Below are 576,716 nucleotides of genomic sequence, written 5' to 3'. Positions count from 1 at the left end.
GAATAACCACCCCCCGTCGTCAAAATACAGTGTCAAAAACTGAAGTCAGAAAATGACCAAATATCGACCTGAATCTGAATTTGAGTAACCACCCCCCCTGTCGTCAAAAAACAGGGTCAAAAACGGAAGTCAGAAATCGACCTGAAATCTGAATTTGAGTAACCACCCCCCCTGTCGTCAAAAAACAGGGTCAAAAACGGAAATCAGAAAATGACCAAATATCGACCTGAAATCTGAATTTGAGTAACCACCCCCCCTGTCGTCAAAAAACAGGGTCAAAAACGGAAGTCAGAAATCGACCTGAAATCTGAATTTGAGTAACCACCCCCCCTGTCGTCAAAAAACAGGGTCAAAAACGGAAGTTAGAAAATTAACAAAAATCGACCTGAAATCTGTATTTGAGAACCACCCCGGCCCTGTCGTGAAAAATTGAGGTCAAAAACTGAAGTCAGAAATCGACCTGAAATCTGAATTTGAATAACCATCCCCCCTATCGTCAAAAAAAAACCGGGTGAAAAACTGAAGTCTGAAAATGACCAAAAATCGACCTGAAATCTGTATTTGAGAACCACCCCGGCCCTGTCGTGCAAAATCGGGGTCAACCACTGAAGTCTGAAAATGACCAAAAATCGACCTGAAATCTGTATTTGAGAACCACCCGGGCCCTGTCGTGAAAAATCAGGGTCAAAAACTGAAGTCAGAAATCGACCTGAAATCTGAATTTGAGAACCGCCCCGGCCCTGTCGTGAAAAATCGGGGAAAAAAACTGAAGTCAGAAATCGACCTGAAATCTGAATTTGAGTAACCACCCCCCCTATACTCAAAAAACAGGGTCAAAAACTGAAGTCACAAAACGACCAAAAATCGACCTGAAATCTGTATTAGAGAAACACCCAGGCCCTGTCGTGAAAAATTGGGGCCAAAAATTGAAGTCAGAAATCGACCTGAAATCTGAATTTGAATAACCATCCCCCCTGTCGTCAAAAAAAAACCGGGTGAAAAACTGAAGTCTGAAAATGACCAAAAATCGACCTGAAATCTGTATTTGAGAACCACCCGGGCCCTGTCGTGAAAAATCGGTGTCAAAAACTGAAGTCTGAAATCGAACTGAAATCTGAATTTGAATAACCACCCCCCGTCGTCAAAAAACCGGGTCAAAAACGTAAGTCAGAAAATGACCAAAAATCGACCTGAAATCTATATTTGAGAACCACCCCGGCCCTGTCGTGCAAAATCGGGGTCAAAAACTGAAGTCTGAAATCGACCTGAAATCTGAATTTGAGTAACCACCCCCCCGTCGTCAAAATACAGTGTCAAAAACTGAAGTCAGAAAATGACCAAATATCGACCTGAATCTGAATTTGAGTAACCACCCCCCCTGTCGTCAAAAAACAGGGTCAAAAACGGAAGTCAGAAAATGACCAAATATCGACCTGAAATCTGAATTTGAGTAACCACCCCCCCTGTCGTCAAAAAACAGGGTCAAAAACGGAAGTCAGAAATCGACCTGAAATCTGAATTTGAGTAACCACCCCCCCTGTCGTCAAAAAACAGGGTCAAAAACGGAAGTTAGAAAATTAACAAAAATCGACCTGAAATCTGTATTTGAGAACCACCCCGGCCCTGTCGTGAAAAATTGAGGTCAAAAACTGAAGTCAGAAATCGACCTGAAATCTGAATTTGAATAACCATCCCCCCTGTCGTCAAAAAAAAACCGGGTGAAAAACTGAAGTCTGAAAATGACCAAAAATCGACCTGAAATCTGTATTTGAGAACCACCCCGGCCCTGTCGTGCAAAATCGGGGTCAACCACTGAAGTCTGAAAATGACCAAAAATCGACCTGAAATCTGTATTTGAGTAACCACCCCCCCTGTCATCAAAAAAAAAACCGGGTCAAAAACTGAAGTCAGAAAATGACCAAAAATCGACCTGAAATCTGTATTTGAGAACCACCCCGGCCCTGTCGTGAAAAATCGGGGTCAAAAACTGAAGTCTGAAATCGACCTGAAATCTGAATTTGAATAACCACCCCCCTTGTCGTCAAAAAAAAAAAGGGTCAAAAACGGATGTGTGAAAATGACCAAAAATCGACCTGAAATCTGTATTTTAGAACCACCCGGGCCCTGTCGTGGAAAATCAGGGTCAAAAACTGAAGTCAGAAATCGACCTGAAATCTGAATTTGAGTAACCACCCCCCCTGTCGTCAAAAAACAGGGTCAAAAACGGAAGTCAGAAATCGACCTGAAATCTGAATTTGAGTAACCACCCCCCCTGTCGTCAAAAAAAAACCGGGTGAAAAACTGAAGTCTGAAAATGACCAAAAATCGACCTGAAATCTGTATTTGAGAACTACCCCGGCCCTGTCGTGAAAAATTGAGGTCAAAAACTGAAGTCAGAAATCCACCTGAAATCTGAATTTGAATAACCATCCCCCCTGTCGTCAAAAAAAAACCGGGTGAAAAACTGAAGTCTGAAAATGACCAAAAATCGACCTGAAATCTGTATTTGAGAACCACCCCGGCCCTGTCGTGCAAAATCGGGGTCAACCACTGAAGTCTGAAAATGACCAAAAATCGACCTGAAATCTGTATTTGAGTAACCACCCCCCCTGTCATCAAAAAAAAAACAGGGTCAAAAACTGAAGTCAGAAAATGACCAAAAATCGACCTGAAATCTGTATTTGAGAACCACCCCGGCCCTGTCGTGAAAAATCGGGGTCAAAAACTGAAGTCTGAAATCGACCTGAAATCTGAATTTGAATAACCACCCCCCCTGTCGTCAAAAAAAAAAAAGGGTCAAAAACGGATGTGTGAAAATGACCAAAAATCGACCTGAAATCTGTATTTTAGAACCACCCGGGCCCTGTCGTGGAAAATCAGGGTCAAAAACTGAAGTCAGAAATCGACCTGAAATCTGAATTTGAGTAACCACCCCCCCTGTCGTCAAAAAACAGGGTCAAAAACGGAAGTCAGAAATCGACCTGAAATCTGAATTTGAGTAACCACCCCCCCTGTCGTCAAAAAACAGGGTCAAAAACGGAAGTTAGAAAATTAACAAAAATCGACCTGAAATCTGTATTTGAGAACCACCCCGGCCCTGTCGTGAAAAATTGAGGTCAAAAACTGAAGTCAGAAATCGACCTGAAATCTGAATTTGAATAACCATCCCCCCTGTCGTCAAAAAAAAAACGGGTCAAAAACTGAAGTCTGAAAATGACCAAAAATCGACCTGAAATCTGTATTTGAGAACCACCCCGGCCCTGTCGTGCAAAATCGGGGTCAACCACTGAAGTCTGAAAATGACCAAAAATCGACCTGAAATCTGTATTTAAGTAACCACCCCCCCGTCATCAAAAAAAAAACAGGGTCAAAAACTGAAGTCAGAAAATGACCAAAAATCGACCTGAAATCTGTATTTGATAACCACCCCGGCCCTGTCGTGCAAAATCGGGGTCAAAAACTGAAGTCTGAAATCGACCTGAAATCTGAATTTGAATAACCACCCCCCCTGTCGTCAAAAAAAAAACCGGGTCAAAAACTGAAGTCAGAAATCGACCTGAAATCTGAATTTGAGTAACCACTCCCCCTGTCGTCAAAAAACAGGGTCAAAAACTGAAGTCAGAAATCGACCTGAAATCTGAATTTGAGTAACCACCCCCCCTGTCGTCAAAAAAAAAAAAGGGTCAAAAACAGATGTGTGAAAATGACCAAAAATCGACCGGAAAGCTGTATTTGAGAACCACCCGGGCCCTGTCGTGGAAAATCAGGGTCAAAAACTGAAGTCAGAAATCGACCTGAAATCTGTATTTGAGTAACCACCCCCCCTGTCATCAAAAAAAAAACAGGGTCAAAAAGTGAGGTCAGAAAATGACCAAAAATCGACCTGAAATCTGTATTTGAGAACCACCCCGGCCCTGTCGTGAAAAATCGGGGTCAAAAACTGAAGTCTGAAATCGACCTGAAATCTGAATTTGAATAACCACCCCCCCTGTCGTCAAAAAAAAAAAAGGGTCAAAAACGGATGTGTGAAAATGACCAAAAATCGACCTGAAATCTGTATTTTAGAACCACCCGGGCCCTGTCGTGGAAAATCAGGGTCAAAAACTGAAGTCTGAAATCGACCTGAAATCTGAATTTGAATAACCACCCCCCCTGTCGTCAAAAAAAAAACCGGGTCAAAAACTGAAGTCAGAAATCGACCTGAAATCTGAATTTGAGTAACCACTCCCCCTGTCGTCAAAAAACAGGGTCAAAAACTGAAGTCAGAAATCGACCTGAAATCTGAATTTGAGTAACCACCCCCCCTGTCGTCAAAAAAAAAAAAGGGTCAAAAACAGATGTGTGAAAATGACCAAAAATCGACCGGAAAGCTGTATTTGAGAACCACCCGGGCCCTGTCGTGGAAAATCAGGGTCAAAAACTGAAGTCAGAAATCGACCTGAAATCTGAATTTGAGTAACCACCCCCCCTGTCGTCAAAAAACAGGGTCAAAAACGGAAGTCAGAAATCGACCTGAAATCTGAATTTGAGTAACCACCCCCCCTGTCGTCAAAAAACAGGGTCAAAAACGGAAGTTAGAAAATTAACAAAAATCGACCTGAAATCTATTTGAGAACCACCCCGGCCCTGTCGTGAAAAATTGAGGTCAAAAACTGAAGTCAGAAATCGACCTGAAATCTGAATTTGAAAAACCATCCCCCCTGTCGTCAAAAAAAAAACGGGTCAAAAACTGAAGTCTGAAAATGACCAAAAATCGACCTGAAATCTGTATTTGAGAACCACCCCGGCCCTGTCGTGCAAAATCGGGGTCAACCACTGAAGTCTGAAAATGACCAAAAATCGACCTGAAATCTGTATTTGAGTAACCACCCCCCCTGTCATCAAAAAAAAAACAGGGTCAAAAACTGAAGTCAGAAAATGACCAAAAATCGACCTGAAATCTGTATTTGAGAACCACCCCGGCCCTGTCGTGCAAAATCGGGGTCAAAAACTGAAGTCTGAAATCGACCTGAAATCTGAATTTGAATAACCACCCCCCCTGTCGTCAAAAAAAATACCGGGTCAAAAACTGAAGTCCGAAAATGACCAAAAATCGACCTGGAATCTGTATTTGAGTAACCACCCCCCCTGTCGTCAAAAAACAGGGTCAAAAACTGAAGTCAGAAATCGACCTGAAATCTGAATTTGAGTAACCACTCCCCCTGTCGTCAAAAAACAGGGTCAAAAACTGAAGTCAGAAATCGACCTGAAATCTGAATTTGAGTAACCACCCCCCCTGTCGTCAAAAAAAAAAAGGGTCAAAAACAGATGTGTGAAAATGACCAAAAATCGACCTGAAAGCTGTATTTGAGAACCACCCGGGCCCTGTCGTGGAAAATCAGGGTCAAAAACTGAAGTCAGAAATCGACCTGAAATCTGTATTTGAGTAACCACCCCCCCTGTCGTCAAAAAACAGGGTCAAAAACTGAAGTCAGAAAATGACCAAAAATCGACCTGAAATCTGTATTTGAGTAACCACCCCCCCTGTCGTCAAAAAACAGGGTTAAAAACTGAAGTCAGAAAATGACCAAAAATCTACCTGAAATCTGAATTTGAGTAACCACCCCCCCTGTCGTCAAAAAACAGGGTCAAAAACTGAAGTCAAAAATCGACCTGAAATCTGTATTTGAGAACCACCCCGGCCCTGTCGTGAAAAATCGGGGTTAAACACTGAAGTCTGAAAATGACCAAAAATCGACCTGAAATCTGAATTTGAGTAACCACCCCCCCTGTTGTCAAAAAAAAACAGGGTCAAAAACTGAAGTCAGAAAATGACCAACAATCGACCTGAAATCTGTATTTTAGAACCACCTGGGCCCTGTCGTGCAAAATCGGGGTCAAAAACTGAAGTCTGAAATCGACCTGAAATCTGAATTTGAGAACCACCCCGGCCCTGTCGTGAAAAAACGGGGTCAAACACTGAAGTCTGAAAATGACCAAAAATCGACCTGAAATCTGTATTTGAGGAACCACCCCCCATGTCGTCAAAATACAGTGTCAAAAACTGAAGTCAGAAAATGACCAAAAATCGACCTGAAATCTGAATTTGAGTAACCACCCCCCCTGTCGTCAAAAAACAGGTTCAAAAACGGAAGTCAGAAATCGACCTGAAATCTGAATTTGAACAACCATCCCCCCTGTCGTCAAAAAAAAACAGTGACAAAAACTGAAGTCCGAAAATGACCAAAAATCGACCTGTAATCTGAATTTGAGTAACCACCCCCCCTGTCGTCAAAAAACAGGGTCAAAAACGGAAGTCACAAAATTACCAAAAATCGACCTGAAATCTGTATTTGAGAACCACCCCGGCCCTGTCGTGAAAAATCGGGGTCAAAAACTGAAGTCAGAAATCGACCTGAAATCTGAATTTGAGTAACCACCCCCCCTGTCGTGAAAAAACCGGGTCAAAAACGGAAGTCTGAAAATGACCAAAAATCGACCTGAAATCTGTATTTGAGAACCACCCCCCTGTCATCAAAAAAAAAAGAGGATCAAAAACTGAAGTCAGAAAATGACCAACAATCGACCTGAAATCTGTATTTTAGAACCACCCCCCGTCGTCAAAAAACAGGGTCAAAAACTGAAGTCAGAAATCAACCTGACCCATGAACACGACAGGTATAACGACGCAGTCAGTCGACACATCAAGACAGCAGGTATAATGACGCAGTTAGTCGACACAACAGGACAACACGGTATAATGACGCCGTCAGTCGACACAGCATGACAACGGATATAACGACACATTTAGTAGACACAACAGGATGAGAGGTATAATGACGCAGTCAGTCGACACATTAGGACGACATGTATAACGACACAGTCAGTCGACACAACAGGATGACAGGTATAATGACGCCATCAGTCGACACATCAAAACAACAGGTATAATGACGGCGTCAGTCGACACATCAAGACGACAGGTATAACGACACAGTCAGTCGACACAGCAGGACAACAGGTATAATGACGCCGTCAGTCGACACATAAGGACGACAGGTATAATGACGCAGTCAGTCGACACAACAGGACGACAGGTATAACGACACAGTCAGTCGACACAACAGGTCAACAGGTATAACGACGCCGCCAGTCGACACAACAGGACGACAGGTATAATGACGCAGTCAGTCGACACAACAGGACGACAGGTATAAGGACGCCCTCAGTTGACACATCAAGACGACAGGTATCACGACGCAGTCAGTCTACACAACAGGACAACAGGTATAATGATGCAGTCAGTCGACACAGCAGGACGACAGGTATAATGACGTAGTCAGTCGACACAGAAGGACAACAGGTATAATGACGCAGTCAGTCGACACAGCAGGACGACAGGTATATTGACGTAGTCAGTCTACACAGCAGGACAACAGGTATAATGACGCCGTCAGTCGACACAACAGGTCAACAGGTATAACGACGCCGCCAGTCGACACAACAGGACGACAGGTATAATGACGCAGTCAGTCGACACAACAGGAGGACAGGTATAATGACACAGTCAGTCGACACAGCAGGAGGACAGGTATGATGACGTAGTCAGTCGACACAGAAGGACAACCTATATAACGACACAGTCAGTCGACACAACAGGACGACAGGTATAATGACACAGTCAGTCGACACAACAGGACGACAGGTATAATGACACAGTCAGTCGACACAACAGGATAACAGGTGTAATGACGCCGTCAGTCGACACATTAGGAAGACATGCATAACGACACAGTCAGTCGACACATCAAGACAACAGGTATAATGAAGCAGTCAGTCGACACAGCAGGACAACAGGTATAATGACGCAGTCAGTCTACACATCAAGACGACAGGTATAACGACACAGTCAGTCGACACAACAGGACGACAGGTATAATGACGCAGTCAGTCGAGACAGAAGGACAACGGATATAACAACACTGACAGTCGTCACAACAGGACGACAGGTATAATGACACAGTCAGTCGACATAACAGGACAACAGATGTAACGACACAGTCAGTCGACACAACAGGACGACAGGTATATTGACGCCGTCAGTCGACACAGCAGGACAACAGGTATAACGACGCAGTCAGTCGACACAACAGGACTACAGGTATAATGACGCCGTGAGTCGACACAGCAAGACGACAGGTATAATGACGCCGTCAGTCGACACATCAAAACAACAGCTATAACGACACAGTCAGTCGACACAACAGGACGAGAGGTATAATGACCCAGTCAGTAGACACAGCAGGACAACAGGTATAATGACGCAGTAAGTCAACACAACGGGACGACAGGTATAATGACGCCGCCAGTTGACACATCAAGACGACAGGTATAACGACGCAGTTAGTCGTCACAACTGGACTACAGGTATAATGACGCCGCCAGTCGACACATCAAAACAACAGGTATAATGACGCAGTCAGTCGACACAGCAGGACGACAGGTATAATGACGCAGTCAGTCGACACAACAGGACGACAGGTATAATGAGACAGTCAGTCGACACATCAAGACGACAGGTTTAATAACCCAGTCAGTCGACACAACAGGATGAGAGGTATAATGACACAGTCAGTCGACACAACAGGCAGCAGGTATGATGACGCAGTCAGTCGACACATTTGGACGACATGTTTAACGACACAGTCAGTCGACACAGCAAGACAACAGATATAACGACACATTCAGTCGACACAACAGGACAACGGGTATAATGACCCAGTCAGTCGACACAGCGGGACGACAGGTATAACGACACAGTCAGTCGACACAACAGGACGACAGGTATAATGACCCAGTCAGTCGACACAGCAGGACAACAGGTATAAAGACACAGTCAGTCGACACATCAAGACGACAGGTATAACGACGCAGTCAGTCGACACAACAGGACGACAGGGATAATGACGCCATCATTCGACACAACAGGATAACAGGTGTAATGACGCCGTCAGTCGACACATTAGGATGACATGCATAACGACACAGTCAGTCGACACAACAGGACGACAGGTATAATGACCCAGTCAGTCGACACAGCAGGACAACAGGTATAAAGACACAGTCTGTCGACACATCAAGACGACAGGTCTAACGACGCAGTCAGTCGACACAACAGGACGACAGGGATAATGACGCCATCAGTCGACACATCAAAACAACAGGTATAATGATTTAGTCAGTCTACACAGCAGGACAACAGGTATAATGACGCAGTCAGTAAACACAACAGGATGACCGGCATAATGACACAGTCAGTCGACACAACAGGACAACAGGTATAATGACGCCGTCAGTCGACACAACAGGCAGCAGGTATAATGACGCAGTCAGTCGACACATTAGGACGACATGTATAACGACAAATCAGTCAACACAACAGGACGACAGGTATAATGACAGGTCGACACAGCAGGACAACAGATATAACGACACAGTCAGTCGACACAACAGGAAGACAGGTATAATGAGACAGTAAGTCGACACATCTAGACGACAGGTATAATGACGCAGTCAGTCGACATATTAAGACAACAGGTATAATGACGCCGTCAGTCGACAACATTAGGACGACATGTATAACGACAAATCAGTCGACACAACAGGACGACAGGTATAATGACAGGTCGACACAGCAGGACAACAGATAAAACGACACAGTCAGTCGACACAACAGGAAGACAGGTATAATGAGACAGTCAATCGACACATCTAGACGACAGGTATAATGACGCAGTCAGTCGACATATTAAGACAACAGGTATAATGACGCCGTCAGTCGACACATTAGGAAGACATGCATAACGACACAGTCAGTCGACACAACAGGACAACAGGTGTTATGACCCAGTCAGTCGACACAGCAGGACAACAGGTATAAAGACACAGTCTGTCGACACATCAAGACGAAAGGTATAACGACACAGTCAGTCGACACAACAGGAAGACAGGTATAATGAGACAGTCAGTCGACACATCAATACGACAGGTATAATGACGCAGTCAGTCGACACAAAAGGCAGCAGGTATAATGACGCAGTCAGTCGACACATTAGGACTACATGTATAACGACACAGTCAGTCGACACAGCAGGACAACAGATATAATGACGCCGCCAGTCGACACATCAAGACGACAGGTATAACAACGCAGTCAGTCGACACAGCAGGACAACAGGTATGATGACGCAGTCAGTCGACACAGCAGGACAACAGGTATAATGATGCCGTCAGTCGACACATCAAGATGACAGGTATAATGACAGGTCGACACAGCAGGACGACGGATTTAACGACACAGTCAGTCGACACAACAGGATGACAGGTATAATGACACAGTCAGTCGACACAACAGGCAGCAGGTATAATGACGCAGTCAGTCGACACATTAGGACGACATGTATAACGACACAGTCAGTCGACAAAACAGGACAACAGGTATAATGAAGCAGTTAGTCGACACAGCAGGACAACGGAGATAACGACACAGTCAGTCGACACAACAGGATGACAGGTATAATGACGCCATCAGTCGACACATCAAAACAACAGGTATAATGACGGCGTCAGTCCACAAATCAAGACGACAGGTTTAACGACACATTCAGTCGACACAGCAGGATGACAGGTATAATGACGTAGTCAGTCGACACAGCAGGACAACAGGTATAAGGACGCCCTCAGTCGACACATCAAGACGACAGGTATAACGACGCAGTCAGTCGACACAGCAGGATGACAGGTATAATGACGTAGTCAGTCGACACAGCAGGACAACAGGTATAATGACGCCATCTGTCGACACATCAAAACAACAGGTATAATGACGCAGTCAGTCGAAACAGCAGGACAACAGGTATAATGATGTAGTCAGTCAACACAGAAGGACAACCGACATAATGACACACTCAGTCGACACTACAGGACAACTGATATAACGACACAGTCAGTCGACACAACAAGATGACAGGTATAATGACGCTGTCAGTCGACACAGAAGGACGACGGACATAACGACACAGTCAGTCGACACAACAGGACGGCAGGTATAATGACGGTGTCAATCGACACATCAAGACGACAGGTATAACGACACAGTCAGTTGACACAGCAGGACAACAGGTATAATGACGCCGTCAGTCGACGCATCAAAACAACAGGTATAATGACGCCATCAGTCGACACATCAAGACAACAGGCATAATGACGCAGTCAGTCGACACAGCAGGACAACAGTTATAACGACGCAGTCAGTCGACACAGCAGGACGACAGGTATAATGACGTAGTCAGTCGACACAGAAGGACAACAGACATAACGACACTGACAGTCGACACAACAGGACAACAGGTATAATGACACAGTAAGTCGACACAACAGGATGACAGGTATAATGACGCCGTCAGTCGACACATTAGGAAGACATGCATAACGACACAGTCAGTCGACACATCAAGACAACAGGTATAATGACGCAGTCAGTCGACACAGCAGGACAACAGGTATAATGACGCAGTCAGTCGACACAACAGGATGACATGTATAATGACGCCGTCAGTCGACACATTAGGACGATATGTTTAACGACACAGTCAGTCGACACAGAAGGACAACAGATATAACGACAATCAGTCGACACAGCAGGACAACAGGTATAATGACGCCAACAGTCGACACATCAAAACAACAGGTATAATGACGGAGTCAGTCGACACAGCAGGACGACAGGTATAATGACGTAGTCAGTTGACACAGAAGGACAACAGGTATTACGACGCAGTCAGTCGACACAACAGGACTACAGGTATAATGACGCCGTCAGTCGACACAGCAAGACGACAGGTATAATGACGTAGTCAGTCGACACAGACAGACAACGGCTATAACGACACTGACAGTCGACACAGCAGGACGACAGGTATAATGACGCCGTCAGTCGACCCATCAAAACAACAGCTATAACGACACAGTCAGTCGACACAGCAGGACAACAGGTATAATGACGCAGTCAGTCGACACAACAGGACGACAGGCATAATGACGCCATCAATCGACACATCAAGACAACAGGCATAATGACGCAGTCAGTCGACACAGTAGGACGACAGGTATAATGACGCCATCAGTCGACACATCAAAACAACAGGTATAATGACGCCGTCAGTCGACACAACAGGCAACAGGTATAATGACGTAGTCAGTCGACACATCAAGACGACAGGTATAATAACGCAGTCAGTCGACACAGCAGGACAACAGGTATAATGACGCAGTCAGTCGACACAGCAGGACAACAGGTATAATGGCGCAGTCAGTCGACACAACAGCACGACAGGTATAATGACATAGTCAGTCGACACTGCAGGACAACAGGTATAATGACCCAGTCAGTCGACACAGCAGGACAACGGATATAATGACGCAGTCAGTCGACACAACAGGACGACAGGTATAATGACCCAGTCAGTCGACACAGCAGGACAACAGATTTAACGACACAGTCAGTCGACACAACAGGAGGACAAGTATAATGACGCAGTCAGTCGACACAACAGGACGGCAGGTATAATGACGCCGTCGGTCGACACAGCAGGACAACAGATATAACGACACAGTCAGTCGACACAACAGGAGGACAGGGATAATGACGCCGTCAGTCGACACATCAAGACGACAGGTATAACGCCACAGTCAGTCGACACAGCAGGACAACAGGTATAATGACGCCGTCAGTCAACACAGCAGGAACACCAGGTATAATGACGCCGTCACTCGACACAACAGGACGACAGGTATAATGACGCCGTCAGTCGATACAGCAGGACAACAGGTATGATGACGCAGTCAGTCGACACAGCAGGACGACAGGTAAAATGACGTAGTCAGTCGACACAGACAGACAACGGATATAACGACACTGACAGTCAACACAGCAGGACGACAGGTATAATGACGCCGTTAGTCGACACATCAAAACAACAGGTATAATGACGCCTTCAGTCGACACATCAAAACAACAGGTATAATGACGCAGTCAGTCGACACAACAGGTCAACAGGTATAATTACGCAGTCAGTCGACACTGCAGGACGACAGGTATAATGACGTAGTCAGTCGACACAGAAGGAAAACCGATATAACGACACAGTCAGTCGACACAACAGGAGGAGATGTATAATGACACAGTCAGTAGACACAACAGGACGACAGGTATAATGACGGAGTCAGGTGACACAGCAGGACAACAGGTATAATGACGCAGTCAGTCGACACATCAATACAACAGGTATAACGACGCAGTCAGTCGACACAACAGGACTACAGGCATAATGACGCCATCAGTCGACACATCAAGACAACAGGCACAATGACGCAGTCAGTCGACACAGCAGGACGACAGGTGTAATGACGCACTCAGTCGACACAACAGGAGGACAGGTATAATGATACAGTCAGTCGACACAACAGGACAACAGGTATAATGACGCCGTCAGTCGACACAGCAGGACAACAGGTATAATGACGCAGTCAGTCGACACATCAAGACGACAGGTATATCGACACAGTCAGTCGACACAACTGGACTACAGGTATAATGACGCCGTCAGTCGACACAGCAGGACGACAGGTATAATGACGCCATCAGTCGACACATCAAAACAACAGGTATAATGACGCAGTCAGTCGACACAACAGGACAACAGGAATAATGACGCCGTCAGTCGACACAGCAGGACAACAGATATAACGACACAGTCAGTCGACACAACAGGAGGACAGGTATAATGACGCCGTCAGTCGACACATCAAGACGACAGGTATAATGACGCCATCAGTCGACACATCAAAACTACAGGTATAATGACGCAGTCAGTCGACACAGCAGGACAACAGGTATAATGACACAGTCAGTCGACACAACAGGACAACTGATATAACGACACAGTCAGGCGACACAACAGGACGACAGGTATAATGACGCTGTCAGTCGACACAGCAGGACGACAGGTATAATGACATTGTCAGTCGACAATGAAGGACAACCGATATAACGACACAGTCAGTCGACACAACAGGTTGAGATGTATCATGACACAGTCAGTCGACACAACAGGACGACAGGTATAATGACGCAGTCAGGTGACACAGCAGGACAACAGGTATAATGACGCAGTCAGTCGAAACATCAAGACGACAGGCATAACGACGCAGTCAGTCGACACAAAAGGACGACAGGTATAATGACGCCATCAGTCGACACATCAAAACTACAGGTATAATGACGCAGTCAGTCGACAGCAGGACAACAGGTATAATGACGCTGTCAGTCGACACAGCAGGACGACAGGTATAATGACGTAGTCAGTCGACACAGAAGGACAACCGATATAACGACACAGTCAGTCGACACAGCATGACAACAGATATAACGACGCAGTCAGTCGACACAGCAGGACGACAGGTATAATGACGTAGTCAGTCGACACAGCAGGACAACAGGTATAATGACGCCATCAGTCGACACATCAAAACAACAGGTATAATGACGCAGTCAGTCGACACAGCAGGACGACAGGTATAATGACGTAGTCAGTCAACACAGCATGACAACAGATATAACGACACAGTCAGTCAACACAACAGGACGACAGGTATAATGACGGCGTCACTCGACACATCAAGACGACAGGTATAACGACACAGTCAGTCAACACAACAGGACGACAGGTATAATGACGGCGTCAGTCGACACATCAAGACGACAGGTATAACGACGCAGTCAGTCGACACAGCAGGACGACAGGTATAATGACGTAGTCAGTCGACACAGCAGGACAACAGGTATAATGACGCCATCAGTCGACACATCAAAACAACAGGTATAACGACACAGTCAGGCGACACAACAGGACAACTGATATAACAACACAGTCAGGCGACACAACAGGACGACAGGTATAATGACGCTGTCAGTCGACACAGTCAGTCGACACAACAGGACGACAGGTATAATGACGCCGCCAGTCGACACAGCAGGACAACGGATATAACAACACAGTCAGTCGACACAACAGGAGGACAGGTACATTGACGCCGTCAGTCGACACAGAAGGACAACGGATGTAACAACACTGACAGTCGTCACAACAGGACGACAGGTATAATGACACAGTCAGTCGACACAACAGGACAACAGATGTAACGACACAGTCAGTCGACACATCAAGACGACAGGTATAACAACGCAGTTAGTCGACACAACAGGACGACAGGTATATTGACGCCGTCAGTCGACACAGTCAGTCGACACAACAGGACGACAGGTATAATGACGCCGCCAGTCGACACAGCAGGACAACGGATATAACAACACAGTCAGTCGACACAACAGGAGGACAGGTACATTGACGCCGTCAGTCGACACAGAAGAACAACGGATGTAACAACACTGACAGTCGTTACAACAGGACGACAGGTATAATGACACAGTCAGTCGACACAACAGGACAACAGATGTAACGACACAGTCAGTCGACACATCAAGACGACAGGTATAACAACGCAGTTAGTCGACACAACAGGACGACAGGTATATTGACGCCGTCAGTCGACACAGCAGGTCAACAGGTATAACGACGCAGTCAGTCGACACAATAGGACTACAGACATAATGACGCAGTCAGTCGACACAGCAAGACGACAGGTATAATGACCCAGTCAGTCGACACAGCAGGACAACAGGTATAATGACGCAGTCAGTTGACACAGCAGGACGACAGGTATAACGACGCAGTCAGTCGACACAACAGGACGACAGGTATAATGACGCCATTAGTCGACACATCAAGACGACAGGTATAATGACGCAGTCAGTCGACACAACAGGACAACAGGTATGATGACGCAGTCAGTCGACACAGCAGGACAACAGATATAACGACACAGTCAGTCGACACAACAGGAGGACAGGTATAATGACGCAGTCAGTCGACACAGCAGGACGACAGGTATAACGACACAGTCAGTCGACACAACAGGACAAAAGATATAATGAAGCAGTCAGTCGACACAGCAGGGCAACGGATATAACGACACAGTCAGTAAACACAACAGGATGACAGGCATTATGACACAGTCAGTCGACACAACAGGACAACAGGTATAATGACACAGTCAGTCGACACATCAAGACGACAGGTATAATGAAGCAGTCAGTCGACACAACAGGACTACAGGTATAAGGACGCCCTTAGTCGATACATCAAGACGACAGGTATAATGACGCAGTCAGTCGACACATTTGGACGACATGTATAACGACACAGTCAGTCGACACAGCAAGACAACAGATATAACGACACATTCAGTCGACACAACAGGACAACAGGTAAAATGACCCAGTCAGTCGACAGAGCAGGACAACTGGTATAATGACGCAGTAAGTCGACACAACAGGACGACAGGTATAATGACGTCGTCAGTCGACACAGCAGGACAACAGGTATAACGACGCAGTCAGTCGACACAACAGGACGACAGGTATAATGACGCTGTCAGTCGACAGAAGGATGACGGATATAACGACACAGTCTGTCGACACAACAGGATGACAGGTATAATGACGCTGTCAGTCGACACAGCAAGACAACAGATATAACGACACATTCAGTCGACAAAGCAGGACGACAGGTATAACGACGTAGTCAGTCGACACAGAAGGACAACGGATATAACGACACTGACAGTCGACACAGCAGGACGACAGGTATAATGAAGCAGTCAGTCGACACAACAGGACGACAGGTATAAGGACGCCCTCAGTCGATACATCAAGACGACAGGTATAATGACGCAGTCAGTCGACACATCAAGACGACAGGTATAATAACGCAGTCAGTCGACACAACAGGATGAGAGGTATAATGACACAGTCAGTCGACACAACAGGAAGCAGGTATGATGACGCAGTCAGTCGACACATTTGGACGACATGTATAACGACACAGTCAGTCGACACAGCAAGACAACAGATATAACGACATATTCAGTCGACACAAAAGGACGACAGGTATAATGACGCCGTCAGCCGACACAACAGGATAACAGGTGTAATGACGCTGTCAGTCGATACATTAGGAAGACATGCATAACGACACAGTCAGTCGACACAACAGGACGACAGGTATAATGACCCAGTCAGTCGACACAGCAGGACAACAGGTATAAAGACAGTCTGTCGACACATCAAGACGACAGGTATAACGACGCAGTCAGTCGACACAACAGGACGACAGGGATAATGACGCCATCAGTCGACACATCAAAACAACAGGTATAATGATGCAGTCAGTCTACACAGCAGGACAACAGGTATAATGACGCCGTCAGTCGACACATCAAGACGACAGGTATAACGACACAGTCTGTCGACACAACAGGCAGCAGGTATAATGACGCCGTCAGTCGACACATTAGGACGACATGTATAACGACAAATCAGTCGACACAACAGGACGACAGGTATAATGACAGGTCGACACAGCAGGACAACAGATATAATGACACAGTCAGTCGACACAGCAGGACAACAGATATAATGACGCCGCCAGTCGACACATCAAGACGACAGGTACAACAACGCAGTCAGTCGACACAGCAGGACAACAGGTATAATGACGCCGTCAGTCGACACAGCAGGACAACAGGTATAATGACGCCGTCAGTCGACACATCAAGATGACAGGTATAATGACAGGTCGACACAGCAGGACGACGGATATAACGACACAGTCAGTCGACACAACAGGATGACAGGTATAATGAGACAGTCAGTCGACACATCTAGACGACAGGTATAATGACGCAGTCAGTCGACACAACAGGCAGCAGGTATAATGACGCAGTCAGTCTACACATTAGGACGACATGTATAACGACACAGTCAGTCGACAAAACAGGACAACAGGTATAATGAAGCAGTTAGTCGACACAGCAGGACAACGGAGATAACGACACAGTCAGTCGACACAACAGGATGACAGGTATAATGACGCGTATAATGACGCCATCAGTCGACACATCAAAACAACAGGTATAATGACGGCGTCAGTCGACAAATCAAGACGACAGGTATAACGACACATTCAGTCGACACAGCAGAACAACAGGTATAACGACGCCACCAGTCGACACAACAGGACGACAGGTATAAGGACGCCCTCAGTCGACACATCAAGACGACAGGTATAACGACGCAGTCAGTCGACACAGCAGGATGACAGGTATAATGACGCCATCTGTCGACAGATCAAAACAACAGATATAATGACGGCGTCAGTCGACAAATCAAGACGACAGGTATAACGACACATTCAGTCGACACAGCAGAACAACAGGTATAACGACGCCACCAGTCGACACATCAAAACAACAGGTATAATGACGGCGTCAGTCGACAAATCAAGACGACAGGTATAACGACACATTCAGTCGACACAGCAGAACAACAGGTATAACGACGCCACCAGTCGACACAACAGGACGACAGGTATAAGGACGCCCTCAGTCGACACATCAAGACGACAGGTATAACGACGCAGTCAGTCGACACAGCAGGATGACAGGTATAATGACGCAGTCAGTCGACACAGCAGGACAACAGGTATAATGACGTAGTCAGTCAACACAGAAGGACAACCGATATAATGACACACTCAGTCGACACTACAGGACAACTGATATAACGACACAGTCAGTCGACACAACAGGATGACAGGTATAATGACGCTGTCAGTCGACACAGAAGGACGACGGACATAACGACACAGTCAGTCGACACAACAGGACGACAGGTATAATGACGTCGTCAGTCGACACAGCAGGACAACAGGTATAATGATGCCATCAGTCGACACATCAAAACAACAGGTATAATGACGCAGTCAGTCGACACAGCAGGACAACAGGTATAATGACGCCGTCAGTCGACACAGCAGGACGACAGGTATAATGACGTAGTCAGTCGACACAGAAGAACAACCGATATAACGACACAGTCAGTCGACACAACAGGATGAGATGTATAATGACACCGTCAGTCGACACAACAGTACGACAGGTATAATGACGCAGTCAGTCGACACAACAGGACAACTGATATAACGACACAGTTAGTCGACACAACAGGATGACAGGTATAATGACACAGTCAGTCGACACAACAGGACAACAGATGTAACGACACAGTCAGTCGACACATCAAGACGACAGGTATAACAACGCAGTTAGTCGACACAACAGGACGACAGGTATATTGACGCCGTCAGTCGACACAGTCAGTCGACACAACAGGACGACAGGTATAATGACGCGTATAATGACGCCATCAGTCGACACATCAAAACAACAGGTATAATGACGGCGTCAGTCGACAAATCAAGACGACAGGTATAACGACACATTCAGTCGACACAGCAGAACAACAGGTATAACGACGCCACCAGTCGACACAACAGGACGACAGGTATAAGGACGCCCTCAGTCGACACATCAAGACGACAGGTATAACGACGCAGTCAGTCGACACAGCAGGACAACAGGTATAATGACGCCATCAGTCGACACATCAAAACAACAGGTATAACGACACAGTCAGGCGACACAACAGGACAACTGATATAACAACACAGTCAGACGACACAACAGGACGACAGGTATAATGACGCTGTCAGTCGACACAGTCAGTCGACACAACAGGACGACAGGTATAATGACGCCGCCAGTCGACGTAGCAGGACAACGGATATAACAACACAGTCAGTCGACACAACAGGAGGACAGGTACATTGACGCCGTCAGTCGACACAGAAGGACAACGGATGTAACAACACTGACAGTCGTCACAACAGGACGACAGGTATAATGACACAGTCAGTCGACACAACAGGACAACAGATGTAACGACACAGTCAGTCGACACATCAAGACGACAGGTATAACAACGCAGTTAGTCGACACAACAGGACGACAGGTATATTGACGCCGTCAGTCGACACAGTCAGTCGACACAACAGGACGACAGGTATAATGACGCCGCCAGTCGACACAGCAGGACAACGGATATAACAACACAGTCAGTCGACACAACAGGAGGACAGGTACATTGACGCCGTCAGTCGACACAGAAGAACAACGGATGTAACAACACTGACAGTCGTCACAACAAGACGACAGGTATAATGACACAGTCAGTCGACACAACAGGACAACAGATGTAACGACACATTCAGTCGACACATCAAGACGACAGGTATAACAACGCAGTTAGTCGACACAACAGGACGACAGGTATATTGACGCCGTCAGTCGACACAGCAGGACAACAGGTATAACGACGCAGTCAGTCGACACAATAGGACTACAGACATAATGACGCAGTCAGTCGACACAGCAAGACGACAGGTATAATGACCCAGTCAGTCGACACAGCAGGACAACAGGTATAATGACGCAGTCAGTTGACACAGCAGGACGACAGGTATAACGACGCAGTCAGTCGACACAACAGGACGACAGGTATAATGACGCCATTAGTCGACACATCAAGACGACAGGTATAATGACGCAGTCAGTCGACACAACAGGACAACAGGTATGATGACGCAGTCAGTCGATACAGCAGGACAACAGATATAACGACACAGTCAGTCGACACAACAGGAGGACAGGTATAATGACGCAGTCAGTCGACACAGCAGGACGACAGGTATAACGACACAGTCAGTCGACACAACAGGACAAAAGATATAATGAAGCAGTCAGTCGACACAGCAGGGCAACGGATATAACGACACAGTCAGTAAACACAACAGGATTACAGGCATTATGACACAGTCAGTCGACACAACAGGACAACAGGTATAATGACACAGTCAGTCGACACATCAAGACGACAGGTATAATGAAGCAGTCAGTCGACACAACAGGACTACAGGTATAAGGACGCCCTTAGTCGATACATCAAGACGACAGGTATAATGACGCAGTCAGTCGACACATTTGGACGACATGTATAACGACACTGTCAGTCGACACAGCAAGACAACAGATATAACGACACATTCAGTCGACACAACAGGACAACAGGTATAATGACCCAGTCAGTCGACAGAGCAGGACAACTGGTATAATGACGCAGTAAGTCGACACAACAAGATGACAGGTATAATGACGTCGTCAGTCGACACAGCAGGACAACAGGTATAACGACGCAGTCAGTCGACACAACAGGACGACAGGTATAATGACGCTGTCAGTCGACAGAAGGATGACGGATATAACGACACAGTCTGTCGACACAACAGGATGACAGGTATAATGACGCTGTCAGTCGACACAGCAAGACAACAGATATAACGACACATTCAGTCGACAAAGCAGGACGACAGGTATAACGACGTAGTCAGTCGACACAGAAGGACAACGGATATAACGACACTGACAGTCGACACAGCAGGACGACAGGTATAATGAAGCAGTCAGTCGACACAACAGGACGACAGGTATAAGGACGCCCTCAGTCGATACATCAAGACGACAGGTATAATGACGCAGTCAGTCGACACATCAAGACGACAGGTATAATAACGCAGTCAGTCGACACAACAGGATGAGAGGTATAATGACACAGTCAGTCGACACAACAGGAAGCAGGTATGATGACGCAGTCAGTCGACACATTTGGACGACATGTATAACGACACAGTCAGTCGACACAGCAAGACAACAGATATAACGACATATTCAGTCGACACAAAAGGACGACAGGTATAATGACGCCGTCAGCCGACACAACAGGATAACAGGTGTAATGACGCTGTCAGTCGATACATTAGGAAGACATGCATAACGACACAGTCAGTCGACACAACAGGACAACAGGTATAATGACCCAGTCAGTCGACACAGCAGGACAACAGGTATAAAGACACAGTCTGTCGACACATCAAGACGACAGGTATAATGATGCAGTCAGTCTACACAGCAGGACAACAGGTATAATGACGCCGTCAGTCGACACATCAAGACGACAGGTATAACGACACAGTCAGTCGACACAACAGGCAGCAGGTATAATGACGCCGTCAGTCGACACATTAGGACGACATGTATAACGACAAATCAGTCGACACAACAGGACGACAGGTATAATGACAGGTCGACACAGCAGGACAACAGATATAATGACACAGTCAGTCGACACAGCAGGACAACAGATATAATGACGCCGCCAGTCGACACATCAAGACGACAGGTACAACAACGCAGTCAGTCGACACAGCAGGACAACAGGTATAATGACGTCGTCAGTCGACACAGCAGGACAACAGGTATAATGACGCCGTCAGTCGACACATCAAGATGACAGGTATAATGACAGGTCGACACAGCAGGACGACGGATATAACGACACAGTCAGTCGACACAACAGGATGACAGGTATAATGACACAGTCAGTCGACACAACAGGCAGCAGGTATAATGACGCAGTCAGTCTACACATTAGGACGACATGTATAACGACACAGTCAGTCGACAAAACAGGACAACAGGTATAATGAAGCAGTTAGTCGACACAGCAGGACAACGGAGATAACGACACAGTCAGTCGACACAACAGGATGACAGGTATAATGACGCGTATAATGACGCCATCAGTCGACACATCAAAACAACAGGTATAATGACGGCGTCAGTCGACAAATCAAGACGACAGGTATAACGACACATTCAGTCGACACAGCAGAACAACAGGTATAACGACGCCACCAGTCGACACAACAGGACGACAGGTATAAGGACGCCCTCAGTCGACACATCAAGACGACAGGTATAACGACGCAGTCAGTCGACACAGCAGGATGACAGGTATAATGACGTAGTCAGTCGACACAGCAGGACAACAGGTATAATGACGCCATCTGTCGACAGATCAAAACAACAGATATAATGACGCAGTCAGTCGACACAGCAGGACAACAGGTATAATGACGTAGTCAGTCAACACAGAAGGACAACCGATATAATGACACACTCAGTCGACACTACAGGACAACTGATATAACGACACAGTCAGTCGACACAACAGGATGACAGGTATAATGACGCTGTCAGTCGACACAGAAGGACGACGGACATAACGACACAGTCAGTCGACACAACAGGACGACAGGTATAATGACGTCGTCAGTCGACACAGCAGGACAACAGGTATAATGATGCCATCAGTCGACACATCAAAACAACAGGTATAATGACGCAGTCAGTCGACACAGCAGGACAACAGGTATAATGACGCCGTCAGTCGACACAGCAGGACGACAGGTATAATGACGTAGTCAGTCGACACAGAAGAACAACCGATATAACGACACAGTCAGTCGACACAACAGGATGAGATGTATAATGACACCGTCAGTCGACACAACAGTACGACAGGTATAATGACGCAGTCAGTCGACACAACAGGACAACTGATATAACGACACAGTTAGTCGACACAACAGGATGACAGGTATAATGACACAGTCAGTCGACACAACAGGACAACAGATGTAACGACACAGTCAGTCGACACATCAAGACGACAGGTATAACAACGCAGTTAGTCGACACAACAGGACGACAGGTATATTGACGCCGTCAGTCGACACAGTCAGTCGACACAACAGGACGACAGGTATAATGACGCGTATAATGACGCCATCAGTCGACACATCAAAACAACAGGTATAATGACGGCGTCAGTCGACAAATCAAGACGACAGGTATAACGACACATTCAGTCGACACAGCAGAACAACAGGTATAACGACGCCACCAGTCGACACAACAGGACGACAGGTATAAGGACGCCCTCAGTCGACACATCAAGACGACAGGTATAACGACGCAGTCAGTCGACACAGCAGGATGACAGGTATAATGACGTAGTCAGTCGACACAGCAGGACAACAGGTATAATGACGCCATCTGTCGACAGATCAAAACAACAGATATAATGACGCAGTCAGTCGACACAGCAGGACAACAGGTATAATGACGTAGTCAGTCAACACAGAAGGACAACCGATATAATGACACACTCAGTCGACACTACAGGACAACTGATATAACGACACAGTCAGTCGACACAACAGGATGACAGGTATAATGACGCTGTCAGTCGACACAGAAGGACGACGGACATAACGACACAGTCAGTCGACACAACAGGACGACAGGTATAATGACGTCGTCAGTCGACACAGCAGGACAACAGGTATAATGATGCCATCAGTCGACACATCAAAACAACAGGTATAATGACGCAGTCAGTCGACACAGCAGGACAACAGGTATAATGACGCCGTCAGTCGACACAGCAGGACGACAGGTATAATGACGTAGTCAGTCGACACAGAAGAACAACCGATATAACGACACAGTCAGTCGACACAACAGGATGAGATGTATAATGACACCGTCAGTCGACACAACAGGACAACTGATATAACGACACAGTTAGTCGACACAACAGGATGACAGGTATAATGACACAGTCAGTCGACACAACAGGACGACAGGTTTAATGAGTCAGTCAGGTAACACAGCAGGACAACAGGTATAATGACGCAGTCAGTCAACACATCAAGACGACAGGTATAAGTCAGTCAGTCGACACAGCAAGACAACAGATATAACGACACAGTCAGTCGACACAGCAGGACAATAGGTATAATGACGCAGTAAGTTGACACAACAGGACGTCAGGTATAACGACACAGTCAGTCGACACAACAGGACAACAGGTATAATGACGCAGTCAGTCGACACAGCAGGATGAGATGTACAATGACACAGTCAGTCGACACAACAGGACAACAGGTATAATGACACAGTCAGTCGACACAACAGGACAACTGATATAACGACACAGTCAGGCGACACAACAGGACGACAGGTATAATGACGCCATCAGTCGACACATCAAAACTACAGGTATAATGACGCAGTCAGTCGACAGCAGGACAACAGGTATAATGACGCTGTCAGTCGACACAGCAGGACGACAGGTATAATGACGTAGTCAGTCGACACAGAAGGACAACCGATATAACGACACAGTCAGTCGACACAGCATGACAACAGATATAACGACGCAGTCAGTCGACACAGCAGGACGACAGGTATAATGACGTAGTCAGTCGACACAGCAGGACAACAGGTATAATGACGCCATCAGTCGACACATCAAAACAACAGGTATAATGACGCAGTCAGTCGACACAGCAGGACGACAGGTATAATGACGTAGTCAGTCAACACAGCATGACAACAGATATAACGACACAGTCAGTCAACACAACAGGACGACAGGTATAATGACGGCGTCACTCGACACATCAAGACGACAGGTATAACGACACAGTCAGTCAACACAACAGGACGACAGGTATAATGACGGCGTCAGTCGACACATCAAGACGACAGGTATAACGACGCAGTCAGTCGACACAGCAGGACGACAGGTATAATGACGTAGTCAGTCGACACAGCAGGACAACAGGTATAATGACGCCATCAGTCGACACATCAAAACAACAGGTATAACGACGCAGTCAGTCGACACAACAGGACGACAGGTATAATGACGCTGTCAGTCGACACAGTCAGTCGACACAACAGGACGACAGGTATAATGACGCCGCCAGTCGACACAGCAGGACAACGGATATAACAACACAGTCAGTCGACACAACAGGAGGACAGGTACATTGACGCCGTCAGTCGACACAGAAGGACAACGGATGTAACAACACTGACAGTCGTCACAACAGGACGACAGGTATAATGACACACTGAGTCGACACAACAGGACAACAGATGTAACGACACAGTCAGTCGACACATCAAGACGACAGGTATAACAACGCAGTTAGTCGACACAACAGGACGACAGGTATATTGACGCCGTCAGTCGACACAGTCAGTCGACACAACAGGACGACAGGTATAATGACGCCGCCAGTCGACACAGCAGGACAACGGATATAACAACACAGTCAGTCGACACAACAGGAGGACAGGTACATTGACGCCGTCAGTCGACACAGAAGAACAACGGATGTAACAACACTGACAGTCGTCACAACAGGACGACAGGTATAATGACACAGTCAGTCGACACAACAGGACAACAGATGTAACGACACAGTCAGTCGACACATCAAGACGACAGGTATAACAACGCAGTTAGTCGACACAACAGGACGACAGGTATATTGACGCCGTCAGTCGACACAGCAGGACAACAGGTATAACGACGCAGTCAGTCGACACAATAGGACTACAGACATAATGACGCAGTCAGTCGACACAGCAAGACGACAGGTATAATGACCCAGTCAGTCGACACAGCAGGACAACAGGTATAATGACGCAGTCAGTTGACACAGCAGGACGACAGGTATAACGACGCAGTCAGTCGACACAACAGGACGACAGGTATAATGACGCCATTAGTCGACACATCAAGACGACAGGTATAATGACGCAGTCAGTCGACACAACAGGACAACAGGTATGATGACGCAGTCAGTCGACACAGCAGGACAACAGATATAACGACACAGTCAGTCGACACAACAGGAGGACAGGTATAATGACGCAGTCAGTCGACACAGCAGGACGACAGGTATAACGACACAGTCAGTCGACACAACAGGACAAAAGATATAATGAAGCAGTCAGTCGACACAGCAGGGCAACGGATATAACGACACAGTCAGTAAACACAACAGGATGACAGGCATTATGACACAGTCAGTCGACACAACAGGACAACAGGTATAATGACACAGTCAGTCGACACATCAAGACGACAGGTATAATGAAGCAGTCAGTCGACACAACAGGACTACAGGTATAAGGACGCCCTTAGTCGATACATCAAGACGACAGGTATAATGACGCAGTCAGTCGACACATTTGGACGACATGTATAACGACACAGTCAGTCGACACAGCAAGACAACAGATATAACGACACATTCAGTCGACACAACAGGACAACAGGTATAATGACCCAGTCAGTCGACAGAGCAGGACAACTGGTATAATGACGCAGTAAGTCGACACAACAGGACGACAGGTATAATGACGTCGTCAGTCGACACAGCAGGACAACAGGTATAACGACGCAGTCAGTCGACACAACAGGACGACAGGTATAATGACGCTGTCAGTCGACAGAAGGATGACGGATATAACGACACAGTCTGTCGACACAACAGGATGACAGGTATAATGACGCTGTCAGTCGACACAGCAAGACAACAGATATAACGACACATTCAGTCGACAAAGCAGGACGACAGGTATAACGACGTAGTCAGTCGACACAGAAGGACAACGGATATAACGACACTGACAGTCGACACAGCAGGACGACAGGTATAATGAAGCAGTCAGTCGACACAACAGGACGACAGGTATAAGGACGCCCTCAGTCGATACATCAAGACGACAGGTATAATGACGCAGTCAGTCGACACATCAAGACGACAGGTATAATAACGCAGTCAGTCGACACAACAGGATGAGAGGTATAATGACACAGTCAGTCGACACAACAGGAAGCAGGTATGATGACGCAGTCAGTCGACACATTTGGACGACATGTATAACGACACAGTCAGTCGACACAGCAAGACAACAGATATAACGACATATTCAGTCGACACAAAAGGACGACAGGTATAATGACGCCGTCAGCCGACACAACAGGATAACAGGTGTAATGACGCTGTCAGTCGATACATTAGGAAGACATGCATAACGACACAGTCAGTCGACACAACAGGACGACAGGTATAATGACCCAGTCAGTCGACACAACAGGACGACAGGGATAATGACGCCATCAGTCGACACATCAAAACAACAGGTATAATGATGCAGTCAGTCGACACATCAAGACGACAAGTATAACGACACAGTCAGTCGACACAACAGGCAGCAGGTATAATGACGCCGTCAGTCGACACATTAGGACGACATGTATAACGACAAATCAGTCGACACAACAGGACGACAGGTATAATGACAGGTCGACACAGCAGGACAACAGATATAATGACACAGTCAGTCGACACAGCAGGACAACAGATATAATGACGCCGCCAGTCGACACATCAAGACGACAGGTACAACAACGCAGTCAGTCGACACAGCAGGACAACAGGTATAATGACGCCGTCAGTCGACACAGCAGGACAACAGGTATAATGACGCCGTCAGTCGACACATCAAGACGACAAGTATAACGACACAGTCAGTCGACACAACAGGCAGCAGGTATAATGACGCCGTCAGTCGACACATTAGGACGACATGTATAACGACAAATCAGTCGACACAACAGGACGACAGGTATAATGACAGGTCGACACAGCAGGACAACAGATATAATGACACAGTCAGTCGACACAGCAGGACAACAGATATAATGACGCCGCCAGTCGACACATCAAGACGACAGGTACAACAACGCAGTCAGTCGACACAGCAGGACAACAGGTATAATGACGCCGTCAGTCGACACAGCAGGACAACAGGTATAATGACGCCGTCAGTCGACACATCAAGATGACAGGTATAATGACAGGTCGACACAGCAGGACGACGGATATAACGACACAGTCAGTCGACACAACAGGATGACAGGTATAATGACACAGTCAGTCGACACAACAGGCAGCAGGTATAATGACGCAGTCAGTCTACACATTAGGACGACATGTATAACGACACAGTCAGTCGACAAAACAGGACAACAGGTATAATGAAGCAGTTAGTCGACACAGCAGGACAACGGAGATAACGACACAGTCAGTCGACACAACAGGATGACAGGTATAATGACGCGTATAATGACGCCATCAGTCGACACATCAAAACAACAGGTATAATGACGGCGTCAGTCGACAAATCAAGACGACAGGTATAACGACACATTCAGTCGACACAGCAGAACAACAGGTATAACGACGCCACCAGTCGACACAACAGGACGACAGGTATAAGGACGCCCTCAGTCGACACATCAAGACGACAGGTATAACGACGCAGTCAGTCGACACAGCAGGATGACAGGTATAATGACGTAGTCAGTCGACACAGCAGGACAACAGGTATAATGACGCCATCTGTCGACAGATCAAAACAACAGATATAATGACGCAGTCAGTCGACACAGCAGGACAACAGGTATAATGACGTAGTCAGTCAACACAGAAGGACAACCGATATAATGACACACTCAGTCGACACTACAGGACAACTGATATAACGACACAGTCAGTCGACACAACAGGATGACAGGTATAATGACGCTGTCAGTCGACACAGAAGGACGACGGACATAACGACACAGTCAGTCGACACAACAGGACGACAGGTATAATGACGTCGTCAGTCGACACAGCAGGACAACAGGTATAATGATGCCATCAGTCGACACATCAAAACAACAGGTATAATGACGCAGTCAGTCGACACAGCAGGACAACAGGTATAATGACGCCGTCAGTTGACACAGCAGGACGACAGGTATAATGACGTAGTCAGTCGACACAGAAGAACAACCGATATAACGACACAGTCAGTCGACACAACAGGATGAGATGTATAATGACACCGTCAGTCGACACAACAGTACGACAGGTATAATGACGCAGTCAGTCGACACAACAGGACAACTGATATAACGACACAGTTAGTCGACACAACAGGATGACAGGTATAATGACACAGTCAGTCAACACAACAGGACGACAGGTTTAATGAGTCAGTCAGGAAACACAGCAGGACAACAGGTATAATGACGCAGTCAGTCGACACATCAAGACGACAGGTATAAGTCAGTCAGTCGACACAGCAAGACAACAGATATAACGACACAGTCAGTCGACACAGCAGGACAATAGGTATAATGACGCAGTAAGTTGACACAACAGGACGTCAGGTATAACGACACAGTCAGTCGACACAACAGGACAACAGGTATAATGATGCAGTCAGTCGACACAGCAGGGCAACGGATATAACGACGCAGTCAGTCGACACAACAGGACGACAGGTATAACGACACAGTCAGTCGACACAACAGGCAGCAGGTATGATGACGCAGTCAGTCGACACATTAGGACGACATGTATAACGACAAATCAGTCGACACAACAGGACGACAGGTATAATGACAGGTCGACACAGCAGGACAACAGATATAACGACACAGTCAGTCGACACAACAGGAAGACAGGTATAATGAGACAGTCAGTCGACACATCTAGACGACAGGTATAATGACGCAGTCAGTCGACACAAAAGGCAGCAGGTATAATGACGCAGTCAGTCGACACATTAGGACGACATGTATAACGACACAGTCAGTCGACACAACAGGACAACAGGTATAATGACACCGCCAGTCGACACATCAAGACGACAGGTATAACAACGCAGTCAGTCGACACAGCAGGACAACAGGTATAATGACGCAGTCAGTCGACACAGCAGGACAACAGGTATAATGACGCCGTCAGTCGACACATCAAGATGACAGGTATAATGACACAGTCAGTCGACACATTAGGACGACATGTATAACGACACAGTCAGTCGACAAAACAGGACAACAGGTATAATGAAGCAGTTAGTCGACACAGCAGGACAACGGAGATAACGACACAGTCAGTCGACACAACATGATGACAGGTATAATGACACCATCAGTCGACACATCAAAACAACAGGTATAATGACGGCGTCAGTCGACAAATCAAGAAGACAGGTATAACGACACATTCAGTCGACACAGCAGAACAACAGGTATAACGACGCCACCAGTCGACACAACAGGACGACAGGTATAAGGACGCCCTCAGTCGACACATCAAGACGACAGGTATAACGACGCAGTCAGTCGACACAGCAGGATGACAGGTATAATGACGTAGTCAGTCGACACAGCAGGACAACAGGTATAATGACGCCATCTGTCGACACATCAAAACAACAGGTATAACGACGCAGTCAGTCGACACAGCAGGACAACAGGTATAATGACACCATCAGTCGACACATCAAAACAACAGGTATAATGACGGCGTCAGTCGACAAATCAAGAAGACAGGTATAACGACACATTCAGTCGACACAGCAGAACAACAGGTATAACGACGCCACCAGTCGACACAACAGGACGACAGGTATAAGGACGCCCTCAGTCGACACATCAAGACGACAGGTATAACGACGCAGTCAGTCGACACAGCAGGATGACAGGTATAATGACGCAGTCAGTCGACACAGCAGGACAACAGGTATAATGACGTAGTCAGTCGACACAGAAGGACAACCGATATAATGACACACTCAGTCGACACTACAGGACAACTGATATAACGACACAGTCAGTCGACACAACAGGATGACAGGTATAATGACGCTGTCAGTCGACACAGAAGGACGACGGACATAACGACACAGTCAGTCGACACAGCAGGACAACAGGTATAATGACGCAGTAAGTCGACACAACAGGACGATAGGTATAATGACGTCGTCAGTCGACACAACAGGACAACAGGTATAACGACGCAGTCAGTCGACACAGCAGGACGACAGGTATAATGACGCAGTCATTCGACACAGCAGGACAACAGGTATAATGACGCCGTCAGTCGACACAGCAGGACGACAGGTATAATGACGTAGTCAGTCGACACAACAGTACGACAGGTATAATGACGCAGTCAGTCGACACAACAGGACAACTGATATAACGACACAGTCAGTCGACACAACAGTACGACAGGTATAATGACGCAGTCAGTCGACACAACAGGACAACTGATATAACGACACAGTCAGTCGACACAACAGGATGACAGGTATAATGACACAGTCAGTCGACACAACAGGACGACAGTTATAATGAGTCAGTCAGGTAACACAGCAGGACAACAGGTATAATGACGCAGTCAGTCGACACATTAGGACGACATGTATAACGACACAGTCAGTCGACACAACAGGATAAGAGGTATAATGAAGCAGTCAGTCGACACAGCAGGACGACGGATATAACGACACAGTAAGTCGACACAACAGGACGACAGGTATAACGACGCAGTCAGTCGACGCATCAAGACAACAGGTATAATGACACAGTCAGTCGACACAGCAGGAAAACAGGTATGATGACGCCGTCAGTCGACACATCAAGACGACAGGTATAACGACGCAGTCAGTCGACACAACAGGACGACAGGTATAAGGACGCCCTCAGTCGATTCATCAAGACGACAGGTATAATGACGCAGTCAGTCGACACATCAAGACGACAGGTATAATAACGCAGTCAGTCGACACAACAGGATTAGAGGTATAATGACACAGTCAGTCGACACAACAGGCAGCAGGTATGATGACGCAGTCAGTCGACACATTTGGACGACATGTATAACGACACAGTCAGTCGACACAGCAAGAAAACAGATATAACGACACATTCAGTAGACACAACAGGACAACAGGTATAATGACCCAGTCAGTCGACACAACAGGACTACAGGTATAATGACGTCGTCAGTCGACACAGCAGGACAACAGGTATAACGACGCAGTCAGTCGACACAACAGGACGACAGGTATAATGACGCTGTCAGTCGACACAGAAGGATGACGGATATAACGACACAGTCTGTCGACACAACAGGATGACAGGTACAATGACGCTGTCAGTCGACACAGAAAGACAACAGATATAACGACACATTCAGTCGACACAGCAGGACGACAGGTATAACGACGTAGTCAGTCGACACAGAAGGACAACGGATATAACGACACTGACAGTCGACACAGCAGGACGACAGGTATAATGACGCAGTCAGTCGACACATCAAGACGACAGGTTTAATAACGCATTCAGTCGACACAACAGGATGAGAGGTTTAATGACACAGTCAGTCGACACAGCAAGACAACAGATATAACGACACATTCAGTCGACACAACAGGACGACAGGTATAATGACGCCGTCAGCCGACACAACAGGACGACAGGTGTAATGACGCCGTCAGTCGACACATTAGGAAGACATGCATAACGACACAGTCAGTCGACACATCAAGACAACAGGTATAATGAAGCAGTCAGTCGACACAACAGGACGACAGGTATAATGACGCCATCAGCCGACACAGCAAGACGACAGGTATAATGACACCGTCAGTCGACAAATCAAAACAACAGCTATAACGACACAGTCAGTCGACACAACAGGACGAGAGGAATAATGACCCAGTCAGTAGACACAGCAGGACAACAGGTATAACGACGCAGTAAGTAACACAACGGGACGACAGGTATAATGACGCCGCCAGTCGACACATCAAGACGACAGGTATAACGACGCAGTTAGTCGACACAACTGGACTACAGGTATAATGACGCCCTCAGTCGATACATCAAGACGACAGGTATAATGACGCCCTCAGTCGATACATCAAGACGACAGGTATAATGACGCCCTCAGTCGATACATCAAGACGACAGGTATAATGACGCAGTCAGTCGACACATCAAGACGACAGGTATAATGACGCAGTCAGTCGACACAGCAGGACAACAGGTATAATGGCGCAGTCAGTCGACACAACAGCACGACAGGTATAATGACATAGGCAGTCGACACAACAGGACAACAGATATAACGAGACAGTCAATCGACACAACAGGATGACAGATATAACGACACATTCAGTCGACACAACAGGATTACAGGTATAATGACGCAGTCAGTCGACACAACAGGACGACAGGTATAATGACGCCATCAGTCGACACAGCAGGACAACAGGTATGATGACGCCGTCAGTCGACACAGCAGGACGACAGGTATAATGACGTAGTCAGTCGACACAGAAGAACAACCGATATAACGACACAGTCAGTCGACACAACAGTACGACAGGTATAATGACGCAGTCAGTCGACACAACAGGACAACTGATATAACGACACAGTCAGTCGACACAACAGGATGACAGTTATAATGAGTCAGTCAGGTAACACAGCAGGACAACAGGTATAATGACGCAGTCAGTCGACACATTAGGACGACATGTATAACGACACAGTCAGTCGACACAACAGGATAAGAGGTATAATGAAGCAGTCAGTCGACACAGCAGGACGACGGATATAACGACACAGTAAGTCGACACAACAGGACGACAGGTATAACGACGCAGTCAGTCGACGCATCAAGACAACAGGTATAATGACACAGTCAGTCGACACAGCAGGAAAACAGGTATGATGACGCCGTCAGTCGACACATCAAGACGACAGGTATAACGACGCAGTCAGTCGACACAACAGGACAACTGATATAACGACACAGTCAGTCGACACAACAGGATGACAGGTATAATGACACAGTCAGTCGACACAACAGGACGACAGGTATAATGAGTCAGTCAGGTAACACAGCAGGACAACAGGTATAATGACGCAGTCAGTCGACACATCAAGACGACAGGTATAAGTCAGTCAGTCGACACAGCAAGACAACAGATATAATGACACAGTCAGTCGACACAGCAGGACAATAGGTATAATGACGCAGTAAGTTGACACAACAGGACGTCAGGTATAACGACACAGTCAGTCGACACAACAGGACAACAGGTATAATGATGCAGTCAGTCGACACAGCAGGGCAACGGATATAACGACGCAGTCAGTCGACACAACAGGACGACAGGTATAATGACGCCGTCAGTCGACACATCAAGACGACAGGTATAATGACCCAGTCAGTCGACACAGCAGGACAACAGGTATTATGACGCAGTCAGTTGACACAGCAGGACGACAGGTATAATGACGCAGTCAGTCGACACAACAGGACAACGAATATAACGACACAGTCAGTCGACACAACAGGATGACAGATATATTGACGTAGTCAGTCAAGACAGCATGACAACAGATATAACGACACAGTCAGTCAACACATCAAGACGACAGGTATAACGACACAGTCAGTCAACACAACAGGACGACAGGTATAATGACGGCGTCAGTCGACACATCAAGACGACAGGTATAACGACACAGTCAGTCGACACAACAGGATGACAGGTATGATGACGTAGTCAGTCGACACAGAAGGACAACAGGTATAATGACGCAGTCAGTCGACACAGCAGGACAACAGGTATAATGACGTAGTCAGTCGACACAGCAGGACAACAGGTATAATGACGCCATCAGTCGACACATCAAAACAACAGGTATAATGACGCAGTCAGTCGACACAGCAGGACGACAGGTATAATGACGTAGTCAGTCGACACATCAAGATTACAGGTATAACGACACAGTCAGGCGACACAACAGGACAACTGATATAACAACACAGTCAGGCGACACAACAGGACGACAGGTATAATGACGCTGTCAGTCGACACAACAGGACAACAGGTATAATGACGCCGTCAGTCGACACAACAGGACGACAGGTATAATGACGCCGTCGGTCGACACAGCAGGACAACAGATTAAACGACACAGTCAGTCGACACAACAGGAGGACAGGTATAATGACGCCGTCAGTCGACACATCAAGACGACAGGTATAACGCCACAGTCAGTCGACACAACAGGACAACAGGTATAATGAAGCAGTCAGTCGACACAGCAGGGCAATGGATATAACGACAGTCAGTAAACACAACAGGATGACAGGCATAATGACACAGTCAGTCGACACAACAGGACAACAGGTATAATGACGCCGTCAGTCGACACATCAAGACGACAGGTATAATGACGCCGTCAGTAGACACAGCAAGACGACAGGTATAATGACGCCGTCAGTCGACACATCAAAACAACAGCTATAACGACACAGTCAGTCGACACAACAGGACGAGAGGTATAATGACCCAGTCAGTAGACACAGCAGGACGACAGGTATAACGACGCAGTAAGTCAATACAACGGGACGACAGGTATAATGACGCCGCCAGTCGACACATCAAGACGACAGATATAACGACGCAGTTAGTCGTCACAACTGGACTACAGGTATAATGACGCCGCCAGTCGACACATCAAAACAACAGGTATAATGACGCAGTCAGTCGACACAGCAGGACAACAGGTATAATGACGCAGTCAGTCGACACAGCAGGACGACAGGTATAATGACGCAGTCAGTCGACACAACAGGACGACAGGTATAAGGACGCCGTCAGTCGATACATCAAGACGACAGGTATAATGACGCAGTCAGTCGACACATCAAGACGACAGGTTTAATGACGCCGTCAGTCGACACAACAGGATAACAGGTGTAATGACGCCGTCAGTCGACACATTAGGAAGACATGCATAACGACACAGTCAGTCGACACATCAAGACGACAGGTTTAACGACGCAGTCAGTCGACACAACAGGACGACAGGGATAATGACGCCATCAGTCGACACATCAAAACAACAGGTATAATGATGCAGTCAGTCTACACAGCAGGACAACAGGTATAATGACGCAGTCAGTAAACACAACAGGATGACCGGCATAATGACACAGTCAGTCGACACAACAGGACAACAGGTGTAATGACGCCGTCAGTCGACACATCAAGACGACAGGTATAACGACACAGTCAGTCGACACAACAGGCAGCAGGTATGATGACGCAGTCAGTCGACACATTAGGACGACATGTATAACGACAAATCAGTCGACACAACAGGACGACAGGTATAATGACAGGTCGACACAGCAGGACAACAGATATAACGACACAGTCAGTCGACACAACAGGAAGACAGGTATAATGAGACAGTCAGTCGACACATCTAGACGACAGGTATAATGACGCAGTCAGTCGACACAAAAGGCAGCAGGTATAACGACACAGTCAGTCGACACAACAGGACAACAGGTATAATGAAGCAGTCAGTCGACACAGCAGGACAACAGATATAATGACGCCGCCAGTCGACACATCAAGACGACAGGTATAACAACGCAGTCAGTCGACACAGCAGGACAACAGGTATAATGACGCAGTCAGTCGACACAGCAGGACAACAGGTATAATGACGCCGTCAGTCGACACATCACGATGACAGGTATAATGACAGGTCGACACAGCAGGACGACGGATATAAGGACACAGTCAGTCGACACAACAGGATGACAGGTATAATGACACAGTCAGTCGACACAACAGGCAGCAGGTATAATGACGCCATCAGTCGACACATCAAGACGACAGGTATAATGACGCAGTCAGTAGACACAGCAGGACAACAGGTATAATGGCACAGTCAGTCGACACAACAGCACGACAGGTATAATGACATAGGCAGTCGACACAGCAGGACAACAGGTATAATGACGTAGTCAGTCGACACAGCAGGACAACAGGTATAATGACGCAGTCAGTCGACACAGCAGGACGACAGGTATAATGACGTAGTCAGTCGACACAGAAGGACAACAGGTATAATGACGCAGTCAGTCGACACAGCAGGGCGACAGGTATAATGACGTAGTCAGTCGACACATCAAAACAACAGGTATAATAACGCAGTCAGTCGACACAGCAGGACAACAGGTATAATGACGCAGTCAGTCGACACAGCAGGACGACAGGTATAATGACGCAGTCAGTCGACACAACGGGACGACAGGTATAAGGACACCCTCAGTCGACACATCAAGACAAAGACAAAGTTAATAGTAGTTATCCTCCTTTATTCAATAGTAATATTTATTTATTTCTCAAAGGGTCATATGTGCAATAAAAATCTGTCAATGTGCAATAATCTCTCACCACAGTGCAATAACCTAATACCACAGTGCAGTAACATAATTTAGTTTAATTGAACTATTACCCACTGTTTACTTGTACATTTTCAAAGAGTGTATATTTCATATATTTTGTTATCTAATTTTGTACTTTTTTATACACATATATATATCGATAGATATATATATTTTGATCTTTATTTTTTACCCTCTGTGTGCTGATTCTTTCCTATTGTATTGTACTGTATAAGCTGCTGGAGACTGAATTTCACAGAGGGAGTCATCCCAAAGGGATCAATAAAGTTGAGTCTAAGTCTAAGTCTGAGTCTAAGACGACAGGTATAACGACGCAGTCAGTCGACACAACAGGCAGCAGGTATGATGACGCAGTCAGTCGACACATTAGGACGACATGTATAACGACACAGTCAGTCGACACAGCAAGACAACAGATATAACGACACATTCAGTCGACACAACAGGACGACAGGTATAATGACGCCATCAGTCGACACATCAAAACAACAGGTATAATGACGCAGTCAGTCTACACATCAAGACGACAGGTATAATGACACAGTCAGTCGACACAACAGCACAACAGGTATAATGACGCCGTCAGTCGACACAGCCGGACAACAGATATAACGACACAGTCAGTCGACACAGCAAGACAACAGATATAACGACACATTCAGTCGACACAGCAGGACGACAGGTATAACGACGTAGTCAGTCGACACAGAAGGACAACGGATATAACGACACAGACAGTCGACACAACAGGACGACAGGTATAATGACGCCGTCAGTCGACACAACAGGATAACAGGTGTAATGACGCCGTCTGTCGACACATTAGGAAGACATGCATAACGACACAGTCAGTCGACACATCAAGACAACAGGTATAATGAAGCAGTCAGTCGACACAGCAGGACAACAGGTATAATGACGCAGTCAGTCTACACATCAAGACAACAGGTATAACGACACAGTCAGTCGACACAACAGGACGACAGGTATAATGACGCAGTCAGTCGACACAGAAGGACAACGGATATAACAACACTGACAGTCGTCACAACAGGACGACAGGTATAATGACGCAGTCAGTCGACACAACAGGACAACAGATATAACGACACAGTCAGTCGACACAACAGGACAACAGATGTAACGACACCCTCAGTCGACACATCAAGACGACAGGTATAACGACGCAGTCAGTTGACACAACAGGACGACAGGTATAATGACGCCGCCAGTCGACAAATCAAGACGACAGGTATAACGACGCAGTTAGTCGACACAACTGGACTACAGGTATAATGACGCCCTCAGTCGATACATCAAGACGACAGGTATAATGACGCAGTCAGTCGACACATCAAGACGACAGGTATAATAACGCAGTCAGTCGATACATCAAGACGACAGGTATAATGAAGCAGTCAGTCGACACAACAGCACGACAGGTATAATGACATAGTCAGTTGACACTGCAGGACAACAGGTATAATGACGCAGTCAGTCGACACAACAGGACGACAGGTATAAGGACACCCTCAGTCGACACAACAGGACAACAGGTATAATGACGCCGTCAGTCGACATATCAAGACGACAGGTATAATGACGCCGTCAGTCGACACATCAGGACGACAGGTATAATGACGCCAGGTATAATGACGCCGTCAGTTGACACGTCAAGACGACAGGTATAACGACGCTGTCAGTCGACTCAACAGGACGACAGGTATAACGACGCAGTCAGTCGACACAGCAGGATGACAGGTATAATGACGCATTTAGTAGACACAACAGGACGACAGGTACAGTGACCCCGTCAGTCGACACATCAAGACGACAGGTATAACGACGCACTAGTCGACACAACAGGACGACAGGTATAATGACGCAGTCAGTCGACACATCAAGACAACAGATATAATGACGCCGTCAGTCGACATATCAAGTCGACAGGTATAATGACGCCGTCAGTAGACACAGCAGGACAATGGATATAACGACACAATCAGTCGACACATCAAGACGACAGGTATAATGACGCAGTCGGTCAACACAGCATGACAACAGATATAACGACACAGTCAGTTGACACAACAGCATGACAGGTTCAATGACGCAGTCAGTCGACACAACAGGACGACAGGTATAACGACGCCGTCATTCGACACAACAGGATGACAGGTATATTGACGCAGTAAGTCGACACAACAGGACGACAGGTATAATGACGCAGTCAGACGACACAACAGGACGACAGGTATAATGACGCCAGGTATAATGACGCCGTCAGTTGACACAGCATGACAACAGATATAACGACACAGTCAGTCGACACAACAGGATGACAGGTATAATGAAGCAGTCAGTCGACACAGCAGGACAACGGATAAAACGACACAGACAGTCGACACAACAGGATGACATGTATAATGACGTTGTCAGTCGACACATTAGGATGACATGTATAACGACACAGTCAGTCGACACATCAAAACAACAGGTATAATGACGCAGTCAGTCGACACAGCAGGACAGCAGGTATAATGACGCAGTCAGTGGACACAACAGGACAACAGGTATAATGACACAGTCAGTCGACACAACAGGCAACAGGTATAATGACGTAGTCAGTCGACACAGCAGGACGACAGGTATAATGTCGCAGTCAGTCGACACAGCAAGACAACAGATATAACGACACAGTCAGTCGACACAACAGGACGACAGGTATAATGACCCAGTCAGTCGACACAGCAGGACAACAGGTATAATGACGCATTCAATCGACACAACAGGACGACAGGTACAGTGACCCCGTCAGTCGACACATCAAGACGACAGGTATAACGACACAGTCAGTCGACACAACAGGACGACAGGTATAATGACGCAGTCAGTCGACACATCAAGACAACAGATATAATGACGCCGTCAGTCGACATATCAAGTCGACAGGTATAATGACGCCGTCAGTAGACACAGCAGGACAATGGATATAACGACACAGTCAGTCGACACATCAAGACGACGGGTATAATGACGCAGTCGGTCAACACAGCATGACAACAGATATAACGACACAGTCAGTCGACACAACAGCACGACAGGTTCAATGACGCAGTCAGTCGACACAACAGGACGACAGGTATAACGACGCCGTCATTCGACACAACAGGATGACAGGTATATTGACGCAGTAAGTCGACACAACAGGACGACAGGTATAATGACGCAGTCAGACGACACAACAGGACGACAGGTATAATGACGCCAGGTATAATGACGCCGTCAGTTGACACAGCATGACAACAGATAAAACGACACAGTCAGTCGACACAACAGGATGACAGGTATAATGACGTATTCAGACGACACAACAGGACAACAGGTATAACAACGCAGTCAGTCGACACAACAGGAAGACAGGTATAATGACACAGTCAGTCAACACAACAGGACGACAGGTATAATGACATAGTCAGTTGACAAATCAAGACGACAGGTATAATGACGCCGTCAGTCGACATATCAAGACGACAGGTATAATGACGCTGTCAGTCGACACATCAGGACGACAGGTATAATGACGCCAGGTATAATGACGCCGTCAGTTGACACGTCAAGACGACAGGTATAACGACGCAGTCAGTCGACACAACAGGACGACAGGTATAACGACGCAGTCAGTCGACACAGCAGGATGACAGATATAACAACTGAGTCAGTCGACACAACTGGACGACAGGTATAATGACGCAGTCAGTCGACACAACAGGACGACAGGTACAGTGACCCCGTCAGTCGACACATCAAGACGACAGGTATAACGACGCAGTCAGTCGACACAACAGGACGACAGGTATAATGACGCAGTCAGTCGACACATCAAGACGACAGGTATAATGACGCCGTCAGTCGACATATGAAGTCGACAGGTATAATGACGCCGTCAGTAGACACAGCAGGACAACGGATATAACGACACAGTCAGTCGACACAACAGGACGACAGGTATAATGTCGCAGTCAGTCGACACAGCAAGACAACAGATATAACAACACAGTCAGTCGACACAACAGGACGACAGGTATAATGACCCAGTCAGTCGACACAGCAGGACAACAGGTATAATGACGCAGTAAGTCGACACAACAGGATGACAGGTATAATGACACAGTCAGTCGACACATCAAGACAACAGGTATAATGACGCAGTCAGTCGACACAGCAGGACGACAGGTATAATGACGCAGTCAGTCGACACAACAAGACAACAGGTATAACGACACAGTCAGTCGACACAACAGGACAACAGGTATAATGACGCAGTCAGTCGACACAGAAGGACCACGGATATAATGACACAGTCAGTTGACACAACAAGACAACAGGTGTAACGACACAGTCAGTCGACACAACAGGACGACAGGTATAATGACGCAGTCAGTCGACACAGAAGGACCACGGATATAATGACACAGTCAGTCGACACAACAGGACGACAGGTATAATGACCCAGTCAGTCGACACAGCAGGACAACAGGTATAATGACGCAGTAAGTCGACACAACAGGATGACATGTATAATGACACAGTCAGTCGACACATCAAGACAACAGGTATAATGACGCAGTCAGTCGACTCAGCAGGACAACGGATATAACGACGCAGTCAGTCTACACAACAGGACGACAGGTATAATGTCGCAGTCAGTCGACACAGCAAGACAACAGATATAACGACACAGTCAGTCGACACAATAGGACGACAGGTATAATGACCCAGTCAGTCGACACAGCAGGACAACAGGTATAATGACGCAGTAAGTCGACACAACAGGATGACAGGTATAATGACACAGTCAGTCGACACAACAGGACGACAGGTATAATGACGCAGTCAGGTGACACAGCAGGATAACAGGTATAATGACGCAGTCAGTCGACCCAGCAGGAGAACAGGTAAAATGAAGCAGTCAGTCGACACAACAGGACAACAAATATAACGACACAGTCAATCGACACAACAGGACAACAGGTATAATGACAGGTCGACACAGCAGGACAACAGATATAACGACACAGTAAGTCGACACAACAGGACGACAGGTATAATGACGCAGTAAGTCGACACAACAGGACAACAGGTACAATGTTACAGTCAGTCGACACAGCAGGACAATGGATATAACGACACAGTCAGTCGACACAACAGGACGACAGGTACAATGATACAGTCAGGCGACACAGCAGGACAACAGATATAATGACGCTGTAAATCAACATATTAAGACGACAGGTATAATGACGCCGTCAGTCGACACATTAGGACGACATGTATAACGACACAGTCAGTCAACACAACAGGACAGCAGGTATAATGAAGCAGTCAGTCGACACAGCAGGACAACAGATATAACGACACAGTAAGTCGACACAACAGGACGACAGGTATAATGACGCAGTAAGTCGACACAACAGGACAGCAGGTATAATGAAGCAGTCAGTCGACACAGCAGGACAATGGATATAACGACACAGTCAGTCGACACAACAGGACGACATGTACAATGATACAGTCAGGCGACACAGCAGGACAACAGATATAATGACGCTGTAAATCAACATATTAAGACGACAGGTATAATGACGCCGTCAGTCGACACATTAGGACGACATGTATAACGACACAGTCAGTCAACACAACAGGACAGCAGGTATAATGAAGCAGTCAGTCGACACAGCAGGACAACGGATTAAACGACACAGACAGTCGACACAACAGGATGACATGTATAATGACGTTGTCAGTCGACACATTAGGATGACATGTATAACGACACAGTCAGTCGACACATCAAAACAACAGGTATAATGACGCAGTCAGTCGACACAGCAGGACAACAGGTATAATGACGCAGTCAGTCGACACAACAGGACAACAGGTATAATGACACAGTCAGTCGACACAACAGGCAACAGGTATAATGACGTAGTCAGTCGACACAGCAGGACGACAGGTATAATGTCGCAGTCAGTCGACACAGCAAGACAACAGATATAACGACACAGTCAGTCGACACAACAGGACGACAGGTATAATGACCCAGTCAGTCGACACAGCAGGACAACAGGTATAATGACGCAGTAAGTCGACACAACAGGATGACAGGTATAATGACACAGTCAGTCGACACAACAGGACGACAGGTATAATGACGCAGTCAGGTGACACAGCAGGATAACAGGTATAATGACGCAGTCAGTCGACCCAGCAGGAGAACAGGTAAAATGAAGCAGTCAGTCGACACAACAGGACAACAGATATAACGACACAGTTAATCGACACAACAGGACAACAGGTATAATGACAGGTCGACACAGCAGGACAACAGATATAACGACACAGTAAGTCGACACAACAGGACGACAGGTATAATGACGCAGTAAGTCGACACAACAGGACAACAGGTACAATGTTACAGTCAGTCGACACAGCAGGACAACAGATATAATGACGCTGTTAATCGACATATTAAGACTACAGGTATAATGACGCCGTCAGTCGACACATTAGGACGACATGTATAACGACACAGTCAGTCAACACAACAGGACAGCAGGTATAATGAAGCAGTCAGTCGACACAGCAGGACAACCGATATAACGACACAGTCAGTCGACACAACAGGACGACAGGTACAATGATACAGTCAGGCGACACAGCAGGACAACAGATATAATGACGCTGTTAATCAACATATTAAGACGACAGGAATAATGACGCCGTCAGTCGACACATTAGGACGACATGTATAACGACACAGTCAGTCAACACAACAGGACAGCAGGTATAATGAAGCAGTCAGTCGACACAGCAGGACAACGGATAAAACGACACAGACAGTCGACACAACAGGATGACATGTATAATGACGTTGTCAGTCGACACATTAGGATGACATGTATAACGACACAGTCAGTCGACACATCAAAACAACAGGTATAATGACGCAGTCAGTCGACACAGCAGGACAACAGGTATAATGACGCAGTCAGTCGACACAACAGGACAACAGGTATAATGACGCAGTCAGTCGACACAACAGGACAACAGGTATAATGACGCTGTCAGTCGACACAGCAGGACAACGGATATAACGACACAGTCAGTCGACCCAGCAGGAGAACAGGTAAAATGAAGCAGTCAGTCGACACAACAGGACAACAGATATAACGACACAGTCAATCGACACAACAGGACAACAGGTATAATGACAGGTCGACACAGCAGGACAACAGATATAACGACACAGTAAGTCGACACAACAGGACGACAGGTATAATGACGCAGTAAGTCGACACAACAGGACAACAGGTACAATGTTACAGTCAGTCGACACAGCAGGACAACAGATATAATGACGCTGTTAATCGACATATTAAGACTACAGGTATAATGACGCCGTCAGTCGACACATTAGGACGACATGTATAACGACACAGTCAGTCAACACAACAGGACAGCAGGTATAATGAAGCAGTCAGTCGACACAGCAGGACAACGGATATAACGACACAGTCAGTCGACACAACAGGACGACAGGTACAATGATACAGTCAGGCGACACAGCAGGACAACAGATATAATGACGCTGTTAATCAACATATTAAGACGACAGGAATAATGACGCCGTCAGTCGACACATTAGGACGACATGTATAACGACACAGTCAGTCAACACAACAGGACAGCAGGTATAATGAAGCAGTCAGTCGACACAGCAGGACAACGGATAAAACGACACAGACAGTCGACACAACAGGATGACATGTATAATGACGTTGTCAGTCGACACATTAGGATGACATGTATAACGACACAGTCAGTCGACACATCAAAACAACAGGTATAATGACGCAGTCAGTCGACACAGCAGGACAACAGGTATAATGACGCAGTCAGTCGACACAACAGGACAACAGGTATAATGACGCAGTCAGTCGACACAACAGGACAACAGGTATAATGACGCTGTCAGTCGACACAGCAGGACAACGGATATAACGACACAGTCATTCGACACAACAGGATGAGAGGTATAATGACACAGTCAGTCGACAAAACAGGCAACAGGTATAATGACGTAGTCAGTCGACACAGCAGGATGATAGGTATAATGACGCAGTCAGTCGACACAACAGGACAACGAATATAACGACACAGTCAGTCGACACAACAGGATGACAGGTATAATGACGTAGTCAGTCAACACAGCATGACAACAGATATAACGACACAGTCAGTCAACACAACAGGACGACAGGTATAATGACGGCGTCAGTCGACACATCAAGACGACAGGTATAACGACAGTCAGTCGACACAACAGGATGACAGGTATGATGACGTAGTCAGTCGACACAGAAGGACAACAGATATAACGACAGTCAGTCGACACAGCAGGACAACAGGTATATTGACGCCAACAGTCGACACATCAAAACAACAGGTATAATGACGCAGTCAGTCGAAACAGCAGGACGACAGGTACAATGACGTAGTCAGTTGACACAGAAGGACAAAAGGTATAATGATGCAGTCAGTCGACACATCAAAACAACAGGTATAATGACCCAGTCAGTCGACACAGCAGGACAACAGGTATTACGACGCAGTCAGTCGACACAACAGGACTACAGGTATAATGACGCCGTCAGTCGACACAGACAGACAACGGCTATAACGACACTGACAGTCGACACAGCAGGACGACAGGTATAATGACGCCGTCAGTCGACCCATCAAAACAACAGCTATAACGACACAGTCAGTCGACACAGCAGGACAACAGGTATAATGACGCAGTCAGTCGACACAACAGGACGACAGGCATAATGACGCCATCAATCGACACATCAAGACAACAGGCATAATGACGCAGTCAGTCGACACAGTAGGACGACAGGTATAATGTCGCCGTCAGTCGACACAACAGGCAACAGGTGTAATGACGCAGTCAGTCGACACAGCAGGACAACGGATATAACGACACAGTCAGTCGACACAACAGGACGACAGGTATAACGACGCAGTCAGTCGACACAGCAAGACAACAGATATAACGACACAGTCAGTCGACACAACAGGACGACAGGTATAATGACCCAGTCAGTCGACACAGCAGGACAACAGGTATAATGACGCAGTAAGTCGACACAACAGGATGACAGGTATAATGACACAGTCAGTCGACACAACAGGACGACAGGTATAATGACGCACTCAGGTGACACAGCAGGATAACAGGTATAATGACGCAGTCAGTCGACCCAGCAGGAGAACAGGTAAAATGAAGCAGTCAGTCGACACAACAGGACAACAGATATAACGACACAGTCAATCGACACAACAGGACAACAGGTATAATGACAGGTCGACACAGCAGGACAACGGATATAACGACGCAGTCAGTCTACACAACAGGACAACAGGTATAATGACGCAGTCAGTCGACACAACAGGACAACAGGTATAATGACACCGTCAGTCGACACAGCAGGACAACGGTTGTAACGACACAGTCAGTCGACACAGCAGGACAACAGGTAAGATGACGCCGTCAGTCGACACATCAAGACGGCAGGCATAACGACGCAGTCAGTCGACACAACAGGACGACAGGTATAATGACGCCATTAGTCGACACATCAAGACGACAGGTATAATGACGCAGTCAGTCGACACAGCAGGACAACAGGTATAACGCCACAGTCAGTCGACACAGCAGGACAACAGGTATAATGACGCCGTCAGTTGACACATTAGGACGACATGTATAACGACACAGTCAGTCGACACAACAGGCAGCAGGTATGATGACGCAGTCAGTCGACACATTAGGACGGCATGTATAACGACACAGTCAGTCGACAAAACAGGACAACAGGTATAATGAAGCAGTTAGTCGACACAGCAGGACAACGGAGATAACGACACAGTCAGTCGACACAATAGGATGACAGGTATAATGACGCCATCCGTCGACACATCAAAACAACAGGCATAATGACGGCGTCAGTCGACAAATCAAGACGACAGGTATAACGACACAGTCAGTCGACACAACAGGACAACAGGTATAAGTCAGTCAGTCGACACAGCAAGACGACAGATATAACGACACACTCAGTCGACACAACAGGACAACAGGTATAATGACCCAGTCAGTCGAAACAACAGGACGACAGGTATAATGACGCAATCAGTCGACACAACAGGACGACAGGTATAGTGACGCCATCAGTCGACACATCAAGACGACAGGCATAATGACACAGTCTGTCGACACAGTAGGACGACAGGTATCATGACGCAGTCAGTCGACACATCAAAACAACAGGTATAATGACGCATTCAGTCGACACAGCAGGACAAAAGGTATAATGACGCAGTCAGTCGACACAACAGGACAACAGGTATAATGACGCTGTCAGTCGACACAGAAGGACGGCAGATATAACGACGCAGTCAGTCGACACAGCAAGACGACAGGTATAATGACGCTGTCAGTCGACACAACAGGACAACTGATATAACGACACAGTCAGGTGACACAACAGGACGACAGGTATAATGACGCAGTCAGTCGACACAGCAGGACGACAGGTATAATGACGTAGTCAGTCGACACAGTAGGACAACCGATATAACGACACATTAAGGCGACACAACAGGACGACAGGTATAATGACGCAGTCAGTCGACACAACAGGACAACTGATATAACGACACATTAAGGCGACACAACAGGACGACAGGTATAATGACACTGTCAGTAGACACAGCAGGACGACAGGTATAACAAAACAGTCAGTCGACACAACAGGACGACATGTATAACAACGCCGTCTGTCGACACAACAGGACGGCAGGTATAATGACGCCGTCAATCGACACATCAAGACAATAGGTTTAATGACGCAGTCAGTCGACACAGCATGACAACAGATATAACGACACAGTCAGTCGACACAACAGGATGACAGGTACAATGACACAGTCAGTCGACAAAACAGGACAACAGGTATAATGAAGCAGTTAGTCGACACAGCAGGACAACGGAGATAACGACACAGTCAGTCGACACAATAGGATGACAGGTATAATGACGCCATCCGTCGACACATCAAAACAACAGGCATAATGACGGCGTCAGTCGACAAATCAAGACGACAGGTATAACGACACAGTCAGTCGACACAACAGGACAACAGGTATAAGTCAGTCAGTCGACACAGCAAGACGACAGATATAACGACACACTCAGTCGACACAACAGGACAACAGGTATAATGACCCAGTCAGTCGAAACAACAGGACGACAGGTATAATGACGCAGTCAGTCGACACAACAGGACGACAGGTATAGTGACGCCATCAGTCGACACATCAAGACGACAGGCATAATGACACAGTCTGTCGACACAGTAGGACGACAGGTATCATGACGCAGTCAGTCGACACATCAAAACAACAGGTATAATGACGCATTCAGTCGACACAGCAGGACAAAAGGTATAATGACGCAGTCAGTCGACACAACAGGACAACAGGTATAATGACGCTGTCAGTCGACACAGAAGGACGGCAGATATAACGACGCAGTCAGTCGACACAGCAAGACGACAGGTATAATGACGCTGTCAGTCGACACAACAGGACAACTGATATAACGACACAGTCAGGCGACACAACAGGACGACAGGTATAATGACGCAGTCAGTCGACACAGCAGGACGACAGGTATAATGACGTAGTCAGTCGACACAGTAGGACAACCGATATAACGACACATTAAGGCGACACAACAGGACGACAGGTATAATGACGCAGTCAGTCGACACAACAGGACAACTGATATAACGACACATTAAGGCGACACAACAGGACGACAGGTATAATGACACTGTCAGTAGACACATCAAAACAACAGGTATAATGACGCAGTCAGTCGACACAGCAGGACAACAGGTATAATGACGCAGTCAGTCGACACAACACGACAAAAGATATAATGACGCTGTTAGTCGACACAGCAGGACAACGGTTATAACGACACAGTCAGTCGACACAGCAGGCCAACAGGTATGATGACGCCGTCAGTCGACACATCAAGACGACAGGTATAACGACGCAGTCAGTCGACACAACAGGACGACAGGTATAATGACGCCATTAGTCGACACATCAAGACGACAGGTATAATGACGCAGTCAGTCGACACAGCAGGACAACAGGTATGATGACACAGTCAGTCGACACATCAGGACGACAGGTATAATGACGCTATTAGTCGACACATCAAGACGACAGGTATAATGACGCAGTCAGTCGACACAGCAGGACAACAGGTATGATGACGCAGTCAGTCGACACATCAGGACGACAGGTATAATGACGTAGTCAGTCGACACATCAAAACAACAGGTATAATGACGCCATCAGTCGACACATCAAGACAACAGGTATAATGACGCCATCAGTCGACACATCAAAACAACAGGTATAATGACGCCATCAGTCGACACATCAAAACAACAGGTATAATGACCCAGTCAGTCGACACAGCAGGACAACAGGTATAACGACGCAGTCAGTCGACACAACAGGACTACAGGTATAATGACGCCGTCAGTCGACACAGCAAGACGACAGGTATAATGACGCAGTCAGTCGACACAGCAGGACAACAGGTATAATGACGCAGTCAGTCGACACAACAGGACAACGAATATAACGACACAGTCAGTCGACACAACAGGATGACAGGTATAATGACGTAGTCAGTCAACACAGCATGACAAAAGATATAACGACACAGTCAGTCAACACAACAGGACGACAGGTATAATGACTGCGTCAGTCGACACATCAAGATGACAGGTATAACGACACAGTCAGTCGACACAACAGGATGACAGGTATAATGACGCAGTCAGTCGACACAGAAGGACAACGGATATAACGACACAGTCAGTCGACACAAGAGGATGACAGGTATAATGACACAGTCAGTCGACACAACAGGACGACAGGTATAATGAGTCAGTCAGGTGACACATCAAGACGACAGGTATATGTCAGTCAGTCGACACAGCAGGACAACAGGTATAATGACGCATTAAGTCGACACAACAGGACGACAGGTATAATGACGTCGTCAGTCGACACAGCACGACAGCAGGTATAACTATGCAGTCAGTCGACACAGCAAGACGACAGGTATAATGACGCCGTCAGTCGACACAGCAAGACGACAGGTATAATGACGCCGTCAGTCAACACATCAAAACAACAGCTATAACGACACAGTCAGTCGACACAGCAGGACAACAGGTATAATGACGCCATCAGTCGACACAAAAAGACGACAGGTATAATGACACAGTCAGTCGACACTACAGGACGACAGGTATAATGACGCAGTCAGGTGACACAGCAGGACAACAGGTATAATGACGCCATCAGTCGACACAACAGGAAGACAGGTATAACGACACAGTCAGTCGACAGATCAAGACGACAGGTATAACGACGCAGTCAGTCGACACAACAGGACTACAGGTATAACGACACAGTCAGTCGACACAACAGGACGACAGGTATAATGACGCTGTCAGTCGACACAGAAGGACGACGGATATAACGACACAGTCAGTCGACACAACAGGATGACAGGTATAATGACACAGTCAGTCGACACTACAGGACGACAGGTATAATGACGCAGTCAGGTGACACAGCAGGACAACAGGTATAATGACGCAGTCAGTCGACACATCAAGACGACAGGTATAACGACGCAGTCAGTCGACACAACAGGACGACACGTATAATGAAGCAGTCAGTCGACACAGCAGGGCAACGGATATAACGACACAGTCAGTAAACACAACAGGATGACAGGCATAATGACACAGTCAGTCTACACAACAGGACAACAGGTATAATGACACAGTCAGTCGACACATCAAGACGACAGCTATAACGACGCAGTCAGTCGACACAACAGGACTACAGGTATTACGACACAGTCAGTCGACACAACAGGACAACAGGTATAATGAAGCCGTCAGTCGACACAGCAGGGCAACGGATATAACGACACAGTCAGTAAACACAACAGGATGACATGTATAACGACTCAGTCAGTCGACACAACAGGAAAACAGGTATAATGACGCCGTCAGTCGACACATCAAGACGACAGGTATAACGATGCAGTCAGTCGACACAACAGGACAACAGGTATAATGACGCCGTCAGTCGACACATCAAGACGACAGGTATAACGCCTCAGTCAGTCGACACAGCAGGACAACAGGTATAATGACGCCGTCAGTCAACACAGCAGGACAACAGGTATAATGACGCCGTCAGTCGACACAACAGGACGACAGGTATAATGAGTCAGTCAGGTGACACAGCAGGACAACAGGTATAATGACGCAGTCAGTCGACACATCAAGACGACAGGTATAATGACGTCGTCAGTCGACACAGCACGACAGCAGGTATAACGATGCAGTCAGTCGACACAGCAAGACGACAGGTATAATGACGCTGTCAGTCGACACAGCAAGACGACAGGTATAATGACGCCGTCAGTCAACACATCAAAACAACAGCTATAATGACACAGTCAGTCGACACAGCAGGACAACAGGTATAATGACGCCATCAGTCGACACAAAAAGACGACAGGTATAATGACACAGTCTGTCGACACTACAGGACGACAGGTATAATGACGCAGTCAGGTGACACAGCAGGACAACAGGTATAATGACGCCATCAGTCGACACAACAGGAAGACAGGTATAACGACACAGTCAGTCGACAGATCAATACGACAGGTATAACGACGCAGTCAGTCGACACAACAGGACTACAGGTATAACGACACAGTCAGTCGACACAACAGGACGACAGGTATAATGACGCTGTCAGTCGACACAGAAGGACGACGGATATAACGACACAGTCAGTCGACACAACAGGATGACAGGTATAATGACACAGTCAGTCGACACTACAGGACGACAGGTATAATGACGCAGTCAGGTGACACAGCAGGACAACAGGTATAATGACGCAGTCAGTCGACACATCAAGACGACAGGTATAACGACGCAGTCAGTCGACACAACAGGACGACACGTATAATGACGCCATCAGTCGACACAACAGGACGACAGGTATAACGACACAGTCAGTCGACACAACAGGACAACAGGTATAATGAAGCAGTCAGTCGACACAGCAGGGCAACGGATATAACGACACAGTCAGTAAACACAACAGGATGACAGGCATAATGACACAGTCAGTCTACACAACAGGACAACAGGTATAATGACACAGTCAGTCGACACATCAAGACGACAGCTATAACGACGCAGTCAGTCGACACAACAGGACTACAGGTATTACGACACAGTCAGTCGACACAACAGGACAACAGGTATAATGAAGCAGTCAGTCGACACAGCAGGGCAACGGATATAACGACACAGTCAGTAAACACAACAGGATGACATGTATAACGACTCAGTCAGTCGACACAACAGGAAAACAGGTATAATGACGCCGTCAGTCGACACATCAAGACGACAGGTATAACGATGCAGTCAGTCGACACAACAGGACAACAGGTATAATGACGCCGTCAGTCGACACATCAAGACGACAGGTATAACGCCTCAGTCAGTCGACACAGCAGGACAACAGGTATAATGACGCCGTCAGTCAACACAGCAGGACAACAGGTATAATGACGCCGTCAGTCGACACAATAGGACGACATGTATAATGACGCAGTCAGTCGACACATCAAGACGACAGGTATAACGACGCAGTCAGTCGACACAACAGGACGACAGGTATAATGACACAGTCAGTCGACACATCAAGACAACAGGTATAATGACGCAGTCAGTCGACACAGCAGGAAAACAGGTATAATGACGCCATCAGTCGACACATAAAGACGACAGGTATAATGACGCAGTCAATCGACACAGCAGGACGACAGGTATGATGACGTAGTCAGTCAACACACCAGGACGACAGGTATAATGACGTAGTCAGTCGACACAGCAGGACAACAGGTATAATGACGCCATCAGTCGACACATCAAAACAACAGGTATAATGACGCAGTCAGTCGACACAGCAGAACGACAGGTATAATGACGTAGTCAGACGACACATCAAGACGACAGGTATAACGACACAGTCAGACGACACAACAGGACGACAGGTATAATGACGCTGTCAGTCGACACAGAAGAACAACTGATATAACGACACAGTCAGTCGACACAACAGGATGACAGGTATAATGACACAGTCAGTCGACAAAACAGGACAACTGATATAACGACACAGTCAGGCGACACAACAGGACGACAGTTATAATGACACAGTCAGTCGACACAAAAGGCAGCAGGTATAATGACGCAGTCAGTCGACACATTAGGACGACATGTATAATGAGGCAGTCAGTCGAAACAACAGGACCACAGGTATAATGACGCCATCAGTCGACACATAAAGACGACAGGTATAATGACGCCGTCAGTCGACACAGCAGGACGACAGGTATAATGACGTAGTCAGTCGACACTGCAGGACAACAGATATAATGACGCCATCAGTCGACACATCAAAACAACACGTATAATGACACAGTCAGTCGACACAACAGGACAACTGATATAACGACACAGTCAGGCGACACAACAGGACGACAGGTATAATGACGCTGTCAGTCGACACAAGGACGACGGATATAACGACACAGTCAGTCGACACACCAGGACAGCAGGTACAATGACGTCGTCAGTCGACACAGCAGGACAACGGATATAACGACACAGTCAGTCGACACAACAGGAGGACAGGTATAATGACGCCGTCAGTCGACACATCAAGACGACAGGTATAACGCCACAGTCAGTCGACACAACAGGACAACAGGTATAATGAAGTAGTCAGTCGACACAGCAGGGCAACGGATATAACGACACAGTCAGTAAACACAACAGGATGACAGGCATAATGACACAGTCAGTCGACCCAACAGGACAACAGATATAATGACGCCGTCAGTCGACACATCAAGACGACAGGTATAACGACACAGTCAGTCGACACAACAGGACTACAGGTATAACGACACAGTCAGTCGACACAACAGGACAACAGGTATAATGAAGCAGTCAGTCGACACAACAGGACGACAGGTATAATGATGCAGTCAGGTGACACATCAAGACAACAGGTATAATGACGCAGTCAGTCGACACAGCAGGAAAACAGGTATAATGACGCCATCAGTCGACACATAAAGACGACAGGTATAATGACGCAGTCAATCGACACAGCAGGACGACAGGTATGATGACGTAGTCAGTCAACACAGCAGGACGACAGGTATAATGACGTAGTCAGTCGACACAGCAGGACAACAGGTATAATGACGCCATCAGTCGACACATCAAAACAACAGGTATGATGACGCAGTCAGTCGACACAGCAGGACGACAGGTATAATGACGTAGTCAGTCGACACATCAAGACGACAGGTATAACGACACAGTCAGACGACACAACAGGACGACAGGTATAATGACGCTGTCAGTCGACACAGAAGAACAACTGATATAACGACACAGTCAGTCGACACAGCAGGACAACGGATATAACGACACAGTCAGGCGACACAACAGGACGACAGTTATAATGACGCCGTCAGTCGACACATCAAGACGACAGGTATAACGCCACAGTCAGTCGACACAACAGGACAACAGGTATAATGAAGTAGTCAGTCGACACAGCAGGGCAACGGATATAACGACACAGTCAGTAAACACAACAGGATGACAGGCATAATGACACAGTCAGTCGACCCAACAGGACAACAGGTATAATGACGCCGTCAGTCGACACATCAAGACGACAGGTATAACGACACAGTCAGTCGACACAACAGGACTACAGGTATAACGACACAGTCAGTCGATCAACAGGACAACAGGTATAATGAAGCAGTCAGTCGACACAACAGGACGACAGGTATAATGATGCAGTCAGGTGACACAGCAGGACAACAGGTATAATGACGCAGTCAGTCGACACATCAAGACGACAGGTATAACAACGCAGTCAGTCGACACAACAGGACGACAGGTATAATGACGCCATCAGTCGACACATAAAGACGACAGGTATAATGACGCAGTCAATCGACACAGCAGGACGACAGGTATGATGACGTAGTCAGTCGACACTGCAGGACAACAGATATAATGACGCCATCAGTCGACACATCAAGACAACAGGTATAATGACGCAGTCAGTCAACACAGCAGGACGACAGGTATAATGACGTAGTCAGTCGACACAGCAGGACAACAGGTATAATGACGCCATCAGTCGACACATCAAAACAACAGGTATAATGACGCAGTCAGTCGACACAGCAGGACGACAGGTATAATGACGTAGTCAGTCGACACATCGAGACGACAGGTATAACGACACAGTCAGACGACACAACAGGACGACAGGTATAATGAAGCAGTCAGTCGACACAGAAGAACAACTGATATAACGACACAGTCAGTCGACACAACAGGATGACAGGTATAAAGATAATAGTCAGTCGACACAGCAGGACAACAGATATAACGACACAGTCAGTCGACACAACAGGAGGACAAGTATAATGACGCAGTCAGTCGACACAACAGGACGACAGGTATAATGACGCCGTCGGTCGACACAGCAGGACAACAGATATAACGACACAGTCAGTCGACACAACAGGAGGACAGGGATAATGACGCCGTCAGTCGACACATCAAGACGAGAGGTATAACGCCACAGTCAGTCGACACAGCAGGACAACAGGTATAATGACGCCGTCAGTCAACACAGCAGGAACACCAGGTATAATGACGCCGTCAGTCGACACATCAAGACGACAGGTATAATGACGTAGTCAGTCGACACAGAAGGACAACAGGTATAATGACGCAGTCAGTCGACACAACAGGACGACAGGTATAAGGACGCCGCCAGTCGACACAACAGGACGACAGGTATAATGACGCAGTCAGTTGACACAACAGGACGACAGGTATAATGACGCCATCAGTCGACACATCAAAACAACAGGTATAATGACGCAGTCAGTCGACACAACAGGACGACAGGTAGAAGGACGCCCTCAGTCGACACATCAAGACAACAGGCATAATGACGCAGTCAGTCGACACAACAGGACGACAGGTATAATGACGCCATCAGTCGACACATCAAGACGACATGTATAATGACGCAGTCTGTCGACACAGCAGGACAACAGGTATAATGACGTTGTCAGTCGACACATTAGGATGACATGTATAACGACACAGTCAGTCGACACAACAGGACGACAGGTATAATGACGCCATCAGTCGACACATCAAGACGACAGGTATAATGACGCAGTCAGTCGACACAGCAGGACAACAGGTATAATGACGTTGTCAGTCGACACATTAGGATGACATGTATAATGACACAGTCATTCGACACATCAAGACAACAGGCATAATGATGCAGTCAGTCGACACAGCAGGACGACAGGTATAATGATGCCATCAGTCGACACATCAAAACAACAGGTATATTGACGCAGTCAGTCGACACAGCAGGACAACAGGTATAATGACGCAGTCAGTCGACACAACAGGACGACAGGTATAATGACGCAGTCAGTCGACACAGCAGGACAACAGGTATAATGACGCAGTCAGCTGACACAGCAGGACGACAGGTATAATGACCCAGTCAGTCGACACAGCAGTACAACAGGTATAATGACGCCGTCAGTCGACACAACAGGACAACAGGTATAATGACGCCGTCAGTCGACACAGCAGGACGACGGAAATAACGACACAGTCAGTCGACACAACAGGATGACAGGTATTATGACACAGTCAGTCGACACAACAGGACAACAGGTATAATGATGCAGTCAGGTGACACAGCAGGACAACAGGTATAATAACACAGTCAGACGACACAACAGGACGACAGGTATAATGAGGCAGTCAGACGACACAACAGTACGACAGGTATAATGAGAGAGTCAGACGACACAACAGGACGACAGGTATAATGACGCCGTCAATCGACACAATAGGACGACAGGTATGATGACGCCGTCAGTCGACACAACAGGACGACAGGTATAATGACGCAGTCAGTCGACAGCAGGACAACAGGTATAATGACGCAGTCAGTCGACACAACAGGACGACAGGTATAATGACGCAGTCAGTCGACAGCAGGACAACAGGTATAATGACGCAGTCAGTCGACACAACAAGACAACAGGTATAACGACACAGTCAGTCCACACAAAAGGACAACAGATGTAACGACACAGTCAGTCGACACAACAGGACGACAGGTATAATGAGGCAGTCAGACGACACAACAGGACGACAGGTATAATGACGCCGTCAATCGACACAACAAGACGACATGTATAATGATAAAATCAGTCGACACAGCAGGATAACCGTTATAATCACACAGTCAGTCGACACAACAGGACGACAGGTTCAATGACGCAGTCAGTCGACACAGCAGGACGACAGGTTTAACGACGCCGTCAGTCGACACAACAGGACAACAGGTATAATGACGCCGTCAGTCGACATAACAGGACAACAGGTATAATGACGCCGTCAGTCGACACAGCAGGACAACGGAAATAACGACACAGTCAGTCGACACAACAGGACGACAGGTATAATGACGTAGTCAGTCTACACAGAAGGACAACAGGTATAATGACGCAGTCAGTCGACACAACAGGACAACTGATATAACGACACAGTCAGGCGACACAACAGGACGGCAGGTATACTGACGCAGTCAGTCGACACATCAAGACGACACGTATAACGACACAGTCAGTCGACACAGCAGGACGAGAGGTATAATGACCCAGTCAGTCGAAACAACAGGATGATAGGTATAATGACGCCGTCAGTCGACACAACAGGCAGCAGGTATAATGACGCAGTCAGTCGACACATTAGGTCGACATGTATAACGACATAGTCAGTCGACACAACAGGACAACAGGTATAATGAAGCAGTCAGTCGACACAGAAGGACAACAGATATAACGACACAGTCAGTCGACACAACAGGACGACAGGTATAATGACGGTGTCAATCGACACATCAAGACGACAGGTACAACGACACAGTCAGTTGACACAGCAGGACAATAGGTATAATGACGCTGTCAGTCGACGCATCAAAACAACAGGTATAATGACGCCATCAGTCGACACATCAAAACAACAGGTATAATGACGCCGTCAGTCGACACATCAAAACAACAGGTATAATGACGGCGTCAGTCGACAAATCAAGACGACAGGTAGAACGACACATTCAGTCGACACAGCAGGACAACAGGTATAACGACGCCACCAGTCGACACAACAGGACGACAGGTATAAGGACGCCCTCAGTCGACACATCAAGACGACAGGTATAACGACGCAGTCAGTCGACACAGCAGGACGACAGGTATAATGACGTAGTCAGTCGACACAGCAGGACAACAGGTATAATGACGCCATCAGTCGACACATCAAAACAACAGGTATAATGACGCAGTCAGTCGACACAGCAGGACAACAGGTATAATGACGTAGTCAGTCGACACAGAAGGACAACCGATATAACGATACAGTCAGTCGACACAACAGGATGAGATGTATAATGACACAGTCAGTCGACACAACAGGACAACTGATATAACGACACAGTCAGGCGACACAACAGGACGACAGGTATAATGACGCTGTCAGTCGACACAGAAGGACAACGGATATAACGACACAGTCAGTCGACACAACAGGATGACAGGTATAATGACACAGTCAGTTGACACAACAGGACGACAGGTATAATGACGCAGTCAGGTGACACAGCAGGACAACGGAGATTACGACACAGTCAGTCGACACAACAGGATGACATGTATAATGACGCCATTAGTCGACACATCAAAACAACAGGCATAATGACGGCGTCAGTCGACAAATCAAGACGACAGGTATAACGACACAGTCAGTCGACACAGCAGGACAACAGGTATAATGATGCTGTCAGTCGACACATGAGGACGACATGTATAACGACGCAGTCAGTCGACACAACAGGACGACAGGTATAATGACACAGTCAGTCGACACAACAGGACAACAGGTATAATGACGCCGTCAGTCGACACATCAAGACGACAGGTATAATGCCACATTCAGTCGACACAGCAGGACTACAGGTATAATGACGCCGTCAGTCAACACAGAAGGACGACAGATATAACGACACAGTCAGTCGACACAACAGGCAGCAGGTATGATGATGCTGTCACTCGACACATTAGGACGACATGTATAACGACAGAGTCAGTCGACAAAACAGGACAACAGGTATAATGAAGCAGTTAGTTGACACAGCAGGACAACGGAGATAACGACACAGTCAGTCGACACAATAGGATGACAGGTATAATGACGCCATCAGTCGACACATCAAAACAACAGGCATAATGACGGCGTCAGTCGACAAATCAAGACGACAGGTATAACGACACAGTCAGTCGAAACAGCAGGACGACAGGTATAATGACGCAGTCAGTCGACACAGCAGGACGACAGGTATAATGACGCAGTCAGTCGACACAACAGGACAACAGGTATAATGATGCCGTAAGTCGACACATAATGACAACAGGTATAACGACGCCGCCAGTCGACACAACAGGACGACAGGTATAATGACACAGTCAGTCGACAACAGGACGACAGGTATAATGACGTAGTCAGTCGACACAGCAGGACGACAGGTATAATGACGCCATCAGTCGACACATCAAAAAACAACAGGTATAATGACGCAGTCAGTCGACACGGCAGGACAACAGGTATAATGACGCCGTCAGTCGACACAGCAGGATGACAGGTATAATGATGTAGTCAGTCGACACAGAAGAACAACCGATATAACGACACAGTCAGTCGACACAACAGGATGAGATGTATAATGACACAGTCAGTCGACACAACAGGACGACAGGTATAATGACGCAGTCAGTCGAAACAACAGGACAACTGATATAACGACACAGTCAGTCGACACAACAGGATGACAGGTATAATGACACAGTCAGTCGACACAACAGGACGACAGGTATAATGAGTCAGTCAGGTGACACAGCAGGACAACAGGTATAATGACGCAGTCAGTCGACACATCAAGATGACAGGTATAAGTCAGTCAGTCGACACAGCAGGACAACAGGTATATTGACGCCGTCAGTCGACACAGCAGGACAACAGATATATAACGACACAGTCAGTCGACACAACAGGACGACTGGTATAATGTCGCAGTAAGTCGATACAACAGGACGACAGGTATAATGATGTCGTCAGTCGCCACAGCAGCACAGCAGGTATAATGACGCCGTCAGTCGACACATCAAGATGACAGGTATATTGACGCCGTCAGTCGACACAACAGGACTACAGGTATAATGACGCCGTCAGTCGACACATCAAGAAGACAGGTATATTGACGCCGTCAGTCGACACAGGAGGACAACAGGTATAATGACGCCGTCAGTCGACACATTAGGAAGACATGCATCACGACGCAGTCAGTCGACTCAACAGGACAACACGGTATAATGAAGCCGTCAGTCCACACATCAAGACGACAGGTATGACGACGCAGTCAGTCGACACAACAGGAATACAGGTATAATGACGCCGTCGGTCGACACATCAAGATGACAGGTATAATGACGCCGTCAGTCGACACATCAGGACGACAGGTATAACGCCACAGTCAGTCGAAACAACAGGAGGACAGGTATAATGATGACGTCAGTCGACACATCAAGACGACAGGTATAATGACGTCGTCAGTCGACACATAAAGATAACCGATATAACGACACAGTCAGTCGACACAACAGGAGGACAGGTATAATGACGCCGTCAGTCGACATATTAAGACGACAGGTATAATGACGCAGTCAGTCGACACAGCAGGACGACAGGTATAATGACATAGTCAGTTGACACAGCAGGACAACAGGTATAATGACGCCGTCAGTCAACACAACAGGACGACAGGTATAATGACGCAGTCAGGTGACACAGCAGGACAACAGGTGTAATGACGCAGTCAGTCGACACATCAAGACGACAGGTGTAACGACGCCGTCAGTCGACACAACAGGACGACAGGTATAAAGACGCCATCAGTCGACACAACAGGACGAGAGGTATAATGACGCAGTCAGTCGACACAGCAAGACAACAGATATAATGACGCAGTAAGTCGACACAACAGGACGAACGGTATAATGACGTCGTCAGTCGACACAACAGGACGACAGGTATAAAGACGCCATCAGTCGACACAACAGGACGAGAGGTATAATTACCCAGTCAGTCGACACAGCAGGACAACAGGTATAATGACGCAGTAAGTCGACACAACAGGACGACAGGTATAATGACGTCGTCAGTCGACACAGCAGGACAACAGGTAAAACGACGCAGTCAGTCGACACAACAGGACGACAGGTATAATGACGCCGCCAGTCGACACATCAAGACGACAGGTATAATGACGCCGTCAGTCGACACAGCAGGACAACAGGTATAATGACGTTGTCAGTCGACACAATAGGATGACATGTATAATGACACAGTCATTCGACACATCAAGACAACAGGCATAATGATGCAGTCAGTCGACACAGCAGGACGACAGGTATAATGATGCCATCAGTCGACACATCAAAACAACAGGTATAATGACGCAGTAAGTCGACACAGCAGGACAACAGGTATAATGACGCAGTCAGTCGACACAACAGGACGACAGGTATAATGACGCCGTCAGTCGACACAGAAGGACAACGGATATAACAACACTGACAGTCGTCACAGCAGGACAACAGGTATGATGACGCAGTCAGTCGACACAGCAGGACGACAGGTATAATGACGCCGTCAGTCGACACATCAAGACGACAGGTATAACGCCACAATCAGTCGACACAGCAGGACAACAGGTATAATGACGCCGTCAGTCGACACATAAGGACAACAGGTATAACGACACAGTCAGTCGACACAACAGGACAACAAGTATAATGACGCAGTCAGTCGACACAGCAGGACGACAGGTATAATGACATAGTCAGTCAACACAGCAGGACAACAGGTATAATGACGCAGTCAGTCGACACATCAAGACGACAGGTATATCGACGCAGTCAGTCGACACAACTGGACTACAGGTATAATGACGCCGTCAGTCGACACAGCAGGACGACAGGTATAATGACACCATCAGTCGACACATCAAAACAACAGGTATAATGACGCAGTCAGTCGACACAACAAGACAACAGGTATAATGACGCCGTCAGTCGACACAGCAGGACAACAGATATAACGACACAGTCAGTCGACACAACAGGAGGACAGGTATAATGACGCCGTCAGTCGACACATTAAGACGACAGGTATAATGATGCCGTCAGTCGACACATCAAGACGACAGGTATAATGACGCCATCAGTCGACACATCAAAACGACAGGTATAATGACGTAGTCAGTCGCCACATCAAGTCGACAGGTATAACGACACAGTCAGGCGACACAACAGGACGACAGGTATAATGACACTGTCAGTCGACACAGAAGGACAACTGATATAACGACGCAGTCACTCGACACAACAGGACTACAGGTATAATGACGCCGTCAGTCGACACATCAAGATGACAGGTATATTGACGCCGTCAGTCGACACAACAGGACTACAGGTATAATGACGCCGTCAGTCGACACATCAAGAAGACAGGTATATTGACGCCGTCAGTCGACACAGGAGGACAACAGGTATAATGACGCCGTCAGTCGACACATTAGGAAGACATGCATCACGACGCAGTCAGTCGACTCAACAGGACAACACGGTAAAATGAAGCCGTCAGTCCACACATCAAGACGACAGGTATGACGACGCAGTCAGTCGACACAACAGGAATACAGGTATAATGACGCCGTCGGTCGACACATAAAGATGACAGGTATAATGACGCCGTCAGTCGACACATCAGGACGACAGGTATAACGCCACAGTCAGTCGAAACAACAGGAGGACAGGTATAATGATGACGTCAGTCGACACATCAAGACGACAGGTATAATGACGTCGTCAGTCGACACATAAAGATAACCGATATAACGACACAGTCAGTCGACACAACAGGAGGACAGGTATAATGACGCCGTCAGTCGACATATTAAGACGACAGGTATAATGACGCAGTCAGTCGACACAGCAGGACGACAGGTATAATGACATAGTCAGTTGACACAGCAGGACAACAGGTATAATGACGCCGTCAGTCAACACAACAGGACGACAGGTATAATGACGCAGTCAGGTGACACAGCAGGACAACAGGTATAATGACGCAGTCAGTCGACACATCAAGACGACAGGTGTAACGACGCCGTCAGTCGACACAACAGGACGACAGGTATAAAGACGCCATCAGTCGACACAACAGGACGAGAGGTATAATGACGCAGTCAATCGACACAGCAAGACAACAGATATAATGACGCAGTAAGTCGACACAACAGGACGAACGGTATAATGACGTCGTCAGTCGACACAACAGGACGACAGGTATAAAGACGCCATCAGTCGACACAACAGGACGAGAGGTATAATTACCCAGTCAGTCGACACAGCAGGACAACAGGTATAATGACGCAGTAAGTCGACACAACAGGACGACAGGTATAATGACGTCGTCAGTCGACACAGCAGGACAACAGGTAAAACGACGCAGTCAGTCGACACAACAGGACGACAGGTATAATGACGCCGCCAGTCGACACATCAAGACGATAGGTATAACGAGGCAGTTAGTTGACACAACTGGACTACAGGTATGATGACGCCGTCAGTCGATACATCGAGACGACAGGTATAATGACGCCGTCAGTCGACACATCAAGACGACAGGTATAACAACGCAGTCAGTCGACACAGCAGGGCAACAGGTATAATGACGCAGTCAGTCGACACAGCAGGACAACAAGTATAAGGACGCAGTCAGTCGACACAGCAGGACGACAGGTATAGTGACATAGCCAGTCGACACAGCAGGACAACAGGTATAATGACGCAGTCAGTTGACACAGCAGGACGACAGGTATGATGACGTAGTCAGTCAACACAGCAGGACAACAGGTATAATGACGCCATCAGTCGACACATAAGGACGACAGGTAAAATGACACAGTCAGTCGACACAACAGTACGACAGGTATAATGACGCAGTCAGTCGACACAACAGGACAACTGATATAACGACACAGTCAGGCGACACATCAAGACGACAGGTGTAACGACGCCGTCAGTCGACACAACAGGACGACAGGTATAAAGACGCCATCAGTCGACACAACAGGACGAGAGGTATAATGACGCAGTCAGTCGACACAGCAAGACAACAGATATAATGACGCAGTAAGTCGACACAACAGGACGACAGGTATAATGACGTCGTCAGTCGACACAACAGGACGACAGGTATAAAGACGCCATCAGTCGACACAACAGGACGAGAGGTATAATTACCCAGTCAGTCGACACAGCAGGACAACAGGTATAATGACGCAGTAAGTCGACACAACAGGACGACAGGTATAATGACGTCGTCAGTCGACACAGCAGGACAACAGGTAAAACGACGCAGTCAGTCGACACAACAGGACGACAGGTATAATGACGCCGCCAGTCGACACATCAAGACGATAGGTATAATGACGCAGTCAGTCGACACAACAGGATGACAGGTATAATGACGCAGTCTGTCGACACAGCAAGACAACAGATATAACGACACAGTCAGTCGACACAGCAGGACGACAGGTATAATGACGCCATCAGTCGACACAACAGGACGACAGGTATAATGACGCAGTCAGTCGACACAGCAAGACAACAGACATAACGACACAGTCAGTCGACACAAAAGGCAGCAGGTATGATGACGCCGTCAGTCGACACATAAGGACGACAGGTATAATGACCCAGTCAGTCGACACAGCAGGACAACAGGTATAATGACGCAGTCAGTCGACACAGCAGGACAACAAGTATAAGGACGCAGTCAGTCGACACAGCAGGACGACAGGTATAGTGACATAGCCAGTCGACACAGCAGGACAACACGTATAATGACGCAGTCAGTTGACACAGCAGGACGACAGGTATGATGACGTAGTCAGTCAACACAGCAGGACAACAGGTATAATGACCCCATCAGTCGACACAACAGGACGACAGGTATAATGACGCAGTCAGTCGACACAACAGGACAACTGATATAACGACACAGTCAGGCGACACAACAGGACGACAGGTATAATGACGCTGTCAGTCGACACAGAAGGACGACGGATATAACGACACAGTCAGTCGACACAACAGGATGGCAGGTATAATGACGCAGTCAGTCGACACAACAGGACGACAGGTATAATGACGCAGTCAGGTGACACAGCAGGACAACAGGTATAACGACGCAGTCAGTCGACACAGCAGGACGACAGGTATAATGACGCCATCAGTCGACACATCAAATCAACAGGTATAATGACGCAGTCAGTCGACACAACAGGATGACAGGTATAATGACGCAGTCTGTCGACACAGCAAGACAACAGATATAACGACACAGTCAGTCGACACAGCAGGACGACAGGTATAATGACGCCATCAGTCGACACAACAGGACGACAGGTATAATGACGCAGTCAGTCGACACAGCAAGACAACAGACATAACGACACAGTCAGTCGACACAAAAGGCAGCAGGTATGATGACGCCGTCAGTCGACACATAAGGACGACAGGTATAATGACCCAGTCAGTCGACACAGCAGGACAACAGGTATAATGACGCAGTCTGTCGACACATCCAGTCGACAGGTATAACGACGCAGTCAGTCGACACAGCAGGATGACAGGTATAATGACGCCATCAGTCGACACATCAAATCAACAGGTATAATGACGCAGTCAGTCGACACAACAGGAGGACAGGTATAATGACACAGTCAGTCCACACAACCGGACAACAGGTATAATGACGCCGTCAGTCGACACATCAAGACGACAGGTATAACGCCACAGTCAGTCGACACAGCAGGACAACAGGTATAATGACGCCATCAGTCGACACATTAGGACGACATGTATAACGACACAGTCAGTCGACACAACAGGATGAGAGGTATAATGACACAGTCAGTCGACACAAAAGGCAGCAGGTATGATGACGCCGTCAGTCGACACATCAAGACGACATGTATAACGACGCCGCCAGTCGACCCAACAGGACGACAGGTATAATGGCGCAGTCAGTCGACACAGCAGGACGACAGGTATAATGACACAGTCAGTCGACACAACAGGACGACAGGTATAATGACGCGGTCATTCTACACAACAGGACAACTGATATAACGACACAGTCAGGCGACACAACAGGACGACAGGTATAATGACGCTGTCAGTCGACACAGAAGGACAACGGATATAAGGACAGAGTCAGTCGACACAACAGGATGAGATGTATAATGACACAGTCAGTCGACACAGCAGGACGACAGGTATAATGACGTAGTCAGTCAAAACAGAAGGACAACGGATATAACGACACAGTCAGTCGACACAACAGGATGAGATGTATAATGACACAGTCAGTAGACACAACAGGACGATAGGTATAATGACGCCGTCAGTCGACACATAAAGACGACAGGTATAATGACACAGTCAGTCGACACAACAGGACGACAGGTATAATGACGTAGTCAGTCGACACAGACAGACAACGGATATAACGACACTGACAGTCGACACAGCAGGACGACATGTATAATGACGCCGTCAGTCGACACATCAAAACAACAGCTATAATGACGCCATCAGTCGACACATCAAAACAACAGGTATAATGACACAGTCAGTCGACACAGCAGGACAACAGGTATAATGACGCAGTCAGTTGACAAAACAGGACAACAGATATAACGACACAGTTAGTCGACACAACAGGACGACAGGTATAATGACCCACTCAGTCGACACAGAAGGACGACGGATATAGCGGCACAGTCAGTCGACACAACAGGATGACAGGTATAATGACACAGTCAGTTGACACAACAGACAGTAGCTATGATGACGCAGTCAGTCGACACATTAGGACGACATGTATAACGACACAGTCAGTCGACAAAACAGGACAACAGGTATAATGAAGCAGTTAGTCGACACAACAGGACGACGAAAATAACGACACAGTCAGTCGACACAACAGGATGACAGGTATAATGACACAGTCAGTCGACACAACAGGACAACGGAAATAACGACACAGTCAGTCGACACAACAGGATGACAGGTATAATGACGCAGTCAGTCGACACAACAGGACGACAGGTATAATGACGCAGTCAGTCGACACAGCAGGATGACAGGTATAACGACGCAGTCAGTCGACACAGCAGGACGACAGGTATAATGACGCCATCAGTCGACACAACAGGACGACATGCATAATGACGCCGCCAGTCAGTCGACACAGCAAGACAACAGATATAACGATACAGTCAGTCGACACAACAGGACGACAGGTATAATGACCCAGTCAGTCGACACAGCAGGACAACAGGTATAATGACGCAGTAAGTCGACACAACAGGATGACAGGTATAATGACACAGTCACTCGACACAACAGGACGACAGGTATAATGACGCCGTCAGTCGACACAGCAGGACAACGGATATAACGACACAGTCAATCGACACAACAGGATGACAGATATAACGACACAGTCAGTCGACACAACAGGACGACAGGTAAAATGACGTAGTCAGTCGACACAGACAGACAACGGATATAACGACACTGACAGTCGATACAGCAGACCAACAGGTATAATGACGCTGTCAGTCGAAACATCAAAACAACAGGTATAATGACGCCATCAGTCGACACATCAAAACAACAGGTATAACGACACAGTCAATCGACACAACAGGATGACAGGTATAATGACACAGTCAGTCGACACAACAGGTAGCAGCTATAATGACGCAATCAGTCGACACATTAGGACGACATGTATAACGACACAGTCAGTCGATAAAACAGGACAACAGGTATAAAGAAGCAGTTAGTCGACACAACAGGACAACGGATATAACGACACAGTCTGTCGACACAGCAGGACGACAGGTATAACGACGCAGTCAGTCTACACAACAGGACGACAGGTATAATGATGCCATCAGTCGACACAACAGGACGACAGGTATAATGACGTAGTCAGTCGACACAGACAGGACAACAGATATAACGACACTGACAGTCGACACAGCAGGACGACAGGTATAATGACGCCGTCAGTCGACACATCAAAACAACAGATATAATGACCCAGTCAGTCGACACAGCAGGACAACAGGTATAATGACGCAGTCAGTCGACACAACAGGACAACAGATATAAAGAAGCAGTTAGTCGACACAACAGGACAACGGATATAACGACACAGTCTGTCGACACAGCAGGACGACAGGTATAACGACGCAGTCAGTCTACACAACAGGATGACAGGTATAATGACACAGTCACTCGACACAACAGGACGACAGGTATAATGACGCCGTCAGTCGACACAGCAGGACAACGGATATAACGAGACAGTCAATCGACACAACAGGATGACAGATATAACGACACAGTCAGTCGACACAACAGGATTACAGGTATAATGACACAGTCAGTCGACACAACAGGACGACAGGTATAATGACATCATCAGTCGACACAGCAGGACAACAGGTATGATGACGCAGTCAGTCGACACAGCAGGACGACAGGTAAAATGACGTAGTCAGTCGACACAGACAGACAACGGATATAACGACACTGACAGTCAACACAGCAGGACGACAGGTATAATGACGCAGTTAGTCGACACATCAAAACAACAGGTATAATGACGCCTTCAGTCGACACATCAAAACAACAGGTATAATGACGCAGTCAGTCGACACAACAGGTCAACAGGTATAATTACGCAGTCAGTCGACACAGCAGGACGACAGGTATAATGACCCACTCAGTCGACACAGAAGGACGACGGATATAGCGGCACAGTCAGTCGACACAACAGGAGGAGATGTATAATGACACAGTCAGTAGACACAACAGGACGACAGGTATAATGACGGAGTCAGGTGACACAGCAGGACAACAGGTATAATGACGCAGTCAGTCGACACATCAATACGACAGGTATAACGACGCAGTCAGTCGACACAACAGGACTACAGGCATAATGACGCCATCAGTCGACACATCAAGACAACAGGCACAATGACGCAGTCAGTCGACACAGCAGGACGACGGGTCTAATGACGCCATCAGTCGACACATCAAAACAACAGGTATAATGACGCACTCAGTCGACACAACAGGAGGACAGGTATAATGACACAGTCAGTCGACACAACAGGACAACAGGTATAATGACGCCGTCAGTCGACACAGCAGGACAACAGGTATAATGACGCAGTCAGTCGACACATCAAGACGACAGGTATATCGACGCAGTCAGTCGACACAACTGGACTACAGGTATAATGACGCCGTCAGTCGACACAGCAGGACGACAGGTATAATGACGCCATCAGTCGACACATCAAAACAACAGGTATAATTACGCAGTCAGTCGACACAACAGGACAACAGGTATAATGACGCCGTCAGTCGACACAGCAGGACAACAGATATAACGACACAGTCAGTCGACACAACAGGAGGACAGGTATAATGACGCCGTCAGTCGACACATCAAGACGACAGGTATAATGACGCCATCAGTCGACACATCAAAACTACAGGTATAATGACGCAGTCAGTCGACACAGCAGGACAACAGGTATAATGACGCAGTCAGTCGACACAGCAGGATGACAGGTATAATGACATTGTCAGTCGACACAGGAGGACAACTGATATAACGACACAGTCAGGCGACACAACAGGACGACAGGTATAATGACGCTGTCAGTCGACACAGCAGGACGACAGGTATAATGACATTGTCAGTCGACACAGAAGGACAACCGATATAACGACACAGTCAGTCGACACAACAGGTTGAGATGTATCATGACACAGTCAGTCGACACAACAGGACGACAGGTATAATGACGCAGTCAGGTGACACAGCAGGACAACAGGTATAATGACGCAGTCAGTCGAAACATCAAGACGACAGGCATAACGACGCAGTCAGTCGACACAAAAGGACGACAGGTATAATGACGCCATCAGTCGACACATCAAAACTACAGGTATAATGACGCAGTCAGTCGACAGCAGGACAACAGGTATAATGACGCTGTCAGTCGACACAGCAGGACGACAGGTATAATGACGTAGTCAGTCGACACAGAAGGACAACCGATATAACGACACAGTCAGTCGACACAACAGGACAACAGGTATAAGGACGCCCTCAGTCGGCACATCAAGACGACAGGTATAATGACGCAGTCAGGTGACACAGCAGGACAACAGGTATAATGACGCAGTCAGTCGACACAACAGGACGAAAGGTATAATGACGCAGTCAGTCCACACAACAGGACAACTGATATAACGACACAGTCAGGCGACACAACAGGACGACAGGTATAATGACGCAGTCAGGTGACACAGCAGGACAACAGGTATAATGACGCAGTCAGTCGACACATTAAGACGACACGTACAACGACGCAGTCAGTCGACACAGAAAGACAACGGATATAACGACACTGACAGTCGACACAGCAGGACGACAGGTATAATGACGCCGTCAGTCGACACATCAAAACAACAGGTATGATGACGCCATCAGTCGACACATCAAAACAACAGGTATAATGACCCAGTCAGTCGACACAGCAGGACAACAGGTAAAACGACGCAGTCAGTCGACACAACAGGACTACAGGTATAATGACCCAGCCAGTCGACACAACAGGACAACAGGTATAATGAAGCAGTCAGTCGACACAGCAGGACAACATGTATAATGACGCCGCCAGTCGGCACATCAAGACGACAGGTATAACAACGCAGTCAGTCGACACAGCAGGACAACAGGTATAATGATGCAGTCAGTCGACACAGCAGGACAACAGGTATAATGACGCCGTCAGTCGACACATTAGGAAGACATGCATAACGACACAGTCAGTCGACACATCAAGACAACAGGTATAATGACGCAGTCAGTCGACACATCAAGACGACAGGCATAATGACGCAGTCAGTCGACACAGTTGGACGACAGGCATAATGACGCAGTCAGTCGACACAGTAGGACGACAGGTATAATGACGCCATCAGTCGACACATCAAAACAATAGGTATAATGACGCAGTCAGTCGACACAGCAGGACGACAGGTATAATGACGTAGTCAGTCGACACAGACAGACAACGGATATAACGACACTGACAGTCGACACAACAGGACGACAGGTATAATTACGCCGTCAGTCGACACATCAAAACAACAGGTATAATGACGCCATCAGTCGACACATCAAAACAACAGGTATAATGACCCAGTCAGTCGACACAGCAGGACAACAGGTAACACGACGCAGTTAGTCGACACAACAGGACGATAGGTATAATGACGCAGTCAGTCGACACAACAGGATGACAGGTATGATGACGTAGTCAGTCGAGACAGAAGGACAACAGATATAACGACACAGTCAGTCGACACAGCAGGACAACAGGTATAATGACGCCATCAGTCGACACATCAAAACAACAGGTATAATGACGCAGTCAGTCGACACAGCAGGACGACAGGTATAAAGACGTAGTCAGTTGACACAGAAGGACAAAAGGTATAATGATGCAGTCAGTCGACACATCAAAACAACAGGTATAATGACCCAGTCAGTCGACACAGCAGGACAACAGGTATTACGACGCAGTCAGTCGACACAACAGGACTACAGGTATAATGACGCCGTCAGTCGACACAGCAAGACGACAGGTATAATGACGCCGTCAGTCGACCCATCAAAACAACAGGTATAACGACGCAGTCAGTCGACACAACCGGACGACAGGTATAATGACGCCATCGGTTGACACAGGAAGACGACAGGTATAATGACGCAGTCAGTCGACACAGCAGGACAACAGGTATGATGACGCAGTCAGTCGACACAGCATGACGACAGGTATAATGACGTAGTCAGTCGACACATCAAGACGACAGGTATAATGGCGCAGTCAGTCGACACAGCAGGACAACAGGTATAATGACGCAGTCAGTCGACACATCAAGACGACAGGAATAACGACGCAGTCAGTCGACACAACAGGACGACAGGTATAATGACGCCATCGGTCGACACATCAAGACGACAGGTTTAATGACGCAGTCAGTCGACACACCAGGACAACTGATATAACGACACAGTCAGGCGACACAACAGGACGACAGGTATAATGACGCTGTCAGTCGACACATTAGGACGACATGTATCAAGACACAGTCAGTCGACACACCAGGACAACTAATATAACAACACAGTCAGGCGACACAACAGGACGACAGGTATAATGACGCAGTCAGTCGACACAGCAAGACAACAGATATAACGACACATTCAGTCGACACAACATGATGACAGGTATAATGACACAGTCAGTCGACACATCAAGACAACAGGTATAATGACGCAGTCAGTCGACACAGCAGGACAACAGGTATAATGACGCAGTCAGTCGACACAACAAGACAACAGGTATAACGACACAGTCAGTCGACACAACAGGACGACAGGTATAATGACGCAGTCAGTCGACACAGAAGGACCACGGATATAACGACACAGTAAGTCGACACAACAGGACGACAGGTATAATGACGCCGTCAATCGACACAATAGGACGACAGGTATAATGACGCCGTCAGTCGACACATTAGGACGACATGTATAACGACACAGTCAGTCGACACAACAGGACGACAGGTATAATGAGGCAGTCAGTCGACACAGAAGGACCACGGATATAACGACACAGTCAGTCGACACGACAGGACGACAGGTATAATGACATAGTCAGTCGACACAGCATGACAACAGATATAACGACACAGTCAGTCGACACAACAGGACGACAGGTATAATGAGGCAGTCAGACGACACAACAGGACGACAGGTATAATGACGCCGTCAATCGACACAACAGGACGACAGGTATAATGAGGCAGTCAGACGACACAACAGGACGACAGGTATAATGACGCCGTCAATCGACAGAATAGGACGACAGGTATAATGACGCAGTCAGCCGACACAGCAGGAAGACAGGTATAATGACCCAGTCAGTCGACACAGAAGGACAACGGATATAACGACACAGTCAGTCGACACAACAAGACGACATGTATAATGATAAAATCAGTCGACACAGCAGGATAACCGTTATAATCACACAGTCAGTCGACACAACAGGACGACAGGTTCAATGACGCAGTCAGTCGACACAGCAGGACGACAGGTATAACGACGCCGTCAGTCGACACAACAGGACAACAGGTATAATGACGCCGTCAGTCGACACAACAGGACAACAGGTATAATGACGCCGTCAGTCGACACAGCAGGACAACGGAAATAACGACACAGTCAGTCGACACAACAGGATGACAGGTATTATGACACAGTCAGTCGACACAACAGGACGACAGGTATAATGATGCAGTCAGGTGACACAGCAGGACAACAGGTATAATGACGCCATAAGTCGACACATCAAGACGACAGGTATAATGACGCAGTCAGTCGACACAGCAGGACAACAGGCATAATGACGTTGTCAGTCGACACATTAGGATGACAGGTATAATGACGTCATCAGTCGACGCATCAAAACAACAGGTATAATGACGCAGTCAGTCGACACATCAGGACAATAGGTATAATGATGCAGTCAGTCGACACAACAGGACAACAGGTATAATGACGCCGTCAGTAGACACAGCAGGACGACAGGTATAATGACGTAGTCAGTCTACACAGAAGGACAACAGGTATAATGACGCAGTCAGTCGACACAACAGGACAACTGATATAACGACAGTCAGGCGACAACAGGACGGCAGGTATAATGACGCAGTCAGTCGACACATCAAGACGACACGTATAACGACACAGTCAGTTGACACAGCAGGACAATAGGTATAATGACGCCGTCAGTCGACGCATCAAAACAACAGGTATAATGACGCCATCAGTAGACACATCAAAACAACAGGTATAATTACGCAGTCAGTCGACACAGCAGGACAACAGGTATAATGACGCAGTAAGTCGACACAACAGGACGACAGGTATAATGACGCCGTCAGTTGACATAACAAGACGACAGGTATAATGACGCCGTCAGTCGACACATCAAGACGACAGGTATAACGACGTAGTCAGTCGACACAGCAAGACAACAGATATAACGACACAGTCAGTCGACACAACAGGACGACAGGTATAATGACGCAGTCAGACGACACAACAGGACGACAGGTATAATGACGGTGTCAATCGACACATCAAGACGACAGGTATAACGACACAGTCAGTTGACACAGCAGGACAACACGTATAATGACGCCGTCAGTCGACACATCAAAACAACAGGTATAATGACGCCATCAGTCGACACATCAAAACAACAGGTATAATGACGCAGTAAGTCGACACAACAGGACGACATGTATAACGACACAGTCAGTCGACACAAGAGGACGACAGGTATAATGACCCAATCAGTCGACACAGCAGGACGACAGGTATAATGACGCAGTCAGTCGACACAGCAGGACGACAGTTATAATGACGTAGTCAGTCGACACAGTAGGACAACCGATATAACGACACAGTCAGTCGACACAACAGGATGAGATGTATAATGACAGTTAGTCGACACAACAGGACGACAGGTATAATGACGCAGTCAGTCGACACAACAGGACAACTGATATAACGACACATTCAGGCGACACAACAGGACGACAGGTATAACGACACTGTCAGTAGACACAGAAGGACGACGGATATAACGACACAGTCAGTCGACACAACAGGATGACCGGTATAATGACACAGTCAGTAGACACAACAGGACGACAGGTATAATGACACAGTCAGTCGACACAACAGGACGACAGGTATAATGACACAGTCAGTCGACACAACAGGACGACAGGTATAATGACGGAGTCAGTCGACACAAAAGGACAACAGGTATAATGACGCAGTCAGTCGACACATTAGGACGACAGGTATAATGACACAGTCAGTAGACACAACAGGACGACAGGTATAATGACACAGTCAGTCGACACAACAGGACGACAGGTATAATGACACAGTAAGTCGACACAGAATGACGACGGATCTACCGACACAGTCAGTCGACACAACAGGATGACAGGTGTAATGACACAGACAGTCGACACAACAGGACGACAGGTATAATGATGCAGTCAGGTGACACAGCAGGACAACAGGTATAATGACACAGTCAGTCGACACATCAAGACGACAGGTATAACGACGCAGTCAGTCGACATAGCAGGACGACAGGTATAATGACGTAGTCAGTCGACACTGCAGGACAACAGATATAATGACGCCATCAGTCGACACATCAAAACAACACGTATAATGACACAGTCAGTCGACACAACAGGACAACTGATATAACGACACAGTCAGGCGACACAACAGGACGACAGGTATAATGACGCTGTCAGTCGACACAGAAGGACGACGGATATAACGACACAGTCAGTCGACACAACAGGACGACAGGTATAATGACGCCATCAGTCGACACATAAAGACGACAGGTTTAATGACGCAGTCAGTCGACACAGCAGGACGACAGGTATGATGACGTAGTCAGTCGACACATCAAAACAACAGGTATAATGACGCAGTCAGTCGACACAGCAGGACGACAGGTATAATGACGCTGTCAGTCGACACAGAAGAACAACTGATATAACGACACAGTCAGTCGACACAACAGGATGACAGGTATAATGACACAGTCAGTCGACACACCAGGACAACTGATATAACGACACAGTCTGGCGACACAACAGGACGACAGGTATAATGACGCTGTCAGTCGACAAATTAGGACGACATGTATCAAGACACAGTCAGAAAACACAACAGGATGACAGGCATAATGACACAGTCAGTCGACACAGAAGGACGACGGATATAACGACACAGTTAGTCGACACAACAGGACGACAGGTATAATGACGCCATCAGTCGACACAAGAGGAGGACAGGTATAATGACACAGTCAGTCGACACAACAGGACGACAGGTATAATGACGCAGTCAGGTGACACAGCAGGACAACAGGTATAATGACGCCGTCAGTCGACACATCAAGACGACAGGTATAACGACACAGTCAGTCGAAACAACAGCATGACAGTTATAATGACACAGTCAGTCGACACAAAAGGCAGCAGGTATAATGACGAAGTCAGTCGACACAACAGGACGACAGGTATGATGACGTAGTCAGTCAACACAGCAGGACGACAGGTATAATGACGTAGTCAGTCGACACAGCAGGACAACAGGTATAATGACGCCATCAGTCGTCACAACAGGACGACAGGTATAATGACGCAGTCAGTCGACACAACAGGACAACAGATATAACGACACAGTCAGTCGACACAACAGGACGACAGGTATAATGACCCAGTCAGTCGACACAGAATGACGACGGATCTACCGACACAGTCAGTCGACACAACAGGATGACAGGTGTAATGACACAGACAGTCGACACAACAGGACGACAGGTATAATGATGCAGTCAGGTGACACAGCAGGACAACAGGTATAATGACACAGTCAGTCGACACATCAAGACGACAGGTATAACGACGCAGTCAGTCGACATAGCAGGACGACAGGTATAATGACGTAGTCAGTCGACACTGCAGGACAACAGATATAATGACGCCATCAGTCGACACATCAAAACAACACGTATAATGACACAGTCAGTCGACACAACAGGACAACTGATATAACGACACAGTCAGGCGACACAACAGACGACAGGTATAATGACGCTGTCAGTCGACACAGAAGGACGACGGATATAACGACACAGTCAGTCGACACAACAGGACAACAGGTATAATGACGCCATCAGTCGACACATAAAGACGACAGGTATAATGACGCAGTCAGTCGACACAGCAGGACGACAGGTATGATGACGTAGTCAGTCAACACAGCAGGACGACAGGTATAATGACGTAGTCAGTCGACACAGCAGGACAACAGGTATAATGACGCCATCAGTCGACACATCAAAACAACAGGTATAATGACGCAGTCAGTCGACACAGCAGGACGACAGGTATAATGACGCTGTCAGTCGACACAGAAGAACAACTGATATAACGACACAGTCAGTCGACACAACAGGATGACAGGTATAATGACACAGTCAGTCGACACACCAGGACAACTGATATAACGACACAGTCAGTCGACACAGCAGGACAACAGGTATAATGACGCAGTCAGTCGAAACAACAGGACAACGAATATAACGACGCAGTCAGTCGACACAACAGGACGACAGAAGTAATGACGCCGTCAGTCGACACATCAAGGCGACAGGTATAATGACGCAGTCAGTCGACACAGCAGGACAACAGGTATAATGACGCCATCAGTCGACACGACAGGACGACAGGTATAATGTCGCAGTCAGTCGACACAGCAAGACAACAGATATAACGACACAGTCAGTCAACACGACATGACGACAGGTATAATGACGGCGTCAGGCGACACATCAAGACGACAGGTATAACGACACAGTCAGTCGACACAACAGGACGACAGGTATAATGACGCAGTCAGTCGACACAGAAGTACCACGGATATAACGACACAGTCAGTCGACACAACAGGACGACAGGTATAATGACCCAGTCAGTCGACACAGAAGGACCACGGATATAACGACACAGTCAGTCGACACAACAGGATGACAGGTATAATGACACAGTCAGTCGACACAACAGGATGACAGGTATAATGACGCCGTCAGTCGACACAGAAGGACGACGGATATAACGACACAGTCAGTCGACACAACAGGATGACAGGTATAATGACACACTCAGTCGACACAACAGGACAACAGGTATAATGACAGGTCGACACAGCAGGACAACAGATATAACGACTCAGTCAGCCGACACAACAGGATGACATGTATAATGACGCCGTCAGTCGACACATCTAGACGACAGATATAATTACGCTGTCAATCGACACATTAGGACGACATGTATAACGACACTGTCAGTCGACACAACAGGACAGCAGGTATAATGAAGCAGTCAGTCGACACAGCAGGACAACGGATATAACGACACAGTCAGTCGACACAACAGGATGACAGGTATAATGATAATAATCGGTCGACACAGCAGGACAACAGATATAACGACACAGTCAGTCGACACAACAGGAGGACAAGTATAATGACGCAGTCAGTCGACACAACAGGACGGCAGGTATAATGACGCCGTCGGTCGACAAAGCAGGACAACAGATATAACGACACAGTCAGTCGACACAACAGGAGGACAGGGATAATGACGACGTCAGTCGACACATCAAGACGACAGGTATAACGCCACAGTCAGTCGACACAGCAGGACAACAGGTATAATGACGCCGTCAGTCAACACAGCAGGAACACCAGGTATAATGACGCCGTCACTCGACACATCAAGACGACAGGTATAATGACGCAGTCAGTCGACACAGCAGGACAACGAATATAACGACGCAGTCAGTCGACACAACAGGACGACAGATATAATGACGTAGTCAGTCAACACAGCATGACAACAGATATAACGACACAGTCAGTCAACACGACAGGACGACAGGTATAATGACGGCGTCAGTCGACACATCAAAACGACAGGCATAACGACACAGTCAGTCTAGACAACAGGATGACAGGTATAATGACGCAGTCAGTCGACACAGAAGGACAACGGATATAACAACACTGACAGTCGTCACAACGGGACGACAGGTATAATGACGCAGTCAGTCGACACAACAGGACAACAGATATAACGACACAGTCAGTCGACACAACTGGACGACAGGTATAATGACAGGTTGACACAGCAGGACAACAGATATAACGACACAGTCAGTCAACACAGCAGGACGACAGTTATAATGACCCAGTCAGTCGAGACAGAAGGACGACGGATATAACGACACAGTCAGTCGACACAACAGGATGACAGGTATAATGACACAGTCAGTCGACACATCAAGACAACAGGTATAACGACGCAGTCAGTCGACACAGCAGGACAACAGGTATAACGACACAGTCAGTCGACACCACAGGACGACAGGTATGATGACGCAGTCAGTCGACACGGAAGGACAACGGATATAACAACACTGACAGTCGTCACAACAGGACGACAGGTATAATGACGCAGTCAGTCGACACAACAGGACAACAGATATAACGACACAGTCAGTCGACACAACAGGACGACAGGTATAATGACCCAGTCAGTCGACACAGAACGACGACGGATCTAACGACACAGTCAGTTGACACAACAGGATGACAGGTATATTGACACAGGCAGTCGACACAACAGGACGACAGGTATAATGATGCAGTCAGGTGACACAGCAGGACAACAGGTATAATGATGCAGTCAGGTGACACAGCAGGACAACAGGTATAATGACGCAGTCAGTCGACACAGCAGGACAACAGGTATAATCACGCAGTCAGTCGACACAGCAGGACAACAGGTATAATGACGTTGTCAGTCGACACATTCGGATGACATGCATAACGACACAGTCAGTCGACACAACAGGACGACAGGTATAATGACACAGTCAGTCGACACATTAAGACAACAGGCATAATGACGCAGTCAGTCGACACAGCTGGACGACAGGTATAATGACGCCATCAGTCGACACATCCAAACAACATGTATAATGACGCAGTCAGTCGACACAGCAGGACAACAGGTATAATGACATTGTCAGTCGACACATTAGGATGACATGTATAATGACACAGTCAGTCGACACAACAGGACGACAGGCATAATGAAGCAGTCAGTCGACACAGCAGGACAACAGGTATAACGACGCAGTCAGTCGACACAACAAGACAACAGGTATAACGACACAGTCAGTCGACACAACAGGACGACAGGTATAATGACGCAGTCAGTCGACACAGAAGGACAACGGATATAACAACACTGACAGTCGTCACAACAGGACGACAGGTATAATGACATAGTCAGTCGACACAGCATGACAACAGATATAACGACACAGTCAGTCGACACAACAGGACGACAGGTATAATGAGGCAGTCAGACGACACAACAGGACGACAGGTATAATGACGCCGTCAATCGACACAACAGGACGACAGGTATAATGAGGCAGTCAGACGACACAACAGGACGACAGGTATAATGACGCCGTCAATCGACAGAATAGGACGACAGGTATAATGACGCAGTCAGCCGACACAGCAGGAAGACAGGTATAATGACCCAGTCAGTCGACACAGAAGGACAATGGATATAACGACACAGTCAGTCGACACAACAAGACGACATGTATAATGATAAAATCAGTCGAAACAGCAGGATAACCGTTATAATCACACAGTCAGTCGACACAACAGGACGACAGGTTCAATGACGCAGTCAGTCGACACAGCAGGACGACAGGTATAACGACGCCGTCAGTCGACACAACAGGACAACAGGTATAATGACGCCGTCAGTCGACACAACAGGACAACAGGTATAATGACGCCGTCAGTCGACACAGCAGGACAACGGAAATAACGACACAGTCAGTCGACACAACAGGATGACAGGTATTATGACTCAGTCAGTCGACACAACAGGACGACAGGTATAATGATGCAGTCAGGTGACACAGCAGGACAACAGGTATAATGACGCCATAAGTCGACACATAAAGACGACAGGTATAATGACCCAGTCAGTCGACACAGAACGACGACGGATCTAACGACACAGTCAGTTGACACAACAGGATGACAGGTATATTGACACAGGCAGTCGACACAACAGGACGACAGGTATAATGATGCAGTCAGGTGACACAGCAGGACAACAGGTATAATGATGCAGTCAGGTGACACAGCAGGACAACAGGTATAATGACGCAGTCAGTCGACACAGCAGGACAACAGGTATAATCACGCAGTCAGTCGACACAGCAGGACAACAGGTATAATGACGTTGTCAGTCGACACATTCGGATGACATGCATAACGACACAGTCAGTCGACACAACAGGACGACAGGTATAATGACACAGTCAGTCGACACATCAAGACAACAGGCATAATGACGCAGTCAGTCGACACAGCTGGACGACAGGTATAATGACGCCATCAGTCGACACATCCAAACAACAGGTATAATGACGCAGTCAGTCGACACAGCAGGACAACAGGTATAATGACGTTGTCAGTCGACAGATTAGGATGACATGTATAATGACACAGTCAGTCGACACAATAGGACGACAGGCATAATGAAGCAGTCAGTCGACACAGCAGGACAACAGGTATAATGACGCAGTCAGTCGACACAACAAGACAACAGGTATAACGACACAGTCAGTCGACACAACAGGACGACAGGTATAATGACGCAGTCAGTCGACACAGAAGGACAACGGATATAACAACACTGACAGTCGTCACAACAGGACGACAGGTATAATGACATAGTCAGTCGACACAGCATGACAACAGATATAACGACACAGTCAGTCGACACAACAGGACGACAGGTATAATGAGGCAGTCAGACGACACAACAGGACGACAGGTATAATGACGCCGTCAATCGACACAACAGGACGACAGGTATAATGAGGCAGTCAGACGACACAACAGGACGACAGGTATAATGACGCCGTCAATCGACAGAATAGGACGACAGGTATAATGACGCAGTCAGCCGACACAGCAGGAAGACAGGTATAATGACCCAGTCAGTCGACACAACAGGACGACAGGTTCAATTACGCAGTCAGTCGACACAGCAGGACGACAGGTATAACGACGCCGTCAGTCGACACAACAGGACAACAGGTATAATGACGCCGTCAGTCGACACAACAGGACAACAGGTATAATGACGCCGTCAGTCGACACAGCAGGACAACGGAAATAACGACACAGTCAGTCGACACAACAGGATGACAGGTATTATGACACAGTCAGTCGACACAACAGGACGACAGGTATAATGATGCAGTCAGGTGACACAGCAGGACAACAGGTATAATGACGCCATAAGTCGACACATCAAGACGACAGGTATAATGACACAGTCAGTCGACACAGCAGGACAACAGGCATAATGACGTTGTCAGTCGACACATTAGGATGACAGGTATAATGACGCCATCAGTCGACGCATCAAAACAACAGGTATAATTACGCAGTCAGTCAACACATCAGGACAATAGGTATAATGATGCAGTCAGTCGACACAACAGGACAACAGGTATAATGACGCCGTCAGTAGACACAGCAGGACGACAGGTATAATGACGTAGTCAGTCTACACAGAAGGACAACAGGTATAATGACGCAGTCAGTCGACACAACAGGACAACTGATATAACGACACAGTCAGGCGACACAACAGGACGGCAGGTATACTGACGCAGTCAGTCGACACATCAAGACGACACGTATAACGACACAGTCAGTCGACACAACAGGACGAGAGGTATAATGACCCAGTCAGTCGAAACAACAGGATGATAAGTATAATGACGCCGTCAGTCGACACAACAGGCAGCAGGTTTAATGACGCAGTCAGTCGACACATCAAGACGACAGGTATAACGACGTAGTCAGTCGACACAGCAAGACAACAGATATAACGACACAGTCAGTCGACACAACAGGACGACAGGTATAATGACGCAGTCAGACGACACAACAGGACGACAGGTATAATGACGGTGTCAATCGACACATCAAGACGACAGGTATAACGACACAGTCAGTTGACACAGCAGGACAACACGTATAATGACGCCGTCAGTCGACACATCAAAACAACAGGTATAATGACGCTATCAGTCGACACATCAAAACAACAGGTATAATGACCCAGTCAGTCGACACAGCAGGACAACAGGTATAATCACGCAGTAAGTCGACACAACAGGACGACAGGTATAATGACACAGTCAGTCGACACAAGAGGACGACAGGTATAATGACCCAATCAGTCGACACAGCAGGACGACAGGTATAATGACGCAGTCAGTCGACACAGCAGGACGACAGTTATAATGACGTAGTCAGTCGACACAGTAGGACAACCGATATAACGACACAGTCAGTCAACACAACAGGATGAGATGTATAATGACAGTTAGTCGACACAACAGGACGACAGGTATAATGACGCAGTCAGTCGACACAACAGGACAACTGATATAACGACACATTCAGGCGACACAACAGGACAACTGATATAATGACACTGTCAGTAGACACAGAAGGACGACGGATATAACGACACAGTCAGTCGACACAACAGGATGACAGGTATAATGACACAGTCAGTAGACACAACAGGACGACAGGTATAATGACACAGTCAGTCGACACAACAGGACGACAGGTATAATGACGGAGTCAGTCGACACAACAGGACAACAGGTATAATGACGCCGTCAGTCGACACAGCAGGACGACAGGTATAATGACGCAGTCAGTCGACAAATTAGGACGACATGTATAACGACACAGTCAGTCGACAAATCAGGACAACAGGTATAATGAAGCAGTTACTCGACATAGCAGGACAACGGAGATAACGACACAGTCAGTCGACACCACAGGAGGACAGGTATAATGACGCCGCCAGTCGACACATCAAAACAACAGGTATAATGACGCAGGCAGTCGACACAGCAGGACAACAGGTATAATGACGCCGTCAGTCGACACAACAGGACGACAGGTATAAGGACACCCTCAGTGGACACATCAAGACGACAGGTATAACAACGCAGTCAGTCGACACAACAGGAGGACAGGTATAAGGACGCCCTCAGTCAACACATCAAGACGAGAGCTATAACGACGCAGTCAGTCTACACAACAGGACAACAGGTATAATGACGCAGACAGTCGACACAGCAGGACGACAGGTATAATGACGTAGTCAATCTACACAGAAGGACAACAGGTATAATGACGCAGTCAGTCGACACAACAGGACAACTGATATAACGACACAGTCAGGCGACACAACAGGACGACAGGTATAATGACGCAGTCAGTCGACACATCAAGACGACAGGTATAATGACGCAGTAAGTCGACACAACAGGACAACAGGTACAATGTTACAGTCAGTCGACACAGCAGGACAACAGATATAATGACGCTGTTAATCGACATATTAAGACTACAGGTATAATGACGCCGTCAGTCGACACATTAGGACGACATGTATAACGACACAGTCAGTCGACACAGAAGGACAACGGATATAACAACACTGACAGTCGTCACAACGGGACGACAGGTATAATGACGCAGTCAGTCGACACAACAGGACAACAGATATAACGACACAGTCAGTCGACACAACTGGACGACAGGTATAATGACAGGTTGACACAGCAGGACAACAGATATAACGACACAGTCAGTCAACACAGCAGGACGACAGGTATAACGACGCAGTCAGTCGACACAGCAGGACAACAGGTATAATGACGCAGTCAGTCGACACAACAGGACAACAGATATAACTACACAGTCAGTCGACACAACAGGACGACAGGTATAATGACCCAGTCAGTAGACACAGAACGACGACGGATCTAACGACACAGTCAGTCGACACAACAGGATGACAGGTATATTGACACAGTCAGTCGACACAACAGGACGACAGGTATAATGATGCAGTCAGGTGACACGGCAGGACAACAGGTATAATGACGCAGTCAGTCGACACATCAAGACGACAGGTATAACGACGCAGTCAGTCGACACATCAAAACAACAGGTATAATGACGCAGTCAGTCGACATAGCAGGACGACAGGTATAATGACGCAGTCAGTCGACACAGCAGGACAACAGGTATAACGACACAGTCAGTCGACATAGCAGGACGACAGGTATAATGACGCAGTCAGTCGACACAGCAGGACAACAGGTATAATGACGCAGTCAGTCGACACAGAAGGACAACGGATATGACAACACTGACAGTCGTCACAACAGGACGACAGGTATAATGACGCAGTCAGTCGACACAACAGGACGACAGGTATAATGACCCAGTCAGTCGACACAGAAGGACGACGGATATAACGACACAGTCAGTCGACACAACAGGACGACAGGTATAATGAAGCAGTCAGGTGACACAGCAGGACAACAGGTACAATGACGCAGTCAGTCGACACATCAACACGACAGGTATAACGAAGCAGTCAGTCGACACAACAGGACGACAGGTATAATGACGCCATCAGTCGACACATCAAGACGACAGGTATAATGACGCAGTCAGTCGACACAGCAGGACAACATGTATAATGACGTTGTCAGTCGACACAATAGGATGACATGTATAATGACACAGTCATTCGACACATCAAGACAACAGGCATAATGATGCAGTCAGTCGACACAGCAGGACGACAGGTATAATGATGCCATCAGTCGACACATCAAAACAACAGGTATAATGACGCAGTCAGTCGACACAGCAGGACAACAGGTATAATGACGCAGTCAGTCGACACAACAGGACGACAGGTATAATGACGCCATCAGTCGACACAGAAGGACAACGGATATAACAACACTGACAGTCGACACAGCAGGACAACAGGTATGATGACGCAGTCAGTCGACACAGCAGGACGACAGGTATAATGACGCCGTCAGTCGACACATCAAGACGACAGGTATAACGCCACAATCAGTCGACACAGCAGGACAACAGGTATAATGACGCAGTCAGTCGACACAACAGGACGACAGGTATAATGACCCTGTCAGTCGACACAGAAGGACAACGGATATGACAACACTGACAGTCGTCACAACAGGACGACAGGTATAATGACGCAGTCAGTCGACACAACAGGACGACAGGTATAATGACCCTGTCAGTCGACACAGAAGGACGACGGATATAACGACACAGTCAGTCGACACAACAGGACGACAGGTATAATGAAGCAGTCAGGTGACACAGCAGGACAACAGGTACAATGACGCAGTCAGTCGACACATCAACACGACAGGTATAACGACGCAGTCAGTCGACACAACAGGACGACAGGTATAATGACGCCATCAGTCGACACATCAAGACGACAGGTATAATGACGCAGTCAGTCGACACAGCAGGACAACATGTATAATGACGTTGTCAGTCGACACAATAGGATGACATGTATAATGACACAGTCATTCGACACATCAAGACAACAGGCATAATGATGCAGTCAGTCGACACAGCAGGACGACAGGTATAATGATGCCATCAGTCGACAAATCAAAACAACAGGTATAATGACGCAGTCAGTCGACACAGCAGGACAACAGGTATAATGACGCAGTCAGTCGACACAACAGGACGACAGGTATAATGACGCCATCAGTCGACACAGAAGGACAACGGATATAAAAACACTGACAGTCGTCACAGCAGGACAACAGGTATGATGACGTAGTCAGTCGACACAGCAGGACGACAGGTATAATGACGTAGTCAGTCGACACAGCAGGACAACAGGTATAATGACGCAGTCAGTCGACACAGCAGGACGACAGGTATAATGACGTAGTCAGTCGACACATTAGGACAACCGATATAACGACACAGTCAGTCGACACAACAGGAGGAGATGTATAATGACGCCGTCAATCGACACATCAAGACGACAGGTATAATGACGCCGTCAGTCGACACAGAAGGACGACGGATATAACGACACAGTCAGTCGACACAACAGGACAACAGATATAACGACTCAGTCAGTCGACACAACAGGATGACATGTATTATGACGCCGTCAGTCGACACATCTAGACGACAGATATAATTACGCTGTCAGTCGACACATTAGGACGACATGTATAACGACACAGTCATTCGACACAACAGGTCAGCAGGTATAATGAAGCAGTCAGTCGACACAGCAGGACAACAGATATAACGACACAGTCAGTCGACACAACAGGAGGACAGGTATAATGATAAGAGTCAGTCGACACAACAGGACGACAGGTATAATGACGCAGTCAGTCGACACAACAGGACGACAGGTATAATGACGCCATCAGTCGACACAACAGGACGACAGGTATAATGACGCAGTCAGTCGACACAACAGGAGGACAGGGATAATGACGCCGTCAGTCGACACATCAAGACGACAGGTATAACGCCACAGTCAGTCGACACAGCAGGACAACAGGTATAATGACGCCGTCAGTCAACACAGCAGGAACACCAGGTATAATGACGCCGTCAGTCGACACATCAAGACGACAGGTATAATGACGCAGTCAGTCGAAACAGCAGGACAACAGGTATAATGACGCAGTCAGTCGAAACAACAGGACAACGAATATAACGACGCAGTCAGTCGACACAACAGGACGACAGATATAATGACGTAGTCAGTCAACACAGTATGACAACAGATATAACGACACAGTCAGTCAACACGACAGGACGACAGGTATAATGACGGCGTCAGTCGACACATCAAGACGACAGGCATAACGACACAGTCAGTCGACACAACAGGATGACAGGTATAATGACGCAGTCAGTCGACACAGAAGGACAACGGATATAACAACACTGACAGTCGTCACAACGGGACGACAGGTATAATGACGCAGTCAGTCGACACAACAGGACAACAGATATAACGACACAGTCAGTCAACACAGCAGGACGACAGTTATAATGACCCAGTCTATCGAGACAGAAGGACGACGGATATAACGACACAGTCAGTCGACACAACAGGATGACAGGTATAATGACACAGTCAGTCGACACATCAAGACAACAGGTATAACGACGCAGTCAGTTGACACCACAGGACGACAGGTATAATGACGCAGTCAGTCGACACAACAGGACAACAGATATAACGACACAGTCAGTCGACACAACAGGACGACAGGTATAATGACCCAGTCAGTCGACACAGAACGACGACGGATCTAACGACACAGTCAGTCGACACAACAGGATGACAGGTATATTGACACAGTCAGTCGACACAACAGGACGACAAGTATAATGATGCAGTCAGTTGACACAGCAGGACAACAGGTATAATGACGCAGTCAGTCGACACATCAAGACGACAGGTATAACGACGCAGTCAGTCGACACATCAAAACAACAGGTATAATGACGCAGTCAGTCGACATAGCAGGACGACAGGTATAATGACGCAGTCAGTCGACACAGCAGGACAACAGGTATAACGACACAGTCAGTCAACACAACAGGACGACAGGTATAATGACGCAGTCAGTCGACACAACAGGACGACAGGTATAATGACCCAGTCAGTCGACACAGAAGGACGACGGATATAACGACACAGTCAGTCGACACAACAGGATGAGATGTACAATGACACAGTCAGTCGACACAGCAGGACGACAGGTATAATGACGCCATCAGTCGACACATCAAAACAACAGGTATAATGACGCAGTCACTCGACAGCAGGACGACAGATATAATGACATAGTCAGTCGACACAGAAGGACAACAGGTATAATGACGCAGTCAGTCGACACAACAGGACGACAGGTATAAGGACGCCGCCAGTCGACACAACAGGACGACAGGTATAACGACGCAGTCAGTCGACACAACAGGACGACAGGTAGAAGGACGCCCTCAGTCGACACATCAAAACAACAGGTATAATGACGCAGTCAGTCTACACAACAGGACAACAGGTATAATGACGTACTCAGTCGCCACATCAAGTCGACAGGTATAACGACACAGTCAGGCGACACAACAGGACGACAGGTATAATGACACTGTCAGTCGACACAGAAGGACAACTGATATAACGACGCAGTCACTCGACACAACAGGACTACAGGTATAATGACGCCGTCAGTCGACACATCAAGATGACAGGTATATTGACGCCGTCAGTCGACACAACAGGACTACAGGTATAATGACGCCGTCAGTCGACACATCAAGAAGACAGGTATATTGACGCCGTCAGTCGACACAGGAGGACAACAGGTATAATGACGCCGTCAGTCGACACATTAGGAAGACATGCATAACGACGCAGTCAGTCGACTCAACAGGACAACACGGTATAATGAAGCCGTCAGTCCACACATCAAGACGACAGGTATGACGACGCAGTCAGTCGACACAACAGGACTACAGGTATAATGACGCCGTCGGTCGACACATCAAGATGACAGGTATAATGACGCCGTCAGTCGACACATCAGGACGACAGGTATAACGCCACAGTCAGTCGAAACAACAGGAGGACAGGTATAATGATGACGTCAGTCGACACATCAAGACGACAGGTATAATGACGTCGTCAGTCGACACAGAAAGATAACCGATATAACGACACAGTCAGTCGACACAACAGGAGGACAGGTATAATGACGCCGTCAGTCGACATATTAAGACGACAGGTATAATGACGCAGTCAGTCGACACAGCAGGACGACAGGTATAATGACATAGTCAGTTGACACAGCAGGACAACAGGTATAATGACGCCGTCAGTCAACACAACAGGACGACAGGTATAATGACGCAGTCAGGTGACACAGCAGGACAACAGGTATAATGACGCAGTCAGTCGACACATCAAGACGACAGGTGTAACGACGCCGTCAGTCGACACAACAGGACGACAGGTATAAAGACGCCATCAGTCGACACAACAGGACGAGAGGTATAATGATGCAGTCAGTCGACACAGCAAGACAACAGATATAATGACGCAGTAAGTCGACACAACAGGACGACAGGTATAATGACGTCGTCAGTCGACACAACAGGACGACAGGTATAAAGACGCCATCAGTCGACACAACAGGACGAGAGGTATAATGACGCAGTCAGTCGACACAGCAAGACAACAGATATAATGACGCAGTAAGTCGACACAACAGGACGACAGGTATAATGACGTCGTCAGTCGACACAACAGGACGACAGGTATAAAGACGCCATCAGTCGACACAACAGGACGAGAGGTATAATTACCCAGTCAGTCGACACAGCAGGACAACAGGTATAATGACGCAGTAAGTCGACACAACAGGACGACAGGTATAATGACGTCGTCAGTCGACACAGCAGGACAACAGGTAAAACGACGCAGTCAGTCGACACAACAGGACGACAGGTATAATGACGCCGCCAGTCGACACATCAAGACGATAGGTATAACGAGGCAGTTAGTCGACACAACTGGACTACAGGTATGATGACGCCGTCAGTCGATACATCGAGACGACAGGTATAATGACGCCGTCATTCGACACATCAAGACGACAGGTATAACAACGCAGTCAGTCGACACAGCAGGACAACAGGTATAATGACGCAGTCAGTCGACACAGCAGGACAACAAGTATAAGGACGCAGTCAGTCGACACAGCAGGACGACAGGTATAGTGACATAGCCAGTCGACACAGCAGGACAACAGGTATAATGACGCAGTCAGTTGACACAGCAGGACGACAGGTATGATGACGTAGTCAGTCAACACAGCAGGACAACAGGTATAATGACGCCATCAGTCGACACATAAGGACGACAGGTAAAATGACACAGTCAGTCGACACAACAGGACGACAGGTATAATGACGCAGTCAGTCGACACAACAGGACAACTGATATAACAACACAGTCAGGCGACACAACAGGACGACAGGTATAATGACGCTGTCAGTCGACACAGAAGGACGACGGATATAACGACACAGTCAGTCGACACATCAAGACGACAGGTATAACGACGCAGTTAGTCGACACAACAGGACGACAGGTATATTGACGCCGTCAGTCGACACAGCAGGACAACAGGTATAACGACGCAGTCAGTCGACACAACAGGACTACAGACATAATGACGCCGTCAGTCGACACAGCAAGACGACAGGTATAATGACCCAGTCAGTCGACACAGCAGGACAACAGGTATAATGACGCCGTCAGTTGACACAGCAGGACGACAGGTATAACGACGCAGTCAGTCGACACAACAGGACGACAGGTATAATGACGCCATTAGTCGACACATCAAGACGACAGGTATAATGACGCAGTCAGTCGACACAACAGGACAACAGGTATGATGACGCGGTCAGTCGACACAGCAGGACAACAGATATAACGACACAGTCAGTCGACACAACAGGAGGACAGGTATAATGACGCAGTCAGTCGACACAGCAGGACGACAGGTATAACGACACAGTCAGTCGACACAACAGGACAAAAGATATAATGAAGCAGTCAGTCGACACAGCAGGGCAACGGATATAACGACACAGTCAGTAAACACAACAGGATGACAGGCATTATGACACAGTCAGTCGACACAACAGGACAACAGGTATAATGACACAGTCAGTCGACACATCAAGACGACAGGTATAATGAAGCAGTCAGTCGACACAACAGGACTACAGGTATAAGGACGCCCTTAGTCGATACATCAAGACGACAGGTATAATGACGCAGTCAGTCGACACATTTGGACGACATGTATAACGACACAGTCAGTCGACACAGCAAGACAACAGATATAACGACACATTCAGTCGACACAACAGGACAACAGGTATAATGACCCAGTCAGTCGACAGAGCAGGACAACTGGTATAATGACGCTGTCAGTCGACAGAAGGATGACGGATATAACGACACAGTCTGTCGACACAACAGGATGACAGGTATAATGACGCTGTCAGTCGACACAGCAAGACAACAGATATAACCACACATTCAGTCGACAAAGCAGGACGACAGGTATAACGACGTAGTCAGTCGACACAGAAGGACAACGGATATAACGACACTGACAGTCGACACAGCAGGACGACAGGTATAATGAAGCAGTCAGTCGACACAACAGGACGACAGGTATAAGGACGCCCTCAGTCGATACATCAAGACGACAGGTATAATGACGCAGTCAGTCGACACAGCAGGACAACGGATATAACGAGACAGTCAATCGACACAACAGGATGACAGATATAACGACACAGTCAGTCGACACAACAGGATTACAGGTATAATGACACAGTCAGTCGACACAACAGGACGACAGGTATAATGACATCATCAGTCGACACAGCAGGACAACAGGTATGATGACGCAGTCAGTCGACACAGCAGGACGACAGGTAAAATGACGTAGTCAGTCGACACAGACAGACAACGGATATAACGACACTGACAGTCAACACAGCAGGACGACAGGTATAATGACGCCGTTAGTCGACACATCAAAACAACAGGTATAATGACGCCTTCAGTCGACACATCAAAACAACAGGTATAATGACGCAGTCAGTCGACACAACAGGTCAACAGGTATAATTACGCAGTCAGTCGACACAGCAGGACGACAGGTATAATGATGTAGTCAGTCGACACAGAAGGAAAACCGATATAACGACACAGTCAGTCGACACAACAGGAGGAGATGTATAATGATACAGTCAGTAGACACAACAGGACGACAGGTATAATGACGGAGTCAGGTGACACAGCAGGACAACAGGTATAATGACGCAGTCAGTCGACACATCAATACGACAGGTATAACGACGCAGTCAGTCGACACAACAGGACTACAGGCATAATGACGCCATCAGTCGACACATCAAGACAACAGGCACAATGACGCAGTCAGTCGACACAGCAGGACGACGGGTGTAATGACGCCATCAGTCGACACATCAAAACAACAGGTATAATGACGCACTCAGTCGACACAACAGGAGGACAGGTATAATGACAGAGTCAGTCGACACAACAGGACAACAGGTATAATGACGCCGTCAGTCGACACAGCAGGACAACAGGTATAATGACGCAGTCAGTCGACACATCAAGACGACAGGTATATCGACGCAGTCAGTCGACACAACTGGACTACAGGTATAATGACGCCGTCAGTCGACACAGCAGGACGACAGGTATAATGACGCCATCAGTCGACACATCAAAACAACAGGTATAATGACGCAGTCAGTCGACACAACAGGACAACAGGTATAATGACGCCGTCAGTCGACACAGCAGGACAACAGATATAACGACACAGTCAGTCGACACAACAGGAGGACAGGTATAATGACGCCGTCAGTCGACACATCAAGACGACAGGTATAATGACGCCATCAGTCGACACATCAAAACTACAGGTATAATGACGCAGTCAGTCGACACAGCAGGACAACAGGTATAATGACGCAGTCAGTCGACACAGCAGGATGACAGGTATAATGACATTGTCAGTCGACACAGGAGGACAACTGATATAACGACACAGTCAGGCGACACAACAGGACGACAGGTATAATGACGCTGTCAGTCGACACAGCAGGACGACAGGTATAATGACATTGTCAGTCGACACAGAAGGACAACCGATATAACGACACAGTCAGTCGACACAACAGGTTGAGATGCATCATGACACAGTCAGTCGACACAACAGGACGACAGGTATAATGACGCAGTCAGGTGACACAGCAGGACAACAGGTATAATGACGCAGTCAGTCGAAACATCAAGACGACAGGCATAACAGCGCAGTCAGTCGACACAAAAGGACGACAGGTATAATGACGCCATCAGTCGACACATCAAAACTACAGGTATAATGACGCAGTCAGTCGACAGCAGGACAACAGGTATAATGACGCTGTCAGTCGACACAGCAGGACGACAGGTATAATGACGTAGTCAGTCGACACAGAAGGACAACCGATATAACGACACAGTCAGTCGACACAACAGGACAACAGGTATAAGGACGCCCTCAGTCGGCACATCAAGACGACAGGTATAATGACGCAGTCAGGTGACACAGCAGGACAACAGGTATAATGACGCAGTCAGTCGACACAACAGGACAACGAATATAACGACACAGTCAGTCGACACAACAGGATGACAGGTATAATGACGTAGTCAGTCAACACAGCATGACAACAGATATAACGACACAGTCAGTCAACACAACAGGACGACAGGTATAATGACGGCGTCACTCGACACATCAAGACGACAGGTATAACGACACAGTCAGTCAACACAACAGGACGACAGGTATAATGACGGCGTCAGTCGACACATCAAGACGACAGTTATAACGACGCAGTCAGTCGACACAGCAGGACGACAGGTATAATGACGTAGTCAGTCGACACAGCAGGACAACCGGTATAATGACGCCATCAGTCGACACATCAAAACAACAGGTATAATGACGCAGTCAGTCGACACAGCAGGACGACAGGTATAATGACGTAGTCAGTCGACACATCAAGATTACAGGTATAACGACACAGTCAGGCGACACAACAGGACAACTGATATAACAACACAGTCAGGCGACACAACAGGACGACAGGTATAATGACGCTGTCAGTCGACACAGTCAGTCGACACAACAGGACGACAGGTATAATGACGCCGCCAGTCGACACAGCAGGACAACGGATATAACAACACAGTCAGTCGACACAACAGGAGGACAGGTACATTGACGCCGTCAGTCGACACAGAAGGACAACGGATGTAACAACACTGACAGTCGTCACAACAGGACGACAGGTATAATGACACAGTCAGTCGACACAACAGGACAACAGATGTAACGACACAGTCAGTCGACACATCAAGACGACAGGTATAACGACGCAGTTAGTCGACACAACAGGACGACAGGTATATTGACGCCGTCAGTCGACACAGCAGGACAACAGGTATAACGACGCAGTCAGTCGACACAACAGGACTACAGACATAATGACGCCGTCAGTCGACACAGCAAGACGACAGGTATAATGACCCAGTCAGTCGACACAGCAGGACAACAGGTATAATGACGCCGTCAGTTGACACAGCAGGACGACAGGTATAACGACGCAGTCAGTCGACACAACAGGACGACAGGTATAATGACGCCATTAGTCGACACATCAAGACGACAGGTATAATGACGCAGTCAGTCGACACAACAGGACAACAGGTATGATGACGCGGTCAGTCGACACAGCAGGACAACAGATATAACGACACAGTCAGTCGACACAACAGGAGGACAGGTATAATGACGCAGTCAGTCGACACAGCAGGACGACAGGTATAACGACACAGTCAGTCGACACAACAGGACAAAAGATATAATGAAGCAGTCAGTCGACACAGCAGGGCAACGGATATAACGACACAGTCAGTAAACACAACAGGATGACAGGCATTATGACACAGTCAGTCGACACAACAGGACAACAGGTATAATGACACAGTCAGTCGACACATCAAGACGACAGGTATAATGAAGCAGTCAGTCGACACAACAGGACTACAGGTATAAGGACGCCCTTAGTCGATACATCAAGACGACAGGTATAACGACACAGTCAGTCGACACAACAGGCAGCAGGTATAATGACGCAGTCAGTCGACACATCAAGACGACAGGTATAACGACACAGTCAGTCGACACAACAGGCAGCAGGTATAATGACGCAGTCAGTCGACACATTAGGATGACATGTATAACGACAAATCAGTCGACACAACAGGACGACAGGTATAATGACAGGTCGACACAGCGGGACAACAGATATAACGACACAGTCAGTCGACACAACAGGAAGACAGGTATAATGAGACAGTCAGTCGACACATCTAGACGACAGGTATAATGACGCAGTCAGTCGACATATTAAGACAACAGGTATAATGACGCCGTCAGTCGACACATTAGGACGACATGTATAACGACAAATCAGTCGACACAACAGGACGACAGGTATAATGACAGGTCGACACAGCAGGACAACAGATATAATGACACAGTCAGTCGACACAACAGGAAGACAGGTATAATGAGACAGTCAGTCGACACATCTAGACGACAGTTATAATGACGCAGTCAGTCGACACAAAAGGCAGCAGGTATAATGACGCAGTCAGTCGACACATTAGGACGACATGTATAACAACACAGTCAGTCGACACAACAGGACAACAGGTATAATGAAGCAGTCAGTCGACACAGCAGGACAACAGATATAATGACGCCGCCAGTCGACACATCAAGACGACAGGTACAACAACGCAGTCAGTCGACACAGCAGGACAACAGGTATAATGACGCCGTCAGTCGACACAGCAGGACAACAGGTATAATGACGCCGTCAGTCGACACATCAAGATGACAGGTATAATGACAGGTCGACACAGCAGGACGACGGATATAACGACACAGTCAGTCGACACAACAGGATGACAGGTATAATGACACAGTCAGTCGACACAACAGGCAGCAGGTATAATGACGCAGTCAGTCGACACAGCAGGACAACAGGTATAATGACGACGTCAGTCGACACATCAAGATGACAGGTATAATGACAGGTCGACACAGCAGGACGACGGATATAACGAGACAGTCAGTCGACACAACAGGATGACAGGTATAATGACACAGTCAGTCGACACAACAGGCAGCAGGTATAATGACGCAGTCAGTCGACACATTAGGACGACATGTATAACGACACAGTCAGTCGACAAAACAGGACAACAGGTATAATGAAGCAGTTAGTCGACACAGCAGGACAACGGAGATAACGACACAGTCAGTCGACACAACAGGATGACAGGTATAATGACGCGTATAATGACGCCATCAGTCGACACAGCAGAACAACAGGTATAACGACGCCACCAGTCGACACAACAGGACGACAGGTATAAGGACGCCCTCAGTCGACACATCAAGACGACAGGTATAACGACGCAGTCAGTCGACACAGCAGGATGACAGGTATAATGACGTAGTCAGTCGACACAGCAGGACAACAGGTATAATGACGCCATCTGTCGACAGATCAAAACAACAGGTATAATGACGCAGTCAGTCGACGCAGCAGGACAACAGGTATAATGACGTAGTCAGTCAACACAGAAGGACAACCGATATAATGACACACTCAGTCGACACTACAGGACAACTGATGTAACGACACAGTCAGTCGACACAACAGGATGACAGGTATAATGACGCTGTCAGTCGACACAGAAGGACGACGGACATAACGACACAGTCAGTCGACACAAAAGGACGACAGGTATAATGACGTAGTCAGTCGACACAGCAGGACAACAGGTATAATGATGCCATCAGTCGACACATCAAAACAACAGGTATAATGACGCAGTCAGTCGACACAGCAGGACAACAGGTATAATGACGCAGTAAGTTGACACAACAGGACGTCAGGTATAACGACACAGTCAGTCGACACAACAGGACAACAGGTATAAAGATGCAGTCAGTCGACACAGCAGGGCAACGGATATAACGACGCAGTCAGTCAACACAACAGGACGACAGGTATAATGACGGCGTCAGTCGACACATCAAGACGACAGGTATAACGACACAGTCAGTCAACACAACAGGACGACAGGTATAATGACGGCGTCAGTCGACACATCAAGACGACAGGTATAACGACACAGTCAGTCGACACAACAGGATGACAGGTATGATGACGTAGTCAGTCGACACAGAAGGACAACAGGTATAATGACGCAGTCAGTCGACACAGCAGGACGACAGGTATAATGACGTAGTCAGTCGACACAGCAGGACAACAGGTATAATGACGCCATCAGTCGACACATCAAAACAACAGGTATGATGACGCAGTCAGTCGACACAGCAGGACGACAGGTATAATGACGTAGTCAGTCGACACATCAAGATTACAGGTATAACGACACAGTCAGGCGACACAACAGGACAACTGATATAACAACACAGTCAGGCGACACAACAGGACGACGGGTATAATGTCGCTGTCGGTCGACACAACAGGACAACAGGTATAATGACGCCGTCAGTCGACACAACAGGACGACAGGTATAATGACGCCGTCGGTCGACACAGCAGGACAAAAGATTTAACGACATAATCAGTCGACACAACAGGAGGACAGGTATAATGACGCCGTCAGTCGACACATCAAGACGACAGGTATAACGCCACAGTCAGTCGACACAACAGGACAACAGGTATAATGAAGCAGTCAGTCGACACAGCAGGGCAATGGATATAACGACAGTCAGTAAACACAACAGGATGACAGGCATAATGACACAGTCAGTCGACACAACAGGACAACAGGTATAAGGACGCCGTCAGTCGACACATCAAGACGACAGGTATAATGACGCCGTCAGTAGACACAGCAAGACGACAGGTATAATGACGCCGTCAGTTGACACATCAAAACAACAGCTATAACGACACAGTCAGTCGACACAATAGGACGAGAGGTATAATGACCCAGTCAGTAGACACAGCAGGACGACAGGTATAACGACGCAGTAAGTCAATACAACGGGACGACAGGTATAATGACGCCGCCAGTCGACACATCAAGACGACAGATCTAACGACGCAGTTAGTCGTCACAACTGGACTACAGGTATAATGACGCCGCCAGTCGACACATCAAAACAACAGGTATAATGACGCAGTCAGTCGACACAGCAGGACAACAGGTATAATGACGCAGTCAGTCGACACAGCAGGACGAAAGGTATAATGACGCAGTCAGTCGACACATCAAGACGACAGGTTTAATGACGCCGTCAGTCGACACAACAGGATAACAGGTGTAATGACGCCGTCAGTCGACACATTAGGAAGACATGCATAACGACACAGTCAGTCGACACAACAGGACGACAGGTATAATGACCCAGTCAGTCGACACAGCAGGACAACAGGTATAAAGACACAGTCTGTCGACACATCAAGACGACAGGTTTAACGACGCAGTCAGTCGACACATCAAAACAACAGGTATAATGATGCAGTCAGTCTACACAGCAGGACAACAGGTATAATGACGCAGTCAGTAAACACAACAGGATGACCGGCATAATGACACAGTCAGTCGACACAACAGGACAACAGGTGTAATGACGCCGTCAGTCGACACATCAAGACGACAGGTATAACGACACAGTCAGTCGACACAACAGGCAGCAGGTATGATGACGCAGTCAGTCGACACATTAGGACGACATGTATAACGACACAGTCAGTCGACACAACAGGAGAACAGGTATAATGAAGCAGTCAGTCGACACAGCAGGACAACAGATATAATGACACCGCCAGTCGACACATCAAGACGACAGGTATAACAACGCAGTCAGTCGACACAGCAGGACAACAGGTATAATGACGCAGTCAGTCGACACAGCAGGACAACAGGTATAATGACGCCGTCAGTCGACACATCAAGATGACAGGTATAATGACAGGTCGACACAGCAGGACGACGGATATAATGACACAGTCAGTCGACACAACAGGCAGCAGGTATAATGACGCAGTCAGTCGACACAACAGCACGACAGGTATAAGGACGCCCTTAGTCGATACATCAAGACGACAGGTATAATGACGCAGTCAGTCGACACATCAAGACGACAGGTATAACGACACATTCAGTCGACAGAGCAGGACGTAGTCAGTCGACACAGAAGGACAACGGATATAACGACACTGACAGTCGACACAGCAGGACGACAGGTATAACGACACAGTCAGTCGACACAACAGGAAGACAGGTATAATGAGACAGTCAGTCGACACATCTAGACGACAGGTATAACGACACATTCAGTCGACACAGCAGGACAACAGGTATAATGACGGCGTCAGTCGACAAATCAAGACGACAGGCATAACGACACATTCAGTCGACACAGCAGAACAACAGGTATAACGACGCCACCAGTCGACACAACAGGACGACAGGTATAAGGACGCCCTCAGTCGACACATCAAGACGACAGGAATAATGACGCAGTCAGTCGACACAGCAGGATGACAGGTATAATGACGTAGTCAGTCGACACAGCAGGACAACAGGTATAATGACGCCATCTGTCGACAAATCAAAACAACAGGTATAATGACGCAGTCAGTCGACACAGCAGGACAACAGGTATAATGACGCCGTCAGTCGACACAGAAGGACAACCGATATAATGACACACTCAGTCGACACTACAGGACAACCGATATAACGACACAGTCAGTCGACACAACAGGATGACAGGTATAATGACGCTGTCAGTCGACACAGAAGGACGACGGGTATAATGACGCAGTCAGTCGACACAACAGGACGACAGGTATAAGGACGCCCTCAGTCGATACATCAAGACGACAGGCATAATGACGCAGTCAGTCGACACATCAAGACGACAGGTATAATAAAGCAGTCAGTCGACACAACAGGATGAGAGGTATAATGACACAGTCAGTCGACACAACAGGCAGCAGGTATGATGACGCAGTCAGTCGACACATTTGGACGACATGTATAACGACACAGTCAGTCGACACAGCAAGACAACAGATATAACGACACATTCAGTCGACACAACAGGACAACAGGTATAATGACCCAGTCAGTCGACAGAGCAGGACAACAGGTATAATGACGCAGTAAGTCGACACAACAGGACGACAGGTATAATGACGTCGTCAGTCGACACAGCAGGACAACAGGTATAACGACACTGACAGTCGACACAGCAGGACGACAGGTATAATGAAGCAGTCAGTCGACACAACAGGACGACAGGTATAATGACACAGTCAGTCGACACAACAGGAAGCAGGTATGATGACGCAGTCAGTCGACACATTTGGACGACATGTATAACGACACAGTCAGTCGACACAGCAAGACAACAGATATAACGACACATTCAGTCGACACAACAGGACGACAGGTATAATGACGCCGTCAGCAGACACAACAGGATAACACGTGTAATGACGCCGTCAGTCGACACATTAGGAAGACATGCATAACGACACAGTCAGTCGACACAACAGGACGACAGGTATAATGACCCAGTCAGTCGACACAGCAGGACAACAGGTATAAAGACACAGTCTGTCGACACATCAAGACGACAGGTATAACGACGCAGTCAGTCGACACAACAGGACGACAGGGATAATGACGCCATCAGTCGACACATCAAAACAACAGGTATAATGATGCAGTCAGTCTACACAGCAGGACAACAGATATAACGACACAGTCAGTCGACACAACAGGAAGACAGGTAAAATGAGACAGTCAGTCGACACATCTAGACGACAGGTATAATGACGCCGTCAGTCGACATATTAAGACAACAGGTATAATGACGCCGTCAGTCGACACATTAGGAAGACATGCATAACGACACAGTCAGTCGACACAACAGGACGACAGGTATAATGACCCAGTCAGTCGACACAGCAGGACAACAGGTATAAAGACACAGTCTGTCGACACATCAAGACGACAGGTATAACGACACAGTCAGTCGACACAACAGGAAGACAGGTATAATGAGACAGTCAGTCGACACATCTAGACGACAGGTATAATGACGCAGTCAGTCGACACAAAAGGCAGCAGGTATAATGACGCAGTCAGTCGACACATTAGGACTACATGTATAACGACACAGTCAGTCGACACATCAAAACAACAGGTATAATGATGGCGACAGTCGACAAATCAAGACGACAGGTATAACGACACATTCAGTCGACACAGCAGAACAACAGGTATAACGACGCAGTCAGTCGACACAGCAGGATGACAGGTATAATGACGCCCTCAGTCGACACATCAAGACGACAGGTATAACGACGCAGTCAGTCGACACAGCAGGATGACAGGTATAATGACGTAGTCAGTCGACACAGCAGGACAACAGGTATAATGACGCCATCTGTCGACACATCAAAACAACAGGTATAATGACGCAGTCAGTCGACACAGCAGGACAACAGGTATAATGACGTAGTCAGTCGACACAGAAGGACAACCGATATAATGACACACTCAGTCGACACTACAGGACAACTGATATAACGACACAGTCAGTCGACACAACAGGATGACAGATATATGGACGCCCTGAGTCGACACATCAAGACGACAGGTATAACGACGCAGTCAGTCTACACAACAGGACGAGAGGAATAATGACCCAGTCAGTAGACACAGCAGGACAACAGGTATAACGACGCAGTAAGTCAACACAACGGGACGACAGGTATAATGACGCCGCCAGTCGACACATCAAGACGACAGGTATAACGACGCAGTTAGTCGACACAACTGGACTACAGGTATAATGACGCCCTCAGTCGATACATCAAGACGACAGGTATAATGACGCTCTCAGTCGATACATCAAGACGACAGGTATAATGACGCCCTCAGTCGATACATCGAGACGACAGGTATAATGACGCCCTCAGTCGATACATCGAGACGACAGGTATAATGACGCGGTCAGTCGACACAACAGGAAGACAGGTATAATGAGACAGTCAGTCGACACATCTAGACGACAGGTATAATGACGCAGTCAGTCGACACAGCAGGACAACAGGTATAATGACGTAGTCAGTCGACACAACAGGAGGACAGGTATAATGACGCCGTCAGTCGACACATTGGGACGAAATGTATAACGACACAGTCAGTCGACACAACAGGATGACGGATATAATGACGCCGTCAGTCAACACAGCAGGACAACGGATATAATGACACAGTCAGTCGACACAACAGGATGACAGGTATAATGACGCCGTCAGTCAACACAGCAGGACAACGGATATAATGACACAGTCAGTCAACACAACAGGACGACAGGTATAATGACGCAGTCAGTCGACACATCAAGACGAAACGTATAACGACGCAGTCTGTCGACACAACAGGACGACAGGTATAATGACGCCATCAGTCGACACAACAGGACGACAGGTATAATGACGCAGTCAGTCGACACAGCAAGACAACAGAAATAACGACACAGTCAGTCGACACAACAGGACGACAGGTATAATGACCCAGTCAGTCGACACAGCAGGACAACAGGTGTAAAGACACAGTCAGTCGACACATCAAGACGACAGGTATAACGACACAGTCAGTCGACACAACAGGAAGACAGGTATAATGAGACAGTCAGTCGACACATCTAGACGACAGGTATAATGACGCAGTCAGTCGACACAAAAGGCAGCAGGTATAATGACGCAGTCAGTCGACACATTAGGACGACATGTATAACGACACAGTCAGTCGACACAACAGGACAACAAGTATAATGAAGCAGTCAGTCGTCACAGCAGGACAACAGGTATAATGACGCCGCCAGTCGACACATCAAGACGACAGGTATAACAACGCAGTCAGTCGACACAGCAGGACAACAGGTATAATGACGCAGTCAGTCGACACATCAAGACGACAGGTATAATGACAGGTCGACACAGCAGGATGACGGATATAACGACACAGTCAGTCGACACAACAGGATGACAGGTATAATGACACAGTCAGTCGACACAGCAGGACAACAGGTATAATGACCCAGTCAGTCGACACAGCAGGACAACAGGTATAATGACGCAGTAAGTCGACACAACAGGACGACAGGTATAATGACGCCGCCAGTCGACACATCAAGACTACAGGTATAACGACGCAGTTAGTCGACACAACTGGACTACAGGTATTATGACGCCGTCAGTCGATACATCAAGACGACAGGTATAATGACGCCGTCAGTCGACACAGCAAGACGACAGCTATAATGACGCTGTCAGTCGACACAGCAGGACAACTGATATAACGACACAGTCAGGCGACACAACAGGACGACAGGTATAATGACGCTGTCAGTCGACACAGGAGGACGACAGATATAACGACAGTCAGGCGACACAACAGGACGCGGGTATAATGACGTAGTCAGTCGACACAGAAGGACAACAGGTATAATGACGCAGTCAGTCGACACAGCAGGACGACAGGTATAATGACGTAGTCAGACGACACAGCAGGACAACAGGTATAATGACGCCATCAGTCGACACATCAAAACAACAGGTATCATGACGCAGTCAGTCGACACAGCAGGACAACAGGTATAATGACGTAGTCAGTCGACACGGAAGGACAACCGATATAACGACACAGTCAGTCGACACAACAGGATGAGATGTATAATGACTCAGTCAGGTGACACAGCAGGACAACAGGTATGATGACGCAGTCAGTCGACAAATCAAGACGACAGGTATAACGACAAAGTCAGTCGACACAGCAGGACAACAGGTATAATGACGCCGTCAGTCGACACAGCAGGACAACAGGTTAAATGACGTTGTCAGTCGACACATTAGGATGACATGTATAACGACACAGTCAGACGACACAACAGGACGACAGGTATAATGACGCCGTCAGTCGACACAACAGGACGACAGGTATAACGACGCAGTCAGTCGACACAGCAGGACAACAGGTATAGTCATTTTTTGACTTCAGTTTTTGACACTGTTTTTTGACGACAGGGGGGATGGTTATTCAAATTCAGATTTCAAGTCGATTTCTGACTTCAGTTTTTGACCCTGATTTTCCACGACAGGGCCCGGGTGGTTCTAAAATACAGATTTCAGGTCGATTGTTGGTCATTTTCTGACTTCAGTTTTTGACCCTGTTTTTTGACGACAGGGGGGGTGGTTATTCAAATTCAGGTTTCAGGTCGATTTCAGACTTCAGTTTTTGACCCCGATTTTGCACGACAGGGCTGGGGAGGTTCTCAAATACAGATTTCAGGTCGATTTCAGACTTCAGTTTTTGACCCTGTTTTTTGACGACAGGGGGGATGGTTACTCAAATTCAGATTTCAGGTCGATTTCAGACTTCAGTTTTTGACCCTGATTTTCCACGACAGGGCCCGGGTGGTTCTAAAATACAGATTTCAGGTCGATTGTTGGTCATTTTCTGACTTCAGTTTTTGACCCTGTTTTTTGACGACAGGGGGGGTGGTTATTCAAATTCAGGTTTCAGGTCGATTCCAGACTTCAGTTTTTGACCCCGATTTTGCACGACAGGGCTGGGGAGGTTCTCAAATACAGATTTCAGGTCGATTTCAGACTTCAGTTTTTGACCCTGTTTTTTGACGACAGGGGGGGTGGTTACTCAAATTCAGATTTCAGGTCGATTTCAGACTTCAATTTTTGACTCCGATTTTGCACGACAGGGCCGGGGTGGTTCTAAAATACAGATTTCAGGTCGATTTTTGGTCATTTTCAGACTTCAGTTTTTGATCCTGTTTTTTGACGACAGGGGGGGTGGTTACTCAAATTCAGATTTCAGGTCGATTTCTGACTTCAGTTTTTGACCCTGTTTTTTGACGACAGGGGGGGTGGTAACTCAAATTCAGATTTCAGGTCGATTGTTGGTCATTTTTTGACTTCAGTTTTTGACACTGTTTTTTGACGACAGGGGGGATGGTTATTTAAATTCAGATTTCAGGTCGATTCCTGACTTCAGTTTTTGACCTCAATTTTTCACGACAGGGCCCTGGTGGTTCTAAAATACAGATTTCAGGTCGATTTTTGGTCATTTTCTGACTTCCATTTTTGACCCTGTTTTTTGACGGCAGGGGGGGTGGTTACTCAAATTCAGATTTCAGGTTGATTTCTGACTTCAGTTTTTGACACTGTTTTTTGACGACCGGGGGGGTGGTTACTAAAATTCAGATTTCAGGTCGATTTCAGACTTCAGTTTTTGACTCCGATTTTGCACGACAGGGCCCGGGTGGTTCTCAAATACAGATTTCAGGTCGATTTTTGGTCATTTTCTGACTTCAGTTTTTGACCCTGTTTTTTTTTGACGACAGGGGGGGTGGTTACTCAAATTCAGATTTCAGGTCGATTTCAGACTTCAGTTTTTGACCCCGATTTTGCACGACAGGTCCGGGGTGGTTCTAAAATACAGATTTCAGGTCGATTTTTGGTCATTTTCAGACTTCAGTTTTTGATCCTGTTTTTTGACGACAGGGGGGGTGTTACTCAAATTCAGATTTCAGGTCGATTTCAGAGTTCAGTTTTTGACCCCGATTTTGCACGACAGGGCCGGGGTGGTTCTCAAATACAGATTTCAGGTCGATTTCTGGTCATTTTCTGACTTCAGAATTTGACCCTGTTTTTTTTTTGACGACAGGGGGGGTGGTTACTCAAATTCAGATTTCAGGTCGATTTCAGACTTCAGTTTTTGACCTCAATTTTTCACGACAGGGCCCTGGTGGTTCTCAAATACAGATTTCAGGTCGATTTTTGGTCATTTTCTGACTTCCGTTTTTGATCCTGTTTTTTGACGACAGGGGGGGTGGTTACTCAAATTCAGATTTCAGGTCGATTGTTGGTCATTTCACCTGAAATCCATTGTCCTTCTGTGTCGACTGACTGCGTCATTATACCTGTCGTCCTAATGTGTCGACTGTCTGCGTCATTATACCTGTTGTCCTGTTGTGTAGACTGACTGCGTCGTTATAGCTCTCGTCTTGATGTGTTGACTGAGGGCGTCCTTATACCTGTCGTCCTGTTGTGTCGACTGACTGCGTTGTTATACCTGTCGTCTTGATGTGTCGACTGAGGGTGTCCTTATACCTGTCGTCCTGTTGTGTCGACTGACTTCGTCATTATACCTGTCGTCCTGCTGTGTCGACTGACGGCGTCATTATACCTGTTGTCCTGCTGTGTCGACTGCCTGCGTCATTATACCTGTTGTTTTGATGTGTCGACTGGCGGCGTCATTATACCTGTCCTCCTGTGGTGTCGACTGACTGTGTCGTTATCTCCGTTGTCCTGCTATGTCGAGTAACTGCTTCATTATACCTGTTGTCCTGATTTGTCGACTGACTGTGTCGTTATACATGTCGTCCTAATGTGTCGACTGACTGCGTCATTATACCTGTCGTCCTGCTGTGTCGACTGACGGCGTCATTATACCTGTTGTCCTGTTGTGTCGACTGACTCCGTCATTATACCTGTCGTCCTGTTGTGTCGACTGACTGTGTCATTATACCTGTCGTCCTGTTGTGTCTACTGACTGTGTCATTATACCTGTCATCCTGTTGTGTCGACTGACTGTGTCGTTATATCCGTCGTCCTTCTGTGTCTACTGACAGTGTCATTATATCAGTTGTCCTGTTGTGTCGCCTGAATGTGTCGTTATATCAGTTGTCCTGTTGTGTCGACTGACTGCGTCATTATACCTGTCGTCCTGTTGTGTCGACTAACTGTCATTATACATCTCATCCTGTTGTGTTGACTGACTGTGTCGTTATATCGGTTGTCCTACTTTGTCGACTGACTGCGTCATTATACCTGTCGTCCTGCTGTGTCGACTGATTGGGTCATTATACCTGTCGTCCTCTTGTGTCGACTGACTGTGTCATTATGCCTGTCGTCCTGTTGTGTCGACTTACTGCGTGATTATACCTGTTGTCCTGCTGTGTCGACTGACTGGGTCATTATACCTGTTGTTTTGATGTGTCGACTGATGGCGTCGTTATAGCTCTCGTCTTGATGTGTTGACTGAGGGCGTCCTTATACCTGTCGTCCTGTTGTGTCGACTGACTGCGTTGTTATACCTGTCGTCTTGATGTGTCGACTGAGGGTGTCCTTATACCTGTCGTCCTGTTGTGTCGACTGACTGCGTCATTATACCTGTCGTCCTGCTGTGTCGACTGACGGCGTCATTATACCTGTTGTCCTGCTGTGTCGACTGCCTGCGTCATTATACCTGTTGTTTTGATGTGTCGACTGGCGGCGTCATTATACCTGTCCTCCTGTGGTGTCGACTGACTGTGTCGTTATCTCCGTTGTCCTGCTATGTCGAGTAACTGCTTCATTATACCTGTTGTCCTGATTTGTCGACTGACTGTGTCGTTATACATGTCGTCCTAATGTGTCGACTGACTGCGTCATTATACCTGTCGTCCTGTTGTGTCGACTGACTCCGTCATTATACCTGTCGTCCTGTTGTGTCGACTGACTGTGTCATTATACCTGTCGTCCTGTTGTGTCTACTGACTGTGTCATTATACCTGTCATCCTGTTGTGTCGACTGATTGTGTCGTTATATCCGTCGTCCTTCTGTGTCTACTGACAGTGTCATTATATCAGTTGTCCTGTTGTGTCGCCTGAATGTGTCGTTATATCAGTTGTCCTGTTGTGTCGACTGATTGCGTCATTATACCTGTCGTCCTGTTGTGTCGACTAACTGTCATTATACATCTCATCCTGTTGTGTTGACTGACTGTGTCGTTATATCGGTTGTCCTACTGTGTCGACTGACTACGTCATTATAACTGTCGTCCTGCTGTGTCGACTGACTGCGTCATTATAACTGTCGTCCTGCTGTGTCGACTGATTGGGTCATTATACCTGTCGTCCTCTTGTGTCGACTGACTGTGTCATTATACCTGTCGTCCTGTTGTGTCGACTTACTGCGTGATTATACCTGTTGTCCTGCTGTGTCGACTGACTGGGTCATTATACCTGTTGTTTTGATGTGTCGACTGATGGCGTCATTATACCTGTTGTTTTGATGTGTCGACTGACGGCGTCATTATACGTGTTGTCCTGCTGTGTCAACTGACTGTGTCGTTATACCTGTCGTCTTGATGTGTCGATTGACACCGTTATTATACCTGTCGTCCTGTTGTGTCGCCTGACTGTGTCGTTATATCTGTTGTCTTGCTGTGTCGACTGACTACGTCGTTATACCTGTCGTCTTGATGTGTCGACTGACGGCGTCATTATACCTGTCGTCTTGTTATGTAAACTGACGGCGTCATTATAACTGTCGTCCTGTTGTGTCGACTTACTGGGTCATTATACCTGTTGTCCTGCTGTGTCGACTGACTGGGTAATTATACCTGTTCTTTTGATGTGTCGACTGATGGCGTCATTATACCTGTTGTTTTGATGCGTCGACTGACGGCGTCATTATACCTATTGTCCTGCTGTGTCAACTGACTGTGTCGTTATACCTGTCGTCTTGATGTGTCGATTGACACTGTCATTATACCTGTCGTCCTGTTGTGTCGACTGACTGTGTCGTTATATCTGTCGACCTAATGTGTCGACTGACTTCGTCATTATACCTGCTGCCTGTTGTGTCGACTGACGGCGTCATTATACTTATCATCCTGTTGTTTCGACTGACTGGGTCATTATACCTCTCGTCCTGTTGTGTCGACTGACTGTGTCGTTATACGTGTCGTCTTGATGTGTCGACTGACTGCGTCAGTATACCTGCCGTCCTGTTGTGTCGCCTGACTGTGTCGTTATATCAGTTGTCCTGTTGTGTCGACTGACTGCGTCATTATACCTGTTGTCCTTCTGTGTAGACTGACTACGTCATTATACCTGTCGTCCTGCTGTGTCTACTGACGGCGTCATTATACCTGTTGTCCTGTTGTGTCGACTGACTGCATCATTATACCTATTGTCCTGATGTGTCGACTGACTGCGTCATTATACCTGTTGTTTTGATGCGTCGACTGAAGGCGTCATTATACCTGTCATCCTAATGTGTCGACTGACAACGTCATTATGCCTGTTGTCCTGCTGTGTCGACTGACTGCGTCATTATACCTGTCGTCTTGATGTGTCGACTTATGGCGTCATTATACCTGTTGTCCTGCTGTGTCACCTGACTGCATCATTATACCTGTCGTCCTGTTGTGTCGACTGACTGTGTCATAATACCTGTCATCCTGTTGTGTCGACTGACTGTGTCGTTATTTCCGTTGTCCTGCTGTGTCGTCTGACGGCGTCATTATACCTGTTGTCCTGTTGTGTCGACTGACGGCGTCATTATACCTGTTGTCCTGTTGTGTCGACTGACGGCGTCGTTATACCTGTCGTCCTGCTGTGTCGACTGACTGCGTCATTGAACCTGTCGTCCTGTTGTGTCGACTGACTGTGTGATTATAACGGTTATCCTGCTGTGTCGACTGATTTTATCATTATACATGTCGTCTTGTTGTGTCGACTGACTGTGTCGTTATATCCGTTGTCCTTCTGTGTCGACTGACTGGGTCATTATACCTGTCTTCCTGCTGTGTCGGCTGACTGCGTCATTATACCTGTCGTCCTATTCTGTCGATTGACGGCGTCATTATACCTGTCGTCCTGTTGTGTCGTCTGAATGCCTCATTATACCTGTCGTCCTGTTGTGTCGATTGACGGCGTCATTATACCTGTCGTCCTTCTGTGTCGACTGACTGCGTCATTATACCTGTCGTCCTGTTGTGTCGACTGACTGTGTCGTTATACCTTTTGTCTTGTTGTGTCGACTGACTGCGTCATTATACCTGTTGTCCTGCTGTGTCGACTGACTGCTTCATTATGCCTGTCGTCCTGTTGTGTCGACTGACTGTGTCATTATACATGTCATCCTAATGTGTCGACTGACAACGTCATTATACCTGTTGTCCTACTGTGTCGACTGACTGTGTCATTATACCTGTCGTCCTGTTGTGTCGACTGACTGTGTCGTTATGCATGTCATCCGAATGTGTCGACTGACAACGTCATTATACCTGTTGTCCTGCTGTGTCGACTGACTGCGTGATTATACCTGTTGTCCTGCTGTGTCGACTGACTGCGTCATTATACCTGTTGTCCTGCTGTGTCACCTGACTTCATCATTATACCTGTTGTCCTGCTGTGTCACCTGACTGCATCATTATACCTGTCGTCCTGTTGTGTCGACTGCCTGTGTCAATATACCTGTCATCCTGTTGTGTCAACTGACTGTGTCGTTAGATCCGTCGTCGTTCTGTGTCGACTGACTGGGTCATTATACCTGTCGTCCTGTTGTGTCGACTGACTGTGTCGTTATATCTGTTGTCCTGTTGTGTCGACTGACTGCGTCATTATACCTGTCGTCCTGTTGTGACGACTGTCAGTGTTGTTATATCCGTTGTCCTTCCGTGTCGACTGACTGCGTCATTATGCCTGTCGTCCTGTGGTGTCGACTGACTGTGTCGTTATACCTGTTGTCCTGCTGTGTCGACTGACTGCGTCGTTATACCTGTTGTCTTGATGTGTCGACTGACTGTGTCATTATACCTGTCATCCTGTTGTGTCGACTGACTGTGTCGTTATATCCGTCGTCCTTCTGTCTCGACTGACTGGGTCATTATAACTGTCGTCCTGCTGTGTTGACTGACTGTGTCGTTATATCTGTTGTCCTGCTGTGTGAACCTGTCATTATACCTGTCGTCCAGTTGTGTCGACTGACTGTGTCGTTATATCTGTTGTCCTGTTGTGTCGACTGACTGCGTCATTATACCTGTCGTCCCGTTGTGACGACTGTCAGTGTTGTTATATCCGTTGTCCTTCTGTGTCGACTGACTGCGTCATTATACCTGTCATCCTGTTGTGTCGACTGACTGTGTCGTTATGCCTGTCGTTTTGATGTGTCGACTGACGCCGTCATTATACCTGTCGTCCTGTCGTGTTGACTGACTGTGTCGTTATATCTGTTGTCATGCTGTGTTGACTGACTACGTCATTATATCTGTCGTCCTGTTGTGTCGACTGACTGCGTCGTTATATTCGTTGTCCTGTTGTTTCGACTGACTGCGTCATTATACCTGTTGTCCTGCTGTGTCGACTGACTGCGTCATTATACCTGTCGTCTTGATGTGTTGAGTGACGGCGTCATTATACCTGGTGTTCCTGCTGTGTTGACTGACGGCGTCATTATACCTGTTGTCCTGCTGTGTCGACTGACTGTGGCGTTATACCTGTCGTCTTGATGTGTCGACTGACGGCGTCATTATCCCTGTCCTCCTGTTGTGTCGACTGACTGTGTCGTTATATTTGTTGTCCTGCTTTGTCGACCGACGGCGTCATTATACCTGCCGTCCTGTTGTGTCGACTGACTGCGTCATTATACTTGTCCTCCTGTTGTGTCGACTGACTGTGTCGTTATATCTGTTGTCCTGCTGTGTCGACTGACTATTATCATTATACCTGTCATCCTGTTGTGTCGACTGACTGTGTCGTTATATCCGTTGTCCTGCTGTGTCGACTGACTGCTTCATCATACCTGCTGTCCTGTTGTGTCGACTGACAGTGTCGTTATACATGTCGTCCTAATGTGTCGATTGACAGCGTAATTATATCTGTCGTCTAGATGTGTCGACTGACGGCGTCATTATACATGTCATCCTGTTGTGTCGGCTGACTGAGTCGTTATACCTGTTGTCCTGCTGTGTCACCTGACTGCGTCATTATACCTGTCGTCCTGTTGTGTCGACTGACTGTGTCATTATACCTGTCCTCCTCTTGTGTCGACTGATGGCGTCATTATACCTGTCGTCCTGTTGTGTAGACTAACTGTGTCGTTATATCCGTCGTCCTTCTGTGTCGACTGACTGTGTCATTATGCCTGTCATCCTGTTGTGTTTTCTGACTGTGTCTTGATACATGTCGTCCTAATGTGTCGACTGACAGCGTCATTATACCTGTCGTCCTGTTGTGTCGCCTGACTGTGTCGTTATATCAGTTGTCCTGGTGTGTCGACTGACTGTGTCATTATACCTGTCATCCTGTTGTGTCGACTGACTGTGTCGTTATATCAGTTGTTCTTCTGTGTCGACTGACAGCGTCATTATACCTGTCGTCCTGTTGTGTCGTCTGACTGCGTCGTTATACCTGTCGTCTTGATGTGTCGACTGACTACGTCATTATACCTGTCGTCCTGCTGTGTCGACTGACTGCGTCATTATACCTGTTGTTTTGATGTGTCGACTGATGGCGTCATTATACCTGTTGTCCTGCTGTGTCGACTGACTACGTCATTATACCTGTCGTCCTGCTGTGTTGACTGACTACGTCATCATACCTGTCATCCTGCTGTGTCGACTGACTGCGTCATTATACCTGTCGTCCTGTTGTGTCGACTGTCTGTGTCATTATATCAGTTGTCCTGTTGTGTTGACTGACTGTGTCATTATACGTGTTGTTTTGATGTGTCGACTGATGGCGTCATTATATCTGTTGTCCTGCAGTGTCGACTGACTACGTCATTATACCTGTCGTCCTGTTGTGTCGACTGACTGTGTCGTTATATCCGTCGTCCTTCTGTGTCGACTGACAGCGTCATTATACCTGTCGTCCTGTTGTGTCGCCTGACTGTGTCGTTATATCAGTTGTCCTGTTGTGTTGACTGACTGTGTCATTATACGTGTTGTTTTGATGTGTCGACTGATGGCGTCATTATATCTGTTGTCCTGCAGTGTCGACTGACTACGTCATTATACCTGTCGTCCTGCTATGTCGACTGACTGCGTCGTTATACCTGTCGTCTTGATGTGTCGACTGACTGTGTCATTATACCTGTTGTCCTGCTGTGTCACCTGACTGCATCATTATACCTGTCGTCCTGTTGTGTCGACTGTCTGTGTCATTACACCTGTCATCCTGTTGTGTCGACTGATTGTGTCGGTATATCCGTCGTCCTTCTGTGTCGCCTGACTGGGTCATTATACCTGTCGTCCTGTTGTGTCGACTGACTGTGTCGTTATATCTGTTGTCCTGTTGTGTCGACTGACTGTGTCGTTATATCAGTTGTCCTGTTGTGTCGACTGACTGTGTCGTTATATCAGTTGTTCTTCTGTGTCGACTGACAGCGTCATTATACCTGTCGTCCTGTTGTGTCGTCTGACTGTGTCGTTATACCTGTCGTCTTGATGTGTCGACTGACTACGTCATTATACCTGTCGTCCTGCTGTGTCGACTGACTGCGTCATTATACCTGTTGTTTTGATGTGTCGACTGATGGCGTCATTATACCGGTTGTCCTGCTGTGTCGACTGACTACGTCATTATATCTGTCGTCCTGCTGTGTTGACTGACTACGTCATCATACCTGTCGTCCTGCTGTGTCGATTGACTGCGTCATTATACCTGTCGTCTTTATGTGTCGACTGATGGCGTCATTATACCTGTCGTCCTGTTGTGTCGACTGACTGTGTCGTTATATCCGTCGTCCTTCTGTGTCGACTGACAGCGTCATTATACCTGTCGTCCTGTTGTGTCGCCTGACTGTGTCGTTATATCAGTTGTCCTGTTGTGTCGACTGAATGTGTCATTATACGTGTTGTTTTGATGTGTCGACTGATGGCGTCATTATATCTGTTGTCCTGCAGTGTCGACTGACTACGTCATTATACCTGTCGTCCTGCTGCGTCGACTGACTGCGTCATTATACCTGTCGTCTTCATGTGTCGACTGACTGTGTCGTTATACATGTCGTCCTAATGTGTTGACTGACTGCGTCATTATATCTTTCGTCCTGTTGTGTCGACTGACTGCGTCATTATACCTGTTGTCCTGCTGTGTCACCTGATTGTGTCATTAAACCTGTCATCCTGTTGTGTCGACTGACTGGGTCATTATACCTGTTGCCTGTTGTGTCGACTGACTGTGTCATTATACCTCTCATCCTGTTGTGTCGATTGATGGCGTCATTATGCCTGTCGTCCTGTTGTGTTGACTGACTGCGCCATTATACCTGTTGTCCTGCTGTGTCACCTGACTGCGTCGTTATACCTGTCGTCCTGTTGTGTCGCCTTAATGTGTCGTTATATCGGTTGTCCTACTGTGTCGACTGACTACGTCATTATACCTGTCGTCCTGCTGTGTCGACTGACTGCGTCATTATACCTGTCGTCCTGTTGTGTCGCCTGACTGTGTCGTTATATCAGTTGTCCTGTTGTGTCGACTGACAGCGTCATTATACCTGTCGTCTTGCTGTGTCGACTGACTGCGTCGTTATATCTTCGTCCTTCTGTGTCGACTGACAGCGTCATTATACCTGTCGTCCTGTTGTGTCGCCTGACTGTGTCTTTATATCAGTTGTCCTGTTTTGTCGACTGATAGCGTCATTATACCTGTCGCCTTGCTGTGTCGACTGACTGCGTCGTTATACCTGCAGTGCGGCTGTGTCGACTGACGATATCATTATACCTGTCGTCCTGTTGTGTCGACTTACTGCGTCATTATACCTGTTGTCCTGCTGTCTCGACTGACTGGGTCATTATACCTGTAGTCCTGTTGTGTGGACAGTCAGTGTCGTTATATCCGTTGTCTGTCTGTGTCGACTGACTACGTCATTATACCTGTCGTCCTGCTGTGTCGACTGACTGCGTCATCATACCTGTTGTCCTGTTGTGTCGACTGACAGCGTCATTATACCTGTCGTCTTGCTGTGTCGACTGACTGCGTCGTTATATCTTCGTCCTTCTGTGTCGACTGACAGCGTCATTATACCTGTCGTCCTGTTGTGTCGCCTGACTGTGTCTTTATATCAGTTGTCCTGTTTTGTCGACTGATAGCGTCATTATACCTGTCGCCTTGCTGTGTCGACTGACTGCGTCGTTATACCTGCAGTGCGGCTGTGTCGACTGACGATATCATTATACCTGTCGTCCTGTTGTGTCGACTTACTGCGTCATTATACCTGTTGTCCTGCTGTCTCGACTGACTGGGTCATTATACCTGTAGTCCTGTTGTGTGGACAGTCAGTGTCGTTATATCCGTTGTCTGTCTGTGTCGACTGACTACGTCATTATACCTGTCGTCCTGCTGTGTCGACTGACTGCGTCATCATACCTGTTGTCCTGCTGTGTCGACTGACTGCGTCATTATACCTGTCGTCCTGTTGTGTCGACTGACTGCGTCGTTATACCTGCCGTCTTGATGTGTCGACTGACGGAGTCATCTTGCCTGTTGTCCTGCTGTGTCGACTGACTGTGTCGTTACAACCATTGTCCTGCTGTGTCGACTGACGGTGTCATTATACCTGGTGTCCTGTTGTGTTGACTGACTGCGTCATTATACCTTTTGTCCTGCTGTGTCGACTGACTGCGTCATTATACCTGTTGTTTTGATGTGTCGACTGACAGCGTCATGATACCTGTCGTCCTACTGTGTCGACTGACTGGGTCATTATACCTGTTGTCCTGTTGTGTCGACTGAGTGTGTCGTTATATCTGTCGTCTTGCTGTGTCGACTGACTGGCTTATACCTGTTGTCCTGTTGTGTCGACTGACTGTGTCGTTATACCTGTCATCTTGATTTGTCGACTGACGCCGTCATTATGCCTGTTGTTTTGATGTGTCGACTGATGGCGTCATTATACCTGTCATCCTATTGTGTCGACTGACTGTGTCGTTATCTCCGTTGTCATGCTGTGTCGACTAACCGCTTCATTATACCTGTTGTCCTGTTTTGTCGACTGACTGCGTCATCATACCTGCTGCCTGTTGTGTCGACTGACTGTGTCGTTATACATGTCGTCCTAATGTGTCAACTGACGGCGTCATTATACCTGTTGTCCTGCTGTGTCGACTGACTGCGTCGTAATACCTGTTGTCCTGCTGTGTCAACTGACTGGGTCATTATACCTGTTGTTTTGATGTGTCGACTGACGGCATCATTATACCTTTTGTCCTTCTGTGTCAACTGACTACGTCATTATACCTGTCGTCCTGATGTGTCGACTGACTGCGTCATTATACCTGTTGTTTTGATGTGTCGACTGTTGGCGTCATTATACCTGTTGTCCTGCTGTGTCGACTGATTGTCGTTATATCTGTTGTCCTTCTGTGTCGACTGACTACGTCATCATACCTGTCATCCTGTTGTGTCGACTGACTGTGTCGTTATACCTGTCGTCTTGATGTGTCGACTGACGCCGTCATTATACCTGTCGTCCTGTTGTGTTGACTGACTGTGTCGTTATATCTGTTGTCATGCTGTGTTGACTGACTACGTCATTATACCTGTCATCCTGTTGTGTCGACTGACTGTGTCGTCATATTCGTTGTCCTGTTGTGTCGACTGACTGCGTCATTATACCTATCATCCTGTTGTGTCGACTGATGGCGTCATTATACCTGTCATCCTGTTGTGTCGACTGACTGCGTTGTTATACCGGTTGTCCTGTTGTGTCGACTGACTGTGTCGTTATATCTGTTGTCATGCTGTGTCGACTGACTATGTCATTATACCTGTCATCCTGTTGTGTAGACTGACTGTGTCGTTATGTCCGTCGTCCTTCTGTGTCTACTGACAGCGTCATTATACCTGTCGTCCTGTTGTGTCGACTGACTGCGTCATTATACCTGTCGTCCTGTTGTGTCGACTAACTGTGTCATTATACATCTCATCCTGTTGTGTCGACTGACTGTGTCGTTATATCTGTTGTCCTACTGTGTAGACTGACTACATCATTATACCTGTCGTCCTGCTGTGTCGACTGACTGCGTCATTATACCTGTTGTCCTGCTTGGTCGACTGACTGCGTCATTATACCTGTTTTTTTGATGTGTCGACTGATGGCGTCATTATACCTGTAGTCCTGCTGTGTCGACTGACTACGTCATTATACAAATTCAGATTTCAGGTCGATTTTTGGTCATTTTCTGACTTCAGTTCTTGACACTGTTTTTTGACGACAGGGGGGGTGGTTATTCAAATTCAGATTTCAGGTCGATTCCTGACTTTAGTTTTTGACCTCAATTTTTCACGACAGGGCCCTGGTGGTTCTAAAATACAGATTTCAGGTCGATTTTTGGTCATTTTCTGACTTCCGTTTTTGATCCTGTTTTTTGACGACAGGGGGGGTGGTTACTCAAATTCAGATTTCAGGTCGATTTCTGACTTCAGTTTTTGACCCCGATTTTGCACGACAGGGCCGGGGAGGTTCTCAAATACAGATTTCAGGTCGATTGTTGGTCATTTTCTGACTTCAGTTTTTGACCCGTTTTTTTTTTTGACGACAGGGGGGGTGGTTACTCAAATTCAGATTTCAGGTCGATTTCAGACTTCAGTTTTTGACTCCGATTTTGCACGACAGGGCCGGGGTGGTTCTCAAATACAGATTTCAGGTCGATTTTTGGTCATTTTCTGACTTCCGTTTTTGACCCTGTTTTTTTTTGACGACAGGGGGGGTGGTTACTCAAATTCAGATTTCAGGTCGATTTCAGACTTAAGTTTTTGACCCCAATTTTGCATGACAGGTCCGGGGTGGTTCTAAAATACAGATTTCAGGTCGATTTTTGGTCATTTTCAGACTTCAGTTTTTGACCCTGTTTTTTTTTGACGACAGGGGGGGTGGTTACTCAAATTCAGATTTCAGGTCGATTTCAGACTTCAGTTTTTGACCCCGATTTTGCACGACAGGTCCGGGGTGGTTCTAAAATAAAGATTTCAGGTCGGTTTTTGGTCATTTTCAGACTTCAGTTTTTAATCCTGTTTTTTGACGACAGGGGGGGTGGTTACTCAAATTCAGATTTCAGGTCGATTTCTGACTTCAGTTTTTGACCCTGTTTTTTGACGACAGGGGGGGTGGTAACTCAAATTCAGATTTCAGGTCGATTTTTGGTCATTTTCTGACTTCAGTTCTTGACACTGTTTTTTGACGACAGGGGGGGTGGTTATTCAAATTCAGATTTCAGGTCTATTCCTGACTGCAGTTTTTGACCTCAATTTTTCACGACAGGGCCCTGGTGGTTCTAAAATACAGATTTCAGGTCGATTTTTGGTCATTTTCTGACTTCCGTTTTTGATCCTGTTTTTTGACGACAGGGGGGGTGGTTACTCAAATTCAGATTTCAGGTCGATTTCAGAGTTCAGTTTTTGACCCCGATTTTGCACGACAGGGCCGGGGTGGTTCTCAAATACAGATTTCAGGTCGATTTCTGGTCATTTTCTGACTTCAGAATTTGACCCTGTTTTTTTTTTGACGACAGGGGGGGTGGTTACTCAAATTCAGATTTCAGGTCGATTTCAGACTTCAGTTTTTGACCCCGATTTTGCACGACAGGGCCGGGGAGGTTCTCAAATACAGATTTCAGGTCGATTGTTGGTCATTTTCTGACTTCAGTTTTTGACCCGGTTTTTTTTTTGACGACAGGGGGGGTGGTTACTCAAATTCAGATTTCAGGTCGATTTCAGACTTCAGTTTTTGACTCCGATTTTGCACGACAGGGCCGGGGTGGTTCTCAAATACAGATTTCAGGTCGATTTTTGGTCATTTTCTGACTTCCGTTTTTGACCCTGTTTTTTTTTGACGACAGGGGGGGTGGTTACTCAAATTCAGATTTCAGGTCGATTTCAGACTTAAGTTTTTGACCCCAATTTTGCATGACAGGTCCGGGGTGGTTCTAAAATACAGATTTCAGGTCGATTTGTGGTCATTTTCAGACTTCAGTTTTTGACCCTGTTTTTTTTTGACGACAGGGGGGGTGGTTACTCAAATTCAGATTTCAGGTCGATTTCAGACTTCAGTTTTTGACCCCGATTTTGCACGACAGGTCCGGGGTGGTTCTAAAATAAAGATTTCAGGTCGGTTTTTGGTCATTTTCAGACTTCAGTTTTTAATCCTGTTTTTTGACGACAGGGGGGGTGGTTACTCAAATTCAGATTTCAGGTCGATTTCTGACTTCAGTTTTTGACCCTGTTTTTTGACGACAGGGGGGGTGGTTACTCAAATTCAGATTTCAGGTCGATTTTTGGTCATTTTCTGACTTCAGTTCTTGACACTGTTTTTTGACGACAGGGGGGGTGGTTATTCAAATTCAGATTTCAGGTCGATTCCTGACTGCAGTTTTTGACCTCAATTTTTCACGACAGGGCCCTGGTGGTTCAAAAATACAGATTTCAGGTCGATTTTTGGTCATTTTCTGACTTCCGTTTTTGATCCTGTTTTTTGACGACAGGGGGGGTGGTTACTCAAATTCAGATTTCAGGTCGATTTCAGAGTTCAGTTTTTGACCCCGATTTTGCACGACAGGGCCGGGGTGGTTCTCAAATACAGATTTCAGGTCGATTTCTGGTCATTTTCTGACTTCAGAATTTGACCCTGTTTTTTTTTTGACGACAGGGGGGGTGGTTACTCAAATTCAGATTTCAGGTCGATTTCAGACTTCAGTTTTTGACCCCGATTTTGCACGACAGGGCCGGGGAGGTTCTCAAATACAGATTTCAGGTCGATTGTTGGTCATTTTCTGACTTCAGTTTTTGACCCGGTTTTTTTTTTGACGACAGGGGGGGGTGGTTACTCAAATTCAGATTTCAGGTCGATTGTTGGTCATCTTTTGACTTCAGTTTTTGACACTGTTTTTTGACGACAGGGGGGATGGTTATTCAAATTCAGATTTCAAGTCTATTTCTGACTTCAGTTTTTGACCCTGATTTTCCACGACAGGGCCCGGGTGGTTCTAAAATACAGATTTCAGGTCGATTGTTGGTCATTTTCTGACTTCAATTTTTGACCCTGTTTTTTTTTGACGACAGGGGGGGTGGTTATTCAAATTCAGATTTCAGGTCGATTCCTGACTTCAGTTTTTGACCTCAATTTTTCACGACAGGGCCCTGGAGGTTCTAAAATACAGATTTCAGGTCGAGTTTTGGTCATTTTCTGACGTCCGTTTTTGATCCTGTTTTTTGACGACAGGGGGGGTGGTTACTCAAATTCAGATTTCAGGTCGATTTCAGAGTTCAGTTTTTGACCCCGATTTTGCACGACAGGGCCGGGGTGGTTCTCAAATACAGATTTCAGGTCGATTTCTGGTCATTTTCTGACTTCAGAATTTGACCCTGTTTTTTTTTTGACGACAGGGGGGGTGGTTACTCAAATTCAGATTTCAGGTCGATTTTTGGTCATTTTCTGACTTCAGTTCTTGACACTTTTTTTTGACGACAGGGGGGGTGGTTATTCAAATTCAGATTTCAGGTCGATTCCTGACTGCAGTTTTTGACCTCAATTTTTCACGACAGGGCCCTGGTGGTTCTAAAATACAGATTTCAGGTCGATTTTTGGTCATTTTCTGACTTCCGTTTTTGATCCTGTTTTTTGACGACAGGGGGGGTGGTTACTCAAATTCAGATTTCAGGTCGATTTCAGAGTTCAGTTTTTGACCCCGATTTTGCACGACAGGGCCGGGGTGGTTCTCAAATACAGATTTCAGGTCGATTTCTGGTCATTTTCTGACTTCAGAATTTGACCCTGTTTTTTTTTTGACGACAGGGGGGGTGGTTACTCAAATTCAGATTTCAGGTCGATTTCTGACGTCAGTTTTTGACCCCGATTTTGCACGACAGGGCCGGGGAGGTTCTCAAATACAGATTTCAGGTCGATTTTTGGTCATTTTCAGACTTCCGTTTTTGACCCGGTTTTTTTTGACGACAGGGGGGATGGTTACTCAAATTCAGATTTCAGGTCGATTTCAGACTTCAGTTTTTGACCTCAATTTTTCACGACAGGGGCCGGGTGGTTCTAAAATACAGATTTCAGGTTGATTGTTGGTCATTTTCTGACTTCAGTTTTTGACACTGTTTTTTGACGACAGGGGGGATGGTTATTCAAATTCAGATTTCAAGTCGATTTCTGACTTCAGTTTTTGACCCTGATTTTCCACGACAGGGCCCGGGTGGTTCTAAAATACAGATTTCAGGTCGATTGTTGGTCATTTTCTGACTTCAGTTTTTGACCCTGTTTTTTTTTGACGACAGGGGGGGTGGTTATTCAAATTCAGATTTCAGGTCGATTCCTGACTTCAGTTTTTGACCTCAATTTTTCACGACAGGGCCCTGGTGGTTTTAAAATACAGATTTCAGGTCGATTTTTGGTCATTTTCTGACTTCCGTTTTTGATCCTGTTTTTTGACGACAGGGGGGATGGTTACTCAAATTCAGATTTCAGGTTGATTTCTGACTTCAGTTTTTGACACTGTTTTTTGACGACCGGGGGGGTGGTAACTCAAATTCAGATTTCAGGTCGATTTTTGGTCATTTTCTGACTTCCGTTTTTGACCCGTTTTTTTTTTGACGACAGGGCCCGGGTGGTTACTCAAATTCAGATTTCAGGTCGATTTCTGACTTCAGTTTTTGACACTGTTTTTTGACGACAGGGGGGATGGTTACTCAAATTCAGATTTCAGGTCGATTTCTGACCAGTTTTTGACCCTGATTTTTCACGACAGGGCCCGGGTGGTTCTAAAATACAGATTTCAGGTCGATATTTGGTCATTTTCAGACCTCCGTTTTTGACCCGGTTTTTTTTTTGACGACAGGGGGGATGGTTACTCAAATTCAGATTTCAGGTCGATTTCAGACTTCAGTTTTTGACCTCAATTTTTCACGACAGGGGCCGGGTGGTTCTAAAATACAGATTTCAGGTCGATTGTTGGTCATTTTTTGACTTCAGTTTTTGACACTGTTTTTTGACGACAGGGGGGATGGTTTCACAAATTCAGATTTCAGGTCGATTTCTGACCAGTTTTTGACCCTGATTTTTCACGACAGGGCCCGGGTGGTTCTAAAATACAGATTTCAGGTCGATTGTTGGTCATTTTCTGACTTCAGTTTTTGATCCTGTTTTTTTACGACAGGGGGGGTGGTTACTCAAATTCAGATTTCAGGTCGATTTCAGACTTCAGTTTTTGACTCCGATTTTGCACGACAGGGCCGGGGTGGTTCTCAAATACAGATATCAGGTCGATTTTTGGTAATTTTCTGACGTCAGTTTTTGACACTGTTTTTTGACGACAGGGGGGATGGTTATTCAAATTCAGATTTCAGGTCGATTTCAGACTTCAGTTTTTGACCCCGATTTTGCACGACAGGGCCGGGGTGGTTCTCAAATACAGATTTCAGGTCGATATTTGGTCATTTTCAGACTTCAGTTTTTGACCCGGTTTTTTTTTGACGACAGGGGGGATTGTTATTCAAATTCAGATTTCAGGTCGATTTCTGACTTCAGTTTTTGACCTCAATTTTTCACGACAGGGCCCTGGTGGTTCTAAAATACAGATTTCAGGTCGATTGTTGGTCATTTTCTGACTTCAATTTTTGATCCTGTTTTTTTTTTTACGACGGGGGGGTGGTTACTGAAATTCAGATTTCAGGTCGATTTCTGACTTCAGTTTTTGACCCTGTTTTTTGACGACAGGGGGGGTGGTAACTCAAATTCAGATTCCAGGTCGATTTTTGGTCATTTTCTGACTTCAGTTTTTGACCCGGTTTTTTTTTGACGACAGGGGGGGTGGTTACTCAAATTCAGATTTCAGGTCGATTTCTGAGTTCAGTTTTTGACCTCAATTTTTCACGACAGGGCGGGGGTGGTTCTCAAATTCAGATTTCAGGTCGATTTTTGGTCATTTTCTGACTTCCGTTTTTGACCCTGTTTTTTGACGACAGGGGGGGTGGTTATTCAAATTCAGATTTCAGGTTGATTTCAGACTTCAGTTTTTGACCCCGATTTTGCACAACAGGGCCCGGGTGGTTCTCAAATACAGATTTCTGGTCGATTGGTGGTCATTTTCTGACTTCAGTTTTTGACCCTGTTTTTTTTTTAACGACAGGGGGGGTGGTTAATCAAATTCAGATTTCAGGTCGATTTCTGACTTCAGTTTTTGACCTCAATTTTTCACGACAGGGCGGGGGTGGTTCTCAAATACAGATTTCAGGTCGATTTTTGGTCATTTTCTGACTTCCGTTTTTGACCCTGTTTTTTGACGACAGGGGGGGTGGTTACTAACATTCAGATTTCAGGTCGATTTTTGGTCATTTTAAGACTTCAGTTTTTGACCCTTTTTTTTTTTTGACGACAGGGGGGGTGGTTACTCAAATTCAGATTTCAGGTCGATTTCTGACTTCAGTTTTTGACCCTGATTTTGCACGACTGGGCCGGGGTGGTTACTCACATTCAGATTTCAGGTCGATTTTTGGTCATTTTCAGACTTCAGTTTTTGACCCGGTTTTTTTTTGACGACAGGGGGGATTGTTATTCAAATTCAGATTTCAGGTCGATTGTTGGTCATTTTCTGACTTCCGTTTTTGACCCTGTTTTTTTTTTAACGACAGGGGGGGTGGTTACTCAAATTCAGATTTCAGGTCGATTTCTGACTTCAGTTTTTGACCCTGTTTTTTGACGACGGTGGGGTGGTTACTCAAATTCAGATTTCAGGTCGATTTTTGGTCATTTTCTTACTTCAGTTTTTGACACTGTATTTTGACGACAGGGGGGTGGTTATTCAAATTCAGATTTCAGGTCGATTCCTGACTTCAGTTTTTGACCTCAATTTTACACGACAGGGCCGGGGTGGTTCTCAAATACAGATATCAGGTCGATTTTTGGTAATTTTATGACTTCCGTTTTTGACCCTGTTTTTTGACGACAGAGGGGGTGGTTACTCAAATTCAGATTTCAGGTCGATTTTTTGTCATTTTCTGACTTCAGTTTTTGACCCAGTTTTTTTTTGACGACAGGGGGGATGGTTATTCAAATATAGATTTCAGGTCGATTTCTGACTTCAGTTTTTGACCCCGATTTTGCACGACAGTGCCGGGGTGGTGCTCAAATACAGATTTCAGGTCGATTTTTGGTCATTTCTAGACTTCCGTTTTTGACCCAGTTTTTTTTTGACAGGGGGGATGGTTTTTCAAATTCAGATTTCAGGTCGATTTCTGACTTCAGTTTTTGACACTGTTTTTTGACGAATGGGGGGTGGTTATTCAAATTCAGATTTCAAGTTGATTTCAGACTTCAGTTTTTGACCTCAATTTTTCACGACAGGGCCCGGGTGGTTCTAAAATACAGATTTCAGGTCGATTGTTGGTCATTTTCTGACTTCAGTTTTTGACCCTGTTTTTTGACGACGGGGGGGGGGGTGGTTACTCACATTCAGATTTCAGGTCGATTTTTGGTCATTTTCAGACTTCAGTTTTTGACCCGGTTTTTTTTTGACGACAGGGGGGATTGTTATTCAAATTCAGATTTCAGGTCGATTGTTGGTCATTTTCTGACTTCCGTTTTTGACCCTGTTTTTTTTTTAACGACAGGGGGGGTGGTTACTCAAATTCAGATTTCAGGTCGATTTTTGGTAATTTTCTGACTTCCGTTTTTGACCCTGTTTTGTGACGACAGGGGGGATGGTTACTCACATTCAGATTTCAGGTCGATTTCTGACTTCAGTTTGTGACCCTGTTTTTTGACGACAGGGGGGATGGTAACTCAAATTCAGATTTCAGGTCGATTTTTGGTCATTTTCTGACTTCCGTTTTTGACCCTGTTTTTTGACGACAGAGGGGGTGGTTCTAAAATATAGATTTCAGGTCGATTTTTGGTCATTTTCTGACTTCCGTTTTTGACCCGGTTTTTTGACGACAGGGGGGGTGGTTACTCAAATTCAGATTTCAGGTCGATTTCTGACTTCAGTTTTTGACCTCAATTTTTCACGACAGGGCCGGGGTGGTTCTCAAATACAGATTTCAGGTCGATTTTTGGTCATTTTCTGACTTCAGTTTTTGACGCTGGTTTTTTGACGACGGGGGGGTGGTTACTCAAATTCAGATTTCAGGTCGATTTCTGACTTCAGTTTTTGACCCTGTTTTTTGACGACGGTGGGGTGGTTACTCAAATTCAGATTTCAGGTCGATTTTTGGTCATTTTCTTACTTCAGTTTTTGACACTGTATTTTGACGACAGGGGGGTGGTTATTCAAATTCAGATTTCAGGTCGATTCCTGACTTCAGTTTTTGACCTCAATTTTACACGACAGGGCCGGGGTGGTTCTCAAATACAGATATCAGGTCGATTTTTGGTAATTTTATGACTTCCGTTTTTGACCCTGTTTTTTGACGACAGAGGGGGTGGTTACTCAAATTCAGATTTCAGGTCGATTTTTTGTCATTTTCTGACTTCAGTTTTTGACCCAGTTTTTTTTTGACGACAGGGGGGATGGTTATTCAAATATAGATTTCAGGTCGATTTCTGACTTCAGTTTTTGACCCCGATTTTGCACGACAGTGCCGGGGTGGTGCTCAAATACAGATTTCAGGTCGATTTTTGGTCATTTCTAGACTTCCGTTTTTGACCCAGTTTTTTTTTGACAGGGGGGATGGTTTTTCAAATTCAGATTTCAGGTCGATTTCTGACTTCAGTTTTTGACACTGTTTTTTGACGAATGGGGGGTGGTTATTCAAATTCAGATTTCAAGTTGATTTCAGACTTCAGTTTTTGACCTCAATTTTTCACGACAGGGCCCGGGTGGTTCTAAAATACAGATTTCAGGTCGATTGTTGGTCATTTTCTGACTTCAGTTTTTGACCCTGTTTTTTGACGACGGGGGGGGGGGTGGTTACTCAAATTCAGATTTTTGGTAATTTTCTGACTTCCGTTTTTGACCTTGTTTTTTGACGACAGGGGGGGTGGTTACTCAAATACAGATTTCAGGTCGATTTCTGACTTCAGTGTTTGACCCCGATTTTTAACGACAGGGCCGGGGTGGTTCTCAAATACAGATTTCAGGTCGATTTTTGGCAATTTTCTGACTTCAGTTTTTGACGCTGGTTTTTTGACGACGGGGGGGTGGTTTCTCAAATTCAGATTTCAGATCGATTTTTGGTCGATTTCAGACTTCAGTCTTTGACCCCGATTTTTCACGACAGGGCCGGGATGTTTCTCAAATACAGATTTCAGGTCGATTTCTAACTTCAGTTTTTGACCCTGATTTTCCACGACAGGTCCGGGGTGGTTCTCAAATACAGATTTCAGGTCGATTTTTTGTCATTGTAATATCTGTTGTCCTGCCGTGTCGACTGACTGTGTCGTTATACATGTCATCCTGTTGTGTCGACTGTCTGTGTCGTTATATCTGTTCTCCTGCTGTGTCGACTGATGGCGTCATTATACTTGTCGTCCTGTTGTGTAGACTGACGGCGACATCATACCTGTCGTCTTGATGTGTCGACTGACTGCGTCGTTATACCTGTCATCTTGATTTGTCGACTGACGGCGTCATTATACATGTCATCCTAATGTGTCAACTGACGGCGTCATTATACCTGTTGTCCTGCTGTGTAGACTGACTGTGTCGTTAAATCTGTCGTCATGCTGTCTTAACTGACTGCGTCATTATACCTGTCGTCCTGTTGTATCTACTGACTGTGTCGTGATACCTGTCGTCCTGTTGTGTCAACTGACTGCGTCGTTATACATGTTGTCCTGCTGTGTCGACTGACTGCGTCATTATACCTGTCGTCCTGTTTTGTCATCTGACTGTGTCGTTATACCTGCCGTCTTGATGTGTCGACTGACGGCGTCATTATATCTGTCGTGCTGTTGAGTCGACTGACTGCGTCGTTATACATGTTGTCCTGCTGTGTCGACTAACTGCGTCATTATACCTGTCGTCCTGTTTTGTCATCTGACTGTGTCGTTATACCTGCCGTCTTGATGTGTCGACTGACGGCATCATTATATCTGTCGTCCTGTTGTGTCGACTGATTGTGTCATTACACATGTTGTCTTGACGTGTCGACTGACGGCGTCATTATACCTGTTGTCCTGCTGTGTCGACTGACTGCGTCATTATACCTGTCGTCCTGTTTTGTCATCTGACTGTGTCGTTATACCTGCCGTCTTGATGTGTCGACTGACGGCATGATTATATCTGTCGTCCTGTTGTGTCGACTGATTGTGTCATTACACATGTCGTCTTGATGTGTCGACTGTTGGCGTCATTATACCTGTAGTCTTGATGTGTCGACTGACGGCGTCATTATACCTGTTGTCCTGCTGTGTCGACTGACTGCGTCGTTATACATGTCATCCTAATGTGTAGACTGACGGCGTCATTATACATTTCGTACTGTTATGTTGACTGACTGTGTCGTTATACCTGTCGTCCTGTTGTGTCGACTGACTGTGTTGTTATATCTGTCGTCTTGATGTGTCGACTGACGGCGACATTATACCAGTCGTCCTGTTGTATCTACTGACTGTGTAGTTATACATGTCATCCTAATGTTTCGACTGACGGCGTCATTATACCTGTCGTCCTGTTGTGTCGACTGACTGTGTCATTATATCTGTCGTCCTGCTGTGTCGACTGACTGCGTCATTATACCTGTCGTCTTGATGTGTCGACTGACGGCGACATTATACCTGTCGTCTTGATGTGTCGACTGACTGCGTCATTATATCCGTTGTCCTATTGTGTCGACTGACTGTGTCGTTATACATTTCGTACTGTTGTGTCGACTGACTGCGTCATTATACCTGTCGTCCTGTTGTATCTACTGACTGTGTAGTTATACATGTCATCCTAATGTGTCGACTGACGGCGTCATTATACCTGTTGTCCTGCTGTGTCGACTGACGGCGTCATCATACATTTCGTCCTGTTGTGTCGACTGACTGTGTCGTTATACCTGTCCCCTTGATGTGTCGACTGACTGCGTCATTATACCTGTCGTCTTGATGTGTCAGCTGACGGCGTCATTATACCTGTCGTCCTGTTGTGTCGACTGACAGCGACATTATACTTGTCGTCCTGTTGTGTCGACTGACTGCGTCGTTATACCTGTCGTCCTGTTGTGTCGACTGACTGTCGTTATATCCGTTGTCCTGCTGTGTCGACTGACTGCGTCATTATACCTGTTGTCCTGATGTGTCAACTTAATGCGTCATTATACCTGTTGTCCTGATGTGTCATCCTACTGCGTCAATATACCTGTCGTCCTGGCTGTCATCTTACTACGTCATTATACGTGTTATCCTGATGTGTCAACTTACTGCGTCATTATACCTGTTGTCCCGATTTGTCATCTGAATGCGTCATTATACCTGTTGTCCTGATGTGTCATCTGACTGCGTCAATATACGTGTAGTCCTGATGTGTCATTCTACTGCATCATTATACCTGTTGTCCTGATGTGTCATCCTACTGCATTATTATACCTGTTGAGCTTCTGTGTCATCCTACTGCGTCATTATACCTGTTGGCCTGATGTGTCAACTTACTGCGTCATTATACATTTTGTCCTGATGTGTAATCTTACTGCGTCATTATACCTGTTGTCCCGATTTTTCATCTTATTGCGTCATTAGACCTTTTGTCCTGATGTGTCATCCTACCGCGTCATTATACCTGTCGTCCTGACTGTCATCTCTCTGCGTCATTATACGTGTTGTCCTGATGTGTCAACTTACTGCGTCATTGTACCTGTTGTCCTGATGTGTCATGCTACTGTGTCATTATACCTGTCGTCCAGGCTTTTCATCTTACTGCGTCATTATACCTTTTGTCCTGATTTGTCAACTTACTGCGTCATTATACCTGTCATCCTGGCTATCATGTTACATTGTCATTATACGTGTTATCCTGATTTGTCATCTTACTGCGTCATTATACGTGTTGTCCTGTTGTGTCAACTTACTGCGTCGTTATACCTGTTGTCCTGATGTGTCATCCTGCTGTGTGATTATACCTGTCATCCTGGCTTTCATCTTACTGCGTCATTATACCTTTTGTCCTGATTTGTCATCTTACTGCGTCATTATACCTGTTGTCCTGATGTGTCACCTTACTGCGTCATTATACCTGTTGTCCTGGTGTGTCATCCTACTGCGTCATTGTACCTGTCGTCCTGGCTGTCATCTTACTGCTTTATTATACCTTTTGTCCTGATGTGTCATCTTACTGCATCATTATACCTGTTGTCCCGATTTTTCATCTTACTCCGTCATTATACCTGTTGTCCTGATGTGTCAACTTAATGCGTCATTATACCTGTTGTCCTGATGTGTCATCCTACTGCGTCAATATACCTGTCGTCCTGGCTGTCATCTTACTGCGTCATTATACCTGTTATCCTGATGTCTCAACTTACTGCGTCATTATACCTGTTGTCCCGATTTGTCATCTGACTGCGTCATTATACCTGTTGTCCTGATGTGTCATCTGACTGCGTCAATATACGTGTTGTCCTGATGTGTCCTTCTACTGCATCATTATACCTGTTTTCCTGATCTGTCATCCTACTGCGTCATTATACCTGTTGTCCTGATATGTCATCCTACTTCATCATTATACCTGTTGAGCTTCTGTGTCATCCTACTGCGTCATTATACCTGTTGTCCTGATGTGTCATCTTACTGCGTCATTATACCTGTTATCCTGATGTCTCAACTTACTGCGTCATTATACCTGTTGTCCCGATTTGTCATCTGACTGCGTCATTATACCTGTTGTCCTGATGTGTCATCTGACTGCGTCAATATACGTGTTGTCCTGATGTGTCCTTCTACTGCATCATTATACCTGTTTTCCTGATCTGTCATCCTACTGCGTCATTATACCTGTTGTCCTGATGTGTCATCCTACTGCATCATTATACCTGTTGAGCTTCTGTGTCATCCTACTGCGTCATTATACCTGTTGTCCTGATGTGTCATCTTATTGCGTCATGATACCCGATGTCCTGATGTGTAATCCTACTGTGTCATTATACCTGTTGTCCTGATGTGTCAACGTAATGCGTCATTATACCTGTTGTCCTGATGTGTCATCCTACTGCGTCATTATACCTGTTGTCCTGATGTGTCATCCTATTGCGTCATTATACCTGTCGTCCTGGCTGTCATCTTACTGCGTCATTATACCTGTTATCCTGGCTGTCATCTTACTGCATCATTATACCTGTTGTCCCGATTTTTCATCTTACTCCGTCATTATACCTGTTGTTCTGATGTGTCAACTTAATGCGTCATTATACCTGTTGTCCTGATGTGTCATCCTACTGCGTCAATATACCTGTCGTCCTGGCTGTCATCTTACTGCGTCATTATACGTGTTATCCTGATGTGTCAACTTACTGCGTCATTATACCTGTTGTCCCGATTTGTCATCTGACTGCGTCATTATACCTGTTGTCCTGATGTGTCATCTGACTGCGTCAATATACGTGTTGTCCTGATGTGTCCTTCTACTGCATCATTATACCTGTTTTCCTGATCTGTCATCCTACTGCGTCATTATACCTGTTGTCCTGATGTGTCATCCTACTGCATCATTATACCTGTTGAGCTTCTGTGTCATCCTACTGCGTCATTATACCTGTTGTCCTGATGTGTCATCCTGCTGCGTGATTACACCTGTCATCCTGGCTTTCATCTTACTGCGTCATTATACCTTTTGTCCTGATTTGTCATCTTACTGCGTCATTATACCTGTTGTCCTGATGTGTCACCTTACTGCGTCATTATACCTGTTGTCCTGGTGTGTCATCCTACTGCGTCATTGTACCTGTCGTCCTGGCTGTCATCTTACTGCTTTATTATACCTGTTGGCCTGATGTGTCATCTTACTGTGTCATTATACCTGTCATCTTGGCTGTCATCTTACTGCGTCATTATACCTTTTGTCCTGATTTGTCATCTTACTGCATCATTATACCTGTTGTCCCGATTTTTCATCTTACTCCGTCATTATACCTGTTGTCCTGATGTGTCAACTTAATGCGTTATTATACCTGTCGTCCTGCTGTGTCGACTGACTGCGTCATTATACCTTTTGTCCTGATGTGTCGACTGACTGTGTCATTATACCTGTAGTCCTGTTGTGTCGACTGACTGCGTCGTTTTACCTGTTGTCCTGCTGTGTCGACTGACTGGGTCATTATACCTGTTGTTTTGATGTGTCGACTGATGGCGTCATTATACCTGTTGTTTTGATGTGTCGACTGACGGCGTCATTATACCTGTCGTCCTGCTGTGTCGACTGTCAGTGTCGTTCTATCCATTGTCTGTCTGTGTCAACTGACTACGTCATTATACCTGTCGTCCTGCTGTGTCGACTGACTGCGTCATTATACCTGTTGTCCTGCTGTGTCGACTGACTGCGTCATTATACCTGTTGTCCGGTTGTGTCACCTGACTGCGTCATTGTACCTGTCGTCTTGATGTGTCGACTGACTGCGTCATTATACCCGTTGTCCTGCTGTGTCGACTGACTGCGTCATTATACCTGTTGTCTTGATGTGTCGACTGACTGTGTCGTTATGCATGTCTTCCTAATGTGTCGACTGACGGCGTCATTATACCTGTTGTCCTGTTGTGTCGACTGACTGCGTCATTATACCTGTTGTTTTGATGTGTCGACTGAAGGCGTCATTATACCTGTTGTCATGCTGTGTCGACTGACTACGTCATTATACCTGTTGTTTTGATGTGTCGACTGATGGCGTCATTATACCTGTCGTCCTGCTGTGTCGACTGACTGCGTCATTATGCCTGTTGTCTTGATGTGTCGACTGATGGCGTCATTATTCCTGTTGTCCTGCTGTGTCGACTGACTGCGTCATTATACCTGTTGTCCTGTTGTGTTGACTGACTGCGTTGTTATACCTGATGTCCTGCTGTGTCGACTGAAGGCGTCATTATACCTGTTGTCATGCTGTGTCGACTGACTACGTCATTATACCTGTTGTTTTGATGTGTCGACTGATGGCGTCATTATACCTGTCGTCCTGCTGTGTCGACTGACTGCGTCATTATGCCTGTTGTCTTGATGTGTCGACTGATGGCGTCATTATTCCTGTTGTCCTGCTGTGTCGACTGACTGCGTCATTATACCTGTTGTCCTGTTGTGTTGACTGACTGCGTTGTTATACCTGATGTCCTGCTGTGTCGACTGGCGGCGTCATTATACCTGTCGTCCTGTTGTGTCGACTGAATGTGTCGTTATATCTGTTGTCTTGCTGTGTCGACTGACTGTGTCGTTATACATGTCGTCCTAATGTGTCGACTGACTGCGTCATCATACCTGCTGCCTGTTGTGTCGACTGACTGCGTCGTTATACCTGTCGTCTTAGACTCAGACTTAGACTTAGACTCAACTTTATTGATCCCTTTGGGATGACTCCCTCTGTGAAATTCAGTCTCCAGCAGCTTATACAGAACAATACAATAGGAAAGAATCAGCACACAGAGGGTAAAAAATAAAGATCAAAATATATATATCTATCGATATATATATATGTATAAAAAAGTACAAAATTAGATAACAAAATATATAAAATATACACTCTTAGAAAATGTACAAGTAAACAGTGGGTAATAGTTCAATTAAACTAAATTATGTTATTGCACTGTGGTATTAGGTTATTGCACTGTGGTGAGAGATTATTGCACATTGACAGATTTTTATTGCACATATGACCCTTTGAGAAATAAATAAATATTACTATTGAATAAAGGAGGATAACTACTATTAACTTTGTCTTTGTCTTGATGTGTCGACTGAGGGTGTCCTTATACCTGTCGTCCCGTTGTGTCGACTGACTGCGTCATTATACCTGTCGTCCTGCTGTGTCGACTGACTGCGTCATTATACCTGTTGTCCTGCTGTGTCGACTGACTGCGTTATTATACCTGTTGTTTTGATGTGTCGACTGACTACGTCATTATACCTGTCGTCCTGCTGTGTCGACTGACTGCGTCATTATACCTGTTGTCCTTCTGTGTCGACTGACTACGTCATTATACCTGTCGTCCTGCTGTGTCGACTGACTGCGTCATTATACCTGTTGTCCTGCTGTGTCGACTGACTACGTCATTATACCTGTTGTCCTGCTGTGTCGACTGCCTATGTCATTATACCTGTCGTGCTGTTGTGTCGACTGACTGCGCCATTATACCTGTTGTCCTGCTGTGTCGACTGACTGCGTCATTATACCTGTCGTCTTGATGTGTCGACTGACTGCGTCATTATACCTGTTGTCCTTCTGTGTCGACTGACTACGTCATTATACCTGTCGTCCTGCTGTGTCGACTGACTGCGTCATTATACCTGTTGTCCTGCTGTGTCGACTGACTACGTCATTATACCTGTTGTCCTGCTGTGTCGACTGCCTATGTCATTATACCTGTCGTGCTGTTGTGTCGACTGACTGCGCCATTATACCTGTTGTCCTGCTGTGTCGACTGACTGCGTCATTATACCTGTCGTCTTGATGTGTCGACTGACTGCGTCATTATACCTGTCGTCTTGATGTATCGACTGAGGGCGTCATTTTACCTGTCGTCTTGATGTATCGACTGAGGGCGTCATTATACCTGTCGTCTTGATGTATCGACTGAGGGCGTCATTATACCTGTAGTCCAGTTGTGTCGACTAACTGCGTCGTTATACCTGTCGTCTTGATGTGTCGACTGGCGGCGTCATTATACCTGTCGTCCCGTTGTGTTGACTTACTGCGTCGTTATACCTGTTGTCCTGCTGTGTCTACTGACTGGGTCATTATTCCTCTCGTCCTGTTGTGTCGACTGACTGTGTCGTTATAGCTGTTGTTTTGATTTGTCGACTGACGGTGTCATTATACCTGTCGTCTTGCTGTGTCGGCTGACGGCGTCATTATACCTGTCGTCCTGTTGTGTCGACTGAATGTGTCGTTATATCTGTTGTCGTGCTGTGTCGACTGACTGTGTCATTATATCTCTCATCCTGTTGTGTCGACTGACTGCGTTATTATACCTGTCGTCTTTATGTGTCGACTGACTGCGTCATTATACCTGTCGTCTTGATGTATCGACTGAGGGCGTCCTTATACCTGTCGTCCTGTTGTGTCGACTGACTGCGTCATTATACCTGTCGTCCTGCTGTGTCGACTGTCAGTGTCGTTATATCCGCTGTCCTTCTGTGTCGACTGACTATGTCGTTATACCTGTCGTCCTGCTGTGTCGACTGTCTGTGTCTTTATATCCGTCGTCCTGCTGTGTCGACCTGTCATTATACCTGTTGTCCTGCTGTGTCGACTGACTGCGTCATTATACCTGTGGTCCTGCTGTGTCGACTGACTGCGTTGTTATACCTGTCGTCTTGATGTGTCGACTGGCGGCGTCATTATACCTGTTGTCCTGCTGTGTCGAATGACTGCTTCATTATACCTGTTGTCCTGTTGTGTCGACTGACTGTGTCGTTATACATGTCGTCCTAATGTGTCGACTGACTGCCTCATTATACCTGCTGCCTTTTGTGTCGACTGACTGCGTCATTATACCTGTCGTCTAGATGTGTCGATTGACTGTCTCATTATACCTGTCTTCCTGTTGTGTCGACTGACTGTGTCGTTATATCTGTTGTCCTGCTGTGTCGACCTGTCATTATACCTCTCATCCTGTTGTGTCGACTGACTGTGTCGTTATATCCGTTGTCCTGCTGTGTCGACTGACGGCGTCGTTATACGTGTCGTCTTGATGTGTCGACTGACTGCGTCATTATACTTGTTGTCCTGCTGTGTCACCTGACTGCGTCATTATACCTGTCGTCCTGTTGTGTCGCCTGACTGTGTCGTTACATCAGTTGTCCTGTTGTGTCGACTGACTGCGTCATTATACATTTCGTCCTAATGTGTCGACTGACGGCGCCATTATACCTGTTGTCCTGTTGTGTCGACTGACAGCGTCATTATACCTGTTGTCCTGTTGTGTCGACTGACTGTGTCATTATACCTGTTGTCCTGCTGTGTCGACTGACTATGTCATTATACATGTCGTCCTACTGTGTCGACTGACTGCGTCATTATACCTGTTGTCCTGCTGTGTCGACTGACTGTGTCGTTATAGCTGTTGTTTTGATGGGTCGACTGACGGCGTCATTATACCTGTAGTCCTGTTGTGTCGACTGACTACGTCGTTATACCTGTTATCCTGCTGTGTCGACTGACTGAATCATTATACCTGTTGTTTTGATGTGTCGACTGACGGCGTCATTATACTTGTCGTCCTGCTGTGTCGACTGTCAGTGTCGTTATATCTGTTGTCTTGCTGTGTCGTCTGACTGACTTATACCTGTCGTCCTGTTGTGTCGACTGACTGTGTCGTTATACCTGTCGTCTTGATGTGTCGACTGACTGCGTCATCATACCTGTTGTCCTGCTGTGTCACCTGACTGAGTCATTATACCTGTTGTCCTGTTGTGTCGACTGACTGTGTCATTATACCTGTCATCCTGTTGTGTAGACTGACTGCGTCGTTATACCTGTTGTCCTTATGTGTCGACTGACGGCGTCATTATACCTGTTGTCCTGCTGTGTCGACTGATTTTATCATTATACCTGTCGTCTTGATGTGTCGACTGACTGCGTCATCATACCTGTTGTCCTGCTGTGTCGACTGACTGTGTCGTTATAGCTGTTGTTTTGATGTGTTGACTGACGGCGTCATTATACCTGTCGTCTTGCTGTGTCGACTGACGGCGTCATTATACCTGTCGTCTTGCTGTGTCGACTGACTGCATCGTTATACCTGTTGTCCTGCTGTGTCGATTGACTGCGTTGTTATACCTGTCGTCTTTATGTGTCGACTGACGGCGTCATTATACCTGTCGTCTTGATGTGTCGACTGACGGCGTCATTATACCTGTAGTCCAGTTGTGTCGACTAACTGCGTCGTTATACCTGTCGTCTTGATGTGTCGACTGGCGGCGTCATTATACCTGTCGTCCTGTTGTGTCGACTTACTGTGTCATTATACCTGTTGTCCTCCTGTGTCAACTGACTGTGTCATTATACCTGTCATCCTGTTGTGTCGACTGACTGTGTCGTTATATCCGTCGTCCTGCTGTGTCGACCTGTCATTATACCTGTCGTCTTGATGTGTCGACTGGTGGCGTCATTATACCTGTTGTCCTGCTGTGTCGACTGACTGCTTCATTATACCTGTTGTCCTGTTGTGTCGACTGACTGTGTCATTATACATGTCGTCCTAATGTGTCGACTGACTGCGTCATTATACCTGCTGCCTTTTGTGTCGACTGACTGCGTCATTATACCTGTCGTCCTGTTGTGTCGACTGACTGCGTCATTATACCTGTCGTCCTGCTGTGTCGACTGACTGCGTCATTGTACCTGTTGTCCTGCTGTGTCGACTGACTGCGTCATTATACCTGTTGTTTTGATGTGTCGACTGATGAAGGCGTCGTCATACCTGTTGTCCTGCTGTGTCACCTGACTGCGTCATTATACCTGTCGTCCTGTTGTGTCGAATTACTGCGTCATTATAACCTGTTGTCCTGCTGTGTCGACTGACTGTGTCGTTATAGCTGTTGTTTTGATGGGTCGACTGACGGCGTCATTATACCTGTAGTCCTGTTGTGTCGACTGACTACGTCGTTATACCTGTTATCCTGCTGTGTCGACTCACTGAATCATTATACCTGTTGTTTTGATATGTCGACTGACGGCGTCATTATACTTGTCGTCCTGCTGTGTCGACTGTCAGTGTCGTTATATCTGTTGTCTTGCTGTGTCGTCTGACTGACTTATACCTGTCGTCCTGTTGTGTCGACTGACTGTGTCGTTATACCTGTCGTCTTGATGTGTCGACTGACTGTGTCATCATACCTGTTGTCCTGCTGTGTCACCTGACTGAGTCATTATACCTGTTGTCCTGTTGTGTCGACTGACTGTGTCATTATACCTGTCATCCTGTTGTGTAGACTGACTGCGTCGTTATACCTGTTGTCCTTATGTGTCGACTGACGGCGTCATTATACCTGTTGTCCTGCTGTGTCGACTGATTTTATCATTATACCTGTCGTCTTGATGTGTCGACTGACTGCGTCATCATACCTGTTGTCCTGCTGTGTCGACTGACTGTGTCGTTATAGCTGTTGTTTTGATGTGTTGACTGACGGCGTCATTATACCTGTCGTCTTGCTGTGTCGACTGACGGCGTCATTATACCTGTCGTCTTGCTGTGTCGACTGACTGCATCGTTATACCTGCTGTCGTGCTGTGTCGACTGACGACGTCATTATACCTGTCGTCCTAATGTGTCGACTGACTGCGTCATTATACCTGCTGCCTTTTGTGTCGACTGACTGCGTCATTATACCTGTCGTGCTGTTGTGTCGACTGACTGCGCCATTATACCTGTTGTCCTGCTATGTCGACTGACTGCGTCATCATACCTGTCGTCTTGATGTGTCGACTAATGGCGTCATTATACCTGTCGTCCTGATGTGTCGACTGACTGTGTCATCATACCTGTTGTCCTGCTGTGTCGACTGACTGCGTCATTATACCTGTCGTCTTGATGTGTCGACTAATGTCGTCATTATACCTGTCGTCCTGTTGTGTCGACTGACTGCGTCGTTATACCTGTCGTCTTGATGTGTCGACTGACGGCGTCATCATACCTGTTGGCCTGCTGTGTCGACTGACTGTGTCGTTATAACCGTTGTCCTGCTGTGTCGACTAACAGCGTCATTATACCTTTTGTCGTGTTGTGTCGACTGACTGCGTCATTATACCTGTTGTACTGCTGTGTCGACTGACTGCGTCATTATACCTGTTATTTTGATGTGTCCACTGACAATGTCATTATACCTGTCGTCCTGTTGTGTCGCCTTAATGTGTCGTTATATCAGTTGTCCTGTTGTGTCGACTGACTGCGTCATTATACCTGTCGTCCTGTTGTGTCGCCTTAATGTGTCGTTATATCGGTTGTCCTACTGTGTCGACTGACTACGTCATTATACCTGTCGTCCTGCTGTGTCGACTGACTGCGTCATTATACCTGTCGTCCTGTTGTGTCGCCTGACTGTGTCGTTATATCAGTTGTCCTGTTGTGTCGACTGACAGCGTCATTATACCTGTCGTCTTGCTGTGTCGACTGACTGCGTCGTTATATCTGTCGTCCTTCTGTGTCGACTGACAGCGTCATTATACCTGTTGTCCTGTTGTGTCGACTGACTGCGTCATTATACCTTTTGTCCTGCTGTGTCGACTGACTGCGTCATTATACCTGTTGTTTTGATGTGTCGACTGACTGCGTCATGATACCTGTCGTCCTACTGTGTCGACTGTGTCATTATGCCTGTCGTCTTGATGTGTCGACTGATGGCGTCATTATACCTGTCGTCCTGTTGTGTCGACTGACTGCGTCATTATACCTGTCGTCCTGTTGTTTCGACTGACTGGGTCATTATACCTGTTGTCCTGTTGTGTCGACTGAGTGTGTCGTTATATCTGTCGTCTTGCTGTGTCGACTGACTGACTTATACCTGTTGTCCTGTTGTGTCGACTGACTGTGTCGTTATACCTGTCGTCTTGATTTGTCGACTGACGCCGTCATTATGCCTGTTGTTTTGATGTGTCGACTGATGGCGTCATTATACCTGTCATCCTATTGTGTCGACTGACTGTGTCGTTATCTCCGTTGTCCTGCTGTGTCGAATAACTGCTTCATTATACCTGTTGTCCTGTTTTGTCGACTGACTGTGTCGTTATACATGCCGTCCTAATGTGTCGACTGACTGCGTCATCATACCTGCTGCCTGTTGTGTCGACTGACTGTGTCGTTATACATGTCGTCCTAATGTGTCAACTGATGGCGTCATTATACCTGTTGTCCTGCTGTGTCGACTGACTGTGGCGTTATACCTGTTGTCCTGCTGTGTCGACTGACTGCGTCATTATACCTGTCGTCTTGATGTGTCGACTAATGGCGTCATTATACCTGTCGTCCTGTTGTGTCGTCTGACTGCGTCGTTTTATCCGTTGTCCTGCTGTGTCGACTGACTGCTTCATTATACCTGCTGTCCTGTTGTGTTGACTGACTGTGTCGTTATACATGTCGTCCTAATGTGTCGACTGACGGCGTCATTATACCTGTAGTCTTAATATGTCGATTAACAGCGTCATTATATCTGTTGTCCTGCTGTGTCGACTGACTGTAACATTGTACCTGTTGTCCTGTTGTGTCGACTTACTGCGTCATTATACATGTCGTCCTAATGTGTCGACTGACGGCGTCATTATACCTGTCGTCTTAATATGTTGATTTACAGCGTCATTATATCTGTTGTCCTGCTGTGTCGCCTGACTGTATCATTGTACCTGTCGTCCTGTTGTGTCGACTGACCGTGTCGCTATATCCATTGTCCTGCTGTGTCGACTGACTGCTTCATTATACCTGCTGTCCTGTTGTGTTGACTGACTGTGTCGTTATACATGTCGTCCTAATGTGTCGACTGACGGCGTCAATATACCTGTAGTCTTAATATGTCGATTAACAGCGTCATTATATCTGTTGTCCTGCTGTGTCGACTGACTGTAACATTGTACCTGTTGTCCTGTTGTGTCGACTTACTGCGTCATTATACCTGTCGTCCTGTTGTGTCGACTGACTGTGTCGTTATATCTGTTGTCTTGCTGTGTCGACTGACTGCGACATTATACCTGTCGTCCTGTTGTGTCGACTGATGGCGTCATTATACCTGTCGTCCTGTTGTGTAGACTGACTGCGTCGTTATATCCGTTGTCCTGCTGTGTCGGCCTGTCATTATACCTGTTGTCCTGTTGTGTCGATTGACTGTGTCGTTATATCTGTTGTCCTGTTGTGTCGACTGACTGCTTCATTTTACCTGTTCTCCTGCTGGGTCGACTGACTGCGTCATTATACCTGTTATCCTGCTGTGTCACCTGAGTGCGTCATTATACCTGTCGTCCTGTTGTGTCGACTGACTGTGTCATTATACCTGTCATCCTGTTGTGTCGACTTACTGAGTCATTATACCTGTTGTCCTGCTGTGTCGACTGACTGGGTCATTATACCTGTCGTCCTGTTGTGTCGACTGACTGTGTCGTTATATCTGTTGTCTTGCTGTGTCGACTGACTACGTCATTATACCTGTCGTCCTGCTGTGTCGACTGACTACGTCATTATACCTGTTGCCTGTTGTGTCGACTGACTGTGTCATTATACCTGTTGTCCTGTTGTGTCGACTGACTGCGTCATTATACCTGTTGTCCTGCTGTGTCGACTGACTGCGTCATTATACCTGTTGTTTTGATGTGTCGACTGACTGTGTCGTTATACATGTCATCCTAATGTGTCGACTGACAACGTCATTATACATGTCATCCTGTTGTGTCGACTGTCTGTGTCGTTTTATCCGTTGTCCTGCTGTGTCGACTGACTGCTTCATTATACCTGCTGTCCTGTTGTGTTGACTGACTGTGTCGTTATACATGTCGTCCTAATGTGTCGACTGACGGCGTCATTATACCTGTAGTCTTAATATGTCGATTAACAGCGTCATTATATCTGTTGTCCTGCTGTGTCGACTGACTGTAACATTGTACCTGTTGTCCTGTTGTGTCGACTTACTGCGTCATTATACATGTCGTCCTAATGTGTCGACTGACGGCGTCATTATACCTGTCGTCTTAATATGTTGATTTACAGCGTCATTATATCTGTTGTCCTGCTGTGTCGCCTGACTGTATCATTGTACCTGTCGTCCTGTTGTGTCGACTGACCGTGTCGCTATATCCATTGTCCTGCTGTGTCGACTGACTGCTTCATTATACCTGCTGTCCTGTTGTGTTGACTGACTGTGTCGTTATACATGTCGTCCTAATGTGTCGACTGACGGCGTCATTATACCTGTAGTCTTAATATGTCGATTAACAGCGTCATTATATCTGTTGTCCTGCTGTGTCTACTGACTGGGTCATTATACCTCTCGTCCTGTTGTGTCGACTGACTGTGTCGTTATAGCTGTTGTTTTGATGTGTCGACTGACGGCGTCATTATACCTGTTGTCTTAATATGTCGACTGACTGCGTCATTATACCTGTCGTCTAGATGTGTCGACTGACTGTCTCATTATACCTGTCTTCCTGTTGTGTCGACTGACTGTGTCGTTATATCTGTTGTCCTGCTGTGTCGACCTGTCATTATACCTGTCGTCCTGTTGTGTTGACTGATTTGTCGTTATACATGTCGTCCTAATGTGTCGACTGACTGCGTCATTATACCTGCTGCCTGTTGTGTCGACTGACTGTGTCGTTATACCTGTCGTCTTGATGTGTCGACTGACGGCGTCATTATACCTGTTGTCCTGTTGTGTCGACTGACTGTGTCATTATGCCGGTCATCCTGTTGTGTTTACTGACTGCGTCATTATACCTGTTGTCCTGCTGTGTAGACTGACTAAATCATTATACCTGTTGTTTTGATGTGTCGACTGATGGCGTCATTATCCCTGTCGTCCTGTTGTGTCGACTGACTGCGTCGTTATACCTGTCGTCTTGATGTGTCGACAGACTGTGTCTTTATACCTGTTGTCCTGCTGTGTCGACTGACTGGGTCATTATACCTGTCGTCCTGTTGTGTCGACTGACTGTGTCGTTATACCTGTCGTCCCGCTGTGTCGACTGACTGGGTCATTATACCCGTTGTCCTGTTGTGTCGACTGAATGTGTCGTTATATCTGTTGTCTTGCTGTGTCGACTGACTGTGTCGTTAAACATGTCGTCCAAATGTGTCGACTGACTGCGTCATCATACCTGCTGCCTGTTGTGTCGACTGACTGTGTCATTATACCTCTCATCCTGTTGTGTCGACTGACTGGGTTATTAAACCTGTCGTCTTGATGTGTCGACTGACTGTCTCATTATACCTGTCGTCCTGTTGTGTCGACTGACTGCGTCATTATACCTGTCGTCCTGCTGTGTCGACTGACTGCGTCATTATACCTGTTGTCCTGCTGTGTCGACTGACTGCGTCATTATACCTGTTGTTTTGATGTGTCGACTGGCGGCGTCATTATACCTGTAGTCCAGTTGTGACGACTAACTGCGTCGTTATACCTGTCGTCTTGATGTGTCGACTGGCGGCGTCATTATACCTGTCGTCCCGTTGTGTTGACTTACTGCGTCGTTATACCTGTTGTCCTGCTGTGTCTACTGACTGGGTCATTATACCTCTCGTCCTGTTGTGTCGACTGACTGTGTCGTTATAGCTGTTGTTTTGATGTGTCGACTGACGGCGTCATTATACCTGTCGTCTTGCTGTGTCGACTGACGGCGTCATTATACCTGTACTCCTGTTGTGTCGACTGACTGCGTCGTTATACCTGTTGTCCTGCTGTGTCGACTGACGGCGTCAATATACCTGTCGTCCTGTTGTGTCGACTGACTGTGTCGTTACATCTGTTGTCCTGTTGTGTCGACTGACTGTGTCATTATACCTGTCGTCCTGTTGTGACGACTGTCGGTGTTGTTATACCTGTCGTCTTGATGTGTAGACTGACTGCGTCATTATACCTGTTGTCCTGCTGTGTCGACTGACTGTGTCGTTATACCTGTCGTCTTGATGTGTAGACTGACTGCGTCATTATACCTGTCGTCCTGTTGTGTCGACTGACTGTGTCGTTATACCTGTCGTCTTGATGTGTAGACTGACTGCGTCATTATACCTGTTGTCCTGCTGTGTCGACTGACTGCTTCATTATACCTGTTGTCTTGATGTGTCGACTGACTGTGTCGTTATGCATGTCTTCCTAATGTGTCGACTGACGGCGTCATTACACCTGTTATCCTGTTGTGTCGACTGACTGTGTCATTATACCTGTCGTCCTGTTGTGTCGACTGACTGTGTCATTATACCTGTCGTCCTGTTGTGTCGACTGACTGTGTCGTTATATAGGTTGTCCTTCTGTGTCGACTGACTACGTCATCATACCTGTCCTCCTGCTGTGTCGACTGACTGTGTCATTATACCTGTCCTCCTGTTGTGTCGACTGACTGCGTCATTATACCTGTTGTTTTGATGTCTCGACTGATGGCGTCATTATACCTGTCCTCCTGTTGTGTCGACTGACTGTGTCGTTATATCAGTTGTCATGTTGTGTCGACTGACAGCGTCATTATACCTGTCGTCCTGTTGTGTCGACTGACTGGGTCATTATACCTGTCGTCTTGCTGTGTCGACTGACTGTGGCGTTATACCTGTCGTCTTGATGTGTCGACTGAAGCCGTCATTATACCTGTCCTCCTGTTGTGTCGAATGACTGGGTCATTATACCTGTTGCCTGTTGTGTTGACTGACTGCTTCATTACATCCGTTGTCCTGCTGTGTCGACTGACTGCGTCATTATAGCTGTTGTCCTGTTGTGTCGACTGACTGTGTCGTTATATCTGTTGTCCTGTTGTGTCGACTGACAGCGTCATTATACCTTTTGTTTTGATGTGTCGACTGACGGCGTCATTATACCTGTCGTCCTGCTGTGTCGACTGTCAGTGTCGTTATATCCGTTGTCTGTCTGTGTCGACTGACTACGTCATTATACCTGTCGTCCTGCTGTGTCGACTGACTGCGTCATTATACCTGTTGTCCTGCTGTGTCGACTGACTGCGTCATTATACCTGTTGTCTTAATATGTCGACTGACTGCGTCATTATACCTGTCGTCTAGATGTGTCGACTGACTGTCTCATTATACCTGTCTTCCTGTTGTGTCGACTGACTGTGTCGTTATATCTGTTGTCCTGCTGTGTCGACCTGTCATTATACCTGTCGTCCTGTTGTGTTGACTGATTTGTCGTTATACATGTCGTCCTAATGTGTCGACTGACTGCGTCATTATACCTGCTGCCTGTTGTGTCGACTGACTGTGTCGTTATACCTGTCGTCTTGATGTGTCGACTGACGGCGTCATTATACCTGTTGTCCTGTTGTGTCGACTGACTGTGTCATTATGCCGGTCATCCTGTTGTGTTTACTGACTGCGTCATTATACCTGTTGTCCTGCTGTGTAGACTGACTAAATCATTATACCTGTTGTTTTGATGTGTCGACTGATGGCGTCATTATCCCTGTCGTCCTGTTGTGTCGACTGACTGCGTCGTTATACCTGTCGTCTTGATGTGTCGACTGACTGTGTCGTTATACCTGTCGTCCCGCTGTGTCGACTGACTGGGTCATTATACCCGTTGTCCTGTTGTGTCGACTGAATGTGTCGTTATATCTGTTGTCTTGCTGTGTCGACTGACTGTGTCGTTAAACATGTCGTCCAAATGTGTCGACTGACTGCGTCATCATACCTGCTGCCTGTTGTGTCGACTGACTGTGTCATTATACCTCTCATCCTGTTGTGTCGACTGACTGGGTTATTAAACCTGTCGTCTTGATGTGTCGACTGACTGTCTCATTATACCTGTCGTCCTGTTGTGTCGACTGACTGCGTCATTATACCTGTCGTCCTGCTGTGTCGACTGACTGCGTCATTATACCTGTTGTCCTGCTGTGTCGACTGACTGCGTCATTATACCTGTTGTTTTGATGTATCGACTGGCGGCGTCATTATACCTGTAGTCCAGTTGTGACGACTAACTGCGTCGTTATACCTGTCGTCTTGATGTGTCGACTGGCGGCGTCATTATACCTGTCGTCCCGTTGTGTTGACTTACTGCGTCGTTATACCTGTTGTCCTGCTGTGTCTACTGACTGGGTCATTATACCTCTCGTCCTGTTGTGTCGACTGACTGTGTCGTTATAGCTGTTGTTTTGATGTGTCGACTGACGGCGTCATTATACCTGTCGTCTTGCTGTGTCGACTGACGGCGTCATTATACCTGTAGTCCTGTTGTGTCGACTGACTGCGTCGTTATACCTGTTGTCCTGCTGTGTCGACTGACGGCGTCAATATACCTGTCGTCCTGTTGTGTCGACTGACTGTGTCGTTACATCTGTTGTCCTGTTGTGTCGACTGACTGTGTCATTATACCTGTCGTCCTGTTGTGACGACTGTCGGTGTTGTTATATCCGTTGTCCTTCTGTCTCGACTGACTGCGTCATTATACCTGTCGTCCTGTTGTGTCGACTGACTGTGTCGTTATACCTGTCGTCTTGATGTGTAGACTGACTGCGTCATTATACCTGTTGTCCTGCTGTGTCGACTGACTGCTTCATTATACCTGTTGTCTTGATGTGTCGACTGACTGTGTCGTTATGCATGTCTTCCTAATGTGTCGACTGACGGCGTCATTACACCTGTTATCCTGTTGTGTCGACTGACTGTGTCATTATACCTGTCGTCCTGTTGTGTCGACTGACTGTGTCATTATACCTGTCGTCCTGTTGTGTCGACTGACTGTGTCGTTATATAGGTTGTCCTTCTGTGTCGACTGACTACGTCATCATACCTGTCCTCCTGCTGTGTCGACTGACTGTGTCATTATACCTGTCCTCCTGTTGTGTCGACTGACTGCGTCATTATACCTGTTGTTTTGATGTCTCGACTGATGGCGTCATTATACCTGTCCTCCTGTTGTGTCGACTGACTGTGTCGTTATATCAGTTGTCATGTTGTGTCGACTGACAGCGTCATTATACCTGTCGTCCTGTTGTGTCGACTGACTGGGTCATTATACCTGTCGTCTTGCTGTGTCGACTGACTGTGGCGTTATACCTGTCGTCTTGATGTGTCGACTGAAGCCGTCATTATACCTGTCCTCCTGTTGTGTCGAATGACTGTGTCGTTATATCTGTTGTCCTGCTGTGTCGACTGACGGCGTCATTAAACCTGTCATCCTGTTGTGTCGACTGACTGGGTCATTATACCTGTTGCCTGTTGTGTTGACTGACTGCTTCATTACATCCGTTGTCCTGCTGTGTCGACTGACTGTGTCATTATAGCTGTTGTCCTGTTGTGTCGACTGACTGTGTCGTTATATCTGTTGTCCTGTTGTGTCGACTGACAGCGTCATTATACCTTTTGTTTTGATGTGTCGACTGACGGCGTCATTATACCTGTCGTCCTGCTGTGTCGACTGTCAGTGTCGTTATATCCGTTGTCTGTCTGTGTCGACTGACTACGTCATTATACCTGTCGTCCTGCTGTGTCGACTGACTGCGTCATTATACCTGTTGTCCTGCTGTGTCGACTGACTGCGTCATTATACCTGTCGTTTTGATGTGTCGACTGATGGCGTCATTATACCTGTCGTCCTACTGTGTCGACTGACTGCGTCATTATGCCTGTCGTCTTGATGTGTCGACTGATGGCGTCATTATACCTGTCGTCCTGTTGTGTCGACTGACTGCGTCGTTATACCTGTCGTCTTGATGTGTCGACTGACTGCGTCATTATACCTGTCGTCCTGTTGTGTCACCTGACTGCGTCATTGTACCTGTCGTCTTGATGTGTCGACTGACTGCGTCATTATACCTGTTGTCCTGCTGTGTCGACTGACTGCGTCATTATACCTGTTGTCTTGATGTGTCGACTGACTGTGTCGTTATGCATGTCTTCCTAATGTGTCGACTGACGGCGTCATTATACCTGTCATCCTGTTGTGTCGACTTACTGTGTCATTATACTTGTTGTCCTGTTGTGTCGACTGTCAGTGTCGTTATGTCTGTTGTCCTTCTGTGTCGACTGACTACGTCATTATACCTGTCGTCCTGCTGTGTCTACTGACTGTGTCGTTATATCAGTTGTCCTGTAGTGTCGACTGAGTGTGTCATTATGTCGGTTGTCCTTCTGTGTCGACTGACTACATCATTATACCTGTTGTCCTGGTGTTTCGACTGACTGCGTCATTATACCTGTTGTTTTGATGTGTCGACAGATGGCGTCATTATACCTGTTGTCCTGCTGTGTCGACTGACTACGTCATTATACCTGTCATCCTGCTGTGTCGACTGACTGCGTCGTTATACCTGTCGTCTTGATGTGTCGACTGAGGGCGTCATTATACCTGTCGTCCTGTTGTGTCGACTGACTGCGTCGTTATACCTGTCGTCTTGATGTGTCGACTGACTGCGTCATTATACCTGTCGTCCTGTTGTGTCACCTGACTGCGTCATTGTACCTGTCGTCTTGATGTGTCGACTGACTGCGTCATTATACCTGTTGTCCTGCTGTGTCGACTGACTGCGTCATTATACCTGTTGTCTTGATGTGTCGACTGACTGTGTCGTTATGCATGTCTTCCTAATGTGTCGACTGACGGCGTCATTATACCTGTCATCCTGTTGTGTCGACTTACTGTGTCATTATACCTGTTGTCCTGTTGTGTCGACTGTCAGTGTCGTTATGTCTGTTGTCCTTCTGTGTCGACTGACTACGTCATTATACCTGTCGTCCTGCTGTGTCTACTGACTGCGTCGTTATACCTGTTGTCCTGCTGTGTCGACTGACTGCGTCATTATGCCTGTTGTCTTGATGTGTCGACTGATGGCGTCATTATACCTGTTGTTTTGATGAGTCGACTGACGGCGTCATTATACCTGTTGTCCTGCTGTGTCAACTGACTGTGTCGTTATACCTGTCGTCTTGATGTGTCGATTGACACCGTCATTATACCTGTCGTCCTGTTGTGTCGACTGACTGTGTCGTTATGTCCGTCGTCCTTCTGTGTCGACTGACAGCGTCATTATACCTGTCATCCTGTTGTGTCGACTGACTGTGTCGTTATATCAGTTGTCCTGTAGTGTCGACTGAGTGTGTCATTATGTCGGTTGTCCTTCTGTGTCGACTGACTACATCATTATACCTGTTGTCCTGCTGTTTCGACTGACTGCGTCATTATACCTGTTGTTTTGATGTGTCGACAGATGGCGTCATTATACCTGTTGTCCTGCTGTGTCGACTGACTACGTCATTATACCTGTCATCCTGCTGTGTCGACTGACTGCGTCGTTATACCTGTCGTCTTGATGTGTCGACTGAGGGCGTCCTTATACCTGTCGTCCTGTTGTGTCGACTGGTGGCGTCGTTGTACCTGTTGTTCTGCTGTGTCGACTGAATGTGTCGTTATACCTGTCGTCTTGATTTGTCGACTGACGCCGTCATTATACCTGTTGTTTTGATGTGTCGACTGATGGCGTCATTATACCTGTCATCCTGTTGTGTCGACTGACTGTGTCGTTATCTCCGTTGTCCTGCTGTGTCGACTAACTGCTTCATTATACCTGTTGTCCTGTTTTGTCGACTGACTGTGTCGTTATACATGTCGTCCTAATGTGTCGACTGACTGCGTCATTATACCTGCTGCCTGTTGTGTCGACTGACTGTGTCATTATACCTGTCATCCTGTTGTGTCGACTGACTGTGTCGTTAAATCCGTCGTCCTGCTGTGTCGACCTGTCATTATACCTGTCATCTTGATGTGTCGACTGACGGCGTCATTATACCTGTTGTCCTGCTGTGTCGACTGACTGCGTCATCATACCTGTTGTCCTGCTGTGTCGACTGACTGTGTCGTTATACATGTCGTCCAAATGTGTCGACTGACTGCGTCATCATACCTGCTGCCTGTTGTGTCGACTGACTGTGTCATTATACCTCTCATCCTGTTGTGTCGACCGACTGCATTATTAAACCTGTCGTCTTGATGTGTCGACTGACTGCGTCATTATACCTGTCGTCTTGATGTATCGACTGAGGGCGTCCTTATACCTGTTGTCCTGTTGTGTCGACTGACTGCGTCATTATACCTGTCGTCCTACTGTGTCGACTTACTGCGTCATTATACCTGTTGTCCTGCTGTGTCGACTGACTGCGTCATTATTCCTGTTGTTTTGATGTGTCGACTGGCGGCGTCATTATACCTGTAGTCCAGTTGTGACGACTAACTGCGTCGTTATATCTGTCGTCTTGATGTGTCGACTGGCGGCGTCATTATTCCTGTCGTCCCGTTGTATTGACTTACTGCGTCGTTATACCTGTCGTCCTGCTGTGTCGACTGACAGCGTCATTATACCTGTCATCCTTTTGGGTCGACTGACTGTGTCGTTATATCAGTTGTCCTGTAGTGTCGACTGAGTGTGTCATTATATCGGTTGTCCTTCTGTGTCGACTGACTACGTCATTATACCTGTTGTCCTGCTGTGTCGACTGACTGCGTCATTATACCTGTTGTTTTGATGTGTCGACAGATGGCGTCATTATACCTGTTGTCCTGCTGTGTCGACTGACTGTGTCGTTATATCTGTCATCCTGTTGTGTCGATTGACTGTGTCGTTATATCGGTTATTCTTCTGTGTCGACTGACTACATCATTATACTTGTCATCCTGCTGTGTCGACTGACTGCGTCATTATACCTGTTGTTTTTTGATGTGTCGACTGGTGGCGTCATTATACCTGTTGTCCTGCTGTGTCGACTGACTGTGTCGTTATACATGTAGTCCTAATGTGTCGACTGACTGCGTCATTATACATGCTGCCTTTTGTGTCGACTGACTGCGTCATTATACCTGTCGTCTTGATGTGTCGACTGACTGTCTCATTATACCTGTCTTCCTGTTGTGTCGACTGACTGTGTCGTTATACCTGTCGTCTTGATGTGTCGACAGACTGTGTCTTTATACCTGTTGTCCTGCTGTGTCGACTGACTGGGTCATAACACCTGTCGTCCTGTTGTGTCGACTGACTGTGTCGTTATGCATGTCTTCCTAATGTGTCGACTGACGGCGTCATTATACCTGTTGTCTTAATATGTCGACTGACTGCGTCATTATACCTGTCGTCTAGATGTGTCGATTGACTGTCTCATTATACCTGTCTTCCTGTTGTGTCGACTGACTGTGTCGTTTTATCTGTTGTCCTGCTGTGTCGACCTGTCATTATACCTGTCGTCCTGTTGTGTCGACTGATTTGTCGTTATACATGTCGTCCTAATGTTGTCGACTGACGGCGTCATTATACCTGTTGTCTTAATATGTCGACTGACTGCGTCATTATACCTGTCGTCTAGATGTGTCGACTGACTGTCTCATTATACCTGTCTTCCTGTTGTGTCGACTGACTGTGTCGTTATATCTGTTGTCCTGCTGTGTCGACCTGTCATTATACCTGTCGTCCTGTTGTGTCGACTGATTTGTCGTTATACATGTCGTCCTAATGTGTCGACTGACTGCGTCATTATACCTGCTGCCTGTTGTTTCGACTGACTGCGTCATTATACCTGTTGTTTTGATGTGTCGACAGATGGCGTCATTATACCTGTTGTCCTGCTGTGTCGACTGACTACGTCATTATACCTGTCATCCTGCTGTGTCGACTGACTGCGTCGTTATACCTGTCGTCTTGATGTGTCGACTGAGGGCGTCCTTATACCTGTCGTCCTGTTGTGTCGACTGGTGGCGTCGTTGTACCTGTTGTTCTGCTGTGTCGACTGAATGTGTCGTTATACCTGTCGTCTTGATTTGTCGACTGACGCCGTCATTATACCTGTTGTTTTGATGTGTCGACTAATGGCGTCATTATACCTGTCATCCTGTTGTGTCGACTGACTGTGTCGTTATCTCCGTTGTCCTGCTGTGTCGACTAACTGCTTCATTATACCTGTTGTCCTGTTTTGTCGACTGACTGTGTCGTTATACATGTCGTCCTAATGTGTCGACTGACTGCGTCATTATACCTGCTGCCTGTTGTGTCGACTGACTGTGTCATTATACCTGTCATCCTGTTGTGTCGACTGACTGTGTCGTTAAATCCGTCGTCCTGCTGTGTCGACCTGTCATTATACCTGTCATCTTGATGTGTCGACTGACGGCGTCATTATACCTGTTGTCCTGCTGTGTCGACTGACTGCGTCATCATACCTGTTGTCCTGCTGTGTCGACTGACTGCGTTGTTATACCTGTCGTCTTGATGTGTCGACTGGCGGCGTCATTATATCTGTTGTCCTGCTGTGTCGACTGACTGTGTCGTTATACATGTAGTCCTAATGTGTCGACTGACTGCGTCATTATACCTGCTGCCTTTTGTGTCGACTGACTGCGTCATTATACCTGTCGTCTTGATGTGTCGACTGACTGTCTCATTATACCTGTCTTCCTGTTGTGTCGACTGACTGTGTCGTTATACCTGTCGTCTTGATGTGTCGACAGACTGTGTCTTTATACCTGTTGTCCTGCTGTGTCGACTGACTGGGTCATAACACCTGTCGTCCTGTTGTGTCGACTGACTGTGTCGTTATGCATGTCTTCCTAATGTGTCGACTGACGGCGTCATTATACCTGTTGTCTTAATATGTCGACTGACTGCGTCATTATACCTGTCGTCTAGATGTGTCGACTGACTGTCTCATTATACCTGTCTTCCTGTTGTGTCGACTGACTGTGTCATTATACCCGTTGTCCTGTTGTGTCGACTGAATGTGTCGTTATATCTGTTGTCTTGCTGTGTCGACTGACTGTGTCGTTAAACATGTCGTCCAAATGTGTCGACTGACTGCGTCATCATACCTGCTGCCTGTTGTGTCGACTGACTGTGTCATTATACCTCTCATCCTGTTGTGTCGACTGACTGGGTTATTAAACCTGTCGTCTTGATGTGTCGACTGACTGTCTCATTATACCTGTCGTCCTGTTGTGTCGACTGACTGCGTCATTATACCTGTCGTCCTGCTGTGTCGACTGACTGCGTCATTATACCTGTTGTCCTGCTGTGTCGACTGACTGCGTCATTATACCTGTTGTTTTGATGTGTCGACTGGCGGCGTCATTATACCTGTAGTCCAGTTGTGACGACTAACTGCGTCGTTATACCTGTCGTCTTGATGTGTCGACTGGCGGCGTCATTATACCTGTCGTCCCGTTGTGTTGACTTACTGCGTCGTTATACCTGTTGTCCTGCTGTGTCTACTGACTGGGTCATTATACCTGTTGTCTTAATATGTCGACTGACTGCGTCATTATACCTGTCGTCTAGATGTGTCGACTGACTGTCTCATTATACCTGTCTTCCTGTTGTGTCGACTGACTGTGTCGTTATATCTGTTGTCCTGCTGTGTCGACCTGTCATTATACCTGTCGTCCTGTTGTGTCGACTGATTTGTCGTTATACATGTCGTCCTAATGTGTCGACTGACTGCGTCATTATACCTGCTGCCTGTTGTGTCGACTGACTGTGTCGTTATACCTGTTGTCTTGTTGTGTCGACTGACTGCGTCATTATACCTGTTGTCCTGCTGTGTCGACTGACTGCGTCATTATACCTGTTGTCTTGATGTGTCGACTGACTGTGTCATTGTACCTGTTGTTTTGATGTGTCGACTGACGGCGTCATCATACCTGTTGTCCTGCTGTGTCGACTGACTGCGTAATTATACCTGTCGTCTTGACGTGTCAACTGACTGTGTCATTATATCTGTCGTCCTGTTGTGTCGACTGACTGTGTCAGTATAATTGTCATCCTGTTGTGTCGCCTGACTGTGTCGTTATATCAGTTGTCCTGTTGTGTCGACTGACTGCGTCATTATACCTGTCGTCCTGTTGTGTCGACTGACTGTGTCATAATACATCTCTTCCGGTTGTGTCGACTGACTGTGTCGTTATATCGGTTGTCCTTCTGTGTCGACTGACTACGTCATTATACCTGTCGTCCTGCTGTGTCGACTGACAGCGTCATTATACCTGTTGTCCTGCTGTCGACTGACTGCGTCGTTATACCTGTTGTTTTGATGTGTCGACTGATGGCGTCATTATACCTGTCGTCCTGCTGTGTCGACTGACGGCGTCATTATACCTGTCGTCTTGATGTATTGACTGACGCCGTCATTATACCTGTCGTCCTGCTGTGTCGACTGACTGCGTCATTATACCTGTTGTCTTGATGTGTCGACTGATGGCGTCATTATGCCTGTCGTCCTGTTGTGTCGACTGACTGCGACGTTATACCTGTCGTCTTGATGTGTCGACTGACTGCGTCATTATACATCTCCTCCTGTTGTGTCGACTGACTGTGTCATTATACATCTCCTCCTGTTGTGTCGACTGACTGTGTCGTTATATCGGTTGTCCTTCTGTGTCGACTGACTACGTCAGTATACCTGTCGTCCTGCTGTGTCGACTGACTGCGTCATTATACCTGTATTCCTGCTGTGTCGACTGACTGCGTCGTTATACCTGTCGTCTTGATGTGTCGACTGGCGGCGTCATTATACCTGTCGTCCTGTTGTGTCGACTTACTGCGTCATTATACCTGTTGTCCTGCTGTGTCGATTGACTGGGTCAATATACCTCAGGTCCTGTTGTGTCGACTGATGGCGTCATTATACCTGTTGTCCTGTTGTGTCGACTGACTGCGTCATTATACCTGTTGTCCTGCTGTGTCACCTGACTGCGTCATTATACCTGTCGTCTTGATGTGCCGACTGAGGACGTCCTTATACCTGTTGTCCTGTTGTGTCGACTGACTGTGTCATTATATCTGTTGTCCTGCTGTGTCGACTGACGGCATCATTATTCCTGTTGTCCTGTTGTGTCGACTGACTGTGTCATTATAATTGTCGTCCTGTTGTGTCGCCTGACTGTGTCGTTATATCAGTTGTCCAGTTGTGTCGCCTGACTGTGTCGTTAAACATGTCGTCCAAATGTGTCGACTGACTGCGTCATCATACCTGCTGCCTGTTGTGTCGACTGACTGTGTCATTATACCTCTCATCCTGTTGTGTCGACTGACTGGGTTATTAAACCTGTCGTCTTGATGTGTCGACTGACTGTCTCATTATACCTGTCGTCCTGTTGTGTCGACTGACTGCGTCATTATACCTGTCGTCCTGCTGTGTCGACCTGTCATTATACCTGTCATCTTGATGTGTCGACTGACGGCGTCATTATACCTGTTGTCCTGCTGTGTCGACTGACTGCGTCATCATACCTGTTGTCCTGCTGTGTCGACTGACTGCGTTGTTATACCTGTCGTCTTGATGTGTCGACTGGCGGCGTCATTATATCTGTTGTCCTGCTGTGTCGACTGACTGTGTCGTTATACATGTAGTCCTAATGTGTCGACTGACTGCGTCATTATACCTGCTGCCTTTTGTGTCGACTGACTGCGTCATTATACCTGTCGTCTTGATGTGTCGACTGACTGTCTCATTATACCTGTCTTCCTGTTGTGTCGACTGACTGTGTCGTTATACCTGTCGTCTTGATGTGTCGACAGACTGTGTCTTTATACCTGTTGTCCTGCTGTGTCGACTGACTGGGTCATAACACCTGTCGTCCTGTTGTGTCGACTGACTGTGTCGTTATGCATGTCTTCCTAATGTGTCGACTGACGGCGTCATTATACCTGTTGTCTTAATATGTCGACTGACTGCGTCATTATACCTGTCGTCTAGATGTGTCGACTGACTGTCTCATTATACCTGTCTTCCTGTTGTGTCGACTGACTGTGTCATTATACCCGTTGTCCTGTTGTGTCGACTGAATGTGTCGTTATATCTGTTGTCTTGCTGTGTCGACTGACTGTGTCGTTAAACATGTCGTCCAAATGTGTCGACTGACTGCGTCATCATACCTGCTGCCTGTTGTGTCGACTGACTGTGTCATTATACCTCTCATCCTGTTGTGTCGACTGACTGGGTTATTAAACCTGTCGTCTTGATGTGTCGACTGACTGTCTCATTATACCTGTCGTCCTGTTGTGTCGACTGACTGCGTCATTATACCTGTCGTCCTGCTGTGTCGACTGACTGCGTCATTATACCTGTTGTCCTGCTGTGTCGACTGACTGCGTCATTATACCTGTTGTTTTGATGTGTCGACTGGCGGCGTCATTATACCTGTAGTCCAGTTGTGACGACTAACTGCGTCGTTATACCTGTCGTCTTGATGTGTCGACTGGCGGCGTCATTATACCTGTCGTCCTGTTGTGTTGACTTACTGCGTCGTTATACCTGTTGTCCTGCTGTGTCTACTGACTGGGTCATTATACCTGTTGTCTTAATATGTCGACTGACTGCGTCATTATACCTGTCGTCTAGATGTGTCGACTGACTGTCTCATTATACCTGTCTTCCTGTTGTGTCGACTGACTGTGTCGTTATATCTGTTGTCCTGCTGTGTCGACCTGTCATTATACCTGTCGTCCTGTTGTGTCGACTGATTTGTCGTTATACATGTCGTCCTAATGTGTCGACTGACTGCGTCATTATACCTGCTGCCTGTTGTGTCGACTGACTGTGTCGTTATACCTGTTGTCTTGTTGTGTCGACTGACTGCGTCATTATACCTGTTGTCCTGCTGTGTCGACTGACTGCGTCATTATACCTGTTGTCTTGATGTGTCGACTGACTGTGTCATTGTACCTGTTGTTTTGATGTGTCGACTGACGGCGTCATCATACCTGTTGTCCTGCTGTGTCGACTGACTGCGTAATTATACCTGTCGTCTTGACGTGTCAACTGACTGTGTCATTATATCTGTCGTCCTGTTGTGTCGACTGACTGTGTCAGTATAATTGTCATCCTGTTGTGTCGCCTGACTGTGTCGTTATATCAGTTGTCCTGTTGTGTCGACTGACTGCGTCATTATACCTGTCGTCCTGTTGTGTCGACTGACTGTGTCATAATACATCTCTTCCGGTTGTGTCGACTGACTGTGTCGTTATATCGGTTGTCCTTCTGTGTCGACTGACTACGTCATTATACCTGTCGTCCTGCTGTGTCGACTGACAGCGTCATTATACCTGTTGTCCTGCTGTCGACTGACTGCGTCGTTATACCTGTTGTTTTGATGTGTCGACTGATGGCGTCATTATACCTGTCGTCCTGCTGTGTCGACTGACGGCGTCATTATACCTGTCGTCTTGATGTATTGACTGACGCCGTCATTATACCTGTCGTCCTGCTGTGTCGACTGACTGCGTCATTATACCTGTTGTCTTGATGTGTCGACTGATGGCGTCATTATGCCTGTCGTCCTGTTGTGTCGACTGACTGCGACGTTATACCTGTCGTCTTGATGTGTCGACTGACTGCGTCATTATACATCTCCTCCTGTTGTGTCGACTGACTGTGTCATTATACATCTCCTCCTGTTGTGTCGACTGACTGTGTCGTTATATCGGTTGTCCTTCTGTGTCGACTGACTACGTCAGTATACCTGTCGTCCTGCTGTGTCGACTGACTGCGTCATTATACCTGTATTCCTGCTGTGTCGACTGACTGCGTCGTTATACCTGTCGTCTTGATGTGTCGACTGGCGGCGTCATTATACCTGTCGTCCTGTTGTGTCGACTTACTGCGTCATTATACCTGTTGTCCTGCTGTGTCGATTGACTGGGTCAATATACCTCAGGTCCTGTTGTGTCGACTGATGGCGTCATTATACCTGTTGTCCTGTTGTGTCGACTGACTGCGTCATTATACCTGTTGTCCTGCTGTGTCACCTGACTGCGTCATTATACCTGTCGTCTTGATGTGCCGACTGAGGACGTCCTTATACCTGTTGTCCTGTTGTGTCGACTGACTGTGTCATTATATCTGTTGTCCTGCTGTGTCGACTGACGGCATCATTATTCCTGTTGTCCTGTTGTGTCGACTGACTGTGTCATTATAATTGTCGTCCTGTTGTGTCGCCTGACTGTGTCGTTATATCAGTTGTCCAGTTGTGTCGCCTGACTGTGTCGTTATATCAGTTGTCCTGTTGTGTCGACTGACTGCGTCATTATACCTGTTGTCTTGATGTGTCGACTGACTGTGTCATTATACCTGTCGTCCTATCCTGTCGATAGACGGCGTCATTATACCTGTCGTCCTGTTGTGTCGTCTGACTGCCTCATTATACCTGTCGTCCTGTTGTGTCGATTGACGGCGTCATTATACCTGTCGTCCTGTTGTGTCGTCTGACTGCCTCATTATACCTGTCGTCCTGTTGTGTCGACTGACTGTGTCGTTATATCTGTTGTCATGCTGTGTCGACTGACTGTGTCATTATGCCTGTCGTCCTGTTGTGTCGACTTACTGCGTCATTATACCTATTGTCCTGCTGTGTCGACTGACTGCGTCATTATACCTGTTGTTTTGATGTGTCGACTGATGGCGTCATTATACCTGTCATCCTAATGTGTCGACTGACAGCGTCATTATGCCTGTTGTCCTGCTGTGTCGACTGACTGCGTAATTATACCTGTCGTCTTGACGTGTCAACTGACGGCGTCATTATACCTGTCGTCCTGATGTGTCGACTGACGGCGTCATTATACCTGTTGTCTTGTTGTGTCGACTGACTGCGTCATTATACCTGTTGTCCTGCTGTGTCGACTGACTGCGTCATTATACCTGTTGTCTTGATGTGTCGACTGACTGTGTCATTATACCTGTCATCATGTTGTGTCGACTGACTGCGTCGTTATACCTGTCGTCTTGATGTGTCGACTGACGGCGTCATCATACCTGTTGTCCTGCTGTGTCGACTGACTGCATAATTATACCTGTCGTCTTGACGTGTCAACTGACTGTGTCATTATATCTGTCGTCCTGTTGTGTCGACTGACTGTGTCATTATAATTGTCATTCTTTTGTGTCGCATGACTGTGTCGTTATATCAGTTGTCCTGTTGTGTTGACTGACTGCGTCATTATACCTGTCGTCCTGTTGTGTCGACTGACTGTGTCATTATACATCTCTTCCTGTTGTGTCGACTGACTGTGTCGTTATATCGGTTGTCCTTCTGTGTCGACTGACTACGTCATACCTGTCGTCCTGCTGTGTCGACTGACAGCGTCATTATACCTGTTGTCCTGCTGTCGACTGACTGCGTCATTATACCTGTTGTTTTGATGTGTCGACTGATGGCGTCATTATACCTGTCGTCCTGCTGTGTCGACTGACGGCGTCATTATACCTGTCGTCTTGATGTATTGACTGACGGCGTCATTATACCTGTCCTCCTGTTGTGTCGACTGACTGCGTCATTATACCCGTTGTTTTGATGTGTCGACTGATGGCGTCATTATACCTGTCGTCCTGCTGTGTCGACTGACTGCGTCATTATACCTGTTGTCTTGATGTGTCGACTGATGGCGTCATTATGCCTGTCGTCCTGTTGTGTCGACTGACTGCGACGTTATACCTGTCGTCTTGATGTGTCGACTGACTGCGTCATTATACATCTCCTCCTGTTGTGTCGACTGACTGTGTCGTTATATCGGTTGTCCTTCTGTGTCGACTGACTACGTCAGTATACCTGTCGTCCTGCTGTGTCGACTGACTGCGTCATTATACCTGTTGTCCTGCTGTGTCGACTGACTGCGTCATTCTACCTGTTGTCCTGCTGTGTCGATTGACTGGGTCATTATACCTCTCGTCCTGTTGTGTCGACTGACTGTGTCGTTATCGCTGTTGTTTTGATGTGTCGACTGACGGCGTCATTATACCTGTCTTCTTGCTGTGTCGACTGACGCCGTCATTATACCTGTCGTCCTGTTGTGTCGACTTACTGCGTCATTATACCTGTTGTCCTGCTGTGTCGACTGACTGCGTCATTATACCTGTCGTCCTGTTGTCTCGACTGATGGCGTCATTATACCTGTTGTCCTGTTGTGTCGACTGACTGCGTCGTTATACCTGTCGTCTTGATTTGTCGACTGACTGCGTCATTATACCTGTTGTCCTGCTGTGTCACCTGACTGCGTCATTATACCTGTCGTCTTGATGTGCCGACTGAGGGCGTCCTTATACCTGTTGTGTCGACTGACTGTGTCATTATATCTGTTGTCCTGCTGTGTCGACTGACGGCATCATTATACCTGTTGTGTCGACTGACTGCGTCATTATACCTGTTGTCCTGCTGTGTCGACTGACTGCTTCATTATACCTGTTGTCCTGTTGTGTCGACTGACTGTGTCGTTATGCAGGTCTTCCTAATATGTCGACTGACTGCGTCATTATACCTGTTGTCCTGCTGTGTCGACTGACTGCGTCATTATTCCTGTTGTCTTGATGTGTCGATTGACGGCGTCATTATACCTGTTGTCCTGCTGTGTCGACTGACTGCGTCATTATACCTGTCGTCCTGTTGTGTCGACTGACTGTGTCATTATACATGTCATCCTAATGTGTCGACTGACAACGTCATTATACCTGTTGTCCTGCTGTGTCGACTGACTGCGTCATTATACCTGTTGTTTTGATGTGTCGACTGAAGGCGTCATTATACCTGTCGTCCAGCTGTGTCGACTGACTGCGTCATTATGCCTGTTGTCTTGATGTGTCGACTGAGGGCGTCCTTCTACCTGTCGTCCTGTTGTGTCGACTGACTGCGTCATTATACCTGTCGTCTTGATGTGTCGACTGACGGCGTCATTATACCTGTCGTCCTGCTATGTCGACTGACTGCGTCATTATACCTGTTGTTTTGATGTGTCGACTGATGGCATCATTATACCTGTCGTCCTGTTGTGTCGCCTGACTGTGTCGTTATATCAGTTGTCCTGTTGTGTCGACTGACTGTGTCATTATACCTGTCATCCTGTTGTGTCGACTGACTGTGTCGTTATATCAGTTGTCCTTATGTGTCGACTGACAGTGTCATTATACCTGTCGTCCTGTTGTGTCGCCTGACTGTGTCGTTATACCTGTCGACTTGATGTGTCGACTGACTACGTCATTATACCTGTTGTCCAGTTGTGTAGACTGACTGCGTCGTTATACCTGTTGTTTTTAATGTGTCGACTGAGGGCGTCCTTCTACCTGTCGTCCTGTTGTGTCGACTGACTGCGTCATTATACCTGTCGTCCTGTTGTGTCGACTGGCGGCGTCCTTATACCTGTCGTCCTGTTGTGTCGACTGACTGAGTCATTATACCTGTTGTCCTTCTGTGTCGACTGACTACGTCATTATATCTGTCGTCCTGCTGTGTCGACTGACTACGTCATTATACCTGTCGTCCTGTTGTGTCGACTGAATTTGTCGTTATATCTGTTGTCCTGTTGTGTCGACTGACTGTGTCATTATACCTGTCGTCCTGTTGTGTCGACTAACTGCGTCGTTATACCTGTCGTCTTGATGTGTCGACTGACTGTGTCGTTACATCTGTTGTCCTGTTGTGTCGACTGACTGCGTCATTATACCTGTCGTCCTGTTGTGACGACTGTCAGTGTTGTTACATCCGTTGTCCTTCTGTGTCGACTGACGGCGTCATTATACCTGTCCTCCTGTTGTGTCGACTGACTGTGTTGTTATATCCGTTGTCCTGCTGTGTCGACTGGCGGCGTCATTATACCTGTCGTCCTGTTGTGTCGACTTACTGCGTCATTATACCTGTCGTCCTGCTGTGTCGACTAACTGCGTCATTATACCTGTTGTTTTGATGTGTCGACTGATGGCGTCATTATACCTGTTGTCCTGCTGTGTCGACTGACTGCGTCATTATACCTGTTGCCCTGCTGTGTCGACTGACTGCTTCATTATACCTGTTGTCCTGTTGTGTCGACTGACTGTGTCGTTATACCTGTAGTCCTGTTGGGTCGACTGACTGCGTCGTTATACCTGTCGTCTTGATGTGTCGACTGACGGCGTCATTATACCTGTTGTCCTGTTGTGTCGACTGACTGTGTCATTATGCCTGTCATCCTGTTGTGTTTACTGACTGTGTCGTTATATCCGTTGCCCTGCTGTGTCGACTGACTGCTTCATTATACCTGTTGTCCTGTTGTGTCGACTGACTGTGGCGTTATACCTGTCGTCTTGATGTGTCGACTGACGGCGTCATTATACCTGTCGTCCTGTAGTGTCGACTGACTGCGTCATTATACCTGTTGTCCTGTTGTGTCGACTGACTTCGTCGTTATACCTGTCATCCTGTTGTGTCGACTGACTTCGTCGTTATACCTGTCATCCTGTTGTGTCGACTGACTGTGTCGTTATATCCGTTGTCCTGCTGTGTCACCTGACTGCGTCATTATACCTGTCGTCCTGTAGTGTCGACTGACTTTGTCGTTATATCCGTCGTCCTTCTGTGTCGACTGACAGCGTCATTATACCTGTCGTCCTGTTGTGTCGCCTGACTGTGTCGTTATATCAGTTGTCCTGTTGTGTCGACTGACTTTGTCATTAAACCTGTCAACCTGTTGTGTCGACTGACTGTGTCGACTCACAGCGTCATTATACCTGTCGTCCTGTTGTGTCGCCTGACTGTGTTGTTATATTAGTTGTCCTGTTGTGTAGACTGACTGCGTCGTTATACCCATCGTCTTGATGTATCGACTGAGGGCGTCCATATACCTGTCGTCCTGTTCTGTCGACTGATGGCGTCATTATACCTGTTGTTTTGATGTGTCGACTGATGGCGTCATCATACCTGCTTCCTGTTGTGTCGACTGACTGTGTCATTATACCTCTCATCCTGTTGTGTCGACTGACTGCGTTATTATACCTGTCGTCTTGATGTGTCGACTGACTGCGTCATTATACCTGTCATCTTGATGTATCGACTGAGGGCGTCCTTATACCTGTCGTCCTGTTGTGTCGACTGACTGCTTCATTATACCTGTCGTCCTGCTGTGTCGACTGTCAGTGTCGTTATATCCGTTGTCCTTCTGTGTCGACTGACTACGTCGTTATACCTGTCGTCCTGCTGTGTCGACTGAATGTGTCGTTATATCTGTTGTCTTGCTGTGTCGACTGACAGTGTCATTATACCTGTCATCCTGTTGTATCGACAGACTGTGTCGTTATATCCGTCATCCTTCTGTCGACTGACAGCGTCATTATACCTGTCGTCCTGTTGTGTCGACTGACTGCGTCGTTATACCTGTTGTCCTGCTGTGTCGACTGACGACGTCATTATACCTGTCGTCCTGTTGTGTCGACTTACTGCGTCATTATACCAGTTGTCCTGCTCTGTCGACTGACTGGGTCATTATACATGTCGTCCAAATGTGTCGACTGACTGCATCATCATACCTGCTGCCTGTTGTGTCGACTGACGGTGTCATTATACCTCTCATCCTGTTGTGTCGACGGACTGCGTTATTATACCTGTCGTCTTGATGTGTCGACTGACTGCGTCATTATACCTGTCGTCTTGATGTATCGACTGAGGGCGTCCTTATACCTGTCGTCCTGTTGTGTCGACTGATGGCGTCATTATACCTGTCGTCCTGCTGTGTCTACTGACTGCGTCATTATACCTGTTGTCCTCCTGTGTCGACTGACTGCGTCATTATACCTGTCTTCTTGATGTGTCGACTGACTGCGTCATTATACCTGTCGTCTTGATGTATCGACTAAGGGCGTCCTTATACCTGTAGTCCTGTTGTTTCGACTGACTGCTTCATTATACCTGTCGTCTTGATGTGTCGACTGACTGTGTCATTATACCTGTTGTCCTGTTGTGTCGACTGACTGTGTCATTATGCCTGTCATCCTGTTGTTTTTACTGACTGTGTCGTAATATCCGTTGCCCTGCTGTGTCGACTGACTGCTTCATTATATCTTTTGTCCTGTTGTGTCGACTGACTGTGTCGTTATACCTGTCGTCCTGCTGTGTCGACTGACTGCGTCATTATACCTGTCCTCCTGTTGTGTCGACTGACTGTGTCGTTATATCTGTTGTCCTGCTGTGTCGACTGACAGCGTCATTATACCTGTCATCCTGTTGTTTCGACTGACTGCGTCGTTATACCTGTCGTCTTGATGTGTCGACTGACTGCGTCATTATACCTGTTGTCCTGCTGTGTCACCTGACTGCGTCATTATACCTGTCGTCCTGTTGTGTCGACTGACTGTGTCATTATACCTGTCCTCCTCTTGTGTCGACTGACTGTGTCGTTATACATGTCGTCCTAATGTGTCGACTGACTGCGTCATTATACCTGTTGCCTGTTGTGTCGACTTACTGGGTGATTATACCTGTTGTTTTGATGTGTCGACTGACGGCGTCATTATACCTGTCGTCCTAATGTGTCGACTGACTGCGTCATTATACCTGTTGCCTGTTGTGTCGACTGTCAGTGTCGTTATATCCGTTGTCTGTCTGTGTCGACTGACTACGTCATTATACCTCTCGTCCTGCTGTGTCGACTGACTGCGTCATCATACCTGTTGTCCTTATGTGTCGACTGACTGCGTCATTATACCTGTCGTCTTGATGTGTCGACTAATGGCGTCATTATACCTGTCGTCCTGTTGTGTCGACTGACTGCGTCGTTATACCTGTCGTCCTGCTGTGTCAACTGACTGCGTCATTATACCTGTTGCCTGTTGTGTCGACTGACTGGGTGATTATACCTGTTGTTTTGATGTGTCGACTGACGGCGTCATTATACCTGTCGTCCTGCTGTGTCGACTCTCAGTGTCGTTATATCCGTTGTCTGTCTGTGTCGACTGACTACGTCATTATACCTGTCGTCCTGCTGTGTCGACTGACTGCATCGTTATACCTGTTGTCCTGCTGTGTCGACTGACGCCGTCAATATACCTGTCGTCCTGTTGTGTCGACTAACTGCGTCGTTATACCTGTCGTCTTGATGTGTCGACTGACTGTGTCGTTACATCTGTTGTCCTGTTGTGTCGACTGACTGTGTCATTATACCTGTCGTCCTGTTGTGTCGACTAACTGCGTCGTTATACCTGTCGTCTTGATGTGTCGACTGACTGTGTCGTTACATCTGTTGTCCTGTTGTGTCGACTGACTGCGTCATTATACCTGTCGTCCTGTTGTGACGACTGTCAGTGTTGTTACATCCGTTGTCCTTCTGTGTCGACTGACGGCGTCAATGTACCTGTCCTCCTGTTGTGTCGACTGACTGTGTTGTTATATCCGTTGTCCTGCTGTGTCGACTGGCGGCGTCATTATACCTGTCGTCCTGTTGTGTCGACTTACTGCGTCATTATACCTGTTGTTTTGATGTGTCGACTGATGGCGTCATTATACCTGTTGTCCTGCTGTGTCGACTGACTGCGTCATTATACCTGTTGCCCTGCTGTGTCGACTGACTGCTTCATTATACCTGTTGTCCTGTTGTGTCGACTGACTGTGTCGTTATACCTGTAGTCCTGTTGTGTCGACTGACTGCGTCGTTATACCTGTCGTCTTGATGTGTCGACTGACGGCGTCATTATACCTGTTGTCCTGCTGTGTCGACTGACTGCTTCATTATACCTGTCGTCTTGATGTGTCGACTGACGGCGTCATTATACCTGTCCTCCTGTTGTGTCGACTGACTGTGTCGTTAAATCTGTTGTCCTGCTGTGTCGACCGACGGCGTCATTATACCTGTCGTCCTGTTGTGTCGACTGACTGCGTCATTATACCTGTTGTCCTGTTGTGTCGACTGACTTCGTCGTTATACCTGTCATCCTGTTGTGTCGACTGACTTCGTCGTTATACCTGTCATCCTGTTGTGTCGACTGACTGTGTCGTTATATCCGTTGTCCTGCTGTGTCACCTGACTGCGTCATTATACCTGTCGTCCTGTAGTGTCGACTGACTGTGTCGTTATATCCGTCGTCCTTCTGTGTCGACTGACAGCGTCATTATACCTGTCGTCCTGTTGTGTCGCCTGACTGTGTCGTTATATCAGTTGTCCTGTTGTGTCGACTGACTTTGTCATTAAACCTGTCATCCTGTTTTGTCGACTGACTGTGTCGACTCACAGCGTCATTATACCTGTCGTCCTGTTGTGTCGCCTGACTGTGTTGTTATATTAGTTGTCCTGTTGTGTAGACTGACTGCGTCGTTATACCTGTCCTCCTGTTGTGTCGACTGACTGCTTCATTATACCTGTTGTCCTGTTGTGTCGACTGACTGTGTCGTTATGCATGTCTTCCTAATATGTTGACTGACTGCGTCATTATACCTGTTGTCCTGCTGTGTCGACTGACTGCGTCATTATTCCTGTTGTCTTGATGTGTCGACTGACTACGTCATTATACCTGTCGTCCTGCTGTGTCCACTGACTGCGTCATTATACCTGTCGTCCTGTTGTGTTGACTGACTGTGTCGTTATATCTGTTGTCATGCTGTGTTGATTGACTATGTCATTATACCTGTCATCCTGTTGTGTCGACTGACTGTGTCGTTATATTCGTTGTCCTGTTGTGTCGACTGACTGTCTCATTATACCTGTCATCCTGTTGTGTCGACTGACTGTGTTGTTATATCCGTTGTCCTGCTGTGTCGACTGACTGTGTCATTGTACCTGTTGTCCTGGTGTGTCGACTGACTGTTTCGTTATACATGTCGTCCTGCTGTGTCGACTGACTGCGTCATTATACCTGTCGTCCTGCTGTGTCGACTGACTGCGTCGTTATACCTGTCCTCCTGTTGTGTCGACTGACTGTGTCGTTTTATCTGTTGTCCTGCTGTGTCGACTGACAGCGTCAGTATACCTGTCATCCTGTTGTTTCGACTGACTTTGTCGTTATACATGTCGTCCTAATGTGTCGACTGACGGCGTCATTATACCTGTTGTCCTAATGTGTCGACTGACTGCGTCATTATACCTACTGCCTGTTGTGTCGACTGACTGTGTAGTTATACCTGTCGTCTTGATGTTTCGACTGACGGCGTCATTATACCTGTTGTCCTGTTGTGTCGACTGACTGCGTCGTAATACCTGTCGTCCTGTTGTGTCGACTGACTGTGTCGTTATATAGGTTGTCCTTCTGTGTCGACTGACTACGTCATCATACCTGTCCTCCTGCTGTGTCGACTGACTGCGTCATTATACCTGTTGTTTTGATGTGTCGACTGATGGCGTCATTATACCTTTTGTCCTGCTGTGTCGTCTGACTACGTCATTATACCTGTCGTCCTGTTGTGTCGACTGACTGTGTCGTTATATCTGTTGTCCTGTTGTGTCGACTGACTGTGTCATTATACCTGTCCTCCTGTTGTGTCGACTGACTGTGTCGTTATATCTGTTGTCCTGTTGTGTCGACTGACTGTGTCATTATACCTGTCATCCTGTTGTGTCGACAGACTGTGTCGTTATATCAGTTGTCCTTCTGTGTCGACTGACAGTGTCATTATACCTGTCGTCCTGTTGTGTCGCCTGACTGTGTCGTTATACCTGTCGACTTGATGTGGCGACTGACTACGTCATTATACCTGTTGTCCTGTTGTGTAGACTGACTGCGTCGTTATACCTGTTGTTTTGATGTGTCGACTGAGGGCGTCCTTCTACCTGTCGTCCTGTTATGTCTACTGACTGCGTCGTTATACCTGTTGTCCTTCTGTGTCGACTGACTACGTCATTATATCTGTCGTCCTGCTGTCGACTGACTGCGTCATTATACCTGTTGTTTTGATGTGTCGACTGATGGCGTCATTATACCTGTCGTCCTGCTGTGTCGACTGACGGCGTCATTATACCTGTCGTCTTGATGTATTGACTGACGGCGTCATTATACCTGTCCTCCTGTTGTGTCGACTGACTGCGTCATTGTACCCGTTGTTTTGATGTGTCGACTGATGGCGTCATTATACCTGTCGTCCTGTTGTGTCGACTGACTGCGACGTTATACCTGTCGTCTTGATGTGTCGACTGACTGCGTCATTATACATCTCCTGTTGTGTCGACTGACTGTGTCATTATACATCTCCTCCTGTTGTGTCGACTGACTGTGTCGTTATATCGGTTGTCCTTCTGTGTCGACTGACTATGTCAGTATACCTGTCGTCCTGCTGTGTCGACTGACTGCGTCATCATACCTGTTGTCCTGCTGTGTCGACTGACTGCGTCGTTATACCTGTCGTCTTGATGTGTCGACTGGCGGTGTCATTATACCTGTCGTCCTGTTGTGTCGACTTACTGCGTCATTATACCTGTTGTCCTGCTGTGTCAATTGACTGGGTCATTATACCTCTCGTCCTGTTGTGTCGACTGACTGCGTCGTTATCGCTGTTGTTTTGATGTGTCGACTGACGGCGTCATTATACCTGTCTTCTTGCTGTGTCGACTGACGCCGTCATTATACCTGTTGTCCTGTTGTGTCGACTGACTGCGTCGTTATACCTGTTGTCCTGCTGTGTCGCCTGACGACGTCATTATACCTGTCGTCCTGTTGTGTCGACTTACTGCGTCATTATACCTGTCATCCTGTTGTGTCGACTGACTGTGTCGTTATATCCGTTGTCCTGCTGTGTCGACTGACTGTGTCGTTATACATGTCGACCTGGTGTGTCGACTGACTGTGTCATTATACCTGCTGCCTGTTGTGTCGACTGACTGTGTCATTATACCTCTCATCCCGTTGTGTCTACTAACTGTGTCGTTTTATCCGTTGTCCTGCTGTGTCGACTGACGGCGTCAATATACCTGTCATCCTGTTGTGTCGACTGACTGTGTCGTTATATCCGTTGTCCTGCTGTGTCGACTGACGGCGTCATTATACCTGTCATCCTGTTGTGTCGACTGAATGTCGTTAAACATATCGTCCTAATGTGTCGACTGACGGCGTCATTATACCTGTTGTCCTGTTGTGTCGACTGACTGTGTCACTATACCTGTCATCCTGTTGTGTCGACTGACTGAGTTGTTATATCCGTCGTCCTTCTGTGTCGACTGACAGCGTCATTATACCTGTTGTCCTGCTGTGTCGACTGACTGCGTCATTATACCTGTAGTTTTGATGTGTCGACTGATGGCGTCATTATACCTGTCGTCCTTTTGTGTCGACTGACTGCGTCGTTATGCCTGTCGTCTTGATGTTTCGACTGACTGCGTCATTATACCTGTTGTCCTGCTGTGTCACCTGACTGCGTCATTATACCTGTCGTCCTGTTGTGTCGACTGACTGTGTCATTATACATCTCATCCTGTTGTGTCGACTGACTGTGTCGTTATATCGGTTGTCCTTCTGTGTCGACTGACAGCGTCATTATACCTGTCGTCCTGTTGTGTCGCCTGACTGTGTCGTTATATCAGTTGTCCTGTTGTATCGACTGACTGTGTCATTATACCTGTTGTCCTGTTGTGTCGACTGACTGTGTCATTATACCTGTTGTCCTGCTGTGTCAATTGACTGGGTCATTATACCTGTCGTCCTGTTGTGTCGACTGACTGTGTCGTTATATCTGTTGTCCTGTTGTGTCGACTGACTGTGTCATTATACCTGTCCTCCTGTTGTGTCGACTGACTGTGTCGTTATATCTGTTGTCCTGTTGTGTCGACTGACTGTGTCATTATACCTGTCATCCTGTTGTGTCGACAGACTGTGTGGTTATATCAGTTGTCCTTCTGTGTCGACTGACAGTGTCATTATACCTGTCGTCCTGTTGTGTCGCCTGACTGTGTCGTTATACCTGTCGACTTGATGTGGCGACTGACTACGTCATTATACCTGTTGTCCTGTTGTGTAGACTGACTGCGTCGTTATACCTGTTGTTTTGATGTGTCGACTGAGGGCGTCCTTCTACCTGTCGTCCTGTTATGTCTACTGACTGCGTCGTTATACCTGTTGTCCTTCTGTGTCGACTGACTACGTCATTATATCTGTCGTCCTGCTGTCAACTGACTGCGTCATTATACCTGTTGTTTTGATGTGTCGACTGATGGCGTCATTATACCTGTCGTCCTGCTGTGTCGACTGACGGCGTCATTATACCTGTCGTCTTGATGTATTGACTGACGGCGTCATTATACCTGTCCTCCTGTTGTGTCGACTGACTGCGTCATTGTACCCGTTGTTTTGATGTGTCGACTGATGGCGTCATTATACCTGTCGTCCTGTTGTGTCGACTGACTGCGACGTTATACCTGTCGTCTTGATGTGTCGACTGACTGCGTCATTATACATCTCCTGTTGTGTCGACTGACTGTGTCATTATACATCTCCTCCTGTTGTGTCGACTGACTGTGTCGTTATATCGGTTGTCCTTCTGTGTCGACTGACTATGTCAGTATACCTGTCGTCCTGCTGTGTCGACTGACTGCGTCATCATACCTGTTGTCCTGCTGTGTCGACTGACTGCGTCGTTATACCTGTCGTCTTGATGTGTCGACTGGCGGCGTCATTATACCTGTCGTCCTGTTGTGTCGACTTACTGCGTCATTATACCTGTTGTCCTGCTGTGTCAATTGACTGGGTCATTATACCTCTCGTCCTGTTGTGTCGACTGACTGCGTCGTTATCGCTGTTGTTTTGATGTGTCGACTGACGGCGTCATTATACCTGTCTTCTTGCTGTGTCGACTGACGCCGTCATTATACCTGTTGTCCTGTTGTGTCGACTGACTGCGTCGTTATACCTGTTGTCCTGCTGTGTCGCCTGACGACGTCATTATACCTGTCGTCCTGTTGTGTCGACTTACTGCGTCATTATACCTGTCATCCTGTTGTGTCGACTGACTGTGTCGTTATATCCGTTGTCCTGCTGTGTCGACTGACTGTGTCGTTATACATGTCGACCTGGTGTGTCGACTGACTGTGTCATTATACCTGCTGCCTGTTGTGTCGACTGACTGTGTCATTATACCTCTCATCCCGTTGTGTCTACTAACTGTGTCGTTTTATCCGTTGTCCTGCTGTGTCGACTGACGGCGTCAATATACCTGTCATCCTGTTGTGTCGACTGACTGTGTCGTTATATCCGTTGTCCTGCTGTGTCGACTGACGGCGTCATTATACCTGTCATCCTGTTGTGTCGACTGACTGTGTCGTTAAACATATCGTCCTAATGTGTCGACTGACGGCGTCATTATACCTGTTGTCCTGTTGTGTCGACTGACTGTGTCACTATACCTGTCATCCTGTTGTGTCGACTGACTGAGTTGTTATATCCGTCGTCCTTCTGTGTCGACTGACAGCGTCATTATACCTGTTGTCCTGCTGTGTCGACTGACTGCGTCATTATACCTGTAGTTTTGATGTGTCGACTGATGGCGTCATTATACCTGTCGTCCTTTTGTGTCGACTGACTGCGTCGTTATGCCTGTCGTCTTGATGTTTCGACTGACTGCGTCATTATACCTGTTGTCCTGCTGTGTCACCTGACTGCGTCATTATACCTGTCGTCCTGTTGTGTCGACAGACTGTGTCGTTATATCAGTTGTCCTTCTGTGTCGACTGACAGTGTCATTATACCTGTCGTCCTGTTGTGTCGCCTGACTGTGTCGTTATACCTGTCGACTTGATGTGGCGACTGACTACGTCATTATACCTGTTGTCCTGTTGTGTAGACTGACTGCGTCGTTATACCTGTTGTTTTGATGTGTCGACTGAGGGCGTCCTTCTACCTGTCGTCCTGTTATGTCTACTGACTGCGTCGTTATACCTGTTGTCCTTCTGTGTCGACTGACTACGTCATTATATCTGTCGTCCTGCTGTCAACTGACTGCGTCATTATACCTGTTGTTTTGATGTGTCGACTGATGGCGTCATTATACCTGTCGTCCTGCTGTGTCGACTGACGGCGTCATTATACCTGTCGTCTTGATGTATTGACTGACGGCGTCATTATACCTGTCCTCCTGTTGTGTCGACTGACTGCGTCATTGTACCCGTTGTTTTGATGTGTCGACTGATGGCGTCATTATACCTGTCGTCCTGTTGTGTCGACTGACTGCGACGTTATACCTGTCGTCTTGATGTGTCGACTGACTGCGTCATTATACATCTCCTGTTGTGTCGACTGACTGTGTCATTATACATCTCCTCCTGTTGTGTCGACTGACTGTGTCGTTATATCGGTTGTCCTTCTGTGTCGACTGACTATGTCAGTATACCTGTCGTCCTGCTGTGTCGACTGACTGCGTCATCATACCTGTTGTCCTGCTGTGTCGACTGACTGCGTCGTTATACCTGTCGTCTTGATGTGTCGACTGGCGGCGTCATTATACCTGTCGTCCTGTTGTGTCGACTTACTGCGTCATTATACCTGTTGTCCTGCTGTGTCAATTGACTGGGTCATTATACCTCTCGTCCTGTTGTGTCGACTGACTGCGTCGTTATCGCTGTTGTTTTGATGTGTCGACTGACGGCGTCATTATACCTGTCTTCTTGCTGTGTCGACTGACGCCGTCATTATACCTGTTGTCCTGTTGTGTCGACTGACTGCGTCGTTATACCTGTTGTCCTGCTGTGTCGCCTGACGACGTCATTATACCTGTCGTCCTGTTGTGTCGACTTACTGCGTCATTATACCTGTCATCCTGTTGTGTCGATTGACTGTGTCGTTATATCCGTTGTCCTGCTGTGTCGACTGACTGTGTCGTTATACATGTCGACCTGGTGTGTCGACTGACTGTGTCATTATACCTGCTGCCTGTTGTGTCGACTGACTGTGTCATTATACCTCTCATCCCGTTGTGTCTACTAACTGTGTCGTTTTATCCGTTGTCCTGCTGTGTCGACTGACGGCGTCAATATACCTGTCATCCTGTTGTGTCGACTGACTGTGTCGTTATATCCGTTGTCCTGCTGTGTCGACTGACGGCGTCATTATACCTGTCATCCTGTTGTGTCGACTGACTGTGTCGTTAAACATATCGTCCTAATGTGTCGACTGACGGCGTCATTATACCTGTTGTCCTGTTGTGTCGACTGACTGTGTCACTATACCTGTCATCCTGTTGTGTCGACTGACTGAGTTGTTATATCCGTCGTCCTTCTGTGTCGACTGACAGCGTCATTATACCTGTTGTCCTGCTGTGTCGACTGACTGCGTCATTATACCTGTAGTTTTGATGTGTCGACTGATGGCGTCATTATACCTGTCGTCCTTTTGTGTCGACTGACTGCGTCGTTATGCCTGTCGTCTTGATGTTTCGACTGACTGCGTCATTATACCTGTTGTCCTGCTGTGTCACCTGACTGCGTCATTATACCTGTCGTCCTGTTGTGTCGACTGACTGTGTCATTATACATCTCATCCTGTTGTGTCGACTGACTGTGTCGTTATATCGGTTGTCCTTCTGTGTCGACTGACAGCGTCATTATACCTGTCGTCCTGTTGTGTCGCCTGACTGTGTCGTTATATCAGTTGTCCTGTTGTATCGACTGACTGTGTCATTATACCTGTTGTCCTGTTGTGTCGACTGACTGTGTCATTATACCTGTTGTCCTGCTGTGTCAATTGACTGGGTCATTATACCTCTCGTCCTGTTGTGTCGACTGACTGCGTCGTTATCGCTGTTGTTTTGATGTGTCGACTGACGGCGTCATTATACCTGTCTTCTTGCTGTGTCGACTGACGCCGTCATTATACCTGTAGTCCTGTTGTGTCGACTGACTGCGTCGTTATACCTGTTGTCCTGCTGTGTCGCCTGACGACGTCATTATACCTGTCGTCCTGTTGTGTCGACTTACTGCGTCATTATACCTGTCATCCTGTTTTGTCGACTGACTGTGTCGTTATATCCGTTGTCCTGCTGTGTCGACTGACTGTGTCGTTATACATGTCGACCTAGTGTGTCGACTGACTGTGTCATTATACCTGCTGCCTGTTGTGTCGACTGACTGTTGTCATTATACCTCTCATCCTGTTGTGTCTACTAACTGTGTCGTTTTATCCGTTGTCCTGCTGTGTCGACTGACGGCGTCAATATACCTGTCATCCTGTTGTGTCGACTGACTGTGTCGTTATATCCGTTGTCCTGCTGTGTCGACTGACGGCGTCATTATACCTGTCATCCTGTTGTGTCGACTGACTGTGTCGTTAAACATATCGTCCTAATGTGTCGACTGACGGCGTCATTATACCTGTCATCCTGTTGTGTCGACTGACTGTGTCATTATACCTGTCATCCTGTTGTGTCGACTGACTGAGTTGTTATATCCGTCGTCCTTCTGTGTCGACTGACAGCGTCATTATACCTGTTGTCCTGCTGTGTCGACTGACTGCGTCATTATACCTGTAGTTTTGATGTGTCGACTGATGGCGTCATTATACCTGTCGTCCTTTTGTGTCGACTGACTGTGTCGTTATGCCTGTCGTCTTGATGTTTCGACTGACTGCGTCATTATACCTGTTGTCCTGCTGTGTCACCTGACTGCGTCATTATACCTGTCGTCCTGTTGTGTCGACTGACTGTGTCATTATACATCTCATCCTGTTGTGTCGACTGACTGTGTCGTTATATCGGTTGTCCTTCTGTGTCGACTGACAGCGTCATTATACCTGTCGTCCTGTTGTGTCGCCTGACTGTGTCGTTATATCAGTTGTCCTGTTGTATCGACTGACTGTGTCATTATACCTGTTGTCCTGTTGTGTCTACTGACTGTGTCATTGTACATCTCATCCTGTTGTGTCGCCTGACTGTGTCGTTATATCAGTTGTCCTGTTGTATCGACTGACTGTGTCATTATACCTGTTGTCCTCCTGTGTCGACTGATAATGTCATTATACCTGTCGTCCTGCTGTGTCGACTGACTGCGTCATTATACCTGTTGTCCTGCTGTGTCGACTGACTGCGTCATTACACCTGTAGTTTTGATGTGTCGACTGATGGCGTCATTATACCTGTCGTCTTGATGTGTCGACTGACGGCGTCATTATACCTGTCGTCTTGATGTGTCAAGTGACGGCGTCATTATACCTGTCCTCCTGTTGTGTCGACTGACTGTGTCGTTATATCTGTTGTCCTGCTGTGTCGACTGACGGCGTCATTATACCTGTTGTCCTGTTGTGTCGACTGACTGCGTCATTATACCTGTTGTTTTGATGTGTCGACTGATGGCGTCATTATACCTGTCGTCCTGCTGTGTCGACTGACGGCGTCATTATACCTGTAGTCCAGTTATGTCGACTGACTGCGTCGATATACCTGTCGTCTTGATGTGTCGACTGACTGCGTCATTATACCTATTGTCCTGCTGTGTCGACTGACGGCGTCATTATACCTGTTGTCCTGTTGTATCGACTGACTGTGTCATTATACCTGTCCTCCTGTTGTGTCGACTGAGTGCGTCATTATGCCTGTTGTTTTGATGTGTCGACTGATGGCGTCATTACACCTGTCGTCCTGCTGTGTCGACTGACTGCGTCATTGTGCCTGTTGTCTTGATGTGTCGACTGATGGCGTCATTATGCCTGTAGTCCTGTTGTGTCGACTGACTGCGTCGTTATACCTGTCGTCTTGATGTGTCGACTGACTGCGTCATTATACCTGTTGTCCTGCTGTGTCACCTGACTCCGTCATTATACCTGTCGTCCTGTTGTGTCGACTGACTGTGTCGTTATATCGGTTGTCCTTCTGTGTCGACTGATTACGTCATTATACCTGTCGTCCTGCTGTGTCGACTGACTGCGTCATTATACCTGTTGACCTGTTGTGTCGACTGACTGCGTCATTATACCTGTTGTTTTGATGTGTCGACTGAAGGCGTCATTATACCTGTTGTTTTGATGTGTCGACTAACGGCGTCATTATACCTGTCGTCCTGCTGTATCGACTGTCAGTGTCGTGATATCCGTTGTCTGTCTGTGTCGATTGACTACGTCATTATACCTGTCGTCCCGTTGTGTCGACTGACTGTGTCGTTATATCTGTCGTCCTGCTGTGTCGACTGACTGCGTCATTATACCTGTCGTCCTGTTGTGTCGACTGACTGTGTCATTATACCTGTCATCCTGTTGTGTCGATTGACTGTGTCGTTATACCTGTTGTTTTGATGTGTCGACTGATGGCGTCATTATACCTGTAGTTTTGATGTGTCGACTGACAGCGTCATTATACCTGTTGCCCTGCTGTGTCGACTGTCAGTGTCGTTATATCTGTTGTCTGTCTGTGTCGACTGACTACGTCATTTTACCTGTCGTCCTGCTGTGTCGACTGAATGCGTCATCATACCTGTTGTCCTGCTGTGTCGACTGACTGTGTCATTATACCTGTAATCCTGTTGTGTTGACTGACTGTGTCGTTACATCCGTCGTCCTTTTGTGTAGACTGACTGTGTCATTATACATGTCGTCCTGTTGTGTCGACTGACTGTGTCGTTATATCCGTTGTCCTGCTGTGTCGACTGACGGCGTCATTATACCTGTCGTCCTGTTGTGTCGAGTGACTGTGTCATTATACCTGTCATCCTGTTGTGTCGACATATTGCGTCATTATACCTGTTGTCCTGTTGTGTCGACTGACTGTGTCATTATACCTGTCATCCTGTTGTGTCGACTGACTGTGTCGTTATATCTGTTGTCCTGTTGTGTCGACTGACTGCGTCATTATACCTGTTGTCCTGCTGTGTCGACTGACTGGGTCATTATATCTGTTGTTTTGATGTGTCGACTGACGGCGTCATTATACCTGTCGTCCTGCTGTGTCGACTGTCAGTGTCGTTATATCTGTTGTCTGTCTGTGTCGACTGACTGCGTCATTATACCTGTTGTCCTGCTGTGTCGACTGACGGCGTCATTATACCTGTCCTCCTGTTGTGTCGACTGAGTGCGTCATTATACCTGTTGTTTTGATGTGTCGACTGATGGCGTCATTACACCTGTTGTCCTGCTGTGTCGACTGACTGCTTCATTGTGCCTGTTGTCTTGATGTGTCGACTGATGGCGTCATTATGCCTGTAGTCCTGTTGTGTCGACTGACTGCGTCGTTATACCTGTCGTCTTGATGTGTCGACTGACTGCGTCATTATACCTGTTGTCCTGCTGTGTCACCTGACTCCGTCATTATACCTGTCGTCCTGTTGTGTCGACTGACTGTGTCGTTATATCGGTTGTCCTTCTGTGTCGACTGACTACGTCATTATACCTGTCGTCCTGCTGTGTCGACTGACTGCGTCATTATACCTGTTGACCTGTTGTGTCGACTGACTGCGTCATTATACCTGTTGTTTTGATGTGTCGACTGAAGGCGTCATTATACCTGTTATTTTGATGTGTCGACTAACGGCGTCATTATACCTGTCGTCCTGCTGTGTCGACTGTCAGTGTCGTTATATCCGTTGTCTGTCTGTGTCGACTGACTACGTCATTATACCTGTCGTCCCGTTGTGTCGACTGACTGTGTCGTTATATCTGTCGTCCTGCTGTGTCGACTGACTGCGTCATTATACCTGTCGTCCTGTTGTGTCGACTGACTGTGTCATTATACCTGTCATCCTGTTGTGTCGATTGACTGTGTCGTTATACCTGTTGTTTTGATGTGTCGACTGATGGCGTCATTATACCTGTAGTTTTGATGTGTCGACTGACGGCGTCATTATACCTGTTGCCCTGCTGTGTCGACTGTCAGTGTCGTTATATCCGTTGTCTGTCTGTGTCGACTGACTACGTCATTTTACCTGTCGTCCTGCTGTGTCGACTGACTGCGTCATCATACCTGTTGTCCTGCTGTGTCGACTGATGGCGTCATTATACCTGTCGTCCTGTTGTGTCGACTGACTGTGTCATTATACCCGTAATCCTGTTGTGTTGACTGACTGTGTCGTTATATCCGTCGTCCTTTTGTGTCGACTGACTGTGTCATTATACCTGTCGTCCTGTTGTGTCGACTGACTGTGTCGTTATATCCGTTGTCCTGCTGTGTCGACTGACGGCGTCATTATACCTGTCGTCCTGTTGTGTCGAGTGACTGTGTCATTATACCTGTCATCCTGTTGTGTCGACTTACTGCGTCATTATACCTGTTGTCCTGTTGTGTCGACTGACTGTGTCATTATACCTGTCATCCTGTTGTGTCGACTGACTGTGTCGTTATATCTGTTGTCCTGTTGTGTCGACTGACTGCGTCATTATACCTGTTGTCCTGCTGTGTCGACTGACTGGGTCATTATATCTGTTGTTTTGATGTGTCGACTGACGGCGTCATTATACCTGTCGTCCTGCTGTGTCGACTGTCAGTGTCGTTATATCTGTTGTCTGTCTGTGTCGACTGACTACGTCATTATACCTGTCGTCCTGTTGTGTCGACTGATGGCGTCATTATACCTGTCGTCCTGTTGTGTAGACTGACTGCGTCGTTATACCTGTCGTCCTGCTGTGTCGACTGACTGGGTCATTATACCTGTCGTCCTTATGTGTCGACTGACGGCGTCATCATACCTGCTGCCTTTTGTGTCGACTGACTGTGTCATTATACCTCTCATCCTGTTGTGTCGACTGACTGTGTCGTTATACATGTAGTCCTAATGTGTCGACTGATGGCGTCATTATACCTGTTGTCCTGCTGTGTCGACTGACTGTGGCGTTATACCTGTCGTCTTGATGTGTCGACTGACGGCGTCATTATACCTGTTGTCCGGTTGTGTCGACTGACTGTGTCATTATACCTGTCGTCCTGTTGTGTCGACTGACTGCGTCATTATACCTGTTGATTTGATGTGTCGACTGACGGCGTCATTATACCTGTCGTCCTGCTATGTCGACTGACTGCGTCATTATACATGTTGTTTTGATGTGTCGACTGATGGCATCATTATACCTGTCGTCCTGTTGTGTCGCCTGACTGTGTCGTTATATCAGTTGTCCTGTTGTGTCGACTGACTGTGTCATTATACCTGTCATCCTGTTGTGTCGACTGACTGTGTCGTTATACCTGTTGTCTTGTTGTGTCTACTGGCGGCGTCCTTATACCTGTCGTCCTGTTGTGTCGACTGACTGCATCATTATACCTGTTGTCCTTCTGTGTCGACTGACTACGTCATTATATCTGTCGTCCTGCTGTGTCGACTGACTGCGTCATTATTCCTGTCGTCCTGTTGTGTCGACTGACTGTGTCGTTATATCTGTTGTCCTGCTGTGTCGACTTACTGTGGCTTTATACCTGTTGTCCTGCTGTGTCGACTGACGGCGTCAATATACCTGTCTTCTTGATGTGTCGACTCACGGCGTCATTATACCTGTAGTCCTGTTGTGTCGACTGACGGCGTCAATATACCTGTCATCTTGATGTGTCGACTGACGGCGTCATTATACCTGTAGTCCTGTTGTGTCGAGTGACTGCGTCGTCATACCTGTCGTCTTGATGTGTCTACTGACGGCTTCATTATACCGTGTTGTCCTGCTGTGTCGACTGACTGCGTCATTATACCTGTCGTCTTGATGTGTCGACTGACTGCGTCGTTATACCTTTCGTCTGGATGTGTCGACTGACGGCGTCATTATACCTGTCGTCTGGATGTGTCGACTGACGGTGTCATTATACATCTCATCCTGTTGTGTCGACTGACTGTGTCGTTATATCCGTTGTCCTTCTGTGTCGACTGACTACGTCATTATACCTGTCGTCCTGCTGTTTCGACTGACTGTGTCATTATGAATCTCATCCTGTTGTGTCGACTGACTGTGTCGTTATATCCGTTGTTCCTCTGTGTCGACTGACTGTGTCGTTATACCTGTCGTATTGATGTGTCGACTGACGGCGTCATTATACCTGTCGTCCTGTTGTGTCGACTGACTGCCTCATTATACCTGTCGTCTTGATGTGTCGACTGACGGCGTCATTATACCTGTAGTCCTGTTGTGTCGACTGACTGCCTCATTATACCTGTCGTCTTGATGTGTCGACTGACGGCTTCATTATACCGTGTTGTCCTGTTGTGTCGACTGACTCTGTCTTTATGCATGTCTTCCTAATGTGTCGACTGACGGCGTCATTATACCTGTTGTCCTGCTGTGTCGACTGACAGCGTCATTATACCTGTTGTCCTGCTGTGTCGACTGACTGCGTCATTATACCTGTCGTCGTGTTGTGTCGACTGATGGCGTCATTATACCTGTTGTCCTGTTGTGTCGACTGACTGCGTCGTTATACCTGTCGTCTTGATTTGTTGACTGACTGCGTCATTATACCTGTTGTCCTGCTGTGTCACCTGACTGGGTCATTATACCTGTCGTCTTGATGTGCCGACTGAGGGCGTCCTTATACCTGTTGTCCTGTCGTGTCGACTGACTGTGTCATTATAATTGTCATCCTGTTGTGTCGCCTGACTGTGTCGTTATATCAGTTGTCCTGTTGTGTCGACTGACTGCGTCATTATACCTGTCGTCCTGTTGTGTCGACTGACTGTGTCATTATACATCTCTTCCTGTTGTGTCGACTGACTGTGTCGTTATATCGGTTGTCCTTCTGTGTCGACTGACTACGTCATTATACGTGTCGTCCTGCTGTGTCGACTGACTGCGTCATTATACCTGTCGTCCTGCTGTGTCGACTGACTACGTCATTATACCTGTCGTCCTGCTGTGTCGACTGACAGCGTCATTATACCTTTTGTCCTGCTGTCGACTGACTGCGTCATTATACCTGTTGTTTTGATATGTCGACTGATGGCGTCATTATACCTGTCGTCCTGCTGTGTCGACTAACGGCATCATTATACCTGTCGTCTTGATGTATTGACTGACGGCGTAATTATACCTGTCCTCCTGTTGTGTCGACTGACTGCGTCATTATACCCGTTGTTTTGATGTGTCGACTGATGGCGTCATTATACCTGTCGTCCTGCTGTGTCGACTGACTGCGTCATTATACCTGTTGTCTTGATGTGTCGACTGATGGCGTCATTATGCCTGTCGTCCTGTTGTGTCGACTGACTGCGACGTTATACCTGTCGTCTTGATGTGTCGACTGACTGCGTCATTATACATCTCCTCCTGTTGTGTCGACTGACTGTGTCATTATACATCTCCTCCTGTTGTGTCGACTGACTGTGTCGTTATATCGGTTGTCCTTCTGTGTCGACTGACTACGTCAGTATACCTGTCGTCCTGCTGTGTCGACTGACTGCGTCATTATACCTGTTGTCCTGCTGTGTCGACTGACTGCGTCGTTATACCTGTCGTCTTGATGTGTCGACTGGCGGCGTCATTATACCTGTCGTCCTGTTGTGTCGACTTACTGCGTCATTATACCTGTTGTCCTGCTGTGTCGATTGACTGGGTCATTATACCTCTCGTCCTGTTGTGTCGACTGACTGTGTCGTTATTGCTGTTGTTTTGATGTGTCGACTGACGGCGTCATTATACCTGTCTTCTTGCTGTGTCGACTGACGCCGTCATTATACCTGTAGTCCTGTAGTGTCGACTGACTGCGTCGTTATACCTGTTGTCCTGCTGTGTCGCCTGACGACGTCATTATACCTGTCGTACTGTTGTGTCGACTGACTGCGTCATTATACCTGTCATCCTGTTGTGTCGACTGACTGTGTCGTTATATCCGTTGTCCTGCTGTGTCGACTAACTGCTTCATTATACCTGTTGTCCTGTTTTGTCGACTGACTGTGTCGTTATACATGTCGACCTAATGTGTCGACTGACTGTGTCATTATACCTGCTGCCTGTTGTGTCGACTGACTGTGTCATTATACCTCTCATCCTGTTGTGTCTACTAACTGTGTCGTTATATCCGTTGTCCTGCTGTGTCGACTGACGGCGTCATTAAACCTGTCATCCTGTTGTGTCGACTGACTGTGTCGTTATATCCGTTGTCCTGCTGTGTCGACTGACGGCGTCATTATACCTGTCATCCTGTTGTGTCGACTGACTGTGTCGTTAAACATATCGTCCTAATGTGTCGACTGACGGCGTCATTATACCTGTTGTCCTGTTGTGTCGACTGACTGTGTCATTATACATCTCATCCTGTTGTGTCGACTGACTGTGTCGTTATATCGGTTGTCCTTCTGTGTCGACTGACAGCGTCATTATACCTGTCGTCCTGTTGTGTCGCCTGACTGTGTCGTTATATCAGTCGTCCTGTTGTGTCGACTGACTGTGTCATTATACCTGTTGTCCTGTTGTGTCGACTGACTGTGTCATTGTACATCTCATCCTGTTGTGTCGACTGACTGTGTCGTTATATCGGTTGTCCTCCTGTGTCGACTGACAATGTCATTATACCTGTCGTCCTGCTGTGTCGACTGACTGCGTCATTATACCTGTTGTCCTGCTGTGTCGACTGACTGCGTCATTATACCTGTAGTTTTGATGTGTCGACTGATGGCGTCATTATACCTGTCGTCTTGATGTGTCGACTGACGGCGTCATTATACCTGTCGTCTTGATGTGTCGTCTGACGGCGTCATTATACCTGTCCTTCTGTTGTGTCGACTGACTGTGTCGTTATATCTGTTGTCCTGCTGTGTCGACTGACGGCGTCATTATACCTGTTGTCCTGTTGTGTCGACTGACTGCGTCATTATACCTGTTGTTTTGATGTGTCGACTGATGGCGTCATTATACCTGTCGTCCTGCTGTGTCGACTGACGGCGTCATTATACCTGTAGTCCAGTTGTGTCGACTGATGGCGTCATTATACCTGTTGTCCTGTTGTGTCGACTGACTGTGTCATTATACCTGTCATCCTGTTGTGTCGACTGACTGTGTCATTATACCTGTTGTCCTGATGTGTCGACCGACTGCGTCATTATACCTGTAGTTTTGATGTGTCGACTGATGGCGTCATTATACCTGTCGTCTTTTTGTGTCGACTGACTGCGTCGTTATGCCTGTCGTCTTGATGTTTCGACTGACTGCGTCATTATACCTGTCGTCCTGTTGTGTCGACTGACTGTGTCATTATACATCTCAACCTTTTGTGTCGACTGACTGTGTCATTATGCCTGTTGTCCTGTTGTGTCGACTGACTGTGTCATTGTACATCTCATCCTGTTGTGTCGACTGACTGTGTCGTTATATCGGTTGTCCTCCTGTGTCGACTGACAATGTCATTATACCTGTCGTCCTGCTGTGTCGACTGACTGCGTCATTATACCTGTTGTCCTGCTGTGTCGACTGACTGCGTCATTATACCTGTAGTTTTGATGTGTCGACTGATGGCGTCATTATACCTGTCGTCTTGATGTGTCGACTGACGGCGTCATTATACCTGTCGTCTTGATGTGTCGACTGACGGCGTCATTATACCTGTCGTCCTGTTGTGTCGACTGACTGTGTCGTTATATCTGTTGTCCTGCTGTGTCGACTGACGGCGTCATTATACCTGTTGTCCTGTTGTGTCGACTGACTGCGTCATTATACCTGTTGTTTTGATGTGTCGACTGATGGCGTCATTATACCTGTCGTCCTGCTGTGTCGACTGACGGCGTCATTATACCTGTAGTCCAGTTGTGTCGACTGACTGCGTCGATATACCTGTCGTCTTGATGTGTCGACTGACTGCGTCATTATACCTGTTGTCCTGCTGTGTTGACTGACTATGTCATTATACCTGTCGTCCTGCTGTGTCGACTGACTGCGTTATTATACTCGTTGTCCTGTTGTGTCGACTGACTGTGTCGTTATAACTGTTGTCCTTATGTGTCGACTGACGGCGTCATTATACCTGTTGTCCTGCTGTGTCGACTGATTGTGGCGTTATACCTGTCGTCTTGATGTGTCGACTGACGGCGTCATTATACCTGTCGTCCTGCTGTGTCGACAGACTGCGTCATCATACCTGTTGTCCTGCTGTGACGACTGTCAGTGTTGTTATATCCGTTGTCCTTCTGTGTCGACTGACGGCGTCATTATACCTGTCGTCCTGTTGTGTCGACTGACTGCGTCATTATACCTGTTGTCCTGCTGTGTCGACTGACTGCGTCATTATACCTGTTGTTTTGATGTGTCGACTGATGGCATCATTATACCTGTCGTCCTGCTGTGTCGACTGACTGCATCATTATGCCTGTTGTCTTGATGTGTCGAATGACTGTGTCATTATACATGTCATCCTATTGTGTCGACTGACAACGTCATTATACCTGTTGTCCTGCTGTGTTGACTGACTGCGTCATTATACCTGTCGTCTTGATGTGTCGACTGATGGCGTCATTATACCTGTCGTCCTGTTGTGTCGACTGACTGTGTCGTTATACATGTCATCCTAATGTCTCGACTGACAACGTCATTATACCTGTTGTCCTGCTGTGTCGACTGACTGCGTCATTATACCTGTCGTCTTGATGTGTCGACTGATGGCGTCATTATACCTGTCGTCCTGTTGTGTCGACTGACTGCGTCGTTATACCTGTTGTCCTGCTGTGTCACCTGACTGCTTCATTATACCTGTCGTCCTGTTGTGTCGACTGACTGTGTCGTTATATCCGTCGTCCTTCTGTGTCGACTGACTGGGTCATTATACCTGTCGTCCTGTTGTGTCGACTGACTGCGTCATTATACCTGTCGTCTTGATGTGTCGACTGACTGCGTCATTATACCTGTCGTCCTGCTATGTCGACTGACTGCGTCATTATACCTGTCGTCTTGATGTGTCGACTGACTGCGTCATTATACCTGTTGTCCTGCTGTGTCACCTGACTGCATCATTATACCTTTCGTCCTGTTGTGTCGACTGACTGTTTCGTTATACATGTCGTCCTAATGTGTCGACTGACGGCGTCATTATACCTGTTGTCCTGCTGTGTCGACTGACTGTGGCGTTATACCTGTCGTCTTGATGTGTCGACTGACGGCGTCATTATACCTGTCGTCTTGATGTGTCGATTGACGGCGTCATTATACATCTCCTCCTGTTGTGTCGACTGACTGTGTCGTTATATCGGTTGTCCTACTGTGTCGACTGACTACGTCATTATACCTGTCGTCCTGCTGTGTCGACTGACTGCGTCATTATACCTGTTGTCCTGCTGTGTCGACTGACTACGTCATTATACCTGTCGTCCTGCTGTGTCGACTGACTGCGTCATTATACCTGTTGTCCTGCTGTGTCGACTGACTGCGTCATTATACCTGTAGTTTTGATGTGTCGACTGATGGCGTCATTATACCTGTTGTCCTGCTGTGTCGACTGACTGCGTCATTATACCTGTAGTTTTGATGTGTCGACTGATGGCGTCATTATACCTGTTGTCCTGCTGTGTCGACTGACTACGTCATTATACCTGTCGTCCTGCTGTGTCGACTGACGGCGTCATTATACCTGTTGTCCTGCTGTGTCGACTGACTGTGGCGTTCTACCTGTCGTATTGATGTGTCGACTGACTGCGTCATCATACCTGTTGTCCTGCTGTGTCGACTGACTACGTCATTATACCTGTCGTCTTCATGTGTCGACTAATGGCGTCATTATACCTGTCGTCCTATTGTGTCGACTGACTGCGTCGTTATACCTGTCGTCTTGATGTGTCGACTGACGGCGTCATCATACCTGTTGTCCTGCTGTGTCGACTGACTGTGTCATTATACCTGTTGTCTTGATGTGTTGACTTACTGTGTCATTATACCTGCTGCCTGTTGTGTCGACTGACGGCGTCATTATACCTGTCATCCTGTTGTGTCGACTGACTGTTTCGTTATACATGTCGTCCTAATGTGTGGACTGACGGCGTCATTATACCTGTTGTCCTGCTGTGTCGACTGACTGTGGCGTTATACCTGTCGTCTTGATGTGTCGATTGACGGCGTCATTATACATCTCCTCCTGTTGTGTCGACTGACTGTGTCATTATATCGGTTGTCCTACTGTGTCGACTGACTCCGTCATTATACCTGTCGTCCTGCTGTGTCGACTGACTACGTCATTATACCTGTTGTCCTGCTGTGTCGACTGACTGCGTCATTATACCTGTCATCCTGTTGTGTCGACTGACTGTGTCGTTATATCCGTCGTCCTTCTGTGTCGACTGACGGCGTCATTATACCTGTCATCCTGTTGTGTCGACTGACTGTCATTATACCTGTCATCCTGTTGTGTCGACTGACTGCGTCGTTATATTCGTTGTCCTGTTGTTTCGACTGACGGCGTTCCCCCTGTCGTCAAAAAACAGGGTCAAAAACTGAAGTCAGAAATCGACCTGAAATCTGAATTTGACTAACCACCCCCCCTGTCGTCAAAAAAAAAAAAGGGTCAAAAACAGATGTGTGAAAATGACCAAAAATCGACCGGAAAGCTGTATTTGAGAACCACCCCGGCCCTGTCGTGAAAAATCGGGGTCAAAAACTGAAGTCTGAAATCGACCTGAAACCTGAATTTGAATAACCACCCCCCCTGTCGTCAAAAAAAAAAAAGGGTCAAAAACGGATGTGTGAAAATGACCAAAAATCGACCTGAAATCTGTATTTTAGAACCACCCGGGCCCTGTCGTGGAAAATCAGGGTCAAAAACTGAAGTCAGAAATCGACCTGAAATCTGAATTTGAGTAACCACCCCCCCTGTCGTCAAAAAACCGGGTCAAAAACGGAAGTCAGAAATCGACCTGAAATCTGAATTTGAGTAACCACCCCCCCTGTCGTCAAAAAACAGGGTCAAAAACGGAAGTCAGAAAATGACCAAAAATCGACCTGAAATCTGTATTTGAGTAACCACCCCCCCTGTCATCAAAAAAAAAAGAGGATCAAAAACTGAAGTCAGAAAATGACCAACAATCGACCTGAAATCTGTATTTTAGAACCACCCCCCGTCGTCAAAAAACAGGGTCAAAAACTGAAGTCAGAAATCAACCTGACCCATGAACACGACAGATATAACGACGCAGTCAGTCGACACATCAAGACAGCAGGTATAATGACGCAGTTAGTCGACACAACAGGACAACACGGTATAATGACGCCGTCAGTCGACACAGCATGACAACGGATATAACGACACATTTAGTAGACACAACAGGATGAGAGGTATAATGACGCAGTCAGTCGACACATTAGGACGACATGTATAACGACACAGTCAGTCGACACAACAGGATGACAGGTATAATGACGCCATCAGTCGACACATCAAAACAACAGGTATAATGACGGCGTCAGTCGACACATCAAGACGACAGGTATAACGACACAGTCAGTCGACACAGCAGGACAACAGGTATAATGACGCCGTCAGTCGACACATAAGGACGACAGGTATAATGACGCAGTCAGTCGACACAACAGGACGACAGGTATAACGACACAGTCAGTCGACACAACAGGACGACAGGTATAAGGACGCCCTCAGTTGACACATCAAGACGACAGGTATCACGACGCAGTCAGTCTACACAACAGGACAACAGGTATAATGATGCAGTCAGTCGACACAGCAGGACGACAGGTATAATGACGTAGTCAGTCGACACAGAAGGACAACAGGTATAATGACGCAGTCAGTCGACACAGCAGGACGACAGGTATAATGACGTAGTCAGTCGACACAGCAGGACAACAGGTATAATGACGCCATCAGTCGACACATCAAAACTACAGGTATAATGACGCAGTCAGTCGACACAGCAGGACAACAGGTATAATGACGTAGTCAGTCGACACAGAAGGACAACCGATATAACGACACAGTCAGGCGACACAACAGGACGACAGGTATAATGACGCTGTCAGTCGACACAGAAGGACGACGGATATAACGACACAGTCATTCGACACAACAGGACGACAGGTATAATGACGTCGTCAATCGACACAGCAGGACAACAGGTATAACGACGCAGTCAGTCGACACAACAGGACTACAGGTATAATGACGCCGTCAGTCGACACAGCAAGACGACAGGTATAATGACACCGTCAGTGGACACAGCAAGACGACAGGTATAACGACACAGTCAGTCGACACAACAGGACGAGAGGTATAATGACCCAGTCAGTCGACACAGCAGGACAACAGGTACAATGACGCAGTAAGTCGACACAACAGGACGACAGGTATAATGACGCCGCCAGTCAACACATCAAGACGACAGGTATAACGACGCAGTTAGTCGACACAACTGGACTACAGGTATAATGACGCCGTCAGTCGATACATCAAGACGACAGGTATAATGACGCCGTCAGTCGACACAGCAGGACGACAGGTATAATGACGCCATCAGTCGACACATAAAAACAACAGGTATAATTACGCAGTCAGTCGACACAACAGGACAACAGGTATAATGACGCCGTCAGTCGACACAGCAGGACAACAGGTATAATGACGCCGTCAGTCGACACAACAGGATGACAGGTATGATGACGACGTCAGTCGACACAACAGGCAGCAGGAGTAACGACGCAGTCAATTTACACATCAATACAACAGGTATAATGACGCAGTCAGTCGACACAGCAGGACGACAGGTATAATGACATAGTCAGTCGACACAGCAAGACAACAGGTATAATGACACAGTCAGTCGACACAACAGGACAACTGATATAACGACACAGTCAGGCGACACAGCAGGACGACAGGTATAATGACACAGTCAGTCGACACAACAGGACAACTGATATAACGACACAGTCAGGCGACACAGCAGGACGACAGGTATAATGACGCAGTCAGTCGACACAGCAGGACAACAGGTATAATGACGTAGTCAGTCGACACAGCAGGACGACAGGTATAATGACGGAGTCAGTCGACACAGTAGGACAACCGATATAACGACACAGTCAGTCGACACAACAGGAGGAGATGTATAATGACGCCGTCAATCGACACATCAAGACGACAGGTATAACGCCACAGTCAGTCGACACAGCAGGACAACAGGTATAATGACGCCGTCAGTCCACACATTAGGACGACATGTATAACGAAACAGTCAGTCGACACAACAGGATGACAGGTATAATGACGCCGTCAGTCGACACAACAGGCAGCAGGTATAATGACACAGTCAGTCAACACATCAAGACAACAGGTATAATGACACAGTCAGTCGACACAGCAGGACAACAGGTATGATGACGCCGTCAGTCGACACATCAAGACGACAGGTATAACGACGCAGTCAGTCGACACAATAGGACGACAGGTATAATGACGCCATTAGTCGACACATGAAGACGACAGGTATAATGACGTAGTCAGTCGACACAGCAGGACAACAGGTATGATGACGCAGTCAGTCGACACATCAATACGACAGGTAGAACGCCACAGTCAGTCGACACAGCAGGACAACAGGTATAATGACGCCGTCAGTCGACACAGCAGGACGACAGGTATAATGACGTAGTCAGTCGACACAGCAGGATGACAGGTATAATGACGCCGTCAGTCGACACATCAATACGACAGGTATAACGCCACAGTCAGTCGACACAGCAGGACAACAGGTATAATGACGCAGTCAGTCGAAACAACAGGACAACGAATATAACGACGCAGTCAGTCGACACAACAGGACGACAGAAATAATGACGCCGTCAGTCGACACATCAAGGCGACAGGTATAATGACGCAGTCAGTCGACACAGCAGGACAACAGGTAAAATGACGCAGTCAGTCGACACAGCAGGACGATAGGTATAATGACGCAGTCAGTCGACACATCAAGACGACAGGTATAATGACGCCATCAGTCGACACGACAGGACGACAGGTATAATGACGCAGTCAGTCGACACAGAAGTACCACGGATATAACGACACAGTCAGTCGACACAACAGGACGACAGGTATAATGACCCAGTCAGTCGACACAGAAGGACGACGGATATAACGACACAGTCAGTCGACACAACAGGATGACAGGTATAATGACACAGTCAGTCGACACAACAGGATGACAGGTATAATGACGCCGTCAGTCGACACAGAAGGACGACGGATATAACGACACAGTCAGTCGACACAACAGGATGACAGGTATAATGACGCAGTCAGTCGACACAGCAGGACAACAGGTATAATGACGTAGTCAGTCGACACAGCAGGACGACAGGTATAATGACGGAGTCAGTCGACACAGTAGGACAACCGATATAATGACACAGTCAGTCGACACAACAGGAGGAGATGTATAATGACGCCGTCAATCGACACATCAAGACGACAGGTATAACGCCACAGTCAGTCGACACAGCAGGACAACAGGTATAATGACGCCGTCAGTCCACACATTAGGACGACATGTATAACGAAACAGTCAGTCGACACAACAGGATGACAGGTATAATGACGCCGTCAGTCGACACAACAGGCAGCAGGTATAATGACACAGTCAGTCAACACATCAAGACAACAGGTATAATGACACAGTCAGTCGACACAGCAGGACAACAGGTATGATGACGCCGTCAGTCGACACATCAAGACGACAGGTATAACGACGCAGTCAGTCGACACAATAGGACGACAGGTATAATGACGCCATTAGTCGACACATCAAAACTACAGGTATAATGACGCAGTCAGTCGACACAGCAGGACAACAGGTATAATGACGCCATCAGTCGACACATCAAAACTACAGGTATAATGACGCAGTCAGTCGACACAGCAGGACAACAGGTATAATGACGCCGTCAGTCGACACATCAAATCAACAGGTATAATGACGCAGTCAGTCGACACAACAGGACGACAGGTATAATGACACAGTCAGTCGACACAACCGGACAACAGGTATAATGACGCCGTCAGTCGACACATCAAGACGACAGGTATAACGCCACAGTCAGTCGACACAGCAGGACAACAGGTATAATGACGCCATCAGTCGACACAACAGGAACACCAGGTATAATGACGCCGTCAGTCGACACAGCAGGACAACAGATATAACGACACAGTCAGTCGACACAACAGGAGGACAGGTATAATGATAAGAGTCAGTCGACACAACAGGACGACAGGTATAATGACGCCGTCAGTCGACACAGCAGGACAACAGATATAACGACACAGTCAGTCGACACAACAGGAGGACAGGTATAATGACGCAGTCAGTCGACACAACAGGAACACCAGGTATAATGACGCCGTCAGTCGACACAACTGGACGACAGGTATAATGACAGGTTGACACAGCAGGACAACAGATATAACGACACAGTCAGTCAACACAGCAGGACGACAGTTATAATGACCCAGTCAGTCGACACATCAAGACAACAGTTATAACGACGCAGTCAGTCGACACAGCAGGACAACAGGTATAACGACACAGTCAGTCGACACCACAGGACGACAGGTATAATGACGCAGTCAGTCGACACAGAAGGACAACGGATATAACAACACTGACAGTCGTCACAACAGGACGACAGGTATAATGACGCAGTCAGTCGACACAACAGGACAACAGATATAACGACACAGTCAGTCGACACAACAGGACGACAGGTATAATGACCCAGTCAGTCGACACAGAACGACGACGGATCTAACGACACAGTCAGTCGACACAACAGGATGACAGGTATATTGACACAGTCAGTCGACACAACAGGACGACAGGTATAATGATGCAGTCAGGTGACACAGCAGGACAACAGATATAATGACGCAGTCAGTCGACACATCAAGACGACAGGTATAATGACGCAGTCAGTCGACATAGCAGGACGACAGGTATAATGACGCAGTCAGTCGACACAGCAGAACAACAGGTATAACGACACAGTCAGTCGACACAACAGGACGACAGGTATAATGACGCAGTCAGTCGACACAGAAGGACAACGGATATAACAACACTGACAGTCGTCACAACAGCACGACAGGTATAATGACGCAGTCAGTCGACACAACAGGACGACAGGTATAATGAAGCAGTCAGGTGACACAGCAGGACAACAGGTACAATGACGCAGTCAGTCGACACATCAACACGACAGGTATAACGACGCAGTCAGTCGACACAACAGGACGACAGGTATAATGACGCCATCAGTCGACACATCAAGACGACAGGTATAATGACGCAGTCAGTCGACACAGCAGGACAACAGGTATAATGACGTTGTCAGTCGAGACATTAGGATGACATGTATAACGACACAGTCAGTCGACACAACAGGACGACAGGTATAATGACGCCATCAGTCGACACATCAAGACGACAGGTATAATGACGCAGTCAGTCAACACAGCAGGACAACAGGTATAATGACGTTGTCAGTCGACACAATAGGATGACATGTATAATGACACAGTCATTCGACACATCAAGACAACAGGCATAATGATGCAGTCAGTCGACACAGCAGGACGACAGGTATAATGATGCCATCAGTCGACACATCAAAACAACAGGTATAATGACGCAGTCAGTCGACACAGGAGGACAACAGGTATAATGACGCAGTCAGTCGACACAACAGGACGACAGGTATAATGACGCCGTCAGTCGACACAGAAGGACAACGGATATAACAACACTGACAGTCGTCACAGCAGGACAACAGGTATGATGACGCAGTCTGTCGACACAGCAGGACGACAGGTATAATGACGCCGTCAGTCGACACATCAAGACAACAGGTATAACGACACAGTCAGTCGACACAACAGGACAACGAGTATAATAACGCAGTCAGTCGACACAGCAGGACGACAGGTATAATGACATAGTCAGTCAACACAGCAGGACAACAGGTATAATGACGCAGTCAGTCGACACATCAAGACGACAGGTATATCGACGCAGTCAGTCGACACAACTGGACTACAGGTATAATGACGCCGTCAGTCGACACAGCAGGACGACAGGTATAATGACGCCATCAGTCGACACATCAAAACAACAGGTATAATGACGCAGTCAGTCGACACAACAGGACAACAGGTATAATGACGCCGTCAGTCGACACAGCAGGACAACAGATATAACGACACAGTCAGTCGACACAACAGGACGACAGGTATAATGACGCCGTCAGTCGACACATCAAGACGACAGGTATAATGACGCCGTCAGTCGACACATCAAGACGACAGGTATAATGACGCCATCAGTCGACACATCAAAACTACAGGTATAATGACGCAGTCAGTCGACACAGCAGGACAACAGGTATAATGACGCAGTCAGTCGACACAGCAGGACGACAGGTATAATGACATTGTCAGTCGACACAGGAGGACAACCGATATAACGACACAGTCAGTCGACACAACAGGATGAGATGTACAATGACACAGTCAGTCGACACAACAGGACAACAGGTATAATGACACAGTCAGTCGACACAACAGGTTGAGATGTATAATGACACAGTCAGTCGACACAACAGGACGACAGGTATAATGACGCAGTCAGGTGACACAGCAGGACAACAGGTATAATGACGCAGTCAGTCGAAACATCAAGACGACAGGCATAACGACGCAGTCAGTCGACACAAAAAGACGACAGGTATAATGACGCCATCAGTCGACACATCAAAACTACAGGTATAATGACGCAGTCGGTCGACACATCAGGACAACAGGTATAATGACACAGTCAGTCGACACAACAGGATGACAGGTATAATGACACAGTCAGTCGACACAACAGGACAACAGGTATAATGACGCCATCAGTCGACACAACTGGACTACAGGTATAATGACGCCGTCAGTCGACACAGCAGGACGACAGGTATAATGACGCCATCAGTCGACACATCAAAACAACAGGTATAATGACGCAGTCAGTCGACACAACAGGACAACAGGTATAATGACGCCGTCAGTCGACACAGCAGGACGACAGGTATAATGACATTGTCAGTCGACACAGGAGGACAACCGATATAACGACACAGTCAGTCGACACAACAGGATGAGATGTACAATGACACAGTCAGTCGACACAACAGGACAACAGGTATAATGACACAGTCAGTCGACACAACAGGACAACTGATATAACGACACAGTCAGGCGACACAACAGGACGACAGGTATAATGACGCTGTCAGTCGAGACAGAAGGACAACCGATATAACGACACAGTCAGTCGACACAACAGGATGAGATGTATATTGACACAGTCAGTCGACACAACAGGACAACAGGTATAATGACGCCGTCAGTCGACACATTAGGACGATATGTTTAACGACACAGTCAGTCGACACAACAGGATGACAGGTATAATGACGCCGTCAGTCGACACAGCAGGACAACGGATATAACGACACAGTCAGTCGACACAACAGGATGACAGGTTTAATGACGCCGTCAGTCGACACAGCAGGACAACGGATATAACGACACAGTTAGTAGACACAACAGGATGAGAGGTATAATGACACAGTCAGTCGACACAACAGGCAGCAGGTATAATGACACAGTCAGTCGACACATTAGGTCGACATGTATAACGACACAGTCAGTCGACAAAACAGGACAACAGGTATAATGAAGCAGTTAGTCGACACAGCAGGACAACGGATATAACGACACAGTCAGTCGACACAACAGGATGACAGGTATAATGACGCAGTAAGTCGACACAACAGGACGACAGGTATAATGACGTCGTCAGGCGACACAGCAGGACAACAGGTATAACGACGCAGTCAGTCGACACTACAGGACTACAGGTATAATGACGGCGTCAGTCGACACAGCAAGAAGACAGGTATAATGACGCCGTCAGTCGACACATCAAAACAACAGCAATAACGACACAGTCAGTCGACACAACAGGACGAGAGGTATAATGACCCAGTCAATCGACACAGCAGGACAACAGGTATAATGACGCAGTAAGTCGACACAACAGGACGACAGGTATAATGACGCCGCCAGTCGACACATCAAGACGACAGGTATAACGACGCAGTCAGTCGACACAGCAGGACAACAGGTATAATGACGCAGTCAGTCGACACAGCAGGACGACAGGTATACTGACGTAGTCAGTCGACACAGAAGGACAACCGATATAACGACACAGTCAGTCGACACAACAGGAGGAGATGTATAATGACACAGTCAGTCGACACAACAGGAGGAGATGTATAATGACGCAGTCAGTCGACACATCAAGACGACAGGTATAACGTCGCAGTCAGTCGACACAACAGGACGACAGGCATAATGACGCCATCAGTCGACACATCAAGACAACAGGTATAATGACGCAGTCAGTCGACACAGCAGGACGACAGGTATAATGACGCCATCAGTCGACACATCAAAACAACGGGTATAATGACGCAGTCAGTCGACACAACAGGAGGACAGGTATAATTACGCCGTCAGTCAATACATCAAGACGACAGGTATAATGATGCCGTTAGTCGACACAGCAGGACGACAGGTATAATGACGCCATCAGTCGACATATCAAAACAACAGGTATAATGACGCAGTCAGTCGACAGCAGGACAAAAGGTATAATGACGCTGTCAGTCGACACAGCAGGACGACAGGTATAATGACGTAGTCAGTCGACACAGCAGGACGACAGGTATAATGACGCAGTCAGTCGACACAGCAGGACGACACGTATAATGACGTAGTCAGTCGACACAGAAGGACAACCGATATAACGACACAGTCAGTCGACACAACAGGAAGAGATGTATAATGACACAGTCAGTCGACACAACAGGACGACAGGTATAATGACGCAGTCAGTCGACACAACAGGACAACTGATATAACGACACAGTCAGGCGACACAACAGGATGACAATTATAATGACACAGTCAGTCGACACAACAGGACAACAGGTATAATGATGCCGTCAGTCGACACAGCGGACAACAGATATAATGACACAGTCAGTCGACACGACAGGACAACAGGTATAAGGACGCCCTCAGTCGGCACATCAAGACGACAGGTATAATGACCCAGTCAGGTGACACAGCAGGACAACAGGTATAATGACGCAGTCAGTCGACAAATCAAGACGACAGGTATAACGACGCAGTCAGTCGACACAACAGGACAACAGGTATAATGACGCCATCAGTCGACACAACACGACGACAGGTATAATGACGCAGTCAGTCGACACAGCAGGACAACAGGTATAATGACGCAGTCAGTCGACACAGCAGGACAACAGGTATAATGACGCTGTCAGTCGACACAGCAGGACAACAGGTATAACGACACAGTCAGTCGACACAGAGGAACAACGGATATAACGACACAGTCAGTCGACACAACAGGATGAGATTCATAATGACACAGTCAGTCGAAACAGCAGGACGACAGGTATAATGACGTAGTCAGTCGACACAGAAGGACAACGGATATAACGACACAGTCAGTCGACACAACAGGATGAGATGTATAATGACACCGTCAGTCGACACATCCAGACGACAGGTATAATGACGCCGTCAGTCGACACATCCAGACGAAAGGTATAACGACGCAGTCAGTCGACACATCAAGACGACAGGTATAATGACGCAGTCAGTCGACACAGCAGGACAACACGGTATAATGAAGCCGTCAGTAGACACATCAAGACGACAGGTATGACGACGCAGTCACTCGACACAACAGGACTACAGGTATAATGACGCCGTCAGTCGACACATCAAGATGACAGGTATATTGACGCCGTCAGTCGACACAACAGGACTACAGGTATAATGACACCGTGAGTCGACACATCAAGAAGACAGGTATATTGACGCCGTCAGTCGACACAGCAGGACAACAGGTATAAAGCCACAGTAAGTCGACACAGCAGGACAACAGATATAACGACACAGTCAGTCGACACAACAGGACGACAGGAATAATGACGCAGTCAGTCGACACAGCAGGACGACAGATATAATGACGTAGTCAGTCGACACAGAAGGACAACAGGTATAATGACGCAGTCAGTCGACACAACAGGACGACAGGTATAAGGACGCCGCCAGTAGACACAACAAGACAACAGGTATAACGACACAGTCAGTCGACACAACAGGATGACAGGTATAATGACACAGTCAGTCGACACAACAGGACAACTGATATAACGACACAGTCAGGCGACACAACAGGACGACAGGTATAATGATGCCATCAGTCGACACATCAAAACAACATGTATAATGACGCAGTCAGTCGACATAGCAGGACGACAGGTATAATGACGCCGTCAGTCGACACATCAAATCAACAGGTATAATGACGCAGTCAGTCGACACAACAGGACGACAGGTATAATGACACAGTCAGTCGACACAACCGGACAACAGGTATAATGACGCCGTCAGTCGACACATCAAGACGACAGGTATAACGCCACAGTCAGTCGACACAGCAGGACAACAGGTATAATGACGCCATCAGTCGACACATTAGGACTACATGTATAACGACACAGTCAGTCGACACAACAGGATGAGAGGTATAATGACACAGTCAGTCGACACAAAAGGCAGCAGGTATGATGACGCCGTCAGTCGACACATAAGGACGACAGGTATAATGACCCAGTCAGTCGACACAGCAGGACAACAGGTATAATGACGCAGTCTGTCGACACATCCAGACGACAGGTATAATGACGCAGTCAGTCGACACAGCAGGAGGACAGGTATAATGACACAGTCAGTCGACACAACCGGACAACAGGTATAATGACGCCGTCAGTCGACACATCAAATCGACAGGTATAATGACGCAGTCAGTCGACACAACAGGAGGACAGGTATAATGACACAGTCAGTCGACACAACCGGACAACAGGTATAATGACGCCGTCAGTCGACACATCAAGACGACAGGTATAATAACGCAGTCAGTCGACACAGCAGGACGACAGGTATAATGACGTAGTCAGTCGACACAGAAGGACAACTGATATAACGACACAGTCAGTGGACACAACAGGAGGAGATGTATAATGACACAGTCAGTTGACACAACAGGACGACAGGTATAATTACACAGTCATTCCACACAACAGGACAACTGATATAACGACACAGTCAGGCGACACAACAGGACGACAGGTATAATGACGCTGTCAGTCGACACAGAAGGACGACGGATATAAGGACAGAGTCAGTCGACACAACAGGATGAGATGTATAATGACACAGTCAGTCGACACAGCAGGACGACAGGTATAATGACGTAGTCAGTCAACACAGAAGGACAACGGATATAACGACACAGTCAGTAGACACAACAGGACGATAGGTATAATGACGCCGTCAGTCGACACATCAAGACGACAGGTATAATGACACAGTCAGTCGACACAACAGGACGACAGGTATAATGACGTAGTCAGTCGACACAGACAGACAACGGATATAACGACACTGACAGTCGACACAGCAGGACGACAGGTATAATGACGCCGTCAGTCGACACATCAAAACAACAGGTATAATGACGCCATCAGTCGACACATCAAAACAACAGGTATAATGACACAGTCAGTCGACACAGCAGGACAACAGGTATAAAGACGCAGTCAGTTGACACAACAGGACAACAGATATAACGACACAGTTAGTCGACACAACAGGACGACAGGTATAATGACCCACTCAGTCGACACAGAAGGACGACGGATATAATGGCACAGTCAGTCGACACAACAGGATGACAGGTATAATGACACAGTCAGTCGACACAACAGGCAGTAGCTATAATGACGCAGTCAGTCGACACATTAGGACGACATGTATAACGACACAGTCAGTCGACAAAAGAGGACAACAGGTATAATGAAGCAGTTAGTCGACACAACAGGACGACGGATATAACGACACAGTCAGTCGACACAACAGGATGACAGGTATAATGACACAGTCAGTCGACACAACAGGACAACGGATATAACGACACAGTCAGTCGACACAACAGGATGACAGGTATAATGACGCAGTCAGTCGACACAACAGGACGACAGGTATAATGACGCAGTCAGTCGACACAGCAGGATGACAGGTATAACGACGCAGTCAGTCGACACAGCAGGACGACAGGTATAATGACGCCATCAGTCGACACAACAGGACTACATGCATAATGACGCCGCCAGTCAGTCGACACAGCAAGACAACAGATATAACGACACAGTCAGTCGACACAACAGGACGACAGGTATAATGACCCAGTCAGTCGACACAGCAGGACGACAGGTATAATGACGCAGTAAGTCGACACAACAGGATGACAGGTATAATGACACAGTCACTCGACACAACAGGACGACAGGTATAATGACGCCGTCAGTCGACACAGCAGGACAACGGATATAACGACACAGTCAATCGACACAACAGGATGACAGATATCACGACACAGTCAGTCGACACAACAGGTAGCAGCTATAATGACGCAATCAGTCGACACATTAGGACGACGGATATAACGACACAGTCAGTCGACACAACAGGATGACAGGTATAATGACACAGTCAGTCGACACAACAGGACAACGGATATAACGACACAGTCAGTCGACACAGCAGGATGACAGGTATAACGACGCAGTCAGTCGACACAGCAGGACGACAGGTATAATGACGCCATCAGTCGACACAACAGGACTACATGCATAATGACGCCGCCAGTCAGTCGACACAGCAAGACAACAGATATAACGACACAGTCAGTCGACACAACAGGATGACAGGTATAATGACACAGTCAGTCGACACAACAGGACAACAGGTATAATGACGCAGTATGTCGACACAACAGGATGACAGGTATAATGACACAGTCACTCGACACAACAGGACGACAGGTATAATGACGCCGTCAGTCGACACAGCAGGACAACGGATATAACGACACAGTCAGTCGACACAACAGGACGACATGTATAATGACACAGTCTGTCTACACAAAAGGACGACGGATGTAACGACACAGTCAGTCAACACAACAGGATTACAGGTATAATGACACAGTCAGTCGACACAACAGGACGACAGGTATAATGACGCCATCAGTCGACACAGCAGGACAACAGGTATGATGACGCATTCAGTCGACACAGCAGGACGACAGGTAAAATGACGTAGTCAGTCGACACAGACAGACAACAGATATAACGACACTGACAGTCGACACAGCAGGGCAACAGGTATAATGACGCTGTCAGTCGACACATCAAAACTACAGGTATAATGACGCCGTCAGTCGACACATCAAAACAACAGGTATAACGACACAGTCAGTCGACACATTAGGACGACATGTATAACGACACACTCAGTCGACAAATCAGGACAACAGGTATAATGAAGCAGTTACTCGACATAGCAGGACAACGGAGATAACGACACAGTCAGTCGACACCACAGGAGGACAGGTATAATGACGCCGCCAGTCGACACAGCAGGACGACAGGTATAATGACGCAGGCAGTCGACACAGCAGGACAACAGCTATAATGACGCAGTCAGTCGACACAGCAGGACGACAGGTATAATGACGCAGTCAGTCGACACAACAGGACGACAGGTATAAGGACACCCTCAGTCGACACATCAAGACGACAGGTATAACAACGCAGTCAGTCGACACAACAGGACGACAGGTATAAGGACGCCCTCAGTCAACACATCAAGACGAGAGCTATAACGACGCAGTCAGTCTACACAACAGGACAACAGATATAATGACGCAGACAGTCGACACAGCAGGACGACAGGTATAATGACGTAGTCAGTCTACACAGAAGGACAACAGGTATAATGACGCAGTCAGTCGACACAACAGGACGACAGGTATAATGACGCCATCAGTCGACACAACAGGACGACAGGTATAACGACGCAGTCAGTCGACACAACAGGACGACAGGTATAATGACGCTGTCAGTCGACACAACAGGACAACTGATACAACGACACAGTCAGGCGACACAACAGGAGGACAGGTATAATGACGCCGTCAGCCGACACAACAGGATAACAGGTGTAATGACGCCATCAGTCGACACATCAAGACGACAGGTATAACGCCACATTCAGTCGACACAACAGGACAACAGATATAATGATGCAGTTAGTCGACACAGCAGGACAACGGAGATAACGACACAGTCAGTCGACACAACAGGAGGACAGGTATAATGACGCCATCAGTCTACACATCAAAACAACAGGTATAATGACGCAGTCAGTCGACACAACAGGAGGACAGGTATAATGACGCAGTCAGTCGACACAGCAGGACAACAGGTATAATGACGCAGTCAGTCGACACATCAAGACGACAGGTATAATAACGCAGTCAGTCGACACAACAGGATGAGAGGTATAATGACACAGTCAGTCGACACAGCAAGACAACAGATATAACGACACATTCAGTCGACACAACAGGACGACAGGTATAATGACGCCGTCAGCCGACACAACAGGATAACAGGTGTAATGACGCCGTCAGTCGACACATTAGGAAGACATGCATAACGACACAGTCAGTCGACACATCAAGACAACAGGTATAATGAAGCAGTCAGTCGACACAACAGGACGACAGGTATAACGACGCAGTCAGTCGACACAACAGGACGACAGGTATAATGACGCTGTCAGTCGACACAACAGGACAACTGATACAACGACACAGTCAGGCGACACAACAGGAGGACAGGTATAATGACGCCGTCAGCCGACACAACAGGATAACAGGTGTAATGACGCCATCAGTCGACACATCAAGACGACAGGTATAACGCCACATTCAGTCGACACAGCAGGACAACAGATATAACGACACAGTCAGTCGACACAACAGGAGGACAGGTATAATGACGCCATCAGTCTACACATCAAAACAACAGGTATAATGACGCAGTCAGTCGACACAACAGGAGGACAGGTATAATGACGCAGTCAGTCGACACAGCAGGACAACAGGTATAATGACGCAGTCAGTCGACACATCAAGACGACAGGTATAATAACGCAGTCAGTCGACACAACAGGATGAGAGGTATAATGACACAGTCAGTCGACACAGCAAGACAACAGATATAACGACACATTCAGTCGACACAACAGGACGACAGGTATAATGACGCCGTCAGCCGACACAACAGGATAACAGGTGTAATGACGCCGTCAGTCGACACATTAGGAAGACATGCATAACGACACAGTCAGTCGACACATCAAGACAAAAGGTATAATGAAGCAGTCAGTCGACACAACAGGACGACAGGTATAATGACGCCGTCAGCCGACACAGCAAGACGACAGGTATAATGATACCGTCAGTCGACAAATCAAAACAACAGCTATAACGACACAGTCAGTCGACACAACAGGACGAGAGGAATAATGACCCAGTCAGTAGACACAGTAGGACAACGGATTTAACGACACAGTCAGTCGACACAACAGGACGACAGGTAAAATGACGCCATCAGTCGACACATCAAGACGTCAGGTATAACGCCACATTCAGTCGACACAGCAGGACAACAGATATAATGAAGCAGTTAGTCGACACAGCAGGACAACGGAGATAACGACACAGTCATTCGACACAATAGGATGACAGGTATAATGACGCCATCAGTCGACACAACAGAATGAGAGGTATAATGACACAGTCAGTCGACACAACAGGCAGCAGGTATGATGACGCTGTCACTCGACACATTAGGACGACATGTATAACGACAGAGTCAGTCGACAAAACAGGACGACAGGTATAATGACGCCGTCAGCCGACACAACAGGATAACAGGTGTAATGACGCTGTCACTCGACACATTAGGACGACATGTATAACGACAGAGTCAGTCGACAAAACAGGACGACAGGTATAATGACGCCGTCAGCCGACACAACAGGATAACAGGTGTAATGACGCCATCAGTCGACACAACAGAATGAGAGGTATAATGACACAGTCAGTCGACACAACAGGCAGCAGGTATGATGACGCTGTCACTCGACACATTAGGACGACATGTATAACGACACATTCAGTCGACACAACAGGACGACAGGTATAATGACGCCGTCAGCCGACACAACAGGATAACAGGTGTAATGACGCCGTCAGTCGACACATTAGGAAGACATGCATAACGACACAGTCAGTCGACACATCAAGACAACAGGTATAATGAAGCAGTCAGTCGACACAACAGGACGACAGGTATAATGACGCCGTCAGCCGACACAGCAAGACGACAGGTATAACGACACAGTCAGTCGACACAACAGGACGAGAGGAATAATGACCCAGTCAGTAGACACAGTAGGACAACGGATTTAACGACACAGTCAGTCGACACAACAGGACGACAGGTAAAATGACGCCATCAGTCGACACATCAAGACGTCAGGTATAACGCCAAATTCAGTCGACACAGCAGGACAACAGATATAATGAAGCAGTTAGTCGACACAGCAGGACAACGGAGATAACGACACAGTCAGTCGACACAATAGGATGACAGGTATAATGACGCCATCAGTCGACACAACAGAATGAGAGGTATAATGACACAATCAGTCGACACAACAGGCAGCAGGTATGATGACGCTGTCACTCGACACATTAGGACGACATGTATAACGACAGAGTCAGTCGACAAAACAGGACAACAGGTAAAATGAAGCAGTTTGTCGACACAGCAGGACAACGGAGATAACGACACAGTCAGTCGACACAATAGGATGACAGGTATAATGACGCCATCAGTCGACACATCAAAACAACAGGCATAATGACGGCGTCAGTCGACAAATCAAGACGACAGGTATAACGACACAGTCAGTCGACACAGCAGGACGACAGGTATAATGACGCAGTCAGTCGACACAGCAGGACGACAGGTATAATGACGCAGTCAGTCGACACAACAGGACAACAGGTATAATGACGCCGTAAGTCGACACATAAGGACAACAGGTATAACGACGCCGCCAGTCGACACAACAGGACGACAGGTATAATGACGTAGTCAGTCGACACAGCAGGACGACAGGTATAATGATGTAGTCAGTCGACACAGCAGGACAACAGGTATAATGACGCCACCAGTCGACACATCAAAAAACAACAGGTATAATGACGCAGTCAGTCGACACAGCAGGACAACAGGTATAATGACGCCGTAAGTCGACACAGCAGGATGACAAGTATAATGACGCAGTCAGTCGACACAGCAGGACAACAGGTATAATGACGCAGTGAGTCGACACAGTAGGACGACAGGTATAATGACGCAGTCAGTCGACACAACAGGACGACAGGTATAAGGACGCCCTCAGTCGATACATCAAGACGACAGGTATAATGACGCAGTCAGTCGACACATCAAGACGACAGGTTTAATAATGCAGTCGGTCGACACAACAGGATGAGAGGTATAATGACACAGTCAGTCGACACAACAGGCAGCAGGTATGATGACGCAGTCAGTCGACACATTTGGACGACATGTATAACGACACAGTCAGTCGACACAGCAAGACAACAGATATAACGACACATTCAGTCGACACAGCAGGACGACAGGTATAACGACGTAGTCAGTCGACACAGAAGGACAACGGATATAACGACACTGACAGTCGACACAGCAGGACGACAGGTATAATGACGCAGTCAGTCGACACAACAGGACGACAGGTACAAGGACGCCCTCAGTCGATACATCAAGACGACAGGTATAATGACGCAGTCAGTCGACACATCAAGACGACAGGTATAATAACGCAGTCAGTCGACACAACAGGATGAGAGGTATAATGACACAGTCAGTCGACTCAGCAAGACAACAGATATAACCACACATTCAGTCGACACAACAGGACGACAGGTATAATGACGCCGTCAGCCGACACAACAGGATAACAGGTGTAATGACGCCGTCAGTCGACACATTAGGAAGACATGCATAACGACACAGTCAGTCGACACATCAAGACAACAGGTATAATGAAGCAGTCAGTCGACACAACAGGACGACAGGTATAATGACGCCGTCAGCCGACACAGCAAGACGACAGGTATAATGATACCGTCAGTCGACAAATCAAAACAACAGCTATAACGACACAGTCAGTCGACACAACAGGACGAGAGGAATAATGACCCAGTCAGTAGACACAGCAGGACAACAGGTATAACGACGCAGTAAGTCAACACAACAGGACGACAGGTATAATGACGCCGCCAGTCGACACATCAAGACGACAGGTATAACGACGCAGTTAGTCGACACAACAGGACAACAGGTATAATGACGCCGTAAGTCGACACATAAGGACAACAGGTATAACGACGCCGCCAGTCGACACAACAGGACGACAGGTATAATGACACAGTCAGTCGACAACAGGACGACAGGTATAATGACGTAGTCAGTCGACACAGCAGGACGACAGGTATAATGATGTAGTCAGTCGACACAGCAGGACAACAGGTATAATGACGCCACCAGTCGACACATCAAAAAACAACAGGTATAATGACGCAGTCAGTCGACACAGCAGGACAACAGGTATAATGACGCCGTCAGTCGACACAGCAGGATGACAAGTATAATGATGTAGTCAGTCGACACAGAAGAATAACCGATATAACGACACAGTCAATCGACACAACAGGATGACAGATATAACGACACAGTCAGTCGACACAGCAGGACAACAGGTATAATGACGCCATCTGTCGACACATCAAAACAACAGGTATAATGACGCAGTCAGTCGACACAGCAGGACAACAGGTATAATGACGTAGTCAGTCGACACAGAAGGACAACCGATATAATGACACACTCAGTCGACACTACAGGACAACTGATATAACGACACAGTCAGTCGACACAAAAGGATGACAGGTATAATGACGCTGTCAGTCGACACAGCAGGACGACAGGTATAACGACGCAGTAAGTCAATACAACGGGACGACAGGAATAATGACGCCGCCAGTCGACACATCAAGACGACAGATATAACGACGCAGTTAGTCGTCACAACTGGACTACAGGTATAATGACGCCGCCAGTCGACACATCAAAACAACAGGAATAATGACGCAGTCAGTCGACACAGCAGGACAACAGGTATAATGACGCAATGAGTCGACACAGTAGGACGACAGGTATAATGACGCAGTCAGTCGACACAACAGGACGACAGGTATAAGGACGCCCTCAGTCGATACATCAAGACGACAGGTATAATGACGCAGTCAGTCGACACATCAAGACGACAGGTTTAATAATGCAGTCGGTCGACACAACAGGATGAGAGGTATAATGACACAGTCAGTCGACACAACAGGCAGCAGGTATGATGACGCAGTCAGTCGACACATTTGGACGACATGTATAACGACACAGTCAGTCGACACAGCAAGACAACAGATATAACGACACATTCAGTCGACACAGCAGGACGACAGGTATAACGACGTAGTCAGTCGACACAGAAGGACAACGGATATAACGACACTGACAGTCGACACAGCAGGACGACAGGTATAATGACGCAGTCAGTCGACACAACAGGATGACAGGTACAAGGACGCCCTCAGTCGATACATCAAGACGACAGGTATAATGACGCAGTCAGTCGACACATCAAGACGACAGGTATAATAACGCAGTCAGTCGACACAACAGGATGAGAGGTATAATGACACAGTCAGTCGACTCAGCAAGACAACAGATATAACCACACATTCAGTCGACACAACAGGACGACAGGTATAATGACGCCGTCAGCCGACACAACAGGATAACAGGTGTAATGACGCCGTCAGTCGACACATTAGGAAGACATGCATAACGACACAGTCAGTCGACACATCAAGACAACAGGTATAATGAAGCAGTCAGTCGACACAACAGGACGACAGGTATAATGACGCCGTCAGCCGACACAGCAAGACGACAGGTATAATGATACCGTCAGTCGACAAATCAAAACAACAGCTATAACGACACAGTCAGTCGACACAACAGGACGAGAGGAATAATGACCCAGTCAGTAGACACAGCAGGACAACAGGTATAACGACGCAGTAAGTCAACACAACAGGACGACAGGTATAATGACGCCGCCAGTCGACACATCAAGACGACAGGTATAACGACGCAGTTAGTCGACACAACTGGACTACAGGTATAATGACGTAGTCAGTCGACACAGAAGGACAACCGATATAATGACACAGTCAGTCGACACAACAGTACGACAGGTATAACGACACAGTCAGTCGACACAACAGGACGACAGGTATAACGACGCAGTCAGTCGACACAATAGGATAACAGGTATAATGATGGCATCAGTCGACACAGCAGGACAACAGGTAAAATGAAGCAGTCAGTCGACACAGCAGGACAACGGATATAACGACACAGTCAGTCGAAACAACAGGATGACAGGCATAATGACAGTCAGTCGACACAACAGGACAACAGGTAGAATGACGCAGTCAGTCGTCACAGCAGGACGACAGGTATAATGACGTAGTCAGTCGACACAGTAGGACAACCGATATAACGACACAGTCAGTCGACACAACTGGATGAGATGCATAATGACACAGTTAGTCGACACAATAGGACGACAGGTATAACGACGCAGTCAGGTGACACAGCAGGAAGACAGGTATAATGACGTAGTCAGTCGACACAGTAGGACAACCGATATAACGACACAGTCAGTAGACACAACTGGATGAGATGCATAATGACAGTTAGTCGACACAATAGGACGACAGGTATAATGACGCAGTCAGTCGACACAACAGGACAACTGATATAACGACACATTAAGGCGACACAACAGGAGGACAGGTATAATGACGCTGTCAGTCGACACAGAAGGACGACGGATATAACGACACAGTCAGTCGACACAACAGGATGACAGGTATAATGACACAGTCAGTCGACACAACAGGACGACAGGTATAACGACGCAGTCAGGTGACACAGCAGGACAACAGGTATAATGGCGCAGTCAGTCAACACAACAGGACGACAGGCATAATGACGCCATCAATCGACACAACAGGATGAGAGGTATAATGACACAGTCAGTCGACACAACAGGCAACAGGTATAATGACGCAGTCAGTCGACACATTAGGACGACATGTATAACGACACAGTCAGTCGACACAACAGGACAACAGGTATAATGACCCAGTCAGTCGACACAACAGGATGACAGGTTTAATGACACAGTCAGTTGACACAGCAGGACAACAGGTATAATGACGCAGTCAGTCGACACAACAGGACGAAAGGTATAATGACGCAGTAAGTCGACACAACAGGACGACAGGTATAATGATATCGTCAGTCGACACAGCAGCACTGCAGGTATAACGACGCAGTCAGTCGACACAGCAAGGCGACAGGTATAATGACGCTATCAGTCGACACAACAGGACAACTGATATAACGACACAGTCAGGCGACACAACAGGACGACAGGTATATTGACGCTGTCAGTCGACACAGAAGGACGACAGATATAACGACGCAGTCAGTCGACACAGCAAGACGACAGGTATAATGACGCTGTCAGTCGACACAACAGGACAACTGATATAACGACACAGTCAGGCGACACAACAGGACGACAGGTATAATGACGCAGTCAGTCGACACAGCAGGACGACAGGTATAATGACGTAGTCAGTCGACACAGTAGGACAACCGATATAACGACACATTAAGGCGACACAACAGGACGACAGGTATAATGACGCAGTCAGTCGACACAACAGGACAACTGATATAACGACACATTAAGGCGACACAACAGGACGACAGGTATAATGACGCTGTCAGTAGACACATCAAAACAACAGGTATAATGACGCAGTCAGTCGACACAGCAGGACAACAGGTATAATGACGCAGTCAGTCGACACAGCAGGACGACAGGTATAATGACGTAGTCAGTCGACACAGTAGGACAACCGATATAACGACACAGTCAGTCGACACAACAGGATGAGATGTATAATGACACAGTCAGTCGACACAACAGGACGACAGGTATAATGACGCAGTCAGTCGACACAACAGGACAACTGATATAACGACACATTAAGGCGACACAACAGGACGACAGGTATAATGACGCTGTCAGTAGACCCAGAAGGACGACGCATATAACGACACAGTCAGTCGACACAACAGGATGACAGGTATAATGACACAGTCAGTCGACACAACAGGACGACAGGTATAACGACGCAGTCAGGTGACACAGCAGGACAACAGGTATAATGGCGCAGTCAGTCAACACAAAAGGACGACAGGCATAATGACGCCATCAATCGACACAACAGGATAAGAGGTATAATGACACAGTCAGTCGACACAACAGGCAACAGGTATAATGACCCAGTCAGTCGACACAACAGGATGACAGGTTTAATGACACAGTCAGGTGACACAGCAGGACAACAGGTATAATGACGCAGTCAGTCGACACAACAGGACGAAAGGTATAATGACGCAGTCAGTCGACACATTAGGATGACATGTATAACGACACAGTCAGTCGACACAACAGGACAACAGGTATAATGACCCAGTCAGTCGACACAACAGGATGACAGGTTTAATGACACAGTCAGGTGACACAGCAGGACAACAGGTATAATGACGCAGTCAGTCGACACAACAGGACGAAAGGTATAATGACCCAGTCAGTCGACATAGAAGGACGACGGATATAACGACACAGTCAGTCGACACAACAGGATGACATGTTTAATGACACAGTCAGGTGACACAACAGGACGACAGGTATAATGACGCAGTCAGTCGACACAGCAGGACAACAGGTATAATGACGCAGTCAGTCGACACAGCAGGACGACAGGTATAATGACGTAGTCAGTCGACACAGTAGGACAACCGATATAACGACACAGTCAGTCGACACAACAGGATGAGATGTATAATGACACAGTCAGTCGACACAACAGGACGACAGGTATAATGACGCAGTCAGTCGACACAACAGGACAAATGATATAACGACACATTAAGGCGACACAACAGGACGACAGGTATAATGACACAGTCAGTCGACACGACAGGACAACAGGTATAACGACGCAGCCAGTCGACACAACAGGACTACAGGTATAATGACGCCATCAATCGACACAACAGGATAAGAGGTATAATGACACAGTCAGTCGACACAACAGGATGACAGGTTTAATGACGCCGTCAGTCGACACAGCAGGACAACAGATATAACGACACAGTCAGTCGACACAACAGGAGGACAGGTATAATGACGGCGTCAGTCGACCCATCAAGACGACAGGTATAACGCCACAGTCAGTCGACACAGCAAGACGACAGGTTTAATGACCCAGTCAGTCGACACAACAGGACGACAGGTATAATGACGCTGTCAGTCGACACAACAGGACAACTGATATAACGACACAGTCAGTCGACACAATAGGAGGACAGGTATAATGACGCCATCAGTCGACACATCAAAACAACAGGTATAATGACGCAGTCAGTCGACACAACAGGAGGACAGGTATAATGACACAGTCAGTCGACACAGCAGGAGGACAGGTATGATGACGTAGTCAGTCGACACAGAAGGACAACCTATATAACGACACAGTCAGTCGACACAACAGGACGACAGGTATAATGACACAGTGAGTCGACACAACAGGACGACAGGTATAATGACACAGTCAGTCGACACAACAGGATAACAGGTGTAATGACGCCGTCAGTCGACACATTAGGAAGACATGCATAACGACACAGTCAGTCGACACATCAAGACAACAGGTATAATGAAGCAGTCAGTCGACACAGCAGGACAACAGGTATAATGACGCAGTCAGTCTACACATCAAGACGACAGGTATAACGACACAGTCAGTCGACACAACAGGACGACAGGTATAATGACGCAGTCAGTCGAGACAGAAGGACAACGGATATAACAACACTGACAGTCGTCACAACAGGACGACAGGTATAATGACACAGTCAGTCGACACAACAGGACAACAGATGTAACGACACAGTCAGTCGACACAAAAGGACGACAGGTATATTGACGCCGTCAGTCGACACAGCAGGACAACAGGTATAACGACGCAGTCAGTCGACACAACAGGACTACAGGTATAATGACGCCGTCAGTCGACACAGCAAGACGACAGGTATAATGACGCCGTCAGTCGACACATCAAAACAACAGCTATAACGACACAGTCAGTCGACACAACAGGACGAGAGGTATAATGACCCAGTCAGTAGACACAGCAGGACAACAGGTATAACGACGCAGTAAGTCAACACAACGGGACGACAGGTATAATGACGCCGCCAGTCGACACATCAAGACGACAGGTATAACGACGCAGTTAGTCGTCACAACTGGACTACAGGTATAATGACGCCGCCAGTCGACACATCAAAACAACAGGTATAATGACGCAGTCAGTCGACACAGCAGGACAACAGGTATAACGACGCAGTCAGTCGACACAACAGGACGACAGGGATAATGACGCCATCATTCGACACAACAGGATAACAGGTGTAATGACGCCGTCAGTCGACACATTAGGAACACATGCATAACGACACAGTCAGTCGACACAACAGGACGACAGGTATAATGACCCAGTCAGTCGACACAGCAGGACAACAGGTATAAAGACACAGTCTGTCGACACATCAAGACGACAGGTATAACGACGCAGTCAGTCGACACAACAGGACGACAGGGATAATGACGCCATCAGTCGACACATCAAAACAACAGGTATAATGATTTAGTCAGTCTACACAGCAGGACAACAGGTATAATGACGCAGTCAGTAAACACAACAGGATGACCGGCATAATGACACAGTCAGTCGACACAACAGGACAACAGGTATAATGACGCCGTCAGTCGACACATCAAGACGACAGGTATAACGACACAGTCAGTCGACACAACAGGCAGCAGGTATAATGACGCAGTCAATCGACACATTAGGACGACATGTATAACGACAAATCAGTCGACACAACAGGACGACAGGTATAATGACAGGTCGACACAGCAGGACAACAGATATAACGACACAGTCAGTCGACACAACAGGAAGACAGGTATAATGAGACAGTCAGTCGACACATCTAGACGACAGGTATAATGACGCAGTCAGTCGACATATTAAGACAACAGGTATAATGACGCCGTCAGTCGACAACATTAGGACGACATGTATAACGACAAATCAGTCGACACAACAGGACGACAGGTATAATGACAGGTCGACACAGCAGGACAACGGATAAAACGACACAGTCAGTCGACACAACAGGAAGACAGGTATAATGAGACAGTCAATCGACACATCTAGACGACAGGTATAATGACGCAGTCAGTCGACATATTAAGACAACAGGTATAATGACGCCGTCAGTCGACACATTAGGAAGACATGCATAACGACACAGTCAGTCGACACAACAGGACGACAGGTGTTATGACCCAGTCAGTCGACACAGCAGGACAACAGGTATAAAGACACAGTCTGTCGACACATCAAGACGACAGGTATAACGACACAGTCAGTCGACACAACAGGAAGACAGGTATAATGAGACAGTCAGTCGACACATCAAGACGACAGGTATAATGACGCAGTCAGTCGACACAAAAGGCAGCAGGTATAATGACGCAGTCAGTCGACACATTAGGACTACATGTATAACGACACAGTCAGTCGACACAGCAGGACAACAGATATAATGACGCCGCCAGTCGACACATCAAGACGACAGGTATAACAACGCAGTCAGTCGACACAGCAGGACAACAGGTATGATGACGCAGTCAGTCGACACAGCAGGACAACAGGTATAATGACGCCGTCAGTCGACACATCAAGATGACAGGTATAATGACAGGTCGACACAGCAGGACGACGGATTTAACGACACAGTCAGTCGACACAACAGGATGACAGGTATAATGACACAGTCAGTCGACACAACAGGCAGCAGGTATAATGACGCAGTCAGTCGACACATTAGGACGACATGTATAACGACACAGTCAGTCGACAAAACAGGACAACAGGTATAATGAAGCAGTTAGTCGACACAGCAGGACAACGGAGATAACGACACAGTCAGTCGACACAACAGGATGACAGGTATAATGACGCCATCAGTCGACACATCAAAACAACAGGTATAATGACGGCGTCAGTCGACAAATCAAGACGACAGGTATAACGACACATTCAGTCGACACAGCAGAACAACAGGTACAACGACGCCACCAGTCGACACAACAGGACGACAGGTATAAGGACGCCCTCAGTCGACACATCAAGACGACAGGTATAACGACGCAGTCAGTCGACACAGCAGGATGACAGGTATAATGACGTAGTCAGTCGACACAGCAGGACAACAGGTATAATGACGCCATCTGTCGACACATCAAAACAACAGGTATAATGACGCAGTCAGTCGAAACAGCAGGACAACAGGTATAATGATGTAGTCAGTCGACACAGAAGGACAACCGACATAATGACACACTCAGTCGACACTACAGGACAACTGATATAACGACACAGTCAGTCGACACAACAGGATGACAGGTATAATGACGCTGTCAGTCGACACAGAAGGACGACGGACATAACGACACAGTCAGTCGACACAACAGGACGACAGGTATAATGACGGTGTCAATCGACACATCAAGACGACAGGTATAATGACACAGTCAGTTGACACAGCAGGACAACAGGTATAACGACACAGTCAGTCGACGCATCAAAACAACAGGTATAATGACGCAGTCAGTCGACACAGCAGGACAACAGGTATAACGACGCAGTCAGTCGACACAGCAGGACGACAGGTATAATGACGTAGTCAGTCGACACAGAAGGACAACAGACATAACGACACTGACAGTCGACACAACAGGACAACAGGTATAATGACACAGTAAGTCGACACAACAGGATGACAGGTATAATGACGCCGTCAGTCGACACATTAGGAAGACATGCATAACGACACAGTCAGTCGACACATCAAGACAACAGGTATAATGACGCAGTCAGTCGACACAGCAGGACAACAGGTATAATGACGCAGTCAGTCGACACATCAAGACGACAGGTACAATGACGCAGTCAGGTGACACAACAGGACGACAGGTATAATGACGCAGTCAGTCGACACAGCAGGACGACAGGTATAATGACGCAGTCAGTCGACACAACAGGACGACAGGTATAAGGACACCCTCAGTCGACACATCAAGACGACAGGTATAACAACGCAGTCAGTCGACACAACAGGACGACAGGTATAAGGACGCCCTCAGTCAACACATCAAGACGAGAGCTATAACGACGCAGTCAGTCTACACAACAGGACAACAGGTATAATGACGCAGACAGTCGACACAGCAGGACGACAGGTATAATGACGTAGTCAGTCTACACAGAAGGACAACAGGTATAATGACGCAGTCAGTCGACACAACAGGACAACTGATATAACGACACAGTCAGGCGACACATCAAGACGACACGTATAACGACACAGTCAGTCGACACAACAGGACGAGAGGTATAATGACCCAGTCAGTAGACACAGCAGGACAACAGGTATAACGACGCAGTAAGTCGACACAACAGGACGACAGGTATAATGACGCCGCCAGTCGACACAACAGGACAACAGGTATAACGACACAGTCAGTCGACACAACAGGACGACAGGTATAATGACGCTGTCAGTCGACACAACAGGACGACAGGTATAACGACGCAGTCAGTCGACACAACAGGACGACAGGTATAACGACGCAGTCAGTCGACACAACAGGACGACAGGTATAATGACGCCATCAGTCGACACAACAGGACGACAGGTATAACGACACAGTCAGTCGACACAACAGGACGACAGGTATAATGACGCCATCAGTCGACACAACAGGACGACAGGTATAACGACGCAGTCAGTCGACACAACAGGACGACAGGTATAATGACGCTGTCAGTCGACACAACAGGACAACTGATACAACGACACAGTCAGGCGACACAACAGGAGGACAGGTATAATGACGCCGTCAGCCGACACAACAGGATAACAGGTGTAATGACGCCATCAGTCGACACATCAAGACGACAGGTATAACGCCACATTCAGTCGACACAGCAGGACAACAGATATAATGATGCAGTTAGTCGACACAGCAGGACAACGGAGATAACGACACAGTCAGTCGACACAACAGGAGGACAGGTATAATGACGCCATCAGTCTACACATCAAAACAACAGGTATAATGACGCAGTCAGTCGACACAACAGGAGGACAGGTATAATGACGCAGTCAGTCGACACAGCAGGACAACAGGTATAATGACGCAGTCAGTCGACACATCAAGACGACAGGTATAATAACGCAGTCAGTCGACACAACAGGATGAGAGGTATAATGACACAGTCAGTCGACACAGCAAGACAACAGATATAACGACACATTCAGTCGACACAACAGGACGACAGGTATAATGACGCCGTCAGCCGACACAACAGGATAACAGGTGTAATGACGCCGTCAGTCGACACATTAGGAAGACATGCATAACGACACAGTCAGTCGACACATCAAGACAACAGGTATAATGAAGCAGTCAGTCGACACAACAGGACGACAGGTATAATGACGCCGTCAGCCGACACAGCAAGACGACAGGTATAATGATACCGTCAGTCGACAAATCAAAACAACAGCTATAACGACACAGTCAGTCGACACAACAGGACGAGAGGAATAATGACCCAGTCAGTAGACACAGTAGGACAACGGATTTAACGACACAGTCAGTCGACACAACAGGACGACAGGTAAAATGACGCCATCAGTCGACACATCAAGACGTCAGGTATAACGCCACATTCAGTCGACACAGCAGGACAACAGATATAATGAAGCAGATAGTCGACACAGCAGGACAACGGAGATAACGACACAGTCAGTCGACACAATAGGATGACAGGTATAATGACGCCATCAGTCGACACATCAAAACAACAGGTATAATGACGCAGTCAGTCGACACAGCAGGACAACAGGTATAATGACGCAGTAAGTCGACACAGCAGGACAACAGGTATAATGACGCCGTAAGTCGACACATAAGGACAACAGGTATAACGACGCCGCCAGTCGACACAACAGGACGACAGGTATAATGACGCAGTCAGTCGACACAGCAGGACGACAGGTATAATGACGCAGTCAGTCGACACAACAGGACAACAGGTATAATGACGCCGTAAGTCGACACATAAGGACAACAGGTATAACGACGCCGCCAGTCGACACAACAGGACGACAGGTATAATGACACAGTCAGTCGACAACAGGACGACAGGTATAATGACGTAGTCAGTCGACAAAGCAGGACGACAGGTATAATGATGTAGTCAGTCGACACAGCAGGACAACAGGTATAATGACGCCACCAGTCGACACATCAAAAAACAACAGGTATAATGACGCAGTCAGTCGACACAGCAGGACAACAGGTATAATGACGCCGTCAGTCGACACAGCAGGATGACAAGTATAATGATGTAGTCAGTCGACACAGAAGAATAACCGATATAACGACACAGTCAATCGACACAACAGGATGACAGATATAACGACACAGTCAGTCGACACAGCAGGACAACAGGTATAATGACGCCATCTGTCGACACATCAAAACAACAGGTATAATGACGCAGTCAGTCGACACAGCAGGACAACAGGTATAATGACGTAGTCAGTCGACACAGAAGGACAACCGATATAATGACACACTCAGTCGACACTACAGGACAACTGATATAACGACACAGTCAGTCGACACAAAAGGATGACAGGTATAATGACGCTGTCAGTCGACACAGCAGGACGACAGGTATAACGACGCAGTAAGTCAATACAACGGGACGACAGGAATAATGACGCCGCCAGTCGACACATCAAGACGACAGATATAACGACGCAGTTAGTCGTCACAACTGGACTACAGGTATAATGACGCCGCCAGTCGACACATCAAAACAACAGGAATAATGACGCAGTCAGTCGACACAGCAGGACAACAGGTATAATGACGCAGTAAGTCGACACAGTAGGACGACAGGTATAATGACGCAGTCAGTCGACACAACAGGACGACAGGTATAAGGACGCCCTCAGTCGATACATCAAGACGACAGGTATAATGACGCAGTCAGTTGACACATCAAGACGACAGGTTTAATAATGCAGTCGGTCGACACAACAGGATGAGAGGTATAATGACACAGTCAGTCGACACAACAGGCAGCAGGTATGATGACGCAGTCAGTCGACACATTTGGACGACATGTATAACGACACAGTCAGTCGACACAGCAAGACAACAGATATAACGACACATTCAGTCGACACAACAGGACAACGGGTATAATGACCCAGTCAGTCGACACAGCAGGACGACAGGTATATTGAAGCACTCAGTCGACACAACAGGACGACAGGTATAAGGACGCCCTTAGTCGATACATCAAGACGACAGGTGTAATGACGCAGTCAGTCGACACAGGAGGACAACAGGTATAATGACGCAGTCAGTCGACACAGCAGGACGACAGGTATAATGACGCAGTCAGTCGACACAACAGGACGACAGGTATAAGGACGCCCTCAGTCGATACATCAAGACGACAGGTATAATGACGCAGTCAGTCGACACATCAAGACGACAGGTATAATGACGCTGTCAGTCGACACAGAAGGATGACGGATATAACGACACAGTCTGTCGACACAACAGGATGGCAGGTACAATGACGCTGTCAGTCGACACAGCAAGACAACAGATATAACGACACATTCAGTCGACACGGCAGGACGACAGGTATAACGACGTAGTCAGTCGACACAGAAGGACAACGGATATAACGACACTGACAGTCGACACAGCAGGACGACAGGTATAATGACGCAGTCAGTCGACACAACAGGACGACAGGTACAAGGACGCCCTCAGTCGATACATCAAGACGACAGGTATAATGACGCAGTCAGTCGACACATCAAGACGACAGGTATAATAACGCAGTCAGTCGACACAACAGGATGAGAGGTATAATGACACAGTCAGTCGACACAGCAAGACAACAGATATAACGACACAGTCAGTCGACACAACAGGACAACAGGTATAATGACCCAGTCAGTTGACACAGCAGGACAACAGGTATAATGACGCAGTCAGTCGACACAACAGGACGAAAGGTATAATGACGCAGTCAGTCGACACATTAGGACGACATGTATAACGACAAATCAGTCGACACAACAGGACGACAGGTATAATGACAGGTCGACACAGCAGGACAACAGATATAACGACACAGTCAGTCGACAAAACAGGAAGACAGGTATAATGAGACAGTCAGTCGACACATCTAGACGACAGGTATAATGACGCAGTCAGTCGACATATTAAGACAACAGGTATAATGACGCCGTCAGTCGACAACATTAGGACGACATGTATAACGACAAATCAGTCGACACAACAGGACGACAGGTATAATGACAGGTCGACACAGCAGGACAACAGATAAAACGACACAGTCAGTCGACACAACAGGAAGACAGGTATAATGAGACAGTCAATCGACACATCTAGACGACAGGTATAATGACGCAGACAGTCGACATATTAAGACAACAGGTATAATGACGCCGTCAGTCGACACATTAGGAAGACATGCATAACGACACAGTCAGTCGACACAACAGGACGACAGGTGTTATGACCCAGTCAGTCGACACAGCAGGACAACAGGTATAAAGACACAGTCTGTCGACACATCAAGACGACAGGTATAACGACACAGTCAGTCGACACAACAGGAAGACAGGTATAATGAGACAGTCAATCGACACATCTAGACGACAGGTATAATGACGCAGTCAGTCGACATATTAAGACAACAGGTATAATGACGCCGTCAGTCGACACATTAGGAAGACATGTATAACGACACAGTCAGTCGACACAGCAGGACAACAGGTATGATGACGCAGTCAGTCGACACAGCAGGACAACAGGTATAATGACGCCGTCAGTCGACACATCAAGATGACAGGTATAATGACAGGTCGACACAGCAGGACGACGGATTTAACGACACAGTCAGTCGACACAACAGGATGACAGGTATAATGACACAGTCAGTCGACACAACAGGCAGCAGGTATAATGACGCAGTCAGTCGACACATTAGGACGACATGTATAACGACACAGTCGGTCGACAAAACAGGACAACAGGTATAATGACGCCATCAGTCGACACATCAAAACAACAGGTATAATGACGGCGTCAGTCGACAAATCAAGACGACAGGTATAACGACACATTCAGTCGACACAGCAGAACAACAGGTACAACGACGCCACCAGTCGACACAACAGGACGACAGGTATTAGGACGCCCTCAGTCGACACATCAAGACGACAGGTATAATGACGCAGTCAGTCGACACAGCAGGATGACAGGTATAATGACGTAGTCAGTCGACACAGCAGGACAACAGGTATAATGACGCCATCTGTCGACACATCAAAACAACAGGTATAATGACGCAGTCAGTCGAAACAGCAGGACAACAGGTATAATGATGTAGTCAGTCGACACAGAAGGACAACCGACATAATGACACACTCAGTCGACACTACAGGACAACTGATATAACGACACAGTCAGTCGACACAACAGGATGACAGGTATAATGACGCTGTCAGTCGACACAGAAGGACGACGGACATAACGACACAGTCAGTCGACACAACAGGATGACAGGTATAATGACGGTGTCAATCGACACATCAAGACGACAGGTATAACGACACAGTCAGTTGACACAGCAGGACAACAGGTATAATGACGCCGTCAGTCGACTCATCAAAACAACAGGTATAATGACGCCATCAGTCGACACATCAAGACAACAGGCATAATGACGCAGTCAGTCGACACAGCAGGACAACAGGTATAACGACGCAGTCAGTAGACACAGCAGGACGACAGGTATAATGACGTAGTCAGTCGACACAGAAGGACAACAGACATAACGACACTGACAGTCGACACAACAGGACAACAGGTATAATGACACAGTAAGTCGACACAACAGGATGACAGGTATAATGACGCCGTCAGTCGACACATTAGGAAGACATGCATAATGACACAGTCAGTCGACACATCAAGACAACAGGTATAATGACGCAGTCAGTCGACACAGCAGGACAACAGGTATAATGACGCAGTCAGTCGACACATCAAGACGACAGGTACAATGACGCAGTCAGGTGACACAACAGGACGACAGGTATAATGACGCAGTCAGTCGACACATCAAGACGACAGGTATAACGACGCAGTCAGTCGACACAACAGGACGACAGGTATAATGACGCCATCAGTCGACACATCAAGACGACAGGCATAATGACGCAGTCAGTCGACACAGTAGGACGACAGGTATAATGACGCCATCAGTCGACACATCAAAACGACAGGTATAATGACGCAGTCAGTCGACACAGCAGGACAACAGGTATAATGACGCAGTCAGTCGACACAGCAGGACGACAGGTATAATGACGTAGTCAGTCGACACAGACAGACAACGGATATAACGACACTGACAGTCGACACAGCAGGACGACAGGTATAATGACGCCGTCAGTCGACACATCAAAACAACAGGTATAATGACGCTGTCAGTCGACACAACAGGACAACAGATATAACGACACAGTCAGTCGACACAACAGGACAACAGCTATAATGACGCAGTCAGTCGACACAGCAGGACAACGGATGTAATGAAGCAGTCAGTCAACACAACAGGCATCAGGTATAATGACCCAGTCAGTCGACACAACAGGATGACAGGTTTAATGACGCCGTCAGTCGACACAGCAGTACAACAGATATAACGACACAGTCATTCGACACAACAGGAGGACAGGTATAATGACGGCTTCAGTCGACACATCAAGACGACAGGTATAACGCCACAGTCAGTCGACACAAGAGGACAACAGGTATAATGACATAGTCAGTCGACACATCAAGACGACAGGTATAACGACGCAGTCAGTCGACACAACAGGACGACAGGTATAATGACTCCGTCAGTCGACACATCATGACGACAAGTATAATGACGCCTTCTGTCGACACATCAGGACGACAGGTATAATCACGCCATCAGTCGACACATCAAGACAACAGGCATAATCACGCCATCAGTCGACACATCAAGACAACAGGCATAATGACGCCATGAGTCGACACATCAAGAGAACAGGTATAATGACGCAGGCAGTCGACACAGCAGGACTACAGGTATAATGACGCAGTCAGTCGACACAGTAGGACAACGGATATAACGACACAGTCAGTCGAAACAACAGGACAACAGGTATAATGACGCAGTCTGTCGACACATCAAAACGACAGGTATAACGACGCAGTCAGATGACAAAACAGGACGACAGGTATAATGACGCAGTCAGTCGATACAGCAGGACAACATGTATAACGACGCAGTCAGTCGACACAACAGGTCGACAGGTATCACGACACAGTCAGTAGATACAACAGGACGACTGGTATAATGACGCCATCAGTCGACACATCAAGACAACAGGTATAATGACGCAGTCACTCGACACAACAGGACGACAGGTATAATGACACCAACAGTCGACACATCAAGACGACAGGTATCACGACGCAGTCAATCGACACAACAGGACGACAGGTATAACGACGCCGTCAGACGACACAACAGGACGACAGGTATAATGACGCAGTCAGTTAAGACAGTATGACGACAGATTTAACGACATAGTCAGTCTACACAGCAGGACAACAGGTATAATGACGCCGTCAGTCGACACATTAGGATGACATGTATAATGACGCCATCAGTCGACAAATCAAGATGACAGGTATAACGACGCAGTCAGTCGACACATCAAGACGACAGGTATGATGTCGCCGTCAGTCTACACAACAGGACGACAGGTTTAGCAAAACAGTCAGTCGACACATCAAGACGACAGGTATAATGTCCCCGTCAGTCGACACAACAGGACGACAGGCATAATGACGCCATCAGTCGACACAGCAGGAGAACAGACATAACGACACAGACAGTCGACAAAACAGGATGACATGTATAACGACACAGTCAGTCGACACGGCAGGACAACAGATATGACAATGACAAAAAATCGACCTGAAATCTGTATTTGAGAACCACCCCGGCCCTGTCGTCAAAAAACAGTATCAAAAACTGAAGTCAGAAAATGACCAAAAATCGACCTGAAATCTGATTTTGAGTAACCACCCCCCCTGTCGTGAAAGATCAGGGTCAAAAACTGAAATTAGAAATTGACCTGTAATCTGTATTTGAGAAACATCCCGGCCCTATCGTGAAAAATTTGGGTCAAAAACAGAAGTCTGAAATCGACCAAAAACCGACCTGAAATCTGTATTTGACAACTACCCCGGCCCTGTCGTGAAAAATCGGGGTCAAAGACTGAAGTCAGAAATCGACCTGAAATCTGAATTTGAGTAACCACCCCCCCGTCGTCAAAAAAAAAACAGGGTCAAAAACTGAAGTCAGAAAATGACCAAAAATCGACCTGAAATCTGAATTTGAATAACCACCCCCCCTGTAGTCAAAAAACAGTGTCAAAAACTGAAGTCAGAAAATGACCAAAAATCGACCTGAAATCTGAATTTGAGTAACCACCCCCCATGTCGTCAAAAAACTGGGTCAAAAATTGAAGTCAGAAATCGACCTGAAATCTGAATTTGAATAACCACCCCGGCCCTGTCGTGAAAAATCGGGGTCAAACACTGAAGTCTGAAAATGACCAAAAATTGACCTGAAATCTGTATTTGAGTAACCACCCACCCTGTCGTCAAAAAAAAAACAGGGTCAAAAACTGAAGTCAGAAAATGACCAAAAATCGACCTGAAATCTGTATTTGAGAACCACCCCGGCCCTGTCGTGCAAAATCAGGGTCAAAAACTGAAGTCAGAAATCGACCTGAAATCTGTATTTGAGAACCACCCCGGTCCTGTCGTGAAAAAACGGGGTCAAACACTGAAGTCTGAAAATGACCAAAAATCGTCCTGAAATCTGTATTTGAGTAACCACCCCCCCTGTCGTCAAAATACAGTGTCAAAAACTGAAGTCAGAAAATGACCAAATATCGACCTGAATCTGAATTTGAGTAACCACCCCCCCTGTCGTCAAAAAACAGGGTCAAAAACGGAAGTCAGAAATCGACCTGAAATCTGAATTTGAGTAACCACCCCCTCTGTCGTCAAAAAACAGGGTCAAAAACGGAAGTCAGAAAAAGACCAAATATCGACCTGAAATCTGAATTTGAGTAACCACCCCCCCTGTCGTCAAAAAACAGGGTCAAAAACTGAAGTCAGAAATCGACCTGAAATCTGAATTTGAGTAACCACCCCCCCTGTCGTCAAAAAACAGGGTCAAAAACTGAAGTCAGAAATCGACCTGAAATCTGAATTTGAGAAACCACCCCCCCTGTCATCAAAAAACAGGGTCAAAAACGGAAGTCAGAAAATGACCAAATATCGACCTGAAATCTGAATTTGAGTAACCACCCCCCCGTCGTCAAAAAACAGGGTCAAAAACGGAAGTCAGAAATCGACCTGAAATCTGTATTTGAGTAACCACCCCCCATGTCATCAAAAAAAAAACAGGGTCAAAAACTGAAGTCAGAAAATGACCAAAAATCGACCTGAAATCTGTATTTGAGAACCACCCCGGCCCTGTCGTGCAAAATCGGGGTCAAAAACTGAAGTCTGAAATCGACCTGAAATCTGAATTTGAATAACCACCCCCCCTGTCGTCAAAAAAAAAACCGGGTCAAAAACTGAAGTCAGAAAATGACCAAAAATCGACCTGAAATCTGTATTTGAGTAACCACCCCCCCCGTCGTCAAAAAACAGGGTCAAAAACTGAAGTCAGAAATCGACCTGAAATCTGAATTTGAGTAACCACCCCCCCTGTCGTCAAAAAACAGGGTCAAAAACTGAAGTCAGAAATCGACCTGAAATCTGAATTTGAGTAACCACCCCCCCTGTCGTCAAAAAACAGGGTTAAAAACTGATGTCAGAAAATGACCAAAAATCTACCTGAAATCTGAATTTGAGTAACCACCCCCCCTGTCGTCAAAAAACAGGGTCAAAAACTGAAGTCAAAAATCGACCTGAAATCTGTACTTGAGAACCACCCCGGCCCTGTCGTGAAAAATCGGGTTTAAACACTGAAGTCTGAAAATGACCAAAAATCGACCTGAAATCTGTATTTGAGAACCACCTGGGCCCTGTCGTGAAAAATTGAGGTCAAAAAATGAAGTCAGAAATCGACCTGAAATCTGAATTTGAGTAACCACCCCCCCTGTTGTCAAAAAAAAACAGGGTCAAAAACTGAAGTCAGAAAATGACCAACAATCGACCTGAAATCTGTATTTTAGAACCACCTGGGCCCTGTCGTACAAAATCGGGGTCAAAAACTGAAGTCTGAAATCGACCTGAAATCTGAATTTGAGTAACCATCCCCCTTGTCGTCAAAAAAAAACCGGGTCAAAAACGGAAGTCTGAAAATGACCAAAAATCGACCTGAAATCTGTATTTGAGTAATCACCCCCCCTGTCGTCACAAAAAAAACAGGGTCAAAAACTGAAGTCAGAAAATGACCAAAAATCGACCTGAAATCTGTATTTGAGAACCACCCCGGCCCTGTCGTGCAAAATCGGGGTCAAAACCTGAAGTCAGAAATCGACCTGAAATCTGAATTTGAATAACCATCCCCCCTGTCGTCAAAAAAAAACAGTGTCAAAAACTGAAGTCTGAAAATGACCAAAAATCGACCTGAAAGCTGAATTTGAGTAACCACCCCCCCGTCGTCAAAAAACAGGGTCAAAACCTGAAGTCAGAAATCGACCTGAAATCTGAATTTGAGTAACCACCCCCCCGTCGTCAAAAAACAGGGTCAAAAACGGAAGTCAGAAATCGACCTGAAATCTGTATTTGAGTAACCACCCCCCATGTCATCAAAAAAAAAACAGGGTCAAAAACTGAAGTCAGAAAATGACCAAAAATCGACCTGAAATCTGTATTTGAGAACCACCCCGGCCCTGTCGTGCAAAATCGGGGTCAAAAACTGAAGTCTGAAATCGACCTGAAATCTGAATTTGAATAACCACCCCCCCTGTCGTCAAAAAAAAAACCGGGTCAAAAACTGAAGTCAGAAAATGACCAAAAATCGACCTGAAATCTGTATTTGAGTAACCACCCCCCCCGTCGTCAAAAAACAGGGTCAAAAACTGAAGTCAGAAATCGACCTGAAATCTGAATTTGAGTAACCACCCCCCCTGTCGTCAAAAAACAGGGTCAAAAACTGAAGTCAGAAATCGACCTGAAATCTGAATTTGAGTAACCACCCCCCCTGTCGTCAAAAAACAGGGTTAAAAACTGATGTCAGAAAATGACCAAAAATCTACCTGAAATCTGAATTTGAGTAACCACCCCCCCTGTCGTCAAAAAACAGGGTCAAAAACTGAAGTCAAAAATCGACCTGAAATCTGTACTTGAGAACCACCCCGGCCCTGTCGTGAAAAATCGGGTTTAAACACTGAAGTCTGAAAATGACCAAAAATCGACCTGAAATCTGTATTTGAGAACCACCTGGGCCCTGTCGTGAAAAATTGAGGTCAAAAAATGAAGTCAGAAATCGACCTGAAATCTGAATTTGAGTAACCACCCCCCCTGTTGTCAAAAAAAAACAGGGTCAAAAACTGAAGTCAGAAAATGACCAACAATCGACCTGAAATCTGTATTTTAGAACCACCTGGGCCCTGTCGTACAAAATCGGGGTCAAAAACTGAAGTCTGAAATCGACCTGAAATCTGAATTTGAGTAACCATCCCCCTTGTCGTCAAAAAAAAACCGGGTCAAAAACGGAAGTCTGAAAATGACCAAAAATCGACCTGAAATCTGTATTTGAGTAACCACCCCCCCTGTCGTCACAAAAAAAACAGGGTCAAAAACTGAAGTCAGAAAATGACCAAAAATCGACCTGAAATCTGTATTTGAGAACCACCCCGGCCCTGTCGTGCAAAATCGGGGTCAAAACCTGAAGTCAGAAATCGACCTGAAATCTGAATTTGAATAACCATCCCCCCTGTCGTCAAAAAAAAACAGTGTCAAAAACTGAAGTCTGAAAATGACCAAAAATCGACCTGAAAGCTGAATTTGAGTAACCACCCCCCCGTCGTCAAAAAACAGGGTCAAAACCTGAAGTCAGAAATCGACCTGAAATCTGAATTTGAATAACCATCCCCCCTGTCGTCAAAAAACAGGGTCAAAAACGGAAGTCAGAAAATTACCAAAAATCGACCTGAAATCTGTATTTGAGAACCACCCCAGACGCAGTCAGTCTGTCGACACAGCAGGACAACAGGTATAATGACGTAGTCAGTCGACACAGAAGGACAACCGATATAACGACACAGTCAGGCGACACAACAGGACAACAGGTATAACGACGCAGTCAGTCGACACAACAGGACTACAGGTATAATGACGCCGTCAGTCGACACAGCAAGACGACAGGTATAATGACGCCGTCAGTGGACACAGCAAGACGACAGGTATAACGACACAGTCAGTCGACACAACAGGACGAGAGGTATAATGACCCAGTCAGTCGACACAGCAGGACAACAGGTATAATGACGCAGCAAGTCGACACAACAGGACGACAGGTATAATGACGCCGCCAGTCAACACATCAAGACGACAGGTATAACGACGCAGTTAGTCGACACAACTGGACTACACGTATTATCACGCCGTCAGTCGATACATCAAGACGACAGGTATAATGACGCCGTCAGTCGACACAGCAGGACGACAGGTATAATGACGCCATCAGTCGACACATAAAAACAACAGGTATTATTACGCAGTCAGTCGACACAACAGGACAACAGGTATAATGACGCCGTCAGTCGACACAGCAGGACAACAGGTATAATGACGCCGTCAGTCGACACAGCAGGACGACAGGTATAATGACGTAGTCAGTAGACACAGCAGGACAACAGGTATAATGACGCCATCAGTCGACACATCAAAACTACAGGTATAATGACGCAGTCAATTTACACATCAATACAACAGGTATAATGACGCAGTCAGTCGACACAGCAGGACGACAGGTATAATGACATAGTCAGTCGACACAGCAGGACAACAGGTATAATGACACAGTCAGTCGACACAACAGGACAACTGATATAACGACACAGTCAGGCGACACAGCAGGACGACAGGTATAATGACACAGTCAGTCGACACAACAGGACAACTGATATAACGACACAGTCAGGCGACACAGCAGGACGACAGGTATAATGACGCAGTCAGTCGACACAGCAGAACAACAGGTTGATGACGCAGTCAGTCGACACAGCAGGACGACAGGTATAATGACGTAGTCAGTCGAAACAGTAGGACAACCGATATAACGACACAGTCAGTCGACACAACAGGAGGAGATGTATAATGACGCCGTCAATCGACACATCAAGACGACAGGTATAATGACGCCGTCAGTCGACACAGCAGGACAACAGGTATAATGACGCCGTCAGTCCACACATTAGGACGACATGTATAACGAAACAGTCAGTCGACACAACAGGATGACAGGTATAATGACGCCGTCAGTCGACACAACAGGCAGCAGGTACAATGACACAGTCAGTCAACACATCAAGACAACAGGTATAATGACGTAGTCAGTCGACACAGCAGGACAACAGGTATGATGACGCAGTCAGTCGACACATCAATACGACAGGTATAACGCCACAGTCAGTCGAAACAGCAGGACAACAGGTATAATGACGCCGTCAGTCGACACAGCAGGACGACAGGTATAATGACGTAGTCAGTCGACACAGCAGGACGACAGGTATAATGACGCAGTCAGTCGACACAGCAGGACGACAGGTATAATGACGTAGTCAGTCGACACAGTAGGACAACCGATGTAACGACACAGTCAGTCGACACAACAGGAGGAGATGTATAATGACGCCGTCAATCGACACATCAAGACGACAGGTATAATGACGTCGTCAGTCGACACATCAAGACGACAGGTATAACGCCACAGTCAGTCGACACAGCAGGACAACAGGTATAATGACGCCGTCAGTCGACACATTAGGACGACATGTATAACGAAACAGTCAGTCGACACAACAGGATGACAGGTATAATGACGCCGTCAGTCGACACATCAATACGACAGGTATAACGCCACAGTCAGTCGACACAGCAGGACAACAGGTATAATGACGCAGTCAGTCGAAACAACAGGACAACGAATACAACGACGCAGTCAGTCGACACAACAGGACGACAGAAATAATGACGCAGTCAGTCGACACATCAAGACGACAGGTATAATGACGCAGTCAGTCGACACAGAAGGACAACGGATATAACAACACTGACAGTCGTCACAACAAGACGACAGGTATAATGACGCAGTCAGTCGACACAACAGGACGACAGGTATAATGACCCAGTCAGTCGACACAGAAGGACGACGGATATAACGACACAGTCAGTCGACACAACAGGATGACAGGTATAATGACACAGTCAGTCGACACAACAGGATGACAGGTATAATGACGCCGTCAGTCGACACAGCAGGACGACAGGTATAATGACGTAGTCAGTCGACACAGCAGGACAACAGGTATAATGACGCCATCAGTCGACACATCAAAACTACAGGTATAATGACGCAGTCAATTTACACATCAATAAAACAGGTATAATGACGCAGTCAGTCGACACAACAGGACAACAGGTATAATGACATAGTCAGTCGACACAGCAGGACAACAGGTATAATGACACTGTCAGTCGACACAACAGGACAACTGATATAACGACACAGTCAGGCGACACAGCAGGACGACAGGTATAATGACACAGTCAGTCGACACAACAGGACAACTGATATAACGACACAGTCAGGCGACACAGCAGGACGACAGGTATAATGACGCAGTCAGTCGACACAGCAGGACAACAGGTATAATGACGCAGTCAGTCGACACAGCAGGAAGACAGGTATAATGACGTAGTCAGTCGACACAGTAGGACAACCGATATAACGACACAGTCAGTCGACACAACAGGATGAGATGTATAATGACAGGTCGACACAGCAGGACAACAGATATAACGACTCAGTCAGTCGACACAACAGGATGACATGTATAATGACGCCGTCAGTCGACACATTAGGACGATATGTTTAACGACAAAGTCAGTCGACACAGAAGGACAACAGATATAACGACAATCAGTCGACACAGCAGGACAACAGGTATAATGACGCCAACAGTCGACACATCAAAACAACAGGTATAATGACGGAGTCAGTCGACACAGCAGGACGACAGGTATAATGACGTAGTCAGTTGACACAGAAGGACAACAGGTATTACGACGCAGTCAGTCGACACAACAGGACTACAGGTATAATGACGCCGTCAGTCGACACAGCAAGACGACAGGTATAATGACGTAGTCAGTCGACACAGACAGACAACGGCTATAACGACACTGACAGTCGACACAGCAGGACGACAGGTATAATGACGCCGTCAGTCGACCCATCAAAACAACAGCTATAACGACACAGTCAGTCGACACAGCAGGACAACAGGTATAATGACGCAGTCAGTCGACACAACAGGACGACAGGCATAATGACGCCATCAATCGACACATCAAGACAACAGGCATAATGACGCAGTCAGTCGACACAGTAGGACGACAGGTATAATGACGCCATCAGTCGACACATCAAAACAACAGGTATAATGACGCCGTCAGTCGACACAACAGGCAACAGGTATAATGAAGTAGTCAGTCGACACATCAAGACGACAGGTATAATAACGCAGTCAGTCGACACAGCAGGACAACAGGTATAATGACGCAGTCAGTCGACACAGCAGGACAACAGGTATAATGGCGCAGTCAGTCGACACAACAGCACGACAGGTATAATGACATAGTCAGTCGACACTGCAGGACAACAGGTATAATGACGCAGTCAGTCGACACATCAAGACGACAGGTATAATGACGCCATCAGTCGACACATCAAAACTACAGGTATAATGACGCAGTCAGTCGACACAGCAGGACAACAGGTATAATGACGCAGTCAGTCGACACAGCAGGATGAGATGTACAATGACACAGTCAGTCGACACAACAGGACAACAGGTATAATGACACAGTCAGTCGACACAACAGGACAACTGATATAACGACACAGTCAGGCGACACAACAGGACGACAGGTATAATGACGCTGTCAGTCGACACAGCAGGACGACAGGTATAATGACATTGTCAGTCGACAATGAAGGACAACCGATATAACGACACAGTCAGTCGACACAACAGGTTGAGATGTATCATGACACAGTCAGTCGACACAACAGGACGACAGGTATAATGACGCAGTCAGGTGACACAGCAGGACAACAGGTATAATGACGCAGTCAGTCGAAACATCAAGACGACAGGCATAACGACGCAGTCAGTCGACACAAAAGGACGACAGCTATAATGACGCCATCAGTCGACACATCAAAACTACAGGTATAATAACGCAGTCAGTCGACAGCAGGACAACAGGTATAATGACGCTGTCAGTCGACACAGCAGGACGACAGGTATAATGACGTAGTCAGTCGACACAGAAGGACAACCGATATAACGACACAGTCAGTCGACACAGCATGACAACAGATATAACGACGCAGTCAGTCGACACAGCAGGACGACAGGTATAATGACGTAGTCAGTCGACACATCAAGACGACAGGTATAACGACACAGTCAGTCAACACAACAGGACGACAGGTATAATGACGGCGTCAGTCGACACATCAAGACGACAGGTATAACGACGCAGTCAGTCGACACAGCAGGACGACAGGTATAATGACGTAGTCAGTCGACACAGCAGGACAACAGGTATAATGACGCCATCAGTCGACACATCAAAACAACAGGTATAACGACACAGTCAGGCGACACAACAGGACAACTGATATAACAACACAGTCAGGCGACACAACAGGACGACAGGTATAATGACGCTGTCAGTCGACACAGTCAGTCGACACAACAGGACGACAGGTATAATGACGCCGCCAGTCGACACAACAGGACGACAGGTATATTGACGCCGTCAGTCGACACAGTCAGTCGACACAACAGGACGACAGGTATAATGACGCCGCCAGTCGACACAGCAGGACAACGGATATAACAACACAGTCAGTCGACACAACAGGAGGACAGGTACATTGACGCCGTCAGTCGACACAGAAGAACAACGGATGTAACAACACTGACAGTCGTCACAACAGGACGACAGGTATAATGACACAGTCAGTCGAGACAACAGGACAACAGATGTAACGACACAGTCAGTCGACACATCAAGACGACAGGTATAACAACGCAGTTAGTCGACACAACAGGACGACAGGTATATTGACGCCGTCAGTCGACACAGCAGGACAACAGGTATAACGACGCAGTCAGTCGACACAATAGGACTACAGACATAATGACGCAGTCAGTCGACACAGCAAGACGACAGGTATAATGACCCAGTCAGTCGACACAGCAGGACAACAGGTATAATGACGCAGTCAGTTGACACAGCAGGACGACAGGTATAACGACGCAGTCAGTCGACACAACAGGACGACAGGTATAATGACGCCATTAGTCGACACATCAAGACGACAGGTATAATGACGCAGTCAGTCGACACAACAGGACAACAGGTATGATGACGCAGTCAGTCGACACAGCAGGACAACAGATATAACGACACAGTCAGTCGACACAACAGGAGGACAGGTATAATGACGCAGTCAGTCGACACAGCAGGACGACAGGTATAACGACACAGTCAGTCGACACAACAGGACAAAAGATATAATGAAGCAGTCAGTCGACACAGCAGGGCAACGGATATAACGACACAGTCAGTAAACACAACAGGATGACAGGCATTATGACACAGTCAGTCGACACAACAGGACAACAGGTATAATGACACAGTCAGTCGACACATCAAGACGACAGGTATAATGAAGCAGTCAGTCGACACAACAGGACTACAGGTATAAGGACGCCCTTAGTCGATACATCAAGACGACAGGTATAATGACGCAGTCAGTCGACACATTTGGACGACATGTATAACGACACAGTCAGTCGACACAGCAAGACAACAGATATAACGACACATTCAGTCGACACAACAGGACAACAGGTATAATGACCCAGTCAGTCGACAGAGCAGGACAACTGGTATAATGACGCAGTAAGTCGACACAACAGGACGACAGGTATAATGACGTCGTCAGTCGACACAGCAGGACAACAGGTATAACGACGCAGTCAGTCGACACAACAGGACGACAGGTATAATGACGCTGTCAGTCGACAGAAGGATGACGGATATAACGACAGTCTGTCGACACAACAGGATGACAGGTATAATGACGCTGTCAGTCGACACAGCAAGACAACAGATATAACGACACATTCAGTCGACAAAGCAGGACGACAGGTATAACGACGTAGTCAGTCGACACAGAAGGACAACGGATATAACGACACTGACAGTCGACACAGCAGGACGACAGGTATAATGAAGCAGTCAGTCGACACAACAGGACGACAGGTATAAGGACGCCCTCAGTCGATACATCAAGACGACAGGTATAATGACGCAGTCAGTCGACACAACAAGACGACAGGTATAATAACGCAGTCAGTCGACACAACAGGATGAGAGGTATAATGACACAGTCAGTCGACACAACAGGAAGCAGGTATGATGACGCAGTCAGTCGACACATTTGGACGACATGTATAACGACACAGTCAGTCGACACAGCAAGACAACAGATATAACGACATATTCAGTCGACACAAAAGGACGACAGGTATAATGACGCCGTCAGCCGACACAACAGGATAACAGGTGTAATGACGCTGTCAGTCGATACATTAGGAAGACATGCATAACGACACAGTCAGTCGACACAACAGGACGACAGGTATAATGACCCAGTCAGTCGACACAGCAGGACAACAGGTATAAAGACACAGTCTGTCGACACATCAAGACGACAGGTATAACGACGCAGTCAGTCGACACAACAGGACGACAGGGATAATGACGCCATCAGTCGACACATCAAAACAACAGGTATAATGAAGCAGTCAGTCTACACAGCAGGACAACAGGTATAATGACGCCGTCAGTCGACACATCAAGACGACAGGTATAACGACACAGTCAGTCGACACAACAGGCAGCAGGTATAATGACGCCGTCAGTCGACACATTAGGACGACATGTATAACGACAAATCAGTCGACACAACAGGACGACAGGTATAATGACAGGTCGACACAGCAGGACAACAGATATAATGACACAGTCAGTCGACACAGCAGGACAACAGATATAATGACGCCGCCAGTCGACACATCAAGACGACAGGTACAACAACGCAGTCAGTCGACACAGCAGGACAACAGGTATAATGACGCCGTCAGTCGACACAGCAGGACAACAGGTATAATGACGCCGTCAGTCGACACATCAAGATGACAGGTATAATGACAGGTCGACACAGCAGGACGACGGATATAACAACACAGTCAGTCGACACAACAGGATGACAGGTATAATGACACAGTCAGTCGACACAACAGGCAGCAGGTATAATGACGCAGTTAGTCGACACAGCAGGACAACGGAGATAACGACACAGTCAGTCGACACAACAGGATGACAGGTATAATGACGCGTATAATGACGCCATCAGTCGACACATCAAAACAACAGGTATAATGACGGCGTCAGTCGACAAATCAAGACGACAGGTATAACGACACATTCAGTCGACACAGCAGAACAACAGGTATAACGACGCCACCAGTCGACACAACAGGACGACAGGTATAAGGACGCCCTCAGTCGACACATCAAGACGACAGGTATAACGACGCAGTCAGTCGACACAGCAGGATGACAGGTATAATGACGTAGTCAGTCGACACAGCAGGACAACAGGTATAATGACGCCATCTGTCGACAGATCAAAACAACCGATATAATGACACACTCAGTCGACACAGCAGGACAACTGATATAACGACACAGTCAGTCGACACAACAGGATGACAGGTATAATGACGCTGTCAGTCGACACAGAAGGACGACGGACATAACGACACAGTCAGTCGACACAACAGGACGACAGGTATAATGACGTCGTCAGTCGACACAGCAGGACAACAGGTATAATGATGCCATCAGTCGACACATCAAAACAACAGGTATAATGACGCAGTCAGTCGACACAGCAGGACAACAGGTATAATGACGCCGTCAGTCGACACAGCAGGACGACAGGTATAATGACGTAGTCAGTCGACACAGAAGAACAACCGATATAACGACACAGTCAGTCGACACAACAGGATGAGATGTATAATGACACCGTCAGTCGACACAACAGTACGACAGGTATAATGACGCAGTCAGTCGACACAACAGGACAACTGATATAACGACACAGTTAGTCGACACAACAGGATGACAGGTATAATGACACAGTCAGTCGACACAACAGGACAACAGATGTAACGACACAGTCAGTCGACACATCAAGACGACAGGTATAACAACGCAGTTAGTCGACACAACAGGACGACAGGTACATTGACGCCGTCAGTCGACACAGTCAGTCGACACAACAGGACGACAGGTATAATGACGCGTATAATGACGCCATCAGTCGACACATCAAAACAACAGGTATAATGACGGCGTCAGTCGACAAATCAAGACGACAGGTATAACGACACATTCAGTCGACACAGCAGAACAACAGGTATAACGACGCCACCAGTCGACACAACAGGACGACAGGTATAAGGACGCCCTCAGTCGACACATCAAGACGACAGGTATAATGACGTAGTCAGTCGACACAGCAGGACAACAGGTATAATGACGCCATCTGTCGACAGATCAAAACAACAGATATAATGACGCAGTCAGTCGACACAGCAGGACAACAGGTATAATGACGTAGTCAGTCAACACAGAAGGACAACCGATATAATGACACACTCAGTCGACACTACAGGACAACTGATATAACGACACAGTCAGTCGACACAACAGGATGACAGGTATAATGACGCAGTCAGTCGACACAGAAGGACGACGGACATAACGACACAGTCAGTCGACACAACAGGACGACAGGTATAATGACGTCGTCAGTCGACACAGCAGGACAACAGGTATAATGATGCCATCAGTCGACACATCAAAACAACAGGTATAATGACACAGTCAGTCGACACAGCAGGACAACAGGTATAATGACGCCGTCAGTCGACACAGCAGGACGACAGGTATAATGACGTAGTCAGTCGACACAGAAGAACAACCGATATAACGACACAGTCAGTCGACACAACAGGATGAGATGTATAATGACACCGTCAGTCGAAACAACAGTACGACAGGTATAATGACGCAGTCAGTCGACACAACAGGACAACTGATATAACGACACAGTTAGTCGACACAACAGGATGACAGGTATAATGACACAGTCAGTCGACACAACAGGACGACAGGTTTAATGAGTCAGTCAGGTAACACAGCAGGACAACAGGTATAATGACGCAGTCAGTCGACACATCAAGACGACAGGTATAAGTCAGTCAGTCGACACAGCAAGACAACAGATATAACGACACAGTCAGTCGACACAGCAGGACAATAGGTATAATGACGCAGTAAGTTGACACAACAGGACGTCAGGTATAACGACACAGTCAGTCGACACAACAGGACAACAGGTATAATGATGCAGTCAGTCGATACAGCAGGGCAACGGATATAACGACGCAGTCAGTCGACACAACAGGACGACAGGTATAATGACGCCGTCAGTCGACACATCAAGACGACAGGTATAATGACCCAGTCAGTCGACACAGCAGGACAACAGGTATTATGACGCAGTCAGTTGACACAGGAGGACGACAGGTATAATGACGCAGTCAGTCGACACAACAGGACAACGAATATAACGACACAGTCAGTCGACACAACAGGATGACAGATATAATGACGTAGTCAGTCAAGACAGCATGACAACAGATATAACGACACAGTCAGTCAACACATCAAGACGACAGGTATAACGACACAGTCAGTCAACACAACAGGACGACAGGTATAATGACGGCGTCAGTCGACACATCAAGACGACAGGTATAACGACACAGTCAGTCGACACAACAGGATGACAGGTATGATGACGTAGTCAGTCGACACAGAAGGACAACAGGTATAATGACGCAGTCAGTCGACACAGCAGGACGACAGGTATAATGACGTAGTCAGTCGACACAGCAGGACAACAGGTATAATGACGCCATCAGTCGACACATCAAAACAACAGGTATAATGACGCAGTCAGTCGACACAGCAGGACGACAGGTATAATGACGCTGTCAGTCGACACAACAGGACAACAGATATAACAACACAGTCAGGCGACACAACAGGACGACAGGTATAATGACGCCGTCGGTCGACACAGCAGGACAACAGCTTTAACGACACAGTCAGTCGACACAACAGGAGGACAGGTATAATGTCGCCCTCAGTCGATACATCAAGACGACAGGTATAATGACGCCCTCAGTCGATACATCAAGACGACAGGTATAATGACGCAGTCAGTCGACACATCAAGACGACAGGTATAATGAAGCAGTCAGTCGACACAGCAGGGCAATGGATATAACGACAGTCAGTAAACACAACAGGATGACAGGCATAATGACACAGTCAGTCGACACAACAGGACAACAGGTATAATGACGCCGTCAGTCGACACATCAAGACGACAGGTATAATGACGCCGTCAGTAGACACAGCAAGACGACAGGTATAATGACGCAGTCAGTCGACACATCAAGACGACAGGTATAATAACGCAGTCAGTCGACACAACAGGATGAGAGGTATAATGACACAGTCAGTCGACACAACAGGAAGCAGGTATGATGACGCAGTCAGTCGACACATTTGGACGACATGTATAACGACACAGTCAGTCGACACAGCAAGACAACAGATATAACGACATATTCAGTCGACACAAAAGGACGACAGGTATAATGACGCCGTCAGCCGACACAACAGGATAACAGGTGTAATGACGCTGTCAGTCGATACATTAGGAAGACATGCATAACGACACAGTCAGTCGACACAACAGGACGACAGGTATAATGACCCAGTCAGTCGACACAGCAGGACAACAGGTATAAAGACACAGTCTGTCGACACATCAAGACGACAGGTATAACGACGCAGTCAGTCGACACAACAGGACGACAGGGATAATGACGCCATCAGTCGACACATCAAAACAACAGGTATAATGATGCAGTCAGTCTACACAGCAGGACTACAGGTATAATGACGCCGTCAGTCGACACATCAAGACGACAGGTATAACGACACAGTCAGTCGACACAACAGGCAGCAGGTATAATGACGCAGTCAGTCGACACAACAGGAAGACAGGTATAATGAGACAGTCAGTCGACACATCTAGACGACAGGTATAATGACGCAGTCAGTCGACATATTAAGACAACAGGTATAATGACGCCGTCAGTCGACACATTAGGACGACATGTATAACGACAAATCAGTCGACACACTAGGACGACATGTATAACAACACAGTCAGTCGACACAACAGGACAACAGGTATAATGAAGCAGTCAGTCGACACAGCAGGACAACAGATATAATGACGCCGCCAGTCGACACATCAAGACGACAGGTACAACAACGCAGTCAGTCGACACAGCAGGACAACAGGTATAATGACGCCGTCAGTCGACACAGCAGGACAACAGGTATAATGACGCCGTCAGTCGACACATCAAGATGACAGGTATAATGACAGGTCGACACAGCAGGACAACAGGTATAATGACGCCGTCAGTCGACACAGCAGGACAACAGGTATAATGACGCCGTCAGTCGACACAGCAGGACAACAGGTATAATGACGCCGTCAGTCGACTCAGCAGGACGACAGGTATAATGACGTAGTCTGTCGACACAGAAGAACAACCGAAATAACGACACAGTCAGTCGACACAACAGGATGAGATGTATAATGACACCGTCAGTCGACACAACAGTACGACAGGTATAATGACGCAGTCAGTCGACACAACAGGACAACTGATATAACGACACAGTCAGTCGACACAACAGGATGACAGGGATAATGACACAGTCAGTCGACACAACAGGACGACAGGTATAATGAGTCAGTCAGGTAACACAGCAGGACAACAGGTATAATGACGCAGTCAGTCGACACATCAAGACGACAGGTATAAGTCAGTCAGTCGACACAGCAAGACAACAGATATAACGACACAGTCAGTCGACACAGCAGGACAATAGGTATAATGACGCAGTAAGTTGACACAACAGGACGTCAGGTATAACGACACAGTCAGTCGACACAACAGGACAACAGGTATAATGATGCAGTCAGTCGACACAGCAGGGCAACGGATATAACGACGCAGTCAGTCGACACAACAGGACGACAGGTATAATGACGCCGTCAGTCGACACATCAAGACGACAGGTATAATGACCCAGTCAGTCGACACAGCAGGACAACAGGTATTATGACGCAGTCAGTTGACACAGCAGGACGACAGGTATAATGACGCAGTCAGTCGACACAACAGGACAACGAATATAACGACACAGTCAGTCGACACAACAGGATGACAGATATAATGACGTAGTCAGTCAAGACAGCATGACAACAGATATAACGACACAGTCAGTCAACACATCAAGACGACAGGTATAACGACACAGTCAGTCAACACAACAGGACGACAGGTATAATGACGGCGTCAGTCGACACATCAAGACGACAGGTATAACGACACAGTCAGTCGACACAACAGGATGACAGGTATGATGACGAAGTCAGTCGACACAGAAGGACAACAGGTATAATGACGCAGTCAGTCGACACAGCAGGACAACAGGTATAATGACGTAGTCAGTCGACACAGCAGGACAACAGGTATAATGACGCCATCAGTCGACACATCAAAACAACAGGTATAATGACGCAGTCAGTCGACACAGCAGGACGACAGGTATAATGACGTAGTCAGTCGACACATCAAGATTACAGGTATAACGACACAGTCAGGCGACACAACAGGACAACTGATATAACAACACAGTCAGGCGACACAACAGGACGACAGGTATTATGACGCTGTCAGTCGACACAACAGGACAACAGGTATAATGACGCCGTCAGTCGACACAACAGGACGACAGGTATAATGACGCCGTCGGTCGACACAGCAGGACAACAGATTTAACGACACAGTCAGTCGACACAACAGGAGGACAGGTATAATGACGCCGTCAGTCGACACATCAAGACGACAGGTATAATGAAGCAGTCAGTCGACACAGCAGGGCAATGGATATAACGACAGTCAGTAAACACAACAGGATGACAGGCATAATGACACAGTCAGTCGACACAACAGGACAACAGGTATAATGACGCCGTCAGTCGACACATCAAGACGACAGGTATAATGACGCCGTCAGTAGACACAGCAAGACGACAGGTATAATGACGCCGTCAGTCGACACATCAAAACAACAGCTATAACGACACAGTCAGTCGACACAACAGGACGAGAGGTATAATGACCCAGTCAGTAGACACAGCAGGACGACAGGTATAACGACGCAGTAAGTCAATACAACGGGACGACAGGTATAATGACGCCGCCAGTCGACACATCAAGACGACAGATATAACGACGCAGTTAGTCGTCACAACTGGACTACAGGTATAATGACGCCGCCAGTCGACACATCAAAACAACAGGTATAATGACGCAGTCAGTCGACACAGCAGGACAACAGGTATAATGACGCAGTCAGTCGACACAGCAGGACGACAGGTATAATGACGCAGTCAGTCGACACAACAGGACGACAGGTATAAGGACGCCGTCAGTCGATACATCAAGACGACAGGTATAATGACGCAGTCAGTCGACACATCAAGACGACAGGTTTAATGACGCCGTCAGTCGACACAACAGGATAACAGGTGTAATGACGCCGTCAGTCGACACATTAGGAAGACATGCATAACGACACAGTCAGTCGACACAACAGGACGACAGGTATAATGACCCAGTCAGTCGACACAGCAGGACAACAGGTATAAAGACACAGTCTGTCGACACATCAAGACGACAGGTTTAACGACGCAGTCAGTCGACACAACAGGACGACAGGGATAATGACGCCATCAGTCGACACATCAAAACAACAGGTATAATGATGCAGTCAGTCTACACAGCAGGACAACAGGTATAATGACGCAGTCAGTAAACACAACAGGATGACCGGCATAATGACACATTCAGTCGACACAACAGGACAACAGGTGTAATGACGCCGTCAGTCGACACATCAAGACGACAGGTATAACGACACAGTCAGTCGACACAACAGGCAGCAGGTATGATGACGCAGTCAGTCGACACATTAGGACGACATGTATAACGACAAATCAGTCGACACAACAGGACGACAGGTATAATGACAGGTCGACACAGCAGGACAACAGATATAACGACACAGTCAGTCGACACAACAGGAAGACAGGTATAATGAGACAGTCAGTCGACACATCTAGACGACAGGTATAATGACGCAGTCAGTCGACACAAAAGGCAGCAGGTATAATGACGCAGTCAGTCGACACATTAGGACGACATGTATAACGACACAGTCAGTCGACACAACAGGACAACAGGTATAATGAAGCAGTCAGTCGACACAGCAGGACAACAGATATAATGACGCCGCCAGTCGACACATCAAGACGACAGGTATAACAACGCAGTCAGTCGACACAGCAGGACAACAGGTATAATGACGCAGTCAGTCGACACAGCAGGACAACAGGTATAATGACGCCGTCAGTCGACACATCAAGATGACAGGTATAATGACAGGTCGACACAGCAGGACGACGGATATAAGGACACAGTCAGTCGACACAACAGGATGACAGGTATAATGACACAGTCAGTCGACACAACAGGCAGCAGGTATAATGACGCAGTCAGTCGACACATTAGGACGACATGTATAACGACACAGTCAGTCGACAAAACAGGACAACAGGTATAATGAAGCAGTTAGTCGACACAGCAGGACAACGGAGATAACGACACAGTCAGTCGACACAACATGATGACAGGTATAATGACGCCATCAGTCGACACATCAAAACAACAGGTATAATGACGGCGTCAGTCGACAAATCAAGACGACAGGTATAACGACACATTCAGTCGACACAGCAGAACAACAGGTATAACGCCGCCACCAGTCGACACAACAGGACGACAGGTATAAGGACGCCCTCAGTCGACACATCAAGACGACAGGTATAACGACGCAGTCAGTCGACACAGCAGGATGACAGGTATAATAACGCAGTCAGTCGACACAACAGGATTAGAGGTATAATGGCGCAGTCAGTCGACACAACAGCACGACAGGTATAATGACATAGGCAGTCGACACAGCAGGACAACAGGTATAATGACGTAGTCAGTCGACACAGCAGGACAACAGGTATAATGACGCAGTCAGTCGACACAGCAGGACGACAGGTATAATGACGTAGTCAGTCGACACAGAAGGACAACAGGTATAATGACGCAGTCAGTCGACACAGCAGGACGACAGGTATAATGACGTAGTCAGTCGACACATCAAAACAACAGGTATAATAACGCAGTCAGTCGACACAGCAGGACAACAGGTATAATGACGCAGTCAGTCGACACAGCAGGACGACAGGTATAATGACGCAGTCAGTCGACACAACGGGACGACAGGTATAAGGACACCCTCAGTCGACACATCAAGACAAAGACAAAGTTAATAGTAGTTATCCTCCTTTATTCAATAGTAATATTTATTTATTTCTCAAAGGGTCATATGTGCAATAAAAATCTGTCAATGTGCAATAATCTCTCACCACAGTGCAATAACCTAATACCACAGTGCAATAACATAATTTAGTTTAATTGAACTATTACCCACTGTTTACTTGTATATTTTCTAAGAGTGTATATTTTATATATTTTGTTATCTAATTTTGTACTTTTTTATACATATATATATATCGATAGATATATATATTTTGATCTTTATTTTTTACCCTCTGTGTGCTGATTCTTTCCTATTGTATTGTACTGTATAAGCTGCTGGAGACTGAATTTCACAGAGGGAGTCATCCCAAAGGGATCAATAAAGTTGAGTCTAAGTCTAAGTCTGAGTCTAAGACGACAGGTATAACGACGCAGTCAGTCGACACAACAGGCAGCAGGTATGATGACGCAGTCAGTCGACACATTAGGACGACATGTATAACGACACAGTCAGTCGACACAGCAAGACAACAGATATAACGACACATTCAGTCGACACAACAGGACGACAGGTATAATGACGCCGCCAGTCGACACAGCAGGACATCAGGTATAACAACGCAGTCAGTCAACACAACAGGACAACAGGTATAATGACGCAGTCAGTCGACACAGCAGGACAACAGGAATAATGACGCCATCAGTCGACACATCAAGACAACAGGCATAATGACGCAGTCAGTCGACACAGCAGGACGACAGGTATAATGACGCCATCAGTCGACACATCAAAACAACAGGTATAATGACGCAGTCAGTCTACACATCAAGACGACAGGTATAATGACACAGTCAGTCGACACAACAGCACGACAGGTATAATGACGCCGTCAGTCGACACAGCCGGACAACAGATATAACGACACAGTCAGTCGACACAGCAAGACAACAGATATAACGACACATTCAGTCGACACAGCAGGACGACAGGTATAACGACACATTCAGTCGACACAACAGGACGACAGGTATAATGACGCCGTCAGTCGACACAACAGGATAACAGGTGTAATGACGCCGTCTGTCGACACATTAGGGATACATGCATAATGACACAGTCAGTCGACACGTCAAGACAACAGGTATAATGAAGCAGTCAGTCGACACAGCAGGACAACAGGTATAATGACGCAGTCAGTCTACACATCAAGACGACAGGTATAACGACACAGTCAGTCGACACAACAGGACGACAGGTATAATGACGCAGTCAGTCGACACAGAAGGACAACGGATATAACAACACTGACAGTCGTCACAACAGGACGACAGGTATAATGACGCAGTCAGTCGACACAACAGGACAACAGATATAACGACACAGTCAGTCGACACAACAGGACAACAGATGTAACGACACAGTCAGTCGACACATCAAGACGACAGGTATAACGACGCAGTCTGTTGACACAACAGGACGACAGGTATATTGACGCCGCCAGTCGACACATCAAGACGACAGGTATAACGACGCAGTTAGTCGACACAACTGGACTACAGGTATAATGACGCCCTCAGTCGATACATCAAGACGACAGGTATAATGACGCAGTCAGTCGACACATAAAGACGACAGGTATAATAACGCAGTCAGTCGATACATCAAGACGACAGGTATAATGACGCAGTCAGTCGACACAACAGCACGACAGGTATAATGACATAGTCAGTCGACACTGCAGGACAACAGGTATAATGACGCAGTCAGTCGACACAACAGGACGACAGGTATAAGGACACCCTCAGTGGACACAACAGGACAACAGGTATAATGACGCCGTCAGTCGACATATCAAGACGACAGGTATAATGACGCCGTCAGTCGACACATCAGGACGACAGGTATAATGACGCCAGGTATAATGACGCCGTCAGTTGACACGTCAAGACGACAGGTATGACGACAGGTATAACGACGCAGTCAGTCGACACAACAGGACGAAAGGTATAACGACGCAGTCAGTCGACACAGCAGGATGACAGATATAACGACTGAGTCAGTCGACACAACAGGACGACAGGTATAATGACGCAGTCAGTCGACACAACAGGACGACAGGTACAGTGACCCCGTCAGTCGACACATGAAGACGACAGGTATAACGACGCAGTCAGTCGACACAACAGGACGACAGGTATAATGACGCAGTCAGTCGACACATCAAGACGACAGGTATAATGACGCCGTCAGTCGACATATGAAGTCGACAGGTATAATGACGCCGTCAGTCGACACAGCAAGACAACAGATATAACGACACAGTCAGTCGACACAACAGGACGACAGGTATAATGTCGCAGTCAGTCGACACAGCAAGACAACAGATATAACGACACAGTCAGTCGACACAACAGGACGACAGGTATAATGACCCAGTCAGTCGACACAGCAGGACAACAGGTATAATGACGCAGTAAGTCGACACAACAGGATGACAGGTATAATGACACAGTCAGTCGACACATCAAGACAACAGGTATAATGACGCAGTCAGTCGACACAGCAGGACGACAGGTATAATGACGCAGTCAGTCGACACAACAAGACAACAGGTATAACGACACAGTCAGTCGACACAACAGGACAACAGGTATAATGACGCAGTCAGTCGACACAGAAGGACCACGGATATAATGACACAGTCAGTTGACACAACAAGACAACAGGTATAACGACACAGTCAGTCGACACAACAGGACGACAGGTATAATGACGCAGTCAGTCGACACAGAAGGACCACGGATATAATGACACAGTCAGTCGACACAACAGGACGACAGGTATAATGACCCAGTCAGTCGACACAGCAGGACAACAGGTATAATGACGCAGTAAGTCGACACAACAGGATGACAGGTATAATGACACAGTCAGTCGACACATCAAGACAACAGGTATAATGACGCAGTCAGTCGACACAGCAGGACAACGGATATAACGACGCAGTCAGTCTACACAACAGGACGACAGGTATAATGTCGCAGTCAGTCGACACAGCAAGACAACAGATATAACGACACAGTCAGTCGACACAATAGGACGACAGGTATAATGACCCAGTCAATCGACACAGCAGGACAACAGGTATAATGACGCAGTAAGTCGACACAACAGGATGACAGGTATAATGACACAGTCAGTCGACACAACAGGACGACAGGTATAATGACGCAGTCAGGTGACACAGCAGGATAACGGGTATAATGATGCAGTCAGTCGACCCAGCAGGAGAACAGGTAAAATGAAGCAGTCAGTCGACACAACAGGACAACAGATATAACGACACAGTAAGTCGACACAACAGGACGACAGGTATAATGACGCAGTAAGTCGACACAACAGGACAACAGGTACAATGTTACAGTCAGTCGAAACAGCAGGACAACAGATATAATGACGCTGTTAATCGACATATTAAGACTACAGGTATAATGACGCCGTCAGTCGACACATTAGGACGACATGTATAACGACACAGTCAGTCAACACAACAGGACAGCAGGTATAATGAAGCAGTCAGTCGACACAGCAGGACAATGGATATAGCGACACGGTCAGTCGACACAACAGGACGACAGGTACAATGATACAGTCAGGCGACACAGCAGGACAACAGATATAATGACGCTGTAAATCAACATATTAAGACGACAGGTATAATGACGCCGTCAGTCGACACATTAGGACGACATGTATAATGACGCAGTAAGTCGACACAACAGGACAACAGGTACAATGTTACAGTCAGTCGACACAGCAGGACAACAGATATAATGACGCTGTTCATCGACATATTAAGACTACAGGTATAATGACGCCGTCAGTCGACACATTAGGACGACATGTATAACGACACAGTCAGTCAACACAACAGGACAGCAGGTATAATGAAGCAGTCAGTCGACACAGCAGGACAACGGATAAAACGACACAGACAGTCGACACAACAGGATGACATGTATAATGACGTTGTCAGTCGACACATTAGGATGACATGTATAACGACACAGTCAGTCGACACATCAAAACAACAGGTATAATGACGCAGTCAGTCGACACAGCAGGACAACAGGTATAATGACGCAGTCAGTCGAAACAACAGGACAACAGGTATAATGACACAGTCAGTCGACACAACAGGCAACAGGTATAATGACGTAGTCAGTCGACACAGCAGGACGACAGGTATAATGACGTAGTCAGTCGACACAGCAAGACAACAGATATAACGACACAGTCTGTCGACACAACAGGACGACAGGTATAATGACCCAGTCAGTCGACACAGCAGGACAACAGGTATAATGACTCAGTAAGTCGACACAACAGGATGACAGGTATAATGACACAGTCAGTCGACACAACAGGACGACAGGTATAATGACGCACTCAGGTGACACAGCAGGATAACAGGTATAATGACGCAGTCAGTCGACCCAGCAGGAGAACAGGTAAAATGAAGCAGTCAGTCGACACAACAGGACAACAGATATAACGACACAGTCAATCGACACAACAGGACAAAAGGTATAATGATAGGTCGACACAGCAGGACAACGGATATAACGACGCAGTCAGTCTACACAACAGGACGACAGGTATAATGACGCCATCAGTCGACACAACAGGACGACAGGTATAATGTCGCAGTCAGTCGACACAGCAAGACAACAGATATAACGACACAGTCAGTCGACACAACAGGACGACAGGTATAATGACGCAGTAAGTCGACACAACAGGACAACAGGTACAATGTTACAGTCAGTCGACACAGCAGGACAACAGATATAATGACGCTGTTAATCGACATATTAAGACTACAGGTATAATGACGCCGTCAGTCGACACATTAGGACGACATGTATAACGACACAGTCAGTCAACACAACAGGACAGCAGGTATAATGAAGCAGTCAGTCGACACAGCAGGACAATGGATATAGCGACACGGTCAGTCGACACAACAGGACGAAAGGTATAATGACAGGTCGATACAGCAGGACAACAGATATAACGACACAGTCAGTCGACACAACAGGAAGACAGGTATAATGAGACAGTCAATCGACACATCTAGACGACAGGTATAATGACGCAGTCAGTCGACACAAAAGGCAGCAGGTATAATGAGGCAGTCAGTCGACACATTAGGACGACATGTATAACGACACAGTCAGTCGACACAACAGGACAACAGGTATAATGAAGCAGTCATTCGACACAGCAGGACAACAGGTATAATGACGCCGCCAGTCGACACATCAAGACGACAGGTATAACAACGCAGTCAGTCGACACAGCAGGACCACAGGTATAATGACGCAGTCAGTCGACACAGCAGGACAACAGGTATAATGACAGGTCGACACAGCAGGACGACGGATATAAAGACACAGTCAGTCGACACAGCAGGACGACAGGTATAACGACATAGTCAGTCGACACAGAAGGACAGCGGATATAACGACACTGACAGTCGACACAGCAGGACGACAGGTATAATGACGCAGTCAGTCGACACAACAGGACGACAGGTATAAGGACGCCCTCAGTCGATACATCAAGACGACAGGTATAATGACGCAGTCAGTCGACACATAAAGACGACAGGTATAATAACGCAGTCAGTCGACACAACAGGATGAGAGATATAATGACACAGTCAGTCGACACAGCAAGACAACAGATATAACGACACATTCAGTCGACACAACAGGACGACAGGTATAATGACGCCGTCAGCCGACACAGCAAGACGACAGGTATAATGACACCGTCAGTCGACAAATCAAAACAACAGCTATAACGACACAGTCAGTCGACACAACAGGACGAGAGGAATAATGACCCAGTCAGTAGACACAGCAGGACAACAGGTATAACGACGCAGTAAGTCAACACAACGGGACGACAGGTATAATGACGCCGCCAGTCGACACATCAAGACGACAGGTATAACGACGCAGTTAGTCGACACAGCAGGACAACAGGTATAATGGCGCAGTCAGTCGACACAACAGCACGACAGGTATAATGGCGCAGTCAGTCGACACAACAGCACGACAGGTATAATGACATAGGCAGTCGACACAGCAGGACAACAGGTATAATGACGTAGTCAGTCGACACAGCAGGACAACAGGTATAATGACGCAGTCAGTCGACACAGCAGGACGACAGGTATAATGACGTAGTCAGTCGACACAGAAGGACAACAGGTATAATGACGCAGTCAGTCGACACATCAAGACGACAGGTATAATGACGCAGTCAGTCGACACAGCAGGACAACAGGTATAATGGCGCAGTCAGTCGACACAACAGCACGACAGGTATAATGACATAGGCAGTCGACACAGCAGGACAACAGGTATAATGACGTAGTCAGTCGACACAGCAGGACAACAGGTATAATGACGCAGTCAGTCGACACAGCAGGACGACAGGTATAATGACGTAGTCAGTCGACACAGAAGGACAACAGGTATAATGACGCAGTCAGTCGACACAGCAGGATGACAGGTATAATGACGTAGTCAGTCGACACATCAAAACAACAGGTATAATAACGCAGTCAGTCGACACAGCAGGACAACAGGTATAATGACGCAGTCAGTCGACACAGCAGGACGACAGGTATAATGACGCAGTCAGTCGACACAACGGGACGACAGGTATAAGGACACCCTCAGTCGACACATCAAGACAAAGACAAAGTTAATAGTAGTTATCCTCCTTTATTCAATAGTAATATTTATTCATTTCTCAAAGGGTCATATGTGCAATAAAAATCTGTCAATGTGCAATAATCTCTCACCACAGTGCAATAACCTAATACCACAGTGCAATAACATAATTTAGTTTAATTGAACTATTACCCACTGTTTACTTGTATATTTTCTAAGAGTGTATATTTTATATATTTTGTTATCTAATTTTGTACTTTTTTATACATATATATATATATCGATAGATATATATATTTTGATCTTTATTTTTTACCCTCTGTGTGCTGATTCTTTCCTATTGTATTGTTCTGTATAAGCTGCTGGAGACTGAATTTCACAGAGGGAGTCATCCCAAAGGGATCAATAAAGTTGAGTCTAAGTCTAAGTCTGAGTCTAAGACGACAGGTATAACGACGCAGTCAGTCGACACAACAGGCAGCAGGTATGATGACGCAGTCAGTCGACACATTAGGACGACATGTATAACGACACAGTCAGTCGACACAGCAAGACAACAGATATAACGACACATTCAGTCGACACAACAGGACGACAGGTATAATGACGCCGCCAGTCGACACAGCAGGACATCAGGTATAACAACGCAGTCAGTCAACACAACAGGACAACAGGTATAATGACGCAGTCAGTCGACACAGCAGGACAACAGGAATAATGACGCCATCAGTCGACACATCAAGACAACAGGCATAATGACGCAGTCAGTCGACACAGCAGGACGACAGGTATAATGACGCCATCAGTCGACACATCAAAACAACAGGTATAATGACGTAGTCAGTCGACACAGCATGACAACAGGTATAATGACGCCTTCAGTCGACACAGCAGGACATCAGGTATAACAACTCAGTCAGTCAACACAACAGGACAACAGGTATAATGACGCAGTCAGTCGACACAGCAGGACAACAGGAATAATGACGCCATCAGTCGACACATCAAGACAACAGGCATAATGACGCAGTCAGTCGACACAGCAGGACGACAGGTATAATGACGCCATCAGTCGACACATCAAAACAACAGGTATAATGACGTAGTCAGTCGACACAGCATGACAACAGGTATAATGACGCCTTCAGTCGACACATCAAAACAACAGGTATAATGACGCAGTCAGTCGACACAACAGGACAACAGGTATAATGACGCCGTCAGTCGACACATTAGGAAGACATGCATAACGACACAGTCAGTCGACACATCAAGACAACAGGTATAATGACGCAGTCAGTCGACACAGCAGGACAACGGGTATAATGACGCAGTCAGTCGACACATCAAGACGACAGGTACAATGACGCAGTCAGGTGACACAACCGGACAACAGGTATAATGACGCAGTCAGTCGACACCTTAAAACAACAGGTATAATGACGCAGTCAGTCGACACAGCAGGACAACAGGTATAATGACGCAGTCAGTCGACACAGCAGGACGACAGGTATAATGACGTAGTCAGTTGACACAGACAGACAATGGATAGAACAACACTGACAGTCGACACAGCAGGACGACAGGTATAATGACGCCGTCAGTCGACACATCAAAACAACAGGTATAATGACGCCATCAGTCGACACATCAAAACAACAGGTATAATGACCCAGTCAGTCGACACAGCAGGACAACAGGTAAAACGACGCAGTCAGTCAACACAACAGGCAGCAGGTATAACGACACAGTCAGTCGACAAGACAGGACAACAGGTATAATGAAGCAGTTAGTCGTCACAGCAGGACGACAGGTATAATGACGCCATCAGTCGACACATCAAGACGACAGGCATAATGACGCAGTCAGTCGACACAGTAGGACGACAGGTATAATGACGCCATCAGTCGACACAACAGGACGACAGGTATAATGACGTCGTCAGTCGACACAGCAGCACATCAGGTATAACGACGCAGTCAGTCGACACAGCAAGACGACAGCTATAATGACGCTGTCAGTCGACACAGCAGGACAACTGATATAACGACACAGTCAGGCGACACAACAGGACGACAGGTATAATGACGCTGTCAGTCGACACAGGAGGACGACAGATATAACGACAGTCAGGCGACACAACAGGACGACAGGTATAATGACGTAGTCAGTCGACACAGAAGGACAACAGGTATAATGACGCAGTCAGTCGACACAGCAGGACGACAGGTATAATGACGTAGTCAGACGACACAGCAGGACAACAGGTATAATGACGCCATCAGTCGACACATCAAAACAACAGGTATAATGACGCAGTCAGTCGACACAGCAGGACAACAGGTATAATGACGTAGTCAGTCGACACGGAAGGACAACCGATATAACGACACAGTCAGTCGACACAACAGGATGAGATGTATAATGACTCAGTCAGGTGACACAGCAGGACAACAGGTATGATGACGCAGTCAGTCGACAAATCAAGACGACAGGTATAACGACAAAGTCAGTCGACACAGCAGGACAACAGGTATAATGACGCCGTCAGTCGACACAGCAGGACAACAGGTTAAATGACGTTGTCAGTCGACACATTAGGATGACATGTATAACGACACAGTCAGTCGACACAACAGGACGACAGGTATAATGACGCCGTCAGTCGACACAACAGGACGACAGGTATAACGACGCAGTCAGTCGACACAGCAGGACAACAGGTATAATGACGCCGTCAGTCGACACATCAAAACAACAGCTATAACGACACAGTCAGTCGACACAACAGGACGAGAGGAATAATGACGCCATCAGTCGACAGATTAAAACAACAGGTATAATGACGCAGTCAGTCGACACAGCTGGACAACAGGTATAATGACGCAGTCAGTCGACACAATAGGACAACAGGTATAATGACGCCGTCAGTCGACACATCAAAACAACAGCTATAACGACACAGTCAGTCGACACAACAGGACGAGAGGAATAATGACCCTGTCAGTAGACATAGCAGGACAACAGGTATAACGACGCAGTAAGTCAACACAACGGGACGACAGGTATAATGACGCCGCCAGTCGACACATCAAGACGACAGGTATAACGACGCAGTTAGTCGACACAACTGGACTACAGGTATAATGACGCCCTCAGTCGATACATCAAGACGACAGGTATAATGACGCAGTCAGTCGACACATCAAGACGACAGGTATAATGACGCAGTCAGTCGACACATCAAGACGACAGGTATAATAACGCAGTCAGTCGACACAGCAGAACGACAGGTATAATGACGCAGTCAGTCGACACAGCAGGACAACAGGTATAATGACGCCATCAGTCGACACATCAAAACAACAGGTATAATGACGCAGTCAGTCGACACAGCAGGACAACAGGTATAATGACGCAGTCAGTCGACACAGCAGGACGACAGGTATAATGACGTAGTCAGTCAACACAGACAGACAACGGATATAACGACACTGACAGTCGACACAGCAGGACGACAGGTATAATGACGCCGTCAGTCGACACATCAAAACAACAGGTATAATGACGCCGTCAGTCGACACATAAGGACGACATGTATAACGACACAGTCAGTCGACACAACAGGACAACAGGTATAACGACGCAGTCAGTCGACACAACAGGACGACAGGTATAAGGACGCCCTAAATCGACACATCAAGACGATAGGTATAACGACGCAGTCAGTCGACACAACAGGACGACAGGTATAACAACGCTGTCAGTCGACAAAACAGGACAACTGATATAACGACACAGTCAGTCGACACAACAGGAGGACAGGTATAATGACACAGTCAATCGACACAGCAGGACAACAGATATAATGACACAGTCAGTCGACACAACAGGACAACAGGTATAATGACGCCGTCAGTCGACACAGCAGGACAACAGATATAACGACACAGTCAGTCGACACAACAGGAGGACAGGTATAATGCCACAGTCAGTCGACACAGCAGGACAACAGGTATAATGACGCCATCAGTTGACACATTAGGACGACATGTATATCGACACAGTCAGTCGACACAACAGGATGAGAGGTATAATGACACAGTCAGTCGACACAACAGGCAGCAGGTGTTATGACGCAGTCAGTCGACACATTAGGACGACATGTATAACGACACAGTCAGTCGACAAAACAGGACAACAGGTATAATGAAGCAGTTAGTCGACACGTAAGGACAACAGGTATAACGACGCCGCCAGTCGACACAACAGGACGACAGGTATAATGACGCAGTCAGTCGACACAACAGGACGACAGGTATAAGGACGCCCTCAGTCGACACATCAAGACGACAGGTATAACGACGCAGTCAGTCTACACAACAGGACAACAGGTATAATGACGCAGTCAGTCGACACAGCAGGACGACAGGTATAATGACGTAGTCAGTCGACACAGAAGGACAACAGGTATAATGACGCAGTCAGTCTACACAACAGGACAACAGGTATTATGACGCAGTCAGTCGACACAGCAGGACGACAGGTATAATGACGCAGTCAGTCGACACAGCAGGACAACAGGTATAATGACGCAGTCAGTCGACACAGCAGGACAACAGGTATAATGGCGCAGTCAGTCGACACAACAGCACGACAGGTATAATGACATAGTCAGTCGACACAACAGGATGAGATGTATAATGACACAGTCAGTCGACACAACAGAACGACAGGTATAATGACGCAGTCAGTTGTCACAACAGGACGACAGACATAACGACGCAGTCAGTCGACACAACAGGACGACAGGTATAATGACGCAGTCAGTCGACACAGCAGGACGACAGGTGTAATGACGCCATCAGACGACACATCAAGACGACAGGTATAATGACACAGTCAGTCGACACAGCAGGACGACAGGTGTAATGACGCCATCAGACGACACCTCAAGACGACAGGTATAATGACGCAGTCAGTCGACACAGCAGGACAACAGGTTAAATGACGTTGTCAGTCGACACATTAGGATGACATGTATAACGACACAGTCAGTCGACACAACAGGACGACAGGTATAATGACGCCGTCAGTCGAAACAACAGGACGACAGGTATAACGACGCAGTCAGTCGACACAGCAGGACAACAGGTATAATGACGCCGTCAGTCGACACAGCAGGACAACAGATATAACGACAGTCAGTCGACACAACAGGACGACAAGTATAATGACGCAGTCAGTCGACACAACAGGACAACAGGTATAATGACGCCGTCAGTCGACACAGCAGGACAACAGATATAACGACACAGTCAGTCGACACAACAGGACAGCAGGTATAATGACGCCGTCAGTCGACACAACAGGAATACAGGCATAACGACACAGTCAGTCGACACATCAAGACGACAGGTATAAGGACGCCGTCAGTCGACACATTAGGAAGACATGCATACCGACAAAGTCAGTCGACACAACAGGACAACACGGTATAATGACGCCGTTAGTCGACACATCAAGACGACAGGTATAATGACGCAGTTAGTCGACACAACAGGACTACAGGTACAATGACGCCGTCAGTCGACACAACAGGACGACAGGTATAACGACGCAGTCAGTCGACACAGCAGGACAACAGGTATAAGGACGCCGTCAGTCGACACATTAGGAAAACATGCATACCGACAAAGTCAGTCGACACAACAGGACAACACGGTATAATGACGCAGTCAGTCGACACAATTGGACCACAGGTATAATGACCAAGTCAGTCGACACATTAGGACGACATGTATAACGACACAGTCAGTCAACACAATAGGCAGCAGGTATAATGACGAAGTCAGTTGACACATTAGGATGACATGTATAACGACACAGTCAGTCGACACAACAGGACGACAGGTATAATGACGTAGTCAGTCGACACAACAGGACGACAGGTATTATGACGCCATCAGTCGACACATCAAGACAACAGGTTTAATGACGAAGTCAGTCGACACAGCAGGACGACAGATATAACGACACAGTCAGTCGACACAACAGGATGACAGGTATAATGAGACAGTGAGTCGACACAACCGGACGACAAGTATAATGACGCAGTCAGTCAACACAGTATGACAACAAATATAACGACACAGTCAATCGACACAACAGGACGACAGGTATAATGACGCAGTCAGTTGACATAGCAGGACAACAGGTATAATGACGTTGTCAGTCGACACATTAGGATGACATGTATAACGACAGTCAGTCGACACAGCAGGACAACAGGTATAAAGAAGCAGTCAGTTGACACAGCAGGACAACGAATATAACACTGACAGTCGACACAACAGGACGACAGGTATAATGACAGTCAGTCGACACAGCAGGACAACGGATATAACGACAGTCAGTCGACACAACAGGACAACAGGTATAATGACGCCGTATGTCGACACATCAGGACAACATGTATAATGACGCAGTAAGATGACACATCAGGACAACATGTATAATGACGCAGTAAGATGACACATCAGGACAACATGTATAATGACGCAGTAAGATGACACATCAGGACGACAGGTATAATGACGCAGTAAGATTACACATCAGGACGACAGGTATAATTACGCAGTAAGACGACACATCAGGACAACAGGTATAATGACGCAGTAAGGCGACAGCCATGACAACAGGTATAATGACGCAGTAGGATGACACATCAGGACAACAGGTATAATGACGCAGTAAGATGACAGCCAGGAAGACAGGTATAATGATGCAGTAGGATGACACATCAGGACAACAGGTATGACGCATTAAGTTGACACATCAGGACAGCAGGTATAATGACGCAGTAAGATGACACATCAGGACAACACGTATAATGACAGTCAGATGACAAATCGGGACAACAGGTATAATGACACGGTAAGATGACAGCCAGGACGACAGGTATAATGACGCAGCAGGATGACACATCAGGACAAAAGGTATAATGACGCAGTAAGATGACAGCCAGGACGACAGGTATAATGACGCAGCAGGATGACACATCAGGACAAAAGGTATAATGACGCAGTAAGATGACAGCCAGGACGACAGGTATAATGACGCAGTAGGATGACACATCAGGACAGCAGGTATCATGACGCAATAAGGCGACAGCCAGGACAACAGGTATAATGACGCAGTAGGATGACACATCAGGACAACAGGTATAATGACGCAGTAAGATGACAAATCAGGAGAACGCGTATAATGACGCAGTAAGATGACGGCCAGGACGACAGGTATAATGACGCAGTAAGATGACAGCTAGGAAGACAGGTATAATGATGCAGTAGGATGACACATCAGGACAGCAGGTATAATGACGCAGTAAGATGACACATCAGGACAACCGGTATAATGACGCAGTAAGTTGACACATCAGAACAACAGGTATAATGACGCAGTAGAATGACACATCAGGACAACACGCATAATGACGCAGTAACGTGACACATCATTACAACAGGTATAGTGACGCAGTAGGATGACACATCAGGACAACAGGTATAATGACAGTCAGATGACAAATCGGGACAACAGGTATAATGACGCATTAAGACGACACATCAGGACAACAGGTATAATGACGCAGTAAGATGACAGCCAGGACGACAAGTATAATGACGCAGTAGGATGACACATCAGGACAAAAGGTATAATGACGCAGTAAGATGACAGCCAGGACGACAGGTATAATGACGCAGGAGGACACATCAGGACAACAGGTATAATGACGCAGTTAGATGACAGCCAGGACGACAGGTTTAATGACGCAGTAGGATGACACATCAGGTCAACAGGTATAATGACGCAGTAGGATGACACATCAGGACAAAAGGTATAATGACGCAGTAAGATGACAGCCAGGACGACAGGTATAATGACGCAGCAGGATGACACATCAGGACAAAAGGTATAATGACGCAATAAGTTGACACATCAGGACAACACGTATAATCATGCAGTAAGATGACACATCAGGACAACAGGTATAGTGACACAGTAAGATGACACATCAGGACAACAGGTATAGTGACACAGTAAGATGACACATCAGGACAACACGTATAATGACAGTCAGATGACAAATCGGGACAACAGGTATAATGACGCATTAAGACGACACATCAGGACAACAGGTATAATGACACAATAAGATGACAGCCAGGACGACAGGTATAATGACGCAGGAGGACACATCAGGACAACAGGTATAATGACGCAGTAAGATGACAGCCAGGACGACAGGTATAATGACGCAGTAGGATGACACATCAGGACAAAAGGTATAATGACGCAATAAGTTGACACATCAGGTCAACAGGTATAATGACGCAGTAGGATGACACATCAGGACAGCAGGTATAATGACGCAATAAGATGACAGCCAGGACGACAGGTATAATGACGCAGTAGGATGACACATCAGGACAACAGGTATAATGACGCAGTAGGATGACACATCAGGACAACAGGTATAATGACGCAGTAGGATGACACATCAGGACAACAGGTATAATGACGCAGTAAGATGACACATTACGACAACAGGTATAGTGACGCAGTAGGATGACACATCAGGACAACAGGTATAATGACAAGTTTTGTGTGTTTTTGTGACCACAACTCTGCCCAGACTTGAAAACTGCTTGATCAACTGTTGAAGGATGCAAAGGACAACTCAATTCTTCTTTTTCTTTGATTTTATTTTCTTGAAGATGGTGTGGGGTTTGATGGTTTCAATGGATATAAACAGAATGATGGAATAGAATAGAATCGAATAGCATCGAATAGAATCGAATAGGTTGATAACCTTCAAGATAAACAGAAAATACATGCATTAGTCTAAAATAAATTCTAATAAACATTTTCCTTCAAAGTTTTCCTAAAGTATACATGTTACCGTTACTTGATTATCAAAGCAAACAAAGTCATTCAAATTAACCTATGATCTCAAACCAGTTAAAGATTAAGGTAACAATATACATACTTAAAGTAACATCATACTTACCTGTTCAGTTCACGTAAAGTTTCAACAAAGTACATGAACTTAAATTAGCATAACCAAAATGATCCAACTTAAACTGCATTGTTCTAATGCACTAATACAACCAAACAGTCATGGAGGAGCACAAACTCAACACATCATCCACATTCAAATTTGTTCTTTCCTACCAGTTGCGTCTTCTGATTGATCAGGAGCTGTGGTCCTGCCTTGTTTTCAGGAGCAGGTGAAAGGGCTAACTGAGCTACATCCAAACATTTTATGCCATGCCTTTCCAGTGAGTGCGCAGGTGAATATGGTCCCTCTGAGCACTTGCAGAGAGTTTTGGTTCCACCAACCTCTTTTGTGTGTGTGGTCGCCCTCTGCAGGTTTGGAGTGCATCAGAGTGTCTTGTGAATGTGCTCTTGTGAATAAATTGGGATCTGACACAGCAATGACGCAGTAAGATGACAAATCAGGATAACACGTATAATGACGCAGTAAGATGACAGCCAGGACGACAGGTATAATGACGCAGTAGGATGACACATCAGGACAACAGGTATAATGACTGTCAAGTTTTCTGTTTTTTTGTGACCACAACTCTGCCCAGACTTGAAAACTGCTTGATCAACTCTTGAAGGATGCAAAGGACAACTCAATTCTTCTTTTTCTTTGATTTTATTTTCTTGAAGATGGTGTGGGGTTTGATGGTTTCAATGGATATAAACAGAATGATGGAATAGAATAGAATCGAATAGCATCGAATAGAATCGAATAGGTTGATAACCTTCAAGATAAACAGAAAATACATGCATTAGTCTAAAATAAATTCTAATAAACATTTTCCTTCAAAGTTTTCCTAAAGCATACATGTTACCGTTACTTGATTATCAAAGCAAACAAAGTCATTCAAATTAACCTATGATCTCAAACCAGTTAAAGATTAAGGTAACAATATACATACTTAAAGTAACATCATACTTAACTATTAAGTTCACGTAAAGTTTCAACAAAGTACATGAACTTAAATTAGCATAACCAAAATGATCCAACTTAAACTGCATTTTTCTAATGCACTAATACAACCAAACAGTCATGGAGGAGCACAAACTCAACACATCATCCACATTCAAAGTTGTTCTTTCCTACCAGTTGCGTCTTCTGATTGATCAGGAGCTGTGGTCCTGCCTTGTTTTCAGGAGCAGGTGAAAGGGCTAACTGAGCTACATCCAAACATTTTATGCCATGCCTTTCCAGTGAGTGCGCAGGTGAATATGGTCCCTCTGAGCACTTGCAGAGAGTTTTGGTTCCACCAACCTCTTTTGTGTGCGTGGTCGCCCTCTGCAGGTTTGGAGTGCATCAGAGTGTCTTGTGAATGTGCTCTTGTGAATAAATTGGGATCTGACACAACACCTCCCACTTGACCTCCTGGTTGTCCAACCCAAGGAGGTCACACCAGTTCGCTTAATGTACTGTATTCAGTTGTTCCATTTTCAATTTTGTTGCTGCTCTTCAACTGGAAGCAGGACAACTATCCGTCTGACATCCCTTTGAAGAACTGTTGCAGGTATTTTGGTTAATGGCTTTTTCACCTTTTGAGTGGGCTTCACAGTTGAGACTGGGTAGCTGGGGAAGGTTCTGACATGCACATCCCTTACAATTCCTTTCTTGTCAGTGTTGACATCAACGATCCTGGCAAGTCTGAACTGACCTCTCAGGGTGTTTTGGTCAGCCAGCCAGACGACATCTCCAATGGCCACATTCCTGTGTGCCACTTGGTCCTGACAAACAGGTTTGGTCCTGCTAACTGGCTCCATTTCCTCCAAAACCGGTCAACTTCTGTTTGGATGGCTCTTAATCTCTTGTAAGAGTGGCCTTCAAAGTCAAAGGTCCCTGGATCTCCGCTGGGTCCAGTCCTTCTAAGCAGAAGTGAATTTCGGCTGATGTATTCTACACAGTCCTCCCGGCTCTGAGTCCTGGCATCAATAGGTCTTTCATTGGTGAGGTTGGAAGCCATATAAAGGAAGGTTTGAAACTCACCCCATGTGAAGACTCCATTACCTCCCAGATTGTGCAAAGCCCGCTTCACCGTGCAGACAGCAGCTTCAGCGGCTCCGTTCCTGTGAGGCGAGTCTGCTGGATGGATTTTCCAGCTCCATTCTGTGCCGTGTTTGGAGGCTTCATTTTCAAGCTTTGACTTTTCCAATTGGTCCAGAAACATGTAGAGCTCTTTGAGGGCTGGTCTGGCTCCAACAAAGTTCTTTCCAGGATCCGACCACAGTTTCTTTGGATGCCCTCTCAGTGCTGTGAATCGTTGGTAGGCCAACAGGAAGCCTTCAGCTGACTGGTCACTGACAAGGTCTGTGTGCATAGCTCTGGATGCCATGCAGCAGAAGACAATTCCCCACACTTTGAGCTTCACCTTCTTTCTTACCTCATCCTTCACTTCGTAAGGTCCAAATAAGTCCACTGTTGTTTACTCGAATGGATTGGCTGGTGTTATTCGCTCAGATGGAAGGCCACTCATGATCTGCTGGCATCTTCTGGCCTTGGCCTTTTTGGATGTCACACAGTTGTCAACAATCTTTTGAGCTAGTTTCCGGCCTCTCACCACCCAGGCTTTCCTTCTCATCTGGAGGAGTGTACCTGCAATTTCTTCATGATTTGCTTTGTGGGCTTCTTGAGCTAGAAGAGTGGATATCCATGATGTGCAAGGCAAGATTGGTACTGCAGTTTTTTCTCCATTAAAGATTTGGAACCTTCCTCCACAGAGCAAAAGTCCGGTGTTTTCATCTCTGACCACAGCAAGTCTGTTGAGTGTAGTGTTTGGAAAGGTTATCTCCTCTTGAGACGCAAGGAAGAGATCCCTGAGCGCATCTTCACGCTCCCTGACGGAAAGTGCAGGTTCTTTGGCTCTGGACCTGATCTTTTGGGCTGAAGGAATTCCTTCCACCTTTGGCTTACTTGTGGCTGAGGTTCTGGCCAGCACGTTTCTCCACTTTGTGGCAGCTCTCCACACCCAGGCAATGACTCTCGTCACCTTGGTTAAACTGCTGAACTTGCTGATGTCAAGGATTTTCCTTACTGCAGAACCAGCAGGTGGTCTCCGGACTTGGATTTTGTGTTCTTCTCCACTAGGGCTGCTTTGCAGGTCAGGTGGAAACATTTTCACCTGTGCCCAGGTCAGTGCTGCTGTGAAACATTTCCTTTGGAGCTTGTTTATACCTTCTTTAGCATATGCAGCAACGTCTTTGGCTGATTTTGTCGGCCACTCTTCCACAGGTCGTTTCAGAAACTCTGGTCCATTTTGCCGCAAAGAGTCCTCTTTGAGGTCTTCTAGGGTTTCTCCTCTTGTTTTGAGGTCAGCAATGTTCTGCTCACCTGGAATCCAACTCCAGTCTTCAACAGATGTGGACTTCTGGATCTCTCCAACTCTGTTTGCGAAAAAGGTCTGGTACCCATAGCTGTCTCTTTGGATTGCTCCCAGCACGGTTTGACTGTCCAGCGGATGGAGCCAACGTTCAACTTGCATTCGACTGTGCTTTTCGATGTATCTTCTGAGTCTTGCAGCGAAGACAGCACCACAGACCTCAGCCTTCACTGCTTCTCCCTTTTGGTCAAGTGGTGTGAGCTTTGCTTTGGACTCGACAAGCCGGACCAGGATGCCTTGTTCGGTTTCCCATCTGAAGTATGCAACAGCTCCATAGCTCTGGTCACTTCCATCTGAGAAGGTTATTCCCCAGGGTCCTCCAATCCTTTTGACTGGTGTGAGGCTTCTGTGGAAGGTTATTTGGTTGAGGCGTGTATATTCCTCAAACAGGTGGATGGCTCAGGACAACGGGTATAATGACGCAGTCAGATGACACATCAGGACAACAGGTATAATGACGCAGTCAGATGACAAATTGGGACAACAGGTATAATGGCGCAGTAAGACAACACATCAGGACACCAGGTATAATGACGCAGTAAAATGACACATCAGGACAACAGGTATAATGACGCAGTAAGATGACAGCCAGGACGACAGATATAATGACGCAGTAGGATGAAACATCAGGACAACCGGTATAATGACGCAGTAAGATGACAGCCAGGACGACAGGTATAATGACGCAGTAGGATGACACATCAGGACAACAGGTATAATGACGCAGTAAGATGACAACCAAGATGACAGGTATAATGACGCAGTAGGATGACACATCAGGACAAAAGGTATAATGACGCAGTAAGATGACAAATCAAGGGTCTGCACACACTCACCAACACACACACAGATACAGACACACATAAATAATGATTTATATTATATTTGTAAAAGTCTATATTTTATTTTTCTAGGAAAATCCTTCTTATTATACCTTTTAAAATGAGTTATTTTTGGCTTTTAGTTATTAAATAAAAGAAACAATCAGAATCTGATGCAGTGAAAATCTTTTAAATGTTAATGTTTTCATGGTGTTCTGCCCGTGTTAAGATTATCCAGCGGTTACAGCAGTGACTAACTTTAGTATTATTGTGACTTAGTACCTCAAATGACATTCATTAAGTGATCATTGTGTAAATACTGACAAAGCAAATGAAGCGTATTTTCGAGCTCACACATAGTTAGGAGCATATTTATGAACTAACCCCCATGCCATTGTAGGGCAAAATATTTCAAAATAAGACTTAAAAAAATAAGAGAGCGGTGCATTTAGTGTCGTGGTGCCTGAACAGTATTACTCACATGGTTGAGTTACGTCATGTGGGGGAGGGAGTTGGGTTATTACAATGCACAGTTATTTTTTATTTCTATCAGGAGGATTGACAAGTTTTTCTACCCAGAATGCCCTTCTTCTTTTCGCCTGTGATGATTCTCTGCCCGTCCTCTTGTAGTTCATCACAGCCTCCTGACAGGATGTACAGGAATTATCTATTCAAGTTATTAAAGGTTATAGCTGCTGATTAAATTCTGCTCTAAAAATATCAATTAAACATTAAGATGTAGTTACAGGTCAAAAGCTGTCACAGAGGTCACAGTGCGCTGCATGCAGGTAAAGGTAGAGAATCATCCAGCACTTCCACACAGATCATTAGAAAACAGTAAACGCAGGGCTGTCTGCCTTTACCGTACTGTAACACCTGCTACTTTGAAATCAGTGTCCTGCTGCTCAAATGTCCGGACTACTGCTGACACAGACGACTTCAGGTTGACTGTACCTTTTTGCTTTAACTCTTTCTTTTCATCAGTGTTTGAACTGAAAGTGAATTTCCTGGAACATAACACAAGCTGCGTTCTGAAAGTCGAGCTCTTATTTGCTTTTGTTCCTCAGGAGCAGAAGTCCAATTGATGTTTGTGAACACTTGGTTTACAAATGCCTTGAATACTTGATATTTGTCATTAAAAAATTTTAAAAATCAACTTTGTTTTTTGCATTTTTCTTGCAGAAACAACACTTAAGGCAGAAGCAACACACAGAAGGTTGAAAGGGTTTATTTCTGAACAGCTTCATGGCTTTCCTGAAACCACACATTGCTCTAACACTTCTACACCTACACACACACACACACACACACACACACACACACACACACACACACACACACACACACACACACACACACACACACACACACACACACACACACACACACACACACACACACACACACACACACACCAGGTCTTTAAACAACCAGTTTCATCCATCAGCAGAGGTGATACACAAAGCTGTAACAGAGTGTGCTGTCGTACAGTATAACCAGTTTGAAGGGAGTGAACAGTTACATTCGAAGTGATCCGAGCGTGTGCAACACTATACTGTGGATGATCAAAGCACTACATCATACACCACATGATTACCTGGTGACATCTCCCAAAAAAAAGTTACACAATAAACATTTTCACCATGGTGATTGTGAGATAATTTCCTGTACTTTAAAAATAAAACACTGCATGTAGTGACAAACGTGCGACTCAGTAGATAGTGCCCTGTGAAGAAAAAGTTACTGCTGCTGTCGATAAACTCAGATGATTCTTGTTAAACTGTCACATGATTGTCCAAAATGTCTGACACTATTAATCGTATATGATTTAAAAAATGATAAGAAAAATTCCCTTGTGTAGATTTTAAAATCATTTCTAATAAATAACAGTTATATTTTGCACTTATTGATGTTGATTCTGTAACTTTTTCCAGAAGTGACAGCCCAGTTCTTGTCTCAGTTTAAAAAGGTGTCGGTAGAAATAATCAGTTTATAAAATATGATGTAACATTGGACACAAATTTCATCTCCACACTCAGTGGAAGCTGAAAGTAAATGTGCATTTGGGGTCAAATGTTGCCTTTGTCAATATAAGTGATCGAGCAGTGTTCTGTTGGGTCCTGTTGCCGGGCAGATTTCTGATTAATGGATTCTGTAGCGTACCTAAAGCTAATGCTAACCACTCATTCAGATGAACTGGTTTCACCACTCACACTTGTTTTCATAAAAACATATATTAAAAACATCAATGGTGTTATCATGTGGGATTAATCTTTTTAATCCCAACGCTCAAGTTTAGCTGCATTAAGGCTTTTTCTTTTCTAAATATATATTTAAAGAAACATAACACTGTTCACAAATAAATGTAGGCACCTGTAAAAAAATAAACAATTACTTTAATACTCATTATACAACTCTGACTGAGGTGGCATCACTCGCCTCTGCTCTCGGCAAGCTCATCTCCCAATCACTGTGTCTCTGTGTCTCTATGGCGACCAGCAGCTCATTGGCTGGCTGGCCGGCACCTGCGTCTGCCTCAGAGGGTCTGATTGGAGGATGGAGGCAGAGACCCACTGCCCTCGTAGTCCAAGGTGAGGGGCAGCGCAGTCTGAGGCAGCACCTGCAGTACCAGCCCGACACTCTGAGGGGAGCTGCTCTGTGTGGTGGGGGGGCTCCCGGGGGTGCTGCTCTGCACCTTGGGTCTCAGAGTCTGCGAGGAGAAAGGGAGGTAGCCTTGGTCCTTGAAAATGTCCTCCTCTTCTTCAAGGTCCAGGCCCAGGCCGAGACCCTGAGGGCCGGTGTCCTGTGTGGGGCCCTGCAGGCTGTTGTGAGTGCGCAGCAGTCTGTCGTGTCGCGTCTCCAGCTCCGTCAGTCCGTTCCCGCTGAACATGTCTCCCTCTATCTCCTCCAGCTGCTGCGCCCACATGTCGCTTTGGAACAGTCCGTCTCTCCTTGGACCCAGTGATGATGCTGTCGCCAGTGACGCTGACATGACAGACCCCCCAGGTCTGTCCTCTAGTCTCTCAGGAAGGTCGTTGACAACAGATTCCAGTTTCCATTCCAGTGTGGACCTGGGTGTGGGTGGTGCTGGTGGCGTTTGGCTGGGGGCGGGGGTGGTGGGGCGAGCCTCTGTTTCCAGGCCAGGCCAGACGTTGCTGGCTGAGGCCGACTCTTCTCCACTGCCCTCTTCAAGGCCTCCACCCCCGGCCCCGGAGCCCAGCTCTGGCAGGGTGGAGTCGTCGGGCTCGTGGGTTCGGTTGAATTTGTTTAAAACGTGTCGCAGTGCAAACATATTATCTACATCCTTCTGGAAGTTGGCCCAGTTGTCTGGGCTGGGGTTGTAGTCAGGCCTACATTCATAAAGGCTTTCGTTTATGCTATACAGATCCTCCAGTCCCTGCCAGTTCACCTCCTCGTCCATCAAATTGGGCAGCTTAACCTTGTCGTCCGTCCCATGCGGGCTGTGTGCTGCCAGAGAGAAAGAAAATAGGAGACTGTGAGGATGTGGACAAAAAGAACAGGGAGCTCTTTTCAAGTTTACTCAGACACCATGCAGTCATGCCCAGCCTCCGGCCCTCACTACAGCAGCCAGCTCCATGAGGTTTGAAGCCCCAAACAACACACACGCACACAGAAAACTTCATGTACACACTTCAAAGCTGCATGAGATAAACTAAGTACACACAGCACCCACACTAAGCTCAAGCCATGAGTAGTGCAAACACATGCCGCCTTAGAAATTCACATGAGAAAGACTGAAACGAAAAAATATTTAATGATCCATCATAAAAGACTAACACACTGAGCTGCACAAGAAAAATATGATGGCATAGTTAATTAAAGGCCTGGACTGGATTGAAATGCAAAGTCAGGCAACCTGGAAAAAAGAACTAAACAGCAGAAGAAGAGAAAAGAAAAGAAAACAACAAAACAAGTGTATAAAATGAGCTCGTTGCTGAACGTGTATCCACAGAATACAAAACAAAATGCTTTAAGAAACAGAGGCAAATGAAAGAAAATCGCAGCAAAAGACTTAAGAGTTCAGTTTGATGTCTGCAAGTAAAAACTGAGAAAAATAAGCATCAGTGTCAGTTCAGGTTCAGTTCTGAGATCAGTGTTCGTGTTTCTACAGCAGCTAGAGAACGGAGATGTTTGGACGTAGGCTGAGGGACTCACAGGAAGGAGAGGCTTGGTCTCCTCTTTGACCACTTTCGGTGCTGCTGCTGCCTGGTAAGCAGGTGCCAGAAACAGAGGTCAAAAGGGGGCAGAGGTGAGTGGGAGGACAGAGAGGTCATAGCAACTCCATTGTCCAATCTACCACAAGCTAATGTCCATGAGAATGTCGTGATGCACTGTGAAACTAATGTGATGGTCACTGATTGTGGAAATGGCTGACATGGCATGGAGGGTGACAATGAAGGAACAGTTCTGATATTTTGGGAATTTGCACGTTTGTTTTCTTTTCAAGAGTGTGAAGACTGTTATATCTGTCAGGTAAGTACATGTATAAAACCAGTTAGCTTAGCTTAGCTTAAAGACAGGAAGCAGTGGGTAACAGCTAGCCTCACTAGTCTGTCAAAACAATTCAAGACAAAACACAATTTTGTTACTGTTTTTACAGGGGAGTCAGGCTAGCTATTTCTCCGTGCTTCCAGTCTTTGTGCTAAGCTAAGCTAACTTTCCCCTGGCTGTAGCTCAATGCATATACTTAACAGGCTCATAATAGCAGGGGAAAACAACCAGCCACACTGCTTGGTAAACACACAAATCGTCATGTTTATATGACAGTTTTTACAGGGGAACCAGGCTAACTCTTAGCCACTGTTTCAAATCATTATTCTAAGCTAAGCTAACTTTGTCCTGGCTGTAGCTCCATGCATGAACTTAACTGGTTGATAATAGCAGGGTGAAACAACCAGCCAGACTCCTTGGTAAACACACAAATCTTCTTCATGTTTACGTGACAGTTTTAACAGGGGAATCAGGTTGTTTGCCACTGCTTCCAATAATTATGCTAAGCTAAGCTAAGCTAACTTTCCCCTGGCTGTAGCTCAACACATGTACTTAACTGGCCAATAATAGCATGGGGAAACAACCAGCCAGACTCATTGGTAAAACATACATCTTTATGTAACAGCTTTTGCAGGGGAATCTGGCCAATTCTTAGCCACTGTGTCCAATCATTATGCTAAACTAAGCTAACTGTTCCCTGGGTTGTAGCTATTTGCATTTAGTTAACAGACAGATAATAGCAGGGGAAACAACTAGCCCAGGTATTAACACATTTTAACATTTTTAACTACAGTATAACGTAAATTTGCTTTTTCTACACAGCTAAGCTAAGCTAACCAGCTGTTAACTTAAGCTTCATATTTAGCAACATACATGAGTAAGGTATCAATCTTCTCATCTGACTCTCAGCAACAAAGCAAATAAGATTATTTCCCAAAATGTCAAACTACTCCTTTAAGCTTTCATGTGTAAAAAAATGCATGAGAGGGGGATGATACAGTATCATGCATTGTCATTCACGTGCACTTGATGCTTGGTAGAAGCACATCTTCAGCACCTCCCTACATGACTTCTTCATTCGTATTTAGCCATGCTATCCTAAGAATAGCTAAAAGGATCAACCGTAAGACTGATGACTGATGTAGCAAAGGTGTGACAATCTGAGCTGCGGATTATATGTTGAAATAGCTGCAGACTGACTTTACACAGCAGTTTAAAGTGAAGATGGTGTGCACAGAGTTGACAACAAATGAAGCTGCTTTAATGAGAAAAAAATCATGTTATGATATGTTAGCGTGTCCCCAGCATGCAGCCACAGATCAAGCGCCAGCACTCCATGTATGGATGGATTAGTGGGAATGAGGCGAATTTGGCCCATGCAGGTGTTAAAGAAAGAGCCACTGAAGAGAAACAAAAATTGGTGGATACCTGTGTGGCTCATAGCTTCCTCCATCTTTACCTCCTGATCGGAAAAATAAAAGGCAATCGATTGTTAATGCTTTGGTTCAAGGAGATACTAGAGGGAATATAGAGATCATTCACACTGAAGATTTCTTCATGCACAGCTGCTACTCCCTACGGAGAAATGCAATTACTGGATGATCAGAATGAGGAGAAAAGAGATACGTATGAGGGAAAGTCTCAAAGGAGGATCTGAATTAGGTGGCTTATGATGTGTAGAGTTCACTTTCAAAGAAAAACACACAACGATACCCAGTCAGGTGATAATAACGGTTGAGTCACATGCCGTAAATAGAATCTGCTGGATCCATTTCATCAGGCCAGTTAAATTTTAATAACCTATTCTTCCAACAAAAACATCACTTGATGTAACCACAACACCAATTTCATCGGTTCAGGGAGCTGGCATCATGCGTGAGCGAGGGCAGCCAGTGCAAGTAAGAGATTTTCGGCTGCTACATGACGTGTGTTGGCCCCGTTTTGACAAGTCCAGAGTGCCAGCGCTGAAACACAATCAGTTTTCTCAGAGCAGTTTGGCCTCTCCAGCGCTGCGCTCTCCAGCTGGTAATTACAGACATTAACTTTTTTTTTACCCTCAGGACATAAACAACGCAGCTGGAGAGCGCCACACACGAAAGCTACGGCTCGGCGTTACAGGCGGAATCATTTTTTAACCCTCTCCATCCTGCTTGGACCATGTGGTGGTATTATAAATTACACCGCGCCTGATTATAGCAGTGAGGCATGACGAGCTCAAATAAAATGACAGCCTCAATTGCCTTGATGACAGAATCCCTCAAATAATATCTGTAACACTCGATGAGTCACAGAGGGGATGAAGGCCAGGACGTACCACCGTAACAAACCGTTATTTTTATTGTAAAATAATATAATTTAAAACGCTCAGGAGGGAAATATTCCAGCTGAGAGGAAGTCCTGGGCTGGGAAGGAAAGGTCAGAGTATGTGAAGAAAACATTAAAACACAGTGATGACTCCTTGACCTCCACCTGAAATTTCAGCAAACGTCACTGAGTGGATCGTCCCCAAACACATGCAGCATGCAGATATGTGCAAACACACACACCACTGAGACTGAAACAGACTCAAACACAGCAGAAGAGTAGACTGAAATATATGAAGTGTCACCGTTCCAAACATCTAATAATCTTTTCACTCTAATTCTTCTGTGTGTCAAATCTGCTTCAGTCTTTGTTGGCATAACAACTACCGCTAAACCTAGAGTAAAAGTCCACATGTCCGACCTTTTAAAGACAGGTGAATGAAGAAGTAAATGTTACCTGTTTCCAATCCTTTCGGGCGAGGGTTACACTGCTTATAACCTTGACAACTCCTCATCTCCATAAGCTGGGCGTGGAGAGAGTTCAGAACCTCCCGATCCACTGCGTACACTGCGTTGGTCAGCTGCAAAGGTAAAAACAAACCACAGATGCTTAGGAAAGGGCAGGATTTAATTTCACGTCTCTATTCCTTTAAAAAAGATTGTATTCTAAAGGGACGAAGGAAAAACGCAGAGACACAGGAAGCACAGCTGAGTGGCTGCAGACAGATATTCACACACCTGGTAGGGGTCACTGTTGAGGTCAAAGTACTCCAGGAAGCCGGTGGAGAACTCGCAGAACAGCGTGTTGTGGGTCTCGTTGATGGTTCTCAGGCACCAGTAAGTTGTTGTTGTTGGAGCTGGTGCATGCGCAGAATCCCCCCACGACACAGTATTGAAGATTCACAGCAGTCAATTATACAAGCAGGCTAATTTTGTGAATTAAAAATGCAACCTGATGAGTTTTTCTGTCTTAACAAGCATGAGGACTTTGGGATGAGATACATGACAGTATACATACATGACCAGAGAGGAGCAGTCTGCCAGTGGTCGTTATGTGTGAAACAGGTGAGTCCAGGCAGGCTGCAGTCGTCTCCCTTCCTCTGCTGCTTCTTCTCCTTCCTTTCCTTCTTCCTCCTCCGGATCTCGTTGTACAACTGAACCCTCCCGTCGACTTCCTGCGCGGCCTCCCTGTCGGACAGAAACAAGGGAGGATTATAACAAAAGCAGCCCGACGTAATAGATGACATCAGCTCCTCTCCACGCTCTAATGCCAGCTACCGCAGCGGTGGTGGATCTGGAGGGGGACTTCCAGAAGGCATCACTGATGCCAGGATGTGACAGTCTGTTTACTTTCATGTTTAAGCTCTTACTTTGTCCAATTTTCTCTGGGATGACATTCTAGCCACTGTCCCCTCTTCCTCCCTGCCTGAACACAGAACAGGCGCTACGATAAAAACAGCTGCTTCGTATTGGCATAATGTGTTCCAAATGTTTCCTGGTGCAAGTTGATCGCTGTGTTTGAGGGATTGACTGATTTCCCCTCTGTTGAGTCATTCTATCTTTCCATGCGACCCGATCACTTCCAGACACACACACACAGATGGGTCCCTGCCACACATCTGCTTTGTCATTTAAAGTCCAATCTAGGACCAAAACGTGAATGAAAATGTGCAGATAACATGCCGTTTCATTTGCCACAAACACTGTTAACACACACACACATGCTGGTCATCTGGGGACAAAGTAATCTACAGGGAGGTGAGCTATATGTGTAAGCCTGACATGCAGTGACCATGCAAAAGCTCAGCAATGTACAGTCAAACAGCACCTCAAGATAAAGTACAATCAGGTGCACATCATGGTCAGTATTAATGAATGAAGTAAGGGATGACACTTAAAGGGCAAACCCATATTTAAAAAGAAAGAGACACTCACTTAAATGGATGGAGTTGATCATGCCTGTTCTTCACCCTTCACACTTCTCTCCCCTTTGCTAAAATAGCTGTTTTTTATAAACAGAGAAAGAGACTAAGGACCAGACAGAACACTTTTGCAGGAATGGACTCCAGTAAGTTTTGCATCAGACCTACAACAAGAGTATTTCTGAGGTGATATTTAAAGACGAACCTCTTCTTCCCACAGTCGCACTCGTCCGGTCGTGTCCTCTTCAGATGGCCTCTTACCTCCCGGAGGTTTTTGATTTTGTCTTGAAGGGCTTCAATCTAGATGAAAAAAATAATATTGAAACAAATATTTGACCAATGACAGAAGAAGAGGAGGTGTGTTGTTCACTCACCTCCTGGTCCACGTAGCTCTTGTGGTCCTTCCAGGCTCTGGACGACTGGTAGATCTCTCTTTCACAGTGCATGCTGTCGTTAATCAAAATAAAACACCTGAAACAGAAGCAGAGGCAGGTCACACTCTGCTCTTTTTAGACACATTAAGGACACATGTCGGCATTACTGAGGTGCTTCTTCTTACTTGTGTGTGACTTTCACAGAGTTTGGGTATCCCACAGCGTTCGTGTCATCAGCCAGCATTTCCTCTGAAGCGTCATCAGTCCCCAAATCGAACTGGGGGTCCTCGGGGTTGTAGTGACGCTTTGAGATGACGCGGCGATAGACAGCTGACTGATCGTCCGCCTGAAGGTCAACATCATAGATCTGACCTTCAAACTCCACTGCCAGAGACCTGGCTTGCCTCGTGTGGACGAAACGTGGACGGAAACCTGTGCAGAAAAGTTTAAGTGTTATAATTTGATGCACCTTTTCCGTGCATGAACACTAGAGGGCGGCAAACCACTCAAATCAGACCGGCGCACACACACAAGGCAACTTCCACAGAACAAATTGCAGGACTTGTTGCAGGATGTTTGCTTTTTCAGTGCATCTGTCTCCTTTTAGAGCATAAATAATCCATTACAGGAAATCAAGCCCTGAGCCTTTGCAGACGTCCTTTTCTCTACTGAGAGACAGACGTCAATGCAGCTCAATAATCCTACACACATGTACATCAAATCCTCCGTCACTTCACATGACTTTAAGCTCTGATACATTATTACATGAAGCAATACGTGTATTCACGCTGGCCGGATGAGGAGGAGAACTGTCGGTGGGAGTGGCGGACTGATCTGAAGGTTCAAGACTAAAAATGAATATCCTTGTTGAAGATCCTTTTAACTATGAGAGTACAATGCCTCAGTTTGAGCCGTGACCGGGAGGTGAGTTCGCCTTTAAAGACTTTAAAATATCCTGTTATGTACATGTAAATACCATTGGAAGAGGAACTGAAATAAAGAACTAAATAAAAAAGAAAGATAAAGCCTGGTGTGTTCAAGTACCAGTTTCCCCCGTAATTCTGTGCTGGTCAAAAACCCCGCTAACACCCGGCTTGTTTCCTCAGTGGGAAAGGTTACAAGCGGCATTCAGACCAGGGTCGAATGACTCTGCAGTAGACCCGGGTAATTATCACCTCGGCTCCGATCGGCAATGACGGGAACACAAAACCCGTGTTGACATGCTAATCTCCGCCCCCTTTCTGGCGCGATGCCATGACGCCTGTCTCCAGTGCTCGAACATCGTTCCAGGGAACCACCCCCCCTGTCGTCAAAAAACAGGGTCAAAAACTGAAGTCAGAAATCGACCTGAAATCTGAATTTGAGTAACCACCCCCCCTGTCGTCAAAAAACAGGATCAAAAACTGAAGTCTGAAAATGACCAAAAATCGACCTGAAATCTGTATTTTAGAACCACCCCGGACCTGTCGTGCAAAATCGGGGTCAAAAACTGAAGTCTGAAATCGACCTGAAATCTGAATTTGAGTAACCACCCCCCCTGTCGTCAAAAAAAAACAGGGTCAAAAACTGAAGTCTGAAAATGACCAAAAATCGACCTGAAATCTGTATTTGAGAACCTCCCCGGCCCTGTCGTGCAAAATCGGGGTCAAAAACTGAAGTCTGAAATCGACCTGAAATCTGAATTTGAGTAACCACCCCCCCTGTCGTCAAAAAAAATACAGGGTCAAATTCTGAAGTCAGAAAATGACCAGAAATCGACCTGAAATCTGTATTTGAGAACCACCCCGGCCCTGTCGTGCAAAATCGGGGTCAAAAACTGAACTCTGAAATCGACCTGAAATCTGAATTTGAGTAACCACCCCCCCTGTCGTCAAAAAACAGGATCAAAAACGGAAGTCAGAAAATGACCAAAAATCGACCTGAAATCTGTATTTTAGAACCACCAGGGCCCTGTCGTGAAAAATTGAGGTCAAAAACTGCAGTCAGGAATCGACCTGAAATCTGAATTTGAATAACCACCCCCCCTGTCGTCAAAAAACAGTGTCAAGAACTGAAGTCAGAAAATGACCAAAAATCGACCTGAAATCTGAATTTGAGTTACCACCCCCCCTGTCGGCAAAAAACAGGGTCAAAAACTGAAGTCAGAAATCGACCTGAAATCTGAATTTGAGTAACCACCGCCCCTGTCGTCAAAAAACAGGATCAAAAACTGAAGTCTGAAAATGACAAAAAACCGAACTGAAATCTGTATTTTAGAACCACCCCGGACCTGTCGTGCAAAATCGGGGTCAAAAACTGAAGTCTGAAATCGACCTGAAATCTGAATTTGAGTAACCACCCCCCCTGTCGTCAAAAAACAGTGTCAAGAACTGAAGTCAGAAATCGACCTGAAATCTGAATTTGAGTAACCACCCCCCCGGTCGTCAAAAAACAGTGTCAAAAACTGAAGTCAGAAATCAACCTGAAATCTGAATGTGAGTAACCCCCCCCCTGTCGTTAAAAAAAAAACAGGATCAAAAACTGAAGTCAGAAAATTACCAACAATCGACCTGAAATCTGTATTTTAGAACCACCCGGGCCCTGTCGTGGAAAATCAGGGTCAAAAACTGAAGTCAGAAATCGACCTGAAATCTGAATGTGAGTAACCACCCCCCCTGTCGTCAAAAAACAGGGTCAAAAATGGAAGTCAGAAAATGACCAAAAACCGACCTGAAATCTGTATTTTAGAACCACCAGGGCCCTGTCGTGAAAAATTGAGGTCAAAAACTGAAGTCAGGAATCGACCTGAAATCTGAATTTAAATAACCATCCCCCCTGTCGTCAAAAAACAGTGTCAAAAACTGAAGTCAAAAAATGACCAACAATCGACCTGAAATCTGAATTTGAGTAACCACCCCCCCTGTCGTTAAAAAAAAAACAGGATCAAAAACGGAAGTCAAAAAATGACCAACAATCGACCTGAAATCTGTATTTTAGAACCACCCGGCCCCTGTCGTGAAAAATTGAGGTCAAAAACTGAAGTCTGAAATCGACCTGAAATCTGAATTTGAGTAACCACCCCCCCTGTCGTCAAAAAAAATACAGGGTCAAATTCTGAAGTCAGAAAATGACCAGAAATCGACCTGAAATCTGTATTTGAGAACCACCCCGGCCCTGTCGTGCAAAATCGGGGTCAAAAACTGAACTCTGAAATCGACCTGAAATCTGAATTTGAGTAACCACCCCCCCTGTCGTCAAAAAACAGGATCAAAAACGGAAGTCAGAAAATGACCAAAAATCGACCTGAAATCTGTATTTGAGAACCACCAGGGCCCTGTCGTGAAAAATTGAGGTCAAAAACTGAAGTCAGGAATCGACCTGAAATCTGAATTTGAATAACCACCCCCCCTGTCGTCAAAAAAAAACAGGGTCAAAAACTGAAGTCAGAAAATGACCAACAATCGACCTGAAATCTGTATTTTAGAACCACCCGGGCCCTGTCGTGGAAAATCAGGGTCAAAAACTGAAGTCAGAAATCGACTTGAAATCTGAATTTGAATAACCATCCCCCCTGTCGTCAAAAAACAGTGTCAAAAACTGAAGTCAAAAAATGACCAACAATCGACCTGAAATCTGAATTTGAGTAACCACCCCCCCTGTCGTTAAAAAAAAAACAGGATCAAAAACTGAAGTCAGAAAATGACCAAAAATCGACCTGAAATCTGAATTTGAGTTACCACCCCCCCTGTCGTCAAAAAACAGGGTCAAAAACTGAAGTCAGAAATCGACCTGAAATCTGAATTTGAGTAACCATCCCCCCTGTCGTCAAAAAAAAACCGGGTCAAAAACGGAAGTCTGAAAATGACCAAAAATCGACCTGAAATCTGTATTTGAGAAGCTCCCCGGCCCTGTCGTGCAAAATCGGGGTCAAAAACTGAAGTCTGAAATCGACCTGAAATCTGAATTTGAGTAACCACCCCCCCTGTCGTCAAAAAAAAAACAGGGTCAAATTCTGAAGTCAGAAAATGACCAGAAATCGACCTGAAATCTGTATTTGAGAACCGCCGCGGCCCTGTCGTGCAAAATCGGGGTCAAAAACTGAACTCTGAAATCGACCTGAAATCTGAATTTGAGTAACCACCCCCCCTGTCGTCAAAAAACAGGATCAAAAACGGAAGTCAGAAAATGACCAAAAATCGACCTGAAATCTGTATTTGAGAACCACCAGGGCCCTGTCGTGAAAAATTGAGGTCAAAAACTGAAGTCAGGAATCGACCTGAAATCTGAATTTGAATAACCACCCCCCCTGTCGTCAAAAAAAAACAGGGTCAAAAACTGAAGTCAGAAAATGACCAACAATCGACCTGAAATCTGTATTTGAGAACCTCCCCGGCCCTGTCGTGCAAAATCGGGGTCAAAAACTGAAGTCTGAAATCGACCTGAAATCTGAATTTGAGTAACCACCCCCCCTGTCGTCAAAAAAAATACAGGGTCAAATTCTGAAGTCAGAAAATGACCAGAAATCGACCTGAAATCTGTATTTGAGAACCACCCCGGCCCTGTCGTGCAAAATCGGGGTCAAAAACTGAACTCTGAAATCGACCTGAAATCTGAATTTGAGTAACCACCCCCCCTGTCGTCAAAAAACAGGATCAAAAACGGAAGTCAGAAAATGACCAAAAATCGACCTGAAATCTGTATTTTAGAACCACCAGGGCCCTGTCGTGAAAAATTGAGGTCAAAAACTGCAGTCAGGAATCGACCTGAAATCTGAATTTGAATAACCACCCCCCCTGTCGTCAAAAAACAGTGTCAAGAACTGAAGTCAGAAAATGACCAAAAATCGACCTGAAATCTGAATTTGAGTTACCACCCCCCCTGTCGTCAAAAAACAGGGTCAAAAACTGAAGTCAGAAATCGACCTGAAATCTGAATTTGAGTAACCACCCCCCCTGTTGTTAAAAAAAAAACAGGATCAAAAACTGAAGTCTGAAAATTACCAACAATCGACCTGAAATCTGTATTTTAGAACCACCAGTGCCCTGTCGTGAAAAATTGAAGTCAAAAACTGAAGTCAGGAATCGACCTGAAATCTGAATTTAAATAACCATCCCCCCTGTCGTCAAAAAACAGTGTCAAAAACTGAAGTCAAAAAATGACCAACAATCGACCTGAAATCTGAATTTGAGAACCACCAGGGCCCTGTCGTGAAAAATTGAGGTCAAAAACTGAAGTCAGGAATCGACCTGAAATCTGAATTTGAATAACCACCCCCCCTGTCGTCAAAAAAAAACAGGGTCAAAAACTGAAGTCAGAAAATGACCAACAATCGACCTGAAATCTGTATTTGAGAACCTCCCCGGCCCTGTCGTGCAAAATCGGGGTCAAAAACTGAAGTCTGAAATCGACCTGAAATCTGAATTTGAGTAACCACCCCCCCTGTCGTCAAAAAAAATACAGGGTCAAATTCTGAAGTCAGAAAATGACCAGAAATCGACCTGAAATCTGTATTTGAGAACCACCCCGGCCCTGTCGTGCAAAATCGGGGTCAAAAACTGAACTCTGAAATCGACCTGAAATCTGAATTTGAGTAACCACCCCCCCTGTCGTCAAAAAACAGGATCAAAAACGGAAGTCAGAAAATGACCAAAAATCGACCTGAAATCTGTATTTTAGAACCACCAGGGCCCTGTCGTGAAAAATTGAGGTCAAAAACTGCAGTCAGGAATCGACCTGAAATCTGAATTTGAATAACCACCCCCCCTGTCGTCAAAAAACAGTGTCAAGAACTGAAGTCAGAAAATGACCAAAAATCGACCTGAAATCTGAATTTGAGTTACCACCCCCCTGTCGTCAAAAAACAGGGTCAAAAACTGAAGTCAGAAATCGACCTGAAATCTGAATTTGAGTAACCACCCCCCCTGTTGTTAAAAAAAAAACAGGATCAAAAACTGAAGTCTGAAAATTACCAACAATCGACCTGAAATCTGTATTTTAGAACCACCAGTGCCCTGTCGTGAAAAATTGAAGTCAAAAACTGAAGTCAGGAATCGACCTGAAATCTGAATTTAAATAACCATCCCCCCTGTCGTCAAAAAACAGTGTCAAAAACTGAAGTCAAAAAATGACCAACAATCGACCTGAAATCTGAATTTGAGTAACCACCCCCCCTGTCGTTAAAAAAAAAACAGGATCAAAAACGGAAGTCAAAAAATGACCAACAATCGACCTGAAATCTGTATTTGAGAACCACCCGGCCCCTGTCGTGAAAAATTGAGGTCAAAAACTGAAGTCTGAAATCGACCTGAAATCTGAATTTGAGTAACCATCCCCCCTGTCGTCAAAAAAAAAACGGGTCAAAAACGGAAGTCTGAAAATGACCAAAAATCGACCTGAAATCTGTATTTGAGAAGCTCCCCGGCCCTGTCGTGCAAAATCGGGGTCAAAAACTGAAGTCTGAAATCGACCTGAAATCTGAATTTGAGTAACCACCCCCCCTGTCGTCAAAAAAAAAACAGGGTCAAATTCTGAAGTCAGAAAATGACCAACAATCGACCTGAAATCTGTATTTGAGAACCTCCCCGGCCCTGTCGTGCAAAATCGGGGTCAAAAACTGAAGTCTGAAATCGACCTGAAATCTGAATTTGAGTAACCACCCCCCCTGTCGTCAAAAAAAATACAGGGTCAAATTCTGAAGTCAGAAAATGACCAGAAATCGACCTGAAATCTGTATTTGAGAACCACCCCGGCCCTGTCGTGCAAAATCGGGGTCAAAAACTGAACTCTGAAATCGACCTGAAATCTGAATTTGAGTAACCACCCCCCCTGTCGTCAAAAAACAGGATCAAAAACGGAAGTCAGAAAATGACCAAAAATCGACCTGAAATCTGTATTTTAGAACCACCAGGGCCCTGTCGTGAAAAATTGAGGTCAAAAACTGCAGTCAGGAATCGACCTGAAATCTGAATTTGAATAACCACCCCCCCTGTCGTCAAAAAACAGTGTCAAGAACTGAAGTCAGAAAATGACCAAAAATCGACCTGAAATCTGAATTTGAGTTACCACCCCCCCTGTCGGCAAAAAACAGGGTCAAAAACTGAAGTCAGAAATCGACCTGAAATCTGAATTTGAGTAACCACCGCCCCTGTCGTCAAAAAACAGGATCAAAAACGGAAGTCTGAAAATGACAAAAAACCGAACTGAAATCTGTATTATAGAACCACCCCGGACCTGTCGTGCAAAATCGGGGTCAAAAACTGAAGTCTGAAATCGACCTGAAATCTGAATTTTCAGAAAATGACCAACAATCGACCTGAAATCTGTATTTTAGAACCACCCGGGCCCTGTCGTGGAAAATCAGGGTCAAAAACTGAAGTCAGAAATCGACCTGAAATCTGAATTTGAGTAACCACCCCCCCTGTCGTCAAAAAACAGGATCAAAAACGGAAGTCAGAAAATGACCAAAAATCGACCTGAAATCTGTATTTTAGAACCACCAGGGCCCTGTCGTGAAAAATTGAGGTCAAAAACTGCAGTCAGGAATCGACCTGAAATCTGAATTTGAATAACCACCCCCCCTGTCGTCAAAAAACAGTGTCAAGAACTGAAGTCAGAAAATGACCAAAAATCGACCTGAAATCTGAATTTGAGTTACCACCCCCCCTGTCGGCAAAAAACAGGGTCAAAAACTGAAGTCAGAAATCGACCTGAAATCTGAATTTGAGTAACCACCGCCCCTGTCGTCAAAAAACAGGATCAAAATCGGAAGTCTGAAAATGACAAAAAACCGAACTGAAATCTGTATTATAGAACCACCCCGGACCTGTCGTGCAAAATCGGGGTCAAAAACTGAAGTCTGAAATCGACCTGAAATCTGAATTTTCAGAAAATGACCAACAATCGACCTGAAATCTGTATTTTAGAACCACCCGGGCCCTGTCGTGGAAAATCAGGGTCAAAAACTGAAGTCAGAAATCGACTTGAAATCTGAATTTGAATAACCATCCCCCCTGTCGTCAAAAAACAGTGTCAAAAACTGAAGTCAAAAAATGACCAACAATCGACCTGAAATCTGAATTTGAGTAACCACCCCCCTGTCGTTAAAAAAAAAACAGGATCAAAAACTGAAGTCAAAAAATGACCAACAATCGACCTGAAATCTGTATTTTAGAACCACCCGGCCCGTCGTGAAAAATTGAGGTCAAAAACTGAAGTCTGAAATCGACCTGAAATCTGAATTTGAGTAACCATCCCCCCTGTCGTCAAAAAAAAACTGGGTCAAAAACGGAAGTCAGAAAATGACCAAAAATCGACCTGAAATCTGAATTTGAGTTACCACCCCCCCTGTCGTCAAAAAACAGGGTCAAAAACTGAAGTCAGAAATCGACCTGAAATCTGAATTTGAGTAACCACCCCCCCTGTCGTCAAAAAACAGGATCAAAAACTGAAGTCTGAAAATGACCAAAAATCGACCTGAAATCTGTATTTTAGAACCACCCCGGACCTGTCGTGCAAAATCGGGGTCAAAAACTGAAGTCTGAAATCGACCTGAAATCTGAATTTGAGTAACCACCCCCCCTGTCCTCAAAAAAAAACAGTGTCAAAAACTGAAGTCAGAAAATGACCAAAAATCAACCTGAAATCTGTATTTGAGAACCACCCGGGCCCTGTCGTGCAAAATCGGAGTCAAAAACTGAAGTCTGAAATCGACCTGAAATCTGAATTTTAGTAACCACCCCCCCGGTCGTCAAAAAACAGTGTCAAAAACTGAAGTCAGAAATCAACCTGAAATCTGAATTTGAGTAACCACCCCCCCTGTCGTTAAAAAAAAAACAGGATCAAAAACTGAAGTCAGAAAATTACAAACAATCGACCTGAAATCTGTATTTTAGAACCACCCAGGCCCTGTCGTGGAAAATCAGGGTCAAAAACTGAAGTCAGAAATCGACCTGAAATCTGAATGTGAGTAACCACCCCCCCGTCGTCAAAAAACAGGGTCAAAAATGGAAGTCAGAAAATGACCAAAAATCGACCTGAAATCTGTATTTTAGAACCACCAGGGCCCTGTCGTGAAAAATTGAGGTCAAAAACTGAAGTCAGGAATCGACCTGAAATCTGAATTTAAATAAGCATCCCCCCTGTCGTCAAAAAACAGTGTCAAAAACTGAAGTCAAAAAATGACCAAAAATCGACCTGAAATCTGTATTTTAGAACCACCCGGTCCCTGTCGTGAAAAATTGAGGTCAAAAACTGAAGTCTGAAATCGACCTGAAATCTGAATTTCAGTAACCATCCCCCCTGTCGTCAAAAAAAAACCGGGTCAAAAACGGAAGTCTGAAAATGACCAAAAATCGACCTGAAATCTGTATTTGAGAACCTCCCCGGCCCTGTCGTGCAAAATCGGGGTCAAAAACTGAAGTCTGAAATCGACCTGAAATCTGAATTTGAGTAACCACCCCCCCTGTCGCCAAAAAAAAAACAGGGTCAAATTCTGAAGTCAGAAAATGACCAGAAATCGACCTGAAATCTGTATTTGAGAACCACCCCGGCCCTGTCGTGCAAAATCGGGGTCAAAAACTGAACTCTGAAATCGACCTGAAATCTGAATTTGAGTAACCACCCCCCCTGTCGTCAAAAAACAGGGTCAAAAACTGAAGTCAGAAAATGACCAAAAATCGACCTGAAATCTGAATTTGAGTAACCACCCCACCGTCGTCAAAAAACAGGGTCAAAAACTGAAGTCTGAAATCGACCTGAAATCTGAATTTGAGTAACCACCCCCCCTGTCGTAAAAAAACAGGATCAAAAACTGAAGTCAGAAAATGACCAACAATCGACCTGAAATCTGTATTTTAGAACCACCCGGGCCCTGTCGTGAAAAATCAGGGTCAAAAACTGGGCAGAAATCGACCTGAAATCTGAATTTGTGAAACCATCCCCCCTGTCGTCAAAAAACAGTGTCAAAAACTGAAGTCAGAAATCGACCTGAAATCTGAATTTGAGTAACCACCCGGGCCCTGTCGTCAAAAAAAAACCGGGTCAAAAACGGAAGTCAGAAAATGACCAAAAATCGACCTGAAATCTGAATTTGAGTTACCACCCCCCCGGTCGTCAAAAAACAGTGTCAAAAACTGAAGTCAGAAATCAACCTGAAATCTGAATTTGAGTAACCATCCCCCCTGTCGTCAAAAAACAGGATCAAAAACGGAAGTCAGAAAATGACCAAAAATCGACCTGAAATCTGTATTTTAAAACCACCAGGGCCCTGTGGTGAAAAATTGAGGTCAAAAACTGAAGTCAGGAATCGACCTGAAATCTGAATTTGAATAACCACCCCCCCTGTCGTCAAAAAACAGTGTCAAGAACTGAAGTCAGAAATCGACCTGAAATCTGAATTTGAGTAACCACCCCCCCGGTCGTCAAAAAACAGTGTCAAAAACTGAAGTCAGAAATCAACCTGAAATCTGAATGTGAGTAACCCCCCCCCTGTCGTTAAAAAAAAAACAGGATCAAAAACTGAAGTCAGAAAATTACCAACAATCGACCTGAAATCTGTATTTTAGAACCACCCGGGCCCTGTCGTGGAAAATCAGGGTCAAAAACTGAAGTCAGAAATCGACCTGAAATCTGAATGTGAGTAACCACCCCCCCTGTCGTCAAAAAACAGGGTCAAAAATGGAAGTCAGAAAATGACCAAAAACCGACCTGAAATCTGTATTTTAGAACCACCAGGGCCCTGTCGTGAAAAATTGAGGTCAAAAACTGAAGTCAGGAATCGACCTGAAATCTGAATTTAAATAACCATCCCCCCTGTCGTCAAAAAACAGTGTCAAAAACTGAAGTCAAAAAATGACCAACAATCGACCTGAAATCTGAATTTGAGTAACCACCCCCCCTGTCGTTAAAAAAAAAACAGGATCAAAAACGGAAGTCAAAAAATGACCAACAATCGACCTGAAATCTGTATTTTAGAACCACCCGGCCCCTGTCGTGAAAAATTGAGGTCAAAAACTGAAGTCTGAAATCGACCTGAAATCTGAATTTGAGTAACCACCCCCCCTGTCGTCAAAAAAAATACAGGGTCAAATTCTGAAGTCAGAAAATGACCAGAAATCGACCTGAAATCTGTATTTGAGAACCACCCCGGCCCTGTCGTGCAAAATCGGGGTCAAAAACTGAACTCTGAAATCGACCTGAAATCTGAATTTGAGTAACCACCCCCCCTGTCGTCAAAAAACAGGATCAAAAACGGAAGTCAGAAAATGACCAAAAATCGACCTGAAATCTGTATTTGAGAACCACCAGGGCCCTGTCGTGAAAAATTGAGGTCAAAAACTGAAGTCAGGAATCGACCTGAAATCTGAATTTGAATAACCACCCCCCCTGTCGTCAAAAAAAAACAGGGTCAAAAACTGAAGTCAGAAAATGACCAACAATCGACCTGAAATCTGTATTTTAGAACCACCCGGGCCCTGTCGTGGAAAATCAGGGTCAAAAACTGAAGTCAGAAATCGACTTGAAATCTGAATTTGAATAACCATCCCCCCTGTCGTCAAAAAACAGTGTCAAAAACTGAAGTCAAAAAATGACCAACAATCGACCTGAAATCTGAATTTGAGTAACCACCCCCCCTGTCGTTAAAAAAAAAACAGGATCAAAAACTGAAGTCAGAAAATGACCAAAAATCGACCTGAAATCTGAATTTGAGTTACCACCCCCCCTGTCGTCAAAAAACAGGGTCAAAAACTGAAGTCAGAAATCGACCTGAAATCTGAATTTGAGTAACCACCCCCCCTGTTGTTAAAAAAAAAACAGGATCAAAAACTGAAGTCTGAAAATTACCAACAATCGACCTGAAATCTGTATTTTAGAACCACCAGTGCCCTGTCGTGAAAAATTGAAGTCAAAAACTGAAGTCAGGAATCGACCTGAAATCTGAATTTAAATAACCATCCCCCCTGTCGTCAAAAAACAGTGTCAAAAACTGAAGTCAAAAAATGACCAACAATCGACCTGAAATCTGAATTTGAGTAACCACCCCCCCTGTCGTTAAAAAAAAAACAGGATCAAAAACGGAAGTCAAAAAATGACCAACAATCGACCTGAAATCTGTATTTTAGAACCACCCGGCCCCTGTCGTGAAAAATTGAGGTCAAAAACTGAAGTCTGAAATCGACCTGAAATCTGAATTTGAGTAACCATCCCCCCTGTCGTCAAAAAAAAACCGGGTCAAAAACGGAAGTCTGAAAATGACCAAAAATCGACCTGAAATCTGTATTTGAGAAGCTCCCCGGCCCTGTCGTGCAAAATCGGGGTCAAAAACTGAAGTCTGAAATCGACCTGAAATCTGAATTTGAGTAACCACCCCCCCTGTCGTCAAAAAAAAAACAGGGTCAAATTCTGAAGTCAGAAAATGACCAGAAATCGACCTGAAATCTGTATTTGAGAACCGCCGCGGCCCTGTCGTGCAAAATCGGGGTCAAAAACTGAACTCTGAAATCGACCTGAAATCTGAATTTGAGTAACCACCCCCCCTGTCGTCAAAAAACAGGATCAAAAACGGAAGTCAGAAAATGACCAAAAATCGACCTGAAATCTGTATTTGAGAACCACCAGGGCCCTGTCGTGAAAAATTGAGGTCAAAAACTGAAGTCAGGAATCGACCTGAAATCTGAATTTGAATAACCACCCCCCCTGTCGTCAAAAAAAAACAGGGTCAAAAACTGAAGTCAGAAAATGACCAACAATCGACCTGAAATCTGTATTTGAGAACCTCCCCGGCCCTGTCGTGCAAAATCGGGGTCAAAAACTGAAGTCTGAAATCGACCTGAAATCTGAATTTGAGTAACCACCCCCCGTCGTCAAAAAAAATACAGGGTCAAATTCTGAAGTCAGAAAATGACCAGAAATCGACCTGAAATCTGTATTTGAGAACCACCCCGGCCCTGTCGTGCAAAATCGGGGTCAAAAACTGAACTCTGAAATCGACCTGAAATCTGAATTTGAGTAACCACCCCCCCTGTCGTCAAAAAACAGGATCAAAAACGGAAGTCAGAAAATGACCAAAAATCGACCTGAAATCTGTATTTTAGAACCACCAGGGCCCTGTCGTGAAAAATTGAGGTCAAAAACTGCAGTCAGGAATCGACCTGAAATCTGAATTTGAATAACCACCCCCCCTGTCGTCAAAAAACAGTGTCAAGAACTGAAGTCAGAAAATGACCAAAAATCGACCTGAAATCTGAATTTGAGTTACCACCCCCCCTGTCGTCAAAAAACAGGGTCAAAAACTGAAGTCAGAAATCGACCTGAAATCTGAATTTGAGTAACCACCCCCCCTGTTGTTAAAAAAAAAACAGGATCAAAAACTGAAGTCTGAAAATTACCAACAATCGACCTGAAATCTGTATTTTAGAACCACCAGTGCCCTGTCGTGAAAAATTGAAGTCAAAAACTGAAGTCAGGAATCGACCTGAAATCTGAATTTAAATAACCATCCCCCCTGTCGTCAAAAAACAGTGTCAAAAACTGAAGTCAAAAAATGACCAACAATCGACCTGAAATCTGAATTTGAGTAACCACCCCCCCTGTCGTTAAAAAAAAAACAGGATCAAAAACGGAAGTCAAAAAATGACCAACAATCGACCTGAAATCTGTATTTTAGAACCACCCGGCCCCTGTCGTGAAAAATTGAGGTCAAAAACTGAAGTCTGAAATCGACCTGAAATCTGAATTTGAGTAACCATCCCCCCTGTCGTCAAAAAAAAACCGGGTCAAAAACGGAAGTCTGAAAATGACCAAAAATCGACCTGAAATCTGTATTTGAGAAGCTCCCCGGCCCTGTCGTGCAAAATCGGGGTCAAAAACTGAAGTCTGAAATCGACCTGAAATCTGAATTTGAGTAACCACCCCCCCTGTCGTCAAAAAAAAAACAGGGTCAAATTCTGAAGTCAGAAAATGACCAACAATCGACCTGAAATCTGTATTTGAGAACCTCCCCGGCCCTGTCGTGCAAAATCGGGGTCAAAAACTGAAGTCTGAAATCGACCTGAAATCTGAATTTGAGTAACCACCCCCCCTGTCGTCAAAAAAAATACAGGGTCAAATTCTGAAGTCAGAAAATGACCAGAAATCGACCTGAAATCTGTATTTGAGAACCACCCCGGCCCTGTCGTGCAAAATCGGGGTCAAAAACTGAACTCTGAAATCGACCTGAAATCTGAATTTGAGTAACCACCCCCCCTGTCGTCAAAAAACAGGATCAAAAACGGAAGTCAGAAAATGACCAAAAATCGACCTGAAATCTGTATTTTAGAACCACCAGGGCCCTGTCGTGAAAAATTGAGGTCAAAAACTGCAGTCAGGAATCGACCTGAAATCTGAATTTGAATAACCACCCCCCCTGTCGTCAAAAAACAGTGTCAAGAACTGAAGTCAGAAAATGACCAAAAATCGACCTGAAATCTGAATTTGAGTTACCACCCCCCCTGTCGGCAAAAAACAGGGTCAAAAACTGAAGTCAGAAATCGACCTGAAATCTGAATTTGAGTAACCACCGCCCCTGTCGTCAAAAAACAGGATCAAAAACGGAAGTCTGAAAATGACAAAAAACCGAACTGAAATCTGTATTATAGAACCACCCCGGACCTGTCGTGCAAAATCGGGGTCAAAAACTGAAGTCTGAAATCGACCTGAAATCTGAATTTTCAGAAAATGACCAACAATCGACCTGAAATCTGTATTTTAGAACCACCCGGGCCCTGTCGTGGAAAATCAGGGTCAAAAACTGAAGTCAGAAATCGACCTGAAATCTGAATTTGAGTAACCACCCCCCCTGTCGTCAAAAAACAGGATCAAAAACGGAAGTCAGAAAATGACCAAAAATCGACCTGAAATCTGTATTTTAGAACCACCAGGGCCCTGTCGTGAAAAATTGAGGTCAAAAACTGCAGTCAGGAATCGACCTGAAATCTGAATTTGAATAACCACCCCCCCTGTCGTCAAAGAACAGTGTCAAGAACTGAAGTCAGAAAATGACCAAAAATCGACCTGAAATCTGAATTTGAGTTACCACCCCCCCTGTCGGCAAAAAACAGGGTCAAAAACTGAAGTCAGAAATCGACCTGAAATCTGAATTTGAATAACCACCGCCCCTGTCGTCAAAAAACAGGATCAAAAACGGAAGTCTGAAAATGACAAAAAACCGAACTGAAATCTGTATTATAGAACCACCCCGGACCTGTCGTGCAAAATCGGGGTCAAAAACTGAAGTCTGAAATCGACCTGAAATCTGAATTTTCAGAAAATGACCAACAATCGACCTGAAATCTGTATTTTAGAACCACCCGGGCCCTGTCGTGGAAAATCAGGGTCAAAAACTGAAGTCAGAAATCGACTTGAAATCTGAATTTGAATAACCATCCCCCCTGTCGTCAAAAAACAGTGTCAAAAACTGAAGTCAAAAAATGACCAACAATCGACCTGAAATCTGAATTTGAGTAACCACCCCCCCTGTCGTTAAAAAAAAAACAGGATCAAAAACTGAAGTCAAAAAATGACCAACAATCGACCTGAAATCTGTATTTTAGAACCACCCGGCCCGTCGTGAAAAATTGAGGTCAAAAACTGAAGTCTGAAATCGACCTGAAATCTGAATTTGAGTAACCATCCCCCCTGTCGTCAAAAAAAAACTGGGTCAAAAACGGAAGTCAGAAAATGACCAAAAATCGACCTGAAATCTGAATTTGAGTTACCACCCCCCCTGTCGTCAAAAAACAGGGTCAAAAACTGAAGTCTGAAATCGACCTGAAATCTGAATTTGAGTAACCACCCCCCCTGTCCTCAAAAAAAAACAGTGTCAAAAACTGAAGTCAGAAAATGACCAAAAATCAACCTGAAATCTGTATTTGAGAACCACCCGGGCCCTGTCGTGCAAAATCGGAGTCAAAAACTGAAGTCTGAAATCGACCTGAAATCTGAATTTTAGTAACCACCCCCCCGGTCGTCAAAAAACAGTGTCAAAAACTGAAGTCAGAAATCAACCTGAAATCTGAATTTGAGTAACCACCCCCCCTGTCGTTAAAAAAAAAACAGGATCAAAAACTGAAGTCAGAAAATTACAAACAATCGACCTGAAATCTGTATTTTAGAACCACCCAGGCCCTGTCGTGGAAAATCAGGGTCAAAAACTGAAGTCAGAAATCGACCTGAAATCTGAATGTGAGTAACCACCCCCCCGTCGTCAAAAAACAGGGTCAAAAATGGAAGTCAGAAAATGACCAAAAATCGACCTGAAATCTGTATTTTAGAACCACCAGGGCCCTGTCGTGAAAAATCAGGGTCAAAAACTGGGCAGAAATCGACCTGAAATCTGAATTTGTGAAACCATCCCCCCTGTCGTCAAAAAACAGTGTCAAAAACTGAAGTCAGAAATCGACCTGAAATCTGAATTTGAGTAACCACCCGGGCCCTGTCGTCAAAAAAAAACCGGGTCAAAAACGGAAGTCAGAAAATGACCAAAAATCGACCTGAAATCTGAATTTGAGTTACCACCCCCCCGGTCGTCAAAAAACAGTGTCAAAAACTGAAGTCAGAAATCAACCTGAAATCTGAATTTGAGTAACCATCCCCCCTGTCGTCAAAAAACAGGATCAAAAACGGAAGTCAGAAAATGACCAAAAATCGACCTGAAATCTGTATTTTAGAACCACCAGGGCCCTGTCGTGAAAAATTGAGGTCAAAAACTGCAGTCAGGAATCGACCTGAAATCTGAATTTGAATAACCACCCCCCCTGTCGTCAAAGAACAGTGTCAAGAACTGAAGTCAGAAAATGACCAAAAATCGACCTGAAATCTGAATTTGAGTTACCACCCCCCCTGTCGGCAAAAAACAGGGTCAAAAACTGAAGTCAGAAATCGACCTGAAATCTGAATTTGAATAACCACCGCCCCTGTCGTCAAAAAACAGGATCAAAAACGGAAGTCTGAAAATGACAAAAAACCGAACTGAAATCTGTATTATAGAACCACCCCGGACCTGTCGTGCAAAATCGGGGTCAAAAACTGAAGTCTGAAATCGACCTGAAATCTGAATTTTCAGAAAATGACCAACAATCGACCTGAAATCTGTATTTTAGAACCACCCGGGCCCTGTCGTGGAAAATCAGGGTCAAAAACTGAAGTCAGAAATCGACTTGAAATCTGAATTTGAATAACCATCCCCCCTGTCGTCAAAAAACAGTGTCAAAAACTGAAGTCAAAAAATGACCAACAATCGACCTGAAATCTGAATTTGAGTAACCACCCCCCCTGTCGTTAAAAAAAAAACAGGATCAAAAACTGAAGTCAAAAAATGACCAACAATCGACCTGAAATCTGTATTTTAGAACCACCCGGCCCGTCGTGAAAAATTGAGGTCAAAAACTGAAGTCTGAAATCGACCTGAAATCTGAATTTGAGTAACCATCCCCCCTGTCGTCAAAAAAAAACTGGGTCAAAAACGGAAGTCAGAAAATGACCAAAAATCGACCTGAAATCTGAATTTGAGTTACCACCCCCCCTGTCGTCAAAAAACAGGGTCAAAAACTGAAGTCAGAAATCGACCTGAAATCTGAATTTGAGTAACCACCCCCCCTGTCGTCAAAAAACAGGATCAAAAACTGAAGTCTGAAAATGACCAAAAATCGACCTGAAATCTGTATTTTAGAACCACCCCGGACCTGTCGTGCAAAATCGGGGTCAAAAACTGAAGTCTGAAATCGACCTGAAATCTGAATTTGAGTAACCACCCCCCCTGTCCTCAAAAAAAAACAGTGTCAAAAACTGAAGTCTGAAATCGACCTGAAATCTGAATTTTAGTAACCACCCCCCCGGTCGTCAAAAAACAGTGTCAAAAACTGAAGTCAGAAATCAACCTGAAATCTGAATTTGAGTAACCACCCCCCCTGTCGTTAAAAAAAAAACAGGATCAAAAACTGAAGTCAGAAAATTACAAACAATCGACCTGAAATCTGTATTTTAGAACCACCCAGGCCCTGTCGTGGAAAATCAGGGTCAAAAACTGAAGTCAGAAATCGACCTGAAATCTGAATGTGAGTAACCACCCCCCCGTCGTCAAAAAACAGGGTCAAAAATGGAAGTCAGAAAATGACCAAAAATCGACCTGAAATCTGTATTTTAGAACCACCAGGGCCCTGTCGTGAAAAATTGAGGTCAAAAACTGAAGTCAGGAATCGACCTGAAATCTGAATTTAAATAAGCATCCCCCCTGTCGTCAAAAAACAGTGTCAAAAACTGAAGTCAAAAAATGACAAAAAATCGACCTGAAATCTGTATTTTAGAACCACCCGGTCCCTGTCGTGAAAAATTGAGGTCAAAAACTGAAGTCTGAAATCGACCTGAAATCTGAATTTCAGTAACCATCCCCCCTGTCGTCAAAAAAAAACCGGGTCAAAAACGGAAGTCTGAAAATGACCAAAAATCGACCTGAAATCTGTATTTGAGAACCTCCCCGGCCCTGTCGTGCAAAATCGGGGTCAAAAACTGAAGTCTGAAATCGACCTGAAATCTGAATTTGAGTAACCACCCCCCCTGTCGCCAAAAAAAAAACAGGGTCAAATTCTGAAGTCAGAAAATGACCAGAAATCGACCTGAAATCTGTATTTGAGAACCACCCCGGCCCTGTCGTGCAAAATCGGGGTCAAAAACTGAACTCTGAAATCGACCTGAAATCTGAATTTGAGTAACCACCCCCCCTGTCGTCAAAAAACAGGGTCAAAAACTGAAGTCAGAAAATGACCAAAAATCGACCTGAAATCTGAATTTGAGTAACCACCCCACCGTCGTCAAAAAACAGGGTCAAAAACTGAAGTCTGAAATCGACCTGAAATCTGAATTTGAGTAACCACCCCCCCTGTCGTAAAAAAACAGGATCAAAAACTGAAGTCAGAAAATGACCAACAATCGACCTGAAATCTGTATTTTAGAACCACCCGGGCCCTGTCGTGAAAAATCAGGGTCAAAAACTGGGCAGAAATCGACCTGAAATCTGAATTTGTGAAACCATCCCCCCTGTCGTCAAAAAACAGTGTCAAAAACTGAAGTCAGAAATCGACCTGAAATCTGAATTTGAGTAACCACCCGGGCCCTGTCGTCAAAAAAAAACCGGGTCAAAAACGGAAGTCAGAAAATGACCAAAAATCGACCTGAAATCTGAATTTGAGTTACCACCCCCCCGGTCGTCAAAAAACAGTGTCAAAAACTGAAGTCAGAAATCAACCTGAAATCTGAATTTGAGTAACCATCCCCCCTGTCGTCAAAAAACAGGATCAAAAACGGAAGTCAGAAAATGACCAAAAATCGACCTGAAATCTGTATTTTAAAACCACCAGGGCCCTGTCGTGAAAAATTGAGGTCAAAAACTGAAGTCAGGAATCGACCTGAAATCTGAATTTGAATAACCACCCCCCCTGTCGTCAAAAAAAAACAGGGTCAAAAACTGAAGTCAGAAAATGACCAACAATCGACCTGAAATCTGTATTTTAGAACCACCCGGGCCCTGTCGTGGAAAATCAGGGTCAAAAACTGAAGTCAGAAATCGACTTGAAATCTGAATTTGAATAACCATCCCCCCTGTCGTCAAAAAACAGTGTCAAAAACTGAAGTCAGAAAATGACCAACAATCAACCTGAAATCTGTATTTTAGAACCACCAGGGCCCTGTCGTGAAAAATTGAGGTCAAAAACTGAAGTCTGAAATCGACCTGAAATCTGAATTTGAGTAACCATCCCCCCTGTCGTCAAAAAAAACCGGGTCAAAAACGGAAGTCTGAAAATGACCAAAAATCGACCTGAAATCTGTATTTGAGAACCTCCCCGGCCCTGTCGTGCAAAATCGGGGTCAAAAACTGACGTCAGAAATCGACCTGAAATCTGAATTTGAGAAACCACCCCCCCTGTCGTCAAAAAAAAAACAGGGTCAAATTCTGAAGTCAGAAAATGACCAGAAATCGACCTGAAATCTGTATTTGAGAACCACCCCGGCCCTGTCGTGCAAAATCGGGGTCAAAAACTGAACTCTGAAATCGACCTGAAATCTGAATTTGAGTAACCACCCCCCCTGTCGTCAAAAAACAGGATCAAAAACGGAAGTCAGAAAATGACCAAAAATCGACCTGAAATCTGTATTTTAGAACCACCAGGGCCCTGTCGTGAAAAATTGAGGTCAAAAACTGCAGTCAGGAATCGACCTGAAATCTGAATTTGAATAACCACCCCCCCTGTCGTCAAAAAACAGTGTCAAGAACTGAAGTCAGAAAATGACCAAAAATCGACCTGAAATCTGAATTTGAGTAACCACCCCCCCTGTCGTCAAAAAAAAAACAGGGTCAAATTCTGAAGTCAGAAAATGACCAGAAATCGACCTGAAATCTGTATTTGAGAACCACCCCGGCCCTGTCGTGCAAAATCGGGGTCAAAAACTGAACTCTGAAATCGACCTGAAATCTGAATTTGAGTAACCACCCCCCCTGTCGTCAAAAAACAGGATCAAAAACGGAAGTCAGAAAATGACCAAAACTCGACCTGAAATCTGTATTTTAGAACCTCCAGGGCCCTGTCGTGAAAAATTGAGGTCAAAAACTGAAGTCAGGAATCGACCTGAAATCTGAATTTGAATAACCACCCCCCCTGTCGTCAAAAAAAAACAGGGTCAAAAACTGAAGTCAGAAAATGACCAACAATCGACCTGAAATCTGTATTTTAGAACCACCCGGGCCCTGTCGTGGAAAATCAGGGTCAAAAACTGAAGTCAGAAATCGACCTGAAATCTGAATTTGAATAACCATCCCCCCTGTCGTCAAAAAACAGTGTCAAAAACTGAAGTCAAAAGATGACCAACAATCGACCTGAAATCTGAATTTGAGTAACCACCCCCCCTGTCGTCAAAAAAAAAACCGGGTCAAAAACTGAAGTCAGAAAATGACCAACAATCGACCTGAAATCTGTATTTGAGAACCTCCCCGGCCCTGTCGTGCAAAATCGGGGTCAAAAACTGAAGTCTGAAATCGACCTGAAATCTGAATTTGAGTAACCACCCCCCCTGTCGTCAAAAAAAAAACAGGGTCAAATTCTGAAGTCAGAAAATGACCAGAAATCGACCTGAAATCTGTATTTGAGAACCACCCCGGCCCTGTCGTGCAAAATCGGGGTCAAAAACTGAACTCTGAAATCGACCTGAAATCTGAATTTGAGTAACCACCCCCCCTGTCGTCAAAAAACAGGATCAAAAACGGAAGTCAGAAAATGACCAAAACTCAACCTGAAATCTGTATTTTAGAACCTCCAGGGCCCTGTCGTGAAAAATTGAGGTCAAAAACTGAAGTCAGGAATCGACCTGAAATCTGAATTTGAATAACCACCCCCCCTGTCGTCAAAAAAAAACAGGGTCAAAAACTGAAGTCAGAAAATGACCAACAATCGACCTGAAATCTGTATTTTAGAACCACCCGGGCCCTGTCGTGCAAAATCGGGGTCAAAAACTGAACTCTGAAATCGACCTGAAATCTGAATTTGAGTAACCACCCCCCCTGTCGTCAAAAAACAGGATCAAAAACGGAAGTCAGAAAATGACCAAAAATCGACCTGAAATCTGTATTTTAGAACCACCAGGGCCCTGTCGTGAAAAATTGAGGTCAAAAACTGCAGTCAGGAATCGACCTGAAATCTGAATTTGAATAACCACCCCCCCTGTCGTCAAAAAACAGTGTCAAGAACTGAAGTCAGAAAATGACCAAAAATCGACCTGAAATCTGAATTTGAGTTACCACCCCCCCTGTCGTCAAAAAACAGGGTCAAAAACTGAAGTCAGAAATCGACCTGAAATCTGAATTTGAGTAACCACCCCCCCTGTCGTCAAAAAACAGTGTCAAGAACTGAATTCAGAAAATGACCAAAAATCGACCTGAAATCTGAATTTGAGTTACCACCCCCCCTGTCGTCAAAAAACAGGGTCAAAAACTGAAGTCAGAAATCGACCTGAAATCTGTATTTGAGAACCTCCCCGGCCCTGTCGTGCAAAATCGGGGTCAAAAACTGAAGTCTGAAATCGACCTGAAATCTGAATTTGAGTAACCATCCCCCCTGTCGTCAAAAAAAACCGGGTCAAAAACGGAAGTCTGAAAATGACCAAAAATCGACCTGAAATCTGTATTTGAGAACCTCCCCGGCCCTGTCGTGCAAAATCGGGGTCAAAAACTGACGTCAGAAATCGACCTGAAATCTGAATTTGAGAAACCACCCCCCCTGTCGTCAAAAAAAAAACAGGGTCAAATTCTGAAGTCAGAAAATGACCAGAAATCGACCTGAAATCTGTATTTGAGAACCACCCCGGCCCTGTCGTGCAAAATCGGGGTCAAAAACTGAACTCTGAAATCGACCTGAAATCTGAATTTGAGTAACCACCCCCCCTGTCGTCAAAAAACAGGATCAAAAACGGAAGTCAGAAAATGACCAAAAATCGACCTGAAATCTGTATTTTAGAACCACCAGGGCCCTGTCGTGAAAAATTGAGGTCAAAAACTGCAGTCAGGAATCGACCTGAAATCTGAATTTGAATAACCACCCCCCCTGTCGTCAAAAAACAGTGTCAAGAACTGAAGTCAGAAAATGACCAAAAATCGACCTGAAATCTGAATTTGAGTAACCACCCCCCCTGTCGTCAAAAAAAAAACAGGGTCAAATTCTGAAGTCAGAAAATGACCAGAAATCGACCTGAAATCTGTATTTGAGAACCACCCCGGCCCTGTCGTGCAAAATCGGGGTCAAAAACTGAACTCTGAAATCGACCTGAAATCTGAATTTGAGTAACCACCCCCCCTGTCGTCAAAAAACAGGATCAAAAACGGAAGTCAGAAAATGACCAAAACTCGACCTGAAATCTGTATTTTAGAACCTCCAGGGCCCTGTCGTGAAAAATTGAGGTCAAAAACTGAAGTCAGGAATCGACCTGAAATCTGAATTTGAATAACCACCCCCCCTGTCGTCAAAAAAAAACAGGGTCAAAAACTGAAGTCAGAAAATGACCAACAATCGACCTGAAATCTGTATTTTAGAACCACCCGGGCCCTGTCGTGGAAAATCAGGGTCAAAAACTGAAGTCAGAAATCGACCTGAAATCTGAATTTGAATAACCATCCCCCCTGTCGTCAAAAAACAGTGTCAAAAACTGAAGTCAAAAGATGACCAACAATCGACCTGAAATCTGAATTTGAGTAACCACCCCCCCTGTCGTCAAAAAAAAAACCGGGTCAAAAACTGAAGTCAGAAAATGACCAACAATCGACCTGAAATCTGTATTTGAGAACCTCCCCGGCCCTGTCGTGCAAAATCGGGGTCAAAAACTGAAGTCTGAAATCGACCTGAAATCTGAATTTGAGTAACCACCCCCCCTGTCGTCAAAAAAAAAACAGGGTCAAATTCTGAAGTCAGAAAATGACCAGAAATCGACCTGAAATCTGTATTTGAGAACCACCCCGGCCCTGTCGTGCAAAATCGGGGTCAAAAACTGAACTCTGAAATCGACCTGAAATCTGAATTTGAGTAACCACCCCCCCTGTCGTCAAAAAACAGGATCAAAAACTGAAGTCAGAAAATGACCAAAACTCAACCTGAAATCTGTATTTTAGAACCTCCAGGGCCCTGTCGTGAAAAATTGAGGTCAAAAACTGAAGTCAGGAATCGACCTGAAATCTGAATTTGAATAACCACCCCCCCTGTCGTCAAAAAAAAACAGGGTCAAAAACTGAAGTCAGAAAATGACCAACAATCGACCTGAAATCTGTATTTTAGAACCACCCGGGCCCTGTCGTGCAAAATCGGGGTCAAAAACTGAACTCTGAAATCGACCTGAAATCTGAATTTGAGTAACCACCCCCCCTGTCGTCAAAAAACAGGATCAAAAACGGAAGTCAGAAAATGACCAAAAATCGACCTGAAATCTGTATTTTAGAACCACCAGGGCCCTGTCGTGAAAAATTGAGGTCAAAAACTGCAGTCAGGAATCGACCTGAAATCTGAATTTGAATAACCACCCCCCCTGTCGTCAAAAAACAGTGTCAAGAACTGAAGTCAGAAAATGACCAAAAATCGACCTGAAATCTGAATTTGAGTTACCACCCCCCCTGTCGTCAAAAAACAGGGTCAAAAACTGAAGTCAGAAATCGACCTGAAATCTGAATTTGAGTAACCACCCCCCCTGTCGTCAAAAAACAGTGTCAAGAACTGAATTCAGAAAATGACCAAAAATCGACCTGAAATCTGAATTTGAGTTACCACCCCCCCTGTCGTCAAAAAACAGGGTCAAAAACTGAAGTCAGAAATCGACCTGAAATCTGTATTTGAGAACCTCCCCGGCCCTGTCGTGCAAAATCGGGGTCAAAAACTGAAGTCTGAAATCGACCTGAAATCTGAATTTGAGTAACCACCCCCCCTGTCGTCAAAAAAAAAACAGGGTCAAATTCTGAAGTCAGAAAATGACCAGAAATCGACCTGAAATCTGTATTTGAGAACCGCCCCGGCCCTGTCGTGCAAAATCGGGGTCAAAAACTAAACTCTGAAATCGACCTGAAATCTGAATTTGAGTAACCACCCCCCCTGTCGTCAAAAAACAGGATCAAAAACGGAAGTCAGAAAATGACCAAAAATCGACCTGAAATCTGTATTTGAGAACCACCAGGGCCCTGTCGTGAAAAATTGAGGTCAAAAACTGAAGTCAGGAATCGACCTGAAATCTGAATTTGAATAACCACCCCCCCTGTCGTCAAAAAAAAACAGGGTCAAAAACTGAAGTCAGAAAATGACCAACAATCGACCTGAAATCTGTATTTTAGAACCACCCGGGCCCTGTCGTGGAAAATCAGGGTCAAAAACTGAAGTCAGAAATCGACTTGAAATCTGAATTTGAATAACCATCCCCCCTGTCGTCAAAAAACAGTGTCAAAAACTGAAGTCAAAAAATGACCAACAATCGACCTGAAATCTGAATTTGAGTAACCACCCCCCCTGTCGTTAAAAAAAAAATAGGATCAAAAACTGAAGTCAAAAAATGACCAACAATCGACCTGAAATCTGTATTTTAGAACCACCCGGCCCCTGTCGTGAAAAATGGAGGTCAAAAACTGAAGTCTGAAATCGACCTGAAATCTGAATTTGAGTAACCATCCCCCCTGTCGTCAAAAAAAAACTGGGTCAAAAACGGAAGTCTGAAAATGACCAAAAATCGACCTGAAATCTGTATTTTAGAACCACCCCGGACCTGTCGTGCAAAATCGGGGTCAAAAACTGGAGTCTGAAATCGACCTGAAATCTGAATTTGAGTAACCACCCCCCCTGTCGTCAAAAAACAGTGTCAAGAACTGAAGTCAGAAAATGACCAAAAATCGACCTGAAATCTGAATATGAGTTACCACCCCCCCTGTCGTCAAAAAACAGGGTCAAAAACTGAAGTCAGAAATCGACCTGAAATCTGAATTTGAGTAACCACCCCCCCGGTCGTTAAAAAAAAAAACAGGATCAAAAACTGAAGTCAGAAAATTACCAACAATCGACCTGAAATCTGTATTTTAGAACCACCAGGGCCCTGTCGTGAAAAATTGAAGTCAAAAACTGAAGTCAGGAATCGACCTGAAATCTGAATTTAAATAACCATCCCCCCTGTCGTCAAAAAACAGTGTCAAAAACTGAAGTCAAAAAATGACCAACAATCGACCTGAAATCTGAATTTGAGTAACCACCCCCCCTGTCGTTAAAAAAAAAACAGGATCAAAAACGGAAGTCAAAAAATGACCAACAATCGACCTGAAATCTGTATTTTAGAACCACCCGGCCCCTGTCGTGAAAAATTGAGGTCAAAAACTGAAGTCTGAAATCGACCTGAAATCTGAATTTGAGTAACCATCCCCCCTGTCGTCAAAAAAAAACCGGGTCAAAAACGGAAGTCTGAAAATGACCAAAAATCGACCTGAAATCTGTATTTGAGAACCTCCCCGGCCCTGTCGTGCAAAATCAGGGTCAAAAACTGAAGTCTGAAATCGACCTGAAATCTGAATTTGAGTAACCACCCCCCCTGTCGTCAAAAAAAAAACAGGGTCAAATTCTGAAGTCAGAAAATGACCAGAAATCGACCTGAAATCTGTATTTGAGAACCGCCCCGGCCCTGTCGTGCAAAATCGGGGTCAAAAACTGAACTCTGAAATCGACCTGAAATCTGAATTTGAGTAACCACCCCCCCTGTCGTCAAAAAACAGGATCAAAAACGGAAGTCAGAAAATGACCAAAAATCGACCTGAAATCTGTATTTGAGAACCACCAGGGCCCTGTCGTGAAAAATTGAGGTCAAAAACTGAAGTCAGGAATCGACCTGAAATCTGAATTTGAATAACCACCCCCCCTGTCGTCAAAAAAAACAGGGTCAAAAACTGAAGTCAGAAAATGACCAACAATCGACCTGAAATCTGTATTTTAGAACCACCCGGGCCCTGTCGTGGAAAATCAGGGTCAAAAACTGAAGTCAGAAATCGACTTGAAATCTGAATTTGAATAACCATCCCCCCTGTCGTCAAAAAACAGTGTCAAAAACTGAAGTCAAAAAATGACCAACAATCGACCTGAAATCTGAATTTGAGTAACCACCCCCCCTGTCGTTAAAAAAAAAACAGGATCAAAAACTGAAGTCAAAAAATGACCAACAATCGACCTGAAATCTGTATTTTAGAACCACCCGGCCCCTGTCGTGAAAAATTGAGGTCAAAAACTGAAGTCTGAAATCGACCTGAAATCTGAATTTGAGTAACCATCCCCCCTGTCGTCAAAAAAAAACTTGGTCAAAAACTGAAGTCTGAAAATGACCAAAAATCGACCTGAAATCTGTATTTTAGAACCACCCCGGACCTGTCGTGCAAAATCGGGGTCAAAAACTGAAGTCTGAAATCGACCTGAAATCTGAATTTGAGTAACCACCCCCCCTGTCGTCAAAAAACAGTGTCAAGAACTGAAGTCAGAAAATGACCAAAAATCGACCTGAAATCTGAATTTGAGTTACCACCCCCCCTGTCGTCAAAAAACAGGGTCAAAAACTGAAGTCAGAAATCGACCTGAAATCTGAATTTGAGTAACCACCCCCCCGGTCGTCAAAAAACAGTGTCAAAAACTGAAGTCAGAAATCAACCTGAAATCTGAATGTGAGTAACCACCCCCCCTGTCGTTAAAAAAAAAACAGGATCAAAAACTGAAGTCAGAAAATTACCAACAATCGACCTGAAATCTGTATTTTAGAACCACCCGGGCCCTGTCGTGGAAAATCAGGGTCAAAAACTGAAGTCAGAAATCGACCTGAAATCTGAATTTAAATAACCATCCCCCCTGTCGTCAAAAAACAGTGTCAAAAACTGAAGTCAAAAAATGACCAACAATCGACCTGAAATCTGAATTTGAGTAACCACCCCCCCTGTCGTTAAAAAAAAAACAGGATCAAAAACGGAAGTCAAAAAATGACCAACAATCGACCTGAAATCTGTATTTTAGAACCACCCGGCCCCTGTCGTGAAAAATTGAGGTCAAAAACTGAAGTCTGAAATCGACCTGAAATCTGAATTTGAGTAACCATCCCCCCTGTCGTCAAAAAAAAACCGGGTCAAAAACGGAAGTCTGAAAATGACCAAAAATCGACCTGAAATCTGTATTTGAGAACCTCCCCGGCCCTGTCGTGCAAAATCGGGGTCAAAAACTGAAGTCTGAAATCGACCTGAAATCTGAATTTGAGTAACCACCCCCCCTGTCGTCAAAAAAAAAACAGGGTCAAATTCTGAAGTCAGAAAATGACCAGAAATCGACCTGAAATCTGTATTTGAGAACCGCCGCGGCCCTGTCGTGCAAAATCGGGGTCAAAAACTGAACTCTGAAATCGACCTGAAATCTGAATTTGAGTAACCACCCCCCCTGTCGTCAAAAAACAGGATCAAAAACGGAAGTCAGAAAATGACCAAAAATCGACCTGAAATCTGTATTTGAGAACCACCAGGGCCCTGTCGTGAAAAATTGAGGTCAAAAACTGAAGTCAGGAATCGACCTGAAATCTGAATTTGAATAACCACCCCCCCTGTCGTCAAAAAAAAACAGGGTCAAAAACTGAAGTCAGAAAATGACCAACAATCGACCTGAAATCTGTATTTTAGAACCACCCGGGCCCTGTCGTGGAAAATCAGGGTCAAAAACTGAAGTCAGAAATCGACTTGAAATCTGAATTTGAATAACCACCCCCCCTGTCGTCAAAAAACAGTGTCAAGAACTGAAGTCAGAAAATGACCAAAAATCGACCTGAAATCTGAATTTGAGTTACCACCCCCCCTGTCGTCAAAAAACAGGGTCAAAAACTGAAGTCAGAAATCGACCTGAAATCTGAATTTGAGTAACCACCCCCCCTGTCGTCAAAAAACAGGATCAAAAACTGAAGTCTGAAAATGACCAAAAATCGACCTGAAATCTGTATTTTAGAACCACCCCGGACCTGTCGTGCAAAATCGGGGTCAAAAACTGAAGTCTGAAATCGACCTGAAATCTGAATTTGAGTAACCACCCCCCCTGTCGTCAAAAAAAAACAGGGTCAAAAACTGAAGTCAGAAAATTACCAACAATCGACCTGAAATCTGTATTTTAGAACCACCCGGGCCCTGTCGTGGAAAATCAGGGTCAAAAACTGAAGTCAGAAATCAACCTGAAATCTGAATGTGAGTAACCACCCCCCCTGTCGTCAAAAAACAGGGTCAAAAATGGAAGTCAGAAAATGACCAAAAATCGACCTGAAATCTGTATTTTAGAACCACCAGGGCCCTGTCGTGAAAAATTGAGGTCAAAAACTGAAGTCAGGAATCGACCTGAAATCTGAATTTAAATAACCATCCCCCCTGTCGTCAAAAAACAGTGTCAAAAACTGAAGTCAAAAAATGACCAACAATCGACCTGAAATCTGTATTTTAGAACCACCCCGGACCTGTCGTGCAAAATCGGGGTCAAAAACTGAAGTCTGAAATCGACCTGAAATCTGAATTTGAGTAACCACCCCCCCTGTCGTCAAAAAACAGTGTCAAGAACTGAAGCCAGAAAATGACCAAAAATCGACCTGAAATCTGAATTTGAGTTACCACCCCCCCTGTCGTCAAAAAACAGGGTCAAAAACTGAAGTCAGAAATCGACCTGAAATCTGAATTTGAGTAACCACCCCCCCGGTCGTCAAAAATCAGTGTCAAAAACTGAAGTCAGAAATCAACCTGAAATCTGAATGTGAGTAACCACCCCCCCTGTCGTTAAAAAAAAAACAGGATCAAAAACTGAAGTCAGAAAATGACCAACAATCGACCTGAAATCTGTATTTTAGAACCACCCGGGCCCTGTCGTGGAAAATCAGGGTCAAAAACTGAAGTCAGAAATCGACTTGAAATCTGAATTTGAATAACCATCCCCCCTGTCGTCAAAAAACAGTGTCAAAAACTGAAGTCAAAAAATGACCAACAATCGACCTGAAATCTGAATTTGAGTAACCACCCCCCCTGTCGTCAAAAAACAGTGTCAAGAACTGAAGTCAGAAAATGACCAAAAATCGACCTGAAATCTGAATTTGAGTTACCACCCCCCCTGTCGTCAAAAAACAGGGTCAAAAACTGAAGTCAGAAATCGACCTGAAATCTGAATTTGAGTAATCACCCCCCCTGTCGTCAAAAAACAGGATCAAAAACTGAAGTCTGAAAATGACCAAAAATCGACCTGAAATCTGTATTTTAGAACCACCCGGGCCCTGTCGTGGAAAATCAGGGTCAAAAACTGAAGTCAGAAATCAACCTGAAATCTGAATGTGAGTAACCCTGTCGTTAAAAAAAAAACAGGATCAAAAACTGAAGTCAGAAAATTACCAACAATCGACCTGAAATCTGTATTTTAGAACCACCCGGGCCCTGTCGTGGAAAATCAGGGTCAAAAACTGAAGTCAGAAATCGACCTGAAATCTGAATTTAAATAACCATCCCCCCTGTCGTCAAAAAACAGTGTCAAAAACTGAAGTCAAAAAATGACCAACAATCGACCTGAAATCTGAATTTGAGTAACCACCCCCCCTGTCGTTAAAAAAAAAACAGGATCAAAAACGGAAGTCAAAAAATGACCAACAATCGACCTGAAATCTGTATTTTAGAACCACCCGGCCCCTGTCGTGAAAAATTGAGGTCAAAAACTGAAGTCTGAAATCGACCTGAAATCTGAATTTGAGTAACCATCCCCCCTGTCGTCAAAAAAAAACCGGGTCAAAAACGGAAGTCTGAAAATGACCAAAAATCGACCTGAAATCTGTATTTGAGAACCTCCCCGGCCCTGTCGTGCAAAATCAGGGTCAAAAACTGAAGTCTGAAATCGACCTGAAATCTGAATTTGAGTAACCACCCCCCCTGTCGTCAAAAAAAAAACAGGGTCAAATTCTGAAGTCAGAAAATGACCAGAAATCGACCTGAAATCTGTATTTGAGAACCGCCCCGGCCCTGTCGTGCAAAATCGGGGTCAAAAACTGAACTCTGAAATCGACCTGAAATCTGAATTTGAGTAACCACCCCCCCTGTCGTCAAAAAACAGGATCAAAAACGGAAGTCAGAAAATGACCAAAAATCGACCTGAAATCTGTATTTGAGAACCACCAGGGCCCTGTCGTGAAAAATTGAGGTCAAAAACTGAAGTCAGGAATCGACCTGAAATCTGAATTTGAATAACCACCCCCCCTGTCGTCAAAAAAAAACAGGGTCAAAAATGGAAGTCAGAAAATGACCAACAATCGACCTGAAATCTGTATTTTAGAACCACCCGGGCCCTGTCGTGGAAAATCAGGGTCAAAAACTGAAGTCAGAAATCGACTTGAAATCTGAATTTGAATAACCATCCCCCCTGTCGTCAAAAAACAGTGTCAAAAACTGAAGTCAAAAAATGACCAACAATCGACCTGAAATCTGAATTTGAGTAACCACCCCCCCTGTCGTTAAAAAAAAAACAGGATCAAAAACTGAAGTCAAAAAATGACCAACAATCGACCTGAAATCTGTATTTTAGAACCACCCGGCCCCTGTCGTGAAAAATGGAGGTCAAAAACTGAAGTCAGGAATCGACCTGAAATCTGAATTTAAATAACCATCCCCCCTGTCGTCAAAAAACAGTGTCAAAAACTGAAGTCAAAAAATGACCAACAATCGACCTGAAATCTGTATTTTAGAACCACCCCGGACCTGTCGTGCAAAATCGGGGTCAAAAACTGAAGTCTGAAATCGACCTGAAATCTGAATTTGAGTAACCACCCCCCCTGTCGTCAAAAAACAGTGTCAAGAACTGAAGCCAGAAAATGACCAAAAATCGACCTGAAATCTGAATTTGAGTTACCACCCCCCCTGTCGTCAAAAAACAGGGTCAAAAACTGAAGTCAGAAATCGACCTGAAATCTGAATTTGAGTAACCACCCCCCCGGTCGTCAAAAATCAGTGTCAAAAACTGAAGTCAGAAATCAACCTGAAATCTGAATGTGAGTAACCACCCCCCCTGTCGTTAAAAAAAAAACAGGATCAAAAACTGAAGTCAGAAAATGACCAACAATCGACCTGAAATCTGTATTTTAGAACCACCCGGGCCCTGTCGTGGAAAATCAGGGTCAAAAACTGAAGTCAGAAATCGACTTGAAATCTGAATTTGAATAACCATCCCCCCTGTCGTCAAAAAACAGTGTCAAAAACTGAAGTCAAAAAATGACCAACAATCGACCTGAAATCTGAATTTGAGTAACCACCCCCCCCTGTCGTCAAAAAACAGTGTCAAGAACTGAAGTCAGAAAATGACCAAAAATCGACCTGAAATCTGAATTTGAGTTACCACCCCCCCTGTCGTCAAAAAACAGGGTCAAAAACTGAAGTCAGAAATCGACCTGAAATCTGAATTTGAGTAATCACCCCCCCGTCGTCAAAAAACAGGATCAAAAACTGAAGTCTGAAAATGACCAAAAATCGACCTGAAATCTGTATTTTAGAACCACCCCGGACCTGTCGTGCAAAATCGGGGTCAAAAACTGAAGTCTGAAATCGACCTGAAATCTGAATTTGAGTAACCACCCCCCCTGTCGTCAAAAAAAAACAGGGTCAAAAACTGAAGTCAGAAAATTACCAACAATCGACCTGAAATCTGTATTTTAGAACCACCCGGGCCCTGTCGTGGAAAATCAGGGTCAAAAACTGAAGTCAGAAATCGACCTGAAATCTGAATGTGAGTAACCACCCCCCCGTCGTCAAAAAACAGGGTCAAAAATGGAAGTCAGAAAATGACCAAAAATCGACCTGAAATCTGTATTTTAGAACCACCAGGGCCCTGTCGTGAAAAATTGAGGTCAAAAACTGAAGTCAGGAATCGACCTGAAATCTGAATTTAAATAACCATCCCCCCTGTCGTCAAAAAACAGTGTCGAAAACTGAAGTCAAAAAATGACCAACAATCGACCTGAAATCTGAATTTGAGTAACCACCCCCCCTGTCGTTAAAAAAAAAACAGGATCAAAAACGGAAGTCAAAAAATGACCAACAATCGACCTGAAATCTGTATTTTAGAACCACCCGGCCCCTGTCGTGAAAAATTGAGGTCAAAAACTGAAGTCTGAAATCGACCTGAAATCTGAATTTGAGTAACCATCCCCCCTGTCGTCAAAAAAAAACCGGGTCAAAAACGGAAGTCTGAAAATGACCAAAAATCGACCTGAAATCTGTATTTGAGAACCTCCCCGGCCCTGTCGTGCAAAATCAGGGTCAAAAACTGAAGTCTGAAATCGACCTGAAATCTGAATTTGAGTAACCACCCCCCCTGTCGTCAAAAATAAAACAGGGTCAAATTCTGAAGTCAGAAAATGACCAGAAATCGACCTGAAATCTGTATTTGAGAACCGCCCCGGCCCTGTCGTGCAAAATCGGGGTCAAAAACTGAACTCTGAAATCGACCTGAAATCTGAATTTGAGTAACCACCCCCCCTGTCGTCAAAAAACAGGATCAAAAACGGAAGTCAGAAAATGACCAAAAATCGACCTGAAATCTGTATTTGAGAACCACCAGGGCCCTGTCGTGAAAAATTGAGGTCAAAAACTGAAGTCAGGAATCGACCTGAAATCTGAATTTGAATAACCACCCCCCCTGTCGTCAAAAAAAAACAGGGTCAAAAACTGAAGTCAGAAAATGACCAACAATCGACCTGAAATCTGTATTTTAGAACCACCCGGGCCCTGTCGTGAAAAATCAGGGTCAAAAACTGAAGTCAGAAATCGACTTGAAATCTGAATTTGAATAACCATCCCCCCTGTCGTCAAAAAACAGTGTCAAAAACTGAAGTCAAAAAATGACCAACAATCGACCTGAAATCTGAATTTGAGTAACCACCCCCCCTGTCGTTAAAAAAAAAACAGGATCAAAAACTGAAGTCAAAAAATGACCAACAATCGACCTGAAATCTGTATTTTAGAACCACCCGGCCCCTGTCGTGAAAAATGGAGGTCAACAACTGAAGTCTGAAATCGACCTGAAATCTGAATTTGAGTAACCATCCCCCCTGTCGTCAAAAAAAAACTGGGTCAAAAACGGAAGACTGAAAATGACCAAAAATCGACCTGAAATCTGTATTTTAGAACCACCCCGGACCTGTCGTGCAAAATCGGGGTCAAAAACTGAAGTCTGAAATCGACCTGAAATCTGAATTTGAGTAACCACCCCCCCTGTCGTCAAAAAACAGTGTCAAGAACTGAAGTCAGAAAATGACCAAAAATCGACCTGAAATCTGAATATGAGTTACCACCCCCCCTGTCGTCAAAAAACAGGGTCAAAAACTGAAGTCAGAAATCGACCTGAAATCTGAATTTGAGTAACCACCCCCCCGGTCGTCAAAAAACAGTGTCAAAAACTGAAGTCAGAAATCAACCTGAAATCTGAATGTGAGTAACCACCCCCCCTGTCGTTAAAAAAAAAACAGGGTCAAAAACTGAAGTCAGAAAATGACCAACAATCGACCTGAAATCTGTATTTTAGAACCACCCGGGCCCTGTCGTGGAAAATCAGGGTCAAAAACTGAAGTCAGAAATCGACTTGAAATCTGAATTTGAATAACCATCCCCCCTGTCGTCAAAAAACAGTGTCAAAAACTGAAGTCAAAAAATGACCAACAATCGACCTGAAATCTGAATTTGAGTAACCACCCCCCCTGTCGTCAAAAAACAGTGTCAAGAACTGAAGTCAGAAAATGACCAAAAATCGACCTGAAATCTGAATTTGAGTTACCACCCCCCCTGTCGTCAAAAAACAGGGTCAAAAACTGAAGTCAGAAATCGACCTGAAATCTGAATTTGAGTAACCACCCCCCCTGTCGTCAAAAAACAGGATCAAAAACTGAAGTCTGAAAATGACCAAAAATCGACCTGAAATCTGTATTTTAGAACCACCCCGGACCTGTCGTGCAAAATCGGGGTCAAAAACTGAAGTCTAAAATCGACCTGAAATCTGAATTTGAGTAACCACCCCCCCTGTCGTCAAAAAAAAACAGGGTCAAAAACTGAAGTCAGAAAATTACCAACAATCGACCTGAAATCTGTATTTTAGAACCACCCGGGCCCTGTCGTGGAAAATCAGGGTCAAAAACTGAAGTCAGAAATCGACCTGAAATCTGAATGTGAGTAACCACCCCCCCTGTCGTCAAAAAACAGGGTCAAAAATGGAAGTCAGAAAATGACCAAAAATCGACCTGAAATCTGTATTTTAGAACCACCAGGGCCCTGTCGTGAAAAATTGAGGTCAAAAACTGAAGTCAGGAATCGACCTGAAATCTGAATTTAAATAACCATCCCCCCTGTCGTCAAAAAACAGTGTCAAAAACTGAAGTCAAAAAATGACCAACAATCGACCTGAAATCTGTATTTTAGAACCACCCCGGACCTGTCGTGCAAAATCGGGGTCAAAAACTGAAGTCTGAAATCGACCTGAAATCTGAATTTGAGTAACCACCCCCCCTGTCGTCAAAAAACAGTGTCAAGAACTGAAGCCAGAAAATGACCAAAAATCGACCTGAAATCTGAATTTGAGTTACCACCCCCCCTGTCGTCAAAAAACAGGGTCAAAAACTGAAGTCAGAAATCGACCTGAAATCTGAATTTGAGTAACCACCCCCCCGGTCGTCAAAAATCAGTGTCAAAAACTGAAGTCAGAAATCAACCTGAAATCTGAATGTGAGTAACCACCCCCCCTGTCGTTAAAAAAAAAACAGGATCAAAAACTGAAGTCAGAAAATTACCAACAATCGACCTGAAATCTGTATTTTAGAACCACCCGGGCCCTGTCGTGGAAAATCAGGGTCAAAAACTGAAGTCAGAAATCGACCTGAAATCTGAATGTGAGTAACCACCCCCCCTGTCGTCAAAAAACAGGGTCAAAAATGGAAGTCAGAAAATGACCAAAAATCGACCTGAAATCTGTATTTTAGAACCACCAGGGCCCTGTCGTGAAAAATTGAGGTCAAAAACTGAAGTCAGGAATCGACCTGAAATCTGAATTTAAATAACCATCCCCCCTGTCGTCAAAAAACAGTGTCAAAAACTGAAGTCAAAAAATGACCAACAATCGACCTGAAATCTGAATTTGAGTAACCACCCCCCCTGTCGTTAAAAAAAAAACAGGATCAAAAACGGAAGTCAAAAAATGACCAACAATCGACCTGAAATCTGTATTTTAGAACCACCCGGCCCCTGTCGTGAAAAATTGAGGTCAAAAACTGAAGTCTGAAATCGACCTGAAATCTGAATTTGAGTAACCATCCCCCCTGTCGTCAAAAAAAAACCGGGTCAAAAACGGAAGTCTGAAAATGACCAAAAATCGACCTGAAATCTGTATTTGAGAACCTCCCCGGCCCTGTCGTGCAAAATCGGGGTCAAAAACTGAACTCTGAAATCGACCTGAAATCTGAATTTGAGTAACCACCCCCCCTGTCGTCAAAAAACAGGATCAAAAACGGAAGTCAGAAAATTACCAACAATCGACCTGAAATCTGTATTTTAGAACCACCCGGGCCCTGTCGTGGAAAATCAGGGTCAAAAACTGAAGTCAGAAATCGACCTGAAATCTGAATTTAAATAACCATCCCCCCTGTCGTCAAAAAACAGTGTCAAAAACTGAAGTCAAAAAATGACCAACAATCAACCTGAAATCTGAATTTGAGTAACCACCCCCCCTGTCGTTAAAAAAAAAACAGGATCAAAAACGGAAGTCAAAAAATGACCAACAATCGACCTGAAATCTGTATTTTAGAACCACCCGGCCCCTGTCGTGAAAAATTGAGGTCAAAAACTGAAGTCTGAAATCGACCTGAAATCTGTATTTGAGAACCTCCCCGGCCCTGTCGTGCAAAATCGGGGTCAAAAACTGAAGTCTGAAATCGACCTGAAATCTGAATTTGAGTAACCATCCCCCCTGTCGTCAAAAAAAAACTGGGTCAAAAACGGAAGTCTGAAAATGACCAAAAATCGACCTGAAATCTGTATTTTAGAACCACCCCGGACCTGTCGTGCAAAATTGGGGTCAAAAACTGAAGTCTGAAATCGACCTGAAATCTGAATTTGAGTAACCACCCCCCCTGTCGTCAAAAAACAGTGTCAAGAACTGAAGTCAGAAAATGACCAAAAATCGACCTGAAATCTGAATTTGAGTTACCACCCCCCCTGTCGTCAAAAAACAGGGTCAAAAACTGAAGTCAGAAATCGACCTGAAATCTGAATTTGAGTAACCACCCCCCCGGTCGTCAAAAAACAGTGTCAAAAACTGAAGTCAGAAATCAACCTGAAATCTGAATGTGAGTAACCACCCCCCCTGTCGTTAAAAAAAAAACAGGATCAAAAACTGAAGTCAGAAAATTACCAACAATCGACCTGAAATCTGTATTTTAGAACCACCCGGGCCCTGTCGTGGAAAATCAGGGTCAAAAACTGAAGTCAGAAATCGACCTGAAATCTGAATGTGAGTAACCACCCCCCCTGTCGTCAAAAAACAGGGTCAAAAATGGAAGTCAGAAAATGACCAAAAATCGACCTGAAATCTGTATTTTAGAACCACCAGGGCCCTGTCGTGAAAAATTGAGGTCAAAAACTGAAGTCAGGAATCGACCTGAAATCTGAATTTAAATAACCATCCCCCCTGTCGTCAAAAAACAGTGTCAAAAACTGAAGTCAAAAAATGACCAACAATCGACCTGAAATCTGAATTTGAGTAACCACCCCCCCTGTCGTTAAAAAAAAAACAGGATCAAAAACGGAAGTCAAAAAATGACCAACAATCGACCTGAAATCTGTATTTTAGAACCACCCGGCCCCTGTCGTGAAAAATTGAGGTCAAAAACTGAAGTCTGAAATCGACCTGAAATCTGTATTTGAGAACCTCCCCGGCCCTGTCGTGCAAAATCGGGGTCAAAAACTGAACTCTGAAATCGACCTGAAATCTGAATTTGAGTAACCACCCCCCCTGTCGTCAAAAAACAGGATCAAAAACTGAAGTCAGAAAATGACCAACAATCGACCTGAAATCTGTATTTTAGAACCACCCGGGCCCTGTCGTGGAAAATCAGGGTCAAAAACTGAAGTCAGAAATCGACTTGAAATCTGAATTTGAATAACCATCCCCCCTGTCGTCAAAAAACAGTGTCAAAAACTGAAGTCAAAAAATGACCAACAATCGACCTGAAATCTGAATTTGAGTAACCACCCCCCCTGTCGTTAAAAAAAAACAGGATCAAAAACTGAAGTCAAAAAATGACCAACAATCGACCTGAAATCTGTATTTTAGAACCCACCCGGCCCCTGTCGTGAAAAATTGAGGTCAAAAACTGAAGTCTGAAATCGACCTGAAATCTGAATTTGTGTAACCATCCCCCCTGTCGTCAAAAAAAAACTGGGTCAAAAACTGAAGTCAGAAATCGACCTGAAATCTGAATTTGAGTAACCACCCCCCCTGTCGTCAAAAAACAGGATCAAAAACTGAAGTCTGAAAATGACCAAAAATCGACCTGAAATCTGTATTTTAGAACCACCCCGGACCTGTCGTGCAAAATCAGGGTCAAAAACTGAAGTCTGAAATCGACCTGAAATCTGAATTTGAGTAACCACCCCCCCTGTCCGTCAAAAAAAACAGGGGTCAAAAACTGAAGTCAGAAAATGACCAAAAATCGACCTGAAATCTGTATTTGAGAACCACCCCGGCCCTGTCGTGCAAAATCGGAGTCAAAAACTGGAGTCTGAAATCGACCTGAAATCTGAATTTGAGTAACCACCCCCCCTGTCGTCAAAAAAAAAACCGGGTCAAAAACTGAAGTCAGAAAATGACCAACAATCGACCCTGAAATCTGTATTTTGAGAACCACCCTGGCCCTGTCGTGCAAAATCGGGGTCAAAAACTGAACTCTGAAATCGACCTGAAATCTGAATTTGAGTAACCACCCCCCCTGTCGTCAAAAAACAGGATCAAAAACGGAAGTCAGAAAATGACCAACAATCGACCTGAAATCTGTATTTTAGAACCTCAAGGGCCCTGTCGTGAAAAATTGAGGTCAAAAACTGAAGTCAGGAATCGACCTGAAATCTGAATTTGAATAACCACCCCCCCTGTCGTCAAAAAACAGTGTCAAGAACTGAAGTCAGAAAATGACCAAAAATCGACCTGAAATCTGAATTTGAGTTACCACCCCCCCTGTCGTCAAAAAACAGGGTCAAAAACTGAAGTCAGAAATCGACCTGAAATCTGAATTTGAATAACCACCCCCCCTGTCGTCAAAAAACAGGATCAAAAACTGAAGTCTGAAAATGACCAAAAATCGACCTGAAATCTGTATTTTAGAACCACCCCGGACCTGTCGTGCAAAATCGGGGTCAAAAACTGAAGTCTGAAATCGACCTGAAATCTGAATTTCAGTAACCATCCCCCCTGTCGTCAAAAAAAAACCGGGTCAAAAACGGAAGTCTGAAAATGACCAAAAATCGACCTGAAATCTGTATTTGAGAACCTCCCCGGCCCTGTCGTGCAAAATCGGGGTCAAAAACTGAAGTCTGAAATCGACCTGAAATCTGAATTTGAGTAACCACCCCCCCCTGTCGTCAAAAAAAAAACAGGGTCAAATTCTGAAGTCAGAAAATGACCAGAAATCGACCTGAAATCTGTATTTGAGAACCACCCCGGCCCTGTCGTGCAAAATCGGGGTCAAAAACTGAACTCTGAAATCGACCTGAAATCTGAATTTGAGTAACCACCCCCCCTGTCGTCAAAAAACAGGATCAAAAACGGAAGTCAGAAAATGACCAAAAATCGACCTGAAATCTGTATTTGAGAACCACCAGGGCCCTGTCGTGAAAAATTGAGGTCAAAAACTGAAGTCAGGAATCGACCTGAAATCTGAATTTGAGTAACCATCCCCCCTGTCGTCAAAAAAAATACAGGGTCAAATTCTGAAGTCAGAAAATGACCAGAAATCGACCTGAAATCTGTATTTGAGAACCACCCCGGCCCTGTCGTGCAAAATCGGGGTCAAAAACTGAACTCTGAAATCGACCTGAAATCTGAATTTGAGTAACCACCCCCCCTGTCGTCAAAAAACAGGATCAAAAACGGAAGTCAGAAAATGACCAAAAATCGACCTGAAATCTGTATTTTAGAACCACCAGGGCCCTGTCGTGAAAAATTGAGGTCAAAAACTGAAGTCAGGAATCGACCTGAAATCTGAATTTGAATAACCACCCCCACTGTCGTCAAAAAACAGTGTCAAGAACTGAAGTCAGAAAATGACCAAAAATCGACCTGAAATCTGAATTTGAGTTACCACCCCCCCTGTCGTCAAAAAACAGGGTCAAAAACTGAAGTCAGAAATCGACCTGAAATCTGAATTTGAGTAACCACCCCCCCTGTCGTCAAAAAACAGGATCAAAAACTGAAGTCTGAAAATGACCAAAAATCGACCTGAAATCTGTATTTTAGAACCACCCCGGACCTGTCATGCAAAATCGGGGTCAAAAACTGAAGTCTGAAATCGACCTGAAATCTGAATTTGAGTAACCACCCCCCCTGTCGTCAAAAAAAAACAGGGTCAAAAACTGAAGTCAGAAAATGACCAAAAATCGACCTGAAATCTGAATTTGAGTTACCACCCCCCCCGTCGTCAAAAAACAGGGTCATAAACTGAAGTCAGAAAATGACCAAAAATCGACCTGAAATCTGTATTTGAGAACCACCCCCGCCCTGTCGTGAAAAATTGAGGTCAAAAACTGAAGTCAGAAATCGACCTGAAATCTGAATTTGATTAACCACCCCCCCTGTCGTTAAAAAAAAAACAGGGTCAAAAACTGAAGTCAGAAAATCACCAGAAATCGACCTGAAATCTGAATTTGAGTAACCACCCCCCCTTCGTCAAAAAACTGTTAAAAACTGAAGTCAGAAAATGACCAAAAATCGACCTGAAATCTGAATTTGAGTTACCACCCCCCCTGTCGTCAAAAAACAGGGTCAAAAACTGAAGTCAGAAATCGACCTGAAATCTGAATTTGAGTAACCATCCCCCCTGTCGTCAAAAAACAGTGTCAAAAACTGAAGTCAAAAATCGACCTGAAATCTGAATTTGAGTAACCACCCCCCCTGTCGTTAAAAAAAAAAAACAGGATCAAAAACTGAAGTCAGAAAATGACCAACAATCGACCTGAAATCTGTATTTTAGAACCACCCGGCCCCTGTCGTGAAAAATTGAGGTCAAAAACTGAAGTCTGAAATCGACCTGAAATCTGTATTTGAGAAACACCCCGGCCCTGTCGTGAAAAATTGAGGTCAAAAACTGAAGTCAGAAATCGACCTGAAATCTGAATTTGAATAACAATCTCCCCTGTCGTCAAAAAAAAACCGGGTCAAAAACTGAAGTCTGAAAATGACCAAAAATCGACCTGAAATCTGTATTTTAGAACCACCCCGGCCCTGTCGTGCAAAATCGGGGTCAAAAACTGAAGTCTGAAATCGACCTGAAATCTGAATTTGAGTAACCATCGCCCCTGTCGTCAAAAAACAGGGTCAAAAACTGAAGTCAGAAATCGACCTGAAATCTGAATTTGAGTAACCACCCCCCCTGTCGTCAAAAAACAGGATCAAAAACTGAAGTCTGAAAATGACCAAAGATCGACCTGAAATCTGTATTTTAGAACCACCCCGGACCTGTCGTGCAAAATCGGGGTCAAAAACTGATGTCTGAAATCGACCTGAAATCTGAATTTGAGTAACCACCCCCCCTGTCGTCAAAAAAAAAACAGGGTCAAAAACTGAAGTCAGGAAATGACCAAAAATCGACCTGAAATCTGAATTTGAGAAACCATCCCCCCTGTCGTCAAAAAACAGGGTCAAAAACTGAAGTCAGAAAATGACCAAAAATCGACCTGAAATCTGAATTTGAGTAACCATCCCCCCTGTCGTGCAAAATCGGGGTCAAAAACTGGTCAGAAATCGACCTCAAATCTGAATTTGAGTAACCACCCCCCCTGTCGTCAAAAATCAGTGTCAAAAACTGAAGTCAGAAAATGACCAAAAATCGACCTGAAATCTGTATTTGAGAACCACCTGGGCCCTGTCGTGAAAAATTGAGGTCAAAAACTGGTCAGAAATCGACCTCAAATCTGAATTTGAGTAACCACCCCCCCTGTCGTGAAAAATCAGGGTCAAAAACTGGTCTGAAATCGACCTGAAATCTGAATTTGAGTAACCATCCCCCCGGTCGTCAAAAAACAGTGTCAAAAACTGAAGTCAGAAATCGACCTGAAATCTGAATTTGAGTAACCACCCCCCCTGTCGTCAAAAAAAAACCGGGTCAAAAACGGAAGTCAGAAAATGACCAAAAATCAACCTGAAATCTGAATTTGAGTTACCACCCCCCCTGTCGTCAAAAAACAGTGTCAAAAACTGAAGTCAGAAATTGACCTGAAATCTGAATTTGAGCAACCATCGCCCCTGTCGTCAAAAAACAGTGTCAAAAACTGACGTCAGAAAATTACCAAAAATCGACCTGATATCTCTATTTTAGAACCACACGGGTCCTGTCGTGAAAAATCAGGGTCAAAAACTGGTCAGAAATCGACCTGAAATCTGAATTTGAGAACGACCCCGGCCCTGTCGTGCAAAATCGGGGTCAAAAACTGAAGTCTGAAAATGACCAAAAATCGACCTGAAATCTGTATTTGAGAACCACCCCGGCCCTGTCGTGCAAAATCGGGGTCAAAAACTGAAGTCTGAAATCGACCTGAAATCTGAATTTGAATAACCACCCCCCCTGTCGTCAAAAAACAGTGTCAAAAACTGAAGTCAGAAAATGACCAAAAATCGACCTGTAATCTGAATGTGAGTAACCACCGCCCCTGTCGTCAAAAAACAGTGTCAAAAACTGACGTCAGAAAATGACCAAAAATCGACCTGTAATCTGAATGTGAGTAACCACCGCCCCTGTCGTCAAAAAACAGTGTCAAAAACGGAAGTCTGAAAATGACCAAAAATCGACCTGAAATCTGTATTTGAGAACCATCCCGGCCCTGTCGTGAAAAATTGAGGTCAAAAAATGAAGTCAGAAATCGACCTGAAATCTGAATTTGAGTAACCACCCCCCCTGTCGTCAAAAAAAAAACAGGGTCAAAATCGGAGTCAAACACTGAAGTCAGAAATCGACCTGAAATCTGAATTTGAGTAACCACCCCCCCTGTCGTCAAAAAAAAACCGGGTCAAAAACGGAAGTCAGAAAATGACCAAAAATCAACCTGAAATCTGAATTTGAGTTACCACCCCCCCTGTCGTCAAAAAACAGTGTCAAAAACTGGAGTCAGAAATCGACCTGAAATCTGAATTTGAGTAACCACCCCCCCTGTCGTCAAAAAACAGTTTCAAAAACGGAAGTCAGAAAATGACCAAAAATCTACCTGAAATCTGTATTTGAAAACCACCCCGGCCCTGTCGTGAAAAATTGAGGTCAAAAACTGAAGTCAGAAATCGACCTAAAATCTGAATTTGAGTAACCACCCCCCCTGTCGTAAAAAAAAAAACAGGATCAAAAACTGAAGTCAGAAAATGACCAACAATCGACCTGAAATCTGTATTTTAGAACCACCCGGCCCCTGTCGTGAAAAATTGAGGTCAAAAACTGAAGTCTGAAATCGACCTGAAATCTGAATTTGAGTAACCACCCCCCCTGTCGTCAAAAAAATAACAGGGTCAAAAACTGAAGTCAGAAAATGACCAAAAATCGACCTGAAATCTGTATTTGAGAACCACCCCGGCCCTGTCGTGCAAAATCGGGGTCAAAAACGGAAGTCTGAAATCGACCTGAAATCTAAATTTGAATAACCACCCCCCCTGTCGTCAAAAAACAGGGTCAAAAACTGAAGTCAGAAAATGACCAACAATCGACCTGAAATCTGTATTTTAGAACCACCCGGGCCCTGTCGTGGAAAATCAGGGTCAAAAACTGAAGTCAGAAATCGACTTGAAATCTGAATTTGAATAACCATCCCCCCTGTCGTCAAAAAACAGTGTCAAAAACTGAAGTCAAAAAATGACCAACAATCGACCTGAAATCTGAATCTGAGTAACCACCCCCCCTGTCGTCAAAAAAAAAACAGGGTCAAAAACTGAAGTCAGAAAATGACCAGAAATCGACCTGAAATCTGAATTTGAGTTACCACCCCCCCTGTCGTCAAAAAACAGGGTCAAAAACTGAAGTCAGAAATCGACCTGAAATCTGAATTTGAGTAACCATCCCCCCTGTCGTCAAAAAAAAACTGGGTCAAAAACGGAAGTCTGAAAATGACCAAAAATCGACCTGAAATCTGTATTTGAGAACAACCCGGGCCCTGTCGTGAAAAATTGAGGTCTAAAACTGAAGTCAGAAATCGACCTGAAATCTGAATTTGAGTAACCACCCCCCCTGTCGTCAAAAAAATAACAGGGTCAAAAACTGAAGTCAGAAAATGACCAAAAATCGACCTGAAATCTGTATTTGAGAACCACCCCGGCCCTGTCGTGCAAAATCGGGGTCAAAAACTGAAGTCTGAAATCGACCTGAAATCTAAATTTGAATAACCACCCCCCCTGTCGTCAAAAAACAGGGTCAAAAACTGAAGTCAGAAAATGACCAACAATCGACCTGAAATCTGTATTTTAGAACCACCCGGGCCCTGTCGTGGAAAATCAGGGTCAAAAACTGAAGTCAGAAATCGACTTGTAATCTGAATTTGAATAACCATCCCCCCTGTCGTCAAAAAACAGTGTCAAAAACTGAAGTCAAAAAATGACCAACAATCGACCTGAAATCTGAATCTGAGTAACCACCCCCCCTGTCGTCAAAAAACTGTTAAAAACTGAAGTCAGAAAATGACCAAAAATCGACCTGAAATCTGAATTTGAGTTACCACCCCCCCTGTCGTCAAAAAACAGGGTCAAAAACTGAAGTCAGAAATCGACCTGAAATCTGAATTTGAGTAACCATCCCCCCTGTCGTCAAAAAAAAACTGGGTCAAAAACGGAAGTCTGAAAATGACCAAAAATCGACCTGAAATCTGTATTTGAGAACCACCCGGGCCCTGTCGTGGAAAATCGGGGTCAAAAACTGAAGTCAGAAATCGACCAGAAATCTGAATTTGAAGAACCACCCCGGCCCTGTCGTTTAAAAAAAAACAGGATCAAAAACTGAAGTCAGAAAATGACCACCAATCGACCTGAAATCTGTATTTTAGAACCACCCGGGCCCTGTCGTGTAAAATTGAGGTCAAAAACTGAAGTCAGAAATCGACCTGAAATCTGAATTTGAATAACCACCCCCCCTGTCGTCAAAAATCAGTGTCAAAAACTGAAGTCAGACAATGACCAAAAATCGACCTGAAATCTGAATTTGAGTAACCACCGCCCCTGTCGTTAAAAAACAGTGTCAAAAACTGACGTCAGAAAATGACCAAAAATCGACCTGAAATCTGTATTTGAGAACCACCCGGGCCCTGTCGTGGAAAATCAGGGTCAAAATCTGAAGTCAGAAATCGACCTGAAATCTGAATTTGAATAACCATCCCCCCTGTCATCAAAAAATAACCGGGTCAAAAACTGAAGTCAGAAAATGACCAACAATCGACCTGAAATCTGTATTTGAGAACCACCCGGGCACTGTCGTGGAAAATCAGGGTCAAAATCTGAAGTCAGAAATCGACCTGAAATCTGAATTTGAATAACCACCCCCCCTGTCGTCAAAAAACAGTGTCAAAAACTGAAGTCAGAAAATGAACAAAAATCGACCTGAAATCTGAATTTGAGTAACCACCCCCCGTCGTCAAAAAACAGGGTCAAAAACTGAAGTCAGAAATCGACCTGAAATCTGAATTTGAGTAACCACCCCCCCTGTCGTCAAAAACCAGGGTCAAAAACGGAAGTTAGAAAATTACTAAAAATCGACCTGAAATCTGTATTTGAGTAACCATCCCCCCTGTCGTCAAAAAACAGTGTCAAAAACTGACGTCAGAAAATGACCAAAAATCGACCTGAAATCTGTATTTTAGAACCACCCCGGCCCTGTCGTGCAAAATCGGGGTCAAAAACTGAAGTCAGAAATCGACCTCAAATCTGAGTTTGAGTAACCATCCCCCCTGTCGTCAAAAAACAGTGTCAAAAACTGAAGTCAGAAATCGACCTGAAATCTGAATTTGAGTAACCACCCCCCCTGTCGTCAAAAAAAAAACCGGGTCAAAAACGGAAGTCAGAAAATGACCAAAAATCAACCTGAAATCTGAATTTGAGTTACCACCCCCCCTGTCGTCAAAAAACAGTGTCAAAAACTGGAGTCAGAAATCGACCTGAAATCTGAATTTGAGTAACCACCCCCCCTTCGTCAAAAAACTGTTAAAAACTGAAGTCAGAAAATGACCAAAAATCGACCTGAAATCTGAATTTGAGTTACCACCCCCCCTGTCGTCAAAAAACAGGGTCAAAAACTGAAGTCAGAAATCGACCTGAAATCTGAATTTGAGTAACCATCCCCCCTGTCGTCAAAAAACAGGGTCAAAAACTGAAGTCAGAAATCGACCTTAAATCTGAATTTGAATAACCATCCCCCCTGTCATCAAAGAAAAACCGGGTCAAAAACTGAAGTCAGAAAATGACCAAAAATCGACCTGATATCTGAATTTGAGTAACCACCCCCCCTGTCATCAAAAAAAAAAAAAGGGTCAAAAACGGAAGTCAGAAAATGACCAAAAATCGACCTGAAATCTGTATTTGAGAACCATCCCGGCCCTGTCGTGAAAAATTGAGGTCAAAAAATGAAGTCAAAAATCGACCTGAAATCTGAATTTGAATAACCACCCCCCCTGTCGTCAAAAAACAGGGTCAAAAACTGAAGTCAGAAAATGACCAACAATCGACCTGAAATCTGAATTTGAGTTACCACCCCCCCGGTCGTCAAAAAACAGTGTCAAAAACTGAAGTCAGGAATCAACCTGAAATCTGAATTTGAGTAACCACCCCCCCTGTCGTTAAAAAAAAAACAGGATCAAAAACTGAAGTCAGAAAATGACCAACAATCGACCTGAAATCTGTATTTTAGAACCACCCGGGCCCTGTCGTGGAAAATCAGGGTCAAAACCTGAAGTCAGAAATCGACCTGGAATCTGAATGTGAGTAACCACCCCCCCCGTCGTCAAAAAACAGGGTCAAAAATGGAAGTCTGAAAATGACCAACAATCGACCTGAAATCTGTATTTTAGAACCACCCGGGCCCTGTCGTGAAAAATTGAGGTCAAAAACTGAAGTCCGAAACCGACCTGAAATCTGAATTTGAATAACATTCCCCCCTGTCGTCAAAAAAAAACCGGGTCAAAAACTGAAGTCTGAAAATGACCAAAAATCGACCTGAAATCTGTATTTGAGAACGACCCCGGCCCTGTCGTGCAAAATCGGGGTAAAAAACTGAAGTCTGAAATCGACCTGAAATCTGACTTTGAATAACCACCCCCCCTGTCGTCAAAAAACAGTGTCAAGAACTGAAGTCAGAAAATGACCAAAAATCGACCTGTAATCTGAATGTGAGTAACCACCCCCCCTGTCATCAAAAAAAAAAAAAGGGTCAAAAACGGAAGTCTGAAAATGACCAAAAATCGACCTGAAATCTGTATTTGAGAACCACCCGGGCCCTGTCGTGGAAAATCAGGGTCAAAATCTGAAGTCAGAAATCGACCTCAAATCTGAATTTGAATAACCATCCCCCCTGTCATCAAAAAAAAACCGGGTCAAAAACTGAAGTCAGAAAATGACCAACAATCGACCTGAAATCTGTATTTGAGAACCACCCGGGCCCTGTCGTGGAAAATCAGGGTCAAAATCTGAAGTCAGAAATCGACCTGAAATCTGAATTTGAATAACCACCCCCCCTGTCGTCAAAAAACAGTGTCAAAAACTGAAGTCAGAAAATAAACAAAAATCGACCTGAAATCTGAATTTGAGTAACCACCCCCCGTCGTCAAAAAACAGGGTCAAAAACTGACGTCAGAAATCGACCTGAAATCTGAATTTGAGTAACCACCCCCCCTGTCGTCAAAAACCAGGGTCAAAAACGGAAGTCTGAAAATTACTAAAAATCGACCTGAAATCTGTATTTGAGAACCACCCCGGCCCTGTCGTGAAAAATTGAGGTCAAAAACTGAAGTCAGAAATCGACCTGAAATCTGAATTTGAGTAACCACCCCCCCTGTCGTTAAAAAACAGGGTCAAAAACGGAAGTCAGAAAATTACCAAAAATCGACCTGAAATCTGTATTTGAGAACCACCCGGGCCCTGTCGTGAAAAAACAGGGTCAAAAACTGAAGTCAGAAATCGACCTGAAATCTGAATTTGAATAACCACCCCCCCTGTCGTCAAAAATCAGTGTCAAAAACTGAAGTCAGACAATGACCAAAAATCGACCTGAAATCGGAATTTGAGTAACCACCCCCCCTGTCGTGAAAAAAAAAACAGGGTCAAAAACTGAAGTCAGAAAATGACCAAAAATCGACCTGAAATCTGTATTTTAGAACCACCAGGGCCCTGTCGTGAAAAATCAGGGTCAAAAACTGGTCAGAAATCGACCTCAAATCTGAATTTGAGTAACCACCCCCCCGTCGTCAAAAAACAGGTTCAAAAACTGAAGTCAGAAAATGACCAGAAATCGACCTGAAATCTCAATTTGAATAACCACCCCCCCTGTCGTCAAAAAACAGTGTCAAAAACTGAAGTCAGAAAATGACCAACAATCGACCTGAAATCTGAATTTGAGTAACCACCCCCCCTGTCGTCAAAAAAAAAACAGGATCAAAAACTGAAGTCAGAAAATGACCAAAAATCGACCTGAAATCTGAATTTGAGTTACCACCCCCCCTGTCGTGGAAAAACAGGGTCAAAAACTGAAGTCAGAAAATGACCAAAAATCGACCTGCAATCTGAAATTGAGTTACCACCTCCCCGGTCGTCAAAAAACAGGGTCAAAAACTGAAGTCAGAAATCGACCTGAAATCTGAATTTGAGTAACCACCCCCCCTGTCGTCAAAAAAAACCGGGTCAAAAACAGAAGTCAGAAAATGACCAAAAATCGACCTGAAATCTGAATTTGAGTTACCACCCCCCCCGTCGTCAAAAAACAGGGTCAAAAACTGAAGTCAGAAATCGACCTGAAATCTGAATTTGAGTAACCACCCACCCTGTCGTCAAAAAACAGGGTCAAAAACGGAAGTCAGAAAATGACCAAACATCGACCTGAAATCTGTATTTGAGAACCACCCTGGCCCTGTCGTGAAAAATTGAGGTCAAAAACTGAAGTCAGAAATCGACCTGAAATCTGTATTTGAGTAACCATCGCCCCTGTCGTCAAAAAAAAAAAAAGGGTCAAAAACGGAAGTCTGAAAATGACCAAAAATCGACCTGAAATCTGTATTTGAGAACCACCCGGGCCCTGTCGTGGAAAATCAGGGTCAAAATCTGAAGTCAGAAATGGACCTCAAATCTGAATTTGAATAACCATCCCCCCTGTCATCAAAAAAAAACCGGGTCAAAAACTGAAGTCAGAAAATGACCAACAATCGACCTGAAATCTGTATTTGAGAACCACCCGGGCCCTGTCGTGGAAAATCAGGGTCAAAATCTGAAGTCAGAAATCGACCTGAAATCTGAATTTGAATAACCACCCCCCCTGTCGTCAAAAAACAGTGTCAAAAACTGAAGTCAGAAAATAAACAAAAATCGACCTGAAATCTGAATTTGAGTAACCACCCCCCGTCGTCAAAAAACAGGGTCAAAAACTGACGTCAGAAATCGACCTGAAATCTGAATTTGAGTAACCACCCCCCCTGTCGTCAAAAACCAGGGTCAAAAACGGAAGTCTGAAAATTACTAAAAATCGACCTGAAATCTGTATTTGAGAACCACCCCGGCCCTGTCGTGAAAAATTGAGGTCAAAAACTGAAGTCAGAAATCGACCTGAAATCTGAATTTGAGTAACCACCCCCCCTGTCGTTAAAAAACAGGGTCAAAAACGGAAGTCAGAAAATTACCAAAAATCGACCTGAAATCTGTATTTGAGAACCACCCGGGCCCTGTCGTGAAAAAACAGGGTCAAAAACTGAAGTCAGAAATCGACCTGAAATCTGAATTTGAATAACCACCCCCCCTGTCGTCAAAAATCAGTGTCAAAAACTGAAGTCAGACAATGACCAAAAATCGACCTGAAATCGGAATTTGAGTAACCACCCCCCCTGTCGTGAAAAAAAAAACAGGGTCAAAAACTGAAGTCAGAAAATGACCAAAAATCGACCTGAAATCTGTATTTTAGAACCACCAGGGCCCTGTCGTGAAAAATCAGGGTCAAAAACTGGTCAGAAATCGACCTCAAATCTGAATTTGAGTAACCACCCCCCCGTCGTCAAAAAACAGGTTCAAAAACTGAAGTCAGAAAATGACCAGAAATCGACCTGAAATCTCAATTTGAATAACCACCCCCCCTGTCGTCAAAAAACAGTGTCAAAAACTGAAGTCAGAAAATGACCAACAATCGACCTGAAATCTGAATTTGAGTAACCACCCCCCCTGTCGTCAAAAAAAAAACAGGATCAAAAACTGAAGTCAGAAAATGACCAAAAATCGACCTGAAATCTGAATTTGAGTTACCACCCCCCCTGTCGTGGAAAAACAGGGTCAAAAACTGAAGTCAGAAAATGACCAAAAATCGACCTGCAATCTGAAATTGAGTTACCACCTCCCCGGTCGTCAAAAAACAGGGTCAAAAACTGAAGTCAGAAATCGACCTGAAATCTGAATTTGAGTAACCACCCCCCCTGTCGTCAAAAAAAACCGGGTCAAAAACAGAAGTCAGAAAATGACCAAAAATCGACCTGAAATCTGAATTTGAGTTACCACCCCCCCCCGTCGTCAAAAAACAGGGTCAAAAACTGAAGTCAGAAATCGACCTGAAATCTGAATTTGAGTAACCACCCACCCTGTCGTCAAAAAACAGGGTCAAAAACGGAAGTCAGAAAATGACCAAACATCGACCTGAAATCTGTATTTGAGAACCACCCTGGCCCTGTCGTGAAAAATTGAGGTCAAAAACTGAAGTCAGAAATCGACCTGAAATCTGTATTTGAGTAACCATCGCCCCTGTCGTCAAAAAACAGTGTTAAAAACTGACGTCAGAAAATTACCAAAAATCGACCTGATATCTTTATTTTAGAACCACCCGGGCCCTGTCGTGCAAAATCGGGGTCAGAAACTGAAGTCTGAAATCGACCTGAAATCTGAATTTGAATAACCACCCCCCCTGTCGTCAAAAAACAGTGTCAAAAACTGAAGTCAGAAAATGAACAAAAATCGACCTGAAATCTGAATTTGAGTAACCACCCCCCGTCGTCAAAAAACAGGGTCAAAAACTGAAGTCAGAAATCGACCTGAAATCTGAATTTGAGTAACCACCCCCCCTGTCGTCAAAAACCAGGGTCAAAAACGGAAGTTAGAAAATTACTAAAAATCGACCTGAAATCTGTATTTGAGTAACCATCCCCCCTGTCGTCAAAAAACAGTGTCAAAAACTGACGTCAGAAAATGACCAAAAATCGACCTGAAATCTGTATTTTAGAACCACCCCGGCCCTGTCGTGCAAAATCGGGGTCAAAAACTGAAGTCAGAAATCGACCTCAAATCTGAGTTTGAGTAACCATCCCCCCTGTCGTCAAAAAACAGTGTCAAAAACTGAAGTCAGAAATCGACCTGAAATCTGAATTTGAGTAACCACCCCCCCTGTCGTCAAAAAAAAACCGGGTCAAAAACGGAAGTCAGAAAATGACCAAAAATCAACCTGAAATCTGAATTTGAGTTACCACCCCCCCTGTCGTCAAAAAACAGTGTCAAAAACTGGAGTCAGAAATCGACCTGAAATCTGAATTTGAGTAACCACCCCCCCTTCGTCAAAAAACTGTTAAAAACTGAAGTCAGAAAATGACCAAAAATCGACCTGAAATCTGAATTTGAGTTACCACCCCCCCTGTCGTCAAAAAACAGGGTCAAAAACTGAAGTCAGAAATCGACCTGAAATCTGAATTTGAGTAACCATCCCCCCTGTCGTCAAAAAACAGGGTCAAAAACTGAAGTCAGAAATCGACCTTAAATCTGAATTTGAATAACCATCCCCCCTGTCATCAAAGAAAAACCGGGTCAAAAACTGAAGTCAGAAAATGACCAAAAATCGACCTGATATCTGAATTTGAGTAACCACCCCCCCTGTCATCAAAAAAAAAAAAAGGGTCAAAAACGGAAGTCAGAAAATGACCAAAAATCGACCTGAAATCTGTATTTGAGAACCATCCCGGCCCTGTCGTGAAAAATTGAGGTCAAAAAATGAAGTCAAAAATCGACCTGAAATCTGAATTTGAATAACCACCCCCCCTGTCGTCAAAAAACAGGGTCAAAAACTGAAGTCAGAAAATGACCAACAATCGACCTGAAATCTGAATTTGAGTTACCACCCCCCCGGTCGTCAAAAAACAGTGTCAAAAACTGAAGTCAGGAATCAACCTGAAATCTGAATTTGAGTAACCACCCCCCCTGTCGTTAAAAAAAAAACAGGATCAAAAACTGAAGTCAGAAAATGACCAACAATCGACCTGAAATCTGTATTTTAGAACCACCCGGGCCCTGTCGTGGAAAATCAGGGTCAAAACCTGAAGTCAGAAATCGACCTGGAATCTGAATGTGAGTAACCACCCCCCCCGTCGTCAAAAAACAGGGTCAAAAATGGAAGTCTGAAAATGACCAACAATCGACCTGAAATCTGTATTTTAGAACCACCCGGGCCCTGTCGTGAAAAATTGAGGTCAAAAACTGAAGTCCGAAACCGACCTGAAATCTGAATTTGAATAACATTCCCCCCTGTCGTCAAAAAAAAACCGGGTCAAAAACTGAAGTCTGAAAATGACCAAAAATCGACCTGAAATCTGTATTTGAGAACGACCCCGGCCCTGTCGTGCAAAATCGGGGTAAAAAACTGAAGTCTGAAATCGACCTGAAATCTGACTTTGAATAACCACCCCCCCTGTCGTCAAAAAACAGTGTCAAGAACTGAAGTCAGAAAATGACCAAAAATCGACCTGTAATCTGAATGTGAGTAACCACCCCCCCTGTCATCAAAAAAAAAAAAAGGGTCAAAAACGGAAGTCTGAAAATGACCAAAAATCGACCTGAAATCTGTATTTGAGAACCACCCGGGCCCTGTCGTGGAAAATCAGGGTCAAAATCTGAAGTCAGAAATCGACCTCAAATCTGAATTTGAATAACCATCCCCCCTGTCATCAAAAAAAAACCGGGTCAAAAACTGAAGTCAGAAAATGACCAACAATCGACCTGAAATCTGTATTTGAGAACCACCCGGGCCCTGTCGTGGAAAATCAGGGTCAAAATCTGAAGTCAGAAATCGACCTGAAATCTGAATTTGAATAACCACCCCCCCTGTCGTCAAAAAACAGTGTCAAAAACTGAAGTCAGAAAATAAACAAAAATCGACCTGAAATCTGAATTTGAGTAACCACCCCCCGTCGTCAAAAAACAGGGTCAAAAACTGACGTCAGAAATCGACCTGAAATCTGAATTTGAGTAACCACCCCCCCTGTCGTCAAAAACCAGGGTCAAAAACGGAAGTCTGAAAATTACTAAAAATCGACCTGAAATCTGTATTTGAGAACCACCCCGGCCCTGTCGTGAAAAATTGAGGTCAAAAACTGAAGTCAGAAATCGACCTGAAATCTGAATTTGAGTAACCACCCCCCCTGTCGTTAAAAAACAGGGTCAAAAACGGAAGTCAGAAAATTACCAAAAATCGACCTGAAATCTGTATTTGAGAACCACCCGGGCCCTGTCGTGAAAAAACAGGGTCAAAAACTGAAGTCAGAAATCGACCTGAAATCTGAATTTGAATAACCACCCCCCCTGTCGTCAAAAATCAGTGTCAAAAACTGAAGTCAGACAATGACCAAAAATCGACCTGAAATCGGAATTTGAGTAACCACCCCCCCTGTCGTGAAAAAAAAAACAGGGTCAAAAACTGAAGTCAGAAAATGACCAAAAATCGACCTGAAATCTGTATTTTAGAACCACCAGGGCCCTGTCGTGAAAAATCAGGGTCAAAAACTGGTCAGAAATCGACCTCAAATCTGAATTTGAGTAACCACCCCCCCGTCGTCAAAAAACAGGTTCAAAAACTGAAGTCAGAAAATGACCAGAAATCGACCTGAAATCTCAATTTGAATAACCACCCCCCCTGTCGTCAAAAAACAGTGTCAAAAACTGAAGTCAGAAAATGACCAACAATCGACCTGAAATCTGAATTTGAGTAACCACCCCCCCCTGTCGTCAAAAAAAAAACAGGGTCAAAAACTGACGTCAGAAATTGACCAAAAATCGACCTGAAATCTGTATTTGAGAACCACCTCGGCCCTGTCGTGAAAAATTGGGGTCAAAAACTGAAGTCAGAAATCGACCTGAAATCTGAATTTGAATGACCATCCCCCCTGTCATCCAAAAAAAACCGGGTCAAAAACTGAAGTCAGAAAATGACCAACAATCGACCTGAAATCTGTATTTGAGAACCACCCGGGCACTGTCGTGGAAAATCAGGGTCAAAAACTGAAGTCAGAAATCGACCTGAAATCTGAATTTGAGTAACCACCCCCCCTGTCGTCAAAAAAAAACCGGGTCAAAAACGGAAGTCAGAAAATGACCAAAAATCAACCTGAAATCTGAATTTGAGTTACCACCCCCCCTGTCGTCAAAAAACAGTGTCAAAAACTGGAGTCAGAAATCGACCTGAAATCTGAATTTGAGTAACCACCCCCCCTGTCGTCAAAAAACAGTTTCAAAAACGGAAGTCAGAAAATGACCAAAAATCTACCTGAAATCTGTATTTGAAAACCACCCCGGCCCTGTCGTGAAAAATTTAGGTCAAAAACTGAAGTCAGAAATCGACCTAAAATCTGAATTTGAGTAACCACCCCCCCTGTCGTAAAAAAAAAAACAGGATCAAAAACTGAAGTCAGAAAATGACCAACAATCGACCTGAAATCTGTATTTTAGAACCACCCGGCCCCTGTCGTGAAAAATTGAGGTCAAAAACTGAAGTCTGAAATCGACCTGAAATCTGAATTTGAGTAACCACCCCCCCTGTCGTCAAAAAAATAACAGGGTCAAAAACTGAAGTCAGAAAATGACCAAAAATCGACCTGAAATCTGTATTTGAGAACCACCCCGGCCCTGTCGTGCAAAATCGGGGTCAAAAACGGAAGTCTGAAATCGACCTGAAATCTAAATTTGAATAACCACCCCCCCTGTCGTCAAAAAACAGGGTCAAAAACTGAAGTCAGAAAATGACCAACAATCGACCTGAAATCTGTATTTTAGAACCACCCGGGCCCTGTCGTGGAAAATCAGGGTCAAAAACTGAAGTCAGAAATCGACTTGAAATCTGAATTTGAATAACCATCCCCCCTGTCGTCAAAAAACAGTGTCAAAAACTGAAGTCAAAAAATGACCAACAATCGACCTGAAATCTGAATCTGAGTAACCACCCCCCCTGTCGTCAAAAAAAAAACAGGGTCAAAAACTGAAGTCAGAAAATGACCAGAAATCGACCTGAAATCTGAATTTGAGTAACCACCCCCTCTTCGTCAAAAAACTGTTAAAAACTGAAGTCAGAAAATGACCAAAAATCGACCTGAAATCTGAATTTGAGTTACCACCCCCCCTGTCGTCAAAAAACAGGGTCAAAAACTGAAGTCAGAAATCGACCTGAAATCTGAATTTGAGTAACCATCCCCCCTGTCGTCAAAAAAAAACTGGGTCAAAAACGGAAGTCTGAAAATGACCAAAAATCGACCTGAAATCTGTATTTGAGAACAACCCGGGCCCTGTCGTGAAAAATTGAGGTCTAAAACTGAAGTCAGAAATCGACCTGAAATCTGAATTTGAGTAACCACCCCCCCTGTCGTCAAAAAAATAACAGGGTCAAAAACTGAAGTCAGAAAATGACCAAAAATCGACCTGAAATCTGTATTTGAGAACCACCCCGGCCCTGTCGTGCAAAATCGGGGTCAAAAACTGAAGTCTGAAATCGACCTGAAATCTAAATTTGAATAACCACCCCCCCTGTCGTCAAAAAACAGGGTCAAAAACTGAAGTCAGAAAATGACCAACAATCGACCTGAAATCTGTATTTTAGAACCACCCGGGCCCTGTCGTGGAAAATCAGGGTCAAAAACTGAAGTCAGAAATCGACTTGTAATCTGAATTTGAATAACCATCCCCCCTGTCGTCAAAAAACAGTGTCAAAAACTGAAGTCAAAAAATGACCAACAATCGACCTGAAATCTGAATCTGAGTAACCACCCCCCCTGTCGTCAAAAAACTGTTAAAAACTGAAGTCAGAAAATGACCAAAAATCGACCTGAAATCTGAATTTGAGTTACCACCCCCCCTGTCGTCAAAAAACAGGGTCAAAAACTGAAGTCAGAAATCGACCTGAAATCTGAATTTGAGTAACCATCCCCCCTGTCGTCAAAAAAAAACTGGGTCAAAAACGGAAGTCTGAAAATGACCAAAAATCGACCTGAAATCTGTATTTGAGAACCACCCGGGCCCTGTCGTGGAAAATCGGGGTCAAAAACTGAAGTCAGAAATCGACCAGAAATCTGAATTTGAAGAACCACCCCGGCCCTGTCGTTTAAAAAAAAACAGGATCAAAAACTGAAGTCAGAAAATGACCACCAATCGACCTGAAATCTGTATTTTAGAACCACCCGGGCCCTGTCGTGTAAAATTGAGGTCAAAAACTGAAGTCAGAAATCGACCTGAAATCTGAATTTGAATAACCACCCCCCCTGTCGTCAAAAATCAGTGTCAAAAACTGAAGTCAGACAATGACCAAAAATCGACCTGAAATCTGAATTTGAGTAACCACCGCCCCTGTCGTTAAAAAACAGTGTCAAAAACTGACGTCAGAAAATGACCAAAAATCGACCTGAAATCTGTATTTGAGAACCACCCGGGCCCTGTCGTGGAAAATCAGGGTCAAAATCTGAAGTCAGAAATCGACCTGAAATCTGAATTTGAATAACCATCCCCCCTGTCATCAAAAAATAACCGGGTCAAAAACTGAAGTCAGAAAATGACCAACAATCGACCTGAAATCTGTATTTGAGAACCACCCGGGCACTGTCGTGGAAAATCAGGGTCAAAATCTGAAGTCAGAAATCGACCTGAAATCTGAATTTGAATAACCACCCCCCCTGTCGTCAAAAAACAGTGTCAAAAACTGAAGTCAGAAAATGAACAAAAATCGACCTGAAATCTGAATTTGAGTAACCACCCCCCGTCGTCAAAAAACAGGGTCAAAAACTGAAGTCAGAAATCGACCTGAAATCTGAATTTGAGTAACCACCCCCCCTGTCGTCAAAAACCAGGGTCAAAAACGGAAGTTAGAAAATTACTAAAAATCGACCTGAAATCTGTATTTGAGTAACCATCCCCCCTGTCGTCAAAAAACAGTGTCAAAAACTGACGTCAGAAAATGACCAAAAATCGACCTGAAATCTGTATTTTAGAACCACCCCGGCCCTGTCGTGCAAAATCGGGGTCAAAAACTGAAGTCAGAAATCGACCTCAAATCTGAGTTTGAGTAACCATCCCCCCTGTCGTCAAAAAACAGTGTCAAAAACTGAAGTCAGAAATCGACCTGAAATCTGAATTTGAGTAACCACCCCCCCTGTCGTCAAAAAAAAACCCGGTCAAAAACGGAAGTCAGAAAATGACCAAAAATCAACCTGAAATCTGAATTTGAGTTACCACCCCCCCTGTCGTCAAAAAACAGTGTCAAAAACTGGAGTCAGAAATCGACCTGAAATCTGAATTTGAGTAACCACCCCCCCTTCGTCAAAAAACTGTTAAAAACTGAAGTCAGAAAATGACCAAAAATCGACCTGAAATCTGAATTTGAGTTACCACCCCCCCTGTCGTCAAAAAACAGGGTCAAAAACTGAAGTCAGAAATCGACCTGAAATCTGAATTTGAGTAACCATCCCCCCTGTCGTCAAAAAACAGGGTCAAAAACTGAAGTCAGAAATCGACCTTAAATCTGAATTTGAATAACCATCCCCCCTGTCATCAAAGAAAAACCGGGTCAAAAACTGAAGTCAGAAAATGACCAAAAATCGACCTGATATCTGAATTTGAGTAACCACCCCCCCTGTCATCAAAAAAAAAAAAAGGGTCAAAAACGGAAGTCAGAAAATGACCAAAAATCGACCTGAAATCTGTATTTGAGAACCATCCCGGCCCTGTCGTGAAAAATTGAGGTCAAAAAATGAAGTCAAAAATCGACCTGAAATCTGAATTTGAATAACCACCCCCCCTGTCGTCAAAAAACAGGGTCAAAAACTGAAGTCAGAAAATGACCAACAATCGACCTGAAATCTGAATTTGAGTTACCACCCCCCCGGTCGTCAAAAAACAGTGTCAAAAACTGAAGTCAGGAATCAACCTGAAATCTGAATTTGAGTAACCACCCCCCCTGTCGTTAAAAAAAAAACAGGATCAAAAACTGAAGTCAGAAAATGACCAACAATCGACCTGAAATCTGTATTTTAGAACCACCCGGGCCCTGTCGTGGAAAATCAGGGTCAAAACCTGAAGTCAGAAATCGACCTGGAATCTGAATGTGAGTAACCACCCCCCCCGTCGTCAAAAAACAGGGTCAAAAATGGAAGTCTGAAAATGACCAACAATCGACCTGAAATCTGTATTTTAGAACCACCCGGGCCCTGTCGTGAAAAATTGAGGTCAAAAACTGAAGTCCGAAACCGACCTGAAATCTGAATTTGAATAACATTCCCCCCTGTCGTCAAAAAAAAACCGGGTCAAAAACTGAAGTCTGAAAATGACCAAAAATCGACCTGAAATCTGTATTTGAGAACGACCCCGGCCCTGTCGTGCAAAATCGGGGTAAAAAACTGAAGTCTGAAATCGACCTGAAATCTGACTTTGAATAACCACCCCCCCTGTCGTCAAAAAACAGTGTCAAGAACTGAAGTCAGAAAATGACCAAAAATCGACCTGTAATCTGAATGTGAGTAACCACCCCCCCTGTCATCAAAAAAAAAAAAAGGGTCAAAAACGGAAGTCTGAAAATGACCAAAAATCGACCTGAAATCTGTATTTGAGAACCACCCGGGCCCTGTCGTGGAAAATCAGGGTCAAAATCTGAAGTCAGAAATCGACCTCAAATCTGAATTTGAATAACCATCCCCCCTGTCATCAAAAAAAAACCGGGTCAAAAACTGAAGTCAGAAAATGACCAACAATCGACCTGAAATCTGTATTTGAGAACCACCCGGGCCCTGTCGTGGAAAATCAGGGTCAAAATCTGAAGTCAGAAATCGACCTGAAATCTGAATTTGAATAACCACCCCCCCTGTCGTCAAAAAACAGTGTCAAAAACTGAAGTCAGAAAATAAACAAAAATCGACCTGAAATCTGAATTTGAGTAACCACCCCCCGTCGTCAAAAAACAGGGTCAAAAACTGACGTCAGAAATCGACCTGAAATCTGAATTTGAGTAACCACCCCCCCTGTCGTCAAAAACCAGGGTCAAAAACGGAAGTCTGAAAATTACTAAAAATCGACCTGAAATCTGTATTTGAGAACCACCCCGGCCCTGTCGTGAAAAATTGAGGTCAAAAACTGAAGTCAGAAATCGACCTGAAATCTGAATTTGAGTAACCACCCCCCCTGTCGTTAAAAAACAGGGTCAAAAACGGAAGTCAGAAAATTACCAAAAATCGACCTGAAATCTGTATTTGAGAACCACCCGGGCCCTGTCGTGAAAAAACAGGGTCAAAAACTGAAGTCAGAAATCGACCTGAAATCTGAATTTGAATAACCACCCCCCCTGTCGTCAAAAATCAGTGTCAAAAACTGAAGTCAGACAATGACCAAAAATCGACCTGAAATCGGAATTTGAGTAACCACCCCCCCTGTCGTGAAAAAAAAAACAGGGTCAAAAACTGAAGTCAGAAAATGACCAAAAATCGACCTGAAATCTGTATTTTAGAACCACCAGGGCCCTGTCGTGAAAAATCAGGGTCAAAAACTGGTCAGAAATCGACCTCAAATCTGAATTTGAGTAACCACCCCCCCGTCGTCAAAAAACAGGTTCAAAAACTGAAGTCAGAAAATGACCAGAAATCGACCTGAAATCTCAATTTGAATAACCACCCCCCCTGTCGTCAAAAAACAGTGTCAAAAACTGAAGTCAGAAAATGACCAACAATCGACCTGAAATCTGAATTTGAGTAACCACCCCCCCTGTCGTCAAAAAAAAAACAGGATCAAAAACTGAAGTCAGAAAATGACCAAAAATCGACCTGAAATCTGAATTTGAGTTACCACCCCCCCTGTCGTGGAAAAACAGGGTCAAAAACTGAAGTCAGAAAATGACCAAAAATCGACCTGCAATCTGAAATTGAGTTACCACCTCCCCGGTCGTCAAAAAACAGGGTCAAAAACTGAAGTCAGAAATCGACCTGAAATCTGAATTTGAGTAACCACCCCCCCTGTCGTCAAAAAAAACCGGGTCAAAAACAGAAGTCAGAAAATGACCAAAAATCGACCTGAAATCTGAATTTGAGTTACCACCCCCCCCGTCGTCAAAAAACAGGGTCAAAAACTGAAGTCAGAAATCGACCTGAAATCTGAATTTGAGTAACCACCCACCCTGTCGTCAAAAAACAGGGTCAAAAACGGAAGTCAGAAAATGACCAAACATCGACCTGAAATCTGTATTTGAGAACCACCCTGGCCCTGTCGTGAAAAATTGAGGTCAAAAACTGAAGTCAGAAATCGACCTGAAATCTGTATTTGAGTAACCATCGCCCCTGTCGTCAAAAAACAGTGTTAAAAACTGACGTCAGAAAATTACCAAAAATCGACCTGATATCTTTATTTTAGAACCACCCGGGCCCTGTCGTGCAAAATCGGGGTCAGAAACTGAAGTCTGAAATCGACCTGAAATCTGAATTTGAATAACCACCCCCCCTGTCGTCAAAAAACAGTGTCAAAAACTGAAGTCAGAAAATGAACAAAAATCGACCTGAAATCTGAATTTGAGTAACCACCCCCCGTCGTCAAAAAACAGGGTCAAAAACTGAAGTCAGAAATCGACCTGAAATCTGAATTTGAGTAACCACCCCCCCTGTCGTCAAAAACCAGGGTCAAAAACGGAAGTTAGAAAATTACTAAAAATCGACCTGAAATCTGTATTTGAGTAACCATCCCCCCTGTCGTCAAAAAACAGTGTCAAAAACTGACGTCAGAAAATGACCAAAAATCGACCTGAAATCTGTATTTTAGAACCACCCCGGCCCTGTCGTGCAAAATCGGGGTCAAAAACTGAAGTCAGAAATCGACCTCAAATCTGAGTTTGAGTAACCATCCCCCCTGTCGTCAAAAAACAGTGTCAAAAACTGAAGTCAGAAATCGACCTGAAATCTGAATTTGAGTAACCACCCCCCCTGTCGTCAAAAAAAAACCGGGTCAAAAACGGAAGTCAGAAAATGACCAAAAATCAACCTGAAATCTGAATTTGAGTTACCACCCCCCCTGTCGTCAAAAAACAGTGTCAAAAACTGGAGTCAGAAATCGACCTGAAATCTGAATTTGAGTAACCACCCCCCCTTCGTCAAAAAACTGTTAAAAACTGAAGTCAGAAAATGACCAAAAATCGACCTGAAATCTGAATTTGAGTTACCACCCCCCCTGTCGTCAAAAAACAGGGTCAAAAACTGAAGTCAGAAATCGACCTGAAATCTGAATTTGAGTAACCATCCCCCCTGTCGTCAAAAAACAGGGTCAAAAACTGAAGTCAGAAATCGACCTTAAATCTGAATTTGAATAACCATCCCCCCTGTCATCAAAGAAAAACCGGGTCAAAAACTGAAGTCAGAAAATGACCAAAAATCGACCTGATATCTGAATTTGAGTAACCACCCCCCCTGTCATCAAAAAAAAAAAAAGGGTCAAAAACGGAAGTCAGAAAATGACCAAAAATCGACCTGAAATCTGTATTTGAGAACCATCCCGGCCCTGTCGTGAAAAATTGAGGTCAAAAAATGAAGTCAAAAATCGACCTGAAATCTGAATTTGAATAACCACCCCCCCTGTCGTCAAAAAACAGGGTCAAAAACTGAAGTCAGAAAATGACCAACAATCGACCTGAAATCTGAATTTGAGTTACCACCCCCCCGGTCGTCAAAAAACAGTGTCAAAAACTGAAGTCAGGAATCAACCTGAAATCTGAATTTGAGTAACCACCCCCCCTGTCGTTAAAAAAAAAACAGGATCAAAAACTGAAGTCAGAAAATGACCAACAATCGACCTGAAATCTGTATTTTAGAACCACCCGGGCCCTGTCGTGGAAAATCAGGGTCAAAACCTGAAGTCAGAAATCGACCTGGAATCTGAATGTGAGTAACCACCCCCCCCGTCGTCAAAAAACAGGGTCAAAAATGGAAGTCTGAAAATGACCAACAATCGACCTGAAATCTGTATTTTAGAACCACCCGGGCCCTGTCGTGAAAAATTGAGGTCAAAAACTGAAGTCCGAAACCGACCTGAAATCTGAATTTGAATAACATTCCCCCCTGTCGTCAAAAAAAAACCGGGTCAAAAACTGAAGTCTGAAAATGACCAAAAATCGACCTGAAATCTGTATTTGAGAACGACCCCGGCCCTGTCGTGCAAAATCGGGGTAAAAAACTGAAGTCTGAAATCGACCTGAAATCTGACTTTGAATAACCACCCCCCCTGTCGTCAAAAAACAGTGTCAAGAACTGAAGTCAGAAAATGACCAAAAATCGACCTGTAATCTGAATGTGAGTAACCACCCCCCCTGTCATCAAAAAAAAAAAAAGGGTCAAAAACGGAAGTCTGAAAATGACCAAAAATCGACCTGAAATCTGTATTTGAGAACCACCCGGGCCCTGTCGTGGAAAATCAGGGTCAAAATCTGAAGTCAGAAATCGACCTCAAATCTGAATTTGAATAACCATCCCCCCTGTCATCAAAAAAAAACCGGGTCAAAAACTGAAGTCAGAAAATGACCAACAATCGACCTGAAATCTGTATTTGAGAACCACCCGGGCCCTGTCGTGGAAAATCAGGGTCAAAATCTGAAGTCAGAAATCGACCTGAAATCTGAATTTGAATAACCACCCCCCCTGTCGTCAAAAAACAGTGTCAAAAACTGAAGTCAGAAAATAAACAAAAATCGACCTGAAATCTGAATTTGAGTAACCACCCCCCGTCGTCAAAAAACAGGGTCAAAAACTGACGTCAGAAATCGACCTGAAATCTGAATTTGAGTAACCACCCCCCCTGTCGTCAAAAACCAGGGTCAAAAACGGAAGTCTGAAAATTACTAAAAATCGACCTGAAATCTGTATTTGAGAACCACCCCGGCCCTGTCGTGAAAAATTGAGGTCAAAAACTGAAGTCAGAAATCGACCTGAAATCTGAATTTGAGTAACCACCCCCCCTGTCGTTAAAAAACAGGGTCAAAAACGGAAGTCAGAAAATTACCAAAAATCGACCTGAAATCTGTATTTGAGAACCACCCGGGCCCTGTCGTGAAAAAACAGGGTCAAAAACTGAAGTCAGAAATCGACCTGAAATCTGAATTTGAATAACCACCCCCCCTGTCGTCAAAAATCAGTGTCAAAAACTGAAGTCAGACAATGACCAAAAATCGACCTGAAATCGGAATTTGAGTAACCACCCCCCCTGTCGTGAAAAAAAAAACAGGGTCAAAAACTGAAGTCAGAAAATGACCAAAAATCGACCTGAAATCTGTATTTTAGAACCACCAGGGCCCTGTCGTGAAAAATCAGGGTCAAAAACTGGTCAGAAATCGACCTCAAATCTGAATTTGAGTAACCACCCCCCCGTCGTCAAAAAACAGGTTCAAAAACTGAAGTCAGAAAATGACCAGAAATCGACCTGAAATCTCAATTTGAATAACCACCCCCCCTGTCGTCAAAAAACAGTGTCAAAAACTGAAGTCAGAAAATGACCAACAATCGACCTGAAATCTGAATTTGAGTAACCACCCCCCCTGTCGTCAAAAAAAAAACAGGATCAAAAACTGAAGTCAGAAAATGACCAAAAATCGACCTGAAATCTGAATTTGAGTTACCACCCCCCCTGTCGTGGAAAAACAGGGTCAAAAACTGAAGTCAGAAAATGACCAAAAATCGACCTGCAATCTGAAATTGAGTTACCACCTCCCCGGTCGTCAAAAAACAGGGTCAAAAACTGAAGTCAGAAATCGACCTGAAATCTGAATTTGAGTAACCACCCCCCCTGTCGTCAAAAAAAACCGGGTCAAAAACAGAAGTCAGAAAATGACCAAAAATCGACCTGAAATCTGAATTTGAGTTACCACCCCCCCCGTCGTCAAAAAACAGGGTCAAAAACTGAAGTCAGAAATCGACCTGAAATCTGAATTTGAGTAACCACCCACCCTGTCGTCAAAAAACAGGGTCAAAAACGGAAGTCAGAAAATGACCAAACATCGACCTGAAATCTGTATTTGAGAACCACCCTGGCCCTGTCGTGAAAAATTGAGGTCAAAAACTGAAGTCAGAAATCGACCTGAAATCTGTATTTGAGTAACCATCGCCCCTGTCGTCAAAAAACAGTGTTAAAAACTGACGTCAGAAAATTACCAAAAATCGACCTGATATCTTTATTTTAGAACCACCCGGGCCCTGTCGTGCAAAATCGGGGTCAGAAACTGAAGTCTGAAATCGACCTGAAATCTGAATTTGAGTAACCACCCCCCCTGTCGTCAAAAAACAGGGTCAAAAACGGAAGACAGAAAATGACCAAAAATCGACCTGAAATCTGAATTTGAGTAACCACCCCCCGTCGTCAAAAAACAGTGTCAAAAACTGAAGTCAGAAAATAAACAAAAATCGACCTGAAATCTGAATTTGAGTAACCACCCCCCGTCGTCAAAAAACAGGGTCAAAAACTGAACTCTGAAATCGACTTGAAATCTGAATTTGAGTAACCATCCCCCCTGTCGTCAAAAAAAAACAGGGTCAAAAACGAGAGTCTGAAAATGACCAAAAACCAACCTGAAATCTGTATTTTAGAACCACCCGGGCCCTGTCGTGGAAAATCAGGGTCAAAAACTGCAGTCAGAAATCGACTTGAAATCTGAATTTGAATAACCACCCCCCCGTCGTCAAAAAAAAACCGGGTCAAAAACGGAAGTCAGAAAATGACCAAAAACCGACCTGAAATCTGGATTTGAGTTACCACCCCCCCTGTCGTCAAAAAACAGGGTCAGAAAATGACCAAAAATCGACCTGAAATCTGTATTTTAGAACCACCCCAGACCTGTCGTGGAAAATCGGGGTCAAAAACTGAAGTCTGAAATCGACCTGAAATCTGAGTAACCACCCCCCCTGTCGTTAAAAAAAACCAGGATCAAAAACTGAAGTCTGAAAATGACCAAAAATCGACCTGAAATCTGAATTTGAGTTACCACCCCCCGTCGTCAAAAAAAAATCGGGTCAGAAAATGACCAAAAATTGACCTGAAATCTGAATTTGAGTAACCATTGCCCCGGTCGTCAAAAATTAGTGTCAAAAACTGAAGTCAGACAATGACCAAAAATCGACCTGAAATCTGAATTTGAGTAACCACCCCCCCTGTCGTTAAAAAAAAAACAGGATCAAAAACTGAAGTCAAAAAATGACCAACAATCGACCTGAAATCTGTATTTTAGAACCACCCGGCACCTGTCGTGAAAAATTGAGGTCAAAAACTGAAGTCTGAAATCGACCTGAAATCTGAATTTGAGTAACCATCCCCCCTGTCGTCAAAAAAAAAACGGGTCAAAAACGGAAGTCTGAAAATGACCAAAAATCGACCTGAAATCTGTATTTGAGAACCACCCCGGCCCTGTCGTGCAAAATCGGGGTCAAAAACTGAACTCTGAAATCGACTTGAAATCTGAATTTGAATAACCATCCCCCCTGTCGTCAAAAAAAAACAGGGTCAAAATCGAAAGTCTGAAAATGACCAAAAACCGACCTGAAATCTGTATTTGAGAACCTCCCCGGCCCTGTCGTGTAAAATCGGGGTCAAAAACTGAAGTCAGAAATCGACCTGAAATCTGAATTTGAGTAACCACCCCCCCGTCGTCAAAAAAAAACCGGGTCAAAAACGGAAGTCAGAAAATGACCAAAAACCGACCTGAAATCTGAATTTGAGTTACCACCCCCCCTGTCGTCAAAAAACAGGGTCAGAAAATGACCAAAAATCAACCTGAAATCTGTATTTTAGAACCTCCCCAGACCTGTCGTGGAAAATCGGGGTCAAAAACTGAAGTCAAAAATCGACCTGAAATCTGAGTAACCACCCCCCCTGTCGTTAAAAAAAACCAGGATCAAAAACTGAAGTCTGAAAATGACCAAAAATCGACCTGAAATCTGAATTTGAGTTACCACCCCCCCTGTCGTCAAAAAAAAATCGGGTCAAAAATGGAAGTCAGAAAATGACCTGAAATCTGAATTTGAATAACCATCCCCCCTGTCGTCAAAAAACAGGATCAATAACTGAAGTCAGAAAATGACCAAAAATTGACCTGAAATCTGAATTTGAGTAACCATTGCCCCGGTCGTCAAAAAACAGTGTCAAAAACTGACGTCAGAAAATTACCAAAAATCGACCTGATATCTGTGTTTTAGAAACACCCGGGCCCTGTCGTGAAAAATCAGGATCAAAAACTGGTCAGAAATCGACCTCAAATCTGAATTTGAGAAACCACCCCCCCCTGTCGTTAAAAAAAAAACAGGATTAAAAACTGACGTCAGAAAATGACCAAAAATCGACCTGAAATCTGTATTTGAGTAACCACCCCCCCTGTCGTTAAAAAAAAAACAGGATCAAAAACTGAAGTCAAAAAATGACCAACAATCGACCTGAAATCTGTATTTTAGAACCACCCGGCCCTGTCGTGAAAAATTGAGGTCAAAAAATGAAGTCAGAAATCGACCTGAAATCTGAATTTGAGTAACCACCCCCCCCGTCGTCAAAAAAAAACCGGGTCAAAAACGGAAGTCAGAAAATGACCAAAAATCAACCTGTAATCTGAATTTGAGTTACCACCCCCCCTGTAGTGAAAAAACAGGGTCAAAAACTGAAGTCAGAAAATGACCAAAAATCGACCTGAAATCTGAATTTGAGTGACGACCCCGGCCCTGTCGTCAAAAAACAGGGTCAAAAACGGAAGTCAGAAAATGACCAACAATCGACCTGGAATCTGTATTTTAGAACCACCAGGGCCCTGTCGTGAAAAATTGAGGTCAAAAACTGAAGTCAGAAATCGACCTGAAATCTGAATTTGAGTAACCACCCCCCCTGTCGTTAAAAAAAAAACAGGATCAAAAACTGAAGTCAAAAAATGACCAACAATCGACCTGATATCTGTATTTTAGAACCACCCGGGCCCTGTCGTGAAAAATCAGGGTCAAAAACTGAAGTCAGAAATTGACCTCAAATCTGAGTTTGAGTAACCATCGCCCCTGTCGTCAAAAAACAGTGTCAAAAACTCACGTCAGAAAATTACCAAAAATCGACCTGAAATCTGAATTTGAGTAACCACCCCCCCTGTCGTGAAAAAAAAAACAGGGTCAAAAACTGAAGTCAGAAAATGACCAAAAATCGACCTGAAATCTGTATTTCAGATCCACCAGGGCCCTGTCGTGGAAAATCAGGGTCAAAAACTGAAGTCAGAAATCGACCTGGAATCTGAATTTGAATAACCACCCCCCCTGTCGTCAACAAAAACCGGGACAAAAACGGAAGTCTGAAAATGACCAAAAATCGACCTGAAATCTGTATTTGAGAACCACCCCGGCCCTGTCGTGCAAAATCGGGGTCAAAAACTGAAGTCTGAAATCGACCTGAAATCTGAATTTGAATAACCATCCCCCCTGTCGTCAAAAAACAGGGTCAAAAACTGAAGTCAGAAAATGACCAAAAATCGACCTGAAATCTGTATTTTAGAACCACCCGGGCCCTGTCTTGGAAAATCAGGGTCAAAAACTGAAGTCAGTAATCGACCTGAAATCTGAATTTGAGTAACCACCCCCCCGTCGTCAAAAAAAAAACCGGGTCAAAAACTGAAGTCTGAAAATGACCAAAAATCGACCTGAAATCTGAATTTGAGTAACCACCCCCCCCTGTCGTCAAAAAAAAAACAGGGTCAAAAACTGACGTCAGAAATTGACCAAAAATCGACCTGAAATCTGTATTTGAGAACCACCTCGGCCCTGTCGTGAAAAATTGGGGTCAAAAACTGAAGTCAGAAATCGACCTGAAATCTGAATTTGAGTAACCACCCCGTCGTCAAAAAAGAGGGTCAAAAACTGAAGTCAGAAAATGACCAAAAATCGACCTGAAATCTGAATTTGAGTAACCACCCCGGCCTTGTTGTGAAGAATCGGGGTCAAAAACTGAAGTCAGAAATTGACCTGAATCATCAAGACAACAGGTACAGCGACGCAGTCAGTCGACACAACAGGACGACAGGTATAATGACGCCGTCAATTGACACAATAGGACATCAGATATAACGACACAGTCAGTCGACACAACAGGACGACATGTATAATGATGCCGTCAATCGACACGATAAGGACATCAGATATGTAGCTTAGCGAAAGTTCAAGCAGGAAGACTGTTGTCATTCATTCATTCATCATTAACTTCATTCATGGTACACTCTCTCTCTTTCCCCCCTCTGTTCCTGTTTCGCGATCAGCTGATTATGGGCGTTTCCATTTAAGCATTAACCAACCAGAGTTAGACACGACGTCTGTGAAACAATTATCTTACTGCTGTCAAACTTTAAATCTGCTCCTCTCTCTTCCGCAGTCTGCTCATCGTTTCAGACGATTATTGCGAATGGAACATTTACTACTCACCCTTTGTTGCATCTCGTTGTTTCATTTTCCTCCAATGTCCGACTCTGACCTCGATCAACTCGCGTAGGATCCTGATCTAGGAGACAATGTGTTGCTGGAGATAGCTTCCATCTCCCCAGATAGCCTGCGCAGGAGCGCTCGCCTTGCAGTTCGTGACAGACATCACGATGGAGTCTAATCGCCAAAGACTTTGCACATTTCATTTCAACTTGTAAATAAATAATTGTTCAAACGTATTAAGTCTCTCCTGATTGAAATGTAGCTTAGCGAAAGTTCAAGCAGGAAGACTGTTCTCATTCATTCATTCATCATTAACTTCATTCATGCTACACTCTCTCTCTTTCCCCCCTCTGTTCCTGTTTCGCGATCAGCTGATTATGGGCATTTCCATTTAAGCATTAACTATCTTCATCTTACTGCTGTCAAACTTTAAATCTGCTCCTCTCTCTACCACATCATCACCACCAGTGTCTAGACTCCATCGGGGGGGTATTCTATCCTGCTCTCAGCCTCTACACCCCTCCAACACACGATGACATCACGATGGACTCTAATCGCCAAAGACTTTGAACAATTATTTATTTACAAGTTGAAATGAAATGTGCAAACGTATTAAGTCTCTCCTGAATGAAATAACGACACAGTCAGTCGACACAACAGCATGACAGGTATAATGACGCAGTCAGTCGACACAGCAGGACAACGGATATAACGACAGTCAGTCGACACAGCAGGACAACAGGTATAATGACAGTCAGTCGACACAACAGGATGACAGGTATAATGACGCAGTCAGTCGACACAACAGGACGACAGGTATAATGACGCAGTCAGTCTACACAGCATGACAACAGATATAACGACACAGTCAGTCGACACAACAGGATGACAGGTACAATGACGCAGTCAGTCGACACAACAGGACGACAGGTATAATGACGCAGTCAGTCAACACAGCATGAAAACAGAAATAACGACACAGTCAGTCGACACAACAGGACGATAGGTATAATGACGCAGTCAGTCAACACAGCATGACAACAGATATAACGACGCAGTCAGTCGACACAACAGGACGACGGGTATAATAACGCAGTCAGTCGACACAGCAGGACGACAGGTATAACAACACAGTCAGTCGACACAACAGGACAACAGATATAACGAAACAGTCAGTCGACACAACAGGACGACATGTATAACAACGCCGTCTGTCGACACAGCAGGACGGCAGGTTTAATGACGCCGTCAGTCGACACATTAGGATGACAGGTATAATGACGCAGTCAGTCGACACAACAGGACAACGGATAAAACGACACAGTCAGTCGACACAACAGGACGACATGTATAACGACGCCGTCTGTCGACACATCAAGACGACAGGTATAATGACGCAGTCAGTCGACACAGCAGGACAACAGGTATAATGACGCCGTCAATCGACACATCAAGACAACAGGTTTAATGACGCAGTCAGTCGACACAGCAGGACGACAGGTATAACGACACAGTCAGTCGACACAACAGGACGACATGTATAACAACGCCGTCTGTCGACACATCAAGACAACAGGTATAATGACGTCGTCAGTCGACACATTAGGACGACGGATATAACGACACAGTCAGTCGACACAGCAGGACAACGGATATAACGACACAGTCAGTCGACACAGCAGGACAACAGACATAATGACGCAGTCAGTCGACACATTAGGATGACAGGTATAACGACACAGTCAGTCGACACAGCAGGACAACAGGTATAATGACGCAGTCAGTCGACACAGCAGGACAACAGGTATAATGACGCCGTCAATCAACACAACAGGACAACGGATAAAACGACACAGTCAGTCGACACAACAGGACGACATGTATAACGACGCCGTCTGTCGACACATCAAGACAACAGGTATAACGACACAGTCAGTCGACACAGCAGGACAACAGGTATAATGACGTCGTCAGTCGACACATTAGGACGACGTGTATAACGACACAGTCAGTCGACACAACAGGACAACGGATATAACGACACAGTCAGTCGACACAGCAGGACAACAGATATAACGACACAGTCAGTCGACACAGCAGGACAACAGGTATAATGACGCAGTCAGTCGACACATTAGGATGACAGGTATAACGACACAGTTAATCGACACAGCAGGACAACAGGTATGATGACGCCGTCAGTCGACACACTAGGTTGACAGGTATAATGACACAGTCAGTCGACACAACAGGATGACAGGTATAATGACGCACTCAGTCGACACAACAGGACGACAGGTATTATGACGCAGTCAGTCGACACATTAGGATGACAGGTATAACGACACAGTCAGTCGACACAGCAGGACAACGGATATAACGACACAGTCAGTCGACACAGCAGGACAACAGGTATAATGACGCAGTCAGTCGACACATTAGGATGACAGGTATAACGACACAGTCAGTCGACACAGCAGGACAACAGGTATGATGACGCCGTCAGTCGACACATTAGGTTGACAGGTATAATGACACAGTCAGTCGACACAACAGGATGACGGGTATAATGACGCACTCAGTCGACACAACAGGACGACGGGTATAATAACGCAGTCAGTCGACACAACAGGACGGCAGGTATAACAACACAGTCAGACGACACAACAGGACAACAGATATAACGAAACAGTCAGTCGACACAACAGGACGACGTGTATAACAACGCCGTCTGTCGACACAACAGGACGGCAGGTATAATGACGCCGTCAATCGACACATCAAGACAACAGGTATAATGACGCCGTCAGTCGACACATTAGGACGATGTGTATAACAACACAGTCAGTCGACACAGCAGGACAACGGATATAACGACACAGTCAGTCGAAACAGCAGGACAACAGGTATAATGACGCAGTCAGTCGACACATTAGGATGAAAGGTATAACAACACAGTCAGTCGACACAGCAGGACAACGGATATAACGACAGTCAGTCGACACAGCAGGACAACAGGTATAATGACGCAGTCAGTCGACACATTAGGATGACAGGTATAACGACACAGTCAGTCGACACAGCAGGACAACAGGTATGATGACGCCGTCAGTCGACACATTAGGTTGACAGGTATAATGACACAGTCAGTCGACACAACAGGATGACAGGTATAATGACGCACTCAGTCGACACAACAGGACGACGGGTATAATAACGCAGTCAGTCGACACAGCAGGACGACAGGTATAACAACACAGTCAGTCGACAAAACAGGACAACATGTATAACAACGCCGTCTGTCGACACAACAGGACGGCAGGTATAATGACGCCGTCAATTGACACATCAAGACAATAGGTTTAATGACGCAGTCAGTCGACACAGCAGGACGACAGGTATAACAAAACAGTCAGTCGACACAACAGGACGACATGTATAACAACGCCGTCTGTCGACACAACAGGACGGCAGGTATAATGACGCCGTCAATCGACACATCAAGACAATAGGTTTAATGACGCAGTCAGTCGACACAGCAGGACGACAGGTATAACAAAACAGTCAGTCGACACAACAGGACGACATGTATAACAACGCCGTCTGTCGACACAACAGGACGGCAGGTATAATGACGCCGTCAATCGACACATCAAGACAATAGGCTTAATGACGCAGTCAGTCGACACAGCAGGACGACAGGTATAACGACACAGTCAGTCGACACAACAGGACGACAGGTATAATGACGCCGTCAATCGACACATCAAGACAACAGGTATAATGACGCCGTCAGTCAACACATTAGGACGACGTGTATAACGACACAGTCAGTCGACACAGCAGGACAACGGATATAACGACACAGTCAGTCGACACAGCAGGACAACAGATATAATGACACAGTCAGTCGACACAGCAGGACAACAGATATAATGACGCAGTCAGTCGACACATCAAGACAACAGGTATAATGACGCAGTCAGTCGACACATCAAGACAACAGGTATAATGACACAGTCAGTCGACACATCAAGACGACAGGTTTAATGACGCCACCAGTCGACACATCAAGACAACAGGTGTAATGACGCCGTCAGTCGACACATTAGGATGACAGGTATAATGACGCAGTCAGTCGACACAGCAGGACAACGGATAAAACGACAGTCAGTCAGTCAACACAACAGGATGACAGGTATAATGACGCCGTCAGTTGACACAGCAGGACAACGGATAAAACGACACAGTCAGTCGACACAACAGGACGACATGTATAACGACGCCGTCTGTCGACACATCAAGACGACAGGTATAATGACGCAGTCAGTCGACACAGCAGGACAACAGGTATAATGACGCCGTCAATCGACACGTCAAGACAACAGGTTTAATGACGCAGTCAGTCGACACAGCAGGACGACAGGTGTAACGACACAGTCAGTCGACACAACAGGACGACATGTATAACGACGCCGTCTGTCGACACATCAAGACGACAGGTATAATGACGCCGTCAATCGACACATCAAGACAACAGGTTTAATGACGCCGTCAGTCGACACATTAGGTTGACAGGTATAATGACACAGTCAGTCGACACAACAGGATGACAGGTATAATGACGCACTCAGTTGACACAACTGGACGACAGGTATAATGACGCAGTCAGTCAACACAGCATGACAACAGATATAACGACGCAGTCTGTCGACACAACAGGACGACAGGTATAATGACGCCGTCAGTCGACACATCAAGACGACAGGTACTATGACGCCGTCTGTCGACACAACAGGACGACAGGTACAATGACGCCGTCAGTCGACACATTAGGATGACATGTATAACGACACAGTCAGTCAACACAACAGGACAACAGGTATATTGACGCCGTCTGTCGACACATCAAGACGACAGGTATAATGACGCCGTCAATCGACACAGCAGGACAACAGGTATAATGACGCAGTCAGTCGACACATTAGGATGACAGGTATAACGACACAGTCAGTCGACACAGCAGGACAACAGGTATGATGACGCCGTCAGTCGACACATTAGGTTGACAGGTATAATGACACAGTCAGTCGACACAACAGGATGACAGGTATAATGACGCACTCAGTCGACACAACAGGACGACGGGTATAATAACGCAGTCAGTCGACACAGCAGGACGACAGGTATAACAACACAGTCAGTCGACACAACAGGACAACATGTATAACAACGCCGTCTGTCGACACAACAGGACGGCAGGTATAATGACGCCGTCAATCGACACATCAAGACAATAGGTTTAATGACGCAGTCAGTCGACACAGCAGGACGACAGGTATAACAAAACAGTCAGTCGACACAACAGGACGACATGTATAACAACGCCGTCTGTCGACACAACAGGACGGCAGGTATAATGACGCCGTCAATCGACACATCAAGACAATAGGTTTAATGACGCAGTCAGTCGACACAGCAGGACGACAGGTATAACGACACAGTCAGTCGACACAACTGGACGACAGGTATAATGACGCAGTCAGTCAACACAGCATGACAACAGATATAACGACGCAGTCAGTCGACACAACAGGACGACAGGTATAATGACGCCGTCAGTCGACACATCAAGACGACAGGTACTATGACGCCGTCTGTCGACACAACAGGACGACAGGTACAATGACGCCGTCAGTCGACACATTAGGATGACATGTATAACGACACAGTCAGTCAACACAACAGGACAACAGGTATATTGACGCCGTCAGTCGACACATTAGGATGACATGTATAGCGACACAGTCAGTCAACACAACAGGACAACAGGTATAACAACGCTGTCAGTCGACACAGCAGGGCGACAGGTATAATGACACCACCAGTCGACACATTAAGACGACAGGTATAATGACGCCGTCAGTCGACACATTAGGATGACATGTATAACGGCACAGTCAGTCAACACAACAGGACAACAGGTATTATGATGCATTAAGTCGACATAGCAGGACAACGGATATAACGACACCGTCAGTCAACGCAACAGGATGACAGGTTTAATGACGCCACCAGTCGACACATCAAGACGACAGGTACTATGACGCCGTCTGTCGACACAACAGGACGACAGGTACAATGACGCCGTCAGTCGACACATTAGGATGACATGTATAGCGACACAGTCAGTCAACACAACAGGACGACAGGTATAATGACACCACCAGTCGACACATTAAGACGACAGGTATAATGACGCCGTCAGTCGACACATTAGGATGACATGTATAACGACACAGTCAGTCAACACAACAGGACAACAGGTATTATGATGCATTAAGTCGACATAGCAGGACAACGGATATAACGACGCCAGTCTGTCAACACATCAAGACGACAAGTATAGCTACGCAGTCAGTCGACACATTAGGATGACATGTATGATGACGCAGTCAGTCGACACATCAAGACAACAGGTATAATGACGCAGTCAGTCGACACATCAAGACAACAGGTATAATGACACAGTCAGTCGACACATCAAGACGACAGGTATAATGACGCCGTCAGTCGACACATCAAGACAAAAGGTTTAATGACGCCACCAGTCGACACATCAAGACAACAGGTATAATGACGCAGTCAGTCGACACATCAAGACAACAGGTTTAATGACGCCACCAGTCGACACATCAAGACAACAGGTATAATGACGCCATCAGTTGACACATTAGGATGACAGGTATAATGACGCAGTCAGTCGACACATCAAGACAACAGGTATAATGACACAGTCAGTCGACACATCAAGACAACAGGTTTAATGACGCCACCAGTCGACACATCAAGACAACAGGTATAATGACGCAGTCAGTCGACACATCAAGACAACAGGTATAATGACACAGTCAGTCGACACATCAAGACGACAGGTATAATGACGCCGTCAGTCGACACATCAAGACAACAGGTTTAATGACGCCACCAGTCGACACATCAAGACAACAGGTATAATGACGCCGTCAGTTGACACATTAGGATGACAGGTATAATGAAGCAGTCAGTCGACACAGCAGGACAACGGATAAAACGACAGTCAGTCGACACAACAGGATGACAGGTATAATGACGCCATCTGTCGACACAGCAGGACAACGGATAAATCGACAGTCAGTCGACATAACAGGATGACAGGTATAATGACGCCGTCAGTCGACACATCAAGAGGACAGGTATAATGACGCAGTCAGTCGACACAGCAGGACAACGGATAAAACGACACAGTCAGTCGACACAACAGGATGACAGGTATAATGACGCCGTCAGTCGACACATCAAGACAACAGGTATAATGACGCCGTCTGTCGACACAACAGGACGACAGGTATAATGACTGTGGCAGTTTCCCCTGCCACTGGTAACACACCACACCATCACTCATTTCACATGCCACATGTTAGCCAGGTAGCATGCTACTGATAGTTTAGTGGGTGCACACACTGAACTACGTTTAACATCACAGTAAGTTTCCTGTGCTATTTCCCCCATGACGCCATCTGTCGACACAGCAGGACAACGGATAAATCGACAGTCAGTCGACATAACAGGATGACAGGTATAATGACGCCGTCAGTCGACACATCAAGAGGACAGGTATAATGACGCAGTCAGTCGACACAGCAGGACAACGGATAAAACGAAAAAGTCAGTCGACACAACAGGATGACAGGTATAATGACGCCGTCAGTCGACACATCAAGACAACAGGTATAATGACGCCGTCAGTCGACACAACAGGATGACAGGTATAATGACGCCGTCAGTCGACACATCAAGACAACAGGTATAATGACGCCGTCTGTCGACACAACAGGACGACAGGTATAATGACTGTGGCAGTTTCCCCTGCCACTGGTAACACACCACACCATCACTCATTTCACATGCCACATGTTAGCCAGGTAGCATGCTACTGATAGTTTAGTGGGTGCACACACTGAACTACGTTTAACATCACAGTAAGTTTCCTGTGCTATTTCCCCCATAAAGTTTCACAGAAACACATTTAAACACATTGTTGTGGTTTTGAGTTAAATCTTTAATGTTCAAAGTTGGTGTATCATGAGTTTGTATCTAATTATGTTTTTCTTTTCTTACCATAGTGCTTCCTGGTGCTGGGCAGTGACAAAGGACCTGAGCATAGTTTGAGGGTGTCTTTTATAGTGCCTGAGTGAAAGTATGGAGCATGCTCAGTCCATCTTACTGCACCATACCAACTGATGGGAGTGTTTAATGGAGTTGGAAATTAATTCTTAGCTTGGATATCATGTGAAAGCTTTGATGACTCCTTTAATTTGTGGCAAATAAATGTAAATAGACTTTGTAATGGGTTCTGATGTTGAAAATAACACGTAGGGTTAAATTGATTACTTCATTGAGTTCAATTAAAGATGGTATGGTCCAGTGGGAGGGGCTTAGCCTTTAAATGGAGGGAACCTACACTGCCTCAGCAGTCAGAGAAGGACAGTGGTGCTGTATGGAGGTTCTGGCCTGTGGATGTAAACATTTTTCTGCTGCATTTTTGTTTCATTTGCTCAGCTGTCCCTTGACTGTCTTTGAAGAGCAATAAACCACTTAATTTTTTGCATAAATTGGACTTTGTCTTGCTACCCTTTTTGAACATTTTGAGGTTAAATTACACCTTTTTCAGTTAAACTTTCGACATATTACCCTCACTCTAGGTCAGAGTGTGACAACAACGCAGTCAGTCGACACAAAAGAACGACAGGTATAATGACGCCATCACTCGACACAGCAGGACAACAGGTATGATGATGCCGTCAGTCGACACAGCATGACAACAGAAATAACGACACAGTCAGTTGACACATCAAGACGGCAGGTATAATGACGCCGTCGGTCGACACATTAAGACAACAGGTATAATGACGCAGTCAGTCAACACAGCATGACAACAGATATATAACGACACAGTCAGTCGTCACAACAGGACGACAGGTATGATGACGCCGTCAGTCGACACATCAAGACGGCAGGTATAACGACGCAGTCAGTCGACACAACAGGAAGACGGGTATAATGACGCCGTCAGTCAACACATCAAGACAACAGGTATAATGAGGCCGTCGGTCGACACATTAAGACAACAGGTATAATGACGCAGTCAGTCAACACATCAAGACAACAGGTATAATGAGGCAGTCAGTCAACACAACAGGACGACAGGTATAATGACGCAGTCAGTCGACACGTCAAGACAACAGGTATAATGACGCAGTCAGTCAACACAACAGGACGACAGGTATAATGACGCAGTCAGTCGACACAGTAGGACAACAGGTATAATGACGCAGTCAGTCGACACAGTAGGACGACATGTATAACGACACAGTCAGTCGACACAACAGGACGACAGGTATAATGACACCGTCAGTCGTCACATCAAGACGACAGGTATAATGACGCAGTCAGTCGACACAGTAGGACAACAGGTATAATGACGCAGTCAGTCGACACGTCAAGACAACAGGTATAATGAGGCCGTCAGTCCACACATTAGGATGACATGTATAACGACACAGTCGACACAACAGGACGACAGGTATAATGACGCCGTCAGTCGACGCAGCAGGACGACAGATATAACGACGCAGTCAGTCGACACAGCAGGACAACAGGTATAATGACGCAGTCAGTCGACGCAGCAGGACAACAGATATAACAACGCAGTCAGTCAACACAACAGGACGACAGGTATAATGATGCCGTCAGTCGACACATCAAGACAACAGGTATAATGACACAGTCAGTCAACACAGCATGACGACAGATATAACGACGCCGTCGGTCGACACATTAAGACAACAGGTATAATGACGCAGTCAGTCGACACAACAGGACGACAGGTATAATGACGCCGTCAGTCAACACATCAAGACCACAGGTATATCGACGCAGTCAGTCGACACAAAAGGACGACATGAATGATGACGCCGTCAATCGACACGATAAGGACATCAGATATGTAGCTTAGCGAAAGTTCAAGCAGGAAGACTGTTGTCATTCATTCATTCATCATTAACTTCATTCATGCTACTCTCTCTCTTTCCCCCCTCTGTTCCTGTTTCGCGATCAGCTGATTATGTGCGTTTCCATTTAAGCATTCACCAACCAGAGTTAGACACGACGTCTGTGAACCAACCATCTTACTGCTGTCAAACTTTAAATCTGCTCCTCTCTCTTCCGCAGTCTGCTCATCGTTTCAGACGATTATTGCGACCCTCCTCCACCCCAGTCACCTCCATCCTTTTCATCAGTGTCCAGTCAGCTCAGCTTATCCTGCATCCTCTCTTCACCATCATCCCCACCAGTGTCTAGACTCCATCGGGGGGGTATCCTATCCTGCTCTCGGCCTCTACACCCCTCCAGCACTTGATGACATCACGATGGACTCTAATCGCCAAAGACTTTGCACATTTCATTTCAACTTGTGAATAAATAATTGTTCAAACGTATTAAGTCTCTGCTGATTGAAATAGAGATACCTTTCTTAATCAGCTCCAGTTTAAAACGCTCACAGAGCAGGTTAAAGAGGACCTGGATAAAGACATAACGATGGAAGAGCTATTACAGGCCATTAAAAGTATCAATTCAGGCAAAGCTCCAGGGCCTGATGGCCTGTCAATAGAGTTTTATAAAACCTTCCAGAAGCAGTTGTTGACCCCACTTTTGAATATGTTTAACGAGTCATTTAATAATGGTATATTACCACCAACTTTAAGACTTGCTACAGTAATCCTTATTTTGAAACCTGGGAAAATACCAACTAACTGCTCCTCATACAGGCCTAATAGTCTTATGGGAGTAGACACAAAAATATTGTATAAAGTTCTTGCTAAAAGGCTAGTTCCATATATCCCTTCTTTGGTACATAGTGATCAGGATGGGTTCGTGCAGAGTCGCCAGGGATTTCATAACATTAGAAGGGTCCTCAACATAATTCACTCTAAAAATAATACCAGGGATTCAGCGCTGTTATCTCTAGATGCCAGACAAGCATTTAATAGAATTGAGTTGCCTTTTTCGTTGAATTTGTTACCAAGATATGGAAATTTCTGAAATGGATAGAATTATTGTATACCAGCCCTACAGCACGTGTAATGACGAATAATGACGTTCACTTTGGCCATTGAGCCTTTAGCCATGTCCATTAGAGCTGAAGCCAACTTGTCAGGTATAACAATCGGAGATCATGAACATAGGATATCATTGTATGCAGACGATGTGATTCTTTTTTTTGTCAAACTTATCAAACAGTATCCAGACATTATTACATTTAATTAATACATTTGGCCAGTTTTCTGGATACAGTATTAATACTTTTCTTTAATAAAGATGAAAGAACTAATCCAGTTATAAGTGGGGTAGGGTTTTACCTATCTTGGAATTAAGATTACCCCCCAAATTAATACAGTTGTTAAAGCAAACTATGACCCCTTGATGAGAGAGGTACAAGACTCACTTGAAAAATGGACAACATTGCCAATATCAATGATTGGCCGGATCAACATAATTAAGATGACTATCTTGCCGACATTCTTATATTTGTTTCAATCACTCCCACTACCAATGCCTAAATCCTTTTGTAAAGAAATTAATAGGGTATTTTGTAGGTTTATCTGGAAAAACAGAAAACCTAGATTAAGACTCAGATTATTGTATTTGCCATATGATAGTGGTGGATTACAGATGCCCAGTTTATAGTGGTATTACTGGGCAGCTCAGCTGTGCAGTGCTATGTTTTATTTTGTCAAACACTCACTTCCAGCATGGGTTTATATTGAACAAGCATCAACATCTAATCTGCCATTAAGCCTATATTTTTATTCAGCAGATCTTAAGACTTTAAAGAAAAAAACAACAAATCCCTTTCTTAAAAACTCTATTGATATATGGTTTAAAGCTCATAGACATATTGGTGATACACCCCCCATTTCTCAATTTTCACCTATTTGGCATAATGCGCGGTTCACTCCCGGTAGGGCAGATGGTGGTTTCCAGGTTTTGGCCGACAGAGGGATGCAAAAGATTGGAGACTTATATGTTCAGGGCACTTTACTAACATTTAAAGACCTTTGTCTGAAATATTCAATTCCAAAAAAAACACTTTTTTAAATACTTACAATTGAAGCACTTCATCTCATTAAAGAGTCACCAGGCTACACATGAGCCGCAACTGTCCTGCCTTGAGGGCATTGTGTTAAAACACATGAATGGGAAACAGCAAATCTCTATACTATATACAGCATTTGTCTCACAATGATGAGCGATCGCGTCAATCCCGGCAGGAAGTCACATGAAACAATGAGAGAATCCGGTCAATTTTCCCGGCGTAATGAGGACATACATAACCCACGAGAAACTTAATAAATGGTCCCTGGCACTGTCAGGGTTTTGAGTTAAACAAAAAGGTGAGGACCCAGATGCAGACTTAGATAAATAGGTTTAATAAACAAAGGCAAAAAATGCAAAAACAAAATCTAACTCCAACAAAAGACAAAAAGGATAATCAAAAAGGCGGAGCAAAAAACTTACAACAAAACCAGGAACAGGTAATCCAAGAGACATGAGGGGTTAGGGGAAGCACGAAGAATATCCATCATGGACATAGACAAAACTCCAGAGAAGGACGACACAGGATGGACGACATAGACTCACATACGATGGATCACAATGAACAGGCAACAAGACAGGGGAGCACAAAGACTAAATAAACTTAGGAGGTGAGGCTAATCAGACACAGGTGAGACAATCAAGGGGCAGGTGAAAACAATCAGGGCAGGGCACAGAATCAAACAGGCGGGAAAACACACAAAGGCAGGAAGTGGACCAACACGAGAGACAAGGTGACAAAGTAAAACAGGAAATGATCTAACCAAAGAGACTCAAGTGAAATACTTAACTAAACAAGACTAAACACTGACAAGAACACAGAATAAACTAAATACAAAACTAAACGATGAAAACTCATGACAAGGGACAAAGTGACAAGGTAAATCAAGAAATAATAACTGAACACCGAAATACAAGACAAAAACATAACTAAACTAGAATGACTCATGACAGGCACTCCAGATACATGTGTGAAGTGTTTGGCTGAGAGGGGTACCCTGATTCATTGTGTATGGGAATGTCCTAAGCTGTTAGCTCTAAGTAAAATTACAGGTATTCAGGTACCCTGCGTAGCAAAGCTTTGTATTTTAGGGATATACCCAGATTACTTTTCTGTTAACTCTAAGTGTAAGACTCTGATCAACTTTGGCCTCCTGCAGGCCAGGAGGATGGTTGCTCTATCTTGGAGAGAGACTGAAGTATCCTCTGCACAATCTTGGATTAGAGAGATGGCAATGTGTGTTACATTAGAAAAGCTGACCTATGTAATTAGGGGTAAAGTACAAGAATTTGAAGAGGTGTGGGCACCCTTAATGGACTTTCTCCAGCGATAATGGATTACATTTATCTGTAAGGCTATTGAGTGTGACAATTTTATTTTTATTTTATTTATTTATTATTATTGTTATTATTATTCTATATATTTTTTGTGTGCTATTATTATTATTATTATTTGTATGTGTGTGTATGCAGTGAGATCTGCTTGCGTGTCATTGTGCAACTAGTATGGTATGTGTGGATGTGTTTTTGTATGTTCTTATTGAAAATCAATAAAAACATTGTTAAAAAAAAAAAAAAGAAAGTCATTTAATTATGAAACCTGGTGTAGCTCTGTATAACTCTCAGGTTCATCACTGAAGATAATAAACACTATTACAGCCTGGAGTCCCTGTTCACAGTGAAAAACAGATTGGCAGCTGTGTTATAAGCACAGGTCCTAGCGCAAGTTGAAGAGGCATCCAGTCGATCCAATTATATTATTATTTTTCTTTTAATCAAAATTATGGACGGGGAAATTTCCCGCGCTCCTATATCATTCTGTTTCATCTCAGTTGAAAGGATTCAAAGGTCCGGAGCCATGCAAATTAGGCGGTGAGGAGGACGCAGAATTGGAGCAGACCTGCTGTTTTGCCTGAACAAGACGTGAGGAGGGGGTGCAGGGGAGTAGGGAGAAGCCTTGGCTGGAGCTTGCACAACCATTAACAACATAAAACGGTAGCCTATTTGGATCTCTGCTACTTTTTTTTGGTCATTGGCATTTTTTCCCTTAAGTTTTGATGATGTGGGCAAGTTCCACATAAGGGTGGGCTTAGCCAACACCTGCCCATAGCTGCCCCAGGATGGTAATTACGATCTTATCTCACCGAGTTACGCGTCTTTTGACTAATAATCTGTCATTTCCATATACACAGAGGTGGAAGTAATGAATAACAAGTAGGCCTACTCACATTACTGTAATTGTTATAGGTTAAGGTGCTATGTCCTAGGACCTATGCTTCAAAAATGTTTTGCTTCTTCAGAATTACTAAAAGAGATGATTAAAAAGAGAAAACTGTCTTATTTGTCTTAAAGGCACTTGTTGAAACAGCAAAGCCCGTTTTGATCTCCTCTCGCTGATTTAAGCGTCTTTTGACAAGTATAGAATTGTACACCTTATACACGAATACACTATTAAGCACATCCAAATAACATTTAAACTTTATTATTATGACAGCCATGCAAGCGCACGTACGTGCAGGCTAGGACTCACTGAATCACATGAGTCGTGTGTGTGTGTGTGTGTGTCTGTGTGTGTGTGTGTGTGTGTGTGTTTATTTCGGATATATGCACCTACATGTCTAAAAGTAACTTCAACATGGCGCATGGCAAACACAACATTAGGGCTGCACAATATTGAAAAAAAAAAAAACTTTGTTCGGTATTTCTTGCATTTTGGCCGGTAACTATCACCATGAGAGTAACATATTAGACACAGAATCCTACGGCGTATGTTGGCTGCAGACCCGTGTAGCAACACACTGAAAATGCGTAGGAAGAGAAGCAAAAGGGTTCTCTTCAACTGCTGAATCGGACTCATTACAGCATTGTGCTAGCTGCATGCAATCATTACTTTCCCCAGTGGGTGTCAGTAGCAGCTTTGGTATATTATCATCTGGTGCTGTACTCCCAGTTCAGCAGGAAGTGAGTCCAGTCCTAAAGCATAAGACCGTCGTGTTAGCAGCAAAACAAGCTGATTTTAATACGAGACTTTCTTTCTGTTATGTTTGCAGTTGCAGTGGCTGTATTTGGAACCACATTGTCATTATTCAGTGTATGTGAGACTGTACAGTGGTGAAAATGGTATTAAAATCATACCGGTTCTCTCTTATTATTGACCCTTTCTCTTTGAATGAGTTTTCAGATGATGTTCTGAATGATATAAAAAAAAAGGTCCTAAGGAATTGTATAAAGGAAAAGGTTTGAAAATCATATAATTGTAAAGGTTTTTAGCCTTTTTCTTTCTTTAACAAAGTAAGTTCATGGGAGGACTGTTCAAACCATGCCCACTTTGAACTCTAAATTGAGTTTCTAGCTTAGAGTATGAAAGAGAAGATAAACAACGGCCGACTTCACTCGTTATTTCGGGGGATAGAAACCTTCGCTGCTCATGCGCCATAGTGAAGCTAATGTAGCATAGCCTCCAGGTTCTTGATAAGCACGTCACTGGCCACAGGTTTCACTTTGTTTTCCATCCATGCAGGTTTCTCCAAAAATAATTTTCCGGCCCCTTATTTAAGAGTCAGAGCAGAATAAACTGGTGTTAGGGGCAGGGCTTGGTTTTTTGAAGGCTGTTTTGTGAAAGGGGCGTGGCTTATACCTGTCACGGGGCAGGGTTTGGCTCTGTTTTCAGAGGGGCGTGGATTAAACCTGTAACAGGGGCGTGACTTACAGGGGCTCTGCTTGGACTACTACCTCACTAGAGACCTGCCACGTGCCAGCCTGCTTTAAGACCTCCACCATCATTCCTGTCTCCAAAAAGCCAAGGACCACAGGACTTAATGACTACAGACCGCCTTTTGAGCGCCTGGTGCTCTCACACCTGAAGGACATCACAGACCCCCTCCTGGACCCCCTGCAGTTCGCCTACAGAGCCAACAGGTTGGTAGACGACGCCATCAACATGGCCCTACACTTGCCAGGATTGTTTGTGGATTTCAGCTCTGCCTTCAACACAATCATCCGGCTCTGCTTCAGGACAAGCTCTCCCAGCTGAACGTGCCCGGCTCCACCTGCAGGTGGATCACAGACTTCCTGTCCGACAAGAGGCAGCACGTAAAGCTAGGGAAACATGTCTCTGACTCCAGGACCGTCAGCACCGGCTCCCCTTAAGGCTGCGTTCTTTCCCCTCTGCTCTTCTCCCTGTACACCAAAAGCTGCACCTCCAGTCATCAGTCCGTCAAGCTCCTGAAGTTCATGGACGACACCACCCTCATTGGACTCATCTCTGGTGGGTACGAGTCTGCCTACAGGTGGGAGATTGACCATCTGGTGACCTGGTTTGGTGATAACAACCTGGAGCTTAATGCTCTGAAGACAGTGGAGACGGTTGTGAACTTTAGAAAGAAAGCAGCCACCCCTGCCCCCATGTCAGGGCGACCTGGCAAGAACTCAGGGTTTCCAGTAAAAACAGCATCCCTGGCCAAAAGTGTTCACACACACACACACTCACAGAGGTTGATGTCAGTGAAGGGCTATAACTAGATAAAGAAATGGGGAGTTGGGGTCAGTCTGTCTGATAATGTGAGAGATGTGAGGTTGTTGAACTGTGTATTGCATCCTCAATAAACCCGCAAAGGCTGCAGTTATGATCCTGTTGTAAGTCTCGTTTATCATCATTGACCGCGTTTCCCAGATTCGTTAAGAAGCTCTTAAGCGCTAAGAGCTTCTTAGGAGCGCTCTTAAGAGCGTTGTGAAAGAAGGACGTGTTTCCCAGAGTCGTTCTTAGCTTAAGAAGATCTTTCACTAAGAAGGAAATGTAAGATCAGCCTGACCCACTCTTAACAGCCTTCTTAGCGACCAAACGCTAACTGCAGCCGCGTCAGGGAAAGTTATATCTCGTGACACCGATAACCAACCCAGCAACACCACAGGAGGAGAGGTTCAATGAGGCCCACACACACACCAGGACCCACATTGAACGGGTGTTTGGCAGGTGGAAGTCTCGTTACCAATGTATCCATCGTTCGTCGGGGGGGCTGCGCTTGTCACCTGTGAAATGTTGCCGCGTGATTGTTGTCACAGCCATGCTGCACAACATAGCAGTGCGCGTTGGAGCAGATGAGCCGCCTCCTGTGGATGAAGATGGGGAAACATCGGAAGACGAAGCCCCCAACCCCGCCCCCCGCGAATCCCGAGCAGCACTCCACCAAGCTGGTGTCCAGACCAGAGAGGAGCTTGTGAATCTCTTTTGATGTCTATCAGCCCCTACCCCGTCACCACCAGTCACCAAGCACTGATATCAGCACCACCCTACTCCCAACATTAAAGCCACTACCATCACACAACCCATATCAATTATCATGTATAGGGCTTGAAAGCTAGGAAATGACGCAAAATGATCCACACAACACATGGTTGAAAAGGAAAAGTAGTTTATTAAAAAAAAACAAAGAGAAACAAAAAGCAGTGGCACCGCTGTCGTTACTGGGCGTCTGCATCTGCATCACCTGCAATGAAGGGAGATTGATTAGTGAAATTGAACGGGATACATTGTGCAATGCGGAGAAAAAAAAATAGAAATGCCCCTTACCTCCATCCTGGGGGAGAATTATTGGGACCGAGATGGAGGGACGGTTGAACTGCACCTCGGCAAGTGCCAGCTGTCTCCGGTGCAGCTCCAACTTCTGGCGTTTGATCTGCACCGTCTCCTCCTGGAGGGCAGTCTGTCTCTCCAGTTGGCCCTCTATCCCCCGCAGCACCGCCAGTTTCTCCCTCTCGAGACGCACCAGCGTCTCGCTGCAGGTGCAGGTCGTTATGGGGGGCCGCCCTGTTAAGCCTCCCTGCATGCGGACACCGGGCCCTGCTGGTTGGCGCGCGGGGACAGGGCTCGGTTGTGGGGGGTCGTCCTCTCCTGGGGACATGTATGTCGCCGCTCTGCTCCCAGATGGCTCCTCCTCCTCCTCCTCCTTCTCGCCCTCGCTGTTTTCTGAGAAGCCCTCGTCCCCCAGAAGATCGATGCCCCCACTAATGCCTTCTGAGGCCGTCTTTCCAATTATGGAAAGGACTTTTTCCTCGTCCGGAGTGAGGGTTGTAGCACCAGGTACGCCACCACCCGTGCCCATGCTCTCTCGCCTCACCTTTGCACTTTTTTTTTGGTTTGGCTTTGGAACTCCTGCCACTTCTTTCGTACAGCACCCCAGTCTCGCAGGCCACAGGGACTAGAGGGGGACATCTTTTGGGCTATGGCCTGCCAAATTCGGTTCTTTAATGCAATGTTTTTTTGCCCTTTGTTCCCCCAAATAACACATCACGGTGCTGCCAGACCTCGTCCACTAATACGGCCATCTCCTCTGCGGTAAACGAGGGTGACCTCTTGTTTCGTTTGCTGGCTGCTTTTTCCATTCTCACATGTGTGTGCCTAGCCACAGGGGGGTATATATGCGTTAATGGGCTTGATTACTACTTGGATACACCTGTTAGCTGTGATCACACACACACACACGCGCGCGTAGCCTAATTGCACCTGTGTGTGGGGACCACAGGGTGTTGTGTGTGATTTATGCGCTGATAAAGTGGTGGGTGATCGATTTGCCTGGCATCAATTGATTTAGTTTCAGCACCACGGCGGTGGACAGCTCCCACTAAGAGCTTCTTAAGAAGCTTCTTTGGCGGGATCTTTAGAAGGCAGTTAAGAACGCGTCTGGGAAACACCCCTATCTTAGCGCTCCTTCTTAGCCGAACCCTTCTTAAGAGCCTTCTAAAGTCCTTAAGAACGATCGAATCTGGGAAACGCGGCCATTGTCATCGAGAAAAGCGTCAACATTTGCTACAGTTATACATCCATCCGTTACTAAGTAAAATATTTATCCACGGCTAAAGGTAGATGAGGACGAGCTTGAAAGAAAAACTAACTTGGACCAGACATCAATCAAATGCATCACATCACATCACATCAAAACAGACTAATCAGATCAAATTGTCATGCATCGCATCAAAAAAATAGAGGTGCTGCTTCAAGCTAAGGAGGAGAGCTGGTCTGCAACTACTAGCCTGACGCATAACGCGAGTGAACTATGAATGGGACAGAAAAGAGTTCGGACAAAAAGAGCCCCAGTAGATCTCCCAGGTCTCTACCAGCATTTCCACTGGCAGGTTCGGGCAGCAACAAGAACTGCCACCACAGCTCTTGCAGGTCGCGGCAGGTCTTGTTAGCTACTGCTAGAAATCTTGCAGGTTAAATAGACCACAAAATTGTGACGTGATTTTGGAGAATGACGCATGTCAACTTTGAAATCAATTGAGCTCAAGTTGCTTGCTTGAACTAGCTCACAGGCATTGCTCCATCAAAATAATAATAATGCCTTTGTGTGTTTTCCCTCATGGGATTGTGTGCCCCACCCTTATTGTTTTCACCTGTGTCTGGTTAGTTTCACCTGTGTCTTCTAACCACATGATTCTTTTTGGATGTTTAGCTTTACATGCTGTCCTTGCACTCCAACAATAGCTTTTTGTTGTTACTTTTTGAGTTTCATTAAAAACCTGCTTAAAGTCTGCAATTGGGTCCTCTTCCCTTTGTTTTATAACCAAGTTTGACAGTACCAGGAAATTCATTTTAATATCTCACAAGGAAAACAGGAAACATTTTTGCCTCGAACCATCAGAGACTCACACATATCGCTTTCTCTCATTTGTATGTATAAAGCACAGACACAAAGAACACACACATAGACATCCTGCAACCATCCCCCATCTACCCTATAACTATGTGTAGGCAACTCGTAATAAACAAAGCAGGAACACAACTGTGGCCTCCTCCTAGTACTCCGTACATCCCTCCTCTCAGTCATTGTTTTCCCATAGACTCCGCCTGAGCTCCTCAAAGCTGAATAGTAGCATTGTAGCACTCATGGTCGCTGTTTTTCTCAAGCTATATTTTTAGTATGAACTGATCATTTCACTGAAATGAACCACGTTGTGTTGCTTCTGGTGTTTGTTGTACCTGTTGTTTGCTGCTACAGCTCAGGTCAAGTTATGGATAGCTGTGAAGACATGCGACCACATCATTCTGGGTTTACCCCACAGACAGAACCTGCGCCCTTTACTGTCACTACGGACAACAACAGGTACAAACATGGAGAGGTGGTGAAAGGTAAGGATTAATATTAAAGGTTAATATATTTATAACATTTGATTGATGTAGTTTATCGGGTATGTGATTTGCTAAATGTTAGGCTAATGAACACAACCTTTTGTATTGCATTTCATTGTGAGTAAGGCATAATGTGTTGTCAACACTGGAATGTTTTGTTTCTTTTTTAGTTAAGCTCCAGGCTCCAGCCTCAAAACCATTCATTGGTTTCCTATTACAAGCTAGAGAGGTGGGGGGGCTGTCTCCTGTGGGCTCCTTTACCCTGATGACAGGGTCCGCTCAACTTCTCACCTGCAGCCAGAAACTTGTAAGTTAACTCCCATAGAAAGTGAAAAACTTGCTAATTGATTAAGAAATGAAAAAAAGAAATAATGATTGCACAACTGGCAAAAACTGGTTGTACAATAGGCTATTACTACTTAACTTAATTTAGAAGTCACATTTATTTACCCATCTTTGAATACAAAGTGTTTTTATTACACATGTTAAATAGAGAAGGAAACATTAAATGTTCTTCACAAAATGGAAGACCTAAATGAGGACAAAGCAAACAACGAAATACAGGAAAATGTAATATGGTAATGCTCAGAGCTCACTTTACAATCAATATATGTAGAAACTTGTAATACAAAAGAAATGTTTTAAAATGATAGGGGGAAAAAAAGTGAGAAACACATGGTGTCTTCATTATCTCTGTTTGCGTGTGTATGGGTTCATGTAGAACTCAGCTGTATCCCACAGATCCAAGTCTATGAAGACTATTATTCAAGTGACATGGAAAACAGAAGTAACAGCTGATGTGAAATCCATTCAGTTCTAGTAAGCTTCAATTTATTTTTCTATTTGCTTCTACTGTGGTCTTTTCTATAGCCATCTCAAGTGCATAACAAAGTTAGCCAATACTGAATAGCATAATCCTTGTTTTTCTACAAACGTGCTGGATATACTGTTTAATTAAACTGGTTTTGATGTACCTGCAGTGCATCCTTCGTGCAGAATTTCAGGACATTCTGGGTTGATATTACAAGTCCTCGCCTGACCTTCACTAATGACAGTACTGGTGGATCTACAAGTCCCCCAACTACTCCGTCAAAAACCAGTCCCACCACTACAAAGACACAAACATCAACTACTACAGTACATGAGCCTTCACTATCTGCTGTAAGCAATAATGATGATTAAAAACAGGGTATGAAACTAGTTGTTTTCTTTCCAGACCAGCAAGTACATCCATGTCAAGCTGACAGACCCTGCAGCCAAGTACAGCTTAATAAAAAATCAGCAATCTTCAGGGTGGAAAAAGTACAAGGACTATAGTGAAAGATGAGAGGTTAATATTGATTGCATGCTATCAGGTTGGATTTGGAAGCAGTGTCTTATAATTGTTCTGACCAACCATAGTATAGCTAACTATTCATAAAGAATTATGCATAAGAATGATGAATTATGCATTATAACATTATGTAGGAATAAACTGTAATTAACTCGGCTATACTGCTTTGGTCTTTTGCATACAGGAAACTGTCTCCAGTACAGACTGTGGTATCACCAAGGTGTGTTTCAGTCAGCCCTCAAACTGTGACCCTACAGTCAGTAATGACTGTTATTTCATGTCAGCCAGGATTTTGTCTTCCAGTGATGTAACTGTACGCTTTGAGATGAAAGGATCTTCTGATGGATACATCTCTTTTGGATTCTCAGATGATCAGATGATGGTAACTTGACAACAAAATGCTTAATTCTATGACATATTTCATTCTTTTAAACATTTCTAAAAAATATAGGGCTCTTGATATAATTGAACATTTGATATAATTTTAAAGGAAGAATATGCGACTTTTAGATAAGTAAGTAAAATGGATGGTGCAATTGAGCCACAGCATCTTAGACCAAAACAAAACAAATGTTGTCTTTCGTCCTCCGCCACACTTTACAGAAAGAGCAGGTCTAGACCGACTCTTTGTAAGTGTGTAAGTGTGAGCATGAAAGTTTGTCCATGAGTGTTAGCCCTGTGATTGATTGACATCTGGGATTCGCTCTAGCCTCCCCACAACCCTGAAAAGGATAAGAGTTATAAATAATGGATTGATGGATTAATGGATGGATGGATGGATGAAATTGAGACTGCACGTTCATGCTCAGTATACCATTAGTGCTCTAAGAATTACATTGTAGTGTTTAAGACCATGTGTGATATAAAAATCAATTGTGTAATTCTTAACCTCTGTATTTCTTCAGGGGAACGATGACATTTATATTTGCGGCATAGGAAATAATGGTCTCGTGCAGTTGCAGCATGCCTATTCAACAGGAAGAAAAGCCCCACAAATTCTTCCCTTGGTACTGACGTTTTTCTGATTCCGTTCATTTAAATCTGGACAGACTTTTTTTGTTGTTAGACATTGACAAAATATAGACATTGACAAAATGATTACGTATTATAACATATTTTATGCTGTATTTACTGTCGCTTCTCTTACAATGACTGCACTAAAACATTGTGGATTCAACTTAATGATTAACTTATTTCTGTCCGCCAGGGAAACGTTTCTGATATAAAAACATCAGTAGAGGGCAGGGTGATCAGCTGTTCTTTCATCTCAAGGAACACCATTTCTACTCTGAAGACCACTGGCTTCAACAAAACCTACCATCTCTTGTTTGCCCATGGACCCAGCAACAATGGTAATGAAGACATTGTGTAATGGTGCAGAAGGTAGCTAATTATTTGTGAACAAGGATGAAGATGTAACTTACTCCTAAAATAAGGGTCTCCAAACCAAGGTCTCCCTGCCATGGAATTAGTTATCGACCAAACTGGTCCATGCGAGGGACTACATGAATTTAAATGTATATAGTCCTTGGTATGTAATATATGATCTTGATAAGCAATTTTAAGCACTTGATATACACTTGACATCTGTTGTATGTTGATCAAATTCAGAATCTGAATCCACGGAATTGGCCAGGGAGGTTTGTGAAAACAAGGCTTCATCTAATATCATGGAAAAAGTCAAATGCGTCCCACTTAATGAGTTACAGTGTTTTAAAAAAGGGAAAAAAAGGATTTGATTTATGCTTTTCATGGCAGATTACAGCACTAATTTAGTGAAACACTCCTTTATAAACTCACCCTCTTCAAACAGTTGTCCATGCTGGATTATGAGTTTAGTTGTCTCAATTCCCATTTAGCATTTTACTGACTGAGCTTGTCCCAAAACAAATATTCTCCTATTGCCCCATGAGAAGGAGCTACATCTGCATCTTGCATCATGATCCTTCACTGTTTATAATGCATTTTAGATTCAGCCAATATTCCCTTAGCATTAGAGATTACATTTTTGCACAAATTCATATGCATTGTAGCAATTTACTGAGTTAATTTACTTTTTTTTAAGTTTACAATATTTGTCAATGAAACAATGGTATGTATATGCAAATACTGAAATGACCCTTAATTTTGTAAAATATGAATAGACCAAATCGCAGATACACTTTGAAACTGTAGGACCTTTTCACAGGAGTCATTTTGTCCGTGTATAGGTTTAGAAATTGCTTTTCATTTGAAGTTCATAAGTTAGGTAAAAAGCCTTGGAAATGTACAGTTTGTTATTTGATTATTTTCATGTTTACCTCAGATAAAGACAGCTAACCCCTATTTATACATTTTTCACTTCATGTGCTGTACACAGTTGGTCCAGTAGGTGGGGCTCTGCACTCTGACACTGACAAGAGGTCTTAGCTTTGGTTAAGGGGTAAAGGCAATAGAAAGAGATGAAAATACCAGAACACGCTTCACATTCAACTGTGTGACTTCTTGTCGGAACCCATCGGCTATAGTCTGACTACAATATAGCCAGTGGGAGCAACAGTAAACATGTCTGGCATTCCGGTTTAGTCAGCATTTAAAGATAAAGACAAGACTTTCTTGCACTGCATTGCTTGAAGTCCAATTAGAAATTTGAGAAGCAACCTTGAGTTCAGATTAAAAGTGAAGTGAAATTCGCCAATCCAAACACACAGAGGGTTACACAGAGGCTGCACATACTTCAGCGGTATGAAACCAAAAAAGAAACTCTTGTGACTTGCAATTAATGGGTCTTAAGAAATAACAACATAATGATGCAGATTTGTAAAAAGTAAACATGCAAGAATCTGAAGCAGATTCTACATTTTTATGTAGAATCTGTAAAAAGTGATTAGTAAACTGTTAAAAGCATATACATATACAAATACACACTAAAATGGTGCAAAATGCAATCAGGGTAATTCATAAATTATGTGAGTAAAGGCACAAGTGGCTGGGTGAATGACCCCAAAGGCTGCTATGTAAAGTGCCAATCTCCAATCATGATTAGAGCCCGACCGATATTGGATTTTTGGGGCCGATCCCTCTGTCTGTCTATAGCACCGTAACGCCAGGGACACACCGGACGAGGAAGCACTGCGAAGCGCCGCGCAACGAAAATCGCACATGATTTCATGTGTGACTTCCTGCCAGGATTGACGTGATTGCTGCAGGGCGCGAGCCAGCCGCGGAGGTGCGCGCCGCCGCGCGTCTGGTATGAACGACACAATTGGTTAACATGGGCGCCGCAGCTATTCGCGGCGCTTCCTCGTCCGGTGTGTTCCCGGCGTAAGGAGCTGCAGGTGTGACGAAGGGCGGAATAGACAGACGCGTGCATAAGTGGCCCAGCTGCTGAAATAGAACATCTATCAGAGCAGGAGTAGGAAACACTGCAACAGCTGCTGTTTGAGGAATCTGATGTTTTTACTAGGGATGCTGAGAATGTATGCTGTATCAAAGATCTTAATCTGCAGATACATGTGAAAGATAATACATCAGTCCAGAAATGTTATAGTTCCATCCCACATGAAGTAAAACGACTTGCAAGAAATCCACATCTTCCTATCACCAGACTGTGTATGGGAAAAGGATGGCCTTCTCAGGTTTTGCAACATACTGGACAGTCTGAGGGTTTTCAATCTTTGGGGAGCACATACACCTGGGCTTTGTGAAAGACAAATCCAGAAACATGACAGCTTTCATCACACCTTTGGGCCTATATGAATGGGTTTGCATTACATTTAGTCTGACAAATGCCCTGGCAGCCCTTCAAAGCTGTATGTAAAGATTCTTGGAGGGTCTAAGAGACCCTCAATGTTGTACACCTTACCTGGATGACGTTCTGTGTATTCCAAAACATTCAGTGAGCATCTTAAAGATGTGAGAAAAGTGCTTAGCTGAATGGTAGAACTTGGACTTAAACTTTGTCCTAAAAAGTGTGAACTGTTCAGGCGTCAAATCAGTTAAGTTGGCAGGATGGTGTCTGGAGATGGTATTCATGTTGATCTAAAAGACCTTTAACCGGTATTAAAACTTAAGAGAGAGAAGTAAAAACTGTATTGGAAGTGAGGACCCTACTGGACTTCCTAAGCAATTATAGGTCTCTTATCAAGGATTTTTCACGCTTAGCAAGACCCCTGTTTGAGCTGTTGTATCGAGCACTGTGAAATCAGCAGCTAAGCACAAAAAAGGAGAAAATGTCAGAAAAAAGGGTACAAAGGACAGTTATCAAAAACTCCAACAAAGACTTATTATCACCAGGCGATTGTTTCAAAGTTTGTGAACTTGCTCACCCATTTACCAATCCTGGCAGACCCTGACTTTGACAGATGCCTCCAATGAAGGTTTAGGTGCTGTGCTGTACCAGGAATTGGAAGTTGCAGGACTACTTGCACCAACATTCACAGTGTTCAACGACAACAACCCACTGACCTACGTCTTGAGTACTGTCAGAACAGTCAGATTTCCACTTTGACATCGGGTACAGGCCTGGAAATCGATGCTGATGCTGATGCTGACACCTTTTCTAGATATCCACCTTTAGAAACACCTAGACGACTAGAAATTGTCTGCTACTTAACTCAGACAAAACTGAAGTTATTGTGCTTGGCCCCAAACACCTTAGAGATTATTTCTCTTATGATATAACTGGCATCAGCCTGGCATCCAGCACCGCTCTTTGAAATCTGGGAGTTCTATTTGATCAGGATATGTCCTTTAGCTTAGAAATAAAACCAAATTTCAAGCACAGTCTTTTTTCATCTTTGCAACATAGCAAAGCAAATAGCAAATCCTGTCTCAAAACGATGCAGAAAAACTAGTCCATGTATTAGTTACTTCTAGGCTAGATTACTGCTCTAATAAGTCTCTAAGACTCTTCAGCTGGTCCAAAATGTTACAGCTTGTGTACTGATAAGAATTAAGAAAATCCTTCCTGTATTAGCTTCTTTGCGCTGGCGCCCTGTGAAATATATAGCTCTTAATGGTCAGGCGCCATCACATCTTCAAGAGCTCATATTCAAGAGCCCTATTACCCCTCTAGAACATTGCACTCCCAGGATGCAGGCCTGCTTGTCTAAGGTCTCTAAGAGTAGTTTGGGAGGTAGAGCCTTCAGTTATCATCCTTTGGAATCATCTTCCAGTCAGGGTCCAGGAGGCAGACATCCTCTCTACTTTAACCTCTTCTACTTTTCACTCTAAGAGTAGGCTGAAAACTTGAGCCAGCATAGTTATGCTGCTATAGGCTTGGACTGCCAGGGGATCTGACAAACAGAGGTCATGAGGTTCATTTTACTGACACCATATGTTAGCTATTATTATGTTATCATAACTGATTTATAAAATATGACACTGGAGTCTTCAATGTTTGCTGATAGAAACTTTTGCATGTTTGCTGTAATGGGAATAATAATCATAAAAATCAAACTGCTTGCTGCTGCAAAAAGTAACAATATGCAGTAAATAACAGTTTCTGTTTGAAAAAGATAAGCAGTATTAAGAAGCTGAATTGTGCTAATATTAAGAGAGAAATTCCCACCCATTTTATTTTCTGAAGAAAACTACATTCATTATTCGTAAGTAAAAAAACAAACAAAGACTTGATCATTCAACTCTGACCAAACTTTATCTCCGACAGGACAAATCAAGTTCCATATAGCTACCTTTGTCAGTGTGGATAAGGTAGACATTTCTATACCTCGACTTGTCAGAAAAGCTGGATGGCCTCATATCATAAAAGCACATGGTAAGATCCTGCCCAAAGTAGTCAACAATTGCACCTAATTGTATAATACAGAGAGAAGTTTTGTTTTGGGATAAGGGGAACGAATAGATGTTATGTGATTAAAACAGCCATGAAAGCATTCTAACATTGACTTGTGTTTCAGGAACACTGATGCTGATAGCCTGGATGACCACTGGATCACTGGGAATGATGGTAGCCCGATATCGGAATGGATTTGCCAAAGGAAAGAAGCTGTGGGGCAAAGACATCTGGTTTCTGGTGAGACTTTGTAGACACAGCAATGTATCACAAAGGTAATATTATGATATTTATAAGGGTCAGATCAGGTTGTCTTTTATGGAGAGACTTTGGAACAAAAATATTTAGAAAAGCAACCTTGAATTTTTTAATATCATACACAGAAGTCAGCAGTATCATTAAAATATACATTCTTAAAGCAAACACATACATTTAAAATTGTTCATCAAAAACTTTTCAAGTCAAGAAGCTGAGATGAAACTATTTACATGAGATTAATTAAGTGCCCAAATTATTTGTAAAAACATAGGACGTTCTACTCTACGTATTACTTGGTCCAAGCCTACCCTTGTACTTGATCCTGCACATGTCTGATAAGCTCTGTATGTGTTGACTTGTACAGTATCATGTTTTACCGTTTGTGTTTCTCAAGGTCCATGTTGCTGTGATGAGTGTGACGGTAGCAAGCACAGTCATCGCTTTTATCCTTTCCTTCTCATACGCAAAGGCCTGGTCTGGGGTCAGTATACTAGCACTACTTGGGCTCATATCTCACTTTTCTTCAAAAGACAAAGCCTCAAAATTACACTACAATATGATTCTCATTAAGATAAGATAACACAACATAACATAACATATGACAAGATAAGCTTTATTGATCCACCCAGGGGGAATTTACTTGTGACAGCAGATAACAAAGCAGGCAAATTAAAGGCTTTGGTCAGAATACACAAGAATTTGGCCTTTTAATGTTTTGAAATAACATATAACAGGGACATTTTAAGGTTAGACATAAACTCTGAGACTGAGGGGCTCAGTAGTACTTAATGATTGAAGGAGTGGGCTACGGAAAGTAATGCTTAGGTTACAATGTAAATTTGTATCACTTACAGCAATGTAATAACTTTCTTTTTGTTTATTCAGAGCTTGTTGGTCCTGTTTAACCTCAGTGAATGGGGCAATGGAATTAGATGGATTACTAAAGGGCTGTCAAAGTTAACTTGATCGTTGCTTGTGTTGTATTAACTCTCAGATGTATACGTCACTTTGGACAAAAGCTTCTGGTAATTGAAATTGTATCACTGTGTTGTAGCATATCATCCAAACACTAAAGGAAAAGACAAGTACTGTAAATGAAGTAAGGATAAATAGATATTGTACAATAATGATATTGTCGTGACCTATTTTCAGAAGTATTTGGATCTTGGACTCTACTGGGATATGGTGTTCGAAGGATGTCTGCCCTGAACAGCAGCTCGATATATCCCCCGGTGAAGTCTAGACACTGGTGGTGGAGGTGTTGGTAGATGATGTCTGAGGCTAGTAGGATGAATTAACTTATTGTAAAGATTGGGTGGTTGTATTGGGGAAACCGATGGTTGCAGATATGGATTGGCATGAATGAACTGGAGGCAGAAAAAGCCATATTTAAGAAAACTCCAACGTGCTATTGGACAGATGTGACCAGGTTATGAAAACATATGATGATTACAGGAAATCTGATATCTCTCTCAATAGAATGGTTACTCACTCAGAAGTGAAACAGACAACATGTAATGAAATGACAATGGCATAATCTGCTAAGAAATGAGAGGTTATATTCACATGACACTGAAGAAATTGATACTAAGTCATTGAAATAAATACCTTAACAAATGCAGTAACAAATGCATCCTGCAATAAATATTGAACGTAGCCACCGTGATGTCACCCAATGGTTTCTCAACTGCGTAAATGAAGCCAAAATATGGCCGGTGGCATGTTGGTTTTCTGCAGCCAAGAAGACCATATTTGGATGAGAGAGCGGTGCTGGAGAGGAGTGAGGGGTTGGCAAACGCCAAGTTATCAAACTGTCATTAATTCAGGCTGAATGGTTAAGGGGTAGCTGGTGGGGCCTTGAGCTGGGGAGTGGAGGAGTGATCCAGAGGGAGGTTGGCTGGCTGGCAGGCTTGGTAGGTGGCTGGGCTGCTTGGCAAAATGGAGGTCCCGAAGACGGGGAGAACAGATGTCAGTAAAGGCAGTAGGCAGGCAAACAAACAGGATAGGTTAGCAAGCAGGCTAAAGGCTAAACTTGAGCTGGACTTGTGGCACATAGTACCGGTGTGCCAGATTAACTGGTGCTTGAATTAACTGGTGACGGTCACAGATGTGTGTGGGCGTGGCTTATGAATCTGTTGTACACAAAGGAGGAAAATAAATGACTCTACTTCTTCGCTGCTGTATTTCATTAATTAATCGTCTTAAATAAAAGTCTTTTGAGACATTGTGGACAACAGTGTGCTACGTATATTCTGTATGTAAGTGTTAACACACTGCCATGGCACAAATATAAAAACCATTACATGAACAATGTGTTCATTGTAGCATTGAACAGGTGTCGACACAGTCACTTACATTAGACATCGTTTTAAACGGATTTGCAGGTTGGAGTTCCCTGAGACTGTGCAACAAGATACGCAAGCAACGTAGAAACTAAATCCAAGAGTTAATGACAGTTACTTGTGGATAACTCTCTGTCATCTGTGCACGTCAGTGCTCTGGCATCATAAAAACGAGCTCTGAGATGGCCTTTGCAACCACAGCCACACACAGCGGAACATCATAAGTTAATTCAAACTTCAGCTGACCGGTTAATGTGTTTTTTTACACCACAGATGACTCATGCTTTAGATGTATTGAGTTTGAGTTATTGTGATTGATTTGACTATACTCTCTATTTACTCCATGTTTCCGTGGCATTATGTTATTTTAAGAAAACAGAAGCAGAGACGACACGTTTGTAGCGATCAGCGGTGGCGAGTGTACAGTCCATGTTGTCCACAGAAAAATGAATGTTCCAGCAAACTGTGTGTCTTACAATGTCTCAAAAGACACCGATTAATTCATGAAATACAGCAGCAAAGAAGTAGAGTCATTTATTTCCTTGTTTGTGTACAACAGACTCATAAACCACGCCCACACACAACTGTGATCGTCACCAGTTAATTCAAGCACCAGTTAATCTGGCACACCGTCAGTGCAGGGTTCTTGTAGACAGTGGTGATTGCTTGATGTCAAGCAGGTGTACTGATTGGTGATCCAGGGCAGGTGTGCAGAGAGTGAAGGAGACAGAAGGCAAGGGGGAAGGGAGAACAAAAACACACCAAGCACTCCTCACTCACTCTTAAAATAAGGAAAATAACCCTTTGTGAAACGGAAAACTCAGAGTTTCCCTCATTTCAGGGTTAACAGACTCAGTTTTCAATAAACCTGCTTTGTGAAACGGACCCCAGGTAGACAGATGTCATGGTGAACGAACTGTAACACAAACATGCTACAGTCTGTGTCTATGGCTGGTCCATTTACTCGTGAATGAGCTCGTTTAAAGCCACTGTGAGGAGTTTTTTAATGGTTATGAAACAGACTGAAATTAATTGTCATTACTCTATATGAGCTACAAAAGCAAACCAGACCATCAGTGACAAGATTGATTGTTTCTATATAGTTATTTTTAATGCCTGAACCCACTGGCGGGTTGTGTAAGACGAAGCGATTAACTGCGCGTTGCCTTTGTTTACATTTTTCAGGGCAGATATGAGTGAGTAAAGTGAGTGATACATATGACCGTTAAAGAAAGCAACTAACTAATGCTAAAATTTAAGTGTGTGTGTGTGTGTGAGTGAGAGAGAGAGAGAGAGAGAGAGAGAGAGAGAAAAAAAAGGTGTGTCTGTCTCAGGACAGGCAGAGACCGAAATGGAGGTTAGCAAGCCATGAGAGCTGTTGAATTGGAGGGAAGTGGAGAGCTTGTGAGCTTTTGAGCTTCAGAACAAACAACCCCCAGAAACAATTTAGGTCTTCCGTTTTTACAGACCTGGCCAGGGGGAGGGGTTTTCACGTAAAGGTGTGAAAACCTAGAGGCTGCTGGGAGTTTGAGTGTTAAGTTCAGCTGCCATTTTAAAGTCCATAAATGAACACATTGCAATATTGGAGATGCAGTGAATGCCAACACTGGTTTTACCTGTCTGTCAGCAAATAGCAAATTATTTGTTAGATTTATCTCTTTTCTGTACTCTAAAGCATGAAGGGTTATTAAAATGCAAGTATAAAGGCAAGTATCAGGCTCGGTATATAGGTTTTATTTGTAGATTTGATTATTCTGGACACTACTGTAATTGTTACCTCATTAATTCAAGAATAACAGGCATATGTGTGGCCTGAAAATTAAATTTCAGACAAATGTTTTTCCACCAGCAGAAATCCTGATCTTACTAGTGTACAAACAATGTATTTTTTTAGGTGAGCGTTGGGATAAACACTTTCATCTTTAATGATTTATTGTACTGATTTGAAAAAAACCTTCAAGTCATATTTTGTGGACTCAAATAATTGACTGACAGCAAACTTTATTGTTAGGAAACATAATCAACAAAAAAGAAAACCAACTACTGTAATTAATTTGGTACAATAATGTCAAACTTAATGTTTAAAGCAACGTGCATATAACATTGACTATAAAAAAACATCATAAACTATTTATAATTAGGATTTACATTACATATTCACACTTTTGATGATGTTAGAGGCAAGGCGCCCACTAACAGGTGCTCTTGGTTGCTCCATGTGAAACCAGTATATTTCATCAGACCCAATAGATTGTCTGCTATTCTTTCCACATGATCCATGCCCAGGACGTTGTGCTTATCCGCAGCCTACGAAAGGACAATAATAATAATCACTTGTTATGTAAAGTTGTTACGACCTCACCAAAGGCTCTCAAATCAAAGAGGCCAAACATAATAAAGAGTCAGAGTTTGCCAAAAACAACAAGAATGTATTCATCAAATCAAAATAACCCACAAAACAACCCATTTCAAAATCAAACTTAAACAAATACTGATGGGCCGGCCAAACCAAACAAAAGCAGGAAGACACTCAGACCAGCCCACAAAGGGCCGTAGGATCTGGTGTCTTTCCTCCTTCCCTAAACTTAACCAAAAGCTAAACCCTAGTAAAGAAACAAAACCGAAAACTAGACTACCGGTCCCATCAGAAAATAATTAAAGAAAGCACAAAGCACGCTCAAATTAACAAAGGAGTAGCTTCAGCTGCTCCTGCTGCTGCTGTGAAGCCCTCAGACAAAGAGGAAGAGAGAGTGTCGTGTTTCTGCCCCTCCCTTTTATGGGCTCTCCTCCATCAGGTGAATCACCCACACCTGAAAGAATTAACAGGGTAAGAACAGACCTTAACACAAACAACCAGTAGGGGGAGCGCATGTAACAAAAGTACAGACAATAGGATCATTACATTTTGGTTATCATTTTCTGCTGATGTTCAAGCCCCCTTACCGGTTCTCCTTAGTACCACCAGCGGGTTTAGGAGAAAGAGACACACACTCTCTCCATCCAGAGACACAGTCTGGATGGAGAGAGTGTGGGGTTGCAGGCCAGGTGGAGGCAGGGACTGCTGTGGGCTACATGCAGGGATAAGAGGCTTCCAAAGTGTAGATGCCACCTGAGATTTAAACAGAACAGGACAATGATAAGTAATAAAGATTAGGTACTTAATGGTGTCCTCTCATTATATCATTATATACAATAAGACATAACTATTGAATAAGATGAGATAAAATAAATATATATTTCCCACTCTACTATGACATTATTGATGTGTATTTTCTATCTCTCATCTACATGTTGCCTATTGGGAAGCACTCTGTATTTTGTGATGACAGGGTCTTAGAGCTTTAATGAGGCTTATAATTGTTTCTATTATAACTATTATCAACAAAACACTACAGTGTGATAAAAATGTGAATGTTAACTATACATTAACTGTTGCATAGCTACTACCAGCATTAGCATTACTGTATTCACTTAACTACTGTACATACAGTCCGTGCTCATGTTATGGCCAAGAAAAGTGAACGACAATGAAGGATCGCAGACTAATTAAATGATAATATACCAGTTGCTTTTAAACATGCTGTCGTTCAGCCTCTCATAAAAAAGAAAAATTTGTACACTTCTGTCAGGCCAATCTCCAAGCTGCCTTTTCTTTCCAAAGCCTTTGAGAAAGTAGTGCTCACCCAACTCCAACCATTTTTAAAGAACCATGACATCTATGCCCCTGTGTTATAATATTCCTTTCCTATTTCTTTGCTGATAACATCCAGATCTATCTGCCTTTAAAAACAAAATGTTAAGATACAATGCTGACATTGCTGAACTGTCTATGTGATGTGAAAACTTGGATGGACCTGATCTTTTTGAATGTGAATATATATATATATATAAAGCCTTATCTCCGTCAAAATGACTTTAGAAGAGTAATTTGTGTTTTCATTACAGTACATCCCGGCTCGGGTGTAGAACAGTTGTCTCTGCGGCGTCTTCAGCTTGTACAAAACACTGCCACATGTCTGCTAACTGGGAGGAAAAAGCATGACAGTATTACACCTATTTTGGCCTCCCTTCACTGGCTCTCTGTCCATTTCAGGATTGGTTTTGAAAATTTGTTGTGTCACACGTCAAAACCAAAGACAAACTCAAATGCACGACTCAGAGACCAGAGTTCACAAAAAAACAGTTTCTTTACTGAAACAGTAAACAGGTTACAAGGAAAAAATATCCAGGCAGGCAATCCAAGTAAGAGGGATCAGGCTGAGGCAGAGTCGGGAAACAGGCAGGGTCGATATCAGGATCAAAAACAGATAATAAGGCAGGATACAAAAATGATGGAAGGTATAGGTACGAGACACTATGACAATCTGGCAGAGGGTGAGTAGGGAAGCACATGTTAAATAGTGTGGGGAGTGATTAGGGAATGAGCAGCAGGTGAGGTGAGACTACAGGTGCAGGGACTTGTCTAGATGAGGTATGAGTGGTTAGGAGGTGGAACTGGAGAGGAGGCGGGGTGAGTGAACTATGGGGGAGGGGAGGTGAGAGATGAGGATGACCGTGTCTGAAATGACAGGAGAATTAGTAAACAGAATATTGCAGGCAAAAAGAATGAATATTGCAGGTGTATAACTAAAACCATGACATGTTGATTATTTTAAGGTTTTAAGTGGAATTGCTTCTTCTTATCTTGTAGATCTCCTGCGTTACTACACACCAGTTAGACCACTTGCTCTTAGAAGTCCCAAGATCAAGGCTCAAAAACAGAGCGGATCGTGCCATTGTGGTAGCTTCTCCTAAGCTATAGAACAGTCGCTTGAAATTCCCCACTAAAGACCCATCTTTTCTGGATGGCCTTCAATTCTATTTGAGCTTGACTCTTCCTATTTTATCTTATACTGTCCAGCAATTCTTTTATATTTATTCTGTTTTATCTCTGCTCTTATCTGTCTATTATATTCTCCTATTTTATTTATTTTAGTAGTTGTGTAATATTGTTTATGTGGATTCTCTTGGTTGTACAGCACTTAAGTCAACTTCAGTTGTTTTTAAATGTTCACTATAAATAAACTTGACTTCACAATTACACAACACTTCATCACACATACCGTTTGTTGCAGATGGTCAACTTTTTTCTATATTTCTCCATTGTGTAATCAGGCAGGTTCTTGTTACCAATGCATAATATGTAAAATCTAAATAATGCTATCATTAGACCTACCTGGTATAGGTACTTTTATCAGTAACTGGGGGCAGCTAACATCTGAAATCCAACTATCTCTGTGCTGTCACAGGCAGCCGCAGACACTGAGTTGCCACCGCAGTAATGGCGGCTACACAAGACGAAGGAACACAAATTGGTCGCTGGATTCATATATACTGTCCTAAAATATGTTTTTTCTTTGCAATTTAAGTAAATGTTCTTAAGAGTCTCAGTCTAATAGGTGCAATTCAGTGACAGTATTGCTGTGATTTTTGCAGGGGGCCCATCCTGTGTTAGGCTGCCTGGTTATGATCTTCTCAATTATCCAAACCATGCTGGCTCTGCTGCGCTGTGGACCTCAACATTCACTGTAGGTAAACTGCCATTCAGGTATGATTAATCAAGTCCTCAAAACCCTCCAAAAATATATATAAGTCCTTGTACTGGAACTAAACAAAACATTTGTCAGTGCTTTGATGTCCTGATAGTAGTAATAGTAGGAAGAAATCACATCATTATGGGTAACAGCCGTTGCCCTTACTACATTGCATATGAAGCAAATGAAAGCAAAACTAATAGTTCAAACGTGGTCAGTTGAAGATGGCGTACCTTATGGAACAATACATTCAATTAACATTAAAATTAGCAACTGCCAACTTTTATGGTGAACATAACATGTTCATCAAGTTTTAAAGTTTGGGGCTATGGCTCAGTGGTAGAGTTGGTCGTCTTTCAATCGCAAGGTTGGAGGTTCAATCCCCAGCTCCCTCAGGCTACATGCTGAAGCGTCCTTGGGCAAGACACTGAACCCCAAATTGCTCCCGGGTTGCTCCATACCCAACCGGTCTGAATATGATAACTGATTGACAGTTGGGCACTTAACAGAGCAGCATCTGCCATCAGTGTATGAATGTGTGTGTGAATGGGTGAATGTGATATGAAGTTTAAAAGCAGCTTTGAGTAGTCGCAAAGACTAGAAAAGCGCTGTATAAGTACAGTCCATTTACCATTTTAAACAAATATGTCAGCCTTTCTGTGTTTGTGAGCTAATGAATTTGTTAACAGCTGCCACTGACTGAACAAACTTCATAACTCCAAGTAAGGCAACTTCTGTGACATCTGTTGGCACAAATTATAGTATAGGGTATAGTGATGTGGTCTCTAGTTCAGGGCTAAGACCCGACTTGAAAGCTGCGGCCTGTGGCATCTTTGACACTAGCCATCATTATCATTGTTACCAGGGACAAGACAGGAACTGTTATGCAGACTTAGACATTTAATGTTTTAAGCCTTTCAGACCTCTTTCCCCTGTCTATCACTCTAATACTGTACTGTCTGACTAACAATCGAGTTGTAGCGGTTTCACCATGCTCTAGGGGTGCCAGCCAAAATTTAAACTGACAATTTTTTTTTCATAGTTTACATGATTCAAAACTGCCACAAGGATACCATAATCAGCCGTTTCACAGACGGAGATGTACCCAGGTGGATGTGATATGGATTTTTTGTAGTTCCAGGTGTTAAACATAAATAAATAAATAAATAAAAATTCAGCTAATATTAACACATTTTACGTTGTGTTTAATGTTTAATTTAATTTTTTTTTAGACTAATAAAAGCATGTTTTGTCGCTGCATCTAATGAAAGTTCTTTGTTTCTGTAACTAATTGTCCTTAGTTTTGTGAAACGGTTTAAGGCAACGGGTTTCCACACAAATTTCTAGTAAAGTTAACTAGCTCGGGTTAAGAGTGCAGAAGGCCAGTACTGTTTTTCTTCTAGTGAGGACAGTGTCTTTCAGTAGCATCATTTGATATTTTCCCTCTTTCCTTTGACAGGAGGTTTCTGTTCAACTGGACACATGCTTTAAATGGAGTGGTAATAAAGGCTTTATCTGGTCAGTTCTTGTCTCACATTACAAATTGATAAAAGTCAACATTGTCTTCTGTCTTTGTATATATTTTAATAACCCCTTTAGAACTTTTACTATGAACACATTATCAACACAAAGAATTTTTGTGACATCACACAGTGGCGGCCATATTGACGGGCTTGAAGTTAATTGACAGCTCTCTGGACCAATGGCTGATGAAAGTGATGGGTGGTTTTGTTGGCTGGGAAGTTTTGTTCTTCATCCTGCTGAATGTCACTTTAAAATGGTTTCACAGAAAAGGTAAAAACTTATTTTTGGTGAGTGCCCCTCTCCGGGGGCTTAAGCCTTGTTTTATTTACGTCATGTAAATGCTTTATGTGTTATTGGCACTATGCACAGAATTTATGTTAAATTAAAAAATTTTCACGTCAGGCACAACAAATATGACCTTGGCAGGTCACAGTAGCTACTAGCAGTTCCACTTGCAGGCCTCTGTATCAACCAGAAGTAATAATGTAACTTTTATTAATATTATAAGTGACTATTATCGATCAAACATTAAATACAACTAATATTAGTCTCGGTAGGTCACGGTAGCTACTGGTAGTTCTGTGACAAAAGTTTGCACACAGTGCCTTCTCACCACCACATTAATTCAAAAGTTGGCTGCGATTTTGATGGGAAAATGTTTTACTTGTTCAAGTAGGCTATACTAGAGCAGCTTTAACATTTTTCTTGTGTTTGGATTACAGATAATTTGGAGTCAAAGATGGTAAGAGAAACAAATGTTTTAAGTGAATCAATAACATACTGATGCTGCTGATTTTTAATGTTAATTGCATTGTTTTGACAGACAACTGCTGAAGTCCTGCTGTTTGCACTGTTCTTCTTGGGAAACCTTGCCTTTTTGGTGGCACTGTTGGTTGGAATTGGGATGTCATAAGAAGATCAATGACAGGGCAACAGCAACTCATATATATCATATATCAGGAATTTGTTTGTTTTTACTTTTCTGAAACTGCATTATATTGCTTTTTGTATTGCAAATATATTGTTTTAATGTAATTAGTTTGATCCATTTTTTTTCAATTTAGGAGTTTATTTTTTAAAGATATATTTCATGTAATGATACCTTGTAAACATGAAAGTTAAGTCAAAACTTATGTATTTCACCACTCAAACATTTGTTATTATGTAGTCAGACAAGGATGAGATTATCAGCACTGATAATCAAAAAAACCCTTTTTAAAAGTTATGGACTGTACAAACATGAATATTTTTAACACATTTTTTAAAACTTATTTTCAAACAATATCTTTTCTGTGCAAGGATTTTATAGGTCAAATATCATGACATCAAGCTGACCACTAATTACCCTTTGATGCCATTTTAAATGAATAGTTCTGTTTCTTCTTCAACTGTATGAGTTTCATATGTGTGGCTCACAGCATTGATAAGAACAAGTTACAATTCTTGAGATCGACTGTTGAGGACATGCCAATTATGTGCTTTAAAATTAACAGTAATGCCTGTTTTCTGGTGTTGGTTCTGATGGTGGTGGACAAATGCTATCAAAATTAGAGGTTAACCTGGAAAACACTGACAGTTAAGTCTCCTCTTGTAAACAGCCTTGTTGTGCATCTTTAGTTTGAAGTATCCTCAATGCCAATGTTATTACATCTGTAAAGACATTGGTTTCACAGAGCTATCTTAAAGCATGTAATAGTTGGTAGTGTTTATTAAAATCTGAAATCAGTTGCCTTTACAGATGGTCTGTATGATTTTTTTTTCTTGCTGTGTCAACATCAGAGATGTTTCAGAAATAGAAGTTTCTGTACAGGTATATATTTTAAAGTGTGAATCTTCGCGTCCCCTCCCGACACAATCAGACACAAGTGGGTTTTCTTTTGACAGGTTTAATGAAGACTCGGTCTCCACCACGAACGGTGAAAACTAATAAAACAAATACACAGTATTAAGCATACAACACGTCAGCTCACACTAAGCGAACATGATGAAGAAAATACAAATAAACGAAAGGAAATACACTCAAATTACCTCATTGGCTGCATGCCAGGAAAGGAGCTTTGCTTTAGCTTCTGCCTTCGATCAAACCAGCTAGCATCATATCTATCAACGTTACGCTCGCGCATCCTGCATCCCCACGGATTGTGAAGACCAAAACATGCATTAATTTAGAACACTGTCATTAAATTCTATCTAAGGAAATACCCTCTTGTTAAAAAAAACCAAAGAATTTTGAGTGTGCTGGTTTAGCTCAGTTGTCAAAACAGTGGTGGCTGCAGCGTCCCGTCAGCCTAGGCATCATCGACTGCAGACAATTCTGTAAAAAAACAATGAGAACAATGAACAAAACTTTTCCATTGCACACAATGCTTGCCTAGGAGTCAAATGTTAAGTGACGTTAGTTTATGAGCCAGTGTCAAAATGTAGCACGTTAGTAGCATGCTAACACTAGCAAGCTAGCTAGCTGTCGGTGAGCTAACATTACCCAAATATAACTACAGGGTTTAACGTGACATTGATTTGAAAATGAGTAGCACGCCAAACACAGCCTAGTAATGCATGTCTATTAACAAGGCAAACAAAAACATAACTTACCTTTATCAGTAGAGCTCTGACAGTGTAATGAGTCCACCACCATTGACTCCACGACTGTCACTGAGTTTAAAGCCCTGGTGAGTTGGCACGCCGAGCACCAAACTGCAAAGAGGCAGCTTGTCTCCTCGGCCGACCACTGCTTCACATATATCCATAACCTTCCTTGTTTTGTGTAGCTGAATGTAGAAAAACGGACACTATCGTTTGGTTTGTCTCTTTGGTCACGGCAACCCCGCCCCTCGCCCCTGACGTAAGCGGTTCGCGGTTATAGACCAAGACAATTGTCGGTGCCACAGGGAATTATGTTTGAGTATGGTAATTAATTTACCTCCTAGTTGCGTGTGTGCGAGTGTGTCTCGGTTTTTGCTGTATTATAGAGAGCATGCGCCTGAATGAGCATGCAGTATGGAGAGCTTTGTGTCGGTCTTGGTAGTTTTTGGCCCCTGCGCGGCTGGAGCAGGAATCTCCTTGAGGTGAAGCAGGTGTGTGTGGAGGCAGCGGTGAGCTTGTCCACGTCTTCCTGCACTTCTCAGTAGATTGGTAACAAACCGAAAGCAGTATCATGATTTAAGGAGACGAGGGAAACAAAAGCTTGCAGCCTGTCCCTTAAACAATGTATTTTCACTGTATCTGCAAACACACCGCTTTTTCCTTACGAGTAGAAGCGCTGCTGTGCGTCCCTGTGTGAGTGACGAGCATAAACTTATGTTGTAAACTCGCCGATGTATGTCCATAATGCGCCCTCTAAATAGCAAACACAGATTGCGCCATAGACTTTAGACTTCAAACCCGGTTTTTGATGGTCTAAGGCGCAGTCGCTTTCTGAGTCCTCAAGATAGCATTGCGCCAGCCGTTTGCCTGACCACACCTCATATCAAAACCAACACACCCATGGGCGCTAATGGTGGCTTAAGATCACTTGCTATTTACACAACGTGGGCGCTGGGCGTGAAATGACGACTGGAAGATGGCAATGTGCGCTTTGGTGCTTTGCCGGGTGGACGATAGGGCCTTATATCTGAATCCGTGCAATGTGATTCGTGTCTCATTCGTATCTGTGCCTCTAATTTTCAACTCGTATATCATTTTTTGTATGTCAACTTAGTCTTTTTACATGGAAATATATTTGCAAATCTCCACATAGTGGTGCATTCTATGACTGTATTTTGAGGGCTGTTTTTGTGGACTTTTTTCCTTACTAGAGTGACTCATTGTAAATAAGTATACTATTGAATATTGGTTTCATGTTTTCTGTTTTGGTTGTAATACAGGTCTTTGGTACCTTAATGGTTTCCTTTAACTTGAATTTGTGAATTGATTATTTGTTATGGGTTATGTTTGCTTATGTTATGTTTACTTATAGTCAGGAGGCTGATGTTGGTGATTTAATAATTTGTTTGTTAGTTTACTTATTGTACACATGATGATTGGCTGCAAACATGCTTCCACTCCCTACTTAAGATGGCCAGCCCCTGTTCACAAACTCTTTGCCTGGTGAAGGTCGAGTACCAAAACGTTGCAAGCAAATAAATGTATTTTCTACAAGTTGGACAGTGTGCGGGAGTTTACTTGCAATTAAAAAAAAAAATCTAAGGCAGGATTAATCGACACCAACACTAGGAGATATCTCTGATCTAAACTGGACTATTTGTTACTGCCATAGGTGATAGGTATATATATATATATATATAAGTAGATAAATTAAATGATGAGGGACAGCTATCCCCCTGAAAGACCCTCACCACATTTAACCTCTGCAGAAAACAGACTTTTGGAATATTGAACTACATCATATCTTTACTAAATTACATTATCCTCAGATAGGTGCTCTTAGCATTAACCATCAACAAACAAAAATACATATAATTTACATTTATGAAAGACATTACAAACCAACTCTCAACTTCAGTTTCACACAAAACACTTGCCAGTGAAAAGATGACATTATTTTTCACATTATTTTACTTTTAATTAAATTAAGAAATAGTATTGTTTTTTAAAATAAATCATGTGGTAATTATACTGTAGTAATAATACAAAAGTTATTGTGCTTGGCCCTAAACACCTCAGAGATTCTTTCTCCAGTGATATAGCTGCCCTAGATGGCATCAGTGTGGCATCCAGCACTACTGTTAGGAATCGGGGAGTTCTATTTGATCAGGATATGTCCTTCATCTCCCACATAAAACAAATATCAAGGACAGCCTTTTTTCACCTTTGCAAATCACATCCTGTCTCAAAACGATGCAGAAAAACTGCTATAGGCTTAGACTGCTGGGGGATCTGACACACTGAGCTCTCTCTCTCTCCCTCTCTCCCTCTCTCCACAAGGTTCAGTAAGTGACATTATTAAAACTAGCTTCTAACTATTTGTTCAAACTGTCACTTTATCCATGCAGTAGTACGTGAGAGAGATAATCTATGGAAAAAAAGTATGTTCCTCAGGCTCCTCCTACTGCTCCTTAAGGCATATGCAAAAAGTCTACTGTCACGGAACACAACAACCAATCAGAGCCAAGCAGTCTCTCAGGCTGCTGTCAGTAGGCTTGTTCGAGATGACTGCCAGCTCGCCTCGACAACAGGCGAGAGTAGCCGATTGCAGTCGGGGGAGGAGTCATAAAGTCGGACACTTCTTTGTTGACAAGTTTTCTGCTGGCCTCGTCAAGAATCTATAATACCAACACCTCACTGTAAATGAAGTGAATAAAGTCTTGATTTGTTGTTGTTATTATTATTATTATTACTATCATTGTTATTTTAATTGGATTTATTATTAAGTTCTCATAGTACTTTATTCAGGGCTTTTAATAGTTATTTCGATACTAAAATGTCATTGTATTTATGTTCATGAGGAATGAGTAAAGCATTACAATGTGAATGACAGTACTTTGATAAAAAACGTTTGGTGTCTGTCTGACACTTCATTAAGTTTAATGAATAATGATGAATAAGAAAGAAGTCTCATCACTTCCTTGTGGGGGGTGTCAAGGCTTTGTTCAGCCAATAGGCGCTTCATTCAAACCAGAGCAAGTCGTTTCCCATCATGCATGGAGTTGTGCAGTCGGTGGAGAGCAATGACTGTATATATAGATGGGCAATGCGTCTCCATCTGCTCCCATTGTACAAAATTGATGCCAAAATAGCCCCTGTGATAGGCGCTGCCATCTTGCAATGGTGACGTCATATGGAGCCAGAGACTGCGCAGTAGAGATCGGCGAGTGAAGCGGCTGTAGCAACTTCCGCGAACCCAAACACACACTTAACTTAGCGAAAAAAAAGCAAGGATCCCGCACGGCGGCGTGTTTAACAGCAGAACAGCTTCTTTGTATTGATCTGGTATGGAAACTTCAATGACTGTAGTGATTGTTTTACTTTCCACTCGCGGATCTTCCTCCACTCTGCTCACCCGGAACTGATTGACTGCAGGAGCCTAATTTGTCAACAGAGCTGTCAATCATCATTTTGACAGCATCAAATAACTAATTAAAAATAAACAACTAGCTATAATGACAGAAACCATGTTTGAGAAAAATGTAACGGGCGTGTATTTTGATTTTATAGTTTGACCCATGTCCCACCTGTTAACATGAGTTAATATGTTAACCAGAGTAAACATCAGAGCGGCATTTCCGAGGTGAAGACTACGTGCCTGTTAAAAGGAAGTTTTTGTGCTGCTCATGGTGGATTCATGTTGGGTCTCTCTCTAAATGTTAGGCTATAAAAAGATTACGGTGTAGACCTGCTCTTTTTGTCTTGAGATAACTTTGGTTATGATTTGGCGCTATACAAATAAAATTTGATTGATTGATCTAAATTTTATTTAAGGTCCCTAGCAGCTGGAGTACTGCTATTTAATAGCCCCTTTTTCACTTATTTTTATTCTACTTCTGTGTTAATTGTGCTGCACCTAAACACCAAGTCAAATTCCTTGTATGTGTAAATCTACTTGGAAATAAACTTGATTCTGATTCTGTTTGTTCGCTGACAAAGGTGTAACTTTTCTTCTTTTTGTATTCTTCATTTCACTTTATGTTGCTCTTGCTTTTCATTATCAATCTGCTATTACCTATCTGCTGTCACACAACTTATATTCTTTTTCAAGTTTTTACTTTACTTTTGAACTTCCCTTGAGTCACATATAGTAGGAGAACCATACGGTCATTTTTCGGCTGTGAGGTGATGCTGCAACAAGTAGGCATAACATTTCTGATGCTGCTGTGATCAAAAGTACTTTAAATTCCTAAGACTTAAAAATGTATAGGGCTTTAATTACCATCATTTTGTTAGCCTCTTATCAACCAAAAATCATCAAGACAGGTCTGATATGCCATTAATCCTACAATCCTTGCACCAAAGTAGTTGTCTGTCAATTTGTTGTTATTTGTTTAATTTCCTTTGGATAGAAGGTGGTGCCCTTTCTCAACGAGAGCAAATGTTTCAGTAGTTATTAATGCTACATTGTCGATCCACAACACAAGTTAGTGGGAATGTTGCAGCACATCTGAAATGAGAAATGAATGACACCTTGTTTTCTTTGAATCATGTATTTCTTATGACATTATACATTTATTATTTACATTGGTTTGATTCAAAAGTAAACGCACAGCAGGTATTTACCTTTAAAACATAATAAGTCAGCAACTGTGGACACGTGTGGGTGTGTATGGATGTATGCATTTGTTTCAGCTGCTCCAAGTGAGTCTGAATCCTGAAGGCAGGGTGGCGTACTGGGCTTGGAAAACGACGAAGACTTGATGGGAGGAGGCTGTGAATGGAGCAATGTTGGTTTCCTAAACAGGCAACACAGAGAAGTGAAACTAATATTATACTTGGCATATTCAAACTTAAATAAATCTTGATGTTATTGAGATATCTTACTGTTTCCAACTTATTCATAGCCTAGATACGTTGCTTGACTTATGGGTCCAACTTTCAGTGCGCCTTGTCACTAAACCCAAGTCAACGTTTTCAAAGGTTACTGGACGCTTATCATCTTTCTTTGAACTGTTGGAATTTAATCATGTGAGAACACCTCTTGTTACCCCTCAAAATAGATAATGTGATCATACCTCTGCAGGTATGAGGTACTCATATTTTTAGCTACAATGATCCAAGTGATGAACAATCTCAAAAGCTCAGAGACATTTGTTTTGGTAAATGTGGCTATGTGAAGGATGTTTTTGTTTTAAAAATCATCTCACTTCCTCAAACAACATTATCTTTCCATATGGATGCTTTTTGTTATGTTATCAGACACATCGAACAACAATCTCAGTGTGCCAGTGGAAAAAACAAGTTGTTTGGATGCATATACCTGCAGGGATTATGTTAGAGCCATTATATGTGTGTCGTGGCTGTCGGCTTGACGCTTAACACCAAAAAATAACAAAATGAGCAGCAATGCACAACCTGTTATTTACATACAACTTAACCTCGCTTATACCCTGAGTGGCTTCATGCTTATTTTTGCGGACTTTTAATAGCTCAAATGATCGCCAGATTTTTCCGACCTCCATTTCTCTCTTGAGATGCATAAATCGTTCTAGTAGCCATGCATCAGATCTTATATAGCAGCACTACATGCAAAATGCTAAAAGTTAAAGTGAACTGAATTGAACAGCTGGAATTACTTATATCTTGAGTCTTTTAACACCCAATTCAATAGAAAATCACTCATTACAGCAGAAGTTGTGATTGCATTCTTGGGTTACATACCACTCCACAGTAAGGTCCAACAAGCCCGGACGAGGTGTCTGGACCATCATACAACTTCAAGAAGTTGTTTTGGCAATCTCCAGGGTCGTCAATACTGATCTGGGCAAAGGTGACAGTCACCACACGACCTCTGGGAGCCATAATACCCCATTCACAGTGGGTACCATTGGGATAGGTACCCGGGTAATTAGGACTTGAGAATGACCCATGGTCTCCAAACAGAGTGCCACCACAACCTGGTAAACAAATATATTAAAGAAAGGTTCTTAAAGTAAACAGAAAGACATGAACGGCCGCACTATATTGACAAAAGTCAGTACATTGCACTATATTTTGTCTTGAGATATATATCTGTGATCTTAAAACAATTAACAACCATATTTTGTATTTGTTGGGTACTTTTAATTTATTCTTGTAACAAAATAAACCCCACGTTTCTAAATAAATTTACAAATAGATTTGTGTCGCAGTTTTGTTACTAACGCCGTGGACACACCAGACTAGGAAGCGCTGCGAAGCACTGCGCAATGAAAAATCGCACGCGAGCCGGAGCACTTCTGTTCACACCAGACGCGCATTTCTCCGCGCCGGTCGACAAGCGCCTCTGCTCATCAGCTGTCGTTTACTCACATTTGGAGCTGTTTTTTCATCATGCTCTCTCTCTCTTGCTCTCTCTCTCTCTGTTTGCGTCTGTGTTTTGACACGCCGCCCGCACCCCCTATAGCCAGCCCACTTTGTGTCTCTCTTTCTCTTTCTCTCTTTCGTGGCTATTCGCGGCGCTTCCACGTCCGGTGTGTTCCCGGCCTTAGATGTCTCGTGAAGGGCTGCACTTGTAATATCAGACTTACTTTTCTTCATGTCATGGATACGAGAACCTGGCGAGTTTTACTTTTGCATTAGACAGCAATGTCTTTTGGTGTGTTTTGGTTTCATTTGCTTGGCATGACACGTCCTGCAATGTCATTGCACATGTGCACATGATGGTGATGCTAAAACAATATATATTGTGTAGCCGCAAGCTGCTTTTTATTAGACTAACATTTCTTCCTTCTTCTGTTATGTAGCTTATAGTATTTAGTTAGTATATATATTGTAATGAAAGTGAAAGTGTTCTGCAACTTCCAAATTAACACCATGACCTGAGATTTAAGATCAAGTCTGCGACTGCACTACTGTAAAATCTGACCTGAGAAGCTTTATCAACAGAACCAGTTACCAAAACAGAACACAATAAGTCATCAATATCACACATTATCTAAGGGTTAGGATGTATAGTACATATCCCCTATTCATTGGTTGGAATGAAAAACTCACGAAACCTGGTTCAAAGTTATTTCTGTAAATAGTATAGCTCTAACCCTGAGGGGAGGATGTCCATGTGGCCTCAAAGCCATCTCTTGCATTGGAGAAGTCACTCTTGAAGCGAAGATAGAGTTGATTGAATTTCGGGAAGATTGGGCTTGGCAAGGTACTGCCACAGTAGCGATCAATTAGTGGTGAGTCCGCTGTACTGCCATTACGGATCTGAGAGACAAAAGAGAGTGTTGGGGTTTATTGAATCACTTACACTTCACAGAGAGTTCACATCAAGAAAGGTCAGATCACAAACAGACCCTGTTTACACCTTGTATTAACATGCGTCCTAAATCAGTCCCTACAGGAAATTTTTTCATTTTTCGCTACTTTGCCATTTTGGCCAACAGCAACTTTTCCGCAAATTTCCAATTACAAAAAAACCCCTAAGTAATCCTGGAGGGACTGCAAAATGATCCATTCATAAGTAGAGAGCTCTAACTACGGTTAACACAGTGAGGATGCACTGAGAAGTGATAACTCACAATTTGGGACAGGGCAAGGTGAAGAGGGACAGCGAACAATATTACCCCTTAATAGTTCCTTTCAGATTATAATGAAGAGCAGTAAGGATAAAGATGTTTATATAACACAGAACTATCTTTCTTTTTGTCACTTTTTACAGAGAGATCACACAACTGTAAAGTCTACTATTATTACTGGCATTATAATCATAGGTCTGTAATATCTGTTTGTTTCTTTTCTTTTCTTTTCTTTTCATTTCTCTCTCTTTCCACCACTCCTTCTATCCCACTTTATCACTGGGCACATTATAAATTACAAAAATTAAAAATTACATTTTTAAAAAATTGGTATATTGACTGATTGATTCAGGAATGTTCCACATACCTTTGGCCATGTTATGTATATAGAAACAATGAAAAGGAACACTGGCTTAGTGTACAGGTTTTTTTGACACACATCAACGAGTAACTATTTTCTCTTTTATCCTTTTTTGTTCATGTACATCTATCAAAAAGGGCAAGATGTGCTTATGAGCACTGCAAGATAAAGAAATTCCCATTGTCAAGTCAAAGCATGAAAAAATGTGAAAGTGTGTATGTGCTGTTTTTTTCACCTCAAGGTAGTCGAATTCACAGTTGCTGTGGCTCTCCATATTGAAATTGTTAAAGAAGAAGGAGATGTAACTGTTTTGTGGTGCCTTCAGGACGATTGCGCAGTCCATGTTGTGGGGGTAGATGTCAGGCCAGCCTGGACTCTTCAGGTAGCCGTATTCCTGTTCATAGATTCTGCTACAGCCTGAAAATCACCACCACACCACCACAGTCAGAGCTTTTCTTAAACCAAGTTCCAATTGTTACCCATTAATGCCCATGGTTTCAAAACCTCTTGTGCAGTTCCGATGACTGTTTCTTTAGGAAAAGGAGTAATCTCAAAGCCTGAAAAATAATCCAAAATTATAATTCCTCGCATCCCACCGTTTCAGTGCTTGGACCCTAACCATCTGCATAGATAGATACCAGAAAAAAAGTAAAAAATCCTGGCATGTTTTTGTTTTGTTTGGATTACAAAACCTTTCAAAACAGGTAGCGTTCATTTTTAAGTAAGTGAAGCTGCCCACACTCTTTGGGTGGTGTAAATTGCCAGCGGGTTAATGTTAAATATGGGTCACAGTTTCCAGGCATTTTCTTACATTCACTTTTGTTATACCAAACTTGCATACAATTTAGTGATGTAAAAATATTTAAACCTTCACATATCTAATAAAATAAATAATAAATAAAATGATAAATAATCAAAAAAAATCCATTAAAACAGGTGTCTCTTCGTTGGTTCTGCTATGTATCTTGCGATGGGTTTACTATCGGTACCAACCAGCGATCTGATAGGTGAAACTCAAGCCATTTCCAGTCATGAAGGTGTCAGATTTGAAGTGAAGAAGAACTGTTCTGCCATAGCTGTAGAAGTCAAGTGGATGACCATCTGATGCACAGATCTTATGTGACTGGCCGTAGTCTCCCTGAAACACGAGAAACATGTAAATGACCTCATTCCAAATGCATATTAAAATAATACATATGATACTTATACTGATAAATCTGGTCCACCTCTCTACAATTATAAAGGGTAAATTATCACCAAACAAATTCAACTGATCTCTGCTGTCAGTCAACTTCTGGTGTAGACTTTTGAGATGGTACTCCATCTAAGTCACACTCCCAAGCACCCCAGCATACTTGTTTGTTTGTGGTGTTAAAGCAGACATACTACAGGACTTTGTGACTGCAGATAGGCAATATTAACATCAATTCACAAACGTAACCACATTCAAACTGTCTGCTGATCATGAAATGTAAAGGAAGCAGTCTTTATAAGAATTGTTTATATTTAAGCAAGTTCTATTCATAACCACAGTATGGTTTTGGACATCTATGAGTGTTGGTCTCAACTGTGTGGGCTATGTAACACCAGGAAAGTAATGCTGCATCACATCCTGAGAGTCACCTAAATTTGATTTCCACGTGGGAAAGCACTGATGAAGCACTGATCCATTATTCCCCTTCCCTTTCTAAATCCACTCTGACAGGGAGATAGTAATCTTCTGGTTTCTATGCAACAAGTAATTTTTCCGTAATCATCTTTTCCATCATTTTTCCAACTTGTGACGAAAGTCCATTGGGACGATAGTTTTTGGGATTTCAGGGGTCCTTTCCTGGTTTTAATATAGGTATGATGATTGCTTCTTTCCAACTATTACGTAAGCTTCCTTCTTCCCATATTTGATTATATATTCCTACAATTTTTTTCCTGCCTGAATTCACAAGTGTTTTACATTATTTAACAGATTATATCTTTTCCTGGAGAAGTTACACGTATTAGCCATGATTTCTGCTTTATCTACATTTGATATAACTGTTTCCTCCTCATCTTTTAAAATTGGATATTGGCTCTCTCTCCGGATTCCCTTCATCTTTCTTATCATTCCCCATACATCACTTATAGGAGTTGATCTTCCCTTTTTGCTACAAAATTCAATCCATCTTTTTTTCTTTGCTTCTTTCAGAACTTTTCTTACTTGTGCCTGCATTCTTTTGTATTCAATTAGAAAATGATATATTCTCTTTATACTTTAAAAGCTCTATTCCTTTCTTTAATGGCTTTCCTGCATTCCTCTATCCACTATAGGACTGTTTTCCAAACCATTTTCCCTTTACTTGCAAACTTTGCTGCCTTTCATATCACTTCTCTGAATTCTTCATCCACTTTTTCTATATCTTGATTAAAATGTATTTCTCCACTCAAACTGATCCCACACTGCTTTACTGAATACCCACTTTGCTTCTCTTCCCTCGACCTTTACTTCCCTATGCATGTATACTATTTAATATTGGAAAATAATTACTGCTGTTGATTGTGTCCATAATTCCCACTCACATATCCCTGCCACCTCTCTTGAAACCAGTGATTAAACACTTGATTTATCAAGTGCTGAACTATTACCTGTGTGAACATCTATTCGTTTCCCTCTCCCATCATTTATACACACCAGATTACTGTCCTCCAAAAGTTGTTCTATTATCTGCCCTTGTGTGTCTGTTCTTTTTCCTCCCCATGATGTGCTATGTGAATTAAAGTCTCTGAACCAAAAGATATAATTTGTAATCTGTCCCTGCATCTGCTTTAATTTGTTGATTTCTATTTTTACAATAAAACATTCTTCCATGTTCCAGTCTTCCATTTGTCCATATTTGTATTACCATGAATTCTTCCTCTATCCCCTTATTAATCACTCTGAATGGCATATTCCCCTAAATAAATGTAGCACACTCTCCACCCTATCACACCTAACAGTAGAATAATTAAGGATTCTGAAGTCTAGATGAGGTTTCAGCCATGTTTCTTGTATACAGATATTGTTTAATATAAGTTTGAATTTAAGGTTGATTAGTTTGTCTAATCATTCAGTAAGTAAGCTTACACAACTCAGCATGTTATAGGAAGTCTACAAGTCTGATGTCTGTATGATTAAAACAAGCTAGTTGTTAATTCATAGATTTACCTCTTAATTTTGATAGCCACACTGTGTCATAGGCAATTTACATGTCTGTAATATCAACTATATTCTGTGTATTTTAATGGTTATTACCATATAAGCAAATCGCTTTTAATCTCTGTGCTGCTATTACGAAAACTTATACAGGACATTATTAAGGAATTGAATTGAATTATTAATTGAAATTAACTCAAGCCTAGTGTAGCCAGATATACAGTATCTTATTTAAAATTAGATTCCATTAGCAAAAGATTTTTTAGCCTCTGTTGTTAGAAACAGTTCCGCAGGTGGAAGATGCAGACAAGATTCGGAGGTTATTGGCCAAATTACAAGACTGTCACTGTCTGAACTCACCACAGGCCAGTCCTTCATCTCCAGGTAATTTGATGAGCAGCTCTGACTGGGCTGGAGGACAAAGGTCTGGAATGACACTTTGATGGTTTCCTGTGCAGGAGCATCTAGGATCCAGCGGCAGGATGTGTAAGGGGGATACGCATTGGGGAAGAAGGGTGATGTTTGGGTCTGAATGGTGGTTGTGGCATTCATAGTCCCACCGCAAATCACTGAGGAAAGGCAGACACACGGAGAGAAAAAAATTCTCAAAATTAAAAGAATCGTACATGTGATAAACAACTTTATGATGAATTTGCAGTGTGTAAGTATGGAATCATTTTCACCTTATTTCTGTGTAATCGTGCTTGTGATTAAAATACTCATATCAAACAGTCTTATTTTTGGATTCTGTCTGAGCTGACATTTTGAGGGGAATCTCTTAACTAGTCTGACAGATTTTTATTTAAATGAAGTATTCAAGTTACTATATATAGTGGTATTAGTTAAAACAGTAGTGATTCAGTCTATAGCCCACTGATTAAAAGCCCTTGCATTTGCTTTAATACAACTAGCATCTGACAATTTAGTTTTAAGGGGCTGCCATGTGATCTTTTACTTATATCAAATTTTCCCTTTCTATCCTTACATATGATCTCAATTTGTAATCATAGTCTCTTTGGACACAGAGAAAGCTTTTGTTATTTTTTGTCTTTACCAATTTGGAATTCCCCATAATCACAAAATTTGATGGGGAAACAAGATTCTGAGATTAAGAGGCTTCAACAAAAAATCCTAACATCAAGAAAATTAAGATGCTCCACACTTCTGTCACTGTTTTTGACAAAATATACCCCACAACTGAAGGGGATACACTCTAACCAGTCAGATAAAACACTGTGTAGATTTATCATCACTAAGCCAAACTTTCAAACATCACATTTTTGTTTAAAAGCATTAGCAAAGGCTCTGACAACCAGGCGTATTTTTCATTATTCAAGGAATGTCACCTCTGCAACATGAAACTCTATATTGCTTGTCAAAGTTTCTTCAGAAGTTTCATGTTACCTGTGTGTAAAACTATCTCTATAATCCATATCCGCAGTGTCCATTCACAGACTTCGAATGGAACAAAAAAAAAAACAGAACTGTAGTCCCACCACAAGACTTGTAAGATGGCACCACATGAGTGGTAGCCAGTTTATGCAGGTCCATTTATTGTGCTTTATTGACCACTGTATTTTTTGCATACTATGAGTTCTTTTTTATTTATTTATTTATTTTTTTACAATTATCTCCTTCTTCTATAAGTAAAAATGGACTTGTAACTGGTTACATTAGTGGTATGCTATAATGTTACTTTTTGTGAACTACTTAAATCTGCATGAGGTGACCCATTCAGCCACAGCTCCATTGATAACGCCTGTGAACAGCTGTAAGCGCTATGCAATACGAGGGTTCCCATAGAAGAGAGACCAGACCTTTCCCAGAGGAGGAGGAGAGTTGGAGCAAGGTGCAAACCATCTGTACCGTCTTTAATTATGTGAAATGTGAGGTCTCTCCACAATAAGATGGAACTGCTGACGGCATTAACATGAGTGCAATATCTAGTATCAGGGACTTCACTGAGACTTGGCTGAATGAGCTCTCTACACTCACCAAGTATGTCAAATGCCACACCAAAGACAATAAAACACTGGTAGACTGTATGCATAGATCTCTTCCAGCCCTTCCCCTAGCTGGGTTGTCAGATCACAACCCGGTGACACTGCATCCTACGGTGAAAAAACAACCCCCCACCACAAGGTATGTGAGAAAGTGATCTGAGTAGGCCAGTGATGTGGCACTGCTTTGACGCCCGCATGGGTAAGACATAGTCAGTAGGACCCACTGCATCACAGACTACATAAACTTCTGTGTAAAGAACACTATGACCTCCAGGAAGGTACAGTGTTTCTTTAACAACAAACCCTGAGTGAACCCTAAAGGCCCTGCACTGATCGACAAGAAAATGGCTTTTAGAACTGGGGACAAAGAGAAGCTTTGGACAAAGAAAATAAGGGAAGACAAGGCCAGATCAGAACAACACTAGAGAGGTCTGGAGATGCCTGAAAACCACCTCAGGCCATACAGAAGCGGTGGGAGGGGCCCTGAATCTGGTGACCAGGAATGGGCAAATTAACGTAATCTGTTTTTTAACAAGATTGATTCTGGTGGCCAACACTAAATGGTACTTACAGACAATGCACCTGTAAATAGGGCACATGAAATACAAATTATATAAATGCCACCTGGATCAGCACACCCATTCAAATCTTCTACACAAACATCACAAGTATTATGTGGATATTAAACTATAGATCTCAGCGCTGAAGTCTCTTTATCAGCATACCGTCTTAAAGCCTGATCATCTGTTGAACCATCACTGAAATATGAACGGCCCATTGTGATCAACTTAATAATCCCTATGAAAAGAATTCTAAACATAATAAATATAAAAATACCATTTCTCAATTCCAGTCATCTTATATGTGTGCCTAGTTTTGAAAATAAAATTGTCATCAAGTAACTAGAAACACGGCACCTTTCCAGCTGCCAAGTCCCTACAGACTAAGCTACCATCTACACCCATTTAGTATCTGTGTTCCTTCCCTCCTGTCTCAGTTCAGCTTAGTCAACCTTAGTATATCCGTTTGAAACTTTTGTTTCTTCGTGAAACCTTCATCAACTTTGTCACCTTCCTGAATCCTGCTCCTAGTGCTTCTTGATTCCTCGTGGCTCCCTGTGTTTTTTTGCCTTCAGTTCTCACCTGTTTTCAGTGGATTTGTGGTTGAACCTTATATTGGATTTTTTTTATTCCCTGGACTCTGAAAAGTAAGCAAGTAAAGTTTTTTTTTGTGTTTGAATAAATCATCCTATAGTCTGCATCTGGGTCCTCTCTCTTGCTACTTTACCTAACCTGACAGTTGGCAAGCTTTGATGGCAGATGGGTAGTTGCACACTTTAAAGTGTTTTTAAGTGATTTTAAATAACCTAGGTGATGTGTGACAAATTAAAAATGTTCAGGTGAAAATGAAGCCTAGAGAGAGAGAGAGAATAGAAAATGTCTTACTTGGCATAGCTCTGTAGGTAGCATTGAAGCCTTGTTTCTGGACTGAGCTGTCACTGAAAAAATTGATAGTCAGGAAGTTTCCACTTGATACAAAATATGAAGGGATGGTGTTTCCACAAAACGTCCCAACCAGAGGGAAATTCATGTTGTCGCCGTCATACACCTGCAAATACATTAAGAGTCATTCACAGATAGCAAATACATAGTATTATCATTATTATTATTATTATTATTATTATTATTATTATCATCATTAAGTGTCTATGATAATTACACTTTTTCATTTGTCAATTGCTTGTGAGGTGCTATATATTGTGTGATGGTCGATTAATTAAAGTGGGTACTGAGTAGAATATGTTACCATGAGAAAATAAATATTAAATAGTTTGAATTGCTGTTTTTTTTTTTTACTTTGACATAGTCGTAGCGGCAAGAAGAGGAGCTCTCAAGATCAAAGGAAGTGAAGGTCAGGTTGATAACCCTGTTGACTGGCATCTCGATGGTCCACAGGCAGTCCATCCTGGGCTCATAGCGCCCATCCAGGTTTGGATCAGGAGAACCAAACATGCCCATGGGCATAGATAAATACCCACCACATCCCTGTGCTGGACCTGCGGGTAATTCAGAAACACACACTTAAAAACTGATGAACAAATGTAGTGTAAAAGCAGCTTTGAGTGGTCACAAAGACTAGAAAAGCGCTATATAAGTACAGTCCATACCATTTACAGTACAAAAAACGTAGACAGGAGCATATTGTGTGCCTTTGGAATGCAAGTGAACACATAAGAAAATACCCTCCAGAGACTGGACATGAGCCCCCAGGTCATAACTTTTCCATGGAGTCAAATGATCCAACTATAACCTCAACATAAACAGTTCTGTCAATGACTGTTGCTTCACGTTGCACTGATGGGAGTTCCCATTGTGTAAAACCAAATTACCAGGGTTCCGTCAGACAAATTACCAGGGTTCACAAATTATGACATACAGAATAATTATGCAATTTAATTAAAAAAAAACAAAAAACGTACGAAAGCCCTTTATCGTATGAACTCAGAGAATCAGGTCCCACCATTTCCTAAGTTGCCCTTTCAGACATTGAGTACTTTACAGAAGATTGGCAGAGTTAGACACGTTCTTAACTACTGGAAATACTGGCGGAGGAAAAAACTTGGGTAATGATTACTGTTGTGTTGATATCAATCCTACATGTATTTGGACATATCTACAAATAAATATAAATAGGCAAGCAGAAAAGAGTACGAAGCATCTAGACTCCTTCCATCACTATTGACACCATCAATACGTCAACATGCTCGCCCTGAAGCCTCCAGACAATGACCTGCTCTGTTCATACATCTTCTCCATCCATTATACATAATATGCAGGGTAATGTTTTTTCAACATCCACAAACTGATTCAGATATTTGCTCCCTCGTTTTCTCTTGAAAAAAACTTAACGTCACTGTAGCAGGCTGGGTAGCGGAAGACCGGCCCGCTCGCTATGAAAGCTAAAGTACAGATTTCGGCATTCCAGCCCTTGTGGATAGAAAAGTGGGATTTTGTGTTTCAGAAGGAACGTGCTGTGAAGTTGTAGGACGTGATGGTGTTGAATCGTCCGTCGCCACTTTGTTGTTTACCTGTCAGAAGTTTATTGCTGATGAACAAGATTCATGACTTTAGCTGAGGTAGGAAGTTTTCATAAGGATGGCAGCATTTTTATTAGTGCTCATATTTGTTTGTTACACTTAATTGTCCTCTTTTAATATCTATAACATACGAGTATAAAGTTATTTGTTGATGAACAAGATGGTTGAAGGTCGGTGGGGTTAATGATTTCACCTCAGTTTGTTTTCATAACTATGGCAGCATTTTTGTATAGTGCACTTATAATTACATAGTCCTGAAAATGGGAGAAAAATGTTGTTGTTTTCAATGTTGCTGTGCATGTTGCCTCTATGGATGGAATTACATAACAGATTTGTTGGTGATTTCAATTTTTTTTATGGTGTCATAATTAAACTTGATGATAACCTTAATGCTGATATGGCACACTTCTTCTTCTTCATTGCATTACATTTTCTGAGTGTAAAGTAAAAAAAACGTATGATCTTATAAAATGTAATTAAATTTTTATTACATGAAAAAAAAGCATCCAATTAGAAATGTAATTAGCTACTCCATCCTTAATTGGCATATCAAACACAGTAACATTTACCTACCTAGTGTCTCACTGTAAACGGCCCTCCAGCCAATCCCATTCACTGAGGCATCTGTCCGAAAGATGATGAACAGATGGTTGGTGGAAGACTGCAGATTGGGTGGGAGCACTGTACCACAGAATTTTCCTAGCAAAGGTGCCAAGGAGTCCTGTCCATCATACACTGCCACGTAGTCATAACGACAGGAAGAAGATGCCTCCAGGTGAAAGGTGTTAAACCTGTGAAGACAGAAAAAGATTGATGATTCATAGTCACACAGTTACTTGTACTGGTAGGACCAAGTAAAGCCCCCATTTGGAACTGTGGCGTCATGGAAGCAGTAAAGGGTATCTTGATCCACCCTAAGCTATATATATAGTTAGTATATTTGAATGTATCGTTGTTAGATATAATAACATTGCAGCTCGAAGATTATGAACACTACTGGGAAATAACATTTATAAGATTTATTGTCTTTCATTTTTTCAAAACGACATATCAGCAGTCATTATTCAAAGAACTATGTATAAAGGGTATGTCCCAAATGTAAATTTTGGTTCCCCAGTATAATCCTGCAGTCCGATTAATGAGGGAAGTGCAGTCATTGCAGTCTTACTTGAGATCCACCACCCTGTTTGCTTGAACCATGATATGGTAGGTACAGTTGATGTTGTGGTGGTAGTCGGTCATGGAGAGTGCTGGGCTGCTTACTGTACCCATAGTGCTGTTGAAGAAACCCCCACATGCTATAGACACACGCACGCACGCACGCACACACACACACACACACACACACACACACACACACACACACACACACACACACACACACACACACACACACAATTTAACTTTTGAATATTAAATTAGTTGTGGTTTGAATTGAAACTGTATTAAACATTTGTATGTTGGTTAAAACTATCCATATGGTAGGGAGGGCAAATGCCATTCAAATAAATTGAACAAATTAAATTAAATAAGCTAATAAATAATAGAATAAGCAAATAAAAGAAAAACAAAAATGGTAATAAAATGTACTGTCTATGCAAATTATTCTTCCTCTTTGTTACTTACGAATGGCTCTGTATTCTGCCAAGAAGCCATTGTCGGTGATCACAGAATCAGAGTAAAAGTTGAGTAACATGGGCCCAAAGGAGGAAAAGGGACCAGGGATAGTGTTACCACACAGAGTGGCAATAGCAGGGCCACTAGTGGCTAGGCTGTAGATCTTCAGCCCATCATATAGACAGGTGGAGTGTGCTAGAAAACAGACAACAAGGCCAAGAAGTCAACCAGTCGCTCACTATTGGTTATCACATAACAAAGAGGACAAAACATTTACTTCCAAAAAGGGAATCAGGTCAATATTGTGATCGTAGGAGGATTCTTTGTCCATATATTGCTATAACACAAACACTTGCCTTCTACTTGAAAAGTCTGAAAGGTGAGGATGACCACAGTCTTTTCTCCAGCGTTTATGGTGTAGTTGCAGTTGGAGTAAAAAGGGTAGTCAGCTGGATAATTTGGAGAAACCACACGGCCGCTTGGAGCTGTGAAGTTTGCACCGCATCCTGATGAACAGAAAAAATTGCCCTTTCTTTGGAATTGTGTTGGGACATGTCAACACATACTTTTATCCAACACTGAAGTATCGCCATCTAAGCTAAGGCTGGAATAGAGAGCTGTTTCTTTCTGTTTTGCAAAATACCAACAAATCACCAAAGAATAATTATGATGATCAATTTTCTACTCACAAATGTCTCTCTGATTGGAATCATGTACTCTGCACTCTTGTGAAAAAAGATTAATTCAGAACAAACACAGGTACTTACCAATTAAGGCTTCAAGTCAAATATTCAAACACTGTAAAAGTCAGTCAGTACAGTCTTATTAACACTAATGTATAGCTGTCTTGGCTGCTTGGTTCTTACTGGTGATGAAGGATGCAGAGAAACCTCTGCCAGTGGCTCCAGTGGACTGGAATCGGCTTGTGATGATGTTATATGGAGCAATGATGGGAGCCGGGGCCACTGAGCCACAGCCTGTTGACAGCAGAGCCTCAGTATTTTGGGTCTGACCTGACCACACCTACAGGAACATGCACAGTTCCGTCAGACAACTCACATTGTTATAGTTTGAAATGTTTATTGCAGCAGCAGAACATAGCTTGTGTTTGGCATCTAGGCTCCGACCTCATCACTCCTCGCTGATTTATTTTACATGCAGAAATTGAGGAGTGATGAGATAATATCTTATATCCCCTATTCGGAGCCTGTAAGTAAGTAAGAGCGCAGTACTGGTGCAGGGCAGCGATGGCAATGACAGCAAAAGGGAGAGACAGGAAATCTTGCAGCTGTGGTCACTTCCACAGGTGACGTGGAAGTGACGTATATCAATTATTAAATCAGTGCAGCTCGAGTTGTCTGCCTGAAGTAGCTCGCAGGCCTCGCCCCATTAGTGTAATTGTTGTCAAAAAAGACCATTTTTGACAGATACTTCCTGATACGGTTCATGAACTTTGCTTTGATGGTTGAAGTTTTCAACGTATGGTTGTTTGAATGTTTTGTTGACACATGTGAACCTAGCACATTTCATCAGGTGGAACTCTAACATCAATTAATTTCAATTCAATTTAAATCAATCTTATTCAAGTTTCAGGAACAATTTTAACATCAAGAATCAAAATGCCATGTAATTCTGCTGACAGCTATCCTGGACCCATGCTGGGCCTCAGGATAGCTGTCTGAGGTCCTGACTGACACGCTCAACCTGGCAATAGACTAAGCATGCTTTAAATTAATTAATTGATGTTACTGGTGGGAAATAAACTGTAAATGGTAAATGGACTGCACTTGCATAGTGCTTATCTAGTCTTTCACCACGCAAAGTGCTTTAAATCAGTTCTGATCTATTCACATATTCACACTCTGATGGCTATGTCTCCTGCAGAAATTCAGTGTCTTGCAGAAGACACTAAGACATGTGGACTGCAGGAGTCATAGATTGAAAAGCCTATCTACTGATTAGAGGGTGACTTGTTCTACCTCTGTGTCAACACAGTCCTTCCAAAGCAATGATTGATAATTTGTATCTTCTGAACTCACATATCATTTTAATATGTTTTTCCTGTAGCTCAATGCTGATACCTTGATATAGCTGCTCTGGCAGGTCCCAGCGCTGTCTGGAATCTGAAAATCACTGTTAAAGCTCATCTCCAGGTGGTTTCCCTCATGGGCAATAATCTGCCAAGAGCATTCCACATTGGCCGGGAAGTTCTGGGGATAGTTTGGAGACTTGATTGTTCCTGTATCAGCATGGATCACCCCTCCACACCCTGTCCAAAAGCAGAAATATGCGACTGCATGGTGAATATATGCAATTATCAAACAATTATTGTAAACACTGAAGTGTACAAAATGACCGCCTTCACGGTTGGTATATGTGGTTCTTTCCTCAGCCAAACGTGATCAATCAACAATACAATACAGACATCTTCACATTTCTTGTATAATGACTTGTAGCATGTACCCTGTTTCTAATTGCAATACTAATTCTGTGATTGCTGCAAATCCTTGAAAGTATATTATTTCTGCAGTTTTAGTTCATTCAGGCAATACACTATTATCGCAAAACACTTAATTTAGGAACATAAACAGAATGTTCATTTAGTTAGTATAAACCCACCTGAGGAATCAGCAGACCAGGAGGCCATAAAGCCACCCCTCGACACACTGTGGTCAGCCAGGAAGACTACAGCAAGTTTGTTTGATCCTGACTGGATACTTCCTGGGGAGGTCGTCCCACAGTATTGACCAATGATTGGGGAGCCAGGGGATCCTCCATTGAATATGGTGACAGAGTCCCAGCCACATTCAGAATGGGCCTCTAAGTTGAAGTAGCTAAAGGTTAGCTGTAGTAAGACAAGAAGGTGGAATAGGACATTTTGATTCCTCGACCTTCAGCAATTTTCAAACACATAAGCAGTGATCTCTGTATAAACAATTACGGTGGACTAGTGGACAAAGAATGCGCTCACAGTGACAAGCCCAAAATAAGAGAACTGTCACTGTAAAGGACACCTCATAGTGTGCCTTTTCAATGTAAACCTCCCACACCTGGAAACAATAATTTAAGCCTGAAATAATGATGGCAATTTCTGTGCATTATCAAGTCACAACATAATTTATTCGTCGTTAAGAACAGGTTGAGCTCCCTTGCGGTTAAAGCATCTAAATAAGACAATAAATACCTAACAGTCACAATTAAAGCAAATATATTTATTGATGGTTAAAACACTGCAGACATTATACAATCATGAATTATTCCTCGTTTGTGACTGCAATGCACCAGGCCATTGTTCAGACTCACTGTAATTGTGTGACCCGCTGGAGCCTCTAGTAGCCAAGCACAGCGACTGGGGCTGGGGTAGATGTTGGGGTAATTAGGACTGGATAACACCCCTCCCTCACCTGTCTGCCATCCTCCACACTCTGCAAAGTGGCATTGAACCCACAAATAGAAGATAAGACAAACACTAATCTCATATTTAAGTATACCTCGTGGCAGTTACGCAGTCTTTGTCTTTCTTACCAGTGAACAAGTACTTGGCCTTGAAACCCAGGTCTCCTTCGGAGGCATCAGTCTGGAAATGGACCCAGAGCTCTGGGGTAAAGACCACAATTGGAATTGGGGGGTAGGTCTGCCCACACAATTTTGCCAACAGTTCTCCATCTGAATCACCTGAGAAATGGGAGTAAGAAAAAAAACCAAATAACCATAAAGAAAGTATAAAACCCATCCATATTTTTGAACTTTGACCATGACCTGCTTTCCTGTGCAGAGTCACTTTCCTGTGCAGGGCACACCCTGGACATGTTGCAAGTCTATCACATTAGAGACAATCCATTCACAGTCATAATCATAATGTGCACATTTTGGCTGAAAACTGAGAAAACTAAGGCAACAGCTGACTTGTATACTCCATGCCACTCCCTTTGTACTTGTGAGATGACTGTCCTATCCATGTAGTTGCCATGTTGCCCGTGCTATGATCATTGTTAATGCTATTATCACAGCACATGCATATCTCATGAATAGGGCATTGCACAACAAATGATGCATTATGATGTTCTTAAATACTGTTTTTCAAAGGACGCAACATTTTTCATTTGCCTAAAGTAGTTCCCAACTTATTTCTACATAGAAGAGGGTACTACAGAGTACAGAGAGTAGAGTAGTTAATAAAGCGCATATGCATTAAAAGCTGCAGGGAAAAGGACTGTGTGTTATGTTTGCTGAACTGAGTGAACAAAGAACCATGTGACCACAACATCTCAAGACTACTCTTTACTACTAAGTAATTTATCAAGTTTGAAGCTACTGCAAATGTTATTCAAAGGCATATTATAACAGTTTTCTCTGTAATTTAGCTAAGTGTACACAGTGTTTAGCAACAATGTTGTTTATTACATTATTTTTCTGCCCTTGAACTCAAACAATTTTTTGAACTCCCCCCCAATGATTCAAGTTCAGCATCACATTCTGCCAACTCCTCAGGCTTCTGTTTTTTGCCTTGCTTAGAATCTTTCTGACAGGAAAATAATCTATCATGATGTTGAATTGAAAGAAATGCTGCCTATGAGGGGGAAAAGAGACTGATGGAGTGGGCAGGACTCGTCAAAATGCCCTCTTAGACGGAACGCAATTGAACTGTATTCTCCAAGCAGCACACTGTGCTAAACTTGTGCTTTGCTTGACAGATGCTGCGCCTGGATTCGCTTCAATGACAATCCTCCAGGTCCAATCAAGACTCTCTGACTAAAGCAATTTAATAGGGATTTTCCAAGAGGTGTTAGGCTATACTTGGAAAAGACTGTTCCATAAGTACAAAAAAATCCCATGGAGGATAATAACATACAACTTACATATCAGCCTGTAACATGTAACCCAACTTAAACTTCAACAGTCAACTTCTAAACATCTTTTTCTGAACACATTGTAGGCTCTGCAGTACAGTGCACTACTTTTCTAGCCATCACTCTAACACTAAACTTAAATGTATGTATAGTTGCTTCTTTAGTGTCTTCCATAGCGAATGCTCTATGTGTGTAACTTACCTAAGCGAAACTGGAGGTAGTCTGACTCGCAGGTCTGGTGGTTCTCCAAGTGCAGATCTTCTATTAGTACAACAATAGAAGAATTGATGTGCTGATGGTTCCTGATCAGCCACTCACAGTTGAGGTTGTTGCTGTAGTTGGACACTAGGTAGCCAGGGGAAGTGAAGTTCCCGCCAGCTGGGTTGGTCAGGTCTCCACCGCATTCTAACAAAAGGAAACATAACATTTTGGGAAACGGTGAGAGGCACAGACACGTTTACAAGATATAAAACAAAGGCCACAAACAGCCAATTTATGAATTTATGGTTGGAGTAAATATTTGTACCTCTTAAACATAAATGAAGTAAACTGCAGCACAAACTACCTCCTCAATAACAACTACAATGTTAAATCACTCCTGTCTAATAAAGTTTCAACATAGCAAAACATTAAAACTGTCGACTAATAAACTCAGAAACTGTCATTTTCTGTTAATTAAGGAACAAAGGACTTATATAAGCAAAAGTCGGGGGAACAATATTTACCTTGTAACATGAAAGCAGAGTATAGTATCTATCTATCTATAGTATTGTTTGAGATGGTTAACATGTCGTGTTTTAAGTGTTGAAAGCTTGATTTTGTACTGTTTTGTCATGACACGTGTCGTGATCGTTATGCTAACTTTGTGTCATGAGCTTCAGTGAGAAAAGTAGTAAATATTGTTAAAAGTATTAGCAAGTTAGCTGCGAGTAAACGGTGATGAATGAATGATAAACGTCAGACTGGGTTCACATTCATGGTAATCTCGTGGCCGCGGCATGTTGTTCGTTGTGATTTATCTGTAGCCGAATTAGTGTAAGCTGAACTGTATGTGTAGTGTTTAGGTAACTGTGGGAATGGAAGAGGAGTGAGAGTGATTTAAATGTGTCTGGTGTCATATCATTTTGTTACATATTTGTATCTTGAGTTGAGTATAAATAATTTAAGCTAATTAACTTTAGTTTATTAAGTACATTTTTGTTTATCTGTAATATACTGTATATTCAATTATTTTTAAGTCGTGCACTTATTTTATTTCAGGATGTATGTTCTATGTATTTGTTTGTATTGTGTATTTATTTCTGAAATGTTTAGATGTTGTTACTGTGACAGAAAATGTTATTAATAAATTGTTGTGTTCAGACAATAAACAGACTGTGCATGAGAAAGATGCTAAATTCTGGTCCTCTATCATTCCACAGGAGTTTAGTTTGGTTACACAGTGCTTTCCAGTCTCTGTAACCTTTGCTGCCGGTCCAGATTCCCCTAGGTCTGGTGCCGGTAACAGACACATGGCACATTTACTATAGGTGGAAATGTAGTTTTACTGTGATCCAAGGTAGCATCAAACCTGCAGGTTCCTCAGAGGAGTAAGACGCCATAAAGCCACCATTGGACACAGAGGAGTCAGTGCGAAAAACAACTGTCATGGTGTTGCCAGAGGAGCGCACTTGGGTGCCTGCTGGCACTGTACCACAGAATCGCTGTAGGCGGGGGGCATCAGCAGCCAACCCATTCAGTACCTAAAAGATAAAGAATTTTCATGGAAACACAAGGATACTGGATCTGAAGCAAAGTAGCAACAATCCTAGAATCAGGTCATCCATTAAAGAAAAACTGTGGATTGTAGGCTCACACATCAATCACAATAAATTAAGACATTATCAAATAGACAGTGGCTCTAACGATATTCAAAACATTAGCAGTTTTTCAGATTGCCTTCAAGACTGCCTTTTGTCTTATTATCCCTCTGCCTATATAAGTCTCTAATGTCTCTCCAACTGATTCAGAATGCTATGGCATGTGTAATGACAAGAACTAGGAAAAAAATCATGTGTCCTATATCAGCGTCTCTTCAATTGCTCCTTGTAAAATCCAGAGATAATTTAAAATATTTTCTCATCTACAAAGCCCAATTCTCAGACACCATCATATCTTAAAGAGTTTTAGTTCCCTATTACCCAATGACAACATTAACTTGACAATTTAAGATAACTTGTTTCGAAAGTCTTCAGAAATAGAATGTAAGCCTGAGCCTTCAGCTCTCAAGCTCCTTATCCTATCTGCTGATTATACCTAATTTCCTAAACAAGAAAAAAGTGAAGAGATATACACAGGTATATAATGGCAGAATGGGACTCACTTCAACGTAGTCATATATACATGAGGTACCAGAATCTTCCAGCCGCAGGTCATTGATGGTGAGTGTTACCCGACGACCTGGTGACACGACCAGATCCCAGCGACACACCCGGCTGTGTGGGTACAGGTTGGGGTAGTTGGGAGAGGAGATAGTTCCTGAGGGAGCATTCAGCTCTCCTCCACAGACTGCAGTAGACAGAGAAAAAGATAATAAAAAGAGAAACTCATTGGGAGCAATAATATTTTTCTAAGAAAAAAAACCTTTGCTCTGCAAGCCTAGAGTGAAATAAGCATCTATCCAAATGAGAGCAAATATTAGACCAAAAACAAGTAACATAATATACATGGAAATAAGAAGAAAGGAATTCCAAAGTCTAATGTATTTAAATTACTTACATAGGTAAAAAACTAAACTAAACAGTGCATGATATAGAAATACCAACAAAAATGACAATAGAACAAGGGGGTTGTCCTGGAGACTGTGTGTCTGTGAATGTAGAGATTCTACATTATAATTCTAAGTTTGTTTGACAAAGTTAGTTTTCCTTGGTTAATAGACATCTGTCGGTCACTGTGCAAGTGAGGATGTTTGTTACTCTCTTTTACAGGTGTGGTCTGGGAGCTCAGGTCCAGAAGAACAAAACCCAAATAAAATTCACATTAGTAATGGCTTAAAATCCTTTGAATTATTTGAAACATTGTCCCACAGTTTGTTGTGTAGTTAATCTTTCTCAAGAGAGATTCTCACATTTTAAGTCGTAGCATCAATTTACAGGACTGAGGAAAGGATATGGATATCAGGCATACATTAAAAACTGTTACAGTGAGGTATGCTAAAACTTAACGGGAATCTTTAGAAAATGATCATACCTTCAACACTTGCTTCAAAGGCCAGACTGAAGCCAGCTGCATTTCCACTGGGATTACTGACAAACCTGACATAGGCAAAGCTGTCAGACGTGTCCACGGAAGCCGGAAGGTTACTGCCACAGTGTCGGCCCAGCAAGTTCCCTACATGCACACAGAATAAATGGTGATGGTAAATGGACTGTACGTATATATAGCGCTTTTCTAGTCTTGCGACCACTCAAAGCTGCTTTTACACCTTATCTGAAGTGCCCAACTGTCAATTAGTCTTCACATTCACACTCCGTTGGCTATGCCACTGGAAGCAATTTGGGGGTTCAGTGTCTTGCCCAAGGACACTTAGACAAGTAGACTGAGGGAGTTGGGGATTGAACCACCAACTTTCCAATTACAAGATGACCGACTCTACCACTGAGCCACAGCCACCCAAATACAACACTGCAAATGTATCTAATAGTGGCTCTATGATTCGCATCATAGTTGCCTACTAATAATGTTATGTAATTAAATGTAAACTCTTGTTTACATACACATTACATTGGCTCATAAGACACAAAAAGATTGGCTAAGTGATCCTCTGGTTTTCTTACCTGAAGCATTGTAGTCTCTGATCTCCACATAGTCAGCAGTGCATCCTTGAGTGTCCTGCAGGTTGAAACTGCTATAACTAAGGGTGAGGTAGTGCCCTATGGGACCCTCCAGGTACCACTCACAGTTGGAATTGTCGGGATAGTTGGATCCTGGGAAGCCAGGGCTGTGGATCGTACCCATCTGGCCTATGAATGTACCTCCACATGTTGCTGTTAGGAATTCAAGATTAAAAATTAGTGTAGCACCATAGTTTTCTTTTTTTTTACTGAAATACTGAATACTAAAAGTCATTGTCACTACAAAGTCTTAGCATAATTTTACCATTTTTTAAGTGAAGAAAACATCTGCAAGAAGAATTTCAAGTGACTACTTTTTAAACACAACAAAGCGTTGGCTCAAATGTCTGTGTTTGTGTAGGCCAACTGTGTCAGTTGTAGATAATGTAGATCCATATCCAAAAACCAAGCCCTAGGTTTGGAAAACCTAAAAATGTGCCTACCTATGGAGTACTTTGCCTTGAAGCCTTTGTGCGTAAGACTGGTATCAGTACGAAACCTGAGCAGCATGGAGGAGCCTGTTGAATGTTGCGTAGATGGTTTTGTGTTACCACAGAGACGGGAAATTAAGCCAGCATTGGAAGTAGAACCATCCCGCAGCTCCAAGTAGTCATACGCACAGCTGAAAAATACATAAATAAATAAATATCCTGTTAAAGTCATTATCCCCATGGTACTGAGCATTGCCTGATACCATTGTTATTTAACTTCTCAACAAAGGATTTCCATTGATAAAAGTGCAGGTTTGGTGGCAGCATTCCTCTATCCCTGTCTGGCCAATGTAGGTCTGACCCAACGAGCCAGGGAGCTGTTAAGTTGTCAAAAGAATTTGTGTATGGTTTATTTGTGAGAAAATAGGCTGAGCTTTTTGCAAAATGATGATAACTTCTTTTAGAGATTAAGGTAAGGATATACAACTTTAGAAAAGGTAAATATGGCAAAAAAAAAAAAAGGCACAACATGCTCATTTTTCCAAAACTGCAATGTTTACTGTTGAATCTAAGCAGCAATGAGCAAGTTTGAAATGTAAAAATGAACAGCCTAAAGAGAAAGTAGCAGCAAACCTGCTAGAGGGCTCAATGTAGAATTCATCCTCAAAGTCAATTTGGACAGCCTCTCCATTCGGCACAGTTATGACCCATATACAGTCAATGTTCTGGGGGTAGTTCTGTGGATAGTTAGGTGAAGTAATATAACCGGGAGGATCAAAATCGTTCAGCTCAATGAAGCCCCCACAAGCTGTGGAAATAGAGAGAGAGAGAAAGATTACCAGCATTACTCACTCAAGTCAATTTTCTCCTGTCCTTGATAGTTAATATATAGGCTAAATAGCCTTGGCCATGGGCCTTACTTACCTAGACAAGGTTAATCCTGTTGACTTCGGCCTACTACTTTTGCTGCTGAACCTTTAGTGGTGTTTCAACTAAGCTCAATGGGTCCTCCTCTCTGACTAAATGCAGACCAAGTTATTTTGAAGTATTTTATTGTCTTTTTTCAGGATTTTAACTTCTTTTAAAGAAGCTTTTTTAAGCGCTGTCTTTAAGTTTTAAGTTCTGACAACAAAAGCAATTCAGCAATTGTCTACTGATTGATGGATCGGTGTTTAAACAATGAAGACACTTCCACAGAAATATAATGGACAAGGATGGGGACAACCAGAGGGCCAAACTCAGGTCCCCAAACGTGATAAGTTTAGAGACATAAAATAGAGAATAGGAGAAGATGTCGTACCTTTACTGTGGGCTTCAAAGGTCACTTTAAAGCCACTGGCCTCATTACTGGCATCAGACACAAAGCGAATAAAGAGGTGATTGTCGGTAGTCTGGAGTAGGGATGGCGGACTCGAGCCACAGACTCGCCCTCCCAGTAGCGGAGATGAACCATCTGGACCATTCCTGAGCTGTGGAGACAGCAGGGAATGCATAATAACGGGGAGTGTTGGAGTAAACAATTTACGATCTTATTTGTTATAAGATCCAAAACCTCAGACAGGCAGGAGGTATGGAAGAGAATAAGGTTATTTACTTAATGTTATAACTGATTTACATACTGTAAGTCTTTACTTGAGAATAAATTTCCCAACCCACTTTTCATGATTCACTGTTTTATACACCAATGCATTTTGTCATTTTTGATTTGAAGGAGGAACATTGGGATTGTAAGACCAAACCTCTAAGTAAAAGTGATTTTACTTTTTTTTTTTTCAGACTTATTGTCTGTTTCAAAATGAGCCGAAACAAGATATGTACTGTACTGTACACCCATCAGCCATTATGACCGTCTGCCTCATGCCTTAGTGTAGGAATCCCTTTCGCCACCAAAAAACAGCCCTGATCCATCGAAGCATGGACTTCACTAGACCTCTGAAGGTGTACTGAAGTATCTGGCACCAAGACATTACCAGCAGATCCTTTAAGTACTGTAAGTTGCAAGGTGGGGCCTCCATGGATTGGACTTGTTTGTCCAGTGCATCCCATGCATGGGGAATTTGGAGGCCAAGTGAACACCTTGAACTTGTTGTCGTGTTCCTCAGACCATTCCTGAACCATTTTTGTAGTGTGGCAGGGCGCATTATCCTGTTGAAAGAGGCCACTGCCATTAGGGAATACTGTTTCCATGAAGGGGTGTACTTGGTCTGCAACAATGTTTAGGTAGGTGGTATGTGTCAAAGTAAAATCCACATGAATAGCAGGACCTTACGTTTCCCAGAAGAACATTGCCTAAATCATCACACTGCCCCCACCGGATTGCCTTCATCCCATAGTCCCTCCTTGTGCCATGTCTTCCCCAGGTAAGCGATGAACATGCACCCGGCCATCCACATGATGTCAAAGAAAACGTGACCCATCAGACCAGGCCACCGTCTTCCATTGCTCTGTGGTCCAGTTCTGATGCTCACATGCCCATTGTAGCCACTTTCGGAGCTTGAAAGGGGTCAGCATGGACACACTGACTGCATCTGTGCAGCCCCATACACAACAAACTGTGATGCACTGTGTTCTGACTCCTTTCTATCAGAACCAGCATTAACTTTTTCAGCAATTTGAGCTACAGTAGCTCTTCCGTTGGATGGGATCACATGGGCTAGCCTTTGCTCCCATGTGCATTAATGAGGCTGTTCACCATTTTTTTTTTCCTTGTATCACTTTTGGTATGTACTGACCACTGCAGACCAGGAACACCCCAGAGCTGCAGTTTTGGAGATGCTCTGACCCAGTCATCCAGCCATCATAATTTGGCCCTTGTCAAAGTCGCTCACATCCTTCAGCTTGCCATTTTTTCTGCTTCCAACACATCAACTTTGAGGACAAAATCTTTACTTGTTGCCTAACCTATCCCACCCACTGAAAGGTGCCATTGTAAGGAGATGATAAATGTTATTCACTTCACCTGTCAGTGGTCATAATGTTATGGCTGATATATCAAGGGAAAACTTAAAAGGATGCAGGAGGGGAGTTCCTGGGTATGTCAATCTCACTGGGTCATTTACATGTAGAGCTTTGGTAACTTGGGTGAAGGTGAAAAAATGTTCTCAGGAAACCACTGTATTGCTAAAAGATAGTATTAGCTTCAGGCTTCTGTAAATCTGCTCAGATCAGCAGTTCCTTCACCATATTTCTCCCTACTCTTAACCGTATTTAGAAAAATGGCTTGTTTCTCTTGTCCCAGAACCTACTTTACTTAAGAAGCTTGGTGTAACCCTCATATATTTACTTGCTGTGAGAAGTTTTTGAAAAACACTCTCTGCTAGCACCACACTGTTGTGTGTTGTTGTCAAATTCAGTCGGAGAAGCAGCTCTATAAGAAGACTGAGGATGGGAATTCACTAAAGGATTAAGCAGCTAAGGCTCATTCTCCAAGCACACAAAGAGGGTTGAATACACCCCAAAGTGTGCTGCAGAGCAAACAGGGTCTCTGTGCTGTGGTGTTGTTTGCGCGTATTTAAAGTCATTATGCTAACATTAGAGGAAAATTTGGCCCCTTGCTATGCAAATGAGCCTCATGGCAAAAAGTCTGGACTTAACAATAAACTGTTACAAGAGCTGCACCCTCCTATCCCTGCTCATCATTAATCTGTGCATGCATGGAGATCCGTCAGTGTGCGCTCAACACGCAGCACGGTGGAGGTGCAGACAGCTCCTCTTCACAATCAAATACTCCATACTCCAGATCCATACTGTGTAAGAAGCCTGCAAACTGCCTGTTGCAGCAGTATGTGTTTAGTTTTGAATTTTTATTAATAATATAAGCAATTTGCTTATAATATAATTGTTTACCTCCACGTAGTCTCCTGAGCTGCATCCAGTCCCGAAGCCTTGAATCTGGAAAGGGCTCTGGAAGGTGACAGAAACTCTGAAGCCAGGTGTCACCATCACATGCCAGCTACAGTCTAGGCCAGGCAGGTAGTTCTGAGGGTAATGGGGACTGCTCAGCGTTCCCCTGTCTACATGCAGGAAGCCACCACAACCTGAAAAGATTTACAAAAGTATTGTGATAATATTTGTTTTTATTGTTGTAAAGTAGAGGCTGTTTGGAGGGCCAAAAACATGCTATATTTATAGTAAAGGTATGTCAGTAATCATTCCCATTTAATGTATAGTTCACTTAATTTACAGCATATCCTAAGAAAGTAAACTAATTACTGATAACAATCCCGCAATGCAATGTGTAGTATGGATTTAAGAATTACAAAAGTGTATAAAAGTGTCATCAGCAAATCTAGCAATTTTCACAGAGTGTATGTGGTTTCCTCAGGCTTTGGAGGTAAACTGGTCGTGTGAAAGGACAGAACAAACTTGCTGACTATCTTAATAACTTTGGGTAAAAACTACAATCTGCTTGTGAGATATCAAGGGATAAGCAGCACAGAGCAGGATGAAAGGATTGTTTTCATAAGCATGCTCTAAGTAGAGAAATCCTTTTAGTTTTGTTTTTAGTGTTCCGTTTTAGTTTTGTTGCTGGTTGAGCTTGCAGGTCTGAGACAGTAGACCTTATTTGTCAAGGAAGATATGTCATGTCATGTTAAAATGGTAAAGCTTTACTATGCTATTATACATGTGCTGCTGGAGTTCTGAGGCAGTGAAAGCTGCTGCAACCTCTATGGCACTGTCCGGCACTGACCTGTATCTTAGTCTTGACACAGGAAAACTCTAAGGGTCTTGCACTGAAGTGAATGACGGGGTTTTGTCTGTGGCGTTTGTAAGGATGTGGTATTCTTCCTGTTGAAGCTGGGGTAGAGTATACGCAATTCGCCTTTATTGAATTCACCAATACTCAACTTTGCTGTTATCTAGCAATGCTTGTTATTAAATGGATTTTTGAAAGGACTTTTTCGCCCCATCTTTAAATGACTTATTTATGCTGAACGTGGGCTTATAGTTGTCCATTACCTGCCAGTTGGTGTTTAAACAAACCTAAGGCCTCATGTTACACATGACCTTGCTGCAACATTTACGCCTATGTTGTGCCCCTGATCCAGTTACTGTACTGTGTGATTGTATTTTTTGGAAGGAATTTAAAAATGCAACAAAAATGTTTGGAGTGACTGACAAATATATGATGTTTAAATGCTTCTTGTGTATTACCTTTCGAATAGGAGGCATTAAAGCCTCGGCCATTAACACTGCTGTCTGAGGAGAAGTGGATGAACATGGAGTCTCCTGTTGAGTGAAGAGAACCTGGAGGATCTCGACCACACACACTGGCAAGCACAGGGGATAGACTTGATGCACCTGAAAAAAAACCCCACATACAAAGCGGAATCATAAAGGGAGTCATGTAACAATAAAAAAAACCCACCTCGGCATTATTAGTGTCACTAAAAATATATCTCAAGATAATTACAGAAAATGTCTCCACAGAAAAAAACAAATACCCTCTGTTACACCAAACTGATAGATTCCTCCAGCCCAAGCCCAAAGCCAAGCTCTCTGATTCTATCTCAGAAACACACAATAACCAGTGCCCCTTACAGAAAAGCATTCAGTAGACAATATACATTCAAGCTACATGATCCAGTATCAAAACTTAAATATTTCAGCCTAGCTTCATTTTATGTTAAGCACATAAAATGTTAATCAACATTAGATCCTGGCTGATCCTTTTGGCTTGTCAGGAGAATTAGATAATAAGTGGGGTAATGCTGCTGTACCTCAAGTGTATATGCACACAGAATCTTTCTTAATAGGAAGATGTATTTAGGGAATGATCAACCACATCAAAGGCTTTTGATAAATCCCAAAAAAGAGCAGCACAGTGCTTTCTTTTGTCTACAGCTGACACAATATCATTTAAAATTAGATAAGTAGCAGAGATGGTGCTATGACCTGATCTGAAGACTGATTGGTGGGGGGATAGTACAGAATAACTAATTAAGAATGCTTTGATTTGATTGTTCACTAAGGATTCAAGGGTTTTAGATACACAAGACAATTTTGATATGGGACAATAATTATTTAGGTCCCTTTTTTCTCCTCCCATGTGCAAAGGTAAAACATTAGTTTACTTCCATACAGTCAAGTTAAAAATATGTGTTATGTGCTCTGATTGGAGCGGAGAGTTTGAGAAGAAAAGGGGCCAAGTTGTCTCTCCAGTTGCTTTCTTTGAATCAATTGCTAAAAGAGTTTGAGTAACGATACTATCAGTAAAGGGATGGAGAGTAAACTAATGGGCACAGTTTAATGTATTCACAAAACCATCATTGCTTGCAGAATTGACTTATTCCCATTAACTCATCTTCAAAAAAGTGGCTGGCTGCAACAAAGTGTTTTTTAAAAGCTGGACATATTTCTTTTTCCTCCGTCAATGTGAATTGAGTGGGCAAAGAGGAAGCATTATTGTTTTTAGTGGAGTTAACTACTTTCCTAATAAATATCAATACATACTTTTTTGATACTTGTAAATACTGTGCCAAATTAACAGCCACCTGCAGAGCAAAATATTTCATTACTTTTTAGTTCCAGTGGATTTTTTATGCCTTACCATCTCTGATGACAAGACTGTCAAAGTAGCAGGTGGGGTAGTCCTCCATGTCCAGAGACAAGAGGTTAAACTCTACAGTTGAGTCCGGAGAACGAATCAACCAGGTACACTCCTGGTTTGGAGGGTAGTTATCAGGCCAGCCAGGTGAAAAAAGGAAGCCAGGAGTTTCCCCTGTCATTAGCATTCCACCACATGCACCTGACACAGGCATATCAGAAGAGTATGAGAATGAAATGTATCTATTTATATATGTATCTATATTTTATCTATCTATCTATATACATATATACATATATAGATATATATTTATATGTAAAAGAGCAGACACATACAGGAAACAAGCAAACGTAAGAGGCGGACAGAGCAAATATACCATGTATGTATCTGCTCTCTTGTCCTCAGCAGCAGTATGTTTTGGTTTATGTTTTGATGTAAATGACATAGCCTATTAAAAAGGCATAATTAGGTCTATATTAAAAAGATGAGGTTGCACCTCAATCAATGCATTTACAGGACAGGAGGGTTGTACCAGAGGACCCCTCTTTCTATGTGTGTGTTTCTCTGCAAAGCATGTGTGTATACTCAACTCGCAACAGGTATGCAAGAGTTACAGACAGGGAGATAGATTCTACACTTATTCATCGACAGCAAATGCCAAAGTTATCTCGAATGGATAAAAAAAAGATACAGATTAAATGCCATTATCTACCTTGTTGTTTTCCTCTTCTGTTCTTTTTGAGTGTGCGGTTGAATACAGTAGAAATATCCTCTATGCAGGGTGGATTATCTTAAAAGACTGTTCTGTCTTACCCGGTGGGATAGTGGGTGGTGGTCCGGAATCCTGTACAGCAGTCCATTCCACAAGAAATCCTCTTCCTCCTACCACTGAATCTGACTGGAACTGCAGGGTGACAGAGCTCGCAGAACTTCTAAGAGGAGGGGGCAAGCCCAGACCACAGAATGTCCCGATTGGGTAGTAATGAACACTGGGGCCATCAAATATCTTGGGGGGGAAACAAGGATTGAGGTAGATGAGGTAGTATCATGTCAACGAACACCTACCTGAGCTATCATTGCATCACCTGGCTCTCACTAGGGCTGTGTTCTCTCACCTATAATATACTTAGTGTACAATCAAAGCGAGTTTTTAAACCATCACAATGTTTATTTTGTAGAATATACAGTTTAAGTGACCTTTTTGCACAGTGTCCTAATTTTTTTTTATAAAATAGTTACAAGAAGCCTTTTCAGGGTTATGATAACAGGCAGTTTTTTGTAATCATTAGAAAGGTGATAGAAATGGTCAAGTCTGGGCACCTATAATAGTTCACAGGTTTAACTTTCACATTCTTATTAACCTGTGTGTAAGAACATCGAGCACAAATTGACAAGTGACTAATTTTCATATTGGCATATGCACTCAACTTATGTATGCTTTGCCTGATGGGACAAAGCCTCTCATTGATATACTTGCCTTACCTTGAGACATCAAATAGGGTAATTGATGTTTAGAAACTGAATGGTAAACCTTCTAATTCTTGGTAATAAAATGGGACATGCTGTCTGTTGGACCTGCACCCTCCCACCAGGGAAACACGTGCGTATTTGTTGTATTGGTTGGAAGCAGACCAATTTGGGGTGGTTGCTTTTTGAATCCCTGAGGAATAATTTATAAGCTATTGTGTCAAAAGCAGCATTTCATGTAAAGACTAAATAATAGTTTATTGCTATTGCATTGAAGTACAATATGAAACAATGCGAGATGTTGGCATTACACCATCTTACTTTGAGATGGTCGTAGTAGCAGTCGTACAGGTCCTCTATGTCCATATCCAGGAATCTGATCTGGATGTAGCTGTCTCCCTCCACGGCTATGGTCCAGCGGTAGTTGGCATTATTGGGGTATGTTCTGGGATACAGTGGGGATGCTATCTGACCAAAGTCCCCTGTCACATCATTACCATACACTAAGAGACAATGAAAAAGAGAAAGTTAAATTCATCATTCTGTGTGTGTTTTTTCTTAATGATGTGAAATACTATGGTCCATTGAGTAAAAATATCAACAAAGAAAAAAAGTTTTTTAAAAATAACACTTTGCAGAGACCGTCATCAGGTCAGCTGCCATTTGATTGGTTAGGCCCTACAATCTTAATCTACACAGTAAATACATAACTGAATTGTAGAAATTAAAAATAGTTACATAAAGTACAAGTACCTAAAAATTTAACTCAAATGCCGTATTAAATTAACAATTAAGTAAATGTACTTAATTACTTCCAACAGTGGCCAGTGACCTGGGTAATGCAAGTGATCTTATAACAGAGCCTTGGACCCTGCAGAAGTATGATTTTTATCTTTCTCGCAGGTTGAGCATACTGTTAGCATTAATTAGCAATAGCATTTAAACTTCCTACCACACTGTAACTCTCGTGGGAGATAAAAGAAATAGAGATGAGGAGGCCATTGACCTGGGTAATGCAAGTGATAATAAGAGAAACAAGAAAATGACAGAAAACATGCAAAATAATTTGCTTTCAGATTGAAAGTGGTGGTGTGAAATGCTCAACAAGAAAAAACGCGTGTGCACGGAGCATGACTTTCAGTGACATTTGTCTGGTGAAATACTTCCAAGCTGAGTTGTTTTTTATTACAAAGTTACATATTCCAACTTTAATGAGTGTTTTAAATATCATAAAAGATCTCTCTTCACTCACAGTGTGCGAAGGTGGCTCTAAATCCCGCTCCACTGACAGATGAGTCAGAGACAAACTTAACCCACAGGATGTGACCAATCACAGACGTGTAGTTGGAGGGGAGTGAGTTCCCACAGAAGCGACCAACAAGAGTACCAGTGGAGTTGCCCTCTCTGATTTCCACGTAGTCATTTTGACAGCCATTGTCTCCCTGCAGTTGAAAAAGACTAAACAAAATACAAGAAGACTATAATTGATATTCAATAATGAAAAATTTAACTAATGAAAAAATAGCTAATTAATATGAGAGTTAAAGTTATTTTCAGGTATGTATTACAATAAATTGACAGTTATTTTAAAAAATGCTTAGCTTATTTTCTCTACTTTTTATAAACAGAATATACATTGGGGTTGCTATCTTAGCTGTTTTTGTTTCAAAACAAGTTATCTAAAGACACAACTTTTTGCTTTGGAAATCTTCTGAGGGTCAGGGGTTGTGGGATGCTGTCCAAAGCTTCAGAAAAAGCGAACCTTGGGGGGAATTCACCAAAGGATTAGGCGGCTTTTGCACCCACTAAACCTGTGCAAATGACATAAAAAGACTCTTCTTCTCCAAGCAGACGCAGAGGGTTGAATGCACCCCAAAGTGCGCTGCAGAGCCATTTGCGCATATTTAAATGTGTCATTATGCAGACATTCAGGGCAAATTTAGCCACTTTCTATGCAAATTGGCCTCGTGGTAGTACCTAATTCACAAACTCGCAGTTCAAATAGCTAAAGTTCCAATAGTTAAACTAGTAAACACCTGCAATTAGCTTTGTGAATCAGACCTTGAGACGGGGCAGATAGTGGGTGCAAATGATGCAAATTAAATTCCCCAAAGTCAAGAATGAACCTGAAGTATCTGACCTGAGGTGAAAATGATTACGTGGAGGATTCTTCATGTGCTCTGTTTTGCAATGATGTAAGGAACACAATGTACACTGAGAATTGGTTCACTCCTTATTAGGTGATGTATCTAGCTACCCTCAGTCTGAGAGTTTGAGGGTCCTTGTCCTGTTATGGTAAAAAAAGAAACTGTGGCTCAGTGGTAGAGTCAGTCATCTTTCAATTGGAAGGTCGGAGGATAGATCCCCAGCTCCCTCAGGCTACATGTCGAAGTGTCCTTGGGCAAGACACTGAACCCCAAATTGCTCCCGGTGGCATAGCCAACGGGTATGAATGTGATATCTGATTGACAGTTGGGCACTTTACGTAGCAGCCTCTGCCATCAGTGTGTGAATGGGTGAATTAGTAGTATATATGTAGTATAAAAGCAGCTTTGAGTGGTCGCAAAGACTAGAAAAGCACTATATAAGTACAGTCCATATAAGTGCATGTAGAAATGTGCTTTGGGGAGACACTATTTGGCCAATATGATCTCCCAGGTATTCTAGCTTACCTGACTGATGCTGATTCTTTGTAATAAACCTACGCTTATACAAACAAGTCGGTGTCGGTGTCTTTTCATCATCTGTGCATCATCGATGTCTGAGAAACAACAAACCTCCGCTCTAAAATGTACTTACATAAATGAGAGCTGGAGACGGTTCCCTGGCGAGCTTCTGATTGTCCACACACACTCCACGTTAGATGGATAAGCATCTGGATAATTAGGGCTGTTAAATGCACCAGTCTCCATCACGAGATCTCCTCCACAACCTAAACAGAAGAGTTGAGAAGAAGAGTTTTCCTTAAGCTCTTGTAAATAACATTGTGTACGCATGAGAAGACAATTTTTTTTGTGTTAAGTTAGAACTGTGAGCAGGATGCCTTACTCGAGGTTGATGCTGAATATGTGGCTCTGAACCCTTTCTTGGAGACAGAGCTATCAGAAATGAAGTTAACCACCAAAGAGTTACTGAAGGATGTCACTGGATGAGGTATTTCTGAGCCACAGTAGGTTCCTGATAAAATGTGACAAATTTGAATATGAATTTCAGGCCTCACATAATTTCATTAATTGAAAAAGTTGTTTGGTTGTTCGTTTCAACCACATTTAGGTCAATTATATCATCACACACTCTCACACTGTTAACTAATAGCTTACCAGATCACTGTAAACATAATATGCCCTGGCCAAAAATAACCAAATGCAACAGGTCTCCCCTTCTCTCTCTCTCTCAAACAAACACACATGTGGGCACACAATCACCCACAAACACAAACACACACACAGAATAACTACCTATGGTAGGTGCCTGGTAGTTGTCTCCATCCAAGATATTTACGGCATCATGGGAGCAGTCGGAGTTGATCATCTCTATCTCAAAGTCAGTGAATGACAGGGTCACATGGTTGACTGGCCAAAGAAAGACAAAGCAATGGTTAAAAGTACACAACACCATGTGAACAACATTAAGGTTTGCAAGTGTGAGGGCACTGACAACTCACATGGTTCCTGCGCTCTGATGATCCAACTACAGTTCTGACTGGGTGGGTACTGTGCTGGGTATCGTGGTGATGCAATGGCCCCACCGACATCGTCTGTTACAATGGTTGCACCACAAGCTTTTGAAACACAGGAAAAATACAGGGTCAGCTCCTCTCACAAATACCGGGTGAGCTGGTCAACCTACCTTTGATCGGACATAAAACAGGATTTAGAAAGTACGGTTTCAATCATGTTGTTATTAAGTATTTAGTATAGATAGTTTTGACAGCCCTATATTGTCCACAGTCTCAATGTGTGAAAGGAAAACGTAAAACCTCTCATAAGATGTTTAACAGTAAAATGAATAAAGCTTATACCATATGTCATACAGTGGCCCAGTGAAGAGAGAGAAGTTACATGAGCAGGCCAGTGCCTATGTAATAATAAAGACTGAAATCTGCTGTGTGAATAGCAATGCGCTTGGCTGCAGGTACATCTGGCTTTTAAAGGGAATGAGAGGTGACAACTGGTTGGTTTGATTATATGACACTCAAAAACAAGCCTATGTATAACCAATTTATGTATAATCATCGTGATCGCTTAAATAGGGACCTTTGTCTCTCTCTGCATCACTCTTTCAACCCAAATAGTTCTCTGCACTTGCTCATGGTGGATTTACAAACACTACAGTCTAGACTTGCTCTGTATTTAAAATGTTTTTGTGATTTAAAGAGAGTTTAGAAACCCACCCTCAGAGAAGCGAGCACTGAAGCCACGGTGGCTGCGACTGGAGTCAGACCTAAAGCGAACATAGACTGTGTTCTGTGTTGAGGTGATGGAGGGGGGAAGACTGGTGCCACACACACGGGCAAGCAGAGGAGAAGACATGGTTGGACCATCGTAGATCTACATTGGGTAAAAACATGGATTCAGGAAGGTTATGTAGCTCTAAATGTGAAGCATTGTTCTACTGAAATAACACTTAAAACTTTGTCTCTCATCCACACAGTCACACATAAGTCTTATATAAAATTCACAGTTTATAAAATAATTTTTCAACTTCCACAGGAATAATGGAGGCTCATCACGATTACTGTTATTCATGTAATTGAGGAAGTAGAGATAACAAAGTAAGTAATTTGCTATACGAAATAGGGCTGCCTCTAAGGCTTCTCGGTTCTGTAGAATAAAGGTAGAAATGGCAAAAGCATAATTAAAAAAAATATGAGTTGCTTCTGTGGGGCTGAAGGGCTGCCATTAACTTTAGCTCAGCTTTATTTTCTGATAACAATGACATGACTTGAAACACACAGCAAATAAGTAGGCATGAAATTTTAAGGACCTTTAAGGAACTATGGGGGGGATTCACTAAGAATTAATTGCGACTGCTTATAGCACCATAAATTACGCATCAATTGCACTCGCTATCTGCTCTGTCTCAAGGTCCAATTCACAAAGCACATTGCACTAATGATATTCAAGCACGAACGCAGGAGAGGAGCTGTCTGCACATCCACTCTCTGCTGTGCCAAGCATTAATTGAGCGCACACTGACAGATCTCAACTCCATGCACAGATCGATGATGAGCAGGGAGAGGAGGGGGCAGCTCTTTAAACACTTTACTGTAAAGCCCAGACTCAACAGGTGTTATTAGTTTAACTGTCTATAACGCAGCTTAATTTTTTTTAAACAAACAGCTCGTCCATATATTAATCCTTGTCATGTGTAACGGCACCAGACCATCTCCAAACATCTGGACAAAGTGTGCCCGTGTGCCATGGTTGAGCCATGACAATATATAATGAACAGATTGTTTTAACAGACAAAAGGTAGAATTGTCATCATGATCAGTGGAAACTCAGAGCGCGACTGCCTTTATAATACTGCGCCACAGTTACCACCAGCTCTCTGCAGACGGTAATATTTTCACTCTAACTGCGTGGTGCTGTTAGTGCTGGCGTTTTGTGCATTAGGTGCTTCTTGCCACAAGGCTTATTTGCATAGAGAGAGGCCAAATTTGCCCCGAATGTCTGCATAATGATTCATTTAAATACCTCTGCATATTTGGGGTGCATTCAACCCTCTGCTTGTGCTTCGAGAATGAGTCTTTTTGTGTCATTTGCACAGTTTTGGCAGGCAGAAAAGCCGCGCAATCCTTTAGTGAATTCCCTCCTTAATGTACATAATTATGCAATTAATACATGTTTTCATACCTACATTTTATAGCTTAGGCTCAGATGTTTCCTTTCTGTGGGCTGAATTGGTTTAGTAATGTTTAAGAACCAGGTTGATTACAAAGCCAGAGCAACCACATCAACAGGTTGTGGAAACTGTTACCTCTGTTTTTTCTTAACGTGTGTATCATCATATGTAATTGCAATATAAGTCAGTGTAAGATATGTTTCTATTCTTAGGTGTCTTTTGGATTATGATATTGTAAAATTCGAAATGGGAAAAAAAAATTCCAGTGTTAACCTTAATCAGTTATTCTAGCTGGAGTCAACTCACATGCAATCAGTGGCAATAATAAACCACTGAAAAAAAATAGGGCCTGGGTGCTCTGATAGGTAAGTGACTTAACAAAATAGCTTTGGCTCAATGCTCTTAAACAAGAAATGAAATATTCCTAAATCAGTCACTTACAGCCACATAGTCCCACGTACAACTAGTATGTGGTTCAATGTCCAGGTCAGAGAAGTTGAAAAAGACACGGTGGTTATGATCCACACTGATGACCCAGGAACAGTCCACATTGTTGGGATAGGTGTTTGGATACAAAGGAGAATGGATCTCCCCTGATGGAGCTGTGACTGGGCCTCCACAGCCTGCAGGAAGAAAGACAAATGATAAAGGTTTACTAAGAAGTAACCTATTGGAGCTGATGGAAAAGTGAGCAGCTTTTCTTTGATTTATTCTACATCTATGTATGTAGTGGTTGTTATAATCATAGCAGCAGTATCCTGAGCTTTTTTTTTTTTACCTACAAAACATAACAATAACCTAAACTGATAACCAATGACATCTTCATTGAAAAATATATAATTTTAGGCAATACAGTAAAATCTGCTGAATGACTTTGTTTGTTCCTCTATGGAAAGACAAATTTCTCTCCTATTGCGGTCCAGGTTTGTGGAGGTTGTAGACGTAGCACAAGGGGCTCTAAGCTTCCCCTGACTGTTTCACTAGGAGGGATCAAAATGTCAATTAAACATTTATTAATTAATTTTGCACTGGAGCACCTGACTGTGAAGACAAATGGGTCATCACAGCTGCCTTTTAAAAAAATTCTGCAAACCCTGGACTGTACTCAGTGAAGTCCACTCACCTCCTTGGACTTCAGCCCAGCTTGCATTGAAACCTCGACCACTAACATAGGCATCAGACTTGAAGCGCACAGTGAGCAGGTTGCCAGTGCTGGAGACAAGCATTGGGCTGGATGTTGTGCTGCAGAGCTTGGCCAGCTGAGGGGCAGACAAGTCTGGGCCACCATACACCTTAAGGAAAGTCAAAGGTAACGGTCAAAAGGGCAATTTCACTTCTGTTCACCATTCACCCCAAAACATTGCAGACAGACATACAGTCCCTATAGGTCCAATCGAAAAGCAAATTGAAACTGTTTGTTTTAAACTTCCAATAAAGCATGTACTGTATTCCAGTGTAAATATAGCCAGTGACAAACTTTAAACCTTATTTTAAGAGTTTTTAAATGGTTAGGAAATAGTCTTAATTTAAAGTGATTCTGAAAAATTATTCTTAATTTGCCCTTTTCATCCAAGGCAGGTATGTCAGATGTCTGTTCTATTTATGAAAAACATTGCGACCATGACTTTTTACAGACCATAAAAGTCGCAATGGGCACTACTGCATGGCAACTGACTTTCAACTGAATCATTTTAGCCTTACAACCAAGCTATATCTTGATTTTGGCTCATTATACAAACCGTATAATACTACTAGGAAATGTAAATCGCCCTAGGTTTATTAACCATATTGCTATTTACCGGATACTGAATCTGACAGATTAGAGTAGGTGTATAAAGATGAATATTACATAGCCACAGATAAAGAAAATTGTAATTAAACAGCTGGGTCTTGCTTTCACTCAAACTTCCAGAGATTATTAATTTCAGTATGTGTCCAACTCAGAAAACTTGCGTGGATATTCGTCATGTGACTTTCTGGCATAAAGATGAAGAACTACAGAAATCATCTGTTCTGATCTGATCTGATGCACTGTAGTCTTGCACTAGACAGTCCCTTCAGGATTTCGTGTCATGACTGTTGTGGCCAAAAATGCCTGATTTTGTGGCAGCCTTTAAAAAAGTTGCGATGTCTTGAGGCTTTTTTTCCCCCTTTTAACACAATACACCTCCACTGTGAGCAACTGGGACAAGTGCTCCAATAAAGCCATCTATTGGCTGAGAGAGCTGTTAATCTTCTGATATCACTTCTGGTTGATTTCTGTGTCAGGACTCCAAATGAAATGGGAAAAAATGAATGACACCCAAGTCAATAGCGATGATATGTTCATTTCACACTGCACATACAAATTCAATGCTATCCAAATGAGCAAAGTAGAATCGTTATTTAATACTTTTACAATCTCACTGTACAATAACTATTTAAAATCAGTAACAAGTAAGTGATACTGTAAAAGATGCCCTCAGGGGATCAGTATTTTGAGTATCAAAGAAGTGAGTTTGGTGATGTAAATGACTTCACACATGCAGGGAAATTGGGTGATTGGTCAAACTTGTGGAAATGTTGCAAGGTCCAGAAAAAGTTGTGGCAATTGATTGAATTTGCTTAAATTCGCAACTTTGCAACTTCCTGGAGGGACTGACTAGAGACGTATGTTATGTTTTTAGCCAAAGCCTAGCAGAGAGATGATCCACTTACTTCTAACACATCATAGTTGCAGTCTTGGTGGAACTCCACGTCAAACTCATGGATGGTGAGGGTCATGCTGCTGCCAGCTGATGTGGTGATATACCAAATGCACTCCCTGTTTTCTGGATATCTGTTGGGGTAGCCTGGGCTGTTGAAGGAGCCACTGGGACCAGAGAAATCCCCACCACAACCTATGGGGACACAGAAAGTGAGCGAGGACAAAAGAGTAGTTTTATTCGAAAATGTATAAAACCTGAAAGAACTTTAAAAATATAGTCCTGTAATGTAAATATAAGCAACAAGGAACATAAAAACCCAGTTTATATTAACAAACTAAATTAAACTTTTAAAATAGTATATTGGTCCATTATCTTGAATGCTTTTCAGTTCAATGCAGTTTATTTTTAAACTCAGAGGTGTAACATAAAAGATTCGAAATTACAAAGACATTTTCTACTGCCATTTACTCTAGCTCCCTCACAAACATAACTATGAGTCAAGTGTAAAATGAGTGAGTGTAGCCACCTCACTGCAAACAACCATGACAAGTGCAGTATGCTTGACTATAGTGTATCAGAAAGATCACTGTGAAGCCTAGGTCACATATTAAATAAAACTTGAATGTATGACACAACAATTGTATGTGGGTAATGTATGAATCAACGTGATAACAAATACTGTACAATTGCACTATTAGGCATTATTACATTATTATTACATGGTGACTGCTGGAGCTTCAACATATTCAGAATTGCTAGTAATTAAACATTATATTGTCTGCTGATAGAAGCGTATTTGAGCTGCTGTATTCCAATTTGCATCTCTCCATTCTAGAAAACAATAAGTTTCCTCTTCATAGAACTCCAAAACTATCATTGGTCATGATGATGGGAAAACCCTGTCTGATCTTCGTGCACACATATCAAGTGTAGCTCACAAATCAGGTCACAAAATCACCAAAAGAAGCTACTGTAGTTGTTTATCTTGAATTGTAAAATAAACAGAAAACTACATGCTGTTGTCCTGTTGATCCGGACGACATTTCCTTACCATTTTGGTACCACATCATCTGGAAGCCAGACATTGATAGCGAGGAGTCTGATCTGAACACAATGGTGAGAGCTGAGCTTGTGGTGCCGTTGGCTGGAGGGGGGCTGTATCCACAGTATGTACCAATCAGAGGAGCTTGCGTGTTAGGCCCGTTAAAGAGCTGGGACATTACATTTGAAGAAAGTGGTATTAGTAAAAAGTGTTATATGTAGTGACAAAAATAAATGAGACAACTAACAATATAATACAACATCAAATCGTGGTAGTATATTTCTATAAAGCAGCATGTTCTAATTTAACAAACAGTATTTTTCATACAAGCATATATATTCTGTAACACCCTACGCTAACCTCTTTGAAGTAAACTTTGGGATTATGAGAGAGTCTACACTCTTGCACTGAGCACTGAATTACTTTCCCAAAGGGAGGGAGAAAAAGTGATATATAGACTAAAGTATTACTGTAATACTGTTATAATGAATAACATTATCAAGTGGAAGCACGAAAAGAGAAGATAAAATTCTAAGAATTGAGCTCTGCAGGACCCAGAAACCTAGATAGAGGAAACCTGTTTTATTCCCATTAGTCAAACTCAAATTCTTCTATCTTTTGTTATGCAAGATGCATTGTTTCGAAAGGCAGCATGAGAAAAACAAGAACTGAAGTCTTGCCCACAGTTATGGTTTGTAGCATAACAGACAAATTTAGAATTGGAGGAACAATTATCTTTTTTTGTGTGGGTTTACACCTACTTCCACATTAGAAAAAAAGAAAGTCAAGGAAATCCCTCTATTTGGACCATCTTCAAACATTACCTAGCTCAAAAATGGACCCCTTGCTGCAAGATTAGTCAGATAAGTCTGGGACAAAAACGAGTGATCAAGGAAGCCCGATAAGCAAACTGCATAATACCCCTTTCCCACCTAAATTTAACATGTTGACACAGGTTTTTCAGAGCCGGGAAGACCCACTAATAAATGCCGATTGTCTCTTTTCCCATTGCCAGTAGAGTATACTCCTTTCTGTCTCTTTTCTGCTGCGCCACCTTCTGGTGTAACAAATGCGCCAGAAACAGGGATAGTGAACAGAGAAGATGTTACGGTGGTTAGGTCTTTATTGTATCGATTACTCATTCAGTCTGTTTATTAAACTCAGTGTGACAAATTTGGAACGATGTTCGAGCACTGCTGGGACGGAGATGGGATCAATTTGTGGCTGAAATGACAAGGAGTTGCAGAAGTTACTGACAGAGCATAGCATCGTGTCGGAGAGGGGTAGGAGATTAGCATGTTGACACAGGTTTTGTGTTCCCATCAATGCCGATCGGAGCCAAGGCGATAATTACCTGGGTCTACTGCAGAGTCATTTGACCCGGGTCTGAATACCGATTGTAGCCTTTTCCATTAAGCAAAAAAGCCGGGTGTTAGCTGGTGTTTTTTGACCAGTGGGAAAACGGCCTAACTTCACAACAAAACTAATGACAAAAAGTGTGTTCTGTGATCTTCAGGGGAGGCTTTCACTCATTAAGGCAGTCAGGAGATTTTGGGTCCCCAAAAAGAATATTCGTGTTTCAAGAAGAATATCAAATGATGTCAGATATTCTTCTTCAAATAATAGCTAAACTCTACTGTCACTATATTTCTTTCGTTTTCCAAAGTTGTTCTTGCTAAGACTATGCTTATCTGGTCTGATGGTCATAATTCACAAACCTTGTATGTGTGTCATTTGCACTATTATTCACATGCAGTCATATAAATGATGTTGATCCTGACTTTTCTGATGGCCAAAACAAACTTCACCTCTAAAAAAGTGATTTTCTCCAACAGTATGTTTATTCTCAAATAATACATTTAGTGTAACTGTGTTGTTCTTTTTGAAGTTGATATGGTAAATAGTTAATCTGTGTACCTTGATATAGTCATAGTAACAACTATAGCCTTCCAGCTGGAAGGCAGTAAATGTGTAGTTGATTGTGTTTCCACTGCTGGCCTGGATGGTCCAGCTGCACTCAGAGTTTGCTGGGTAGTTGTTGGGAAAGTTCAGTGACTCCACCACTCCTCTGTGTCTGCCTGTGATGAGCACGTCCTGGCAGTCTGAAAAACAACACAATCAAATAAACCAAAATCAATTCCAAACCAGTTTCAATTTGTGTTTGTATAGTGTATATGTGTATATGGTGGATTTTATGTCTTAGAAATCATTTTAATTTTATAAAATCCTGTATCAACAAAACGTAAAAGCTAATGAAATATGGCTTATTAAGACATTTTGCAGTAGCCTGTCGTACTAGACGTGTATGATGCAAGGAAGCCTCCGGTGCTGATGCTGCCGTCAGTGCGTAGTTTGACGTAGAGCTGATGGCTGGAAGAGTTGATGGTGATAGGTATCTGACTTCCACACAACTTGGCCAGTTCTGGAGCACTAGTGCTGTTGCCATCATACACCTGACAAAGACACACACACACACACACACACTACACATTAGAGTGCACACATATACACTTATCAAATTATGCTATAAGGAAAACAAAATACAAAAATGTTGCAAGTTAATTGTGCAAAGTCCCTGTTTGTTTCATTTTTGTACTCATTGATAGTAACTTCTTCATAGTTATAAAACCACTAATACAACTAAATAAAATCTGAAACATGATATTTAAAAGTAGAAAGAATAATTTTATTTTCAAAAATACTTTTTAGGTGTGAGTGTGAATGTGAAAGGTTGTCTGTCTCTTTGTGATTAACTGGCGATCAGTTCAGGGTATAACCCGCCTCTTGCCCAATGACAGCTGGGATAGGCTCCAGCCCCCCATGGCCCTAAACAGGATATAAGCGGTGGATGGATGAATTATTATTAGACTATAGGTTATAAGTGAATGTTGGTGGGATGAGATGACACTTACAAAAAGAAACATGAGACAATATATGAATCCAAATATCACTGTAACTGTAAATATTGAGAACCTTCATTTATGGACCTTTTATACATGTATACAGATATACTTATATAACTTCTTCCATCTTTACAAACTGCTGATCAGTGAGTATGTGTGAAACAAAAATAACTATATACACGTCACCCAGGTACAAAATCTAAAAGAAGAAAATGTTGACCCACACACGAAAACCATGAAAAGGCTTGAGCTAAAACTAGTAACAGTTATTTGATTGCTTTAAGTATTTAATGTTGTGCTAGGAGATGTGCAATATTTACATCCAACTTTTAAGACATGAGTTTTAAGTGTATTCTGCTTCTCTGAAACAGGAATCCCATTATTATTGCCATGTTAGTTCCTCAATATTTAATATGATAAAAGTCAAAGTCACTTTAATCTGTAAAATGATCATTTCAAAAAAGCTGCATAATGCACTCACATGCTGTCAGGTATAATACTCACGGCCAGGTAATCATATAAGCATGACGAGCTGGACTCCAGGTGAAAATCAGGGAAACTGAGCAGGACACGGCTTCCCTGGCTGGTCCGTATATTCCAGTAGCACTCAGCATTAGGGTGGTAGGGCAAGGGGTAGTTAGGAGAGGAAAAGCCCCCAGATGCAGTTGTCAAAGTTCCTCCACAGCCTTGGAAAATGAAAAGAAATCAAAGGGGCTTGTGTGCCCATTTTTGTCTTTCTGTTTAAGCAGGGGTAAGGAGAGACAACATTGTACAACATTTTGCACAGGCAAAGAGTTTTTTGAGAAGCAGTACAAAAAAATCAATGCCTGCATGCATCTAAACTAACAAATCTAGACGTTCTGAGGTAAGTTTTACAGCTGTTCAAAGTTATACAGCTGATTTACTTATTACTTATCTCTAAACCAACTAATGGGGATCCCAATAAAAATAATTTCAGTCAGACAACTCAGCTTGTGTATGGCGTCTAGGCTCTGACCTCATTACTCCTCGCTGATTTATTTTACATGCACAGATTGAGGAGTAATGAGATTATATCTTAAACCCCCTAATAGGAGCCTGCAGGTGGATGCTGGGGTGGTGGTGGGGCTGAAAGTAAGAGTGCAGTACTGGTGCAGGGCAGCAATGGCAATGACAGAGCAGAGGGAGAGACAGGAAATCTTGCAGCTTAAATAGACCGCCAATTGGGAGGAAGTGTTTGTCAGGTGATGTGGAAGTGACGTTTATCAATTATTAAATCAGTGCAGCTCGAGTTGTCTGCCTGAACTAGCTCGCAGGCGTCGCCCCGTAAATCATAAACCAGCCTGCAAACTGATATTAACACTTGACTTTCTTTTTGTGAACCTCTATTCCCCTTGTTCATTCAACAAGCCAAGGGTACCCGACCAGGGTATGCTATCGTTAATTTCAACAATACAATGGTGATGTTGCTCTTAAAAGCTAATGTATTTAAAACTTCCCGATCCAATTTAGCTAAACACAATTCATTAACAGAAAAACAGCATATATAAATCCTCTAGGAGAAGGTTTTCTTCGAAAAAGTAATCACAGGACATGCTACATTAGCACCAAAAACCATACGTTCAAAAGTGTGCAGAGAGGAAAGAATATAATTTGGATTCTCTGCGGCCAATGACCCAGTAGGAATACTGAAAATCTTACAGTAGACAGTAACACAATCCCAATTTTTTTTGTTCCAGGTTTTTTCAGGATTTGCAAGCCCTCTCTACTTAACCTAGCTAAAAGAAGAAAAACTAACATTGCAAAGTATTAACCACTTACCAGTCTGTGTGCCATCCCAGTGGGCAAAGAATCCAGGGAGTGTGACGCTGGAATCGGAGCGGAATCGTATCCAAAGACGGTTGCTATGGGATACCAGGACTGGAGGCCTCTGATTGGAACAGAACTTGCCAATCAAGGGAGATGTCTCATAACCACCATCCCTGCAATACACAGCAGAATTTTAAGAATTTAGAATTTTAATTTATCAGTGCTCATATTGTTTATAGACAGACAGATGTATCAGACACCTTAATAAAAACTCGCTTTAAGCTTCTAGTATCCATATTACCACAATCTGCCTGGCACAAAACTGGCAAGCGGTTTATTACGCATTTGCATTTTCTTTCCCGTGTTCCTCTTTCTACCAGAGGAAACACTACAAAAACAACAACACAACAACACTATAAATTACTGTCCACAGTATTTGCATAGAGCAGGAAACAATGCATCTTTTAGATTTGTGTGAAATCCGGTTTTATTTATTTATTTTATTTATTTATATATTACATATATTTATATTTATTTATATATTTCCTTGAATCTTTAGCTGTAGTCTTACCATTTAAAATTCACTGACATATGAAACCATATAGCCATTTTCTGCTGGTCAGGCTGAAATAATTGACTTTCTAGAAGATGAAAAAGTTTCACTTTTCAAAAAACAGCCAAACTTACCTGATCTCCACAAAGTCAAAGCTGCAAGAAGGATTGGAGCCCTCCAGATCAAAGTTGGTAAAGTTTAGCATAATCTGCATGTTGACCAGCACGATGATCTTAAAGATACAGTCTCTATTGGTAGGATAGTAGTCAGGGTAGTTGGGTGAAAAGAAGGATCCTGTTGGGGAGTTGAAGGTCTCGCTACAGTCTGATGAGAGAGACAGGTTTTAACAGAGCCGTTAAATATCTTTGCATGTCATTTTGTCCAAATTAAAAATGTATTTTAGGAGGTTACTTCTTAAAAACACAAATAAAATATCAAATATGATTCAGTTTACCCAAAAAAAATTAATTGACATTTTTTATGCCCCAGAAAATGTAATGCATGAGGAGACTGCATTTTTGATGCTTGTTGTTCATAGGAAATTTGCAGTTTTCTTAACTGGCCAGTCTATTTTGTACCTGTGGAGGCATCAATGGAGACATAGCTGGCAGAGAATCCCTCAGAGCCCAAACTTGAGTCAGACACAAACAGCAAGGACAGCTGGTTGTCACTACTGGTAATAGATGGAGGCACTGACCGCCCACAGTACCTGCAAAAACAAAGGACCTTCAGACCCAAATAATTTTTTTCATCAAGTACAACAAATGGATTATCTGCATATACTGCATATACTGTATATTGTGCCATTGTAACATATCTATTTTATATATGAATATATAAAAAAACATTTACCTCCCGATCTTCGTTCCTGTTTGCACAGTGCCATTATCGTACACCTCCACGTAATCATAGTTACAGTTAAGGTGGTACTCCAGGTTGAAGGAGTCAAACGACAGCCGAATCAGGTTGCCTGGGGTAACACTGATGTACCAGGTGCAGTTGGCACCGTGGGGGTAGCTTGTGGGGTGGCCAGGGCTTGTGATGGTGCCTTCAGGACTGGTCAGGGTATCACCACAACCTAGTAAAGGCAACAAGGACAAGTGATCAACTTTTGAGATTGGTAATCCTTTAAAAAGCTTCAAAGTAGCTGAAGAAGATTTTAAAGAATATTTCATTTCCTGTCATTTTAAACATAGCTTGTTTAGTTTCTGACAGGTTTCAGCAAAGTTTTGGTTCAAATGCAAAATATATAACCATTCCACTTGCATGATGATAATCATTGTAATTACAATTGTATATGAATAATGATACTCTCACCCTCCAAGGCAGAGCCATAGGCTGCTTCGAAGCCAAGGTTGGTGACAGATGAGTCAGTTTTGAAGTAGATGTGCATAGATCTCTGACTGGACTGAAGTCTGGGGGGTACATCAACACCACAAAACGTCCCCAGCAGAGGAGAGCTCGACGTGGAGCCATCCCTGACCTGGAAGTTGGAGGAAACATGTAGCATTTTATCTGGTCCATTATGCTACTCTAAGTCTATGAATCTCAATTATTTTTTATTACCACTGTTTATTGACACAACACAAAAGCACATACAACACATGTAATTTGTCACTGCATATATATGCAACCATATAAACATACAAAAAACATTGCACTGGTAGGCCTATATTATGTTGAGTAAAACAGGTTCTGAACTAGTCTAAGTACAGTTTCATCAGTGTATAGTTTTGCAAAGAAGCTTAAGTTTTTAGGATAATTAAAATTAATTATTTTTGCATGTCTGTTTACATGTTGTAAATCAATGGATCACATATCTAGTTATATATAAAAAGTGGTGCTCATTGGGAAAAAATCCACAGAGAACTACAGTATGTGCATGTTGTTGTGTTTAGTGAAATATCAATGTGTTTTCAGATATTTTTGAAAATTATATTTTAAATTAATAAAATAAATACATGAAATTGTATTTTGTGGTACAAATAGTGCTGATAAAGAGATGGGTTTTTAGGTCTGGGTTGTTTAAAAACAATTAAATCTTGATGAACTACCTTAACTGGTGCCCCCACTGGTTAGTACAGTAGATTATAATGTTGAGGAAAGCACAATTTTTCATGTTCTTTATAACAATTGTTCCCACCCATGAAAAATAAGAGGAAAAAGAAGGCTGTTCCATTTGCAATTTGAAAGTCAAATTGGTGTTAAGTCTAACATTTTGATTTGAGTAATTGATTTAACATTTATTTACCTCAACAAAGTCATAACGGCAAGAGCCTCCTTCAACGTCGAAAGACAGGAAGTTGAGGGTGACCACATAGCCCTCTGGCTGGTTAATGACCCACTCACACTCCTTGTTGTGCGGATAGGCGTTAGGATGGTAGGGAGAGCGTATCTGCCCGGTCCCAGAGAAAGTGCCTCCACAAGCTAGGGAGAAAGAGGGTCAATGGTTAGTCAGTGGATAATAGAATGGAATTAATTCCTTCATCTTTGTTAACTGGCTTTCCTACCTTTTCTTGCTGAAGAATACTAGTTTGTCTGTGATGACATTTGATGAGAGATGATGTCGATATATACTAATGAATTACCCCACTTATCTCGCCCTCTCTCCCAAAATGTGTTCAGGCCCAGTGTGTCAAAATGTATGCATTAACAATTCAAAAACCTTGAGATTTAATGAATTTAAAAACATCACCAAAGCTGGCAGACAAAGTGTAAAAGAAGTCATGAAACATCATCCAATATAGGCAGAGAGAGAAAAAGTACACAAGCTCAATATCAGGGAGCTATACAAGCGAGAGCACCTTAACACAAAAAGGCAGCTAGTCAATCACTAAGGCAGCCAAGTTTTGCAACTATCGGCCCCTTACTTAATACATTTAACGTTGACCTCTTAAGTTAATCCATGACAGTAAATTGAAACTTAAAACATTCATTTAAGGCGTAATGCAAATTGATGTAAATGGACTGTAAAATAGTGCTTTTCTATTCTTCTAAGCATTCAAAGAAACTAACTGTCATCATTCACCCACACATTACTGTAATGACTTTTTACATGCAAGGCTCATCATCAATTACCAGATTCACACACTCACATAACAATTGCTATGCCTTCAGGAGCAACATATGGTTCAGTGTCTTGCCCAAGGACGCTTCGACAAGGGGACTGGAGGAGCAAGGGATCGAAACGCCAATCAACCTATTAGTGGAAAACCCGCTCCCTCTCTTTGGTCACTATACACACACACACACACACACACTTCTCTCTGATATGTGATAGTAGAGATAAAATTGTTGTTACGTGCAAAGATGGTAGGGCTAAAAATACATATCTAAATTGGTTGTCGCTCTACCAGCTTGTCAGGTACTGATATCATGAACCTTATGACCAAAGATAAGTCTCATGCACTTTCAAAGTAGTATATCATTTCTGACTTAACAAGATTCGTATATATTGGGTGACCATTTATCAGAAAAGCTGTGGTTCGATCCACGGCTCCTCCTGTCTGTCCTGGGAATAGATTCTAAAGATTGCTCCTGAAGGCTTTGACATTATCAGCTACTTCTGGCAGCTTACCACTGTGAAAGAGGACACAGCATATTCATTGATTTAGTGAACTATGAAGAAAATTGGGCATTCGGACACAATGTTGGGTGCTATAACTGTAGATTTGTATTACGAGTGCACTAAGAGAAATATTGAAGCATCCATTGTTAGTTAAAGCCGACATCACTTCACAAATAAAGTATAATACATATACAAAACAAAAATGACAACAAATCATATGTGTGTATGTTTGGAATCTCACCAACAGTGTAGACAGCCCTGAAACCAGCCCGGCTGACTGAGCTGTCTGACCTAAATCGAATCCAAAGGAAGTTGGAGGATGAGCGAACTGGAGCTGGCAGGGAGCTCCCACAATATCTCCCAATCAGAGGATCAGTCTCCAGTCTTCCATCACGAACCTGGAATGAAAGGGGGTAGAAGGAGAGGAAGGAGAAGTAGGTGTAGAGCAGTATCAACTTTGTCAATAAAAACTAAAGCAGAAACATTCTGTCCTTTTGACCTGTTACTTTTTAAAATGACAACTTCTGCTCTGAAGTTGAACCTAGATAAACTGGAGTGTTTTAGAGAACACGTGAGTGAATCCAGTCACTTAAAAATAAACAGCTCTGTAATAGAGAGAATAATGCTGGATGACTGTGAATGGTTCTATCCTAACAGCGAGAGAGGGAAATGCTAACACTGTTTACTAAGGGCGATCAGTCTATTGTATGACTGCAAAGCTGAGTGACTGTTTGAGAAAAACAGTAAACACAATAATAGTTTTAGAAATTAACAAAAACTATAACCATGGTAACTGTACCCAACACACAGTTCCCTTATATTTAAAATAAAAAAAAACACCTTCAAATGCGGTCTCCTGAAAGCGCTCCATTAAAATGATTAATAGTTTTTTACAGTGGCCTTTATGTACAAGAAAACATGATGAAGTGCCCTCTAGTTGTCTTTTCCATTGTTCATTTTACTCCTTCTGCCATTAAGTCAATTTTAAGAAATGTATCAAGACAAAGACATGAACAAGTCCTACCTCCACATAGTCAAAAAGGCAGCTGCCGTGACTCTCCAGGTTCATGTGAGTGAAGTTGAGGGACACCTCTTCACCCTCTGGCAGTCTGATCAAATAGATACACTGGCGGTTGTGGGCATAATCGTTGGGCCAGTTGGGGGAGATGATGATGCCTTCACTGTCAGTGAAGGTACCACCACAACCAGGGTCACCTAAGACACAGCATATACCTGGGTAAGAAGTTCCATCTGCATTTCATCATACAGAGCAGGGCATAGATGAGAGCAACCCATTCCGGGTTATTTGCCCGCCCCTTTTTGGGTGAAAACAGTGCCTGTAATTTTGAAATTTTCTGACGATTTAATAACTTAAAATAAGAATACCGTACTCTTGTATATTAGTAGCCCAAATCCAAAAGCTATGAACATATATAAATATATATATATAAATATATATTTGCTGTATTGTTGTACAGGACTGTAATGTAGTGGTTAATACAGCCGTAGTTTGGGAAAAATATTGTATTGTATTTATATATGCGTGTGGCACCCTGGTGGGATAGGTCAGAACAAAACAAAATGTTACCTGGGTGCTGACCTACTTTAACAATTACTCTAGTGAGATCGAATTCAGCTCCACACAAGCTTTTTCCTAGGCAACCATGGTATAAAGCTCGCTTGTACAATCTTTTTTTGCCGAAATAATATGAAATGCACCTTCAAAATCTGCATCGTTTGTGAATGTTTGACAGTCTAGTGACAGGCAGACAACATCTGCTGCTGGTATATTAACACAACGATCACTGGCTGAGGTAAACCATTCAGTTTGAAAACCAGTAGGGACCCTCACCCCTCAGCTCAACCATGAGCTTGTGTTTTGCTGTCCTTTGCCCTTCGTGGAGGTAATTGTAGTGGATGATCCCATACTGAAGAATTAAAATCATCAACTCGTTAACAAAAACAATCTTTTTCTTCCTGATCACATGACCTCTGGGTCAATAATGACAAGTTAAGTCAGCTAATTTATGGCTCTTGTAGGAGGACGACTTTCTTTTATTTCTGGCTATCATCAAAAGACTCACTCGAGCAAGATGTAGATATCCAAAAACTGTATGAAAATAAAGAACTTTATGATTAAAATTTACATTAACTAATATGTTATGTATAATAACTAACTGAAGTCACAGGACTGATGTTTAATGTTGATTGTTGATTCTAAATGTACAGAGTCCACTCTCCCTCTCATCCCCCCTGCCATTGCTTTAACTGATAAGAGATACTACAGTTATGGGACTTTCTGAATTTCAGTTGTTCAGGAAACAGACAATCGTTAAACCTATAAGCCGAACCCTTAATTAATACGTATTCTATTACCTCAATTATTTTACAGACTTATATTTATGCAACATGTTTCCTAAAGTCTCTGATAGGAATGCATGTGCACATTAGTGCTTAAGCCTCAATTACTCTCCATATTTTAAAATATATATATTTGATATGTAACGAGGGTGATAATACTGATGACCACATGTCGGTGAGTTTAACTCAACAGCATCCCATCCTAATGGAATGGACCTTTGGTTTAATACTAGGGAGGATGTTTGAGCAGACATCCTGACACCTTGTCATGGGCTTGCACTCAGAGTCATAAAGATGCCGAAAGCAATGCTTCCCAGTGGTATCCCAGGTCCCCAGACACCTCAGAAAATGAGCTTTCAGAAGATAAAGGGGTTAAACAGCAACGACCCTTATGCCTCTCTAGTCGCGCCTGGGTGGGATATAGACCCCTAACAAATAAAAACTTTCTTATGGACTGAATAACCCTCAGACAACAAAGTGAATCAACAAGAATTGGTCGATAAGGACACTTAATGACAATGGTTGCCTTTCCTGTGTTCTGTATGTTGTGTGAATTTATCTGCCTGCAAGATCTCTCTGAGCACCTCTGCATCTCACAGGACACAGACACATTCCTGTGGTAGAGGGAGCATGGATAAGACTACTAAAGTGATTTCACTCATTTGGTTTACAAAAGGGTATACAGATGCATATATGTAAAATGTATGTGTACAGGTATACATATTTTTCATAACAACTAAGGTTGTCATCTATTTAGTTGTTACTTCTTTTATTTCAATTGATCAAGTCTTATTCAGTGAGTGATATTAAGTATTTGGTCTTATTATTAGTATTTGGAGAGAGAGCAGAGCTTTAAAATATGGAGGAATTAAAAGGGTGAAGCGAATTGATATTCAGTTTTTAAAAGAAGTTTAACTGAAAGAATCAACAGATTCTGATGGGGAGTGGTCAGCAGTTCCCGCCAATGCAAAACACCCCTCTCACAAAGGATAATACCCAAGGAGCAGTGATACGACGCTCTTCTACTGTGGCTCTTCCGCTGAGACCCCAAGACTGATGTGATCCTCCCTGTCTCTGGCCTATGGCCGAAGGCCGGAGAGAGGGGTTAAAGCCTGCCGTCTGGCCGTGAAGGCCTGCTGCAGAGTTCAAACCACAACGAGGGACATCAAACCAAACCGTGAAGAAAACTTCTGATTTCGGAATAATTCGAACTTTGAGTCCTGCCAGCCAGCATCCCTTGTTGCTGCTTGTGCTCTTGCGCCTCTGGTTCTCACCTTGATGCTGAACTTGCCTAAAAGCCAAATCTTGCAACTACTGAATAAAGCATTTGAATGAGGATGACTTTAGAGACAAAGACTTTGAATGGAAGAGACTTTGAATATGGCAAAGCTGCCATTATGACCCCCCTCAGCCAAAGGACATGAAGAGATGCTCCAGCTGCTGCTGATGAGATGGAGAGACACAGACTCAAAGCCTGCAGTCTGCAACGTGGGACCCAAAATGCTGAGGCCGCCAGGAAGAACTTCTGCTGCTGCCACTCTGCCCATCGTCAGCTGAACAATACTATTTCAAGTGTTAAGAGTTGATGTCAGACAACTGATGCTAAATTATCAACTGAGAAATTAATCAAGATATTTAATAAGCATTAGACCTAAACTAGGATCCTTAATCAAAATTAGAGTCAAACCTAATATTAAATTGCTTCACAGTCTTCCATGATGCTCCTCAAACTCTCCACTGCCGAATGGTGTTTTATACATTCAATCAATTGATAAACTTCCAAAGATACGGTCACTGATTTGACTTGACTTAATGTCAGTCCTATTTAGAGTTTGTTCATTGTGCAACCTATTCATTGTACTCGTGTATTTTGTATTTAATAGTTTAGTCAGTTAAGTAGTTAGTAGTTTAATAAATATTTAATTTATAAAAACCTTGATTCTGTGATTTGTGTGTGTATAAAATGGTAAAGTCACTGTACACCATGGCCAAGAACCTCGTAGCAACCCTGAGATCACAAGCCTAAATTAATGAATAACTAATTATGAGTTTTCCCTGTTCTGTCAAAATTGGGTGGCGTCCAACATTGAATTTAAGGGAAACCTAAACTCTGTTATTTAGGAAAGATAATAAAAATAAGCGTTTCTAGGAGCTAAAGATGAGTGTCATCACTATCTTTCAGCTTTTACACCAATGTCTGTGATAATGATGCAAATCTCTGAGTTATGGATGATTGTTACATAATTTGATATTAATTAGTTATTAATTATTAGTCCTTTCAGCCACTACATAATAAAATAGTTAATTGAAAGTTTTTAATTGTTTGAGTTACAAAATGCGCTGCTGCATCCTTTAGGCACGGGCTACTAGTGTTTTCTAATTTGCCATCTCCACTTTCACAGCTCTTGCTTTCACCTAAATGGGGGCATGGTCAACAGGGAAGTGACGTTTGGCTGCTCTCATCCATGGGCAGTGCTAGGAATAGCTGACTACCCCAAAGCCCATACAACAGTAAATCTATGTAGCTCAGGTTTCTATGGGAAAACACAACATTGCACAACAAGAATCTCAAAACCATTCACTTGATAAAGCCAGTAAGTGAACAGGAGCCTTCAATAATTATTTCTACAATGAGAACAAAGGCATAACAAGCACGACATTGGTGCAATTTGATGGAATTTCGGTATGTCCGATTATTACATTGTGTAAAAACTGCCTTACTTGAACCGTTTCTTACTTGGTGATGTTGTGTATGTAATGTGGAAGCCTCGGTCCGAAATACTGAAATCGGAATGGAAGTGAATCCATGCAGCTGGACCAGTGGTCTGCAGAGGGGGAGGTGATGCTGTACTGCAGTACTTCCCAAGAACTGGGTCTTCAGATAGAAGACCATCGCGGATCTGCAACATGTGGCCATGAAAGACAATACATTGAAGAACAATTTCAAGAAGTTAGAAGGCTGCCATATTGTGCCAGTACTTCAGGATTCAGCATTAAGCCAGCTTCTCTGTTTGGGCAACCTGGTAAGCAATTGATGAGTTAGAACAAGGGAATATGGTTAATAGAGCATGTCCTTGTTGACACAATAACAGGACTTCAAACAAAAAGGTATTTCTTGATTGGCCTTATCTGATTATACTGATGATTTATACCAGGGGTAGTCAATTAAAATTGAAAGAGGTCCAATTAGAGAAATTTCTCTCAAGCAAACCATACCATACATTTTGAAGAAGCCTAGCAGTTGCATCAACATCTGTCCAATTAAATAAAGAAAGTTCAATTAAATAGTTTTACAACAATGCTTAAAACTGGAGGGAACTCTCATAATATAACAATTATTATCATAAATACTTCAATATTGGTAGGGAAACATAGCGTGTGTTTGTAAGTTGCAAGCAGTTCTGTGTCATGAAGCCGACTCTCTTTAACCAGGCTAGATCACCATGGTAACTTACTCTACAGCGCTAACCTGGTCACGTTACGTTCAGAGTTTTAGCCAAAAATCAGCTGTAAAGCGCCACCCTTTGATTAGTGATGTCCTGAAAATTTTCTCTGCAGGTAATATAGATCCTCAACTAAGGTTCTATATAAATGTAAACTTTAGGAACATAACATTATGCATGTAAAGCCACAGAACGAAGCCGTGCTTTCAGTTAGAGATGAATATAATACGACACTGTGACGGAGCGGCTCCATCACTGACTGCGGGCAGCGCGCACCCAGACACACGCACACACAGACACACATGCACATACACACACCAAACTTTTCCCTCTCCATCAGTGTCTCTAATCCGCCTGAAAAATTCCATTATTCCTTTTTTCCCCTCTCCGTTTCGGTAGCATGACAAAGGGTGCACACTTGGAAGTCTATTGTTAACCTTAGCACACATTTACACAACGTTAGGTTTCCTAACCTCGAGGTGCGCTGCATATTAATGCCGCCATGCGCCGTATGCAAGGCTGGTAAGAGAAACGGAGCGTCCCTTTCCGGATATTAAATATCCCGGTATGCTGTGCGATTCATGATCATGTGACGTGATCATACGGGCTTTTGGGTTTGTCATATCTATATTTGCCAAGTATATTGTGTTGGTCTGATAAAAATGGTTATTAAAATGTATAAACTCTTATTAGAAACTGTGTTAAAAGTTTAAAAGCTCCTGCCACTGGAAATAATGAGAAAATACATTTGTGGTAAAAAATTATGTTATTGATAACGCCCAGTAGGCGGGGCTTCGGGTATATAAGGTGCTGCCTTGGGCTTTAAAGGGGAGTAGAGAGTTTGTTACAGAGGAGGTAACTACTGAGAGAACTGTTTTTGCATTGATGCTACTTTTTGAGATTTTTGCCTGTGAGTTTATGTGGAACTCCTGCACCCCCCTCCAGTCTCCCTCTTCTCTTTTTACCTGTTTGCTTCAAGTAAATGAACAATTTAAATTTCAGCAGATCATCCAAACAGTAAAAGAACGATGAGGACACAGCATAAGGACACTGGGTCCTGTTTTTATTCTTGGTCCTAATTTCCTGCCAAGTATGTTTTACACAGCTGGATTTGCAGCTAAAACGCACGTGATACATTAATACGTCTAGATATTTATCACAGATTAAATCAAATAAATTAAGTTTGATTCTATTCGGCCAAATACTAAAGTTTATTTCAATTTTTCATGAAGTGAAAGTTTCCGACCTAACTGCAGTTCCTGACTATACTCCTGAAATCATGTGTACCATAGTTAGAATAATATAACAAGAGGCACTGAGAGCGTTTCCTATGGTGAAATAAAAACATTAATACGTATTAACAATACATTTCTGCCTAGGTGGGGCGGCTGTGGCTCAGTGGTAGAGTTGGTTGTCTTCCAATTGGAAGGTCGGAGGTTCAATCCCCAGCTCCATCAGGTGACATGTTGAAGTGTCCTTGGGCAAGACACTGAACCCCAAATGTGATATGACTGTGATGACTGATTGACAGTTGGGCACTTTACGTAGCAGCCTCTGCCATCAGTGTGTGAATGGATGAATGTGATATGTAGTGAAAAAGAAGCTTTGAGTGGTCGCAAAGACTAGAAAAGCGCTATATAAGTACAGTCCATACTAATAACAAATCTACTGTGAAAGTTTTCCTTTTGAGTCTTTCTACACCCCTATTGTTATTTATTTTAACAGATACAAAATCATAACAGGATATTATTCATTAGTTCTCACCTCAAGGAAGTCATAGCCGCAGTTGTCGTGATGCTCAAGACTGAGAGTCCCAAACGCAAACGTGATGAGCAAACCTGGCTCTACAGTCACTGTCCAGTAGCAGTCACGGTTAGGTGGGTAGTTTCCAGGGTAACCAGGTGAGTTGATGTTACCATAGGGGGCAGTAAGTGCGTCTCCACACACTAAGATGAGATAGAGATTTCAGGGAAGAATGAACAATTTACATTTTTTCTTCCGTTTTTTTCATCATCCAAACACTGAAAGAACGATGAACGAACAGCAGCTTCTGACAACTTTGGATTATGTTTTTACTTTACTTGGTCCTAATTTTCTGGTATACTAGCAAAGAAATCAGTGATTAGAAAATTGATTTGTCCAAAAAATTATCAAAGATCTTATTAAATAAATAAAATGAATTTCCCTTTGATTAAGCCAAAAGTGTAGGTGGTTTCCGTGTTTCCCTTATTAGGGGTCAATGTCAGAATCATCAAATCTAAATGCAAATCTTGGGAATGAGGTTTAACTATTTTTTTTTATCAGGGTTATAATGTAAGAGCATTGTCAATGTGGTGACAATGTAACCGCTGCCTGGCGTTTACGGACAATGTTTCTTTGGGTTCTGATCATAATTGCTAACTTTTCTGTTTTAACCATCACCATGAAAAAGTTATGCTGAAGTCAGAATGCGTGACGAGTGGTTCGTAAACATACACACTCTTAAAGGTTATAATAAACACCCTTACCTGGGTCCTGAGACTGCCATGTAACTGTGAAGCCACCACCACTGACAGAGCCATCAGAACGAAACCAAAAATACAGTGAGTTGTGAGAGCTGTAGAGCTCCTGTGGGTTATTTTCGCCACAGTATTTTCCAATCACGAAAGCAGAGGCACTGTCCCCATCATGAATCTGAAGGAAGTCGTAATTGCAGTTGGTGCTGCTCTCCAGATGAAAGAAGGGAAAGGTAATACGCAGAATCTAAAGAGAACAAACAGAATTCAAAGAAACTGTCAAACTGTATCTGTATACATAGGAAATATAATCACATCCACCAATTCAAAGAATGCCATCTCTTTTTCTCTATGAGCTTGATTATTTTTTTGTATTGGTTTACAAACAACTGTTTTCTGTGGTTCCATTGAGCACAACATTCTCAGAAAACCCTTATCCGTCTGCAGCAAGCTGACGTGAGCAGCTAAAGAAACAGATATTTTTCATTAGACCAAAGCAAAGCCATGAGGCCAGTTTGCATGCTGTGCAAATAAATAAAAAAATGGTACTTCTCCATTGCCAGATGAAAATGCATTCTGGGCTATTGTAAAAAGAGATGTGTTTAAGGCAGAAGGGGTCTGCTAAGTCTTTTTTCCGGTCCTAACACTGTACAGAATAAAGGAATTGAAAAATAAATCTATGATTGATGAAAAAAACAACACATCTACAGGAGGTTATTAAGTTAGATGAACAGATTAAATACACTGACCTTTTCAGAATGAAAATACAGAGATGTAAATGTACAATGTAGATTTTTACCTGAGAAAAGGGACACAGAAACTTACCTTGTTTGGGTCTATGCGGATTACCCAGGCACAGCTGACCAGGTGATCATAGTCATCATGACCTGGGGTGTTAGGATAACTGAAGGAACCAGCCGGGCCAGTCAGGTAACCTCCGCACTCTGGAATAAACATTTTCACTTTTAGTAACACTTGATGGCATTAGACCTACAATACACTCTGTATATTAAATCAGCACAAGGGGTCACAGAAGGATGTTCCTTGGTATTTTGCTACTAAAAATTCAGTTTGTTCAGTACTGTCCTACTCACATTGGCTGTGCTGTCTGTGTATTGGAAATATATGACTACGATATGTAGAGACTTTAAAGAAACCATAAACCATAAATCTGTGAGTATAGGTAGGAGGATAAAAAACTGTCCAATGGGAATGAGCCAGGAGCTCTACACACAATTGCTCCACACTTAAACATTAAATATTTATTTAAATCTAGGTGACTCTTTCCTTTTCACAAAATTCTGAGATCAAAATATTGTAAATAAAGTTGGTGAGTACAAGTCGAGACAAGCTGGTGGCATGGCTGTACAGAAGCGACATACACACGTATATGTCTTTGCACCTCCATTCTACTCTTTTTATCTTTCCTTGCACTTTCTCGCCTCTCTCCATACAATACCTTGCTGTGCAGTCTGGCAGAGTGGGCCAGTCCACTGCGCAGTGCAAGTACATGTGAATCCATTAACACTGTCGGTGCAGGTTCCTCCATTCTGACAGGGGTTGCTCAAGCATTCATTTATATTCTGATCACAGTTTGCTCCTTGCCAGCCAGGGTTGCAGTTGCAGGTGTAGCCAGGAGCTAAGGTGGTGGCCTGTGATCAGAAACAAAGTAGGCTTAGGCAAGCATTCAAGAACTGATTTGGACTACAGCCACATAAACTGAAAGTAAATCTGGAAACATGATTAACATGTGTTCATGTAAAAACGATTTGTATGCAGATCAGGCTTTAGATGCACAAACCATACTTCAATTAATTATTGACTATATCATAACCAGGGTTATCCTTCAAAAGGGAAGTTTGCAGATGCGATTTGAGATACTTTTGTCATAATGGACAAAGAGCATTCTGTCACGTATGAACATATGCACAGTCACACAAACTCACCACACACTGTCCATTGACACAAGGGTTGTTGGTCTGACAGATGTTGCTGGTCTGGGTGCAACCAGTTGGTCCATAACCATTTCCTATGTATCCTGGAGGGCAGGCACATATAGGGAGGCTTGCGCCTGGTGGATATAGAAGTGTTGAGTGAGTAGAAAAAGAGTACATAATCATTTTAGAAATATGTATTGCTCAGGCCAACTCATTGACAGAGGCACACACTCACTCAGACCTCTGCGTAATGCATAAGTGTGTGTTTACCTGGGCTGGAGGAACAAGTAGCTAATGGATGACAGCCTCCATTGTTTGTAGCGCAGATATTGATCTGGGTGCATGTTCTGCCATTCCCCTCATAACCTGCACAAATATAGAATATTGCACATAACATAGCTTAACAAAATACGGGAAAAGTTGGCCAAGGTTGTGCCACATGTTCAACTGTTACTGCAGCACAGAGCAAAGCGAGTGGTACTTGGTATGGGTCCAAACTGGTAAGTTGCTTGTTGTAAATGCTAGACTCCTCTGTTAATATATGTTTTTGTTAAGGCAAATTAATTTAAGTGAACTTTTGTTGTTTTGGACAATGCTCATCTCTGATGTATAATAACCAACCAATTGAACTTTAACTTTTACTGTGCTAATGTCTGTGGCAATCATCCAGAATTCCAGAAACTGTGATTACATTCGACATTCTTTTTCTCCCCTTATACCTGGAGGGCATGGACCACAGTGGAAGGAGCCCATGGTGTTCAGGCATTGCACCATGGGAGCAGTAGAGCAGCCACCATTGTTGGTCAAACATTCATCAACATCCTGACAGCTGTAGCCGTTGCCTTGCCAACCTGAGACACATGAGTATTAATTAGACCTAAAATCAAGTTATTCAGTATTAATTCACAAAGCTATAGTATGAGTTTTACTTTTTTCTCAGTTGTGTGAATGCACAATTATGAGTACAAGCAAAAATGTGGCTCATTATTGCAGGACTGGATAAATGAATAAATGTTATTTGAAAAGAAAGAAAAAATGTACAAATATGTACAAGAAGTAGCTTAAACACACACACACACACACACACACACACACACACACACCTTGTTTTATGTCTTCTATGTTTTGTAATAGCTTTTTGTATTAATTAACACACTGTATATATTTGTGCTAATCTTTCCGAACCAGTGTTGCCAGATTGGACTGGGGAAAATAACGTTGGGCTGGTAGATGAATTTGGGCTGCTTCTGTCAACATTTGGCGGGTTTTTGAACAGCAAAGGCCTAAATAAGGCCTTATTTTATAAATATTTTTGGTGCATTTAAACGTGCTATGTGTAACTTTCAGAAAATCCTCATTCCTAGCGACACGGTCTTCCGTTGAGGGAACTGCAGTCAACCTTCTTGGACGTGACCGCACGGACAATAGCACGCATGAACAAGCATCCGGGGATTTTGCCGAAACTCAGTCACGCTCAGTCTCGGAACTCATCGGCTGTTGACTTGTTACTGACGAGTCGTGTTCATGACCGGTATCATGTTGACCGGCATTATGTTGTCCAAAATCAACACTGTTTGTCATAATACCTAAGTTAGTATCATGTTAGGTGGTGAAGTTATTGTCAAGCTAGAATGACAACACTGACATACACACTCAGATAGTATTTTGGTACTTATAACGTTAGCGAGCATGCTAAGGTTAGCTAACTAGCTCTAACATACCTTCACACATTGGCAATGAAAAATGATATTTGATTGATGAATATATGTAAAATCTTACATGTAGCCCCTTTAATGGCATATACATTTATTTATATTTTTTACTTATTTATTACAGATATTTGCAGTTTTATTCCTCCACGATACTATAGTTTTAATATAGGTTGGATTTTGGTGTTTTTTATTTCATGGCAGACATTTCATGACATTTCATGGCAGTATTTGATCACTGTAATTGGGCTGGAAGCTGTCAATCTGATCTGGCAACACTGTTCCTAACTTGTTTTATACATTTCTTTGTGTTTAATTTCAAAAAAAGGTACTGTTGAAACAACGAAATACCTGAAAAATGTGGAGGAAAACTGTGTTGCAGTTTAAATAAAAATAAGGCTACTTATTTAGTATAGTTTAGACTTCAAAGTGTAAAAAGAAAAATGGTATTGTTTTAAATTAGATTCAGCCACACTTGTTGCCATGACCTTAAAAGTTGTTAAAGTCGAGCTGAAACGGCATTTCGAGAGTATCTAGCTTCCGTATCGTGACGTTTTTCCGAGTGAAACAGGACGTGCAGGCAGGACATACCGTTACAGTGATTTGATTTGATCGTTGAGAAGTGGGCGTAGACAGACGTTCTCCACAGCGCAGTAGCTAGCTAACTGACCGAGCGTTCTTGCGACTAAATGTTGCAGATTGATTGGTTGAAATTGTTTGGTGCTAACTTACGTAAGCACGTGTGAAATTTAGTTTTAACGGAAGAAAAAATTATCAGATTTTGATTTAAGAATGCGAAGACATTGATTTTCTGTATTTTTTTGGCCTATACTGTCAAATAGATGCACAATATTACCGAGGATGTGATCTAAAAGGATTAAAATGACATTTTTCATTTCACCTCAATTTCTCTCAGTTTCAAGGATGAGATGTTAGCTCACGGGGAAGGGGCTAAATATTGCTCCAAAGTGGGCTGTCTTTTCGGCGACGTAATATTTATAAATATAATCATATCATAGTCATATGAGATTTTATCTATGATTTTAATTAATTTATGGATATGATACATTTATATATAAAAGCACAAATATGATTCAAGCTAGACACTTGGCTGACTGCATTAAATGTAATTAATGTTACTGTTTGAGTTGTGCTCACCTTTCTTTAGAGATAAACTAGTTAAAAGCTGTCTCAGCTTTCTTTCTCCCTATTTCTTTCTTTCTTTTCTCACTTTGATATTCTAGTTTTGCTTTCTTGGGACAGACATGGTGCTGCAGGCAGCATCAGTAACCTGCTCTTTTGGCTGCATTTGAGTTGAATGCGAGGCAGACTAAACCATTTAGTGAAATATATTCTCTATATAAAGAATTCAGAACTTGTGTTTATGTGTTCATGACAGTAATAACTCGGAGAGAAAATAATATTTGCACTTTAGGCCTATCAAGGGCCCTCCCCCTATTAGGACCCTGGGTAGTCAGTCCCTCTCTCCCCCCCAATACGACGCCCATATCTGTCAGTCAACCTTTAAGAGTGCAATGCACAGCTTTGTAAGAGCAGAAGTAGATTTGTGTGTAAGAGAGGAGACAGAATGACATGTCAATAACAGATGATCTGAGCAGGCAAGAGGATTTGTGTGACTACATTTGAGACAACAACATGTCATTTTCAAAGCATGCATCATTGCAAGCGTCCATTTAAGGGTGATTTGTGTTGTGAAATGTTACCAGCAGGACAGGCTCCACAATAGAAGGAACCCTGGGTGTTGTAGCAGGGAACAACAGGGTTGGAGGAACAAGGTTTGTTGGGTAGGTTACACTCATTCACATCAGCCACACAGGCTGGGTTTCCAGCTGGAGCCTCCCAGCCACTCTCACAAATACACTTGTATTTAGGCTGTATATAGGGAAAAAATAGCTACAGTGAGAAAACTCTGCCATATAGGTAAACCAAAACCACTCAAAGTACTGAAAGTATCTACAAATGGTCTGATTACCTGTCCTGGTGTAATCCGATCTGCATCAATGCATGTGCCATGTACACACAGATCCTGCCCTGCATTTCTGCAGTCATCGTAACGCACAGTACAGAGAGTCCCGGACCATTCTGGAGGACAATTACATCTTCACAGAAAAAGAAGTACAATTAAAATCGCATGGAAATTTATAAAAACTGATTTAGTGGGTTCTTATGAAAGCTTGCCCACCGCTGCTGAATATTCGTGCAGGAGGAAAAAGGTTCGGAACAACCTCGATTTCTGCAGATTTTTGCCGGAAATAAACATTTGACAAACGAAATCCTTTGTTCCAGCTGATGCTTTTCATACAACTTCAGTCACTAGTTTGCTGCCAGAATGGGACTTCTTACAAATCTTGTGTCTCATCACCCAGTATTATTTGATAAACACCGTGACGACAACCTAAACAGTGAGATAATCAGATAATATATGGCTTGAGATCGCCCAGCAGCTGGGACAGGATCTTGTTTATCTTGTTCATGTGTAAATTCTGTGTGCAGAATCTGACTGGTTTCAGTTTTTGGTGAAGCTGTTTCTTTTTCCTAATTATATTGCTGAAGCTATCTATTACTACTGGCAGTAGCCATAATCTGTTTTATCTGTTGTTGTTGTTTGTTTGTCTCTATCCATTTTTCTCTTTCTGCATCTTTCTCTATCCCACCCTCTATGCCCAACACAATCGTGGCAATTGGTTGTTCAACATTGGCCTGGTTCTGCTCAAGGTTTCTGCTTGCCTAAAGTGTCTTGGGATAACATTTGCTATGAATTGGCACTATACAAATAAAAATTGATTGAAATTGACTGATTGATTTTGATGGAAGTCATTCCAATATTATAAGAGCAAGTTTTTTACATGCAGCTGGACACATACTGAGTGATTATGAGCCACGTAACATATTGTGGCTGCTTCAGTTAAGACCAGTGACCATAGTTGCATAATTGCTTCTACTGTTTATCTGTGGTGCGGCTGCATAGTATGTGTAAGTGTATCTTTCATTGCATGTATGCATCATCTAATAATGTTACCTCATTGTCTTTGGTGTGCTGTACTTGCATTTTGTTGTGCAATATTTTCTAGCTCATAAAGCTTTATCTCCAACGGTTCTTCTAAATTGTAGAATCTCTGTGTGCTCTCATGCACTGGCTTACTTAACCTCAACCTATCAACCCACAAGCAGGTCTACGACACTTGTTTTGGGCCTGTCCCAAACTTCAAGAATTCTGGTGCTATGTTTTTGATACTCTAAAGTGCTACAGATCACAAAACAAATTTAGTACCAGCCACACATATCTTATGCAGAAAAAGATTGAAGATATAATTGTCTTTACCACCCTTTTACCTCGGGCTGCCTGGTTAAGACTTTTTTTTGAGCCTTGAATTATTATTTTTTTAATGTAATGAGCAGTCTAATAAGAAATGACAACCTTTCATTTCCTGTTTTTTAAAAATTGTCTGTCCTACCTCATGAATGAGACATACCAGTCTGGTCAATTCTATTCATTTAGGTGGCCCTCTGTCTCTCCCTTGTTTGTCCTATTGAGGACTGATACCATACTTTAGTTTTACAGTAAGACTGCTGTGCAGTTAACGTTCACTCAGTTCATCATTTAGGCTAAAGGGGTGGGCAGGTGAGCATATTTGGATTTTGGGTTGTATTTTGTTTGTCTCTGTTGTTGCTGTTTTTCTTATTTTTTTCTTTTGGCTTTTTGTTTTACCAAGTTTTGTTGAATATGTAAAATAATGGACCTCTTAATCTTGTTTGCTACACAATAAACATCCACCGATTTGTGTACTGTGTGTGTAAGTTCCCTTGTGCATTTAACTCAAGCTGGTTTCGTGGAGGCCATTTCTAGAATTCTCTGTAAAGCATGATGCATTGTTACACAATAGGATCAATAGCTTTCTATTCATAACAACAAAGTATTATGATGAGTTTAGAACATACGTGAATGATCCAGGGTTGTTGGCACAGGTTGCTCCATTCTGGCAACCCTGAACTGTTCCCGAATACACCTGACATTCATTCACATCTGTTGCACAGTTAGGACCCTGACACACATACACAAACACACACAAACAGCAAGATGGGAAGAAATTGGAGAAACACAGAGAAGATTTTTTTTTCTTGTAATGCACTTTAACTAACTATTCATATTTTGTGTCTGTTTTTTTTAAGGGAGATTTTTAGAAAAAAATATATGTAAATATATGTTATTTTCTATAAAAACAATACTATCAACTTTAGGCAACTGACTATGTGGCTACATCTGTTTCCTAAGGAAACAAGTCTAAAAGGATACATGTTACAATACAATTCAGCTTAGTCTAGTAAGATATTTGTTTAAGGCTGACATTGTAATGCTGCCTACCATTTCAGGTAATCAAATAGCAAAAGATTCCCTCACTCATTTACAACAATGTTACATGCTCCCGTATGTCACACAGCAAGTGTTTGCAAGGCTGTGTACAGGACAGAACGACCGGAGGAGCCACGCAAGAGGAGAGTAATCTTTTTTTGTTAAAAGCGAGCTGAAACGGCAACGAGAGTATCTAGCTTCCGTATCGTGACATATTTCCGAGTGAAACAGGACGTGCAGGCGGGACATATCATTAGAGGGATTTGATTTGATCGTTGAGAAGTGGGCGTAGACAGACGTTCTCCACAGCGCAGTAGCTTGCTAACTGACCGAACGTTCTTGGTGCTCTGCTGCTAAATGTTGTAGATTGATTAGTTGAAATTGGTTGGTTCTAGCTTACGTAAGCACACTTTTTTTTTTTTACAGGAAGAAAAAAATGATCGGATTTTGATATAAGAATACGAAGAAATTGATTTTCTGTATTTTTTTTTGGCCTATATTGTCAAATAGATGAACAATATTACCGAGGATGTGATCTAAAAGGATTAAAATGACATTTTTCATTTCACCTCAACTTTAAACCCACTGTTGGCAATTGATATATTCATAAATTTGTACAATTAATATACCGCAAATACAATTGTAATAAGCACTTATATAACATAGTGGAACTCACAGCCCAGTTGCCGGGACACACACAGTGATATGAGTTGAGTAAGTTCAGACATGTTGCTCCATTCTGGCAGGGATTACTGCTGCAGGACACCTTCTGGACTACCTGGAGGATTAAAGAGGAGAGAGAAGGCAGTTACGCTACATTCTTGAATCTGAGCCATTAAAAAAACAGTTCATTTATATCTCACCGATTCAAGTGTAACCACTTTAGTCTCAAGTGTTGACACCTGGAAAGCAGGGAAAATACTTTTTGTCACTGGTTATGTAGTACAGTGTATATCACAATGATACAGTTATTTGGACAGTTAAATTTCAAAAAACACTTCCGATAACACACATTAGTCTTGTCGTATTCAGTATTTTGATAGCATCAAAACAACTATGGAGGTAAAATGTAATTTAGCAGAATAAAAGTTGGTTAAAATAAGTAAGTAACTAGTAAACAGTTGTTAATGTCCTACCCTTGTATCAAGCTGGTTTAGTTTATTGGTGACATCAGGGGGAACTCCACCTCCGTGAGTTTTAATGTCATCAATTTCTTCCTTATTGCTTTTGATCTGAAATCAGACAGTTCATATACACACATTTAAGTATATTAAACTTGTAAACAAAGTACTTCCTGAAGTATTGTCTCATTAGTCTCATCATTTTCTTTTTCATATTTCATTTTGTATTATTGATGTTGAATTTGGTCAGTTTCCATATTGTGAAACTGCTTCTATTTAAATGTATTAAATTATTATTGCAGACTAAATGTCATAATATGCAAACTGAACATGTATGGTGTTAAAAGCAATGTTAATGGTTTGGCAAGGGCATGGGAGAGGGATCCACAAATGCCAAAAATGCGTACATGGAAATAATTTCAGCAAATTTCAGCTCGTGCTTTTGGAAAAAGAATGACATTTTCTTTGCTGAATCTTTCATCTCAATGCTCAACAGTCTACAAATTGACTTGGTGTGTGGGTTGGGTTTGATAATATGAACCATTCTCATCAAGAGGATGTAGGGAAAATGGGCTAATAGAATGTCAGAAGTGAAAACAGTAAAGTCCAGTGCACAGGGCAAAATATCATACGACAAGAAAGTCAAAGAAATATGACAAGAAAGTCAAGATGGTCTATGGTAATAATAGACCTGTGCACTTCAACTGTTATAATTATTATTATCAGCCTTTCATCATTACTATGCTGTTCTTGCTAATATTACACATTTAGGAATATGTGTGTATGTATATATATTGTTGTTGTTGTTGTTGCAACGACAAAATACATTATGTTGTTTTTGCTCTGTTTGTTTGTCTCTATCCTGCATCTCCCTGATCCCACTTTTTGGCCCATCCAATTGAGGCAGATGGCTGTTCAACATGAACCTGGCTCTGCTCGAGCATGGAGGTACAGTAAAGTTTTTATTTTGAGAAGGCTAATAACAAAGTCAAACATCAACGTGATCAGAGTGGTGTGTACATCTTGTATCCAGAAAATTAAGATAAGACAATAACCAGAAACTTGCACTGCAATGTTGTATCTCTGGTAAATGTAGCCCCAAGAGAAGTAAGAGCTTTCGACAAACAAAGCAGACAGATTTTCAGTGACTCCAACACTAACGACGCTACTCATTATATTCCAAACAGATCCAAACTAATTTGTTGATAAGACAGTTTTTTTAAACTGAAAATTAAAGTTGAGAATAGTTCTCTCCAGTAAAGGTTTTGTAATTGTGGAACTTGTTCAACCGTAGAGGGCAGCGCAGCGGAATGTAATATAAAGGGTTATCATTCCATTTAGCAAGGGCCAGCACATCTCCGCGTCTCCCTGTTAAATTCTTTCCTCTATATCAAGTTAGTAATGTGTTAAAACCTCACCAAACTGTTGCTGTTAGTTGGCTGAAAATTGAATTTTTATTTTTTTGATTTAGTTTTTTGCTTTAGTGACCTATGAGTCCCTACAGTCCCTGGGCTAAGCCACATTCTTGTGCAGCCATCTACAGTTGGAAAGGTGCCATAAAATATACATTATCACACCAAAACACTAGATCACTTTATTAAAATTAAAAAAAGCGTCTTTTCACGAGAAAAGGAAACAATAGTGTTGTCTAAAACCATTGAGCACAATTAAAACAAATGTAACCTGTTTGTTGTTGTAACTGTGTATTATACTGTATTGTCATTTATTTATGAATTTTTTTATGTGAGGGTTGTTGTTCTTTTTCTATTTCTATTTCAAAACCATGACGGGCTGTATGCAACTTTCATCAATTAGAAACTAAAGACAAGAAACAAATGGACAGTAAAACATAATATTTTGATACGTTTGAATAAGTCTTTAAATGACCTGATTAATCTGCTAAATTACAAACTGTGACTAAACCGGATTAAACTATATTCTACAAAAAATATCATTTTCAGAAGTTGATTTAGCTGCTTCCCTTATTGCACCAAAGCTGCATCATAATTTTAGAAAATAAAGTAAAATTACATCTATGCTGGAGTTATATCGCTAAGTGCTTTTGGAAAGAAAACCATAATAGATTTATGGACTTAATTATTCCAAAGTGCCACTAAAAAGAGCCTGGGACACAGCTGGGAAAAAGCACAAGAACAGTTATTTAACATTCAGTAATCTGTTTCTCTTGGGTTCATAGACTATTGGTGCCAATGAGTGCAAGATTATCCAACTGTGCAATATTTTGTGCAAAAACTCATCTATGCAAAAATCTGAGATTGTACTTAACTATTTAACTTGAATTTATTCTTATTCTGGAATTATCTTTAATTCACCATAAAGGCCATTTATCAGCATTTTATATTTCTTTATTTCTTGTTTTATTGTATATATACTGCACATATTTGACATATTTCTTACTTCTATTTATATTCCCTATATTTCTTCCTGCTTCTCTCTGTATCAAAGCAACTGTGATCCCCCCAGGGATAAATAAGTATTTCGGATTCTGATTAATACAAGTGAACTATCTCAATCTAAAAAAATGTTTGCTAAAGAGTTAAATATTAGAAGACCATGAGCTTCTGACACTATGTTTATGTGTGTGTCTGCTATTATTACATATTAGTTTGTTATAATCATCAGTAACTTTCTGATGTGTTATGTTCATGTTCTTACAGTAGATCTGTAACCATGGTGACTTAATACTTCAGAAATGACAAAAGCCTCAACATTTCTTACAATCCCAAAATTGAACATGACAAAAGTGGAACTCTTTTACTGATATAAACGACAATATATATTACTTCTTTCCAAAGTCCAAATGACAAGAACGTGAATACAACTAAAGTTAAACTAACATTTATGGAATATTGTTACCTTAGGTTACAAACTCAGCATAAAATATAATGCTAAAGTAATAAAACAGATTAGTTTACACCTGTGTTTAAATTTACACCTACATTAACGTTTTAATCAGGCCACTGATGCCATCTTGACATTTGAAATGAAAGCATAATGACATTTAATAATAAACATTTTTGTAATAACAGGACTCACTGGTGATGATGAGTCTGCAGAGATTTATAATCTGAATCCGCAGCTCCTTTTTATGAATTTATTTCACTCTCACTGCTGTTTGAGGTCCATTGCTGTTTTCTTTGACATAGTGATCACAGTGGAGCATATAGCAGGCCAAAAGTCAAATATTACGTTTAAAAGAAGGGTAGTAACCAAAAACAGAGCTAAAAGAGAATGAATATCAAAAATGTATTTACATTATTTAAAAGAATAATTGAGGGTTTAAGCTTGATATTGGTCCACAAATATTATACACATTTAATTTGCATTGTTTTCTGTTTTTTTTTTTTTTAATTATCATGAACTTTGTCAGTGCAATTACCTAAAACTCCCCCCACTACATAAACAGCGCATAAAAAGCTACATAATTAGCGCACACACTGTATTTGGAAAAACTGCTTATCACTTCTCTGCTGCATTCACATGGAACACTTTCCAATAGACATTAAAACTTCAATTTTTTACCTGTGGGTCGATTTAAAACAATGACAACAAACCTTATGTTGCTGCCATTCTTTTTGTATTTATTTCTGTTTGTGCATATTGATTTTGTTTTTTTGCATTCTCGACATCATTAAAAATAAGGGTATGCCCTCAAAGATTCCTTCGGATTTGCGTAAAGGTTGAATGAATGAATGAATACCAACCAGTTTAAAAGTGATGTAGTTCATCTATTTTTGGCTTGAGCACATACCCACATCTGTAACATCTGGCACAATTATATCGATAAAGAAAAGTATTCCACAAGGCTCAATAAATTAGATTTTTAATGCTGTGAAGTTTGACCCATCCATTCTAATCCACCTGGACCCTGATCTTTGGTCCTCTCCAAACTGCTGGGTCTGCTTCCTCACGTGTTAATCATTCATAGTCTCATATGAGCAGCAGCAGGTTTCAGTTTGTATAAAAGCTGATAAGAAGTTATAAGAAGACAACAACCTACATTTACAGATTTTTTTTCCCAATAGTAATAAAGTGTTTATTGGGGTGGTAGAGTGCAAAAATGTTTGCAAACAACTAACTCGTTATTACGATGAACTCAGTCAAGAAATAGAAGTAATCACAACAGTTGTGTTAAATTTCTGTTTATCAGACAGTAAAAATGTTTGATTGCTTAAATTGCATTCACTCATTATAACTGAAATCAGATTGTGTTTAGTCCAAAGAACCACAGGGCTGTTGTATTTGTAAGTGCACACAAAACCATCTATTTGTGATCTTGATTTTGAGCAATGTCAATAAAAAAAATGGTTTGATTGCATTTGACTCGAGCTTACCTGACTCAGAAGTTGGGTGAGGTCTTCATCATCCACTTTAATTCGGCCTGATGTTGAGGTCTGGAAGCGGATCTCTTTATTGTCACCGGTTGTGAAGACAAGGTGACCATTATCTGACAGCATGCGAGGTCTACAGGGTCAGGTCACCAAAATTCCATCAACAGACTTTTAGCTAATCATTTTTGAACAGTTGTATTAGGTCAGTCATGGTTATGGTCAAATAATAGGTTTAAGGTATACTTTTACAAAAATACACAATCTATAGGAACCCCATATAAGATAGAAAAACTCCAACTCACTGGTCATTGCTAATGTCCCTCTTGTTTCGTGTTTGAGCTGCGTCCCTTGGTTCTCCTTGCAGTCCTACCAGAAGGAAAATGAGTATGAAGAACAGCCATGGGAGTTTCAGTGTCCCAGCCATCGAAAGAGATGTGTTGCCTGGACACTCTAAACACCTTTACTGGGGTCTGATGTGCTGCCACACTCTAATGCTCACTGTCAAGACTTTGACCTGACCTGACACCATAAAGTACATCATTTTACCGAAGCCGGTTAACTTAATTATTTTGTGAGGAGGTCCTTCACATGACGTATGTAGATCAGTAACCTGCTTTGGATGAATGTATGTGTGTACTTTCGAGATACCAGAAGTGTGTTCCAACTGTGCAGATGGCTTTCCTCTTGAATTATCCTCTTGTAGGATTTTAATGTCAGTGTTCTTTATAAGAATGTCATACATAAACTTTTTTTTTTTTTACACTTGCTGTAGATGTAACTTTGTGAAAAAATGTCCTAATTTTTGAATGAATCAGAGTTTTAAGTTTTCACTTATTTAATAAAGAGTCCATTACCAAAATGTATGTGGATGAGGTTGGCATTACAGCAAACGTGATATTTAAAGTCAAAGAACGTTTTTTTTGTTTGTTTGTTTTTTCAGGTTTAACTCAATGCATTCTGAACACCCTAACCTTTTTTGTTTTCACCAGGAAAACTATTCCTATTAAACTTTTATTCTTGATCATCGATCATGTGCTTATAACAATCTTTATTATATATCAATAAACTAATCATTAATTGTGTGTAGGTTTCTGAAAACAATCCAGGCCTAGTTTTACACATCGTTACAAGTTAGTGATTTCCAGAAATCATGTGAGACAGCCAATAAAATGAACAGCTTTGCTAAGTTTTTATAGTAGAAATACCATTGGCAATGCTACAGGTCACTCCAGGAACCTTTCAGAAGCCGTCTCAGTAGAGTGCCTAGGATTCCATGGTATATGATTCTGTTTACAGCTTATGTACAACATTAATTGTCCTTTCCCTGAAACCTCCCCTGCTGCATCTTACTAACACCCCACTGGCATGAGTGAATTACAACGTGTAAAAATTTGATGACTAACAGAAACATTACAATTTTGTGCAGATGTAGAACAAAGACAATAAGCAGGCTGCTTCCACCTTAACATAAAATAAATGTATGGGGTTGGGGGCTGAATTCAATACTCACCATCATCCTGGTTAGTGCTGTTTTCAAATGAAATTAATACCCAGGACTCTTGTTAACGTGTTTCTATGACACACAGCATGTTTTGACTGATTTCTTCAAAAAAAAAATAAAGCTTTGTGTGAGGGTTTTGGACCTTAGACCTTTACTATTCCTGTTTCTTTTGTTACGCCCCACCCTAAGGCGGCCCTATGGCGCTAACAACTATCCACATTTGACCCAACAAAACTCACAGGAAACACCTTAAAAAAGTCAAAACCCAGGGATTTATTATAAACAATACTAACAACCAAATTAACTGAAGGCTAACAAAAGCAACTAGAACACAACAACACAAAATCCCAGTCTGAGAGGCAGAAACACAGCAGTCCCCACTCCAGAAGCCTCTCTTGATGTCAGTGGTGGTGTCTTAAAAAGGCTACTAATCCAAGGCCAGGTGTATCTCGTTGCAATTAGTTCACCTGCAGAGTTGGAAACAGAAGGGGAGAAGGGACAAACAGAACAAGGAGCACATACAGCCGTAACACTTTCGAACACCTTATTAATTAATTTGAAAAAACTCTCTCTCAATTTCAACTTCAAAGACTTAAAGCCATAAAGATGTGAAATTTTTAGCTCATTTACTTAAAATGAATAACATTTAGAAATCAAACTACTTAAGTACTATGTGTTAAACTACATGTACAGTAAGTTAATGAAAAAATATGAGTTGATTTGTTTAAATCCCTTTATAATGTTTTACAGCAATCTAAAGCCTGCAATAGAATTTGCAAGCATGTAAACGGCTGGCCACTTAAGAACCTGAGACTCAGTACAAATACTGTAATAAGTTAATAGCATCATTATGCAAACATTTTGGCAACATTTTTCGCTGTCATTATCATATGAATCTAGAGATTGGTCACTATTACATGTAATTTTATAATCTTCCAAAAACGTCCCTTTCCTTTAGAGCTCCAATCTACCTCACCTTACCTGCAGCATGCGAGAACAATTGATAGCTCACACAACATGGGGGGAATATTAATATTTCCTGCAACGTGGGGGTGGGGACATATAGTTTCCGCAAGGCCATTGATAGTTCAGAGGAAAAGCAAACAAATAAAAGCTTGCACAAAAGCCTTCTAAACCATTTCTCTTGGTGCTCTGTTTGCTTTGTCTTCGTGCTCTCTGAAGTGAAAGCTGTCAGGCATGTCCAAGACATAAAGTCAGCATGTGAGCTCTTTATAACACCATCAATTGAGAAGGATATACTTGAGATGACAAATTTATTGGGGAGGTGCGCGTATGAGGACAGTTGGAAAGACTTGGATGTAACCCACTTGCAAGCCTTTATTGGGTTGCTTATCTTGGCAGGACACATCAAAAGGTGAAGCAAGTTTGGAATGCTTACACTCGAAGGGAAATATTTCCAGCCACCATGTCTCTAAAGACATGTTTTCTCATGTGTCATACTCTTTGATGACAGAAACAAGGCAAGGCCGACTAGAGCATGATAACCTCGCTGCAATACGGGATGTCTGGAACAAGTGGGTTCAGTGATTACCCCGTTTTACAATCCAGGCCCCGACGTAACTGTGATGAATATCTGGTTGCATTTCATGGGCTCTCTCCAGACAATACATACCAAGCAAACAGGCCATATACGTCACCAAAATATGGGTACCATATGATGCACAGTCCAGCTATGCCTGAACTATGCAGGTGTACACACTGGTAAAACCCCTGGGGAAGCACCTGAAAAAAATCAGGGCATGAAGGTGGTACAAGTAAAAAAAAAAGTTTGTGATCTTTCCAAATGTTATAAATAAAAAATAAAAAGTCCTTAGAATTAATGTCAAGTCTTTAAAACACAAAAAAGATATTTCTTTCCAATTTTAGGTCAATAGGTGAGATTCATTGGCATAATTTCCATAGCCACATAATAGGTAAAACATTTACCACATGTTCGTTTTTATTTTCATAATTAGAAAATATATTTTGTAATCATAAAAAAACTAAGTCAAAGTGTTGCTTCAAGACATGTACTGTTGGAAGTGACATGCAAGATGGTACCTTATACTGTTAATTGGTGCTGTCTCTATGACACAGCCACTGTAGAGAACACACTGTAATATAATCCACAATAACAAATAAGATGATTTTTCTCCAGTTAGTCCCAAGAACTAGTAGACCAGTCGATGTATGAGTCTTGCCACCACCACAATATTGAGACTGTTTCCAAGAACTCTGTACTGCTGCTTGGTAGTTATCTGCTCTGGAAAGGCTGAAAAAAACATTACAAAAGAAGTACAAAACGTGAAAAAGAGTTTACACTTGTTGTCCGTGCAATAATATAACTCATAACATCAGGTTTTTAGACTAGAATTTGGAGAAAGAAGCAATTGAAATCTTAGTGTCAGTCTATCAGTCAGACTTCAAAAGAATTGTGTTATGTTATACCATATGTTGTAATTGTTTGATGACAGCATAATTTGTATGTTGTATGTTATTTAAAAAAAATTGACCCAAATAAAAATATTTTACATATCAATACAATACCAAACAATTCTGGACACCAAGACCAAGTGTATGACCTGCATTTATTACATGAGACACCTGTCACAGTCACATGGTAATTTTACTGTTGGCAGAGCCTCCAGTCTAATGTGTCCTTTACAATTGTACTGTATTTCACTGATGTACCACATGACTGTTCAGCTGTACTAAATGATTATCAAATGAGGTTTAAGTTACACGTCTGTCATCCTGTCCTCTCACCAAAAAGTTATGCAATATATTTCTCTTTCTCTCTCCATTAGAAGTGTGTAAGATGACACAAAGCCTCATTAGTTTAAAGCATCTACTAACTGGGTCTATTTTATAAAAAAAGCAATAAATATAAGATCTGCAAGCTCATATTTTATCAGGCCAACAGTTAATGTAGGTAACAGGTAAAATGCAATGACTAAAAATATGTTTATAATCTTAACAAGAAGTCTAGAGAAATGTTGACTTATGTTGACTATGACTTACAGAAGCTTTGGGGGAAGCCCATGAGGTTGGCAACTTCTCTCGGAGTAAAATAACGGAGCTTCAGTTTAAGCAGCTGCTGGAGTTTCTCCTCTTCAGAGTGCTGGTCAAGACCTCGGAACACACTGTCCATCTGCAGAGCACATAGACACACATAAAAACAAAAACAAAACATATTTCTGATGCTCAAAAGGAGATGACATTTATTTGTCCTTGCTTAAAAGTGTGCCCTTACCAATTGCCTATAAGTTCGCCTATACGGACACACCTTCATTTAGTTCCATATTTGGTGTATCTGCAGACCAGGACAATTTTCAACGGGTCCTGTTAGGGGAAGCAGCCCGGAGTTCCTACATGGAAGCTAAGCTACTGTAACTGCTGCAGATGGGGTCAAGAGTACCACGTACTTTAGCCACTTTAGTAAACTCACTATTGTAAGTACCTTATACAACCCCACTTCCAAAAATCCGAACTATCCCTTTAAATCTGATTCAATGATGCATTTCATCCTTCTTACTTCGTCCTCACAAAACTATGTTTAAAATTATTCAACAGACCTGAGGCACACAGAGGGGTAATTAATAAAAAGCTTATATTTCTTCAGGGCTACAGACTCATGCCTACGTGTTTCAGCCCTTAAGGCCTTCATCCGCGCAATTGCCTCTGACTGCATCAGATCTGTTCTATAACTTTAAACTTGGATCCCCATGTTAAAGAGCAATAAAGCAACACTTTTTTCCCCCACATATTTTTTCACACCTGCTTTTTAATTTTCTGTGTTTGAAATCAGAAAGACAGAAGTAGAAAAGTGAGGGAGGGACATTGTGGTTATATGTACATTCAGTCCCTCCTGCTCTCTGTGATCACAGTAAATTGATCTAAATGCAGCTGAATTCACAATGGGCCTCATTTACGAACAGTGCGTACGCATTAATCTGTGCTTGAACTGAATCTTGGATTCATCAATTTGTTCTTACCTAAATTTCTTCGTACTCTGCGAACAAATTTAGAACTCCCTCAGACCATGCGTACGCACAAATGATGAAAGAAATGTCCTAGGAAATGTTAACACACACCCTTTTAACTAAATGCATACTATATTAAAACTTAATTTATTGAAAAAAAAAAGGCTTTAATAGACAACAATAATTGAATTTACTAATGTATGGACCAAAGGTAAATGCTGTGTCATCCTCATAATTTATTGTCATATAATTAAAATCTTCAATTATAGCATATATATATATATATATGTATGTATATCAATATACAGTTGAGTTAGTTTATTAAGTTTACAGTAGAGTAGACCATATGAAAATGTTCATATTGAAATGTAACACTTTTGTTACAATTTCTATTTCTGCTGATGTGAAATTTTCCTTTTTACCTTTTGAGGCCATCTTTCACGTTCTTTCAGCTTCTCCGTAACACCGCTCTCTTCATGCGGCACCAAACAGATGTCCTTATATAGAGAAATAGAGGCGTGGCAGTATGCTGATTGCAGATCGCGGACACGCGCCTGTCGGTTTAGAATGGTTCTGATTTACTAACATACGCACGGTGGTGAGAACAAAATTGGCCGGTACGCACGTGTCATAAATCCGACGGTGATTTTGCGCAAGTACTTATTTTTTTACGGAGAGTAAGAACATTTCTGCGCAGACATTAGTGAATGAAGCCCAATGTATTTGTTTATGCTGTCAAGCGATTAAAAAAAAAAGATCTCATTAATTACAGGCTTTGTTAATAGTTTTCTTTTGCTATTTAACTTTAACAAAAACATTATTAGGTCGTATGAAACAAATTTTCTTCTTAAGTTTAAGATACTTGAGGGAAAATTTAAAATAAATTATCTGAGTTTAAGGGGTTAAAACTTGTCTTCTGTAAGACGTGTGGTACATTTTGTGGGTTGTATTAGCTCAATGAAGTATTTTTAAGAGGTAACAAAATTTGTGCTTTGTATGCTTTTATTTGTTTAAGTAAATTAAGGACTTGCAAACGTGTATTTATGCTTGTAAACTGTTAACGTGTCAGAACAACATATGTACACAAATATGGCGACTGGAAAACAGACAAATCTGCTTTAAAAATGTTGTGGTATTGAAACAGCGACACGGTGTGTACAACTGAGGTTAAAGGTCATTTGCCCTTTTCTGAATACAAACATTCCCCCGAGACATGTCTGTACTGAAGCCAAACTTACCTCTGTTTCTATGCAGCACTGCAGCACTGAGCCAGTTCCCTCCACATAGCGACCATAGCTATGAATAAACCATAATCAATAGTATTACTATGTGATCATTTGAACAGTGATCAAGCAATTAGCAGATTAAAGTTAGACCTATGACCTAGTTCAAGGTGGGGTCTTATTTTTTAGGTTGTCCGAGTCAGGTTCATGTCTCTGATGACATACTTTGTCGTTATCAATGCGAGAAAATAATTTTCATGAACTCAAAAAGAAATAAAGAAATAATTTCATGACAATAAGGCATTATCAGAGCATTATTATTAAATTGCTGCTCCTTCGACTATTTATAAATAGCTCCTCATGCTGCTGGCAATATCTTCCTGTCTGTTTATAAAACTCAAACACGTACTGCCTTCTATGTGGCATATGATATATTTAGAGCTCCCAAATGCAAATGCATGGTGTTTATCAGATCCCTGGTAAATTCAGCTACTGAGTGATATCGGCCTGAACAGCAAATTGAGTTGTAAGCCTTAATTATAGTATTTAAAGTTCATATAATACCAACTTCTGACATCTATTAGCTGTTTGAACAATGAACATTTGAATCATGGTCATGATCATGATCATCATCACTCTGAGGGAGTACATATAGTCTATGATTTGGCTGGACACATCTATTAAACTTGATTTAAACTTCATTTAATAAAAGGCAAAGGGCCACCATTTTCAGCAGTTATCACACCCGCATTTAGCATGCACACGCATGGATCTGCACAAGTGTCAGTTGGCTGTAACATAAAACAATGGAACAGAAGTAAGTCAGATGAAGAAGGTAACTGTACCCACCCTTTGGTAAAGCAGACAGACCTCCTGCATGTGGTCTGAACAATGTCCAGGAGCAGAGCATATCTCAGCAGAGTTTTAGGAGGAAGGAGATACTTTTCAATATTAACTTCCATCTGCGGCTCCAGGAAGTCTTGGATCTGCCTGACGGACAGGTCTTTGTTCTGCTTCATCTTCCTCTTGGCATCCGTTGTTGTCTCTAGTTTATACAGGACTTTGCCTCCCTGCAAATCCTCTGCTGGTCGGCAGGTATCTGGATGAGAAGGACTCAACTCTGTGGGCTTTTCGGGGGAATCCCTCTCAGCAGGATGTGGTAGTAAAAGGGAATCATTCTCAGCAGGATGTGCGAAGGCATCTAAAATCTGAGATCAGAACACTTTACTAATCTGTGTGTATATAAGGCTTTTGACAAATACAAGGGTCAGTCCTAAAGTAACAAATCATCATGTCAGAGTGACAAAAACTAAATACCATTTTATTTGAAGTGCTTGTATATTCTTATTATATAGTGTGAAAAGGCCAGCAGATGTTACCAGTGGTCTGTCTCTGGGGCGTAGGTCTGCAAAGCTACAAAATCTGTAGCCATTGTTTTGGCCACCAGCAGAATCATTTAATCACAGACATAGTTTGTGGCCAGAAAGAACTACGGGCTTTTTCATATCAGCGTTTTAGCCTCTGCCCATCTTGGATTGCCAAACAGCTACAAAACTACCCCATTAACTGTAAATTTAACATCAAATACCCAAAATACTTGTTGAATTGTTTAAAGATAGAGTATCTTTAAGTAATGTGCTGGTAGAATATAGAAAACATGTTTGTTTGTGGTGAAAAGAAACTTCACTGAACATTGTGTAATGTTACTTAAAGTAATAATCTCAAAGATTTTCATGTAAATAAATGTCTGTTATGTCACTATCTACCTCCGAATGAGGTAACACAATGGTGATAGAGCCTATGGCCCGCTGATAAAAGCCTTTGCATTTGCAGTATTACGGACCAATGCCACTTGTGATTTTTTTCACAAAAACAAAGAAGAAAAAATCACAAGCGGCACCCAGTTAGTGATGCGTTTTCCATCAGCCAGCAGTGATTGGTCTGCCAGAGAGGGTAGGCGGAGCTAAGCAACAAACACGTGTGTAAAGCTGCTGTTTTTCCGGTCTCTGCAAGTGCTGTGCGTAAACAGTCATCTACTATGGTTGAACAAACAAAGAAAAGATCAATTACTACAGATAAAATTTCAAATAGGAAAGCGACTGTCAGTGAGGAAAATTAAGAGTTACAACCGTTACAACCGGAGCCAAACGTGGGCGTCACACATGCAACACTGTTTGAATTTCTGGGAAGTGTGCCCCCGTAATAACCGTTCATCGCCATGGTGCCGCCAAAGAGATCTTTGAGATTACCACTTTAACTAAACACTTTGAGTGATGGCATATTATCAACAGACTTTGTACCAACAGTGTCACAGATGAGAAAACCAATATTACTAGCTCTGAAGCCTAACTTTGGTTGCTTTTCTTTGAAACATTTCAAGATACCACTCACGCTGTCAGTGAGACCTCACCTTTGAACTGGCCTCTGTGCTGAAGTTTTCTGTTGAAATCTTAGCAATCAGGTAATAACGCAGTCTTGAATTTGGGATCCCAACCTGAATTTAAGAATGTAACAGTCTCATTAATATAACTCACAACATATAACTTCCACAGATGTACAGATCTATTTAACAAATGAATCATACATTGTGTCTTCCTTACACTCGTGGGCGAGATCATCATCTCCTGAAAAGCGTATCCACATTCCATCAGTGTTTTCACCAAAAGTTCTCTGGGGAAAAGAAACATGACATGAGGACATTTTAACTTCCAACTGAAATACTTTCACCAATTTACAACACCATTACAGCGGTTTAAGGGAATACATATATATTGTTACAAATTATAGGTGAGAAATAAGGAGATTTCAATTCTGCAATAAAAATGTCCCATTAATATATTATACATGAGCAAAGTTATAACAATCAAAGATACTTTTTTAACATGTTTGTTCCAGCAAGCGACATCGACATTGGAGTGAAGGCTCCTGTAGTCACTCAGGCCTGATATGAGATCTTTAGATCTTCAGTACATCCTTTTTAAGATGCTAAAGTGCAACCTGATGAAAGTGCATCTAACACTTCCTCACTCAGGGGTTAAGATACCAATCATGAACCACATGCCGTCAACTATTGAATAAATACATAAAAAGAAAAAAAAATATTTCACAGTACATTTTGATCCAAGTATTACTCACTCTATTTGTATTTGAAAAGAAAACAATGTTCACTGGGTTCAAATATTGCAGGCTTTGTTGGATATAAATTAATCAATATATCACATTAACACTGTGTGGCTGTTAGAATTTGACATTGTACTTGTCTATGAATTGTAGCCTGCCAACTGTTCATGTTGATACCTACTGACATGTTGACCCTTCAGGTGCACCCATGCTTTCTCCACTGTTACCTGGCAGAAGAGCTCTCAAAACCTTTCACATTCTCCAGCAAGATGAAGCGGGGCAGCCGGCACAGCCTGACCACAGAATGCCATATGGAAGTTGGAGAGAAAGAAGAAGAGGGTTTTATAAAATAAAACATATCCATCCTTGGCCCACAACAGAGAGAGTGCAATGACAATAAAGTTGAAAAAAAAGAAGAAGGTAAATGTAAGAAAAAATAAGACATTATGTGTGTGTGTGGGGGAATACAGATTTCTGAAAGGAAGGCCAGACAAAAGTACTGCCATACAGTTGTATACCTTCGCCGAAAAGTTAAGTGACAGGGTATATTGAACCATGTGTTTCACACAGAATGATAGAGGTATAGACGGGGGATATATTTGTATATTGAAAGTATTTGAAAGAACACGTTTCCTTAAAACAAAACAGAAGCATAAATGGGACAACATTAAACAGGAGAGGTCGCACCTCATTCATTTACCAGACATGCTCTCTCTCTCTGTGTTCCTGAGCAGAGTATGGGATTGTCAGAAAACCCTTCTTGGGTTGCCAATCACATGTCTGATTTAGTTAGCATTTCGATTAATCGCTTTTTTCTTCTTAAGACTGAAGCTTATACGATATATAATAATTCATTAAAATACTGTAAATAATAATAATATATTATAATAAATATAATATAATACCAGTATAATTAATTAATATATATTTATATATTGTACTATATATAAATTATATGATAATTATATATTACAATAAAATCAAATATTTAAATTATATTGTTACATATACACAGTATTTTAAATACATTATATATTATTATCTACTATATAATATATATTATAATAAATAAACATTATAACAATGTAATTATAATTAATATAATATGTCATATGTAATTATATACATGTATTTATATTCATTAAATGAATTACATTCACTGTATTGTTTTGTCGTTAATATTTTCATTAAGCTTTCCCTGAAATGTATCTTCTACCCCTCTCCAATATGGCCGCCGCGTCGACGTATTGCTCCTGTGGCGGCATCTACGTATTTATATGTATGGAGCTGCCCGGTTGGCCGCTTTCCTCTCCTTGCCCACTGCCCCAGGACAGGCCCGTCCGCCCCCGACTGCCTGTGCACTGCTGCGGCGCACGTGGCGAGAGGGGAGAGAGACGTGAACTGCAATTACTCTGAGCAGCATACATGGGAATGAATTACAATATAATGGATTTCACTGGTCTGAAAAAGACGCTAAATTTGTTATGAGTCGCTTTTTAGAAAAGAGTCACAAAGAGAGAGAGTCGCTAAATTGGCAACACTACCACCGGAAGTAAACACAGCCGCGTTACTATAAATTATTCAGCCCTATGGAGGATTAACAACAAGCAGCTCTATTACTTTTACTGTATCGTTAATGGTGTTATTTTTCAAATTAAATATAGGTGTATATATATATATATATATATGTATATATCAAATTAATCGCATAAATTAACGCTTTAATTTTGACAGCACTAATATTAATATATATTAAAATCATCAAGTATCAGACATTATTATCTTTAGGCAAAGTCACACACAACAGCTCTGAATTGGCATTTGACTTATCACATCTTTAAATAATAATACAAACAACTGAATATTTCCCTGGTTAACAAATTGGGGCAGTTAAAGGACACAGGGACACAAGGATTTCTCGAAAGTTACGGGGGAGGGGGGTGTTAGCCTAAAGAATTTCTATAGATGATAAAATGATTTAAGGGACAATTAAAATAAAACATTGTTGCAAGAAAGTTGAAATATGAAAGATAAATCTGCAAACCTTGGCAGAAGCTCAAGGATGTAGAGGAAGCTCTTTGTTCTGGGGTCGGCAATGTCCCCCTGAAGTCCTATCCTGTACAGAGGAAAGAGATGAAGATTTCAGTGGAAATACAGTTTTAAATTGAGAACAAAAAATTAATAAAAAATCTTAAATTCCATAAAACCTTATCCTTATAGAGTCTCAGGGGCAAGAACAGATCCTAGCTGACATTAAGAGGTGGGAAACACCTTTGACAGACCGCCAGTCAAAGCAGGCAGGGGGGGAACAAGATGTAGCAATTACAGGGGGGTAAAGGGTTTGGATTAATTCTTTGTACTAAAATCACCATTTCACTGAGCGTATTGTTCAAATCAGAACACCTACAATTTTAATTTAGAACTTAAATAATTAACATTATCTTAAGCTGCATAAATTGACCATTCACTAGAGTCTTAGCTGTAATGATAACTTTGGCCTCATACTTAGCTGTAGTTTATTTCTTAGTAGGTGAAACAGCTAAAAAGAAACTCTTGGTTGTTTTGTGGGTGATATGCTCTCTATGTGCAACTATCCTTTTAATTGACGAGCCACGTTTTCACCATAAGGGGGAAATATCCATCCTTTGTCAGCAATAGTGGAACACTGCAGAGTACAGTCAAGTATAACGATAATGCAATATATTACTAATTGTTTAATAAAATAGTTTATCATTCTATATGAAACTAGCACAATTATAAAGGATGTTTTTAATTGACTGGTTTGAGAAATTAGAACTGATCGGGGACTCAGCACGATATTAGAAAAGAATTAAATTGCAATAATAAACAAAACAACCCCCAGTCCCCACCCTTTACCAGTTTGTCTACCTGTTTATCAGTGTGATCAGCCTGGTGACAATAACTTTTGGAAACAAAAGCTCACCATATCCTACTTCCTTTAAAAAAAATGTTTTTTAAATTTAAAAAATTTTAATTTTTTTTTTCCATATCCTCCTCCCCTTCAGCACACACAACCTCTGTGTGCGTGCTGCAAGTGTAGCCACTTGGATTCAGTAACAGATTACCGCATGGGGTAAAGTGGGCACATGCCTTAAGAATGTATGTATATATATAATTTCTTTTTTACGTGTAGCATATTTTTGTTTTAAATATATGCTTTTTTTTAGAATGTTATTTGAATTTAAAAAAGAGATTCAATTCGATAGATGTAATGACGTAGGTTGCAAGATGCACTAACTTTCTTTCTAAAAGCTGCCTCGCCTAACTGAACGTCTGCTTCTATCATCCCGCCAACATTATCTAAGACAGCATCAGCATTAGGTGCATGTTAGCATTGACTGTTGCACATCCTAATTGCGATGGTTAAACGATATATTCTTTAGCCCTATGGAGGATTAACAACAAGCAGCTCTATTACTTTTATAATAGTTATAGTTATAAGTTATAATTTGGACATTTGGTTAAAAACTTTTCCATCTTAACCATTTATAATTAACATATTCATTGGATGTATGAACGTTTGCTGCCAAGCACTGCTTTACCCAAATAAAGCCTCATGAAGCTGTTACTGTGGCTGGAGACATGCAGTGTTGTGTTCACCTATCTGTTCAACATAATGGAACTATACAAGATAATAATGGACATATACAATATCATTTTGGCAGCCTTCTGGGCAGGTCACCAGCCTGACACAGTGCCAATGAATAAACAACCCACATTTATAAATATGGGCTATTTTTATGGTCTTAGAATTATTACCTTATGGAGGTAAGCAGAGCAAAGAAGTAAGGAGCATGATGACTGCACAAAGGTTTGTGTGACTGAGGTTCTCCAACTTATTGGACCACAATGTATACAAAACAAATTAGACATACCTGGTGAAAGGCTGACAAGGAGGGCTCATCAAGATCATATCAAAGGATAATTTATTGAAGTCATCCAGCGTTATCCCCTTAAAATAAAAAAGATGAAATCAAAAGTCAGGAACTATTCAAGCTTTTAAAAGTCAGAATACAAAATAAAGCCAAGATTGATTGATTGATTGCTTGCTTTGGACCTGTAAACCATTTTCATAACTCCTACTATATCAATGATGGTCTTCATCAGTCCCTTCATCCTCAGAACACACTTAGTCCTGTTTTGCCTGGTGCATACAATAGGATTTTTAGATCTAGCGTCTTCAAGATTTAAACTCAAACTTGTCTGATCAAATCTGAGTTCTCAAAAACAAGTTCTCAATAACTTGGTGATGGTTCCCATTCAGCTCGCTCTTGTCTGCTATTAGAGGTTTCTGCTCAATAGTTCAACCCTGGTCCTTTAAAGCATAGGATTTCATGCCATAAATATCAAACATGCTAAATCCTCCACCCACCTCAATGGTCTTGTTCCAGAGGGGGGTGTCTGGGAAATTGTGCCTATAGATTTGATTAGCTGTGGTGTTTATATCGATGGCAGCAACCACCTGGAAAGGTATGCCACTCTCTGGAGGAAGAAAAAAACAGATTGTGAGAACACACTATGTTTCTAATCATACAGCTCTACAACATTTTAATCTAATGTAGAGAGAACAGCTTTGGGGGATAAATGGCTACTTTGATTGCTTTGACATGTTGAAAGGATTTCCTGTCTCTTTTCAAGCATACATGTGACACATACTGACAGGAACAAGGTAAAAGGCACAGGAAACATACGGATTCAAAACTTAGCTGGACTCATGGCACTTGGCAAACGTTTTGTGATATTTAGGCAGCAGTTTGACCAAATTATAAAATGATTTAACCATAGTACCCGTAGGGAAGGGAGGAAGGAAAGAAGGAAGGGTTAACACCAGTCACGCTGTAGCCTTTTTTTTTTAACAACAGAGCTGTAACAAAGTTTTGTTGTTACTCCGCCTTCCCCTGTTCCGTCCTTCCGGTTCATTTGTTTACACATACATAGTTTCTCCTCTGTTTCTACCGCCGCTGCCCCATCAGCGGTGGAACGACTTTGCCCCACCATTTCACCTGCGTAAATTTCAAACAAATGGCGAGATGTAATAAAGGGGCAATAGTCCCTTCTTAAATAGGCTGTGTAAAAGAGGCGTATGTCTGTGTACACACTGAGGGGGCAATGTATAAACAAAGTCAGATTCAGTTTTTTTGTACACATATCTAGCCAAAAAGACTTGCTTTTGTACAATTCGGGCTGAACAACATAGCCTTTGTTAAAATATTGCAATCATTTTGGGCTCCATCATGATATAATGAATTAAGCAGCATTTGTATAGGGATTATTTTGTCCTAAACTTAATAGCTGTTTACAGATTGGGGGGGGCACAGAGTGGGCTAAAAGGCACAAGAGGCCTAATTTTCATTAGCAATTATTCACTTACTGTTTAGAACTGGGTGAGCAAATATCATTGGATAAATATCATTGTATGTATATATGATATAATAGGGGCATTAAAATGTGCCAGAACCCAATATCTTTCTACGTGCCAACAGGCCCCCCTAGTTAGCTATTTTCCGCCACTGGTTCACTACACCATATGTTTGTCGAAAGCCATGCCAAAGTAAATGTTGGCTTGATGGTTATAATATCTGTATTTATTAATGTAATGCATATCAATGTTTGGCTCATTTTTAATTGGAAATATAGTAGTAGGTTGTTGGCATTAGTTATTGTCCATGTAGTGAAAAATAGATGTTACCCTCTAAGTTCAGTGCAATACAATATTAATTTTATGGGAATTGTCCATGTTTCCTATATTAGCCTAACAATAATGAAATAACTTCCCAAATAGAGAAATAGGTACATCCGAAGAGCACATGAAAGCAACATCACTCTTGCTGGTTTTTCTGAAGTTGCCTACTCCAGCTTTAAGTTTGTATCCTAGCTGCTTCCGGTGGATTTGTTGTGGACATCCCAGCCAGGAACGCATCCGTTCAGTTCAAGTGTTGTGAAGTACCGACATTTGAATTCAGACTGGGGGTCATTGCTGCAGCTGTTTTAAGTGACAACCGAGGGGACAGGGAATATACCGCTTTAAAGGGAACCTGGTTTATCCGAAACATCGCTCTTACTACAACGTGGCAGAGAGAATCCGTCTCTGACGGTTAAAAACTATATTATAATGGATTAAGTTACAATCAGAGTCTAACAATATAAACTTACCCTTTAATGCATAATGCATTCCTCCTATCCCACTGTAAAGCTCGAGCACCCGCAGGTTCCCCATGGCATGGCACACAACTGCCTCACTGTTGTACTTCTCAAAATTTAGTGATGGCTGGCTAAACAATGTAAATGCGCATTACCGCCACAATCTGGTACGGAGTCAGCTGCAGCCACAGCACAAGCGTGAAGGAAGGACGTTTAAGGAAGTTCAACTACCAAAACATGGTTCGTGGGCTGGTTCGGTGTCAGGAAAGACGTCACGTCCGCTTTGCCGATGTCAACAAAATAAATGATGGAGCACGGAGCAACGCTAAGTGTTAAACTTTGACCAAGAATGTTTGATAAACATACTTAGTTGTCCATATTTATCAGTGAGTTTATTCAACAGTATTAGCCTGTTTCATGCTGTGTAAGTAGTGTGAATTACTTTGTTTTGTGCATTTAATCAAGTTAGGACTGCTTAATTAAGCTAATTTACTGCTTTCTTAAGCTAGCAAGCGTTAGCATTACTATAAACAGAAATGCTAACGCTAAGGAACGAATGCCATTTTCGAATTTAATTAATTAATCCATAAATTGTCTTCAGGTTGCACATCATATATTCTCGGCTCAGGTAGTATTTTAAACTAACATTAATTAAAACTACTGATGCATGTGAATTTCTCAAATAACTTATGAATCCCTTCTTTTATGTGATGCTGTGTTCTCTTATAGCCCATTACACTGACTGAGGACTAGAGTGACGAAGCACAAGAAGAGAATCTGAACAACTTCAACGAAAAACTCAGCAGAGCTTAGGAGTCAGAGCGGCTTCACCTCCCTGACTTCCTCACACTCACCACCGTCTGTATGCTGCTGAGATCCACCCTGGTTGTTAAATCTATCTATTGGAATTTTTTTAACAAACCTTGTTGAATTTGTTTGTATGTTTCATGTGAAGGTTAGTTTTGAAAATGTTTGGGTATGCACTTTTATTTTGTATCCATTTGGATGATTTGTAAATAGGTAATTATTGAATAGAACCTGTCAAGAGTTTTACTATTAAAAAATAGTTGAATCATTGAATCACATTCCTTTTTGAATATTTGAGCCTTTCTGTCAAATTCAAAAGCATTCTGAGATACAATTGTTCATACCTAGATTATAGGGTTGTCATGGGGGTTTCCTATTTACCAAATGTGTCTGTTTATTATGACATTCATACCAGAAACTGACAGCTGTTAATCTCTCTCCCACATTGTCTGAAGAAGGAGCTTTAGGTATCTGTGTTATTAATTAAATCTAGTTTATCATACTATTCCTTCAATTTGCCTTGCGGCACACTGCTGCCTCTGCAACAGTTTTAGATAAATGGTCGTTCAGCTGTATGATCATATCGAGGACTTACTGTTATAAATCGGGTGAATAAAAGAAACAACTGAAAAGAAAAAATATTTATTTTTTTCTTCATTTATTCGCAACCTCTTACTTTGTTTGCTTAATGTCAAACATGTTTATTAGTAAATAGCCTACTTAAACTTTAGTGCAGGCAGCATGTATTGTCTTTTCAAATGCTCTTTCGTCAAATATAAGGTAGCTAACAGTGGATCATAGCCTACAATATTTAAATGCATCAGAATAATTGATGCTTCAGAAATTGACATGGGTATGGATATGAATATTGTGGCTATATTGCCCATGTGGTCAAATGAGTATTAAGCGATTTTTTTTGTTTAGTCTCTGTTTTGTAAATCATTTTCTAATTGTGAATTCCATAGGACTAATATAGGAATGAAGAATAACTAACATCTCAACATGATGTATCACTTTAGGAAGCACAAAGGGGTAAGCAATGGTTAAGTAATCATTAATGAGTAGGCCTAATTACATAGTGTTGTGTGAATGGCTCAAGTCTGGCTTTAAGTCTGCTCTATAGTAGTCCATCATTACCAAACAACAAAATATCTACATTTTGCTGATTTTTTAAATGTGTAGCTCCAATGTTAACGTGATGAGAGTAAAATTGTTGAGTGTGTAATGTGTAAAAAAAATGTAATGAATCTGGAATTTTATTTTCCCTACAAACTATTCTGCGTGAAGATAACAGTTCCCCATAAATCATTTAACATGTAGCCTTTTTAAAGACGCTTTTAAGTCTGTAGACTATGTTTGGTTCGGAGGTAGTGGAGATGACACTTTTACAATGAAGAAATCATGAAGGAAATGCTTCGTATTGCTCGTAACATGACAGAATAGACCACAAGTATGTTGCTGTTGTTTTTCTTTGTTTTGGCAATATAGCCTGCAGGGTAAAGGACGTTGAAATAGGTCTCTGTGGCGTTTGAAAGTGTTTTCATGAATCACAAATTTGTGCAAAATGTTTTGCAGAACTACAACATCCACACCAATAAGTTATTTGCAGGGCCAAACCTCTACACTCTTATTTTGAAGGTTGAACATTAAATCCGGAAGCACTTCGGCATTGAAAAAACGTATTGCAGTGTTTTAGCATCCAAATATAGCAACATCGCCCCCCACTGACAATTCAAGACAGGAGTTATACAGATGGAAGTACATTAGATTGGGTGAAATACAATTTTGAAAAGGAATGAATAAATAAATATATAAATAGCCTAATAAAGATAGATAAAAAGCCGGGAATGTGAAATGCTTCCCTTAAAGTAACATTTATTTCTATACATTTGCAATATGCATGTACCATCCTTAAAGGAATATATCTAGCAAAAAACATTTTTTTTTACTTTAAACATTATGATGAATTTTGACTGCCCAGCAGGATAAAAAAAGAGGAGAAAATAAACTGAAACGAGGAAGGCTTAAAGTATGTCATTTATTGGCTTTATGACAGCTCTTTTTTATATGCTCGTTTGTCTGTGTTTACTCTCATCATTATACACCGTTCTGTTCATCTCAGGGACATTTTAGATTGTACGTGTGAGCAGCTGCTGTCCAACTTGATGCGGTTTCAAGTATTCCTGAGTTTAAGGAGCTGGGAGCTGAATTTATCTTGGAACAGGAAGTGTCCTATTATGGCATGGTGTCTCTCACATAAACTTCCGGTAGGGTGTGAGCTTGAAGCGAAGCCTTTAATCGGACTGAAAAGCCTAATTTTTTTGTTTTTGTTTTGATCTTTCTTTTCAAAAGTGCAACGTAACGAATGTTGATCAGTTTTCTTGATTCAACAAGTCTGCCTCCAGTTTGTTCTGTCGCTTAACGTGTGTGTGAGTTGTGGTGGTCCATTTAACGTTTACGTAGGCGACGAAAGAAGACTTTTCTAATTACACGTTTGACTATTTTGGATTATTGTTTTCAGAAAAATGTCAAAGTCTTTAAAGAAGATAGTGGAGGAGAGTCGGGACAAGAACCTCCCAGAGGTAGAGATGTGCGACAGGGGCATTTCAAACATGTTGGACGTCCCAGGACTATGTAAGTTTTGAGAATGATTTCCTTTTCCCCACAAAACTCTTTTAAGTTGGCTCCTATCAAGGCTACTAAGCTTTAGTTTCCGATGGAAAGACTTAAAATACGCGTTAGAAGGTACAAACGCTGATACTGTAGTATGTGTAGTATGTATGGGGTGATGGCGTTACTGCAGCCTACCTCATTTGCGGCGTACAAAAAACAGAAGTAACATCGTTAATGTTTTGGTAGTTCTGGTAGCATGTCGCAATCAATTTTAACTCTATTGTTCTTCAGAAGCATGTTTCAACACCTCTCAGTTTATTCAGGCACCATACTAAGAAGAATACAAGATAATCGTAAAACAATCTTAAATGAAGTTGCTATAATGGTGTTTAAAACATGTTATGACATGTATATGGTGTTAATAATGCAAACATGGACAAACAAACATGACATGTAGGGTAGACTTCCCATTGACAGATAACAGTTATATATTTACCATAGAAAGTCATACAAAAAGTATATTGGAGTGTGAAAATGTTGTAATACATATTATATGGGTTATTTAAGTGGTTTGTCTGTGCCTAGAGATGGAAAAAGCATACTTGCATCCATTCTGCTTAGAATTGTACAAGCATACCATTTTGCCTTTATAATGTATGTGTTATAGCAGAATAATTTGGTCAGAGGGCTGGCTCAAATGTGTGACTCTGTGTCAATGTGTGACTTGACATGAAGCTTTATGCAGCCTAGAATATCTAGAAATAGATGTTTTGAAAAACTTGCATTAGTTAGGCATGTTGGTGCCTGTTACAGCCTGCCTCTTCGTCATGGCTTGTCTGTTTATTTTTGTAATATGTTGATCTTTTGATCTAAGATGTGTTATGGATTTTAATTGCACTATGTTTAACATATTTCAGTGACTGCTGGTAAACAAATTTTAATGTATAATATTACCTTCAGTGTAATTTCACGCTTCTGATCAGGTGGTTTAGTTGTAAATGTTTAACTACACAGTACAAATGAACAATCATAGTACAATAGTACAATGAACCTCATAAGTGCCTCCTTAAACCGATATTTTACTGCTATTATTGTTTATTGTAGTCCAATTTAAATATTCTGTACCAGTAAGATGAGTAAACAAACTACAGAGTTGGTTGCAACGCTGTGTTGACGTGATGTTCCATGTCGTTTCAGTCACTTTATCGAACATCACTCAGCTGGTCCTCAGCCACAACAAGCTCACAGGTAAGCTGCTCCCTTCAATCCTTCTGCTCTCCTGCAGACACAAACTCAAACTGTCACATAGTGGTTGAAATGAGTCCATTGGGCAATAGCAGAGTCACATGACATTAAGTAACTGTTGGTGACCATTGTTTCTGGACTGAATCCAGATAAAGTCATCACCATTTTTTTTAACTAAATCTAATATTTGTTTGAAAGGGAATTAGAACAGGAATTTCTGTGCTGAAAGCAATGATAAAGAAATAAAAAGAAAGTGTCAGCAAAACAAAAACAACTATTTCACAACAGGTTCAGTCCAGTGATAGCCAAGCATTGGCACTGTATTTATGAATGAATTTGTCACATTAAATTATAGAATTATTTCCCCCTGAGATAGAGTAGTGTTGCACAAAGAGAACAACTCAAGTAAATTACAAGTTCATCACATTTTATTTAAATACAGTACTTGAGTAAATGTTCTACATTCCACCACTGGATATATAAAGTTTAACTACAGTCACAGTCTGTTAATGTCACAGTTTCCACTGTTGTAAATTTGGAAGCTCATGTGGAAGTAGGTGGAAGAAAATGCTGTAATTGTGGTTTGCACCAGCAGAGGTCACTACAGACCCATACAAAGACTCCCAGGACCTGCGTTAACTTGTGTTATAAAACTAAATTTAAATAAATGAATAACATAATTTCAGTTTTGGTTTTGTATTTATATGATTTCTTTTTATTACTGAATGTGAAGGGTTATTATAAAAAACATTTTATTTTGAAACTATCCTATAAAGAATATTTCCTTTAAAGTGATGCTGAATTTAGCTTGAAATTATTTTCCTTTACTACATTCTCTTATTTTCAGGGAAAGCACAGTGACAGAACAGATTTTCTGCTTTTCTCGCCACTTTCTACTGCGACTTGAATCTTAGCGTCTGTCTACGTGTCTTTGTCTTTCCCCAGTGTTAAAAATAAAAATCTGCTTTTTGAGTTAATCACTTGAAATTTCAGTTCTTAAGTATTTCAGTTATTAAAAACATTTTCCTGGAAGTATAGTTACAGTACACATTATTTTGACAACAGTGCAAAAAAACAACAACATTTTCACTATTATTAATGACAATGTGGGATCAGTATTTATATTGATTAATCCTTAATGACAATCTTAACCTAAACACATGCAAATATCACATCATTTGTTGAAGTGGACACTTGATTGCTCTTTCTATTTTTATGCATAATGAAAATGATGAAAACATTTGAGAGACAAGTTTTTGTCAGTGTTTTCACATTCAGCGACATGTTCACCTTCTGATGCGTTTTCTAATCTTTTGCTTGAGATTAAAAGATAAAGCTATTTTTAGCCCAGATCAGACAAAATGGGGATAACATAATTGGCGTAGTTACCAACCTGCAGGCGCACTCAAGGTATGCTCACTAACACCAGCCTTGTAAAATAACTCCCAACTGTCCCACCCTGCCAGCAGCCTGTGAAAGTAGCAGGAAATATCACTGTGTGTTTTGTTTCATCTCATCCTGTACACCATCTTATCAAGTGGCATTTGGTAATCCTACGGATAGAGCTGCGTGGTGTCAGACAGGATGGATGTAATGTTGCTGTGTATGACAGTAGTTGGGCGTCATAGTTACATTAGGAAAGTCATCCATCAGAGGACATATAGAGAGAGCTTCTTTTGGTTGCTCCTCAGTGCTAAGAAGACTACAATGTGGTTATGACACAAATCACATACTACACTAAATGTCACCTGTCATGTCATTGCCTTCACAAAGGGCTGCAGGGTTTTTTTTTTCTTCAAACACCAACATACGAACTGATAATCCAGCAGCTCCCCTGTTTACCCTAACAAACAACAGCATAAAGGAGCCCATAAGGAATTCAATATCATATATTGTGTGGATGACCTTATAAATACTGTAGGTTTGTGCACCTGGATTGGAGATTGTGGTGGTCCTTTTATTGAGCTCTGGCCCGTGGCCCACAGAGACCAGCAGCTAAATGAAATTGATTTCTGACATCCTTAGTGAACCAGCGGGACCTTTAAAGCCAGCAGTTCTTTACAGATTCTTATAGACACCACAGGCTATCTATCTTTTGGCTGTTGTACTGTAAACACTGACACTGTGACCCGTGCTGCTGGTCTCTGTTATGCTGTATACTTGTACTGTAACATTAACTCGGCCGTCATTGTAACACTTTGGCTGTCTTCATCCCATCGTTAGCACTGGCTACTTGGCAGGACAGTGCATACTTATACAATGAGCTTTGGAAATGTAACCACTTGCACACCAGGGACCGCGACTGTCATAGATGTCCTACTGTAGCTTGGTGAAATACTGAAACCATTATATATATATATATACACAGTATATATTTTACATATTTAATTATAAAATTATATACGGTATATGTATATGACAGGTAACAGTTTTAATTTGCTTTTGTTCAATACTTCTTATGAACCTTAGTATGTCCTTGGAATGACTTGGAATCCTCTTTGAGTCCAACTATTAAAAATGATACCTAATTAAGAGTGCAGCAAATCAACTACATATTCAAAAGTCAGTGGTCCCCTACTAATAATTGAGTTCAGCTGTTTCATCCCCACCTGAGTTGCGTTAAATCTTAGCAATGAAATCTCCACAGACCAAGAATGGGAGGTGAAGCTTCTTATAATAGTATTACGACAAACTTTAGCGTTCCCAAGTTGCGGAAGCAAAAACATGCGCGAGGTGAAATCAAACAGTGCATGTTTTAAATGCATGTTGCAGTTCCAGTTTATAATGAAATTATCTGTAAACTTTATCCATGGCCTGCCAATAACAAACATGTATTCAGGACAATGATTTGATTCCATTCCACAAGGTTGGAATGGGGCCTGAGATGAATGAATGTTGCAGCTGACAGTAGTTCAGTTTCTCCAGTAGCAAGCAAGTTTTATTTCAGGATCTCAGAGACAGTTTTCCTTTCACGGAATGTCAAAAGACCCAGCATGGTTAATGACCCTCATAACGTTTGGATGCGTGGTGAGGATAAACTGCAACAGCCCCGTTAGCTCCCTGACAGAAGTGTCAACCTTAGTGAGATTTTTGGTCTTTTCTTTCATACTTTGTTAATAACCTATCAGAAGAGAGTCTGGAAGAGGATGCTGGGGAGTAAGAAACTTCTTGCTCTTGGTGGCCTATCTGTGGAATTGGAAATGTTTCTGCCCGTCAGCCTTACAGTGGTTTAGGGCTATTTCTTGGGTTTTGCTTGGCCTTAATAGATGGTTATAGAGATTAATTACTCTCACTTATTTGTTGCAGCTTTCTAATCTTCTTATCAAGCTACGTTATCCTATCCAAAAGAAGATAGGCAAAGCCTAGAGCAATCCGCCAAATCGTTTCATTCCCTCGGATGCCATCTTTGCTATAAGTCAATTTGTGGATTTTCCTCCCAGCTGGATCTCCCAAGACTTCCGTGCAATAGAAGGTGTTCTTTGGAATTGATGAATCACTCCTCACTATTTGGCTGTCTGGTAGATAAATTAGGATTTGACAGATGCCAGGAGAATGCTACCTAGTGGAGTGCATAGTACTTACTGCAAAGTTTGATGGAGGAAGGATGTTCATCTTAGACTTTATTGGGGGGCTGGACCCCTTAGTTCCAGGGAATAGTCTTCTTAATTCTTCATGATTCAAAGACATTTTAGCTAATTTGGCGTAAACCAATGGGGACAGTCCTTTGCTTTTTCAGCATGACTGTTTTACTGTGCGCAAAGTGAAGTCCATTAAGACATAGCTGGACCAGTTTTGGATGTAGAAACTTGATGAGGGATGAGAATGCCCATTGTGAGGCAGGCATCATCATCCAACATCAGTGACAAATCTAGTAATAACAATAAATAGTAATAATAAGTAATAATCTCAAAGATTTTCATTTAAATAAATGTCTGTTAAGTCACTGGTCTGCTAGAGAGGTTAAGCGGAGCTAAGCGGCGTTCCGCGGCTTTCTCTGCGAGTGTTGCGAGTAAACGGTAATCTACTATGGCTGAACAAACAAAGAAAAGAGCGATGACTACAGATACCACTTCAAAAATAAGTGAAAATCCAAAGAAAAAAGAAACAAATTCAACGCTCAGATGAAGGCAACAATCAAAAAGGGAAAGCGACCGTCAGCGATGAAAATCAAGAGTTACAACCGTTACAAAAGGAGACAAACCGTGGACGTCACACATGCAGCACTGTCTGGAAATCAGGGAAGCGTGCGCCCAAAGTTACTGTTTATCGGCATAGGAGCCGCCAAAGAGAAGGAAACTGAGATCTTTGAGATTACAACTATAAATACTCCAAATGTCCTTTAAAGTGACTGGGCACAATTTCTCACAGACAGCCCCAAACTCCATATTATTGTCCATGGTTTAAGAATGGGATGTCCAATATGCTCATATAGGTGTGATGGTCAGGTGTCCACTCAGTATTGGCTTTATAGTGTATACTCTGAATCAATCTGACAGAAGCCAATCACAAAGTGTGAGCAAGAGCTCGGTGTATGTTTGTACATTCAGATGATATCTCACACAGTATAATCACATACAGATAGAAAGACTGCTGTCGTCCGCATAAAAACAGAGAACATGTCGAACATTCAGCTCAGCGATTAAATACAATTTTAACAGTGAAACGGAATAATGAACCCAACCTGGCCAGTTTGATTTCAAATACTATAACGTTTATATATCATATTAAAGAATATAATTAGTTTAACATTATCATATCAGTATATCATTGCAGCCAGCTCTTTAAGAAGGTGTCAGAAATTCAGATATTTAAATTGTTATGATTGTTACAACTAAAGTATTTCTGTAAATTTTTTGATGAAATACTATTATTCTGTAAAACACACACACACACACATACACACACACACACACACACAAACACACACACACACACACACACACACAGGTCCAACTCGCATAGTGTCATTATGCCCAGACCTCACCTCTACAACACTGATTCTCCTTGCAGCATTCAGGTCAGGGCATGGTTGGTTTACTCTTCTTTTCTTCCTTCCATTGCTTTTATCTCTTTATTCTTTCATTGATCTTTCTGATAATCCGATAAATGTCCTGTTCTTTGTTATCAGGTCATTGATCTGTGTTCGCCTCTGTGGCCACAGACCATGGGGGAATAAAACTGTAGATGGAAATGAAGAAAGAAAATGCAATATGTTCCTTTTTTAAATGTGAATTTCATATAGAGTTCGGAGCCACACAGCAGCTAATGGAGTTAAATACATGAGGTCTGTCAGCGCCCTGCAGCTCATGATGATAAGGTTGTTGTCAGGGAGTGAGGTTGCTTATGAGTGCTAACCACGCTCTGTGTGATGTGTTAGTTGGATATAAAAAAAAAAAAAGAATATTGTAGAGAAGTTCTTTCTTTGTATTAAATGTGTCACTTCTCCTGCTTCCAGCGGTGCCTGCTAACATCTCTGAGCTGAAGAACCTGGAGGTTCTAAACATGTTCAACAACCAGATTGAAGAGCTGCCAACTCAGATCAGCAGCCTTCAGAAGCTGAAACACCTCAACCTCGGGTATGTCCCCCTCGGTGTAGGAGGAAGTACTCAAATATTTAACTTAAGTAAAAGTAATAATGGAAATGTTGTGTTAGAGGGCTGAAGCGTGTATGTTTCAGCATCCACCTCACGATGTGCGCGTGTGCATGCTACAACTACCTCATAACAAAGGACAAGTTTCTCATTTTCCAAAAAGGATTGTTAAAAATGGTGGCTTGGTAGAGCAGTACATCTCACACTGAATACTAAAAGTAAAAGTAGTGGAGTAAAAGTAATAATAATACTTGATTAAATGGTTTCATAGTCTGTAGATCTGTGCAAAACCAGTATTATCTTGTTTATTTACTGCCAGGCTTGTCTATTGTCCAATATTACTCCTGTTTGCCTCATAGACCCCTTTTTCATCTCTGCAGTCTGTCTCCCCATTGAAACCCAAATGGCCCCAAGGCTATTCTAACTCAGATTTAGATACAGCATTTATTTCCAACCTCTGAGCCTTTCTGCATGACTTGGAATGAGGCTGCAGGACATGTCGGAAACCAAAACAATGGATTAGATAGCGTTTTTAAAGGTGGTCTAACTGCAGGGTTAATCAGACTTAATTACCTCATTTTTATCACCACAACTTTTAACATATGTAATAATCAAACATCAATAACAATCAGTGTACATACACTGACACTTTGAGTTGGCATTCATTTTTGTGTGTATCCCAAAACTACTCCAAACTGAAATTTATGAATGTGTGTAATAAATAAGTGAGGGAGGTTTAGTTTCCCACCTGTTGGTTAGAAAAGCCTTTGTGTGTGTTCATATATGAGTGCAGGCTGACACTGGCAGGATGTCAGTGACAGGAGGATTAGGATAGGAGCTTTTGTTGTGTATTGATCCACAAACAAACATCATCTGGAAAGCGTAAGCCTCATACTGATATTCAGGTTGTGCATTCACTTTTCACCGTCTGTTTACTTTACCGGTGGCTTGGTGTGTATGTGTTTGTGTATTTATGAGTGGACATGTGTCTGCTTATTTGAACCTTGTGAGTGCTTAATCTAATTTGTCAAACACACATAATAGAATTGAAATAGAATAGTTGTCCCTACGACCCCTCAGTTGCACACACAAACACGCACACGCAAAATGAGCATCCTATCCTTCCTGTCTGATAATCTCTCTGTGCATGCCTTTGAGCTGCTTCCTTCTTATTTTGTCGCTGACGTTTGTGATGGTTGGACGACAAGGACAAACAAACAGCAAAAACCTCTACCAAGTGGGACATAAATGTGACCACAAGTTCTTAATAATCCACGATTGGAGAATAACATTTAACCTGTATTTGACACACATTTTAACAAACCACGATGTGAAAGGATGCACCAGTAAATAAGATGGGTGTAAAATCTAGAAGATCAAACATGGATCAGATAATTTGACAGTTCTTCCCTCTGACTCTGATGTTCTTGTATTATAGACAGTGAATATCCTGCTGTCAGTGAGAAGGGTTAGATGCACGTGGTTGTCCACACCAGAAGGTAGCAGCGAAAATATCATGAAAATTGAAAACAATGTGGTGAAAAAAAAAGAGCTTAAAAAAGAAGTTCAGAACCTGCCTCCTGGGGTGGCTGTTGCTTGGTAAAGCTGATTGTCTTTCAATCAAAAAGGTTGGCAGTTTGATCCCGGCTGCTGCATTCTACATTTGGAAGTGTTCCTTGGACAAGACACTGAACCCCAAATTGCTCCCAAAGGCATAGCCATCGGTGTGTGACTGTATGGGAATGGTTAGATCCTGAATGGAGATCGCATTTTGCATAGCAGCCTCTGCTATCAGTGCATGGATGTGTGTATGAAAGGGTGAATATGACATAGTGTTGAAGCAATATCTAAGTGCAGTCCATTTACCATTTTGATTATTTCTCACTTCAACAGCAGCAAATCATTGCATGAATTGTGCTAAGAGAATGAAACTGAAACCTTCGAGATTTTCTGGATCAATATCAATTTCAATTTCTTGATCTTGATCTGTATATTCACAAGTTTTGAGTGCCAATTTAAGACCAAAAAATGGTATAGTGAAAGTTATGTTTAAGAGCTCCACTTTGTTGGAAGTACTTAATGTTTTGTGGTAAAACACTGATGCTGCCCACCACAATGAGGAAGCAATCCATTGGACTATACTGGTAAAAAAAAATTAAGCTATTAAAACTGGCAGGGAATGTATAACTGATGCATTGTCAGTTAATTTGGGTCTTAATTCAACTAAATAGTGAATATGCTACTTGAAATGGTTGGAACATTTTTTAACCAGGCATTGTATTTGGCAGAAAAAAATACCACTTTGTCCTTAAACACATAACTACGAGAATTTGAATTTGAAAGCAGAAATGCTCACATGATGTGCATTTTTACAGGAGCAGGTTTGTGTTTATAATTTATGTTTTGCATGTGTTCGTGAGCACAGAATGAACCGTCTGAACGGCTTGCCCAGAGGATTCGGTTCGTTGCCAGCTCTGGAAGTTTTGGACCTCACCTACAACAACCTGAACCAGAACTCCCTGTCTGGAAACTTCTTTTACCTAAGTAAGTGCACACTCACACACACTAATTTGACATTTTAGCAGTAGTTGATTCTTTATTGACGGTATAATTTCAGCCAGCATCACAAGGTTAACGCCATACTGAGTATTTTGACGAAGAAAACATTGAACAATTCTTCATATGGTTGTTAAAAACCAGATGCCGCCACAAAATGTTCTTGTTTTGCCAAAAAAACGAATCATCTAACTTGATCCCTGATTACTGCAGTAAGTTAATATTGATTTTGGAATTTTTATCATCCTTTTGATTCGCGTGAGGTTCTCCGTCATGTCTCATTATGAAGTAGAATTGTCGTCATCACTTTATGCTACCTGGGGTCCGTTTCAGAAAGGAGGTTCAACAAACCCTCAGTCTAACCCCGGGCTGTGGTTTGACTTACTCTGAGTTAAAATTCGCTGGCTTTTTGGTTTCAGAACAGCTGATCAGAGTTAGTTCAGTCAACTCTGAGTAGGTTCAGCCAGAGTCAAGTGCGTGCACGCTGACTATAAAAGTAATGGAGCCCAGATACCACGATTCACCATGGCAACGGTACACAAAAAGAGGTCCTCCTACGTCACACCAGTGGAGCTCGAAATCCTCATGCGGGTTTCAGCGAATACGAGCTTGTTTTTAGAAAAATAAAGTAACACGGCTGCAGCTGCAAAAGAGAGAGAAGCGGCGTGGGAAGAAACTGCTGCTCGAGTAAATTCGCAAGTTTGAACTGGTCTATTTATTTAATACTTAATCACGACCGGAAGCTACAATTTATATGAATTTAGGAGCAATCCAGCGGGAGAAAAACGTACATGGAAGCAGCTAAAAATAAAATACTAGAACATCATTCAAAGGTAAGGCTCAGGCAAAATAGGCGCATGGCTGAACCTCACTTGAATCATATTTTAAATATTAAACTAATGAAATATCATTCAGTGGCTGTTTTAATGTACATTAGCTTTATCCCTCACATGATGCTGACTTCACATACATTATAATTTATGTTGATTAAACTGAATGTGTTAGTTTAAATAAATAAAAAAATTCCAATAACTTACGGCATCTTATTTGAGTGCTCTCGGCAGTGGTGGTGGAAAATCTAAGAATGATAACATTGACACAGATTCGTCTTTTGATTTATTTATTAGAATTATAAAAGACTTTTGCAAAGAGGTCAGAGCAGCACAGAGACGCAAAGTTTTTTTTTTTAATTTGTAACCACTCAAACACGCACATGATACGGGCTGAATGAATGAGGAAGTCGAATGAGGGTTTTATAGCCTAGAGGGGGGACCAGGTTAGGTTCACAGACACAGTTACCATAGCAACCAACTCAGAGTTAAAGTTACCTCTCTTTCTGAAACGGCAAACCCGAGGTTTCCCTCATTTCAGGGTTAACAAACCCGGGGTTTTCACTAAACCCGCTTTCTGAAACGGACCCCAGGTCAGAGATGAAACTGGTATCAGTCATTTCTTTTAACTCTCTGGAAGACAGCAAAAAGCCTATTTCCCAAACTGTACAGCTATTTATCTAAGGTCAGTTAACATTTCAATAGATGTCCAACACTGTTTCTGTTTTGTAGAGCACTCCATCACAGCAGGGATTTGAATAAGCTGTTGATATCAGTATGATATCAATCCTCCACTTTGGACAGGTTTATCGTTTCCCTCACAGTCTGCACTAATAAGACTGATTACCATTGGCAAATCACCACTGACAAGTGTACTCCAAATTATGTTGTATTTATACAGCAGAAGCTTTTTTTCTCTAAATGTTGTAACAATTATGAGACTACATCATTAGCTCCTCTGTTTGAAGTATTTTTTCATTTTTCCTACAAAGAGGGAGGTGACCCTGAAATTTTCCTGAAATGTTGACAAAGCTGAGTTGCTGTCTTTTGTCTTGCCAGATGAGCAGCAAGGTCTTTCGGTTTGTGCGGCAGTATTACTTATTAGCCTCGACTAGACTAACAGAGATGATTTTTTTTGCAGCCACTCTTCGTGCTCTTTATCTGAGTGATAATGACTTTGAGGCCCTGCCTGCAGACATCGGGAAGCTGACCAAGTTGCAAATAGTAAGTTAACATCAGCGCAACTGAAGCCAACACTTTAAAACACTGTCTTTAAACCTGTGTGTGTGTGTGTGTGTGTGTGTGTGTGTGTGTGTGTGCAAAAACTTGAAATTTACTTTGAAATGTTTATGTAGTGTTACCTAACACTGATAGGGTTGTAAATTTCAGTTAGTAGTTAGTTAATAGTTTAACACTTTTCGCTGGCCTGAGTAGAGTGGAAAGTCATTCTTGGTGCTCACTGGATTTAGAAATGACATAAAAACGGAACAGCGTTAAGGCCTTTGCACATCAAGTCCTTATTTTTTGTCCGAAATTGGCCCACGTTAAAAAATGAATATAACATCACATTGCGTCATTCACGTTTACACACTGAATCCAAAAATGTCATCTGTCATTAAACTTTTCGGAACAGGTTAAATTTTAATGTGTGGTTCCAGTATTGCTAGCAGCTTATCAAACTGGACCACTGGCGCCCTAAAATACACCTGGAAACGATCCGGTTAATTCCACAACTCCTTGATCAGCAGGTGAAACTGTCCATGCTCTCGACGACTTTTCAGAATTGGACCCATTTTTTTACATTTTCTATTCCTTAGTTGTGAGAGGACCACAAAATCATCCTCACTGCTTGACGAATCCATTTAGTATCGCATAGAATAATAAAACGCATTGGACTCAGTGTGCAAAGGCCTTAACTCAAAATAACTATTTTCAGAAGCACTTGTTCAGTAAGTGACTGTAAGGTGGATTGCGGATTATCCGGAGCAAAGGATGCCATGAAACGCAAACCACTCCTATTTATTAATTATCTTTCTGTTTAAAATATAATGTATACATTTCTTTTTCTATTTTTACTGATGGCATACCCTAGTATTTGAGTAAAATCTGACCATACAGGTTAAAATCTTTCTTTGAAGCTATATGTGTATGCTGGTTTTTATAGCTTTAATTTGAGATCACCATTATGAATTGCTGAAGGCAAAATGTAATACAGACCTGTAGAAGACAGGATTAGTCTATATAACTTCATGCATTTATTAATTTAAGTGAGTGAATTGTCAGTTACTTGAGAACGAACTACAGCTAGAAGAAAGAAAATACATCTGGTATTTGATGTTTGACATGATAATGTAGCTGCAGCAGAACAGAGTTAGATTTTTAAGGAATAGTTATATTAACAAATAAAAAATGTTGCTGTTGAATCTGTCAGAATTGTAGTGTTAAATAAGTTGTTTACTTGTGTCTTTCCTTAAATGTTCCTTCCTTTTGTTTCTTCTGTCCAGTTGAGTCTGAGGGATAATGACCTGATCTCGTTGCCCAAGGAGATAGGGGAGTTGGCTCAACTCAAAGAGCTTCACATTCAGGGCAACAGGCTGACTGTCCTGCCCCCTGAACTTGGTACTAACTACACACACACACACAGAGGCATACTGTATGCTAAGTCAGACATACACACATACTTTGACATACTCGGCCTTGAAGGAGTCTTGTCACACACAAAACACCTTGTGCTTTATCATACACGCAGCACAAAGCTCAGCACCAGTGTCATTGCTATTTTCCCGTCCTCAAACACAGCACGCTCATTCTTTAAGTAGCAAAATAAATTGCACACAGACAGCCCCCAGTATATTTGCTACTCAAACAATGCCTGACCCCAGCACATATTTGGTCTTGAAATGAGGTGTGGTCAGGCACATTTGTATCTTGAGTCAGCAGAAATGAACTGATGAATCTTTCTATCTGTATAATGGGCCCTCTAAGTATAAGGAACATTTTGTGCCATTGAATTTAGACCAGGATTTTATTGGTCAATGGCACAACATTTTCCTTATACTTAAAGGGTCCATTATTCAGATAGAAAGATTTACCGTAATAGACGGATACATAATATACACCCACTGTTCTTGTAACACATAGGGACACGCAGCAGCTCTCCCCTTTCTTCTGTGGTGGGATTGACGCAGAAGGGTTAACAAGCCAAGTCCAGCTACAACCTTTTTAAGGTGCACCAGGATTTTCAAATTAATGGAAAATTACACTGTGATGGGTTTATCATCATATTTCCAAAACACACCTTATCACAACTTAAAAGAAACCCTTTGCGCCCTGCGCCTTATTTTGTTCAAATCTGAAAATGTGTTTATATATACTGTGTATATATATACAGGTTGGAATCAGTCATCAAGAATGTCAAAGATCACAATTTACAATTTGTTCAGATATTATTTTGTTAACAATTCACATTTAACACTTATCTAAGGTTTATTTGTATAAAACATCCCTTGGTCAGTTTTCATTCAAATATCAGGGAGTTATTTTGTAGAATTAATTTTTATTTTTTCCTAACAATTCTGCACTTACATGAAAACTGATATTTATGTTATGGTGGTTTGTATAACCTTTATATGTCGTCTGGGTGTGCTTTTATATAAGCCATTTTTTCTTGATGTGCTTTGTATTTATATTCTTGTGTGAAACAAATAAACTAAACTTAACTTTGCACCCAAATTATGCACTGTTTAAGAAGCAAAAGGGGGTTGGAGAGGCCCTAAATGCACTTGCGCCATTCACTTTGACCATGTGCTATAGACTTAGAGAGTTTAAATAGGGCTCATACAGTTCAGTGCTCAGGCCCCTATGATTCAAAAAGTTTCACTAGGATCCTCACATCAGCCAAATCTTGGGCCCTTATATTAATTCTTGTATTGATCACACATATAAAATAGTGTTGAGTTTAACTTCAAATGTTGCTTTGTCATCTTTTTTCCTGCAGGTAACCTGGATCTGACTGGTCCTAAACAGGTGTTTAAGGCTGAGAATAATCCCTGGGTCACCCCCATAGCAGACCAGTTCCAGCTGGGCGTCTCCCACGTTTTTGAATATGTTCGCTCAGAGACGTATAAGTAGTAAGTAATAAGACACACACACATAACAAAATTTACATTCCTTTTATACCAGCAGTGAATTTACATCTTCCACCACAACGAAGTGTGGACCTCCATTTCTGGCCATTTTGTCGAAAGAATTATATATCATTTTTAATTTAAGTCTTTTTCATAATTCAACATTTTTAAATTTAACAAATGCTGAGAGGAAACTTGCGACCTTAAATGGTATCTACCTCTCTAAGATGGGACTGGCACAGCCTGCAGTAAATCTGTTTGTTGTCAACAAAAAACTGATAATAGTATAACTTTTTTAATCAATGTTTTACCTGTAAAGCATTAGTTACTTGGCTGATAATATCACTTTTGACAAAATGTAGCCTCATAATAGCCTAACCCTTTTTTACATGTGTTCTTTCTTTTTTCATTGGTGTTCATTTTAAAGTAACCATTGGGGTATGTTTCACCTACATGTATGAAATTGGGTAGCCACATGGAACATCGCGCCCCTAAAAAAGTCTTATGTTGCCATCGCATAAACCCCACAGAAAGTGAGCCATTTTGACTTTATGAAGAAATGTTGTGTATTTTTTGCTGTATAGATTGCTGTGTATTTATTTTGGTCATATGCTGCCATTCATTGCATACAGGAAGTTAATATTTCTGAGATGATATCTCTGACGTCCAGTGCGTCCAACTGCATTGTTTCATAGAAACATGGACGCCCGCTGCAAACTCGTTTTTAAATGGCAAGTCTCTGAAATTAACAAGCTCCTACTGAGAGCAATACAGCACTGCAGCTGATCCTTCTGTCTAACAATAACCTTACCACGCCAGAAATCAAGAGAGTTTCTTCCTATTCTGAACAGCCTCACGCGAAGGTAGCATGTAAAGTAGTTGTGAAAGTATGAGAAATAGTCTGCCTAGCTCCCCTTTGTCTGCCATAGGAGGTGCAGAGGGAGAGGAAGCTCTTCAACCACTTGACAACTTCTAATCAAATAACCTGGAAACTTTTCCCTGATAATTGTTTCACCCTCTATCTTCCAATGACCCAGTTGTTATACCTCTTTACTGGGACAGCTGTGGTTGGAGGTATCATGTTTGTTATGTCTGTCTCTACCTGTCCTCTTTTGTTCTTAATGTGATATCTCAGGAACACATGGGAATATCTTTAAATTTGACAGAAACGTCCACTTGTACTGAAGTATAAGATGATTACATTTAGTTTTCACATAAAAGCGATATCTCAGCATCACTACTGATCCCTGTAAACAGCCAGGCAACAGTACTGGTAGCCTTATATGATTTCCAATAACTCCAATCAGAGCTGCAGTGCAGTGTTTGGTGGAAAGCTTGAATATAAAGCAACAACAAGAATTGCTGTGTTTGCATTACCAGTCGATTGAAGGCATTTTTTTGTCTTATGTAATTGTTGATTAATATTAAATACATAAATAGGCAAAGAAAGAACAAATAATCTGCAGATTTGAAAATGTTATAGTTTTGTGTCCTGAAAACATCTCAAAAGGAAATGGGAATCTACCTCAAAAGCTAATCAAACAGTTACAAATATACATATCTGTGTATTAGAGCTTTTAAATGTTTTCTCTGGTGGAGAGGCAAATGTTGGAGATCGCACTATGCAGCAGAAAGCTGCGATTAATTCTTGGTTCCAGGCAGAAGGAGATGCTGCAAATCCTCTGTGTGAATGCTTCAAACTGCTGCTCTGAGGCAGGCTCCGGAACTGATCCCTGCAATGTTTGACTGTGTGTGAGTGAGACAAAAAGACTATTTCTAAACCATATTCCATTCCATACCATGTTAGCATACATCTATGAGTACTGTGTGCAAGTAAGTCCTCCATCTGTGTGGATATCTTCTAAAAACAGTGCTGTTGAACCAGTAGGTTAACATGCACAGTTACCAATTTAATCATAGAGCTGACTCATCAGAATCGATGTAACAATTCTAGACATCTTAATACCGTGTTGTTGCCAATGACTCATAAGTCTTTATACAGGCATTTTTCAGATGCAGATGCTAATCCAAAGTATCATTGATTCTTGCTGCAAAGACATACATTTGTTGCTTTTATATTTAAGCTTTTGTTGTTATAGGCATCTGTTTGAGAGTCCCCTAGTGTTGCTTCGAGAGGAAACATGTTGACCCAGATGTTGCTGTCATAACTTCAAGGCACTGTGTATGGAGATGTATTCTTACATGCAGTGTGTTTTAAGCTCAATAAAGTGACTTACTCAAATAATTTTCTTTAAAATTCAAACCAAGATTAGAGATTTCCCCCCCGATTTCCACTTGTAAATATAAAAGTGGCTATGCCAACTAACATGAGGTAAGCACCCTTGTCTTTATAATGGTATGGAAGCCATTAAATCATATTGTGAAAGAGATCCTGAGCCTTGGTGCATGATTAAAATCTTCGAAGACATTGTGAGTTCAAAAGTTTGCTCAAAATCACATAAGATAATCACATTAAGATAAACAGCGGACAGGACTGAGTAAGTTGCGGCAACCATTCACATAACCTTTAAATTTAGTGTTTTTTTGTGACACTACTAACTACAGCTTCACTATTGTTTGTTCTTATAACATGTAAGTGTTGAAGTTTTTACTTCCCTTCAGGATCTAAACAAAAAACAAGTTATACTCACATTGAATCAACCTTCCAGCTATGATTCATTTCAAGAAGGCAAATGACAGCCAATAAATTTAGTCTCTATCTAAAATTTTTAACAAAGTACTTGACTTGGTGTTCAGCAATCTGTTATATTTGTAAAAACCACATTAGACACATTCTGAATTTAAAGATTCATCAAACTACTGAACAGTTACACACAATTAATAACCAATTAACATAAAACAAATAATGAACATTCAGATATAACTATAAATACATTCTTGCACAAACTTTGTAACGAAGCAGTGCAAACGAAGCAAAATGAAAGAATTAATCACTTTGGCCTGGAGATGAATAAATAAGTATATGGATCAATGCAAAGAATACAGCAGTGATCAATTGGTGACAAATGAATTATGTCATTGAATGCAGGCTGAATAATTGTAATGCTTAGTGCAGCAACATACAAGGTTCCTGAATAATGACCACCTTGGATGACCGTTATCTAAGATTTAACTTTGGCAATTTGGAAATGAGGTAATTTCAACTTTTCAAGACAATAAGCAAAATTGTCTGACAACATAGAGCTATCAGCATCTTACCTCATGTAACAGAAAGCTTAGCTTCACATTAGTTTATTTGGGCACGGGGTCGAAGTTTCTGGGGCAAAGTCGGTGCAGTTAAGCAATATCGCACGAGAGGGAGTGATGTGCTGGATATATAGCACTGCTGTGATTCGGTCGTAGGCACAAGACCGCAGGCATAAGTAACAATGCCTATATTTTTCTGTCTGTAGTATTAAAAATGTAAAATATAGACAAATCTAATTATTGAATTGTTAATTCCCAAACTTGCAATGAAACATTGGGTGAAACTGAATAGCTGTTTTCAGCTGTTTTATTGGTATTTGGTATCTATTTTTTAAATACTGTTAAATCAAACTCTAAAAAGTACTTGCGACATGTTTGCTATCAAGTTAAAGAGGAATATGTGTATGTGTTAGTTTAAAGAGTAAGATGCAGGGCACCAGTCATTAGCATTGCATTTTTAATCCATATATTTTTCCCACTGGACCACTAGAACCCACTGGGATTAAATTCTGTCCTTGAACCAGCAACTTCCAGCTTTCATTCTGGAATGAATGGCTATACATTATATTTAATGACAAGCAGATCAAATTGACCAGTCACCTGCGTCTGTCAGTCTGGATGATGGAGAGCCTAGCTTCTCTGTTTCATGGACAGCAACTCTATCTTTGTGATCAGTCACTGTCAACGTTAGTCAGCATTCATAAAAGCAACACATGCATAATTAATCAATCACTTTCAACATTGCACTTACAAGCAAACGCTGCAATCGACATTTATCCCCAAATGCACGAGCTGTCCCAGATCAACTGGTCTTGAGTCTGGTCTGTGCCCATAGAAAAGACACACATTCACACACGTACGCAGAACCTTTCCTTTGCCTCTTTTATCCTGAATCACGTTCTTCATCCCTTAGCCGCGTGCAGAGGCAACTTTATTCATATCGTGCCAAATCAAAAAAGAAGTTATCCCAAGGTAAAAAAAAAGTCTAGACAGCACTCTTGAAATATTATTTACGGAGAACCAACAACTCCATTCAAGCATTTGTCAAGATCAGAAAGGATTTATTCCCTTTAGCAGCCGTAAACTTCAAGCCAGATATTCAAGTTTAAAAATTGAACATTGCGTGGGGTCAATATGTGTTCTTTTAAACCTGTAATCACACCTAACAGTGATGTAAGGGGTCTGAGACTACACCTGTCTATCATTGCACCAAGGTGAAAAGTTAAATCACTGAAGTTTAGGTAAATAAGAAGCAGCAGGGCATGCTCAAATTGTGGCTCTCTTTAGGGTCATGGCCATCACACTAAAGATACCCCCTCAGTATGGAAGAGGCATCGTATGAACAAACTGTGAGGACATGCCTGAGTGTAAAAGATGTATGCATGCATGCAAATAAGTGCAACAGTGAAGGAAAAATGCACACACACACACCGACACCTAGCAGCAGCTTGTCTTTGACAGGTGTTAAACAATTTCCCGAAGAGATCTTCTTTGAGTCTTCACAGCTTAATTCACACCTGACTAAATGTCCTTCAACTTCTCACCCTCTGAACACACAGACACACACACACACACACACACACACCTCTCTGCACCACCAGTTTCAGTATAAATTAGTTGGCTGAATCTTGATAGTAAAATTGAAAGCAGTATTAAGATTGTTCTCCTTTACTTTACAGAAATTGTATTGTTCCTCCAATGGGGGGTCGGAGGCCAGGGTCAACTATACAGTTCAGCACCCGCATATACACAGACAGATACACTGGCAGTAGTTGTAACTTTTTGAAACAGACAATCACTGCCTATTCAAACTGTGGTTGGTGAAGATGGAAATATAGGGATACAGCACAATTGACTCTCTTTAAAGAGTTGAAGCTCAGCCTGTTTGTACCATTCATGTTGTACAGATCACAATGACCCAAAAGACCTTGAGTTTCTGGAGAGAGATCAAGAAGCACACTATAACTTTCAAAATGTACCTTCCAAACACACCTTTCAATGTAGCCATTTGGAGCGTTTGGAGACATTTATCCCTAACAAGTGGTCTGACGACAAATAGTACAGACTACTTTCTTTGAAGCACATTGAACCCCTTTGTGTTTTGAATTTGGCCAGCTTCCCATAGGTTTACATGTGCACTTTTGCACAGTTGATAATGTGGTTGACAGTCAATTTGAAACTGTCCTAAGCACATAGTCAGAAAGGATGGATTGTTATATCCATTTGCTATATTTGAGGAGCAGATGTTGGGAGGTGAAACGGCCTAACTGGCAGCTACTTCCAGTGACTGTTTAACAGGTCTTTCCATTGTGACGTTCACAGCTAAGCAAGAAAACATGACTTTAGTGAAGTAACATATTTCATCCAAGCTAAAAATATCAAACACATTTTTTTATCTAATAATTTTTAATTATTGTGTGTGTGCAAGAAAGAAATAGAAAGACGGAGAGAGGGAGAGATTGAGGATATCCTACCTGTCATAGCAGCTTCATTAACAATCCTGTTATCCTGACCGAGAGCCGCCAGACTATCTAGCTAATGACGGATTAACATACTGTAGAGAGAAACCCCTCTTTCCCACAATACACTAATATATTTATTTACTTTTCTCTCTCCATATCATCTTACATTTTGTAACATTTTTGTGTTATTGTCTTTGCATTTTCTGTTTCAAGCCCAATGCGAGTTCTTGAAATGACTTTAATAGATGGTCACTGAGGAAGAGTACATGCATATCGTCTACTAAAATCCAACATCTCCTTAATATAAGGAATTTGTCTCATTGAAATAAATGAATGGATAACACCAGGCCCACTGTTAATATTATACATGGGTACAGTTTTGTGCAGTACAGTGTTTTTCACTACTGTCAAATTGAGTTCTCTTACAACACATGCAGCATCTGTTTAAACAGATGAGGGAACTTGGGCTGTGTAGGCCTTGTCACTAATAGCTAATTAGCTTGCCATTAAGGAGTTGTGACTTTCTGCAGACTAATTAAGAGTAATAGGGGGTGTTGGGCATAAGAAAAATAAGAGTAGGAACAAGATTTGTGACAAAGATATGTAAAAAAGCATACCAGTCATATTCTACTGTGCGCAAGCTTTGTAATGAAGATACTGTCATGAAGATTTCCTAATAATCTCAAACATATCTTTAGACATTTCTCTCCTGAAATGTCTGCTTAGGCTAATACTGAATGTATTTAATAGGCTATTGTCCTCTTATATCAGACAGGCTCTGCTGAATTGTTATTGACTGAACTATTTCTGTTATATCTTGCTGATAATATGGAAATGAAATTGTCTAATTATTAGCTGTTTCCTGTTCCTCTGATTTTCCCTCCCATCTGCCTGTCTGTTAAAAACAGGCCTCAACAGATCTTACGAGTTTCTGGAATAAGAGTTATTGTTGTGCTGAAGGGTTAGGTGATGAAGCACTCAATCATCATGATAATTCTGTCCTACTACCTACCTACGATATTTCACACTTGTTTCAAAGCTGATTTCACAGTGTACTGAATATAGTACAAACCAGTGGTCAGTGGTAGAGTAGGAAATCAGGTTTATAACACAGTTGCAACCTGACTGAAGCTTACATCATCCTCACGGCAACATACAACATATTGTGTCTCTTTATTTTCATTTCATGTAATTTTCAGCCATTTCTGCTCGACTAAGTCTGATAAGTTGTGCTGGATTTATTGCTCAGTCCTTCCCTCTCAATTGCTGTCTAATTATATTCACGCATAAATGACTAACAAAGATTGCTGCTACAGAGCCCCGTAGTGAGAAGGTTTTACAGTTGGAGGGCTGATATTGCAACCTCTGTCTCATGTCCAACCCCCATCCCCCCACCCCTCTTCGCTCCTTCTCACACACATTTGCACCGCCTGCAAGTCTGCATGGCTTCTGATTTACTGATAATGCTATAAAATAAATTCTAACAAAATCACTGCCTTTTATTTACTTTTTAGTATCTTAATTACATTTTGAAAAGAAAGTTTCAAGAAAAACAACATTAAGAAGTGCGTATATCCATACTGCATTGCCTGTTACCAACCGAGTCTAAAGAATCAGAAATGAATCTCATCAAGGACCCCTTCAGCCATTGTAAGAAGTAATTGTGGACTTATTTTGTGACAAACAACTACACCCCCTTAGGGCTCTTATCCACACACACACACAATGTCAAACAATGAATATTTTCAGCATACAACATAAGTGTCATTTAATTACAAAGCCATCAAATGTGGAGGTGTCTTTGTAACAATCTTGTCCTGACCTAAATTCATTGCTGTTTTTTGGCATTCATAATCAGAATCTGGTATAAAAGCGACCTTATGAATCTGACAAAAAGATTGTGTATGCATACTTCTGTCTTTGTGTGTACACCCAGTTTTAGTAGGCCACTCTACCGAAATGGCACTACTGTCAGTAACTGAATCACTGTGTCTGGCTAAAGCTGCTAGACGGTCCTCAGCTCTATTGCTGCTAGATTTGTCAGCTGCCTTTGACACAGTGAGCCACCAAATCCTCCTCTCCACTCTCTCTGAGCTTGATATCTCAAGATCTGCCCTCCTCTGGTTCGTGTCCTACCTCTCAGGGAGATCTTTTAGTGTATCTTGGAAAGGAGAAGTGTCCAAACCCCACAGCTTATCCACAGGGATGCCTCAAGGGTCAGTGCTCGGTCCCCTTCTCTTTTCAATATATACCACCTCACTTGGTGCAATCATTCACTCCAATGGTTTCTCATACCATTGCTATGTGGATGATAGCCAGCTCTTCCTGTCATTCCCACCAGAGGACACTTCAACCTCGGCACGGATCTTGTCATGCCTTGCCAATATCTCTAAATGGATGAAAGAACGCCATCCTCAGCTCAAGCTATCCAAGACTGAGTTCCTTGTCATCCCAGCCAGTCCCTCTATGCAACCACAGATCAATAACCAGCTTGGACCAGCTGAGCTCATACCCTCAGTCTGCCTGGAACCTGGGCGTCATAATTGAGGTTATTGCTTCATCAGGTTCTTCGCAGTACAGTACAGTTCAAAAGTCTGAGGAAGAGCATGTTGGCTTGAAACGTCACTTTGTGCTGAATAAAACCCTCTACGGGAGCTTCCTGGTGTTCGGATCTTTATGTATTTTTTTGATGTTCTTTGCAGACCTCACTGCTCATGACACCACAACCCTGAGATTTGCCAGTGTTAACATGTAAGAACTGTTCTTTAACCTCATCCAGTACTATCCTGGAGGTTCTTGCTAATAGGCTTGTGACTTTATCAACTGCCTCAGCCTTCTGTGTTGCATAATCAACAGTGTCAAATCTACAATAAAAACAGTCAAATCATTGGCAACAATTGTGGTGTGTATTTAAGGTTCCTGGCATCATGGTTGAAAATGGATGATAAAAATGTTTTGTCTATACAGAAACATTTGCAGTCTTATTTTGTTTTTCTAAATTATATTCTGAATTGAATATAACCTGATAATGATCTATTTATCAAGGCACATGCTGCCTCATTAGACAGATCATTTAATCGCCTGTGAAAAGAAGCTGTTTCATATGCCCCTCTCCCACCCAAATTTGTGTGTTGAAGCGGGTTTTTCAGACCCGGGAAGACCCACTTATAGATGCCAATTGTCTCTTTTCCCATTGCTGTCTGCTGTCACAAACTCTCAGGAAACGTGAAGATGTTATGGTGGTTAAGTCTTTATTCTATCTATTACTCGTTCACAGTCTGTGTATCAAACTCGGCGCCGACAAATTTGGAACGATGTTCAAGTGCAGAAGTTACCGACGGAGCATAGCATCACGCCAGATTAGCATGTCGACACGCGTATTGTGTTCCCATCAATGCTAATAGGAGTGTAACTTTCCCATTAAGCAAAGGTGTTAGCGGGTGTTAGTGGGTTTTTTGACCAGTGGGAAAGCGGCTTTAGTCTGTTAGTGTTTGTTTTAATTGTAAAGTATCGCTTTCCAGAGGGAAAGGGGGACTGTGGCCAGGATGGGTGGGATCTTTTATATTACAGCTGGCTTTCCTACGGAACTGGCCAGTATATGTGTCAATGACGGGTGGTAGTGTAGTCCCAATCATCCGCTCTGCCGCCTTCACCTCCTGCTGTAGGTCCTTCTTGTCCTCTGCTGTGCAGCTTCTAAACCACACAGTGCAGCAATAGGCCAGGAGGCTTTCAGTGGTGGCCCAATAAAAGTTGATAAGCAGGTGTCGTGGGAGGTCAGCCTGTTTCAGCTTCCTGAGGAAGTAGAGTCTCTGCTGGGCCTTCCCCAACTGATAGGAGAATCTTGTGGACCAGGTGAGGTCAGCTGAGATAGGAACTCTGGGGAACTTAAAGCTCTCCACCTTCTCTAGCTCCTCCCCCATGCTCTTACCAAAAAGAGCATGTTACATATTGATAGTTCACAGGTAAAAGTTCCATCGATGTGCAGAGATGGAAATCACCCCTTATTGACTTGGCCACATTGGCAATCTTTGCTTCAGCCTGTTCTATCAGATTGTGTATAGTGCTTGCAGCTTCCTTGACATCAGCTGATGGTGCAGTATAGACAACAAAAGGATTACTACAACTGCACACCACGCACACACACCACATCCCTTACTCTTACTGGAGTTAGTAGTGAGATCCATCCTCACCAGAATGAAGCCCTCCAGATCAACGGCTGAGTCATGGTTGGTTCCCGATAAACAAATCAGACAGGATTGACTGCAGTCCGAGAGACTGGCAGACACAAATTTCTTAAGCTTTCTGAGGAAGTATTCTCTGAATGTTACCAAGCATTATGCATGGAAACAGTTGTGTGAAAGGCATCCTCTTAAAAGGAGTATGGGCATGGTATATCTTGGCAAGTCTCCTTGTTTTGGTTTGATTATTGTTTTGATTTTGCCACACCAAGCGAGCATTTTTGAAAAACTAATCTGTCCTGAAGGAAAGGTGTGCTTGTTGACTAGACAACATCGTTCTTGTGTGTAGGTGATCCTGAGCTGAGGCAAAGTAGTTAGGCGATTAAGAACAGAAGTGGAGCTGCGTTTCCCTATGAACTGTTAACATGTAAAAACTGTTTCTAAATCTCACCCAGAATAATCTTGATGCCACTAACTAGTAGATTTGTGATTTCATGAACTGAACAGTTTAAATTTAGAAGGGTCACCTTTACCTTGTATTTAAAACTCTAAAGCTAGACTTTCCTGGTTTGAAGTTACAGCAACTATAAAACAAAACTTCAGAACTAACAAATTTGGACAGAGTGCACCATACTGCATCACCTTAAAGAGCTGCATTACTTTATCATACCACTAAATACACTGCTTTGGAGGAAGCTTTGAGACATCATGACATCGGAATGTTGGTGTGTTAGCAACACTCATTTCTCACCACAAATGTGAAAGGCACAGATAAACATCAGTCATGTAAAGATGAACAATGATAAGAACTCATTTTTGTAGACTTTTTGTTTGTTTGTTTTTAACTTCAAGGGGCTATATGTAAGATTTTACATGTATTCATTTATTGCCAATGTGTGAAGGGATAGTAGAGGAACTGAAAAATTGAGACCTTCCCCAACTCCCTCCATTGCCTCTAGCAGCCTGTCGGCCAATTTCTATGTAGAGCACTCGGTACGCTTTTTCCGCAAAAGAAGAGGATGTGACGTATTTGCGCGAGTACCTCTGCCTAGAGCTCATTCTCCACCACCACAGTCAACAGTGTGCAATACGAGACAACGCAAGCTGTGAAAGGGAGACGGATAATGCCAACAAACAGCCGGCATAAACACAAAGTACACAAAAAAATGTTTTATCTAGTGAAACTTGTCTGACCAAACAGGAATGTGACCGATGTCGGGGAAATCTAGGGTCAAAATCGGCAGGGCATGCGATTCATGGAGATACCTTCGATTGCTTTTGGTGATCAAAACAGACCCACAACTGGCTTTCTTGCTACGTGTTGTAAGCTTGTTGTTAGCTCTATAGTAAGTAAAACTTATTGTTGTCATAGAAACAAAACCTGCGTCCAGTGTTTTTTCTCTTACCGAGTGCAGGGTTTTTTCTCTCACAGCACCAGTGCTTCATCCCAGCTCTTTCCAGCCACCGTGCCCTGCCTGGCTAATGTTAGCTAACGCTTAAGATGATTTGCTGGTTTGCCGGCGTAATTTGCCGTTTGGTTACGAAGCACAATGCTGGAGTCATGCAGCGTATTTATGTTAGAGCTAGTTGGCTAACCTTAGCATGCTCGCTACCATTATGGTATTATGACAATCAAAATACTATCTGAGTATGTATGTCAGTGCTGTCAGTCTAGCTTGACAAATAACTTCGCCAGCTAACATGAAACTCACTTAGGTATTATGACAAACAGTGTTTGTTTTGGACAACATGATGCCGGGCAAAATGATGACAGTCAATAAACACATCTCATCAGTGAAAAGTAAACAGAGCCAGTGAGTTCCAAGATTGAGCATGCTCAGTTTCGTGTGTCTTCGGCAAAAAACCCTGGATGCTCGTTCATGCGTGCGAGCGAGTACAAGAAGATGGACTGCAGTTCACTCAAAGGCAGACTGTGTCACTAGGAATGAGGATTTTCTGAAAGTTAAAGTTACATATAGGACCTTTAACTGAAATTGAATAATAGTGTGTGGAACCTCTAGGGTGCACTACGAAGCAAGATTAGAGGCTAAGCCGGGTCAGTTGAGCCTAAAACCAGGGTCAAGTGTCATGAAGCTGGCTCTCTTCTACCCTGGTTAGATCACCATGGTTACTTACAAGTGCTATCAAAATTGGCCAAAAATTACTTGGTTTCCAACTATTCAAACATCTATTTTTGGGCAATATGTCCCCAAGAGGGAATACCAATACACAGTAGACAAACTTTCTTGCAAAGATATATTTATTTCAACATAAACTTGCCTTTTAAAATATCATTGTAGGCCTCCTACACCTTGCACAATAAACAAATGAAATAATAAGGTTACGGTAGGACGGATATTCAGCGCTCCGAGCGAGCTATGCTGTGACTGGTATATTTATTTGAACGTAAACATGGCTTTTAAAAAAATCTGTTATGCTCGGTATGAGAATCTCTCTCTCAGGACGGGCTGAGATTTGAATTCTCTGGAAACATTACCACACGCCCCAGGGTTGTTGTATTAGCTTGTTTCAGCTTATATAATTATTAACGTATAAAGTGATACGTGCATTCAAAGATGCTCCGTTACCAAGAGAGTGTGCATGAGGACATGCAAGAACACGCAAGAGCTCGCAAGACAGCCGTGTTAGTGCAGATTTTCACATCTTTTCACATGGAAAATAATTTTAATAATCGAATATCCATTTTTCTTTCTTTCAAATTTCGGTTATATAATAGGATTTAGATTCTTTGTCGACAGCCCTACTACTAACTCTTAACTTCTAACTTTGTCGAATTGTCAAGTCGTATTATCAATTAAAGCAGCGGGCTGCCACTTGTTTATTAAGTGGTCTGTTGTTGACTCACTTACCACACAGTGCACACAGTATTAAAGAGTGTAAAGGGGCATATTTGTTTGGTAACACAATGTCCAAAAAATTAATCATCTAATAAACCACTATATTGCACACAGTCCATTCATTATTAAAGACAAATGAGCAAGTTTTCAGTCACTGTCAAGTAGCACAAAATGCACAAATAGTGATTAGCCTCAGATTATTAAAATTATCATCAAAGACATATCTCAAACATCAGCAAATAATGATCTGTGCTTGATTGATTATCACATCCATATCTGTCTCAGTGCCCGGTTGGACAAGGATGTTGGCTATTTTAGTCCTGTGGCCTCCTGTGACATAGAAAATATTCCTTCTGTGTGTAACTCACAGTTGTTTTCAAGTCTGTGTAAAGTAAGTGTTGCAGCAGCTCTTTGAGAATCCAGTGTATCTCTACTAAAAGTATAAACTCTACATTTACAATTATGCAGTTTGTTTCCCTGAGGTTTGGTCTTGTTTGACACAATGCCCTTGTAAAAAACAAAAACCACTAAGAGGTTACAGTAGGAAATGCTGTGACACTAGAAAATGTCAGTCCACTTACAATTACAATTACAAATATACTGTATATTTTGTTTAAATATAATGGCAACTGAATTTCCTTTATTACCACCATTGTAACTAAATGTAAATCTGGAACCCCACAAAAGTTTTGACACTGAACTAATCACGAGAATTTCACTCTCAATGTATTATTATTTTTTTCACCAAAGTAGGCAATCTTTCTATACACTATTTACTAATAGTGAATGCAGCATTATATAATGGTTACGTTTAATACAGAAAAAAGTCAGCAGTGATTTTAGACATTACATTATTTAATTTACATCTGAGCGAAATCACAATCTTCCTAAGACATTAGCTAAAGTGGTTTTGTTGCCTAAACATAACCACAGAATCTCCTGAGGGAACTGGTGGGTCAGCAAGAAATGTTAGTAACTAATGATAAGGGCAGAGAGCCTTTCCAACATTGGCTTAAAGACCTAGTTGTTTGTCATGAATCTTAATTAGGATATTTTCAACCGCTTTCCTCTTCCTTTGCTTTCCTCTGCCTTTACCTCCCCTTCTCTGCTCTCTTCCTTATTTTCAATGCTTTCTTTCCAACTTCTTCTCCTTTCTACCAATGTTTCCCTGCCTGTAAAAGAGCTACTAAATTGCTTGGCAGCTCTTGTGAAGATGAGGTGGCGGCGAGAGGAAGGCCCCCATCAGATCAATGGCCTTTGGCCTCCCAGCGCATTTATCACACACGCACACATACATATTTTTAGCTCTGTAACACACACACACACACACACATATGGGTAAAGAAACCAACTTTTAAATCTCTTTGCGCGCACGCACACACACACACACACACACAAAGAACTTTGCTGTGATTAATTAAGCCGTATGGAATAGCAAAGCTCCATAAAGACATCATCAAGAATCTGAATCCATTCGCCTCTCTTCTTCTGCCTTTAATTGGCCCTAACAGCTCATCACTGAAGATGTACGCACACACAGACACACAAACTCACTCACTTTTAAAAGAAATGGGAAATCTTTATGTTGATCTGTAGCTTGTGTGTTGTATTGGTTGTATAAAAGCATAAAGAATCTGTTTTTATCATTGATATGTGTGCTTGCGTGTATTTTAAAGTGTTTCGGTTGGTTAGATATCCTGTGTTTTTTTGGGTTCTGGCCTCTTCAGTGTATAAAGAACAGAGAGCATTAAACGTCTAGTGTTTGTACTTACAATGTCATAGACTTCCAGTAAGATTAAGAAAGAAAGAAGCACTCACTTTTCTTAAATGTCAGACTGCACATAGTGAGTAGAATGACACAAAAGGACAAGAGAGCACGGTCACAACATACATGTGTTATAAGATTATACTCTCTAAAAAAACAATCTGATCAGCTTTGAACTGCACTATGATAGTTTGACCACATACCGCACCTTAATATATGGTGTGTAGTGTCTGTATTTTGGGACTTTTTTCTGTCTCTGTAAGACCTCAGTCTCTGACCACTGTACCACCAGTTGCTGATTTAAAAAGGATGAGAGGGGCTTGTGTAACCGGGCACTCCTAAAGCTCGACCTGACTCCACCTGCTGATTCTGTATTCCTTCCACATAAAGACAATTCTTTATTGCAATCCCTGTGGTCACAAAAATTGTAAAATTATGTTCGTCACCCCCATGGGCCGAGCCCATTCCAGCTGTCATTGGCTGAGAGGCGGGGTACACCCTGGACAGGTCCTATTTCAGGAAAATGGTTTAGTGGTAATACTGAATTGAATAGAAACTTCAAACAACTATTGTAGACCTACAGTATGTGTCAGCTGCGATCTCTGCAGCACGTCGCCTAGATCATTCTTTAGAGACTAGTTGGGATTTTTGACTTACTGACACCAAAATCTCGCCCTATGGCAGCTGGGATAGGCTCCAGCCCCCCGCGACCCTGAACAGGATAAGCGGTATAGATAATGGATGGATGCATGGATGGATGGATGACACCAAAATCAGTACACCTGCCGTTAACCAGACTGCTCCATAAAGACAAGCTTTTCTCATGTGAGGCCAGCCTGCCTCATTAAACTTTGTGCTGTGTTTTAAGGGGATTTAGTTTACTTTAGTCTGTCTCTGGTCATGTTGATCCGATTAAAATAGGACACAGTGTCCCTCCTCATGCTCTCATCTTCCTCATTATTCTGTTCATGCTCTCCTCCATGTCAGTCTTCAATTGTCACAAGGACAAGAGATGGAGTATGATTGTATGACTTACCAACACAGCAGCGTACACTATACATACGAGTAGTAAAAGGAAATTATTAAAATCCATTTTTTTGTGTGTGCGTGCGTGTAAACGGTCCATCAATTACTCTGCATGATTCTACCCTCTTCACATTGATTTATTTTTTCCTTCATGACACGGTGACATTTAATTCCCCTCCTCCACTCATCCTCTTCCCTCAATCTATCAATGCTGGGAACCAACAATTATGCTAACACTAGCTTGTAATGACAGCACAGAGTCTGCTGCATTGGCCACTTAATGAATAGTCTTGCTTTTCGTACAATTAGAACTCAAAATGAAAGTCCCGTTCTTATTGAGCAGCTCCAGACTCTGTTCATTTACACAATATTGTTTTGTACCATCTATTAAGCCAAACCCTTTCTTGGAAACTCTGCAATTCTACACCATTAGTGGCTAGCATTAGCAGTTGGTGTAAGCATTTAGCAATTATTAGCCTTTGGCTAGAGTTGCAATAGCATTGTATAAGTTAGTGTTAAAGCATAGTGCATGGAAAAGTAAGTCTTGTCATTGCATGTATTGCTGATCAGAATAGCCGCTGGCTACACTGGAAGCCCCTTTACCCCCAGAGGCTATATCGTCATCAGTGGATAGGTGGTGGGTTCTCAGGTATCTTATATGATAGCACAAATAAACTCATTCATTGACTGATTTGGGGTGCTAAAGGACACGTCAGGGCATCACCAAGGTCAGTAGGCTACATCATCTGGAAACCGTGGATGTCGATACTTTATTTCATGCCAAACCATAGATGTTGAGATCTTTCAGTCTGGACTGACTGCTTGTGGACCGACCAGCCGACAGACAAAACGAACAGCATTGTCTCTCCTAGAGCCATTCTGTTAGCATGGCTAAAACTGTCAACTGTCCCAAGGCCCCACTGCTTCCAGACACTCTGCTACTCCCAGGAGTTGTCCACCATGCCCTTGTCCCCTTTTCTCCACTGGGACATAGCCACCCAGCTGAATAGGGGGGCTCTACAGAGTCCCAGGACCACCTTTGTCTGACCTCTCTCTTCAGCAAATATGTATCCCTGCAGACTAAAGGATTGGCATTAGGTCTAAAAACTGCATATAGGCATACATCTCCAAATAGGAGGTATATAGGAAATAAATCAAGATGGCTGACGGTAATGCAAGTGTAAATGAGCTTGTGTTAGAATACAGAGTAGTCTCCTGCAAGAAACAAGGTCTTCCACTGGCAGTATCACTGTCTCTCCCTTCATGTCTCTATTTTTTCTTTCTGTCTGCCGTAGGGCTGCAGGGGTTTTGATGGGCAGTAGATATTAGGGGGTTTGGCAGCATTTAATTCCCAGTTGAAAGTGTTGACATGAGATGGAGGCAGAAAGAGGAGAATAGAATACAAGAGACTTCAATCATAGACTGACAGTGCGTTTGGTGCGTCTGTGTGTCTGTGGGTGGGTGTGTGATGTTGCTAGGTACGCATCCTTCGTCTCTGATACATTAAAATCCTTAAAAAAAACATTGAACTCGGTATCCTGGCGACCCCTGAATTTGAAAAGCTAATATGTGTTGCAGTCATAGAAATAAAAGGAGAAATCCTCTCAGAAAAAATAATCGAACCAACCGGTCAACATTTCTTCTAGCCAAATTACAAATGACATCTAAACAATGAAGGTTAGTATACTTATTGTTGGAATACTTGTTTGAGGTGGTTTGAGGCTGCTCTAGCCACTGTCACATGGTGGACAGTGGAAAAAATCCTCTATTGGCCACTGATATTGTTTTACATTATGACGATTTATCTTGCACACGATGAAATTCCATTTTGTTTAGTGTCAATGTGTGAAAGGAAATTGTAATATCCTTCTCAGAAAGTAAGAAAACTACTTATTACTACTCCTCTTATAAGTACACTCTATGTCAATCAATCAATCAATAAGTCAATTTTTATTTATGTAGTGCCAAATCATAACAAAAGTTATCTCAGGACACTTTACAAAGAGCAGGTCTAGACCGTACTCTTTGGTATGTTATTTAGAGAGAGACCCATTATTTATTCACCATGAGAAAGTACTTCAGAGGCAAGGAAAAACTTCCTTTTAACAGGCAGAAACCTCGATCAGAACCAGACTCATTGGAGAACAGACATCTGCCGCGACTGAATGGACTGAGAAAGTGGGATAGAGGGAGAGGCAGAGAGAAAGAGTGATGTATAGAGACAGACAGACAGACAGGGGGACATACACACACCGAACTTGGTGTCTCAAGTGCCTCAGTAGTCTAAGCCTATTGCAGCAACAAGGTGTTGGTCCAATGCAAACCTGAGCCAGCCCTAACTATAAGCTTGATCAAAAAGGAAAGTTTTAAGCCTACTCTTAAAATTAGAGAGGGTGTCTGCCTCTGGACCCAAACCGGTTGATTATTCCAAAGTAAGGGGACCTGACAATTGAAGGCTCTACCTCCCATACTACTCTTAGGGACTTTAGCTACCATAAGCAGGCCTGCATTCTGAGAGTGTTTCACAGTGTTCTAGACAGGAAATAGGGCACGATAAGCTATTTAAGATATGATGGTGCCTAAACATTAAGAGCACAGAAAGAGCTTTCTAGGGTTAGAAGAAGAATTTTAAGTTCTATTCTAGATTTTACCGGGAGCCAGTGCAGAGAAGTTAGTACAGGAGAGATACAATCTCTTTTCCTATTTGTTGTACCAGTCTGCAGCATTTGGATCAGCTTAAGAGTCTTTTGAGACTTATCAGATAAACCTGATGATAAGGAATTGCAATAATCCAGTCCAGAAGTAATGAATAAATGGACTAGTTTTTCTGCATCATTTTCAGACAGAATGTGTCTGATTTTTGCAATATTGCGTAGGTGAGAAAAGGCTATCCTTTAAATTTGTTTTATATGGAGGTTAGATGACAAATCTGATCAAATAGAACTCCTACATTCCGTACGGTGGTACTGGATTCCAGGATGATACCATCTAGGGTACTATAGCTATATTATTAGGCAACATATGTCTTAGGTGTAACAATAATTTCAGTTTTGTCTGAGTTAAGTAACAGAAAATTGCTGGTCTTTATATTCTTAAGGCATGCCTCGAGTTTGGTTAACTGATTGCTTTCACCTGGCTCCAAGTATCTAATCAAATTTAAAATCAAATTTTATTTGTATAGCGCCAAATCATAACCAGAGTTATCTCGAGACACTTTGCAGAAAGAGCAGGTCTAGACCGACTCTTTGTTAAGTTATTTAAAGAGAGGCCCAACATGAATCACAATGAGTAGCACTTATATAATTGTATATATTATATAATTGAGTATCGTCAGCATATCAATGAAAATCAGTTCCTGATGATATTACCTAAAGGAAACATATATAAGGTGAAAAGAATGGGTCCGAGCACCCAACCTTGTGGTTCTCCGTGACTAACATTAGTGTGTGTAGAGGACTTAGGATTATCTTTTAAATTAATGGGGCAACGCCTGTGAGCTAGTTCAGGCAGACAACTCAAGCTGCACTGATTTAATAATTGATATGCGTCGCTTCCACAATCACCTGACAAACACTTCCTCCCAATTGGCGGTCTATTTAAGCTGCAAGATTTCCAGTCTCTCCCTCTGCTCTGTCATTGCCATCGCTGCCATGCAGTACTGCGCTCTTACTTTCAGCCCCACTACCACCCCAGCATCCATCTGCAGGCTCCGTATAGGGGGTTTAAAATATTATCACATCACTCCTCAATTTCTGCATGTAAAATAAATCTGCGAAGAGTGATGAGGTCGGAGCCTAGACGCCAAACACAAGCTATGTTCTGCTGCTGCAATAAACACTTCAAACTGTAACAACGCGAGTAGTCTGACTGAAATGTCTGTTAAGTCACTATCTGTCATCGAATGAGGTAACAAAATGGTGTTTGAGCCTATGGCCCACTGATGAAAGCCTTGAAGTATTACAGACTGAGTGTCTGGTGCGACTTTCGTGGAAAGAAAATCGGAGCTAGGCAGCTGCTTTTCCTGTCTCTGAAAGCGCTTCGAGTAAACGGTATTCAACCATGGCTGAACAAACAGAAAAGATCGATGACTACAGACACAACTTCAAACATAAGTGAAAATCAATCCAGATGAAGACAGTCTAAAAAGGAAAGCGACCGGATTGTTTTTATTTTCTTCTATTAAGAAGAAAATATAAATATATAAAGTACACAAGTCTAATATAGCTAAAGTATTGTAGCAGTGTGTTTGTATTTATAATCCTGTTTAATCTATTCAATAAGTGTGAATGCAGTAACTAATGAGTAGGACTGTAATGAACAGATGGCCGTCTAAATTAAAAAATACTTTAAATATTGCATTGTCCTCTTAAAAGGTGTGGACCCTTTGTTTCTATAGCATGGCAGATGAGCAAAATGAAGCCACATAGGCCTCCCATTAATCATCTATACAAATGCTTTATTATCCACTGGCTCATTCCTGGTTATTCCCGTCACATACACGCTCAAACATTTCCTTGTTTTAAGAAAGCTTGTTTTCAAACCCGGGCTGAGCATTAACAGTTACAGTTTTACAACACGAAGGCACAATTATCCGTGTTACAGGCTGCAGGGATGAAGACAGAGACACCAAGCTAAAGAAAAGTCGTTTCCACTCCAATGAGCTCTCTCTCTCTTCTGTGCGAGCAAGAGACACCCATGGGAGATAAAAAGTGACAGACAGAGGGGCATGTTTTAGGGGGTGGGGGGCAGTGGACTTGTCTGCTTGTCCACTGCTGAGCAAGACACCACCGTGAACATGGACTCTTATTACAAACATACAACTCTGTGTGTCCACTGTTTATGACTACACAGGTTGCATAGTGTGTGAATATTGTGTCTGTGTATTTGTTCCAGTTAAACTGTTGGTCACTGTTGTGCTAGTAAGGATCGCAGTAATTGTCTGCTGGTAATGTTTTGGCCACACTTAGACAATTACCAACCTATGGCTATTAAGTATAATCTATGGCTGGAAATGGTCATGCTTATTCTTGAACAAAGCGTCAATACTTTCTCTTATCTTTTTATGTGATTTAGTTTTTTAATTTCTTTGAATTGACCATTTAAGGTGTAATGTGGACATGTAGAGGGCCGAATAAGAGGCTGATCCACATGCACATGTTTCCAGGTGGATTGTGATTTATAAAGGAAACATTGTGTTTAGGTCTGCATGCATACGGTTTTATAAATCTGAATATTTTTTTCGGATTGCATGCACGCTTTTTGGTAGGGATTCTTCCCTGGTCTGTTGGTTTGTTGGTTGGTTTGTGACCAAGAGCAATTGGTCAGACCTGCTCTAATGCCCTAGAGAGCGTTTTCTATAAAAATTTCAGTATTTTGAAAACACTGAGCACACGGATGGGCAGCATGGAACGGGGATGTGCTGTTAAAAAAATTATTCTAAGACCACTTACAGTATGTAAGTGGTCTTAGAATAATTGTGGGTTGGTTTGATTTCAGATTTGTTGGGACAGATCACTGGAAGGCCCCACTAATCTATTCATAAATCATTAGGTTTTTTTTGCCTTGCCTTGCCTTGGCTTGACATCAGTAACAGGAGATCTCTTCTTTGGATTGTCACTATACCAACATCATCTAAAGCCTTTTTTTTTTGTTTTTTGTTTTTTGTTTTTTGCAAGATTCCCAAAAATTTGGACTGAATATACCTTTTCTAATTATACATTTTGTCCTGCCTAGGATCTTTGAATAGCTAGACTACCACCAACCCTTTTGGCCAATATTTTATTGTATTTTGTGTGAACACTTGAACACTGCAGGATCAGGGATCCAGGCAATTCCCTGCCCGAGGACATTAGGCTGGCAAACTCATTACCGGTTTAAAATCTTTGCTTAAAACAGATTTTTATAGGAAGGCCTTTTTTAATGATTGATTGGTATTTTATGTGCTGCAGTCATTTATCTATTTATTTAATTTGTTCTTATTTTATAACTTTGTAACATGCTGTTTTTATATCATATGTGTTTAATGAAATCTGTGTTTTAATTTTGTTCTATTTTATGTATTAGTTATTATTATTACTAGGCAAACTTTTAGTGATACATGTTTCTATGTGACGTATAACTATTCATTGACACCTATGTGTGAGAATCAAATAGTTCTTTGTGATACTGACGAATATTTCCCCCCCTTTTCTTGTTTCTCCTCCTCTCCTCTCAGTCTCTATGGCAGACACATGCAGGCCAACCCAGAACCCCCAAAGAAGAACAATGACAAGAGTAAGAAGATCAGCCGCAAACCACTGGCTGCCAAGAACAAATGAAGAGAAGATGGAGGATGGAGATGAATACTGTCTCTTCCAGTCAAACTCACTGCATGTGCCTTTTTTCTTTCCTCTTTTTTGTTTGGAAAACTGTATTACATTGAAATGTATCCGCATTGTTTGGACTGTATTCCACTGTGCCCGAGTCCAGATGGATGTTTTTTTAAACTTGGCTTTGACACTACTGCTATTGCTTGGACTATTAGGTGACAACAGATTAGACGTCATTCAAAGACAGTCCCTATATATGCTGGTTGCCGTTAACATTTTTTTGGGGATCAGTATCAGGAAGTACTGTAAGATGATACTGTTACATATGATGCCAAAGGCAAAGACTGAATATGTGTGGATCAAAGTTTCTCTGGAAACATCAAGAGTTCAGATAAACACCATGTCACTGCTCTGTTTGTGCCTCTTAAAGTAGATGTCTACATTAAGCAGCTGTTTTACATTCCGGTTACCCTCAGCTCAAACACATCCATATCAGGATTTCAATGTCCACCAGAAGCCGTAATTTTAATATTTAAGAATAATTTTAGAGAAATTTGATTTCCTTTTTTTTTTTTCAGTCATATAATCACATTTGCTGCTTATTTTGATGCAGTAACAGTTGTTCAGTGGCTGTATTCAACACAGTTTAATTACTCTACTATCCAACTTTGTCCTCCATCTGTATTCCCGGTATAAAGTTAAATATGCTTAACCCCTAACTCACTCTTTGTCTCATTCTGTTTGTACCCCCCTTTCTCTGTGTTGTTAATGACATGCAAACAAGGAAAAAAATTGTTGCATTTGTGTGTATGTATAACACAATTGATAAAAGTCTTGGAAGTGAGATATTGCGGACACACAGCAGATGGACATTGGCACACTAGCTAGAATGGCACCTTATAGTCTCTTGCAGGTGGGAGGACACTGGGGGCATTTGAACAGGACAGTGACTTTCTTCACTTTTAATTAAATAAAACTGTGTACTTCGAGCAACTATTTCAAATACATTTGGACTGGGCAATTGTCTCTCAGAGTGAGGAATCAGGCTCAGTCACACTTGCCGTTAATTGTGTTCATTCCACTCTTCTCTGAGAGCATTCTAAGACTCATTTCATTTGTTCTCGTATTCTTCTGTTTAAACCTCACTGTCCTTTAAATGCTGCATTCTTCTTTTTGAGTTACTTTGCTAAGCTTTACCAAATGTCCATTACGTTTCAAAAATGAATTTATGTTAACCCTTTTTTAATTCACGGTGCTTTTTATCATACATAGCACATCTGTATTGACCATTTCAAATAAAGATCAATTATACATATAAATGAAGCTGTGTCTATGCTACAGGGGTTTTTCACTTTGAGTATAACTTTTCGGTAAATTGTCTCCATAAATATTCGTAGAATGTTGTTCTTTCTTTCACTTCATTTGTCATGCTTAGTTCAGTTCCATCAACAACGACACTAAAAGACAACACTTTGACGCCTGATAGAAAAACTATTTTTAATGTATTAAATTGTTTAATTATGAGAATGACACCATATAACAATATGTTGTAATCTATCAAAAAACACTTTTACTTATTAAGTTATACAGTAATGAAGAATTAAAAAGTTGAAATACAATCAGCAATAGCAAGAACATGAATTCAATTTGCAGTCTGTAGTTCCTCTGGGAGCTGACTTTTATAAAGAGTTATTGTTAAGATGCATTTATTTATCTATGTATTATCTAAAATGGCCTTGAGGGCAGCATGCAGATTGATAAGATATGTTTTATGCTGCTTAATATGCTTGCTGGAGATGAGACATTGGGTAGTTTACACTGGTTTAATTAGCAGGACGTTGTGCAGAAGTAGAGGGCAGGGTTTCCAAAGTTTCCTGAAAGAAAATAATATTCAATATGGTAGGCTTGGTTTAAGACCTCCATCCATCTTAGGGAGAATCTAAGGTAATGGCAACCAGACCCATTCTCTATTGCCTTCTGTTAGAAAGGCTAAGCTGAAAATGAACAGCACCATTGAATACTTCATTACATAACTGGTTAGCATTAAAAAATGACTGAGTCACTGACCTACACCAACTATCACAGATTCCCTGAATGTGAATCTAACTACAGTCACTGCTGGGTTCTTTTTCTCTTCCTATGTTGGATGTTGTTCCTGTTCTGTTCTAACTTCATCTCAATTCATCTCACACCTTTGCAAGGACACAATGAGTCCCAGGCTAACTAAAGCCCATTGATTTTCACAAGGTGATTTATAGGTGGCGTGTGTGTTAGGGCGGGCTTGATTGTCTAAGGGGGGCTGCACTGTGCCACTTTAATGAGGGTGGTGACATAGGGCAGAGAAGCAATCACCCCGCCCACCACAAGATGAGCAGCTAATATACAACTGCTGTTTTACTTAACCACCAAAACATGTATACAGGATTTATACAACATTTTGTAAATGCTATTTACAATGTTCAGTATGTGGAAAATATATTAGATAGTTAATCTTTAGTGTACTGGCATAATAAATGAGGAAGAAAGTGACATCTTAAATATTTAAAAAGGTTTTTACTTTCCTGAGTAACACAGGAAGAGAGGCTGAAATGATCATTCACCTAATAACTTTGATCATGTTTTTTTGTACATATTATTTGCTCTCTTTAAGTCTCTTTTTTGTGCCTTTTCTAGATTTTTTTATAATATAATTTTTCATACTTAAACAAAAATAAATTTTTTGTTTTTATTTTTTTTACTTATCGTGATGCTTATCTTTTTAAAATTTTAGGGGGAAAAAAAGCATCGTGATGCTTCTTTTCTTAAAATCTATCAAGCAATTTTGTTTCTGGATAAATTTAAAGTTTCATCTGGTCTACATACTAAATAAATCTCTAGTAACACCTAATTATACATAAAAAGAAATGAAAAGCTTTTAGTGACCTGAAGACAACCGGGATATATTTGATACATCTGCAAATGAAATAACAGTGTTGTTTATCTCATGCCATTATGTCTTAATGCTTTTATCACTTTTAGATTGCTCTCCAGGACCAGCGTCAATAGTTTTTTTTTATTTTTGGATTTAATAACGTTGTATGTTGTAGTGCACAAATCTTTTAGCACATTAAGCTCGTCCAACCTCACCTCCCTTCTGCAATTCATTCTACCCCAGGCAATCCATCTGCACTTGTGAAAAAAGCTAAGCAGGGCTAAGCCTGCTCCCAAGCTGTAAGAGAGCAGAAGGATAACATTGTGATTGGAAGAGGCTGGGATCACTGTTTTATTTCCCCAATTACTTATCCAGTGTTCTTTTCAGTGCATTGTGTTATGAATTCTATTAGTTTATTTTTATCATTGGAGGAGATTTATCATTAATTTTACCTTTGCGGGTGCATCTGGAGCTTCAACCTTGAGCTGTAGAAAGTTTTTAACACCAACAAAGTGGGATGTCACTCAAAACAACAAGCAGTCAGATGATCAAACGGATTGTACCAAACTATGGTGAGTGCAGTAAGTCAAACTTAAACAACAGAAATTCAAAAGGCTTATTTTGTGTCAAAACAGAATTATAGGGATCTAATGCCTGATAGTTGGGAGAAGTCTAACCACGCTACAAGAAAAGCCATGATGTGATTTGGTTTCTGTTCTAGAGGAGCAATGACAGCTGAGAAATTGGCCTGAAAGAAGCTTCCATACTGAATGAAGCACAGAAAGGTTACTTTTCTAGATTAAAGGTCTATTTATCTTAAGTCCAAAAACACCATTACATTATTTTGCTAATTTTAAGACTGTACCAACTGACAAAGAGATTTGCAGTTCAGGAACTCATGTCACACTCCCTTCCTTTGGGAAACATGGACATAAAAGATTTGATTCTCCTGTGTCCTTTGACAATACAGCTTATCAAGCACCTACTTTCCTCTGCACAGTGTCAGGGGTCAGACAATTTGACGTGTAAGGTCTGACTGCAGACAGATGAGAGCCTGCTTCATTTCCCCCAATGCTGAGCTCCTGATGGTCTTCCTCAGATCACTATAGCGTGATGGAGCTCAGGTAACAGAAAGCTTTCACCAGCAACTGTGGCACACTTTGCTGTAAGCAATTATAATACAGTAAAGTAATAATTTAGCTATACCACTGAATAATAGATACAATTACAAGAATATTGTATTCATAAAAGTATTTGTTGATATCCATCGATCAAAATATTAATTGTAAATGAAATATCCATCCATCCATTATCTGTGCTGCTTATCCAGTTCAGGGTCGCGTGGGGCTGTAGCCTATCCCAGCTGTCTAAATGAATAATGTGCGATGTCATATATATCAAAGACTGGTACCCATTTCCAGAAAACAAGCCAACTCTTTGCTTGCTTGTCTCCATAGTTTTCCTTCCAAGAAACATTCGGGTAAAATTAAAAAAGCATATTTTTAAAGGGTTAAGGGTCCATTTTGCCGATTTCCAACCTCAATCCTGTCATGCTATCATGGAGAGCTAATGCCATTATGGTAGAAAAAAAATGCAATTTCGCTCTGTGCCTTTGGAGAACGCTATTCACTTCTCCAATGAGCCCTGAAACACCTCTGCCAGACTACGTAAAATCCGTCATCTGGCTGAGGCCAGGGAGCTTACTAAACTACACTTCCTCAATCTAGGACACCCGCCTCTGATGTCTGCAGTGTTTATTTGAAAAAAACCACATACTGTAAAATTTGTTCCATGAGGTGCCCTGAAACGCTGCCTGCTCTCCTGTTTTGCCTCCCAGACATTCCACATTTATAACTGAGTCTTATCTCGTCCAAAATCGTCAGGTTTGAAATGTACACTGCAGACCCAAAGTTTTTTGTATATTCTCGTTGTATTTCGGATTTTGTACCGCTCTGAGCCATTACCTGCAGCGAAAAAGTAGTATTTCACTCCAGTGTCTCTCGCTGGGCCGTTCCTTTAAGAGGGATGCAATGCATGCTGGGTGTTGCAGTAATGTAGAATGGGCCAAACCACAAGCTGTTTGTGCAACTTTCTCCACAGCTATGGCTTCAATTTCAAATATTATTGCTTCTATCAATTACAGAGAACACCAGCTTTGACTGACACTTGCTTTTTCCAGGGGCAAATTTCTCCTTTAAAGGGTTTGAGACTTGAAATATTGTAATAATGTTAGCAACAGACACCAAAAGATATTTATACCAATTTATAAAGTGTTCATATGTCTAAACCATGTCAGAGGCAGGGTTTGTTGAATGTAAAATAAAAAACCCAGCAACAGCACAACCAAAGCTCCTTGGTATAACGCTTGTACCTCAACCCAAAACATAAAGGAGGGAGATGTGAGCCGTCATTCAAATGTTCTTTACACTGAGTTGTATTTTGACCCTGATGAAGCATATTAGTTATAATGCATTCATCTTACTATAAAGTTGTTCTTTATACGATTAGTAATTTCTGAATACTGGCCTCTTAACTCTTTCTTCTTTCTCCATGCATCTTGGAAGAAAAAAAAGTTCTGGTAAAATCTCTATAAAAGCAGTTGTCCAAAATGATCAGATGTTATTATTATAAGTCATTATTAGCAGTATGTGGAGAAGCTGATAGTTTGCATAGATGCTGACATAGACCAACAAGTGTATACAGTAGATATATACAATAACAACCCTTTAAGATCATTTTAGAAAAGGAAAAAGATAATTAATATAAATCCATCCATTGTTTGTACCCTATGGCTCTGACTGCTCATCTGTGTATCAAGCTTGAATGGTTGGTAAGGGCCAAAGCCACATAGAACTGCATATGTAGCGTGAGGTAGTTTGCATCACCCATCCCTACAATGTCCTCAAGAAATATACAAATAAGCAAAAAGTTTTGTTTCGTAAACAACAGCAGCAATGATTTTATGGTCACTTTTGGAGTGTAAAGAACACTTCTTCTGAACTATGAAACTCAAGTGATTTAATTTTGCGCTTACTTAAAGGGACTCAAAAAGGCATTTAACAAAGGATGATTCAAATTTTGAGCTGCAGATGCAGCAACATCCTGACTTTAAGTTTCTAGTATGGATCAAGCCCCTCAAAAACACTGGGTCCTACATTTCCCATAATGCAACTAATTGCATGTTTTCATTTGACCCTCCCTGTCTGGAAAATGCCCACATCTCATCAATCTGCACCAGGTTTTGACAGAGGGTTGTAAGAATGTGAACCTATCATTTAATTATATTTTGATACATAAATAAAGTAACTTTATAAACTTTATAATATTTCATTGTATTGTATTTTACAATAATCTTTTTTTTTAGACATAGACATTGTCACATTTCAGCCAATAACCTGCCTCTTGCCTCTCAGCAGGCTCGGTAACAAGCAGCTAGCTCATGTTAGAGCAGCCGCAGAGGAAGGCTTGTCTCTGTCTGCTCTGTTTGATGTCTATCCTCAGGGGAAGATCTTTGGAATTAATGCTGCTGAGTGAACTCTAAATTATCCGGCTACCCACTGCCGTTAAAATCTTTGTCATTAAATAGAAAGTGACATTATGAAGCACATGTCGCTGGAAAAAAATGCTAATATGAAATAAAAATACATTTTAAAGAAGCATATTTTGCAACCTCCTGTAAGAATTCCAGAGTGATTACTTTACTGATCATGTTGATCAACATATCTGGGAGTGTTTCAGAGTAACAGGTCGAAGGATGATTAAATCTCACTCAGCAACTTCATTTTTTCTAAAAACTGGTGCTGTATTTTATCTCTCACTAAAATGTTTTGCTGCACAAATAAGGTGGTGTTAGATAGTGTGTTGTTGGTAACTTGGAAACATACACTGCTATGAAATTCTGAAACACTGTGCCAGGGGCATATAATCCAGGTACTGTGTGTGTGTTCTGTGTTTTACTGAACAACCAAAATGTAGCTGCGTTTAAAGGAGTAACTACTAAGACTACAGGGGGGGACATTTTTTTTTAGTTTTACTAACTTTTACAAAATATTGTGACAGGGGAGTATGCATCTGGTGATAATTTGATTGGTTCCTAACAGATGGTATAAAGTACAGAGGATGAGAACTTAGCCAGAGAAGAAGAAGCTAGTTTAACTTAAGTGGCACTAATACGCTGTCACTACCCCATTTATTTAGACTTCTACATTTACACTTTACCGATGTACTAATGTAAGTATATATAGTATATTTAGTTTGGTTATATTACCTTGCATTACCTTTAATCTTTCACTTTCAGGTTTGTTGACCTCTTGCTGAGTTGCTGTAATAGACTTTCTCTGTAAAAGTCGCTTACCTTTACTTTAAATTAATCTAACTTGCTTTTATTGCTTGTGAAGCACTCTGAAATATTTGTTTTCCAGAGTGCTCTATAAATAAAGTGTATAATCATTCTAATTATTATTACTCTGTCCAGTCCCTCGCCTTGTTTTGTTCCTCCTATAAGCTTTCAACAGCAATTTATCATTCCCAGTGCTGATATTGAGCGAGGTGCCAATTCAATGATCCTCTGTTACCTTCACAGCTCATTTTCAGGGACTTTCAATAAGTGGACGTTTGGAGGCCTAATGAAGCCAGAGAAGACAGGACTAGTTTGATTTTAGTGGCATCAATACTCCTTGACTGCCCAACTGTTCTCGTGAATCTGAAGACAAATGACTTTCGCATAGGCGTTGATTTGTGAATGGGCAGTTAGAACATGTGCTTACCAATGTTGAAGCGCTGCTGAATTGTTCCTATACAAATCCTCTTTACAGAATTATTAACAATCCATGTTCATGTTCATTATCATATTATAACTGACATTATAACTGTTTTGTAATCAGTCCAAATATTCACATCTTTGTTACCAGTAAAATGCGAAATGAATACTTATATGGAAGTAAAGCCGTCTCCAGCCCTCAGTTGGTTTTGTATGGTTTACTATATTATGGCCGTTTTAAGGTTAATCAGTCACAGATTGTCCAACACTTTCCATTACTGGTAAGTACATAAGTACAATTATGAGCACAAGAAATACAGATGTAGGCTATAATTATTAGATGGTAAATATCGATACTAATCTAATCGGTAACGCTTTATATTAAGGTCCTTGTAATAAGCGTTAGTTATTAGGTAATAAGAACCTTATAAGTCCTTATAAGATGCTTATTAACATTAAATATATAAGAATCATTTATAGACAGTTTAACAGCGTTAATAAAAGCCTTATAAGTTTCTTATAATTGTTTATAATAGCATTACAAACTCATCCATTGAGTCTGACTCACTTACTTATTATGCCTTTGTTAATTCTTTACTAAACATAACAGTTGCTTTATACATACTTTACTATGCAGTAATGAGCAAATAACTATGTACTTATTAACAGTTAATTATGCTTTTTTGCAGCTACTGGATCTAAAGTAAGAACAGTGCCTTTTTAAAGTCAATACATCCTTTATTATGCATTTATAAACAGTTAATTATGCTTTTTTGCAGCTACTGGATCTAAAGCGAGTACAGTGCCTCATTAAGGTTATAAATCCTTTATTATGCACTTAGTAACAGTTCTGCTTTTTGTGGTTCTCATTTGTAATGAGCACTACAAATAATCTATATCAAATTATCATTTAATCATGTAAAACATGTTTTGTAAAAGTAAAACATATCAGAATATTGTCCTTTCCAGCAATTTTTATAGGCCAATAGCATTAAAATGTAGTGAACATGTTTAACTGTCAGGCTATAGTGGTATGTGAGCGCATTAGAGTAGAGACCAATGAGCATATTGGCAATCTGGGAAAAAAGGTGAAATGAAATAGCAAACCTATGTTATTTACTTTGTTTCCATTTACAGCTCTATAAATAAATGTTCCTCAGGATGAACTAAGAACACTGTCACCTGAGTCTTTGCTTTCATATTTTTCTGATCACTTTTCTATTTGATTTTTTATTAGAGCCTCTCAATATGTTGCTTTGTCTGAGCATGGATAGAGGTGGATATTTAGGGAAGCAGTGTAGGGAAGCAACATATGGTGGAGGGAGGTACAACACGTCTCTTGCTTATTTTTCATGCGTCTCCCTCGTTTGAACGTGAGGAGGACAAGTGGTCGGCTTACTCGCAACAAATGTAAAATGTATTCAGAGGCAAATTTCTGTTTATGTCATTTTCCTGCCAATAAAGCCTTTGCATCAAATTCCCCCAACAGTGACTATAACGTACGTCATGATAACCCTGCACGCTTTCAGCTTTAGAATGCCGTTGTTGTAGTTAGCTGAGTGGAATTAAAGAGACATTTTTTTAACACATTATTCCTCAAACAGCAAAGCCTTCATCGATAAGCGGATTCATAACTGGTTAAAATCATTCGCTAAAATGATCCGTCCCTAACCTGCACCGCTTCTATTGGAGGACAAAGCATACTCACTGTTATCTCTCTCTCTCTCTCTCTCTCTCTCCTCCCTGATGTGCCCCTGCTGTGTATCTGCGCTTTTGAGTATTTGAGCGCTCTATACCAGGCAGACGGTCTAACTGATCTTGATCCACCTTAAGAGTTTTTCAAATACTTTGGTGTGGGACCTGTGGATCAAAGAGGGGCCAGTCCCCATGTCTGAATTTGAAAGCGTCTCAGAGATGCTGAATCCAGCGCTTTTTGACATTACAAAGCAGTAAAGGGCTAAACTTTCAGAGGGACTTGAGTAAGTAACGCATCAGCAGAAAAAGTGTGGAAACGAGAAGGAAGAGGGCGCGAGGGGAGGGGGCAGTGCTTTAAAAAGTTAGGTGATAATACCAACAAAGTGTAGCTCAGCTACATTTTTTTCTTTAAAGAGTGCCTCTTAAGCCAGCAAAATTTCACCCAAAAGCAGACAACAGGATCGTCCTGCGCTCACGCGGCTGGTCGGCAGGAAGCGGCTGGTGGCAGCAGGGGTCCTGGGGGTCGTTATGGTTCTGGTTTTGGTCATTCTCATACCAGTTCTGGTCAACTCAGCGGGGACAGCGGCGCACTACGAGATGCTCGGTACCTGTAGGATGGTGTGCGACCCTTACGGCACTAAATCTCCGACCAGCACCGCCACGGCGGACACGGTCCGAGACAACAGCCTTGTGCAGTCTTTACCTACTTTTATCCAGGGTCCGAAAGGGGAACCAGGTCGTCCAGGTAAGGCAGGACCGAGGGGACCTCCCGGCGAGCCGGGACCGCCTGGTCCAGCCGGGCCACCCGGAGATAAAGGAGAACCGGGCAGGTCTGGTTTACCAGGACCTCCGGGACCCAGCGCAGCTGCCGGTGCCATTAGCGCGGCCACCTACAGCACCGTGCCAAAGATTGCGTTTTACGCAGGGCTGAAAAAGCAACACGAGGGCTACGAGGTGCTCAAGTTCGACGACGTGGTGACCAACTTAGGAAACCACTACGATCCAACTACCGGGAAGTTCACCTGCTCCATCCCCGGGATTTATTTCTTCACTTACCACGTTCTGATGCGCGGAGGGGACGGCACAAGCATGTGGGCTGATCTGTGCAAAAACAATCAGGTAACAAAAACTGTGCATTTAGATGCCAAAGTTAAAGATACAGTCACGCTTAGATAGATGCAGGAGACTGTATTGTTCGTATTGTTTTATGTTTACAAACTATTGTCACGCCCAAATTGGAGTAACAGGAGTTAATACATGACTCTCTTCCCTCAGATACAGTCTGACATAAACGGAATTGAACTCCAGTTACAGTTTAGGCAGCGGGCAGCAGCTCTTATTATTAGTTTATCAACAGACGTCCCTGTCAGAGTCGTGATTTCCACAAAACAGTCCACAGGGAGTCTCTATGAGTGGATGTGCGCTTTGGTGGATACATGTACTCATGTACACTATATCTATATGCTTAATGGGTCAGAGGTCAGAATCTGGGAAGTTATTGTCGTCCTTAATTTATGGCCAAAAGCTCAGACATCTAGCTGAGTATTAAGTTCCCCAGACCTGTCTGGAAACACTAAATGAAATAAATAAAAAGTAAATTCCACAGGACAGAAATGTTGCAGGAGCCCTTGGGCCTTTGTTCTTCTGATATACAGTATTGTCTTCATTTATTCTCTTTTCTCATTCCCTATTTTAAATTTTACATTTTACCAGAGGAACAGTGGCAGTTTCTCAGCTTTAAATCTTTTTTTTCATCTCTTTCTCATCTAATATTCACATGGGAATAGGGAAATGTAAAAATGCAAGTATTGGTCCTGCATTCATTAATAGTTGCAATGAAGTTTATTTAAGATTTCTCATTGTAAAGAGCTGCTCCCCAGAGTCAATGAATAGAAGTTGCGCTGTGGTTACCACCTGCTGTTCCTGTTCATACGGGAAATGTGTGTTCACTTTTTGAATTATTAATAGGCTACATGTCATAAAAATGTATCAAATCTTATTTTGAATAAAATTATTTTGAATAAATATTCAAATTTAATTTTGGATTAAAAAAAAAAGAGAGAAAGAAACACAAAAAATAAGTATCTCACAAGACACCAGACTCCTTTTTCTACAAAAACCAAACAATAATGAAAATAATGATAATAATAATAGTGGAAGAAGAAGACGAACAAGCAAAAGAAGAATGACAAAGCCTGAGCTACAGAGGTCATCTGCTGCCTCCTGTCTCCTCTGTTGCGTGTTTGTTCCATCACAGTGTCCTGCTCTCTGTGCGTCTCTGTAGTGATCAGGCTGTCAGCAGCACATCTAATCCATGGGGCAAACCAGTGTTGCAGCGTCGGTCCACCAAGCACATCCCTGCCTGTCAGCCTGCAACTGTAATGCGTCTGCAGACCGCACAGAACACAGCAAAAGTCTGTGGGATTAAAGCAGCAGAGCTGCACACCATGACAAATCAGATGCTGAAAGACATGATAAAATTAGAAGTACTGCTACTGAGATTTTTAAACATTTTCAGAGGGGAAACTCATTTCTGTGTCAATGATCAACACATGCCAGGACTGCCCATTGCCTTGTTTTCAGATCCATATTAAATACACCTGTAAAATGTGACTTGATTTAATTTACAGACGTTTATCTCCATTATAGGTAATAATTAGTTTGAAAAAGCAAATGGTCCTGTTTCAAAGACTCATTATTTGACACTTTTATAGAGCAATGAGCATCTGCATTTAATATTACTGAAAAAACAGAAAAGTACATAACCTGCTTATATTTTTCTCTTGTTTCATGTAGTACATCATGACTACCTAACATGAAGCATTTAAATGGAGAATATTGCAGTGGGCTATTTTACAACATCTGGAGAAATGTGTGCACATGCACTTACATAAAAAACATGTAGCATCTCTAAAAGAGTGACAGAGATGTTATTTCATTTAAGGCAATTCAGGGAGCCTGTCCCCATAAAAGCACAACCTGCCGGATTATTTTCCCAGGTTCTGTAAATATTTGTGTGGAGGCGATCTCAGTCCTTGTTCTGTCTTTTGCATGAAGACTCCATAAACCGCAACCTTGTCTTTTATTTTTTAAAGATAATTCTTCAGGCCATTTGCCTTCATTGGATAGGACAGTGCAGATAGGGTCTAGGTTGGGGTCAAACCAGCAGCCGATGCATGGAGGACTTTGCCTCTGTATACCTGCTCTACCAACTGAGCTAAACAGCGCCCTAACCTCGTTTATTATTGCTGAATATAACCCAAGGTCTACACCACTGCAGTTTTTAAACCAACAAATAAAGAGCAATATAATTAAGATTAATCATAAATGGTCTTATTGATGAAGTCATCTTATGCTAAGTTTAAGTTTGAGTGAAATCATAAAAGTCAAGATATAAGCGAGGAATGCAAAATGTTTTCTGCAAGTATAGTGACAGAAGCACATTCCTTCAACAGGAAAAGAGAGATAAAAAGAAAAATACTAGGGGGACGTATGTGTGCACGGAATGTTATCATTTTATATTAAGTTGGTTCAGTCAATAAGCTGCCGCATGCAACACTTTTTCATCTTATTTGATTATGGCTCAAAATGTTACTGTAACACAGGAATTCTAACTAATTCCACATACTTGAGAATTTTACTTAAATACAGTTTTGTTGTTTTTCCATTTCACGCTCCATCCAATTACTTGATCCGCTACAATTTTGCAACAAAATAAATGCATTTGCTTTTAATTAAAATAATATTATTTACAATAATTACTTTATAAAAAATAATTAACATTTTACTCCATGTATTTTTACCTTCATGAAGGAGTATTTCTTCAGCTGAATACTACAAAAACTAAAATCATCCTTTCCCTTCCCAAGTTTGTAATTAATAAAAGATCATTTCATACTTTTTCCTGGGTGGAAAAAACAATGGTAATGATATCCATGTCTTCATACAGGCCTACAATTAAAATTATGTACTGTTTCACGATGATCTAGTCTTCTGCACTATGATGACACTAAAATCCTAAGTTTGCTGCAATTTAAATGTTAAACTGTACACATTTCTGTGTCTTCAGTTCAGAGATACGGTTTTCACTCCCCTTCCAAATTCATGTATGTTCAAACTGAATATTTTCAGCAAGAATTCAAATAAAAAAACTAATGAACCTGACTGGGGGTTGGCTCAAACAATGGGGGAAAATAAAAATGTGTTCCAAACAAAGCAACCTTAAAAAGAGAAGGATGAAGGAAACACCGTCTGTTTTAGGCCTAGGTGAGCTAGGTGTCCCAATAAGGCACCACCAGCATGAAGGGTATAAAAAAGCCTGCTGGCTGCAGCTGTGCCATGTATGAAAAAACTGTTAATTTATGTTCCATGCAAACATCATAATATAGTCCACACCAGGATAAGACTCATAACTGGGATACACTATGTGTGCAGATATGAGTCTTTAACTCCAGTCATGCAGTAATTAGTAGTTTTACCAAAAGATAACCTTTAATGACATTGATGATGACCTTCTTGCAACAGAGTTGCACTGACGTCCTCTCTGTATGTATATTAAATAAAATGCTATGCTATAACTAAAAGGTTATAGGAAAGCATCAGGTCAAATTGATTTAATGATGCTATGTCACGATTCAATGTTCCCAAAAAGGTGAGGACCCAGATGCAGATATAAATGATTTAATGAAACAAAAATCCAACTGAAGAGTCCACAAAAACAGGCAAAACAACAAGGAGCCAGGTAATCAAAAATCCAAAATCCAAAAATCCAAAACGAGAAAACAGCAAACACAGGAAGACATGCATACGGATATCACAGACAGAGACAGAGACAAAGACAATGTACCAGCACAGAGACAGGGGAGCACAAAGACTAAATAAACTTAGGAGGTGAGGCTAATCAGACACAGGTGAGACAATCAAGGGCAGGTGAAAACAATCAGGGCAGGGCACAGAATCAAACAAGCGGGAAACACGCTCATCTAAATTGCCAGGCCTACAGCCTTTTGCTGTAATCTGTAAAATCAAGAAAAAAAGTCAAAATAGAATTTAAATAAATGCTGGATTGCTTTACTGCCTGGCATGTGGAGACACCAAAAACACTACTGCAAAGACGATTCGTAACTTATAATGTTGAAATATGAATATCTGTTACTTTTAATGTCATATTCTGAAAATGAATGGCGTTATAACATAACGGGCATTATTGTTTTGATTAAGTGCACTAATTAACAGATGATGTCGATAAGTTAAGGCAGATCAGAAGTTGAGTGAAGTTTTACCTAAATTAATACTAGAATATATTTCACAGGGGCACTAAAGGAAGTCTCACGTAGGCCACCAAGTGCCCAGAGCGGCCTGGTGCACAACACTGAAATTACTTTTAGAAGTTTTAATGATGATGCTAAATCCAATTCTACAGGACAACTTTAAACATTTTCCTTTCCGCAAATATTTCCAAACTACCCTTGTGGGAAGCTGCATATTCTCTCATCAACAACACAACTTTTTTTATTTAATTGAAGTACACTTTGCAAGGCCATTTTGGTTCCTTCGCCCAGACACAGCTAGCTGTTTTACGGTGCCATGTGCCATTTGCTGCAATTAGCTGTATTAACAGACTGAAAATTGAGCATTTTTCAGCATGTGTATTGAGTTTAGGCTAGGTAAGTATGTGTGGAATATAGCTACATAGAGCTAGACACGTAAGTTTGGGCAGACCATTGATTTAAACTGACAATTTTGAAGGTTTCAGCTTCGTTCTCTTGGGCGATATACAGTAATTGTGGGAGGACACTTCCCAATTGAATCTGATGTCTAGTTGGCTCTCTTTGTCATGGTTAACTCTTGATTTTCCTCGCTGATGGTCGCTTTCCTTTTTAAACTGTTTGCTTCATCTGAGCGTCAAATTTGTTTCTTTTTCTTTGGACTTTCACTTATTTTTGAAGTTGTATCTGTAGTCATCAATCTTTTGTTCAGCCACAGTAGATTACCACCCACAATACTTACAGAAACCGGAAGCGCAGCCACTAAGCTCAACCTACCGTCTCCGACGGACCAACCACTGCTGGCTGATGGGAAATGCGTCACTAACTGGTCGCTTATTATTTTATATTTTTACGCGAATGTTGCCACAGAGACCCAGTCCATAATTCTACTATATACTGCAAATGCAAAGGCTTTCATCAGTGGGCCATAGGCTCTATCACCATTTTGTTAACTCATTCGGCGATAGACAGTGACTTAACAGACATTTATTTACCTGAAACTTTTCAAGATTATTACTTTAACGTTAATGTTAGGAGAAGAGGCAAACTGAGTTGGTTACCACAGAAATGCCAATTGTTGAAATGACACTTTTATATTAAAAATATTTATTGGGAATTCTATTGGTCAGTGGATTTTGACTGGATTGTTCCACTAAAACTTTGGCTGAATCTAGGGCACAGCCACAGTGTATCCAGTGCAAGTGTGCAGTTTTATTACACGCAAAGCTAAGTGCAAACAGCGACTCTTTGATTGGTTGAGTAGGGTTTAGAGGGAAAGCATTACAAAAATCTGAACTTGAATCAATAAGTCATGCTCTTAAACTGAAATAGCATGCTCTTGAATACAGTAAAATAGTCTATATATAAGCTGAAAATACTCCTCTAAAAGTAAAGTTCTGCATTATACCCTTACTAATAAAATTGCTAAATGTATGAAAAGTGAAAGTAAAAAAAGTCCCTCTCAGCGCAAATTTAACAATTATATATTTATTTTATTAACATTACTGTTGTATAAATGAGTATGTTGTATTTTACAACTGTAGTCCTATATATTGTGAGGTAGTGAAATCTACAGCAATGTATCATGCTCTATAGAACCATCCACCATCTCGTTAAGGTTTTTTTTTTTTTTAGTGGACAAAATTGTAATCTGACTATTAATGAGTGACTAAAGCTATCAGAAAAATGTTATTGAGTATAAAGTATAATATTTCCCTGCGCAATGTAGTTGAGTAGACGTATAGTTAAACAGATGGGGGAAACCTCAAGTGAAAGTTGTCACGATTCAATGTTGCCAAAAAGGTGAGGACCCAGATGCAGATATAAATGATTTAATGAAACAAAAATCCAACTGAAGAGTCCACAAAAACAGGCAAAACAACAAGGAGCCGGGTAATCAAAAATAAAGACTAAATAAACTTAGGAGGTGAGGCTAATCAGACACAGGTGAGACAATCAAGGGGCAGGTGAAAACAATCAGGGCAGGGCACAGAATCAAACAAGCGGGAAACACAAAGGCAGGAAGTGGACCAACACGAGAGACAAGGTGACAAAGTAAAACAGGAAATGATCTAATCAAAAAGACACAAGTGAACCGAACATGGAATACACTAAACACAAAACTAAACAATGAGAACTCATGACAGGGAGACAAGGTGACAAGGTAATCAAGGAATAATAACTGAACACCGAAATACAAGACAAAAACATAACTAAACTAGAATGACTCATGACAAAAGTCTATTTTTAAGATACCGAGTTATATTCCACCACTGTCTGCTGCCATGTATACTCCTTATTTATAACCGCAAATATGTAAAATAACATGTATCTTTTCTATGTTCCTTAATAAATCAATCAATAAAGCCTAATTTATATTTTGGCCACGTTCAGAAAAAGAAAATAATGTCAGAACTAAATCTAGCTTGTGTGGCAATCAATGACCCAATTAGAAATCAAAGAGAACAAGGGGTTTCACAGTGAGGCAATAAAAGGCAAGATTATGTTGGGACTTTTTAAGCAGAGCCAGATTAATATAAAGTTGGTCTGAATAGTGTATGACAAGAAATAAAAACGCTACTGGCAATAAAAAAAATAATTTTGCACCTTTTGTTTATAAGGAGATGTCTCCCGTTCCAACATGTCGGCTGCACAGACACATTGTGGCACCATACAGCAGCCAATCAGGTGCTTCCACACCCTTATGACACAAACATTCTGAGCATATTCATGGAATTAAAATAGTAAGTAACATATGAGGTAAAATGCTGACCTCAGTTTTTATGGCCTTCACCTCGACCCCCTTCAAACTCATGTGTCACCAATCTGTACTTTTCTAACCAAATAAAAACATACAAATTCAAAAATGCAAACGTAACTGACTGGAGTTGTATCAAACCATAGACTGTATAAAAGATGGGCGACATGACAGCTCCCTAAAGATGAAGCCAAAACATTTCGAGCGCCCCCTGCTGACTGGCTGCAGTATAGGTCATAAAGCCCACCTCCTCCATGTTACCAGAAGGGACATGAGTCAAACTATAAAATCAAAATACACGCCAAATACATTTTTCTTGAAACATGGTTAGGTCATTATTGTTAGTTATTATCATGCTGATTTATGTCCAAGTGTTTATTTTTCTGACAAGTTTATTTTTAATTAGTTACTTGACGCTGTAAAAAGGATAATTGACAGCTCTGTTGACAAATACTGCTGCTGCAGCTGATCTGTTCCAGATAAGCAGAGTAGAGGAGGAACAGCGAGAGGAAATGAAGTTTCCATATCTGTGTTGTCATATTCAGACCAATGACTGTATATATAGATGGACTACGCGTCTCCATCTGCTCCCATTGTATGGAATTGATGCTGAAATAGCCCCTGTGATAGGCGCTGCCATCTTGCGATAGTGACGTCATATGGAGCCAGAGTCTGCGCAGGAGAGGTATAGAAACGACAATGACTGTAGTGATTGTTTTAGTTACGTTTCTTCTCACCGTTCGTCCTCCACTCTGCTAATTCGGAACTAATTGGCTACAGGAGCCATATTTGTCAACAGAGCTGTCAATCATCATTTTGACAGCATCAAATAACTAATTAAAAATAAACTTGTCAGAAAAATGAACACTTGGACAAATGACTATATAAAGATGGACAACGCATCTCCATCTGCTCCCATTGTACCAAATTGATGCCAAAATAGCCCCTGTGATAGACCCTGCCATCTTGAGATGACGACGTCATATGGAGCCAGAGACTGCACACTAGAGATCGGCAAGTGAAGCGGCTGTAGCCACTTCCGCTAACCCAAACACACATTTAACTTATCCCCCCACTTAGCCAGTATATTGTAGAGCATTAGGTAGTTTTCAGTATTATACTGAAAAAACAAGGTACGAGTATTACTGCTTAATGCAACTGTTATAGCTAAGAAGAATGAGTAAATCATACCAATAATATACTGGAAATGTCCCTGATCATTGATGTTACTAATTCTTCAATTCAATTTGTGCGTTTTGGTGCAAAGGATTACAGGACATTTTTTATCTAAATGATCTAAAAAGTGAAAAAACAAGAAAACATTTCCCCTGGATGGTCACCTTTGTACTTTGTGATGAAGAGGGAGTTTTCAGTCTTCATGTCTCACAGTATCGGAAGTATTGCTTTACATTCATTTAAACAAACCTAAGTATGACCAACACACCTTTTAAACAACCGAATAAGTTAACATATAGTAATAATGGATAACTTTAGTTTCAAATGATCTTGAACTACCGTACCACTCGTTGCTACTTGCAGCATATTTGATGTTTTAAAGACATCATGACCTATTTTCTGCTCTGAGCACTTTAATTGGTTTGTTACTCAAAAAGGGTTTGAGAAGAGCTTAGGTGATTGCTTACTGTACAATGTAAAATGGATACAAGACACGCTGAGACACTAGTCACTGTTGTTCAGAAGGTTTTTGAGCTGGACAGGAATATTGGAGCATGATCTGTTTATAGTCTTGAACCTTCAGCACAGCTAAACAATAACTCAGAGGTTGTCAAATGATCTTTTCACATTTGGAAGAAACAATGTCTAAAAAGAGTTAATTAAAAAAAGAAATCCAGCAGGACGGCCATTACTTTACATAGGCAGGTGACATTACTTCTACTCAGTGACCACAAGGAGATCTGACCTCCTTTGAACTGGAAAGCTATACAATCCGAAATAAAGACATCTGGAATAGACCTGAATGAGTGCTTGCCAAAATTAAAGGTGTTGGTGGCAACCAGCAGTAACCAAAATGTCCTTTTACTTAGTTAAACTTTAGTAAACGTTTACACATTTTTACACGTGTTTACACAGTTGTTCACACAAAAACTGGCATTGAGTCACTCTGTGGGTTTTGGGGCTTGAGAGCGGACCTGAATATTATGGAGGAAATGGAATCCTTCAATTAAATGGCACAATTCTTTTCTCACCATTATCAGCAGCTATGTCATTGATTTTATGTTAAACGTACAACAGCAGAATCAGATGATGATGCTATTCGTAAGTACTAACACTTTAACTACTAAAAGTATTTAGCTGTATCTGACTGGTATTTGTGACTATGATTTAGGTTACTGGTCGGAGGGAAATAACCAACCACTCCCAACAGATTCTGTTAATATACGGAAAACTTAAGTAAACTTAAAGGGTATAATAAGTAGGCTAACCGCCGGTTAGCTTTGTGCTAGCATGCTAACTGCCTTTGCCTTGCCCTTTTTCAACACTTAGAGGATTATTCAGATTCTATTCAGATGAATATGAAAAGGTATAAAATTAATTTAAGTCAGTGATATCATATTTTTTTATGACTGACAGATGAGAGACAGTTTTCAAGCTCTCTATCGGGTCCCTGTGTGACATTAATTATCATGTAGGGCACTGGCCAGAAATGATGCCATATGATTTCTTTTGATGTGATACCTGAACAATTACAGTATTGTTTTATTTGCATTTGAATATATTGTATTTGATAGGGACAATCCTATTAAAGACCCCCTTTCAGTGAAAATAAAGTTTTTAACCTTGTAAACATCTCCATGTGGTGTTTTTCATGTGCTACAAGATCACAATATCAGGGACAACATAAGCAGTCATCTTGTACCAAGGAGAGGCTGAACAACACGTTTTCAGATTGGCAGGGCTTGAGAAAACAGACACCTAAGGAACCAATCCTGTTAATGGACGACGGGGTGACGATATGCGTATCATTATTTACAACTTATGGCAATCACTTCGGTGATGCGCGAGCCAGCTGTAACCGTAATCGTAATTTTTGCAAACTTACTACTAACGTTAACGTTACTAGTATTAATTACTACATTTCAAGCTCGCTAAGCTTCAACAAGGTACCACTAAACGATGGCAGAGACATATTTTGTTTCCGGCTGTAATTTTACGGAAGAAAAAACGTAGTACATAGTGGGCGGGAACTCGTGAATTTTTAATGAGGGAGAAGGAGGAGATGCCTTGGGAGGTTATTAAATGTATTTTGCAGAAAAAACACATCAGACACAATTTTTTACTTCTAGCATGAATGGAGCTGGTCTTTAAACATAGTTGCAATACAGAGCAATAAACTTATGTGTTGGGGAGATAATAGCCTTTTCTAATTTTCAAGTCTTATCCCTGATCGGGCATTATTTCCCGTTTAATGAAAATATACAGCTTTCAGTATCAGGATGTGAAGGATTCAGTAAAATTTTCTCAGCATACATTGCACTAACTATGCAAATTCCCTCGGCAAAAGCTACCTTCACCTACATTTAATTATTACCAGAGACAGATGTTGTCAAATACAGTTTATTTCACCACTGTGAAACTAGAAAATAAAAGAACCCTGATCAGCACAAGCAACTATACGGCCTTCAAAGAGGCGAGTCGGTCAAAAGACACTTAATTTTTTACAGGGGATTGGACTGCAAACCTAAAAAATTCACATCATCTTCACTACCAACAAATACCTTCAATCAGACATAATTTTTGTGGGTTATGACTTTATGTAGCAACCCTGTTCAGGCAGATCCTGAAAAGTTAGCTTTATGGTGAAAAATGTTCATGGGTCAGCCTTAATACTATGACAGATATATAAACTTAAGTTAGAATGCTTTGTGCGTGTTATTTCTAACCAAACTGTTTTCACCATCTTTAGCTCCTGGAAATAAACTTTTAATACTTGCAAAGTAGAGAAAGGTGGTTAAGGTGCATATATGTTAATATAAACAGGTTTGTAATTTGTGTAAAAAATAGCAAGCCAGTTAGTCAGTTCTTCTGTTTAACACCCCAATGAAAGCACATCTCAAGAGCTTTTGACAGGAAAACACACAAAAAATTATTTTCAGTTTTTACCTGTTTTTTCCTTTATTGATTGTGAGAGTAGAGTGCTGACAGGTACAGTGAGGTGGAAGGAAGAGGAATATGACCTATAGGTTGCCAGATAGAAACAAAGAACATTGCAGTTACATTTTGTGTTCTTAACAAAACGTCACATGTAAGTTCCGAAGCATAAATTCTAATGTAGCTCAGCGTTAGTTGAAGCAGTAAGACTGTTTCATACCCATTCATTCATCAAGTCATCATTCATTCATGTCACATACTCTCTCACTCCCCCTCTCTGTCCTTCCTGTCTGGTGATAAGCTGATTATGGCCGTATACTATTTTAAGTACTAAACCAACCAGATCTACCCTCGACGTCTGTCGACCAATCATCCTGCTGCTGTCGCTGTCAAATTTTAAATCTGTTCTCCTCTCTCCACTGTCAGTCTGTCGTTTCAGCTCGATCATTGCGACCCTCCTCCACCCCATTCACCTTCAATCCATCTCATCAGTGTCCAAGTCCAGCTCATCCTGCATCCTTTCTTCACCACCACCACCACCAGTGTCTACGACTCCATCAGGGGTATCCTATTCTGCTCTCGGCCTCATTACCCCTTTGAGTACGTGAAGACATCCTGATGGGGTCTAATCGGCAAAGACTTTGCACATATCTCATTTCCAAACTTGTAAATAAATAATTGTTCATTCATAGTGAAGTATCTCCTGATTATAAAACCTTCATTAGTAAACGGACGTTCAAGTTCCCATCTTTCTTGTACACAAGAAAAATCTAAGTGACTGGAAGACACTTACTGAACTCACATAAGCTCCTAATGATAAACCTTTTCACTTTAGGGTATAACTTTACTTTAGAACCTTGCCCCTTTATGGGACAGGACAAAAACCTGTTTTCATTAACTTTTCACACCTTTTCCACTCTGGTGCTTGTCTTTGGACACATCATTGTCCAGTGGATCCATTAACACACATACTGCTTTTGTTCGAAGTTATGCACATAAATCTGCCAGAATGCACTGCTTCTTAAATGTCGAGACTTGAATATTTTTGGTGTAATCCCGCAGGTACGTGCCAGTGCCATAGCCCAGGATGCAGACCAGAACTATGACTATGCTAGTAACAGCGCTGTGCTGCATCTGGAGCCAGGAGACGAGGTCTACATTAAACTTGATGGAGGAAAAGCTCATGGAGGGAACAACAACAAGTACAGCACCTTCTCTGGATTCATAATCTACGCTGACTAAACAACAAATGTGTGCGTAGGCCTTGTTACCCAGTGCTTCTACAAATCAAATGAATGACGAAGGAGCTCAAACTTACTCTTTTAAACGTGTGTGGAGAAACTAATATAACTCGGCCTTCATAACCTGTAAACTATTTTATTTTTTACATTTTGCCATCATTACTGTCATTGGTGCAATTGACTTTGGACAATAACATTGGTTGAACAGTTGAAAAAAATGTCCTCTCTTTATATCATCACATCATGTATAAACTTACAGCGTATGTGTTACTGTGAATGTAGTCCTGTCAAGGACTGACGGTGGTGAATGGAAATTGTTTTTTGTTTGCATTTAGGGGTGTGGGCGAAGTGAGGAAAAGGAAAACAAAGGAGGAAGTGAAAAATAGGAAAGCAAATAGAATTCTAGCAACATGCAGGTAGTTCTAAAAACTATCAATATTGTCAAACAAGTCAATTACTTACTTAAAGTAATTGATTCCATTTGATGATTTTGTGCAATACCTTCCATAATACACTATATTTATGGTGATAACTGCTAATCATTAGGAAAGCTGTCAGTCGGCGTGTTTGTTTCTTTTTTGGTATCATGCTGTGAAGAAAAGTAAAGTTGGGTACTCATAAAGTGTGTTATGATAGGCTGACAGAGGACTATGCTTCCCAAAATAAACATACTTACCTCATTATATTATGTTGTCAAATAACATTCACCTTTGAAAGTATTAAAGCCTGTGCATTTTACAATCTGTTTATGTTTACATGTTTATATTTTAATACTAATTATAATCTAATAATCCATTGATGAGTTTGCACCGAGAGTGTTATTCAAATGCTTCGATAATTATTTATACAGATCTAACAGGAGCCTGCTTGACTGTCGATCAGTCCAGGGTGTACCCCGCCTCTCGCCAAATGATAGCTGGGATTGGCTCCCAGTAGTATAGAAAATGGATGGATGGATGGATGGATGGACAGATCTAAAAGGATTTGAATCATTCCAAATACATTGTCTTAAACCTGTGTAGAATGTATAGAAAGACTATTGTTCAAAATATATAGTAAAAACTTGGCACAGAAGTATTTATTGATTTAGATTGACACGATTGTGACTCCTGATGAGTATTTTCTGATGGCTGCTGGGTGGCCTTTAGGGAAGCAGTAACAAGGAAGGATGTAAGGGCGGTCATGTTGAACCTCAGACAGCTGCTCTTACAGGAACTGTTTTAAAAGTTACAATCTCTCCAAATACTAACATTGTGGACTTATTCACTAAAACTTTCCCTTTAGAGTTGAGATTGAAATACTGACTTCACAAGCCCTTTTTACACAGAGATACAGCAACAAAGCTCTGCCATTGCGCTGCTGCTGTCTTTTTACACTAACCAAACAACTTTTTATATTGGAAAAACAAAAGAGCCTCATACCCTACATAAGACTCCCCAGGAAATATGGTTGTAAGCCTTCTCCAAGTCCACAAAACAATGTACACCAGAAGGCAACACTCAATTGACCCCACCAATAACCGTGTAAGTATAAAGAGCTGGTCCAGTGCTCTGAGACTCCAAGGAGGATCTGCATTGGTCCTCTGTAGGTTAACAGTAATACATGTTCCCTTCCAATGTCATGATGGTATGTAAAGGCTAGTGTGTCTTTTGGTGCAAAAATGCCAACAGTTCATTAACCCACACTTGACCATTTCTTTCAATACAACTGTAGTGTATCCCACAGTTCACAAAAGTCTACTGCCCCGCAGCAGTCAATTAAAAATATAGTGCCAAAGGAAAAGGCTGAAAATAGTGTACACTTAAACTAATCCAGTAAACTCTGATAATCCTCTTTGAGCTAAGTGTATTTAGCTAAAGTGACACAATGGTTTGCAAACTATGAAGACATAAAATGTAAATATGACAGCGATGGAGTTACAAGGATATTTTTTCCTTTTTAAATGCAGCTAGACTGAAGTTCCTGAAGTGTTTGTGCTTGACTAACTAAACAGACGGTGAAATGAATACTGTTCGATGAATCATGTTCGTATTTTGGCAGTGGGTGAGAGTTTTTAAAATCCAAATATTTGTGCTGTGATGAGTATCCAGGTTCCATTCCTTTACGTAGGAATCCTTCATATTTAATAGAATTATAATAACAGAGAAACCTTTTGTCCTTGCATTGTGTTGTGACGGGGAAAAAAATTTAACATGTTACATGAAACTATCATACAAAATTTGGGACAGTGTGAATCACAGTAAAAACCGTGGAATAAAAGAGAAAGTTGCTTAAGAAAGTTTACAGTATGATAGCGAAAATACAAATCTACAAAACTCCTTTAAACGCAGAATCAAGCAATCAAACACAATTATTAATTTATGAGGTACATTTTTTTGCTTTGGGTGTTATTGTTTGCTCTAGGACTAGTGCTGTTACTTCAACGGGAACCAGTAAATCTAATTACGAATGAGTTTACACATGAGTTGTTTACCATTTCCAGCCATGTAGCCACCAGCATTCCGGTATTATGTCTACAAGAGCTTTTTTCTGTAAAATGTGTCCTTTATGCCATTGACGATGCTTTTTTTTCTCAGCCCTGATGATTGCTTGACCTTTATCCCTCCTGACCCAATTTGGATTATCTGGGTCCACTAACTATGAGATGCAGGGCACGAGTGCTAACTTATGGCTCAGACTTTAAAGTTCATTTTAGAAACAGATCATGGCTTACATTCTGGCACTACAGCTGTAAGACATTAAACACATTACTATGGATCATGGAAAGACCTAGCCAAGCACTCAAAATTCAATCACTATATTATGAGTTGATTTGCTCCTCTTTGTCCAATGTCTAAATTTACTCCATTGATGGTAATGTGTCCATGGTGGTACATATTTTATTGTCCGCAAAATTCTGGGCCACACTGCCTCTCTGAGCAGCACATGTGAATCGTGGAATGCTTAGCTTTTCATTTAAATGCCAGTGTTAGCAGGTTAGAGCAGCCACATGCATTGCTGGCAGCTGCAGCAAGACTTAATTCAGAGAATAAGCATTGTGCACGTCATTCAGCAGCTTCCCATGGTTCTCTTCAATGTCTATATCCGATATATTTATCTCCTGTCTTGTCTAAACTAAATAAAAATGACACTTATAATGAAGTGAAATTGAACATGCGATTACCAAAGGAAAGGCAAGCTCGATGCAGAGAGACAGGGCTGGCAGCAGAAATGCTGTCTATGTGGACATCACAGGTGTGCCAGGCCTAGCAGTTAGCAAGGTTGATGTCATGCACAGGTAGAGGCCGGCAGTGTGTTCCAGGTGTCTGTGAGCAACTTTTAAAGCCGTTCTTTTCTCTCAAACCTGGTGTCTAGTGTATTAATCAAATGTAGTTGAAACAGCTGCAACAACATCACTTCTTTTCCATAATCATAAGGCTTTGAAAATGTTTTCTGTGTTTTACTTGGAAATGTATTACGTTTTTTTTTTTTACATATTCAAAGTTGTAATAACAATGTTACGTATTGAAATGTGAACTGAAAGCACTATGCAGAAGTAGAGAATAACATTTTATCACTGTACAGCGTCATGTATCATGGAGATAGAAAATATGAATCACTGTTACTGAAAGTGTGTAAATACTGTAGTGATACAAACTGTTCTTATTTTTTCTGCCTATTCCATGTACAGAGTGCGAGAAGAGCACAGAGGACATGTTTAAATAATATATTAATCAACTCAATGATCCCGTATTATTGATGGTCTTGAAGTTGTATCCTCACCAGTGTATTGGAGGTAAAGGCATATGTATGGTAGATGCAATGTCAGGTATGTGCAAAACTATAAAAACTTTGCACTCTTCTTTTGTCTTACAACAGTCACCTGTGTACTTTTACCTCAACAATGTTTCCATTAAATGGACGGAAGTAACGTGTTTATGCGTTGAGTTGCTTTGTTACTTGTTCAAACTTCCTCAGGAGGACTTCCGTGTGTTTTTCAAATTCAGGCTTCATATTAATGAATAATGCAATTTATTAATCCAGTAAAGACGGTTTATGTGTTTGTAAGAAGCAAACCCATAACTCTCATATCAGGAGCTCCAACGAACACTCCAAATCACCAGATGTCTCACTGACACTACATTTCATTCTACTTACATTATCCAGCCATCCACCCTTTGTAAACTCAAGAAGCATGTCTTGCCTTCTTTCAGTATGGAGTCTTAAAGTGTTTATTATTTACTGAAGAAAAAATAATTAATTGAATAATCATATTTATCAGTTTTGCAAAAGATATAAATTAAGTAACAATTTGGGAAATAAATTACAAATAAAAAAAACCTTACAAAACAAGATTTTACACATTTCATCATATTTTCATAATGCCTGCATATTATGGATATCGTTTTTTATGACTGACATTTCATTTAAAAATTCAATTTTTGTGAAGTTTGTTTTTAATGTTCTTTTTTTTTTTTCATGAGGAAACTTTTAATAACACATTTTTTAAGGCCAATTTTCCTTAAAACACATTTTTTTCCATAAAGTCACTTTTCATATTGGTAATTCGGTGGTTAGCACTGCTGCTTCACAGCAAGAAGATTCTGGGTTTGAGCCTGGCGGCCTGCTGGAGCTTCTGGAGCCTCTGTGTATAGGAGGTTCAGCCAGGATAAAAGATTTCTTATTATGACAAATTTTATCTCATGCAGGACATAGTTTTAAGTTCAAATTCAGTTTCTATTATTTTTAATTGCGTTTGTCAGAAATTACGCCCTTTTTGTAACTCTGTAATGAAAAAGTCAAACACGTGCTAGCACCATACTATTAAAAGCGTCAATGGAATGAAAGGCAGCTCAGGGCTCTGCTGGAAGAGTAGACAGTGGACACACCGGCAGGCTGCAGTAGAGATGCCCAACTGATGTCTATTAGATGAGATTTTGCATTATCTGCATTTGCTATCTACATTTCGACTTACAGACGTGGGAAATAAAACTGCCTTATCTGAAGTTCCTTACAGGACTTTAATCTTATTGACCCCGGCCAAACATTGAAAGTGGCAAATCAGCTACATTGCTGCAGATGCAGTCCCGCATCAGTGTCTACACTGAACCAGTTTAGCTATCATAACATTGTGTACTGAGAAGTGCTGTAACTGCCCTTACATCCCAATTCACATCAGTGTAGTTGCTATGCAGCAAGTGCTGACAGTTATATTGATCAAAGTTGAAGCATCTGTTTGTATGACTGATGTGAACTGAAAACAGTCACATGCCCAGCAGAGACAGGCTGGGGACACAGACATAGAGGACCAGAACAACATCTCTTATACTGTACCTGACCTGCCAACAGCTGAGAGCTATATAATACTCTCAAAGACAGACTACCAGATATCAGCAAGTTGGGAACCATTGTCTTGACTGATTTACTGATTTAATAGCCAATGTTCCACCAGGGTTGCCCTCCAAAATCAACTACTTGAATCATCGGCCAAGTCTACAAAATTTTTGTCTGGGGAATGTCTGCACAGCAGGCTGCAAACCTTGTCTTAAAATGACACTTCACTATCACTTTCATTCCCAAGGTTTTTGCCAGAAGCCGGGTTATCCACAGAGGTCTCCTCTTCCAAAATGGACCCGATGATTAAAAGTAAAAAAAAAGAAAACAATTGAATAAAACAGTTTTATGATAAAAATCAATATGCGTTCTTGTGTGTTAAAGCTATTGAGCTGCGTTACAGTGCAACTTTTTGAGAGTGGATGATATCGCTGGCGACGATTACCGGAAGACTATTTCCAGCAATGACAAAGCAAATGTGGTTTAGGTAATCTTGATGCTAATCATAGAGGATAATAAGGATGATAAGGAGGATATAAAAGGGGACGGTCAGAAAGAGATGCAAAGTAATTGTAAGCTAGAATATTGAAGTTAGCTGTTTCTGTCATGGTCTATGTCTCAGGATAACAGTCAATCAATCAATCAATAAAATTTTATCTTTATAGCGCCAAATCATAACCAGAGTTATCTCGAGACACTTTACAGAAAGAGCAGGTCTAGACCGACTCTTTGTTATGTTATTTAAAGAGAGGCCCAACATGAATCACCATGAGTAGCACTTAGCGACATTCGGCACATTGGCAGGGAAAAACTTCCTTTTAACAGGCAGAAACCTCGAGCAGAACCAGACTCATGTTGAACAGCCATCTGCCTCGACTGGATGGGCCGAAAATGGGATAGAAGGGGATGCAGGATAGAGACAGGCAAAGAGAGCAACAACAACATATGTTCTTGTTACATCAACAACAACAGGTAATACATACTTATGGTTACAATGCCAATAGTAGTGGTACACTAGTGTGAAAATTAGCAAAAAACTAATTAGCGAGAGAAGCATAGTAATAATAAAGGCTGTAGTAATCGTAATTGTAACAGTTGAAGTCAACAGGTCTACTATTAGCATTAGCAGCAACAATAATGATACTATGGGGAAGGCTGATGTTAGCAGTTGTTGCAGTCGAGCAGGTCCACAGCAGCAGGCGGTCTGCAGCAATGATCCCCAGGAACCTACAAGACAAGGGAGCACAAGAACTCCTGGGAAGATATATGGTTAGTAATGTTAGTGGGACCAGAAGATACAGAGTTAATGAGCTGCATTAATATAAGAGAAAGCAATAGAGAGAGAGAGAGAGAGAAAGAGAGAGGGAGAGAGACTGACAGACAGAGAGACAGAGGGAGAGAGAGACACACACACAGAGAGACAGACAGAGAGAGAGAGGCGCTGGGTGTGTCAGATCCCCCTGGCAGTCTAAACCTATAGCGGCCAAAGCCTGAGCCAGCCCTAACTATAAGCTTGATCAAAGAGGAAGGATTTAAGTCTACTCTTAAAAGAAGAGAGTGTGTCTGCCTCCCGGACCTTGACTGGTAGATTGTTCCAGAGGAGGGGGGCCTGGTAATTGAAGGCTCTACCTCACTACCCACTCTACTCTTAGAGACTTTAGGTACCACAAGCAGGCCTGCATCCTGGGAGCGCAATGTTCTAGAGGGGTAATATGGCACTATGAGCTCTTTAAGATATGATGGTGCCTGACCATTAAGAGCTTTGTAAGTAAGAAGAAGGATTTTAAATTCTATTCTAGATTTCACATGAAGCCAGTGCAGAGAGATTAATACAGGAGAGATCTCTCTTCCTAGTTCTTGTCAGTACACATGCTGCAGCATTTTGTACCAGCTGAAGAGTTTTTAGTGATAATTAGGGCAGCCTGATTGTAACGAGTTACCGTAATCCAGTGTGGAAGTAACGACTACTGGTTAGCTAGCTAGCAGAAGTAATATATTGCTGTTTCCATAGTTACATTAGATTAATCTGCTTTACCATTTCCAACATGTACAAGTGTTAAAGTCATTTTTGCTGACAGTTTAAGAATTCTATAAATCCTGAAAGATTTATGTAGTGATGGCTATTTGGATTGCTACGGCATTTATATGTTGTTTGTTGCACCAAAAATCATTAGCAACTGCAATCATATATCACTCATGACTTGGAGCATGAAGAATGGAGGAGCCTCAGGCCAAAGGTAAGGTGCATAGATGATGACCATCTGCCCATAGCGTTGACACAGGAGCTGCAGATGTTGCAGTCATTGCTGCTCCTGTGCAGAGAGAATAAGCAGTTCAGTGCTTTGGCTGGTGCCAGCAGGATTAGCAGAGGAGGGGACGGAGGTGAAGCTCGGGACATGGGTTTTTCCTCCTCTGTGGCAAAAAGAGCCTATTGTTGGCTGGCTTGCAGTTGAGTTTGCAGATAACAAGTCATAGAAGACAGTGAATAAAATGATTAGCTGGCAGGAGAGAGTAGTAGGTTTGAGTTTCGTGTTTAATCGATCACAGTTTGAAAGAATGGGGGGGCAGGTCAGGATGGAAAGTGAGCTGCTCGAATAATAAGGCCACCCAAATCAAATATCCTCTTTTTTTTCCTATCTATTATATCTATTAATCTAATCTATTTATAAGTTAAATTAGGCGTTTGCTCTTTTTTAAAAAAACATATTGAAAGTTGTCTTATTGACCAGAGCCTTTCCTACAAAAGAGGAAAAGCTATAACAATAAAGTACATTTCCACAAGAATGAAAGGAAAATAGCTCCAATTCTCGTAAAAAACAGACCTCTGATCTGTAGCCTGCTTAGCTCACCATATCATAGAGTTTTCCTACAGTTTGAGAAGAAAATAAAATCTAGGAGATTGAGAAAGAAAGACAGTTAACAATTATCTAACAGAATGCAAAGCACCTATGACAAATTATCAGAATATTTTTGGGCTGCAACAAATGTAGGCGAACCTATTTGGGAAATACATGTTCTCTCAGCATATTAATTCTCTGAATACCTTGAAAGCCAAATTGAATTAAATCAAATTTGACTTCAGTCAGCATTGCTGAAACATCTTCACAATCCACTTTACGCCTGTCGACTAGCTTTGAGCCCAATGTTTACTAAATGATACTGTCACCTGCAAGGATTTGTTTTTTTGATGAGAAGAAAAAGCCAGTGCAGAAGGAAGAAATGTTTTAACAATGGAGACAGGGACAGCAATTTGTGCTTGTTCGAGTGACGTCATCTATCATCAACTTTCCCGAGGACAGAGGAGAGAAGTTGGAAACATCTAAAGGTGTGGGTGGACAAAGATGCCGAAAGTTCCTGATGAGAAATTTTCAGTGGAGATGAATGTTGAAATGTTTCCAGGAGCCTGGGCACCGGCTATTAACTGATGCTGGGAATTTTTGAGTTTACCCGCCAGAGGAGAGCTTCGCTGGATGGAAACAGCACAGCCTTCACTAATGGTTTCCTCTGCTTCAGGTAGCTGATTCTGTGAATCTCTGAAGCATTCAAAGTGCCATGGCTCATCATCGTGGATGGGGATTGACATGTAAAGCAGAAGCTTTTGAGCACTTACATCAACAACCAGATGTGAGTTATTGATTCTCTCTGTGGAATGATGCATTTTTTTTGTGCACAACTCACTGAGTATTCTTTTTTAAATATTATAATTTTTTACAGATGTTGTGCTGTTTCATAACAGTTCTGTTGCAGGGGAGGATGGGGTGCGTTCCCAGAGTTCATCTTCACAATGAGTTCAACTTTTAGCAGGCCCCTGTGCTGCTGTGCTGTTGGCCAGGCCCCAGCCTCCAGCTGGAGCACTACCAGAGGTGTGAACATTGTCGTCAGCAGTGTCCTTCATTGCCCTTCACCACTAGTGCAATTTGTTGTATTTGAATTAACAGATATGAAGCTTTTATGGCGAGTCTTCTTGCCTTGGCCATAAAGTACCACAAAATTATTTGATATGGAAGCAATACTCAAGACTCCCTTCAATGAAAATGAGTGCGTAACGTAGTTAACAAGTCCCTATTGATTTTATTTTTTCATATGATAAAACACATCAGAAGCTAAAGCAGTCAGAAATCATGGCTGAGCATTTTCTGCATTGTAACAGTGACTTTAAAAACATCTTCAGCCTTCAGCCATCACTATATTGATCCATGCCACTCACATGATCACATATCCAGGAAACCATCGCGTCTACTGGAAGGGTGAAGCTACAGTCTTACGAGGGGTATCAAAGGGGAATGCAGGTGTATCAACGGCTCATTATGCTCCACGTTTAGTTTCACTTTCCCTTGTCAGACATGCCGATTAGCAACAAGGTTTATCGAACATGAGCAACACATTAACCTTTTAAAAAGTTGACCTATTTTTAATAAGTCAAAGAGAACTTGAAGTGATTAACTGCTCAGTTGAAAAAAGCTCAGCTGACATGTATAGAGTACACTAGTGCACCCTGTGATATACAGTATTATTGAGAGTGTCTTTCCAGAGAGACACAGATCACCTAACACTCTCCTTCTCTCTTACTCACAGGCTCACCTCTTTCCACCCCTCTGTCTGTTTCTGTCACTATCACTATCATTATCATGAAAGTTCTCTCTCTCTTTCTCTCTCTCTCTCCCACCTGCGTGTAAGCTTTCCTCATGTTGCAAAAACAAGGTGCTAGTCAAGTGTAATCCTGGTGAACATGAAATGACTTATTAGCCTATAAATATATAGGTAAGTTGTGTATTTAGGGGCAGAACCAATCAGGTCACTCACACCTATCACAGTTTACACCTCTCTCTCTCTCTCTGATTAAGGAGGTTTTGTTGATGATAATAATGAGTTGCCATTGTGACTCCTGCCTGCTGTCATTCATCCTGTGTTCGCCACCTGTTCCAGCTCTATGTCCTTCACACACACTACAAGCAAACCTGCTCAACACCAGGCTTTGAATAGGAGTATGCAGTATGGCTTAGTCATAGCAACAGACTAAACGAACACCTCACAATTAATACCTTTCAAATAAAATTATATTTATTAGTCCGGAAAAAGACAGTTTGGATCGGTTACTCACTCTTATGAGTCCCATTCAAGCATATACAAAACATAAGTATGATACAGCTCAGGAAATTGCTTGGTGTTGGTGCTGACCTCCGCACATTTTCTGGTTATTCTCAGTGATTTGAGGAACTACTGTACTCCAAGTAACCTGTATGAGGTTTGAGGCTCACAAGTCCCACGCATCTTAGTTTTGCCCCAAAGCCTCCCATCGTCCAAACAGTCTGTGTAGAGAGCAAAAGGGACATCGTAACACAATTCCAACTTGCTTATCAAGAAACAACAATAGAGGAGAGTACTTTTTTTTTTAACCAGGGCTTTTTTTCCACATACACCAAAGACTACTTGCGCCTGATCAGAAACATCAACTATCACAGCATACTTTACACACACCAGCAGGGGTGTTGTATGGGGAAGAAAAGTTAGGAAGATTCTAAGGCCCAAGACTGACAGGGGCCCTAAAGAGTATTAGGCACCATGGATCGTTTATGTACACGCAGATGTCGCCTCCCCTACTTGTCCCTGAGTCTGAATCCATGTCTGCTGGTACCAGAGAGAATACAGGGACATGAAAAAGAGAGTGAGGCATTTTAAACTGTAGACAACTTTCGGTGAAGCATAACAAGGAAGCCTCACGAAATTCATTACCGTACCTGTTGCTGAATGAGGCTTGAAAAAACAATAGTTTGAAGGGGTGGCTTCTGTTGTCGCTCTGTGTCCTTTTACTTCTTTTTGCTTTGGGGGGGATGTTATCCAACATTTAACGGTAAAATGACTTGATCATGTCCTGGATCTGCTCCGGTTGTAGCTCCAGCAAAGCATCTCGACTGTATGAGTGTGCAAGCCATGACCTGCTCAAGTTGCCACTCAGGTGCCTTTTGGAAGTTGCGCTGAAAAACATTGTCCAAACAAGCCAATTTTCCACCGAATCAGAGGCATAGTTTTCAGGGCCCTCATCTCACACTTAACACTGAAACGTTCTTCAGACACGACAGGTAAGACAACAGTTAAGACACAAAGCAAACAAAAGCAAAAGCTAACCCATGAGTACGTGCATTTTGGAGGCAGGGGAAATTAGCAAGTGGTGATAGTGAGGTGGTAAATTGAAGCCAGATTGTATATTGATACCTATTACACATTAAATTTCACTAAATATTAAATGTTATTGACTGATCCATGCCATCATTAACATTCCTCCCAGCAGTGTTATTTGTAATTGTGCCTCTAGTGAGCTGTATTCCATAAGCAACTTATAATTTGGAAAGATATGAGCAAATCTTTAATAGAAGTCTGCTTCATAGTTCATCTGCACTGTCTCACCTTCACAGACCTCTGATTGACTCAGCAGCAATATGTTGCCACTGCTTTTTTGAGACCCAACACCATAACATCTTTGTCAGAAAATTCATTTTCTTCGTCTCACTCTCGGTTGTTGTCGTATTCCACCTGAGGTGCTTAGCATTGACTATTTATGATGTAATGTGGGCGTGTAGAGGGCTGGTTTGGAGGTTGATCCACAAGCGCAAGCAGATTGTGATTTATGACGTAACACTGCGTGCAGATGGGCGTACACACAGTTTTACAAATTGGAATTGTTTTAGGCACACGCCATTTTTTGGTTTTCTGTGTACGTACACTTTAAAAATGTATTGTACTGCTTTATAAATCAGATCCCTGGTACTTCCCTTCCCTTTCAACCAAGTATAGGACACGCACTGACAATGCTAGTTTCACTCATTTAAGAGAACTATTTCAAAGACTTTTTTAAAATGCAGAGAGCCATTTCCGTGTTGCTGTTCCCTGCTGAAACAGATTGTAAGACTGTTTTCACCTGAAAAGTCTGTCATCCATAGTTTAAACATTAGTGCTACCACTTGATTTTAAAGGACCTTTACATACTTTTTCCAATAACTGCCTATTTCATATATTTAATTCCTTACATAAAAACTCAGCCTGCTAAGTTCTTAAACGTCTCATAACCTTGGGATCAGGAAAAATAGATACGTAGTTTTAAAAGATTGCCAATGCCAAGTGTGGCAACCCAGGAAAGAAAGACAATCCAAATTTGTGTTGTCTCCTAACAAATTTTCTTTCACCTCGATTAAAATGTCATGAACACAGGGAAAGGTGTGAAGATCGGAAAAGACGACTGAGGTTCTCAGTGAATCCAGCTACACTTGTAATCTACTGGACAAAGAGGGAGACCATACAATTTTAAAGTAATTCAAACAATAATTTATTGATACTGAATGACAGAGACCTTCACAGAAAATAATTTATTGAACTTAGACAACCTAAGAAATGTATATACAGTCTGTAAATCAGTGGTGATTGCAGTGTGCAATGTATGTGTAGTGTTGTACAGGCTCAACAAAGACAACAAACCAAGAGGTATGATGATAGCAGCAACGATAGAGCGAATTAAGTTGAGATAATAGCTTAAATACACCAGGCCCAGCCTGCCCAGGTACAAGACATCAGGGTTACTGACTCTGCCCATCTCTACCTGCAAACAGGTGATACTCATGACATACCAGCCATGAGATGAGGGATTTGCTATGCTAATTCTAGCAAATGATAAATTGACAAGGCTTTTGTACAAAGGCAGTGGGACAATACTGGCACGAACATACATGTGAAAATGTTGCAATGCCCAAACACACGTTTACAAGTTTAACTTCTGAAACACATCAACACCATCTAGAATAACTGTAGGCCTACTTTGCCTGCGCACTGAACAAATCCTTTTGTGCTGGTTCAGAACTTTTTGAACCAACCCTCAACCTGAACAGCACCCTGTGTACCCTTCTGAGGTGTCTGGGAAGCAGGAAGGTTAAATTCATACCTATCAGGACAGACTGGCACCACGTCTGGACACTCTGGAACCAATTCAAGTTTCTGCAAGACAGATGGCAACTGGGTTACAACATTTTGAGGCTTCCCACCATCCCAGACATGTCACCAGCCAAATCTTTGCCCAAAATAATGTCCACCCCATCTACAGGCAGTTGAGGACAGACACCCATACAGACTTCCCCTTGAACCAAGTCTGAAACAAACTCAACTCTCTGCAAAGGTGCAGACAAAACTCTAAATCCCATTATCACCATAAGTACTGTTTCTCTCATGTCTTGAACCAGGTGAGGAAGGCAAAATGGACTCTCTTATGAAAACTGTGTAATGTCCCTGTATCTATCATGAGGAATTTTCTTATGACTTCCAACTAAAGAGACTAGATCATGTGAAATCAATGGTGCATAAGCATCACTGTTGTCAGAACTGTTAAGGACACTTTAGGCGATAATGCATGGACATCTAATAGTGACAGTTATTGTGGGGTCAAATTCTTATCAATCAGTTTCAGCTCTCAGGATGCACAGCAGGAGCGTCAAGCATTTCTGAGTTTTTGTGGGTCAAAACAAACTCATGAGCCAAAACCACTGCTTCACCAGGACTTTTCACCTTACATTCACAAACATGTATGAGGCAAACATTTTATCAGCTGCTCAAGAATTACAAGGTTACAAAGCTTGTCAAGCCCTTTGCTTCCTGTAACCCTGAATATAATTTGGACAAGAGGTCACAGACTGCTTACATTGGAGACATTACAGATAAGGAAAAAAACATTGTTTTCTTTCAACTTTACATCTACTCTTGTTTTCTCAACTCAAGAAATACACATCCTTATTAGTAACAGTATAAATCTTCTTAAACATGAACGCTTGGGTTGAAGACACCTTGCCTGGTCTTTTCCAGCCTTTGGCTGAAGGAGGAGCAATTGAGGGGAAGGATAATGGAATAAAAATAAGCATCCTGTTCATAGAAACAAAACATCTCAATGACTTACTGTGCTACTGTAGTACCTCAGTAAAACATTTTTACCATTTTGAAAGAGCTTTTTTTTTTTTTAAAGCTAAAGCTGAACCAAGACAAGGCTAGGGAATTAAAACAGGAAAAAAGTCAAAGAAAAAGTGTCTTTATCCTTTTCCTCCCTATATGAAGAGCTCCTGCACAATGGATCAGTTCTTCAAGGCCACTTGAGGGAGAGGGTTGTTCAGCTGGATGACCTTTTGCTTGAATGTCATAGGCCACCAAGAGAGAAAGAGCAATCCTTTTTTAATGGAAACATGGAGCAGACAAATGTATCAGTGATGGGAACAGTAAAAGCCCAGTTTCTCCAACAGGAAGTGACCATATTCCTTGCAAAAATGGCACCAACTTTTGGACGGGTTACATGATATAAATGCTGCTTCATCCCAGTATGAAAATAACACATAAGAAAGTTAAGTGTTGATGTGTTACATAGAATGACAATACAACAAATGGAGGACCTAACTAACTAACCTCTCCATAAACTTGGCCAGGTACATCTTCTCAAAACAGCAGGATGTCTGTCTCAATCTGCTTGCACATTGGGACTGTCCACAAAATCTTTTTTCAGGTATTTTACAGTAGTAGTACTTCATTACAGTATTTACTGGGAGCAATGGAGAGCCCAACTTTACTTGGGTTTTTATATTTCAGTCGACTTTCCACTTTTACTCCACTACATTTCCTAATAAAATGTTTACTTTTATTGGGATACATTTCCCCTAAGAACCTTTATCACACATACTTTTAATCAAGAGAATTTTGGTGGTCTAATGATTTTGGATTTTTTTTTACTGAAAATCCAGCTTTAAATAAATGGAGAGGTTATAAAACTGAGGGTGACAGAAATACAACATCATGGATGCCAACTGGCATTTAAACCTAGAAGAAGATGAAGAAGAGGGAGAAGAAGAATGGTAAATGAAGTGCAAACATGCAACAAGTGATTTTAAAGATGCAGTTTCGCTTTCAAGTCAATTCAGGCATGTCAGATGTAAGCGAGTAGCGACTATTGAGTAGTCAAATACCACTTGTTACGTTTCCCTTTTAGCAGAAACAATTACGCTGACAACCAACAAAGAAAGAACTCAGGGCGGACGTGAGGCAGTCAAAGAAAAAAGGTTTATTCACAAAATTTAAATGAAGGTAAACAACAAACATAGGTTTGAAAAATGTGGGGGAAGGAGGAACTGTGGGGGTTTGTGCCAAACGAAATAAACAAAGTACAACAAAATAGGGCCTAGCTCAACTCTATCTTGTGAGGAAAGAAAAACGAAAACAAAAGGCCTGACTACCTTATCTACAAAGTGTCTGAAATAATAAAAGTACAACAGTGGCAACAACCCATAACCTGGTGTAGTAACAATTTTCCTGCTAAGTGCGTGAATGTAAAGGGTACCCCAGCCTAACCTCAGCTCTACCTCCCCACCACAAACCATCTTAGACAGCCAAGCAAAAAAGGGCAGAACAAAGCAAAAGAGAGGCTTTTAAAATGGTGCCCTCCGTCTCGGATTGGCTAATTGGCTGGAGTGTGAGCCAATCCACAGCTCTTCTGGAGCTCACAGGTGGCAGCCAATCTTCCACTTCTCACCTGCAGGACAAAGGGAGAAGAGAGCAAGAGAGAGAGAGAGAGACACACCTACACACAAAACTCTATACACGTAACACCACTCGATGGTGATGCTGAATGGAGGCAGAGACAGCAATGGTGTCAGCATCTGCTACTCCAAAGAAAGATAACAGTGGTGACAAAGACGAACGGGTCGATGAACACTCCTTTAAGTTGTAAGGACTGTTTTTCTTCAAGTGACTACATTTATTTGAGGTGGTTTACAGTTAAAAATAAAGTTCATAATTCTCGAAATTCTGACCAATTATAAACATCATTTAGGCTACTTGAACTTTACTTTCAATACTTAGGTACAATAAATATCAGAAAAATACTTTTACTTATTACTTACTTACTTACTTACTTATTGCAAGCATCAGATGCTTTAAGACTTTTATTTGAGTATTATTAGAATAGCTGACTTTCCCTCCACCAAAGTCAGTTTCTGGTATGATATCTGTACTTTTACTGAAGTATGGCTTTCAGGTACTTTACCCACCACTGCTTACTGTATACATAAATCTCTATTTCTATAAAATTGTAAATCCTTTGGCCTTGCTAATTTTTAAAAACGTATTAAGTTAAACCCAGAATCCAACAGAAACTTTTTCACATAGGCCTACATCTATATGTCAGAGCGAAAGATTAGGGGGGTAAGAGAGAGATTTCCTGTAGGACACCACCATCTAACATGACATAATGAACAGCAGGCCAGTTCAACATACATTGGCAAAATTTGATGACCCTCCAAGCAAATATTGTCCTCTTTTAGCATTCTCTCTATTGTGTAGAAGGGATGAAGGCTTTAGGATGGAGACTGAGCCCCAGCATCGCTCCCTGCTCCCGCCAGACTTTCCGGATGGAGCAAAGGTCCAAAGGAGAAAAGGTTAAAGGACACTTCATCACACTTGACCAAAGATTAAGTCAGCTCACAACATGGCAGCCACAGTGGATTACAGACACCAAGAGTCATGGCACTGTGGGTTTTCAACTCTCCACACCATGTCCACGTCATTTAATGGACAGTCCAGCTGGCACCATTGTATGGTAAAACAGATGTCACCTTTCTGCCACATCAGCAGATGAGACTATGCTGGTTGTCCCAGACAAGCATGTGAAATAAGAACATCCTAATCTGCAGTCCTAATGTGCAGAATATCGTAATGCTACGCCCAACATGTTTTATTGTGAGAAAGAAATTTTTCTTACTGACTGAATATGAACAAGATTAGGTCAAAACCTAGTATGTGGCTGACCGCATCAGGTCAATGCGCTTTTGTGGGCAATGTGTTACAAGGACTGTCCTTATTAGGGAAATGACAACGTGTTTGAAAGCAGGTGCGCGCTGCAGATGTAGGTGCGGACAGCGGACGAGCAGCGGAGGATGAGCCCCGCCCACTCCCCGAACAAAGTATCCAGAGCCGATGTTTTTTACATTGTGAGAAGTGGACAAAGAAGAGCTCAGTATTGATAGTGGACTTTGGACTTGATCTATTTAAGGGTCTATGATTTCTCAACATGAGCTGAATTTCTGCAGTAGATTCCTTTGGCATGGATTCCAGCTTCTTTGTCCCAGAAAGCAGCCTCCTGGCCCTGGCTTGTCAGCAGGATAAATGGAGCAACATGGAGAAATGATTCTCCATCAATGACTCTTCTTTTCACTTGGCACATATTTGGCACAGACTGAGACTCTAAACAATCTGCCTAATGGACATTAATCCACAACATCTACTGAGCTGTTAGGATGCACCTTTAATGGGATAACTTAACACAAACTACTACATCACATGGAAACGTTGTGGAAGCTTGGGGGTTTAAATCCAGTAGTACTGTTTCTGCAGTTCATGTTTGAATGTCATGAAATTGACATATTGCTGATAAAAAAAGACATAGTTGTCTGGATCTATGACCCATGTGTGTCATTTCTCAGGCGGAAAATGGATGTAGGGCATCCACATTTGGGGTAAAAGAGATCTAAAATCAATCCCTTGCTTTTCTAAGTGCTATTATTATCAGAGGTGCATCTGTTGTTTTGTCTCTGTGTTCTGTTCAGTGCATGCATGCAAGACGCAACAAGTGACTCATGCTACTAGATCAAGAATATAAGAAATTGATGCATTTTGTTAGGGATGCAAAGATACCGACCCCAGTTTCGTGTATTGGGAGGTATCATAGCTTAAGTACTCGTACTTGTAACACTACGACAAGTACCACACCCGAATACCACTTTATGGCTTGGCGTTAGCCTCCTGTAGTTAAGCAGGCAGACGGAGAAGAAGCAAAGTTGAATGTTAAAATGTCAGCAACAGTTGCAGTTGCATCATTATGTCTATTTACTTTGTTACAGTCAGAAAGTGAGGAACATTTGATGAAAATGAAACGTGTTTTTAAAGTCATTATGAGAACTGTAATGATTCTATTAAGCACTCATATCGGTACTCGGTATCGGCAAGTACCCAAATGTAAGTACTTGTACTTGGTCTGAAAAAAAGTGGTGTCAGTGCATTCCTACATTTTGTGATCCAATAAAGAGGAGGTCAGGGAGCACAAAATGCTACAAGAAATTGATGTATATTTATATATGCTGAGAAAGCTACACTGAAAAGGTTAGTGTAATTAAAATGTAGTTATATGGTTTGTGTTGTAGTCATTGCTAATTTTGATTGTCACTGTCAATGTCATTGTCAAACAACATTGATTAGTAAGATTTTTAGCAGTCGACCCATTTGCTTTGTTTTTATCCTCCAACACTACGATGTAGTTTGTTTACTCAATGGGAAGGTTCCCTCTATTCATTATGAAATTACACATTTAACAATTCCCCAAACCTATCAATGAAGAATAAGTCATTACAAATAAACTCCTTGGAAAATAATCTTAATGCAATCGGTAGTAACGTATTTTTAACTTACAATATGTTTTAACTATCACAGTCAACTCAGATCTAAATATTTAAGTAAATTGAAAAAGACTTACTTAATTCTAATTCCTTTGTCAGTAATACATATGTGTTCATGCATGATGGGGTGTTCATATCAAGAATATTAAACTAATGTTGTAGTTATATAGTTTTAAATACCACATTATTTTGTCTTCTGCGTCCTAAAGAAAACAAAAACTGATTCTTCAAACAAGACACGTTTCTTCAAGGTAAGCAACCCTGCCCACAGAAAACACAGAACTCAAGCTCTCCTGAAACTGTGAAAGCTGCAAAACAAGTGCTGGCTCCTCTCATAGGGAGTTAAAAAGTATCTTCTTCTTCATTTGAAATCCTTTGTTGTTGTGACACAAAAGCCTGGCTTGTTTTTAGTGACCTGAGAGACTCTGGAGCAGAGAAAGACAATCCTGCTTAAGCTGAGAGGGCTGGGGAGGGTTAAGAAAACAGGCTGGGGACAGGGGGGGTCACAGATGGGATCTCAGATGGGATAATTATCATGTGTCCCAAATCCTGCCTGACTCCCTCATCTAATCCAGACAGGGAGAGAAAACACAGAGAGAAGTCCAATTATGTTCTGAACTCCCTCCTTTTTTCCCTTTCCTTTTCTCTTACCAGCCAACACTCCCTTCTATTCCTTCCCCATTCGAGGTTTAGTCAGTCAGACTTGTTGTTGAAGTCCATTTGAATGGTGATGCAACCAGTAACCTAAGGGGAAAAAAAGAGCAAACTATATGGTCTAGATCTACATCTTTCAACTGGACAGAAATTAACACTTAAAATCAGCCATGTCATTTGTGATCTACTTCAGCAGGCTTCAGGTTATTATCTAGACATCCACAAGGACATCAGCAGCAACACGCGTTACATTACATTTGTCATTGTGACCACCAGTCCCACTCTGCCTGCCTGTCTTGTGTTCCTTGCTTGCCTCTCAGGTACTGAGAGTTTCCAAGTTAGTGGAGCTGGGAGGGTCGTCTGCTACTATCTGCCCACCTGGGCTGGGCCTCCAGAAAGGCATAAAGCATGTGGGGCTGCTGCCTCTTTACATAGGGAAGAGAGCGTGGGTCATTGTCAGAGTCAGTAACCAAGATTGCTGCTAAACAAAATCAGGGAAATTCTTTAGCAAAGAAAGAAACTGACCCTGGCATGGTGTCTGAGTGAAAAAAATGAGGAAGAGGAAGGTACCAGTAAAGATCATAGACTGTATAAAAAGATGGATGACATGACAGCTCCCGAAAAGTGAAGCCAAAACATTTCGAGTGCCCCCTGCTGACTGGCTACACTAAAGGTCATAAAACCAACCTCCTCCATGTTAACAGATGGCACATGAGCCACACTATAAAATCAAAATACAAGTCAAATACTTTTTTTTTTTTAAATGTTTCTGTCATTATAGTTAGTTCTTATGATGCTGATTCACATCAAATTGTTCATTTTTCTGACAAGTTTAGTTTTAATTAGTTATTTGATGCTGTCAAAATGATGATTGACAGCTCTGTTAACCAATATGGCTCCTACAGCCGATCCGTTCCAGATTAGCAGAGTAGAGGACGGACAGCAAGAGGAAACGTAACTAAAACAATCACTCATTGAAGTTTCCATATCTGTGAATGCCTGCTTTTCAGTAAGTTTAGTGTGTGTTTTGGTAAGCGGAAGTGGCTACAGCCGCTCCATCCGCTGATCTCTACTGCGCAGATTCTGGCTCCAAATTACGTCAGCAGCGCAAGATGGCAGCGCCTGTCACGGGGGCTATTTTGGCATCAATTCTGTACAATGAGAGCAGATGGAGACGCGTCGTCCATCTATATAAACAGTCATTGGTAAAGGCACTAAGAGATTCAGGGGCAAAATGGACTGCACCTATATAATGCTTTTCTAGTCAGCAGACCATTTAAAGCGCTTTTACACTACATTTCAAATTACTCCTTTCACTCACACAGTCAGATGCTCACCATTCACCTGCAAACCGTGCCAGTGTTGGTTCCTGCCTTGACAGTCAAGATAAGAAAAATGTTGTATTTCCTGTACCTACATTTCTGTTGCCTCTGCCTTGCAGTGGACTCGTGACGGAGCAGAAAAAATAATCTAGCACTTCAGGATCTGTATGATGATGTGGCCCAGAGTAGCCCATGGCTAATTTACCAAAGATGGTATGTTGGTGAGCAAATGGGTTCCTCAGGGACACTTTTGTGTGATGAAATTCTGCAAATTGTTGTGCCCTCTAAATTAAGATTGGCTGTACTCCAGACTGCTCATGATGGCATTGCAGGTAATTTAGCGGTAAGGTAAATCTCTAACAGAAATCCGCATCATTTTTACTGGCCTTGTTTAAAAAAGGATATCTGCCTTTATTAAAATCTGCCACACTTGCTAGACTGGTGTATCAAACCAGGCAATTAAGCCTGCCCCTCTATCCCATACCAGTTGCTGACCACCTGTTTGAACATCGGTGAACTGTGATGCTTACTGTGATGTGTCAAGCCATACCCCATCCTACTGTCTATTGCTTGAGAAACATCACAGCCAAGTCAGTCATAAAGGCTCTGACACAGTTTATGTCAAGTTTAGTCACACATGAAACAACGAGAGAATCCGGTCAATTTTCAAAATTAAAACAATTTTCAAAAGTTTTTTACTCCAGGTTTTACTCCAGGTGATGGTTTATTAAGAGGACATCTTAAAAACACAGAGTCACTTGCCAATGCTTTGTTGTTAAAAAAGCAACTACTTTTAGACTACTTTTTACTTTTTTTTTTCCTGACCCTGTAAAGTGAACAAACTGACCAAACCTGGCTCTTTCACACTCCTGTGTATGGAGGACAGTGTAGAACAGGTCTCTGAAAAGTACGTCAGGAAGTACGACTTGCTCAAAGGTTACTGGCAAGTTGCTTGAATGTCCAGAGCTAGGGAGATTACTGCATCAATTAACCCCAATACTGATTTTATCTACATCATGAGTCATTGTAAGTTTCATGGCAGCCATTGAGATAAAAAAAAAACAATGTTCGAACTGTGAAACAATGTTAAAAACTATGATATCATTACATTAAAGTCTCATTCAATTGTGCTGAGTGTGATTGAGGAGTGTACTTTCTCTCTTTGTTTACTTCAGGGAGTTTTCCCACATGGAAATTCTGACAAATCAGAAAGCAGTTTCCTCACACATCACATTTTTTGGTCCGCTGGTAGAAGCTGCCGTGTGAAAGCAAACCAATCTCAAGGCAAAGTCCAACATTGTAACAATTTGGACTTAAAGCGTGAAAGCACCCTAAGTCTGTATCCATAGTGACTATTTGTGTATCACTGCTGAACACTATTGAATCCCACACAAGATGGAAGGGTGGTGAGAAAAGGGCTTTGTGAAAAAATCTACATAACTAGAGATGTTTTCAGTTAATAAACCAATGACAGAAACAGAATCAGTCTACCAGGATATAAATGACAGGCATTATAATATGCGACACCTTCATGATTCATTTTTCCTGATTCTGAAAAAGCTTTCAGTTTCTCATCAATGCTTTGCCCCCACAAAAGAAGGACCTTTCTGATCCTCTGAGACACACTTCTTAAATGCACTGATCTCAGACTTTCTGGTGGTGGTCTACATAGTTGCTTTTTCTTTGATGGATGATGTCCTGCTAACAATAGGCCTACCTATATGCGTATTGTTATCAAAAGGTGTGTGTACCTGAGAAACTATGAGACAGGATGCAACAGAAGCTCATTACTGTGGGCTCTTTTAACCCCCTGCACAGGCAGTTACAATACTCAAGTGCAATGAAAGCAGAGGCTCAGAGGTAGCACTGGTTGAAGCAATCTTAGGCAAAACGAAGCATAGAGGATCAGCAAGAACATATAGTGTAGGAGCCATTCACTGAGTTAATCATTCATATTATTTACATTTATGTGTTTTATAAGTCCAAGATAGCCTACCTACAATATGTAAGATGCATACTATAATTGACATGGATACATACGCTATAATAGTTGTTTACTGCCCTTGGTAGATTTTTGACGGCCCATATAGGTTTCTAATTTGCTTTTTATCATGTCCGCTAATGGGCATGTGGTTCATTTAGACAGAAGAAGCTAAAATTAGAGACCACACACATAATTGTAATAATAATTATAAAGTAACTAAAAAATAAATGTGATTTTTTAAACAGTATTTTCTGTCTTAAAGGAATTCAGACTTTCTAACAAACACACAGCCCGCACCCTGAAACAAAACTAAGTGTTTGTTTGTGTTTGTACCTAAAGGAAACACAGACACACTCTCACTTCCATCCTTTAGCAGCAGTTTTTCCTCTTTCTGAATTAGCCCGGTATAGCATTGGTACTGATGTGATGAGAAGAGACAGCTACTGGGGACTGTTTGGACTGGATGTAATCCACTTGCCTCACTGCTGATCAAATCTCCAACAACTGACTATTAACTCCAAGCAAATTGTGCCAAGTAGGTTAAAAGGGCCTTGTCTGTTTTAATATCACTGATATCTCTGTTTGTTGTCGGGGTGTTAAAAGACTCATCTCGCATAGCAGATGCCTGATAGCAAAAGCGCATTTGTCACGGTTTCTTTCTCTTCATCTCTCTCTTGCTATTGTTTTTCTCTTTTTCCCACCACTGCAAATCAAATGTGTCATCCTACATCACATTTTATGAACCAGAACATTAGTTCAGCTCTTTCCCACTGAAGAAGTACATTTATGTTCTACTCTCTCTGCTTCAGAAGATGTTTATTACAACGCATATAATGCTATAGTTGTGCACAAAAAGTATCCTGTGAAGTGTATCATGTTTGGGGCTGGGAGGTTAAATCGTGCAAATTCATCAACAATTCAACATTTTTTATGGTAACTTTGTGCCGGATAAGTAATGCTGGTGCATTTTTTTTATCCTGCTAGTTAAGGCTTAGAGTAATCTCCTTTGATGGCTCTGTATTGATGGATGTTTCTTTGTCTTTCTCTGACAGTGAAATCAATGCACTGCATATGTTTCTAGCTGACACTGAAAACAGTGGCCTGTCTACAAATATTATTAATACTATAAATAGGTATTTAAAGCATGGTATAGTTGAAAACATAACGCAGGGGACAAACCGGACGTGGAAGCGCCGCGAAGCGCAGAGAAGCGGAGCCAGTTTCCTTTCGGCGCCCATGTTAACCGATTGTGTCGTTCACACCAGAGGCGCCACGGCGCGCACCTCCGCGGCCGGCTCGCGCCCTGCAGTGATCGTTTCGGCGTGTGGTCTATTTTTTTCGCGAGCAATCGCGTCAATCCTGGCAGGAAGTCACACATGAAACAACGAGAGAATTAAAACAATTTTCAAAATAAAACACCACGATTGACAAATGCAATGTTATATTTGTGTGCTTTTATATATTTGTCAGTATCTAAACAGAGCGCGAGAGAGATGAAGATACATGCACGCGCGCACACACACACACACAAGAAAGAGAGAGACACAAGTGGGCTGGCTATAGGGGGGTGAGATCTCTTACACTTTGCCCCATGACCACACATTAACATATAAGATGGCTGGACTGTTACAACATAGCATGATGTCAGCAGACAGAGGGTCAGAAAAAGTGGTGCAATAGGAGAAAGTAGAGCTTTTAAAATAGAGAATAAATGTAAAGCCATTAGGTGTGTGTGTGTGTGTGTGTGTGTGTGTGTGTGTGTGTGTGTGTGTCTGTGTGCATGTGTTATTTTGGTTTGGGGGTGGGTGGGTGGGGCGGGTTTTCAAAATTAAATGGCTCCACACTGCCTTGGAAAGAAAAATCAATTGTGACATTCTCTAGACAGTGTACACCACATTTAATTAGCACAGAGACACGTGGGAGAAAGCCAAATTATCCAATAACTGAGGAGTAGACACTGGTTGGTTAGGCCAGGCCAAAGGGGGGCAATGGGGGAAGCAAAGGGAGTGTAAATAGAAGATAATGTGGAGGCAGCAGGGGGGGGAGGAAGCAAGACAAGTGGGAGGTGAAGGGAAGTACAGCAGAGGAGAAGAAAAGGTGAAGCAGGGAAAGTGGAGGCAATGAAGAAAGAAGGGAGGGGAGAAGGGGAGCTAAAGGAGACAGCTAGGGCAAGGGAAGGTTTGGATGTGGGATTGAGTTCTGCGTGGGAGCACACGGCTCCTGTCCATTTATTTGGTCGTTTAGCCTAATTTCTCAGTGCAGATGCCAGTAATACCTGACAGCCGCTCTGCAGCTAATTGTGCCATTCACCATGATAGAGTATCAAGCTTACGCTCTCACTGAAAGAAATCCCCACAACACTAATCCTATTAGGGAAAAGTAAACTCTATCTTCAAGCCTGAGAGGATGTGATTACAAAGGTCTTCTTCTTTCACTTTCCAATGAAGTCACCTTTACAGATGGGGGTAATTGTAAAAGAATGTGTAAGAGCTGCGAGTTTGTTTCTCTGTGAAAACTTATGAAAAGCCTTATAAAAATGAACAAATTGTTGGAATGTTTCTTGACTCCTTTGTCTTTTAAATAATTATTTTCTTCATTTATGAACACAGCTTAACTTTGATCAATTACGTGTTAGCAAGTTTAAATCTCCAAATAAATATGTATACTGTATATAAATGGAGAACAATGTCATGAAAATATTTAAAACAAGCTGGTAAGGTCTTTTAAACAGACTAAAATCTAACTTAATTCCTTGCTATCAACATCTCCATATATTTCCTCTTTTTACCCTGTCACTATTATCATTACTTACATTTCCTGTCATGTCAGAATCATCCCCCACCTGTCCATCAGTTATCCTCAGTGTACTGCAGCACACCTGCTTCCTAGTCAGCCCTACACCTATCTCAGTATCAGTGTTGGGTAAGGTTAATTTTAAAAGTAACTCGTTATGTTACCTACTGAGAAAAGTACCTTGTTAGATTACTTTTAACATTACCGAAAATTAAAACCCCCTTTGCGACTCATTGTGCATGTCGGTTATATTGTCAGAATGGCATGTGGCCTACTGTACATCTTACCTTTGAATGTATTGACTCTACCGTCATTGCATAGCCTTGTCTATGGCCCATAATCTATAACTCTGCAGCCTCATAACAGGAATGACAGTCGAATATAACCTTTACAGCTCTTTATTATGCTAACAATCTGACAGTGAACTGGGCAGAGTTATGTGTTATTAGCACCTGGCTATTAAAGAGAATACGAGATGACATCTTGATCTTTTTTATACATGTGCCAAAAACACACCTATGAAGAGGCTAAATATAACCCTTTTGGCTCTTGTGCCTTACTATGGCCCACATTGTAAGCTGCTGAACTAGCAAAAAGGGGTTGAACCTAAAGGCCATTGAGCCATGCACTTTAGATCATTTAAATATAGCCTGCTGTGTTCGAAATACACTAAATGAAAACTGGATAAACTACAACTAGGTTTACAAGGTTTGCATAAGTGAGTTTCCTGAGGTGATTTGAAGGATCCCTAAGGCCCATCAACCTCTGTCATGAGTTTGTTTTAACTGTTAGCAACATAGGAAAACAAGTCACACGAGTTAGTGTGGAGCGACTAAATGCAAGAGAAAGACCTCTGTGATTCTACTCTACCCTAAAAAAGTAGGTCTTACTTTGTATTTGTTTTTAACTCATTAAATGATGACAATCTAAACTCAGATGGCTACAGTAAAATAAATCTTAGTTGTGAAATTCATTACTTTATCTCAGTCACATTTTTCTATTCATTTCCACTTTCTAAATAGTCTTCACACAGTTCATTACTAACATGCAGCACAGTACTGCCACCAAAACATCCCAAACACTTCTTAGAATCAAATCATGTACCCAAACCCAACAAATCAAAACAACTATTATCTGACAATGGGAACACTATTATCCCTATTGTCTTTGAGAAAGTAGGCTACCTTTCAGTATTCACAACTGGTTAAGCAGGGCAACAGGGGCCAATCGCAGGCAGAGGAGGCACAAGTTTGAAATGAAATGTTGTCTTCTGCATTGCATTTGTGGCTTTTGTGAAGAATTGTTATTAATTATGTAATAATTATTGGTTTACAACTGATCTATTGCTCTTCTAAATCTGGATCTTATCACGGAACAAACAGGGAGTGCAGAAGTATTAAAGGGGCTATATGTAAGATTTTACATATATTCATCAATCAAATATCATTTTTTATTGCCATTTTCTTGAAGGGATAGTACAAGAACTAATAAATTGAGACCATCCCCAACTTCCCCCATTGCCTCCAACAGCCTGTGGGCTGATTTTTATGTAAAGCACTCGGCCCGGTTTTTCCACGAAACAAGAGGATGTGACGTATCTGAGCATTCGCGAAGCCAGCTGTAAGCTCCTGGCAACAAGCTACTGTTTGCCAGTTAGGAAACTTAGCAAAACACAATCGAGTAGATAGCATCAGCTAACTTGCGCAGACTCCCGGGGTTGATCTGGCTGGTAATTGAGTAATTTGCCGTTTGGTTACGAAGCACAATGCCGGAGTCATCAAGTGTATTTATGTCACTCTCAGACTGATTGATCCACATTTAGAGCAGAACAAACCTCAATAGAGGAGCCCCTCTTTATCCAGCCAAGCTAACTGGCTTTACCAGTTTTCTGTAGCTCTGCAAATCTGACTTTTTCAGCCCTCACAAGCAACCAACAAACTTTAAAAACAGATACATTTATGAAGAGCAATATTTCCATTTCTTACTTTAAATATACAAATACAAACATTGCAGCTTGTGTCTCCAAACTATATTGCAGCCATTATTTTTAGTTTTCATGTGGTCAATGGTCACTTATGCAAGGGCTTTGTTGATTTATTTCAGCCCAGTATTTAATACAAATCTACCATCAAGGCTGTATGATAAACATTTCCAAGTGGAAGTCACTGGATCCAGAGGCCTGTGCTACAGAAGCAGGTTCAACATCCCCATGGTATCTTTTGGTTATCTGGCTTCAGTTACCCTAACACAGAAGATTGCCCTAAGCGGTCACACAACGCTGGTTATCAACTCCATAAGTCATCCCAGGTTTTCTATAAAAGGGGGGGTTGGTTTCCATATGGCCACTCACACACAGGGTAATGTCTGCCGTCAGCAGATTGGCAAATTTCATCCAGACTAATATCCACTCAGCTGCAGCTGCCAATTGCAGGAAGTACAACTGACAAAAAAGGCAGACTGTGTTAATGCTTAAATTAAGTTTTTAATATCACTCCTCCAAGATTACTGCACGATATATTGACCGTACCCCGGTCCCAGCTGTATCAAACAGACTTGTGGAGCAAATAAAAAGAAATATAAAACCACAATTTAAAGCAGTAAGAAGGCTTCCTTTCATATCTTATAAGTACAAGTATAAGGCGTCAGTGCTTTTATCAGTCTCTGTTGTAGATGTATATTAGTAAAGCACAATAAACACCTTTCATTAAACAATTTCATATCGAAAATCTTGTGGTAAAGTGGAAGTGTTTCACCGGTCTCTCTCTCTCTCCCATCTCTCCTGATCTGCACACAGAGCTCTTGGACCTGATTGGTCAGTAGGTGGTGTTTAGTACAGGTTGATGAGGGGTGGGCCCATCAAAACCAAATATGTTAAAATACCAATCATCAATTGAAAAGGTAGGTTATTGTTGACTTTATACACCCTGTATACATTAGGCCTTTTATTGTTAGAACTTGAAATACTGATACCCTGTCAAAGCTGTTACACCAGTTTAGCAGATCACCAACTTGACACACCCACCTCTCTACCTCATTCACTGTGAAACACTGTCTGTGTTTCCTTCTCATGTCATCATGTGCTGAGTAAACACCAGAACTCCAGGACTGCACAGAAGAGAGACAGAAGAAAAGGAGAAAACTTTACAAAGGTGTGGAGCTGTACATTCAAACAGGTACCGCGGACAGTTACAGCAGCCCACTGCTGATCAGATTTACTCGAATGTTTAGAATTTTTACAAGTTCTTTGCCTGTGTCATGTCAGCCAAACCTGCGATGTTGTGTTGTAGCACTTACATAGGTTTTCATTCCTAATTATAACAGACCTGTTATTTTAGAATTGGACAAGCAACAAAATGAAAAAGTATATGATTCCAGAATTTACACTGAATCACATTTCATGGTACAGAGACTGTATCTTCAGGAGTCTCCTGTCTGCTTCATTGAAATAACTCTTGGACACATTTGAGGTCACTACAACACAGATGTGCAGTGTGTCAGGCCATAAGGTATGATGGAAATAATCATCCATCATATTTGTGTTCTCTTGTCCACATACTTTAATGTTTGGCTTTAATTTTAAATGTTTAATGATAAATTGTCATATTAGTCAATTGTATTCTACCAAGTACATGGTCCAGAAAGGACTGCAGTTTGCCCTATGGAGCACACCAGTAAAGATAATCAAATTTTTGTGTGGTGCTGTGATGGGTAGGAGTGTGGTCAAACAAACAACCTATTTCTGGGCTGTCACCATTAAAATGAGATGTCTTTTTTAAAGCAGCTGTGTTAATGTTATCATTATACATATACTTACCCACAGAAGACTGCACTGTCAATGATTAAATAACTTAAATTAATGAGTAAAATCAGTAAAATGCTAATTTAAATGATACAATTGAGAGTGTTCATTTTAAGTTATATCCCTTTCAGTCAATGCAGTTGATCTGTTTCCCTGCCTGTGTGTTTGTGTTCAGCTTTCTAGTATGGGCTCTAGCCAGAGCAGCGACAAGCTCCACTGTAACCGCTATCTGGATGGACAGGGTCCTCCATCACTGGTACAACAAGGTCCTTCACACACATATAAATCTCTGTGTCTGATAAGCTTTCCTAAATAATCTTCTCCCTCAAAATGCTTGAACTTAAACTGGTCTGCTGTCTGTGCAGCTAATGAAGATGTGAAAAGGACGTACAGAGAAGTGAATAGCAGCCAGCCAGTGGGCCAGATGACCTGGGTGGTCCTCCATAGAGACCTGCCAGGATTCCCTGATGACAACACCCTGCAGATAAACTACATATTCCCAGATGGAGTACAGACAGTACGCTTGGCTAAAATCTCTATGTCAATATTAAGTCTGAGTTATAAACACACAACACCATCTACTATCTGTTTAAGGATCGCTTAAGTTCTTGTTTATAAGATTCACTGGAATACTGTGGAAGCCGCCTACCCAATGACAGGCTTTTTCATAGTACAAATTTGAGCCTCGGATAGCACTGATAACCCAACTAAATCCCACACAATCCTAAAATGCAGCGTTTAAAAAGAATCATTTTAACAGAAGGAGAAATGAAAGTGAGTTTACTTTGCCCTACTCTGAGGTGTTTCTTTTATGCAAAGGTTTCCATGGGGACTCAACATTCCTTCTAGCTAAAGAAGCTGATGATCTGGTTAGACTGGTTAGCAGAGTTACAGAAGAATAACTCTGAGAACTGCTAAGCAGAAGATTTCAAACTGTGTTTTCTGCAAAAAAAAAATTGATTGAGATATCTGAATGTGTTGCAATGCCTCATAACATTTTAAATATTATGAAATATGAGGTCACTTTTGAATTAAGGTCACTAAGCACACAAGCACAAGGCCACAGATGTTATGCAGCATGTCTATGCGATGATCTTAGGTGTCAAATGTTACACCAAGGTCAAGTAAAAGAATCACCAAGGCTGAAATTGAGTCCTAACTACCTACAATGCCATAATATATTTGTGAATTAAGTGGGTCAAAGGTTGTTGAGATGCAACTCTTTCTATAAGCTTTTAAAACAATTAAAAGTTAGAGACTGGTAAGCAGCTATTTATAGACATAAGATCAGTGTGTCTGTTGCTAAGTAGTGGTTGAACCACTGCAGTCTTTCAGCTTGTAGGGATTTTTGGAGGTGCATGAAAACGCTCTCATCCTGCTGTTCACAGACAGGAAGTGACGGCCAACTCAAGCAGAGTTGCCACATGGGAATCAAGAATGGACCCCTCTTGTTGTTGTTAAGGATTTCTAAAAATAATAGAAAGCTATGCCATCAGAAGGATCTTTCTCTCATGTGTCATGCTTCGTATTTAATGTGTTTTATTACTAATTCATTTTTGCCTGTTTCTGAGCTGCAGCAGTACCCTGTTCTTGTTAATCTACAGCAGTCCTCTGTTCCTGAGGTGCAGCAGTACCCTGTTCTTGTTAATCTACAGCAGTCCTCTGTTCCTGAGGTGCAGCAGTACCCTGTTCTTGTTAATCTACAGCAGTCCTCTGTTCCTGAGGTGCAGCAGTACCCTGTTTCTGCTACTCTGCACCAGTCTCCTGTTTCTGAGTTGCAGCAGTTCCCTGTTCTTGTTGAATTACAGTCATCCCCTTGGGCTGCAGGTTCCCTAGCCACCAGCCAGTATCCAAGCCACTGACTTGCGCTTCTGCCATTCTCCCGTTCAGCACTGCTGTTGCTGGCTTCCTGTAGAGCTTTCTTGGCATCAGTCTCCTGCTCAGCTCTCCACTGGTCTGGCTGTCCTGCACCCTGCCTTGACCATCATCAGTTGCATTGGTGATCCTCCCTTGTTGATGGCCTTGTTGCTGGTCTCCAGAGTAGTCCTGCTGACATAGCTGGCTCCTGCAGCTGTCCCGCTGACATTGCCTATCACTGGTTCATCCTCCAGAGCAGCCCCCTTCTTCAGCCATGCCTCCTGGTCGCCCGCCAATGTCCAGTCCCCAGGCCATTGTTTGAGTTGTCCTGCTGTACCACTGTCCAGTCAGCAGGACATGTACCTGAGCCTATCCCGGGTCCTAGGACACTTGTTCCTAAATTGCTCCATCAGACCCCCTCACACCACCATGGTTGGTGTTCTTAATGCTTGGTGCAATGCCTGGAACGTGGCCCAAGACTTAAAGTCCTGTCATATGTCGCCGTGCTACCTTGGTCACATGTTCATTATTAAGCTGCTTCTTCTTCTATTTTATGTTGTGTTACTCAGCTCTTGTTCCTAACACTTGACTTCCTTCCCACACCTAAGAAAATTTGGAGGTATCACAACAACCTGCACTCAACCAGCCAATTGCACGCCACCATTAGAAGCTAATATATAGTACTGTAAATGGAAGTGTGAAGAAGTGTTAATAGTTTATTTTCATCAATTAACAAAATGCAGTGAATGAACAGAAGAGAAATCTTAATAAATCATACGCCTCCCTGAAGGTATTGCATGATGGATAAGTATCTGCCTGTATTTCTCAGCATTGAGGACACCATTAATCCTGACCAAATCTCCCACTCTATTTGCAGAAATGCAGCCCCAAACTTGCAAGGAACCTCCACCATGCTTCACTGTTGCCTGCAGACACTCATTATTGTACCGCTCTCCAGCCCTTCGGCGAACAAACTGCCTTCTGCTACAGCCAAATATTTCACATTTTGACTCATCAGTCCAGAGCACCTACTGCCATTTTTCTGCACCCCAGTTCCTATATTTTCGTGCATAATTGAGTCGCTTGCCCTTGGCTGAGAAGACCACATCTGGCCAGACTTCTCCGGACAGTAGATGGATGTCCCTGGGTCCCACTGGTTTCTGCCAGTTCTGAGCTGATGGCACTGCTGGACATCTTCCAATTTTGCAGGGAAATAAGCTTGATGTGTTTTTCATCTGCTGCACTGAGTCTCCTTGGCCGACCACTGCGTCTACGATCCTCAACGTTGCCCGTTTCCTTGTGCTTCTTCAAAAGAGCTTGAACAGCACGTCTTGAAACCCCAGTCTGCTTTGAAATCTTTGTCTGGGAGAGACCTTGCTGATGCAGTATAACTACCTTGTGTCTTGTTGCTGGGCTCAGTCTTGCCATGGCATTCAATCTTGCTGTGACATGAAACTGTCTTCCAAAACCTCACCTTGGTAGCGGAGTTTGGCTGTTCCTCACCCAGTTTTAAGCCTCCTACAAGGCTGTTTCTGTTTCAGTTAATGACTGTGTTTCAACCTACATGTGAAATTGATGATCATTAGCACCTGTTTGGTATAATTGGTTGATCATACACCTGACTATAATCCTAAAAAATCCCTGACTTTGTGCAAGTGTACCTATAAGAATTGATGCTGGTTTGAAAGCAATGGGTAGTAGCAAATATTGATTGGATTTAGATTTTTCTTCTGTTCGCTCTCTTATCATTTTGTAAATTGATAAAAATAAACAATTATTATTTATATTTTTGAAAGCATTCTTAGTTTAGAGCACTTTTTCACACCTGCCTAAAACTTTTGCACAGTACTGTTTGTACATATATATACACTCACCGGCCACTTTATTAGGTACACCTTGCTAGTACCGGGTTGGACTTCCTTTTGTATTCAGAACTGCAGAGAACATAATTGGGAAGCCTTTATGTTTTACTCAAATGTCTTCGCCAAAGCATTGTACATAAATAGGACCTGTAGGAAGAGGGTTGTCTTTTCTTACACTGAAACTTGACTTTTCTTCTTGTAGGAGAAACACCCTCACCCTGGCCAACCTTATGAAGGGCTGCGTCTCTGTGCTTACCTGCCTGACAGCCGTGAGGGCAGAAGGATTCTTAAGCTGCTAGACAAGGCCTATAACGAGCAGCTCCTGTTTACCGTTACCACCAACACTGATGGAAAGGATGTGGTCACTACAGCTTCAATCCCCCTAAAAACACAACCAGACGGAGGAAGCAGTGTGTGAGTATCCTGCATATTAAAACCATAGTTTTAGCCTCATAGTTAGCCTCTGGGAGTTGTCCAATATTGTTTAAATTAAATTTGATAGAATTTACAGTATGATATAGAAATACTTTTGAAAACTGAAGGTTAGTAGAAAAACATGTTCCTTTGAAATAAAAAAGTTTGCTTATATCTTCAAATGCAACATTATTATAGAGGTATGTAATCACCTCCAGGTCACTTGTATACATCAGCATGTGCATAATGTAGAGAGTAGTAGACACTCTTTTGTACATAATTGGTTGGTTGTCTGTGTATGTGATCCATACACAGACACAGTGGTTCCCAACCTTTTCCTTGGAGCCCCCAAAAAAATGTGGATGTAGGGATTTCTGCATGCATGTATGAATGTGTGTCAAATATATACCTGTGTGCACACGTGTGTATGTATGTATGAATATATTTTTTAAATAGTTGAAAAGAATTTTGATTATCAAGTAAATTCTTTTTTAATGATTTTATTTAACATGTGCAAATCTAATCTCAAAGTCGTGCGCACCCCCAGCGATCTTTGGTGCTCCACTAAGGGGGGCCAGGATGGGAACCACTGCTCGAGAAGTCAGAGTTTGGGTGCAGAGAGAAAGTCAGTCCATTTAGTCACAAAATACTAAATCCTCTGCAACCTACAGGTTACAAGCATTAATTGGAATGGCTAGGATACTATCTTTTAGTTAAAAACTAAATTTTACATGGAAATTTGATTGACCGCACCTAACGCACTGACCAAATGCATGAGAACCAAATGAAAAGGAACCGAAAGTGAGGCAGTGAGTGTATAGTTGGAACTACTGTTGCACATTTAACCAATGGAGGACCCATTCATTTAAGCCACTCTGTCACTGTCAACAAAGAAACCAAACTGCAGTGCGGCTTATGCAATTCACTCATGAAAATGTCACTAATTTGAAAATTTAACAAAATGTTGATTTTGTTTTATTTGTGTTCTTTCAGTGATGGCTACCCAGACTCTGACTACCTGAAGATTGTGAGACAGATACTTAAAGATAAAGGCATTGAATAACAGATAACTCATTATGTCATTTTGAGTGTACTCTGTATATTATCACATTACTTCTTCTGCTGAAAATGTATTTATTCTATCTTAAGCAGCAAGTAATCATAGCAAAAGTGATCTCAGGACACTTTACAAACAGAGCAGGTCTAAAGTGTACTCTTTGTTATATCATTTAGACAGACCCCACATTAAACCAGCATGAGCAAGTACTTCACAAATGTAGCAAAGAAAGGCTTCCGTTTAAACAGAAACCTCGAGCAGAACAGGACTCATTGGTGACAAGCCATCTGCCTCATCCTCGAGTTTAGTTACCTGATTGCTTTCACCTAGATTCATTTATACGTTTAATTGAGTATCGTCTCTCTAACAATAAAAATGTATGGAATGTTTCCTCATGATATTACCAAGGAAGCATACTGTATACAGGGTGAAAAGAATCAGTCCAAGCACCAAACCGTGTGGAACTCCGTGACTTAAATTACTGTGTGCGGAGAGGGCTCATACGTAACAGTGTACAAACTGAGATCTATCTGATAAATAGGATTTAAACAAACTTAATGTGTTTCCTGTAATGCCAATGAATCGTGTAAGTCTCTGCAAGTATATGTCTCTGTAAGTAAGTAAGTGTCTGTAAGTATGGGATGTTCATTTGTGTCAAATGCAGCACTAAGATCTAACAGGACAAGTACAGAGACAAGTCCTCTGTCTGAAGACTATTACATTTTCAATTGCAAAGCTATATTTCAGAACAAGGTTGAGGGAGTGAACCTATGAGTTTTTTATTTGTTTGTTTTGTTATTTTGAGTGAAGCCAATTTAGGCCAATAATGAGATAAACACAATGTTAAATAGTGTTATTATTAACATACAGATGAAGTGGGTAATTAAGTCACCTACAATATTTACTTTATCTGTACTAAGGACTAAATTTGACAAAAAGTGAGAATTCATATAGAAATTCAGGGTACGGGCAGGGGGTCGGTATACTATAATAAATGAAATTGGCTGTAAAGTTATCAAAGAATCATGAAATAACGTTAACTTTTGGTGGTATTCTATGTGGAATAACATGTTCTTGTTCAAATAAATGTTAATCCTATTATTAAAAATATAATAAACGTCAGTTCATACAATCATACAATACATTTGTTGTATATACTTGCTTTTACACACAACAAGTTTATGACAAGAACCAAGTAAAGGACCCAGGGGCACAACTCAAAAGTTCAACAAAAAAGACTCTTTATTTGAGTAAAAAACAAGCCAAAGTATTAACCAAAAATCACAGTATGAAACTGGCATAAAAGGCAAAAGTAACAAAACAAAATCACAGCTAGGCTGGAAAAATAAGTAAAGGAAGACGAACTAGATAAACTGGTCTTTTCAAAAAAATCCTAACAAACAACCTGACTGATCCAAAATCCCTTAACATGACAAGACGAACAGGCACAGGACAAAGGGAGACACAGACTATATATACACACACCAGGTAATGGGACACAGGTGGAAAAAATGAGGGTGGGGACGACAATCACAAAGGCGGGAAACACATCAGGATAGGAAGTGAAGTTTTCTGAAACGAGAGGAGAGACATTACTACAAAATAAAACAGGATGGGAAACACAAAAGACAGGACTGAACTGAAAGGTGTGAACTTAACATAAATGACGAGACATGACAGTTTAAAGTCGTGGATATGGTGAAAGTGTCCGATTACACTTATTCTCAATTTCTTTGGCATATTTCTCCAAACATTTTTAAATTTCTCTGAATATGCATTTCTCAAAATGTGGAATATGTAAGATAAAACCTTACAGTTAACCTGCAAATGATTGTAACTCACCCAAAAACTTTAACTCAATCAAATAAACATTCGTATCCATGCTTAAGTCATTGCCCCCAAAATTACACTTTACACTGGACAGATATCTTCTAAAATTACAACTTTGGTCATTTTATTTAATCACAGCATTGTGTACAATTAATAGGAGAAAGAACTGCACATTTACACAGCACAAAAAAATGTAGCTTATCAATTGAAAAAACTGTACTGTGAAAACAAATAGGGCTACTATATTCAGAAGTATACAATAACTATATTTGTATATACATATATATATATATACATATATACACCACAGTAGCAAAAAATGTACAGTGCTGTCACTCCTGTCTGTTTCAATTTAGCAGACATTACGGCCACCCCATACCAATGTAATTTATATAATGTGGGTTATGTGATGATTAGATGAGCTAATCTGCAAGTGATGACTCACAAAATTAAAGAATTCTAAAAAATGTTTGAATCAATCAACTGAGAGGAAACTGAGGGAATCTATTTTGATCAACAACCAAGTCTTATCTATTTTATTCGCCAAAAAGTATTTATCTTGTGCACAGGAGAAAAAAAAGTTGTGAATAATTTCACGTATTGATTTGACAACTTCAACTGCCAGCCAAAGCAACTGCTTTCTTGAACTGAATTGGTTCCTTAAAGAGCAACTTGCAGGTAAACATTTTTTTTTTACGACATTTATACTCAATCTTGTCTGAAAATGGCTGTGGAAAAAGTTAGTCCTTATTTTTATCTGATTTACAAGACATAAGGGCACACATTTAGAGGAAAAAGAGGCAGTTTTCAGTGAAGCTGCTAAAAACAGCTCTTTTTCCAGCATTCCGTCATATTATGTCACAAGAGGAACTCTGCTTTAGCTCAACATGCAGAAGTAGGTGGGAGTGAGTTGGAGCAGCCGTATCGTTTTGTGCAGATATTATTTCAGTAGTCTAACATTGCATTTCACTTGTTCTTCTGGTTATTTATTTAGTAGTTTAGTGTGCCGGTTGCACAAATTCTAGCTTTACAGAATACACTGTTTTCCTGACAGGAAGAGGAACGGAGCTAGCTTTTGTACCGAAGAGACGGGACTTTGTTTCTGCATCGGTCACGAAAAGCGCTGTCATCTGTAGTGTCCATTGTCGACAAGAGGATTATGTTGCAAGCGATATCATGGAGTTCAGGATGAGATGTCGCAGCCAGGGCTATGTGGGACTGATGGCTGGTGCGGTCCCTTCACTATACACAACATCAGGTTCACCGTCAGCAGCATCCTCTGGTCCTGTTCCCGGCGGGACATATAATCGCAGATCCATCAGAGGATCATCGGCGAAAACGTGAGCTTTGCTGAAGCAACTAGTGCAGTTGATTTTATCTGTGTGAGGACAACGGCTACTCACCATGTGACTGTTGTAACGGAAAAAGAGAAAAAGAACACAATCTGTTAGACCTGTTTGTTGAAAATGATATATATTTGTGACACATACAATGAGAATGCTAAGCTAATCAGCCCTTTATGCTATGTCCATGTAAAGACTGACAGAAGACCTTAGTGTACAGGAAAAAACACTCCTACACACAAATATTTTTATTTAAACTTTCAGCTGAGAGGAGGTTTTAACTGGGTAACAGAATAAAATAATACTGATGCCTCTATATGACCTACAAAAGCAAACGAGACCATGAGGAATACTATTGATTATTGCTACAGTTATTTGTAATGCCTGTCACCACTGTCACTGAGTTGGTGTCAGATGAAGTGAATTACACCATGCAGACTGGATGTGTCTTTGTCTATGTATTCCAAGGGAAAGATTCACAGCAAAGTGTAGGTTTGACAGTTAAAGGGGCTAAACGTAAGATTTTACATATATTCATCAATCAAATATAATTTGTTATTGCCAATGTGTGGAGGGATAGTACAAGAACTGATAAATTGAAACCATCCCCAACTTCCTCCATTGCCTTCAACAGCCTGTGGGCTGATTTTTATGTTAAGCACTCGGAGTTGGTTTTTCCACGAAACAAGAGGATGTGACCTCTGCTGAGAGCTCATTCTAGGCCACTTCAGTCAACAGTGTGCAACACGAGACAACGCAACTGTGAAATGGAGATGGATACCAAGAAATGACAGCACCCACAACAACACCAACACACAAAGTACACACAAGAATAAAAAACAAAAATAAGTTTTATCTAGTGAAGCCGGTCGACCAAACAGGAATGTGATCGACTTCAGGGGGAACACTAAGGTCAACATCGGCAGGGCATGTGAATCATGGAGACCTTCAATTGCTTTTGGGAATCAAAACAGACCCACAACTTGTCACTGTCATAGAAACAAAACCCTCATTCAGCGTTCTCTTACCAGGTGCAGCGTTTTTTCTCTAACAGCACAAGTGCTTCATCCCAGCTCTCTCTAGCTAGCTGTAAGCTGCTGGCAACAAGCTACTGTTAGCTTGTCTGCTATCACAGACGATTTTCCAATTAGGCATCTCAACAAAACACGGTCGAGTAGTTAACATCAGCTTACTCACGCAGACTCCCGGGGCTGATCTGGCTGGTAACTGAGTAATTTGCCATTTGGTTCCAAAGCACAATGCCAGATCCATGCAGTGTAGTTATGTTAGAGCTAGATAGCTAACCCTAGGATGCTCGATAACGTTATGAGTACCAAAATACTGTCAGAGTGTGTATGTCACTGTCGTCAGTCTAGCTTGACAAATAACTTCGCCACCTAACATGGTTATAACTTGTAACAACAAACAGTGTTGATTTTGGTCAACATGATGCCGGTCATGAACATGACTCTTCAGTGAAAAGTAAACAGAGCCAGTGAGTTCCGAGACTGAGCATACTCAGTTTCGTGTGTCTTCGGCAAAAATCCTGGATGCTCGTTAATGCGTGCGAGTGTCCGCGCGAAGTCCGCAAGAAGGTTGACTGCAGTTCCCTCAACGGCCGACAGTGTCGCTAGGAATGAGGATTTTCTGAAAGTTACGTACAGCACCTTTAAAAAGAAGCAGGATGAGATTTTTTTAAAAGGTAACAGTACTCGTGTATGTACAGGCTGAGATCAACAAAGACATAAGATAGAGAGATATGTCCACAGGGGCAGCAAAAATCAGCACAAACCAAAAGCTCCAACAAAAAGCTTTAACAATTATTTACTTGTGATTAGAACCATTCTACACAGAGGACAGCATTCTGTCTACATTACTATGAAAGTTAGTAATAGGCTGCAGACACCAAAAAAGCCTCTGCATGCTTCCTCATGCTTCCCTGTTTTGGGCCCTTGAAGCATGAACACTAGAATCTTCTCACCAGCAGAACTGATACTTCTGCTGGCTGAGCTGGCTGACTCCCTGTTGGCTCCCCCCACACATGAAAGGAACAAAATAATTTCATCATACAGCTCTTCCCTTTCGACTTTCCAAATGTTACTATACCAAATGGATCAAAATCTGATTTTAAAGACGAGTAAGGTCAGTTGGGGGTTCATTGTTTTACAGCTGCTTCTTTTCCAATGATTGGGTCTGCACCATTTCAGTGCACTTGTACACCTTTTAATAGTACATAGTGTTTCCTGTTAACAGTAACAGGAAACTGTTTAAATCAGCCAACAGCTGCCACCACAATAATGTCCGCTGACAAAACAATGTCTGCCTACAGGGCAACAATTGAAGCCATAAAGCTTTTTTAATTGAAGAATGATTGCCAGCATGTAAAGTATTGATGACAATATTGTCACGGTTCATTGTTCACAAAAAGGTGAGGACCCAGATGCAGACTTCTATGATTCAATAAAAGAAAAGTCCAACTGAAAATTCAGAACAAACAAAAACAGGAAAAAACACAAGGAGTCGGGTAATCAAAAATCCAAAATAATACACAGGCAAACACAGGAAGACATACCTAGGGTTTTCACAGACAAAGACAATGAACCAGCACAGAGACAAGGGAGCACAGAGACTAAATAAACTTAGGAGGTGAGGCTAATCAGACACAGGTGAGACAATCAAGGGGCAGGTGAAAACAATCAGGGCAGGGCACATAAATCAAACAAGCGGGAAACACAAAGGCAGGAAGTGGACCAACATGAGAGAAAAGGTGACAAAGTAAAACAGGAAATGATAGAACCAAAGAGACACAAGTGAAATACTTAACTAAACAAGACTAAATACTGAAAAGAACACAGAATGAACTAAATGCAAAACTAAACGATGAGAACTCATGACAAGGGACAAAGTGACAAGGTAAAAAAAGAAATAATATCTGAACACCGAAATACAAGACAAAACCAGAACTAAACTAGAAACTCATGACAAATATGACTTTATATAAGCCAAAATGAGATTCCCCAGTTCACTGTTGTCATCAGTCGTTATCAATCTCCCATGACTTGATTGTTATTTCATTGGTCATGGACATAGTAGAGATGCCGTTTGAAAAAAGCAGGACAGACATCCTCTACATAGTGCACAACAGGTACACACCAGTGTGCTAATGGTGCAGAAATACTGTATATGGGAAAATGCTTTCTGGGCTATTGTGTACCGCATGATGACCTCAGAGCTGGCTTTGAACAGAGGATTATGTTACTTTATGCCCCCATGTACACCTAACTACCTGTTATCATGCCAAGATACATGGGCCTTGTGCAAAGAATTTATCTTCAAAACGATGCAATCCATTTATTGTTATACTTCATAGATAATGTTGTTGTTTTGTTGTGACCTGTACTAGAACTCTAAATATTATTTGGGGAAAAACTGGGGGGAATTTGCCTGAAATATTAGAGGAAAATAATTTGGATTTACTCTATAGTGATTCTGACTCCAATGCAAACCTGTGCAGTCACTGTTTTGCACCTGATTCGATCATTAGGTCTTTGTTAAATTGAACATTGTTTTGCAGTTAAGACACATTGGAGAATACGAGGGGGTCTGCTGCTTAACTGTTCCAGTAGGAGCTGGTGGGAACAAATCTGCAGTTTATTGGTCTTATTTCTCTCTTCTAGCTTCATGCCCTACCTTAAGCCTCACCACTCCCTTATTGGTCCATATTGCCAAGTGTGAACTTTCCCAGTTTAATGCAGGCCTGATGTTCTCTTCAAACTGAATTACAGCCAGGTCCTTGCACTCACAATAAAGTATAATCACATTTGGGAGGCCTCTGTCATCCAGGAGCCTCTTAAACCACTTTCTCCTGGACGCTCACACAAACACTCATCTGTCCACCACTGGCAGGTCACAGAGCCTGTCAAATCTGTCTTCACAGCAACACACACACACACACACACACACACACACACACACACACACACACACACACACACATCAGGGATGCACAAGGTTGTAGTATTGTTTGTAGCTTCAGGGGCAGCTGTATGCCAAATCCCAGTCCATTCAGTTGAGGATAGAGGACTCTCTGAGTTTTAAATGGCAGTACTGTAATTATAAGCCTTTTTTTTTTTACATATTTAATTCCAGTCATCTTTTAAAAGGAAAATCTGTGTGATTTAAGACTAAATTGGCAAGCTGATAAGATAAACCAAAGAAACACTATTGGCATTCTCCTTCTTCCTCTGTCATCACTGTCCTTTTGCTGGTGGTGATAAATGGTCCACAGCAGTGTTTCATTAAGCTCTTTAATTTGGCCCACAATTAGAGTCCATCTATTTTAGAAGACAAAGCAGATTGTGTGCCTGGTAATTACAAGACTTGGGAATGGTGGATGCCTAGGATGGAAGTAATCTAAATATCCATCGTTTTCTGCCAAAGCGAGCGACAGACAGACAGACAGACAGACACACACACACACTCACACACATAGACAGACAGATGGACATAAGATAGCATCATTTTTGCAGGTCATCCCCCCTCTTTTTCACCTCATATTCAGTCATCTCCCTATCGTCCTCAGTCAAAAATATAAAGGGAAAAAAATGACAAAAGGGAAAGTTGATCTACAAATCTTTGGAATCAGGTGACTAGCAAGGGAATTCCAAAGGCTAAAGACCTATAGAGAGGTATGCTTTCAAAGAGTCACCAGAATATTTCCTTCACATTCATCCCTCACTCTTTATCCCTCAATAAGCAGCCCATTCCAGCCCTGCCCACTCACTCATCACAATGCTATCAGAGCACAGGCCACAAGCAGCCAGACACTCTCCTTCCCCTGTGCTCTCACTTTATCCTTTTACAAAGACTCAACAATGGCCTATGTA

At 43.2% G+C, this 576,716-nt stretch overlaps 6 protein-coding genes and 1 pseudogene across 8 annotated transcripts; 4 read left to right on the top strand and 3 right to left on the bottom strand.

Annotated features, from left to right (window-relative positions):
* Positions 1 to 265,526: 265,526 nt before the first annotated feature.
* On the bottom strand, positions 265,527 to 359,269 carry LOC138596270 (uncharacterized; annotated as a pseudogene).
* A 1,840-nt stretch (positions 359,270 to 361,109) lies between these two features.
* Positions 361,110 to 379,015, top strand: LOC138596269 (putative ferric-chelate reductase 1). Its single transcript, XM_069667896.1, has 15 exons — positions 361,110 to 361,296; positions 361,467 to 361,603; positions 362,018 to 362,115; positions 362,277 to 362,457; positions 362,814 to 363,011; positions 363,535 to 363,636; positions 363,837 to 363,981; positions 368,280 to 368,387; positions 368,530 to 368,645; positions 369,058 to 369,144; positions 376,481 to 376,572; positions 378,038 to 378,096; positions 378,232 to 378,372; positions 378,825 to 378,844; positions 378,926 to 379,015. The coding sequence occupies exons 1-15, from the start codon at positions 361,110 to 361,112 to the stop codon at positions 379,013 to 379,015; spliced, it is 1,761 nt and encodes a 586-aa protein (XP_069523997.1).
* Positions 379,016 to 385,337: 6,322 nt separating this feature from the next.
* cubn (cubilin (intrinsic factor-cobalamin receptor)) lies at positions 385,338 to 456,260 on the bottom strand. Its single transcript, XM_069667323.1, has 67 exons — positions 456,139 to 456,260; positions 455,840 to 455,969; positions 451,500 to 451,595; positions 451,227 to 451,265; positions 451,040 to 451,141; positions 449,952 to 450,055; positions 447,985 to 448,111; positions 447,716 to 447,884; positions 445,002 to 445,133; positions 444,553 to 444,648; positions 444,292 to 444,416; positions 443,805 to 443,997; positions 443,171 to 443,289; positions 442,358 to 442,592; positions 441,615 to 441,796; positions 439,145 to 439,307; positions 435,071 to 435,261; positions 434,288 to 434,444; positions 432,730 to 432,905; positions 431,796 to 431,961; positions 431,331 to 431,556; positions 431,057 to 431,187; positions 430,613 to 430,802; positions 429,938 to 430,098; positions 428,642 to 428,823; positions 427,531 to 427,687; positions 427,152 to 427,336; positions 425,244 to 425,403; positions 424,203 to 424,384; positions 422,629 to 422,797; positions 421,947 to 422,128; positions 420,052 to 420,208; positions 419,323 to 419,439; positions 419,117 to 419,230; positions 418,707 to 418,835; positions 418,458 to 418,590; positions 416,911 to 417,116; positions 415,980 to 416,161; positions 415,005 to 415,197; positions 414,195 to 414,392; positions 412,799 to 412,945; positions 411,491 to 411,681; positions 408,945 to 409,113; positions 408,278 to 408,452; positions 407,657 to 407,835; positions 407,157 to 407,366; positions 406,570 to 406,710; positions 405,701 to 405,885; positions 404,909 to 405,080; positions 403,540 to 403,743; positions 402,014 to 402,163; positions 401,792 to 401,913; positions 401,108 to 401,333; positions 400,570 to 400,757; positions 399,355 to 399,511; positions 398,845 to 398,994; positions 398,498 to 398,683; positions 398,040 to 398,169; positions 397,445 to 397,662; positions 395,631 to 395,830; positions 395,220 to 395,382; positions 392,132 to 392,340; positions 389,599 to 389,743; positions 388,841 to 389,022; positions 387,768 to 387,933; positions 386,410 to 386,645; positions 385,338 to 385,484 (listed from the first exon to the last, which is right to left on the bottom strand). The coding sequence occupies exons 1-67, from the start codon at positions 456,258 to 456,260 to the stop codon at positions 385,377 to 385,379; spliced, it is 10,887 nt and encodes a 3,628-aa protein (XP_069523424.1). The 3' UTR covers positions 385,338 to 385,376.
* Positions 456,261 to 459,279: 3,019 nt separating this feature from the next.
* Positions 459,280 to 471,978, bottom strand: trdmt1 (tRNA aspartic acid methyltransferase 1). The gene is made up of 11 exons (XM_069667305.1): positions 471,838 to 471,978; positions 470,057 to 470,166; positions 469,560 to 469,636; positions 467,708 to 467,779; positions 465,891 to 465,956; positions 465,144 to 465,213; positions 464,954 to 465,037; positions 463,393 to 463,751; positions 462,559 to 462,616; positions 460,359 to 460,488; positions 459,280 to 459,609 (listed from the first exon to the last, which is right to left on the bottom strand). The coding sequence occupies exons 1-11, from the start codon at positions 471,899 to 471,901 to the stop codon at positions 459,509 to 459,511; spliced, it is 1,191 nt and encodes a 396-aa protein (XP_069523406.1). The 5' UTR covers positions 471,902 to 471,978; the 3' UTR covers positions 459,280 to 459,508.
* A 2,911-nt stretch (positions 471,979 to 474,889) lies between these two features.
* Positions 474,890 to 511,973, top strand: rsu1 (Ras suppressor protein 1). 2 transcript variants are annotated; one of them, XM_069667355.1, is made up of 9 exons: positions 474,890 to 475,055; positions 475,154 to 475,266; positions 476,443 to 476,493; positions 481,946 to 482,066; positions 484,507 to 484,625; positions 486,609 to 486,691; positions 487,972 to 488,086; positions 489,465 to 489,597; positions 511,305 to 511,973. In XM_069667355.1, exons 2-9 carry the CDS (start codon positions 475,158 to 475,160, stop codon positions 511,405 to 511,407), a joined length of 834 nt encoding a protein of 277 aa, XP_069523456.1. In that variant the 5' UTR covers positions 474,890 to 475,055; positions 475,154 to 475,157; the 3' UTR covers positions 511,408 to 511,973. The 2 variants fall into 2 exon arrangements, with proteins under 2 accessions (XP_069523456.1, XP_069523455.1); XM_069667354.1 differs by having other exon boundaries at positions 474,890 to 475,061.
* Positions 511,974 to 521,267: 9,294 nt separating this feature from the next.
* c1ql3a (complement component 1, q subcomponent-like 3a) lies at positions 521,268 to 534,140 on the top strand. The gene is made up of 2 exons (XM_069667487.1): positions 521,268 to 521,882; positions 533,961 to 534,140. The coding sequence occupies exons 1-2, from the start codon at positions 521,292 to 521,294 to the stop codon at positions 534,138 to 534,140; spliced, it is 771 nt and encodes a 256-aa protein (XP_069523588.1). The 5' UTR covers positions 521,268 to 521,291.
* A 28,548-nt stretch (positions 534,141 to 562,688) lies between these two features.
* dtx3la (deltex E3 ubiquitin ligase 3L a) lies at positions 562,689 to 569,800 on the top strand. Of its 2 annotated transcripts, none has more exons than XM_069667550.1 (5): positions 562,689 to 562,817; positions 563,643 to 563,733; positions 563,833 to 563,984; positions 567,389 to 567,600; positions 568,594 to 569,800. In XM_069667550.1, the coding sequence occupies exons 2-5, from the start codon at positions 563,652 to 563,654 to the stop codon at positions 568,661 to 568,663; spliced, it is 516 nt and encodes a 171-aa protein (XP_069523651.1). In that variant the 5' UTR covers positions 562,689 to 562,817; positions 563,643 to 563,651; the 3' UTR covers positions 568,664 to 569,800. The 2 variants fall into 2 exon arrangements, with proteins under 2 accessions (XP_069523651.1, XP_069523650.1); XM_069667549.1 differs by having other exon boundaries at positions 562,692 to 562,841.
* The last annotated feature ends 6,916 nt before the right edge of the window (positions 569,801 to 576,716 follow it).

The sequence above is a fragment of the Semicossyphus pulcher genome, unplaced genomic scaffold (assembly GCF_022749685.1).
Source record: "Semicossyphus pulcher isolate SPU_LCO1_2020_fin unplaced genomic scaffold, fSemPul1.0.p SCAF_18, whole genome shotgun sequence".
In the NCBI taxonomy this organism is placed as follows: Eukaryota; Metazoa; Chordata; class Actinopteri; order Labriformes; family Labridae; genus Semicossyphus; species Semicossyphus pulcher.
The sequence above is the reverse complement of the archived record's forward strand: the minus strand, read 5'-3'. Positions and strand labels throughout refer to the sequence as shown.

Excerpts from the sequence above, each read along its gene's own strand:
- LOC138596269 (XM_069667896.1), top strand. The coding sequence starts at position 361,110 with ATGAACCACGTTGTGTTGCTTCTGGTGTTTGTTGTACCTGTTGTTTGC. Across the intron at positions 376,573-378,037 it reads TGTGGACCTCAACATTCACT|GAGGTTTCTGTTCAACTGGA; the intron begins GTAGGTAAACTG and ends TTCCTTTGACAG. Across the intron at positions 378,373-378,824 it reads AAAATGGTTTCACAGAAAAG|ATAATTTGGAGTCAAAGATG; the intron begins GTAAAAACTTAT and ends TTTGGATTACAG.
- cubn (XM_069667323.1), bottom strand. The coding sequence starts at position 456,260 with ATGGCTGGGACACTGAAACTCCCATGGCTGTTCTTCATACTCATTTTC. Across the intron at positions 455,970-456,138 it reads AGGGACATTAGCAATGACCA|ACCTCGCATGCTGTCAGATA; the intron begins GTGAGTTGGAGT and ends CTGACCCTGTAG. Across the intron at positions 417,117-418,457 it reads CGTCTCCAGCTCTCATTTAT|TCTTTTTCAACTGCAGGGAG; the intron begins GTAAGTACATTT and ends TATTTTGTTTAG.
- trdmt1 (XM_069667305.1), bottom strand. The coding sequence starts at position 471,901 with ATGGGGAACCTGCGGGTGCTCGAGCTTTACAGTGGGATAGGAGGAATG. Across the intron at positions 463,752-464,953 it reads GCACAGAGGCCAGTTCAAAG|ATTTTAGATGCCTTCGCACA; the intron begins GTGAGGTCTCAC and ends TTCTGATCTCAG. Across the intron at positions 460,489-462,558 it reads AGTGCTGCATAGAAACAGAG|ATGGACAGTGTGTTCCGAGG; the intron begins GTAAGTTTGGCT and ends TGTGCTCTGCAG.
- rsu1 (XM_069667355.1), top strand. The coding sequence starts at position 475,158 with ATGTCAAAGTCTTTAAAGAAGATAGTGGAGGAGAGTCGGGACAAGAAC. Across the intron at positions 482,067-484,506 it reads CTGAAACACCTCAACCTCGG|AATGAACCGTCTGAACGGCT; the intron begins GTATGTCCCCCT and ends TCGTGAGCACAG. Across the intron at positions 484,626-486,608 it reads TGGAAACTTCTTTTACCTAA|CCACTCTTCGTGCTCTTTAT; the intron begins GTAAGTGCACAC and ends TTTTTTTTGCAG.
- c1ql3a (XM_069667487.1), top strand. The coding sequence starts at position 521,292 with ATGGTTCTGGTTTTGGTCATTCTCATACCAGTTCTGGTCAACTCAGCG. Across the intron at positions 521,883-533,960 it reads ATCTGTGCAAAAACAATCAG|GTACGTGCCAGTGCCATAGC; the intron begins GTAACAAAAACT and ends GTAATCCCGCAG.
- dtx3la (XM_069667550.1), top strand. The coding sequence starts at position 563,652 with ATGGGCTCTAGCCAGAGCAGCGACAAGCTCCACTGTAACCGCTATCTG. Across the intron at positions 563,985-567,388 it reads TCCCAGATGGAGTACAGACA|GAGAAACACCCTCACCCTGG; the intron begins GTACGCTTGGCT and ends TTCTTCTTGTAG. Across the intron at positions 567,601-568,593 it reads CCAGACGGAGGAAGCAGTGT|TGATGGCTACCCAGACTCTG; the intron begins GTGAGTATCCTG and ends GTGTTCTTTCAG.